Source organism: Mobula birostris, chromosome 5, assembly GCF_030028105.1.
Source record: "Mobula birostris isolate sMobBir1 chromosome 5, sMobBir1.hap1, whole genome shotgun sequence".
NCBI classification, from domain to species: domain Eukaryota; kingdom Metazoa; phylum Chordata; class Chondrichthyes; order Myliobatiformes; family Myliobatidae; genus Mobula; species Mobula birostris.
In genome coordinates, this window is record NC_092374.1 from 175938311 (window position 1) to 176515026 (window position 576716).

Here is a 576716-nt window from a genome sequence, read left to right on the forward strand (position 1 = left end):
AGTAGTCTAACAGCGAGTTACTCCTGGGAGTGGATGCTGGACACTTGGGGAAAGGCGCTTGTTCTTAGAACACCTATCACTGGGTTCAAACGCAGCTTTTGTCCCGCTGTTGGCAGACTCTTGACTGGAGCTCTCAGATGCTAATTGATGAACTCCTGACCTCCCAAATCTGCCACATCATGACCCTCGCAGTTTATTTGTCTGCCTGCACTGCACTTTCTACCCGGTTTCTTATTGGCGCAAACACGGTGAACCTGAGCATGGAGCCAATGCAGCACTCCTTCAGAAACACACTGGAGAGAAGCACATCTGCAATGAGGCTCAGTTGATGAACGAGACTTCCCCCATGCCTACTCATGACCCCTCACCTCTGCCTCCTATCCCCACCTGCCCACCACACCATCATTGAGCCAACACTGACAGGTATCTCCCCTGCACACGGAAGTGAAGGAACAGAGGGACCTTGGAGATGGTCAAGGACTGGAGGAAGAGGAGGTACAACAAAGGAATTGGTCCTTTGGCCTCTGATGTCTGTGCCAAAGATGCAACTGAACTAAAGTAAATCTCTACTGACTGCACGTGGTCCACAGCCCAGCATTTCCTGCATATCCATGTCTATCTAACAGCCTCCTAAACACCTCCATATCCTCCTCCACCTCTTCCCTGGCAGCCCACTCCACCACTCTTGGTGTAAATGAACTTTCCCCACAAGTACCTTCTAAACTTTCTCCCTCTCAATTTAAATGTACGGAATGTCCTCTGGTACTTGATATTCCCAAGCTGAGAAAAAGATTCTGACGTGTCTACCCTGTCTACGTCTCTCATAATGTTATACAGTGGACTTCTGGGGGTCCAAAATGGAGCGGGTGAGACGAACCATCATGCACAAGTCCCTGGACAATGGGGGCAAGAACCTCCCCAATGTCGCCCTCACCCTGATGGCCAGCTTCGTATGTGGCTGCATCAGGTTGTGTGTAGAGCCCAGGTATGTGGGTACCAAGTACCACTATGAGCCCAGGTTCTACCTGTCGCCCTGGCTACGAAGGATGGGTCTGGCCCCACTCCCGCGCAACGCCCCAGTCAGGTGGTCATTGCCGCCATACCTGTCCTTCGTAGAAAAGTTCTTCCAGGAGAATGCCTTTGACCACAGGGCCATCAGGCAGTGGTCGGCACGTATTGTCCTGCAGGCACTGCAGGAGAAGGACGTGATGGACACAGTTGGGTGGTTCCTTGAGCAGACCGTCCAGTTCATTTGGCAAAATGCCTCATCGCCAGATCTCACCAACAGGCACCAGGACCTTGTCTGGCCGGCAGTGAGAGTGGCCCTCCCAGTCAGAGCCCTTCTGTACGCCCGGAACGTCGTCTCCACACCCCGCTGCCCACGGGAGGACTGCAGTGAGGAGGAGTCTGTGACCCACCTCTTTGCACACTGTCAGTTCGCAAAGAGGGTGTGGAGGAGGATGGATGGGCTAGTGTCACGTTTCATCCCCAGCAGCTGCGTAACAGAGGACTCTCTGATCTACGGGCTGTTCCCGGGGACGCACACGGAGACCAACATCCGGTGCTGCTGGCAGATCATCAACTTGGTGAAAGACGCTCCTTGGTCGGCCCGAAACTTGATGATCTACCAGCACATGGAGATGTCCGTGGGAGAATGCTGCCGACTGACACACTCTCGGCTGCAGGAGTACGTGCTGAGGGACGCACTGAAACTTGGTGCAGCCACTGCAAGGGCCCGGTGGGGAAGGACCACAGTATAGGTTTCTCCACCCGTGGGAGTGGGAGGGGTCGGTGGGCGAGGAGTATACCCCTCAACAATGGTGTGGGAAGGGGAACCAACTGGAGTGCCACGTGGGTGGCCATAAGTATGGATATGTACAGACTATGATGGAAACGTAAGTAAAGGATGGAAAGTTATTGAATGGTTTATTGTATATAATTTTATTTTTGAATAAAGTATATTTTGAAATAAAAAAAATACAGTGGACTTCCCTCAGTCCTCTCCACTCCAGGGAAAACAACCCATTTCCCCAAACTCTCTTTTTTGCTGGTACACTCTAAATCAGCTAACATCTTGGTGAACTTCTGCACTCTCTCGAAAACTTCCACATCCTTCCTGTAATGGACTGACCAGAACTGCACACAATACTCCAAGTGCATTCTAACCAAAGTTTTATACCGATGCCGCATGACTTCCTGACTCCTGTTCTCACTGCCCTATCTGATGGAGGCAAGCACGCCATGTGTCTTCTTTACCACCCATTCTATTTGTGTGGCCATTTTCAGAGAAGCATGGACTTGGACCCCAAGAATCCACTGTCCATCAACGCTGTTAATGGCTCTGCCATTAACTGTACACTGTGTCTATACATGGGATAAGGAAGCACTGTCCAATCCTGACAGAGGGAAGTCTCAGCACTGAAAACCACACCTGGCTTCCAGGCCTCCAGCTGACCACAGGGGCTGAGGTCTGAGAAGGACATTCTAGCCACCAGTCCAGGTTCCCATTATTGGTTCACTTCCTGTACAACTGCTCTGTCCATATCTCTTTCCTATACATCACCCTGACATAAACCCTCACATCGGTGTTTCAGCTGGCACCTAGGCTGCAAAGGGTTAAAACCATGAAGATTAGCAGAAGGCAGTAGGGATATGGTCCAACATGGGCAAATGGGACAAGCTTAGATGGGCTTCTTGGTTGGCACAGACCATGGGCTGAGGGACCTGTTTCCATGCTGGTGGCTGGAAGGCTCTTCGAGCTGTGGAGCATGGACCTGGTGCAGCATCCAAGTCCCAACAGGAAGTGGTCAGGAGTTTCAGAATTTAAGAATTCTTGCTCCATGAGTTAACTGGATTGTCAAGGAACCCCACTGGCTGTCTGATGCCCCTTAGAGGAGTGTCCAGACCCATTAATAGAGATGGGCCCCTCACTTCTTACCTAGTTCAGGGGCAGCTGGAAATGGCCAGTAAATGCTGGTGTAATCAGCGAAGTCCTATCTAGAGATCACTGAGGTACCCTCACTGGGAGCAGAGAGTCAGATTCGGGGATCACTGAGATACTTTCACTGGGAGCAGAGAGTCAGATCCAGAGATCACTGAGATACTTTCACTGGGAGCAGAGAGTCAGATCCAGGGATCACTGAGCTAATTCCACTGGGAGCAGAGAGTCAGATCCAGGGATCACTGAGGTACTTCCACTTGCAGCAAACTGGAGAAATGGGAAACTCTGTCATTGTGGCTGAAGTGTTGAATTAAGCTACAGAGAGAGGTGTGTGTGTACGAGCAAGTGTGTGTGGGGGGGCGTGGGAGAATATCAATGCGGATGATGGGGTATAGGGGGATCAGAAGGTATCAGTGAGGAAATGGTGCGGGTGGGAGGTTTTCTGTGAGCGGGATGGGGTGGGGGTGTATCAGAGAGCAGGATGGGATATGGAAGGTGGGGCAGTATCATTGAGGAGGATGGGGGTGGGGTATAGGGGTTGGGAGGGTATGAGTGAGGACAAGGTGGAATAGAGGGATGGGGAGGGTATCAGTGAGGAGGATGGGGTATCAGGAGGTGGTGGGAGGGTATCGGTGAGGAGAATGGGGTATAGGGAGGTGGTGGGAGGGCATCAGTGAGGAGGATTGGGGTGGGAGGGTATCACTGAGGGGGGTAGGTGGGTTGAAGGGTATCAGTGAGGAGGATGGGGTATAGGGAGGTAGTGGGAGGGTATCGGTGAGGAGAATGGGGTATCGGGAGGTGGTGGGAGGGTATCACTGAGGGGGGTAGGTGGGTTGAAGGGTATCAGTGAGGAGGATGGGGTATAGGGAGGTAGTGGGAGGGTATCGGTGAGGAGAATGGGGTATCGGGAGGTGGTGGGAGGGTATCAGTGAGGGGGTATGTAGGTTGGAGGGTATCAGTGAGGAGGATGGGGTAAAGGGAGGTAGTGGGAGGGTATCGGTGAGGAGAATGGGGTATCGGGAGGTGGTGGGAGGGTATCAGTGAGGGGGATTGGGGTGGGAGGGTATCACTGAGGGGGTATGTAGATTGGAGGGTATCAGTGAGGAGGATGGGGTATGTGCGGGAGTATCTATGAGAGGGATGGGGAATGAGGGTGTTTGGAGTTAATCAGTGACTTGTTGGTTGGTCTGGTTTGCCTGACATCTTCACACCGATCACAGCAGAAGGTGATCAGTTGCCACCTCCACAGGGGTTGAGACCAATACCTCCACCCATTCATGATGAAAGTCTTCTCCGGAGTCTGGGGAGGATGGGGATGGGATTCCTCCCTCCGAAGATCTTGTTTCAGTTTCCACATTCAGTTCCTTGTTATTTGAGCAGAGGGGAGGGGATGTTAAAGATATAGAGGGTGTGCTGTGTGTGGAGAGGAGGGGCTGACAGGGAGAGGAGATGAAGATGGAGCGGATGAGCTGAGGAGCGGGAGGGGGAGTTGAGGATGGGTGAAGGGGCTGAGAGCTGGGAGGTGCAGTGGTGCCTGAGATAGGGACAGTGAGATGAGGCTGGGGAGTGGGGTTGAGGGCAGACAGAATGGACTGGAATTGGTCAGATGTGAGAAAGAGGTGAGAGGACGGCAAGTCAACGTGGGTGGACGGCAACCCCTTCCCCAGAAGGTATTAGACCCTCAGGTAACCTGCAGGAGGAATAAAACGGGATGAGTAGCATCTGTTGGGGGAAGAGGAGCTGGCAAAACTGAGGCAGGATCTTGATCCGAATTATCGATGATTTCTCTTTCCCCAACAATGTTACCCAAACTACTGAGTTACTCCATCATTAGCAGCCTCTTGCAACCCCTGACAGGAGTGGGTGGGCTTCACTGACTGGTGAGTGAAAGGGGGAGTGCCCACTCCCAGACCCTGTCAGTCTCCAATGTCCTGGGGTCAAGCCCGGCTGGGCCTTGTTGAATGATTGTGTCTTCGACAGGGTGCAGATCCCCGGGGCTGTGAGCGAGCTGTCTCTCTCTGCCAAATCCATTCTCCCTCTCCACATTCCTGAGTGCAGAGACACACTTTTCCATCTGCTGCATCCTGCATTGGTTACTTTTCTGCAGTCCCACGCCATCTCCCAGCAGCTTGCCAAAGGGAGCCCCCACGCACCACCCCCTACAACACAGAGGGCCTCACCTTGGGAAGCCTGACTGTACAGTGAGCGAATCTGCAGGATCTGTCTGCCGGGCCCGGCCAGACCTAATTTATAGCGAGGTCTGTTCCTTCTCTCCACACCTCCTCAACCCCTCCTCTCACCGCCTCCCCCTTGCACTCCGAGGACCATCTGAAGAGCTGTCAGTGCTCTGCTGAAACCTGCAGCCAGAATCAGGTCTAATGCTGCGTGCAGTGTGAAACTACAGAGCATTTACTGCCCTTCCCAATGGCTGTGGTGCTGGGGTGATGTGGTGGTGCATTGCAGTGTTTTTCAGCACTGAATCAAGCCCTTTGGCCCACTGAGCCCCTGCCAACAATTAAACAGCCATTGACACTCCTCCCAGTTTATTCTCTAGCCTCCCCATCAACTTTCATCAGATTCTACACACACACACACACACACACACAGAGTCATCACCCATGCACACACATGCACTCAAGGGCTGATTGTCCCACCAACCTGCACATTTTAGGTTGTACGTGCAAGGAGAACGTGCAAACTCCACAGACTGGGCTGGATGCTGGGACCAAACCAGGGGTCTCCGGCGATGGGAGAATGTGGCTCTACCATTTGAGCTACCCTGCTGCCTAGTCTCCTGAATGAAGAAGGAATCGGTGGCACATCTGGGAACATCTGCACAGCTGTGCCAGCCCAAGCTTTGGTCAGGTCTGGTGGGGAAGGGGAGGACGGCGAAGTCTGTCCTTGGCTTACTCCAAATGTCGACCGTCCACTTCAAAGTTCAAAGTACATACAGTATATGTCAGCATATACAACCCTGAAATTCACTTTTTTGTGGGCATACACAGTAAATCCAAGAAACATAATAGAATCAATGGAAGACTAGACCCAACAGGACTGACGATCAGCCAAAGTGCAAAAGACAACAGGTTGTGCAGGGTGACTCCAGTCAGAGTTGTGGGCTCACAACTTGAATGACAGTTGTCCTCCTAACCTCCAGATGCAGAAGCCATAATTTCTGTAGTCTGTGCCAAGTCCAGAATCATCAAAATGTGCAGTGTATTGGGCCTTAACTGTGACCCTGAGGATCCCACATTCTTGCCAGTGTCTCGGTCCATCTCCCCTTCTCCCACCTCACGGTGGCCCACCTGGTTCCCAAGCCCGACCATTAATCCCCTCAATTTCAACAGCTCAGTTCATATGAGACTTTGATACAGTACGTCCCAGCGGAAGCCCATTTGAATCCCACTCACGGACATTCCCCCCACCAGTAATTTTTCAAAAATGAAGACCATGTTGTCAGTCAAATCTGCTGATTACAAATCCTGGGTTGGCTCTGTCTAATCATCTGAGAACTGCTAAAATTCCCTTAACCTTCTTAATCTTAACAGGACTGAAGTACTTCTGGGGTCAAAAATCAATAGCTTCCTGAAAGTGACAAAGCAAATAGATAGTTCAAAGTTCAAAGTAAATTTTATGACCAAAGTACACATATGTCACCATATACAACTTTGAGATTAATTTTCTTGTGGTCATGCTCAGCAAATCTAGAAAATAGAAACTATAACAGGATCAATGGAAAATCATGTTGAGTGCAGAAGACAACAAACTGTGCAAATGTAAATATAAGTAAATTTCAATAAACAGAGCATGAGATGAGATAGGGTCATTGAAAATGAGATCATTGTTTGTGGGAATGTTTCAATGATGGGACAAGGAAGTTGAGTGTAGTTATCCTCTTTTGTAAAAGAGCCTGGTGATTGATGGGTAGTAACTGTTCTTGACCTCGTGGTGTGAGTCCTGAGGTTCTTGTACCTTCTACCTGCTGGCAGCAGCAAGAACAGAGCATTGCCTGGGTAGTGAGGGTCCTTGATAATGGATGTTGTTTCCCTAAGACAGTTATTCATGTAGATGTGCTCAATGGTTGGGAGGGCTTTACCTGTGAGGTACTGGGCTGAATCCACTACCTTTTGTAGGATTTTCCATTCAGAGACATTGGGTGCTTCCATACCAGGCTGTGATGTAACCAGTCAATCTACTCTCCACTACGCAGCTATAGGAGTTTGTCACAGAACTGTGAAAATGAAGGGAATATAAGATACCTGCCTTCCTCAGTTTGGGCATTGAGTTCATGAGTCAGGAAGAGGTGGGTGGTATGGTAATGTAGGGGTTAGTGTAACACTACCACATTGCCAGTGACCTGGGTTCAATTACCCCTGCTGCCTGTGAGGAGTTTCTATGTTCTCTCCATGACACATGGGTTTCCTCCAAGTGCTTTGGTTTCCTCCCACATTTCAAAGACCTATGGGTGGGTAGGTTAGTTGGTCATGGGTGTAATTGGGTGTTAGTTGGTCATGGGTGTAATTGGGCAGTGCAGGCTCGTTGGGCCGGAGGGCCTGTTCCTGCACTGTAACTCTAACAAACAGACGCGTTGCACCTGTATAAAACTTTGGTTAGACTGTCTTTGAAGTATTGCTTACAGTTTTCATTGCCTCATTACAGAAAGCTTTGGAGACGGTACAGAAGAGGTTTACCATGCCTGGATTAGCGGGTACTCGCAAAAAGGAAAGTTTGAACAGATTTGGGGATTTGAGTGGGTTTCCCTGCAGCACTGGAGACTGACAGGAGACCTGATCGAGGTTTAAAAAAAATCATGAGAGGCATCGATACATTAGATAATCAGTCTTTTTTCCCAGGGTAGAAATGTCAAACACTAGAGGTGAAAGGGGGAATAATTGTTGGAAGTGTGCGGTACAAGTTTTTTACACAGAGAATGGGTGCCTGAAATGTGCTGCTGGGGTGGTGGTGAAAGAAAATACAAGTAGCTACAATAGCTGCTGAGAGGTGTTTACAGGGAATGGAGGATATCGACCATGTACAGGCAGAAGGGATTAAGTTGGCATCATGGTCAGCACAGACATATGGGCCAAAGTGCCTGTTCCTGTACTGTACTGTTAAAAGTTCTGTGTTGGTACATTCAATGGCCAGTTACCAGCTGTAAACCTCTGTAACACCTCAGTCCTGTGCTTCCTGGTCCATGGATCGAATTTCAATCTTACTCCTTCTAAAAATAGCAATTGCCCAATCTAAGGAACAGTTAGCAAGTCAAGAGAGCTTTAGAATGTTGTCATTAGAATGTTTGCAATGCCCTGACCCATTTCCTGTCCAACCACCAAATACCAACAGCAAAGTCAGGAGAAGGAACAACACACTGGGGATCTGATGCTCCTTGTTGCTGGTTTGCCTACGTTAATTTTGGCCCGTCCTTGCCCCTTGAATCAATATTAGTTTCCCGGGTGTGTTCAGGATACGACCCTCTTCCTCTGACATCAACCCTGATCCAAAGTAATCATCAACGTGTCCACCATTTCCTGAGCTCCATTCTGTCTCCCTGTAGGAGCTCTGTATTCCTTCAGACCACCCTCCCCTTCCAAGCATAATTGTAAAAAGAAAAAATAATCGATAACCCTTGCATGGTTATTTTCTTGCTTGTTCTGTTTATTTGCTTTTCTTTTTGTTGTATTTAAGTGCCAGGATTTGCCTCAGTTATGCCTCCGTGTGTATTTCTCTTGCAGTTTCATGTTGTCTCCCTTCCTCCTCAGATGTCCATGGCTGTGCTGTCGGTTAAGATCCTAAAGGGATTGGACAGGCTAGATGCAGGAAGATTGTTCCCGATGTTGGGGAAGTTCAGAACGAGGGGCCACAGTTTGAGGATAGAGGGGAAGCCTTTTAGGACCGAGATTAGGAAAAACTTCTTCACACAGAGAGTGGTGAATCTGTGGAATTCTCTGCCACAGGATACAGTTGAGGACAGTTCATTGGCTATATTTAAGAGGGAGTTAGATATGGCCCTTGTGGCTACGGGGGTCAGGGGGTATGGAGGGAAGGCTGGGGCGGGGTTCTGATCATCCAGCCATGATCATAATAAATGGCGGTGCAGGCTCGAAGGGCTGAATGGCGTACTCCTGCACGTATTTTCTATGTTTCTACATGGAACCATTTCCCTGGGCTTTACAAAGCCACTCAATATGTGTTGGAACACCTTGCTCTACTGTGCCCTACCCATGAGCAGATCGGCCAGGATAGTGTGGACAATCCCTCTTGCCACCCATCAGCTCGTCCTGGGTCAATGCTCCCACTGAATGATGCTTATTGCAATGGCTACAGGTTGTTAGTTAAGTCTAACCTACTGATGGTGTCATAGACAGTGAAAAAGGTCATCAGGATTCACAAAGGGACCTTGATCAGCTGGGCATGAGAGCCGTGGAATGGCAACTAGAGTTTTTGGTACTGTAAGTTGAAACTGGAATTGTCACATGACTGAGATACAGTGAAAAGCTACCTCGCTTACTCTTTATATAGATCAAATCATTACGTAGCTCATTGTGGTAGGACAAGGTAAAACAACAAAATATAAGATCTACAGGGATAGTACAGTGTAGATAGACAGTATGGTGCAAGATCATAACGAGTTAGATTGTGAGTTCAAGAGTCGATCTTACCTTACTGGGGAACCATTTAATGGCCCTATAATAGCCAGATAGAAACTAACCTTGAACCTGGTGGTACACGATTTCAGGCTTTTGTATCTTTTGCACAATCAAAAGGGGGGGAGAAGAGCGAATGGCCAGAATGGGAGGAGCTTTTGATTATGTTGGCTGCTTTACTGAGGCAGTGAGAAGTGTGGACAGAGTCCATAGAGGGTAAGCTGATTCCTGTGAGGTGTTGAGCTGTGGCCATAACTTGGTTGATAGGTGTGCCATGATGCACTTAGGGAGGATAAATCAGGGTTGGAGTTTCACAAGGAATGGAGGGGACTGGGGTGTATCATAGAACAGAGGGACCTAGGGGTACAGGTACATGGTTCCCTGAAAGTATCCTTATACAGGAATATAAAATCATGAGGAGCATACATAGAGTGAATGCACACAGTCTTTTCCCCATGTTTGGGGAAGCAAGAATCAGGGCATACATTTAGGGTGTGAGGACAGAAATTTACTGAGTTCCTGAGGGGCAACTTTTTCATCCAGAGGATGCTCAGTATATGGAAAGAACTGCCAGAGGAAGTGGTTGAGGCAGATACATTAACAGAATTTTAACTGTCCTTGGACAGGTACATGGATAAGGAAGGATAGAGGGATATGGGTCAAACTCTGGCAAATTTGACTGGCTTGGATGGGTATCTTGGCCAGCACAGTCCCATTGGGCTGAAGGGCCTGTTTCAATTCTGTATGAATCGATGACTTGATACTATAATGACTAAACACCCTGAAACATAGAAGACAGGGCAGGGGGAGGCAGTTCGTCCCTTCATATTTTCTTGCCACTTAATACTATCATCCAAATTCAGTGCCTGACTTCAGCACTCTCCCTATATCTTTCAGTCCATCTGGCCCCAAGAGCAATATCCAATTCTGACTTGAATATAAGTAATAAGTCATCTTCAATTACTTTCCATGGTAGAGTTCCCCACAGTGGGAGAACTTTCCTTTCATCTCATTCCTACCTGCCTTATCCTCAGATTGGGACCTCTGGTCCTAGTGCACTGGTCTCAACTTCCTCCATCTCTCTTTTGTGCGTTCTCTCTCTCTCTCTCTCCATGACCTTCTATCCCAACCTCTCTCTCTTCCCCTCTCTTCCCTACTTTTCTCTGCTCTCTCTCATTACACCTGTCTCTTTCCCATATTTCTCTCACCCAATCTCTCTCTCACTCAGTCTCCCTGTCTCCTCCATCTCCTTGTCATCTCTCTCCCATCCCTTCACTCTTCCCCATGTCTCTTGCCTAGCTCTCTTTCTCTCTCCCATCTCTCTTCCTCTATTTCTCATTCTCTCTTTCTTTCTCTCCCTCTCTCCCACTCTCTTTCCTCACCTCCCACTCCCCACCTGTTTTTCACTGTCTCTCTCATGTCTCTTCCTCTTTCTGTGCCTACTCTTTCCAATTCCTGTTGGAATTTGGTTTCCATGATGTTACCTAGTGAATATCAGCCTGGCTGATCCACATCTCCTCATAAGTTATCCTGCCAATACAGTGGCCAGTGTAGTGAGGAATGGGTTGTCTCGCCATTTGCTCTGGAATATCAGGGTTGGAAGAGAGATATCTGAAGCTGGTGGAAACCCTTGCCTGAGGAAACATTTCCGCAAGAGAGTGGTGATGTTTCTTTGTTGGAGGGGTGAGGTAAGGGAGGGGTGAGGTAAGGGAGGGGGTGAGGTAAGGGTGGGGTCAGCTCAGCACACTGGCGTACCCATTGGGCTAGAATGGACCAATGGATGGTCGTGTTGTGGGGTGAAATTGGGAGAGTGTCAGATGTTGAGTGACGTGGTCAATAATTCCTTCTGACACAAACGCAAAATAATCTGCAGATGCTGGGCTCAAAGCAACACTTACAGTACGCTGGAGGAACTCAGCAGGTCGGGCAGCATGAGTGGAAACAATGAGACGACGTTTCAGGCCGGAACCCTTCATCAATTCCTTCTGACATGTATCTGAAGTTCAGTCAGTCTGATGCCTCAGGGTCATAGAGTACCAGAACCAGGCCTTTTGGCCCACTACGTCCATCAAGTGGTAGTCTGTGATTGCACTGAGATTTGCTCTCCAAATGACTCCAAACAGAAGTACACCAAGGTAGTACAAAAGAAAAAACAATAATAGAATGCAGAGTTACAGTTACAGTGAAAGTAGAATTCCGGATACATAAGACCATAAGACATAGAGTCATGGAGTCATAGAGAGGTACGGCACAGAAACAGGCCCTTTGGCCTATCTAGTCCATGCCGAAAACCATTTAACCTGCCTACTCCCAATGACCTCACCTCCATATCCCTACTATCCATGTACCTATCCAAACGTTGCTTAAATGTTGAAATCGATCTTGCATGGACCACTTGTGCTGGCAGCTCATTCCACACTCTCATGAGCCTCTGAGCTAAGAAGTTTCATCCCATGTTCCCCCTAAACTTCTCAACTTTCAACCTTAAGCCATGATATCTGGTTGTAGTCCCACCCAACCTCAGTGGAAAAAGCCTGTTCGCATTTACCCTATCTATACTGCTCAAAATTTTATATACCTCCATCAAATCTCCTCTAAATCTTCTATGTTCTAAAGAATACAGTCCTAATCTATTCAATCTTTCCTTATAACTCAGTTCCTCCAGACCCGGCAACATCCTTGTAAATTTTGTCTGCACTCATTCAAACTTGTTTTTATCTTTCCTGTAGATAGGCAACCAAAACTACACACAGTACTCCAAATGAGGCCTCACCAATGTCATATACAACTTCAACCTTACAATCCCATCTCCTGTACTCAATACCTTGATTTATGAAGGCCGATGTGCCAAAAGCCTTCTTTATGAATCCATCTACCTGTGACACCACTTACAATGAATTATGCACCTGTAGCCCCCCATCTCTTTGTTCTACCATACTCCTTAGTTCACACAGGAGCAGAATAAGGCTATTCAACCCACCACGTCTTCTCTGCTATTCCATCATGGCTGATTATTATCCCTCTCAACTCCATTCTCTTGCCTTCTCCACATAACCTTTGGTGCCCTGACTCTGTTTTAAATGAATTGGCCTCCAGAACAACAAATTCCACAGATTTACAAAGTAAATTCCTTCTAATTTCTTTTCTGGATTTACATTCCTTTATTCGAGGCTGTACCCTCTAGTCCTAGCCTCCCTCACTTATAGGAGACATTCTCTCCACATCCACTATATCTAGGTCTTAAAATATTGGATAGGTTTCAATAAGATACAACCCCTCCCCCATTCTTCTAAAATTCAGTGAGCACAGGCACAGAGCCATCAAATATTCCTCATGCATTAACCATTTCATTTCCTGAATCATTCTCGTGAACCTCCTCTGGACCCTCTGCAATGCCAGCATATTTTATCTTAGATAATGGGCCCAAAACTACTCACAATACACCATTTTACAATGCCTTATAAAACCTGAGCATTGCATCCTTGCTTTTATATTCTAGTCTTAATGGAATTATTGCTAAAATTGCATTTGTCTTCTTTACCACTGTCTGAAACTGCAAATTAACCTTCAGGGAATCCTGCATGAGGACTCCCAAGTCCATTTGCACCTCTGAGTTTTGAATTTTATCCCCATTAAGGAAATGTGCAATGACATTATTCCTTCCGCCAAAGTGCATGAACGTAAACTTCCTGACACTGTATTCCATCTGTCATTTCTTCGTCCATTCTCTTTATCTGTCTCAGTCCTTCTGCAGGCATCCTGCTTCCTCAACACTACCTGTCCCTCCACCTATCTTCATATCGTCTGCAGACTTGGCCACAAAGCCATCAATTCCATCATCCAAGTCACTGACATATAATGTGAAAAGAAACGGTCTCAACACCGACCCCCCACAGAATATCACTAGTCATTGGCAGTCAACCAGAAGTGGCTCCCTTTGTTTCCACTCTTTGCCTCCTGCCAGTCAGTCAATACTCTGTCCATTCTAGTATCTTTCCTGTAATACCGTGGGCTCATATCTTGTTAATCATCCTCATGTGCAGCACCTTGCCAAAGGCCTTCTGAAAACCAAGTATACAACATCCACCGACTTTCCTTTGTATATCTTGCTTGTGATTTCCTCAAAGAATTTTAACAGATTTGTCAGGCAAAATTTCCCCAGAAGGAAACCATGCTGACTGTGGCCTATTTAATCATGTACTTCCAAATACCTGGAAACCTCACTCTTAAGGACTCCAAATTCCTACCAACCACTGAAATCAGGCTAACTGGCCTATAATTTCCCTTCTTATGCCTCCCTCCCTTCTTAAAGAGAGGAGTGACATTTGCAGTTTTTCCAGTGCTCTGGTACACGAGCCCTAGGTCTCACACCACCAGGTTGTTATTTTTGTATTTGCACAGTTTACTTTCTTTGGCACATTGGTTGGCTGTCCATCTTTGTGTGTAGTTTTTTTTTTGTTGATTCTATTGTGTTTCATTGTATCTACTGTGAACACCCGCAAGAAAATGAATCTTGGCATAGTTAGTATATGGTGACATATATGTACTGTACATATTTGTATGATAAACTTATTTTGAACTTGCAGTGCAGGCAGACAATATGGTGCAAAGGCCATAACAAAGTAGATTATGAATCTATCTTACAACAATGGGGTAGTCTTTGAGCTTGGTGGTAGATGCCTCCAAGTTTTATGCCTCTGCATTCTATCCACTCTCATAAGTGAACTGTTCCATCCCAGGCACCATCCTGCTGAATCTCCTTTGCACCCTCTCCAATGTACTCACTCCCTTCCTGCAATGTGGCGACCAAAAATGCACAGAGCACTCCAGCTGCAACCTAACCAAAATATTACAAAGTTGTACCTTAACTTCTCTGATCTTCACAGAATCATTTAAAATGATTAAAAGCATAGATAATGTGGGTGGTGACAGTCATTTCCACAGGATAAAGAGACCAAAATTAGGTGCCATACCAAGGTCAGGCTGCCGCCTTCCTTCTAACTGATTTGGGTTGTGGAGAGCATGAGGTGTGATGCCTCTTATTAGAATGGTGTGAGCCCATGGTGGGACACATCTATTTCTGGGCTGATGGGTCACATGTCCATAACCCCTCCCCTCTACATCCCTATTGACAGCAGCCGTGAAAAGTTGGGGGTGGGAGAGGTTATAAGAGGATGGCTCTTTACCAGAGATGACACCTCACCACTGGACTGCTGTAACCAGGGTCCAAGCAGCACAGGGTAATTAATAGTGTGTAGAGTCGCTTCCTCACAGTGATGCAGATCTGGGTTCAATCTTGACCTCGAGTCTCTTGTCCAGGCTTCCCTCTCCTGTCTCCGTGCTTTCCTCATGCCATTTCTGTCTCCCTGCTCCTGCTTCTCTTCTCCCTTATTCTTATCTGTCTCTCTCCCCTCTCCCTCTCCTCACTTCCTTTCCCTTCCCCTCTTCCCTCCTGTCTCCCCTTTCTGTCTGCCTGCTCGCCCCTTCTCCTCACTTCCTTGCTGTCTCGCTGCTCCTGTCTCCTTTGTCTCCCTGACTCTCCCGTCTCTGAGCTCCCTCCCCCATCTCCCCACTGCCTCCTCCTTTTCCTGCACCCATTTCTCTGCTCCGGTCTCCCTTTATCTCCCACCTCCCCACTTTCTCTCCTTTCCCCCCATCCCCTCCCCCCACAACTTCTCTACAATAGAGGAATTTGGATATTTGTTCCTCTGTTTGATCAGCTGCCGTCTCTCTAAGAGACCAACACATCCCTCGAACACCTTCGGAGTCAAAGGTTCAAGGGGCCTCTTGCCTTCAGGAATTCTGAGCTCGTCGGTCATAAATTCCTGGGAGGAGGAGACTCAGACAGCACAGACAACACTCCAGTGGAATTGCAGAGGAAGCCCCCCTTCTTCCAGCCTTCCTGCCTTCTGTTCAAATTCCCAGCTTGTGTAATGGAAAATCTTAAATCTGGAAAACATTCCCTTGAATTACACTGTAGGATAAAGCTATCCATGTTCAAAGTAGTGGTGGCTGTAAGGAATTGTCATCACTTGGAGAGCTGAGTTGTTGAGTTTTGCATTACTGTGGTGACGGGGACTTCACTGTCACTATCAGCTTGATCAGTCCCATGTTGAAAGGGGCTTAATATTGGGTGCCCACAGTATTAAATGTTCCAAGTGTTAAGTCCCTGCTTTTGACAGAAAAATCAGCACACTCATTCTGGCTGCTGGGAGAACCCTGATTCCATGGAAGAAAATCCCGAGGGAAGAGTGCATGGGTGATGGGCAGATGGGGTGGGTGGAGGAGAGGAAAGAAGCAGGGTGATGGATCTGGGGTGGGTGTAGAAGGAACCGGGTAGATCAGGAGGAGAAAGAAAATGGACGGAGTGGGAGCAGATTAGCAAAGTTTGGGGAATTCAATGTTCGTGCTTCCAGGTTGTAGACTCCTCAGGAGCAATATAAGATGCTGTTCTTCCAGTCTGTATTTAGCTTCTTGTTGGTAGTGGAGGAGGTCGAGCACAAACAGTTTGGTGTGTGAATGGGGAGGGTAATTAACATGGCTGGAAATTGGGAGCTCTAGACAGGTAGGGAGGACTGAATGATTGTGCCTGTTGAAGTGATTGCTATGGCAGACAGACTGATGGTGCCTGGTGAAGCTGTTGCCATGGCGGATAGAGTGACGGTGCCTGGTGCAGTGGTTGCCGTGGTGGACAGAGTGAAGATGTCTGGTGAAATGGTCGCTGTGGCAGGCAGAGTTATGGTGCCTGCTGAAATGGTCGCTATGGCAGACAGAGTGATGGTGCCTGGTGAAGCCGTTGCTGTGGCAGACAGAGTGAAGGTGCCTGGTGGAGCCGTTGCTATGGCAGACAGAGTGAAGGTGCCTGGTGAAGCCATTGCTATGGCAGACAGAGTGAGGGTGCCTGGTGAAGTGGTTGCTATGGCAGACAGAGTGATAGTGTCTGGTGAAGCTGTTGCTATGGCAGACAGAGTGAAGGTGCCTGTTGAGTTTGTTGCTATGGTGGACAGAGTGATGGTGTCTGGTGAAATGGTTGCATCATCTGTGTCCGATCTTACTGATGTACAGGAGGCCACATCTGGAGTACCTGAGGGAACAAACAAGGCCAGAGGATCCGTACGTGAACTTCTGCCTCACTTGGAAGGATTGTTTGAGATGATAGTGGTGATCAGCACAACATAAACTGGTCCAGAACTAATAGTCTCAATATCACTTTATGGAAAGTGATCACTTGACCCATCATGACCTTACCAATTCCATCTGGTAGCATTCGAACTAATCTGAATCCCCAGTTGATATTCTCTCTGAGTAGTCTACAACCTGACACCATGAACATTGAATTCTTGAACTTATGGCAATCTGTCCCTTTTCCCTCTCATTCTGATCTACCCATTTCCTCCGACGCCTTGGCCAGCCCTCATTAACCACGCAGTCCTCTCACTAGGTCCCCTTCCTTCACTCTTCCCATCTCCTCTGCACCTCCTTTCCTTGATTCCATGCTCCATCTCCCCCTCCTATCAGATACCATAGACTGGTATTCGGAATTGAGGCAAGGTTGGACAGACTAGGCTTGCATCCATTAGAGCCAAACACAGGCAAAAGGGACGAGCTTAGATGGGTATTTTGGTTAGCATGGTGGGTTGCGTTAAAGAGGTTGTTTCTGTGTTGTATTGCTCTAAGACTCCATGCAGTTCAGAGTGAGATAGGTGATTCACATGCACAAAATCCTTAGGGGTCCTGGGAAACCTGATGTTAAAGTCAAAATTGAAGTTGATTTTGTTCTCATATACACAAGAACATGCATGCCAAGTGCAATGAAAATTTTAATTCCAGCTACATCATAGGAAGAGGGCATCATATGAACAGCATTCATGGGGAAGAAAACATAACTAACGTAAATTGTTCCGAGAAAACAAAAAGCACAGTCGATTGTTGTGCAAAGAGGCCCATTTTTGCAATAAGAGGTAGTGATTTGGGTTGTGGTTCAAGAACCGAAGGGTTGAAGGGAAGTAGCCATTCTTGAACCTGTGGTGGGGTGCTCTAGGGTTGTGTATCTCCTGCTTGATGATAAGTGTGTAAAGATGGTATGTGCCGGATGGTGGGGATCTTCAATGGTGGGTGTTGCCTTCTTAAGGCAGTGCCTCCTGTTTTTACTACCGATGGTAAGGAGTGATGTGCCCATAACCAGCCCCATTCCATCCGCCCCACATTCCCATCATAATTTTTTCCAAGGTACTATCTCTTACCCATGTGCTGGGGACAATTTACAGTGGCTGGTTAACCCACTGATCCACACACCTTTGGTATGAGAGAGGAAACTGGAGCACCTGGGGGAAATCCCATGCATTCTCAGTCAGAACGTACAAACTCCACACAAAGTTCTTGAGATCGGGATCGAACCTGGGTCTCTGGAAACAGAAGGTGGCAGCTCTACCTGCTGTGTCACTTTTTGTCAGATGAAGGCAAGCTCCAGAGGCCAGCCTTCTGTGTTCCTGACCTAGTGTGAGTGGGACAGGAGCCAGCCTCTGCTGGCTGCCTTGGTGAATTTGACAGCTCTACCCAATCTAAGCAACGTGTGGATCAACACAGGGCTGTGGGTCCAGAGGAATGCTTTCTTTCTGGGTTGATGAAAGGGTAGAATATTTGACATTCTTTAATCTGTTAATCTTATGTTTTGGTTCTATTTCTGACCCTGTCAATCTAGGCTAAGTAGTCATTAAGGCAGCAGGGTGAAAGCCCCACCTTCACTGTGACAGTACTTGAGAAATAGAATGTGTGCAGGAGACAGGGCAAGTATGAGCTGTAAGGTAACTGACTTGTAAAACTTTCCAGTTTAGTTGCTGGGGTCTTGAAGTTATAGCCAGTGGGACCCCCGACACTGATGATCAGAGTTCAGAGTCAGCAAGTTACTGTGAGTGTGGGAGGCAAAGGTGGTAAGTATAGGGAACTGTGGTTAATGGAGGATTATCAAAGGTTTGATCATGGAATCAGGGAATCAGGCCTGCCTTGTGACTGCCTGTGAGGAAATGAAACTTAAGGTTGCATCAAGTATACATACTTTGATAATAAAATATATTTAGAACTTTGAGAGGTATCTGTCAGATATTGAACAGAGAAGATAGCACAGAACAAGCCCTTCAGTCACAATATTGTTTTTATTTATTCATTTACAGAACCTGGGCATCGCCAGCTAAGCCAGAATTTATTGCCCATCCCTAGTTGCCTTTGAGAAGGTGGTGATGAGTTGTCTTCTTGAACCGCTGCAGTCCCTGAGGTGTAGCACACCCACAGTGCTGTTAGGGAGGGAATTCCATGATTTTGAACCAGCGACAATGAAGGAACGGCGATATGCTTCCAAGTCAGGATGGTGAGTGACTTGGAGGGGGATTTCCAGGTGGTGGTGTTCCCAGGTACCTGCTGTTCTCGTCTTTCGAGATGGTCATGGTCGTGAGTCTGGAAGGTGTGTTGTTGCAGTGCATCTTGTGGATAGTACACACTGCTGTAATTGTTCGTCGATGGTGGAGGGATTGTCTCAATCTTTTAACCCACTTCATGATCAACCCAGCCCTTCCTTCCTACATAGTCCTGAACTCTCCATTTTTTTCATCCATTTTTCTGCTGAGACTTTGATTGAGAGGCCTGTTTCTTTTCAGAAACAATGGGCCAACTAAGGCAGTCTCGTTAGTGAATCTTGTGTTGGAGACTGAAACAGGCAATGGGGAATTAGGGAACAGTCAGGTTGGATCTGTGGAAGGAAGATCTGCAGAAGTCTAGATGAAATGTTTCAACCTGGAACACTGACCGTCTATTTCTCTTCGTGGATTTAGTCCACAGTGAGGTAACAACAGTTTGTAGCTAAATGTCGGCAAAGCTAAAGAGCTGATTGTTGACTTCAGAAAGGGGAAGGAGGGTGAAAGTACACTGGTTTTCATTAGTGAAAGGGATATGGTGATGGTCAGCAGCTTTAAATTTCTCAGCATTAACTTATCGGATGACCAGTCTTGTGCTGTGAACACAGACGCAATCATAAAGATGGCATGCCATTGTCTTTACTTTCTTAGGAGGTTGAGGCAGTTCAGTTCATCACCAAATGTCTACAGATGTAATGTTGGCAGTACCCTGACTGGTTGCATCATAGTCTAGTACGGCAATTTGAATATGCAGGAGCATAAGAAGCTGAAGAGAATAGAGCACAATACCTCACAGGCACATTCCTCCTTATCACTGGTAGTACTGTATCTGCAGGGGGAGCTGCCTCAAAAAGGTAGCACCTGTTGTCAATCCTACAGCCGCTCTTTAGCAAGTTAAGCTAATAACCGGATCTCCCATGTATCCTCCCACCATTTGGACCATGTCCTCTTCTCGCAGCTACTATTGGGCAGGAGGTTCAGAAGCCTGAATTCCCACACCACCAGGTTCAAGAACGGCTTGAACCAGCTTGCACAACCCCAATCACAGGCGACTCTTTGACCAATTTGATCACTTTGCACTACAATGGCTTCTTTCTTCTAATTCTATAATCCTTCTTGTTTAATTTTGTACAATTTATATACAATGTATGTTTTTCGGGTGAATATTGTGTATCAGATTCTATGTGCCTGTGATGCTGTTGCAAGTAAGTTTCTTACTGCACCAGTACATACATGGGCTTGTGCATGTGACAATAAACTTCATTTTGACTCTAGAGCCTGCTTGACTCCAGAATCCTGTGTGTTGCTGCGACCCAGTTGTTTTCAAGTGCTTGGCTCTTTAAGGATGATGTCACATGAGTAACTGTGGAGTTTGCAGTGGGTGTAGAGATTTTAGTCCATACACGAACTGTTCCTCAACCTCCTCGTGTCTCACATGTGTGAAGGTTGGTTAGAGTTAGGAACCCACTTCAATAAAACTGTTTTGTCAGACTGAAGCGCAGTCTAGATCCACCTTGAATGTACTTGTGGATATATTTGGATGCTGGTTTGGCATGGGGCCATCTCTGTCTTGCAGCTTTACTCAGAAGACCTGTCAAATTACAGTTCTCGGTTGTAAATTATACCCAGTGCAGAATCGCTCCATTCCCACTCTGCCTCGTCCACACCCCTGACCAAGTCCAGGTCTGAACTGAACACAAATTTATAACTGGGGTGTGAGGCGGAGGGACCCTATGATTTGAGGTTGCAGACCTCATCCCGCTCCTGCCTCTCCGTGCTGTTTGTAGTGGCTATATAGTGGCAGATGTGGACTTCTGTAACAGAAACTTTCCATCAGGAAAACCGCTGGCAAATCCTCCTTCTTCCCGGGCCCTACAAATACTCAAGCGTGTTCTTCCTGCAAGCTGGAGGCTTGGCCTCACACTGTGCAGGGCAGTCCGAGTCGAGACGATGGAAAATAGTCATGGAAATGGCAGATTTTTATCAATATTATTATTAGCTTAATCTTGTGACATGTACCAAGAGACAGTGAAAGGCTTTTCTTGCATGCTGTTCAATTTATTACACAGTGCATTTCAGTAGGACAAGGTAAAACAATAACAATGAAGAATAAAATGTAACAGTTACAGAGAAAATGCAGCACAGGTGGACAACAAGGTGCAAGTTGTTAATGAGGTAGATTGTGAGGTCAAGAGTCCATCTTAGTCTCACTAATTTTTATAGGTGCACCGTAGAAAGCATTCTTCTAGGGTGCATCACAACCTGGTATGGAAGTTGTTCTGTCCAAGAGCAGAAGAAGCTGCAGAAGATCATGAACACGGTACAGCACATCACACAAACCAATCTTCCGTCCTTGGACTCACCTTACACTGCACACTGTCGGAGCAGTGCTGCCAGGATAATCAAGGACACGACCCACCCAGCCAACATACCTTTCGTCCCTCTTCCTTCCAGGAGAAGGCTCAGGAGCTTGAAGGCTCGTACGGCCAGATTTTGGAACAGCTTCTTTCCAACTGTGATAAGACTGCTGAACAGATCCTGACCTGGATCTGGGCCGTACCCTCCAAATATCCGGACCAGCCTCTTGGTTTTTTTGCACTACCTTACTTTCCATTTTTCTATTTTTTATTTATGATTTATAATTTAAATTTTTAATATTTACTATCGATTTGTAATCCAGGAAGCGGGAAGCGCAGAATCAAATATCACTGTGATGATTGTACGTTCTAGTATCAACTGTTTGGCGACAATAAAGTATAAAGTATAAAAGTATAATGTACAAAGTATCTTGTCAAACAAGTGGTCTGTCCAAGGGTCTGATAACATAGTCATAGTCATACTTTATTGATCCCAGGGAATATTGGTTTTCGTTACAGTTGCACCATAAATAATTAAATAGTAATATGTAAATTATACCAGGAAATAAGTCCAGGACCAGCCTATTGGCTCAGGGTGTCTGACCCTCCAAGGAAGGAGTTGTAAAGTTTGATGGCCACAGGCAGGAATTACTTCCAATGACGCTCTGTGTTGCATCTTGGTGGAATGAGTCTCTGGCTGAATGTACTCCTGTGCCCACCCAGTACATTATGTAGTGGATGGGAGACATTGTCCAAGGTGGCATGCAACTTGGACAGCAACCTCTTTTCAGACACCACCGTCAGAGTCCAGTTCCGTCCCCACAACATCACTGGCCATACGAATGAGTTTGTTGATTCTGTTGGTGTCTGCTACCCTCAGCCTGCTGCCCCAGCACACAACAGCAAACATGATCGCTCTGCCCACCACAGACTCGTAGAACATCCTCAGCATCGTCCGACAGATGTTAAAGGACCTCAGTCTCCTCAGGAAATAGAGACGGCTCTGACCCTTCTTGTAGACAGCCTCAATGTTCTTTGACCAGTCCAGTTTATTGTCAATTCATATCCCCAGGTATTTGTAATCCTCCACCATGTCCACACTGACCCCCTGGATGGAAACAGGGGTCACTGGTGCCTTAGCTCTCCTCAGGTCTATCACCAGCTCCTTAGCCTTTTTCACATTAAACAGTGGGACAGAAGTTGTCCTGGAGACTGGTGGTATGTGCTTTCAAGCTTTTATATCTTTTGCCCGGCAGGAGAAGGAAGAAGAGAAATACTTGTGGTGAGCAGGATCGTTGATTATGCTGGCTGCTTTACAAAGGCAGAAAGTGGGCTGAGTGTATAGAGAGGAGCCCAGTTTCCATGATCTACTATGTCACAACCCTCTGCATTTTCTTGTGATCATGTACGGAGCAGTAGCCCTACCAAACCATTATGCATCCAGATGGAATGTTTTCAATGGGGCATTGATAACAGTTAATAAGGACTGATGGGACATGCTAAATTTCTTTAGCGTCCTGAGGAAGTAGAGGCACGGTCTGCTTTCTTGGCCTTGACATCAAGGTGTTTGGTCCAGGGCAGGCTGTTGGTGATGTTTACTCCTTGGAATTGAAGCTCTCAACCCTTATCAATCTTAACACTGTTGACGTAGACAGGAGCATGTGCACTGACCCCTTCCTAAAGTCAGCATTAGGGAAAGGTTGCTGTGGAGATTACTCTGGCCAAGTGTGGGAATGAGTACAGGAGTTGGGACATGTTGCTGTTGCATAGGTCTTCGGAGCACGGGTTTACAGATCAGATTTTTTTTGCCTTAGACCATGAGACCATAAGAGATAGAAGCAGAATTAGGCCATTTTGCCTATTGAGTCTGCTCCACCATTTCATCATGGCTGATCCATTTTCCTTCTCAATTATATTTTCCTGCTTCTCCCCGTAAACTTTCATGCCATGACTAATCAAGAACCTAGCAACCTCAGCCTTAAATACACCCGATAACCTGGCCTCCACATTGGCATGTGGGCAATGAATTCCACAGATTCACCGCCCTCTGGCTAAGGAAATTCCACTATCGTCCCCCTTCCTTCGCTGTCCTGAAGAAAGGTCTCAGCCCGAAATGTCAAATGTTTATTCATTTCCACAGATGCTGCCTGACGTGCTGAGTACCTCCTGCGTTTCATGTGTGTATCCTCCTCATCTCATGCTAGATGGATGTTCCTCTATTCTGAGGTTGTGCCTTCTGTAGGAAACATCCTCTCCACAGGCACTCTATTTAGGTCTTTTAAAATTCAAATGGTTTCAGTGAGGTGCTTCCCCATTCTTCTAAATTCCAGTGAGTACAGGCCTGGAGACATGAAATGCTCCTTATACGATAACCCTCTCATTCCAGGAATCATTCTCGTAAACCTTCTCTGAACCTTCTCCAATTTCAGCACATCCTTCCTTAGATAAGGGGCTCAAAACTGTTCACAATAGTCCAAGTGAGGCCTCACCAGTGCTTTATAAATCCTGAGCATTACATCCTTGCTTTTATATTCTAGTACTCCCAAAATAAATGCTGACACTTCGTTTGCCTTCCTCACCACTGACTCAACCTGCAAATTAATCTTTAGGGAATCCTGCATGAGGGTTCGCAAGAACCTCTGTACCTCGGACTTTTGAATTTACTGCATCTGGTGCTCCCGATGTGGCCTTTTATATATTGGCGAGACCCGACGCAGACTGGGAGACCGCTTTGCTGAACATCTACGCTCTGTCCGCCAGAGAAAGCAGGATCTCCCAGTGGCCACACATTTTAATTCCACATCCCATTCCCATTCTGACATGTCTATCCACGGCCTCCTCTACTGTAAAAATGAAGCCACACTCAGGTTGGAGGAACAACACCTTATATTCTGTCTGGGTAGCCTCCAACATGATGGCATGAACATCGACTTCTCTAACTTCCGCTAAGGCCCCACCTCCCCCTCATACCCCATCTGTTACTTATTTTTATGCACACATTCTTTCTCTCACTCTCCTTTTTCTCCCTCTGTCCCTCTGAATATAACTCTTGCCCATCCTCTGGGTCCCCCCCCCCTGTCTTTCTTCCCGGACCTCCTGTTCCATGATCCTCTCGTATCCCCTTTTGCCTATCACCTGTCCAGCTCTTGGCTCTATCCCTCTCCCTCCTGTCTTCTCCTATCATTTTGGATCTCCCCCTCTCCCTCCAACTTTCAAATTCCTTACTCACTCTTCCTTCAGTTAGTCCTGACGAAGGGTCTCGGCCTGAAACGTCGACTGCACCTCTTCCTACAGATGCTGCCTGGCCTGCTGCGTTCACCAGCAACTCTGATGTGTGTTGCTTGAATTTTCTGCCTGTTTACAAAATAGTCTATGCTTTTGTTCCTTCTACCAAAGTGCATAATCGTACACTTCCCAAAATTTTAATCCATCTACCACTTCTTTGACCATTCTCTTAACCTATCTGCAGCCTCAACACTACCTGCCCCTCCACCTATCTTCGTGTCATCCAAAAACCTGGCCACAAAGCCTGAGTTATAGGGAGATGTTGGCCAGGCTAGGATTTCATTCATTGGAATGTGGTAGAGTGAGGGGTGACCTCGCAGAGAATTTTAAAATCATGAGGGGCACAGGGTGATGGTAGCAGTGTTTTCCTCAGGGTTGAGTAGTCCCATAGGGGTCATGCATTTAAGGTGAATATTTAAAAGGGTCTTGAGTGGCAACTTTTTCATGAAGAAGATAGTGAGTACAAGTAACAAGCTGCCAGAGGAATTGGTTGAGGCAAATACAATAGTATCATTTAGGAGGCATTTGCATAGGTAGGTGGAGGGGTGGTGTTTGGAGGGATATGGTCTGAACACAGGAAATTGGGACTACTGTGGCGAGTATGGACTGGTAGGGCTGAAGAGCTTGTATCAATGTTATGCCACTCTATGTCTCTGTGTCTCTAAGAGTGAGGTGTTACAGTTTGGGAGATAAACGTACAGCAATGGTACACAGTTAATGGCAGGACCTCTAAAAGTGTTGATGTACAGAGGGATCTTGAGTTTCAAGCCCACAGATCCCTAAAAGTTGCTGAATGATGGGGTGGTTGAGAAGGTTGGTAGACATACTGTATGTCAGCGATAATTAACATGATTCTGATTTAAGGTTGATTCTGGTAAAGGAGGCATATGGCATGCTTACTGTTATCAGTTGAAGCATTCAATTTAAGAGGTCAGGAATTATATTGCAACTTTATAATGCTCCGGTTAGGTTGCATCAAGAGTATTGCATTCATTTCTGTTTGCCCCATTATAGGAAGGATGTGGAGGATTTGGCGATGGTGCATAGTAGGTCTACCAGCATGCTGCTGGATTAGGGGGCATCTGCTGTAAAGAGATGTTGGACAATCTTGGGCTGTTTTCTCTGAAGTAGTGGAAGCTGAGGTGACACCTGGTAGAAGTTTGTAAGACTATGAGAGGCATAGATAGAGCAGGCAGCCGACATCTTTTTCAAGGCTTGATACGTCTAAAAGTAAAGGACATGAGTGTGAAGGGCTAAAGGATATGTGAGGCAATTTTGTTCAATACAGAGAGTGATGGGGCCTGGGCTGGTGGTGGAGGCAAATACAGCAGATGAATTCAAGAGACTCTTTGACAGACCCATGAATATGTGGAGAATGGAGTGATATGCACAATGTTTAGGCAGAAGGCATGAATTTAGTTAGGCATTTAATTAATAGTTTAATTGATTCTGTTGAATATTATTGGCTGAAGGGCCTATTTCTGCACGGTACTCTTCTCTGTGTTATGCTCTATGTTCTATGTTTTATGTTCACTTGGTCCCTCAAGCCTGCCCCACCATTTCAAACGATCATGGCTGTCTCAATCCCTCTTTTGTGCCAGCTCCCTGTAGCCCTCAGTTCCTTGCCCTTTCAAAATTTATTTCTGTCTGCTTTAGGTACTCCCAGTGATCAAGGCTCCACAGACCCCTGGGATAGACAACTCCAGCAGTCCACCACCAACTACGTGAAGGAATTCCTCTGCTCAGTAGGAAATAACCATGTACTAATCTTGTAACGTTGTCCCCTGATCTAAGGCTCTCCAACTGATGGAAACATTTCCACATCTACCCTATCACACCCCCTCAGGATCTGATACTTCACAAATTGCTCTTCACTTGTTCTAAACTCAACAGAATATAATCTAGCTTTAACTGCTCATGATAGGAATTGTGGTTCTACCAGTACTTGCTCCTGTTTCTGGGCTGTGTAACTGTGACTCACAGGTCTGGATGTATTCTGCCCCTATTCCCAGTATACATCTGTGCCAGAAGTCCCTGGAGAATGCAGTGACCACTGACTCCCTGGAGTCCATCTGGGCCCAATGGACACTGCATGAGTGGGAGTACATGCTTGACAAGGAGAATAATATTTTAATTTATTTATTTTTCAGCTGCATTTAATTACGCTACTTTGAAACAAAACAAGTCAAAGAAAACCCAGAGGAAATAGAGGGTTGGATGTAAACAAGAAGAAAAAAAATGGCTTAGATACTGAGGAAAATTTCCATGGGCTGGATCTTAGATGTGGAATAAAGATATCAATTGAGCAGTCATGCTGACCTGCGTGCTGGGTACTGTGGGGCGCCACGGTAGCGCAGCAGTTAGTGTGATGCTATCACAGCTTGGGGCATTAGAGTCTAGAGTTCAATCCCAGCATCCTCTGAAAGGAGTCTCATCCCCATGGAATGCATGGGTTTCCTCCAGTCCTCTGGGTTCCTCCCATGGTCCAACAATGGACCCGGTAGGTTAATTGATTATAGTAAATTGTCCCGAAATTAGGAAGGGTTATATTGGGGTTGTCGTGTGGCACGTGGCCAAGTGGTTAGGGTGTTTGACTAGTGACCTGAAGGTCCTGAGTTCGAGCCCAGCCGAGGCAGCGTGTGTCCTTGAGCAAGACACTTAACCACACAATGCTCTAGTCTACCCAGTTGAAAAATGGGGACCGGCAAAAAATGCTGGGGGTCAGCCTCGCGATAGACTGGCATCCTATCTGGGGGGGGGGGGGAGTCCCGTACTCTCAGTCGCTTCACGCCACGGAAACTGGCATAAGCACCGGCCTGATGAGCCACAAAGGCTCAGGACAGGACTTTGAAATCGGGGTTGTCAGTGGTTGCTGGGAGATGTGGCTTGAAGGACCCATTCCATGCTATATCTCTAAATAAAATAAATTACGCAGGTGAGATAAGTTTAGCTCCTTCCTGTGAACCTCAGAGTGTGTGCTGAAATAGTTGTGCTTCTCCTGTCCTGTTGATATGCTATCAGGCAGTTTTCCAATGTGTTTGTAAGCTCTCTGTGTACACAGAGAATAAAAAGACTGACCACAAAAGACAGACAGACACTAAGAGGCAGGAATAAAGGCAGTGAAAGATGGAGCAGATGAGTAACCGAAAGAATCCAAAGGTATCGGGGGGCAGCTTGTGGAGAGAGAATGTGAGGAATAGAGGAGGAGATAGAGAGAGAAAGAAGAAAGTGAGGGCAGGGAAATGGAAAAAAAAAGACAAGAGTTGGATAATTGGATAGAGAGACCCAGAGTGGGAGAAGGAGAGAGTTGTAAAAAGGAGAAGAAGTAAAAAGAGATGGAGAAGGGGAGAGGAGTGCAAGGAGAGTGAGAGAGATATAGAATGATTGCGAGAGTGAAAGAGAGAGAAGGAAGACAAAGAGATAAATAGGCTGGGGGGTATAGAGTGAAAGAGACTGACTGAGCATATGAGAGATAGCGAGTGAGAAAATTAGATAGAGAGGGACAGAGAGAGAGAAAACAGGGAGACAGATACTCTGAGAGATAGATACTTTGAGAGATAGAGGAACAAAAGCGAAGGGGAAGAGATGCAGAGAGAGAGAAGTATAGAAAGAGTTGGAGATATACAGTATAAGGCAGTATAAACAGGGAGAAGTATTGAGTAAAACAGATGTAGAGTGAGTGAGGATAGAAGCAGTAGTGTTTATGACAGAGGAGCAGCAGACACTCTCACACAGACGCAGAGGACAGTGACAAAGAGTTATGGTGAATATGAGCGTTAGAGATCAAGAGCCCTGCCATAACTCATGGTCCCAGTGGGATTGTCGTCCTCAATAGGTTTCCCAGATCCTCCTCTGAGCCCCCGGGGAGTCATTGGGAGAGGCTGACATCTGTGTACAGTAGCTGGAATGTGAATGCCGCATCCATATGACTTGAAACTGTTGCTAATAACATTCAGATGCCTTCCTGTTAGTGTTTCACAATGCATCACAGTCCCATCTCACTTACACACCACAGTAGATTTCCTCCTTCCTACCTTCCCTGCCCTATGACCCAGCAACCCTTCTCACCTCCCACTCACTGTCCCTGACTCCTAAATCTTCACCATCCTCCCTCTGTGGCAGCCCTGCATTGGGTCTACCAACCTTCTCATTGCCCCATTAAAGCCCAAGACACCCCCCCAACCACTGGCTAGCACTTGTCCCCAACTCCCTGTCAAGACTCTGACCCTAAGTATACACCTCCCCTTTTCCCTTCTGTCCTGATGCAGGGTTTCAAACTGAAACATTACCAATTCCTTCTCCCACCCCACCACAGATTTTGCGCAGTTGGCTGAGTTCCTCCAGCAGACTGATTGTTGCTCCAGATTCCAGCACTTGCATTCTCTTGTGTCTCCCCTTCTCACCTGTCTGGTACAGGACTGAATCCAAGTTATCAACCCTATCCCCCATCTCCAAGGGGACAAGGTTTGGGTTTTAATTTAGGCGCTGTATTTTGGAAAGTCGAACCACATTAGTGAATGGCAGGGCCTTGGTAAGTGTTGTAGATCACTGGTCCCTAAAAGTAGCATCACAAGTAGGTAGGGTGCTGCTGAGGGGCTTTGCCATGCTGGACAGGGCAATGAATTGGGACATTGTGTTTCAGTTGTACACAATTGTTTCCAATTGTTGTTTCAGTGCTCATTGGTGAGGCTGCACTTGAAGTACTGTGCTCAGTTTTCATCACCCCTTTATAGGGGTGCCTACCATTGCCCACCATTGAGAACATCTACCATAAACGCTGCCTGGGCAGGGCGAAAAGCATTATCAAGGATGCATCTCACCCTAACCATGGACTTTTCACTCTCCTCCCATCCGGTAGGCGCTACAGGAGCCTCTGCTCCTGCACCAGCAGGCACAGGAAGAGCTTCTTCCCTGAGGCTGTGACCCTGCTGAACCTCACATCACAGCGCTAAGCAGTATTGCACCCATATTGGACTGTCTCAGTACTTTTATATTTGTGTGCTATAGCACCTAATTTTTATTCACAGTTATTTTGTAAATAACACTATTCTTTGCATTTCTAGTCAGATGTTAACTGCATTTCATTGGCTTTGTATCTGTACTTGGCACAATGACAATAAAGTTAAATGTAATCTAATCTAATCTAATAGGCAATACATTGCCAAGCTGGAAAAACTGCAGACGAGATTTATGACAATGTTGCCAGGACTTGAGGGCCTGTATAGGGAGAGATTGGTGAGGCTAGAACTTTATTCCTTGGAATTTAGGCAACTGGGGAGTGTCTTTGAGTAATGGAGTCATAGAGCACGACAGCACAGAAACAGACTCTTCGGCCCATCAAGTCCACGCTGAACTACTATTCTGCCTTGTCCCATTGACTGTACCTGATCCATAGCCCTCCATACCAATCCCAACCCCGTACTTACCCAGATTTCTCTTCAATATTGAAATCAGGCCTTCACTCACAACTTATGCTGGCAGCTCCTTCCACTCTCACCACCTTCTGAGTGAAGAAGTTCTCTGTCAGGTTCCCCTTAAATATTTCACCTTTCACCGTTAACAGAGGACCTCTAGTTTGAGTTCTATGGCCTGCTGAGTTCCTCCCGCATTTTGTGTATGTTGCTTAGACTCCAGCATCTGCAGGTTTTCTTTTAGTTGTGATTTACCTCTAGCTCTAGACTCACTTAACCTCATGGAAAATGCTTGCAAGTGCCCCTCATACTCAGAGGTGTGTATAGAATAGAGGTGTACAAGATCATGAGAGGCATAGGCAGGGTGAATGTAAACAGTCTTTTTTTTCCCCTTGGAAATGAAATCCAAAACTAGAGGGCATAAGTTTAAGGTGAGAGAAGAAGAAGCTAAAAGGGGCCTGAGTGGCAACTTCTTCACTTAGAGAGTGGGACATATATGGAATAATAATTTGAGAAAATAGTTGAGGCAGGTATGATAACAACGTTTGAAAGACATTTAGGTAATGGGTAAGCAACACACATAAAAGTTGCTGGTGAACACAGCAGGCCAGGCAGCATCTCTAGGAAGAGGTGCAGTCGACGTTTCAGGCCGAGACCCTTCGTCCTGAAGGGTCTCGGCCTGAAACGTCGACTGCACCTCTTCCTAGAGATGCTGCCTGGCCTGCTGCATTCACCAGCAACTTTTATGTGTGTTGCTTGAATTTCCAGCATCTGCAGATTTCCTGTTGTTTAGGTAATGGGTAAGAAAGGTTTAAAGGGCAATGGGCAAAGTGGGACTAGCGTAGATGGGCACCTTGATCAGCATGGACCAGTTGGGCTGAGGGTCTCTTTTCTTGCTGTATAGCTCTATGACTCTATGACACCAAAAACCAACACCTCCCATTACAGTTCCAAAGCACTGAGACACACTACACATACTTACACTGTTTAGCAAGAACTTTATTAAGGCCCTTAACAAGGTCCCACATGACAGACTGCTCTGGAAGGTTAGGTGACATGACATTCAGGGTGAGCTCACCATTTCCACACAAAGTTGGTCTTGTGGTTGGAGTCAGGAGGATTGCGGGGGCGGGCGGGGGCTGTTTCAGATCGTAGGCCTGTTGGATGAGATGTACTGTAGGTATCAGTGCTCTGTCTGCTGTTGTTTGTATCTTCATTGTTGATTGGATGAGAGTTGTAGGTGGTGGTATGGTTAATATATTTGTGGATGACACCAAAATTGGTGACATAGTGGACAGTGAAGAAGGTCGCCTATGGTTACAGCAGGATCAATGATGAACTGGGAAAGTGGACGGAAATTTAACATGATCAAGTGGGAAGTGTTTTTTTAGGTGTATTAAAGTAAGGGCAGGACTTACCCATTATGGCAGAGCCCTGGGACATGTTGTAGAACAAAGAGCCTGAGGGTACAGGTACATAGTTCCCTGGAGACACAGGTAGACTGGGTGGTAAAGAAGGTCTTTGACATGTTTCCATCATCACTCAGGGTACTGAGTGTGGCCCAGCTGTTCACAGGAGCTGGAGGGGAGATGACTCCGAGACCCTGTTTGAGGGTGAAGGAGGATTAGTGAGTGCAAGGCTTTGGCGATACAAGAGACTACAGATGTTGGGACCCTGAGCAACACACAATCAGTGGGGGGGGGGAGCATTGTGGACCAGCAACTGTGGGGTGCGGGGAAGGGGAAGGAGTTGTTAGTAAAGACCTTCCATCAGGACTGAGAGTGGAAAGGGAAGAGAGCCGGTATAAAGAGGGGAGTGGGAGGGGTAAGATGGAGTCGAGGCCAGATAGACCGAGGAGGGGAGAAGGATGACTGGCAGAAGGAGCCAGGTAGGGGAGAGGGAGGGATAGAGTTGGGAGAGAGAGGCAGGTGGGTGATGTGGAGACAGATGGAGCAGGGCATAGGGAGGGGACATAGAAGTCGGAGATAGATGCTGGAGGGGTGACAACCATGGACACAAAGGCAACTAGTGCTGGAATCTGATAAGTTAAAGAACGTTAGAATGGCAATCAATAGGACAGAGGTGAAGGGCTGATGGAAACTGTGGGCGGATAAGGTGTAGCAGTGGAGCTGGGGTGTGGAACGTCCTGACTGGAAGTGGGATGAGGGAGGGGCAGATATAGGTGATTGCTGGCTGGATGGGGGAGTGTAGTGGGAAACGGGACCAAAGTAGGAGGTATCGGAAGAGAGGGATGAAGCAGGACATTGGAGGTAAGGGCTACCCGAAGTTGGAAATTCAGCTTTCATGCCTTCCTGTTGTTGACTTCCCAGGTAAAATATGAGATGCTGTTCCTTTAGTTTGGATTTGGCGTCATGCTTGCAATGGAAGAGGCCAAGGACAGACAGGTCAGTGTGGGAATGGGAAGAGGAACTGAAAAGGCACGCAACTGGGAGTTTGGTCTTGCTGATGCAGGGGAGACTACATCGGGAGCACCGTTGGCAGCAGATGAGTTTGGTGGAAATATTCTCGATGAAGAAATTGGTGAGATGTGTTGGATTAGGGCCTAAATTGTCACCTTGCTTGTAGTTTAACTTCCTTTATATTTCCTTATCCTGTATGTTTGCATAAGCATCTGTTTGTTAATGTTCAGAGGATCTTTAACAAATTGTCTTGGTATTGGTTTATTATTGTCAAATGTACCAAGATACAGTGAAAAGCTTGTCTTGCATACAGATCATTGAGCTAAAATAAGGTGAAACAGTAACAAAGCAAAAATAAGTTGAAAAAGCTATAGAAACTGCAGTGCAGTAAATGATAAAGTGCAACATTATGCAACACACACAATGCTGGAGGAACACCAGCAGGCCAGGCAGCATCTATAGAAAAGAGCAAACAGTTGATGTTTCAGGCCGAGACCCTTCATCAGGACTGGAAAAAAAATATCTAGCATCTCCAGATTTTCTCATCTTAGTGTAACATTATAATGAGATCGATTGTGTGAACAAGAGTCCATGTCTTCATACAAGAGGTCTATTTAAGAGTCTGATCAGAGTGAGATAGAAGCTGTCCTCCAGCCTGGTGGTACATTCTTGTAGGCTTTTGTATCCTCTTCCTGATGGGAGGGGGAGAAGAGAGAATTATAGGGTGGGTTCAGTTTTTGATTACATTGGCTGCTTTACTGAAGTAATCAGCACTCTAGACAGAGTCCATGAATGGGAGGCTGGATCCTGCGCTATGTCCTCAACTTTCTGCAGTTCCTTGTGGTCCTGTGCAGAGCAGCTGCCATTCCAAATCATTGTGCATCCAGAATGAAATAGTAAGAGTCGACTGGGGCTTGCCAAATATCTTTAACCGCCTGTGCAAGTGGAGTTGTTACCGAGCTTACTTGGCCAAGACTTCAGCACGGTTGGACCTGGACCGATGATTTTCACTCCTAGAATTTGAATTTCTCAACATTCAACATTGTTGATGTTGACAGGAGCATTTGGCCCACCACCCTTTCTGAAGTAATAACCATAAGTAATAACCATGCTGACATTGAGGGAAAGATTGTTGTCATGACACCATGTCACTAAGCTCTCTATTTCCTTCCTTTACTCTAGCTCATTGTTATTTGGGATAACGTACAGGTATCATCTGCAAACTTGTAGATGGAGTGAGAGTAGAATCTGGCCATGCAGTCATGGTAGTACAGGGAGTCGAGTAAGAGGCCGAGAATACAGCCTTAAGGAGCACCAGTGTTTATAATAATCATAGCAGAGGTTTTGCTGCCTATTCTTACTGATTGGTCAGGAAGTCAGGGATCTAGTTGGAGAGGGAGACATTAGTTGCTGTATTTTTTGAGGCTTCTTTGTAGCCGTAAATCATACTAACTCATAGGCTGTTCTGATCACAGAATTTTCTTAACTGTCTAGTTTGAGGTAGTTTTCAGTATAAAATTACCATCACTTCTTTGTTCTTTGGCAGCACAGTAGCATAACCGTTAGATCAATGCTTTACAACACCGGCTGATTGGGGTTCGATTCCTGACACGATCGATAAGGAGTTTGTACATTCTCTCAGTGACTGTGTGGGTTTCCTCGGCTGCTCCGGTTTCCTCCCACATTCCAAAGATGTAGGATTAGTGCCAGTGAGTTGTGGGAATGCTACGCTAGTGCCAGAGGCGTAGCTACACTTGTGGGCTGCACTCAGCACCATCCTGACTGATTTGATTTGACACAACTGACAAATTTCACTGTATGCTTCGATGTATATGTGACAAATAAAGATAATCTTTATCTTTAATCTTTCATTGGCTGTTTATTTGGTTCTTATAGTAATGTGAGTCGATTACTGTTATTTCTTTGTTATGACTGTAACCACAAGATTTATGCCTTGTGCTTGACTTTGGAACAGCCTTCTGGATAGTGTCATCTCCAGGATCAACAGACCACAAGTGGAGTAATGTTTGCCTTTCTGGTCACCCGTCTATAAGAAGGATGTCGCTAAGCTGGAAAGGATTCAGAAAAGATTCACAGGGTTGCTACTGGGACTGGAGGACCTGAGTTAGAGGAAGAGTGGATAGGCTGGGACTGTTTTCCCTGGAGCTAAGGGGACTGAGGGGTGACCTTATAGAAATTTATTAAATTATGAAGGACATAGACAGGTAGATGCCAAACCTTCTCTTTCCCAGGGAAAGGGAGTTCAAAACCAGAAGCCATAGTTTTAAGGTGAAAGGGGAAAGATTTAAAGGAGACATGAGGGACGTGTTTTCACTTAGAGGAAAAGAGACACATAGAATGAGCTCCTGTGGAAATGGTTGAGACACATACCATAATGTTTAAAGGACCTTTGGACAGGCACGTAGATTGGAAGCGTTAAATGCAGGCAAATGGAACTAGATTAAATGGGCACTAGATTAAATTGGCTGACATGGATGTGTAGGTCCAAAGAGCTGATTTCTGTTCTGTATGACTCTATGAACTATCATGGCCCAAAACCTCAAAACTACCTGCTACTGCTGTGACCACCAACACACCCTCATCATTTCAGCTACAAAACCCCAAACCCCTTACACCCTCTCCCCAACATGGTAAACTGCTCTAGAATCAACTTCTCCCCCATTGCAGTCCCAAACTTCAATGTAAACTTCCAGTGTAAACCAAAACCCCAATATATCTGTCCCATTACTTCCCAAAGTTCCACATTTCATCCCCCCCCCCACGCCTGTTCAGGTTGAGGGAGTGAGTTCCCAGACATTAACCTCAGACATCCCGAGGGAGGACTGACAATGAAAATCAAGGACCTTCAAAGGCAGATGGGGTGAGGGGTGGAAAGGCATAGATGAGATCTTGCAGGGCCGCAGGAGCTTCCAGAGGAGGGGAGAAGGTCGACACCAGCTTCATGTCCAGAGATCTGTCCCTTTGTCCTCTCCGGGTTTGTAAACACCAAACCAGAGAGAGAGTGTAGGTTGTACCTGAGATGGAATGGACTCTAGGATTCAAAGTCAAAGTGAAAGTTGACTGTCATCTGCACAAGTCCGTGTATGCACAGGTGCAATGAAAAACTTACTTGCAACAGCATCACAGGCACATTTTATCAAGTAAGCAGCATTCATAAGAGAAACATAACATGAACATAAATAATACAAGAATGAACACAATTCGGAAAAAAATGTTCATTGTAGTACAAAGTAGTCTTAGTGTTGCCAAACCGAGGTAGTGATTAAGGTTTTACTGGTTGGTTCAGAAACCTAACAGTTGACATAGCTAGTTTTGAACCTTGTGGTGTGGGACTTCAGGCTTCTGTATCTCCTACTTGTGGATAGCTGTGAGAAGATGGCATGGTTTAGATGGTGGGGATCTTTGGTGATGGGTGTTGGCTTCTTGGGGTAGCACCTCTAGCAGATACTACGCATGCTGGGTGGAATGTGTCCATGACTTATTGGTCTGAGTCCACTACTCTCCATGGCTGCTAATGTTCCTGCACATTTGAATTGCTGTACTGGACCATGATGCAACCAGTAAGGACACTTTCAACAATACATCTGTAGAGGTTTGTTAGAGGTTTCAGTGACAAAACAGGCTTACTTAACCTCCTAAGAAGTTAAAGGTACTGGTGTATGTTGCTTGTGATTGTATCTACAGTATGTGCTGGGCCTGGGTCAAGTCATCCTGATATGGTTAACACCCAGGAATTTTGCACTTACTGGGCTGGGCGGGTCAGTGTTCAATTCTAGGGATGGGCTAGAGGACCAAGTCTGAGAGTGGAAAGGTTGGGGTAAGCTCAGGGGTCACATCAGTGGACACGTCGTGGAGATAGGGCAGGTGAGAGGTCAAATCATGGAGCAGACCAGGAAAGTCAGGGGGTGTTCAGTGGGCATATCGGCAGGGGCGGGGAGGTTAGAGTGAAGGCCAGAAGGCAAGTAAGAGGACGGGTTGGGGGCCTGTCAGGGGTAGGTTAGGGGCCAGGTGAGGGGAAGGTCAAAAGTGGTTCGGGGGGTAGTTCAGGAGCAGGTTGTGAACTATCAAGCATTGATCACATAAAAAACCTAATGCTTGTAAAATGTGTGCAGAAAATGACTGCTTGCCTTCTCTCATAATAAGTACTGTAGTCTGTAAGGAAGTTTTCAGATAGACCCTGTACCATAACCACATATAATGAGTGTGTTCCAGTGACCATGTGTACAATTTACAAAAGACTCTCTCAAAACGTGGGTGTCACTGGCAGGAGCAGCCCTTGTTATTCTTCTGTTGTGACCTGTCTCCTTATAGCCCAGTGAGCAATGCATCTCATATTGTTGTACCGTAAGGAGTTGTAACACTGTGGTCTAGTGATAACAAAATATTTTTTAAAAAGGGCAATGTGTGGCTTGGGGAGAATCAGCAGGAGGCGGAGTTCCACTTACACCCACTGCCCTTTGTCTTTCTCTGTGGGGGAGGGAGGTGGCTTTGGGCGGAGCTGCCCAAAGGGCTTGGGTGAGTAATTGTAGTGCATTTTGTAGATGGTGCACGCTGCAGTCACTGGGCTCTGGTGGTGGAGGGAGTGAGTGTTTAATGGGGGTGTATGGGATGTCCATCAAGTGGGCTGCTTTGTTTTGATCGGTGCTGAGCTCCTAGGTGTTTGTTGCAGCCTCACTCATCCACACAAATGAAGAGTATGCCATCATACTCTTGAGTTCTGTGTTGAAGATGGCGGGAAGTCTGATATATCAAGTGGTGAATCCATCCCTCCAGAATATTGCATTGCTCTTGATGTACTGACATTTTGGAGGCAGTACAGGTTGAGTTTCTGGTCAATGGTAGCCCACACCACCCTGTTCACCCTGGATCTTGATCGTGGGAACTTCAGTAAAGTTGTTAGCACTTACAGACAGGGAAGCTCTGGTATTTGTACAATCTGAATGTTGCACTGTCTGTCCTGTTCCAACTACACTGATGCAATGGCCAAGAAAGCTCACCAGCATCTCCACTTTGATATGAGACTAAAGAAATTTGGCATGTTTCCATTAACTCATATAATTTTTTAATTGACACATGTTAACCAGATGTATCACAGCCTGGTTGGGCAACTGCTCTGCACATAACCACAAGAAACAGCAGAGAGTTGTGGACACAGCTCAGAACATCACAGAAACCAGCCTCTGCCTTACAGTTCTTGCTGCCTCGTTAAAGCTACCAGCATGATCAATGACCCTGCCCATCAGGCAGAAGATACAAAAGCCTGAAAGCACATTCCTTCAGGCTCAAGGACATTGTGCATCCCACTGTCACAAGACCATTGAGTGGTTCCCTGGGACGGTGTGATGGACTCTTGATCTCACAATTGCAGTATCGTTGTACACTATATTTTCTCTGTAGCTTGAAGACTTCATTATGAATTCTGTTACTGTGTACTGCCTCAAGGCACCATTGTAATGTGTTGATCCGTATGAACGGTATGCAAGACAAATTTTTCACTGTACCTTGGTACATGTGACAATATCAAACCAATTTACTAATTTACAATGTTGCCTGCCATTCATCATCCTATGCCTGAATGGTATCCAGCCATTGCTGCAAGCTGGTTTGGTTGCTTCACTTGCCAAAGAGTTGCAAGTGGAATGAACTCTATGACATCATAAGCAAATATCTTCAGCCATTCTCTAAAATGGAAGGAAGGTCACCGATAAAACAGATGAAGTTGGTTGGGCCTGACACCCTGACAGGGCATTTTGCATCTGGGGAAACTGACCAACAACAACCACAGACCATCTTTATTTTTGTGAGAACTGAGTCCAGCTACTGCAGAGTGGTCTATGCAATACCAGCACTTTAATAAGTTTCTACCTTCTCATTAAAAGGCCTTCATTCGGACCTCCACTTTAAAAGTTAGTCAACATCCTTCATGGAAGTTGTAAACTGCTTTATTATTGTCACATGTACTGAGGTACAATGAAAAACTTTGTTTTGCATACCATCCCTACAGATCATTTTAGTACACAGAGCATTGAGGCTGTACAAGAGAAACAAATAAAAGAATGCAGAATAAAGTCCCACAGCTCTGCCTCCAAATGCCCTGAAACCTCATCCTTAATAATGGACTCCAACATCTTACCAAACATTGAAGTCAGGCTTAACTGGCCTATAATTTCCTATATCTTGCCTTCCTCCATTTTTACAAAGTGCAGTGACATATGCAATTTTCTGATCCTCTGAAGCTATTCCAGAATCTGGTGACTCTTGAAAGATTACTACTAATGCCTCTACAATCTCTTCAGCTACTGATTTCAGAACGCTAAGGTTTAGTTCATCATTTCCTGGTGACCTGTCCACCTTCAAAATTTCTGCTTTCGATGTACCATATAATAGCAGCTGGGCAATCCATCCCCTTCTGCCCCACCAATCTCAAAAGCACATAATTATGTATGAAATGTCCATAAATCCGGCATTTGCAATCTGAGGCTGGGCTGTTTGTAACAGTTTGGGGAAGTATCAGAGCCGGCAAAGGGCAATGAATAAATTGATAAATTGAGAGAAGGAAAATGGAGACTTAAGACATTGGAAATCTTGAGCAACACACACAAAATGAAAATTGATGTGCAACTTAGAACTTGAGGTAAGAAAAGATTGTGAGAGTACCTACTAGTATGCAAAGAGCGAGTAAGTGGCAGGAAGAGAAGTGGGGACCAGCATAGGTCAGACATGGTCAGATCATGGGCTATGGGCTACAGTTGAAGTGCCGAGTGGCCTACACATGTTGTCAGGTTCTGACTGGCAGAATGTGGGCCAGTGGTGTAGTGACATCAATAACGGACTTTGAGATAAATGGTCCTGGGTTCGAATCTGGCCAGCCCCTTACATGCTTTCCATCCATGCTGGGTTGCGCGTGGAGCTAGCAAAAACAAATGTTAAGGAAATGGCAAAAAATGCTGCCCAATGCACCACAAGTAACAGTGGTGGTGAGGTCGGAGATGGTATTAAACAGGAAATTAGAAATGTGTGCAATAAAGGAACAGCAGTTATAATGGGTGACTTCAATCTACATGTAGATTGGGTGAACCAAATTGGTAAAGGTACTGAGGAAGAGGATTTCTTGGAATGTATGCGGGATGGTTTTTTGAACCAACATGTCGAGGAACCGACTAGAGAGCAGGCTATTCTGGACTGGGTTTTGAGCAATGACGAAGGGTTAATTAGCAATCTTGTCGTGAGAGGCCCCTTGGGTAAGAGTGACCATAATATGGTGGAATTCTTCATTAAGATGGAGAGTGACATAGTTAATTCAGAAACAAAGGTTCTGAACTTAAAGAGGGGTAACTTTGAAGGTATGAGACGTGAATTAGCTAAGATAGACTGGCAAATGACACTTAAAGGATTGACGGTGGATATGCAACGGGAAGCGTTTAAAGGTTGCATGGATGAACTACAACAATTGTTCATCCCAGTTTGGCAAAAGAATAAATCAAGGAAGGTAGTGCACCCGTGGCTGACAAGAGAAATTAGGGATAGTATCAATTCCAAAGAAGAAGCATACAAATTAGCCAGAGAAAGTGGCTCACCTGAGGACTGGGAGAAATTCAGAGTTCAGCAGAGGAGGACAAAGGGCTTAATTAGGAAGGGGAAAAAAGATTATGAGAGAAAACTGGCAGGGAACATAAAAACTGACTGTAAATGCTTTTATAGATATGTAAAAAGGAAAAGACTGGTAAAGACAAATGTAGGTCCCCTGCAGACAGAAACAGGTGAATTGATTATGGGGAGCAAGGACATGGCAGACCAATTGAATAATTACTTTGGTTCTGTCTTCACTAAGGAGGACATAAATAATCTTCCAGAAATAGTAGGGGACAGAGGGTCCAGTGAGATGGAGGAACTGAGCGAAATACTTGTTAGTAGGGAAGTGGTGTTAGGTAAATTGAAGGGATTGAAGGCAGATAAATCCCCAGGGCCAGATGGTCTGCATCCTAGAGTGCTTAAGGAAGTAGCCCAAGAAATAGTGGATGCATTAGTGATAATTTTTCAAAACTCGTTAGATTCTGGACTAGTTCCTGAGGATTGGAGGGTGGCTAATGTAACCCCACTTTGTAAAAAAGGAGGGAGAGAGAAACCGGGGAATTACAGACCAGTTAGCCTAACGTCGGTGGTGGGGAAACTGCTGGAGTCAGTTATCAAAGATGTGATAACAGCACATTTGGAAAGCGGTGAAATCATCGGACAAAGTCAGCATGGATTTGTGAAAGGAAAATCATGTCTGACGGATCTCAAAGAATTTTTTGAGGATGTAACCAGTAGAGTGGATAAGGGAGAACCAGTGGATGTGGTATATTCGGATTTTCAAAAGGCTTTTGACAAGGTCCCACACAGGAGATTAGTGTGCAAACTTAAAGCACACGGTATTGGGGGTAAGGTATTGGTGTGGATGGAGAATTGGTTAGCAGACAGGAAGCAAAGAGTGGGAATAAACGGGACCTTTTCAGAATGGCAGGCGGTGACTAGTGGGGTACCGCAAGGCTCAGTGCTGGGACCCCAGTTGTTTACAATATATATTAATGACTTGGATGAGGGAATTAAATGCAGCATCTCCAAGTTTGTGGATGACACGAAGCTGGGTGGCAGTGTTAGCTGTGAGGAGGATGCTAAGAGGCTGCAGAGTGACTTGGATAGGTTGGGTGAGTGGGCAAATTCATGGCAGATGCAATTTAATGTGGATAAATGTGAAGTTATCCACTTTGGTGGCAAAAATAGGAAAACAGATTATTATCTGAATGGTGGCTGATTAGGAAAAGGGGAGGTGCAACGAGACCTGGGTGTCATTATACACCAGTCATTGAAAGTGGGCATGCAGGTACAGCAGGTGGTGAAAAAGGCGAATGGTATACTGGCATTTATAGCGAGAGGATTTGAGTACAGGAGCAGGGAAGTACTACTGCAGTTGTACAAGGCCTTGGTGAGACCACACCTGGAGTATTGTGTGCAGTTTTGGTCCCCTAATCTGAGGAAAGACATCCTTGCCATAGAGGGAGTACAAAGAAGGTTCGCCAGATTGATTCCTGGGATGGCAGGACTTTCATATGAAGAAAGACTGGATGAACTGGGCTTGTACTCGTTGGAATTTAGAAGATTGAGGGGGGGATCTGATTGAAACGTATAAAATCCTAAAGGGATTGGACAGGCTAGATGCAGGAAGATTGTTCCCGATGTTGGGGAAGTCCAGAACAAGGGGTCACAGTTTGAGGATAAAGGGGAAGCCTTTTAGGACCGAGATTAGGAAAAACTTCTTCACACAGAGAGTGGTGAAACTGTGGAATTCTCTGCCACAGGAAACAGTTGAAGCCAGTTCATTGGCTATATTTAAGAGGGAGTTAGATATGGCCCTTGTGGCTACAGGGATCAGGGGGTATGGAGGGAAGGCTGGGGTGGGGTTCTGAGTTGGATGATCAGCCATGATCATAATAAATGGTGGTGCAGGCTCGAAGGGCCGAATGGCCTACTCCTGTACCTATTTTCTATGTTTCTATGTTTCTAAGGTTCACAAAGGAACAACAACAACAACTGATAGAAGGCAAAGAGTGGGAATAAAGGAGGCCTTTTCTGGCCAGCTGCCAGTGGCTAGCTGTGTTCCGCAGGGGTTGGTGTTGTGACCAATTTTCACATTATATATCAACAAATTAGGTGATAGAATTTAAGGTTTTGTGGCCAAGATTGTGGGGCAGGCAGTGTTGATGAAAGAAGGAATCTGCAGAAGGTGTTAGACAGATCAGGAGTATGGGTGATGAACTGGCTGATAGAATACAATGTAGGGAAGTACTTTATAAGGTCGTGCACTTTGGTAGAAGGAATATAGGTGTAAACTATTTTCTAAGCAGGGAGTACACTCAGAAATTGGGGTGCAAAGGGACTTGGCGGTTCTCATGCAGGATTCCATAAAGGTTAACTTGCAGTTTGAGTTGTTGGTAAGGAAGGCAAATGCAGTGTTAGCATTTATTTCAAGAGGACTAGAATGTAAAGACAAGGATGCAGTGCTGAAACTTTATAAGGCATTGGTCAAATTGCACTTGGAGTACTGTGAGCAGTATTGGGCCCCTTATCTTAAAAAAGTTATGCTGGCGTTCGGGAGATCCCAGAGGAGGTTCACAAGAATAATCCTGGGAATGAAATGTTTAAAGGATGAGCAGCTTTTTGGTGGGTCAGGACCTATACTGTACTAGAAGAACGAGGGAGGATCTCAATGAAACCTATGGAATATTGAAACTCCTGGATAGACTGGACATAGAGAAGATGTTTCCTGCAGTGGGGAAGACAGGAACACCTTCAGAATACAAGGACGTCCCTTGAGATATAGATGAGGAGGAATTTATTTAGCCAGAGGGTGGTGAATCTGTAGAAATCATTGCCACGGACAGCTGTGGAAGCCAGGTCATTTGGTATATTTAAAAGATGGATTGATGGGTTCTTGATTAGTAAACGTGTCAAAGGTTACGGGGAGAAAGCAGAAGAATGGGGTGGAGAGGGATAATAAATCAGCCATGATGGAACGGCGGAGCAAGTTGAATGGGCCAAATGGCCTAATTCTGCTCCTATGTCTTGCGGTCTTAATTCTGCGCAACAGCAGGTATGTTCTGCCGGGTGGGAACGGAATGGGGCATTTCCCCGTGCCTTCTCCTTACCCACGCAACACTCAGAACTAGATGGAGCAGAGCAGAACTAGGATTGCTAAGCACACTCAGTGAGACGGGCTGGCGGCCGCTCTTCCCACGATTGCTCGCTCTTACGTTACTGCTCTTCCTGCGGTCCTCTCCCATACGCCGTCGTTCATTTCCCACTTATTTGGCTTACGGAAAATTTTCAGGAGTGAATCCTTGGCGTAATCTGGGGACTGACTGTATTCAGCACATTTTTTAAAGTTTTAGTCAAATGCTACTTTTAACTTTACTAATTATCCAGCAATTTATCACCATCTTTTTGGATCCTTTGTTTCTCAATGCAATGCATCTATGTTGACGATAAAAAAATACTTGCTTTGGATGTCTGCCAATGCTTTTATACAGTCATACATTTTAATCAGATTTTCCAGTTGACTTTAGCCAAATCGCTTATATCAATGAAATTGCTTTTATTCGGATTTAAACCTCTGGTTGTAGGTCTCAGTTATTCACATGCAAACTCCATCTGAAATTTGACGAGTTTCAGTCATAACGCCAATATGTTAAAAATTTACCTTGTGGATTAGCCGCAAAGAGTGTAATTAGAAAGACCGAGGTGTTTAGTTCATGAAACCTAAGTGATATGACATAATAGTGATGGTTAAGATACTACACTGTACTCAGAGAGATATTGCAATGGACTTTGGTAGTGTTGATTTATTATTGCCATATGTGCCGAGATGTAGTGTAAAGTTTTTGTTCAGATGAAATTTGGAACATGCCCTTTTCTTATTAGTACCGACGGGGAAGAGGTACAAGGAGCCTAAAGACTCACACTCAATAATTCAGAAACATTATGCTACTGAACGCGCACGGGGCCATGGACATTGCCTCGCTGTTCCTCTTTGACATTATCTATCTGCCAATTACAGTACTTTTGGCTTGCATTGTGCTGTTGCCACACAATAAAAAAATCCCGACATATGTAAGTGGTAATAAACCTGATTCTGATCCAGACAGATTATTCCACATATAAATACGGTACTTCGAGGAAGCAACGCAGAAAATGGTACTACATTTACAGAGGACGCGCAGTGCTGGCAGACAAATAAAGGGTGAAGGATCTGAAGGAGAATGATTTGGTGTTGAAGAGTTTTCTCTAGCCCAAGAGAAGTACAAACAATAGACTAATAACAATTGTCCTTGAGTAGATGCTCTTAGACTTTTTTTAAATCTTGGCCCCTGTGGAAGTTGGGAGGGCACTTTTCCCCTCGAAGTGGGAAGTTTAGATGGAATACATAGGGGGTGGGAGGGGGTAGGCACGGTCAGTCGCCGGTGTGTGCCTGAATACAGGAAGCGATTCTCCACCTTCGGACCTGGCAGGGATGCCTGTACGCTGAGCACCCTCCCGGATGTGTGCTTTTTAAATGAATTTTCCCGCCCCGGGCACTCCTTTCAAGAGGACTCGTTGCTCCAGTAGCGAGCATCATTGGCGCTGCTTTGCGGAAAGTTGCTTGTAGTTTATCGGTGCCTTTTGAAGATCTGGGGCATGGCTATCTCCCAGTCAGAGCGTTCCCCCGTTGACAAGAGGGCAGTGCTCTGCCCATGAAGGTGGCAGACCAAGGAAATGGACAGAACGGTGGAGGAGAGAGAAGACCACACGACCCATCGCAATGGATGTTGAGGGGGCCAGTGAGCGATCCCAGCTGTGCTGAACCATACTCGCCTGAAATTGCTCGTGGGACCCAGGTCCCTTAACGCTCACAGGCGGTTTATAAAAGCAATGTATTTTCTCTTCTCCGGGGCACTGCGTTGAGGAAGACGTGCAACCGACTGGCGAAAACCAATGGGCTGATCGCTGGGAGTTTCCTGTCTTATACTAGGAGCTTTTCAGAGTCTGGTCCGCAGTTTCACTCGGCACAAGGGTGGCCTGGTTGGCCTGGACGCAGGAGGAATGAGCTGCACGCCATGTCGGTTCGCGGCGGAAGTCTCCAGCAGTTCCGTTACAGAGAGTATGGAAGGAGCTCTGGAGTGTTGGACGATCCCACCAGGCTGACCTCCTGCTGGCCCTCATTGAACCCATCTTCGGGCAAAGGGGAAAGTGATGAGCTCTCTCCAAAATATCCCCCCCCCCAATATCATTCCAACCCTACTGAAGCGACTCCAATACAGGCTGCTCCTGCAAACTCTTCAGAACTCTGTTCTTGCTGCTTTCCGGTGGCTATGGTGACCTGCTTTGATCTCTGGATTGAAAAGAGATCCCAGTGGAGAGTTAGAGAGTCTTTGGAGTGGTACAACAAAGAAACAGGCCCTTTGGTCCAAACGGCCTATGGCAACCAAGGTGTCAATTTGAACTATTCCTACTTGCCCATCACTCTTCATCTTTCCTACCAATGTACATAACCAAACGTCTTTTGAACATAATAACTGTGGCCTCTACTATTTCCTCTGATAACTCTTTCCTTATACCCAGTATCCTATGTGTGAAAGGAATTTCCCTCAGTTCCCCTTTAAACCTTTCCCATTTCATCTTAAGCATATTCCCTCTAGTTTTTGATTCCCCTACGCTGTGAAATAGACTATGACTATTCACCTTATCTACCCCTCTCGTAATTTTATTAAACTCTATGAGGTCACCCCTCAGCCCCCTATGCTCAGGGATTAAAGTCCCCGTCAAAGCAGTCCCTGCTTATAACTCGTGTCCTCTTGTCCCAGTGACATTGTCATGTAACTTGTCTGTATCTTTTTCAGTTTAATGACTTCCTTCCTATAGACAGAGGCCAGAACTGCACAAAATGTTCGACTTGTGGTCTCACCAATGTGTTGTACAAATTGTACAGTTTACTCTGTGGGCCAGGTGCAAATAATACTGCACACAGTGGACCTGTTCCCACACAGACACACGAGTTTCCTATCATAACTGTAGCCTTGCGAGTTGTGTTCCATGCAAGTGTGGAATATGTGAGACTACATCTCTCTGGGCACTTACAGAGGCTAATCCTCAGGTTCTGGTTGTACTTCAGCATCTCATTTCCAATAACTGTGCACTCAGTGTGCAGGAAGGGGTTAGGGATGATAGCATGAGGGACCTGCTCTTCTGTCCACTCTTGGAACTTGCCATAGTAAATCAAGTTCAGATTGAGTAATTGGATTTGTGCTGGCAGAAGATGTCACCATTATAGAGAGAAAGAAAGGGGAGGGGGCATTGAGAGAGGGAGATGGAAAGATGAGGAGAGAGAAAGGGGAGAAGGGAGGCAGAAGAAGAGATGGGCAGAGATAGGAATAGAGTGAGAGATGAAAGGATGGAAGAGGCAGAGAGAGAGGAAAAAGGAGGTAAGAGAGAGAGAGGGACACAGGGAGAGATGAAGAGAGGGACAGACGGGCAATAAAAGGGAGAGAAAGAAAAGTAGAAAGGGTGAGACAGAGAGAAGAAGGAAAGAAAGGCAGGCATTTAGAAAGAGCCCGAGGGATGAAAGAGAGAGAGAGAGAGACCATAGAGAGGGGTCGACCCCCAAAGAGAGGATATGGTTTGCACCGTCTAAGGCACTGCCACGTACAGTAAATTGAAAAGGTCATGTAAACACAGGAGCAAAGGCAGCAACAGGATTCCTTTGTTGAATTCTTTAGGTGAAACTCTCCGTCTGATTATGACACAGGAAAGCTGACGTAATGTGATCAGGTTTCAGTGAGGTTCTGAAACAGCTCTGTCTGTTCTGGAGATGAAAAGATTGCAAGAAAGTGCGGCAGGGGCACATTAGCAGAAGCTCAGCGCGCAGACATCCACATACTGGAAGTAACTTAAATAATGCAGTGTCTCACCTAAAGCGTTCAGTTATTCAAAGAACTCTTTCAGATGGATTCCTGAAGTCAGTTGATAACTCCGTCACTAACTCGATGCCATTGGCCGTTTGCTTGTCTGATCCCGAGTGCCTACCGCCAGTTCAACCTAATCCCAGTGCCGGCTCTCTGTGCTGGACACCAGTGACACCTTCAGGCCCAGCCTGTCAACATCAGAAATCACTGGAAGGGGGTGATGAGAGGGAGTTGTCAGCGTGAAGGAAGCTGTCCCCTCACACTGACCTCCCTCTCCCAGCCCTCAGTCCCTGCCTCTGCAGTGTGTTATCCAGTGCAGTGAGTTCCACTACTGAGTTGAACACTTTCGGGTATGGTGCTGAGAAGATGAGCCAATTCCTTTATTGCCAGCTAACTTACAGCTCAGAGCATCACACAAACATAGGTCACAACAAATACCGATTCAGCCGGTTTCCTCAGGCTTTGTCCTTGCTCTAAAGACACTGTGAACAGGCTCACCATAGCCACGTGTCTCCCTCTCTGGGCTAGCGTCCCTGTGTCCCCAGTGAGCAGGGTGGACGTCAGTGAGAGACGAAGGCACAGACAGAATTGGAGAGTGGTATATCAGTCAGACGGAGTAATATACCGCAAGGGAGAGAGGGATAGCGATGAGGAGAATGGATATCAAAGTGAGAGTTGGATAGCAGCAAGAGGGACAATTAGAGCGGGAGGATGAAATATTAGTCTGTGATATTAAGGAGAGATAGATTTCAATGGGAAAGCAGCTGTAACTGCGATGGGGGGATGTAATTCGGGACCGATAGTGGAGTGAGGGACAGGTACCATAGAAAGGGATGGATATCACAGCGAGTAACCTATACAAGTGAGAGGGCTGCCTATCTGCCTTTTGGCTGCAATGGAGGCATCTAGTTCTATCCCCACTTTGTACTTCGTATCTGTCAGTCAGTCTTAGTGCCATCATTAATATCGGCATTCACAGAGGTTCGATATTAAAAGTAATCAAATAGATATGTACAGAGCATTGAAGATGGGGAGGCCTTTCAGGGTTATGGAGATTGAGGGTAGGGTCCTGACAAAAGAAGTAAAGGGCCAAGTAATCACTGGCAGATAAGATAAAGAAAAATCCCTGGGCATTTTGTATGTTCACTCAGAGCAAGTGGGTAACCAGGGGAAGTATGGGACATGTTAGGGACCTAAAAGACATCTATAAGTGGAGGCAGAAGATGTAGGAGAGATATGAAATGAACACTTTCCATCTCTAGTCACTGAGGGAAAATACATTATAGTTAGAGATTTTGGTTGGGACAGTGAAATAAGACATAAATGTAGATAAAACCCCAAGGCAAAATGAGACATATTCCTGACATTAACAGGAGTGACAGAAGACAGTACTAGTGCCCTGATGGATTTATTGAAATCTAAGCAGGTGATGTGCTAGGTGACTGCAGGAGAGCAGCTGTGGTTCCTCTACTGAAGAAGGCAGCAGGGATATGTCAGGTAGTTCCAAGCCGTGAGCCTAATGATAGCAGTGGAGAAATTAATGGAAATAAAACAGGAGTGACAGGGAAAGATTGAGATTGGTCAGTATCTTCACCACAAATTTGTTGGTAAAGGATCCTCTTTGATGTAATTGAGTTTATTAAAGAGGTAACTAAATATATAGATGAAGGAGAAGTGGTTGATGTGGTTTATGTAGACTTAACATAGAACACAGAACATTACAGCACAGTATAGGCCCGTTAGCCCATAAATTTGTGCCGACCTTTCAACCTACTCCAAGGTCTATCTACATAGCCCTCCATTTTCCTATAATCCTTGAGTCTTAGAGTTTTTTAATGGCCAATGTAACTACCTCTACCACCACCCATGCCAGGGCATTCCACACATCCACTACTCTGTATAAAGAACTTACCTCTGACATCCCCCTATATATTCTTTCAATTACCTTAAAGTTACTCCCCCTTGTATTAGCCATGTCCACCCTGTGTCCTCAGTGAGCAGGGTGGATGTCAGTGAGAGATGGAGGCACAGACAGAATGGGAGAGTGGTACATCAGTCAGACAGAGTAATATACAGCAAGGGAGAGAGGGCTACCGATGAGGAGAATGGCTCCTTCTTTGGCTATCAGAAAGGACATTGGCATGGCCCTGCAAAGAAGGTTCATCGAACAGGTGGGAACCAAGGCAAGTTGGCAAATTGTATCTAATGGCAAGAGAAGCGGATGGTGGTGATGAAGTTATGTGAACAGTTGCTGCTTGTTGTATACAGTCATGACTTAGATACAAATGCAAGATGTATGATACACAGATGAATTAGTTTATTGATCATAAGAAGGGTAGTCTTAAACTAGAGAACTATTTTGATTATCTGTTGGGGAAATAACAGGTAAAATTAATACTGATAAGAGTGAGGTGATGCAGTTTGGAAGGACTAACATAATAAATAGGATTTACCGGATGACTGAGGAAGAAAGGAACTCAGTGTACAAGTCCAAGGGTCCCTGAAGGTGGCAGCACAGGTAGCGACGATAGTGAGGAGGCATATGGCGCATGTCGGATACTTGCCTTCATTAGGCAGGTTATTGCATATAAGAGCAAAGTGGTTGTGATGCAATGTTATATAACATTGGTTCAGCCACAACTGGAGAACAGTGTGTAGTTTGGTTATCAGTCAGCGGGACAAATATCAGGGCGATTACTAGTTAGTGGGATAGGTAGGACTGAGGGGACAGATATCAGTGAGGGGGACTTAAGTCTGTGAGGGAGGTGGGTATCACTCAGGTTGCTGGATATCAGTAAGGAGGACAAATATCAGTGGGAGGAACTGATATCAGGAAAGGGTTTGGATATTAGTCTGGGGACAGATATCTGGAGGGGATAGGATATCAGTGAGGGGTTGGGTCTTCAGTGAGATGGATGGATATCAGTGAGAGGGATAGATGTCAGTGAGGAGAATGGATATCAATGAGCAGGATGGATATCGCGAAGAGTTAGACAGAACAGACATATGGCGATGGATGTACTGTATCTTGGGGGGGGGAGACGGTGGATGGGAAAGTGAGAGAAATGAGAAAGAGGGGAAGATATAGAAGTTTAAAGTAAAATTTAAAGTAAATTTATCATCAAAGTACACGTGTGAATATCTACTACACCGAGATATATTTTCTTGCAGGCATTCACAGTAGATACATAGAAACAGAATAGAATCAGTGAAAAACTACAGACAAAGATATACAAACAACCAGTGTACAGAAGAAGACAAATGGTGCAAATACAAACAAAAGTAAATAATAATAATAAATAAATAATATTGAGAATAAGATTTGTCGAGTCCTTTAAAGTGAGTCTATAGGCTGTGGAATCAGCTCAGAGTTGAGGTGAGCAAAGTTATCCACACTGGTTCAGGAGCCTAATGGTCGAAGGGTAACAACTGTTCTCCAATCTGGTGGTGTGGGATCTACCAGATATCAGTGGGAAGGTCAGATATAAAGGAAGAGAGGGATATCAGTGAGGAGGCATACATAATTAGAGGATTGTATATCAGGGAGTGGTTAGATAACTGAGAGAACAGATACCAATAGTCAGTGAGGGTAATGCACTCAACATGTCTTAGCAGGCATAATAGCTCTGCTGAATCACATAGCATTAAAGGCACTTTGAGAGCATGGATACTAAGTTGGCTAATCAACAAGAGAGCAGAGGACTGCGGTGATTGGCTGTTTGTTGGGCTGGTGGAAGCTGAATAGTGGTGTTCAGTATTAGAGAATGTTTTTAAACAGTCTTAATGACCTTGATAGTGGGGTGCATATCGCCATGGCACATTATCTGTCCTTATTGTGGATTACAAAGAGGATTGCAGATTGCAGCTGCACGTAGACAAGGCTGGAGGAGAGAGCTGGTCTGTAGTAGGTCAGGTTTGAAACCAAGAAATGGGAGTGAAGGATGAGGAGAGACAAGAGTCCTGACGAAGGGTCTCGGCCCGAAACATCGACTGTACCTCTTCCTAGAGATGCTGCCTGGCCTGCTGCGTTCACCAGCAACTTTTATGTGTGTTGCATAGAATAAAGGCCACTACTGAAGGGATTGCAGGAATTCAACAAAGTTGTTTCCCTTGGGATCTTTGCTTTGGGAGACAATTCTCAAAAATGAAAGACAAAAAGTCAAAAGTGGAGTTTAGTGTTATATGCACAAGTATATGTATGCACTGGTGCAATGAAAAACTTACAGCAGCATTATAGACACATAGTACCAGATAAACAACATTCGTGAAAAAAAGCATCAACTAAACATAAATTATATAAAATTATACAACATAATTAGAATAAAATGTCAGTTGTAGTGCAAAGTAGTCATAGTGTTGCTATAATGAGGTAGTCATTAGGTTTTGCCTGTTGGTTTAAGAAATGAACGGTTGGAGGGAAGGAGCTGTTCATGAAACTGGTGGTGGGATGTCCGGCTTCTCTACCTCCTGCCCAGTGTTAGCTGTGAGAATGATGTGTGGCCTGGATGGTGGGGATCTCGAATGATAGATTTTCAAAATTTGTGGGTCTACTTCCTGGTACAGTTCTGGTGTCTCAGTTATATTGAATAGACATTTCATTGAGAGTGTAGGGGCCAAATAAAGCTACACATTTGTGAACAGGAGAAAATCTGCAGATGCAACACGCACAAAACGCTAGAGGAAGTCAGCAGGCCAGGCAAGGACTGCTGATGAAGGGTCTTGGCCTGAAACGATGACTATACCCTTTTCCATAGATGCTGCCTGACCTGCTGCGTTGCTCCAGCACTCTGTGTGTGTTACACAATTGTGAACTTTGTGGTTAGCGCATGGTGTATGGAAACAGTAAAACTGTGCTTTCAATGCCATCATTGAGAGTGTTGTGACCACCTCTATCACCCGTTTGGTTTCCTGCTGCTGCCTCCTCCTCCAAGTCCAGGTTGCAGTGAGTGGTCCACTCAATGAAGAAGATCATTGGCTGTCAGCTACCAGCATTAAATGAACTGTTTATTGCCAGAGCAAAGAAAAGATCTGAAAATAAATACTGCTGACTCCACCCACCGTAGCAGTCACCTATTCACCAAATTGCCATCAGGAAGATGCCACGAGTCCATCACCACCGGGACTACACGTCATCACCTGTCGCTATCCAGCTTCTCAACAACATTTAGTCAGTTGTAATACCCTAAATACCCCTGCACAACATCTATTAAATGGCCTTTCCTGCTCTTCCTGTTCTGTTGATAATTACCTAATCTTTCCGTATGTTCACACTTACTTAAACTTAATTTTGACTGTTTGCACATGTACTAGGGATGGGCGATAAATGCTGGTTTAGCTGGCAACCGCCCACATCCCATAAATGAATGAATGACCATTCTGCTAATGGTTCATGGCTGTTTGCACTACTGTCTAGTAAATTGTTGGTTGCTATTGTGTTGTCTGTTGTGATATTGTCCTGTGGTTTATGCTTGGCACCAAACCACAATCAATTATGGTACGTTTCACATACTGACAATAGTGTGCTTCCAATTCTGATTCTGACCTTTATAGAACATGGGTCCTCAGCTGGAGTATAGTTTTCCATTCAGGTCACTGCTCAGTAGGAAGGGCTGCATTTACAGGAGGTAACAGACTAGACATAGGGAGAAGGCTGGCCTGGCTGAGGAGTCTGGAACTGCAGCCTTGGAGGATGGAGACTCCTCGATATTTTAGTGTTGTAAATATACACAGCTCTGTCACATCTTTTGGCAGCTTATTTCATGTACACACCACCATACAGTAAACATAGATGACTCCAGCATCAAGATGGGGGAAGTTTCTTCCTTGAGCAGATGGTGAATTTCCAGAATCTTCTCTCCTGGGACACTAAGGAGGCTCAGTCATTGAGTTTGTCCAAATCAGAGACTAAAAGATTTGCTGTATAGGGAGGGAATCAAGGGCCACCAAGATAGTGCAACAAAATAGAGAAGGCCAGCCCTGGTCTCAATAAATAGTGGCATGGGAGTGATGGGCTGAATGGCTTCCTCCTGTTTATGTTCCTTATGTTCCTACGAAACAGGGATATCAGGTTTAGAATTGTCCCATAGGGTGTTCACACCTTCTTTAAAGAACAGTCAGATAGAAATGTACCCATTAGAACAAACCTTATGGGCTGTGAATTTTCTCTGCACTCTCTCTTGTTTTCATTCATTCAGAGCTATGGGTCAGCATTTAATAGTCCCTCCTTACTTGCCCTTGAGAGGTGATGGTGAGCTGCCTCTTTGAACTGCTGCATTCTGGATTTCAAAGGCTTTATCACAACTGAATAGCTTCTAGGCCATGTCAGAGCAGCTAGGAGTCAGCATTTGATGAGTTTCTGCAGGCCAGACCAGGTAAGGTTGGCAGACTTCCCTCTCCCTACCAACATTAGTGAACCAAATGGGTATTTCTCAATTTTGATTATGATCATCATTAGAAATTTAGACTGTAGACAGACAGAGATGTGTGCTTCCAATAAGACCTTAGGATATAGGGGCAGAATGAGACCATTTGGCCCATTGTATCTGATCTGCCATTCAATCGTGGCAGTTTTTATTCCCAACAGTATTTTCCCATGTTGGAACCGTTAACTCCCTCACCAATCCAGAACCCATCACATACACCCCATGACTCGGCCTTCAAGACACTCCATAGCAGATTCAGCACTCTGGTTGAAGAAATCCTCATCACCTCAGTTCCAAATTGATGTCCTTTTATTCTGTGGCTGTGTTGTTGTGTCCTAGACTCTCCTAATAATGGAAACATCCTCTTACCGTCCACCCTATCTAGGGCTTTCGGTATGCTGCTGGTTTTAATGAGATCTCTCCTCATCCTTCTAAATTGTCTGCATGCAAGGGTTGACACACGGACTGTAAGCAGTCAGGCAGAGGTACAGTGACTGTACTGTCTATGTACAGCTTCTGACACCCAGACTGTGGACAGTCAGGCAGGGCTGTGACTGTACTCGCTGTGCACAGAGACTGTCAGTATGACCCTCACCGACTGACCGGTTCACTCAGTCTCTGCTTCTCCTGATTTAAATTCTGAATGTTGACAGCTGAACAGAAAATCCAAATTCTTTCCACAGAAAGAGGGAATACCCGGATTCTGAGCAGAGGGACTCTTTATTCCCGCGCCCAGTTTGACCTGAGCAGTGACCTTCGGGGAGAGAGCCACGTCTTTATTACTGAACTGACCTTTGTGGGACGTTTACACAGCTGGGATCTGTGGCTGCTGGTAACCACTGGGGCTTAGGACTGTGAACTGCCTATTGCTGTCCCCCACATACCAAAGAGCAAAGTAGGCACGTCCCGTTACCGAACACACTTACAGACTTCTACAGATGTATGATTGAAAGTATCCTGGTTGGTTGCATCATAGTCTGGTGTGACAGTTCAAATCCACAGGAATGGAAAAAGCTGTAGAGAGTTGTGGACTCAGCCCAATACATCATGGTCACGTCCCTCCCCACCGTTAATAATATTTACGGGAGGCGCTGTATCAATAAGGCAATATTCATGATGATAGATCCCCACCATCCAGACCAGGCCACTTTCTCACAGCTACCACTGGGCAGGTGGTACAGAAGCCTGAAGTCCCACACCACCAGTTTTAAGAGCAGCTCCTTCCCTTCAGCAATTTGGTTATTCAAACAACCTGCACAATCCTAGTTACCACCTCAGTATTGCAAAACTTTGCACTACAATGGCCTTCGTTTTTAATTGCTCTATTTGTATTATCTCTTGTATAATTTTGTGTAATTAATGCTTTTCTTGTGAATGTTGTACTCCTGATGTTTCGTGCCTGGGATGCTGCTGCAAGTCAGTGATTGCACTTGTGCCTGCATGTGCATATATCATTGGACTTGACTTTGACCTTGAGATTAATCACATTCTAACTGGTGCAGGAATGTCCCAGGTGAGAGAGAGCATGGGGTAGTACAGGACTACAGGTAACATTTGGGACTTTGTGACTAACAGACACGCAGCAACATAGCAGATAAAGTGACATCCAACAGACTGTGAGGGGGAGCTTAACAGAAGTCTGGTTGGGTTGCATCGTTCAGTTCTGGTTGCCCCATTTTGAAGGATTTGGAGATTATGGAGAGTGTGATGAAGGGGTTTACTGGGACGTTGCCTGGATTAGAGGGCACGTACTATCAGAAGAGTTTGGAAAAACTTGGGTTGTTTTATCTGGAATGGTGGAGACAGAGGGAAGGCGTACTGAATTCTCAGAAGCGTAGGTAAAGTATTCACCTGGTATCTGTTTCTCAGGGTCAAAATACTTAACACTAGAGGACTTGTACTTAAAATGAGAAGGGATAAGTTCAAAGGAGATACGTAAGGCACATTGTTTTACATAGAGTGCTGCGTGTCTGGAATACACTGCTAGAAGTAGTGGTGGAAGCAAATGTGATAGATAAGCTGAAGAGATTCCTAGCTAGGCCCATGAATGTGCAGAGAAACGATATTGTTTGGGCAGAAGGGATTGTTTTAGTTCGGCATCATTAGATTAATTAGTTCTGCACAACATTGTGAGCCGAAGGGCCTGTTCCTGTGAAGTACTGTTCTATGTTCTATGAAATGCTACTTACTTGCAGTTTGGCCTTTCAGTGACGAGTGTGAAAATACCCAGCTCCCTTTGTACATCAATACTACTCAATCTCTCACCAAGCCAAACAAAAACCCTGTTTCTCTGCTATATTCACATATTCCCACAATATTCCATTTTTGTCACTCACTCAGTTTGACTACATCTCCCAAAGACTCTTTACATCTTCCCCCGACCCGCCTCACGCTGCAGGCTCATTTGTCTCAGCAGCAAACTGGGTGACGTGACATTTGATCCCCTATGCTGAATCATTGATATGGACTTTGTATGAACTGGGACCCACGCACCAATCCTTGTGGTACACAATAGTCACGGCCTGCCAGATGTTAATTCCCATCCGTGATTTCTCTCTGATAACCAATTCTTAATCCATGTCAGGCTGTTACCCATAGCTTCATTTCCTCTAACCCTACCAACCTACTGTCTGTGGGACATTACCGAAATTCCAAATCTACCACAACTGTTGTTTTCACTAATACGTTCCACTGGTTGCATTCTCAAAGAACTCAATGTTAAGTCATAAACACGAAATTCTGTAGATGCTGGAAATCTCGGGCAACACACAGAAAATGCTGGAGGAAATCAAAGGGTCAAGCAGCATATATGAAGGAGAATATACAGCCAACATATCACACTGAGCCCCTTCATCAGGACTGGAATCGAAGGGGGCAGGGGAAGGAATACAAGTTGGTAGGTGATCGCTGAAGCCAGGAGAGGGGGAAGGTGGGTGGGTAGGGGGGGGGGTGGATGAAGTAAGAAGTTGGGAGGGGATAGTTGGAAGAGGTGAAGGACTGAAGAAGAAGAAATCTGATAGGAGGGGATAGTGGACTATGGGAGAGAGGGAAGGAGGGCAGACACCAGAAGGATGAGATGAGCAGGTGAGAAGAGAAGAGGTAAGATGATAACCAGAATGGGTAATGGAAAAGGAGAGAAGGGATGATTTGGAGCATTTACTAGAAGGCAGAGAAGTTGATGTTCATGTCATCCTGGAGTCTACCCAGATGGATATGAGGTGTTGCTCCTCTAACCCTAGTTTGTCCTCAATGTGACAGTACAGGAGATCATGGACAGACATATCGGAATGGGAAGGGGAAGTGGAATTGAAATAGGGTTATTGGGAGATCCTGACATTTGTGGTGGATAGAGTGAAGCTGCTCAACACAGTGGTCCCCCAATTGAGTCAAACTTAATTTTCCTTTGACACTGACTCCGCCCAGTCATATTTTCCTTTTCAAGGTGGATCATTACTCTCAGACCACATACTGAACACAGACCAGTGCAGCACAGGAAAAGACCATTTGGCACACATTGTCTGTGCTAAACATGATATGAAATTGAACTAAATCTTTCTGCCTGCGCATGAGCTATATTCCTTCATTCCCTGCATTTCCTGTGCCTATCAGCCTCAAACACAACGATCATTTGTGCTTCTGCCATTACCTTGAGCAGCCAGTTCTTGACACACACCATTCTGTGTGTAAAAAAAATTGCACTTCATATCTCCATTAAATTTTCCACCCCCATCCCAACTTTAAATACAATTCTGACTGTCTACCTTAGCTATGCCTCTCATAATTCTATAAACCTCTATCAGGCCTCCTCTTAGTCTCCACTGCTCCAGCAGAAACTACACAAGTTTGTCCAGCCTCTCTTTGAATCCAGGGAGCATCCTGGTAGACATCTTTTGCACTCTTTCCAAAGCCTCCACATCCTTTCTGTAATGGAGCACCCTAAAATGCACACAACACTCCAAGTGCAGCCTAACCAAAGTTTTACATAGCTGCAATCCATCCTTCATTGAAGAATTCTGTATTTTCCTTTCCACTAAAGGATGGCAGCTTCCTGCTTTTATTCTCCTTGCGTTATTTAACAGTGGAGACACATTTTCTCTGCTTCAGTCCCCAGGAACCATTCTAGAATTTGCAGAACCCTGGAAGATGACAAGCAGAGCGCTTGCTGTCTCCAAAGCCATCTGTTTCAAATCTCAGATTCAGACAAATCAGGTGCTGGGGAAGAATCAACAACCTCCCCAGCATTATTTTTGACTGATAGTTATATCTTTCATTCTCTCTAGACCTGCTATTTTCTAATGGATCCTACAGGTTTGGCAAGTACTTTGTGAAGTCAGATGCAAAGTATTTGTTTAATTCCTCTGCCATTTACTTATACTCCATTATAGAGTCTCCCTTCTCTTTAAGGGGCCCACATTTGTCCTCAATCCTCTTTTCCTTTTTATATACTGTACCTATAAAAGCTCTTACTGTTATTATGTTTCTCACTGATCTCCCCTCATATATTATCCTGACTATCTTTATCATCTTCTTCATGTGCCTTGGCTGAGTTCTGGACTGCTCCCAATTCCCAGGCCTACTTCTATTTCTAGCAACGGTATAAGCCTGTCACGTTGATCTAACACTGTCTTTAATTTCTGCCGTGTGTGTGCTTCAGTGCCTGTGTGTGTGCACTAACCTAAAGAGATGGTTGTTGATTCAGAAGAGGGGTGGTGCACATAGACGGTGCTGAGGTCAAGAGGGTGGAAAGCTTCAAGTTCCTGGGAGTGATCGTCATCTACAAACTATCCTGGTCCAACCACGTTGATAATAAAGAAGTTCTGCATGCCCCGCTTGACCCTTACCATTTTTATTAAATGCACCATAGAAATCGTCCTATATGGATGCATCATTATTTGGTATGGTAATTGCTCTGCCCACGACTGCATGAAACTGTGGAGAAATGTGGACACAACACAGAACATGATAGAAACCATCCTCCCCTTCTGAACCCTGCCTACACTTCTCACTGCCTCAGTAGAGCAGCCAGCATCATTCAAAGACCCCACCTAACCCAGACGTTCTCTTTTCTCCCCTGTCCCAATGGGCAGAAATACAAAAACCTGAAATCATGTACCACCAGGCTCACAGACAGCTTCTACTTCACTGTTACAAAACTACTTTGTTCCCGCGTTCGAAAAGATGGACACTTGACCTCACAATCTACCTTGAACCTTATTTTTCACCTGCACTGCACTTTCTCTGAAACTGCAACACTTCATTTTGCACTCTGCTATTATTTTCCCTTGTACGGCCTCAACACACCGTGTAATGAAATGGATGCATGCAAAACAAAATTTTTCACTGTACCTTGATACATGTGACAATAATTAAACCAATTTACCAGTTTGACCTAGGACTGCCCTTAACTTTCCAAACTGGTATATTTCAGAAATATAATGGACTTTGATTAATTGGGCCATTGGTTAATCATGGCTGCTGCTTATTTTGCACAACTCTTAAGGAAGAAAAACTAATCAAGACCATACCCGGAATTCCCTTTCTTTATTTGGGACACTATGGCTCTTAATTGGGACAGGAGACCATTGCCAAATAGTTTCTAACTTGTGTCAGTCATGTACTCTTGTGTGGCTATTAGACACTACACTATGCTTAGATTGAATAGTCTTTAAATAGCTTTAGTTGCACATGTTTGCTTTTGAAAAACAATGACTTTTGTCACTGATATTTGCTCACTGCAGTTTCAAGCATTCAGACTTAGAGATGTCAGAAACTGCCAAGAGTGAACAATGAAATGATATGACTACTTCAACAAGTTAGGAAATATGAAGAATTTGAAAGTAAAGACAATCATCTTGAAATTACAATAAAAACAAAGATTTGGAGGATGAAATTGTCAAAAACATTGTATGAATGCAGTCCATTACCTATACTGTGCTAACTTTGTTCATTTACAGTCAATAAGAAGAACACAGCAGCATACACTGGATCAGTTCCTGTGCTGATCACTATTAGGAACTAATAGTTGCGTTGTGTTCTAATTTGTTCTGTATTTTATTTAAATACATATTATATGTAATGTCCTGGTTCACACCTTTATTATTATGCTGTAGTTATTTCATTTAGCAGCTCTGTAAGAGCTCTGTTCTGCCTTCAGCCTGTTTGAGTTACTATTGAAGAGAAGGGATGATGTGGAACATGCGCCATCCAATCAGCAGGAGGTTTTCTTGGTGAGGGACAATGAAGTTGGACTTTTGTTTGAGAGGAGATGAAGAGAAAAGGTGCTAGGGAAAACCAGTTGTAGCATACAATCCCGTTTGTTCGAGATGGATTACAAGCGACATTCAAGAAGGTTGTATGTGCTTTCACGTTGACCGAGGGCCCAGCTCGTGAGAGACAGAGAAGTTCAAGATGAGCTCCAATTTGTGCACTTTTGACTGTTTAATTAGAATGGGCCCTTTTCTTTTTGATATTCTTACCTAACCTTTCAGTTAAGATTCATAAATATAATTCCTTTATTCGTATTCAGTGTGCTGTCTGTTCGCTCATGGCATTAATTTGTAACAGGGTAGCAAATGACAGAGCATCCACACAAACTGAGGTTTGGGGTAGGATCAAGTGCACCTCAATCTCGAAAGTTTGGCGGGGCCAGATATTATCTTCCCTAGACATATGCAGCCAAGGAAACCTAAGTGGTTTCATATGTTACTCAACTTGTATTCTTTATATCTTCTTAACTATTTCCATGAAGCTTTGGCTAATTGAGGGAGATGCCTAATTGGACCAAAATGTACTTGTCCTCAATTAATGGGAATCCACTGTACATGTACAGCTCAAGAAAATGTTTTGCAAAATGGAAGTACTGTATTTAGGCCATTTAAAAAAATTAAATGGACTAAAAACAGAAAACGGGGAATGGTAAATTAATGTTTCTGTCAAAAACAAAACCAAATTAACATTTTAGGTTAAAGACTATCTCTTCTCAAAGTTACTATATGACCCATAGAGCATTTCAACCATATTCCATTTTTATTTTCGGTTCAAGTATCTAATTTTCAACAAGTTGCCATTGACAATTTCCATGGATGAACAGCATGGTATAACAACTGGAGAGGGAAGATTATAAGCATTGTTCAAACTTCCCAGGGCAGGGGTTAAACATAGAGGGAGGCTTCCTCTACACTGCCATATCACACATGCCCCGGATCTGGCACAGAGTGAAATTCCCTCTGCCTGGTCCCATCAAATACTCCCCAAGGCCTGGTCAGACGGAGAATGAAGATCTCTCTACCTGTCCTATCACTCTTAGTTTCAAACTCAAATTGAAGCTCCCTCTACCCTGTCCAATCACACACTCCCAGCATTAAACATAGAGTGCAGTTCCCTCAGCATTCTTCCATCACATAATTTGAGGGTCAGATGCAGAGTGAAGCTCCCTCTGCAGTGTCTAATCACTCACTCCTAGGGTCAAACACAAATTGAAGCTCTCCCTATCCTGTCCAATTACACAATTCCAGGGTCAGGCATGGAGTGAAGCTCCCTCTATGCTGTCCCATCACACAATCCTAGGATATGGGTTAGACATTGGGGTGGGGCTGAGGTTTAAAGCTATTCCGAGGGGTAAATTTTCCATACAATGTAGTTGACATCTGAATGACCTTCTGGAGAAGGTGGTGGATTCAGGAACAGTAATAATGTTCACGAAGTATCTGGACATGTACTTGAAAGGGAGCAAGGTATAGAGGCATAATTGGAATTAATTCAGGCAGCTGAAATTGGTATAGATAGGCATGATAGTCAGTATAGATATCGTGGGCCGAATGGCCTACTTCTATGTTGTACAGAACTGTGACTTCATCACTGCAGGCCTGGGACAGACACCGGACATTGCTCCAGGGATAAAGGGATAGAAGCTGGTTTGAAACCTGGAATGAACATCAGACCCAGAATCAGTTCCAGTTTATGTGCCTGGGATCTCATCACTGAACGTGGGCTTGAAGTCCATGCTCCCTGGTTCCAGGTCCAATTTCCAGTCTCTGGTTCTAGGTCCAATATCCAGTATCTAGCTCCATGTCTAGTGTCCTGTCCCTGCTTCCAAGTCCAATGTATGGTCGCTGGTTCCTGCTCCAGAATCCATCCTTGGTTGGAGGACCAGGAACCCTGTTCTCTGGTCCCTTGTTTCAGTCCCCACACTCTCCTTGGTTGCACAGGTTCTCTGTGGTCCCTGATTCTCAGCCCTACCGACTAGTGTCAGGTCCAGTCCTCCATCAGCTGTCTGCTATCCACCTATATCCAGTGAGAGTGTAGACCTCAGTGTCCCAGGTCTGACATTTATACCTTGCTATAGAAAGTGATTAGATCCTCGATTTTGCTGTGTCAGAAATGCCCCATGTCTGGCCAGCTCTAGTCTTTCTCCCTGGGGCTGTTGGTGATTCAGCGATGGAGAAGAATGACTGGAATGTGTGAGGCTCCTCAGGGTTTGGTTGCACTTCAGACCCTTCCTCCTGATCTATGGACACCTGGTGTGGAGGGGTATCTCCTCTGCCTGTCCAAGTGTCTAGGGACTGTAAGGAAATGCTTTAATTTAACTTGCGTTGTTGCTTCTAGTCAAAGTCAAAGTCGAAGTCGGGTTTATTGTCATCTGCACAAGTACATGTATGCAGAGGTGTAATTTTAAACTTACCCACAGCAGCATCACAGGCACATGGCATTGGATAAGCAGATTTCAAAGAAAACATAAATTATGCATAATTTTTACAAGAATACATTTTGATTTGAAAAAAACATCTATTTTAGTGCAAAGTGATCACGTGGTTGAAGAACATTTTCAAAGAGAAAGGGTTAAAAAATCTAGATAAAGTTTGCTCTGCACTGCTGCATCACACACCTATCAATCAAATCCTTCTCTCTCAATGCTTCTGAAGTTGGAGTTCATCTCAGTCAACATTCAATATGAGGAAGGGGTTAACAGCAAGTTGTCACTGGTATGGAGCTGTGATCAGGCTCTTGCCAACACATCCCATTCCAGTCCTTCGACTGTAGTCAAAACACAGAGCGGAGTTCTCCATCAGCGTGCCCCTATGGCGTGATGTAAGATCGCAATAACATTGTCCGGAATAACAGGAATGAGCAAAGTTGCAAAGATCACCTCGAGCGGGCCAGAGGCCCTAAGGGAGTGGGGATGGGTGAGGGATGTTCTGTGGTAACTGGTGGAGGTCTTCAGCTCACTGCCTCTGCTAGGGCGTCCTAACCTAGTTATTCTCTCTTCTTCACCCGAAGATACAGAATCTTGAAAGCAAGAACCACCAGGCTCAGGGACATTTGCTATGCACTGTTATTGAATGGCCTTCTAATATAATAAGTTGGACTCTTGACCTCATAATCTACCTAGTTGTGGAGTCTGCATCTTACTGTTTGCCTCTACTGTGCTTTCCCTGTTACTCTAGCTCCTTATTCTGCACTCCGTTATTGCTTTTCCCTTGTACCACCTTGTACTAGTGTGACGAAATGATCTGTATGGACGGCACACAAAACCTTTCACTGCTCCTCGGTAAATGTGACAATAATAAACCAGTTATTAATTACCATACAGGCCTGATCCAGACATGAGAGCCATTCAAAGGAGTGGGATGTGACACTCTGCCGTGGTAAGTCAATTGTTGGTCCAGGACAGAAAATGCTGGAGGAACTCAGAGGGTCAGGCAGCGTCTATGGAGGGCAATTGAAGTCTATGGTTTGAGCAGACACATTTCATTAGGACTCAAAACTAGAGAGGAGATAGTCAGTATAAAGGAGTGAGGAGGAGGGGGCACAAGAACTGGCAGATCGTAGTTGGATCCAGTTGAGGAGGCGTTAGAGGTAGGTGGAGGAGGGTAGAGTGGGAATATTGACAGGAGGCCGGAGGGTGAGAGTTGAACTGTCACCACAGCACTGCAGATGGTGGAATCTGATAGTGGAGGAAGGTGAAGTGGTGAATCAAGGGAGCGAAATGGAGAGGGCAGATGGGAGCAGAGCGGAGCCAGTGGGAGGAGCTTGTAGGCAGATGGAGAGGGTGAGGGAGAGGAAAGGAACAGTGTGATGTGGGCGTAGGAGGACTGAGGTAGGTCAGTAGGAGAGAGAAAATGGACTGGAGGGAGCAGGTTATCAGGTTCATATCATCAGGTTGTAGCCTGCCCTCAGGTAATATGAGGTGTTGTTCCAGTGGGCGGCTCACCCCACTTATTCAAGGGCAGCAGATATCTCAATTAATTTAGCTGTTTCCACCTATCACCCTCCAGTCTAACTCCATCCTACCCCTCCTCTACCTGGCTCCATCACCCACAGGGAATTGAGCATGAAGCTGTTCTTGAGTCTGGTCATCTGGGCTTTAAAGCTCCTGTATCTTCTCCCAGAGTATAGGAAGGATAAAAGGGAGAGTCTGTTGAGAGAGTGCAGGTGGGGACTGGGACATTCCCCTTTCTTTTTTTTTCTTCTCTCTCTCTCTCCTTCCCTTCAACATGATCGTCAAGCTCTTTCTCTCCTCTCTCCTTCCTCTCTCTCTAACCTCTTTACCTTCTCTATCTCCCACTCCATCTCTTACCACCATCTTCCCAACTATCTCTCCACTACTCCCTCCATTTCTCTCCTTCTTTCCTCTTCTACCTCTCTGCCTTTCCCTCAATTTCTCTCTCTGAATCTCTCTTTCTGACCTCCCTGCCTTCTCTCTCAACTCCCTCTCTCTCCTTCCCCATTATCAACACTTTCTCAGCTCTGTCTCTCCACCAATGTGTCTCAGCCTTCTCCCCTCTCTTCCTCCCTGTTCCTAACACTTGCTCTCCCTTCTTTCCCACTTCCCCAACACTTACGCCAGCTCCCTCTTTCTACCGCTTCCTATTAGTCCGTGAGCCAGGACCACAAATTTGGGCCACCGGTACCATATGGGGGGAATAATTCTTATAGTGATTTTTGGCAAGTTATACACCCCTAGTGCTAGAAAATATGTGATAGCATTGCAGCAGTGGTAGCTTTCTGTGCGTCGCAATGGAGAGCTATCCGCATTCTGGATATCATACATTGACATGGTAGAGAACGTGGTACTTGGGTTTCTGCGCGCCTCTCGTGAGGGGGACTGGAAGTTGCACCTCCATGCTATAAGAACCATGATCCCACGGTGCTTTGCCAATGATAAGATGAATTATGCCAGGTTACTTTGCTCAGATGATGAACCTCCCAGAGAAGAATCCTTCTGTGTATGAGGACTTCAAGACAGGCCTATTCTCAGTGCAGTTGTCAAGTAACAACCCCATTGGGCAGATCCCTGTGGGCCAAGCTACTGAAGCCACAGTGAACAAAGACACACAGACTCCTGGAGGCACATTACGGTTCAGCCTGAATGCTGGAGCTATCAAGCGTTACTACATAACAGCAGAGCACTGCAGTTCATTCCTGGGACAGTTGAGGGAGATGGTGCAAGGCAACAAATCAGAGCTTTGTCATACGGAGCTACAGCGGCCAAGAATCCAGAAAGATGAGGAAGCAGTTTCAGCAGTGGCTAGCCTCATACATGAATGGGTCAACCCATTTGCAGAGAAGCGGGACCTCATTAGCATCTCTACAGCAAAGGCAGCCCCCAAGGACATTGCCTCCGACCTGATGAAGGCATATGAGATTGGTGAGCAATGCTATGCAACCTTCAAGGATGAGACACTAGAGGAAGACCCACCAACAAAGAAATTCCATGACCCAATGAAAACCAACAAGCTGAAAACATTCAATGATATGTGTAATGAGAGAGAAGTGAAATCAAATGGAAGGGCAATCAGCTTGAAAGCAGACAGGTCTTTGTTTGGACACATCGTAGTGATGGCACAAGGGCACTGTCTACGTATGGAGGATATCCTTTCTCATTCCCTTGGACCATTGTCGTGGCCCTGTACACACCAGAAGGATTGCTGAGAAAGACAAATAAATCTACTTTAGCCACAACCTTACAGAAAAATGTAGCAGTAGAAGAGCAACTTCCAGGAAACTCTGCCACAGTGATTGATGGAATAAACTTTGTCCAAAGAGTGAAAGGTGATCAAGTTACATTCAGAGATGTTGCCACAACAGTTCTGGGTATGGCTTTGAGGGAAGGCAGTCAGAGTAGCAGAATAGATGTTGTGTTCGACACATACAAGAAGAACTCTATGAAGGACAGTGAAAGATCTACGGGGTGAAGAGACTGGTCATGAGTTGCAAGATATAACAGGAACACAGATGGTGAGGCAGTGGAGGAGCTTCTTAACCAAAGTCAGTAACAAAAATAGTCTCATTAGCTTCATAGTCCATGAATGGAGGAAGGCGGAGTACAGAGCAAAGCTACAGGAGAAGTTTCTGTATGCAACAGTGAATGATAAATGTTACAGAATCACATCTCAAGACAGTGAGGAGGTGTCAGTTCTTCAGTGTCAACAAGAAGAAGCAGATGGCCACCTAGTTCTCCATGCTACCCATGCCACAAGAGAGGGATACCAGTCTGTAGTGATCAGTTCAGAAGACACAGATGTCTTTATCATGTCTTTAGCATTTTGTGACAAGATTGAGGCCCCATTGTTCCAGAAGTGTGTCACTAGAACACGTACAATGCTTGTAGACATCAGGAAGGTTGCTACCACTGTTGGCATAAAGGTTTGTAGGGCTCTCATTGGGTTGCACACATATACAGGATGTGACACTGTAAGCGCTTTTGCAGGCAAGGGGAAGACAAGTGCCCTAAAGCTTCTGACCAGCAAGAGGGAAACTCAGGACACATTCTTAGAGTTGGTTCAGGAATGGCACCTCTCTCCAAAACTGATGGACAAACTGGAGGCATTTACGTGTCTCCTGTATGCCCCAAAAGCATCGACCACCAAGGTCAATGAACTCAGGTATCACCTTTTCTGTGCCAAAAAAGGTGAAATCGAAAGTCATCAACTCCCACCATGCAAGGGCTGCTTAACAAGACATGCACAGCGAGCCAACTACCAGGCTGGTAGATGGAGAAGATGTTTAGAGAAGGACCCACAAGTGCCAAGCCCTGTTGGCAGAGGATGGAAGATGGAGAGAGAAGAGGAAGCTGAACAGTTGGTGGTGCACTAGATGGAAGGCCAGCCAGCACCCGATGCTGTCCTGGATCTACTGGCCTGTAACTGTCCAAAAAATGTTCACTCCCAAGATGTATGTGTGTTGCAAATGGCCTCAGGTGTACTGACATGTGTAGACTGGCAGACTGTGAGAACCAGGCATCCACCTCAGAGAGTGTGGAAAGTTCAGATGAAGATGTGGAAGACGTGGAAGACTTGGAAAATTATTATGATTATTAATAGGTTATGAAAGGATGGAAAACGAAGTATGGAAAGCAGTCTTTGATTAAGTATATTTATTTTACATCCAAATGGAGCCTAGGTTATGGCCGTGTGGAATCCCACATTTAAATTATTGTACTGTAATTCTACATGCTATGACAAAAGCTTAAGATTGTTTTGATTTGATACAACAATATAGAAAATATCGTGACATTGAGAAAACTCCAGAAACTTTTCCAAATGAGGTTTTTTACCTTTTGGGGGGTGGGGTAACATTTTCTGCTGTAGTGATGTTAATATGGAATATATACAAAAGTGATTACTTATTTGAATTCCTGAATAAATTCTCCACAAATCCGTGTGATTATATGTGTTCTAGGGCTTTTATTGACTTTTCCAAAATAAACAACAGACAAATATTTTTCTAAAAATAAAATGATTCAGCCTACTGAAATTGGGCACTATACTGCAAGTGCCACCAATGATATAGTTTTCAATGTAGAATTTTATAACAACATTTGATGAAAAGTGCTTGAACTCAGCTATCATTGTGACAAATTTCAACGCTGAAGGATCACTGATGACAAAATACCACTAGGTTGAATATATATGTTGTACTTTATATTGGCCACTTTTCAGAAATGCTTATTGTAGGGTAGTGTTATAAAATGCATGAGAGCACAAATAAAGCTACCACTGGTGCAATGCTATCACATATTTTCTAACTCTAGAGCTGTATACCTTGCCAAAAATCACTATGAGCATTATTCCCCTCAGATCGTACCGACCAACCCTACTGACTCACGGACTATCTCCCTCTCACTTTCCAAGTTCACTGGGATGAGCTCAGTATACAAAAATAAAAGACAAACAATTACGAGAATCTTTAAGGAAGGGTGCACTGCTTTGAGTAAATCTGCATTTAAATCCAACATGGCTGCTACTTTAATTATTATCATTAACTAAATGACTCTTACCTTAATTGTTGGGCAGTTTCCTGCTGAGAGCTGTAAACCAGGCCATGGATGGGAAACTGTCCCTGTAAATGCAGACAGAACATTAAATTAACTGTCTCAACAAAGACAAGCACCTTTACTGTCCACTGTGCCAGATGGCTGAAATCCGGAGGAAAACACACAGAGAATGCAGAGGGGGATCACAAAGCTGAGGAAAGAGGACCGGGTCGAGACAACAGAGACTTTTGGAGAAGAGGAGTTTGGTGGGTAATACCGTTCCGCCTGACCAGAAGTGCACCGAGAGCAGTAAGCATGAAGGATTGGGGTGCTTACCGATCTGGCTAAGAACAGATGGTGCAATCGGGGGTATATTACGATCGAGGACGTGTTTGCAGACTGGATATTGAACTTTTTACTGTTGGACTTCGGCCACATTCCACCGTGATACAACACTTGGCGGCACGGGAGGTCATTCCTGCCTGTGGCCATCGAACGTGCAGCTCCTCCTGTGGAGGGTCAGACACCCTGAGCCAATAGACTGGTCCTGGACTTATTTCCATCTGGCATAGTTTTGCATTTTGTTGTCTGATTGTTGGGGTTTATTTGTATTGCTATACTTACGCTCTATTCTTGGTTGGTGCGGCTGTAACAAAACCAAATTTCCCTCGGGGATAATAAAGTTTATCTATCTATCTATCTATCTATGGGAGCTCCCAGTTTCCAGCTATTTCTAATCCCCTCTCCGTTCTCATACTGGTTTGTCTGTTTTTGGCCTCTTCCACTGCCATGGTGAGGCTAAACACAAACTTGAGGAGCAGCACTTCTTATTCTGCCTGGCTAATCACACCACACACAATTCCTTTTTGCCATTTTCTTTTCTCTCTCTTCCTGCTCCACCGAGCTCACATCACCCTGTTTCTTTTCCCAACCCTCCAATCCACCTGCCCATCACCTACACACTCCCCCTGCTGGGCATATTCACCCGCTGTTCTCATCTGCCCTCCCACCTGTCTCCCTTGATTCTATTCTCCAACCTTCCTCTCCTATCAGATTCCATCATCTTCAGCTCTATGTCTCCTCCACCAATCACCTCCCAGCTTCTGACATAATTCCCTCCCTTGTTCCTTCCTCATCTGCCTATCACTAACCAAGCCCCTCACCTGGATCCATCTCAATGGAAAGACACTTCTCCCCATTCCCAACTGGATTTGTTACCAACTCTCCAACACTTAAATCTGTTGGATCTGATCATCATTGAAGCATAGAGAGTTACAGAATGGAAATAGGCCCTTCGACCCATTAAGTCCCTGCCAGTCTTCAACGAATTACTTACACAAATCCTACATTAATCCCATTTTATTCTCTCCACATTCCCATACACCTCAGTTTCTACTCTTCTGCAATAACCTAGGGAATATTTAAAGTAGTAATCAGTTAACCCACTGTCTTTGAGATGTTGGAGGAACGTCGCATGCCCCAAGGTAATCCCAGTTGGTCGGAGGGAGAATGTGCAAACTATGCACACCGACAGCACCAAGTTCGGGATTGAACTCTCTGGAGCCATGAGGCATCAGTTCTACCCGCTGCACCACTGTGCTGCCTTCATTGTATTCATTGTATTCATTGATAGAGAGTTGAAAAGAGAGAGAGGTGGAGAGATGTAGAAAGGGAGGGGCATTAGGGACTCAATGGAGAGATAGGTGGGGAAAGGGTGGTTTGGGAGTTGTGGATTAAGTGAATGAGAAATGGAGGGGGCTAAAAAGGATATGGAGAAAGAGCTGTGGATAAATTTTGGAGAAAGAATGGTTGCAAGGGAAAGAGAGAGAGGCAACAAGGGGTGGAGAGGTAGTTGGGGAAGAAGAGAAGAGGGAAAAGTGGAAAACTGTGTGGTGGATTAAGAGGGGTCAGAAAATGAGAAGCAGAGATGGTGAGAATTAATGGGGAAGTGTGAAAGAGAATGAAAAATAGGTTAAGAGAGGACAAGAGAGGTAGAAGAGAGAAAGAGATGGAGAGTTTGCAAAGAAGATAAAACACCAGACAGGGCAGAGAACAAGAAAGATGGATGAAGGAGCCACAGAGAAAGGCACTGTCGAGAGGCTAAGAGAAGTTGTGAGATGTTAGAGGAGGTTTGATTAGAAAGGGGAAAGTTTCTCCAGTCAGGTGGTTAGGGGATTAGAAGCAAGGGGAAATGTGGAGAGGTGGAGGAGGACAAGACTGCAGGAAAGGTTAGAGGGAGAGAAAAGGTGAGCAAAAAGGAGAGAAAGTTTGGAGAGAGGCAGAGGGTAAGAGGACACAAGAAGAGCAGAGAGGGCAAAAAGAACATGAGAAGTGAGGAGAGTAGGAAGAGAGTTTAGAAAAAGACAAAGGGAAATGAAGAGGGGAGGGGGAGAGAGGAAAGTAGAGATGTTGGTGAAAGATAGTGTCAAATAACTAGGGAGAAAGAGAGTGAGGGAAGGATGAAAAGGGGGGAGGAAGTGAAGATTTTTGTGATAGAGTGTGAGAGCGTTCGCAGAGATCAGAGTATAATCGTGTTAAATGAACCGAAGAGAAGAGAGTTAAGAGAGGCAGTTAAAGAGAAAGTAGGGATTGGGTTTGGATAGAGAGAGGGGAAGAGTGTGTGTGTGTGTGTGTGTGTGTGTGTGTGTGTGTGTGTCTGTGTGTGAGTGAGACAGAGAGAGAGAGAGAGAGAGAGAGAGAAGGAGAGAGAGGTCAGGGAAATGGACGTAGAAGGTTAAGGAGCGAGATGTCGAGACTTTACATCTTTCAAAAATTTACATTTGCTGACATCCTTGTGGCTTTTTTGAATCTTGTGAAATCTTTATGGAGTAGCAAATCTTGCAGTTTATGTGAAGATTGTTAATTACATGAATTAGCTAGGGGGTTGGGAGGGGGTGCTGTTGTTTAGAGACCAGACACTGAATGCGTTAATTTTCCAACTGGTTTCTGAGTGTGTGTATGTGTCCCCTTAAGAGGAAAAGTAGATCTGGTGATTATCTGTAATCACAGCCACTGTCTAATTAGTCTTGGATCCACAAGCAAACAGTCAGCTCTCACTCTTAATGAAATGCCTGCAATTCGCCTGAGCAAACAAGGACAGGCCCAGCCAGACCAATGAGACTGTGGAGCAATCAGTGCTGAGCAAAGTGTGCCAAGACAGTGCCCGAGTTGCTGGGGCAGGGCCTGTGGGGTGAGTGGGAGAATAAGCCAGCACTCTCAGACATGCCTTATGGGGTTTCTGTACCATCCCTGAGGCACCCTGTCCTTCAGCCACACAGCAAGCCCATGCTGGTGGTACATTAGATAACAGATGGTCAAGCTCAACAGGGATGGGGTGTATCAGAGTGTTATAGTGGGGGGTGTAGGATGGTCAGCATGTTACTGTAAGAGGTGTGGGCTGTATCAGTACTACTGCTGGTGTGTCGCTATTGCAGTGACTTTGTGGAGTTTACCAGTGTGTAGGGTGTTACCATGAGGAAAGAGGAGTGAATTTGTGCGTTACATGAGCGTTTTGAGGTACGTCACTGTTACAGTGAGGGTTGTGGGAGTATCTGTTGTTAACTTTGTGACAGCGGTACAATGCAATACATGACAGTGGAAAGAAAAAGCTGTGAATTACAGTAAGCATAAAATGGTTAAATATGTAGTGTAAAAACCAGGAAATGACAAAAAATGTAGTGAGGTAGTATTCATGGGTTCAATGTCCATATGGCGGAGGGGAAGACGTTCTTCCTGAATGGTTGAGTGTGTGCCTTCAGGCTTGTGTACCTCCTTCCTGATGGTAGCAAAGGGAAGAGGGCATATCCTGGGTGACGGGGGTCCTTAGTAATGGACATCACTTTTATGAGTCACCGCTCCTTTGAAGATGTCCTGGATACTGTTGAGGCTAGTGCCCATGATGGAGCTGACTAATTTTACCACACTCTGCAGCTTCCTTCGATCCTATGCAGTAACCCCCCACCCTCATACCAGACAGTGGTGCAGCCAGTCAGAATGCTCTCCATAGTACACCTGTAGAAATTTGTGGGTGTTTTTGGTGACATACCAAATCTCCTCAAACTCCTAATGAAATGCAGCTGCTGTCATGGAGTCTCTTTGTCTCTATCTCTTTGTCTGTTTAACTGGCAGTAAAGTGGCTTCTTAAATTCTGGTATTCTTGTTCTCTTGTGACACAGATGGAGTTCATTCAGCCCACTGTGCATTTACTGGCTCTCAAAGTGTTCCCAGTCCCCCTCCCACTATCCCATTCCCACTCTCCCACAATCTCACTCCCTCACAATTCCTCGTAATCTGTCTCTCCAGCAGTGATAGAATATCAGTCCTGCGTGTTGGAATGTCAAGAACTCCGGAAGGTTTCCTGTTAATGGAAATCGTTCTTTTTCATGTCCCCACAGCAGATATATATTCAAACTTAAAAGTAAATTTATTATCGAAGTACTGTACATTTGTGTCACCATATACTGCCCTGAGATTCGTTTTCTTGTGGCATTCAGAGGAAATAGAAAGAAACACAATAGGATCAATGAAAAGCCAACACACAAACAACAGACACTACTACTATGTCGACTCAGGCCTAGGGGGCCAGCGTCGGACATGATGATGGACTCTCCACTTCTCCCTCTCCCTCATCAGTGTGTTCAGTTCATCGACATTAGCCGCGCTGCTGTCTTCTGGGAGCGTGTTGACCATAGTCTTGGGAGGGTGCCCAGGGTTCATCCTCCCGTGCTTTGGCTCCCATATGATGACTAGGCTGGCAGGTAGCTCAGGGTGGCGTAGACAGTGCTCCGCTAGTTGCAGTCTTCTCGCCTCGATTTTAGTGGTGAGCATCGGCAGGCCGTCATAGAGCTCGACTTTCGTCATGTGCTGTTGCCAAATCACGTCAAGAGCCACCCGGAGCATGCTCCTCAAACAACAGACAACCAATGTGTAAATGAAAAAAATAAAGGGAATAATAATAACTATTATTAAATGAGCAATAAATATCGAGAGCATGAGTTGTGGAGTCCTTAAAAGTGAGTCTTTAGGTTGTGGAATCAATTCAGTGTAGGAGTGAGTGAGGTTCAGGACCCTGATGGTTCAGGGATAATAACTGTTCCTGAACCCGGTGGTATGGAACTTAGGCTCCCGTACCTCCTTCATGATGGCAGCAGTGAGAGGAGAGAATGCCTGGATGACATGTGTCCTTGATTGTGGGTGCTGCTTTCCTGTGACAGCACTCCTTGTAGATGAGCTCAATGATGAGGAAGGTGTTTCCTGTGATGGACTGGGCTGTGTCCATTACTCTGCGTAGGCTTTTCTGATCAAGGGCATTGGTGTTTCCATACCAGGCTGGGATGCAACCAGTCAGCATACTGCCCACTGAGCATCTTTGAAAATTTGTTAAAGTTTTAAATGACATGCTGAACCTGTTCAAACTTATAAGAGAGTAGAGGCATTGCCATGCCTCCTTTGTAATGGCAGTATGGGAGTCTGTGGAACATTCACCATTTCATGTCAAGCGGAGTTTCTTGTCATGTACACCAGTACGGTGAGGTACAGGTACAATAAAAAAAACTTGCCACCCCTCTAACAGTCCATGAGTGTTCCAGAGATATTGTGAAGAGATGGCCCGAGCCTGCTCAGTAGATTCTCCCACTAGGTTGAAAGAACAACTCTTCTTTCCCACCTAATGCCTGGGGAAGCTCTTCAGCAGTGCTGCTCTCAAGGCTAGAGGCATCCTGCATGACACGGCTCTCTGCCTCCCCGGACCACAGCTCGCTGGCTGCTCAGGGGGTTGAATGTATTTTTAGTTGCTGGTGTTTATGAGCGGCTGGTTTGTCCTCACTGTGGCCTGAAGAGGGGGCAGGCAGCCTGGAGCTTTCCTGCTGCCTGCCCCCACACTGGTGAACCAGCCCAAGGCCAACAAACAAAGTCAGAACTGACGGCACAGCTTTGATGTTTATACAAGGCCAACCTCTCTGGCCACAGGGGACCGGGAGGCTGAAGCTTCATTTCACACAGACTTCCGATGTTTACAGTGCAGGGAAGGAGATTGCAGAGGAATCACTGCATCAACTGTGTCAAGGGGGCTCCAGCTGAAGTGAATACTGCGACCCTGTCCGAAGCAGGAATCATGGAGTTCTTAGTTCACTGGCTGGCTCTGAATGGGGCTGCATGGTAACTCCGGGAGGCCAATACTGGTAGGTCACGCCCAGTCACCAGTACCTACTCAAGGATTTGCAGCCTGGAGCCTACTGGACCTCTGACTTTATACCAATCAACAGCACATTTTCCATGGATCCACCAGTGTATGTGTTTTGCACATGAGTGTCTCTGTGTATCTGTCAGAATCAGAATCAGGTTCATTATCGCTGGCATGTAACGTGAAATTTGTTAACTTTGTGCACGCCTGTGTACATGCATGTATATGAGTATACCTGCGCTTCGGTGCCTGTATGTGCAGGCCTCTGTGCGTGTGTGTGTGTGCGTGTGTGTGTGTGTGTGTGTGTGTCTGTGTGTGTGTGTGCGTGTGTGTGTGTCTGTGTGTGCGTGCATGCATGGGGGTGTGTGTGTGTGTGTGTGTGCGTGTGTGTGTGTGTGTGTGTGTGTGTCTGTGTTCATGCCTGTGGCTCAGCAGAGAGGTCTGCAATGAAAGCAGAAAGTGTTGGAAATATCCAGCATATCCAGCAAGACCAAGCACCCTTTACAGAGAGAGAAGAGGATTATCATTGGTAATGGTTGATTATTGTCACGTGTATTAAGCTACGGTGCAAAGCTATTGATTCCGTGTCATTCCGTACACAGGTAGAATAAGTGCTACACATGACTTATCCGTGTAAGCGGAACAAGTGCCACACATGCCCTTACACTTCCTCCCTTACCACCATTCAGGGCCCCAGACAGTCCTTCCAGGTGAGGCGACACTTCACCTGTGAGTCGGCTGGGGTGATATACTGCGTCCGGTGCTCCCGATGTGGCCTTCTACATATTGGCGAGACCCGACGCAGACTGGGAGACCGCTTCGCTGAACACCTACGCTCTGTCCACCAGAGAAAGCAGGATCTCCCAGTGGCCACACATTTTAATTCCACATCCCAATCCCATTCTGATATGTCTATCCACGGCCTCCTCTACTGTAAAGATGAAGCCACACCCAGGTTGGAGGAACAACACCTTATATTCCGTCTGGGTAGCCTCCAACCTGATGGCATGAATATCGACTTCTCTAACTTCCGCTAATGCCCCATCTCCCCCTCATACCCCACCCGTTTATTTATTTATTTATTTATTTATTTTCTCTCTCTCTCTCTCTCTCTCTCTCTCTCTCTCTCTCTCTCTCTCTCTCTCTCTCTCTCTCTCTCTCTCTCCTCTCTCTCTCTCTCTCTCTCTCCCTCTCTTTGTCCCTCTCACTGTACTCCTTGCCCATCCTCTGGGCTTCCCCCCTCCCCTTTTCTCTCCCTGGGCCTCCTGTCCCATGATCCTTTCATATCCCTTTTGCCAATCACCTGTCCAGCTCTTGGCTCCATCCCTCCCCCTCCTGTCTTCTCCTATCATTTTGGATCTCCCCCTCCCCCTCCCACTTTCAAATCTCTTGCTATCTCTTCTTCCACTTAGACCTGACGAAGGGTCTCGGCCTGAAACATCGACTGTACCTCTTCCTAGAGATGCTGCCTGGCCTGCTGCGTTCACCAGCAATTTTTATTTGTGTTGCTTGAAATTCCAGCATCTGCAGATCTCCTCGTGTTTGCATAGGTAGGATTTAAAGTTTTGAACATCGAACATGGAATATGTAATGTAGAGCATAAACACAGAACAGAACCGGCCCTTAGTCCCATGATGTCATGCCAAATTAATTAAGTTAATGACACCAAATCCCCCCTGTCTGCACAATGGTCCATTCAGTGCACATCCATGTGCCCAGCTAAGGGCCTCTTAAACGCCTCTATCGCATCTGCCTATACCATCACCCCTGCCACCTCTGTGGTATCTGCTGTGGATGCAGGGGAAAGTGCCCTGAAAAGAGGAGTGGGTGGCATCAGGATTGGGACAATCCCCTCAGGTGCTGAGGGAGATGGGGAGAGGGGGTGCGTATGGGGTTGTGGTTTCAGAGACCTCAGAGGGAGATGCGCTGAGTGCAGTAGCTGCACAGGTGGACGTCCACCTTCCTATTCTCCTGCAGCCCTGAAGTGAGAGCACTGGTCAGATAAGTGTTACCAGGCACATGGGCAGGCATGAACTTTGTAATCTGGTGTGCTCCTTCTGCCATTTACACAGGCTCTCTCCATGCTTCTGACACGTGGATCTGCCGTTGTCCCATTCTAACCCTCTTTCTCCACATTAACCGGTGGGCCAAAGACTCCCAGGGGTCAGTGGAGATGTGTTACATCTTGATTAGGTGAATTTATATATATATACCAAAGAAATTCCCTGCTTGCATGAAGCTCACGGACTAATTAGTTTACGTGGTAAACAAATACAGCAATGAGCCAATACAGCAGAATGTTGCGAAGATTGTAGTGAAATCTTAAGTAGTGCAAAAAGAAATGACGAAGTGACAGTAATAGTATAACTGAGAGAGAACAGTGAGTGAGAAGAGTCTTTCTCTCAGCTGTTTGAATTGTGCCAAAACAACAATCTCACACTCAATGTCAGCAGATTATTCACTACAGGAGGAAGAAACTGCAGCTCCTTAATGGGGGATTGGAGGTGGAAGGTAGGTTACTTGGCAATATCACAAAAGAAGATCTGTCCCGGGACCACCACAAAAGTGCCTCTACTTTCTTTGAAGTTTGTGTAGATTTAGTTTGTCACCTGAAATTTGGACAAACTTCTGTTGGTGCACAATGGAGAGTATCCTGACTAGTTGCATCTTGACTTGTTACCAACCAAGCAGAGTTCACTGCCAAGAAGGCCCACCAGCGTTTTACTTCCTGAGGAAGCTGAGGAAATTTGGCCTGTCCCCTAAAACCCTCATAAATTTTTATAGCTGCACCGTAGAAAGCATTCTTCTGGGCTGCATCACAACCTGGTATGGAAGTTGTCCTGTCCAAGAGCGGAAGAAGCTACAGAAGATTGTGAACACAGCCCAGCACATCACACAAACCAATCTTCCATCCTTGGACTCACTTTACACCGCACGCTGTCGGAGCAGTGCTGCCAGGATAATCAAGGACACTACCCACCCAGCCAACGTGCTTTTCATCCCTCTTCCTTCCGGGCGAAGGCTCAGGAGCTTGAAGACTCCTATGGCCAGATTTGGGAACAGCTTTTTTCCAACTGTGATAAGACTGCTGAACGGATCCTGACCCGGATCTGGGCCGTACCCTCCAAATATCCAGACCTGCCTCTCGGTTTTTTTTTGCACTACCTTACTTTCCTTTTTCTATTTTCTATTTATGATTTATAATTTAAATTTTTAATATTTACTGTCGATTTGTACTCCAGGGAGCATGAAGAGCAGAATCAAATATCGCTGTGATGATTGTACGCTCTAGTATCAATTGTTTGGTGACAATGAAGTATAAAGTATAAGTCCACATTTGAGAGCATTTACAACACGGGTTCCCAACTTGGAGTCCACAGACCCCTCAGTTCATGGTAAGGCTCCACGGCATAAAAAAGATTGGGAACCCCTGAAATACAAGGAACACTGCCACAAGAAAACAGCATCCATCACCAAGGACCTGCACCTTCCAGGCCATGTCTCTTCTCACTACTGCTATTGGGAAGGAGATACAGGAGCTAATGTTCCGCACCACCACATTCAGGAACAGGTACCATCAGGTCCTGAACCAGCATGGGTAATTGCATTCACCTCAACCCTGAACTGATTCCACAACCTGTGAACACACTTTCAAGGACTGTAACTCATGCTCTCATTGTTATTTATTTACTTTTTTCTGTGTTTACAGTTCGCACATTGGTTGTTTGTCGGTCTTTGTTTGTGTGTAGTCTCATTGATTCTATTGTATTTCTTAATTCTACTGGCAATATCTGCAAAAAAAAAGAATCTCAAGGTAGTATATGGTGACATATAATTTATGTACATCGATAATAAATTTACTTTGAACTTTGAACATAAACATACTGATGTGCCATCTTTGTCATTGCATCAGTGTGGAGGGACCAGGTGAGGTTGCTGGTGATGTGGAACTTGAAACTGTAGACCCTCTACAGAAGATGCATTGATTTGGACAGGGTTGTGCTCAGCACTTGACTTCCTAAGCTTAACAACCAGCACTTTCATCTCGCTGACGTTAAGGATGAGGATGTTGTTCTGGATTCAGATTGGCTCTGAGTGTAACACAGATGCCTGAATCCACCTCTCTGTCCACCCACTAATCTCTTTCTCTAAGGTGTCTTCTGCAGGAGCCTGGGGCCAGATCTGGGATTGACGTGGCCGGTTGAGTACAGTGCATGTTGATCTGGGAGAGAAAACTGAGGCGGATTTGCTTTCCCTACCAGTGGGCTTGGAGGATTTTGTGGCGACGGTGTTGGTGATATTTTTAGAGCCTGTTTATTTTTCAGGATCTGACCATCAATAACATGGGCAATGTTGACTGCACATCCCACACCATGGAATCGCATTTGACAGGCAAGGGTGGCAAATCTCTTTAGCTAAGGGATTAGTGAACCAGATTTTGATGAATACCCGATTATCTTATCATCATTGTTAGCAATACCTAGCAGTTTGCTCTGTTAATTGCAGATTATGAATTTAACTTTACTTGAACTCAGGGACTCTAGACCCCAGTTGTCAGTCTGATTCTCCTTGCTCAACCTTTGCTTGACCCTTGTGCCAGTATTACAGAGAATACAGAACATAGAACAGTACAGCACAGTATGAGCCCTCTGGCCCATGATGCTGTGCCAGTGCTTCAACCCACTCCAAGTACAATCAAATCCTTCCCTTGCACATAGCTCTCCATTTTTCTTTCATCTAAGTGTCCCTTATATGTCTCAAATGCCTCTCGCATCATCCCTGGCAATGCGTACTGTGCACTTAATCATTCTCTATATAAAAAAAATGTCTCTGACATCCCCCTATACTTTGTATCACCTCAAAATTAAGATCACTTGCATTTGTCAGTTCTGCCCTGAGATAAAGACAGTAGCTGTCCACTCTATCTATGTCCCTTATCATCTTTTCTGTGTCTATCAAGTCTTATCCTCCTTTGCTCCAGAGCAGAAAGCCCTACTTTGTTCAAAAAGTTTCCTCAAAAGACATGCTCTATAATCCAGGCAGCATTCTGGTAAATCTCTTCTGCATGCTCTTGAAAGCTTCCATATTCACTGCCGTGCTTGATGTGAGGAGGTGTGCTTTGGGAGGTATGTTGGGGTCTGTCTGCATACAACAGGATCTGTAGGTTCTTGTATGCGTATCTGAGTCTTTGTACATGGGGGTTTCTGCCTGTCAGTGTGTGTGCGTATGTATTAATTTATTATGTGTGTGCATGCAAGACTGTGTATGCTGACATTTGTGTCTAAAGATACAGCTGGGTCAGTCCGTGCACGTGGATCTGTATGTTTAGATCTGAGTGCATTGGGGGACTGTGTCTGTAAGTTAGTGCAGGTATGTCTGGGCACGTTTGTAATGAGGATCTGTATATAAGCGGGTCTTTATGTCTGAGAGTGTCCGTGTGTGAGGGGGAGAAGGCTGTGTGGGTGTATGAGGCTGGGTGTTTTTATGTGTGCCTCTGTGACCTGCATACGTGCTGAGTGTTGTCCCATTCTGTCACGTGCTTTGTTGAATAAGGAAAGGATGTCTTTGAGTTCAGCCTCCAAGTACCAGTCTGGGTAATACAGCTCAAAGACTGAGGCTCAGGTGACCTTGAGGTGGAGGTTGAGGATGGACTTTTCACTCAACTACATCCCTCTGCCGATCATATTTGAGCAATCTCTAGGGAAGGTTGCGAAAAAAATGTGTTTATTTTTAAGATCTGAGGTGACAGATTTAAAAGGGACATCAGCGGCAGCTTCATAATGCAAAGGGTGGTGTACAGTTGGAATGAATTGAGGTGGGCACATTGGCAACTTTTAAAAGCCGTCTAGATTAAGTATGTGTATTGGAGAGTACCAGAGGGCTATGGGTCCACTGTGAACGTATGGGACTAACTTGTTGGGTAAAACAGTTGAGCTAAAATGTGTATTTCCATGCTCTGTGACTCTCTGACTTCATGCCCAACACCAGATTCCCTACTCAGCCACGGTTCCAAGCCCTATCCCAGGATGATATCACAAGGCAGGCTGAGGAAAAAAAAATCAAGGACATGTTCAAACCCTCCTTGAAGAAATGCAACTTCTCCACTGACTCCTGAGAACCTCTGGCCCCTGACCACTCTCAGTGGAGAAGGACAGTTCAGGATAGCATCAAGAACCCCACTGACACACAAAGGTTCTGTGCGGTCCTAGATGAAACACCCCATCTCATAATCTACTCAGCCTTCTCTCCCATCTGTTCAATCGACTGTGGGTCGCAAATTCAACTCGTTGATTGCTGCCCATTCCAAGGAGGTGAAATCATCCTTGATCCCAAAGAAGAATAAAGAACATGCCCAGGATGCTCTGCGTATCTGGGATAAATTTAAGGTGTGTGTGAGCAGATTTGTTTGTATGTGGGGTGTCTGTCTGTGCATGAAGCTCTACATGTGTACGCGCATGCATTTGAAGCTGTGTGTGTATCTAGAGAGGGAAATGAGTATTTATTGTGTGGGATTGTGTTTGGGACCATGTGGTTAATTTGTAGGTCTGTGTATGTGACTGCATGTTTAAGTTTCAGTCTCTATGTGGGACTGTGTCTGGGACTCTGTGCTTAGAGTGTGATTATTAGTAGGGGACTATGTGTTCATGTACAACTCTATCTAGTGGACTGTCTTTAATGTCTGTGTCAGTTTGTGGGACTGTATCTGGTGTGTGTGTCTGAGTTCAGTGTGTGGGAGTGTGCATGGGACTGTGTGCTTAACATCTTGGTCTGCGTGTGTTTAGTGTACAGTCTACGTGTGTCTGTGCATGAGATTGTTTTTAGTGTGCATGTTTGTTATAGTCATAGTCATACTTTATTGATCCCGGGGGGAATTGGTTTTTGTTACAGTTGCACCATAAGTAATTAAATAGTAATAAAACCATAAATAGTTAAATAGTAATATGTAAATTATGCCAGGAAATAAGTCCGGGACCAGCCTATTGGCTCAGGGTGTCTGACCCTCCAAGGGAGGAGTTGTAAAGTTTGATGGCCACAGGCAAGAATGACTTCCTATGACGCTCTGTGTTGCATCTTGGTGGGATGAGTCTCTGGCTGAATGTACTCCTGTGCCCAACCAGTACATTATGTAGTGGATGGGAGACATTGACCAAGATGGCATGCAACTTGGACAGCATCCTCTTTTCAGACACCACCGTGAGAGAGTCCAGTTCCATCCTCACAACATCACTGGCCTTACGAATGAGTTTGTTGATTCTGTTGGTGTCTGCTACCCTCAGCCTGCTGCCCCAGCACACAACAGCAAACATGATTGCACTGGCCACCACAGACTCGTAGAACATCCTCAGCATCGTCCAGCAGATGTTAAAGGACCTCAGTCTCCTCAGGAAATAGAGACGGCTCTGACCCTTCTTGTAGACAGCCTCAGTGTTCTTTGACCGGTCCAGTTTATTGTCAATTCATATCCCCAGGTATTTGTAACCCTCCACCATGTCCACACTGACCCCCTGGATGGAAACAGGGGTCACCGGTACCTTAGCTCTCCTGAGGTCTACCGCCAGCTCCTTAGTCTTTTTCACGTTAAGCTGCAGATAATTCTGCTCACACCATGTGATAAAGTTTCCTACCATAGCCCTGTACTCAGCCTCATCTCCCTTGCTGATGTATCCAACTGTGGCAGAGTCATCAGAAAACTTCTGAAGATGACAAGACTCTGTGCAGTGGTTGAAGTCTGAGGTGTAAATGGTGAAGAGAAAGGGAGACAAGACAGTCCCCTGTGGAGCCCCAGTGCTGCTGATCAGTCTGTGGGACACACAGTGTTGTAAGCACACGTACTGTGTTCTGCCAGTCAGGTAATCAAGAATCCATGACACCAGGAAAGCATCCACCTACATCGCTGTCAGCTTCTCCCCCAGCAGAGCAGGGCGGATGGTGGTGAATGCACTGGAGAAGTGAAAAAACATGACCCTCACAGTGCTCGTTGGCTCGTCCGGGTGGGCATAGACACGGTTCAGCAGGTAGACGATGGTATCCTCAACGTCAAGTCGGGCTGGTAGGCGAACTGGAGGGGATCTAAGTGTGGCCTGACCATAGGCCAGAGCAGCTCCAGAACAAGTGTCTCCAGGGTCTTCATGATGTAGGAGGTCAATGCCACAGGTCTGTAGTTATTGTGTATGGCACTGCGATCAGTGTGCATGCAGTTGTGGGACTATGTGTTTGCTGTGCGGATCATGTGTTTTGTATGTTTGTCTGTGTTGGACCATGTGTTTAATGTGTCTGGTGTGTAGAATTGAAATTGTACATAAGTCTGTGTGGTGGGATCATGTGTTTAGTGTGTGGGATCATGCTTGGTGTATGGGTCTGTGTGATTGGTATGTGGGATTGTGTTTTTAGTGCCATCCTGTGCTCCATGCCCAGTACGTCTCAGTTGAAGTTGCCGCCGCTCGTGCACCACTCCCCTTACGGGGACAGCTGATTGGCTCGAAGCTGCAGTGACGACACTGGGTGCTTCTCTTCGGCCGCTGCCCCGCCCTACTAGCTGGTCGTACCCGCCCCCTGCTCCATCTCGAGCCAATGGGCAGGTGCCGGACCGCGGCGCGGCAGGTAGCCGTGAGGGGGGAGGACGGCGGCGATTGGCGGAAAGTTTTTGCGGTGCGTTGCGATTGGCCAACTGCGGCACGGCGAAGCGGGGCGGCCGGGCTGCGGAGTTGCGCCGGTGTGTCATTCGGGCGGCGCGGCGGAGCCGGAGCAGAAACGGGGCATGGTTTCATCCAGCGCACATCAGAACCAGCAGAGCGAAGACCGGGCACCAGGCAGCGGCATCTAAGGATCCAGAGAGGCTCGCTCTCTCTCCTCACTGTACCCCCGTCCAAAAATACCTCAACACCGGTTCGCCGCCCAGCCAGCGCTCTGCATGGACCTCTAGGCTTGGCCGCAGGACGGGGCTCTCCTCACACTTTGATCCTCACTGCAAGGCTTCGCTCCCACCCCCTACCCTCACCTCACCCCCTCCCTCCCCGCCCCCTTGCCCACCACCAACACCCACCCCTCCTCCTCTCGACTTGCTGCTTCGAACAGTAAAAAGTGACCCGTTCTCGCTGGTCGTGAGAGCCGGGCAGCCATGGATTTTCGAAGCTCCCCTTCTCGGAGGAAAAGAAAAAGCTGGATGTGGGACACAAGTTTATCTGTTTTAACTTTGACATTAGTCCTGTGGCAATCGACGGGGATCGGGGCAGGTAAGAAGCCCTTTTGTAACTCATCTCAACCGTGGTTCGCGGTGAAGAATGCTCCGTGCCGCCCGCCCTTTGCAAGGTGTCAGGAGGGGAGAAAGAGAGGTGGCAAAGGAAGGCAGTTTGGGGATTAAATGACTTGCGGACTCTTGATACTCTCTTCCACCCGGTGGTGGGTACGGGACCATACCCTGTTGTTAATAGAAATCGTCAAACTTTTACAAAAGATTTTATTTTGGGACGATCTTGAGAGTTAACTCCAAGGATTGTGAAAGGGGAGACGAAGGGGCTCCAAACTGCGTTCTGGGAATCGGCTGGCAAGTGCTTCAGGCTGTGGAAGTGTCAATCAGACCGGGGCTGTTTATCAGTGCCTCTGGCTTGGGCTGGGAAGCTGGAAGTGCTGGGACAAGAGACTTCTGCCGCCGCTGCCTTTTGGGGATGCGGTTCCAGACGGGCTCTGCTCACAAATCTGGCTGAGGTGGTGGTGGTGGTGATTGGGGGCGGGGGGGGGGGGGGACTATTACGTGGTAGTGGGCTGCTCCAGCAGTGTCGGAGACGCCACCTGTTGGTTTCGGAATGCCACCGGTGTGACTGAACACGGCACCTTCGCAAAACACTCCTGGGCACCGTGGCCGTACCGGCTCGCTATGCGATTAGATCGAATTCACAGTTTAATCCCGCTATTCCGACCAATCAAAGATTTATCGTTAATCTGGGAAAAGAATAGCAGGGGCGAAATAAGAGAGTTATGCGCAATAATTGAGATTCGCTCCCCAACGAGAAGCTGATGTCCAGGCTAGTTAAAGCTAGCTAGTTTAGCCCAGCCGGATAGATATCGACAGCATCTTCCCTCCTCCTCTAGACCCGTGAGTGTCACTCGGGCCCAGTAAAGAGAAGAAGGATCGCTTTAGTCTCAACCCTTTAACATGCTTTGAAGGATTACACTAGTTAGGGATCTAAACGATTGCCCACCACCAATTTCTCATTTGGCTGTTTGTGATCTTTCTAACAATCCGCAGATGCACACTGCTACACAGAAAGACAAATGCACGTCTTTCTCACACGCCCCCTACTCTCAAACGCAGTCACAGCGAAACGTACCGTCACACCCGCACTCTCTTTCACTCCCCTGCGCACATTCAGATACACATTTACCACACGCACACTTATGCTTCAATTAATTGAGCGCAGTTGAATCAATCGATCCGACTGACAATTGTGCTGCCTAGGGATGGCGGTGCACAGCGCAAGCTTCACCTCCTTGCTGGACTCCGAATGTGGCTGGGACCCCGGCCTGACAGATGTCAATACTTGCATCCGTCTGCCTTACTGGGATTGGCTGCCGCATCTACACTGCCGGCCCCGACACAATCGGAGCCTTTGACAGGGACGGGACGGTTTAAGGTGCGAGTTGTCCCCGTTCCGTAACCGCGAAACGTAGCAGTATTCAAAAAGTGTCCTAACGCTAAGACCTGACTCTGCCACTTTCTTCTCTGTATTTTTATCTTGTGGTGAGGCAGTTACTATGAATATTCCCTGACAAGGCGTCCAGTCTGAAAACGTGGCAGCGATGCACAGCTCGGATCTCAGGAACAATGAGGCTCACGGGGCGGGCTCCTCCCCCTTCCCCCTCTCTCATTACCTCCTCCCCTCGCCATACGTCCACTTTTCAGTAGCAGCGCGAGTGTGGGACTGAAAAAGTGGAACGATCTCAACTCCCCCCTCCCCCATCAAAACCTCGGGTACCGGGATGGAATTAGGACGCATGTGTGCGGGAGCGAGAGCTGTCTGTGTCCTGCACCCTCCCCCTGTGCGCCAGAAATGACTCAGTCAAAACATTTACTCGGATAAAAGCCGCATTGTCTCTACACAGAGCCTGGAGACCTGCCACCGATGCTCTCGCACAGCACAGTGCACGCTTTTCCTTTAGATATGTATCCAAACCATGGGAGATAATCTTAAAAATACATCCCCAGCCCGCCACCACCCCGTAGCTAGTAGGAAGTCAGAAATCAAAGCAGAAAAGTATTCAGGAAAAATGCTGCTGGTCACCGGAGAGTCTGCGGGAAGCGGGTTCTGACCCCATCCGAGTGAAGGGTCTGCAAGCGGGCGGTTCTTCCTATACGCAGAACACACAAATTGCAGGAGGAAATCAGCGGGCCGGAGAGCACCCTTGTGCGAGGGATGGACCCCTCAGGTTTCTGGACTGAAATGTCTCAACCCGAAACTTCGTCTGCCGCTTCCCTCCGCCGATCCTATTCGTCCCGCCGAGTTCTTTCAGCATCATGTGTGTTGCTCCGGATTCCCGTATCTTGCGTCTGTCTGTGTGAGCGCGCGTGTGCTTGTCTCCGGAGACGCTGTCCGACCTGCTGAGTATTTCCAGCATTTTCTGCTTTACTCTGAAGGGATGATCGGAATCGAGTGGATATTTCCCCACTCCTTCCCCACCTTCGCGGACCCCTTTGCCCCGTAGAGCCAGCACTCGCGGGCCAGTCTTTGCGTGATCCCCGGCTGCCAGTGGGAGTGGGAGTGCTCCCTCCCCCCCCCCCAACTCCCCGAACTTGCCGGTGTCTAACGTGGGTAACTCGGACTGGGCATGAGCGCTGGCCGAGTTGCGGGGGAGGAGTGAGAAAAGGCTGGCACCGGTGCTTTGGGTCGAACAGTCTGGTGCTCCGTTCTATGTGAAGCCACCGAATTGGCATCTGGTGGTAACGGTGGGGAGGGGTACACTGTGCACAGCCGACTTCATCGTGCCGCGCAATACAACTCTTTGCCACTTTAAAAGCCCCCTCCCGCAGAAATTTGAGACTGGGAGTATTTGGGCTTGGGGTGGAATGGATTTGAGAAAGCAGGCGATGATGTGTAAGGCTGAAAATCTATGGGAACAGAGAGTGGATTTGGCAGAGCTGGGGAGGGGGAGAGGTGGTGCTGAGGTGTTAGGGTTGTGAGTGTCAGGGGTACTGTGGTGGTTGGGCTAGAATATTGAGGGTGGGCGTCGAGGGTGTTGTTTGAGTGGTGGGATTTTAAGTGTGCAGAGGCTTCTGGGTTGATGGGATGGAGAGGTGGGCTGGAATGTAGAGATGGTGGTGGGGTATTGAGGTGGTGAGGGTGTAGTCATAATTGAGAGGAGGTGGCAGAATCAGATTTATTATCATTAACTTATGATTCCAAATTTTGTTGTTTTGAGGAAGCAGTACAGAATAAACACATAAAATTACCATAGATTACGTAAATAAACAAATAGTGTCAAAATAAGGAACAATGAGATAGTGTTCATAGGTTCATGGACCATTAAGAAATCTAATGGCAGAGGGGAAGATGCTGTTCCTGAATCATTGATGCTGTTCCTGTGCATCTTTAGGCTCCTTTTCCCCTTGTCCAATGGCAGTGAAAAAAACTAAGATGTGTCCCAGGTGCTGTGGGTTCTTAGTGAAGGATGTCACTTTCCTGACACACTACCTTCAGAAAATGTTCTGGCTCGTGAGGGGGTGATGAGATACGGCTGCTCTGCCATTCTCCCAGTGGTCTCCAACACCACTGCACCCCTCAGGACTGGACTGAATTGTCCATTGCTGGAGAGGGACTTGAGACCTTCATCTACCCAACTGCTAACCTGGTCATCCCAACGTAAACCCAAGTCTCAATCCAGGAGAGATGCTGCCAACACTATAGCCCAGAGGAGAAGGTGGGAAGCTCAGGGAAAAAAAAAAAAACACTGGCCATCCTTCTGGCTTTGACAGGGTCCCTTGCCCTCTCAAAATTTGAGGCGGGGGCAAAAATGGATTTTCGTGAAATCCACAGTTCTTGTGGCAGGTGTTGGCCCAGTGTCATCCAGATATGTGCTGGCAGATGATGCCTGGCACACTTGACACATCTTCAGGGGTCTGAAGACCTGAGGCAGAGGTTTGAGAGAGTTGTTTGGAGGGGATGTAGAGAAAACTACTGCTCGATGTTGGAATCACTGCACCTTTTGCCACCATTCAACCTTGTTCCCCAGCAGCAGCTTGGTCAGAGATGAGGGTCTGGAGTCCTGAGGATGGAGGGAGTACTTTACCCTGAAGACTCATGGGTTCATCGTAAGTTAACCAGTACCTGGGATGTATCTGGAATCTAACAGTCCGTTGGCTGTGCTTGGCAGGGTCAATCCTGGAATGAGACAGGGGTTCTCATTGGGAATATGGCATTACAGGTTGGTAGCTTTTGGAGAGAGACTTGGAACCGGTAACATCAAAATGGACACCTTAGCACAGTTTCTGTCATTCCAAGTTACAACAGTGGCCACATGCATTGGCTGTGGTGTGGGTGCTTTAGAGTGGACATTTGGTGGATTGTAGATAACAACAGAATGGACCAGTGTCAGCTGATGTTTCTGGGCCCTGTGCCACATTATTGGTCCTTTGAGTGGATGGAGCCTAGCCTGGTTTCCTGGTTTGAGAGCAGTGGATCCGTAATGACATGTAGAAACCCCTTTCATGTCTGCCAGGCCTATCACCCTACCCTGGGTTGGTGTGAATGTGAAACGGGTGAGCTGAACCACTAGTCCCAGCACAGAGAGCCTTCCCATAGCAAAAGGAACCTCATCCCTCATTCTGTTCTACAGCCTTCATCGGGACAGGCACCAATGTGTTAGTCCTGTCACTGGGTCAGGGGTGCGTAGGTTGACTGAGTTTCAGCAGGGAGATAACATACCTCAGTGTTATCTTGTCATCCAACATGGCTTCCCGGATAAGAGACAGAAGGTTTCAAGAGGTCCTTCAATCTGGGTGGCCCCAGTGCCCATGGACGTAACTTCTTTTGTTGTGACAAAGGGAAGGAGTGCTTTCAAGATCCCCCCTCCCCTCCGAGCAGAAATCTCTCACCTTTCAACACTGAGATCTGGAGGTAGACAGGGGCTGTGTGATGTCGCACCCTCGATGAAAGGGCCTCTTGTCTGTGCGTACTGTGAGCCCCCATTCGGCTGGGAAGTGAAGGTGAATGGAAGCAGTCAGAGTACAGTCCTGTGGTTGGGGAAAGGGAGGGAGTGAGGCAAGCAAACACACAGGGGGATGTGTTGAAGGCCATGTGGTTGAAAAGGGCTTTCTTTTCATTCCAGGAAGGTAGCAGTGCTAACGTGGCACAGCACTAGCGGGAGCAGAAGGCTAGGCTCCTTGCTTGGTATTACTCAGTGCCCATGTTGCAGCTTCTTGCATCCCTTGACCAGTGCAGTCTGGCTGTCTGCATGAGGGATGGCGGCTGTGGGGGGGGGGGGTGGTGGTGTTATGGTGATTGTTCAGATGGGGCTCTCATTAAACTGCCACTTCTGTTCTGTTCCTTCAGAGGTATGTGCTCCTGGGGTCAGGGAGGGCAAAGATAAAGCTCCCTCTCCGGGAATGCCTGTGCAGGTGATTAGCTGTGGGGGTAGTGGGTTGTAGTGGGGAAGGGTAGCCTGCTCCTGTCCCGACCAGGAATGCTGGCCTGTGAACAACATCCGGGCAACCCCCTGATGCAACATTGAACCTGAGCAAGGCCAACGTACGGAGAATCCGGATGGCCCAGGCTCCACTGCACTCTGGATGTCCAGACAATCTCCCTTATCGACCACTTTAGAAGTCGCCTGCTTCCTGACTGACTGTGGACGTTGCTGCAAAATCTCTCCGAGACAGACATGGCTGCCTCTTTGACATGAGTGTGATTGATGATCAGTTCTCTGGGGGTGGGGAAGGTATCTGATGGAAATAGAAGAAGCAAAGCGGATGCTTTAAATAACATGCTGCTGAATCCCATGGAAAATGGAAGGCCAGTCAGTGGATGTGGATGTGAGGGATGGATTGTAGAGCAGGGTATGAATGGCTGGAGGGACGTGTAGCTTAATAAACAAAGCAATCTGAAGTACGAGAGGAAGGAACGCAAAGCTAAATAGTGGGCCCTTGATGCCACAGTGGATAGGTATGTGAAGGAATGAATGAACAGTGTGTGGAAAGAGTCTGGCCCGGCTCCCAGCTGACTGTTGCTGACGGTTCAGAGGGTGCCCTGGGTAAGTCAGGAGAGTGTAAAACTGACTGCAGCACAGACACTGCACACAGGCAGATCCCAGCTTCTCCCGCTCTGGGGTGGCTTGGCCATCCTGTGCGTTTGTCCCCACACAGTGCAGTCTTCGGGCGGGAAATCAGGTGCTGGGGGAATAGATTCACGGTGTCAGAGCAAGATAGAAACAGGCCATGTTCCAGAATAGCTGGGCACAAAGCACAGGTTAGCTGTGATGCTGGGCTGAGGCAAAGATTGCACTTTAAGCTGTTTGAGGGAATCATGTCCCCTTACCTGTGGGTGCAAAGCTGACTGACCCAAATTCAACAGGGAGGGCTCCCGTGAATTCTGATTAGTGATCTTTGTCCCTATTTGCTCTGGACGATAGACAAAGCGTCCCACAAGTCCCGTCATAAAGCCCTGTCAGGGATGGGTCTGTTAATCCAAACCAGCCTTCGAATCAAACGAGTAGGCTGATAATCCCAGGATGTCACCAACCAACCAACTCTTCAGAGCCCAAAGGTACGATTGTCTTCCCACTTGGCCTGGGTTAAAAAAACTAGTGGAATAATTTCTGATAGATTAAGGATTCATTTACATTGTACTGATTTGCGTTTTATGAGTTAAGAAGAACAGACAAACAGTTTCTCTGAAAGTTTTAACTATAAATGCCATAAAGGTAGAGTATAATTATTTGTAAGTGTGGTGGAATTTACCACCTCTTTACATATAAGTTTGCCTCTTCCTTTTTGTGATAAATACTCAAAGCACAATGCAAGGGTATCATTGTTTAGTCCCAGCCGTGGCTTACTGGTATCCTGGGGTCAGTCAGTGGAGGGTGGATTAGTGCAGAGTGTAGATGTGGGTTTGGGTAATTCCCCTGGTGGAAGTCAAATTGGTGGGAGGGGGGGTTGAGTCTATTGACACAGGGTGGGTTGGATCAGTGGGTACAGTCACAGTGTTAGCTGGAGCCATGGGTAAGTATGAGGACGCTGGCTTGGAGGTTGGGGGGCAATGTCCCTGGTGGGGTGGAGTTGGCCTGTTAGTCACGTCACTGAGGTGGAGTGAGGTCATTGGGTTGGAAATGATGTGTGAGATAGAGTGATGAAGATAGGTGTGTGCGTGTGTGTGTGTGCGTGTGTGTGTGTGTGTGTGTTGGAGGGGAATGTGTGGGACAGGGCGTGTAGGAGAGGGTGGGGCAGGACTATGAAGTGGCTAGTTAGGTGGGTGATGTGGGAAGGTAAGGGTGTGGCAAACTAGATGAGTCCAAATGTAGCTGATTTACAAAGGTATTTCACTTGATCGTCAATCCTCTTGCGGGCAAGATAACTGTCGAGAAGTAGACCTCCAGCACTGACCACAGCAAGCTGCAACTTCACCACATGGGAGATCCCATCATGGAGGGCAAGGTCAGCCTGATGTTAATTGAAATGACTCAGCCTGCTTACTCATCAGTGATATAATGCAACGCCCCCTTCAATGGCTCTCTGCTTCTTAACCCACCATAGCTCATAGTGCAGCTTCCCTCCAACAATGTCTTGAGCTGGTCCTCATCACTCATGCTCAGAGCTAGCAACCAAAACTCAGACGAATGGAAATAACTGTTCCTGGATTCAACAAGGTATCATTTTCTATATGTATAGGAATGATAAGAACTATCAGTGTGGTTTAGTGTAGATATTTGTCTCTACTGATATACTTACTGGTTTAGGATAGGAATTAACATTTAGTCGTCATAACTATAGGCATTCATTTGATATCTCCTTTGTTAGAAGATTGTATGAACTGGCCTTATCCAATTTTCCAGTGATTGTTGTCATCTCTCATACTGACATGTACCCTAGCAGATGATTCTTGTGTTTAACACAGAGAGCGGCTTTTGTGTTTGTAATCCATCAGGGCACATCTATGTAGAAGGAAGAATATAAGAATAAGATATCAATAAATATGTGGAAACATTTTAAAACTGGTTTCTAAAGGGTAAATGAAACCGTGATAATCTCAGTTAATCTGCATTGATAAACAACTAACATACGTGCTAAAGCAGGCAACCATTTCCAGTTCAATTGTTTAGGATGCAGACTTCAGAGGGAAAACTCAAATTGCTTTGCCATCCAGTGTTCAGTCTCCCCAGTTTTGTAACTAAATCTCTTGAAGTGGTGCTTGAAGTATTTAAGCAGAATGTCCTGGAAAAACATTTAAGTTCAGGAATTTCATTCAGCACCTCCCACACAACTTGAGACGTGTTACTTTGGTTCCAACAATTCTTTAAAATTGTCACATAAAGACATAACAATTTTCATCCTCAGTAAAAGCAAATTATCAAAGTGTTGAGGTATTCCTGCTGCTGCTGGTGCAAATGACGGAGTATTATGCATGAATGCATCCTTCACTTTATCTCTGTGCTCAGAAAAAGCTTCTGTGAGAGAGTACCCTCCCCCAGCTGTCCATCTGTGATCTGATAGGTGATGATATTCCATCTCAGGCACTCCCATTCTCTCTCCGTTGTAATGTTTCTTCTGTACCTCTGGGGTCTGCAGAGGGCATTCCTTGGCAGAGGATCCAGGAGCCTAATTCACTCCTATTCAAGGTTGTCTTCTTTAGCTTGCCTAGAAAATAGAATTGGCATTTGTTCACCACTCAGAGAAGGGCTAATTGGAATCCACTACATTGTTAGTTACTCTTGTCAACATATCAATCGCCAAATGCATAATCTAGTACCGAAGGAATTCCCCAAGAAGCTATTATCCTGCCTACCAGTCTCTTTTTAAAGATAAGCTTTATTTGTCCCACGTACAGTAGGTACAGTGTAATGCGTCGTTTGTGTCAAATCAAATCAGTAAGGATTGAACTGGGCAGCCAGCTTCTGGCCCCAACTCACTAGCCCTAATTGTGCACCTTTGGAATGCGGAAGGAAACCAGAGCACCTGGAGGAATTCATGTAGTCACAAGGAGGATGTACAAACTCCTTGTAAACAGCCATGGGAGTTGAACCTATCGGTAACCACTGGGGCTGTTATAGCATTACACTGGCTGCAGTGCTACCACGCCAGCCCTGCTGCTACGACTCCTATCCTGGACACAGGAAAGATGGCAGACGCTGGAACACGGACTGACAAACAAAATGCTGGTGGGTCGGGCAGCTCTGTGCGAGGAACCAGTTTGATGAAGAGACACTACCTGAAATCATAAATGTCTATTTCTCTCTACAGATGTTGCCCGTCCCTGTTGAATTCCTCCAGCATTTTGTTTTTCCATTTTCGTCATTCCTTGCATTCCGACTAATGAATATAAATGCATTACCATGAGTCAGTCCGATAAGTTAGTAAAATGGGTGGCTGGTCATCAATGCAGACTCAAAGGGCCAACGGGCCAGTTTCCCTACCTGTGACTTTATTGACACAGCTGACTGACAATGATCATAAATCCATAAGATAGAAGAGCAGATTCAGCCTATTTAGTCTACTCTGCCATTCAATCGTGGCTGATCTTTTTTCCAACCACATGCTCCCGCCTTCTCCGCATAACCTTTAACTCTTCTACCAATCAAGAACCTATCAATCTTTGTCTTAAATACACAGACTAGGCCTCCACAGCTGTTTGTGGCAATAGATTCCACAGAACTACTGATGAAATGACAACCATTCCTCTGGCCTCTTCATCTCAGTTCTAAAAGGACATCCTCATATTTTGAGGCTGTGCCATCAGATCCTAGACTCTCCTGCTTATGGAAATATCCTCTCTACATTCACTCTATCCAAACCCTTCAGTATCCAGAGGTTTCAATGAGATTTTCCCTCTGATGACTCTACTGGTGTCATTTAAGTCATCTTACACTCCATTACTGCCTTGTCTGCCTTGATCCATAAATTCTTTTGTTATTTTAATGCTCACACCCTTGACCCTATCATAGACCCTGCCCCCTCACTTTGTTTCCCTACCCCATTAGAAGCCCACTCACTCACCTCCCACTTTTTCTCTATGTAAGCCTTTGGCCAAAGCGGCTGCATTTGTCTCTCTATGGGTGCTAACAGTATTTTGCATTCTGGATTCCCAGTGAACAGTGCATTCTGCTTTTGGGGAGGAGGGGGTTATGTTTAGTTAAAGGCCTGATCTACCATCTGTGCATTTTGACAGACACAGGATCAAACAGCGAATTGGAGGAATGGAGACCATGTGGGATTCGTTTAAATGGGCATTGTGTTCGGCATAGACAGCATGGGCTGAAGGATCTGTGTTCCTTGTTCTTGGCCTGTTCATTTACTATCTGCGGGGCAGTGCGAGAAGGATAAAGAGTAACATAGAACATTGTTAGATGTGCCAACTTTCTCATAGTCCTTCAAGTGCTGACAGGCATGCAGACAATCCCATCTGGATTACTTTGTGCTTTTATTATCAAAGCACCTCCCAAAGAGTCAGGTTAGTTTTGCTCACTGTCCACTCATAAGCAGCATTAAAATAAGAAGCAGAAATTGCCAGCTATGCTCAGCAGGTCAGGCAGCATCTGGTGAGGGGTGGGGGTAGGTGGAGAAACAGGTTCATGACTATCTTCACAACTGGATGAGCTAACTTGTTGGAAGAGCTATCAGCTTTGTTGGAGGGTTTATGGTTTATAGACATTTTTTTGAGGACATGATCTGCACTGAGATGGAGAACACTGTTGGGAGTTTATTCAGCCTAAAACAATTATATTCATTAAAATACATAAATACATTATGCAAAAGGAAAATAAACTAAATAACTAGCACACATTTCTTCTTTTGGTCTATTTTAAACAGCTTGCAGAATCATTTGTTCAAGTCCAGATTTAATGCAGATGATTTCTTGTCTTGACAGTATAAAATTTTACAGAGTTCCCTTTGGAACAGGGTTAGGCTATTCATCACGTTCCAGTATAGTGAGAACATTTCTGTGAATTCACTCTGCAGCCGTGTCTCTGCCTCATGTGCCTTAAGGACTATGTTTTGAAGGTTTTGTGTGAGACTCCTCTTCATTCAGCAGCTGCTCAGCCCGATTCCTATTACACTCTCAATTTACCATTTGCAACTCTTTCTTTCCCTACCTTTCACTCACCCAGTGCTATGGTGCCTCTTTCTGCTACAGGTTACTCAGAATAGACTCTTTCATATCAAAGTCAAATTTATTGTCATATACTCAAGTACATATCTGCACAGTTGCAATGAAAAACTTGCTTGCAGAAGTTCACAGGCACATAGCATCAGAATAGGATCATTTACAAGAAAAATCATTAATTAAACAAATTATACACATATTTTACCAGAAATAACACAATAAAAGGTTTTTAAAAATGGCACAAGATATCCTGCAGATTCTGGAAATTCACAGTAACACACACAAAATGCTAGAGAAATTTAACAGCTCAGGCAGCATCCATGGAAAGGGATAAAAAGTCACATTTTCGGGCCGAGAACCTTCAACAGGACAAAAAGTTCATGTTAGTGCAAAGTGATCGAAGTGATCATCATATTGCTAAACTGCAGTGATTTGGGTTGTGCAGTTTGTTTCAAGGACTGAATGGCTGAATGAAGGAAGCTGTTCCTAACCCTGGTGGCATGGGACTTCAGTCTGCTCTACCTCTTGCCTATTGGTACCGTGAGAAGTTGGTATCACCATTATGGTGGGCATCTTTGTTGATGGACATTGCCTTCTTGAAACAGATTCTACCAGTGATGGAGACGGATCGGCCTATGATGTATCGGGCAGAGTCTGTTACTCTCTGCAGCTTCTTGTGTTCCTGTGCTTTTAAATTACCACAGCAGACCATGGTGCAATCAATCGATACTTTCAATGGTAAATCTGTAGAAGTTAGAGTATTTGGTGACAATCCAAATCTCCTAAGAAAGTAAAGAGGCTAGCATGCTTTCCTTGTGATTGTATCTGTGTGCTGGGCTCTGAGAAACTCATCCAATATACTAATACCTGGTAATCTGAAGCAGCTGATTCCTTCCACTGCTCATTCTCCTGACATAGACTGGCACATGTTCACCCTCCTTCCCCTTCCTGAAGTCAATAATAAGATCTTTAGTTTTACTGATGTTGTGTGAGAGGTTGTTATTGTGGCATCACTCAACCCTATCTCGCTCTAGTAAAATTAATCATTGGCACAGTTTCTTCCTCTGTGTGTGAGTGTGATCATCTCTGCCTATGTGTCTGTCCTTTTGTCTAAGTCTACCTGTCACTGTTATATGTGCCTTTGTGTGTCTGAGTGTGATTCTTCTCTACTTTCTGTTTCCCGACTATGTGTGTCTGTTTCAGTAATGGCGAGGCCATACAGTTTCGGTTACCCTCTAATAAGAAAGATGTTATTAATCTAGAAAGAGTGTAGAAATAATCCTCCAAGATGAGACGTGATCTTGGGGGCCTGAGTTACAAAGGAGAGGTTGCATTGACTAGGACCTTGTACTCCAGAACACGAGAGAATGAGGGGTGACCTGATGTTGGTATATAAGATCACGAGGAGCATAGGCAAGGTGAAAGCATGTAGTCTTTTTCCCAGTGAGGAAGTGCTAAAATCAAGATGGCACAGGTTGAGAGGCAAGATATTTAAAAGGGACATCTAGGGCAGCTTCTTCATACAAAGAGTGATGTGTACTTGCAAGAAGCTGCCAGATATAGTGGTTGAGGCAGACACATTAGCAAACATTAAAAGCCATTTACATAATTGCATGGACAGGAAGGGTTTGAAGATCTTTGAGCCAAAGGTAGGCAGTTGGAACCAGCTCGCAGGACAACTGAGTCATCATGGACGAGTTGGGCAAAGGGCCTGTTTCCATGCTGTATGACTTTCTCGTCTTCATGATCTCTGTGTGTTTGTAATTGCACACGAGTCCTTCACTCTGGGTGTCACTCTCTTTCTGAATCTATTTACCTGCACACATGCATTTTCATGTGACTGTGTCTCTTCCATGTTGCGTACAGGTGTGTCCTTGTTCGTACGTGTGTGTGCGTGTGTCCATTCCTTCTTGTGTCAGTGTGTGACTGCCTTCTGCATTGTATCTGTACTTGTACGTACACAGCTGTGAAAAGTAACAGACCATCTGACCTCTCCCCAACCCTGCTAGATCATTCAACAAGAATGTGACTGGCCCCCATTTCCCAGCCCTATTCTCCATATCCTTTGATTCCTTTACGGTTCAGAAAGCCATCGATCTCTGGTTTGAATGCTCCCAGTGATTGAGCCTCCAGCCCTGGACAGAGAATTCCAAAGGCTCTCCAGCTTTTCAGTCCTAAATGGCCCATTCCTTAATTTGAAACTCTTCCCTCTGGTCCTAGGCTCCTCTGCCGGGACAAACACCCTCTCTGGTCCAACCTGCCAAGTTCTGTAAGTAACACTGAGATCACTGCTCAATTCTTCACGCTCTTAATGACTTTTGATCCACTCCTAACACAGAACGTAGGACAAATGTAGAGCACCATAGCCCTGGAACAAACACTTTGGCCCATCCTGTCTTTAACAAGCATGATCCCCATCCTGAACTAATTCTGTCTGCCAGCACGTGGTCAATATCACCACAGTCACAGCAGTCCACTTGAGCAGGAGACACTTGTTCCTACTCTTTCCTTTCGATCTATCATCCACTCCCAATGCATGCTTGAGCAAAACTCCAATAATACAACTTCTCCAGGATTTTGATGGTGATGGATGAGTATATTTTCTGGGATATTGGATGTTGTTGAAACCTCAGCACTTTTATCTCACTTATTTTTTTTTACAGACAGTACATTAGCATAATAAATTTTCCAGTGAATCCTGTGAGTTTAAAGTCTGTGGGAGATAGGCAAGGCTCTGAACCTCGATTGTACACCCAGCCACATTTGTAATCCTAGTGTTCCCAATTCCAAATACACTCTGGACTCCAGACCATTGTGTGAGCCAAGTGCCAAATCCTAGAATGTGAGATTGATGTACGATACAAAGCCCTGGGATTAATGAGAATTTGGATTGTTAGAGTTGTAATTCTTTGTGCTTTCACCTTGCTCACCAACCTCCTAGGATCTTACCAAAAGTTGTCGATAATCTAGCATCACATCCACTGATTACCTCCAATCTACTGTAACCAGATCTAAGCTCAAAGGGCAATAGATTAGTTACACATAATTTAGTTTTCACAAATCCTTATTCATTCTGCTTGGTAGCACATCCTTAATATCATCTTTTAGTCTGTACTCTAGTATTTTTCCAACTACCAATGTCAACCTATCCACACTCTCACTTTCATCTTAAATATTGGGGTACATTTTCTCCCCACCAATTTGTAGAATCTATAATAACTTAAGGAGATAATCAAACATCATCTCTGTGCTATCTCCTTCAAAGCTTTGTGATGCAGTTTATTAAGTCCAGTATATCAGCTTTTGGGGCGCTCTAACCTCTTCAATAATACTCCTTTACTAACAGTGACTTGTTTTCCTTTTGTGTTTATTGTGAGGAAGGAATCCAAGTCACTATTAGTAAAGATGTATTACCGCAAGCAATTCTGGCCGCCATATCCAAAGAAAGATGTGCTGGGTCTGGAGAGGGTCCAGCGGAGGATCACAAGAAAGATCCCAGGAATGCAAGGGTTACCCTGTGGGTAGTGTTGGATGTCTCTGGCCTTGTACTCGATGGAGCACAGAAAGTACGAGGGGAGATATCACTGAAACCTACTGGACACTGAAAGCCCTGGTTAGAGAGGATGTTTCCATCAGCAGGAATGTCTGTGACCCAAGGGAGCAGCCTCACAATAAAAGGACATCCATTTAAGACTGTGATGAGGAGGAAATTCTTTACCAAAGAGTGGTGAATCTGTGGTAATCTTTGCCACTGAGAGCTGTGGAGGCTGAGTCACTGTGTGTATTCAATGCAGAAACTATAGTTTCTGGATTGGTGACGGGGTTAAAGGTTATGGGGAGAAAGTCAGACAACAGTATGATCTCTTTGCAATGACACAAATGCTTTTCTATTTGAATTGTGCTTTCATGAAAATTCTGCATATTTTTTGTTTTATTTATGTTTTTCTTGTGAATCTAATCCTCTGTGCCTATGATGATGCTGCAAGCAAGTTCTTCACTGCTTTTAGAAGTTTTTTGTATGACGCATGGCTCCGGGGTTGTACATCTAATGGGTTCTCTTTTTTTTTCTCACTTTTCTGCTCAGTAGGCTTTTTTTGTTATCACAAAATTTTGTTTTCAATCTTTAAGATGATGGTTTCTTTTTGAGGCATTGTAAGTGTTGTTACTTCGATGTACTCATGTTATTTTTCCTATATATACAATAAGAAGGTTTGAAAAAAAAGATTTTCACTGCTCACACGTACATGTACTTGATTATGACTTTGACTCAAATGGAGCTGAAAAATATTAGCTATGATTGCTGTGTCGATGGGGGAAAACGGTCTAAATCTGCTCCTGCTTTTTTTTTTGTCTTATAGTTTGCACTGGACCCTTGGTTGTACGGTATTTTCACTGACTTACAACTGGGCCCTGTTTGAACACACAAACTTTGTTTGATTCTCCTGCCGTTATTAGTTCCCACTGTAAGTTTCTCCATCTATCCGTAAGGGGCCCACAACTATCCTGACTGGTCTATCCTTGGTATACAGTGCGGTCATATCTCCTTCCAACAGTAGGTAGAGCTGCTGCCACCCAGCCCCAGGACCTGGGTTTGATCATTACCCTCAGCACTGTCTGTGTGGAGTTTGACCGTTTGCTCTGTGACAGGTTTCCTGTTGGTGCTGTGGTTTCCACCTACATTCCAAAGGCATACTGATTGTTTGATTGATCACTGTAAATTGTCCCCAGTGTGTAGGTGAGGGGCAGAATCTGAATGGAGGTGATGGGACCGTCGGTATAAAATGGGATTAATGCGGGATTAGTGTAAATAGTTGTTTGAAGGTTCACCCAGACTTGACGGGCCGAATAGCCTGTTTGCAGACTGTATCCTGCTGTCTCAGAGCCTACCCTCACTGGTAGCAATTTTCACCCACTCGCTGGTAGCAATTTACAGTGGCCAATTAACCCATCGACGCACAGTCCGGGGTTGTGGGAGAAAAGTGGAGCACCCGGGGAAACCCATGCAGTCATAGAGACAGAGAGAGAGAGAGAGAGAGAGACAGAGAGAGAGAGAGAGAGAGAGAGAGAGAGAGAGAGAGCACAGAGTCCATACTGACAACACTGGAGGGTGAGCTCGAGTCTGAAGTTACTAAACACCACTGATAACTGTTGCACTCTCTGCTTTTCGTATATACAGTACCTCTGTGCATTTGTTTCAGGGTGTGTGTGTGTGTGCGTGCGTGTGTATGTGTAATTGGTGAGAGTTTTCGTGTGAGAGTATGTATAGATGTATGTGGATTTGTGTTTGTTTCTTCTCCCCCCGCACTCTCTCTATTCTCTCGCCTACTCCCCCAATGCCTCTCTGGCTTCAGTCTTTCGGCCCCCCTCCTCCACCCCCGCCTGCCTGTTCCAAGACCGTTAGCGCGGAGCTCCCGCGGGAACGGGCTGCCTGACATTCTGTATAAAGGTGGTACTGTGTGGCCAGCGGCGACGAGGTGAAGCCGGGCCAGCTGTCTGCAGCTGGGGAGCCGCTCGGGCAGGCTTGATCCAACCCTCCCCGCAGTCAACAGGAAGCGGTGTGCTGTCTGTGCGCTTCCACAGAGAAAGGGGAGCTTTCAGCCGGCAGCGGGCCGTCTCCTCTGGAACAATGACAACCTCTCAGCCGGGGCGTGTGAGTTTAGTCTGCAGAGAGGCAACGACACTGGCGGGTCTCCTGCTGACTGGGGAAAGGCGGGGGGGTGGGGTGGTTGGGGAGTAACAGGTAGAAAGGCAACTTTAATTCAAACTTGCACCTCCCAGAAAAAAGATATACAAAACCTTCCTGCTCCTCACAACCCGGCCTATAGCGACGAAAGCGCCCGTTCTCGGGAGCCGGGACACCTTCACGGAACAGGGGGCTGAGTACAAGTCTCGAAGCTGCCAGTATTACCCAGCGCACTGAGCCCGTTGCTCGGACCTGGAGTACTTTTGGACACGGTCAAGTGGGTATCTCTCTGGGTATGTTTGGAGAAAGTAGCTACAACTTCCCTCTTCTACACCGTCCCAAAATTCACTCGGGACGTTAGACACAGAGCGAGGCTCCCTCCACACTGTCCCATCACATAGTCCTCTGGTCAGACGCAGTGTGAAGCTCCCTGTACACCGCTCCATCACACACTCTGCAGACGGGCAGCCAAGGATAGACAGTGCTCACTCTATTTATTTTCGATTGGTCTGCCCTCTCCTGGCTGACGGCGGTATTTTATACAGTATTCACTCGTTGCTGGTTCCCGGGGAGATGAATTGCTTTCACCAGATGAAAACCTGAATTGAGTTCATTGTTGTACAGTTTTCACTGACGTTATTTTATCTGCCGCCTTGCTTATCCAATCCGGCCCCCGCTGACCTAGCGTCGTTTAGAGCATTGCATCCTGAAAAGACACAGAAATGCCTTTGCACAATTTCCAAAAGTCGGTTATTGAGCCTGACCTGCAACTCTGCATAATTGCTCCTCATTGCTGGCAGCCGGACTGCTACGTTTTGGTGGGACTCCAGTCAGTGGTGAATATCTTGCTCGATGCTCTTCCAGAAGACAACTGTCAGTCAGGAACTGAAAATCCGTGATTTTCCAACTAGGTGTCTTAACGGTGGGGCAAACAGCTGTCCCTGACTGTGTAATGATGTGATCAGTATGAACACCATGCAAGAACCATTTTTCATTCAATCATGCCACAAATTACAATAATAAATCAATATCAATACTGAAACCATGCTGTGTCTGTGACTTTAGCCACCACAAGCCCAGCACAGATTGGCTCATCCCTGCTACCTCAGATGCTTCTTATTACAGTAAAAGTTGGGTGTAGTGCATTGTGCACTAATACATGTGTGCATAGGTGCATTTTAAAATTTACTTATAGCAGCATCACAACCACATAGCATCATATCACAGCTTTGCCAAGTAAATTAAAAAATAAATTATGCACACATTTTACAAGAAAGAACGCAATGAGAACAACAAAAACAAAACTGGTTTTAGTGAACTGTGGCCAAAGTGGTCACAGTGTTGCCAAACTGTAGAGATTAGTATTGTACCAGTTGGTTCAAGAATCAAATGGTCAAAGGGAAGTAGCCATTCCTGAAGCTGGTGGTCTGGACTTCAGGCTTCTGTACCTCCTTCCCAATAGGTTCTATGAGACATTTGCATGGTGGGAATCTTTGACGATAAGCGTCCCTTTTGAGGCAGTGCCGAGGGTGGGATTACAATGCAGAAGTAGTCTATTTGGTCCATCCACCCTATGCCAGCACCTAACCACTTCTTCCTGATTGTCCTGTGCCTTGGAGCTCTCTTGCATTTGCCTGTTCTTTTCTTGTACCATCTAGTGGCATTGGTTTGGCTTACAGCAGCCAGTTTACTGTCATCCTGTCCATGGAATCTGTGAGCAAACTGGAGCATCTGATGGAAACTTGGGCATTCATTGAGTTATGTAGTTGTGCAGCTCAGAGACAAGTTCTTCAGTCATGCTGACCATCGAACCTGGTTATAGTGCGAATACGGACCAGTCCTCCCCCTCCCCCCCCCACCACCACACCCCCAAGAGATTTTGGAACTCCACTTGTTGAGTTCCTCCAGCAGCTTGCTTTTTGTCTTTTACCACCTTTCCCTCTGTCCACAGTGGAATGAGGACTTGTCTGCAGTGTGAGGTTCCATAAAGTTCAAGTGGCCATCTATTGCACTTGTGTGGCACTTCTTCCTGTTGGGAAGTGCCATAAGGGGAGGCTGGATGGGCTGTGGCTGCTTTCCATGTACTTCAGGAGACTGAGAGGTGTCCTGGAGGATTATAAAATCATGAGGGGCAGAGATAGGGCAGGTGGTCATGATCTTTTCCCCAGAGTACGGGAGAACAGAACTAGAAAGCATAAGTTTAAGGTGAGAGGGGAAAGACTTAAAAAGGATAAGAGGGTCAACATTTCCATAGTGAGTACATAGATTGAGCTGCCAAAGTAACAATGTTTAAGAGGCATTTGGGTAGGTACATGGATAGGGAAGGTTTAGAGCAGGGCTGCCCAATCTGGGGTCCATGGACCCCTCGGTTAATGGGAGGGCTCCATGCCATAAAAGAAGTTGGGAACTGCAGGCTTAGAGGAGTATGAATCAAACAGCTGCACAGGCAAATAGCACAAACTCATTTTGGCAGCTTGGTCAGAATGGATGAGTTGGACTGAAGAGTTTGTTTCCATGCTGTAAAACTCTACAGCAGAGGGTCTCCATCCCACCCTGGCACTGTGACCAAAGGTTGGTAAATTGAATTAGCGTAGATGATTGGCATGGTGGGCCAAAGTGCCTGCTTCTCTACTGTGTGACTCAATGGCCATTTCTCTCTGAGACCAGGAACCACCCTACCACTTGCTCATATCATTTCAGTAGCCTTTACTGCAGCAAGAACACTCTCCTGGAGGAATCACACATGTTGTATGGGCTTCCTCAAGAGCAGGCTGGCAAGATCCCAGCTACTGGGCGACAGCCGGCAGCTGTGAGAACTTGTGTTAGATCAGTAGAACAGTGTCATGTGAAGGCTGGTGGACTGAGAAACCGATAGCCCTGCTTGTAGAGGAGAATTGCAGGATTACGGGACTTCCACAGACAGCAAGAAGGTGGCCCACAATATTGTTCCAAGGTTCCAAGGCCAGTGAGACATAGTAAAGTGACTTGTGCACCATAGCGCGAATCACAGCTTGGGAAGGGTTACTGAGGACAAGGTCAATGGAATGGCACCATTGACTTCATTGAACCCAGCCAGTGTCACGAGTTCTGTGTTATGGATCATGCAGAGGCTCTTCTGACAGCCTAAACACTGGGTGGCAATAGTGACACAGCTGTTTCAAGCTCACGTTTATAGTCATCTCACTTATTGGCTTCATTGTAACCATATGAGACAACTTTCTTCCGAACCATGGTGCACCCACAAAATATATATCACACAGAGCACATAAAACAAAATATTAGCACAAATAAGTTCATCAGATATAATTCAAAATGCATGCAGCACAGGTAAACAGTAAACAGCTTGCTGTACTAATGACAAGACCTCAGTGGTGGCAGGGTATTCACAGCCTGATGAAACAAGCTGTTACCCAGTTTGGCAGTACTAGTCCTGATGCTCTGATACTTTCTTCTTGATGGTCGTGGGTTAATGAGATTGCGGGATGGGTGGTAGGGATCCTCAACAATACTCCAGGCCCTTTGTATACAATGCTCATGGTAAATGTCACTATTAGGGGTGGGGAGGAAGAGGAAGAACCCAGTGATCCTCCCGGCAGTTTTTACTATCCTCTGAGGAGTCTTGTGGCTCAATGTCCTGCGGCTTCCGTATCACACCATGATGCAGCTGGACAGGACACTCTCGATGGTGCTCCTGTGGAGTGTTGTTAAAATGGGGGCAGAGAGCCTTGCATGCATTAGTCTGCTCAGAAAATATAGGTGATGCTGTGCCTTCTTGACTAATGAGGAGAAGTTGTGGGTCCAGGTTAGATCATCCACTATGTGCACACCAAATACCTTTGTTGTCCATACTCTCTCCAAGGCAGTTTCAGTGATGTGCAATGGAAGGTCAGTGACCTGAGCCTTCCTGCAGTCCACAATCATCTCTTTTGTCTTGTCCATGTTAAGACTCAGGTTGTTGTTCTCGCACCATCTGACAAGCCTCCCTACCTCCTCCTTGTATGCTGATTCATCACTGTTGCTGATTTGAGCTGAATCTGGCAGTGCAGCCGTGAGTCAGCAGTGTGAACAGCAGCAAACTGAGCACACAGCCCTGGGGGTGGGGGGGGGGTGCGGGGTGGCACCAGTGCTCAGTGGGATGGACTTTGAGAACTTGCTGCCAATTTGGATTGACTGGGGTCTTTCCATCAAGGAGTCCAAGATCCAGCTACAGAGAGGTGTGTTGAGTTCTAATGAAGACAGTTAACCTATCAGCCTCTGACGGATGATCTCGCTAAACTTTGAGCTGAAGTCTAAAAACAGCAACCTGGCATATGAGGTATTGTTTTCTAGGTGAGACAGGACGGAGAGGAGGGCCGAGGCAATGGCATCATCAGTGGAATGGTTTGACTGGCAGGTGAACTGGAACGGCTCCAATGTCACTGGAAAGTGGGATTTCATATGATCCATTACCAGCCACTCAAGGCACTTCGTGATTGTGATGTCTGTGCCACTGGGTGGTATTTGTTTAGACCTGTCATCATTACTCTCTTGGGCAGCGGAATGATGGTGGCTGCCTTGAAGCCTGCAGGGCCAATGACTGTTGCAAAGAGATATTAAAGATGTCTGTTAAGACCTGTGTTAGCTGGGCCACACAATCCCTTAGCACCCAACAAGAACCTGTCTAGAATCGTCTGCACCTCGGCTGTGGCCAGACAAGATGGCTGTTTGTCAGGGGGAGAGTGTGCTTTCCTCAACGTCACACCAAATTATGCATAGAAGGCATTCAGCCTATCAGGAAGGGAAGCATCAGTATTGATGCACAAGGTGACTTGTAACCTGTTGTGGTTTATACCTTGCCACATACACTGTGTGTCCCTGGTGTCACAAAGGTTTCTGTGAGTATTCCTACTTTGCCTTCCTGATGGTACTTGAGAGCATGACTCCTGCTGACCTTCGAGCCGGCACTGTCCAATCTGATGGCAGCATCCCAATCCCTAAGCAGTGCATGAACCTCTGCAGTTAACCATCGTAGAGCTGCTGCCCCACATCCCCAGTGACCCAGGTTTGATGCCAATCTCCGGCGCTATTTCTGCCTGTGTGACTTACCCCTGGATGCTTCCATTTCCTCCCACATAGAAAGACAAGGGTTAATCACGAAACACTACTTTTTCCCAAGTGTGTTGGTGAAGTAGAATCTCAGGGGGTTCATGAGAGAATGTGATGAGAATAAAATAGGTTTGGGTAGGATCACTGTAAGTGGGTGGTTGATGGCTGACATAGACAATTGGCCGAAGAGCTTGTTTCCATTTTGTACGGTATAACTGAGTGACTTGATACAACTCAATGAATCAGCTATGTGTATTACGGTAAGAGTCTGTCAAGATGCATTACAGTGAGTGTATTAATCCACTATGGAATATTGAAATATGTTATGGACATTCTGTTAACATCATACTCTGAAGGATTCCTTGCAGTGTCTTCCAGAGAAATCTGTTGTCAATTGCAGCAGTGAATTCTATAAAATTTTGCAGGGCAATGTTGCAAATGTTTGCAAAGAATGATAGTGTATTGATTACATTGTGTTAGGTGTTCATATTTGGTTATCTGGTGATCATCGGTTATGTCTGATGATGTCAGGAAATTTGTGCGGGAGAGTCTTTAAAGGGAAAATCCGTGGCACTGTTTCGATTTCGGAAGTCCAGGTCCATTGATATGAGCAAGCATGACAACTGTGGTGTTTCTTGGTTGCAGTCGATGATTATGATTTCTTCTTGGCCTTGTCATGCACTTCGCTCTCCACGGTGCATTAAAGAGCTGCTTTCCTGGCTGCTGTATCTCACTGTAGATCTCATTTTCTCAGGCCATCAGATCTGACTTCATCTGCAAGGACAGGCATGTCCCTATTTCTCTGGGGAATGAGGCCACCATCTACCCTCACCTGGTTTAGCTCACCTGTTTGGAGCCACAGGTGAGAACTGTGTATTAATTAAGGACCAAAGCTGCAAGCTGCCCTGGAATGGACACAACAAGACTCTTCTCCAGATGTGCTCACTCTCCCAGGTCATCGACAGCACACGTGAAGGATCTATAAAAGGGACTGTGCTGCAGTGCGGAATGGTCTTTTACACCAAGTGCTCCGAATTTGGTATGTTGGTGGCCCCCCCACCCACCGGTGCAGTAGGTAGTGCCTCTGCCTTACAGCTCCAGCAAACCAGGTTCAGTCCTGAACTCAGGAGCTGTTTATGCGGAGTTTGCACATTCTCTCTGTGAGTTTCCCCTGGGTTCCCTCAGTTTCCTCCCAAATCCCAAAGACATGCAGGTTAGTAGGTTAACTGGTGACTAAAGGTTGTTATAGCCAGGGGTTTTCATGGGTATAAGTTCCCACTATCTATTAAGTGTGTCTCAACTAGGCCCTGACAACCAAGTCCAGCTCCTGGCCTACAAATGTGGCTTAGCTACTAAGCCTGGCAGAACCATTTCTACTGACAGGAGAAGGGACAAAAGCGGATTACTGGCACCTTAAAACCGGTTGCTTCAGGCAGATGGGGCTTGTCAGCTGTGGTTGCCAACTCATCTAGAAGATGGAAAACTCTGATCTCAAACCTCTGCTGCCTTGTGGCTAAACCCAGTCATGGGAAAGGCTTCGGGAGTAGATCCAGAGGAAAAATCTGGAGCTAGAGTCCCTACGTTGACTTTAATGCTGACTGCTAACTCCCGTGATACCACTGGTGTCAAACTGTAACCGTCTCTGCTGTTCCCTTGGATTCAGCAGCTGCATGGAGAGGGGCAGTCTGCTAAATGGGCAACAGCGTGCTCTCCATGTCGTACTGCCCAGACTTTCGTAACATGGTGACAGCTGGGATGCAACATCTACGGTTGACCCTAAAAAAATGGAAGGCTTCAGAGGTGAATGCAGTTGACCCTGGTGTAGGTGAGTGTCAGGACAGTTGGAGAGGGGCATTGATGGGGATGCAAGATGGGAAAAAGGGAGCAGAGTAGATGGGTTCTTGATGATTGTCAGGGATGCCATGGGTGGATGGACCTGTTTCCCTGCTGTATGACTCTTTCACTGCCACAGATTTTGCAAAATGGGGAGAAATTTTATTGTATAAAATGAGATTTATTCAAGGAATCCAGTGCAGCATGCTTTCATACACTAAATTACAGGACGTGTTATTTTGTGGAATAGTGAACCCATTGTGGTGCTTAGCTGAAAATCTTCCTCAGTGTAATTTAAGGTATCTATTGTCCAATGGAATAGGGTACCTGTTTCATTGTCTGGAAAATAATTCATTTCAGCTCATACGGGAAGATGTGTAATGTGCATTATTTTAGTTTGGTACAAGGTAGTCTGTAACAATGATTGCACATAATTTTTAATTTCATGGAAACTATTATTTTCCTTCTATGGGATTTATTTAGTTGCACTGAAGGGAAAGTGAGACAGTGATTACAGCAACATTTATTACAGTGCTGTTCTGTGAATCTGCAACAGTGCATCACAGGAGTGTTATACAGTGCATTAAAGGAGGCTGGCAGAGGTGTATTGATCAGATTCCCTTACAATACAGAGCAGGAAATGTTTTTGTCATCCATTATGAAGGACGTGTTATGCTGGATTACTGTGAATTTGGTCCTTACATAAGCAAAACTACTTTGCCATATTGCATATGGAAATCTAATTTAATTCATCACATGCGTTGTAGATAATCTGCCACCTCATTAATGAGAATTTGTTATGGATTGGAGAGCTCTTAATATTTCATTTTATGGTTAATTTAAGATGTTGGAGAAGATTTGTAGTTCGGATTGAGGATGTTGTTGAGTAGCCCACTCAGCTGGCTTGTTAGTTTGCAGACATTTTGTTACCCAGCGAGGCAACATCATCAGTGCAAATTGGATGGAATCTGTTACCGTGGATTCCAAAGAATCTGGGTGTTAGGAGTGATCTGCTGCAGGAAACTACTACTGAAGCTTTTATGTTACACCATATTTTGAGAAACTCATCACCTTTTTGAAAACTTATTGCAATTTTTAAGAGTGCTTGTTATACTGTAATATGTGTGTTCGTCCATCGTTGACGTCGATGAGGACCTCGACACCATTATGATGGTGTTGAGACTAGCGCGTGATTTGGATTTAAGTGAGGGAGAGTTGCGCAGCGTCAGCCTCACCCTCTCTTCCCAATTCCCATCTGGATCCAGTGGCAAGACAGAGTCTAGACGGCTGGAGATGGGACTAGGTGCAGTGGATGACCAGGACGTCTTCTGTGTCTTGTCCTGCTCTACACGTTCCACGACGCTTGCAGAGACCGCCTTCTTGACCGTTGGACCTTCCACTGGTCTTGTCCGCTCAATCCGCCGGGGTCTGTCTTCACATGCTGGGATAGACAACTCCCTATCTCACCGAGGATTTGAGACCCATCGGCTACCCTCACCTGGTTTAGCCGGCTTGTCAAAGCCATTGCCCAGGGTGTGGCTGCTGTCGCATGCAAACAACTACGGGGAGCAACAGGTGAGAGCTGAGTGCCAGGTGGGGACCAAAGGTGGACTAACGACCTTGAAAAGATTGCGACGTGTTCCATATACACTGCAATATAGGGACATACTGTAGTTTCAGAGGTAGTGCATTAATTAGAGTGTGATTACAGTGCATTCTAAAGATTTATTACTGAATATAAAAAATGAGAAGTTAAGTATGATATAATTTGAGCCTCAATATTCCAGGAAGTACCTATTATACTATTACTGTGAATCTGTATAACATATTAGAATGCAGGATGTTACAGTGTAAAATGTTGCATTCTTGGGAATTGCTTGCAGGTACCTATTGCAATACTGTATCCTTCAAAGAATGTGTAACACTGATCAATCAGAAGCCACTGATATACAGGTAATCTCATTCATCTTCTTGTGATAATATGCCTTGCAGGTAGTCTGCTACCAATTGTTGCCAGTAAGGGAGGACTGTACATTGAAATATAGCCATTTCAGATCATAGCAATAAACAGTTCTGTGGTGTTTTTTGGAAATAATTAGTTAGTTTACTTTATAGAGCATCTGCTACAATGTGTGAAATGAAATCAGCTACATTTCATTACACGAAATTTACAGAGAAATTATAGCAATACTTCATGGGGATTATTGCATTTCATGATGAAAACTTTTTGGTAACTTGCACAGAAACTGTTACAAGTATATTAATTGCAATCTGAGATAGAAATTAGAATCCATTGCTATGTGTCTCAGGTTATTTGCACTGTTGCATTACTTGGAAAATGTTACACCACATATCTTGCAAGCATTCAAGGTACAGTGCACTGTAGTAATTCTGTTATAGTGCAGCCTGTTATGAGAGGTATATGACTGAAGTATTGCAAGGAGTCTGCTATAATGAGAGACCTGTTTCATTGTGTCACAGTGTTAATCTCCCTCTTTATGACTCTTACTAGGGAATATGTTACATTGCATTATTGCAAACATCTCACAAATTTTACAGATAAATTATACAGTCTGTAGCCATCTGCAGTTTGCTAAATAAACCACCATGGTGTGTTACAGATAGACTGCAATTATCCTCATGATAATTATAATCAGTTACACTGCATTTTGGTGAAATTGTTAGTGTTTTTAAGAAATCATCTGTGCTGTAGAGTTCACTGCGTTTTGTAACAGTAATTTTACAAGAACTCTATAATAGTGATCATATTAATTAAAGAGGAATCTGTTACAGCTAATTTTTTTCTTGTACTGTTTTGAAAAGACCTATTATAGTTCATTCTAAAGAATTTGTAACTGTACATTATAGGTAGTCTATTACGTTATTAGCACTAATGAAATTACTGTGCTTTGCAGAAGATTATATGCTGTGTTATTGGTAATCCGGAACAAAACATCACAGGGAATTTGTAACAGTGGTTTGAACTGTGGTTTTCTTGCACTGTGTTACAATCAATCTGTTATGCTAATTCTGTATTATGGAGAATTATTGGAAGAAAGATATTGGACCGTGTTAATAAGAATCTGCAACACTACACAGCAGGGTATCTCTTCCTGTATATGGCAGTGATCTATGATGAAGCAGGAAGGCATGACTGGAAATAATCTAGTGTTAAAGGCAGTCTGTAGAAGTGCATAATTGGACATCTACAAATCTATCAAAGAAAAGCCAGAACAGGTTTGCAGGTAAATGGTTTGTTAATATATCTACACCAAGTCTGTCACTGTGAATCACAGATTCTACAAATAAACTATTGATCCTCCACAATAAACAGTGTATTGTGGTGAATCTGTTGAATTGCACAAGCAGCAAACCGTTGCATGATTGATAGTCTCTTCCAGTGCATTGGAGCTTAGCTATCCCAATGCACTGACAGGATGCTGTTACAGGATTTAGCAGGAATCTATTACATTTTGTTACTGATATGCTAAAATGCTTTAATATAAATCGAGTATACAGTATCATGTATTCCAGTACGCCTACTGCAGTATATTCCAGGGAAAAGGTTCCATTGCCTTATGGTGAAATCCATTGCAGAATTTTAGACATCTGGTATGGTTCCTCATATATTACCTTACATTACGGGATTTTGCTATGATATGTAGTAAGATGCTGTATTGGTTACTGTGTTAAAAGGCACTTGAAATAAAATAATGTAAAAATCCTTTCCCACATGTTACTGGGACTGTTACAGCTTATGACAATGATTCCACAATAGAGCTGTACAGGAATTCTAATACAGTATTGATGGTGGTACATAGAATGTGGGGGAAGTGTAACTTAATTCACTACAAAATATCTCCCATACTGTAATCGTATGTGAGAGGCAATGGTACAGTGCATTTGCCACAGTGCAGAACAATTTGGAAAGGTGTTATCAATATTGGGAGACTATGTGTCGCTCACTATACAGTACAGGACATTCATTACAGATTATGATAGGAAATCTATTTCTGCTTGTGGTTGTAAAGTACTTGTCATTTCTTTACAGGGAATATGCTAGTATGTTATAGGAACTCTATAACAACATTTACAGCAAATCTTTCCACCAAATGTTTGTGTGTGTTTATTTACTGTATCAGTTAGTTACTCACAACTATGCCACTGCATTACAGGCAGTCTGCAAATATTAGCTGCAAAATATCTTTCAAATTATTTACACATTAATTTTAATGGCTGGAAGACCAAGATTTTCCCTGTAGAAGTGGGATACAGGGGATTCGTTGCTACATCTACGACCAGTCTATTGAAGAAGATGGGGCTGAGGGGTCACTCCCTCCAAAAAGCAATCAAGTCCTTGTCAAACGCAGCAGAAGAAAGCAGCAATTGGATTTGGATTAAAAGGAAGGACAACAACTGGGCTGCAAGATGAAGACCGGAGGGTATGGAACCGAGGGGGGTGTATCTGGGACGCCAGGTAGCACCATTGAGCCCTCTGGAGACGTCGTGGGCTTATCAACGAAACGTCAAAGAAGGAGGGTGCCCACCTGATGACCCTGATGATGTACCTACCCTCCCTCCTTGTCACCACTCCAAGCCCACTGCCACATTGAGAGTGCCAACTTACCATAGGGATTGAAACATCAAGTCCTAGTAGCTCTACTACTCTACTGTCATAGTGGATTTGCTAATGTGACCTTGCAGTGTGTTACAAAAAGTCTTTTAGGACATTTGTTGCTGTATTACAGGGGAATCTGTTACAGGGCATTTGTATTACAGGCATTCTTTGTGCAGGGAGCCAAAATACATCTTGAAGAGCTTCAACTGTTTGGAGAGAGTTGTAAAAATTAGTTATGTCTGAGCAAATGGATTGGATTTCCATGTCCTGCATATCTGTGCTCACCCCCTTGCCTCTCCTGAAGTAACAGAGATTGGTTTCCGCTTGTCCTCACCTACCATCCCTCAAGTCTCAGCACCCAGCATGGCGTTCTCCGCAACTTCTGCAAACTCTAATGGGAACCAAGGAACATCTTTCCCTACATCCCACCCTTCTGCTTTCAATTGTTCACTCATCCCTCCCCACTGAACTTCCTCCTGGTCCTATTCCTGCAGGCATGAGTAATGCAGCACTTGCCCCTACACCCCCTCCCTCACCCCAAACAGTCCCTCCAGGTGAGGCACCACTCCACCTGTGAATCTGTTGGGTCACTTATTGTGTCTGATGGCTTTGCGAAGCACCTTCACTCTGTCCATCACAAAAGGCAGGATCTCCCAGAGGATACCCATTTCAATTCAACTTCCCATTCCCATTCTGACATGTTGGCCATGGCCCCCTCTGCTGCTCCGATGAGGACAAACATAGGCTGGAGGAGTGACACTTCACTTTGAGTCTGCGTAGCCTCCAACCTGATGGCATAAAGTATCAATTTCTCTCACACCTGGTAACCGCTCGGCTCCCAGCTTTTGATTTTCTCCCCAATTTTTGTGGCCCTTTTCCTATCCCACCCTCATGACCTGTCCATCAACTCCCTTGGATCTCCACCTCCTGCCCTTTATTCTACTCTCCTCCCCTGTCAGATTTCTTCTTCTTCAGCCCTTTACTTCACCCACCTTGTGCCTTCAAAGGTTCAAAGGTACAATTTAATGTTCGAGAAATGTATACAACTTACATCCTGAATTGCTTTTTCTTTGCAAACATTCATGAAAACAGAGAAGTGCCCCAAAGGATGAACGACAGTTAAACATTAGAACTCCAAAGTCCCCCCCAGCTTCCCTCCCTCCTGTGCATAAGTGGCAGCAAGCAACAAATCCTCTCTGCCCACTGACAAAAAAAACATTAACACCTGCCACCAAGCACTCAAGCATGAACAAAGCAATAGCGAAGACACAGACCTGCAGTTACCCCAAAGACTTCGTGTTTTATCCGGTATACAACATACCACAGGTTCTCTCTCTCCCTAATAAGGGGGAAAGAGGTGTCTCAGTTTTCCCGGTGAGTGGGGAGACATAACAAACAACTCGCTGGTTTACGATGTTAGAAGTCCATTACATCACTTTTTCCGAGCTCTGAACCTGAAAATCTCAAAGATCTCGGGTCTCCGGGCATACAACCATAAATATTTCAACTTCCCCAATGACATTCGGGTCCCCTGCCGAGACACCTACCCTCGATCCGCCCGCCTCCAGAGCCCCAAGATCCTAGCCTTCCAAATCCGAGCTGGACTCTCAGGCCAAGCCCTTGGCATGCCGAACAATGGCCAATCCTGAAACCCCGAGAGCGAGTTCCATTCTCGCAAAGAACCAAAGTCAGCATAGAACTCCAGGTCAGGGTCTTCAAAAGAACCCTGAAGGGGAAAAATAAAGATATTAAAGATGGAAATAGAGCTGTTTCTGAAGATACAAGCAAGGGAGTTGCCATTAGGCGCCTTTATTACTCGGCTCCACCTTCTTACTTCATCTTCCTTTCCCCACCCATCCACCTTCCCCATCAACAGGTCTTACCTATCATCTGCCAGCTTGTACTTCTCCCACTCCCCACACCTCAGTCTGGCTTCTGATCCCTTCCTTTCCAGTGCTGATGAAGGGTCTCGACCTGAAACATTGACTGTTCATCTCCTTCCATGGATGCTGCCCGACTGACTCTTCCAGCATTTTGTTAGCATGTGTTTCTCTATGAATGATAATTATGTGGGATTGTAGAGAACAGTTGATAAAATATCTCTTGACATTTTCATCCAAAGTTGAAGCTGATGAAATTCAAGGCATGTGATTGACTAGTTAGAAAATGTGAAGGGACAATGGGCGGCGGTTCAAATTGGCAGGATGCAATGGATACAGCTGGATCCCACACAGATCCAAGTCAGAGCTGCAATCATTTATAAGTGATTAAGATGATGGGGTAATATGCCACACATCCAACTTTGCCAATGACAAAGGCAGCCATTGTGAGCACTGTGGTTGGAGGGTTTTATTACAAAGAAACATTAATAGTTAGTGAAAGGACACAACTGCAAAAATGGTTTTCAGTGTGGGCAAAACCAAGTCTGTCCAGTTTGTAACTGTAATGTTTGAACAGAGTACTTTATGAGTGGTGAATGGCTGGAAACTGTGAAGGATCAGGGGGAGTAATGTACGTAGTTCATTAGTGTAACACAGAATTTGGTACTGAGACTAATGGAGTGCTGACTTTTATATCCAAAGTTTTGAAGTTCATGGGGGTAGAGGTTATGCTTTAGTTATACAAAACAGGAATTGAGCCTGGCTGAAACACCAGGGGCAGAAACACATCTTAGGGATGACATGTTACCTCTGCAGGGAAGGCAGTTTAGACCCACTAGGAAGATAAGTACTTGCCACAACCTCAATGAATGCTTTGCCAAGAAACTGTGCTCCATCCACCATGGCTATGTGGTGATTCCACTTGTCCACCATGTTAATAATCCTCCTCATTCCCACATTTATGTTCTCAACATCCAGAGTGAGGCCAAACACCTCAGGAATATAAAGAATAGCAATTTATATTCTGTCTAGGGAGTCTATAATCTGACAGCATGAGCAATGCATTCTTTAACCAGGTAATTTGCCACCCCCTATACATTTTCTCTCTCATCCTGATCTACCCAGTTCCTCCTACACACACCACAGCCTCCATCACCCACACACTCCCACCCCTGGATTGCTTCCCACTGTTTCCATTTGCCCTTCCTTACCTGATTCCATCACCTGCAGCCCTTTGTCAGACTCACCTCTCACCTGCTATCCTCTGTCGCTTATCCCACTCTCCACTCCTTCATCTGCTTATCACCCCCTCTCACATGGATCCACCAATCACCTGTCGGATCTTTCCTCATCCCTTCCCCTCACCTCTTTATAACAGCTACCTCCCCTTTGTCTTTCAATCCGGATGAAGGGTGTTGATCAGAAATATCAATGGTACCCTCAACAGTTGCTCCCTGACCTGCTGAGTTCCTCCAGGATTTTCTTTCTCACTCACTAGGAGGAGGTCTGTACTGCAAATGGTCTGATTACTAGACCACAAAATGGAGCTGTATTCTCTGAGAATTCATAAGGTGAAAGGATGAGACGATTGAAGTTTTTGTTTCACAGATAGAAACTTTTGCTGGTGCTGAATCTAGAACTGAAGGGTCTGTTTCACTGAGTTCCTAGAAACATATGTGAGTCTGTTCAATTGCACTGGAGATTGTTTGTTTAGGTCTATTAATTGGAGACCGATACAGTGCATTACTTGTTATCAGCTACTACTGAAAGTTGAAATTGTTACAATGCATTGCAATGAACCTGTTAAAATGCTTTGCAAGGAGCCAGCAATAACATTTAATGGAAATTTTACTTAGTATGCCACAGTGTCTGCAAAGAATATTCCATCGAATATTTTACACTTGGATAAGGGATTGTGTTACAGTGCATTGCAGTCTATTAGAACGTTACAGGAATTCTGCTGAAGTGTGTTAAAGGCTATCTGTTACTTGGTGCTACAGGAATCAGTCATATTCCTGTGTAACTGCTACGTTAGTGATTGCACTGATTCTGTTATTACAAGGAATTCCAAGGAATATGTTACTCTGCTTTGCAGAATATCTGTAACAAAGCAAAAAGGATTCTATGTTAGTGTGTTAGTGCAATGTTAGGTTCACTACAAAAGATAAATTGTCATGTATGCTCTATGCTGTTTGCCCAAGTCCATCAGAATCAGGTTTATTATCACTCACATACATCAGGAAACTTGTTGTAGCAGATAAAAAATTAAAAATGACTCTCACAGCTGCCTGCACTATACCTCCTCCCATTGTTACTTGCAAAAATGCCATCCCTTCTCTCAATGCTTCCATCTGTGCTGCATCTGCTCTCAGGATGAGGCTTTTCCTTCCAGAAAGAAGGAAGATGTCCTCCTTCTTCAAAGAAGAGGCTTCCCTTCCTCCACCATCAACGCTGTCCTCAACCGCATCTCTTCCTCTTCACCCACGTCTGCTCTCAGCCCATCTTCCCACCAACCTACCAGGGATAGGCTTCCTCTTGGCCTCACCTACCACCCCCCCAGCCTCCACGTCCAGCACAGAATTCTATGCAACTTCTGCCATCTCGAAAGGGATCCCACCACCAAGCACATATTTCCCTCCTCCCCACTTTCTGCTTTCCGCAGGGTTTGCTCCCTACACGACTCCCTTGTCCATTTGCCTCTCCCCTCTGATCTCCCACCTGGCACTTATCCTTGCAAGCGGAATAAGTGCTACACCAGCCCCTACACCTCCTCCCTCACTACTGCTCTGAGCCCCAAACTGTCCTTCCAGGTGAGCCGGCACTTCACCTGTGAGTCTATTGGGGTCATCTACTGTATCTGGTGCTCCCGGTGCGGTCTCCTGTATATTGGTGAGACCTGACGTAGATTGGAAGACTGCTTCACTGTTCTGCCCTCACCATTCCCCATCTCCCTTTCCCTCTCTCACCTATCTCCTTGCCTGCCCATCGCCTCCCTCTGTTGCTTCTCCCTGCTTTTCTTTCTTCCATGGCAAGAACGTGTAAAGTGGTCATAGCGTTGAGGTAGTGATTGAGGTTGTGCCAATTAGTTCAGCAACTGAAAGGTTAATGGTGTGGGACTTCATGCATGGACATGGGGGAGGATTGTCTAATTTTTAAGTCTGCTACAGTACAGTGAAAGTAAACAGCAACTCTGCCATATGTGGAAACTATGGCAGTTTGTGAACTGGAGTCTGCTACAATTCGTTACGGGTCTGCAACAGTACAGTGAAGGTAAACAGCAACTCTGCCTTATGTTGAAACTGTGGCAATTTGTGAAATGGAGTCTGCTACAATTCATTACGGATATTCCATTACAGTAGTTTTTATGGCATCCAGTACAGATGAATACAGAATGATATTACAGTGATTTCCAGGGGCCCTCTTGCAGTTTGTAACATGATCTGCGACGGTACATTAAAAGGAATGCTTTTCAGGAAATCCATGACACCATGTAAGACAAAATACTTCAGAACGCATCTATTGGGTTTCTGATTCATTACATTTCATGGGATCTAGTATAGTGATTTTCTGTAAATCTATTACACTGTGTTACTGGGGACCTTTGAAAGTCTAATTCAAAGATATACTTACAGCAAATCTGCAATAAGACCGTAAGACCATAAGACAAAGGAGCAGAAGCCAGCCATTCGGCCCATCGAGTCTGCTCTGCCATTTTATCATGAGCTGATCCATTCTCCCATTTAGTCCCACTCCCCTGCCTTCTCACCGTAACCTTTGATGCTCTGGCTACTCAGATACCTATCTATCTCTGCCTTAAATACACCCAATGACTTGGCCTCCATTGCTGCCCGTGGCAACAAATTCCACAGATTCACCACCCTCTGGCTAAAAAAATTTCTTCACATCTCTGTTCTGAATGGGCACCCTTCAATCCTTAAGTCATGCCCTCTTGTACTAGACTCCCCCATCATGGGAAACAACTTCGCCACATCCACTCTGTCCATGCCTTTCAACATTCAAAATGTTTCTATGAGGTCCCCCCTCATTCTTCTAAACTCCAAGGAGTACAGTTGAAGAGTGGTCAAATGTTCCTCATATGTTAACCCTCTCATTCTTGGAATCATTCTAGTGAATCTTCTCTGAACTCTCTCCAATGTCAGCACATCCTTAAATAGGGAGCCAAAACTGCCCACAGTACTCCAAGTGAGGTCTCACCAGCGCCTTATAGAGCCTCAACATCACATCCTGGCTCCTATACTCTATTCCTCTAGAAATGAATGCCAACATTCGCCTTCTTCACCACTGGCTCAACCTGGAGGTTAACCTTAAGGGTATCCTGCATGAGGACTCCTAAGTCCCGTTGCATCTCAGAACTTTGAATTCTCTCTCCATTTAAATAATAGTCTGCCCAACTATTTCTTCTACCAAAGTGCATAACAATACACTTTCCAACATTGTATTTCATTTGCCATTTCTTTGCCCATTCTCCCAATCTATCCAAGTCTCTCTGCAGACTCTCTGTTTCCTCAGCATTACCGGCCCCTCCACCTATCTTTGTATCATCAGCAAACTTAGCCACAAAGCCATCTATTCCATAATCCAAATCATTGATGTACAACATAAAAAGAAGCGGCCCCAATACGGATCCCTATGGAACACCACTGGTAACCGGCAGCCAACCAGAATAGGATCCCTCTATTTCCACTCTCTGTTTTCTGCCAATCAGCCAACGTTCTATCCACATATGTAACTTTCCTGTAATTCCATGGGCTCTTATCTTGTTTGGCAGCCTCATGTGTGGCACCTTGTCAAAGGCCTTCTGAAAATCGAAATACACATCATCCACTGCATCTCCCTTGTCTAGCCCACTTGTAATTTCCTCAAAAAATTGCACTAGGTTTGTCAGGCAGGCTTTTCCTTCGAGGAAACCATGCTGAGTTCTGCCTATCTTGTCATATGCCTCCAGGTACTCCGTAACCTCATCCTTGACAATCGACTCCATCTACTTCCCAACCACCGATGTCAAGCCCCCTTCTTAAACAGCGGAGTGACATTTGCAATCTTCCGGTTGTCTGGAACCATGCCAGAATCTATTGACTTTTGAAAGATCATTGCTAATGCCTCCGCAATCTCCACAGCTATTTCCTTCAGAACACGCGGGTGCATTCCATCTGGTCCAGGAGATTTATCTACCCTTTGACTATTCAACTTCCTGAGTACTTTCTCTGTTGTAATTGTGACTGCGCACATTTCTCTTCCCTGACATCCTTGAGTGTCTAGTATACAGCTGATGTCTTCCTCAGTGAAGACTGATGCAAAATACTCGTTCAGTTCCACTGCCATTTCCTTATCTCCCATTACAATCTTTCCAACATCACTTTCTATCGGTCGTATATCTACTCACACCTGTCTTTTACTCTTTATATACTAGAAAAAGCTTTTAGTATCCTCTTTGATATTATTTGGTCGCTTCCTTTCATAGTTCATCTTTTCCCTCTTAATGACCTTATTAGTTTCCTTTTGTAAGCTTTTAAAAACATCCCAATCCTCTGTTTCCCATTAATTTTTGCTTCCTTTTATGCCCTCTCCTTTTCTTTAACTTTGGCTTTGACTCCTCTTGTCAGCCACGGTTGCATCCTTTTTCCATTCAAAAATTTCTTCATTTTTGTAATATATCTATCTTGCACCTTCCTCACTTCTCGCATAAACTCCAGCCACTGCTGCTCTGCCGTCCTTCCCGCTAGTGTCCCTTTCCAGTCAACTTTGGCCAGTTCCTCTCTCATGCCACTGTAATTTCCTTTACTCCACTGAAATACCGACACATCGGATTTCGGCTTCTCTTTCTCAAATTTCACAATGAACTCAATCATGTTATGATCACTGCCTCCTAAGGGTTCCTTCACCTCAATCTCACTAATCACCTCCGGTTCATTACACAATACCCAATCCAGTACAGCCGATCCCCTAGTGGGCTCAACAACAAGCTGTTCTAAAAAGCCATCTTGTAGACGCTCTACAAATTCTCTCTCTTGAGATCCAGTGTCAACCTGATTTTCCCAATCCACTCCATGTTAAAATCCCCCACAATTATCATAACATTTCCCTTCTGACAAGCCTTTAGTGTGTTGTATGGAAGATTTGAAAAAAAAAATACATGATAATTAATCTGGAATCTGTTCCAATTTTTGATTGTAAACCGAATAGTGAGAATCTGATGTAGTATTTCAGGGAAGTTGTAATGCTGTGACGCATAGATTATTTTGTAAAGTATCTTCTGGGGTAGATTATGGGATCAGGGCTCCCTAAATCAAAGCAACACAAATCTTTTCTGTAAGGGAATCTGTTACAATTTTATACAGAAACCAAGTTACTGAGAATTACTGTATTTTGAACCAGGCTTTACTGTTCAGTTTATGTTATAAACTACGTTACAGGTTTTATGTTACAATCCATTGCCGAATTTCCATGCCAGCAAATTTCTGGGAGTTTCTAGCTTTCACTGGAAAACTTTGCACCATCAAATAATATATCTATTAATTTGTGTTACAGGAGATTATAGTTGTTTTGCAAGTAATTATTATGATCTGTTGCAAGTCTCTTTTACTATGGGTTGCAAGGAAACCTTATGGAAAATGTCTCAGGATGGGAGATATACTGCAGTACAAGGCAACTAATCTGTTGCAGTATGTTATATTTGTTGGCACATGGCCAAGTGGTTAAGACGTTCGTCTAGTGATCTGAAGGTCACTAGTTCGAGCCTTGGCAGAGGCATTGTGTGTCCTTGAGCAAGGCACTTAACCACACATTGCTCTGCGACGACACCAGTGTCAAGCTGTATGGGTCCTAATGCCCTTCCCTTGGACAACAGCGGTGGCATGGAGAAGGGAGACTTGCAGCATGGGCAACTGCTGGTCTTTCATACAACCTTGCCCAGGCCTGCGCCCTGGAAACCTTCCAAGGCGCAAATCCATGGTCTCATGAGACTAACAGATGCCTAATGTTATATTTAATATTATACATTATGCAATCTAGAATCTATTAGAAATATCCCAGCAAAATCTGTACTCAGTTGGAGGAAATATATTGGTGTATGAAATGGAAATATTGTTGGTGTTAGTGCGAGCCTGTTATCAGGCTTCGCACAGCATCTATGTTACAAAGAATCTATTACAGTATATTGTGGAAATCAGTAAAATGTATTTTAGAATAACTGCTGCAGGATATTAGTGGTTATCTATAAAATTAAATTGTATCTATTGTAATATAGTTCTGTGTTGCATTGAATACATCTCTGAATGCAATGAAGTGCATAGCAGGAATCTGTGATAGCAAAATGGAAAAAATCTGTTAATTTACATTTCCACGTGTCTGTTAACATCGGTTATGTTGAACCAGCCAGCATACTGAGAGTTTATAGTTTTTACTGGGAAATTTTGCAGTATCATGTAATGCATCTATTAATTCATGTTACGGGAGATTGCAGTTGTTTTGCAGCGGATTGTTACAGTCTGTTGCAAGTCTCTTTACCATGGGTTTGAGGGGAATTTATGGAACATCTTAGGAGATCTGTTATCGAGCAGTAAAGGGGACCTACTGTAGAGTGTTACGGAGTCACTCCTGAAGTAGTTAGCTACAATCCTTTAGTATGCTGGGAACTGCATTAAGTATGTACGGTGATGATGCCAGGCAAATAACGTCTTCCTTAATGTCAACAAGACAAGGAGATAGTTATCAATTTCAGGAAAACCCGCGCCACTCACACCCGTCTTCAAATCAGCGGCAAGCAGTTCCATACTCCTGTGACTGCATATCTTGAACAACTGCTCATGGCCACAGAACTCATCTTCCACAGTCAAGAAAGCTCAATATCTCTACTTTCTGAGAAGGCTGAAGGAAAAGCTGGAATATGCACGTCAGTACTCATGACTTTCTACAGATGTGCAGTGGAGAGTATTCTAAAATGCTGCATCACTGTATGGTCTGGAAACTGCACACTGGAGGACTGGAGAGCTCTACAATGGGTGGTTAAAACTGCCCAATACTTTACCAGCACCAGGCTACCTGCCATCAAGGACATATAATCCAAAAGATGCTGGAGAAAGGCCAGCAATATCATAAAAGATCCCGCCTACCCTGCTTGTGAACTGTTTGTCCCACTCTTATCAGGGAAGAGGCTATGTAGCATCCATGTCAGGACCACCAGACTCAAAAACAGTTACTTCCTTCAAGCAGTAATGCTGATCAACACTTCCACCCACTAATCCAACCCACTACACACCCCCATCCCATCATCACTACTTTAACATTTCCTGCCAGAGTCACCTTATGCACAAACACTCCTGTGCCTAGCGTTGCCTTATGAACACAAAATCAATCTAGGTATATAAGCCATCTTATGTATTTATATTTATTGTGTATTTTTATTATTGTATTCTTTATCTTATCATATTTCTTTGTGTTGTGTGGGATCTAGAGAAACAGTCATTTTGTTCTTTACATTTATGTACTGACAAATGACTATAATAAATAATCTTAAACAAAAGAGGATTTGTGATATGGCATTATGTGATTTCGTTACAATGCTTTTCATGAATATGTTACAGATCATTACAGGATCAGCCAAAACATATTAACTGATTCCTAATTTGTTCATTATAAAGAATATGCTCCAGTGCTGTATGTGACATCTATTGCAACACAAAACAAGGAATCTATTGAACGAAACTACAATACAATGTTTATGCACAGCATTCTATAAAGAATCTGTTGTAATGCATTATGTCCAATCAATTACTCAGGGGCATATATTACAATGTGTCTTAGAGTGTTCAGATAGTGTGGGTTTCATTAAATATATTACTGTATAATACAGTAGCCTTCAATCTACTTTGGTGCGCCAAATTAAATCAATTATAGTTTGTTACAGCAAGTTAGTAGCAATTCTTTAAAACTTTTCATTGTGCATCTTGTGTAATATGCCACAAAGCATTACAGGGAATCTACTGCAGTGTGTTGGAAGATATCTGTTGCAATACATTGATGGGAGTCTGTTCGATTATTACAGAGAAATTTTAATCCTGTTCTATTTGTTAAAAGCTCCTATTGCAGTCCATGATGCAGAATAATTGAGTGTCAAAGGGAATCCATAACAGTTTATTACAGGAATCTGTAATAAAAGATTCTCTTAGCGTGAGTTGCTGCATTCTGTTAGTATGAAGTGTCATTGTACATGAAAGGAAGCCTGTTGTATTGAATTTTTTTGTGATCTGTAACAGTGCAGTTCAGAGAATATGCTCTGGCACTTTTTATGGAGTATGACTGTGACTTACACCAAATCTGCCAGAGCATATACATAGGATCATAGAGCACTATAGCACAGGAATAGGCCCTTTGGCCCATCTAGTCTGTGCTGAAATATTATTCTGCCTATTCCCATTTCCTTACACCTGGAACACAACCTTCCATACCCCTCCCAACCATGAACTTATCCAAACTTCTCTTAATTGTTGAAATTGAACCTGCATCTACCACTTCTGGCAGCTCACTCCGTGCCCTCACTAGCCTCTGAGTGAACCCCTCATGACCCCCTTGATCATTTCACCTTTCATCCTTAACCCATGATCTCTAGTTCTAGTTTCAACCAACCTCTATGGAAAAAGCATGCTTGGATTTACCCTCTCTATACCCTTCATATACACCTCTATCAAATCTCCCCTCATTCTCTTACACACCAGGGAACAAAGTTCCCATTTAACCTTTCCCTACAATTCAGGTGCTCAAGTCCAACAACATCCTTGTAAACGTTCTCTTTCAATTGTACTGATATCTTTCATTTGCTTCATGAAACCTATTAAACTGTGTAACAGCGCATCTGCAAAGATGTCAGATTGGGAGTCCTTTGGAGAGTTACAGGGAACCTTGCAAAGTGGCTGACATGGAGACTCTGGTGGAAGCGGTGGCTATTAGTTGGTGTTTACAGATAACCTATAAATAGCCTTACAATTACTGCACATTTGAGTGAATAGCTTATCATGAATATGTGTTACAACATATCGCAGGAATTCATTACTTTGCATTATCAGTGTGGATAGAAAACTTCTTAATTCATAACAAACTGAGTGACAACAACAGTTGCTTAGGTTTAATCTTTTATGTCCCTGCTGCCTTGCATTACAGGTGAGAGCTTGTAACATGTTCCCTGTAATGAATCTTGCTTCATTGTAGGATCAAGTATATTACAGAGGGGAGGGGAGGGAACGTCGACTCAGACCATGAGAGGCCTGCGTCGGGCATTTTCATGCCTTACAAGGCGCAGATTGGAAGTCTGTGTGGGGCGCCACTCCTCGCACAGACACTAGAGCAATGTGTGGTTAAGTGCCTTGCTCAAGGACACAAACATGCTGCTACAGCTGAGGCTCGAACTAGCGACCTTCAGATCACTAGACGAACGCCTTAACCACTTGGCCATGTGCCCAACACTGTGCTATATTACAGAGAATCTGAAGTACAAACTGGAAATCTGATACAGTGACGTTTATTGAATCTGATAACTGATTATATTGAATCTATTACTGACACCTGACTCTGTTACCGGCAATTTTTGTCACTGCATTTAAGGGAACGTGATTTAGTGCCCATTATATTTTATCGTCTGTTATAATGTGTTCCAGAGTTTCTGCTACATTCTGTCAGAGGCAGTGTTGCGGGTGCATGACAACAAATCTGTTGCACAGATTTTGAGGATGTTTGCTACTGTTTGCTTTAGGCTGTTTTGTGCTGTGTCACAGGAAATGTGATACAGTGCTTCAAAGTGAAATTTGAGACAGTGGTTTAAAGGGATTCTGTTACAATGCCATACACAGGATTGTGCTCCAGTGCATTGTGTATTAATGTCTTGCTTGAGTATGGTCACAGGGAAACTGAGGAAAGTAATCTGAGACTGTGCATTACAGAACCTGCTGCAGTATGTAACTGAGAATTAGTAACGGGGCCTCTCAAGGAATCTTTACATTATTGGCACATTGCAGGGAATCTGCAAAAACAATTAAATGGGATCAGTCTGTATTCCTGGGATTATGCTATATTGCATTGCAGAGAAACTGCTGTGATATCCATTTGGAATCTCATTCCAGTGTACCACAGGGAAATTAGTATTGGTGCAGGGAATGTTATGGAATATATTGTAGAGAATGTCCAATACTGAGTTTATTTCTTTGTGTTGCCAGGAATCTGTTATTCTATATTGTAGGTAATCTGACACATTCAGCTACAGGGCATGTGCTTTAGAATCATAAAGCCATAAAGCAGGGAAACAGGCCCTTTGGCCCATCTGGTCCATGCTGACCAAGCTAGTCCCGTTTGCCCATGTTTGGCCTTATTCTGCAGATGCTGAAATCCAGAGTAACACACACAAAGTGCTGGAGGAAGTCAGCAGGTCAGGCAGCATCTCTATAGAGGAAGAAACAGTCGTTTCGGGTTGAGATGCAGCATCTCAACTGGAAGCTTTTTATTTATTTATTTTTAAGATTGAGATACAGCATGGGTAGACCGTCCAGCCCTTCAAGCTGCACCACCCAGCAATCCGCCGATTTAATCTCAGCCTAATTGCAGGACAATTTACAATGACCAATTACTCTACCAACCGGTACATCTTTTGACCGTGGGTGGAAACTGGAGCATCCAGAGGAAACCAAAGTGGTCACACGGAGAACATAAAAACTCCTTACAGGCAGTAGCGGGAATTGAACCAGGGTTGCTGGTAACATAAAATGTTGTGCTAACCACTGCATTACCATGCTGCCTCTGTCAACTGTTTATGCCTTGCCATAGATGCTGCATAACCTACTGAATTTGTCCAGCTCTTTATATATACTGATCATCCTCCGAATGAAAATGGTGTCCCTTGGGTTCTTATTAGCTCTTTCCCCTCTCACCTTAGACCTATGCCCTTCTTGATTGCCCTACCCTGGGAAAAAGAGTGAGCACATTGATCCTATCTACACCCCTCATGACTTTATACACCTCTGTAAAACCTTCCCACATCCTCCTGCATGCCAGTGAATAAAGTTCCAATTTGCTCAACCTCTCGCCATAACTCAGTCTGTTGAGACCCAGCAACATCCTTATAAATCTCCTCTGCACTTTTCCCAGTTTAACAGCATTTTCTAATACAACAGGGTGGCCAAAAATGAGCACAATATTCCAAATGTAGCCTCAGCAATGTAAATGTGTAGTAGAACATTGAAGAGAGTCTGTGACAGATGGATCATCATGCTTTACAATAACTTTTGTTTGATAAGATACGTCCTACTGGTGGTCATAAAGAGTGATGCATTGATTCCTTACGTCGGTTCATTAAAGCTTTGTTACTGGCTTTCTTCTTACTTGTTGCTATGGTGATGATGGTAGAGGGGATTGTGGACATTGTTCTTTTTTTAGGGATGAGGAAAGGAGGAATTGAAATGGGCAGGTGTGGCAGGCAGTCTCAACACTGGGCTGGAACTGACACCTGGAACAAGATTCTAGGTTTTGGGTACCCATTGGGTAAGGTGGGCTTTGTAGTACTGGGCAATTGAATTCCCTCCTGAGACAAAGTTACAGAACAGAAGTAGACCCAATGACCCAGTGAGGTCTATTTAGGCACAGGAATGGGCAGAATACAGCTGGTGAACAACTAGACTAGAGTTCACACTGGGCTCCATCCCACCTACCCCACTCCTCCCTCCCAGGTGGGATTAATCAGCCTCTCCCTGTTCCCACACCTCAGCCGTAGCCCCTGTGTGCTGATAACCATGCTGTCACTGCTTCCTGGTGCGGCAACCTTGGGGTGTCCCAGGCAGCCCGTTGGGCATTGCCTCTATAGGGAGTAGCCTATGTCCATTGATGGAAATGTGCCAATTTGTGCACAGAGATCCCACAAAAATTATGAGGTAGGTGAGGCCCTGTACCACCATGCTTCTTGTTCTAAGGAGGGGAGAGGAGAGACGAGTCCTGGGTGTCGATTAAAGATGGTCACTTCTAACACTGCCATAGCAGTGTTGCTCTCCTCAACAGTGGTGATGCACCGTCCACCCACTCCGGACCCCACCAGTGCCCTCCCACTCCTTCTGGGGTGCTGCTCTCCAATCACATTCCTCTGCATGTGCCGGCATTAATGGATTACATCTGCAGGGTGTGACAGTGATTTGCCATTTGCCACAGGACGAGTGGTAGTGGATGAGCCGATGAGAGCACTTGGTACAACTTCATAAAGAAATGTGCTGGAGGAAAGCAGTAGGTTGAGTAGTATCTGTGGGAGCGAAGGAACTGTTGATGTTTCAGGTCTGGTCCTTGCATCAGGGCAGAATTTTGATCTGAAACATTGACAGTTCCTTTACCATTCACAGATGCTGTACAATCCACAGAGTTCTTGCAGTTGATTGCTCATTGTTCCAGGGTCCAGCATCTGCAGTCTCCGCTGTCTCAATTTTATAAAATGTTGTTATACCCATACTTAGAGTATTGTGTGCAGTTCTGATCACCACACTACAGGAATGACGTGACTGCACCAGAGAGGGTGCAGAGGAGATTCGCCATGATGTAGCTTGGGAATGGAGTGCCAAGGGGAGATTGAATGGACTGAGTTTTCTTTCCTTGACGCAGAAGACACTGGTGGGTCGGAGGGGTATCTTGGCAAAAGTGAACTATGAGAGGGTTTGATAGGGTAGATGGTAAGAAACCTTCCCCTGAGGTGTATGTAAAACCAGAGAAAATAGATAAAGAGGTTTAGAGGGGATCAAGGGAGTAAGTTTTTAATTCAGATTGGAGGTCTGGAATCTGGAAAGCACTGACAGAGGGGCTTGTGGAAGCAGAGACTCTTCCAACATTTAAGAGACATCTGGATGAGCACTTGAATTACTGGGGCTACGGACAAAGTGCCAACCATCACATACAATAAAAGTGTATGTGATAGTTGGCATTGATGCGATGGCCTAAGGGCCTGTTTCTGTATGGCACCTTACCTATATCTACCCTGTTGGTTTCACTGAGGACACCTTTTATTTTTCTGAACTCTGGTGAACACAGAGTAGACTGCTCCATCCTGGGTTAGACCAGGCTGGGATGGACAAGATGGGCTGAACAGCCTATTTCTATGCTGTAGTGCTCTATGACTCTACCTGATGGACTCGCCCATTCTGAGGAGTGTGCTTGCACTGGAGGAGGTTAATCCTTATTCAGCAAGGAGCACAAACTTGTGCACAGTGCTTGGGGTGAAGTCTCAGCAAGGCCCTCAATAATAGCAGTAAGTCTTCTCCATCATCATCATCATCATTATCATCATTATATGTTGTGTTGTATGACATGGCCGACCTTGGTCTATCCTCTCTGTAGACTAGGTCAAAGGTCAACATGCCACTTCCTCTCCTAACTGCCCGCTCCACCTGCATGTTAGGTACGGTCACTTGGCCATCAGGGTTTCCAGTCTCTCCTCTTTTAAAACACATCCAACATTTCTATATGGGCAATCAAATCAATCAACACAAAAGCAGGCCCTTCAGCCCATTTCATCCATGCTAGCCAGCCACCAAGTAGCAACACACACCAACCCTAGTTACCAACACTTGGTCTGCAGCCTTCCCGTAAATGATAATTCAATTACGTCCAGATGCTCACTCAATGTTGTGAAAGTCTCTGCCTCCTTAAGCAACGCACTCTAGGTTCCAACCTCCCCTGGGTTGAGGAATTCCCTTCTCAGATCCCCCTTACCTTAATCCCATGCCTTCCTGTCTCATAGTTTTTGACCTTCTACCATATCAGTGCCAGAGCATCTTTCAGGTTTTCCCCTCAGCCATCTCCACTCCAACGGAAACAAATCTGGCCTATCCCATCTTTCCTGATAATGGGAAGGTTCCACCCTAGCTGACATCCTGTGGATGACCTCACTGTGTAGTACACCGTCTGCCAGATTGCTTTCTCACCGACTCATCTTGTCCACTTTATGGCTCTTTACATCCTTGTGGATGGAGCCATGGAGAGACAACATGGAAGCAGATCTTTCAGCCCATTGAGTCTGTGCTGACCATCAACCAACCAGTTACACTAACCCTGCATAGCCCAATCCTTCCTACACTCGTATCACCTGCCCGTAGGTTTTATCCTTTACACACACACACTAAGGGGCAAATTTACAGTGGCCAGTTACCCTACTGAGTGGCACTCCATTGGGATGGTGGGAGGAAAGTGGAGCATCCAAAGGAAATGAGGAGGGTGCAGAATCTCCACAGACAGTGCCGGAGGTCGGGATCGAACCTGGGTCCCCAGCGCCATGACCTGCTGCATTGCTCTGCCACTGTTGCTGCTTGTGTTCCCAGTTTGCACCAGGTGATCAGCAATGTTGGGGTTACTGGCCCAGAATGGCAGGATACTGGTGAGGTGATCAGAACCAGAACCTGATTTATTGTCACTGACACACGTTGAGAACTTTGTCATTTTTGTGACGGCGTTACCATAGAAGACATAAGCATTGTTATAAGTTACAAGTAAAAAAAGTCCAAAGAGAAATAATGAGTTAATGCTAATGGGATCATAGACCTTTCAGAAATTTGATGGCGAAGGGGAAGAAGCTGTTCCGGAAATGTTGAGTGTGGGTCTTCAGGCTCCTGTACTTCCTCCCAATGATAGTAACAAGATGAGGGCATATCTCGGACAGTGAGGGTCTTTAATGATGCCTTCTTGAGGCACAGCCGTTTGAAGATGTCCTCGATGGTGGGGAGGGTTTTGCTGGTGTTGGATTGTATGAGAGGGTGACCTGACAACACATGTCACCTACCCCCAATCGATCTAAAATGCCCCATTTTAAGACTCCTTCCATCTCCTTATCATTATGAACAAAATCCTTAGTATTTTCCCTTAATGTGAAGCAGGTTCTCATCAGAATCTGCTCCTCCTTCTGTTTTCACATTCATCTGGCCGCATGCAGACCAGACATGAGCGGCTAAGCCAACTCAGGCTGATTGGCAGCTGGACTGAACTCAGCCTGGGGCTCAGGGAGAAGGTCAGTGCAGCCAGTCGGGATGGCAGCAGCCAGAAACAATGTCAAATATGTAAACAGGGAGATCGCCCAAGTCAAACAGCAGGCAGCTGTGGCTGGGGGCCAGTGCAGCGGCTCACCACCATCAGCTCTGCAGTGCAAGAGCGGCTGGGGTCTGGTGCGGTGGGGAGAGGGGTACTGGGGAAGCTGACTTTACAGTGAACCTTCTGTCATCTCGTAGAATAGTACAGTATGGAAACAGGCCCTTCAGCCCAACTTGTCCATGCTGACTAGGTTGGCTAACTGACCCTGGTCACATTTGCCTGCTTTTGGCCCGTATCACTTTTAACTTCCTCTATCCTTGAAAACCTAAACGCCCTTATAAACATTGTAATAGTTACTCTCTCGACCACTTCCTCTGGCAGCTCTTTCCACTTCCCCACTACCCCTTGTGTGAAAAAGTTGCCCCTCATGTTTCCTTTAAATTCTTCCCCTCTCAGTGAACCCATACCCTCTAGTTTTAGGCTCCCATGCCCTGGGAAAAAGCCATTCACCCTCTCTATGCCCCATGATTTTATAAACCTCCATGAGGTCACCCCTCAGCCTCGTGCACTCCAGGGAAAACGCCACAGGCTATCTCGTCTCTCGTATTAACAGAAGCCCTTCTACCCTGGGAACACCCTCACGTCTTTTTTGCACACGTTCTGATTGCAACCCTCTCACCAGGGCTCATGTGCAAACTTGGCTCAGTGGTTAAATGGTTAACTCTGCTAACAGCCACGTGAGTCAGCGGTGAGAAGGCCAGCTTCCATAAACAACACACGTCCAGGATCAGTATGGCTTGGGTTCTACCAAACAGGAAAGTTGGAATGTTCTGGGGGGGACACAGTGAAAGTTGTGTAAATATTGTCCCATGCAAAGTTAAATTGTTCGCCAGAAAGATCAGCATAAAATTACAAAGGAAATATATTTACCAATATTTCAACTTCAGCAAAGAGCTAACAGAAAAAGAAAAGAACAATAAAAGAGCCCACTATAGTTAAACCAGTCCATTGTGCAGATAAACGTTGGAGCTCTTTTCTGGTGTAGTTGGGTGTATCGCTTTACTCACGTGCTGAACCCGTGTTCTGCATGAAAGACACCAGCCACAGTTTGAACTTCCCTCAAAAACCATCTCAAATGAAATAGTTAACTCTTGAGTATTGGCATTTCCTCCTTGGAACCATTCATAATCACAAAGTACTTCTTGCAACGCGGTCTTTCTCTGTGGTGGTATTTTGCGGGCATCTTCCCTTGTGCTCCATCCAAAAGATCCCAAACCAGACTACTATCCTTCAGGAACCTGATCCTGCCCAGCTCTCTCAAATCTTCCATATTATCTCACTGAGCAGAAAGTTACAACATGTACCAAGGCAAACTCGAATGTCTCACACAGCATTCCTAAGTTGGCCTAAACTTCGTCTATGAAGCTTACTAACAGGACACACTGCATTTGCAGAAAACTGCTAAACTAAAACTACCTCACAGCATAGCAGTAGAAATCTTAATCAGGGTATTGCACTATTTACTGACATCCTCTGTCCAGGTTACTGACATCTTTGAACTTTTTGTTGTTGTACAGGCAATGGGCAGAGCTACTCCCTCCCAGATCTAGAGATCTGGGTTTGATCTCAACTTTAGTTCTTCCTGTGACTGTGTGAGTTTTTCCCGAATGCTCCAGTTCCCGCCCACATCCCAGAGATGTGCAGTTTGGTGGGTTAACTGGCTGTACCAGCAGTAAATTGCCCCCAGTGTGTGTGTGTGCGTGTGTGAGGGGTAGAATCTGGGGGGAGTTGATGGGAATCTGGGTGGAAATAAACATAGTGTTAAGGTAGGATTGGTGGAAATGATGGTCAGCATGGAGTTGATGTGTCAAAGGGCCTATGTCTCTCTGTGACTCCATTAACCATTCTGCACAGAGTAAGCAAATAGATAGATAGATAGATATACTTTATTGATCCCGAGGGAAATTGGGTTTCGTTACAGCTGCACCAACCAAGAATAGAGCATAAATATAGCAATACAAAAACCACAAACAATCAAACAACAATATGCAAACTATACCAGATGGAAATAAGTCCACGACCAGCCTATTGGCTCAGGGTGTCTGACCCTCCATGGGAGGAGCTGCAAAGTTCGATGGCCACAGGCCGGAACGACCTCCCGTGACGCCCTGTGTTGTATCTCGGTGGAATATGGCCAGAGTCCAACAGTAAAAAGTTCAATATCTGGTCTACAAACACGTTCCTCGATCGTAATATGACCAGTATTGCACCATCCGTTGTTAACCAGAACAGCAAGCACCCAACTCCTTTACGCTTACCGCTCTCAGTGCACTTCCGATCAGCCCGAACGGTCTGGAAGCCATCCATGGAAAAGTTTTGATCGGGTCTGTCCTCGTGCAGCCCAGTTTCAGTGAAACACATAACACTGCGCTCCTGAAATGTTCTCTGACTCCTGGCTAACGCCGTCAACTCAACCATTTTATTACCCACCGAACTCCTCTTCTCCATAAGTCTCTGTTGTCTCGACCCGGTCCTCTTTCCTCGCCTTTGTGATCCCCCTCTGCATCCTCTGTGTGTTTTCCTCCAGATTTCAGCAGGGATGTCCGCCACTCTGTTCACTAAACCGGCCGGCATAAGCGCAATCAGCTGGTCCCTGGAATAAACAATGCGACCATACTGCTGCCCCACTATTGAGACGTGTCTGAATGTAACTATTTTCAGCGCTAAAAACCCAAATAAAACTCTCTCCACCAGCATGTTAGAGAGGGTGCAGCTTCAACGTGTTACCGTAGAAAAAAAAATACAACAAATAACGTAAGTTAAAAAAGTAAGAAAACTAGTCGGAACGGCTGTAACAGGCTGCACGCACGACCGGCGCATGCGCTCTGTAAATGAGACCCTTTCTGGTTGTAAGAAGTGCTGGGTGTGAAGGGAGTGTCCACAGGGAACTTGTTGACATTGGTTGGGCTACTTGTGTGAGATACATTTACTAGTCTCCAGAGGACTGGGGCTCTGGAGTAAAAGACTCACTTCTGAGAGACGCTGCCAGGAAAGTCTCAGGCAACCTGGCTGAGAGGCAGGGTTGAAAGAACGAGGGATTTTCCCTTTCGAGCAAAGGGTGAGAGACAACTTGATAGAGGTGTGTAAGATTATTAGAGGCGTGTAAGATTATTAGAGGCATAAAATGAATGGACAGCCAACGTCTTTCTCCCAGGGCAGCAGTTGCCAATACCTGAGGTCATATTTTAACGTGTATGGAGGACATTTTAGGGGAGATGTCAGAGGTAGGTTCTTATCCACAGAGAGTGGTAAGCACCTGGAGTACACTGCCAATATGGTGGTAGATGCGGATGCATTAGGGACATTTAAGAGACTCTTAAGCACATGAATGAAAGTGAAATGGAGGTTTATGAGCTGTGTAATAGGAAAGGGTTAAATTGATCGTGGGCAAGACGCACAAAATACTGGAGGAACTCAGCCAGTCAGGCAGCATCTATGGAGAGGAATAAACAGTCAACTTTTTGGGTGGAGTAGATTAAAAGAATAGCATAACTTTGTAGGCCATAGACCATACTCTATGTTTTCTGTCACTATTAACTGTGTACTGTGTGTGAGAACCTTGCACGGGTTTGTCAGCTGTGAAACAATTACGAAAGGTGGTGGCAGGGGTGGGTGTGCTGGATGAAGATGATTGATTGGGAGTTGAGAACCATCCAATCCAGAGCCTGCTCTCTTGACAGGTGGTGACCCATGAGGATGGCCTGTTGAATGACCAGTAGCATTTGGAGTTTGGAGGTCATGGTGTTACCACCTCCAGCAATATATTGAGTGAGAGGTGACAGCTGTATTTGTCTGACCTCTTGTGGAACAAAGACAGTTCTTGGTGTTGTAGCTCCATCCTTCATTGGTTCCTGATCAACAATAAAGAGTCAGCGCGAGAACAGGTCCTTTGGCCCACTATGTCCATACCGACCATCCCACAGACCTTTCTACACCAACCCTACCATAATCTCTTTTATTTTTCCCTACATTACCATCAGCTCTCCCAGGTCTATACTTCACCCACCCATGAGGGGCAACTTAGAGGGGCAACTTAGAGCACCCACTTAACCCACCGACTCATACATTCCCATCCTTGCTTTCCTGAACCTTGCACCTCCATGTCCCTCTGACCTCCCTTAGCCCTATGACCTCCTTAACCTTCTGATTTCCCTGTCTCCCTCTTCACCATCCGTCTGAACTTCCCATCTTTCCAACCTCCCTCTGCTCTCTGACCATCCTTTCATCTTCACCATCCCTCTGATCTCCCTCAGCCCTCTGACCTCCCTGTACCTTCATCTTCTTCAATCCTCTGACCTCCCTGTCCCATCTTCACCATCCCCCTGACTTCCCCTTCCCTTCTTCATCTTTCCTTTGACCTCTTCTTCTACCATCTGTCTGATCTCTCTCAGCCTTCTGACCATCCCATCCCTTCATCTTCACCATCCCTTTGACCTCCCTCAGCCCTCTGACCTGCCGTCCCTTCACCTTCACCATCTCTCTGACCTTCCTGTCTCAGAAACCTCCCTCAGCCCTTAACTAATTCTGGCCATTTAACATTTGACATTTGACCTTGGTTACTGATAGCAGAGGAGTAACTGGTAATTGGTTTATTATAATCACCTTTCTGAGATACAAAGAAAAACTTTTGTTTCCATGCATCCAGACAGACCATTCCATACATAAATACATCAAGGATGTACAAAAGGAAAATTGGAATGCAGAATACAGTCTTACAGACACAGAGGAAGTGCAGTGTAGGGAGGCAAATTAAGTGCAAGGGTCACAATGAGGTAGATTTGGAGATCATCTTCATTGTACAAGAACTTGATAACAGTGATGTTTAAGCTGTCCTTGAGCCTGGAATTTCTCCCCTGGCGTTCCCATCTCTTACTCCTCCCTCCAATTTCCCTTCTTTTCCCAAGTGGTTTCTCTGTTGTCTAAGATCTGTTCTTGTGCCAGGCTTTAAGAGTGTCGCTGTCTGCTGCATGCAAAGGTCGCTACAGCAATGCCAGGCAGTGCTGGGTGCAGGGCCCTAACGGTGCTGATGGAGAGGTGTGCAGCAGCTAGGAGCGAGACTCAGTGGAAAATCCTGCAGCTGACTGGGGAAGCTCTGGAAAAGAGTTTAAAGTTTCTGTGGTGTCGGAGGAACGCTTGGAGATTGGGCAAAATTCCCATTTCAGAGACCTCACAGAAACCTGACTCTTGAATTCTTTGTCTATTGAAGGGACTCCAAGAGCTGCTGTTTAACCCATTGTATCATAGTCCCGTGCCCACGCACAGATGGTCAGCCATTCCTCTGCTTAACTCCATATGTAGTATGCCTGCCAATAATACGTTCAACTTCACGTGCACTATATCTGACAGCCATTTGTTTAACCCCACATGTACCGTGTCTGCTCGCAATCTGTTTAACCCTATGTGTCCTGTGTCTGTCAGTGAACTGTTTAAACATTATGTATCTATTATGTCTCTTAATGAACTGCGAAGATGATGTTAAGGCGTATAAGATGATGAGAGGCGTTGATTGTGGGGATAGCCAGAGGCTTTTTCTCAGGGCTGAAATGACTAATATAGTTTTAAGGTGCTTGGAAGTAGGTTTCGAAGGGATGTCAGAGGTAAGTTTTTCAGCCAGAGAATGGTGGGTGTGAGGAATGCGCTGTCAGTGGCAGTGGTGGAGACGGATACTCTAGGGTCTTTTAAGAGACTCTTGGATAGGTACATGGAGCTTAGAAAAATAGAGGGCTATGTGGTAGGGAAATTCTAGGCAGTTTATAGAGCAGGTTACATGGTCAGCACATCATTGTGGGCCGAAGGGCCTGTGATGTGCTGTAGATTTCTATGTTCTACATTTAACCTCCTGTGTACTGAGAGAGACTGACAGTGACCTATTTAATCCGTCATGGGCTGAGGGTGTCTCTCAGGGATCTCCTTCAACCCCTATGTTATTTAAGGCATCTGTTAGTCTTGCGAGACCATGGCTCTGCGCCTGGAAAGTCTTCACTCCCCAGGGCGCAGCCCTGGGCAAGGTTGTATGGAAGACCAACAGTTGCCCATGCTGCAAGTCTCCCCTCTCCATGACACCAATGTTGTCCAAGGGAAGGGCATTAGGACCCATACAGCTTGGCACTAGTATCGTCGCAGAGCAATGTGTGGTTAAGTGCCTTGCTCAAGGACACAACAGATGTTGCCTCTGCTGGGGCTCAAACTCACGACCTTCAGGTTGCTAGTCCAATGCCTTAACCACTTGGCCACGTGCCCACAACCCCTATGTATTGACTGTCTAACCAGTGACTACTGTGTGCTGATTGTCTCCCAGGGATCTGTTTAATCCTGAGTTTAGCTTCCCCTGTTACTGAAAGAATCTCCTAGGGATCAATTTTAACCATCTGTGCCTTTTGAAAGTGTTTCCCAGTGATCTGTTTAATGCTCCCCTTGCATGGTGTGTGTATCCCCTGGGGATCCATTTAACCTCTTGTGCCTGAATGTGTCTGATAGTAATCCCTTTCATATCCTCTATGCTGACAGCATCTCCAAGAGGTATATTTAACCTTTTGAACCATGTTGGGTGGTGGAGTGGAGAAACCTCTATCAAAGGAGGTGCAAGAGAGATTAGTCCACTAGTCTGCAGGGCACCCTTGAGCTAGGTGTAGCACCTGCTTAGCCTCTGGTCAGGTCGGGGAGAAGCCATGGGAGCAGGCGTGGATGGTCGTATGAGCAGCTGGTGCATATCACATCTTGATTATGTGACCACTGACGATATTTGAAGAGTATTGATCATGGCTAGGGTCAACCATCTTGTAAAGATACTGCCCAGAAGGCAGCAATGGCAAACCACCTGCGCAGAAAACTTTGCCAAGAACAATCATAATCATGAGACTGTGATCATCTCCATCATGTAGCACAGAATATAATGATGATGATGATCACTGTGTTTTGCCCATGTAACTCTCTCTGTACCATATGACCGAGTGATCTTTCCAATACTCTTGTTTATTCAATATCATTGTGACCACATGAAGGCCCAGCCCCCAGTGACCAATCAGAAAGCAAGTTAGCCTTGTCTTATGTAGTGTGTTTGTAGGGCTTCATCATCTCATTGGATGTGCCAGGTGAAAGATCAATGCAGGACACAATGGCTCAGAGGCTGCTTGTTGGGGCAGTGTCCGACAGAGCTGCTACAGTTGGTCTGTGGAAGGTTGCCAATTGTAGTCAAAGTTAAATATGTCATCATCTGCACAAGTACATTATGCACAGGAGCAATGAAAACTTACTTGCAGCACCATCACAGGTACACAAACAGCATTCAGGAGAAAAACATAGACATTAATTATGCACTTTGTTTACAAAAAAGAGCACCATTGTAGTGCTCCGTGTTCCTGGTGTTGCTACACTGAGGTAGAAATTAGGGTTGGGCATGTTGGTTCAGGAACCAAATGTTTGAAAGACAGTAGTTGTTCTTGAGCCTTTTGGTGTGGATCTTCAGGCTTCTGTGCCTCCTGCCCAATGGTAGCTGTGAGATGGCGAAGACAGGGGGTGGGGGGGGGGGTTGACCTTCACCTTCTGTCCAATTGCTAGGATCTGTGGGGAAGTCACTCCCCAGGTTTGTGAAGTAGGTGACAGAAGACCTGCCTGGAGGGGTGCTTTCGCATCTTGGTCACGGCACTGACTGCCTTCTCGTCACTTCTCTCTGCAGCCGACCCCATAGATGTTTTAAAAGTGTTGCAGTTTAACAAGCTACCTGAAGGAGTAAAGAAAACCACAGGCTTCTGTACCAAAAGACGATCTGCATCCAGTCCAGATGTGGCGTACCGAATATCCAAGAAGGCTCAGATCAGTGCACCCACAAAACAACTGCTCTCAGGTAAGGGGAGGGGGTGGGGGAAGTGTCCAGGCTCCTGGAGCAAGCTGAGGAAGGGTGGGGAGGAGATATTATATGGGGGTGGGGTGGGTGATAACTTGAATTTTGGAGCAAGTTGGTTGACCACTGGAGTGTGCCCCATTAATTAACGATCACATGAAGGAGATTGACAACAGGCACATGGCATGGTAGGGCAGTGATGCTAGGATAATGATCGACAGCTCAAGTATGGGGTCACTGAGTGTCCACAGGTCAGGGATGTTGACTGAAATGTGTTGTTTTATATGAGGGAGCAGGGTGCAGTGACTGATGTGATATCCTCAGCCAGTGATCCCAGGAAGTATGGCCTACAAAGTTGAGCCAAAATAATGCAGCTACTGACATCTAATACCTTCTGTCAGTACATCGTCGATGTCTTTCAAAACACACTGGCTACAGCATCCAGCCATGTGCCTGTTGCCAATCTCCTTCATGTGATCATTAATTAATGGGGCACACTCCAGATATGGCATCATCACCCAGCGCCCTTGGAAGGGTGGAGTCCTGTGCCAGGTCGTGCGAGAAGGCCAGAGGATTTGACGCTGGGACTTGTCGCTTCAGAAACTTTGCACAGGAGGAGGGTTTACATTTCGGTCCACTTTGCAAAGCAGCCACCTGTGTCTGGAGGGAGGGTGGGAGGTGCTGTGCGGCGTCGCCATGATTTGGGTTGTGTGGTTGATGCTCCCTTTGGATGCAAGCTTTTGGCTTTCTGTCCCTGAGCTCTGAACCCACTCCCAACAAGAAACTAATCCCTGCTGCTGCGATGCAAAACACTCCCCACTATGGAACTCTCCTAAGAACCCAGGGATACTGAACCTTCCACTCCCATCAGGACATTGACCCCCACCACCCCTCTCCAGGACCCCTGGGACACAGACCCCTCCCTTTAGACCAGGGGTTAACCCCTCCCTCTTTGCAGGGAACTGACACCTCTGCCCCCCCCAAGACACTAATCCCTCTAATCCACACACCCCACCTTCCCACCAGGGCTGATCGCTCCTACTACCTTCTGGGACCCTGACTCCTCCAGGACACTGATCTGATCTATCCCATTCCCGTGGGACTGAGCTCTCTCCCCAGGATCTGACTGCCCCTCCCTCCCCCAGTTTGGTCTGGGCCTCTCTGAACCTCCACTGCCTCCTGCTACCCTCCACAGGCTCTCGGTTCCCCGAGGACTTCTCCATCATGGCGCTGGTGAAAGCGAAGGCGGGCTCGCAGGCCTTCCTGCTGTCCATCTACAGCGAGCATGGCCTCCAGCAGGTGGGCGTGGAGCTCGGCCGCTCGCCTGTCTTCCTGTACGAGGACCACAGCGGCAAGCCGCCCCCCGAGGATTACCCCATCTTCGCAGGCATCAACCTGTCTGACGGCAAGTGAGTACCCAGCCTGGGGTCTGTCACTGTCCGGGTGGAACACGGGGGAGGTTCCACGAGGGGGAGGAGGTGAGGGACCTGTGAGGGAGGTGTGGTGAGAGACGGGTTGGGGTGGTGGGGTAGGGCTGAGGGAAGGGAGGAGGGGTATTGGTAAGGGAGGTGTGCAGAGGGACGGGTTGGGGTGTGGAGTAGGAATAAGGGAAGGGTGGAGGTGGGGGTAGGGTATGTGAGATGGGGATGGGAAGAGGTAGAGGACCGATGAGGGAGGAGGCGAAGGAGGGGAGAAGTTAGGCAAGAGCATCCAAAGAGTGTGAGGGGTGAGGGGAGGTTTGCGAGGGTGGAGAGATGCTGGTGTTTTATGTGAGATTTCCATTCCCTCTCAGAGTCAAAGTCAAGTTTATTGTCATATGCAGACGTACAGGTATGTACGGTTGTACTGAAAAACTTTGTTGCAACAGCATCGCAGGCACTTTGCATTCGAGGCACAGCAGTCACTTTAATGTCATCCAGTTTTTAAAGTATTTTACAAGTAACCACAAATTTTAATTTTGTACGGAATGATCAAAGGAGTCACGGCGTTGCTATACTGAGGCAGTGATTAAGGTTGCGCAGATCGATTCAAGAACCGAATGGTTGGAGGGAGGTAGCTGTTCTTGAACCTGCTGGTGTGGGACCTCAGGTTTCTGTGCCCCTGCCTGATGGTAGCTGCGAGAAGATGACGTGGTCTGGATAGTGGGGATCTTTGATCATGGATATTGCCTTCTTGAGGTAGTGCTGATGGTGGGGAGGGACATGTCCATGATGTATTGGGCTGAGTCCACAACTCTCTACAGCTTCTTCCATTCCTGTGGATTTGAATTGTCACACCAGACCATGATGCACTCGGCCAGGATACTTTCAATAGTACATCTGTACAAGTTTGTTAGCAAGCTGAGTCTCCTTTGCTCCTTGGTGTGTGGGGGACAGCAATGACATTTCACAATCCCGAGCCCCCATGGTTACCACTGGCCCCAGCTGTGTAAACGTCCCAAAGGTCAGTTCAGTAATAAAGATGTGGCTCTCTCATCAAAGGTCACTGCTCAGGTCAAACTGGCGCAGGAATAAAGAGTCTCTGGGCATTCCCTCTCTCTGTGGAAAGAATTTGGATTTTCTGTTCAGCTGTCAGCATTCGGCACTTAAATCAGGAGAAGCAGAGACTGAGTGAACCGGTCAGTCGGTGAGGGTCATACTGACAGTCCCTGTGCACAGCGAGTACAGTCACAGCCCTGCCTGACTGTCCACAGCCTGTGTGTTAACTCCTGTACATGACAGTGCAGTCACAGTCCAGCCTATTAGTCTATAATCTGTGTTTCAGCCCCTATACACAGGAAGTACAGTCACTACAGAGCTGTCTGTCCTTCTATGGTCTGTGTTTCAGCCCCTATACACAGGGAGTACAGTCACTAAAGAGCTGTCTGTCCTTCTGTGGTCTGTGTTTCAGCCTTTGTACACGTACAAATCAGAAGGATGAGGGGGAAAATTTCACTGAAACCTACTGAACACTGGAAACCCACCTGCCTGGCTGCTGGGGCCCTTTGATAACGAATGTTACCTGCTTGACACAGCACCTCCTGTAAATGTGCCCATGATGGAATTGGGCTGAGCCCAATTCTCTCTACAGCTTCTCATGTTGCTGTGCATTGGGATTATGGTACCAGACCATGATGCAAACAGTCAGGAAACTATCAACAGTACATCTATAGAAGTTTGTTAGAGTGTTTGGAGACAAATTAATCCTCCTTAAACCCCTTAGAAGGTAAAGACACTGGTGCACTTTCCCTGTGAGTGTAGCGATGTTCTAGGCCATAGAAACGTCATCTGATAGGGTCAAGCCCAGGAATTTAATACTGCTGACACTCTGCATCACCGTTCCTCCAATGTAAACCAGTGTATATTCGTCCTCCTTCCTCTTCCTATCACGTCTTTGATTTTACTATTGAGTAAGAGGTAGTTGTTGCTGCATCACTCAACCCAAGCACTTCCCAAGCCAATGTTACTGGATCCTGCTCCATCTGCCTCTGTCCCAGGCTGGGGCTCCTCCCTTAGCCCAGGCTGAGCTCCTGATGCCAAGGCCCCAAGAACTGCCAGGGGTTCTCTGCCACCCTGATCACCAACTCTGTTCCAACGTCTACCATGGTCATGTGTGGACCCGACAGTCTCCTGCCCCCCTTATAATGCTGCCTGTGTTCCAACCCACCTCAGTGTCAACTGTGCGTCTCCTCACTGACCCGGAGCAGATGGACCCAGAGCGATCTCTGAGTTTACTGATCTTAGACCCTGCTGACTCACTGACTCCAGGGACTCCTGAACTCACTGACCGCTGAATTCACTGACCTTTACTGCCCTCTAAACTCTCTAACCCATGAACTTACTGACCCCTGCCCCCAACTGAAACGTTACTGACCTCTAAAGCCCCACTGAACCATGAACTCGGCGGACCCTGCTGAGTCCTGTGTCTTGATTTTTAAATTGTCATCCTGGATTAATATTTCTAGATGCCCCTTCTCTCCGAACTTGACTCATCCTCCATTACCAACGCACTGCACCTCGTAACTGTGACTGACCCTCTCTGTCTCTGTGATCCCCCTCTCAGTCTCTGTGGAACACCCTTCCATCCCCATGAAGGTTTTTTGTCTGACATCAGCTGCTCCTCCAGCCCTGCCATCTCTCATTTCCAGTTTGAATCACTGCACAATGGGTGTCCTTCCTGCCTTCACTGGCCTTACACCCTGGGGCTCCCTTCGAACACTCTCTGCTGCGCCCCCCCCCCCCCCCACCTGTTGGGTAAGACTTCCATTCGCCATCTCCGGTGTCTTTTGTTAACTGTCTGTGTAGTTTTCCACATGCCTGTTTATCTTTCAACATTTTCCTTGTTTCTGAGTTGGTCGCTGAATGTATCTGTCCATTCCTGTCCCCCTGGAGTATTTTCTACGCCTGCATCTTTGATTTTGCATGTGACTCTACATGTACCCAGTTATTTGTGTCATGTGTCTTTCTTTCTGCGTGTTCATTTGGCTCTGTGTTCGTGCATGTGACCTCACGTGTCCAGCTGTTTCGTGATAGTGTATTTGTCTATGCGAGTGCCCCCCTGCCAGGGGTGCAGTGCTAATTTTTTAGGTGCCGGAGCTGACAAAATGCTTGCCATTTCCTATATCCTCTTTATATATATGTCACACCCAATTTGTGTACTTGCTCATTTCATGTACTGGGCAACTTCTTTGCCCCATTCATGTTATGAGCAGGTACACAAATTGGGTGTGACATATATATATATTTGAATGGGGCTTCTTATAATGTCAAGCACTAAGCCAAGATGAAAGAAATATATGAATTCCAGAGCTCCACAGAAATATAGTGATAGTTAAGACATTAACAAGATTATAGCCTATCATTACATTTCAGTGTAAACTGGTATAATAAAACATATTATAATTTAATAATATGACAAAGTATTGCACGGTTGCACTCACTAATTATCATAAAATATAATTATCAAGCAAGTAAAGAAAAAGACGGTAATCATGTATTTCACCAATTTAAAAATAATTACCTACTTACCAAATGCCACCAGTGAGAAGTTTCACAATAGTTTCCACAAAGGGTCAGGTGTAATATGTGTTCAGGGATCTGAAGCAACTCTTGTCCTGGTGTCATCTGCTGATCTGTGGTACTGCAACCATGATGTGATATACGGCTCAGGATTCCACTGAACTAGAGGAGGTCCGTGTAGTTTAACAAACATAAGTACTGATACATGATTTATGAGAATTCTTGAGCGTGTTGTTGTTATTATCAATTTCATGTGACTGAATCCTCTCTCACACTCAGTAGTACTAATAGGAATAACTTGCGAACAGCTCAGTAATGGGAGTAAATCTTGGGGGATGCGGCGTCCACGATCCTCCACATAATCTCTGAAGGCATTTATTACAGAGGAAGAGGAAAGCTTAAACCTCTTATAGAGATGATATTGCAGCTTCTCCATAATTAGGTGGTATTTCAGCAGGCCAGTTATCTTTATCAAGGACACATATTTCATTTAGCAGGGATTTATACATATTTTGAGGTTTAGAATTTTGAGAACCTTTCAAGGATGTTGCCGTGAACATACGGTGCAGCAAATTATTTATAAGACTAGTAAGAAACTGTAGATAATTAATGAAGACAATTTTGTTGTTGCTTGTTAAGGTAATTTCTCCAAACTTCCCCTTTGCAACTGCCTTTTTGAGCTTTTAGAGTTTTTGTACCAGGTTGCTCTTTCAGTCCATTCAGTGATCTTATGCTCCGTTGGATTAGTTTGTCTGGATAAACAATCATAGTAGTGCATTCCTGTAAACAATCTGACAGCAAACCAAGTTAAGGCAATGTGTCATACATTAGAGATAAGTCCAATAGAAACTGTTCTTAAGAGAGTCTTTTCAACAGACCTTCATAGGTTTTTCTGTCACTCCCAGATCTTGTTTCATCCTTCATTGCTTTTTCAAAATGAAAACACAGTGCTTCATAATTTTGCCACACTACTGAAACTGCTCAAAATGAGTTAGCTACCCACCTGGTGCCCAGAACACGGCCTATTTTACAAATTTTTTGTTCTAGTTGAGAGGCACGTGCAAGCAGACAGTTCCTTTTGATTTAGAGGTGATCCACTGTAAACAGAGTACAATTTGTCCATAAATGATTGAAAATGATTTATTCCATGAACTTCTCTCACCAAATCACCTACTGCAAGTTCTAATCTGTGATTAAGATAGTGCCAAATTATCACATCAGGGTAATGTTCCTTGAGAATTGTAGCAATACCAGATTTGACACCAAGCATTACGCTCGCCCCATCACTAGGAAATGCTACAAGGTTCAGTTTCAAGTAAGAGTCATCAAACCCTTGGTTATTGAGACAGTTCAATAGATGCTTAGCAATAGTTGCAGCTTTCTGATCAGGCAGTTCAACTAGATCTAAAAACATAAAATGGCTATCACCTTCCTTATCACTTTCACATTTCAAATAACCTATTAGGGCAGTCTTAATGCTCAGGTTTGTTGATTCATTAATGAGAACATAAAATTTGCCATTTATCTGCTTGATATGCTGGCAAACTTCCTTTTTCATATTAATGGCTATGTGATTAATGATCTCTGTAGCACTAGTGCAGAAATGCAGTCCAATTCCAATGGTAATACCATTTTTTTGAAGTTCCAATAAGCCAAAGTGATCAGAGTATGGTCTGTCATTCTGAGCTAAATAATATGCAGAATGAAAAATTGTACAAGTTGCCTTTAGATGCGAAGCATTCATGGTGTCACAATTTTCCAAGAGCATCTTCACTAGCTATATTTTCAACACTTAGAGCAGCAGTGTGAGCTTTCGATAGTTTGTGATCAACAGTTTTTTTTCTGAGAGACTTCAAGCGTGTACTTCGATCGGCTCCATCGTAGGATACTTGGTACATCTGCCATTCATTTGACAGCCTCAAACCCTTAGAAGTGAAAAGTGTCAGATTGCTTTTGTTTGCACGTACTTTACACCCAAGTTTATCATCCTTGAAGTCTAACCAGGGATAAGTTTCCCTCTTTTTCTTCCACATTTCTTCAGTCCAAACACCTGAACAGGGATACAAGCCTGACTTCGAAGGACCATTACTTTCAGAGCTGCATCTGGACCCGGTTAGAAAATTTGAACTAGAAGCAGGCGAAACACAGCTTTTGTCACTTTTACTGTTATCAATCTCTCGAACGTTATTCTTGTTACAGTCCTCAGCTTGTTTACGAAAGAAAGAAGTCAACGTTGTTTGCTTAGAAGCCATAGGGTTGTTAATGAGAAAAATTTACTTTTGTATTATTGAGTAATCCACGGACCACCACAGATGTAGCCTTACGAAGTGCAAATGCTTGATTCGTTCTTACTGACCTTACGGCCCACTTCAGCAAGAGACATACCACTCCTCAAAAGATCTCAGATTTTTATTTTCTCGGCGAACAATGCTCAAACGACGAGCGCTGGAGAGAGACTGCAGATCTGTGAAATGGCGGGAGGCTACAGCAGGGTATGCTGGGACAAAGGGTTGAGCGAGGAGGAATTTCACAAATACCTAAATAAAACACAGTGACAGCTCCAGGAATTCACCAAAAACAATCAAATATCCTAATGTTATTAATGGAATTTTCCCCACCAGCCCCTCTCCCCAACCCCCACTTCCGTAAAATTCCCTGTATTTAATATGGGGCCGCTGTTAAATTCCCCACTTGTTTATTTTGACTGTTTTTTTACTGAGGTGCTGGAGCAGTGCTCCGGTGAGCCCCGGCAGCACTGCACCCCTGCTCCCTGCTTGTGTGTCTCTGAGTCTGCACCCTTTCTGTGCACACATGTCTCTCTATTTATTTCTGTCTGTCCCTTTCCATGTGGACCTCTCTGCTTATGCTCCATTTGTGACCATTGTCTTGCCCGTTTCTCTGTCCACTCACCAGCCTGTTTCAGGGTAGGAGTGATGACTTTGTGTACGGGAGCTATTTTTTGAATCTTCAGATGATGCAGTACTTGGAGACAAAGTGAACCACGAAGAGGACAGTGAGAGGCCTCAAGGAGAATGAGACAGGCTGTGGGAAGGGTGGGAAGGGTAGGGAGGGTGGCAGCTGGGATTTCATATTGAGGAGTGCAGGAAGGTTCAGAAACCAGAGGGCACAGCTCTAAAAAGGGATCAATAGCACGGGGGTGTCTTAGGATACGTGTGCAGAGATCATCTGACTTGTCAGAGCAGATTGAGAAAAAAGTGAAATAAAACTCTAGATGGAGTTATGTGAAATACAAGCTCCATTCCTCTATCCCCAGATACTGCCTGACCTGTTGAGCACGTTTATTTAACCCATATCTGTCTGGTCACCTTACCCTTGGCTTTGTTTTTTCTGTTTCATTGCCAATAACTGATTTCCATGTCTGTGCCTGCTTGTCAGCTTCCATGCTTGTCTGAGTGTATTTCTCTTTCTAGGTTTGTGTTCTTAGCATTTCAGTGTCTCTGTGTGATCTGAATCTATGTCTGCCACCTGTTTCAACCCATATACATTTCTCCAGGTGAACAATCTGCTGGTGGAACTCAGTGAGCCGAGCAGCATCTATGGGTGGAGGAGGTCAATGTTTCGAGTCGGAGTTTCCTGATGCAGCGTTCTGACCCGAAACGTCGAGCTCCTTTCTCCGCGCACAGATACTGCTTGGCCCACTGCGTTCCTCCAGCAGGTTATGTGTTGTTCCAGATTCTAGCAGCCGCAATGTCTGGTATCTCCATTCCTCCAGGTGCCTCCCTGCTCCAGTCTCTGTGTATTTCTCCGTATGTGTAAGTACTTCACGGTAAATGGCCATCTGTTTCCTGTCTCTGCACTTCTGAGCTGGCGTCTGATTGTGTTGGTGGAATTCCTGACTGTCAGTCTGTTCCCAAAGTTCACGTCCATGTGTTTCCCCACATGCGTCTCTCCATTTCTATATTTCTGTCTGGATCCGTTTTTGTGGCAAGTGTTTCTTTGTCTTCTTCTCAGAATCTGCAATTCTTTCTGCATATCAGCCTGAGCTTGTACTTGTGTCTACCTGCTTCTTGTTAATTGCATTATGAATGTGCACACAGATGAGTGGGAAGGTGAGAATGGGTGTGTCCTATGCCATATCTGTGTGTCTCTGTTATATCTGTATGTTGTCCACTTATTTCTCTGTGAGCCTATTTACTTGTTATTTAATTTCTAAAGTATGTCTACTGCATGTTTCTGTCTGTATATTAGTGCTTGTTGTACTTTACACACAAGAGATTTCGCAAATGCCAGAAATCTTGAGCCACATACACAAAATGCTGGAGGAACTCAGCAGATCAGGCAGCATCTATTCAGGGAAGTGGACAGTCAGTCTTTCAGGCCAAGATGCTTCATTAGTTGTCTGTTGTAATTTACCTCAGTATGTGTCTTCTGTGCCTGCCTTTTACTGTGTTGTTCACTTTGTGTGTCAAGCTGTTTCTTTCTTTGTTTCCCTTTAGCTTGTCTGTATTTTCCGCCTTTGTGTACTTGCTGTGTGTTTGGATGGGTTTCTAAGTGATGTTCTTTCTATGCCTGTGTATTTCTTGTACCTCGCTTCTTGTTTGCCTGTTTACTATAGAGCTATCCTTTCCATGCCCGTGTCCTTGTTTTCTACCTGAGTCAAATATTCCGATATTTCTGTGTCAAATTCCATGCTAGTGCTTGTCAGGCCTCATGTCGGGTTTTTCCTTTATGTGATTTTCACGCGCGCGTGTGTGTGTGTGTTCAGGTGTGGCTGTGCAATGTCTTTGTATTCTGTGTCAGTTTCCATGTCAGAGTATTTCTATCCTATGCCTATATGTGTCCATATAACTCATTTTATGTCCCTGTTAGTGTAATGATGTCTGCCTATTTCAGTGAGTATTTTATTGTCTCTTTTTATACTGCTGATTCCCCTTGTGACTGTATGTTTCCCTTCTCCTTGCTTGCTGCTCTGCCAGAGTTAGTGTGTCTGTTTCCGTCTGTCTGCCTGTGTTTGTTACTGTATGTCTGCATGTCTGTCTCTGTCTACACGTCTGCTTGTGTTTGCATGTTTGTATGGGTCTGCTGTCCGTCTGTTTCCATGTGTTTCTTTGTGTCTCTGCATTTCAATGTCTTGTTTTGCACCCACTTATGTCTATTCCTGTGTACAGTTTGCTGTGTGTTAGTATGTTGGCATAATTGTGTATGTGTTATGTGTTGTTCCTTCCATGTCCGATTTTCATTTTGCATTAGATTGGTTTCCATGTTTCACTGTGTGTCCAAGTATTTAACTGTGAGATCCTGTGTTTCTATGTCTTTGCATTGTGTGTGTTGGTGTCCTGTTTACCGGTCTGTATATTTCTCATCCTGTGTCTGCAAATATTTCAATGTCCATGTTGGCTTGTATGTTGCACTATCCATTTGACCAATCCATCCTGAGCCAGCCTGTTCCTTTACACGAGTTTAACTGTTCGTGTGTGTGTGCCTGTGACTCTTTTTCCACAGTCATGTATCTTACAACCAACCTGTTCCTTAACACAAGCTTGACTAGCTGTGTGTGTGTAGGAGAGACTGTCTGTTTTCACACTTGTGTATCTTACTCCAGTCTCTTTCTGTGTTGTGTAGTTATACAGTGTAGAACAGGGGCCATGTCACCCAGCCACCTACTGATTTAACCCTAGCCTACAATGGCCAGTTAACCTACTAACCAGAGCATCTTTGGATTATGTAAAGTAACCGAAGCACTAGGAGAAAACTCATTGCACACGAGAAGGAACGTACAGAGGACGCTGGAATTGAACTCTGACCTCGAACGCAACAAACTGTAATAGCGTCGCAGATAGACACACTAGCGTGGAAATAGAAATAAACACAATTACAAACAAAGAAAAAGACAGAAAAAACAGAGAAACACCAGACTGAGTAACAGCATACTTCTCTATTTCCATTACTTCCTGTATCCGTTCATTAATAATGTTCACAGAAAATGCTGGAAGAACTCAGCCTGTCAAGCAGCATCTGTGCAAAGAGAAACCAGTTAACCTTTTGGGTCAGGGATGCTTTTACAGGACTTCTTACCAAATCTGTTTCTTCATATTCACTTGACTGTTTTTACCTGTGTTTATCTTTCTCCAAACTGGTTTTGTTTGGTATATTTTTCTGCCTCTTTCTGTATCTTTGTCTGTGTCTGCATATATATACAGTGACAAAGCAAATAATAATTATGAGCCAAAAAAGGTCAGTTATAAACTAAAGACAGGTGCCAGAGGAAGTAGTAGAGGGGCATATGATTTAGATGGTTAAAAGATACTGTGTGCAGGGTGGCACAATAGTGCAATAGTTAACATAGTGGTTAGTAGTTCGTTTCCTGCCACTGTCTATAAGGAATTTGTATATTCTCCCGATGACTACGTAGGTTTCCTCTCGGTGATCCAGTTTCCTTCCACATTCCAAAGATATACAGTTTAATGAATTGAGGACAAGCTACGTTGTTGCTGAAAGCATGCTGCTGCTTCCAAACTCCCCCATTACAATCTTCGGAGTGTGTTTGATGTTTCGGGCCGAGACCCTTCGTCAGGGTCTCGGCCCGAAACGTCAACTGTACCTCTTCCTAGAGATGCTGCCTGGCCTGCTGCGTTCACCAGCAACTTTTATGTGTGTTGCTTGAATTTCCAGCATCTGCAGAATTCCTCGTGTTCGGAGTATGTTTGTCGTTTACGTAAAATGACGCATTTCACTGTGCGTCAATGTTTCAACGTACACGTGACAAATAAAGCTAATTTTTAATCTCTAGATGTTTGGACAAGTTCATCGACGGTGAAGTTTCAGAGGGATATAGCCTAAATCTAGGCAAATTGGACCAGTGTAGAAAGGGACCTTGGTCAGCATGGACAAGTTGGGCTGAATGGCCTGGTTTTATGCCATTACCTCTATAACCCTGCAAAGTCTTTTTGTCTCAGTTTCTCTTTGTACCTGCCCATCACTAACTATATCTGTGCCACACTCCATGTCCACGTACATTGCATGTGTCTAATCATAAATGGGTACATGGATCATATGCATGCACGTCAGATCATGCATGCATATCAGATCATATATGTACACATCTGATCATATACGTGCATGCATCTGTTTCTTTTCATGTCTTCATGTTTCAAAGAGATGTTTTAGTTGAATCTCAGTGCTGGGAAACATCATCAGAAGCAACATCAGGAATGGAATTCACAAGTTCAAGGAAAAATACAGAAAACAATTTGGAATTTTTGACAACAGATCCTTTTCTAATTACTGCAATAATATTTATTGATGAGGTAAAAGATCAAAAAGGAAGTTTATCTGATGTGGCAGATATAGACTTCCAAAAAGTATTTGATAAGGTTCCACATAATAGGGTTGTGATCTTCACTGGAACAGATGGAGTAAGAAGCAATGTAGCAACATGCATTGAGAACTGGCCCAGTGACAGAAAGGCGAGAGTGGTGAAATGATGTTTATCAGATTGGAGTGGTGTACAGTGGAACCACTGTGGCTGCTGTGAGGAAGACTGTCTTCCTAATATACACAGATGGCTTAGAGTTGGGCATACAGGGCACAATTTCCAAATTTTCAAATGAAACAGCACTTGGAGGTGCAGGGAAAAATAACTGCACTTTGTGGCCACTTTATCAGGTACCTGATAACATGTCCACTGACTGTATGCTCATGGTCTTCTGCTGCTGTAGCCCATCCACTTCAAGGTTTGACGTGTTGTGCATTCAGAGATGCTCTTCTGCACACCACTGTTGTAAAATGTGGTTACTTGAGTTACTGTCACCTTCCTGTTAGCTTGAACCAGTCTGGCCATTCTCCTCTGACCTCTCTCATTAACCGGGCATTTTCACCGACAGAATTGCCATTCACTGGATACTTTTGTAATCTCGCACCATTACCTGTAAAATCTAGAGACTGTTGGGTATGAAATTCCCAGGAGATCAGTAGTTTCTGAGATACTCAAACCACCCTGTTTGGCACCAACATTCATTCCACAGTCAAAGTCACTTAGATCACATTTCTTTCCCATTCTGATGTTTGATATGAGCAACAACTGATCCTCTTGACCACGTCTGCATGCTTTTATGCATTGAGTTGTTGCCACATGATTGGCTGATTAGATATTTGCATTAATGAGCAGGTGTACAGCGTAGCTAATAAAGTGACCACTCAGTGTAGAAACTAAAGAAATGATAGTTATGAATCAAAGAGAGTGGTAGCCAGTCTGCTAAAGGGAGTGGATAGAGGAAGAGGAGAAAACTTTACATGAGAAGACAAGAAATAAGTGCAGGCATGCGCCACTCAGCCCCTCGAGCCTGTCCAACAATTGATGATCTGCACCAGGCCTTATTTCTTCCTCTGTACCATTTGCACAAACCTTGAACTTATTGATCTTTCTTAAGTATATCTCCCTCCTCTCAAAATCCCTCCTCTCCCGTCAGTGATCCGTTGTCCACAACCTCTGGAACAAGGAATTCCTAACACTCTTCACCCTCTGTGAGAAGCTGTGGCTGTTCACCTCAGCTTTAAATGGCTAACCTCATAAATACGTCCCCTTTTTCGAGACTCTACCGCTAGTGGAAGCATCTCTACTTCTGCCCTGTCACGCCCCCTTGGGCTTAATTCATAGAGCTGTACAACATGGAAGCAGGTCCCTTGGCTCAAGCTGTCTGTGCCGACCAGTTGAAGCTAATTGCGTTTGCCTGTGTTTGGCTGTTGCTGGGCCTTTGTAGGCTACTCATCCTATATCCTACCCCTCAAACACACACTGGAGAACAATTTACAGTGGCCATTTAACCCTGACCCAGACATTGTTGGAATGTGGGAGGAATCTGGAGCAGTCATGGAAAACCCACGGGGATAATGTGGAGACTCCACGCAGGCAACGTCTGAGGTTGGGATCGAATCCGGGGTGTTGGAGCTGAGATCTAGCTCTGGCAGCTGTGTGGTGGTATTGCCCCACAAAAGGAAGGATACATTTCTCAAGTAGGGAGTGCTCAGCAAAATAGAAAGTTTTGGGACTATGTGTCCATAGTTGATTGAAAATAGAAGGACAAGTCTATAAACTGGTTAAAATAGGAGTCGGATCTGGAGCTTTACAGAGAGGGGCAGTGACTACGAGATCAGGGAGGTCATAATGAAACACCATCAGAGCTAGTTATAGCTACAATCAGCATATTGTGTCCATTCTGAGTGCAGCCGTGGAAATATGGGAAAGCTGTAGGAGACACTTACTGAAACAGTTCCAGCAGTTTTAGTCTTGTTGGGTTTATGGAGAAGCTGGGTCTGCTCTTGGAAAAGGGGAGGGACCGAGGAGATCTAATGGGGGTATTTAAAGTCATGAGGGGTACTTGCTGTGTAGCTGGAGAGAAACTGTTGTCATTGGTAGAGGGGGTCAAGAACCACATTATACGGGAAAGAAGGTGACTGGCATTGGAGCTAAAAGTACTAAGAGTGTTCGGGATGTGGAGTGCAGAGCCAGGGTGGGAATGGAGGACACCTCTACTGTAGTTCTCAGAAGGGTCCTAGGTCGTTAACTGCTGGTAAAGGAAATGCAGGGCTGTGGGTAGAGTGTAGGGCATCGGGACCAGTTGGATTGATGTTATGTAGAGCTACCCAAGACTCAATGGGCTGAATGGCCTTATCCTTCCCTTCTGTAAAAAAAAACCTGTGACCTGAGTCCATCTGGTTTCGCATTATTCCATTCCATCTTGCGTCTGTCTGTACTGAGCCCATTTATTTGTCTACGTGACCATCATTTATCTGTGTTTCTCCCCGACCCCAGGTCTTTATTTACACATACCGTATGTGTCTGTCTCTTTCCATATATGTGCATTGTTCTTTTTGTCTATCCATTACAATCTGTGTGTTGTCTTTCTTTGTCTATCTGTCTGTGTCCTTTTTAAGAATCTGCTCCGTGCAGTCATTTGTTTCCGCATCACGAGATTTCTATATTTGTAATAGTTGTTTTTGTCATTTCTCAGCAACCCTTTTGTCTGTTTCTGCAGTGCAGGATTCCTGTGAGGAATTCTATACCTGTATGTTTCTCTGCCTTTTTAGTTCCCAATGTGTGTCTAATTGTTCTCAGCCACCAGGTGTGTCTCTGTGTGTTAATATATTCCCCTGTGGGTGGATATTATTTCCATGTCTGTGGATTTCTCTGTACTCCTGTCTGATCCCATGTTTGCACTGTTCTCCAGTCCCTTTCCAAACCTGTTCAGAACTTTTCATGTCTGTGCTCAGTGTGTGTGTGTGTGTGTGTGTGTGTGTGTGTTTCCATATCTATCAATCAACATGTCTACCAGTATCAATGACTGTCTTAGAGCTGATATATGTTTATATGTTTGTGTATTACTCTGAGTGTGTAATCTGCATTCACAGTGGAGTTCAAGTGGTGTTCATGGAAACTTGCTGATTACTTCTATACATTGCTATATTTGTCTACAAATCCAGAATATTTCTCACATACCTCTACCTGTCACTATTCATCCATCTTTCTCTGTATAGATGTGTATATTCCTGTTTCCGTGTATTTTTCTATTTGCGTCCATTCCATATGTGCTCGCCCATTTCCATGTCTGTGCATTCTGTACATGCCAATATATCCATCCATAGGTTGCTGTATCTAGAAACGAGGAAATCTGCAGATGCTGGAAATCCAAACAACACACACAAAATGCTGGAGGAACTCAGCATGCCAGGCAGCATCTATGAAAAAGAGTACAGTCAATGTTTCAGGCCGAGACCCTTCGGCCGGACTCCTGCTGAAGGATCTCAGCCTGAAATGTCGACTGCACTCTTTTCCATAGACGCTGCCTGGTTTCTGTATCTACTTCTCTGTGCACACGTCCTTTTTTGGGCTTCTATACATTTAACTGTCTGCTTCCATACTGTCTACTTCCATACCTGTAGTGTTTCCCTCTATTTTTATACTAGTGTATTTCCTTGCTTATGTCTGTATGTGACTACGCATCTGTCCATTGCTCGGATTTTGAATTTCTTTAGTTGTAGCTGTTTCCATTCCATGTGTTTCTGTGTGTGTGTGTTTGTGCGCGCGTGCCTGTGTACAATATGTGCATGCACTCACTCAACTGTCTCTACGTCAGTGCTTTCGTTCCTTGTCTTTGCACCTCTGTGCTTGTGTTGTTCTGTTATTGTCTGTGTTTCTGTGTGTGCGTGTGTGTGTGTGTGTGTGTGTGTGTATACGCGTGCGCACATCTGTCCATCTCCACATTGCTGTATGCGAACCATTCTGAGCCTATGGATTTGTCCAGGCCTCCATCTGCGTCTGTCTGTGTTCTGTATTATGTACACTCAATGGCCACTTTATTAGGTACATCCTGGACCTAAGTGTATATTCATGGTCTTCTGCTGTTGTTGCCTGTCCACTTCAAGGTTTGCTGTGTTGTGCATTCAGAGATGCTCTTCTGCACACTATTGTATGGTTATTTGAGAACTGTTGCCTTCCAGTAAATTTGGGGCTAGTCAGACATTCTCCTCTGACCTCTCTCATTAACAAGGCATTTTCATCTGCAGAGCTACCGCTACTGGATGTTTTCTTTTATTGTTTTTCGCACAATTCTCTGTAAACTTTAGAGACTGTTGTATGTGAAAATCTCAGGAAATCAGCAGTTTCTGAGATACTCAACCACCTGTCTGACACCAACAATCATTCAACGGTCAAAGTCACTTAGATCACATTTCTTCCCCATTCTGGTGTTTGGTCTGAACAACAATTGAACACCTGGATCATGTCTGCATGCATTTATTTCATTGGGTTGCTGCTGGTTGATTACAGATTTACATTACGAGCAGGTGTCAGGGTGTACCTAATAAAGTGGCCACTGATTGTACGTCTGTGCGTATACCTGTGTATTTCACTACATGTAAACATCATTAATTGCTACCTCTTCCAGAGTGGGTGTGTGTGTGTGTGTGTGTGTGTGTGTGTGTGTGTGTGTGTGCGTGTGTGTGTCTGTCTGTCTATCTACATTCTTCTCTACAAATGCCTCTCTGTGTCCATCTGCTTACTTCTTCTGTGCTTGTGTCAGTCTGAGCCTGTGCCTGTCTTGGACTGTCCCTCTTCCTCCGTGTTTGTGCCTTTGATGACAGATGACTGCCTGTTCCACTCTATGTGTATCTCCCTGTACGTGTCCACCTGCTCCCTGCTCTATGTACGAGCACCATCTTGTTTCTCTGTTCTTCTCTTATTTTGCTGACGTTGAAGGACAAGGTGTTGTCATGACACCATGTCACTAACCTTCCTATATCTTTCCCAGACTCATCATTATTTGAGATTTAGTCCACTATGGTGATGTCATCTGCAAATTTGCTGATAGAATTAGAGCGGAATCTGGCTGTTTGGGGAGTAGAGCAGGAGGCTGAGGATGCAATCTTGTGAGGCTGCAGTGTTGAGGATAATTACGATGGAGGTGTTGTTGCCTGTCCTTACTGATTACAATCTGTTGGTCAGGAAGTCTGTGTGCTGTTTTATGTGTGCTAGATGTTTCCATCAATGTGTATTTCCACGTGTCCATCTGCTTCTATACCTGTGAGATTTGTTACCGGTATCTGCCTATAACTGTATACTACTCAGTATATCTGACAAACATATGTACACCCGATTATGCTGTCCTTCTTTCTTTGTCTCAGGTTCTCTGAGTTTTGTTGTTTTTATCAAATTTAAGATGCGAAAATCAAGTAATTATTGTTGCATTTCTTTTAATCAGGTGAATGTGTACATGGTGAGGTCTGTCTACTGCATTTGGCCACATTTCTGAATGTGACCCTTCTGACTGTGTGCATCCCTCTGACTCTCTGTATGTTTCTCAGGCTAATTTTCTACATACGTGTGTGTGTGCATTTGTGTGTTTATGTTTCAGAATCTGTCTTTTTTACCATCTCTGTCTTGCTTTTATCCCTGATCATTTCAGAAGCTGTATTTTTCCTTACATCACTTTGTGTGTGTGAGTGTGCAGGTGTGTGTGCATGAGTGTGCGTATGAGTTTGTTTGTGTGCGTGCATGTATGTGTGTGCGTGTGTATGTGTGTGTGTGCGTATGTGTTTGTATATGCACGTGTGTGTGTGTGTGTGCGTGCGCACGCACACACCTATCTCAACCTGTTTGTCAAATAAAACCAGAGAGCAGTGGAAAGCCTCTGTAGCTGAGGTTACATTCAGGGAAGCTATAATGGAGATGATGTTTCAGATCTGAAACATTTCTCTGTAAGTAGCTTTCTTTTACTGCTAACTCTCAGTGCTAATGTTTCTATTGTTTTTTTTCTTTATTAGACCATAAGACATAGGTGCAGAATTAGGCCATTTGGCCCATCAAGTCTGCTCCACTATTCAATCATGACTGATCCTTTTTTCCACTCTTCAGCCCCACCAGCCAGCCTTCTCCTGGTAACCTTTCATGCTGTCTCCAATCAAGAATCTATAAATCTCTACCTAAATACAGCCAAAGATCAGCCTCCACAGCTGCCTGTGATAACAAGTCCTCAAATTCACCACCCTCTGGCTGAAGAAATTTCTTTGCATCTCTGTTCTAAATGGATGCCCCTCTATCTTGAGGCTGTGCCCTTTTGTCCTAGCCCACCCCACCACCATGGGAAACAGCCTTTCCACATCTACTCTGTCTAGGCTTTTAAACATTTGAAAGGTTTCAATGAGATCCCCCCCCATCCTTCTAAATTCCAGTTCAGTACAGACCCAGAACCATCAAAAGTTCCTTGTGCAATAACATTTTCATTTCCTGAATCATCCTTGTGAACCTCCTCTGAAGCCTCTCCAATGCCGCCACAGTTTTACTTAGATGAGGAGCCCCAAACTGTTCACAATCTTCAAGGTGAGGCCTCACCAGTGCCTCATAAAGCTCCAGCATCACATCCCAGCTCTTATATTCTAGATCTTTTGAAATAAATGCTCACATTGCATTTGCCTTCCTCACCACCGACTCAACCTGCAAGTGAACTTTTAGGGTGTTCTGTTCCAAGTCCCTATGCATCACAGATTTTTGCACTTTCACTCCATTTAGAAAATAGCGTGTACATTTATTTCTTGTACCAAAATGTATTTTCCAACATTGTACTTCATTTGCCTCTTTCTTGTCCATATTCCTAATCTGTCTAAGACCTTCTGCCCCCTTTCAGTTTCCCCAACACTACCTGCCCTCCACTAATCTTCATATCATCTGCAAATGGCAACAAAACCATCTATTCCATCATCTAAATCATTGACATACAGCATAAAAAAAAGTGGTCCCAACACTGACCCCTGTGGAACATTACTGCAACAACCAGAAAAAGATCCTTTTATTCCCACTCACTGCTTCCTACCAATCAGCCAATGCTAGTAACTTTCCTGTAATACCATGGGCTTTTAACTTGGTAAGCAGCCTCATATGTGGCAGTTGTCAAATGCCATCTAAAAATCCAATATACAACATCCAGTGCATCTCCTTTATCTATGCTACTTGTAATCTCCTCAAAGAATTCCAACAGGTTCATAGGCAAGATTTTCCCTTAAGGAAACCATGCAGAGTTTGTCCTATCTTGTCCTGTGTCACCAAGTACTCCATAACCTCATCCTTAACAATTGACTGTGATGTCTTTCCAACCACTGAGGTCAGGCTTACTGGTCTATAATTTTATTTCTGCTGCCTTCTCCCTTTCTTAATGAATGGAGTGATGTTTACAATTTTCTAGTTCTCTGACACTATGCCAGAGTCCAATGATTTTGAAAGATTATTACTAATGCCTCCATAATCTCTACTGTAATCTCATTCAGATTCCTCAAGTGCGGTTCATCTGGTCCGGGTGACTTATGTACCCTTAGACCTTTTAGCATTTTGAGTAACTTTTCCCTTGTAATAGTAACTGCATGCCATTCTGAATCCTCACTCCCTTCTCATCTTCCACAGTGAAGACTGATGCAAAATACTCAATTAGTTCATCTGTCATCTCCTTGTCCCCCATTGTTATTTCTCCAGTCTCATTTTCTAGCGGTCCTATATCCACTCTCATCTCCTTTTTTATTTTTTGCATACTTAAAAAAGCTTCTACTATCCACTTTGATATTGTTTGCTTGTTTGCTTTCATATTTCATCTTTTCCCTCTTAATGATTCTTCTAGTTGTTCTCTGTAGGTTTTTAAAAGCTTCCCAATCCTCTATCTTCCCGCTAATTTTTGCTTTGTTGTATGCCCTCTTTTTTGCTTTTACATTAGCTTTGACTTCCCTTGTCAGCCATGCTTGTACTATTTGCCATTTGAGTATTTCTTTGTTTTGGAACACATCTATCCTGCACGTTCCTTATTTTAAACTCACCCCATTGCTGCTCTGCTGTCACCCCTACCAGCACCTCCTTCCAATTTACTTCAGCCATCTCCACTCTCTGTAATTTCTTTTACTCCACTTGTTACGTTAGACTTTAGTTTTTCCCTAGGAAATTTCAAGTTGAACACAATCATATTGTGATCACTGCCTCCTAGTAGTTCTTTTACCTTTCAGCTCTCTAATTGCCTCCAGTTCATTACTTACTTAACACCCAATCCAGTGTAGCTGATCCCCTAGTAAACTGCTCTAAAATTACATCTCATGGGCATTCAACAAGCACACTTTCTTGAGATTTATTACAAACCTAATTTTCCCAATTGACCTGAATGTTGAAATCTCCCATGACGGTCATAACTTTGCCCTTCTGACTAGCCTTTTCTATTTCCTGTTGTAATCTGTCATCACATCCCAGCTATTGTTGGGAGGCCTGTATAAAACAGCCATCAGTGTCCTTTCACCCTTGCAGTTTCTTAACTCAACCCATAAGGATTTAACATCTTCTGATCCTATGTCACATCTTTCTACTGATTTGATGGCATTCTTTACCAGCAGAGCCATGCAGCCCCTTCTGCCTACCTTCCTATCCAACATGTAATCTTGGACATTCAGCTCCCAACTACAACCAGCCTTTAGCCACGACTCAGTGATGGTCACAACATCATACCTGACAACCTGTAATAGTGCAACAAGACCATCCACTTTATTTCTTCTACTCCGTTCATTGAGATATAACCATATAAAAATTACAGCACGGAAACAGGCCATCTTGGCCCTAGTCTGTGCCGAACTCTTACTCTCACCTAGTCGCACCGATCTGCACTCAGCCCATAACCCTCCATTCCTTTCCTGTCCATATAGCTGTCCAATTTAACTTTAAACGACAACATCGAACCTGCCTCAACTACTTCTGCTGGAAGCTCGTTCCACACAGCTACCACTCTCTGAGTAAAGAAGTTCCCCCTCATGTTACTCCTAAACTTTTGCCCTTTAACTTTCAACTCATGTCCTCATGTTTGAATCTCCCCTGTTCTCAATGGAAAAAGCCTATCCATGTCAACTCTATCTATCCCCCTCATAATTTTAAATACCTCTATCAAGTCTCCCCTCAACCTTCTATGTTCCAAAGAATAAAGACCCAACTTGTTCAACCTCTCCCTGTAACTTAGGTGATGAAACCCAGGTAACGTTCTAGTAAATGTTCTCTGTACTCTCTCTATTTTGTTGACATCTTTCCTATAATTCGGTGACCAAAACTGTACACAATACTCCAAATTTGGCCTCACCAATGCCTTGTACAATTTCAACATTACATCCCAACTCCTATACTCAATGCTCTGATTTATAAAGGCCAGCATACCAAAAGCTTTCTTCACCACCCTATCCACATGAGATTCCACCTTCAGGGAACTATGCACCATTATTCCTAGATCCCTCTGTTCTACTGCATTATTCAATGCTCTACCATTTACCATGTATGTCCTATTTTGATCACCCCTACCAAAATGTAGCACCTTACATTTATCAGCATTAAACTCCATCTGCCATCTTTCAGCTCACTGTTCTAACTGGCCTAAATCTCTCTGTAGGCTTTGAAAACCTACTTCATTATCCATAACTCCACCTATCTTAGTATCATCTGCATACTCACTCATCCAATTTACCACCCCATCATCCAGATCATTAATGTATATGACAAAAAACATTGGACCCAGTACAGATCCCTGAGGCACACCACTAGTCACCGGCCTCCAATCTGACACACAGTTATCCACAACTATTCTCAGGCGTCTCCCATCCAGCCACTGCTGAATCCATTTTACTACTTCGATATTAATACCTAAAGTTTGAACCTTCGTAACTAACCTTCTGTGTAGAACCTTGTCAAAGGCCTTACTGAAGTCCATATAGACAACATCCCCGCTTTACCCTCTTCAACTTTCTTAGTAACCTCATCAAAAAATTCAATAAGATTTATCAAGCATAACCTTCCACGCACAAATCCATGTTGACTGTTCCTAATCAGACCTTGTCTATCCAGATATTTATATATACCATCTCTAGGAATACTTTCCATCAATTTACCCACCACTGACGTCAAACTCACAGGCCAATAATTGCTAGGTTTACTCTTAGAACTCTTTTTAAACAATGGAACAACATGAGCAATATACCAATCCTCCGGCACCATCCCTGTTTCTAATGACATTTGAAATATTTCTGTCAGAGCCCCTACTATTTCAACACTAACTTCCCTCAAGGTCCTAGGGAATATTCTGTCAGGACCCAGAGACTTATCCACTTTTATATTCCTTAAAAGCTCCAGTACTTCCGCTTCTTTAATCATCATAGTTTCCATAACTTCTCTACCTGTTTCCCTTACCTTACACAATTCAATATCCTTCTCCTTAGCGAATACCGAAGAAAAGAAATTGTTCAGAATCTCCCCCATCTCTTTTGGCTGTCCACTCTGATTCTCTAAGAGACCAATTTTATCCCTCACTATCCTTTTGCTATTAATATAACTGTACAAACCCATGGGATTTATTTTCACCTTACTTGCCAAAGCAACCTCATATCTTCTTTTAACTTTTCTAATTTCTTTCTTAAGATTATTTTGTATTCCTCGAGCACCTCATTTACTCCATGCTGCCTATACTCATTGTAGATATTTCTCTTTTTCTGAACCAAGTTTCCAATATCCCTTGAAGACCATGGCTCTCTCAAACTTCTAACCTTTCCTTTCAACCTATCAGGAATATAAAGATTCTGTACCCTCAAAATTTCACCTTTAAATGACCTCCATTTCTCTGTTACATTCTTCCCATAAAACAACTTTTTCAAATCCACTCCTTCTAAATCCATTTGCGTCTCCTCAAAGTTAGCCTTTCTCCAATCAAAAATCTCAACCCTGGGTCCAGCCCTATCCTTCTCCATAATTATATTGAAACAATTAGCATTGTGGTCACTGGACCTGAAGTGCTCCCCGACACAAACCTCCGTCACCTGCCCTATCTCATTCCCTAACAGGAGATCCAACACTGCCCCTTCTGTAGTTGGTACCTCTATGTATTGCTGCAAAAAACTATCCTGCACACATTTTACAAACTCTAAACCATCCAGCCCTTTTACAGTATGAGCTTAGTATAACACTAAGCCCTGATGAAGAATCTCGGCCTGAAACGTGGACTGTTTACTCTTTTCCATAGTAGCTGCCTGGCCTGCTGAATTCAGCCAGCATTTCTTGTGTGTTACTGGTTTGATACTTTATTTGTTATTCTGTTGAAGTATCTGACCATTTCTGTTCTCTCCCCCTTGTCAGTCTGCCCCACTGTCCAGCATTACACTTATTGGCTTTGTGCTGTGTGTGCCCCGTTGTTTTCCTAACTGTGCCCTTTCATTTTGCTGTGCATTTTTGAGGTTTATCTCCATTTCAATGTTTGCATATGTCTATACACATGTGAGATCTAGTGATTGTGGTAAAGTTTGAAAATATTTAAAAAATCTCGTCTGAGAGCCAAATCCATCTCAAACCTTCCATTTCTGCCTTTAATGGATACAGTATGCATACTGCCTGCATTAGGTGGTAGACTTGTTAAAGATTATGATGGAGTTAGTCTATGGTATGCAGAGCACATGACTGCACTGGAGAGGGTGTAGAGGAGATTCGCGAGGCTGTTGCCTGGGATGAGTGCTTCCGTTATGAGGAGAGACTGGAGAGGCTGGATTTGTTTACCTTGGAGATGAGGGGAATTTAATAGAGAAGTACAACATTGTAAGGGACAGAGAAACTTTTTCCTATAGTAGCGGTATCTAAAACAAAATGGTGTATGTTCATATAACAGCTTCAGTTGGGATCTCATGAGGATTATTTTCCTCTCAGAGGGGACTTGGAATCTGAAATGCACTGCCTGACCTGGTATTGGAGACAATAATTCTCACAGCACTAAGAGGAATCCAGACAAGCATTTGATACCCTGATTCAATGCGATTGGTGTCAATTGATAATTGATGGTCAGCACGGTCATGGGAAGCCAAAGGGCCTGTTTCTGTGCTGTAGGGTCGAACACCCAATAGTCAGATGTGCCTTGAATTATTCCTGGTGGAGACAAGCAAGGAGGCCTCAATGCCTGAGGGCAATGACAGCATACCTACGGGTCAGAAGTTTCTTCCACCTAACCCAATGGGTTCATGAGTAAGTACTCCCCCCCTTCATTTTTGCATCCACTCCAATCTTAGGAAGAGCTTCTTCTTCTCTGCCATTGGATTTCTGAATGGTCCATGACCCTATAAACACTACTGTACCTCGCTATTCTTCTTTAACAATATCTATCTATTTACAATAGCTTATCATAATCTTATCATTGTGCTTGCGAATCTGTTGGGGTCGTCTATTGTAGCTGGTGTTCCTGATGCCGCAAAATGTCTACATTGGTTAGACCCATTACAAACTGGGGGACCAGTTTTTTGAGCACATCTGCTCCTTTCACCAAAAGGGGAATTTCCTGGTGGCCAACTATTTTAATTCCGATCCTCATTCTTGTTCTGACATGTCAATCAATGGTATCTTCTTGTGCCACAATGAGGCCAATCTCAGAGTAGAGGAACAACACCTTATATTCTGTCTGGGTTGCCTTCAGCCTGATGGCATAAACATTGATTTTTCCTTCTGATGTTTTTTTTCCTTTCCCCTTCCCTCTTCTCTTCTCCACTCTGACATATTACCTCTTCTCACCTGCGTATCACTTACCCCCAGTGCCCCTCCTTCTTCCCATTCTCCTATGGTTCATTCTGCTCTCCTATCAGATTCCTTCCTCTTCAGCCCTTTACCTTTCCCACCCACCTGGCTTCACCTACCACCTTCCAGCTATACTCCTTCCCTTCTCCCCTGCTTTTTATTCTAGTGCCTTTCCTCCTTTCCATTCCTGAAGAAGGGCCTCAGCCTGAAATATCGATTGTTTATTCATTTCCAAAATGCTGGAGAAATGTAGTAGGTCAGGCAGCATCCGTGAAAATGAACAGCAGACAGTTGACATTTAGGGCCGAGACCCTTCTTGAGAACTGAGAATGAAGGAAGAAGATGCCAGAATAAAAAGGAGGAGGGTGGGGGAAGGAGACAAGCTGGAAGGTGATAGGTGAAGCCAGATGGATAGGAAAGGTCAGGGGCTGGAGAAGAAACAAACTGATAGGAGAGGAGAGTGGACCATAGGAGAAAGGGAAGGAGGAGGGGACCCAGGGGGAAGTAATAGGCAGGTGGGAAGAGCTAAGAAGTTAGACTGGGGAATAGAGGAAAGGCTGCGGAACTGGATTACAGAAGGAGGAATTGATATTTGTGCTATCAGGTTGGAGGCTACCTACATGGAATATAAGGTGTTACTCCTCCAACCTGAGTGTGGCCTCATCTTGGCACAAAAGGAAGCCTTGCACTGACATGTCAGAATGGGAATGGGAATAGGAATAGGAATTGAAATGCTTGGCCACTGGGAAGTCCTGATTGTGATGGATGGAGTTTAGGCCACTAGCAGGGATAAGTGCTGGGAGGCGGGTTACTGGAGAAGGATGAATGGACAAGGGGATTGTAGAGGGAGCGATCTTTGTGAACAATGGAGGGGGATGTGGTAGAGATATGTTTAGTGGTAGAATCCCTTTGGAGATGGCGGAAGTTGCAGAGGATACTGTGTTGGATGCAGAGGCTGATGGGGAGGTAGGTAAGGACTGGAGGAACTCTATCAACTGTTAAGATGGTGGGAAGATCAGGGTCAGCGTGCATGTTCAGGAAATGAAGGAGGTGTGGGTGAAGGCAGCAAGAATAGTGGAGCAAGGGAAACCCTGTTCTTTAAAGAAGGAGGAAATCTCTGATGTCCTGGAATGAAAAGCTGTGTGCTGGGAACAGATACGGCTGGAGATTATCCAGCATTTTCTGTGCATTGCTGTGGATTTTCAGCATCTGCAAGAATTTCTCATGTTCATCATAAACTTTAATGTCTTGCATGGTCCTGCAACAAAAAAATGACAAACTTCAATTCCAGTGACAATGAACCTGATTCTGATTCTGACCAAAGCATTGGGTTCTTCATCGAATATTCCCTGAAATCTCCGAATGGCTAACTCTTCCAGCCATTGGGATGACCCAGCCAGCATCCCCTCAATGCCTCTGATCAGAGCCCACGAGAAGGGTTTGTCTTTCACAGTCATCAATGCTCTTGGGAACTGTCATCCACTTCACCATACCCCTGCTGTGCCTAGATTGGCCCTGATCATGACTGCTCACTAGTCATACTCCTCCCAGCCACTGACACATCGATCTCCACAATATCTCTCATTCTGAAAATCTGCTCTTCCTGTCTGGCTGTGTGGGACAAGTGGAGGAAGCCCAGCTTAAAGGAATCCTGGCTTTCTGAGTTTCTACAGCCCTTGTATCTGGGGAGGGAGGATGTTGACCCAGCAACCATGAAGGCCTGGTAAAATATTTCGAAGTCAGTATGTTGCGTGGCTGGGAGGAGAGCATTAAAGGCTGGTGTTCTCCTGTGTCCCCTGACTTCGTCCTTTTCACTGGTACTGGTCACAGTTGTAGGAAGTTCCACTGGGATAGTCTGGTCAAGCAATTGCAGCACATCTTACAGACAGTACACACTGTAGACAGTGTGTAATGGTGGTGGATGGATAGAATGTTTAAGGCAAGATTATCATGAGATAGATCGAGAGAATCAGAATCAGAATCAGGTTTTTTATCACTGGCATGTGTCGCAAAATTTTTTAACTTAGCAGCAGTATTTCAATGCAATAAATAATATAGAAGAAAAAAAACAATAAAATAATAATAATTAATAAATAAGAAAATCAATTACAGTATATTTATATTGAATAGATTAAAAATTGTGCAAAAACAGAAACACTATGTATTAAAATAAGTAAGGTAGTGTCAATTTAGGAATTGGATGGCAGAGGGGAAGAAACACAGAAACGTAGAAAACCTCCAGCACAATACAGGCCCTTCGGCCCACAAAGCTGTGCCAAACATGCCCTTACCTGAGAAATTACCTAAGGTTACCCATAGCCCTCTATTTTTCTGAACTCCATATACTGTACCTGTCCAGGAGTCTCTCAAAAGACCCTATATCCGCCTTCACCACCATCACCGGCAACCCATTCCACGCACTCACCACTCCCTGCATAAAAAACTTACCCCTAGTATCTCCTCTGTACCTAAGAAGCTGTTCCTGAATCGCTGTGTGTGTGCCTTCAGGCTTCTGTACCTCCTACCTGATGATAACAATGAGAAAAGGGCATGTCCTGGGTGTTGGAGGTATTTAGTAAAAGACGCTGCCTTTCTGAGACACAGGTCAAGAGTCCGTCATGTCGTACCAGAGAACCATTTGATAGTCTTAGAGCATTGTGGTAGAAGCTGTTCTTGACCCTTGATGTGTGTTGTTAGGTATTTGTATTTCCTGCCTGATGGAAGAGGGGAGAAGGGAGAAGGGAGAAGGGAGAATGTCTAGGGTGGGTGGGATCTTTGATTATGCTGACTGCTTTACTAAGACAGTGAGAATTGTAGACAGAGTCCATAGGGAGGAGTCTTGTTTCTGTGACTTGCGGAGCTGTGTCTACCACTATCTGCAGATTCTTGCAGTCACGTGCAGAACAGTTGCCACACCAAGCTGTTATACATCCAGGTGGAATACTTGCTATGTTGCTTCATTGAAAACCCGCAAGGGTCAATGGGGACATGGCAAATTTCCTTACCCTCTTGAGGAAGTAGAGGTTTCTAGGCTGTGACATCTATGTGGTTGGATCAGGACAGGTGATGCTCACTCCAAGGAACTTGAAGCTCTCCTAGTTGGTTCTATAACTGTGCTTGTGGAATGGAGGATTGCAATTTTGAGCTCCCTGTTTAGTAAAAAGGTAGGAGAGAGTAAAATGGGAATCACAGCCCAGTCTGGATCCAGTGGTAGGGAAAATATCAGAATCTATTATGAAGGATGCAGTAACAGAATAAGAAAAAAAGTATTGGGATGTAGCATACACTGCCTGGATTTATGAAACTATTTCATTTTTAACTAAGTTCTTTGAGAATGTGACCAGAATAGATAATGCAGTAACTTGCTTCAAGGACTTATCTGAATGGAAGCTCCAGTGACTTCCAACATTCCATCACTCATGTAAATGGGTCTTTCACTTTATCCATTGAGATTAGAGTATGTGGATGAAAGATAGGGAATAAGGAATGTGGTAATATCCTGAGATAAATTGGTGATTGGATCCAGCAAAGAGTATAAATAAACCTGTTGGGAATTTGACAGGCTGGAACTGGCGGGTACCACAGCCGTCAGTGCTTGGGCCACACTATATTGCAATCCATATTGATCATTGGGCAGAATGGATAGAATGCTTTATCTCCCATTTTGCTGATATTACAAATCGAGGTGCGATTATGTTGGGAGGACTGTGTAAAGAGGTTTTGGGTGGTGGGGGACAAGGACAGACTGAATAAGTGGGAGAGAATGGCTTCTTCTTCTTCGTAAACCCATCACTCCAACTAGGGTGTAGGCTGCTGACAGCAGCTCACCAGACTCCTCTGTCTTAGGCCCATTTTTCAAGCTGACCCCAGATGTAGCCCAGTCTTCCGAGGTCCCTCCTCTCCCAGGGATGAATTTCTGTAACCCTGGGTTTTTACAGGATAGGGTTGCTAGCCCAATTGCCAACCCGTCTCCTTTGGCAGCTGGGCTTGTGACGGTGCATGGCAGAGTTGAGGGAGAATGCGGCTGTTGGAATATGGAGTTATAGAATTGCACAGCATGGAAATAACTCTTTCAGCCCAACTCATCCATACCAACCAAGCTGTCAATCTGAGCAAGTCCCATTTGCCTGTGGTTCAGAAAAGAAAGTGGGAGAAGGTGAGATCACCACACTAGGTAAATATAACAGATGAACAAGGCATTTATTGAATGGTGACTCACTGAGTGGAGGTGAGGTTTGGAGGGAGCTGGGTATGCTTGTATATACGTCACTGGTAGCTAGCATGCCAGGAGATGACAAAGATCAATATGTGAGAATTTGACTATAGAATGTGTTACTGCAATTCTGGTGAGTCTGCCCCAGAGTATTGCACACAGTTTTGGTCTCCTGACCTGAAAAGATCAACTTGCCCTAGAGGAAGGGCAGAACATACTTACCATCCTTCTGCTTGTCATGCAGGAGCAGACTGAGAAGAGATCTCACTGAGACTTAGAAAATTCTTACAGGGCTTGATGGTTTGATGCTGGGAGGATTCCAGGTCCAGGGGTCACAGTCTCACTATGTCACTGCCTGATTATGTGGGGGAAAATATCCTCATGAATAGGGGGGATGATTCTTCAGAATCCTCTGACCACAGAGGGCCAGGAGGTTTAGTCCCTGGATTCCTTCAGAACAGACATTGATAGGTTTCTGGATATTGAAGCTATTGAGGGATATAGGGAATATATCACAATATATATAGGAATGTAGTACTCAGGGAAATCCACCACCATCTTGATAAATAATGGACCAGACTTGAGGTCCTAACTGGGCTCTTCTTTTTTTCTCTTCTGGTATTTTAACGTCATGGCAACTACCCTCCCTTGAGCAAGGTATGAATTTGGCCACAGAAGTGCTTTTCCCTAGATACCCATTGACTTAGTTGTACCCAGACACCTTGTTGCTGCACTCAGTCCAATGCTGCAAACTGTGCCAGTTCACCTCTGGACCTCCGCTCTTTGGACCAAGGCTGTGGTCAAGTCCACATGTGGATTCATTTTGGGAAGGAAGCTGCTGGAGGAAAGTTTACAGTAAAAGGCAGGACCCTTAGGAGCATTGGTGAACAGATGTATCTCAGGGTGCAAGTCCATTAGCTCCTTACAAGTGAGCACACAAGTACCTAGGATGGTAAAGAAGATGCCTTCACCATCAAGGGCATTGGGCATAAATACTGTGAAGCCATTTTGCAGCTGTATGATCCTTTGGTTAGGCCATATTTGGTGTATCTTGTGAAGTTCTGGTCACCTCGCTATAGAGAGGATGCAGAGGTTTTGAAAAAGGCATAGAGAAAGATCACCTGGATGTAGCTTGGATTACAGAGTATTAGTTTATAAGGAGAGGCTGGACAAATTTGGATTGTGTTCTCTGGAGCCTCCAGACCCGACAGAAGTAGATGCAAGAAGGCTTGGACAGGGTTTTCCCAAAGTGGAAATGTCAAATACTAGACTGCATCGGTCTACTGTGAGAGGGATGAAATGTTGAAGAGATTTGTGAGGCGAGTTTGTTTTTAACCTGAATCCTGTTGCCGGGGGTGGTTGTGGAAGCAGATAGGTTAAGAGGCATTTAGACAGATACATGAACAGGCAGGGACTGGAGTGGCATGGGCTGTGTATAGGCAGATGGGATTAGTTTAGATTCGTATCATGGCCGGTACACACATGGTGGGGCTAAACAGCCTGTTTCTAAAACACCGAAAAGGCTCTGGTGAGTAAGTGCTGCCTGACAGTTTTGTTGATGGTAGCTTCCAGCACATCACTGATAACTGAGCGCAAAGCGAATTGGCAGTAATGAGCCAGTTTTGTATTTTGTGAACAGCATATACCTGGGCAATCTTCCACATTGTCGGGTAGATGCCAGCTTTGTAAGTGGACTGGAACAGCTAGAGGCACAGATCGTTGGGAACACAAGCTGCAATGTCGTCAGATCCTGGAGCTTCTGTGTATCCATTGCTCTCAGTCCTTTCTTGACTGATTCAAATTGGCTGAAACCTAACGTGTCTCATGCGGAGATTCTGAGAAGGAGGAGAGATGGATCAACCACTCAGCACTGCTGGCAGAACATGTCAATAGTCGGCATGTTCCTTAGTTTTATCTCTTCATGTTCTGTGTCAGGGTATTGTGTGTGTGTGTGTGTGTGTGTGTGTGTGTGTGTGTGTGTGTGAACTTCTACATTTGTGGACATCTTTGTATTTATTGTTCATCTCTCTCCATTCCTGTGTCCACATCCTTCTGTTGATTTCTCAAAGTCTATTTCTCTATGCACTTGTGAGTGTTTCTAAGCCTGTTTCTCTGTCTCTGTTCCTCCACTCACCTCATTGATGGCAACCAGATTCCTGAACAGTCCATGAACCCATGAGAAGAATCAGAATGTTTAGCATCACTGGCATATATCATGAAATTTGCTGTCTTTGCGACAGCAGTACAATGCAATACATAATAATAGAAAGAAACTGTGAATTACAGTCAGTGTTAAGTAGTTAATATAGGTATGTTAAATCGTTAAATGAGTAACGCAAAAATGGAAATGAAAAAGTAGTGAGATAGCAACCAGGGGTTCAATGTCCATATGGCAGAGGGGAAGAAGCTGTTCCTGAATTGTTGATTGTGTGCCTTCAGGCTTCTGTACCTTTTTCCTGATGGTAGGATTGAATGCAATACATGACCTGGGTGAAGGATGCTGCCTTTTTGAGGCAGCAGTCCTTGAAGATGTTCTGGATGCCACAGAGGCTAGTGACCATGAAGGAGCAGACTGAGTTTACTAGTCTCTGCACTTTATTTCGATCCTGTGCATTCGCCCCACCTCCCATACCAGAGTATGATGCAGCCAGTTCAGAATGCTCTCCACGGTACATCTGTAGAAATTAGCGAATGTCTTTGGTGTCATACCAAATCTCCTTAAACTCGTAACGAAATATAACCGCTGTCATGCCCTTCTTTGTAGTCACATCAATATGTTGGGTCCAGGTTAGATCCCCAGAGATATTGATACCCAGTAACTTGAAATTGCTCACTTTCTCTACATCTGATCCCTCTGTAATAATTGGTGTGTTGTCCTTATCTTACCCTTTCTGAAGTTCTTAATCCTCTCTTTAGTCTCACTGATGTTGAGTACAAGGCTGTTGCTGTGACACCACTCAACTACCGAACATATCTCACTCCTGTACGGCTTCTTGACGCCATCTGAAATTGAAGTGACTTTACTACTTACATCCTTCAAATACCCGAGGAGTAAAAATCTTTATGTTATATCTCTGTTCAAATGTGCAATGTGCAATTATAATTATTTAAAATAAAAATTACATACAACAGGATAGTCAATATAACATAGAAATACAGTTGTGTCAGCATGAGTTAAGCAGTCTGATGGCCTGGTGGAAGAAGCTGTCCCAAAGCATATTGGTCCTGGCTTTTATGCTGCAGTACCATTTCCCGGATGGTAGCAGCTGGAATAGTTTGTGGTTGGGGTGACTTGGGTCTCCAATGATCCTTCAGGCCCTTTTTACACACCTGTCTCTGTAAATATCCTGAATAGTGGGAAGTTCACATCTACAGACGCGCGGGACTGTCCACACCACTCTCTGCAGAGTCCTGCGATTGAGGGAAGTACAGTTCCCATACCAGGCAGTGATACAACCAGTCAGGATGCTCTCAATCGTACCCCTTTAGAAAGTTCTTAGAATTTAGGGGGCCATACCAAACTTCTTCAACCATCTGAGATGAAAGAGGCGCTGTTGTGCCTTTTTCACCACACAGCTGGTGTGTACAGACCATGTGAGGTCCTCGGTGATGTTCATGCTGAGGAATTTAAAGCTGTTCACCCTCTCAACCCCAGATCCGTTTATGTCTATAGAGGTTAGACTGTCTCCATTCCTCCTGTAGTCCATAACCAGCTCCTTTGTTTTGTGACATTGAGGGAGAGGTTGTTTTCTTGACACCACTGTGTCAGGGTAATGACTTCCTCCATGTAGAATGCCTCATTATTATTTGAGATTAAGCCAAACAGTGTAGTGATGTCAGCAAATTGAATTAGCAGATTGGAGCCGAGGGTGGCGACACAGTCATGGGTATACAGTGAGTAAAGGAGGGGGCTTAGTACACAGCCCTAAGGGGCACCTGTGTTGAGGGTCAGAGGGACAGCGGTGAGGGAGCCCACTCTTACCATCTGCCGAAATTCTGCCAATAGTTACATCATCAGCAAATTTCTAGCTGGTAGTGATAATAAACCTGATTCTGATACATAGGCCATCCACAGTTAACAGGTCTATTGCTGTGGGTGTCTATACATTGTTTCTGTCTGTAAATTTGAGAATACTCGAAAATCACACTCTATGATAGCCACACCTCCACACTACTGTAATAAATAATATCAAAAGTACATGACTGAAACGAAAGGGCAATTACTAAAAGTGGAGAGAGAAAGGGGAACTAGTTCTACTTGTCATGACAATGAATGTTTTAATGTGCGCCACACTTCTGTATTTAATTATCTTTTGGGAACTTGGTCATAAGCAGCGGTATTGGTAAGTTCATGTAACCTGGGAATTTATCTCCACACCTCTGCAAGTATGTCTGTGGCTGCATCAGTCTGTATGTGCCTCTGACAGTCTGTCTCTGCCTGTATTAGCTTGTGCCCATGTCAGTCTGCACCTGTGTCAGTTTGTGCCTGTGTCAGTATGTGCCTGTATCAGTGCATCAGTCCCTATGCTTTAGTTTGTCTCTTCTCTCATGTCTTTGCACTTTCATAACCTGCATCCACACTGCTTCTGCGCCCGTGCCTGAATCTTTCCCACTGGGGACCCTCTCCATTCCCTTTTGTTTGTGTTTCCTCCTGTGCTTTCACCTTGGTTGGGTCAGCTCAAATGACAGGAGATCTGCTTTGATCCAGTTGTTGTTGCTGCTTAACTGGGAAATGGCAGCTAGTGTGGGCAAGGCCTCTGCTGGTAAACCAGCAATGCTCCTGTTGCAAGGTGATGCATTTGGGAAGACAACCAGGGTTATGACATGTACAGGAAAAGGTAAGGTGCTGAGGAATGTCAATGAACAGAGGGATGAGTCTGTAATTCAATGAAGGTTTTAACATAGGTGAATAGGGTGGTGAAGAAGTGATGAGGTATTTTTGCCTTCATAGGACATAGAATATAAAAGAGAGGTTCTGTTGCACCTTTACAACGACACAGCTAGATTCACTGTAGAGTGTCACTGGTAGATGGTGCTATCCCGTTCTGTGTTCTCCTGCAGCTCCCCGCTGCTGTCCAATGGCCACTGAAGCTCTTCCGGTTCTGACGCTAACCTGAAATGATGATCACAACTTCTATTGTCTGCTTTCTGCTCAGTTTGTTTGAAATATACAACAGCACCAGTTCCAAGTGCGTTGTGACCCAACTTTGTAATAGTATTCCAGTAGCTTTTCTGTGGTTGAAGGAGATAAAAATAGTATCCAAGTTTAATCTTGGCTTCACCTCATTGTCTCTTTCAGTCCATGACACACAGTTGGAACTGCTTGTTGGCTGAACCACTTGAGGCTGGTTGCTATGGAGCCCTGCCTGTGTTTATGACTGTTAACCCAAATGTGAATAGGACCATTCTGCCCCTCAAGCCTGTCCCATCACTTACAGGCTGTCCTTGGGTTATCAAGGAGACATCTTAGGTTACAGATACTGGAAATCGGTGCAGCACACAGTCTGCTGAAGGAACTCGATGGGTCGGGCAGTATGTGTGAAGTGAAAGTTATTATCAATGTTTGGGATCGAAACCCTGCATCTGGATACTTCAGGATTTTGAACTGAAACATCAGTGATTCCTTTCTGACCATAGGTGCGCTTGAGCTGTTGGATTCCTCTAGTGGATTGTTCCCTCAGATTGAGAATACTCAATTTATGGACAACCACACTTGTGAACAAATTCCCATGGTATTTTGAACAAATTCAAAAGTCCAATGATTCAAAACTCAAAAAGTTCAAGTCAAAAATTGCAAGGTCCTACAGATGGTAAAACTAATCCCCGCCCCCCCCTCCCCGCCTCTCTTTTGCTTTGCCACCTCACTTTTAGTAATTTTTCTTTCTTATCTGTATGGTACACTTTTGATTTTTGATGTGATTTATTGCAACACTGTGGAGATATAGTTGGCATATGGAGTGATTTTGGTGTAATTTCTAACTTAAGGACAAAATTGACTTAAGAATGCCTGTAAAATCCAAACCTATTCATTACCTGATCACGATCTGTAATAAGATTATAGTTGATCTAAATATGAAAGAAAACTATATTTGTTCCTGGGATGGGCACAGTTGCTGGAAGGGTCAGTAGGATTAGCTTTATTGGTCACATTGCTTTGAAATGAATCATACAATGAAATGCATCATTTTCATTAAATCAGCAAAACGTTTGTTTAGGGTTAGCGAGTTTAGGGCCGCCCACAGTCCCAGTGCCAACTTACCATGCCCACACTTGCTAACCCTAACTGTCTGTTCTTGGAATGTGGGAGAAAACTAGAGCACCCTGAAGACACCCATGTCGCATGGGGAGAACATATGAACTCCTTACAGTAGAGGGGTTTACTGTAGAGGTCCAATGTCACAAATGAACTCAAGGGGTAGTGATATTCCTAAGTGCCAGGAGTTGTGTCTGGGACAGGCGGGGTAACACAGTGGACTTACTCATTGAAGGACACTTTGAGGTGCTTTTCCCAGTTACTATAATTGACAAAAGTTTATTATTTGGTAACTGTTTAATTAACCAAATTTATATTCTCCAACTGCTGAAGAATTATTTGAACTCTTGTCTCTGGATCACTAGTCCAGATACTAATTAGAGACGATTATTTTGGCTGTAACATAACTGCGGTGTGTGTTATGATCCTGGCAGATAAAATAGCAGCTCTCTTGCTGGTTCCTGCTTGTACAGAACATTTGAGTTGTGTGTGTGTGTGTGTGTGTGTGTGTGTGTGTCTCTCTCTCTGAGTGTACACTTTTATCTCTGTGTGCATTTTATCTATGTAAATACTTTCGTCTAAGTTTGTGCATTTTTTGTGTGAGTATACAAATGCACATGCTTTTGAATCTTTGTGTGTGCGTGTATTTTTCTGTGCCTGTGCACTTTGTGTATATGTATGCTTTTCACAGTGTGCACTTCATGTGTGCACCTGTGTGTGCATGTGTGTGTGTGTATATGCACACATGCAATGTTGTCTGTGTACATTTTCCCTGTGTGTATGTGCGGTTTGGACCATGTGTGAGTGCAAGCTGCATGGCAGTCCTGCTGGCACCCCGTGCTTCCTCTCTCTCTCTTCCTCACCTTGCTGTTCAGCTTCACTGACGAAGCTGCTCTCATTCTCAAACATTTGAAAGTCACTGGGCATTAAAAAGCACCCAGGACGCCCAGCTTTGCGAAGACTGTAACTTGGCTGAACTTGTTTAATCGCCACTGGATTGCAGTGGTCAGCTCAGGGTGTCACACTTGAAGCAGGATGTAGGTTTCAGAGTGGGTGCCGGAGAGATTTTGGTAGAATATTCCGGACATGAGGGATGCAAATGGACAACAGTAGAGAAGTTGGTATTCTCTTGAAACAGAGGAGGGTGGGAGGAAATCTGACTGGGGGATTTCACAGGTAGGGTGGATGGAGATCAACTGTTCATTGAGGACTAAGGACTAAGAGAGATGAGAATGAAGTTGATTTGTGTAAGAACCAAAATTAACATGATTAAAAACATGTGGGTGGCTACAACTGGGAAATCAATGAAGGCACTTGAGCTGTTCATAGGGCCATGGGAGAGGGTTTGGCAGAGAGGATGACGTAGTTCTTGCAGGGAGTGTGCACGCGCCAATGGACCAAAGTCAAAGTTGAGTATATTGTTATATACACAGATACAATGAATTAACCTGCAGCTGCATCACAGGCACATAATGCCATAAAACCATAAGATATGGGAGCAGAATTAGGCCATTTGGCCCATCAAGTCTGTTCCACCATTTCATCGTGGCTGATCCAATTTTACTCTCAACCACAATCTCCTGCCTTCTCCCCGTATCCCTTCATGCTCTGACCAATTGAGAACCTATCGAATTCTGCTTTAAGTATATATAAAGACTTGGCCTCCACAGCTGCCTGTGGCAAAGAATTCCACAGATTCAACACTCTCTGGCTAAAGAAATTCCTCCTCATATCCATTCTAAAAGGAAGCCCCTCTATTCTGAGGCTGTGTACCTTGTTCTTAGACTCTCCCACTATAGAAAACATCTTCTCCACATCCACTCTATCAAGGCCTTTTGCCATTTGATAGGTTTCAATGAAGTCATCCCTTATTCTTCTGAATTCTAGTGAACACAGCTCAGAGCCACCAAACACTCTTCATATGACAATCCTTTGAATCCTGGAATCATTTTTGTGAACCTCCTTTGAACTCTTTCCAGTTTTGGCACATCATTTCAAAGATAACGGGCTCAAAACTGCTCACAATATTCTAAGTGAAGCTTCATTAGTGCTTTGTAAAGTCTCAACATTACATCCTTGCTTTTATATTCTAGTTCTCTTGAAATGAATACTAACATCATATTTGCCTTCCTTTCCACAGACTCAACCTGCTACTTAACCTTAAAGAAATCCTGCACAAGGATTTCCAAGTCCCTTTGTGCCTCAGTTTTTTTGTATTTTCTCTCCATTTTGAAATTCGTCAACCCTTTCATTTCTTGTACCAAAGTACATGACCATACACTTCCTGACACAGTATTCCATCTGCCATTTCTTTCCCCATTCTCCTAATCTTTCTAACTCCTTCTGTAGTCCCTCTACTTCCTCAAAACTACCTGTCCCTCCACCTATCTTCATATCATCTACAAACTTTGCAACAAAGTTATCAATTCCACCAAATGTAAAATAATCATTCCCACTAGTCACCAGTAGCCAACGAGAAAAGGCTCCCTTTATTCCCATTCTTTGTCTCCTGCTAATCGGCCATTGATCTATCCACGCTAGAAACTTTCCATGGGCATGTAGCTTGTTAAGCAACCTCATGTGTGGCACCTTCTCAAAAGTATTCTTAAAATTAAGTACACAACATCAACTGATTCTCCTTTGTCTATCCTGCTCATTATTTCTTCAAGAATTCCAAGAGATCTGTCAGGCGAGATTTTCCCTTGAGTAAATGATGCTGACTATGGCCTACTTTACTATGTGTCTCCAAGTACCTTGAGATTTATCCTTAATAATTGACTCCAACAGCTACTCACCCTCTGAGGTCAGACCAACTAACTGTCCTATAGTTTCCTTTCTTCTGCCTTTCACCCTTCTTGAAGAGTGGAATTACATTTCCAATTTCTAGTTTTCTGGAAACATTCCAAAACCTAGTGATTCTTCAAAGATCATTACTAATGCCTTCACAATTTCTTCAGTCACTTCTTTCAGAAGCCTGGGGTGTACACCATGAGGTCCAGGTGACTTGTCTATCTTCAGACCTTCCAATATCTCAATAACTTTCTTTCTAGTACTGGTAACTTCACACACTTCATGACCCCGGACACCTGGAACTTCCACCATACTGCTTGTGTCTTCCACAGTGAAGACTGATGCAAAATACTGATTCAGTTCATCTGCCATTTCCTTGTTCCTCCATTATTACCTCTCCTTCATTGTTTTCCAGTGGTCCAATATCTACTCTCACCTCTCTTTGACACTTTACATATCTGAAGACATTTTGGTATCTTCTTTAATTTTATTGGCTAGCTTACTTTTCTATTCCATCTTCACATTCTTAATGAATATTTAGTTACCTTCCTTTTGGTTTTTAACAGCTTCCCAATAGTTTGACCTCCCACTAACTTTTGCTCTATTATACTCTCTTTGGCTTTTATGGTGGCTTTGATTTCTGTTGTTATCCAGAGTATTGTCATCTTTCCTTTAGAATACTTCTTCCTCTTCTTCTTCTGAATTGCTTCCAGAAATTCCAGCCATTGCTGCTCTGCCTTCATTCCTGTCAGTCTTCTTTTCCAATCAGTTCTGGCCAACTCCTCTCTCATGCCTCTGTCATTTCCTTGACTTCACTGTAGTACTGATATCTGACTTTAGCTTCTCCTCAAATTTCAAGGTGAATTAAGTCATATTATGATCACTTTCTCCTTAGAGTTCTTTTTCCTTAAGCTCTCTAATCAACTCTGGTTCATTGAACAACACCCAATCCAGAATAGCTGATCTCAACTGGGCTCAGCCATGAACTGCTCTGAAAGACATCTCATAGACACACTATAAACTTCCCCTCCTGGAATCTAGCACCAATCTGATTTTCCTAATCTACCTGCATATTGAAATCCCCCCATGATTATTGTAACTAAGCCCTTCTGGCATGCATTTTCTATCTCCCATTGTAATTTGTAGATCACATCCATACTACTGTTTGGGGTTTGTATACAATTCCCATCAGGGTCTTTTTACCTCTTCAGCTTCTTAGCTCTATCCACAATGATTCAACAACTTTCGACCCTATGTCACCTCTTCCTAATGATTTGATTTCATTTTTTACCAACAGAGTAACATCGTCCCTCTCTGCCTGCCCTTTTGATACAACATGTATATTTGAACTTTAAGCTCCCAGTTATAATCTCCTTTCTGCCATGATTCAGTGAAGCCAACAACATCATACCTGCCAATCTGCAACTGTACTACAGATTCATCTACCTTGTTCTATATACTTTGCATATTCAAATACAAAACCCTTTGCCCTTTTCACTTTTTTCTGCCTTTATCCTGTTAACTGTGTTTTGCCCGATCAACAGCCTCTCCTTACTACACATTGCCTCTTTGTAAACCAGATACCTCATCTTGTGTGCTATCATCTGCCTTTCCTACGATACTTCTTGCATTGAAATATACGCAGCTCAAGACACTAGTGTCACAGCACACTCAACCTTTTCATTCCTGACTTTGTCTGAGGTCTTACCAACATCTGCCTCCACAACCTCTCCACTAACTGTTCTGGCACTCTGGTTCCCATATCCCATAATTCTAGTTTAAACTCCTCCATGCAGCATTAACAAACCTTCCCGCTAGGATATTAGTCCCCCTCCAGTTCAGTTGCAAACTGCCCCTTCGGTACAGGTGCCAGCTTTTGTGAAAGAGAGCCTAATGATCCGAAACTCTTATGCCATCCCTCCTACACCAACTCCTTAGCCACGTATTAAATCTTCCTTGTTCTGGCCTCACTAGCATATGACATGGGTAGCAATCCTGAGATCACAATCCTGGAGTCTTGCTCTTTATCTTAGCACCTAACTCCCTGAACTCCCTATGCAGAACCTCATCACTTGTTCTACCCGTGTCATTGGTACCTACATGGACATTACCTGATCACCCTCCCACTTGAGAATGCTGAGGAGTTGATCCGAGATATCCCGGACCCTGGCACCTTGGAGGCAACATACCATCCAGGAATCTCATTCTTGCCCATAGAACCTCCTGTCCATTCCCCTAACCAACAAAACCCCTATCACCGCAGTGTGCCTGTTCTCCTCTCTTTCCCTTCTGAATCACAGTGGCCAACTCAGTGCCAGAGACCCAACCACTGTGACTTTCCTCTGTTAGGTCCAAAGTGTTGTTGAGGTTGATGGCCAACAGGGGTACTCTGCACTGGCTCCTTAACCCCTTTCCCCTTCCCAACTGTCACCTAGTTTTCTGTGTCCTGAACCTTGGGTGTAACTACCTCTCTATATGTCCTAGTCCTAACCTGTCCCCACTCAGCCTCCCGAATGATCCGGAGCTCATTCAGTTCCAGCTCCAGCTCCTTATTGCAGATTGTTACAATCTGTAGCTGGATGCACTTCTCACATTTGTAGTCATCAGGGACACAGGAGGTTTCCCTGCCTTCCCACATTCTGCAAGAGGATCTTTCAACCACCCTGCCTGGCATCTCTACTGTCCTAGCTGAGCAGGTATGAAGAAGGGATGGAAAAAAAAAACTTAGCTTTGAGCTTTCCTTTCCTTTGCTTTCTCCAGCTGATGCCTCTCTTCACAGAAACCTTGAAGAGCTGAAGCCTCAAGATCACCACTCCGACTCTGTCCACTCAGATGACAGACGCTGCACTTTCCCCTGCCTTCCTTTAATATGTTCTTGCTGATCAATCCCCAAAGCCGATTGATCACTGGTCAAAGGTTTCTTTCGTTGTAGCAATCCGTTGCTTCTGTTTCTACTCGAGCAGTGGACCTGATTGAATCCCAACACCACCACCCCACCCCCCGCCTAACCTTCCGATGTCCAGGTTGCATTATGTAAGTAGCATTCACAAAGAAAACAATTAATCTTCAATTATGTATAAACTTTACATGAAATAACTCAATTAGAACAAAAAGAACAAAGTCCATTTAACTACAAAGCAATAAAATTAATCATAGTGCTGTTATACTGTAGTGATTAGGGTGTGCTAACTGAGCCAAGAACCAAATGGTTGCAGGTGCTGTGCTGCAGGCTTCTGTATCTCTGAGGATGGTATGGGCCAGGTGTTGAGAAACTTTGATGATGGGTGTTGCCTTCTTGAGGCAGTGCGTCCTGTAGAAACTACCAGTGGTGGAGAAGGATGTGACTGTGGTGTTTTGGGCTGAGCGCACTAATCTCTGCACTTCTTTTGTTCTTGCACGTTCGAATTGCTGTACTACACTATGATGCAACCAGTCAGGATACCTCTACCAATAAGTTACTGAAGAGCATTAGAGTGTTTGGGGACAAGCCAAACTTCTTTAACCTCTGAAGTAAAGAAACTGTGTGCTTTTCATGTGAATGCATCTATGTGTTGAGTTCCGGACAAGCCATCCAGTATGTTAATGCCCAGGAATTTAAAGCTGTTGACCCTGTTCACCACCTCTCCTGCAATGTAGACTGTAACACATACACCCTGCTTCTCCTTCCTGAAGCCAATAATCAATTCTTTAGTTTTACTGACATTGAGTGAGAAGTTCTGTTGCAAAGCCACTCAACTAAGTGTCCTACCTTGCTCCAGTAAGCTGTCTTATCACCATGTGATTTATTCAACAACAGTGTCACTGGTGAATTTGAAGATGGTTTTGGAACTCTGTCATGGGTGTGTAGAAAGCAAAGCAGGAAGTTAAACCTGAGGCTGGTGATCAGCTAGGAGGAGATATTGTTACCAATCCTCATTGATTGAAGTCAGCTGATGAGAAAATTGAGGATCAATTAGAGGGAGATATGGACTTGACTTGTCCAAGTCTTGACTAAGATTTGATTAGGAAGCATAAAGTAAAGGGAATCTAAGAAGACAATGATTATATTATGATAGGATTCACCCTGCAGTTTGAGAGGCAGAAGATATTGGTATTACAGTTGAGCAAAGGTAACTACAGAGTCATGAAAGATGAGCTGGCCAAAGTTGATTAGAAACAACCCTAGGAGGGATGATAATATAGCAGAAGTATCAGATGTTTAAGGGTGTAATTCAGAAAATATAGGATCATTTCATCCCATTGAAGAAGAAACATTCTAAAAGGAGGATGAAGCAATGCTGACTAACAAGGAAAGTCAGACAGAATAAAAGCAAAGGGGGAAGTCATAAAATATTGTGAAAATTAGTGGGAAGCTAGGGGATCGTGATGCTTTTAAAAACCAACAGAAGACTGAGAAAAAAAGTAATAAGGGGAGAAAATATGAATGTTAAGCTAACTAATAATATAAAAGAGGAAACCAAAATGTTTACAGATATATAAAATGTAGAAGAGGGACTTGAGTGGACATTGAAGTGTTGGAAATCGACAATGGAGAAGTAGCCAAAGTCAGCATGGTTTCCTTAAGGGGAGATCTTGCCTGACAAATATGTTAGAATTTTTTGAGGAACTAACAAACAGGATACACAAAAGGTGTCAGTGGATGTTTTTTATTTGAATTTTCAGAAGTCATTTGACAAGGTGCCACACATGATGCTGCTAAACAAGATAGGAACCCATAGTACTATAGGAATGGCACTAGTTTGGCTGACTGACATAATGTATAAATTAGGAATAAAAGGAATAAAGGGGGCCTTTATCTTTTTGGCTTCCAGTGAACAGTGGTGTTCTTTGAGGGGTCAATGTCGGGTCTACAACTTTTTGCATTATATGTTAATGATATGGGTGATGAAATTGTTGGCTTTGTGGCCAAGCTTGTTGATGATACAACAATTAGTGGAGTAGCAGGTTGTGTTCAAGAAGCAGGGAGTATTGAGAAAGACTTGGGCATTTGGGAGAACAGGCAAAGAAGAGGCTGATGAAATACAGTATTGTTAAATGTGTGGTCATGCACTTTGGTAGAAGGAATAAAAGTGTAGACTATTTCCTAAATGGGGAGAGAATTTAGAAATCAGATTTGCAAAGGGACGGGAATCCTAGTGCAGGATTCCCTGAAGATTAACTTACAGATTGAGTTGTAATAAAGAAGACAAGTGCAATGTTACCATTAATTTTAAATGGACTGGAATAAAAAGGCCAGAGCATACACCTCAGGCTTTATAAGGTCAGATCACATTTGGAGCATATGAGCTGTTTTGGGCCACATATCTAAGGTAAGGGTACTAGTGTTGGAGAGAATCCAGAAGAGGTTAACGAGAATGATCCCAGGGTTGAAAGGGTTAATTTATGAGGCTCGTCTGATGACCCTGGGCCTGCTTTATTGCAGTTTCAAAGGATGAGTGGGAAGTCTAATCAGAGCCTTTTAATATTGAAGGCCTTGGATAGAATGGATGTGGAGAGGATGTTTCCAGTAGTGGGTGAGTCTAAGGCCAGAGGACAACCTCGGAATAAAAGAACATCCCTTCAGAACCGAGGTGATGGGATATTTTTTCAGACTGAGGATGGTGAATCTGTGGATTTCATTGCAACAGCCAGCTATGGGGGCTAATAAATATTAAGGGCATTAAAGATTACGTGGAGAAGGCAGGAGATGGGGTTTGGAGGGTAAGTAAATCAGCCTTGGTTGCATATTGAAGCAAAATTGATGCGCCAAATGGCCTGATTCTGCTCCTGTGAATCAAGGTCCAAAGCGGCCTCTCTTGAGCATCATTCTGTAACCCGGTGACCACCTACAGCCTCTCACCTTGTCTCTGAACACTTCGTCCGGTTCTCTCACCGACAGGTGGCACCGGCTGGCCATCAGCGTACAGAAGAAGAAGGTCACCATGATCGTTGACTGCAAGAAGACGGTGACCAAGCAACTACCCCGCAGCCACAAGCCCATCGTCGATACCAAGGGCATTGTGGTGTTTGGAACCAGGATCCTAGATGAGGAGGTGTTCGAGGTAAGAGACCATATGTTATAGGGGGCAGAATTAGGCCATTTGGCCCATCGAATCTGGTCCTCCATTCAGTCCTAGCTGATCTTTTCCAACCCCATGCTCACTCCTTCTCCCCATAAACTTTAAACCTCTCACCAAACAAGAACCTGTCAATCTCTACCTTAAATACTTTATATGCATGAGATGACTTGGCCTCCACAGCCCTCTTTTAACAAATTCCACAGATTCAGCATCCTCTGGCTGAGGGAATTCCCCCTTTTTCAGTTTTAAAGGGCCATCCCTTTATTCTGAAGCTATCACCTTGCATCCTAGACTTTCCTTTTATTGGAAGTGCACCCTTGATGCCAACTCTATCCAGATCTTTCAGTGTTTGGTAGGTTTCAGTGAGATGCTCCCTTCATCCTTCTCAACTCCTTAGAGGAGAGATTCAGACTTCAAACATTCCTGGAGGGGCCTCTCTCGAACCTCTGATCTTCAGGGATTGGGCTAAACTGTGAAAACATTCACAGTCAATGCTACCGCAGTAAGTATGGACTCAACTGAAAGGCTGGAGATTCAACTGAATATTTGTTTGTTGCAAGCAATGGGGCAATGCACAGTTCTCCTGCTATTGTGAAGCATACTTTGGGACATTTGGTGCTGTACTGGAATATGAGGACTAGATTTTGTATGCCAGGAATGGGGATTTAAATTCGCAGTATCCTGAGTGTGCTGCACTTACTTGGGGTAAGGTTCAAGGCTGTTTAATGTCACTTCCTGTACACAAGTGTAAGTAGAATAAAATAATTGTCAGTCTGGATCTGGTGCAGCACAATCCCGACCCCCACAAAAGATAAAGAACACAGTAATACCAAATAAAATAAAACAAATATAAATACATAAGATAATATGTATATGTGTATATATATATATATATTTGTTTTTTTTATTGTATTAGCCTGCAGGATAACGTCCATAGTTCTGGGATTTGTTAACTTGCAGTAGATTTAACCTTATTGTGCTCCTGCAGTTGGGGACCACATCTGATCGAATTCAGGTTGGCTGGGCTATGGGGGAAACATCTTCAGGGCACAGATAACAGTGAAACTGTCACCACACAAAATAACACAAATGGATTAAATTTATCAGTAGGTGGCCCAGATTATTCTGTTGTTCATCAGGGTATGAGCTTTCTCATCTTTGCCACTCCCAACAGCTCTCCTCCAGGCAAACAGCCCTCTGAGATTATAGAACCATGGAACATTACAGCACAGAAACAGGCCTTTTGGCCCTTCCTGGCTGTGCCGAACCATTTTTCTGCCTAGTCCCACTGACCTGTACCTGGGCCATATCCCTCCATACACCTCTCATCCATGTACCTCTCCAAGTTTTTTTTAAATGTTAAAAGTGAGCCCGCATTTACCACTTCACCTGGCAACACACTCCCACCACTCTGTGTGAAGAAGCCCCCCCCCCAAATGTTCCCTTTAAACTTTTCCCCCTTCACCCTTAACCCATGTCCTCTGGTTTTTTTCTCCCCTAGCTTCAGTGGAAAAAGCCTGCTTGCATTCACTCTATACCCACCATAATTTTATATATCTCTATCAAATCTCCCCTCATTCTTCTGTGCTCCAGGGAATAAAGTCCTAACCTATTCAACCTTTCTCTGTAAGTCAGTTTCTCAAGTCCCAGCAACATCCTTGTAAACCTTCTCTGCACTCTTTCAACCTTATTGATATCCTTCCTGTAATTTAGTGACTAAAATTCACACAATACTCCAAATTTGGCCTCACCAATGCCTTATACAACCTCACCATAACATTCCAACTCTTATACTCAATACTTTGATTTATAAAGGCCAATGTACCAAAAGCTGTCTTTACGACCCTATCTACCTGTGATGCCACTTTTAGGGAATTTTGTATCTGTAATCCCAGATTCCTCAGTGCCCTACCATTTACCTTGTATGTTCTACCTTGGTTTGTCCTTCCAAAGTACAATACCTCACACGTGTCTGTATTAAACTCCATCTGCCATTTTTCAGCCCATTTTTCCAGCTGGTCCAAATCCCTCTGCAAGCTTTGAAAACCTTCCTCACTGTCCACTACACCTCCAGTCTTTGTATCATCAGCAAATTTGCTGATCCAATTTACCACATTATCATCCAGATCATTGATATAGATGACAAATAACAATGGACCCAGCAGTGATCCCTGTGGTACACCACTAGTCACAGGCCTCCACTCAGAGAAGCAATACTCTATTACCACTCTCTGGCTTCTTCCATTAAGCCAATGTCTAATCCAATTTACAACCTCTCCATGTATACCTAGTGACTGAATCTTCCTAATCAACCTCCCATGCAGGACCTTATCAAAGGACTTACTGAAGTCCATGTAGACAACATCCACTGCATTTTCTTCATCCACTTTCCTGGTAACCTCCTCGAAAAACTCCAATAAATTGGTTAAACATGACCTACCACGCATAAAGCCATGTTGACTCTCCCTAATAAGTCCCTTTCTATCCAAATACTTGTAGATCCTATCTCTTAGTACCCCTTCCAGTAACTTATCTACTACTGACGTCAAAATTACCAGCCTATAATTTCCCAGATTACTTTTAGAGCCTTTTTTAAACAACATGAGCTATCCTCCAATCCTCTGGCACCTCACCCGTAGATACCGACATTTTAAATATATCAGCCAGGGCCCCTGCAATTTCAACACTAGTCTCCTTCAAGGTCCAAGGGAATACCCTGTCAGGTCCTGGAGATTTATCTACTCTGATTTGCCTCAAGATAGCAAGCACCTCCTCCTCTTCAACCTGTATAGGTTCCATGACCTCACTACTTGTTTGCCTTATTTCCATTAGACTCCATGCCAGTTTCTTTAGTAAATACAGACGCAAAAAAAAAATTTAAGATCTCCCCCATTTCTTTTGGTTCCATACATAGCCGACCACTCTGATCTTCAAGAAGACCAATTTTATCCCTTACTATCCTTTTGCTCTTAATATACCTCTAGAAGTTCTTTGTTCTATTGATTATGTTCTATTGATTCTTTAAACTATTCATAAGTTTTAAGGCAGGAACATTACAGGTCAGAAACAGAGTGACGATCCCTCTGCACTGTCCTATCACACACTCCGAGCATCAGACACAGAGTGAGGCTCCCTCTACACTGCCCCATCACTCTCATCCAGGGTCAGGCAGCGAATGAAGTTCCCTTTACTCTGTCCCATCACACACTCTCTGGGTCAGATACAGACTGAAGCTACCTCTACCTGTGCTCAAGATGAATGATCTTCTGGCTAGTACTGTTGAGGACACACTGCGTTGTTGCAGTTCAAACACTGGAACAGTGACCACTCAGCAAATGGGGGTGAAGGGTTGAGCATCTGCCTGTGGTTTGGAGAGGGCGTGTGTAACATTACACTCCCTCTGGAGCTGGGGTGTTAGGAATGATTGCAGAGCGATGATGTGGGTAGTCAGGGTGGAGTCTGCCTGGCTGGGACAGAATAGGAAGACGTGGTGGGCAGGATCAGTGAGGTAGGGCAGGGAGAGGTCATTGTATGATTAGGGTTCATCAGAAATAGCAGGCTTGACCGGGTGGGACAATGGTGAAGTGGGTAGAGCTGCTGCCTCACAGGTCGAGAGAACAGGGTTCGATCCCAATGCTGTCTGTGTGTGGAGTCTGCATGTCCCCTGTGTGACCAGGTGAGTTTGCCAGGGGTGCTCCGGTTGTGGTCGGGTGGTTTAATTGGCAGCTGTGAATTGCCCCCAGTGTGAAGGCAAGGGGTAGAATCAGGGGAGGGGAGGGAGTTGTGGGGAGAATTGAGTGAGTGAAATTGGGTAGTTGATGGTCAGTGCAGACACAATGGGCCGAGGGGTCTGTTGCATTGCTGTGTGACTCTGAAACTAGAAGCCAATGCAGTCTCAGTGTGCATCTGTGATACAAATGCAAAAAAGACTTGTGTATCCACCTTGGCCAATGTGTGTCTTACTGCATCTGTGCTACACCAGGGACTCTCCTCTTCCTGATGGTCCTAAACCTAGCACATCGCAGCAAACAGCCTCCCCTCTGTCTATACTTCTTGCTGCCTCAGGAAAGCCATCAGCATAATCAAGTACCCCACCCACCCTGGTTATGGCCTCTTTGCCGCACCACGCCCCCAACCAATGGGCAGAGGATACGAAAGCCTCACAAGGCTTAAGGACAAGTTCAATCCCACTCTTAACAGACTCATTAATGTACTTCCTGTACTATAGATCGACTTTTGGCCAAACACTCTACGTTGGTATGATTTTGCACTTTATTGTTTATCTGCACTGCACTTTTTAAATAGCTCTTACACTTTATTCTGCATTATGTTCACTCAACACACTGTGTCATGTCTTGATCTGTATGAACAGCATGCAGGACGTGTTTCACTGTATCTTGGCATTGTACCTATCTTCACTCAACCCTAGAACATTTGGACAGTGAAGATGCATACAATAGAATACTCTTTATCAGCTACAGCTCGGCATTCAATAAACTTAATCCCCTCAAAACGAATCAATAAGCTTTAAGACTTTGGCCTCAATATCCCTTGTGCAATTGGATCCCCAATTTCCTCACTTGCAGACTGCTGTCAGTTTGGATTGGCAACAATATCTCCTCCACGATCTCCATCAGCACAGAAACACCACAAGGCTGGTTCTTCGCCCACTGCTCCACTTGCTTTACACTTATGCCTGTGTGGCTAAGCACAGATCTAATGCCATATTTAAGTTTGCTGATGACACCTGCCATAGCTGAGGCAGCATAAAGGAGGGAGAATAAAGTGGTGCCACAACAACACCACTCTTACTCAATGTCAGCAAGACCAAGGAGATGATTATTGACTTCAGGTGGAGGAAACCAGAGGTCCACGAGCTAGTCTGCACTGGTGGATCAGAGCTGGAGAGGTTCAGCAACTTTAACTTTCTTGGTGCTATTATTTCAGAGAACCTGTCCTGGGCCCTGTATGTAAGTGCAATTATGAAGAAGTCACGGAATCACCTTTGTTTCCTTAGGGGTTGGTGAAGATTCGTCATGTATCTAAAACTTTGACAAACTTTTATGCGTGTGTGGTGGAGAGTATATTGACTGGTTACATCACAACCTGGTATGGAAATACCAATGCCCTTGAATGAAAAATTCTACATAAAGTAGTGGATATGGCCCAGTCCAAGCAGGGTAAAACCCTCCCCATCATTTAGCTCATCTACACTGAGTGTTGTCACAGGAAGACAGCATCCATCATCAGGGACTCTCAACACCCCATGCTCTGTTCTCACTACTGTCATCAGGAAGAAAGTGAAGGAGCCTCAGGAGTCACACAAGCAGGTTCAAGAACAGTTATTACCTCTCAACCATCAGGCTCTTGAACTAAAGGGGATAACTTCACTCAACTTCACTTTGTCCCATCACAAGCTATGGATTCACTTTAACAAATCTTCATCTCATATTCTTGATATTTATTGCTTATATATTATTATTATTATTATTTCTTTTTTCTTTCTTTTTGTACTTGCACAGATTGTTGTCTTTTGCACCCTAGTTGGCGGCCCTGTTGGTGCAGTCTTTCATTGATTCTATTCTGGTTATTGGATTTACTGTGTATGCCTGCAAAAAAATGTATCTCAGGATTGTATATAGTGACATATATGTATTTGATAATAAATTTACTTTGAACTTTGATGTGACAATAATAAACCAACATCGCCATCAGTATTATATCTCCCTTGTTTCTCTCTCTCCGCCCCTCAGGGTGACATCCAGCAGCTGTTGATCTCCTCAGATCCCCAGGCTGCCTTCGACTATTGCCAGCACTACAGCCCGGACTGTGACACTCCCATCCCTGACTACCCCCAGAGTCAGGACCCCGGCGTGAAGGAGTATGTAAGTACTTGAGGACTCCACCACCTCCCCCACTGCCATTTGTTTCACTCCTCGTTATAGGGGATCCCAGCCCAGTGACTAACCTAAGTGATCAGAGCTCAGAAGTCAAACCTAGCTGTTGCCATTTCATCAAAGATTTCTGAAATGAAAATGGGTAAAATGCCTCCATTAAAGATAAAAGAGCACGTCTTGGTAATGGGCAGTGGTAACCTACTCATGATAATATATCAAAACAGCTGGCCACCATGGCGCAGTGGGTGGAGCTGCTGCCTCACAGTCCCAAAGACCTGGTATGACCCTGACCTCCTGAGCTCAACCATGCATGGAGTCTGTGCATGCCCCCGAGACATGTTTCCAGTGGTTTTACTGGCCATTGTGAATGGCCCATCTGTGTATAGCCAAGGGGTGAAATCGGGAGGGGGTGTGAGAATGAAATGGCATTAGTGTAAACAGGTGGAACGAGCAGGGTTGGTGGGGCGAGGGGCCTGTTTCCGTGCTGTTCCATGCTACAGATTTAGACGGCGGGGACCAAGCATACCGCAAGGATGCGAGATGGAGTCCCTGGCTGCCTTCTATCCTTCGGGAGATGAAGGCAGTAGTTAACTTCAGTCAGCCTCGGCCATGGACATGGCCCCAAGGATACCCCACTGCCCCCAGGTCTCCATGGGCTGCTGGAATAGGGACCCTCCCTCTCCCTGCTCACTCCCCCGTTGCTCCTTCCGCTCTCTGTTTCTGCTCCCACCGTGCATCACTAACACCGGCCAAGTCATGAACCATCTGCGCACCATCAGATGGTGGACTGAGTCGATCAGTTGTGGACTCGCCAAGATGCTACAATGGTGACACGTTGTGGGCTGGTTGCCTGGGAAACCACTCGAGCTCCTAGCCTGCATCTGGCTGAGCCAATGGCGCTGAGCGGTCATTTGCTCCCAGAAGGGACTGTTGACTTGTTGTCAATGGTTGATTGTTGATGGTCTTCCTGCCCTCTGGCCTGCTAATGATCTTCTCTGGAAGATCAGCATGCATCAGCATGGCTCCTGCACCAGACCTGGACTATCCTCAGAACTTGGAGGGAGGTTGTGGATGAGGATGTCAAGGTGATGCTCCTTGTGTGACTGCCAGTGAACCAAACTCAGCCCTCATCCCCAGCAATCCTGCCAACTTAGCCCACACCCAGATCCCGGATCCTGCTACTGCTGCACCCAGTTCCAGACCTTGGTTCTTTCTCCCTCTCATGGACCCACCTCCTACCAGTGGGCCACACCTCGAGCTCCATGCCCCTTCCCTTTGACCTCAGGCCCTGTTCCCTAACCCACAAGGCTCCACCGACTTCCCAGGCCCTTCGTTCTTTACTCTGACCCCTCCCGGTTTTCCACTCCACTATGCCCCCCTCAGTCTCTGCCTCTTTCCCTTCTCTATACTCGTGCCCTGTTTGACACTTCCAAGCACTTTATTCTCCAGGCTGACCTCCTGCTAGCCCGGCCTTTATTTTGTCTCTGAGCCCCAACTCCAGCCCTGCCTTCTTCACTGACCCTTGGGATACACCTTCATTGATCTGATCACCACCCCTATCCCCCACTGTCAAGCTCCACCCACCTCTCCGACCCCTCTAACATCATCCTGCTCTCTATCTGACACCCAAAACCCCAACATGTCCCACCTACCACTTGCCAGGCACTCTCTTCTGCCAGCCCTGTGTGGTGCATGTCCTTTGCACTTGCATTTCTGACACTGGACAACTTCCATTGCCCCCCCCCACCATTTCCCTGCCCCCCCCCCCCCCCCCAGGGTCACACTCAGGGCATGAGTGCTTGAATCCAAGCCTTTCCTCAGCTCCTTCGGCTGGCTCGGCTGGAGTGATTGCTCCTGCTCCCTGATGTGGCCAGCACTGGAAAAACAGGAGTTGCTTCTACCCAAGAGTGACTGCATGGCTGAGGAAGGGGCCTCAGGAAAGACCTCCTATCCCAAACCACACCCCTCCACAAGTTTCTCTATAAATGCGCTAATCTGCCAGAGGTGAATGCAGTCCCAAATAAAAATGGAGTGTGGCAGGCACTCTCAGTAGATCAGGCACCATCTATGGGGAGAGGGACAGAATTACTGTGGAGATTCTGGACCACTTGTCAGAAGTGGAGAAGGTCATTGTAAGTTGAAGGCGAGTTGGGATGAGAATGGGGTAATGTCTCTGTTTAAGCTTCTCACTTGATCACAGACATCCCATTCTCCTCTCCATGTCATCGACTTTTGGAGCTGAAAACAGACTCATTTTCTCATGTCTCCTGATTCAAAGGAGAATTTGAAATGTCAATGGTGTTCCTAACCCCCCAGACACTGCCTGACCTGCTGAGTGCTCGCCATGTTGTTCCATTTTTATTTTGGACTTTCAGCATCTGCCCATTCTTGCTCTTTGGACCAATCACTGGTCTGCTTCCTGAGTGACAGATGTTAACTCTTATGGCAATATTGACTGCTCTTGCTGAGAATATTGAATAACATGACTCGGTCTGTGATTACACAGGTTGACTTAAGAGATTCCATCAGCAGTTTTTGTTCATGTCCCCCCAACCCTCTGAGGGATTCTGATCAAGGGGCTGTTGCCCTTTTTGTCGTGGGTAGCAGATATGAACCTGTCCCTGCTTCAAATCAGTGGAAAGGAGCCCCTCAGCAATTGGTGTTGGAATCTATCAAGAGAGCAACCCAAGCTAGTAGAGGTATTAGGGACCAGTTTGCAGAGAACTGTGAGCAGCCTATCCAGCAGAACCATTGGTGGGAAGAACTGCCCAAGTTACAATCCCAACAGGGCATAAATCCATCACCTTAGGAAGATCAAATCCCAGATGGACTATCATTCCAATGTGGAGATTGAATCCCAGTAGAACATCATTCCATCATAATGGGAAGATCCAATCCCAGATGGATCATCATTTTATTTTCTTTGGAATGCCTAATCTCAGCAAAGCCTTCACTCCATGTCATTGAGGAGGTCCAGTTCCAATAGTATATCTTACCCCATCACTGGAAGGTCCATCCTAGGAGGATATCATTCCATCTCATTGGAAAGTTCCAATCCCACAGAACATCATTCCATCACTTTGGGAAGATCCAATCCCAGTAGGATCTTCACTCCATCTCTTGGGGAAGTCCAATCCCAGCAGGATGTTATTCCACATCATTGGGAATGTTTCATCCAGCTCCCTCTTTCCTAGCAGGACCTCCATGATCCAGCCCCAGCAGAATGACAATGAAGAGCAGTCATGAGTAAGTTCATACATGTGCTCTGTTGTAATCACTGCAGGGCTCTTTTGGAGGGGTGAATGGGCAGTTCCATGTAATAAGATCTTCCCTCATCACTGAGTCTTCAGACCCACCCAAAGATTCACCACCTCAGCTCCTTGTCTTTTACATCCTAGAGAGACTTAAAAACTAAACCCTAGTCCCGCAACATGAACAAAAACTTGTGAGAACTCTCTTATTTTGTGCTCTAACCCTTTCGGCCCTGACCTGTCCTGTCTGTCTCTCCCACTGGTAGTACTATGATGAAGATTACGAGTACTATGAATATTACGAGGAGTTTCAGACCCAGGCTCCACAGGCTGTGGGGCTGAGCGAGACGGCCGTTCCGGGGCAGGTAAAAGGAGGCTGCTGGGGAGGGTATGATCCTGTCTGTGTCCAAGGTGTTGTCTGTTTTGTCACCTGTTGCTGCCATGTGTGTTCACCCATCGTCATCTGCTTCCATTGTTGCAGAGCTTGCTCAGAGCACCAGGCCTGACCGAGAGAAGAGGTAACGGGAAAGGGGGAGAGGTGCTAGGAGATGGGAAGAATGGAGGGAATGGTAAGGGGAGGGATCAATAATGACACAGATGTGATGAGTGTACCAGGGAAATGGGGCCTGGCATGTCCATGTGCGCCAAGTAGGGGCAGGGTGCAGACCTGTGAGGGAGATGGATAGTGGCTGGGTGGGGTGGTCAGATGGAGGAGGTATGAGACAGATGGTCAGCTGGGGGGGAGGTGCCAGACAGACAGCCAGACAGTGGGGGTTGAGTCAGAATGTGAGGCAGGTGAGTGAGTGAGACAGACAGAGGATGTATGAGATAGGCAGATTGACATACAGAGGCTAAGGCAGACAGATGGGTCCTGAGGCACATGCTCAGATATTGAGCAGGTGAGACAGGTGCCAGGTGGAGGACAGGGTGAGGCAGATGGTCAGGCATAGTGTAGGTGAGACACAGTCAGTCTCAGTGTGAGACAGGCAGACAGGGAGGGGGTCAAAAGAGTCAGACAGAGAATGAGACAGATAGCCGGATGGAGGGTGAGACACAGTCAGGAAGATTGTGAGACAGACAGTGTGGATGGAGACAGATACTGAGACACAGTCAGACAGAGGATAAGACATATGGCTGTATGGAGGGTGGGTGAAACAGATGGTCAGATTTGTGTGGGTGGGACACATTCAGACAGAATGTGAGACAGAAGGTGGTGTGACAGGTAGGGGTTATCTACATCAGGACCTTTTTATCAATGTCATGGCCTGGTGCTCACATCCTGGATTGGAGGATTTGCAATTCCATGCATCGCGTCATTCCTCCTCATTGTCTTGCCCATTCTTTCTCTTCTCTTCCATGGTTTCATCCATCATTCCATCTTTCATCACCACCATCACCAGAAAGTGAAAGGCCACGGATGGAAGCAGGCGGGGGCTGGCAGTGCTAAATCGAGCGTCAAGGTGTTCACGGCTGGCGTGGCCTCCACTAAAGCGGCAACGTGGTCAAAGTCCGCCTCCGCCAAGCTGCGCACTGGCCGGACTCCCACTGTGAAAGCAGCTCACGCCAGGCCTGCCGCCACCAAAATCACACAGCAGAGGACTCAAGTGAGCAGCTTCCAAAAGGTAGAGGCATAGTCTCCCATGGGCCCTTATCCAGATCTTTCATCCAGGATTCCATAGAAAGATACTGGATAGATCCCGTTCATCTCTCTTCTCTCTCATTCTCTTGTTCACTTGCTCCATTGTCTTGCTCTTGCTGCCCATTATCTCTGCGATAAGGGCCTCCATCCTCATGGCACTTTGTCATTGTTGTCCTTGAACCTTCTCCTGCCTCTCCCTCCCCAAGATCCCCAGCCCACTAACGCAATCTTCTCCCATTGCAAACCGGTGCAGGACCTGACTGACCCAGCTCTCTACGAAGAGGAGGTTGTGTATGAGACTTACACGGAGGGGCAGGAGGCTACTGAGTCTACTGTGGCCACCGTCACAAGTGAGGTTCCTCAGGTCATCGAGACTGAGGTGACAAAGGTAATGCTGTCTGTGCTGTAGGAGTCCTGCCTTCCGTGGAAGGGAAGTGATTGGGGGTGGTGGGGGTTTTGGGGGTAGGTGGGGTGGGAAACACAATGTCACACCTTTTCCATCTCTTTGAAGGGAGGAAAGTCAAGTCCAGTTTTTTTTTCTTTCGAGTTTATAGTCATATGCGCAAGTATATGCATTCATGGCTGTACGGAAAAGCTTGATTGTAGCAGATTCTCAGTCGTATAACATTAGAAACCGAACATTCAGAAGGAAATATAAACATACATTATACTAAATTATACAAGAAAGAGCAAAATTAAAACAAAATTAGAGCATTGTAGCGCAAGGTGGTCATAGTTTTGCTATATTGAAGTAGTGATTAGGATTTTCCCAGTTGGTTCAAGAACCACATGGTTGAAGGGAAGTAACAGTTCCTGAACATGGTGCTGTGGGACTTTAGCGTGAAAAGCATAAATTAAACATAAATTATATACACATTTTTACATGAAAACACAATTAGAATAAAAAAAATGTCTATTTTAGTTCCAAGTGGTCAGTGTTGCTAAACTGTAGTAATTAGGGTTGCATTGGTTGAAGGGAAGTAGCTGTTCTTGAAGCTAATGGCATGGAACTTCAGTCTCCTGTGCCTCCTGCCTCCTGGTAGCTTAGAATACGGCATGGCCAAGATAGTGGGGATCTCTGATGGTCGATGTTGCCTTCCGGAGGCATACTTTGATGGTGAGGAAGGATGTGTCCATAAAGTATTTATTGGCTGAGTCCACTACTCTCATATGCACAAGTACATTGAGGTCCAGGTACAATGATAGATTTTCTTACAGCAGCATTACAGGCATGTAGATTCAGACAATACTCAAGAGTAAAAATTATACAGAATCCACACAGGTCAGAGGAGAAAGAAAGACTGTGCACAACAGCACCTTCGTATAAATAAAACACAATTAGAAACACATCCATGGTAAGTGCAAGAGGTTATCAATAGTGTTCCATTACTGAGGTAGGGCTAGGGTCATACAGGTCAGTTCAAGAATCTTATAGTTGAAGAGAAGTAGCTGTTCCTTAACCAAGTAGTATGAGATTTCCTCTAAACTGAAAGACATTAAATCAATCAAAGCCTTAATGAAAGCTATCCTTGAATACAGAATAACTTGTACACTACAGCAACAAAACTTTGAAACTACAATCTTAAGCTGCCTCAAACATCTGTCTGCTATAGTCTACTGGAGACCAGTCCATTACAGGGTTGATACCGGGGACAAAAAGCAAAACTCTTTCTTAGGGCTGTACAACCTTGAATTTTAATAATTGTTAGGTAATAAAAAAAAACTGAAAACAAAACTGAAGATGCAGGTAGTCTGAAATATAAATGGGAAATATTGGGAACACAGCAGGTCGGGCAGCATCTGTGGGAAGAAAAGTAGTTTAAGTTTAACTGTTGAGTCTCTTCATCAGAACCTAATTAATTAAACTAGCTAAGATGATTAAAAGATTTATTCAGAGAGTTAGTATTTCCTGTGGAGAGAGTGTGCTTCATTAGGGTAGGCAACATTAAATCAGAGCCAGGCTGCCTCTGGGTACCTTGGCGAATCAGGAACTCATTCTTTCCAGACTGTTGATCCCGGGCTGGGGATAGGAAGAGTTAATCACTCACAGCAAAGTTAGGTTTTTGTTATAAATATATCAGACTTCAAACATAAGATGAAGTTAATGTAAAACCATGCATTATCTTAATTCAAGGGTAAAATTAACCAATGAGGTCGAACAACTGACAATATCTTTGTGTCCAGCAGAATTCACATGGTAAATTATTTTATTATTGTCAACGGATGGAAGGTATAGTGAAAACTTTGTTTTGCATGCCACTCATACAGACCATTTTATCAATGGATAGATGTGATGAAGGAAAAACAATAACTGAGTTACACAGAGAGAGCAGTGCAGGCAGACAATAAGGTACAAGGTAGACAGTGATTCCATCTTATCATACAAGACGATATGCAATAGTCTTGAACTTTCAGGCTTTTGTATCTTCTGCCTGATATGAGGGGGGAGAAAAGAGAATGTCAGTGGCAAGAAAAGTCTTAGATACTTTGGCTGCTTTATTGAGACAATCAGTAGTATAGACAGAGTCCATTGACTACCCACTTTAAGATTCTCTTGCTGCAAGAGGGAGTTTGTTTTACTGAGTATGACAATAAGAAGTTAAGGAGGGAGGCCATTGATTTGACAACCTGATTTCGAGTTCCATTGTAGCAAATTGGCAATTTAAATCCATATTAGTAAATAAGCTCAGAATTAATAATATTGTTAAGGCAGTAACATTGAACTATGAGTTTCATAAAAATCCCTCCTTGTTCATCAATTATCTCGAAGCAGAGCAAATCTGCTAGTGCATCAATACGTTCTAACATAGTTGATTCTTAACTGCTTACTTAGGCAGGAGAAGGGAGGTAAAATTGTTTTCTTCTAACTCGGACTATCCTTTTTCCAAATTAAACACCAACCAAAACAGCTGCCTTGGTGAATTACAGCTGTCAACAGGGAACTCCTGGTCTACACAGTAATTACTTTGAAAATTTTTATGAAGGAAAATTTCTCTCCAACTCTGTCCCTTAACCCAAACTGAACATGGTTTATGATAGACGTTCTTCATGGGTGGGACCAGGGAGGTAATTAAATCCTCCAAACCACCCCCCCACACTCTGGTGATTCAGTCTCCACAGTCCAAGGAGCAGAATCTGAGAGAATTTCAGGATTCCTAGTTCTGTGTTCCCTCCAGAATTTCCCACCAATGCACTCCATGTAACCACCATGCATACAGAAAAAAAAAATTCACTTGGCGATGTTGGAAGTCTGAAAGAAAGCCAGAAAATGTTGGAAACACTCAGCAATTAAAGTGGCATCTATGAGGAGAGGAGATGTAACATTCCAGGTCATGAATGGGAAAGAGTGAAATAATCTTCAAACACTGAGAAATTGGGAGAAGAGTGGATGTAACAATGGGAATATCTCTGATAGGGTGAGACCAATAGGTTAATGCAGCAGAATGATTAGCAGTCAGGATTAGGTTATGTGTTGATTTTTAATATATTGCTAACAGTGATGCTGTAGCATATCCCCAGAGTGCTAGATGATGCAAACAGACAAGGAGAAGGAACTGTACCAAACATATTTCAGGCAGAAATGGCTAAGGCAAACTTCATCTGATCTGAACTCTACTCTAATTGCTGCATTATCTCATTCGGTCTCACCCTTTTGATGATAATCACTTTCTTTCTACCCGTTTTTCCCTCCACCTTATATTGAAGAGTACTGTCTTTTCTCCTTTTCCTTGTTCTGATGAAGGCGTTTTTTTTAACATGAAATGTTAAATCTGCTCATATCACCACACAGATTGCCTGACCTGCTCAGTCTTTCCAGCAGTTTTATTTCAGAATTCCAGCACTTGAATTTGTTTTGTTTTGTATTCATTATGTGTAAGTATGTGGCTCTACGTGCTTTGTACAGGCACTGCGGCACTAAAGTGTGAGCACTGCAGTGGCTGAAAACTCAAGAGTTTGCAACTAGGAGACCTGGAATTCTCTACTCCATTGGATTGTGGATATTGAACTTAAAGAGGAATAGATTTTTTTTCAGAGATCAGGAAACTGAGGGCTGCAGGGACTGGTACAGAGGAAGAGATGAGGCCTGGGAAACACCAACCATGATCAGATTGAGTAGTAGGTCAGGCCTGAGGGGCTGACTGACCTATTGCTCCTCTTATTTACTTCATCGTTTCACCATCATGTCCTAAACACAATATTGCTTGGGAAACACATGATTTTGAACGGATTATTTTAATTGGGGATTACTTGCAGACTGGATGGAAGTATCAGCAGAAAAGGGAAGATCAGTGTAGTCCCTCAAACACATTCAGTCCGTGCTGTACAGATTCCCACCCTAGATCCATTCCCTCTCTCGGTGTGAGGATGGACACTCTCGTACGTCCGGACAATGGGAAGGAGAGGTCACCCTTCAGTGACAGGGCCCCTGAAATGGGCTAAGGTGTATTTCTGGTGCAGGTAACGTCTGGGAATATCTGACCCCAGTCTCATGCACACTATGTTTTCCCATCTTGTCACGAGTGGGAGGTCACCGCAGACGGGAGGAATGATTCTGCTGCAGACACCAGAGACAGCAGATGCTGGAATGTGCAGCAAGAAACCATCTGCTGGAGGAACCTGGTGGGCCGAGAAGCATCCGTGGGAAGGGATAAGCACTGTCCCTTTGGGTCGAGACCCTTCATGCGGACTGATGGTAAAGAGGGGAGATGGCCTGCATAAAGATGAGAAGGTAGGGGGAGAGATGTGCAGAGGCCCGTCTGTTATCACTGTCCTTACCGATCAGATTTCAGCACTAGTCATTATTGTGTTTCCCCCTTATTGCCTTCCAGTCCTGTCTCCCCACTTGTCACTCTCCCCTCTCCCCAGTTGTTGCCATTGCCCTTTTTCTACCGTCTCCCTTCACCGATCACCCACCTCCTTTTGCCTCCCCACCTCTTCCTTTTCCCTCCCTCACCCAGCTGCTTCTAACTACCATCCTTCACCCTTCCTCAGTCCACCCATTGCCTACTGGCCCCTGTCGCAGCCTCTCCCTCTTCTCTTCATACCAGCCCTCTCCCCTCAGCCCTGATGCAGGGTTTCAACTTGAAATGTCGACAGCTCTTTCCCCACTCCCGCAGGTGTTGCTTCACTCTCCAGTTTCCTCCAACAGACTGCTTATTGGTTCTAGTGCACATTCGCATCTTCCTCCACTTAATTGAAATCTGACAATCCTGACCCTGGAGATGTCAACATGACCCCTAACCTCAGGTTCTCCTGTCTTTCGGGACAGGTGGTGGAGAAGAACTACAGGTATCCAAAGCCATGGATCAGCTCTTGGAATTTTCCAGATCATGAAATGGAGGGAATAGTGGGACAGGGATCATTTGCAGGCAGAAGAGCTATGCATCATGTTCAGTGCAGAAGGGATGGGCTGAAGGGCCAGTTCCTGTACAGTTGTACAGCACAGTTCTGTGTTCTGAATTCCACTGGGGGATGCTGTCCCCTGGTCTAAATACAATAGTCGAATGTCACTGGCTATTGTGGCAAGGAACCGATTGCCACTGGCAGTGTTGGAGATTTCAGAATCAGAATCAGGTTTAATATCTCTGGAATATGATGTGAAATTTGTTTGTTGTTTTCCGGCAGCAGTACATTACACTTGGGTTGAGACCCTTCATCAGGGTGATAGTAAAGCGAGGAGTTGGCCTACATAAAGCTGAGATGGTGGAGAGATGTGACAGAGGCCCTGATGTACTGTATCCAGTGTCCTGTTTTTCCATTGCTTTCCCCAACACCATCATCACTCCAACTTGGCCCACTTCATGGAGTCTTTGGATCATACAGCATGGAAACTGGCCCTTCTGCCCAACCCGTCCATGCTGGCAATGATGCATATCTACGCTTGTCCCATTTGCCCATGTTCGGCCCACATCTCTCTACCGGTGGATGATGCAGAACACAATGAGCAGATTAGTGACTCAGTTTTAAATGCTCCTTGGGTAAAGGATGAAATGAGGGTCACTCTCCATTGGAACCTTGCTCCCAGAATAAGAAGGACATCACTGTGCTGCTAAGGGGCAGATGTTCACCAGGACCAGCCATGCACCTCAGACCATTCTGGCAACCCTTCTGCTGCGTGAAATCCTGCTCCTACGTTGTCCTGGTGTAAGATTGATCTCCATTTGACTCCTCCTTTACACGATGGGCATGCGTCCACTGAGGTTTTGGGAGATCTCTCTAGATCCATCTTCAGATGAGCAGCAGCTAGCTGACTCCCAATACCAGGGCTCTCTCCAGAGCTTGGGTCCCACTAATCAGCTCCTGCCATAGATTCGTCCTGGGCACAGTGCGTGTTACTGTACTTACCTGCAGTTGGGAGGTTGTTGGTGGAGACAAGTAAAATGTAATCTGATGAATACGTATGCTTTATGTTTTCCCGCTGAATGTCTAGGTGTAGAAGCTGACTGACCAGCTTGCTGCTTCTTCTGAATGACCTGCTGCTTCACTCACAGACATTACCAGAGTTTTCAAAACCTCCTCCCCACCGCTTTTTTCCCATGACAACAATCACTCACGGTCTGAGGTGGCGGATGATTTGCTAAAGGCCGCCGCCCCTTTGAAGTGCCATGAGTCTCTAACTGTCAGCTTTGAGGTTGCTGGCGGTTAGTGGGCTCTGGGTGGGCATGGGGATGGAGGTGGACTGTGGAGGGGAGGTGTGAGGGACAGAGTCAACCAGCTAATGAGAACTGAAAGGCTTGGCTGGAGCTGAGATTAGACCATCAAAACCCAGTTGTTGATGGTGTTTCATCTTTGGGACAGCCCTTTCACTTGGGTGTCTCTTTAAAGGGGACAGATCTGACCTGTCTGACCTGGTATGACTTCAGGAAGATGGTCCGGTCCGAGTGTTGTCACTGCTCCAAGCTGTGCAGGGGAACTCTGGGGTTGGGAGGCTGTCCATGGATGTGGGATGCAGACTGTACTGAAGATGGTTGATTCTGGAGGTGCAGACTGTTACTAACCAGGCTCAGTCTGCTGGTTGCAGGTTTGGGAGCAGTGGGTCCTGTACACCAGTTTCTGTCCAAAGGCAGCATGCCTGAAAGGTTCCTGCTTTGTGATTGCACATCATGTGACCTTTCATACAACCAGCAGTTCCCATCAGTGTCCGTCAGTCATTTAACTCTATCGTAGGTGGCTGCTGGTGTAATTAAGATCACTCACATTCTTTTTACACCAGTGATTTCTTGTCAGTTACAGACAGGAAGATCCAACACAATACCCTCCACGGCATGCCTGTCTGCAAGAGTAGGTATAAGGAAATGTTCCTTTTACACAGTCCCATTGCACACTCCAGAGTCAGATACAGAGTAAAACTCCCTCTTCACTATCTCATCACACACTACCGGGTCAGATACAGAATGAAGCTCTCTTATGCTGTCCCATCACACACTCCCAGGGTCTGACACAGAATGAAGCTCCCTCTGCACTGTCCCATCACACATTCCCAGGGTCTGACACGGAATGAAGCTCCTTTATGCTGTCCCATCACACATTCTCAGGGGCTGACACAGAGTGAAGAACCCTTTGCACTGTTGCACCACACACTCCCTGGCTCAGACACAGAATTAGGCTCCATCTGCACTGTTCCATCACATACTCCAGGTTAAGATGTCCAGTGAAGACTCCTTTACATGTCCCATCATCAGTTCCCAAAGTTTTACACAGAACCAAGTTGTCCTTCCTTTCCACACTTTGTACTCTATGACATAGTAGCAGTCAAAGGTGGTTGACAGTACTGACTACAGTGTGTTGGATTAATGGGAAAGGATCACAACTTTGAAAAACTCCCATTGGAATATTTTCAGAAAACCTGCACACTCTTCCTGAGATAAACATCTGCTCTCCCCATTTTAATGGGCCCTCCCTCCAAGAGAATTGCAATGCACTTGGAAGTGTCTATCCAGTGATAATGGTGCATGAGTGTGTGACTGCTCCTCCATCCCATGCATCTGTGCCTCTGCTAAACTGTGCAGAAAATTTCCATTTATGATCCATGTCCTGTACTGAACTCAACCAGGGCGCTGATGGGGCAGGGAGCAACAATTGGTCCCAGTCTTGTGGTTGAGGTTGGAAGGGAGAAGGTTAGCACCCATGAGGAAGTTATACCATGCTGAGAGGCCGGTTGATAGTTCCTATCAAGAAGGTTCATCTGATAGACCAGATTAATGTCTTGTGACTTAAGAAGGGGAAGAAAATTGGGAAGAAGATACAGGATTGTACCTCATATGCCCTCAATGCCCATAAACATAATGAAACATATTTTGTGAATGGTTGTGGGCACTGAGTGGGAGTACAACTCATTCTTAGCTATGGAGGGTTTGACAGGGGATGGCTACACTTGTTTGCATGTTCTTAACTGTTGCTTACTTCATGTGAACTGAGATTATCTGCAGGAATGACCTTACTGGAACCACACTCAGTGACGCCAACCAGTACCCAAACTACGTGCCAGCCATACAACCCAGTCACCATCAGGGAATGCTTGTATCCTCAGCAGGGTGGGCAGTATGTGTGAGGGGGAGAGTGGAAGAATCCCCGTTGTCCCTTGTTGTTCATTTGGCTGCACCCATTGGGACTTGTGGAGAAGCTGGTTTGGCCCACACCAGTTCTGATCTCCATCTTCTCAAGAAAATGCAGAACCCTCTGTAGAAGTTGGTCACAAGGAACAACAAAGAAACTGCTGGAAGAACTCTGGGTCGAGTAGCACTGGTGGGGGCAGGAGTGAGTGGGGGGGGAAGGAGTTGCTGATGTTTTGGGTTGAAACCCAGCTTCAAGACCGGAAATGCCGTCAGTTTCTTTCCCCCCATAGATACCAGCAGATTATATGTTGCTCCAGTTTCCAATGTCTGTAGTCTCTTGTGTCTCCACTGATTTACAAAGATGACTGGCAATTTTTTGCTGGGAAATTAAAGTTGAAGGGAGGTGGAGGGTATGGGGAGTCAACCTGTTGGAGGGGTGAGGGTAGATTTAGAGTTGTTCCACCTGTAGTGGAAACTAGAGCCAGCGGTTGGTTAATGTAAGCCAACTACTAATGTCTCATTAGGAAATGGAAGAGAAGGCTCTTTGCATAGAGAGCTCCCTAAGTCCTATGCATGGAAGGGGAAACTCAATGAAAACACAATGGTGGAAAGGTAATGATAGGGTTGGCTAAGAAAGGACTGAGAGAGTTTGGTTTGGAGCTGATAATGGACCTTTTGAACTGTGTAAATTGCAAATACTTAGGTGTAAAACTTCCTCCTTGATTACTAGCATTGAATGTTTAACGTGGAAACATCTCTGCAGCTCATTCTTTGCTTTTGGAATTTACCTCCATTGCAGATTGGAAGTAAATTGCAAAAAGGAACGGCCATTGGCATCCAGTGCAAGAGACTGCAAGGGCTTCTGCTCTCTGCAATACTGAATAATTGCTCCTCAATTACTCAACCAAGTCCCTCACCAAATTTCATCGATTCCATCCCAGACTAACTAAAAAGTGCTTCGCTGACTAGGCAAGACAGTCTTGAACACCAATCAGTCAGGCATGCCTTTTGCAACCAGACTTGCACACAAAGACACATGCACATCAACCAGTCATGCATGCCCACCGGACATGCGGTACTTCAGCAACAACAACATGCATTCATATTTGTCTTCCACGACAGGGAACATTCCAGGGCAACTGCAGGGTGTGGCTTGTGATCCAGAATACTGGGAGGTCTGGTCTGGGTGGAGGGATCATTGAAGAACCCATCGGATGCTGGTGCTGAAGTGGCTTGGTGTAACAGGGAGCAGTGTGTGGGTACTGGGTTGGGTGTGTGCCCAGCTGGGAATGTTTTGGTGCTGCTCATTGGCTTGTCGGGGAGTGATGTCTATGGGTGAGGTGGGACAGTGTAGAGGGAGAATTACCTATCTAACATATTCTGGGGCATTTCTGTTTGTAATTGGCATTGCACCAGCTTTTGTAACTTTAATACAGCAGAATTTTCAAACACTCACACAAACATGCACATTCACATGTGCACATAGACAGTCTTGGTCAAAAACAAACACTTGCTCAGACACACACACATACTCTCAGTCACACAAATGTACTCAGATATATACACACACACGGACTCACTTTGCCTTCTTCACTCATTCACTCACACATACATTTGCTCACACACTGAAACATACGCATTTGCTCAAACACATCCATGTGCACATGCTCATTCATACACAAACAGCCACGCGCACACATTCACACACACACACTCATATGTACACTCACATACACACAACTTCACTCCCTTACAGACGCTCACCCACACAACCCTTCCCTGCCCAGGGTACAACCTTCTTGCCCTTGTTGCATCCTCTCAGAAACAACATTCCCCACCTCTCTCATATTAGCCCTGGGATGAGCAGACTGAATGTGGGGAAAATACAGAAAACAGTGCAAACATTCAACAAGCCAGGCGCCATATGTGGAGAGAGGCCGAAGCCCTTGTGTCTCTAGTGTGAAAGGACTTTGAGGTCCAGCCGCTTTGACTCACCCAGTGTGGCTGTATGATCATGGCAAAGTATTCCTCTGGCTGGCTCTACCCCCACCACCACCTCCTAGTTTGCTGATCACTTGACAGTGCCCAGACCTGCCCCTCAACCCCAGGTGCCTGGGTATTGGCATCACTCTTGAGCTTACAGAGGTCCAGCCCTGGGTGTGGCCAGGTATACAGAGCCATGATCATCTGCCTCGGGAATGCATTGCTTCGCTAACCTAACAGCTGCTCTCGCTTCTCTTTCACCTGCTCCTCACCAGCAAGAGGAGGAAGAGGTCTCCGTTCACCCAACCGAAGGAGATCTGGAGATGTCCAAGGAGTATTTTACAGGAGAAGATGTAAGCCCAGGTGACCCTGGTTATGACTATGACTACATTTACCAGGATTATTATGAGGATCCCACACCGGAGATTGGCCCGGGACTTCCCGTGGAGACAGAGGTCCACATGGAAGGAGTAAGTGCTGAGGCCTGCCTGACCCCTCCTGTTGCACTGGTTTCTCCTTCCCCTGCTTTCGTTGTGTCACCTTGTCTCTGTATGTGACTCCACAGTCTGCCCTTCTCCGTGTGTGTACTGTCTCTGCTCCTCAAGTACAATGTGATGTCTTCCATGTGTTCCTCAGTTTCTGCTGTGGTCCTCCTCCAACACTGCACCACTGACACTTTCCTTACACTCAGGCGACTTCATTGAGCATTGCAGTGATGTCTTCAACAAGCGGGACACCATTCTCTGCTGCACTGATGTTGTTGTCCAATGCAGTGACATCATCTGCAACTTCAACGTCATCGCCCACTCCAGTGATGACTCACCTGCTACAACGCAGTCACTACCTGCCAAAGTGATGTCATCATGGCACAATTATTTCATCACCTGCTGCGATGATGCGGCCACTGTTTGAAATAATGTCACAGCAATGATATCATCACTTGCTGCAATTATGTAATCGCAGGCTGCAATGCAGTTATCACCTGTTGAAGTGATGTCATCTCTTGGTGTAATGATCCCATTGCCTGCTATGGTGATGTAATCACTGGTTGAAGCTATGACACCGCTTGTTGTAGTGGTATCATTGCCCACTGAAATGATGTCATCAGTGCAATGACCTCATCACCTGCTGTGGTGATACAATCAGTACTTGAGGTTATGTCATCACTTGTTGCAATAATGCCATAACTCACTGTAGTGATGGAATTCACAGGTCAGTCATGACCTTACACATTTGTCTCTGAACTGTAATGTCATTTTCAAGTAAGTGATCCCTGCTGTAATGCCCACCTGTCTGGGGCTATATGCCAGTTTCAAGGTTATTTGCTGCCTGGTGTTGGCAGCCTTCACCTTCTCTGATCTATGGTCAACCACCTGACGTCAACCCTAGAGACACTGTCTCGCTCTGGGTGAGGTAATGTATCCCTGTGGTTGGTGCTGCCCACTATGTGCAGGGGGACCCCACCCCACATTACATCAGTGCAGCTCACCAATGGGTAAATGGTATCATCAGACGTGGAGAGACTCTGTTCCATTCCTTCAGGCTTCTGTCCCTCGAACAACGATGTAAAAGGCTTATACTCTGGTTTCCATGCTATCTACATCAGGAATCCTTCCACAGCCCGGCCAATCACGAGCTGACGGTCTCAAGAGGACTGGTATTGTGTGGGGTGGTGGGGAGGGGGGGATGTCAGACGACAACGGGTCAGTAGTAGGAGCAAGGGCAGGAGATTTCCATGGACTAGCGACCTTACTGAAGACCAAGGGAAGTGTCAATGCTGGTCTGATTCAGTAGTGCCAGCAGCAGCTGTGCACAGCGTCAGTCCCGGCAAGTGACAACCTTGCTTATCACTATCCGGCCCACAGCAAGTCCCGATCAATGCAATCCACTTCACCACCATCTTGTTAAACTATAAGACATAGGAACAGAATTAGGCCATTCTTCCCATCAAGCCTGCTCTGTCATTCCATCATGGCTGATTTATTATCCATCTCAACCTTATTTTCCTGCCTTCTGCCCACAACGTCTGATGACAGTTGTGACTTTTTGTTCAATCTTACTCTAGATCGCCATGATCCTTAATTCTTGCCTTTCTGGGTAGAGACCAACTCTGCACCATCATGATCTGCACCAGTCAAAGCCAACACAGCTGCTTCCAGTGCCACTTCTAATTGGCACAGCCCTGATCGGTACCAGTGCCATTCCAATCTGTTCAGTCCTATCTTGCGCACTCCGCATGGGTTCCAAACTAGCACAGTCCCAATTAAAGCATCACAGAGCAGCACAGTCTTTGCGCACTGGACCCAATTTACACAGCCCTCTTAAGTAACAGCATAGCCAAGTCTGGGACCCTTGGAAGCCAGTGGACTCCCCTACCAGTTGCAGTCAGCTTCAGCCTGCTCAGTGTACCTTGGTCCAGTTTAGTTCCAGACATTACCAATACCTGGTCCCAAGCAACCCTGATTAGTACCAATACATACAATGCTGGAGGAATGCAATGGTTCAGCCAGCATCCATGAAGGAAGTGGACTGCTGACGCTCTGGTTCAATAAGATTTGTCGGAATTGCCTCTACCCCCCACAGATATTACTCAACCTGCTGAGTTTCCCCAACAGATTGCCTACTGCACCAGATTCCAGCATCTGCAATCTCTAATGTCTCCTGATCAGCAAATCTGTTGGGGAAACTCAGCAACAGATTGTGCTGGTCTGGATCGGCACTGCACGATCAACATGACCTTTCCCGGAGAATGCATCCCTGTGCAGTGCCGATCCAGACCAGCACAAGCTTGCTTTTAGAATAACTCCCATCCGCACAATCCTATGTAGTACCAGACTAGTGGCAGTCCCAATCAGCGTTGCCTCAGTCACCGCCAGCTCCCATCACCAACAGAGCTGATGAACATGCTTCCAACAAACACCAGATCTAATGAACTCAAATGTCAATTCCAGTTAGTTCCGTTCAGTGTTATACTGCCCAGCACCAAGAGCAATCCAACTGAATAGAGAAAGGCCTTACAGCCTACAGTGTTCATGCCCATTTACACTAATACAATTTGATATTCTTCTATGTCTTGCTGTATTTAAGTGTCTGTCTAAATGTCTCTTAAACATAATGTTGATTTTGACTCCACTAGCTCCTCTGCTAGTTGCTTCCAGATAAGCAACATCCTTTGTATTAAAATCTTCCCCTCTTAGATCCCCTTTAAAACTCTCTCCCACCTTAAACCTTCAACATCTGCACATAGATCACACAGTACCTGTCCTGTCTAATGTAGTTCCCACACAGTATCTGCCTTATTGAACAATGATCCCACATCATATCGGCCCTGTCCAATACTTTTCCGTATAGTGCCTGTCCTGTCTAACAGTGTCCACACACAGTGCCTGTCCTGTTGAGCACCGTTCACACACAGTGCCTGTCCTGTTGAGCACCCAGCTTGCCCTACACCTCATTTCTCTGCATCGCTCTCCGTAATGCACAGGTCCCTGTTCAACGCCAGTTCCTCTTCAACAGCAGTGTGACCAATGTCAGTTCCAGTCGGTGTGATCCCATCCACCAACGGCCCGGGTTGATGATGGTCTGGACTGATCCAGACCAGTCGTGACCAGTGCTGAGCAGCTCTGATCAGCATTTCCAGATCCTGTTTGTGTCCATGGTGTGACTTACCCTCCGTTGCACCCACCTCCAGTGCTTGGATGTGCCTGCGTCACAGGTTTCAGCTGGTATGGTGCCTCCAGCCCTCTGCCAGTGGTTGGGCAGTGGTAAGTTGGTGAATCCCTCCCCTGGGCTGGCGCAGGGAGCCCTGGTGTCTTACCCATTCTGCTGTGCTTGCTTGCAGGTGGCCCTGGCTGGTCTGAAGGGAGAGAAGGGGGAGCCGGCAGTGGTCGAGCCTGTGAGTGTCTCAACGGTCCTCATCCCTCACCCTTCAACATTATCTCCAACCTCACTTCTCACTCTTCACAGCTAACTCCACCCTCATTCCTCACCGCTATCTTCATCTTCATCCCTGAACCCTCAAATTGTCGTCACCAACTCAGCCCTACCCCCATCCTTGCCCCTCACTCCTTACTGCTTACTCCTCATCCCTCACCTTTATCACCAACTTCACCCTTCACTCCATGCCCCTCACCCCTCATCCCTCATCCCTACCCATATCAATACTCCTCACTAAACTAATACCACCTCCCTCACCCGTCACTCCTATACATGTCTATACCCCTCGACTCAGCCCACCCCTCCATCTCTCTCAACCTAAACTCCTCACCCCTACTCTCACCTCATATCTCCCTCTCTACTCACTCCTACCCACATCCTCATCCCACTTCTTCAATCTTCCTCACCCCCCCCACTGGGATGCCGTGCCACAACTGCATCTCTCGACTCACCCGCTCCCACTCTCAACCCCTCTCCTGAGCCCCACCCCTCTCCCTTCTCTTCATTCTCCTCTCTCCCGCAGATTTCCACTTCCCCATCATCTCACTCAACTTTCTACATCCTTCCAAACCCACCCCTCAGCTCCAATCTTTTCACCTTCCCCCCAGCTCCCAAACTCCCATCCTCAAAAGGTTTCCCATCTTCCCACCCATCCCTTTACAACTGCCCTACTCATGGCCTGTTCATCCTTTCCCCTCCCTCAATTACAGCTCTCCTCTCCCTCCATCCCTCGGCAGCTACCTCCAGAAACTCCTCTTCCCCATCTAACCTATGCCTCTGTGCCCACAGGGGATGCTGGTCGAAGGTCCCCCTGGTCCAGAAGGCCCAGCGGTGAGTAGAGGAACCAATCATTGCCGTGTGTGTGTGTGTCTGTCTGTGTGTGCGTGCGTGTGTGTGTGTGTGTGTGTGTGTGTGTGTGTGTGTGTGTGTGTGTGAGTGAGAGAGAGAAGGGGGGAGGGGACTTGCCTATTCAGTCCTCAACCTGTTGGATTCCAAGACTTACAACGTGTTTCCCTCCGGTAAAGGAACCACCCTGTCCCAGAGGGTGTCTGTCCAATGGGAACTGAAGTTTGGAGGCTGAGCTAGCTTCCCTCAGCGCTACTTCAGAATGGGAGGGGGATGATGAGGGTGGTGGAAGGAGCTCCTTTTGTCTGTTATGTTCGAATAAGGGCAGGAATGGTGGAAGGTGACCAGCCCTCATGTGATACCATGTGAGGGGGTATTTTGGGAAAGTGTAGAGTCCATAGATGGGAAGGGTCAGAGGTTATGTGGAGGGTTAAGGAAAGGGCTGAGAGGGGGAGAATGGGGAGAGAGATAGAAGGGGAAAGGAAAGGAAAGTGAGAGCAGGAGAGGAGGGGGAAGGGAGTTGTAGAGAGGAGGGGAAAGTAGAGGGAGAGAGGCAAATGGTGGTAGGAAGAAGGGTGAAGCAGAGGAGAGGAAGAGACAAGGAAGAAGAGAGAAGAGAAAGAGGAAGGGAATATAGAGGGAGAGAGGTGGGGAAAGGGAGGAGGGAGGGAGAGAGAAGGTACAAGGAAAGAAGGGGGTGAAGAGAGAGGGAGAGAGGAGAGGGAAGGGAAAGGGAAGAAAGGAAAAAGCAGGGAGGAAGGAGTTGGAGAGAGAGAGGAAGCAGAAGAGGAAGGGAGGAGGGGAAGTAAGAAACAGGATAGAAAAATTGATGCATGTTGACTCTGACACAGAGAAGCTGCTCTGTTGGTTACTTCCCTGCCACCTCCCCATGAGCTGACTGCCTGGGGAAAGGATGAAAGGTGGATTTCTGGTTTGTACAGGAGTGTTGTAAAGTAATCTCACCAAGAGCCCGTGGGTATCCACAGCAACTCCCTCACTTGTCTGTAAGTGCCTCAGTGGAGAGACCACTTAATTGCATAACAATTGGCTTTTCCCCCTGTGGTTCTTCTCTCTCATTGATCTCAATTGTCTGTCTGTTTGCACCCTCCATGACTCTCTTGCACTGTTCCCCTATTCCTTCCTATCTTCAATACCTTTCCTCCTTTCACTATTTTTGTCTTGCATCTTCTCTGTTCTGCCTCCATCCACCTCTCTTTCTTTCCCTTTCATACTTTCCTCTCTTGAAAGGCAGATGATGACAAAGATTTCCTCTCTCTGACACTCTTATCCCTCATGTCTCTCCTTTCTCTTGCTTTTTTGGTGTTCCTTATCTCCCATTCTCCTTCCCTCTCCTTCCCCTCTCTATCCCACCCTTCACTTTCTCCAGCTTTCCTCCCCTCTCTTCCTTCCCTTTTTGTCACTTCTCTCATTTTCCTCTCTCTGTTCCTTTCCAGAGACTTTTTGCTCGCTCTTCTTCCCTCTCCCTTCCCACTTTCTCTCCATTCTCTCCCTTTCTCTTCTTCTCCTGCACAATCTCTCTCTCTCTTTCCATTGCTCTCCCTCCATCATTTTCTCTCTCCCTCTCCTACTCTCTTCCTCTCTCTTCCTCTTACTCTCTTCTCCTTACTCTCTTCTCCTCTTCTTTTTCAATCTCTTTCTTACACTTTTTCTTTCTGAATTTTCCTCTGATCATCAAAATCTCCCGACTTTATAGCACATATGGTGCATGTATATTTTCAATTTTGTCCCCTGCTTTCATTCTCCTGCCCGACCCCCCACACCAACTGGTTGAAGATCTCAGCTGAAGCAACTTGGTTGGACAGAGGACAAATTTGGTACTGCTTGTGGCCCCTCCCTCTCTCTCTCTCTCTCTTTCTGCCTTTCCTACCAAAGTGGATAACTTCACATTGATCTATGTTAGATGCATTTGGTCATTCACTTTACGTCTGTTCCCACTAACAGGAGATCTGGTCTATGGGTGGACGTGAGATATCAGCTTCTGAACCAGCCATGAATGGGAACGTTATATCCTGAGTCTTGCCCACTGCCAAGCTCTGGGTATATGTACAGGTCATGGGGTGACCATTGCACTACAGTTGTGGGATCATGTCATTCTCATCTTGCAGGTGTGTGAGTTACCCGTGCACAATATTTCACTACCTGTGAGCAGGTGGAGGTGATAGAAGGATTCAGGCACCCGACTCCACTCTTTCCAAAACACGGGCAGTAGCAGTGTAGATCAACGAAATTGTGACAGCTGCTCTAACTTTGCCTTTGATGTGTCTGCAGGGTCTGCCTGGTCCTCAAGGCCCACAGGGACCCCCTGGACCTGCTGGAGATCCTGGAGAGAGGGTGAGTCAGTTCGTTTTGCGCACGAAGTGTAGTGACTGATGGGGAGGGGGTGTGTGGGAGGGTGTTGGGGACTGATGGGAAAGCGGTGTCAGGAGTGACGGGGAGTGATGTTTCTGGTGGGGTGGTGGCAAGTAATGAGGAAGGAATGTTTGGAATTATGGGGAGTGATGGGGAGGGTGTGGAGTGATGCGGAGGGTGGGGTGCAATGGGGCAGGTTTGTGGGGAGTGATGACGAGGGTGTGGGGAGTGATGGGGAGGAAGTTTGAGAGTGGGATGGGGTGTGGAGAGTGATGGGGAGGGTTTAGGGAGTGATGAGGGGGCTTGTGGGGAGTGAAGGGGAGAGGTGGGAAGTGATGGGGAGAGTGGGAGTGAGGGGCAGGTTGGGGAGTGATTGGGAGTGGGGGTAGGGAGTGAACTAGTGATATTTGTTTATTATGGTCAGATATACTAAGATACATTGAAAAGCTTGTCTTGTATACTGTTTACACTGACTGAGTTATCACACAGTGCATTGATGCAGAACAGAACAAGTTAAAAAAACATCAATGCAGAATAAAGTGCAAGAGCTACAGGGAAAGTGACGTGCAGGTAAATAATAAAGTGCAGAATCATAAAGAGGTAGATTGTGAGGTCAAGATTACATCTTATTGTTCAAGAAGTCTGTGCAAGAGTGTAAGAACAGCAGGATGGAAGGTGTTCTTGAGCCTGGTGGTATGTGCCTTAGTATTCTCTGCCTAATGGGAGATGGGAAATGAGAGACTTTTGGTGTGGATTGGGTCTTTGATTATGTTGACTGCCTTGCCATGGCAGTGAGAAGTATAGACAGATTACATGGAGTCTGAGGCTGGTTTCTGTGATATGCAGTTTCTTGTGCTCACCTGCAGAGCAAGTACCATCCCAAATCATGATGCATCCAGATGGAATGCTTTCTATGGTGCATTGATAAAAATTGGTAACTGTTGACAGAGATATGTAGAGGCATTGCTGAGCTTTCTTAGTCTTGACATCAACATGATTGGACCAGGACAGTCTATTGGCAATGTTGCCTCTGATCTGTAATTACCAGTGTGCACAAAAATCATGCGTCGGGCAATTATTTGCCCACTGACACCAGCATGTGCACATTGAATAATTTCTTCAATGAAAACAGTAGTCACAAACAAGAGACAATATGCAGATGCTGGAAATCTAAGCAACGCACACACAATGCTGAACGAGCCCAGCAGGCCAGGTAGCATCTATGGAAAAGAGTTCAGTCAACATTTCGAGCCGAGACCCTTCATCAGGACAGCAGTCTCAGCCTGAAACATCAACTGTATTCATTTCCATAGATGCTGCCTGGCCTGCTGAGTTCATCCAGCATTGTGTGTGTGTTGCTATTAATAAGCCAGTTCTAAAATCTGCAGACAAGTCATCACAAACTCCACGTTTTCAACGCTGTGCACATCAGAAATGGGAAAAGGAAATGTGATTGTGTATGATTGTGATATATGCCTAACATGCCAATGAGATAGATGATGACAACCATGTGAAGTTTAAATTCCTTTGTGTACTAGTAGTAGAAGATGCGTGTGTGCACACACATTCACAGATTAGAGAGAACATTAGTTGTTGGTGTGTTGACTCCTAGGAACTTGAAACTCTTGGGCTTCTCAACCTCAGCACCATTGATGTAGACAGGAGCATGTGCACAACCTACACTGGTGAAGTCAATGACCAAGTCATTTTTTGACGTTGACGGAAAGTTAGTTGTCATGTCACTGTGTCAGTCGCTCTCTTACTTACTGCCCATTACACCACTAGCATTTAGGGCAGCAGTGAAGGCCTTCCCTCCATCGCTGTCAATCCATACACAGATATAGAAGGATTCTTCATTGCTGTTTCCGTAACATTTCTCTTTTTTTGACCGGTCAGGGTTGCTAGTCCTGAACGGAATCACTGAACCTGGAGGACTGGTGGACCACCTTTAGATTGGCCTTTCCCCTTTGACCTGTATGGCATGGGTGACGCTACCAAGGGTCAAACCCAAGGCCCTGACTCCAGCCAACGTATCTCGCCAGGTCGTTGAGGCATGCAAGCTTCCAAACTCTATGATGAGGCTGAGATCCTCTTGCAGGAATAAGCTCTCAATTTCCTTCTTATACTCCGCCGTCATTATTTGAGATACGGCATGCTATGGTGGTATTTAGAGAAACATAGAGTTAGAGCAGATGATACAAAGGTTAGTGGTGCTCTGCATAGAGTAGAAAGCTGCCAAAGGGTACACTGAGATATAGAGTAGATCATTTGCACGTCAGGGTGAAGAAATGACAGATGGAATTTAACCTGGCCAAATGTGAAGTATTACAGTTTAGGAGATCTAAGGTAAAATGTTGACGTGTGGAGGGATCTTGTGGTTCAAGTCCATAGGTCGCTGAAAGTGAATAGAAAGATTGATAGGATGTTATACTTGCCTTTATTAGTTGAAGAACTGAATTCAAGAGTGGGGAAGTTATGTTCATACAGTACAGTATACGAGATAAGCTTTTGTTTGCTACAATTCATTACACACTGCATTGAGGCAATACAAGGTAAAATAATCACAGAATGCAGAATAAAGCATAACAGCTACAGAGAAAGTACGGCGCAGGAACACAATAAGTTGTAAGTTCATAACAAGGTAGATTGTGCGGTCAAAGATCCACCTTATTGTACGAGGGAACCATTCAATACTCTTATAACAGCAGGGTCCCTGAGCCCAATGGGAGATGGAAGAATGGGGAATGTCTGGAGTGGGTAAGCAGAGATTGACAGGATTTTGATTGAAAGGGAGTTGGGGGGAAAAGATGGGAGAAATAGGGTTGAGAAAAAATCATCATCCATGATTGAATAGTGTAGCAGACTCGATGGGCTGAGTGTCTTAATTTGGCTTCTATGTCTTGTGATCTTACGTTATGTAACATCCTGCGCTATTGAATGAGGTGTAAGGAGAAGTGGTATTGGGGTGTGGAGGCAGCTCGGGTCCTTGAGTGTAACCTGGGTGTATGTTGTCTGTTCAGGCTGGTTTACTGAGTACATGTGGGGCACTCCCTCACAACCTGTGGCCCTGCCATGTCACACGTGTAATCACATGTTCAGTTCTGCTTATCATGGATTTAAGTGTGTGGTGGCATTGCCTGTCAAGTATTTAAACCCACGTCCAGCGCTGACTAGTGTTTGCTTAAGCCCACGTACAGCGCTACCCATTACATGTTTAATCGGTGTGTGGCGCAGCCTCTCATGCGATCAGTCCATGCGCAGAGCTTGCCTTGCTGTGCTGTGAGCCTTGCTGACCCACTGACTCTGCTCCTTCCCTCTGTTCCCAGGGCAGGAAAGGACGTCCTGGTCTTCCCGGGGCTGACGGGCTGCCCGGACCCCCCGGGACAGCACTCATGCTGCCGGTAGGTGGAGAGGTGGGATGTGTGGGGTGGCGGTGGGGGCAGGTGTGGTTGTGCTGTTTGTGGTCCCAGGTGGAGGATGGTGGGGATGGGATGATTGGGGATGATGGTGGGGCAGTTGTGGATTGGGAGTGGGGATGGGTGTGGTGGACGTGGTGGTCCTTCCCCCACTCTGCCCCTGACTGAGCTCCAGCCCTGTGCTTTCTTTTCCTCCAGTTCAGGTTCGGTGCCAGTGGGGGTTCCAAGGGTCCGGTGGTCTCTGCTCAAGAGGCTCAGGCACAAGCCATCCTACAGCAAGCCCGGGTAAGTGAGCAACTACAGACAATTTCCACCCACCCAACCTAGCCTCCATGTCTCATCTTTTATCCTCCTAGCCCCCTTCTCTGGATCTTGCCCTCACTCCAATCTGCTCATTCCTCCTGGGTGAACATAAATTTGCTCACCTCTCTCCTACCTCTCCCACTCCTACATGGGCACTGGGTGTGAGCTGGGTGGTTACACATTAGTGGCTCTCCCTGGGAGGGTGCTGTTTGGGCACTGCAACAAGATCAGGTTGCCGAGAGTCTATGTTTCCTGACTTCATTGAATTGAATTGGATTAAATTGACTTTATTACTTACATCCTTCACGTATATGAGGAGTAAAAATCTTTACGTTATGTCTCTGTCTAAATCTGCAATGGGCAATTTATAGCAATTTGTATAAATAGTATGTACAACAGGACAGTCAATATACATAACAACTGTATCAGCATGAATTAAACAGTCTGATGGCCTGGTGGAAGAAGCTGTCCCGGAGCCTATTGGTCCTGGCTTTTATGCTGCGGTAACATTTCCTGCATGGTAGCAGCTGGAACAGTTTGTGGTTGGGGTGACTCGGGTCTCCAATGATCCTTCAGGCCCTTTTTACACACCTGTCTCAGTAAAAGTCCTGAACAGTGGGAAGTTCCCATCAACAGATGCACTGGGCTTCCCACACCACTCTCTGCAGAGTCCTGCGATTGAGGGAAGTACAGTTCCCATACCAGGCAGTGATGCAGCCAGTCAGGATGCTCTCAATTGTGCCCACCGTAGAAAGTTATTAGGATCTGGGGATTCAAACCAAACTTCCTCAACCATCTGAGGTGAGAGGCACTGTTGTGCCTTTTTCACTGCGCAGCCTATGTGACTATGTGAGACTATGTGAGATCCATGTATATATGATACACGATATATATGCCGAGGAACTTAAAGCTGTTCACCCTCTCAGCCCCAGATCCATTGATGTCAATAGGGGTTAGCCCGTCTCCATTCCTCCTGTAATCCACAACCAGCTCCTTTGATTTTGTGACATTGAGGGAGAGGTTGTTTTTTTTTGACACCACTATAAGGATGATGGCTTCTTCTCTGTAGGCTGCCTCGTTATTATTAGGCCGATCAGTGTAGTATCCCAAGAGCCTTGTCCTCCTGACGTTATGCGACTGCTGCCGGAGGGTGAGCAGGATGAGGCAAGGGGCGTGCCGTTCCACTGCAAACTCTGGCACGTGCTGCCCGTCAATCAGACCTCTCCTTCCAGGATCCGCTGCCGCTCACTGGGTGACTCGTCCTCCGTTTTCTCTTTCAGTTGGCTTTACGCGGGCCATCAGGACCTATGGGCTTCACGGGAAGACCCGGACCCATGGTAGGTAATTTTTTTCTGCTGTGATGTTGTTTCCTCAGCTGGCTACTGAGTGATTCAAAGTCAAATTTGAGTTTGTTGTCACTTGCACAAGTACAATGAAAAACTTAACTGCAGACCACTAACAAAACACTCACAAGAAAAACACTGATTTTATTTCATTGGCGTTTAATTTAGCAAGTAAACACACAGTTCATTGTAGTACAAAGTGATCAAAGAGGCCCTAGTGCTGCTATACAGAGGCGGTGATTAGGGCCGGTTGTCCAGGTGACTTCAATGTCCAAATAGCTGAAGGAAAGTAGCTGCTTTGAGCCTGGTGGTGTGGGACTTCAGGCTTCTCTACCTCCAACCCATATATCGGGCTGAGTTCACAATGTTCAACAGTTTCCTTAGTGCAGTGTGTTGCTATACTGAGGTAGCAGTCGGGGTAGTGCGGGTTGGATCAGGAACCAAATGGTTGAAGGGAGGTAGCTGTTCCTGAACCTGGTGGTGTGGGACTTCAGGCTACTGTACTTCCTGCCTGATGGTAACTGAGGGAAGTTACCCTGGCTCAGATGGTGGGGATCTTATACAAGAGAGAATATATTTAGGACAAAAAAAAGTCAATTGTGGAGATTGGGTGTATGTGTTAGAGGGATTGTTCATCAAACTGGACTGTAAAATGCCCCCTAACAAATAAAACAGAAGAAGCTCTAATTAATGAATAGTATTTTTTAACTAATATGGAATATTTTGAACCAATTTGGCTGGTGTATCTGGCATCATTCTGTCAAGGCTATGGTCTTTTTCTGTCACTCACTGTCTCTCCCTCTGCCTCTCTCTCACTCTTTTTCTGAGGGATGTTGGGTAGGCTGGGACTTCATCCCTCAGAGAGTTGGAGACTGAAGAGTGACCTTATAGAATAATATACTATCATGAGGGGCATAACTAGAATGAACGCATGCAGTCTTTAGGGGAAGTGAAAACTCGAGGGCACGGGGTTAAAGGGAGATGGGAAAGATAGAATAGCAACCTGAGGAACAATTGTTTGTGTGGAGATGGTGTGTATTTGGAGCGAGCTGACAGAGAAAGTAGGTGATGTAGGTACAATACATGGATAGCATTGTTTAGAGGAATACAGTATAAACACAAATGTATCTATTTGTTGGGCATTATGATCGGAATGGAAAAGTTTTCTCATACATCACAGAAATGACCCTATAACCCAAAGTGTTCATGCCATCCATCAAGTACCTGTCCATACAAACCCCATGTCCCACTTGTGGTTCACAGCTTTAGCAGCTCTTTGTTTCAAGGTCTCAAATGCTATGAGAGTATCTGCCTCCAGTGCTCCTTCACACAATATATCCTTGATCCCACCCGCTCTCAAGAGGAATAACTCAGAACCTTCTTACCCCTTATTTTAAACCTATACCCTGCAGCTTCAGGTGCCTCTGTAATGGTGAAAAGTTCCCTCCTATCAGCCCTCAAGAAATTTGTCTGCCTCTGTCATGTTCCCCCCAGCCTCCTCTGCTCCAAGGGAATCAAACATAGCACATCCAGTTTTAATTAATTAAAGCCATTCAGGAAGTATAATGAAATAGCATTTTAATGTATTTTACATTATATTATATACAACAACACTTTATAGTTTATAAGTGTGAAAACTGTTTAAGGCGTTGCAGGTTTAAAGCTCTGCCCATGGTGTGAAGGTGGTAAGGGCTGTGGATGAGTGAGGGGAAGGTCCAGGATGGTTGGATGGAAGTGGAGGGAGGGGAACACAGGTGCAAGGAGAGCTGTGTGTGTGCAGGGAGAAGAGAGTGCAATTGTTATTTGCTGATGCTGACCAAGACACCATACCCGGCCACTCCGAGAGGCTTACACAGACGGGATCACTTGTGTTCATGTTGGTTTCCTGCTTGTCTTTTAGGGGAGTCCTGGAGATATGGGAATGAAGGGAGAGCAAGGGGATTTTGGTCCTCAGGTAGGTGACGGTGGGAAAAGGGTGGAAGGGAGGGGTAGAATGTGACTGTGTGGGGTCATGGTGAATGTGTTGAGGTACAATGAGAGGCTTGGGTACAATGAGTGTTAGGGGCAACATTGAATGTGACAGTGTCACAGTGAGTGTGATAGGGAATGTTGAGAGTGATGGGAAATGTTGAGTGTGACAGTGACAGTTAATGTGATGGGGAATGATGAGTGTGACAGTGTCACGGTAAGTGTGAAGGGAAATATTGAGTGCAACAGTGACAGTGTGATGGAGGATATTGAGTATGACAGTGTCACAATGAATGTGATAGGGAACAGTGGGTGTGACAGTGTCATGGTGAGTGTGATGGGGAAATTTTGAGTGCAACAGTGCCGCTGTGATTGTGATAGGGATCACTGAATGTGACAGTGTCACAGTGAGTGTGTTGGGGAACTTTGAGTGTGACAGTGTCACAGTGAGGGTGAGGGTGAATATTAAGTGTGACAGCATCTCAGTGATTGTGATAGGAAAGGTTGAGTGTGTCCATGTCATGGTGTGTGTGTGATGGGACACATTAACTGTGAAAGTATCATCATGAGTGTGATGAGAAATATTGGGTGTCATGATGAGTGTGATAGTGTAATGCTAAGTGTGATTGGAAACACTGAGTGTGACTGTGAGTGTGATGGGGAACACTGAGTGTGATAGTGTCACGGCAAGTGTGAAGGGCAACATTCAGTGTCACGACGAGTGTGATGTGGAACATTGTGTGTGACAGTGTCACGGTAACTGTGAGGGGAATCATTGAGTGTGACGGTGTCCCAGTGTGTTTGATGGTGTCACAATGAGTGTGTTGGGAAACATTGAGTGTGACAACGTCACGGTAAATGTGATGTGGAACGTTGTGTGTGACAGTGTCATAGTGAGCGTGATGGAGAACATTGTGTGTGTGATGGGGAATAAGTGTGACGATGTCACGGTGAGTGTGATGGGGAACATTGAGGGTGACAGTGTCACGGTGCGTGTGATGGGGATCATTGTGTGTGATGGTGTCATGGTGAGTGTGATAGGGAATGATGCGTGAGACAGTGTCATAGTGAGTGTGTTGGGGAACATTGAGTGTGATGCTGTCACGGTGATGGTGAACATTGTGTGTGATGGTGTCATGGTGAGTGTGTTGGGGAATGTTGAGTGTGATGGTGATATAGTGAGTGTGATAGAGAATGTTGAGTGTCACAGTGAGGGTGACAATATCACAATAAGTGTGATGGGAAACATTAAGTGTGATGGTTTCACAATGAGTTTGATGGGCAATGTTGAGTGTGATGGTGTCACAGTGAGTGTGATGGGAAACATTGAGTGTGACAGTGTCACAGTGTGTGATGGTGTCATAGTGAGTGTGATGGGGAACATTAAGTGTGAAAGTGTCACACTGTGTGTGATACGATACATTGAGTGTGATGGTGTCATGGTGAGTGTGATGGGGAATACTGTGTGTGACAGTGTATAGTAAATGTTACAGGGGAATAGTAAGTATGTCAGGGAATTGATGGGATCACACTTCATGTGTCAGGAAATAGTAAATTTAGTGGGGCAAGAGTGAATGTCACAGAGTCATGGTGACTCTATCATGGAGTGTTGAGTGTGTCAGGGAGTGGTGAGTGTGACAGGCTAATGGTGAGTGCAATAGGATCGGTAGATGTGATGGAGTCATAGTGAATGTGACAGGCCACAGAGAGTATGACAGAGTCATGATGAGTGTGACAGGTTGATGGTGAGTGGGACAGATTAACAGTGAGTGTGAAGGTTAATGGTGGGTGTGATGGAGAATAGTGTGACAGAATCATGATGAGTGTGACAGAGTCATGGTGAGCACAGCCGCTTAATGGTGAGTGTAATGGAGTGTGACAGAGTCACGGTGAGTGTGACAGGTTAATAGTGAGCGTGATGGAGAATAGAGTGTGATAGAGTCACAGAGTATTGGGAAATGGTGAGTGTAACAGGGAAGAGTGTGTGTCAGAGTCACTCTGAGTATTGGTGAACAGTGAGGTTAATGGTGAGTGTGATTGAGTCACAGTGAATGTGGCAGGAGTGTGTTCGAGCAGTGAGTGTAATGCCCAACGAATTGCTGTTGCATGTTGTGTGTTGTGTGTATGTGTTTCATTTCTGCGTTGCTGATAGTGCTGCTGGTAATTTTGCAGGGTCCTCGAGGTGCCCAAGGACCACCGGGTCCCTCAGGGAAGCCAGGCCGGAGGGTGAGTGAGCCGCTTCCTACACCTACTCTCCCCTCAGCCCTTCTGCTTCTGACAGTAACTGGGACACCTTGTGTTGCAGGGTCGAGCTGGAGCTGATGGAGCGAGGGGGATGCCCGGTGAAAATGGGATCAAGGTATGAGGGCTTACACTGTCTCAGTGCCCCAGCCACAGCTTTCCCTGTGTCTGCACAGTACTGGGACTGTCTATGCACATGTGTCCGTCTACCTGTCAGTCTGTGTGTGCACACAAGCAGACCTGTGTGCGCACCGCTGAGCAAGTACATGCCTACTGTGTTGGGGTACTGTATGGTACATTGGATCATACTGCTCTGTGTATATACTCTGCTGTATGTGTATGTGTGTACATAGCTCTGTGTATGTGCACATTGTATATACCTGCTTTGTGTGTGTGTGTACACATTCCTATATGAGTGTATATTGTTCTGAGTCTGTGTACACTGTTCTCTGTGTCAGTGCATGCGATAGTGTGTGTGCATATTGTACATGTATTGCTATGGGTGTGTACACTCTTCTATGTGTGTACAATTCTCTGTGTGAGTACACTGCTCTGCGCACACGTACACTATGACGTGATTGTTGCTTTAAGTCTGAACGATGGTGCAGCTGTTGCCATGTCAGACGCTGACTGACAGCAGGCAGCGTTACCTGAGTATCTGCTCACTCTGCTTTGCTCTTCACAGGGTGACCGAGGCTTCGACGGGCTCCCGGGTCTGCCAGGAGAGAAGGGGAACCGGGTGAGTATTCGGTTCACCGCCCACTCCTGCCAAACTGCTGGATGGTTCCTTGTCGTGGTGTGGGTGGGTTTAGACTGGCATTCTCTGTTCACATACCACTCAATGCCACCTCCTTACTCTTTGGCAGCAGGTGGCTGTGGGGGGAGTTGCAGCATCCTTGAACGGTGTCTAGTCTGCAAACCATGACCCTCCCTTAATATTGTGACGAGCCCCAACTCTGCTCATTTGGTCACCCAGTACAAAAGGAGGAGGGTGACCTGGTAAACTTGGCTCTGGGGCTGACACAATGAGCAACCTTGGACCCTGGAGGCAGGCAGTGGAGGGCTCTGCTTGGGCAGACGGCCTGGCAATTTTCCAGCAGCATACTTGTGCCCTGGAGTAAGAGCAGGTGTTGTACATGGTTACAAGGCTGATGTTCCTGGACTATTAGGAGCCACAGGGGAGAAATAGCATCCTAGCTGAGGATGGAAAAGCAGTGGATTCTGGTTAATTGGGCATTTTGGTGCAAGTAAGCAGCTGCCCAAATTTGCCAAAGATTCATGGAAATAGTTAAATGGTATAAGAAAGAGAAACTATTGTTTAACTGAGTAACGATTAATATAGTACTTAAATGAAATACAGAACAAATTAGAACACTATCAATACCTCTGCAGTACTACAAAACTGAATAGCAATTCCTAATAGTTACCAATGGAGGAATTCATCTGCTGTGTTCATTTGATCGACCGAAATGAATTGACTTTATTTCTTACATCTTTCACATACAAGGAGTAAAAATCTTTACGTTACATCTCTGTCTAAATGTGCAATATGCAATCATAATAATATATAATAAATAGAACAGTCAACGTAACATAGAAATACACTCAAATAAGCGTGTTAATCAGTCTAATAGCCTGGTGGACGAAGATGTCCCCGAGCCTGTTGGTCCTGGCTTTTATGCAGCGGTACCATTTCCTGGATGGTAGCAGCTGGAATAGATTCTGGTTGGGGTGACTTGGGTCCCCAATGATCCTTCGGGACCTGTCTTTGTTAATGTCCTGAATCATGGGAAGTTCACAACTACAGATGCGCTGGGCTGTCTGCACCACTCTTTGCAGAGTCCTGCGGTTAAGAGAGGTACAGTTCCCGTACCAGGTAATGATGCAGCCAGTCAGGATGCTCTCAGTAGTGCCCCTATAGAAAGTTCTTAGGATTTGGCAGCCCATACCAAATTTCCTCAACTGTCTGAGATGAAACAGATGCTGTTGTGCATTTTTCACCAGACAGCTGGTGTGTACAGTCTATGTGAGGTCCTTGGTGATGTGGATGCCAAGGAACTTAAAGCTGTTTACCCTCTCAACCCCAGATCCATCGATGTCAGCAGGGGTTAACCATTTCTGTTCCTCCTGTAATCCGCAACCAACTCCTTTGTTTTTGCGATTGAGAGTGAGGTTGTTTTCTTGACACCGCTGTGTCAGAGAGATGACTCCTTCCCTGTTGGCCACCTCGTTATTGTTTGAGATTAGGCCAATCAATGTAGTATCTTCGGCAAATTTAATTAGAAGGTTAAAGCTGTGGGTGGCGATACAGTCATGGGTATACTGAGAGTAAAGGAGTGGACTTAGTAGACAGCCCAGAGGGGCTCTTGTGTTGAGAAAAGGACCAAAATCAGTGCAGACACCTAACGGACTGCCTTCATACAATGCTTTGGATGATTACATCCGCCAGATCTTCCTTTTCTTTGTAACATTCAAGATGATTATCGATACCTTTGTAATCCCTAATTTGTTAAAGTATTGAAATCATTTCATTTTCCCTTGTGGCTGTTCTTAGCATCTACAAGCCTGAAGGCTTGAAACCATGGTGAGCAAATCAGTGCTGAATTTTCTTAATACTTATTTCTCACCAACTATCAGTGACAAAAAAATCATTGCTTTTTGAATACAAACGCGCACAACTGACACTATTTAAAAACTGATCACTCTAAGCACAGTGTAGTGTCTAATGGCATCGCAAGTACACTTGACTGATGCCAGTTAGAAACTGTTTGGCAAGTCTCCTGTCCCAATTAAATGGAATAGTGTCCCAAATAAACGCAGGGAATCCTGGCTATTTCCTTGATTTAGGTTTACACATTGTCTCAACTAAACAGCTGCCCCAATTAACCAATGGGCCAATTAAGTTTCCATCAGACAATGACGCACATGGCGGCCGGTGTAACACACTGTGTAACACGGTGTAACACAGTCTGACACATGGCGCAGAGACAGCTGCCCCAATCTCTCCCTCCCGCATTCTCACAGAACGTGTGAAACCAGTTTCCATTTCCCGGACTGAACCTAATCTCCTTGTATGGCCAAATTGCAGTTCCTGTGAATTAATGGAACACACCGTCTGAAGGCAACAATCCCATCCAATCCTGGTTTGCTGAGTACTCAGTTCATCATAGGGATCTGGTGGGCTGCGGGAGCATTGAAAGAGAGATCCTGTTCCAGGTTATCCAGGCTCCTCCTGTAGGGTTGCGGTGGGGTGTGTGGGGGGAGGTGGGCCCTATCCATCGAGACACAAGTCTCACTGACAGAATCATAGATACATACAGCATGGAAAAGGCCCTTCTGCCCAACTAGTCCATTCTCCATCCAAGCCAGTCCCATTTACTTGTGTTTGGCCATTATTCCTTTTAAATCTTTCCTATCCATATACCAGTCTAACTGTTTTATTAAATGTTGTTATCGTACCAGACTCAATCAGTTCTTCTGGCAGCTGGTTCTACAGATGGAATACCCTCTGTATGAAAAATGTGCTCCTCAGATTCCTAGTAAATCTCTCTTAGTAATTCCTAGTAAAACCCATGCCATTTAGCCCTTGATTCCCCAACTCTAGGAAAAAGATAGTATGCATTCTCCCTGTCTTTAAGCCCCTCATGATCTTCTACACTCTATAAAGTAACCTCTCATTCTCCCACGCTCCAGTGAATATAATCATTGGCTGTCCAACATCTTCCCGTAACTCAATCCCTCATGTCCCAGCAAGAGCTCTGTAAATCCCTTTGCACTCGTTCTAGCTGAATGGCATTTTTCCTATAGCAGGGTGACTAAAACTGAGCACAATATTCCAAATGTGGCCTCAGCAATGTTCTACACAACCGGAACGTGATATCTCAAATCCAATATGTGGTGCTGTAACAGATGAAGGCCATCTTTCTTCACCACCCTGTATACCTGTGGTACCCCATACTCCAACTAGAATAAGGGTTCCCCAATGATGACAGTAAGCTCCCAGGTCGGTTGTCCACAGTGTGGGTGGGCTGAGGATGTGAAGCCTTTCCTGAAACTGGCTCTTCAGTCCACTCTATCTGTACTCATCATCAAGTACCCATCGACGCTGATACCATTTGCCAGCACTTTGCTCGAGGTATTTTCTGCCTTGGTGAGAGCAACAGAGGGTGGGATTAGACCAGCATGTGAGAGCACAGTACAGAAAAAAGCCCCTTGGCCTGCTATGTCTGTGCTAACCATGATGTCAAACTAACTAATCCTATTGGTCCTTTAAGACCATAACATATAGGAGCAGAAGTAGACCATTCAGCCCATCGAGCCTGCTCTGCCATTCAATCATGGGCTGATCCAATTCTTCCAGTCATCCCCACTCCCATGCCTTCACCCCATACCCTTTGATGCCCTGGCTAATCAAGAACCTATCTGTCTCTGCCTTAAATACACCCAATGACTTGGCCTCCACAGCTGCTCATGGCAACAAACTCCACAGATTTACCACCCTCTGACTAAAGTAATTTCTCTGCATCTCTCTTTTAAATGGACGTTCTTCAATCCTGAAGTTGTGCCCTCTTGTCTTAGACTCCCCTGTCATGGGACATAGCTTTGTCATATTTAATCTGTTCAGGCCTTTTAACATTCAGAATGTTTCTCTGAGACCTCTCCTCATTCTCCTGAACTCCAGGGAATACAGCCCAAGAGCTGCCAGATGTTCCTAACATGGTAACCTTTTCATTCCTGGAATCATTCTTGTGAATCTTCTCTGAACCCTCTCCAATGTCAGTATATCTTTTCCAAAATAATGAGCCCCAAACTGCACACAATACTCCAAGTGTGGTCTCACGAGTGCCTTATAGAGCCCCAGCATCACATCCTTGCTCTTATATTCTGTACCTTCAGAAATGAATGCCAATATTGCATTTGCCTTCTTCACCACCAACTCAACCTGGAGGCTAACCTTTAGGGTATCCTGCACAAGGCCTCCCAAGTCCCTTTGTATCTCTATATTTTGAATTCTCTCCCCATCTAAATAGCAGTCTGTCCATTTATTTCTTCCACCAAAGTGCACAACTATATACTTTCCAACATTGTATTTCATTTGCCACTTCTTGCCCATTCCCCTAAACTATCTATATCTCTCTGTAGGCTCTCTGCTTTTGCAACACTTCATGCTCCTCCACCTATCTTTGTATCGTCGGCAAATTTAGCCACAAATCCATTAATCCCATAGTCTAAATCATTGACCTATGTTGTAAAAAGCAGTGGTCCCAACACCGACCCCTGTGGAACTCTACTGGTAACTGGCAGCCAGCCAGCCAGCCAGAACAGGATCCCTTTATTCCCAGTCTCTGTTTTCTGCCAATCAGCCAATGCTCCACCCATGCTAGTAACACCCCTGTAATTCCATGGGCTCCTATCTTGCTAAGCAGCCTCATGTGCAGCACCTTGTCAAAGGCCTTTTGAAAATCCAAGTACACCACATCTGCTGCATCTGCTTTGCCTACCCTGCTTGCAATTTCCTCACTAAATTGTAGTAGGTTAGTCAGGCAGGATTTTCCTTTCAGGAAACCATGCTGGCTTTGGCCTATCTTGTCATGTGCCTCCAGGTTGTCTGTAATCTCATCCCTAACAATCGATTCCAACAACTTCCCAAGCACTGATGTCAGGCTAACAGTTCTATAGTTTCCTTTCTGCTGCTTCCCACCCTTCTTAAATAGTGAAGTATTTCTCCTCTTGGACCCTGGAGATCTGGGCTAGTACCAGTTTTTCAGGAAACAGTTGAACTGATCATTATTTACACTCTTGACATAGAAGGAAGGTATTCAGCCTTGAATCTGTGCTAGCTCGCAGAGCGACCCTGTAAATGACATTCCTTCTTTCAGATCCTTTCTCCCACATTCCCATCAAATCCCCCCAGATTCTACTCCTCACCCACATACTGGGGGCAATTTACAGTGGCTGATTAACGCACGTTTGGAATGTGGGAGGAACCCTGAGCACCTAGGGAATGAACGTGTAAACTCTACACAGACCGTGTTGGAGATCGTGCTGAGAGACAGCAACTCCACGCACTGCGCCATTATGTCTCCGCTTTCTCCGCTCAGTACTACATGTAATCTCATTGGATTTTCTTCTGTTTCAGGGAGAGCCGGGTTCACAAGGACCAATTGGGCTTCCTGGGGAGGATGGAGACAGGGTGAGTCATCTCATCTCAGCGGGCTCCAGTCTCAGCCTCCTGTGTCAATGAGCAGAGAGCACAGCCTGGATCTACAGAGGCTCTTGGCCAGTTCAGGATACCTGCCTGTCTGTGGCCAGGGTCAGAATTGCTGAAGGGACCTCCATTATACCCAGCTTTAATCCGGAGTAAGAGCAGAGGGGGGAGTGCTTTGTCAGGAGTTGAGGGTGGGCAGGTCCTCCAATCCCGAGGGAAGCTGGTATGGAGGAAGGGGAGCAGATAATCAATTAAGTGGGGGGAGAGCAGACAGGAGGGGTGGCTGGAGTGGGACAGGAAGGGGCTGGAGCTGCAGAGAGAAAACAAGTGCGAGAGAGAACGAGACCGGGAGGGGGTAAGGAAGTTAGAGGGGAGAGAAAGAAAGGGATGGGAGGGGAAAGAGTGGGTGTGAGAGGACAGCGGAGGGGAGGGGAGGGATTGCAGGAATAGAGAATGAATGGGTTAAGGGGAGAGACAGGAATGGATGAGAGGGGAGAGAGGTGATACTGAGGCAGGTCACACTGTGGAAGTGACAGTAATGAAGGAGTTCACACTGTGAGAGGGCAGTATTGAGGGACTTTGCATTGTAGGTACTGAAGGAATGTCACTGTGGGAAGGGAGGTACTAAGGGAATATTACACTGTGGGAGGGACAATACTGAGGGAGAACCACATCGTGACAGGGGCAGTACTGAGAGATTGTCACACTTTTGGAGAGGTGATGCTGCGGAGGTGTCACACTGTGGAAGGGGCACTACTGAGGGCTCTTAAATGTCAGATTGTGGTTGTGGCCAATGAATCTTTGCTCTGATTTATTCCAGGGTGACGATGGAGAAGTTGGACCCAGAGGGTTGCCAGGGGAACCGGTAGGCACATCATTACTAAATAATAAATTATAATGTAAAATAAGGTGAGCCCTGAGGAGGAGAGACCATCCTGTGTCCCAGTGCTCTCATACATTTGGGCAAAGTTGCTGTGTTTCCATGACTCACCCAGTGTTATTCCTTCCACCCACTGTCCCATCTCCCCAACTCATATGAAAGTCCCTCCCTACACCCAAATACAAACTCTAACCACAGGGTTCCTCCCACCCCTGTCCCATCTCCCCAACTCCTGACACCCAAACACAAACTCCCACCATAGTGTTACTCCCAGCCAGTGCATTGACTCTCAATAAATGCACTCATTTTCCGTAAGCATCATCACTCCCTCACTCTGTCCCTTCACTCTCACTCCCTTTGCTCACTGTCCCCTCTCTCTGTCTCTCTCTGCTCCCTCTCTCTCTGTCCCTGCTGTTCCCTCACTCTCCCCTCTGACCCCTCACTCACCCCTCTGTCCCCTCACTCTCTCCCCTCTATCCCCTCACTCTCTCCCCTCTGTCCCCTCACTCTCCCCTCTTTCCCCTCACTCTCTCCTCTATCCCCTCACACTCTCCCTCTATCCCCTCTCTCCCTCTATCCCCTCTCTCCCTCTGTCCCCTCACTCTCCCCTCTGTCCCCTCACTCTCTCCCCTGTGTCCCATCACTCTCTCCCTCTGTCCCCTCACTCTCTCCTCTGTCCCCTCAAGATCCCCTCTGTTCCCCCACTCTCCCCTCTATCCCCTCACTCTCTCCCCTCTGTTCCCTCACTCTCCCCTCTGACCCCCCACTCTCCCCTCTATCCCCTCACTCTCTCCCCTCTGTTCCCTCACTCTCCCCTCTGACCCCTCACTCACCCCTCTGTCCCCTCAATCTCTCCCTCTGTCCCCTCACTCTCTCCCCTCTGTCCCCTCACTCTCTCCCTCTGTCCCCTCACTCTCCCCCTCTGTCCCCTCAAAATCCCCTCTGTCCCCTCACTCTCTCCCTCTGTCCCATCACTTTTCCCTCTGTCCCCTCACTCCGTCCCAAAAGTATAATCTCCTGGTAGTCAACCTCTCCTGATTTCCATTCCGACATGGCCTCCTTTTCTACCACAATGAGCCACTCTCAGGATGGAAGAGGAACACCTGATATTCTGTCCATGTAGCCTCTAACCTGGTGGCATAAATCGATTTCTCCATCCAATAATTTCTTTCTTTCTTTCACTTTTTTGTCCCTTTCCCCTTCCCCTTTCTTCTATTTCCCACTTTGACCTCTTATATCTTCTCCTCACCTAACTATCATCTCCCCCGGTGCCCTTTGTTCCCTTTCTCCCATGATCCGCTCTCCTCTCCAATCAGATTCCTTCTTCTCCAGCCTTTTACCTTTCCGGCTAGCTTCACCTATCACCTTCTAACTTGTTCTTTTTCCCCTCCTCGACCTTTTTCTTCTGGCGTTCTCCCCCCGCCTTTCCAGTCCTGATGAAGGGTCTTGGCCTGAAACATTGAAACATCTAGTTTTAAAGATGCTACTGACTTGCTGAGTGCCTCCAGTATTTTGTGTGTGTTCATTCCTTCCCTCTGTTCCCTCATTTTCTCCGCTGTATCTTAACTCCCTCCCTATCTCTCGCTATTTATTCAGGCCTCTGTATCCAGGCCAGCTGAAGTAGAGACATTCTGCCCCAGTTCCTCTTTCAGCACCATAGCCCAGCAGGACATGTGATGACAGTTTACCCACCTACTGCATGTGACTGGGGCAGCAGATCTCTCGACCCCTTTACACTGCTCCATCATTCAATAACATTAAAGTCAAAATTAGGTCTATTGTTACGTGCACAAGTGCAATGAAAATCTTACTTGCAGCTGCATCACAGGTACATAGCATCATATTAGTATTTGCATTAAAAACAGAAATTAATCATATATTATTCACAATTTTTAAAAGAAAACACAATTAGAACGAAATGTGCTATGTCTATTTTAGTCCCAATCAGTCAAAAGTGTTAATAAATTAGGTAAATTAGGGTTGTGCTGGTTTGTCCAAGAACTGAATGGTTGAAGAGAAGTAGGTCTTCTTGAACCTGCTGAGGGTTCCGTACTTCCTGCCTGATGGTAGCTGTGAGAAGCTGGCATAGCCCAACTGGTGGAGATCTTTGGTTATGGAATTTGCTTTCTTGAGGCAAAACCTCCTGTAGATACTAGTGATGGTGGGAGGGATGTACCCAGGTTATATCGGGTGAAGTCCACTATCCTCTGCAACTTCTTGTTTACCTGCACATATGGATTACTTAACCAGACTATGATGCAATCTGTCAAGATAATTTCAACAGTACATCTATACAAGTTTGCTGGATGTTTGGTGCCTTGCTGAACTGCCTTAAGCTCCTCAGAAAGTAAAGATGCTGGCTTACCTCTCTTATGATTGTATTAATATACTGGGCCCAGGATAGATCCTCCGATATCAGGAGAGATGTAAATAAGATTGAAAGAGTACAGAGAAAATTTACCAAAATGTTTGCTGGGTCTAGAGGACCTGAGTTATAAGGAAATAGTGACTAAGTTCAGACTTTATTCCTAAGAATATAACAGATTGAGAGGAGATTTGATAGGAGTATAGAATATTATGAAAGGTATAAATGAGATAAATGCAAGCAGACCTTTTCCACTAAAGTTGAGTGAGACTATAACCAGAGATCATGGGTTAAGGGTGAAAGGTTTGAAGTTTAAGGGGAAACTTCTTCACTCAGAAGGTCATGAGAACGTGGAATGAGCTGCCAGCGTAAGTGGTGCACGTGAGCTCAATTTCAATATTTAAGCCAAGTTTGGATACGTACATGGATAGTAGGGATATAGAGGGCGATGGTTCTGGTGAAGGTCAATGAGAGTACGCGGTTTAAATGGTTCCGCATGGATGATGGGACAAAGCGCCTGTTCCTGTGCTGACATATTCACCCTCCTTCACCTTCTGACAAAAACAATCAGCTTTTTAGTTTTGCTGATCTTGAGCAAGAGGTTGTTGTTGCACCTCCACTCAATTCTGATCTGACTGTAAATCATCTCCACGTTCTTATCTACCCGTGTGGATAATCTGTCAATGAAGACACCTACACTTGTAAAAATATTCAAAGAGTGCTTAATTCATTCTTTAGTGGAAGAGAGTTCCAAAGGCTCACAGGGAGGAAACTAAAACTTGGGTGATCCTTGATTTAAATGGACATTTATTTTTAAACTGTAAACAGCCCCCCCCCCCATTCTAGATTTTCCCACAATAGAAATCATCTTCTCCACATCCACCCTGTCAAATCCCCTCAGGATCCTTGAGTCCCTGTCAATTGTCTAAAGTGCAAGCTCTCCTCATTTGCCTATTACGAGCTGGCTTGTGAATATCTCTACTGTTTCCATAGTTGCAGATCCCTTCCTTAAACCCGGTAACCACAACTGAAAACAGTATTCAAGGTGCTATCTCACACTGTCAGTACCCCTGTTCATCATGCAGGTTTTACTCTCTAGTGTACACCCAGGTCCTCTCCAATGAAGATGGCATGCTGTTAGCTTTCTCATTGAATTCCTATACTTGTCTATGGACCATGTACCTCCAGGTTCATCTGTATCAAAAAGCAATCACCATCTAATCATAGCCAAAGACCCCACACTCCCCAGATGTTCTGTTTTAGCCCCCACCATCAAATAGAAGATGCAAAAGCCTGAAATCAGATACCATCAAGCTCAAGAACAACTTCTACCCCACTGCTATTAAACGATTGAATAGTTCCTTAGTACAATAAAATCCAACTCTTGAGCATCACAATCTACCTCGTTATGACCTTACACCTCATTGTCTGCCTGCAGCTGTTTCATTGTATTCTGCACTCAGTTATTGTTTTCCTTTGTTTTGCCTCAATGCAAGGTGCACTGATTTGATCTTTATGAACGAGATGCAAGACCTGTTTTTCACTGTTCCTCAGTACATCTGACGACAATAAATTAATTCTAATTCCAATTTAGAAAATATGTTTTATAATTTACCCTGAAAAAATATTCCTGCATTTATTCTCTAATTGCTAGATCTTTGACTCAACCTATTTTTATGTCTCTGTCACATTTACAGTTTAAACTCCTCAATACCTTTGCATCATTGGTGAAATTTGGCAGTGTTTTCATCCAAGTAATTTACATAAACTGTAACCAGAACCATTTCCTGTGCCACAACTCTCATTTAATCTTGTTATTTGGAAAAAAAAATCAGAATCAGAGTAAGATTTATTTCTCTGATTTAGATGACATGAAATTTGTTGGTTGATGGCAGCATTACAGTGCAAAGACATTAGTTTACAATGAATTACAAAACTAAATTAATTATTCAAAAATGAAAGGAATAACAAGGTAGTGTTCATGGATTCATGGACCATTCACAAATCTGATGGTGGAGAGGAAGAAGCTGTTCCTGAAGCATTGAATTGATTGAATTGAATTAAATTGATTTTATTTCTTACATCCTTCACATACATGAGGAGTAAAAATCTTTACGCTATGTCTCCATCTAAATGTGCAATCATAGTAATTTATAATAATTTGTCATAAATATAACAGGCAATGTAATATAAGGTATATTCAAGTCAACGTGAGTTCATCAGTCTGATGGCCTGGTGGAAGAAGCTGTCCTGGAGCCTGTTGTTCCTGGCTTTTATGCTGCGGTACCGTTTCCCGGATGGTAGCAGCTGGAATAGACTGTGGTTGAGGTGACTCGGGTCCCCAATGATCCAACGGGCCCTTTTTACGCACCTGTACTTATAAATGTCCTGAATCATGGGAAGTTCACAACTACAGATGCGCTGGACTGTCCGCATCACTTTCTGCAGAGTCCTGCGATTAAGGGAGGTACAGTTACCATACTAGGCAGTGATGCAGCCAGTCAGGATGCTGTCAATTGTGCCCCTGTAGAAAGTTCTTAGGATTTGGGGACCCATACCAAACTTCCTCAACTGTCTGAGGTGAAAGAGGCGCTGTTGAAAAAGTGTGAATCTTCAGGTTCTTGATGGTAGTAATGAGAAGGGTGAATGTTCCGGATGGTGAGGGCCACTCTTGGCCCATTTATATAGAAATAGAAAACCTACAGCACAATACAGGCCCTTCAGCCCACAATGCTGTGCCAAACATGTACTTACTTTAGAAATTACCTAGGGTTACCCATAGCCTTCTATTTTTCTAAGCACCATATACCTCTTAAAAGACCCTATTGTATCTGCCTCCACCACAGTCGCCGCAGTACATTCCATGCACTCACCAGTCTCTGCATAAAAAACTTACCACTGACTTCCCTCTGTACCTGCTTCCAAGCACTGTAAAACTGTGCCTTCATGTGTTAGTCATTTCAGCCCCAGGGAAAAGCCTCTGACTATCCATATGATCAATGCCTCTCATCATCTTGTACACCTCTATCAGGTCACCTCTCATCCTCCGTCACTCCAAGGAGAAAAGGCCAAGCTCACTCGACTTATTCTCATAAGGCATGCTCCCCTATCCAGGCAACATCCTTGTAAATCTCCTCTGCATGCTTTCTATAGTTTCTACATCCTTCCTGTAGCGAGGCAGCCAGAACTGAACACAGTACTCCAAGTGGCGTCTGACCAGGGACCTACATAGCTGTAACATTACCTCTTGGCTCTTGAACACAATCCCATGGTTGATGAAGGCCAATACACTGTATGCCTTCTTAACCACACAGTCGACCTATTCAGCAACTTAGAGTGTCCCGTGGACCGGACCCAAGATCCCTCTGATCCTCCACACTGCCAAGAGTCTTACCATTCTTGCCAAAGAGGGAGTACAAAGAAGGTTCACTAGCTTGATTACTGGGATGGCAGGACTTTCATAAGATGAAAGACTGGATTGACTAGGCTAATGCTCTCTGGAATTTAGAAGATTGAGGGGGGGTCTGATTGAAACGTATAAAATTCTAAAGGGATTGGACAGGCTAGATGCAGGAAGATTGTTCTCGATGTTGGGGAAGTCCAGAACAAGGGGTCACAGTTTGAGGATGAAGGGGAAGCCTTTTAGGACCGAGATGAGGAAAAACTTCTTCACACAGAGAGTGGTGAATCTGTGGAATTCTCTGCCACAGGAAACAGTTGAGGCCAGTTCATTGGCTATATTTAAGAGGGAGTTCGATATGGCTCTTGTGGCTAGAGGGATCGGGGGTATGGAGAGAAAGCAGGTACAGGGTTCTGAGTTGGATGGTCAGCCATGATCGTACTGAATGCTGGTGCAGGCTCGAAGGGCCGAATGGCCTACTCCTGCACCTATTTTCTAGTTTCTATGTTTCTATTAATACTATATTCTGCCATCATATTTTATCTACCAAAATGAACCACGTCATACTTATTTGGGTTGGGCTCCATCTGCAACTTCTCAGTCCAGGTTTGCATCCTATCAATGTCCTGCTGTAACCTCTGACAGCCCTCCACACTGTCCACAACACCCCCAACCTTTGTGTCATCAGCAAATTTACTAACCCATCCCTCCACTTCCTCATCGAGGTCATTTATAAAAATCACAAAGTGTAAGGGTCCCAGAACAGATCCATAAGGCACACCACTGGTCACCGACCTCCACGCAGATTATGACCCATCTACAACCACTCTTTGCCTTCTGTGGGTAAGCCAATTCTGGACTGACAAAGCAAGGTCCCCTTGGATCCCATGCCTCCTAACTTTCTCAATAAGCCTTGCATGGGGTACCTTATTAAATGCCTTTCTGAAATCCATATACAGTACATCTACTGCTCTACCTTCATCGATGAGTTTAGTCAAATCCTCAGAAAATTCAATCAGGCTCGTGAGGCATGACTTGCCTTTGACAAATCCATACCAACTATTCCTAATCATATTATGCCTCTCCAAGTGTTCATAAATCCTGCCTCTCAGGATGTCTTCCATCAACTTACCAACCACTGAAGTAAGACTCACTGGTCTATAATTTCCTGGGCTATCTCTACTTCCTTTCTTGAACCTTTCCGGAACCTTTCCTGTCCCCATTGATGATGCAAAGATCATTGCCAGAGACTCAGCAATTGCCTCCCTCAGTAGCCTGGGGTATATCCCGTCCAGTCATGGTGACTTATCCAACTTGATGCTTTCCAAAAGCTCCAGCACATCCTCCTTCTTAATGTCGAAATGCTCAAGCATTTCAATCTGCTGTACGTCATCCCTACAATCGCCAAGGTCATTTTCTGTAGTGAATACTGAAGCGAAGTGTTCATTAAGTACTTCTGCTATCTCCTCTGGTTCCATACACACTTTTCCACTGTCACACTTGATTGGTCCTATTCGCTCACGCCTTATCCTCTTGCTCTTCACATACTTGTAGAATACCTTGGGGTTTTCCTTAATCTTGCTCACCAAGGCCTTCTCATGGCTCCTTCTGGATCTCCTAATTTCATTCTTAAGCTCCTTCCTGCTAGCCTTATAATCTTCTAGATTTCTATCATTACCTAGTTTTTTGAAACTTTTGTAAGCTTTTCTTTTCTTCTTGACTAGATTTTCAACAGCCTTTGTACATCATGGTTCCTGTACCCTACCATCCTTTCCCTGTCTCATTGGAACGTACCTATGGAGAACACCATGCAAATATCCCCTGTTTATTTGCCACATTTCTGCTGTACATTTCCCTGAAAACATCTGTTCCCAATTTATGCTTCCAAGTTCCTGCCTGATAGCTTCATATTTCTCCTTACTCCAATTAAATGCTCTCCTAACTTACCTGTTCCTATCCCTCTCCAATGCTATGGAAAAAGAGATAGAAGTGTGATCACTATCTCCAAAATGCTCTCCCACCGAGAAACCTGACACGTGACCAGGTTCATTTCCCAATACCAGATCTAGAACAGCCTCTCCTCTTGTAGGCTTATCTATATATTGTGTCAGGAAACCTTCCTGAACAAACCTAACAAACTCCACCCCATCTAAACCTCTTGCTCTGGGGAGATGCCAATCAATATTGTGGAAATTAAAATCTGTCACCACGACAACCCTGTTATTATTGCATCTTTCCAGAATCTGTCTCCCTATCTGCTCCTCGATGTCCATGTTACTATTGGGTGGTCTATAAAAAACACCCAGTAGAGCTATTGACCCATTCCTGTTCCTAACTTCCACCCAAAGAGACTCAGTAGACAATCCCTCCATGACTTTCTCCTCTTCTGCAGCCGTGACACTATCTCTGATCAACAGTGCCGCGCCCCACCTCTTTTGCCCCCTCCCTGTCCTTTCTGAAACATCTAAAACTTGGCACTATAAGTAACCATTCCTGCCCCTGACTCATCCAATTCTCTGTAATGGCCACAACATCATAGCTCCAAGTACTGATCCACTCTTGCATTAAGATAGACACATCTCAAACCAACGGTCTGAGCGCATCCCTTCTCTATCACCTGCCAATCCTCCCTCTCACACCATCTCCAAGTTTTCTCTATTTGTGAGCCAACATACCCTTCCTCTGTCTCTTTAGTTCGGTTCTCACCCCCCATCAATTCTAGTATAAACTCTCCCCAATAGCATTAGCAAACCTCCCTGCCAGGATATTGGTTCCCCTCAGATTCAAGTGCAACCCATCCTTTTTGTACAGGTCATGCTGCCCCAAAAGAGGTCTCAATGATCCAGAAATCTGAATCCCTGTCCCCTGCTCCAATCCCTCAGCCACGCATTCATCCTCCACCTCACTCTATTCCTATATTCACTGTCGCATGGCACAGGCAGTAATCCTGTGATTACTAACCTTGTGGTCCTGCTTATCAGCTTCCTTCCTAACTCCCTATAGTCTGTTTTCAGGACCTCCTCCCTCTTCTTACCTATACTATTGGTACCAATATGTACCACGACCTCTGGCTGTTCACCTTCCCGCTTCAGGATATCATGGACGTGATCAGGAACATCCCAGACCCTGGCACCTGGGAGGTAAACTATCATCCGAGTTTCTTTCCTGCGTCCACAGAATCGCCTGTCTGTCCCCCTAACTATAGTCCCCTATCACTGCTGCTGTCCTCTTCATTTCCCTACCCTTCTGAGTCACAGGGCCAGACTCTGTGCCAGGGGCACGGCCACTGTTGCTTCCCCGAGATAGGCTGCACTCCCCCTGCAACAGTACTCAAGCTTATTGTTAAGGGGGACAGCCACAGGGGTACCCTCTAGTATCTGACTCCTGCCCTTCCCTCTTCTGACTGTTACCCACTTACCCTTCTCCCGAGTCACTATAAATCAATGTCATGCCAGTAACTGTATTTCACAAGGAATTTGAGATTTGGTATGTCACTAAAGACTTGAACAAACCTCTGCAGATGTACTGTGGAGAGCATTTTACGTAATTGTTTGCATCACCATCTGGTGTGGATGGGCCAGCGCACAGGAATAAAAAAAACACAGGTTGTAGAGTCCGCTAGCTCCATCTTGGGCATTACCCTCCCCAGCACTCAGGACACCTCAAGAAGGCAGCATCCATCATTAAGGACACCCACCACACTGGGCATTCCTTTTTCTCATTACTACCATCAGAGAGGAGGTGCAAGAACTTGAAGGCATACACTCAAGATTTAAGGAACAGCTACTTCTCCTCCACCATCAAATTTCTGAATGGTCCGTGAATCCATGAATACTACCTTGTTATTCCTTTTATTTTTGCTCCAACCTCTACCCTCCACTCACCCCACCTTCTCTCCTTCTCCTTCTCCTCCTTATGCTCACACATTTCTTAAACACTCACCTCCACATTTTCCCTATCCCCCTTACTCCATTCTGCCTACCCCTTCTCCCATCCCTCTCACCTTCTCCTCCCCCTCAGAAAGTGTGTGTGATAACTTCCTGCGTCCCTCTTGTTCAACACTTGTGAAACATCATAGTCAAACTTTACGAAACAGCACCTTGCAAAGGACTTCATCCCAAGACTGGCCATGGTTTATAAATGTCCTCTAATGGGCTAAAGAATTCTGGCTCTGCCAGTGATTTCATCTTCCAAGTATGAATTAGTAAAGCTCCAAAGAAACCAGGTTGGATGTAAAGTGATGGGTATTTTGAGCTACTGGCATTGCCAATTTTCTAAGACAATTTGACAAAACATTGTGTTATGTTTCTACACTGATGCTTGTCGTATGAAAGGTAACGAGTTTGTGGGATGGCTGGGTGAAATTCTTAAGGTCTTTGCTGAAACCTAGCTTGCTCCCCTTCCAAGAGTTATTGTCTTCACTGATGTAAATTCCTCTAACAACCTCAACCTAGTCTGTCTCTTTGTATCCTGAGATTTGGGATCTATGAGATCTTGCCTCTGAGTTTCTTGATCTCTGAGGAACAATGCAAACTCAAATCCAAAAAATTCTAAAGGGGTCTCCTTTACAGCCATTGCAATTTATACAATCCCCTATATATGAAATTTCCCATTTATAGTTAACACTACCTGCTTCAGAACTGTCAATGATTGATAATCAACAGCCAATAAAGTGTTGGCCATTTAATGATTCTAGTAATCTCAATGCAATATGCTCTATCATTTGCACCTTCTGGCACAATAACTTATTCTAATCTTTACCTATTTGCTGTCTCTTTTTTAAATCACAGGGAGCAAGAGGACTCCTCGGACCCAAAGGACCTCCTGGGCTACAGGGACCTCCTGTGAGTAGCTGTAGAAACAAATTTTATACAAACAATATATAGGTGTGGTACTTGGAAGGTTTAGCCACACCACTGCAGATCCACTTATGAGGTTTTGTGAAAACATACACTCAGTAGCCACTTAATTTGGAATAAGTGGTACCTAACAAGTCATTTTTGTCCACTGAACTGCTACTCACCCAGTTTTTTTTGTTTTTGCATCATTCTCCGCAAACTCAAGAGAATGTTGTGCATGGAGATCTCAGGAGATCAGAATTTTCTGAGATTGTCAAGTGTTCCCGTTAAGTTCCACCAGGTCATTGACACACATTTCTTCCCCATGCTAATGATTAGTCTGAACAGTAACTGAACATCTTGACCATGTGTATGTTTTTATGCATTGAGTTGCTGCCACAGGATCGGTTGATTAGATATTTGCATTAGCGAGCGGATGTTACACATAATAGTGTAACCACTGTTTATAAGTCCAGTCAATATGTAGGCATTCCAATTAATTCATAAATTAACATGGAACGTCATTCCCTCCTATACCCAGTTCCATTCACATCAAATGTTGTTTCCAGTTGCTGCACTATTTTACCTTCCACCGTGTGCTCTTGTTGACAGATCAGCACTCCTTTCTTATTTGAATCCATGCAAATCTCTTATCTGTAAGAACAAAAGAGTTATGATAAGCCCCAATGTGTGATCGCTTTGTAATTGGTTCATTAAGTAGTCTTGAAATTTGAAAAAAAGTTGTAATAATGGTGACTACAAAACCATTGTCCTGTTTTTAAGACTCATTCACTTTACTGCTGTTGTCCAGAGAGAGAGATATTGTCTCCGGCTTGTGTACAGACCAATGATAGCTTAACATTGAGACCCAGGTCACATCAGTGCCACTAACCTTTATTTGATGAGTTACCATGAGTCTCACATTTCACCTACTGGTCCCAGAAATAGCTTCAGTGGCAGAAAATATGCATCACAATAAAACTGGCTTCCACAAGGGTTTAGGTGCCCCACCTGCAACTATTTGTTCTCTCTCGGACTGATGCACAGGAGCAGCGGTTTGTACCAGCTACAAAATGCACTGTAGCAACTCACCATGACTCTCATATGGCACCCGCTAAACTATGGACCCTACAATTAACTCCTATTCTAAACCAATGCTCTGGACGGAAAGGGCAGCAAGGCATGGAGAATACCACAACATGGAAGCTGCCCTCTGAGTCAACACCATGTAAGATCGTAGGATTTAGAAGAAGAAATTAGAATTTAGAACTTAGGATTTAGAAGCCATGCATGTAATCATTTCTGCTCCAAAATTCAATCACACATGTGCTTCTCTTCGACCCCATTCTTCTATTTTCTTCCTATAATCCTTCACCCCTTTACCAATCAAAAAACCTATCAATCTCTGCCTTAAATAATACCAAATTACTTGGCCTCTACAGTCCTCTTTGGCAATGAATTCCACTGACCCACCATCCTCTAGCTGAAGAAATTCCACCTCATCTCAGTTTTAAAGAGCTATTCCTTTATTGTCAGTCTGTGCCTTTGGATTATAGTCTGTCCCACTAATGGAAAGCTCCTATCTATATTTGCTCTATCCAGGCCGAACGGTGTCTGGTAGTTCTCAATGAGATCCACCCTCACCCTCACGCTCTAAAGTCCATTGTGTACAGGCCCAGAAACATCAAATGATATTCATAGGTTAAGCTTTTTATTCCCGAGATCACTCTTTTGAATGACTTGGCAATATATCTCTGTTCCTTCACTCTCCCAGTAAAAATCCTGGAACTTCCTTCCTAAAAGCATTGTGATGTACCCAATCACAAGGACTGCACTGGTTCGAGAAGGCAATGCACTATCATTTTCTCATGGGATAGACAATTAAATGCTGTCTCAGTCTGCAAAGCCCACGCTCTTGAATACAATAACTTGCTCTAACGATTGGTTCCATTATTCAGCCTGACCATAGACATCAATGTCTCTCCTGTGTTTCAGGGTGTTCGTGGAATGGATGGCCCACATGGTCCCAAAGGAAACATAGTACGTGACTTCTACTCTTAATCCTGTTCAGCAGTTTGTCCACTTGTTGGTGCTCTGGAGCTTAACGTGCTAACTGATTTACCTCCACAGGGGCCACAGGGAGAACCAGGACCACCTGGTCAACAGGGTGTTCATGGAGGACAGGTAATCTGCCAGCCACTGCATGTTGATTCACATTAAGCATGTGACCTCAAGTTATGCTCCAGGTCTGTAAATCCATGCCTACCTTTAAAGACCAAGTCAGCTGGCTAGCCAGCTCCTGTGGTAAGGGAATCCATTAATGTTTCAGGTCTGACAACCTTTGTCAAAACTGGAAATGTGGAGGAGGAAGGGTTCAGGATAAATGCATTACCTCTGATAGGGTGAGACCAAATGTTAATGTGACTTGTAGCCAGCAAGAGGGCTTTGGGACATGCCAACATGTCAATCTATTACTGATAGAATTTAGTGCAGGACAGTACGGACCCTTCTACCCACGGCGTTGTGCTGACCTTTAAACTTCTCCTAGTTCAATCTAACCATTCCCTCCCACATAGCCCTCCATCTTTTTGTGATCCACCTGCCTATCCAGGAGTTGCTTAAATGTCCATAATAAATCAGCTTCTAGCAATACCATAGGAATGTATTCCAGGCACTTTCCACTCTCTGTGTAAAAGGACCTACCTCTGACATCTCGCCTGATCTTTCCTCCACTCACCTTAAAAGGATGTCCTCTGGTATTGTCGACTGGGGAAAAAAAGTGTTGGTTCTCCGCTCAAACTATGCCTCTTATCATCTTATACACCTCCATCAGGTTGCCTCTCACCCTCCTTCACTCCAAAGGGAAATGAATTACCTCATTCCTCCTAACCATGTTCTCTAATCCTGGTAAATCTCCTATGCACCTTCTCTAAAGTTTCCAAATCTGTCCTGTAATGAGGTGACCAGAACTGAACACAGTACTCCAAGTGTTGTCTAACCAGAGTTTTACAGAACTGCAACGTTATCTTGCAAATCTTGAACTCAGTCTTCTGACTATTGAGGGTGAACACGCCCTATGCTTTCTTAACCATTCTATCAACTTGCAGCTTTGACTCAGACTCCAAAGTCACTCCACAGTGTTGAGAATCCTGCCGTTAACCTTGTACTCTTTGAGGTCGACCTTCCAAAGTGTACATGTTACATTTTTCTGAATTGAACTCCATCTTCCACTTCTGAGCCCAGCTCTGCATCCTGTCTGTATTCGCTATATCCTACAACAACTGTCTGCACTATCCACAACAAACCTTCTGTCATCTGTAAACTCCCTGATGGAGGGAGAGTATTTGTGCGAAGGTCACAGGTGGATTACTGGCAGAAATAACCAGTTCCAGTAGAGACAGAATAAAAAAATGAGTCACCTAAATTTGGAAAATTCAGTATCAAGTCCAGATTACGATGTGGCCAGTAGGAAGGTGATTTTCTTCTTAGGTGTTCATATCCATTCTAAATCTGGGTCCTGCTCAGTTAAAACGATTCTTCCCAACATGGATAGACCTGCACAATAAAAATTGCCCTGTCCTAAGTCTACGATTCTTTTCGCATCCTAGGTGATGCAGACCAGATTTCTTTACACTTCCTCCTAGCTGAGACAATCTGAGCTTTTGACAGGATTGGGCAGATTTGGCTCTGGTTGATATTTTTTGGACTTGCCTGAAGTTGTACTGGATTTTGTTGAATTTCAGTGAAGCCAAGAAAAAACAAATGTCATCAAAATAAGTTCCAGATGAGCTTGAGATGACCGCACTGATTGGCTGCAGTTTTTCATTCAACCATTTTTCTTCTCTCTCCTCTCCTGCAGGGTATACCTGGTCCTCAGGGAGCCATGGGACCTCCAGGTCAGAAGGTAAGTCACATAAGTATTAGGCCCTCCATCATTTGGGTTAATTTACCTCAAGTACCTTTAACTCACTCCCAAAACTGGTCTCCTCCTCGTGAACAAATATCATTTTCACTATGTGTGATCCCAGTGGCCTGTTGTTCTTGATTCTATGCCAGTATTCTTGAGAGAACCTTTCAGGATTGAATGTTCCCAACAAGGAATGGTGTACTTCAGAATGTCAAGAGAATTGGACGGAGGTTTGGCAGATGATTCTCAAAACTTCTATCAACTGCAAAGCCTGGTGGGAGGTGGGGGAAGGGACGGGTCAGTTGAGTATTGAGGTTGCTGACCAGGGTGGAGGTGATCTGTACTGTTAGATCTGCAGTGGCAGAGAGTGCCCTGTTTCCCATTCAGTCATTGGGGTTTCTGCAGTCTGACCTTGTATCAGGGAATTTCAAAGATTCAAAGTGTATTCAATGAATGAATAAATTATACAACATTGTTTGCTTAACAGGCCGCCACAAAGCAAGGAACCCCAAAGCACACAACAAAAAAAATAAGATCAACCCCCAGTGCTCACAGAGGAAGAGGAAAAAAAGACAAAATAAATGATGCAAACAATAGAAGCAACAATAACAGCATTCCGAAACCAATTGATCCAAATCCCCGGAGCAGCTCGAAGTAGGCCCAAAGCCTCAACATTCAGTCCATCATATTAGCCCAGCAAGTCGCTCCAAAGTTCTCAGACATGAAACACAGCAGGCAGGGACAGTCTCAAAGCCTTAGCATCACAGAGAGAGGAGCCCCCAGACTGTCTGGGCTGGCATTTAAATTGTCTGAACCTTGCACTAGGAACCAGGTCCCACCGCAGAGAATTGCTCTGGGCCTAGATTTTGCTGCTGGAGTAGCCGTTCTCAATCTCTCCATCTCAGCTTGGAACTTAGAATGATCCACCATCGCCTGACTCTCAATACACTGTAGCTATCCTGATCAGGAATCAATGAGCTTGATTCTTCTTCATATAGTTACCTTTACACCGACAGTTACCGGACGTCATTAAGTGGAGGAGACTGAGGAGAGAACATGGCAGAGATGTATAGATTTACGTGGAGAATAGATGGGGTAGATAGAAAGAAACATTTTCCCATAGCAGAGATATCTATAAGCGATCTGTAAGAAAATCTACGTGAATGTGGACTCAAGATGTTGAGGTATACAGAGAGGGTGGGCAGGTTAGGACTATACTCAATCAAGTATTGAAGATTGATGTTATAGTGGTGTATAAAGTCATGGGGATCTAGATAAAGAGAATGCACACAGTCTTTTTTGCAAGTTTTGGGAATCAAGACTAGAGAGCAAGAGGGTAAAAATTTAAAAGTGATCTACACCAAAGGTGGTAGGTAAGTGAAATATACTTCCAGAGTATGTAGTTGAGACAGGTACAGTAAGAACATTGAAAAGATGTTCAAGCAGGTACATGGATAGGAAAGGTTTAGAGTGATATGGGCCAAATGTGGGCAAATGGGAATCTTGTTCAGCATGGATGGGTTGGGTTGAAGGGCGTGTTTCTGTGCTGCATGACTCTTTGAGCACCTTTTAAAGCTAGCAGCAATAAGGACTCTGAGGAGTAATTTCTTCACCCAGAGAGAGGCTGTGATCATGAACACACTGCATGAGGGGCTAGTGTATGCAGAGACTCTCACAAGACTTAAGAACTATCTAGAAGAATCATCAAGGCAGAGAAGTCTATGAACAAAGGGCTGGTGAATGGGCAGCTGGAGAAGGCTACCTGATGGTCAGCATGAAGCCGTTGGGCCAAGGAGCCTCATTCCTTGCTGTATCACTTTATAATCAATTGAGATACCTATGATTGTCAGGTTGGATTATGAGATTCTTCCTTTAGGCAGGAGAGTTTTGAACATATGGTCCTGTACTTGGATGGGTTCTCCTTCTTCCAGAATTGATAAGAGAGCTTAAGGTCAAACAATCCTTACGGCACAAGTGATCATAATATGATCAAATTCAACCTGAGATTTGAGATGGAGAAGCTAAAGACAGATGTATAAGTATTAGACTGGAGTAAAAGGAATTATATAGGCATGAGAGAGGATTTGGCCTGAAGTGATTAAAAAAAGAACACAGGCAGGGATGATGTCAGAGCAGCAATGGTTGGAATTTCTGGAAAAAATTCGGAAGGCAGTGGTTATATACATCCCGAAGGGGCAAGTTGACACATCTGTGGCTACCAAGAGAAAGTAAAGCCAGCATAAAAGCCAAAGAGAGGGCATATGATAAAGCAAAAATTAGTGGGAAGTTAAAGGATTGGGAAGCTTTTAAAAACCACCAGAAGACAACTAAGATGTCATTAAGAAGGTAAAGATGGAATACAAAAGTAAGCTAGTCAATAATATTAATGAGGATACCAAAAGTTTCTTCAGTTACATAAAGTATAAAAGAGACGAGAGTGGATATCAGACCAGTGGGAAATGATGCTGGAGAGGTAGTAATGGGGGCAAGGAAATGGCAGATGAAATGAATAATTATTTTGCATCGGTCTTCACTGGCAGAATGGTGGAATTTCCAGATGTCAGGGGTCATGAAGTATGTAAAGTTGCCAGAACTAGAGAGAGGTTTCTTGGGAAACTGAAAGGTCTGAAGGTAAATAAATGACCTGGGCCAAATGGTGTACACCCAAGGATTCTGAAAAAGGTGGCTGCAGAAATTGTAGAGGCATTAGTAATGTTCTTTCAAGCATCACCAGATTCTGGAATGGTTCTGGAAGACTGGAAAATTGCAAATTTTACTCCACTCTTTAAAAATGGAGAGAGGCAGAAGAAAGGAAATTATAGCCTGTTAGTCTGATGTCAGTGGTTGGGAAATTGTTGGAGTCGATTTTTAAGGATGTGGTCTCAGTGTACTTGGAGGCGCATGATAAAATAGGCCATAGTCAGTGTGGTTTTCTCAAGCAAAGATCTTGCCAGACAAATCTCTTGGAATTCTTTGAGGAAATAACAAGCAGGATAGACAAAGAAGAATCAGATGATATTGTATACTTGGATTTTCGGAAGGCCTTTGACAATGCGACACGCATGAGGCTACTTCACAAGCTACTAGCACAAGGTCATTCAGGGAAATATCTAGCATGGATAAAGCAGTGGCTGATTAGTAGGAGGCAAAAAGTGGATAAAGGGAGCCTTTTCTGGTTGGCTGCCAGTGACTAGTGGTGTTCCAGAGGGGTCTGTGTTGGGCCAATTCTTTTTATTTTATATGTCAATGATTTGGATGATGGAATTGATGGTTTTGTTGCAAAGTCTGCAGTGCAGATGATATGAAGGTAGGTGGATGGGGCAGGTAGTTTTGAAGAAATAGAGAGACTACAGAAGGACAGACAGATTAGGAGAATAGGCAAAGGAGTGACAGATAGAATACAGTGTTGGGAAGTGTATGGTCATGCACTTTGGTAGAAGAAATGAAAGGGTTGACTAATTTCTAAATGGAGGGAAAATACAAAAATATGAGGTGCAAAGGGATATGGGGTCCTTGTGCAGGATTCCTTAAAAGTTAACGTGCAAGTTGAGTCCGTGGTGATGAAGCCAAATGCGATGTTAGCACTCATTTCAAGAGGACTAGAATATAATAACAAGGATGTAACATTGAGAGTTTATAAAGCACGGGTGAGGCCTCACTTGGAATATTTTCAGCAGTTTTACTGCCCTTATAGAAGCAATAGAAACCATAGAAACACTACAGCACAGAAACAGGCCTTTTGGCCCTTCTTGGCTGTGCCGAACCATTATCTGCCTAGTCCCACTGACCTGCACACGGACCATATCCCTCCATACACCTCCCATCCATGTATCTGTCCAATTTATTCTTAAATGTTAAAAAAGAACCCGCATTTACCACCTCGTCTGGCAGCTCATTCCACACTCCCACCACTCTCTGTGTGAAGAAGAAGCCCCCCCCCCCCAATGTTCCCTTTAAACTTTCCCCCCCTCACCCTTAACCCATGTCCTCTGGTTTTTTTCTCCCCTTGCCTCAGTGGAAAAAGCCTGCTTGCATTCACTCTATCTATACCCATCATAATTTTATATACCTCTATCAAATCTCCCCTCATTCTTCTACGCTCCAGGGAATAAAGTCCTAACCTATTCAACCTTTCTTTGTAACTGAGTTTCTCAAGTCCAGGCAACATCCTTGTAAACCTTCTCTGCACTCTTTCAACCTTATTAATATCCTTCCTGTAATTTGGTGACTAAAATTCACACAATACTTGAGATTCGGCCTCACCAATGCCTTATAAAACCTCAACATAACATTCCAGCTCTTATACTCAATACTTTGATTAATAAAGGCCAATGTACCAAAAGCTCTCTTTACGACCCTATCTACCTGTGACGCCACTTTTAGGGAATTTTGTATCTGTATTCCCAGATCCCTCTGTTCTACTGCACTCCTCAGTGCCTTACCATTTACCCTGTATGTTCTACCTTGCTTTGTCCTTCCAAAGTGCAATACCTCACACTTGTCTGTATTAATCTCCATCTGCCATTTTTCAGCCCATTTTTCCAGCTGGTCCAAATCCCTCTGCAAGCTTTGAAAACCTTGCTTACTGTCCACTACACCTCCAATCTTTGTATCATCAGCAAATTTGCTGATCCAATTTACCACATTATCATCTAGATCGTTGATATAGATGACAAATAACAATGGACCCAGCACTGATCCCTGTGGCACACCACTAGTCACAGGCCTCCACTCTGAGAACCAATCCTCTACTACCACTCTTTGGCTTCTTCCATTGAGCCAACGTCTAATCCAATTTACCACCTCTCCATGTATACCTAGTGACTGAATTTTCCTAACTAACCTCCCATGCGGGACCTTGTCAAAGGCCTTACTGAAGTCCATGTAGACAACATCCACTGCCTTCCCTTCATCTACTTTCCTGGTAACCTCCTCGAAAAACTCCAATAGATTGGTCAAACATGACCTACCATGCACAAAGCCATGTTGACTCTCCTTAATAAGTCCCTGTCTATCCAAATGCTTGTAGATTCTGTCTCTTAGAACTCCCTCCAATAACTTACCCACTACCGACGTCAAACTTACCAGCCTATGATTTCCCAGATTACTTTTCAAACCTTTTTTAAAGAACGGAACAACATGAGCCACTCTCCAATCCTCCGGCACCTCACCGGTAGACAGCGACATTTTAAATATTTCTGCCAGGGCCCCTGCAATTTCAACACTAGTCTCCTTTAAGGTCCAAGGGAATACAATGTCAGGTCCTGGGGATTTATCCACTTTAATTTGCCTCAAGATAGCAAGCACCTCATCCTTTTCAATCTGTACAGTTTCCATGATCTCACTATTTGTTTCCCTTAATTCCATAGACTTCATGCCAGTTTCCTTAGTAAATACAGACGCAAAAAACCCATTTAAGATCTCCCCCATTTCTTTTGGTTCTGCACATAGCCGACCACTCTGATCTTCAAGAGGACCAATTTTATCCCTTACAATCCTTTTACTCTTAATATACCTGTAAAAGCTCTTTGGATTATCCTTTACTTTGACTGCCAAGGCAACCTCATGTCTTCTTTTAGCCCTCCTGATTTCCTTCTTAAGTATTTTCTTGCACTTTTTATACTCCTCAAGCACCTTATTTACTCCCTGTTTCCTATGCATGTCATACAACTCTCTCTTCTTCTTTATCAGAGTTGCAATATCCCTTGAGAACCAAGGTTCCTTATTCCTATTTACTTTGCCTTTAATCCTGACAGGAACATACAAGCTCTGCACTCTCAAAATTTCTCCTTTGAAGGCTTCGCACTTACCAATCACATCCTTGCCAGAGAACAACCTGTCCCAATCCACGCTTTTTAGATCCTTTCTCATTTATTCAAATTTGGCCTTCTTCCAGTTCAGAACCTCAACCCTAGGACCAGATCTATCCTTGTCTATGATCAAGTTGAAACTAATGGTATTATGATCACTGGAACCAAAGTGCTCCCCTATGCACACTTCCGTCACTTGCCCTAACTCGTTTCCTAACAGGAGATCCAATATTGCATCCCCTCTAGTTGGTACCTCTATATATTGATTTAGAAAACTTTCCTGAACACATTTTACAAACTCTAACCCATCTAGACCCCTAACAGTTTGGGACTCCCAATCAATATGTGGAAAATTAAAATCCCCTACTATCACAACTTTATGTTTCCTGCAGTTGCCTGCTATCTCTCTGCAGATTTGCTCCTCCAATTCTCGCTGACTATTGGGTGGTCTATAATACAACCCCACTAATGTGGCCATACCTTTCCTGTTTCTCAGCTCCACCCATAAGGAATCAGTAGACAAGCCCTCTAATCTGTCCTGCCTGAGCACTGCTGTAACATTTTCCCTGACAAGCAATGCTACCCCCCTACCTTTCCTTCCTCTGCCTCGATCACATCTGAAACATCGGAACCCTGGAATCTTAAGCTGCCAGTCCTGCCCCTCCTGTAGCCAAGTTTCACTAATTGCTATAACGTCACAATTCCACGTCAATTCACGCCCTCAACTCGTCTACCTTCCCCGCAATACTCCTAGCATTGAAATATATACACCTCAGAAGATTTTTACCACCATTCACAACCTTTCTATTTGCAGCTTTGCTTGAACTTTTAACATCATTTATTTTCACCCCAGCATCACTGTCAGCTCTGGCACTGTGGTTCCCATCCCCCTGCAAATCTAGTTTAAAGCTTCCCCAATAGCACTAACAAACCTCCCTGAAAGGATATTGGTCCCCTTGTAGTTCAAGTGTAACCCATCTCTCTTGTACAGCTCCCACCTGGCCAGAAGAAGTCCCAATAATCCTGAAATCTGAACCCCTGCCCCTTACACCAGTTCCTCAGCCACTTGTTCATCCTCCGGAGCATCCTATTCCTACCCTGACTGGCACATAGCACAGGTAGCAAACCTGAGATTACCACTCTCAAGGTCCTGCTTTTCAACTTCCTACCAAGCTCTCTATACTCACTCTCCAGGACCTCCTCACTCTTCCTTGCTATGTCATTGGTACCGATGTGCACCACCACATCTGGCTGATCACCCTCCCACTTCAGAATGTCATGCAAGTGATCAGAGACATCCCTGACCCTGGCACCCGGAGGCAACAAACCATCCTGGATTCTCTGTCATGACCACAGAATCTCCTATCTGCACCTCTAACTATCGAGTCCCCTATCACTACCGCTCTCCTCTTTTTCCCCCCTCCCTCTGCACTGCAGAACTAGACTCAGTGCCAGAGATCTGGCTACTGCAGCTTGTCCCAGGTAAGTCATCCCCCCCAACAGTATCCAATGCGGTATACTTGTTGAGGGAATGGCCACAGGGGAACCCTGCTCTGCCTGCCCTTTCCTCTTCCCTCGCCTGAAAGTGACCCAATTTCCTGTGCTCTGCTCCTTTGGCGCAACTACCTCCCTGTAGCTACTATCTATAATCTCCTCATTCTCCCCAATGATCCGCAGGTCATCCAGCTCCTGCTCCAGTTCCCTAACACGGTTTGTTAGGAGCTGCAGCTTTTCTTAGAAAGTATATTCTGAAACTGGAGAGGGTTCAAAGGAGTTCCATGAAAATAATTACAGGATTGAATGGCTTGTCATATGAAGAGCATTTTATGGCTCTGGACCTCTATTCACTAGAATTCAGAAGAATGAAGTGTGACTTCATGGAAACCTATCAAATTGGTGAAAGGGCTTGAAAGAGTGGATGTGGAGAGGATGTTTCCTATGGTGGGAGAGTCTAAGACCAGAGGACACAGCCTCAGAATAGAGGTGCATCCTTTTAGAATGGAGATGAGGAGGGATCTCCTTAGCCAGAAAGTGGTGAATCTATGGAATTCTTTGCCACAGGCAGTTGCTGTAAGTAGCACTCTGTCTCCTGCTAACTGAGACAATCCAGGAGCATCTCCACACTTCACTGAGCTTCAGGATCGGTGCTTGAGGAACCATTCTGAAAGACAATGTCAAGTTTATTACTTTATACAGAACTACATGAATGCACAGCTGCAATGAAAAACTTACTTGCAGCTGCATCACTGGCACATACAGTAGCTTCATATAAGTAACTTTCACAAGGAAATCATAAATTAAGCATAAATTGTATCCTGGTTTTACAAAGATCACAATTAGGATAATGAAAATGTAAAGCCTATTTTAGTGCAAAGTGAATGTTGCTATACTAAGGTAATGGTTAGAGTTGTGCTAGTTAGTTCAAAAACTTAATGACTGAAGGGAAGCAGCTGTTTTTAAACCTGGTGGTATGGAAACTACAGGCTACTGTATATTCTGCAGTAGCTAAGAGTTGGGAGAATTAAACCAGGGCCTCAGGTTCAACTAGAAGAACCAGTGCAGATCTGTACCTGATCTGCAGCGGTTAGAGAAAAAGGCAAAACCCTCACTCCTCAACACTCCAACTGTTATTCATGACGAGTGCCTCTTTCAGTTTGATATCAGCTCCATGAAACAGTCACAGGCCAGTTTCCTGGAGTAAGTCACTGTTAGTGAAAGGTGCTCATCCCACTTGTTTATTGGCAGGCAACTTTAATTTAGGGGTGGTTCAGACCTCTGTAACTTCCTCAGCACTCAAAGTTCAAAGTAAATTTATTATGGAAGCACATATATGTCACAATAATACTACCTTGAGATTCATTTTTCCTGTAGGTATTCACAATAAATACAAAGAAACACAATAGAGTCAATGAAAAAACTGCATGCAAACAAAGGTGGACAATCAATGTGCAAAAGACAACAAATTTTGCAAATACGGAAAAGAAAAACAAAATAATAACAATAATAATAATAATAGATGAATTGTGTTGAGAACAGAAGTAGTAGAACCCTTGAAAGTGAATCCATAGCTTGTGAAACCAGTTTGGACCTCAGTGTTAGTGTGAGTGAAGTTATCCACTCTGGTTCAGACACCTGATGGTTGAGGGGTAATAACTGTTCCTGAACCTGGTGGTGTAGGGCCTAAGGCTCCGTACCTCCTTCCTGATGGCAGCGAGGAGAAGACAGCATAACCCAGATGGTGTGTGTCCTCAATGATGGATGCTGCTTTCCTGTGATAGTGCCCCTCATTGACGTACTCAATGTAGGAAGGGCTTTATTTGTGAAGGAATGCGAGGACGACTATCTTTCGTATGTAGTTAATTTCAGGGGTGTAGGTGTTTCCATACCAGGCTGTGATGCAACTTGTCAGTATACTCTCCACAGTCCATCTATAGAAATACGTCAAAGTCTCAGATGGCATACTGACTCTTTGCAAAATTCTAAGGAATAAGAGGCACTACCATGCCTTCTTTGTAACAGCACTTGCGTGATGGACCCAGGACAGATCCTTTGAAATGATAACGCTGAGGAATTTAAAGCTACCGACTCTTTGCCACTCTGATCCTCTGATGAAGACTGGCTCATGGACTTCCAGCTTCCACAGACTGCCAATGCCTTAACATTTCTGACATCTTTAATTCGTTGATTTGTGGAAAAGTAGATGGTTCAAACTGTTATGACTTTGGCATTCACCAATCTTGTAACTTTGCTAAAAGATAGAAGGGCCCTCATCTGACGTTTTTTCATGGTTCTTACTTTCTGCAGGGTCCAACTGGGAAGCCTGGTCTGCCCGGAATCCCTGGCGCTGATGGTCCTCCAGTAAGTAGACGCATCCAGTGGTTATGTAATGAGCTGTGCTATTGAGTCTTTCTTTCTATGTCCGGAGAGTGTGGTGAAGGGCAGGGTAAGATTTTTGAACAAGATGATTTAACCCTCCGTGTGTGAGTGCTCCTGGGAGAGACGTGTTTTAATAAGCTGATGGTGGAAGGTGGACCTGTGTCCTATGACCAACTGGGCCCACAGCGCTGTCTGACCAAATAATCCTGCTGTCTGCATATTTCATGTGTTGCCAACAACCTAGAGTTGGTGGGTGACAGTCTGGCTGGATGATGGGAGATTTGAAAATAAAGTTTCACAGAATCTTTAACCAGTTCTGGTCCTGGTGTGGTGGCCCAGTGGTTAGAGATGCTGCCTCACATTCTGTGTAGAGTTTGCATGCTCTGCCTGTGACTGTGTGTTTCCCGTGTTGCTTTCACATCCCAAAGTGGATGGGGCTATTTTGCCATTGTAAATTATCCCTAGTGTGTGGGTGAAGGATAGAATCTGGTGGAAGGGTGGAGTTGATGGGAATGTAGAGGGACTAAAATAGGATTGGTATAAATGGATAGTTAATGGTCGGCATGGGCTAGGTAGGCTGAACAGCCTATTTCTGTGCTGTATGAGTCTGTGAGTCTACAATTTTAGCTCCATTTTGACTGAGGGAATTACTTACAGGTATTTTGTCTCTCTTACCTTTTTTCAGCCCCCTTCGATTCAATTCAAGTTTACTTGTCATTCATCCATACATGAATACTCATGAGTACAGCCAAGCAAGGCAACATTACTATGGGGTCTAGGTGTTAAAACATAATACCAACAGTCAAACACATGAACATATTCACAGAGTTAAAGAATCCCAACGCCACACCCCCCCATCCCAGTCCTCACACACACTAATCAACAAAACCATATAAAATATCAGTAAAAAAACGACGCAGAATATGCATGTATGTAGATGAAGTTCTCTCCGTCCAGCCCACTGATATATGTCGACCCGCCCGATAACTGCTAGGCGACACTGTGGCTTTGAGGGCCAGTCCTCTCATATACAAGCACATGTAGAATATTAGTAAAAATACAATGATTACTTTGGATTTTTGGTTTTTGACATTTTTTGACCTATGTTTAAATTTAATTGTCATTTAACCATACCTAAATGTCTGCAAATACAGCTAAAGGAAACTGTGCTACTCCAGAGCTAAGTTACAAAACATAGTACCAACAGTCATACACAGCAAAACATACATAGCAGAAAATAAATAACAGTAAAATATAGTCACACGAAAAAAAATTATATTCCAAGTCCCTGAGTTCATGAATGTTGCAGTAGTCTGCAGTCAAAACTATGTAATCAAGGATTTTAATGTACTAATGAGGTATGATCTTTATCAGGATGCCTTTTTTTGGGCTTTGCACCTTGACCTGTTGCTTTCATTCTTACAGGGCCATCCAGGAAAAGAAGGTCCATCTGGTTCCAAAGGCAACCAGGTAAGTCTGAAGCATGGGATAGAGTAAGGGTTACTTATTCTCAATTTGCTTGTGGGGATAATTTAAAAAAGCAGTCAAAATTTGAGTTTTTTATGACATTCATAAATACATGTATGCGTAGGTGCAATGATGTACTTAGATGAGTACCTGATGCAATATGGGCTGAGTCTGAGGATTTGGGTAAAATGTAGATCAGTACTGGATCTAAGGACCTATTAGTGTGCTGAATAACTTGATAAAAAAAGAGATATTTTCAATGGTGCACTGATAGTTAGCGCTCAATCAGAATCAAAATTAGATTTAATATCACTAGAATATGTTATGAAATGTGATGTTTTGAGGAACAGTATATTGCAATACATAATTTAAAAAAAAAACAACTATAAATTACTATAGGAAGTGGTTTAGCGTAGGACTGGTGCAAAGTGTGCTTGATGGTCAGCATTGATTCTGTAGGTGGGAGGACCCATATCCATCCTCTCTTTCTCTGCAACTCATTTAGAGGCAAATTTAGAGGTAAGGTTGGTTTGTCATTAGAAGAGCTTGATGTCTGCCTGGTTTGCGACATTACAGTGACAGAACTTTAAAGGTGGAATTAATTGGCTGGAAATTGCAGGGCGAGTTTTCTCTTAATGTTAGCTGTAGGTTGGGTTGGCGGTGAAACTTATTAAATGACATGATGGTATTTTCCATTTTCCTCCTCCCATTGGAGTACCTTCCACAGAGAAGGAGGTCAAGATCTAAAACCATTCAGATGCAGAGTCCTTTGTAGATATGATGTCTAGCTCACCATGTGTAATCCTAAACTGTACCCAGTTACATTATTTATTGTATTTCCCAATGAAATAGGACTGTTCAACCCACTGAGGGTGTACTGTCTCTCAGAGCAATCCCAATCTCCCACTTCCCCTAAAGTAGGAAATTGTGCAGAGACCTGGAAGTCCTGGTAGATGAAGATTACTTTGAACATAGAACAGTACAGCACAATACAGGCCCTTCGACCCACGACGTTGTGCCGACCCTTAAACACTGCCTCCCATATAACCCCTGAACTTAAATTCCTCCATATACCCGTCTAGTAGTCTCTTAAATTTCACTAGTGTATCTGCCTCCACCACTGACTCAGGCAGTGCATTCCATGCACCAACCACTCTCTGAGTAAAGAACCTTCCTCTAATATCCCCCTTGAACTTCCCACCCCTTAACTTGAAGCCATGTCCTCTTGTATTGAGCAGTGGTGCTCTGGGGAAGAGGTGCTGGCTGTTCCTCTTAATATCTTGTACACCTCTATCATGTCTCCTCTCTTCCTCCTTCTCTCCAAAGAGTAAATCCCTAGCTCCCTTAATCTCTAATCATAATGCATACTCTCTAAACCAGGCAGCATCCTGGTAAATCTCCTCTGTACCCTTTCCAATGCTTCCACATCCTTCCTACAGTGAGACGACCAGAACTGGACACAGTACTCCAAATGTGGCCTAACCAGAGTTTTATAGAGCTGCATCATTACCTCACGACTCTTAAACTCTATCCCTCGACTTATGAAAGCTAACACTCCATAAGCTTTACACATCAAAGTTGCTGGTGAACGCAGCAGGCCAGGCAGCATCTCCAGGAAGAGGTACAGTCGACGTTTCAGGCTGAGACCCTTCGTCAGGACAGGGTCTTGGCCTGAAACGTCGACTGTACCTCTTCCTGGAGATGCTGCCTGGCCTGCTGCGTTCACCAGCAACTTTGATGTGTATTGCTTGAATTTCCAGCATCTGCAGAATTCCTGTTGTTACTCCATAAGCTTTTTTAACTACACTATCTACTTGTGAAGCAACTTTCAGGGATCTGTGGACATGTACCCCCAGATCCCTCTGCTCCTTCACACTTCCAAGTATCCTTCCATTTACTTTGTACTCTGCCTTGGAGTTTGTCCTTCCAAAGTGTACCACCTCACACTTCTCCGGGTTGAACTCAATCTGCCACTTCTCAGCTGCATCCTATCAATGTCTCTCTGAAATCTTCGACAATCCTCTACACTATCTACAACACCACCAACCTTAGTGTCATCTGCAAACTTGCCAACCCACCCTTCTACCCCCACATCCAGGTCGTTAATAAAAATCATGAAAAGTAGTGGTCCCAGAACCGATCCTTGTGGGACACCACTAGTCACAATCCTCCAATCTGAATGTACTCCCTCCGCCACAACCCTCTGCCTTCTGCAGGCAAGCCAGTTCTGAATCCACCTGGCCAAATTTCCCTGGATCCCATGCCCTCTGTCTTTCTGAATAGCCTACCGTGTGGAAACTTGTCAAATGCCTTACTAAAATCCATGTTGATCACATCCACTGCAATCCAATGATACAAAATGAATATTGTATCATTTCTTAATGCATGCATTACTAAGTGACAAGAAGAGAGGACCGCGTGTCCTCATAATCTAATCTAATCTACCCTCATTTATATGCCTGGTCACCTCTTCAATGAACTCTATCAGGCCTGTTAGACACGATCTGCCTTTCACAAAACCATGCTGACTGTCCCTGATCAGACCATGATTCTCTAAATGCCCATAGATCCTATCTCTCAGAATCTTTTCCGACAGCTTTCCCACCACAGTCGCAAGGCTCACTGGTCTATAATTATCAGGAAGCAAATGCACTAAAGGAGATCTGAAGCACTGGAACAACGCCTACACTCCAAGCAAGCCACCAGAGGTCCAGACCTGAGGCATTTTTCCTCAGGATACAGATGAAGGCTATTCAGCCAACTGAGTCTATGCTGTCTCTTGGGGCATTCCCTAAGGTTACAAAAGAACAAAGTGGACCAATTTCTAAATGGACATTGTACCCATAAACACTATCTCATTTTTTAATTGTTTATGTTTTTGCACTATTGTTAACTATTTAATATACATGTACTGCAATTTATTTATTTATTTTTTTCTATATTTATCAGGTGTATCATTGTACTGCTCCTGCTAAGTTAACAAATTTCACAACATATGCTGGTGATATTAAACCTGATTCTGATTCTGACATTGATAGGATGCAGTGTTGGGCCAAGAAGTTTCAGAGAGAGTTCAACCTGGAAAATTGAGAACTGATACAATTTGGAAGGTCAAAATTGAAAGCAGAATACAAGGTTAATGGCAGGTTTCTTAGAAGTGTGGAGGAACAGAGGGAACTTGGGGTCTTAGCACATAGCGCCCTCAAAGATAGTGTGCAAGTTGGTGGGGTAGTTAAGAAAGCATATGTTGTATTGGCCTTCATTACTCAGGGGATTGAGTTCAAGTGACGTGTGGTAATATTGTAGCTCTATAAAACTCTGGTTAGACTACACTTGGTATTCATTTCTCCTCATTTCATTATAGGAAGGATGCAGAAGCTTTAGAGAGGATGCAGAGGAGGTTTACCTGGATGCCACCTAGATAAGATAATGTTTTATGACGAAAGGCTCATTTAAGAGATTAAAGAAAATTTCAGGTCTATGTGGGAGAGAAGTGTTAGGTTGATCTTGGAATAGGTTAAAAGGTCATTACAGCATCATGGACTGATGGGGCTGTTCGTTGCTGTACTCTTCTATGTTCTCTGCCTGATGATGTATATAATCAACTCTCTCTTGTTTATATCACAGGGTCAGCCAGGTCCTCAGGGTCCAATTGGTTATCCTGGCCCCCGTGGTGTGAAGGTGAGACCTGGTACTGGGGATGATCAGTTGTATGTGCCTGTAACTGCGTCTTTGATTATGGTCACTCCAGTTTGCTCTTAGTCCCTTGGCTCACTGCTCTTCTCTGCATTTCAGGGATCAGAAGGAATCCGAGGGCTGATGGGACACAAAGGAGAAAAGGTGAGAAAATTTCATGGAAATCTAGTCTTTCTTAGTTTGGTTCCAATGATGAATCAATTGATTGATCATCCAGTGACTGGTGAGCCGAGTGATTGACAGTGTTAATGATTGATGAGCTCACCGATCGATGCACTCACTGATCGATGAGCTCACTGGTTGATCAATGAGCTCGATGATTGATGAGCTCACCGATTGACAGGAGTAATGATTGACAAGTTCCGTGATTGATGAGCTCACTTTTTGATGGGTCATTGATTAATATGCTCTGTGATCAATGAGTGCACTATTGGATGAGTTTACTGATCAAAGAGTTCACTGATTAATGTGCCAATTATCAATCAGCTCACTGTTTGATGATCTCACCAACTAATAATTGAAGAGTTCATTGATTGATGATCTCTCTATCTGGATCAATGACCCTTATCCTCTAATCTTTTGCAATCCCTCTTTATCACCCTTTCCATTCAGTAATGTAACAATGATTATCTGATGCCTTGAATTTAACTCCTGTATAATCCTCCTGAAGAGCTAACTATCCATTAGCTTGAGCAACTTGCTTGTCATGTACCAGTTGGCCTGAAGAACCTGTTCCAGTGCTGTATTGCTGTGTAAGTCTCCACCTCCTCACTTTCCTTTTGGGTGAGATTCCTATTCTCATCCCTGTGGATTGCATTTTATTTACTGTGGGACTCAGGACACATTCAATCTCAATCCATTGGCTTATACACTTAAGGGTTGGTATCCACCAACCAATAACTCCATCCCCTTTCCTACCACTTTCTGCCAGGGTGGTGCCTGGTTGGGGTCTTAGCACCTCAGACACCAGAGTCTGGGAGTTAGCCCAACCCGCTGCCCCCTGAGGGTGGTCATTGGGGATGTACGCTCATCGTGACCAATGGGCAACAGAATGGCTCCTTTGGTATGTTGCATGTTTCAATGTGAACATTGTTTATCCATGATCTTGTTGCATAGGCCCTTCTCCCCCATATCTCATTCACTAACTATGCAATGAGACACATCACTGACACTGGACGCTGGAGACAGTAGGTCATCGATGTGAAACAGACCCCAGGAAATGCTGCTATATTCTCAATAGGAAAGCCTCTTTTGGGCAGTCTTGCACTCCATTAAGTATACCAGTGAGGAAACTTGTGCCTGATGACTATATTAGCTACTTCCTGTAGCACCAAGGAGCCCATGAGTGGTAAACTATGTGAGCTGACTGCAAAGTTAGAGTGCAGATCAGAGAAGGTGAGTGAGGTTGTGAGTTTGCGATGAGGGATGAGGTTTCCATTTTTTCCTCTGGGAACTGAGCAGACCAAACTGCTGAGAAATTCTCCCTGTTCCTTATAGAAGAACTCTGTCCTTCTGATTCAGTGTTGGCATTGTAGGTAACACCCTCACCTCTCAGCTGATTGTTACTTCAGAAGCCACTCCGGACACGACAGGGGTGTAAGTCATACTGATGCTCCTGTATAGTACTGGAGCAATGCTGCACAGTTCAAAGTGATGTCCTTCAGATATATTGGCCACTCATGCACTCAGCTGGTTGTACATTTATGTCCCACTCAATAGAGCACAGAGGAGATCTTCACAGAAGCCCAGGAAATGTATAATGTCCAATGACCAATGATACAAAGGAGCAAGTACACCTAATTATTAATCCTTTTTGCAGTATGTGGGATCTTGCAATAAGTAATTGGCTATACAAGATTGCAATAATGAATGCAGTTCATGAAAGCACAGTTAGTAAGCTCCCAAGTTTGCTAAAAGAGCAACATATTTGCAATTCCTTTTACTCGGGCAATTATTTGTATCATTCTGTTTTGTTACAGCTCACTGATTGCTTTTTCTCTGTTTCCCAGGGTGAAGATGGCTTCCCAGGCTTCAAGGGAGACATGGGCCTCAAGGGTGAACGAGTAAGAACACCTCTTTATGAATAACTTGCATTCCCAAGTGCAAAGATAACTGTCAAAATTGGAAGATTGTTATGGGGATATCTCTGAGCTTTGGCAGTGGTTTGTAGCTGTCAACACACAATGCTGTCTTTTGGTTTGGAAGCAATGGGTTAGTTGCAAGGGTAAACCCTCCCCTACACCGTCTCATCACACAGAACCTAACACACCTTATCCTCACACCATTTATGAAAGGCACAGGTACAGCCAGAATTTCAACAGCGAGTCTCCCAGCACAGTGTTGTTAGGTCTCATTAACAGTGCATCGCACCTTCTCTCACTTGTCAGTGTGAATCCCAGTGGATGTGATCTTTTCACTCTCTTAAATGCAAGCTACAATGCTGAATGAATGTATATAATGGTAATTGGTTTATTATTCTCACATGTATGGAGATAGAGTGAAAAGTTTTTGTTTGCATGCCATCAGAGCAGATCATTCTTGTACAAATAATCTTGTAGAAATAATACCATTAAGTACATTGAGGTGGTACAAAGGAAAACAAAATGCAAAATGTAGTTCAAAGGTCAAAGCAAATTTATTATCAAAATACATACTACATACTGTATGTTGTCATGTATAACCTGAGATTCATTTTCTTGTGGGGAATCTTGTGTTGTCTTGTGTTTCTGTGATATCATTCTGGAGGAACATTGTGTTATTTCTTAATGCACGCATTACTAAGTGACAATAAAAGAGGACTGCGTGTCCTCATAATCTATTCTAATCTAATCTAAATACAAGAAACACAACAGAATCAATGAAAGACAACCAACCAATGTGCAAAAAAACCTAACAAACTGTACAAATGCAAAAAGAGGAAAAAGAAAAACTTATAACAAAAATAATAAAATAAAATAATAAGCAATAAATATTGGAAGCATGAAAGTGAGTCCATAGGTTGTGGGAACGGTTTAGTAATGGAGCGAGTGAAGTTGAGTGAAGTTATCCCCTCTGGTTCAAGATCCTGATGGTTGAGGTTATGTTTGTACACAACTACTTACATTAAATAAAAGCACACACATGAGAGATGTCTTTAACTGGTGTATTCACATTACAGAGGGAGAGGGAGAACAATGCACTTGTGTAGACGACAGCACATGAGTAGACAACAGATCAATACGAAATACGTAGTTCTGGGGGGCGGCTGTCATGGCTCTAAAAGAGATAGATCCATACATTACGCTTCCTTCCCCTTTAGATTAATACAATATAAGACTATGTGTACAAAACATTCATTTTTCCTTTCATAAACTCATATTCCAAATAAAGAAGCTTTCACAATAACAGTCCGTAACTAGATTCACAGTTCTAAAAGTTCAGTCTTCTGGGTGGCACTCTGTTTCTTTCAGGATAGTGCTTCTGGATCTGTGGAGTGGCATCATGTCTTGACTAAGATAACTTTCTCAGTTTCCGGTGTCATGTTACTGTCAGTAACATCATCACTGCGGTGTAAGTCTGGTGTGTCCATCTTGTAGGATGCAGTTGACTCAGATGTGTTCGTCAGTTGAACATCCAGTATCTGGTCCACATGACATCTCCATGTCTGATCCCCAACATCCACTGTGTCCATCAGTGGTCCAGCTCTAGTAGCTATCCCATCGGTTGTCTACTTGTCCTCTCAGTAATTACGTGCTAGGGCTTCCTGTCCAATTTTGAAGCTCCTTCTGGTTCATTTAGCAACTGGCTGAACTGTTTATTCTGCACTTCCCTTCATAGATCTGGTTTCAGAAGGTCTATGCACTGTCTCAGATTCCTGCTCACGAACACCTTTGCAGGTGTTTGATTTGTTGTTGCATGAACTGAGTTCCAATACACAAAAAGGAAGTTGTCTACCTTGTGCTGCAGAGAAATGTCCTCCTTGTCCATCACTTTACTGGACTTCTTGAAGGTTTGAATAAACCTTTCAGCTAACCGTTCTTTGCTGGGTGGTGAGGAGATGTCTTGAAATGTCTGATCCCACTTTTCTTCATGAACAGTCAGAATTCTTCTGACATGTATTGTGGTCTGTTTTCACTGACAATTTGTTCTGGTAAGCCAATTCTGGCGAAGATAGTCCTCAGAGCAGGGACAGCCTTTGCTGAGGTGGTTGATTTCATTTGGTATAACCTCTGGCCACTTAGGATGAGCAGCCACCGCAATCAGAAGTATGGAGTCCGTGAATGGCTCAGCAAAGTCAATATGTAATCTTTTCCATGGTGATGACGGTCATTCCCATGGTGCTTGTGGAGGTGCATTTTGAACTTTTTTGGTATCCTGAACAGCTTTCGGCCGAGTTTTCAATCTGTTTATCTATTCCCAGCCATCACATGTAGCTCCAGGTGAGACTCTTCATCTTGACTGTACCCAGGTGCCCTTCATGCAGATGTTCTAACACTCTGGCATGCAGATTAGAAGGAACCACAACACAAGATCCACACATCAGTGTTCGTTGACATGCCCAAGGTTGTCTTGTCTTGCTGAGAACTCTGGAAACATAGGGTTACCATGACCTGGCCATCCTTGCATGTGATTTCATATACTTTTTATAATGTTGAGTCATTCCTTGTTTCCTTTGGTGTTTCGGAATAAGTTACCAACAACTGGTCCAACAATGCGGTGTAGAACACTTTTGGTGGGTCACAGTTTGAAGATTTTTCTTCTTCAGTTCATAGTGGAAGACGTGACAAGCCATCAGCATTGCTGTGTTGTTTCGTACCCTTGAACTCTATGTCATAAAAGCGGGCTCCTAGGATAGTGCCCAACATTGTAACTGGGTAGCAGTCATCACTGGAATTCTATTCCTGGAATTGAAAATAGACACAAGGGGCTGGTGATCTGCCACTAGCATAAAGTTTTGTCTGTAGGAGTAGTGTGGCCATTGTGTGTTGTGGTCGACCATGGGTACTGCGCCTCTGGTCGTCACTGGGAATGGCCTCTCCAGGGTGCAAGCCAGGGCAGAGTTGATATGGAGATCCGTCTGTTGCCTATGCAGTGGGACCCTCCTCTTCATGCTGATGACAGGTCCAAAGGAACGACGAAAGTCGATACAGTTTGGTGCCAACAGCATCACAGGAGTTGCTGTGTCGGTGCTGAGTACAGCAGTCAGCTGCCTTCGGGACTCTGACTCTGGGTTTATCCTTGGAGTTTACTCCCAAAGCCTTTTCTGTGAGCGATTATAGTCACAAGGCAGTGGAGGTTTGAAATCGGAGTTTTCTCTCTCCTAGATGAGCTACCATCTGTGGTTAACGAGCCCCATCTGCCCGGAGCAACTGGTTTTAAGGTGTCAATGGCCCGCCTTTGCCCCTTCTCCTGTCAGCTCCGCTGGGTATAAGAACTATTCCACATGTGAAGGCCAGGAGTTGACTTGGTTGTCAGAGGCTGTTTGAGATGCACGCCATGAAGAGCATTTGTTTAGCAGTGGGAGCTTGTCCCCACTTCCACCCTTCAGCTATGACTATCTTTGGAATAGTGGAAATTCTTTATTCCCCATACTAGACTAAGGGCCTCACGGTCAATCTGTGCATAGTTATGTTCTGCATTCATCAGTGATCTTGAAGCAAATGCAATCAGGCACTCATATCCATCTTTCATAATCTGTGACAAAATGGATCGAATGCCATAAGGGATCAATGCATCACATGCCAGCCTGATGGGCAGGGATGGGTCATAATGGGTGAGCAGTTATCAGATGTTATTAGTCTCTTTGTTTTCTTTAATGCTTTTTCACATCTTTCTGACCATTCCCACTTTCCTCCTCTCTGTAACAGTTCATTCAAGGTCGTTTACAAGGCCGATATATGACCTGAGTTGTGACACATTTTTAAGTTTAGGTGCCACTGCTTCAATCTTCTCTTGTGACTTATGTAAGCTATGCTTGTCAATAACCTGTCCATAATATGAGATTTTACTTTTGAAAAACTCACACTTCTCTCTCTTTGCGCACAGACCATACTCACTCAGCCTTGTAAGCACTTTACAAGGTTTTGGAGGTGCTCTTCATTATTTTTGCCAGTCACGATGATGTCATCAAGGTAACATTGTGTTCCTGGGGTATCTTGGAGCACTTAGAATTGCTCTTTGCCAGATTGCTGGAGCTGATTTGACGCCAAAGACGAGATGATTATACTGGAACAGTCCCTTGTGAAAGTTGATTGTGAGGAACTTCCTGCTTGACTTCTCAATCTCCATATGCAGATAGGCTTGTGACAAGTCAATCTTTGAAAACCTCTCTCCACCTGCCAAAGATGCAAATATGTCTTGTATTCATGTCAGGGGATACTGCACAATATGCAGCACTGGATTACTGCTTACCTTGAAATCCCCACATATGTGAATGGCTCCTGCCTTTCCTTTCTTGATCACCAGGACAATGAGTGTGGCCCAATCATTCCACTCAACCTTGGAGAGAATTGCCTCCAAGCTCTGCAGTTCAGCATCCACTTCAATGTAGTGCATAAGGCACTAGACATGCTTTATGGAATTGTGGTGTTGCTGTACCATCTACTGTAGTTCAATTCTGGTCTTCATGCTTTTGAGTTACCAGTCCTCTTCTTAAACACCTTCTCATTAGCATTAAGCAGCTGTGCCAGTCTCTGGTTAGTGCTAACATTTGGACTGCCATTGCCTGTTGATGACACACTGAGAACATTGACTGAGTGCCAGTCTAGTTGGATTTTCACAACCATTCACATCCTAAAAGTGCTGGTCCTCCATTTTTCAATATATAAAGCTCTAACTGCTGTGTTCAGCCTCCATACATCACACTTACTTTCAGTTTGCCTTTGTGGGATACTTTTTCACCTGTGTAAGTCTTTAGCATCATGGAGGTCTTTCCTAATGGTATCTCAGGAAACTGTCTGTTGTAATCAGCCTCTGGAATTATGGACAAAGATGACCATGTGTCCAGCTCCACTTTCAGCTTTACACCAGACACATCTATTGTGACCAAGATAATCTTGTGATCTGCTTCGATTATACTCTGCAGTTCGAGGCACGACAGTTCATCTTTGTCAGACTCTATGTTGTCCGATTCTGTTTTAAATTCAGTAACTTAATGAATTTGCTTAGTTTTATGCTTGAGACTTTTCACTTGGTTGTGCTTTTTGTCTGCCTTGTATACTCTCTCTATGTGACCTGACTGTGACATTTTCTACACATGTTTTCTTTGAACCAACAGTCATTTGCAGCATGGGAGGATTTTCCACATCAATATCAATTTTGGCTTTTTGCACTATTCAGAGACATTTTGTGCATCTCACATTCTAATCTCCTTTTCTGTAGTTCTGCTGCATCCTTTGCTGCAGTCTCTCACAATACTGCAGTTGTCAATGCCCATTCTAAGGTTAGGTCTGTTTCGGATTATAGCCTCTTCTGACTGCTTTGATTAAGCCATCCCTTAATGTACTGTAAAGTCCACCTTGAATGTCACAGTACTGGGAAAGTTTTCACAGTTCTGCAATGTATTCAGAAAGGCCTTCATCTTTTGACTGGTTCCTTTTGTAAAATCTAAACTTCTAAGCTATTACCAACAGATTACGGTTCAAGTAATTTTGTAAAATTGTAACAATTTCATCAAACTTATTGCTTTCTGGCTTTGAAGGGGTTAATAAGTTGCGTAAGAGACTGTATGTTCTTGAGCTCATTAAGCTAAGAAATGTAGGGGCTTTCTTTTGCTCCTCCACGTAGTTCACGTTATAATGCAGTTCAACCCTCTTGATATACAACTCCCAGCATTCATTATCACCATTAACTTCATCAACTTTCCCGACTGAAGCCATCATCATGTTACTTTTACTTTAAATTTGCTCCTTTTCACTATTACTCATGGCTCCTTCGGCTTCTTCATGCTGTTTAACTCTCTCTGTTTTGTCCTGTAACTCTGGGTGCAGTTCATGATATTTTCTGACATTCAGTTGTGCCTATGCACAACTACATATATACATGGGAGATGGCTTTAACTGGTGTATTCACATTCAATATGAGAGAGAGAGAGTGAGATATGTATATAATAACTGTGCCTGCACTACCTCCCTAATAGCAGCAGTGAGAAGAGAACATGATCATCCTTGATGATGGATGTTGCTTTCTTGTGACAATGGTCTGAGTAGAAGTGTTCAATAGTGGGTAGGGCCTTGCCTGTGATAGACTGGTCCATATCCACCACTTTCTGTAGGTTTGTCCATACAAAGGAATTGCTCTTTCCATACCAGGCCATGATAGAACCAGTCAATATACTCTCTACCACAAATCTATAGAGGTCTATCACAAACTTCTTAGAAAGTGGAGGTTCTGCCATGCTTTCTTTGTAATGGCACTTACGTGCTGGATCCAGGAGAGATCCTCTGTAATGATTACACCAACAAATTTAAAGTTGCTGAACCTCTCTACATCTGATCTCCCATTGAGGACTGGCTCATGGACATCTGGTTTCCTCTTCCTGAAGCCAATAGTCATCTCTGTGTTTATGCTGACATTGAGTGAGAGTTATTATGGCACCACTCAGCTAGATGTTCAACCTCCCTCCTTATGTTGATTTGTTGCCACCTTTGATTCAACCAATACAGTGGTGTCATCAGCAAACTTAAATGTGGCACTGAAGCTGTACCTAGCCTCACAATCATAAGTACAAAGTGAGTAGAGCGGGGGTGGGGTGGGGTGGAGGGGGTGGCTAAGCATACAGCCTTAGGGTGCATGTGTGCTGATGGTGATTGAGGAGGAGATATTATTGTCAATTCAAACTGACTGGGGTCTGCAAGTGAGCAATTTGAGGAAATATTCATGTAAGGAGGTATTGAGGCCAAGGACATGCTCTCTTCTCATTGCTACCATCAAGGAGGTGCTACAGGAGCCTGAAGACACACTCAATGTTTCAGGAACAGCTTCTTACCCTCTGTCATCAGATTTCTCAAAGGACAATATTCCCATGAACACTCTCTCAGTATTTTTTAATTTCTGCTATACGTTTAATTTAATTTTCTTTCTTTATATATACTTTTAATTATAATTTATAGTTCTTATTGCAATGCACTCCTGCCACAAAACAATAAATTTCACAACATATGTCAGTGATATTAAATCTGATTCTGATCCTTATTCTGACTTGTAGCTTATTGATTAGCTTTGAGGGGATGATAGTATTGGATGCTGAGGTGTTGTCAATGAAGAGCATCCTGCTGTATACATTTCCACAGTCCAGATGTTTCAGGATTGAGTGAAGAGCCAATGAAATGGTATCTGCAGTTATTGAGAAAACACCTTGTCAGTAGACAAGTAAAGCATAAGAGTCACAACGAGGTAGAGTAAAAGACCAATAGTTAATTTTTTTTCCTTGATTATGCTGGCTGATTTCCAGAGACAGCAGGAAGATTGGACAGAGACAGTGGAAGGGAGACTGGTTTACGTGATAGGCTGGGCTCGGTATACAACATTCTACAATTTCTTCTGGCCTTGGTCAGAGGAGTGTCCATACCAACCCTTGATGCATCCAGACAGGATGCTTCCTATGGTGCATTGATAAAAGATGTGCACTGATGGAGTGGAGGTGTTCCTTGTCAAGCAGATGAGCAATCATTTCAGGAGGCTTGTTGTGGATGGGGACAACACAAAATTACAGATATTGGAATCTGGAGTAAGAAACAAGCTGCTGGAGGAACTTGGGTTGGGCAGAATCTGTGAAGGGAAATGGACAGTCAGTGTTTTGAGTGGAGAACCTTCATTCTGGACTGGAAGAGTAGAAGGGAGATGGTTTAGCATGAAAAGCTGGAGGAAAGAGCTGGTGGCGGATAGGTGGACCAGATGAGAACGGGGAGATAGGTAGATGGAGAAAGGGAACATGAAATAGCAACAGAGGCTGAGGGGTCTTAGGTGGAGGTGTCATGAGGCTTCAGATGACAGAATCTGATACGAGAGGGAGGTGGAGCAGGGTGTAAAGAGAGGGAGGTAGTGCGGGCAGATGGGAACAGTAAGAGAGGGGGCCTAGTGAAAGTGGAGTTTGAGTAAACCCAGTGGGTGGAGGAGGGGAAAGAGAGTTTTGATTGCGGGTGAGGTCTGTTGCATTTAGAGAGAAGGGTGTGTGAGAGGAGTTGGGCAGATCGGACGGAAAGAGAAAGGGACAGAAGGGGATACATTTATCTGAAGTTAGGGAGCTTAATGTTCATACTGGCAGTTTGATGTCCATACAGGGGGAGTATGATGTGTGGTTCATCTAGTTTGTGTTTGGACTCACCCTGGAAATGGATGAGGCTGAGGGAAGCCATCAAAGTCAAAGCTGATTTTATTGTCACATGCGTGTACTGTATGCACAGATGCAATGAAACCCTTACTTACAGCAGCATCACAGGCACACGTTGCTGTGGGAACAGGTAGAATAAAAATCACTACAATCTGGCCATGGGATATGGAGTGTGAGCACACAACAAATCGGTCACACAAGTTACACTGGAGGCATCCTTCAGGACGAACGTGGCCGATGGCTGTCGACACTTTAACGAAACCTGCGATGCAAGGAAGTAATTGTGCCTGCCCCCTCTTGTCTGCTCGTGTGAGACAGCTCCACCTTCTCTCTCCTTCAGTGTGGATTGTGAGTGATTTCGCTAATGCCACAGTGATCAGCGTCCCCTGTAACGTGGAAGAGCTGAGCAGCGGCCACCTAGAGTAATCCCTGGGCGAGGAGAAAATGACCCTGGCCATGAGTTCACAGTAAAGCAATCAAGGAACTCAAGACTGCATGAAGATCAGAATTGGGTTTATCATCACTGACACAGGCCATGACATTTGCTGCTTCATGGTAGCAGCACAGTGCAAGACATAAAAATTACCATAATTACATAAAGAATAAAGATATAGTGGAGAAAAGAATAATGAGTTAGTATTCTTGAACAGAACCAGCAGCTTGGGTCCAATTCTTTAAAGATTTGGGGGAAAGAGAGTTTGAGACAGCTCACATCTATGGGCTCTTTTTACTTCTCCGAGGAGGAGGATAAAACAGGTAACATAATCAAAGGCGTTCTCTCAGCTCCCATGTCCTATCAAACAAAAAAATGCAAAAGCATGAAAGCACATTCCACTAGACTCAGGGACTGCTTCTATCCCACTGTTATAAGACTATTGAATAGCTCCCTAGTATGATAAGATGGGTTATCAGCACACAATCTACTTCATCATGCTCCATGGACCTTATTGCCTGCCTGCATTGCACTTTTCCCAACACTTTAGCTGCTGTTGCTATTCCCCTGTACTAACTCAGAGCACTGATATAATGAAATGATCTAATGCTGGCATGCAAAACTAAATTTATCACTGTACCTCGATGCATGTGACAATAATAAATTAATTTACCAAGTTAATATTTGATAATTTAATACACCTGACCAGTGAGGCTAAATGTTTCACTGCAGGTGAATTTTGCATCCTGCACTTTTTATCATTTGGGGATGTTTCCTAGAAGAAACTAATATTTGGGCAATGGGAAGCCTGTCAAAAGAGTCCCAGATATACACAAAGCTACACAGAAATGATTTGTTCAAAGCTCTGTAAACCTATTTCTGACCATTTAGCTGAGTTGTAAATTGATCAAGATGACACCTGAAGTCAAGCTATGAAGAACTGTATACTGAGCCGTGTTACGGAATATGTGGGAAGTTTCTGCAGCCCTAGGATTTAGGCTTACAGTTGTTCTTGGCAAAACAGCGTTGTCCTGAGTTGGCTGTAACTTTAGGGAATTTATTGTAAGATGGGCTTAGTACAGAGGCTTGTCCCTGTATATAAGGAGCAGTAATGTTAAATCTTCATGGTGACTGGCAAGAATTATTTAATCCTTCAGTCCTGTTCTACCTGCCAATTAAATCATAGCTGATTTGTATCATTTGCTTTAATATCCTTGCCCTGCCTGTCATCCAACTTCATTTCAAGACCATTAGTTAATGGCACCTATCATCTCTAACAGCTCCCTCTGTTCCTCTGTATCAGACTTTTGGGGGAGAAAATTCCACTTTTACCCAGCGCTCTGTGCAGGAGAATTTAGTGAAGTCATCACTGACCTTCTGGCTTTCATTTTTAAGTTTCGACTCTAGTTCAAAGGTTCTCCATGAAAAAGAAGGTGTTTCTCTCTATCCCTCGAGCAATGCGAATGCAGATCAGTCTTTGGTGGTGTCTATTTGTGAATCTTGCCCTGTTCAGCACGGTTCGTAGAGCTGCTGCCTCAGCACCCCTGAGCCCTGGGTTTGATCCTGAACCCAGGTGCTGTCTGGTGTGTAATTTGCACATTCTCACTGTGACCTTCGGTGTTCCTCCTGTGCTCCAGCAATGTACATGTTGGTGGGTTAAGTGTCCGCTGTACATTGTCTGTCGTGTTGAGATGGGGTGGGACAACCTGGGGAAGAAGTGATGAGAATGTGGTGACTCAAAGAATGGGGTTAATATTAATGCAAATTTGATAGTTGGCACAGACAGCGGGCTGCATGGCCTGTTTCCCAGCTGCCTCCCCCTGTGAGTGAGGGTCGGGTTCTGGCATGCTTGCCATAGGAATGGAACATACTTGTCCAATACTTGGTTTGAATGTCTGGTGTCTTGGCACAGCACACAAAGAGCAATCGTGGTGATCAGAAACATCTTTCTTGAAAAAATATCCCTCTCATTTGGATTCGAGCCAGTGCTGACTTTGGCGAGATCCAGTTTGATGAACCATCACTCACTTGTTACAATAATCCTGTGTGATCATCGCATCCATTTCAGTGGAAAAGGTTTGAGCTCACTAAGCCCACTCACTCAGTCAAAGCCCTGACACTTTTAAATCAAAAGCATGTTGAATCTTTCCAAGAAAGATGGTTCAATTTTCCCTGCATTCTGCTCCAATGCCAGTTCTGCCAGCTGAGAAAGTTTGGACGTGGTCCAAGGGACATTGCAGAATTGATGGGGATATGAATGGGATCCTGTTTTTGGCTTGGGCGTTAACCATATCGAGGTTGTTGTTCTAATGAGGGGCCCTCAACCACTCTGCTGTACTTGCCTCTGCCTACTCAACTCCTGGAGAGAGCACGAAACAGAATGGATATAAAACTGCTTTTCCATTGTCTTTGCAGGGCGAGATTGGGCCAAGCGGTCCCCGAGGGGAGGATGGACCTGAAGGGCCCAAAGGTCGAGTGGGACCTGCAGGTGACCCCGGTCCATTAGGTCCGACAGGTGAGAAGGTGAGAGACTCCGTGGTATGGTGCATCTTAGATGGCAAAATGTTCTTGTTAGTGCTAACAACCGTGAGAAATTTCCTTTCCCCACCAGCCACTCTGCAGTCCTCCTCAACCTCCATATTTCCTCATGTCCCTCTGTATTTCCTCACATCCCTCTATGACCTCCCAATCCTACCTGTCCATTCTGCTCTCCAACTTGTCCTTCCTAATTCCTTTGTTACTTCACCCTTCCAGTCCCTATTCCATCCCCTTTCACTACAACTTTTCCTTGCACTGTCCCCTTCCTCTATTCCTCTCTGCACACTTCATGCTTTTTCCTCCTCCCATTCCTCCCCACCGTTCCTCCTTCTTTTCTATACCCCTCCTTCCTTTCCTCCTCCACACTCACACTCCACACTCTTCTTACCTTCTTTCTTGTCCTCATCTCTTTATCATTTCTTCATTTTCTCCTTCCACTTTCCCAGCATTCCACTTCCACTCATTCCCCACTCCTTCATTTTCTCTGCTCATTCTGGTCTTCCCCTCCTTCTCCCCAGTTTTCCCTTCCTTCTCTTCACTTCTCTTTGCCTTCTTAACCTTTTCCTTCCACTTCTACTTCTGTTTCTCCCATACAGTCCACGGACCCCTTCTTTCTCCTACCTTCCTTCCTTCCTGAAACATCTTTTCCCCTCTTTTCTTTCGTTTAATTTCCTGGTCACTCCTTGCCTTGCTTTGAGAATGAAGATGATTTGATGAATTGGATCCTAATAATCATCTCTTTCTGTGCTTATAATGTCATGTTCTTTCCATCCCTGCCACCAGCCAACTCCATATTTATTATTACCTCACCTACCTATCAGCCTTCTGTTATTCAAACTCAAATTTATGTCTTGTTACCTCATGGTAACTACTCTTAAGCTCTGTAGACTGATTCCATGACCTCATTCCTCTTGCTGCTGTTATCCTAGCCTTACACAAAATCTTGCTTACATTCTTATCCTCTCCTCCAATGCAAAATAACATTTCCATCTTGTCCCCACGTTCATCTGTTATTGCAGTTCACCTTACTTGACTCCCTCCAGCTCATTCACCTTTCTCTACTCATAACTCCTTCTCCTTTTAGCCATTGCCTGCAACAAACCTTAGTTACTTTCCCTTGAAAGGCATGAGCAGGTAACAGGACAGATGTCTCCCATGCTCCTGAAAACAGGTGACTAATCCTGAAATCTCTGCATGCAGTTCAAAATTAACATCTGTTTGATAGACCTGTGTATTAACTTGGGATATGTTATTGCATTGAAAGTTTCATTTAAGGATGTTACTCTTATCTGTCAAATATATAGCATTATACTTGTGGATAAGTCCATCTAATATCAAGTATTTTGTTGCAGGGTAAGCTTGGAGTACCTGGTCTTCCCGGATACCCAGGGCGTCAGGGTCCCAAGGTAAGGATATCAGGAAGCGCCATAATCAGTATACTGTATATTTAGTTCAAGTTCATAGATCATTGCAGGTCCATCTTTTAACATTATTGCCATTCCTTCATTGTATACATTTCTACATCTCTGGATTTCATCTCTAGCACCATGATGGGAGATGCGATAGACAAGAAAACAGGTCCTTCACCCATCAGCCCTGTGCTGACTACGAATGGTTCACTAATGGAACACTGATCCTACTCTTTTCTTCCTAATTCCCATCAGCTCCACATTCTACCCCTCATCTACATGGTAAATTTACTGCAGCCAATTAAGTGCCAATCTGTTCTGTGCTGGGAAGAAATGCATGTGGTCATAGTGAAATCGTGAAGACTCCACACAGACAGAGCTATGGGTCGGGATTGAACTTGGACCTCTGGAGTGGAGAGACAGTAACGCTATTGGCTGCACCAATCAGTAAGCATAAGAAATGCTCCAATAGTTTTCCAGAAGGGCACCACTTCAAGAAGATAGCTAACCACCAGCTTATCAAGGACAAAAAGTGATGGGCAATAAGTGTTGTCAGTGATGCCCAGATCTTAAATGAATGCGGTCATAAACTCATAGAAAAGCAGAGCACAGAAACAGGCCCTTTGACCCATCAAGTCCATGCTGAACCATTTAAACTGCCAATGACCTGCACCCAGACCAAAGACCTCCATATTCCTACCATCCATGTACCTGTCCAAACGTCACATGTATATTGAAAACGAGCTCGCATGCACCACTTGTGCTGGCAGCTCGTTCCACACTTTCACAACCTTGTGAGTAACTTTCCCCTCTGATCCCTTTTAATCCTTTCCCCTCTCTTCTTAAACCTATGTCCCTAGGCTCCCCCAAAAAATCTGTGAACATCTAACCTTCCATGTGTTTTGGGACCATTATCCAGATCAACCCAATCCATTTGGTGTTACTTTGGTAGGTTAAGACAATTAAGAATCTTACAGCAGTGCTGATTGGGAGTTTATTGAGGCTTCAGTGACCTATCGCTGTTTAATCTGTCTAACGCATGCCTTCTTTTCACAGGGCTCCCTTGGTTTCCCCGGATTCCCAGGTACCAACGGCGAGAAAGGTGCTCGGGTAAGTTCTGAAAAACAAAAAAAAATAAAGGTATTAACCAAGAAGTACAAGCTCACTAACTAGAACCAAGTACTTTTCTCATTTGTGTTGAATTTGTCTCCCAACATCTATATCCCTTTCTCCATACTCACTCTGTTTGGCAAACTTCTTTTTCTCTTTCAGTATTTCTTTGAGTTTCCTCCTTTTTTTTATGGATTCACCTATTTTGCTGTTCCCTCTCTCACTCATTTTTCACTTTCTTCTCTAGTTTTCTCTTCAAAGTTTCTCATCCTCTTTCTCCTGCATGTCCTCTCCCCTCTTTCCATACAACTTCTATGTAACTCTTCATCTCTGCCTCCTCAACTTACATCTTTGCATTCTCCTTTGTGTCTTCCTTCTCCATCACCCTTTATACCTGATTTTCTCACCCCTCTATACCCATTCCTCCTTTGCTTTCTCATTCAATACAGTGTCACTCTTCATTTTATTTGGTGCCTATCTCCATTTTCCTTCTGTCCTTACAGGGTTTGCCTGGCAAGATGGGCCAAAGAGGACAACGTGGACCCACGGTATGTCTGTTTTTAAAGGATTTCAGTAGACTTCTCTTCTGATATAGTTGGTTGAGATTGGTGAAGCTGTAGATAGTGGGGAAGGTTGTCAAAGGATACAGCAGGGTTTAGACCAATTGGGGATGTGGGCAAAGAATTGACCGAATGGAGGAATGGAGGCTAATCCAGACAAGTGTGAGCTACTGTACTCAGGAAGATCAAATGTAAGTGGAAAGTATACAGTAAGTAGCACACTTGGGAGCATTGATATGCAGAGGAAACGTGGAGTGCAAAGGCATGTTTCCCTGAAAGTAGCAACTCAAGCAGGTGTGGTAGCAGAGGAGACTCATCATTCTTGCCCTCATCGAGTATAAAATTTGGTAAGTCTTGTTGCTACTGCATAAAACTTTATACAGGTCATATTTGGAGTATGCGGTTCCAGTTGCCCTATTACAGAAAAGAAGTAGAGGATTTTGGAAAGAGTACAGAAGAGAATCACCAAGATGTTGCTGGGTTAAGAAAGTATTAGCATTAAGATGAAGTTGGGCAAATTTGGATTATTTTCTCAAGAGCACTGGAAGCTGAGGAGCAAACTGATGGAAGTGTATAAAATTATGAGGGGCATAGATAAGTAGATAGTCAGAGCCTTTTCCCTAAGGTGGAAGTTTAATACATATTCACCCCAGGAAAGTTTAAAGGAGATTTATGAGGTAAGATTTTAACACAGAGAGTGGTGGGCATCTGGAGCATCCTGCCAGTAATAGTGGTAGAATTAAGTATGGTAGCAAAGTTTAAGAGGTCACATGAGCAGGCAGGAAATGGAGAGTTATTGATTAGTACAGGCAGATGGGATGAGATTAATTTAGCCACAATTGGCATGGATGCTTTGGTCTAAAAGGATTTCTCCTATGCTGTACTTTTCTTTGATCCATGTAAAGTAATTATCAACCAAAGATTAACATTGTTAGTGAGACAGAGAGGTGTATCAATAGTGCCATATGATTCCGCTACCTGTTTATAAGACCATAAGTCCATATCTGCCAGGAACTGGGCTTGACTGATAATACCATTGCCTTTCTTTCTCAGGGACCACGTGGTCAACGGGGACCAAGAGGAGCAACTGGCAAGCCAGGTGCTAAGGTGAGGATAATGGGTGTGTTAAGTGTCTGGAGATTCTGTTAAATAGTGTCTGATCTTGGAGTGACGAGGCTTACTGAGGGATACTTGGGGCAGGACAGAGAGTGACCTAATAGTGAAATAATGAAGCCTATTGTCACTCCATAGCTGTGGAGCTCGTACTGGATGGGAAGTTAGAACACTAATTTTAAGAGAATGCTTTAAGATCTGGATGGGTTGTTATTATTAGGAAGTTTAGCTGGGTGTTGGAAAGGACCAGAGTGATGTTACTGAAGGTGGAGCAGTGTGTAATTTCAGTGAAGACTGGTACTTGGTTGTATCACTGCAGGAAGGTGACTCCCTCCACTGGACAGCGCATTGCAACTCATTATGCTCTTTTTGCTTTCTCAACAGGGAACCTCAGGGACTGATGGACCTCCAGGTCCTTCAGGAGAAAGGGTGAGTCTGCATGCCTCCAGAAAGCCCTGCCTTCGGAACAGGATGGGGCCAGGTGAAGTAGGCCTGGCCTTCCTTCCATCATTCAGCACCATCCACCTGCTGGCAAACTTCGTCCACAGCCAGTGCAGTTGCCTCTGCCATTATCGCTTCTCTTGTTCAATTACCCTAAACCATTCCTAATGCTAAAAAGATCGAGGAATAAGGGAGAAATCATAGGAAGAGGCTACAGGGAATGATCGGCCATGATCATATTCAGTGTTGGAGCAGAAACAATGGCTCACTCCTGTTCCTATTGTTGACACTTGATGTACCGAGGGATCTTGGGATACAAGTCTATCGCTCCCTGAACGTGAACACACAAGTAGAGAGGGCGACGAAGAAGACATACACATGCTTGTCTTCATTGTTTAAGTCTAAGAGAAAGGAAACCATGTTGCAATTTTATAAACATTTGGTTAGACTGCACTTGGAGTATTATGTGCATTTCTGGTTGCCCCAGTACAGAAAGGATGTGGAACCTTTCTTAAGGGCACGGCAGAGGTTAACCAGGATACTGCCTGGATTGTAGGTTATGAGCTAGAAGGAGAAGTTCAACAAACTTGGGTTGTTAACAAGTTCAAGTTTATTGTCTTTTGAATCTACATATATACAGCCAAATGAAACAACATTCCTCCAGACCGTGGTGCACCCACAAAGCATTATCACACACAGCCCATAAAACAAAATATTACCACAAATACACTAAGTTACTAAAACATAATTCAGAATGCACAGCACAGGTAAACAGTAAACAGCTTGCATGATGGTAGAGTATTCATTAGTTTCACACCCTGGAGGAAGAAGGTGTTTTCCAGTCTGGTAGTCCTAGTCCTGATACTTCCATATCTCATTCCTGTTGGTACTGGGTCACAGAGTTTGGGGAATAGGTGTTGGAGATACTCAAGAATGCTTCATGACCTTCATATACAACACTCCCAGTAATGTCACAAATGGCGGGAGGGAAGCCCTGGTGATCCTCTTGATGGTCTTTACTATCCTCTATAGGGCCCTACAATCCAATGCCTTGCAGTTTCTGTACCACACAATGACGCAGACAGATAGTGAACTCTCCATGGTGCTCCTGTATTTGATATTAGAACGGGGGTAAAGAGCCTTGTATGCCTCAAACTCCTCAGAAGGTGCAGATGGTGCTATGCTTTCTTGACTAATGAGGAGTTGTCGTGGATCCAGGTTAGATCATCCACTATGTGCACACCAAGGAACTTTATGCTCTTCACTCTCTCCATGGAAGTTTCATTGATGTGTAATTGAGAATGGTCAACCTGTGCCTTCCTGAAGTCCACAACTCTCTGGAGTGTTGGACACTGAGGGGTGATCTGTGTATAAAAATATGCAAGGCATAGATAGGGTAGACATTCTGAATACTTTTTCCCCATGGTAGAAGTGTCAAATACTGGAGAACATCATTTAAAGTGAGAGGGGGAATATTTAGGGGAGGTATGTGCTTTTGCACAGAGAGTGTTGGGTGCCTGAAGCAGGTTGCTGTGGATGGTGGTGAACTGAGATACAACAGTGGTGTTTAACAGGCTGTTGGGTAGACACATGAATGTGCAGCGAGTGGAAGGTTATTGATCAAGATCAGTCAGTAGAGATTTGGTTTAAATTGGCATTGTGTTTGGCACAGACAGGATAGCCCAAATGGCCTGTTCCTGTGCTATCTGGTCCTATATTCTAAGTTCTTCTTCTATGTCTGGCAGTGGACAGGGAGGGGGAATGGGAGCCACATTCAGCGATAGGCTGAGTGGTCTCCTTCTTTGTCATTATAATGTAGGATATATCAGCTCTTTGCTGGTGCAAGCTTTCTTCTTGTCTTTACAACATTTCTTCAGTGTTTAGTGTCACTGATGTAATTAGAAAACCTCCCAGACTCCATTCGCTTCCCCTGGTGGAACCAGCCTCACCAAACACAGTGAGGTGGTAATGGTAAATTCTTCACCAGATCCCCAGCCCATTCAAGCTTTGAAGGCTGGAAATACCCAATAGTTCAGGCAGCATCCATGGAGAGAGAAACAATTTATGAGCCGTCAGCTTAGTGGCTTTTGATTAAAGAGGTAGGTTTAAAATAACAGATTAGGGAAAGGAAGAGAACTGGAGAGACACACTGAAAATGTAAAACCATGGAATGAGGCCTTTCACCCCTCCTTGTCTGTCCTATGTACAGCTGAATAAATATAAAATGCTGCAGATGGTAGAAACCTGAGGTAAAAATAGAAAATGCTTGAAACACTCAGCAGATCAAGGAGCAGCTTCAGGGATAAAGACTTTTTAACCCGAAACATAAACTCTGCTAGTTTTCCACAGACATTGCAAGATCTGTTGAGTGTTTCCAACATATTCTGCTTTCATCCAAACCTCCCCCCTCCACCATCCCGCACTGAATGTCTAACACTACAAGCCGCAGCTTTTTAAGGATGAACTCAAGCACGATTTAAGTGTGATGAGAGTTCCAGACCCTCAACACCCTTTGGGTGAAAATATTTTTTCTCCACCCGCCTCTGATCCTTCCATCAGTCACTTTACATCTGCGCTCTTCAATTATCCAGACCTCCTGATAATTTTATACACCTCACTTAAGTCTCCCAAAGCCAAGAAAAACAATCCAGCGTATCCAATTTTTCCTCATAGCTGCAGTTTTCCAGAGCTGGCAAAGAATTCATAACTCTCGTCTTTTCCCTCTCTAAGTAGTTACACCTACTTCGTAATGTGTTGAGCAGAACTGTACAGAGACACGAGCTGTGGATTAATGAGTCTTGCATACAATTCCAGTCCTCTGGTCCTCCCTGAGCTATGAACGCCTAACATATGGACACCCCATACACGTGAACAGTGGAGTAGATGAGGGTGGATTTGTCAGCTGTAGCCAGACTACGGGCATACTCTGTTAGCTGGGGACAGAGTACATCCCTGCGACTTCTCTCTTCCAACCTGAGCCATAAAAACTGTGGGCTGGGTGGAGCTGAGCAGACCTACCCATTCACCCCATGAGTCAGAGGGGCCAGCTGGTGACTGCTGTTCCCACACATACCCCCTCTCCCTTCGCTGCCGTTTCTAAGACACTCTCCCGTGCACAGGGTTTCTGCTCATTCCTGATTTACGGGCACTTTGCGTTACAAGCACCACACACAAAAATGCTGGAGGCATTCAGCCAGCCAGGCAGCAGGCAGCATCTGCGGAGGAGAATAATCATCTGCAGAATCTCTGGCATTACAAACAGTTCATCAGAAATGAACCCGGTCATAACCCAGGGACTGTCTCACCTTGGAGTTCCCAGTGCCTTGGGAAGTTGAGGGCAGCCTCCTGTATGTCTGTTTCCTGTGAGCACATATCTTCATGCCAGTCAACATCCTCCCACTTTGGTGCCTCCCCTTGTCCTGGTGCACTCTCACTGGTGTGTGACCTCACACTTCCACAGTCTCAGAATTTCCCATTCATTGTTATAAGGGTGCCGGTGAGGCCACACTTGGAGAAGTGTGCTTAGTTTTAGTCATCCCACTACAGTAAACTGGAAGGAGTGCAGAAAAGATTTACAAGGAGGTGGCCAGGACATGGGGGATTGAGTTACATGGTAGACTGGGACTTTTCTCCTAGGAGTGTACGATACTGCAGAGTAACCTTATAGAGGGAGATCAAGCCACAGGTGGCACATACAGAGTGAATGCACTCAGTCTGACCCAGAGTTGGGGAATCAAGAACTAGAGAACATAGGTTTAAGTTGAGAGGGAGAGATTTTACAGGAATTTAAGCATGACATTTTTTAAATAGAGGGAGCTGTGGACTGAGCTGCCAGAAGAAGTGGTTGAGACAACTGGACAGCGTTCAGAGATAGGAGAGCTGCCACTGAAATGGCACAACTGGAACTCTGTGTGTGTGACTGCCCGCGCATTGTGTCAGAAAGACTGTCAATGTCCAGAGTGGGAACTGTGAAGGTGGGCACATGGGGATGGGCACTGTGAGTGTGGCACAGACTTGCCCTTGGTTTCCTTCTTTCTGATGTGTTTGACTAATGTGAAGATGGAGATATCCGTATGGCTGATAACACACACACACACACACACACACACACACACACACACACACACACACAGTCTCATTTTAAAGAGGTAACCTTCCTCTCTGTTCTCTTCAATTCAGGGACTTCCTGGACCTCAAGGACCCACTGGATTCCCAGGACCAAAAGGACCTCCTGTAAGTGATCTAGCTTCATTTTCCAGTTCCCAACCTGTGCTGTTGTCTCACACACTCACAGACTCATTCATACTCACATACACCCACATATACACCCACACAGACACACAGTGCCACATACACACTCACTGTCTCTCACATAGACACACAGGTAAGTGTACGCAATGGTATGTAAACAGATATACAGGCATGCATGCACTTTGTTAAACATACACAACCTCAGTCTCTGACATTCTCAAACAAAATCACACCCACACCCACATAATTCGATGCATACTGCCTCAAACACAGCTACACACACAGGTACGCACACATTCCCCCCATTCGTAAAGAGACACAACTGCTAAAACATAGCAACATACAGTATGCACACTCTCACACAAATGCACTCTATCACACACTTTCTGTCAAAGAGAGACCTGCTCTCTCTCACACATGCACTTGCACTGTTACACACTCTCTCACACGTACTCACATGAAGGCAAACACACACACTTTGTGTGTGCAAATACACTGGGGTGGAGTGTTCTGTAAACTGATGAGTCAGTGTGTCTGGAGACAGACTGAGATGATCAGGGGGAGTTCACCCTGGAGAAGTGGTGCCTCTCCAGCAGTGGGCTACAGTTGCAGAGCGCACGTCCATTCAGAGACACCCACCCTGTGCCCTTCTGGACACTCACATCTGTGGCCCAAGGTTGCTGGTAAAGATGCTCGCTGGGTGTCCTGTGATTGCTCCGCTATTGCTGAGTGATTTTACTGTGGCAGCAGAGGTGGGGGTGGATGATAATCTGATATACCAACTCGACTTTCTTTCTTTGACAGGGACCTCCAGGAAAGGACGGAGTCCCTGGGCACCCTGGGCAGAGAGGAGAAGTGGTGAGTGTATCCTGAATGCTGTATCCCATTGCACTGGGAGATTATTATACAGGAAGGGTGGATTTCTCATTTTATTTTGGGAACATTAGTTTGTTACAGGGAAGTATTTCATTGAGGTTGGTTAATGTGCTGGGAGGATGCGGTTTATTGGGAGAGTTCATTGATTGGAGAGAAAGATTATATTTGTTGATTGGTTGGTGTACTAGTGGTAAGAGGATTATTGGAAATGTTCACTGATTAGAGAACAGGATTAAGTTGAGTTGGGTCATGCACTATTGGTACAAGGTTTACCGGCAGAATGCATTTACTACAGAGAAGCAATTCAGTGGGATGGTTGATATAGCCCAGGGAAGGTTTTATTGTGAGAGTTAAGTTACTACAGTGAAGAATCTCACTGGGTCAGTTAATGTACCAGGGGTTTGCCAAGCAGCATTTAATTGAGTTAAATCATCAGGTTGGAAGCCATCTCTCAGTAGGCCAGGCGTTGAAGGGTTTATTGTGCAGTGAGAGGGCTAGGTTCAAATGTGTTTCTGGCTTTTCCTCATGGCTGACTTCTCTCATTCTTGCATGTGCATGAACAATGCCTGGTGATGTGTCGACTCCGGTTTCCAGGGTTTCCAAGGCAAGACTGGCCCACCTGGGCCTCCTGGTGTGGTTGGACCTCAGGCAAGTCCCATTTTTCATGTCCACTCCTCGCTAACCTCCCTCCCATCCCCCTTGATCCTGCCTTAACTTCTGACATTAATGTGACTTGCTGCCTTTCTCCCATAGGGCTCCAGTGGTGAATCAGGACAAATGGGCGAGAGGGGACATCCAGGTCCTCCTGGGCCCCCTGGGGAACAAGGACTATCTGGACCATCTGGGAAAGAAGGCACGAAGGTGAGACGACTACAAGCCTGAGTGGTTGGGACGGTTGAGATGGCTCATGTTTGCAGTGGTGTGCCTGTCCAACTGTTGATCAGTGGTACTGGGGCTGCCTCTCGGCCTTGCAAGCTGTTGGTCTCAGTAACTGTGAACCATCACTGCTATACTGGAATATGGTTGCAAAGATCGAGCGAGGGGAATATTCCCAGCCCGTCTGCAACTCTGAGTCAGTGACATGATTAGATGCTGAGTGGGGGGGGGGATAGGTGGTAGGGGCTGAGAGTGGTTTTGGTGTGTGGCCTCACTAGCAGGTGGGGGCAAGTTCCTCCATTGAATCAGTCCTCTATCACTGCCCAGCCCTGAGCACAAGGCCTGCAGGGAGTTTCTGCTACTGAGCCTTAGACTTAAGAATTCTGATGGTTCATCTGTCTTGGAGTACTACAGTATCCGCAAATCTCTGATTTTTGTCTCTTTCTCTTTCTCTCTGTATTCCAGACTTTATTTTTTTTTTTAATTTCACAACGTGATTTTTTCCATTCTTGTTGTCTCCATCTGGCCATCGGTTAGGCACTCCTTACCTGTCTCTCACTCAGTCGACAGCTGAGACTCCTCCTCTGTCTCTCCTTCTGTTTCCATTTATTATCTCTCTCTCTCTCTCTCTCTCTCTCTCTTTCTCTTCTCTCTCTTGCCCTCTCCCTCTGCCCTACTTTCCTTCTCTCTTGCTCTCTCAATCTCCCTCTTCCTTTCTCCCTCCCTCTCTCTTCCCCACTCTTCCCTGCCTCTCTCTCCACCTTTCTCAACTCCTTCTCTCCCTCTCTCCCACACACTTTCCTTTTCCTTCTCTTCACCTTTCTCTCTTTCTCTCACTCATTCTCTCTTTCTCCTACCCTGATTCCTCCTTCACATTCTCTATCTTTCTGCAGCTATCAGTGTCTCTGTGTAGTGTCTATCTCCAATAGTCTCTCTTTCTTTCGTGTTGCTCCCTCCCCTCGTTAGGCTTTGTTAACCTATTACTAGTTCCCTAGACTGCTGTCTACTGTAATGGATCTACAGGTACAGGTACTGTTGACAAACTCTTGCCACCTCTTGTCTACCACAGGGTGACCCTGGCCCTCCTGGTGGCCCAGGCAAAATCGGACCTCCTGGACTGAGGGGCTTCCCTGGTGAGATTGGTTTACCTGGAACTCCGGTGAGTAAATGGATGGGAAGTAGTAGGACTGTCAGGAATTGGAGGTAAAAGTGATTGAATAAAGACTCAACTCCTCAGCCCACCTCCCACCTCTCTTCCCTCAATCATTATGTATCGCCCATCCCCAGAACTCAATCACCTAACTGCCTTCCCTCAATTCCATCTGCAACTTGTTCCCTCTAACTCTCACCGCTATTCTCCTGCAGTTCCCTCCTTAGCTTGTTCCACTCAAACTCTCTCCTCCAACCCTCACTTCTCCCAAAACTCTTTCCCCCTCCATATCTTAAATCCTGACCCATTACTCTCCCCAACTGATTTCCCCAACCTTATTTCGCAATTCACTCTCAACGCTACCCTGCTTTCCCCACCTCACTTGCCAACCGTCTTCCCATCTTTTTCAACTCTTTTCCCCCAAATCCCTTCCTTCAATTCCCTCTCCCAACTCCATGCCCAAACACTTTTACTGCAGACACCTTTCCACAACACTAACCATGATGTTCTCGCCAACCCCTCTCACCACCACTCTCCCCCAATCCTTCCCCTCAACCTCTCTCCCTCGACCTCTCTCCCCTGACCCTCATCCCAACCATGTTCCTGAACCTTCTCCCCCACCCACTCTCCCTCAACCCACTCTTCCCCAAACCCCTCTCTCCCACCCACTCTTCCACAATTCTCTCTCCCCAATTATTTCCCATAACCTTATCTCTCTGTCAATCCATTCTCCCCGAATATTCTTTCCCCAGCCTTCACTCACCCACAAAGTTCTCCCCACCCAATTTTCTCTTCCCAACTCTGTCTCCTCCACAGCTTTCTTCTCAACTCTCCCCTCACTTCTTTCCTACCAAAATCTCTCCCCTCAGTTCTTTCCTCCCCAAAATCTCTCCCCTTACTCCTCTCAACACCTACCTCTCAACACCTACCTCTCTACCATCCTCCACTCCAATGTTCTCTTTCTCTCGAATCATTTTCCTTTGTTGGGCAGCATTGCTCAGATTTGGATCAGACTGGAGTCCAGCTCAGAGACCAGCTCAGGGCACAACTCATGGAGATCCCATTCGTCGTTACTCTCCACTGCCTCAGGGCCACTGGCACAGAACATGCTGCTATGATAAATTGTGAAAGTCAGTCCCGGAGAGCATCTGTAGAAATGATATGAGGAAGAGAAAACTCCCTTCAACCTGCCGCTTCATGGAACCAGCTGGCTCCCCCACTATGAGCAGCAGCCAACTGCTCCTATTCCCACTGATTGGTCTTAGACTCCTTAACCATTTCTAACACTGTCTGAGACACAGCGGTCTTTGAATTGTAAAGCGATATGACTTAACACATTGAACATGAGGATTGTATTTCATATTCACATTGGTTAAATTCAAATTATGAACACTTCTATCAATGCTCCTTCAAATTTGACTAACATAAAAGAGTGTGTTGTAGGAGCTTATTCAGTAATGCCTCCACTTCTGTACACATGAGTTTACGTAGTATCCTGTTGTATAAGACTAGTGCTTATTATATTCAAGTTTAGTTTATGGTCATGCAGAAGTATAGTGATGTACAAGTACAATGAATATAAATTATACATAAATCATGTTTGATGTTGAAGAGAAAAGATATATCTTCACCATCTTGTATAATTTATTCATAATTTATGTTCTGTGCGTTGAATTTGCCTCCATGTTTGTGATACTGCTAGAAAAAGTTTCTTCATTGTACTTGTACATCAAGTACAAGTATTCACTCATGCAGACAAGACATTAGTGGAGAAAGCACAATCAGAGACAAGCCCATGCAAGTGCAAGAGGTTGTTGGTAGTGTTCGATAGCTGAGGTAGGGTTAGTGTTGTTCAGAATAATTAAGAACTCTCTGATCACAGGTTTGACCTGTTGATGGTTTGTTCAGCAGAACAGACCTTCAGTGACCTGCTTCTAGTAGTTGCTAACTGGTTTATAATTCTTACATGTGCTGTGGTACAGTGACAAACATATAATGGTCCAAGCAGGTCATTTCAGAACATCAGTAAACCAAGGTTGTACAGAGGGAAAGGCAACAAAATGCAACATTTTGGTTGCAGTTATAGGGCAAGTGCAGTGCTGGCAGACAATAAGGCACGCAGGTCATGATGAAGTAGATTGTGAGGTCAAGAGTTCTTCTTTACCATACAAAAGTCTATTCTTTGAACAGTGAGATAGAAGCTGTCCTGGTGCCTGGAGCATGTTTTCAGGATTTTGTATTTTCCGCTCAGTGGGAAAGAGTAGCAGAGGGAATGTACAGGATGGGTGGGGACTTTCGTTACTTTGGCTGCTTTTCTGAGGCTGTGAGGTACAGTCAAAATCCATGGAAGGGACACTGGTTTCCATGAGGTGCAGCTCTCTGCAGTTTCTTCCCTCCTTGGGCAAAGCAGTTGCCATATCAATTGATCCACATGATACATCATGCAATAGACTTCACTCCATCCTTTCTCCATTCTTTGCAGGGCGGAGCTGGACTGAAGGGCAGTCAGGGGCCACCAGGACCACCCGGTCCAGCTGTAAGTACCAGCCTTGAGATCGTTGCTCCTCTAACTAACCTGGGATATAGCAATGGCATCATAGTTAAGTTACCAGACTGGCAATCCAGAGACCCGTGTTCAAACCCTACCACAGCAGTCTGAAATCCCACACCTCCCCTGAATTTGCAACCAGTATTACGTAATAAATCTTGTCAAATGGTGCTGATGTCTTAAAAAATGAATGGGAGAGAAACTAAAGAAAAAATGGCAACTAACAGGACTCTGTACCCGTTAAATATGCCATTTAACCAATTCAACCCCCAGGCAGAATGGTGCAGCCTAATCCCGTTTCCCTGCTCCATGTTCCGGGCATCAAAAGCACCTCTGCTGCCCATGCAAAAGCTCTTTTCATTGTGATTAGGATGCCTGGCTCCACCACCATTTTGGGCATTAAGTTCCAGCTTCCATCATTCTTTGGTGGAAACATTTTCCCCTTAACTTCCCTCACCTATCTCTCCCTCACTTAAATCCAAATCACGCGCTAGTCTCGACACCATCATTATGGTGTCGAGGTCCTCATCGACGTCAACGATGGACGAACAACAACATTCTGTTAATTAAATATATCCTCCTGGCTATTGACTGTGCTGCAAATTATTTGCTCTCCTCCTTATCTTAGGCCCTCATCATTCTATGTGCCATGAATCTCCTTGAAACTTTCTGGATCAGACTTTCTTAAGCACTAAAATTCTTCACTCCTGGCACCTACCCCCTACATCTCCCTGGTAAATCAGAGTGTTATCCTGAATCATTCATAGTCCTGTTTCCATCTGAAAGGGTAGTGATTGATGGGTTTCATTGTGTTACGTTATCTTCTGCTGCCTGTCTCCTCACCAGCCGCTCATATTTTGGTCTCCAGGGCTCACCAGGTGTTCGAGGGAAGCCAGGACCAGGTGGTCCCATTGGACTGCCAGGACGTCCAGGACCTCAGGGACCACCCGGGCCGGCTGGAGAGAAAGGAGTGCCTGTGAGTACTTGTGTTGTGTTTTCAGGCTACATGTGACCATTGGTTTGGAAGGGAGGGCATGGATAATAGTTTATGGGAGTGTGGCAATTGTTTGGTGGGGTTGGTCATTGGAATGGTGGAGTTAACCGTTGGTTTAGTGGGTTGACCAAAGGTTTAGTGAGATAGACCATTGGTTTAGTGGGATTGACCATTGGTTTGGTGGGATTGATGATCAGTTTAGTCCGGTTGAGAATCGCTTTGGTGGGATTGATTATTGGCTTGGTGGGGCAGACCATCGGTTTTCAGGGGCAGACCGTCCGTTTTCAGCAGCTGACCATCGGTTTTGAGGGACTGACCATCAGTTTAGAATCTAAACTGATGGTCAGCCCCTCAAAACCGATGGTCAGCTGCTGAAAACTTTAGATCAACTGGCAGTGGTTGCTTGCTGGTCTTGTAAGGGTGGAACAGTGGTTTGGAAGGTTTACCATTTGTTTTGTGAGAGTATTATGCCTATTTTGAGTGTGGTTCTTGGCTGGGGGACCACTACAACTCTGTCATGGGTAAGAGGCTGGGTGATGCACATCTTGTTCATAGTGATGTACTGAGAAACCATGCTGGGAGATGTGAAACGACAGTGGTTGTCCCATCACTATCAGTATGTGCCTATATACCGTTTCCAACATTTGCAAATTATTTCTTCTGTTTGGACATAGGGTGAGAAAGGACCAATTGGACCAGCTGGTCGAGATGGCATCCAGGGCCCTGTAGGTCTCCCAGGACCTGCAGGGACTCCAGGAGGTCCCGGTGAAGATGGTGACAAGGTAAGGCCCACAACCGGAGTTACCACGGACTCTCTGGGAACACATCAATCAGAGCCACTCCACATATCCAAAGTAATGGTGTGGGGGAGTTCAGGTTCATGGTTATTGTTGTCCAAGGCACACATAGCCAGGGTATAAATGTGATGAACGTTCAGCTTCTAGCAGCAACACTTCAAGACAAGGACAGATATGAGGTAACGTAAACTTAAATGAACATAAATGATACATAAATTCTTCAAGTGCAAAACGAACAAAATAAATATAGCATCATGAGTGCAAGATTGAGAGAGCAAAAAAGTAGTGTTAAGGATCTTATGTAGGGTCAAGAAGCTAATGGCAGTTGCTGAATGTTGAAGTAGTCTTCAGGCTGCATGATGGCAGCATTGAGAAATGGTATAGTCTGGATGGTGAATGATTGCTGCCTACCTGAGACATTGTTTCTTGCAGATGTCCTCAAAGGCAGGGAGAGCTGTAACCGTGATGGCTGAGTTCACCACACTATGCAGCTTCCTGCAATCCTGCAAATTGGAGTTCCCATACCAGGCCTTGATTGAACCAATCAGAATGATTTTGTGTGTATATTTGTAAAGGCTTGTCAGGATCTTTGATGACTTGCTGAATCTTCTTAAAGATTCCAAAGAAGTGCACCTTCTTCATGGTTTTGTCTTTGTGCTTGGCCCAGAATATTGGCCCTGCAGCATGTTGACACCTAGGAACTTGAAGAAGGAACGTTTGGTAGTATATCAGGAAAACCCTTGGCAATAGACTTAAATATTGGGCACTGAAAGGGGACGATTGGTTATTGGCTGTGATGTGGGCTCTGTCCAACATGTTAGCATTGCAACAAGCTAGGAATAGGCTGAGAAGTCCTTGGGATTTCAGAGTTTGTCTGTCAGTGAGAGTGGCTGGGACTGTTGCCTTGTAATTCCAGGGCACCCTGAAGTGGGCTGTCTGCTGTGGCCTTGTCAAGAGCCCATTGGCAAGCCTGGGGATCCTGAGGGGTGGCTGAGAGGAGGAGAAGTTGGAAGACCAGATTGATCAAGGCCCGGTGATAGGTTGGGGAGTTAGCTCTGGACTTGATCAGTAATCGATAAGGATCAGTGATATCGATGGTCTGTACTGGAGCTCCAGCAGATAAGATGGCACGGTGTTTGGGACAGTGGGATATTATGGAGGGATATAGTGTTAAATCCCATTCATTAAGTTACTGAGGTTTATGAGTAGTGGGTTTTGATCTTACCTGTTGGATATGCTAATCTGACACTATTGGAAGATCAGCTTATCCTTGTGTCTCCAGAGCTGGGTGACCTCACTCACTTGTAGTATTCCAGGAGGAGCATGCTGCAGTGAAGAGGGTCATCCTGGGGTGCCCTGATAGGATTCTAAGGGACTGGATATATAAGTATTTGGATAGACAGGGACTTATTAGGGATAGTCAATATGGCTTTGTGTGCGATAGGTCATGTCTAACCAATCTTAGAGTTTTTCAAGGAAGTTCCCTGAAAAGTTGAAGAAGGCAAGGCAGTGGATGGACTTTAGCAAGGTCTTTGACAAAGACTCACACTGGAGGTTGGTCAAGGAAGTTTAGTTGCTTGGCATTCAAGGTGGGGTGGTAAACTGGAATAGACATTGGCTTCATGGGAGAAGCCAGAGAGTGGTAGTAGATGGCTGCCTCTCTGACTGGAGGCTTGTGACTAGTGGAGTGCTGCAGGGATCAGCTCTGGGTCTATTATTGTTTGCCGTCCATGTCAATGATCTGGATGATAATATAGTAAACAGACCAGGGTAGGACTTACACGATGAGCAGTAGGACACTGAGGAGTGCACTAGAACAGAACGATCTGAGAATACAGATCCATAATTCCTTAAAAGTGGAGTCACAGCAGATAGGGTTGTAAAGAGAGCTTTAGGGACATTGGCCTTCATAAATCAAAGTATTGAGTATAAAGGTTGTGTTGTTATGTTGAGGTTATATTAGATGCTTGTAAGAGTGTGAAATGAGTTGCCTGCAAAAGTGGTGGATGCAGGTTTCATTTCAGCATTGAAGAGAAGTTTGGATAGGTACGCGGATGGGAGGGTTATGGAGGGCTGTTGGTCAGGTGCAAGTCAATGGGACTAGGCAGATTGATACTGTGATGTGAATAAGGTGAGCCGAACGGCCTGTTTCTGTGCTGTAGTATTCTCTGATTGTATGACTCTACTACTCTAAGTAAATACCTATCAACCTCCGCTTTAAATATTCCCAGTGGCCTGGCCTCCATAGTCACCTTTAGCAATGAGTTCCACAGATTCACCATGCTGTGGTTAAAGAAATTCCTCCTAATCTCTCTTCTAAAGGCATGTCTTTCTATTCTGAGTCTGTGCTCTAGGCTCCTTGACTCTCCCACAATTGAAAGCATCTTCAGCACGTTCATTCTTTCTAGGCTTTTCAACATTTGGTAGGTTTCAATCAGATTTGGCTCATTCTTCTAAACTCCAACAAGTCCAGAGCCATCAAACACTCAGGCACATTCATTAATTCTTTCATTCCCAGGATCATTATTGTAAAACATTCTGGACACTTTCCAATGCCAGAACATACTGCAAATGAGGACTGACCAACGCATTATAAGCCTCAGCATTCCAAACTTGCTTTTATTTTCTAGTCCACTTGAAATGAATGCTACCACATTGCGTTTGCCTTCCTTGTTACTGATTCAGACTGCAAGTTAAATTTTAGTGAATCCTGCATGAGGACTCCCAATTTCTAACTTCTGAATTCACCCACTATTTAGAATAGCCAACATCTTTATTCCTTCTAGCAATGAACATGATCATGTACTTTCCCACGTTATATTCTATCTGTTACTTCTTTGCCCATTCTCTGATCTGTTCAATTCCTTTTGTAATCATACTACCTGCCCCTACAGCTTTGTACCACCCACAAGCTTGGTCACAAAGTCATCAATTCTATCGTCCAGATAACGTGAAAAGTAGCGGACAACCAGCATCAACCATTGGTCACCTTTCCAACCAGAAAAATCCCTCTTTGTTCCCATTCTTTGCCTTCTACCCATCAGCCAACATTCTGTCCATGATAGTATCTTTCCTGTAATACCATAGGCTCTTATCTTGTTCAACAGCCTCACGTGTCAAAGGCCTTCTGAAAATCAGGGTATGCAACATCCACTGACTGTCCTTTGTCTATCATACCTCTTATTTGCTCAAAAAATTTCATCCAATTTGTCTGGCAGGATTTCTCCTTAAGGAAACCATACTGACTTTGGCCTATCATATGCCTCTAAGTACCCCAAAACCACATTATTAATCACGGACTCTTAATCACTTGTCAACCAACGAAGTCAGGCTATCCGGCCTGTAATTTCCTGTATGTTTTTGCCTTCCTCCCTTCTGAAAGAATGGGGTCACATTTGCGATTTTCCAGTCCACTGCAACCATTTATGACATGAGTGTTGTCGATTTTCCAGTCCACTGCAACCATTTATGACATGAGTGTTGGAAGATCTCTACTAATGCCTCCACAACCTCTTCAGCTACTTATTTCAGAACCCTGGGGTGTCACCTATCTGGTCCAGGTGACTTACCGATCTTCAGATCTTTCCATTTCCCAAGCATCTTTTCCGTGTTAATAGCAACTACAATCACTTCTGCCTCCAGATGCTCTTGGATTTCTGGCATGTTGCTGTTGTATGCCACAATGAAAATTGATGCAAAATATGTGTTCGATTCATCTGCTAGTAATATCTCTCAGATTAGTAGTTTTAATCTCACCTTGTGCGTACATGTGCCCTGTCTGTATGTGATTGTTCAAGCCCTATATATCTAACCTTGAGTACTTGTCCGTATCTGTGGATTGAGTCTGTGTGTCTTTTGGGTGGTTTGTTTTTATCCTGTGTATGTACCCTGTACATTTATGATAACGTGCATGGGTTTCAACTGTACACATACAGAGGTTTGAACCTCTGGGTAAAAGGACAGTGCAGATACAGCCCCACCTGTATGTGGGACTGTATGCTTACACTGTATGCACAAGGCACTGTATATTTACGTTATCTGCAGTTATGGATGCATGCATTTTTATGAGACTGTGTGTGTGTTTACACCAGGACAATATGTTGACGCTGGATCTATGTACGTGCACAGAACTGAGTGTTTTTTTAGGGCCATGAGTAATTTGAACTATTGGTACCCCTGCACACTGAGTGGTGCTTTCTGCATCATAATGACTGGTCATCAGTTCTGAACATCAGTGATCTCAGCTCAAGATTCAGTGGCCAAGGCCTAACATGGATTAGGCACTGGAGTATTCACGGGTGGGAAATGGGGAAAATCTTCACTGGGCAACATTCCAACGGATCCTGCTGAGGTCAGACCTGATGTAAGGAGGCGATCAGGGAGTACAGCAGTGAGGAGGGAAGGGGGAGTCATTTTACATGACTATACCGTTGGAGAGGCACATGTGAAAGGTAGTGCAGAGGGGCTGCTCATTGTCACAGAAAATCCAGTAGGGGACTGGATTGACGCATGAAAGGTAAACCGATTGAGGGATATGAAAGGTGATATGTTCACTCCGAGACCTTGTCACTGAGTGTAAAGTTTGGGAGGAGACTTGTCGAGCATCAAAACCTACTTGGTCCAGTTGGCTTCTCTGCTGTTGTCTGGATCTCTCTGTATTCCAGTCCTACAACAGCATTTGACTGAGGGATTGTAAGGTGGAGTTCTGTTTGATCTTGACGATGCGTGATGATGCTGACCATGTTTTGGTTTCTCATTCAGTTACTGACTTGGTAACCCAGAGGCAAGAAATGCAGGATCAATTCCTTTCACAGCAGGTTTATTTCTCAAAAAAAAACTTGATTGTTAAAGAAAGAAGTAGTATCAGTAATGGTGATCATAAGGCAAGTAACAGTCAAGAGAAGAGATCAGCCCTCCATGTTCAGCCCCATCCGCAACCATTCACTTACTCCACCACCAGAAGCAGGAATGTGCACCACCTACTGGATGCACTGCAACTACTCCTCGAGACTCCTCAACAGCATCCTCAACACCAGCCACCCATTCTACCAGCACAAGTGACAAAGGCAACAAAAACATGAAAGTCGGCCTCAAGGACCCACCCAATCTTGATTTGGAAATATATTCCTGTGTCTTCACTAATACTGGGTCAGTGTCCTGGAACTGCCTCCCTAGCAGCACTGTGGCTGTACCCACACTTTAGGCACTGCAGCAGTCCCAGAAGGCAGCTCAGCACCACCTCCTCAAAGGCAATCACAAACAAGAGAAAATCTGCAGATGCTGGAAATCCGAGCAACACACCCAAAATGCTGGAGGAACTCAGCAGGCCAGGCAGCATCTGTGGAAAAGAATACAGTTGACGTTTCGCGGCCGAGACCCTTCATCAGGACAAAGGGTCTCAACCGGAAGCATTGACTATACTTTTTCCCATAGATGCTACCTGGCCTGCTGAGTTCCTCCAGCATTAATATCTATAGCAAAGAGCAATTACATGTTGGATCAGCTCGTAAAGCCCAAATCTCTTCAACGAACTAAAAAAAAGCAAAGATTTTGCGTTCGCTATATAAAACTACATGTGATTCCAGACCTGCTGATGTGGTTCGCTCTGAAATAGATCAGCTCAGTTGTTTTAGTGCAGATGGCAGCAGTTCAATGAGGTAGCTCACCACTTCTTTCTTGGGAGCAATAAAGAAGGGGCAATAAACACGTCTCCATATTGAAATTAGATTATGATTTTCCATGCTACATTTCCAGTACTTACTCTACATATTTCATTTTAATAACACCCTTGTTTCCAGCATATACGTACACTGACCTTATATGGAAGCAAATAAAATAACACCAGGAGGAGGAGGCCTTTAGGTCCATCAAGCCAACAATGCAGTTAAATACAATACCCGCTCTTGCTAGTAGCTAGCTGTTTGCTTTGTAGCCATTGGCAAGCACTGGTTGCCCTCGTAACCAGGAAGAATTACAGTCAATGGTAGGATGTGTTTGCAACACATTTCCAACAACCAGAACTGCAAGAGGTGGATTGTGTTGTAAATGATAAGGTCTATGAAACGGAACTACCTGTAAGTCTGTTGCATGTATGGGCAACACTTATTTCATATTATGTTTCATATCTTAAAACATTTTGCCCATCAATCCAGTACCAGCTCTCAGAGCATTTAGCAGCACTTACATTGCCGTGTAAAGAATCTATTCACACAGCCATTGTGGTGGCATCCGTTAGTCTCGCGAGACCATGGATCTGCGTCTGGAAAGTCTTTCACTCTCCAGGGCGCAGGCCCGGGCAAGCCGCCATTGTGCCACCCAACTTTCTATGCTGGAGCTAATTTACAGCAGCAAATTATGTACCAGCCTGCATACCTTTGGGAAGTGTGAGGAAACCAGAGCATGCAGGGCAAACCCACATGGTAAGAGGGAGAACGTGCAAACTCCACACTCAGATGGTGCCAGAGATCTGGGTTGCTGCAGATGTGAGGCACAGTATAAGACAGTTTTTCATTATCACTGACATACGTCATGAAATTCATTGTTTTGTTGTAACAGCATAAACAGTTACTCTAAGTTACAACAATAAACAGAAAAAAATAAATAAGCAGTGGAAAAGAGGTATAGAAAGGTAGTGTTCATGGATCATTCAGAAATCTTGTGGTAGAGGGGAAGAAGCTGTTCCTAAAACATTGTCTGTTGGTCGTCAGGATTTTGTACCTCCTCCTGATGTGTGTCTATATATTGGAGTTACTCATTGAAAGACTTCGGACAGGAGTACTGGGATTGCAGGTGTGCAACAAAGGATTTGCTTGCACTTGATGTTTGAACAAAACTCCCCATGCCCACAGGCAACTAAGGTTTTTGCTTCTGTCTCCTTATTTTTTAGGGTGAAGTTGGTGAACATGGGCATAAGGGAAGGAAGGGTGACAAAGGTGAACATGTGAGTATATCTATCTCAAGTCAAGTTCGTTGTCATTTAACTATGTGCATGCATATAATGTATATATAGAACGGAGATAAAAGTTTCTTCAAGCCTGGATGTAAAGCACAGTAGTACAAATAACACACAATAATTTATGAAGCTAAGGATAAAATCTACAGATGAGTCACACATAAATAAACTAAAGTGCATTAGTATTAAATATTGTAAGGTATGAAACAAATTAACCAGTGACACTTTGAGTACAATGTGGCAGGGAATTCAGAAGCCTAATAGCCTGAGGGAAGAAACTGTTTCTCATTCTAACCATTCTTGTTTTTATGCATCATAGTCTCCAACCTGATGGTAGAAAGTCAGAAGATGCTGGATGGATGGGTGGGATCCTTAATAATTCTAAGGCCCTGTATATGCAGAGCTCCTGATAAATGTCCCTGGTGGATGGTAGGGAGACCCCTATGATTCTCTTAGCTGTTCTCACAGTCCTTTGTAGGCACTCTGGCCCAATGCTCGACTGCTCCTATACCAGATGGAGATGCAACTTGTCAGGGTGCTCGCAATGGTGCTCTTGTAAAACACAGTTAAGAATGGCGGGGGAGGGGGGGTGGGGAGCCTTGCTTGCCTCAGTCTTTTTAGGAAGTAGAGGTGCTGCTATACCTTCTTGTTCAGGGAGGTGTTATTAAGGGACTAGGTGAGACAGGAGCAAGTGATGTAAACTCCTAGTAGCATGATGCACTTAACTCTCTCAATGGAGGGGCCTTGTATTGTAGAGCATAGAATAGTACAGCACAGTACAGGCCCTTCGGCCCACAATGTTGTGCCGACCCTCAAACCCTGCCTCCCATATAAGTCTCCAACTTAAATTCCTCCATATACCTGTCCAGTAGTCTCTTAAACTTCACTAGTGTATCTGCCTCCACCACTGACTCAGGCAGAGCATTCCACGCACCAACCACTCTCTGAGTAAAAAAATCTTCCTCTAATATCCCCCTTGAACTTGCCACCCCTTACCTTAAAGCCAAGTCCTCTTGTATTGAGCAACGGTGCCCTGGGGAAGAGGCGCTGGCTATCCACTCTATCTATTCCTCTTATTATCTTGTATACCTCTATCATGTCTCCTCTCATCCTCCTTCTCTCCAAGGAGGTATTTGCAGAGGTGGATGGATCGTCTGCACCCTCCTAAAGTCCACAATGAGTTCTTTGGTCTCCTTGGTCTCACTGCTTTTCATTACCCTAGCAGTAACACCACGTAACTACCCATGGGAGTGGAGGCAAAGGGAAAGGACGATGAAGCACAGGAGCAGAGCCTTCAGCCATCCAAGTCAATGCCAGCCCTCTAGCACCCACTTATACCAGTCTTACTTTTCTCACATTGCCATAAACCGCCCCAGATTCTACCGCTCACCTACACCTGGGGATTAATTCACAGAAGTCAATTCACTTACCTACCAGGATGGCTTTGCGGTTTGGGAGGAAATTGGAGCACCCAGGGTGTGGGGCGGGGAGTTCACGGCAGGTCACAGGGAGGATATGCAGACTCCGCACATAGACAGTGCTGGAGGCTGGGACTGAGCTCTGGATGCTGGAGCAGTGAGGAGCTGCTCTACTTGCTGTGCTGCTGCGCTTTCCATAATCAAACCTTAGGAAGGTATTGAGTGCTGAGGAACACCGCAATCTCAAAGTCTTGTGGGTGGAGCTCGCATGTGAATAGGTGAGATGTGGGGAAATCTGGTGGGTAGTTTCCTCAATGAGGCATGGTTCAGTGACTGCCTTCAGAAGGGCAGCGTAATCTAATCAGCATGCTAATATTGAACTTGTAAGGAATAATTATTTTTCGTCTATTAAAACATTTGTTGAAGATTCCATTGTGCTAGCTGATATAAACGCTCAGGTATTGAAGCAGTTGGTGCCCCAGGCAATGACCCACTCCACCTTAATCTCTAAACCCCCTAACCTTCACCACATGGCATTCAATGCATTGCTGCCTTGGAATGTGCTGTAAAGCAGGTCACTGGTGACCAGTATTGCAGATATATTGGCACCACAGTAATAGTGAGAGCTCTTTGGTTGCTGGGATATTCACTACAACACTCCTGAGAGTGGCATGTGACATCATGGGATTCTCTGCACTTGCATGGATGGAGAACACATTGATTGGGACCCCACCCCCACACACACACATCACTGTGGCAATTTGTGCCATCATTAATATCCAACAGGACAACTCACCAACTACACCTCCCCAACCTGTGACCTCTACTACCTGAAGGTCAAAGTGAGCGCCTGCAAAGAAGAATTACCACAAACAAAATCTATTGCTCTGCAGCCATCCTCTCTGGGTCAAAAACCTCCACATTTCCTGTCTAATACAAGGTTCAGGTGCTGCCTCACTGCTGTTCTACCTGAGGGCAGTTAGCGATAAGCACTGAATGGTGAATGTTCAGAGTAATTCCTCTATTTCCGCTTTCTTCCCTCTCTCCATTTGCCTCTACTGGCTCTCCATTCAGATCCGGTTTATCGCCACTGACACATGACAAGAAACTTGTTTTTTTGTGGCAGCAGTACAGTACAAAAACATAAAAAAAAGTGTAAGTTACAGTAAATGAATGAAAAAAACCCAAACTAAACAAACAAATAAATAAATAGAGCAAGAGAGGAACAGTGACGAAGTATTCATGGGTTCATGGACCATTGTTTTAAATAAAATTATGGGTCTAGGAAAAAGAAAGACAAAAAAATTACTAGGTTACAATAAGAAGTTGTGCAAAAGAGGGACAGCGAGGTAGTGTTCCTGGCTGCAATGATTTAGCACGGCTGGAAAATAATCTCTCTGCATGAGCAATCTTTTCTGATGGTTGGTTTTGTGATTACTCTGTGTGTTTTTCTCTTGTGCAGGGTCCACCAGGTCCTCCTGGTCCAATTGGTCCCGTTGGGCAGCCAGGTCCTGCTGTAAGTACCGTTTCCATGGAGGTGGAATGCTACTCGAGACCCTCTGTAACTGCATGCTCATGGCTGCAATGTGCGCCTTCACTCAGTAGCTGCATCTGAATCAGGGCATTGCACCAGAGAGTTGGGCACATAATGCACATGTTGTCTTCAGCAAGGCACCGAGGGGCTGCTGCACTGTCAGAGCATGGCTATGGAGTTGAACTGTTAGATAATCCCTTCAGTGCCCTCTCAACTGAATGTAAAATAAACATCAGACATCTCTTCCTGAAGGAAAGAGGTCCTCAGGTTCCTTGGCAATGCTTGTCCCTCAGCAAATACTGAAAGTTAAGTGATTAATTTCTCATTGTAGGTCTTGCTTTGCAGTTCCAACGATGTACAGTATATTCAACATCCTTTGGTTGTAAAGTTCTGTGCCAGGCTGCAAGGTTCTGAGGACCCATTCAGAAGGCAGTTCTCAATGACATCTGGTAGATCACAGCTCACCCTCAAACTCTCTACCTCGCTCTGATGGTAGTCACAGCAAATATGAGGATTATTGTAATGTCCCTCACCTGTCCATGTGTGAGAGTTAATGATTGCTCCTGTAGCAGGAATAAGGGAGAAAATCATGAGTGTTACCCTCTGTACTGGAGAGTGTTGGATAATACTATCCCCGCTACTGGTAAGTGTCAGTTAAAGTTACTCCCAATACCAGTGTGTGTGGGTTAATGCCACACCTTGTAACCATTGCCTATGGATTAACACCACCCCCACACCCCAATGTTCAGGTTAACATCCTCTTCCCTTGTACCAGTGTGAAGGATTAGCAGTGCTCCTGTACCCATGAGCCTGCGGTTTAACACAGCCGCAAAACCTGCGGGAGGGTGAGAGTGCGGGTGGGCAGGGTTGAATGTTACCCCCCTCTAACCACAGCGTCTGTTGATGATACTCCCTAATGCAGAGTTCGACATCTACTCATGACCTATGTCTATGCTCATTTTACACAGTCACTGATTGAGAGTCAGCTCCTGCTTTGACCCCAAGTGAGTTTCACTATTACCCTCCCCTCCTCCACAATGTGACATTTTGTAATGGAAGTCACAGTTAAATACTGAATAAAGTTCCTGTCATGCACAGTGATAATTGTTGATGGTTTGTGCATTCCAATATTCAGAATGCCCTTTGAATCCCTGGATAGGTTCAATACTTCTGGCACTGTTGTCTATGCTCTTCCATGCCATCCATGCTGTGGATCATGCTCAATCATATTCTCCAATGTTTCATGGTGTTCTCCACTTTAGGTCAAGCTCTCAGTATCTTGTCCAATCAGAATATCTCTGTGTGCAGTTTGCATGGGTAATCAGTGTGAGGACCAAGGGTCCCTAGAGAATCTCCAATAGGAGCAGGAGTGGTCACTGCCTACAGATGTACCTGAGGCTTCCTGCAAAGCCGTTGGGAGAATGCTACATCAGTGTACATTGGGGAGGGGAGGGCTGAGGAGGGTCTTGGATGTTGCTGGGGTCCAGTCTTTCATAAGGCTTGGCACTCCCTCACCACGGATTGGATCTTCCTTCAGGGCGCAGATGGCGAGCCTGGACCACGAGGTCAGCAAGGTCACTTTGGACAGAAGGGCGATGAAGGTCCACGAGGTTTCCCGGGTTCACCTGGTCCAATTGGTCTGCAGGTGAGTATTTGATGTGGAAGGATATGGCTGGGAATATTAAATGATAACATACCTGGGGCTGGGGTGATAGAATGGGATTGTTCTGGAGTTACAGTGTGATGAAAATTGAAGGGGAAGGGGAATAGGTGGAGGTTCAATGGGAGAGCTGCACTGGAGCATACTCTGTGCAGGAGATACGGAGGGTGAGATTGCAAACTGGGGTGGGGGGCAGGAGAGGGGAGAGGGGATGCACTTCAAGGAGGAATAAGGAAAGATTTGGTGGAGAAGTGGGAGAAATGGGATCAGTAATCCACAGGAAAGGTTGTATATGATCCAACGGAGGGAGTAAATGAGACTTTCTGTAGACAGGTGGGTGGAGTGGGGGGGGGGTGTGTGCAGATATCCATTGGGAGGGAGTTAGGATTGGATTTGTCCTCCGTCCAATAGTCAGTTCCTTTATTTCATTAGGCCTGCTAGATGAATCTTGAAACAGAAGTTCAAATTCCACCTGGGGAATTTAATTTCAGTTAATCCAGAATAAAACATGGAATAAAAATGGTTATTTCTGAACACAAGAATGCAAGAAAATTGGAGCAGGTGTAGGCCACTTGGCCCCTCAAGCTTGCACTACCATTCAATTTGATCATGGCTGATCTACCCCAGGTCTTATCTCCTCTTCTGTACAATTCTCTGGTCTTTAAAATATTTATCTATCCACAACCGAAAGAGAAGACTGAACCTGTCCAAAACTGTACTGGAAACATTTGTGTTCTCCTAAAATCCATTTATTGGGATTAGGCTCCAACTACCATTGCTTTCCCCATCTTAGCAACTCATCAACATCATGCAGTAGTAGATTCTGCGTAAGGTGAGAGGGAGGAGGTTAAAGCGGATTTGAAGAGTACATTTATCACCCTATAGTTAGTATCTGCAATGAGCTGTTAGAGTAGGTGCTGGAGGCAGGAACAGGAACAACAATTGAGAGGCACCTTGTCAGGTACTTAAATGGGTAGGATATAGAGGGATATGAGATTAATGCAGACAGATAGGATGAATATAAATAGACATGATGGTTAGCATAAATTTGATGGGCCAATGGGCCTGCTTCTACACTGTACAAATCTGTGAATCTGTGATCTAAGTATAGCTAATAATCTCCAACACCCTCTGGGGAGTGAATTCCAGACATATACTCTCCTCTAGGAGACAAAATTTCCAGACACAAGGCTTGCAGGTAGTAGCCAAAGCTGAGATGGTTGAAAGGCAATCAGCTGTCTTCTCCCCAGTCAGGACAGTAAGTCTACAAGCCATCATGGTGGTTCCCATCACAGGCTCTATCTGTATAAAGTTTAAATTAAAAACTAGCTTTATTTGTCACACATACATTGAAACATTCAAGCACATAGAGGAATATGTCATTTTTATCAATGACTAACACAGAGCGAAGATGAATTAGGAGCATCCTGCAAATGCTACCCGGCTTCCAGGACCAACATAGAATGCCCACAACTTACAGACCCTAACCCATGTGTCTTTGGAATGTGTGAGGAAACCGGAGCACCTGCAGGAAACTCACATGGTCATGGGGAGAGTCTACAAATTCTGTACTGGCAGTGTTGGGAATTGATCCGCGATTTTACAGCTGGTGCTGTAAAGCATCATGCGGACTGCTACACTAACGTACCACCCAGTGAAAGCTGCTGGACCACCAGTATCACTGGGCTGGACTACTACTCCACCTCTCTTACTCTAACAGATCACTCACAATCTTCATACCTTCCTCGATTCTGAGATGAACTTCAAAATAAAACCAGATACTCAGCAGTCAGCCCACAACTGTGAGAAGCAAAACAGAGTTCCTGTTCTAATGCTGATGATCCTTTATTCCCAGAGATGCTGCCTGACCTTCTATCCAATACGCTAAAACTATGTTCTCAGTTTGATCCACCTCTGTGTTGTGGAAATGACTTTTTCCTACTTTTCCTATCTATCTATGGCCCTTATAATATCCTACACATTAATCAATTCCCCACTCATCCTCTTCCACTCTAAGAAAAACAAATCCAAACTCTGTCTTACTCATCATCGTGGGTACAATTCATCCCTGTTAACATCCAGCTGAGTGTTCTTTGCACCCTCTGCAGTGCCGTCACATTCTTCCTGCAGTCGTGGTGATCAAAACTACAAACTGTACTCCAGCTGTGGTCTAACCAATGCTATATAAAGTTGTTCCAAGACCCCACTGCTCTTATAATCTATGCCCGGGCTAGGTGTGCAAGATGGCCTTTTAACAATATGTGCTGTCACCTTCAGGGATCCTTGTCTACTGAAATCCCTCTGTTCTTCAATATACCTCTGTCAGAATCAGAAAGAGAATCGGGTTAATTATCACTGACATATGTCATGAAATTGGTTGCAGGACAGTACAAGATTGAAAAATATCCTATAAGTTAGAATGAATGAGTGAATAAATAAACAAACAAACAGATAGCTAGATAGGTAAATAAATAAGTGAGTAAATAAATAAATATTCACTCAGAAGATGACTAGTGAAATGGTTTTCCTTGGTTTATGGAACATTCAGAAATCTGATGACTGATGGAAAAAGGCTGTTCCTAAGATGCTGCGTGGGAGTATTCATGATCCTGTACCTCATTCCAGAAGGTTGTAATGAGAAGAGGATATGTCTCCTCCACTCATTGTGTATGTTCCAACCTTATTATCACAAAAAGCTTCACCTTACATTTATTGGGATTAGGTTCCATCGAGCATTCCTTTCCACTCATAATCAATGACATGCAAGTAGCCTGAGTCTATCTTCCTCAGTATCTATAAGGTGACATGTTACCCTTTGATTGTCCTGTCTTCAGTTTGGTGCCATTCTGTGCTACATTGTGTGTACTGTACTGTATCTTTTGTACTGCACAATTTTGTGGTAAGTAGTTTGTGAGGTTTAAGGGTGCTGATTTCAGGGATTCACTGACTTATTGATTTGTATTCCAGGGAATGCCTGGTCCTTCAGGAGAGAAGGGTGAAACTGGTGATGTTGGTCCCATGGTGAGTACCCCACTGATTTCTTGAATTGTTTGTATGACCATATCAGTGAATCAAATGTTACCGTGTTGAAGCAATGATCAGGAGAAATCATGCACTTTGCTTTGCACTGTCACACTTTGTTGGCAGTGTCTCAAGTGACAGTCACCTGACCTCTCATTTTTTCCACTTCACAGGGTCCGCCAGGCCCCCCAGGTCCAAGAGGTCCAGCTGGTCCATCCGGAGCAGATGTGAGCTCAGTTTCTCTTCACTCATTTGAATTCACTTTACAAATCCCTAAGCCAACTCCCCCCGCCTCATTCTTGCCATTGTTTTCCTTCACAGGGTCCCCAAGGTCCTCCTGGTGGTATCGGTAACCCAGGGGCTCTCGGTGAGAAGGTGAGCTGTCAACAAACTAGTCTCTGCAGGACCGGGCTGGTGTTTGTACTTCTGTTCTTCACAAGCTACAGGAAGGTGTCACAGAAGGGGAGAAACATATAAGATTCAAACATGAGAAAATATCATAAAAAATAACATATAAGATTTTTTTTAAAGAAAGAAGGGCGGTGAGTGTATGGAATGAGTTGCCAGAGGAAATGGTAAAGGCAGGTACAATTTCAACGTTTAGAAATCATTTGGACAGGCAGACAGATAGGAAGAGTTCAAAGGGATATGGGTTAAACACAGGCAAATGGTACAAGCACAGGCAGGTATCTTGGTCTGTATGGATGAGATGGGCTGAAGAGCCTGTTGCTATACTGACCCTGTATCAAGGGAAAGTTAGGGGGTAAATGGTTAGAGCCTTCAAGTATACAGAAAGGCTGATTAAAGACGATAATGAGATGAAGGACCTATTAGGGAATCAAGAACTTAGAGGGTCTAAAGGAGAGTAAAATGTACCTAAAGGGCAACTTCTTCACGCAGAGTGTGGTTGGTATAGAAACATAGAAAACCTACAGCACGATACAGGCCCTTCGGCCCACAAAGTTGTCCCTACCTTAGAAATTACTAGGCTTACCCATAGCTCTCTATTTTTCTAAACTCCATGTATTTCCCCATAAGTCTCTTAAAAGACCCTATCGTATACCCCTCCACCACTGTTACCGGCAGCCCATTCCACGCACTCACCACTCTCTGAGTAAAAAACTTCCCCTTGATATCTCCTCTGTACCTACATCCCAGCACCTTAAACCTGTGCCCTCTTGTGGCAACCATTTCAGCCCTGGGAAAAAGCCTCTGACTATCCCCGATCAATGCCTCTCATCATCTTATACACCTCGTATCAGGTCACCTCTCATCCTCCATCGCTCCAAGGAGAAAAGGCCGAGTTCACTCAACCTGCTTTCATAAGACATGCTCCCCAATCCTGGTAACATCCTTGTAAATCTCCTCTGCACGCTTTCTATGGCTTCCACATCCTTCCTGTAGTGAGGCGACCAGAATTGAGCTCAGTACTCCAAGTGGAGTCCGACCAGGGTCCTATATAGCTGCAACATTACCTCTTGGCTCCTAAATTCAATTCCACGATTAATGAAGGCCAATGCACCGTATGCCTTCTTAACCACAGAGTCAACCTGCGCAGCTGCTTTGAGCGTCCCATGGACTCGGACCCCAAGATCCCTCTGGCTGCAAAATGCCGCCAGAAGGAGTGGTTAAGGCAGGTACAATAACAACATTTAAAATATACTTGGGCAGACACATGGATAGGGAATATTTTGAGGAATATGGGATGAGCTTAGATTGTCATCTTGGTCAGCATGGATGAAAAGGGCTGAATGGCCTGTTTCTATACTGTATGGCTTATGACTTTGAGTGGATATTTGAAGCTGGGTCACCGATAGCATTCAGAATTTGTCTAGACGGACACTTGAATTGCTTTGGACTATGGACCAAGTGCTGGGCAATGGGGTTAATAAAGCAGGGTACACCTGGTTGATGTGGACAAAATTATTTCAACTGCTTATTTCCATGCTCTACAGTTCTATGATTACATCTTAAATGGGTACCCACTTATCGTAGGACCATATCATCTAGTTTCAGTCCCTCGCTTGAGAAAAAAGCATCTGTGTGGTAATGTTACAACTCCATAAATCTGTGGTTAGGCCACTCTTCAAAGTTCAAAGTGTAATTTTATTATCAGAGTACGTACATGTCACCACATACAATTCTGAGATTCTTTTTCCTGTGGGCATACTCAGCAAATCAAGGACAGTAGATGTTAACAGGTTCAAGCAATGAACAATAAACTCTGCAAATGCAAATATAAATAAATAGCAATAAATAACAAGAGCATGAGAGAACAAGATAAAGAATCCTTAAAGTGAGATCACTGGTTGTGGGAACAGCAGAAATTGAATGAGTGTGGTTACCCTCTTTTGTTCAAGAGCCTCATTGGTGAGGGGTAGTAACTGTTCTTGAACCTGGTGGTGAAAATCCTGAGGCATTTGCACCTTCTCTCTGATGGCAGCAGTGAGAAAAGAGCATGGCCTGGGTGGTGAGAATCTTTGATGATGGATGCTGCTTTTCTACAGCAACATTTTATGTAGATGTACTCAATGGTTAGGAGGGTTTTACCCAGGATGTGTTTAGAGTATTGTGTTCAGTTTTGATTATCTCATTATAGGAAAGATGTGGAAACTTTAGAGAAGATGCTGAGGAGATTTACCAGGATGCTGCCCAGATTAGAGAACATGTCTTATGAGGAATAGTTAAGTGAGCTAAGGCTTTTCTCTTTGGAGCAAAGGAGGATGAGAGGCAACTTTATAGAGGTGTATAAGATTATGAATCGTTAGACAGTGCCTTTTTTGAAGAGCAATGATGGCTAATTACAGAGGACAGCCTTCTAACCTGAGTGGAGGGAAGTTTAGGGGAGATGTCATAGAGGTTTTTTACGCAGAGAGTTTCCCGAATGCATTGACGGGGTAATGATAGAGGCTCATTTGAGAGGTGTATAGATGCCACTTTAGGTACACGGAGGAATGAAGGAGAGAGGGGTCAGTTTGATGATGAAGTTCAACATCGTGAGCTGAAGAACTGTTCTATGATCTATTCTCCTTGAATATAGACTGTTTTGGCCTCCTCAGAACTGCCTGTGTTTCAGTAAGGTCATTTTTAGTTTTGGACAACCCATCAAGTAGATACTCAACCAATACTTCTCATACTTAGGATCACCCTCGTTGATCTTCTCAGAGCAGTCTCCAATTAAAAACTTATCCTTAATTATGGGGAATAAAACGTGGATGTAGTGGATGACTGAAAGATGCTGAACAGCTGTGGCAGGTCTTGAATACTGTTACCGCTTACAAATGAAATCAAGCAACCTAGGTGACAACAAGGTTTCCTAACTGGAAACCTTGGATGAATTATGAGGTCAAGTCCCTTTTGAAGGCTAGAGCTGCGGCTTTTAGGTCCGGGGATACCAGCCGCTACACGGAATCCAGGCGTGAACTTTGGAAAGCCATTAAGGGCATCAAGAGGCAATATCGAGTCAAGTTGGAAGCCCAGGCTAACCAGAGGGATGCCGGTAGACTATGGCAGGGTCTAAATAAGATCACTGGGTGCAAAGAAAAGGCTGGGAATATCAATAACTGTGGCGCTTCTCTTCCTGGCGGACTTAACGTATTCTACGCAAGATTCGAACAGAAGAGGAGTGTCCTGCTCCCTCCGGACGAACTAGACCTGGTGGCATTGAGATTCATCGTCACCCAGGAGGATGTTAGAAGGGCCTTCCTGAAGATAAATCCAAGGAAGACGTCAGGCCCAGATGGAGTCCCAGGATGGGTTCTCTGGGCCTGTGCAAGCAAGCTAGCTGGAATATTTGCTGATATATTCAACTGCTCCTTGCTTCAGTCTAAGATCCCCTCATGTTTTAAGAAGGCAACGATAATCCTGGTGCCGAAGAAGAGCAAGGTGGCATGCCTGAATGATTATCGACCTGTGGCTGTGACATCAATTGCTAAGAAGTACTTCGAACGATTGGTTATGGCACACATCAACCATAGCTTACTGGTCAACCTCGACACTTTGCAATTCGCCTACCGGAGCAATAGGTCAATGGCAGATGCCATCTCTCTGGCTCTACATTCCTCCTTAGAACACCTGGAGAATAAATACGCATATGTAAGGTCTTTTTCATTGACTACAGCTCTGCCTTTAATACCATCATTCCAAATAAACTGATTCCTAAGCTCCGGAACATGGGCCTTAGCACTCAGATCTGCAGCTGGATCTTCAACTTCCTTACAGACAGGACCCAGGCTGTTAAAATAGGGGACCAACTCTCCTCTACAATCACTCTGAGCACCGGTGCCCCACAAGGCTGTGTACTCAGCCCCCTGCTGTACTCACTGTACACCCATGATTGTGTAGCCAAGTTTCCATCAAACTCAATATATAAGTTTGCTGATGACACCACAATTGTAGGCTGTATCTCGGGTAATGATGAGTTTGAGTACTGAGAAGAAATTAAGAACCTGGTGGCATGGTGTGAAGACAATAACCTATCCCTCAACGTCAGCAAGACAAAGGAATTTGTTGTTGACTTCAGAAGGAGTAGCGGATCGCACAACCCCATTTACATCGGTGGTGCACAAGTGGAACAAGTCAAAAGCTTTAAGTTCCTCAGAGTCAATATCACAAATGACCTGACTTGGTCCAACCAAGCAGAGCCCACTGCCAAGAAGGCCCTTTACTTCCTGAGAAAGCTAAAGAAATTTAGCCTATCCCCTAAAACCCTCACTAATTTTTATAGATACACCATAGAAAGCATTCTTCTAGGGTGCATCACAACCTGGTATGGAAGTTGTCCTGTCCAAGACCGGAAGAAGCTGCCGAGGATCATGATCACAGCCCAGCACATCACACAAACCAATCTTCCATCCTTGGACTCACTTTACACCGTACGCTGTCAGAGCAGTGCTTCCAGGATAATCAAGGACATGACCCACCCGACCAACACACTTTTCGTCCCTCTTCCCTCCGGGAGAAGGCTCAGGAGCTTGAAGACCCGTACGGCCAGATTTGGGAACAGCTTCTTTCCAACTGTGATAAGACTGCTGAACAGATCCGGACCCAGATCTGGGCCGTACCTTCCAAATATCCGGACCTGCCTCTCGGTTTTTTTGCACTACCTTACCTTCTCTTTTCTATTTTCTACTTATGACTTATAATTTAAATTTTTAGTATTTACTATTGATTTGTACTCCAGGGAGCATGAAGCGCAGAATCAAATATTGCTGTGATGATTGTACACTTTAGTATAAATTGTTTGGCGACAACAAAGTAAAGTAAAGTAAATCAAGCAAGCTAGGTGACAACATGGCTTTGCTTCCAGATGATCTCACTGCCTCCATGCTTGCTTTGACTGTGAAAATGTGGAGGTACCTTCACAAACTCACACAGCCCCAAATGACCCTGTGATTCAGTCCCTGAGGCCAACATGAGAGCATCCTTCACGTTCATGAAAAACATCCAGCCCAGATGGGATACCTCGCTGAGTACCATGCTGATCAACTGGCTGGAGTGTTTACTGACACCTTTAGCCTCTTGCTTCGGCAGTTTGAGGTACCCAGCTGCCTGAAAAGAAAGTGGTAACCTTTGTCAATGACTATTGTCCAGCAGCACTTACATACATCTAATGTGATGACATGTTTTGAAAAGGGTGGTGATAGAACATATAAACTCCTGCCTGAAAAGTGACTTGGGTCCAGTTCAATTTGCCTAACAGCACAACAGATCCACAGCAGATGTCATTTTATTGGTCCTTCACTCAACGCTAGAACATCTGGATTGCAAAGATGTATACATCTTTATTGACTGCAGGCTGACATCCAATGCCATCATTCCCTCAGAACTAATCAATAATCTTCAAGGCCTTGACCTCAATACATTATGGTGCAATTGGATTCTCAAGTTCCTCAATTGTAGAACCAGGTCAGCTCAGATTGGCAACAACAACATCTCCCCACCTCCATCAGAACAGGTGCATCACAAGGCTCTGTGCTTAGCCCTCTGCTGTTCTTGCTTCATGCTTATGACTGAGGCTCAGTACAGCTCCAATGCCGTATTTAAGTTTGCTGCCAGCACCATTGTCATTGGCTGAATCAAAGGTGGTGATAAATCAACATATAGGAGGGAGATTGAAAAGCATTCTGAGTGGAACACAACAACCTCTCACAATGTCAACAAGATCAGGGAGCTGAAGGAGGAAACTGAAGGTCCATGAGCCAGTGTGCATCCAGGGATCAGAGGTGAATAACTCTAGGGTTGTTGAGAGGGTCAACAACTTTGACTTCCTTGGTGTTATCATTTCTGTGGAGCAGTTAAGGCCCCAGCATGTAAGAATGTAGGGGAGCACCTCTACTTAGACTGATTAAGAGAATGGGTAAAGAAATGGCAGATGGAATACAGCATATGGAAGTGTATGATCATGCACTTTGGTAGAAGAAATGAAATGGTTGACTATTTTCTAAATAGAGAGAAAATACAGAAAACTGAGGTACAAAATGACTTGGGGGTCCTTGTGCAAGATTCCCTAAAGTTTAATTTGCTGGTTGAGTCTCTGGTGAGGAAGGCAAATGCAATGTTAGCATTCATTTCAAGAGGATTAGAATATAAGTGCGAGGATATAATATTGATACTTTATAAAGCACTGGTGAGGCCTCACAGAGTATTGTGAACAGTTTTAGGCCCCTTATCTTACAAAAGATGTGCCTAAACTGGGGAGGGTTCAAAGGAGGTATAGCCAAATGATTACAAGATTGAATGGCTTGTCATATGAAGAGTGTTGGATGGCTCTGGGCCTGTATTCACTGGAATTCAGAAAAATGAGGGGTGACCTCATTGAAATCTTTCGAATGGTGATGAGCATTGATAGAGTGGATATGGAGAGGATGTTTCTTATGGTGGGAGAGTCTAAGACCAGAGGACATGGCCTCAGATTGGAGGGACGCCCTTTTAGAACAGAGATAAGGAGGAATTTCTTTAGCTGAGCGTGGTGAATCTGTGTAATTCTTTGCCACAAGCAGCTGTAGAGGCCAGGTCTTTATGTATATTTAAGGCAGAGGTTGAAAGGTTCTTGACTGGTCAAGGCATGAAGGGATATGGGGAGAAGGTAGGAAATTGGAGCTGAGAGGAATATTGGATCAGCCATGATGAAATGGTGGAGCAGACTCAATGGGTCAAATGGCCTAATTCTGCTCTGATATCTTATGGTCTTAAAAGTTCTATAGATGAGTAGTGGAAAGTACTGTATATTGAGTGGTTGCATCACGGCCTGGTATAGAAAAACCAATGCCATTAAATGGAATGTCCTACAAAATGTAGTGGATATGGCCCAGTCCATTATGTGTAAAGTCCTCCCCACCACTGAGCAAATCTACATGGACCACTGTCACAGAAAAACAACATCTATCATCAGGGACCCACACCACTCAGGCCATGCTCTTTTTCTTTGTTGCTGCCCTGAAGATATGGGAGACTCAGGACTCACACCATCAGGTTTAGGCACGGTTATTACCCCTCAGTTATCAAGCTCTTGAATCAGTGGGACAACTTCACTCATCTTCACATGCCCCATCACTTTCAAGGACTCTTCATCTCATGTTCTCGCTATTTATTGGTTATATATTTATCATCATTATTTCAATTATTTCATTTGTATTTGAACAGATTGTTGTCCTTTGCATATTGCTTGTAGGTCCTGCTGGGCATAGCCTTTCATTGATTATTATGGTTCTTGGGTTTACTGAGTATGCCACCAAGAAAAAGAGTCTCACAGTTGCATGTACCTCGATAATAAATTTAACTTGAGCTTTGAACTTTATAAATAGGAAGGATTAAAGGGGACTGGAGAAATATTATTTTCCTCTTCGCGAGTGGCATGGTTTTGGGAGCCATTGTCAGACAGAGTAGTGCAAATATAATTTCGAGAGTATGAATAAAGTACCTGGATGTCTTTTTGATCTCTAAAAGACCTGGGATCTAGAATTTGTCCATACGTCCAGGGTTGACACCTCCTGCGATTTTCTTTATGCATTTAAAGCACTAAGTATTAAAGTCTTGGGTCAGTCAAGATGGGCTGTAAACGTCTTCAGCCAGTTAGGCCAAATGGGCTGTTGGCAAGGTTTAAGAAACAGAGAAAGGAATAAGAGATAATGGTTAGATGACGTTGGGCTGGGTTCTCCCATCCTATACATTAAAGCAAACGTAGCAGAGATCAGAGTGATCATGTTAGATGTTCTCAGTGACTGAGTGTTATTATGTCTGACAATCAACAGGGAGTAGTATGATCAGAAAGCCAGAGGGACTGCAGTGTGAGATATCTGGTCATCAACCAACTGGACAGAAAGACAATAGAGAGGGATTACTTTTTAACTAGAATGTATAATACATTATTTTAACATTTACTCCTGTATTTTATATTTCTGATGGAGGATTAATTTTGGTGAAGCTTTGAGCTTGGGGCTGGGGCTGGGAACTCAGAACTTTGAGGGTGAAGTCTCGATTAAGGGCATCAGGGATTGTGGATGGGGTTAAGGGGAAGAGCTCCTTTGACTTTGCGGTAAGTTGAGGTGTATCTTTTGGAGCCTAGATTGGACCAGTGTAATGATCTTCTTCCTCATCCCAACATTAAATGTTGCTTTTCTTCCAGGGTGAATCTGGAGAATCTGGTGCTCCAGGAATCCAGGGTGTTCCCGGTCGCAGGGTGAGTATATGTGCCTGCACGTCCAAGATGATATCCACCATTGACACATAGATAGAACCAAGAAATTAAGCATAGATGTCAGCTGATGGACAATTCGGTGTGGGAATGTATGTCTACATGGACAGTTTGAGGAAATGAGAACAAGGATCCGCATCAGAAGTAGATTTATTATCACTATCACACGGTGCCTGTTTTGCTCGCCATAGTGGCAGTAATACAAATTACAAGGGAGGTGTATCAGTGTTTTGGCCTTTCTTTGTTTCATACTCAAAATTGATAAAGCAAATCACATTGTTGCAAAAGGAATTCATTGGCTGGGAAGAATTTTGGAATATTCCATGGTCATTTTGCCCATCTCTCTGATGTTCAGCATCCTTCAGCCCAATCAGAATATCAGGCAGGTTTGTTGTGCTGTGGCATCTCTGATCAGCTTGTTAATCAAATATATGATGAACTGAGAGGAGGTGAGGGTGCTCAGATCGCCTTTGACTATATATGAGGCACTGAATATTGTGACTTGTTTTAGCTGAGAATGAGTCCTCCACTCTTAGACCTGAGTAATACACAATACACACAAAATGCTAGAGGAACTCAGCTGGTAAAGCAGTATATATATGGAGGAAAAGAAACCGTTGATGCTTCAGACCAAAACCCTTGATTTCCCTCCACAGATGCATCTTGTGTGTCTTACTCAAGATTTCCAGCATCTGCAGAATCTCTTTTGTCTCCAAACCAAGGCAACAGCTTTAACCCTGCCTTGGCATTCCTTTCTGCCTCCCTTTTACTATCGGCAACTACCTTAAGCCATAAGCTTTTGAGTTTCTCCCCAAACTTTCTACAAAACCTATGGTTCTCCCTAACACAGGCACTTTGACCAAGACACTCCAACTTTAGTCAGGCACTAAACGCTCCCCAGTAATGTTATGTGGTGCAGTATTTTAAAGTGCCTTTTCATGATGAAATCCTGCTCTTCAGCAACTGTAATGAGTGCTCATTCCGCTGGGAATTTTGCTCCCTATCTCTGGAATGTGCAGGTGGCTGGCTAAGTGCCCAGTTTGCTTGCAGCCCAGCAATTAGTGATGAGGAAAACATGATCATGAAGCGAGGATATCAATCTGTTGCACATGCCCACTCTTATATGTTTTCTGTTTATAAAAACAATAAACAGGGTCCTAAAGGTGAAAGAGGAGAACAAGGAGAGACTGGACAGCCAGGCGCTGCTGGGCCACCTGGTACCAGAGGACCCACTGGTGATGATGGACCCAAAGGCAATCCTGTAAGTAGATCTCAAATCTGCCTGACTTCATTTCATTGTAACTGGGCTGGTGAAAGCAATAAACAAATATTCTTTATTGGCCCTCATCAACACCATTCATTACAGTACTGTGGAGGCCTGGTTACTGCATCCAGTATTTTCTGACTTAAAGGAAATATTGACATCTGGGTGTCTGTAAGAAAAAAGGAATCTGTTCATAACCTGGGTGTGGCTGTATGCCGCAGTTCGTTCAAGGCTAACTTAAGCAATACCTGTAGCTGGAATATGTGCATTGTCTTTTTCATGTGGCGGGTGGTGGGTATATGGTATGTGCTGCCACAGAAGGTGGTAGAGGTAGATAAATCTCAGTGCTAAAAATGCATTTGGGCAGGTACATGGATAGGCAAGGGTTAAAGGGAAACGGGCCAAATGCAGGCAAATGGATTAGCTCGGATGGGCACCTTAATAGCGTGGACAAATCTGACTGAAGGGACTTTTTCTGAGCTGTGCAATTCTATGATTGTGTCACTGATGTGCTGGGGCAGTACGTTAGAACTGTTACTATAAATAGTGGAAACTGAAGGACGTCCTTTAAAAAGAGAACCCTGCCCACCCCAAGCATTATGTAGTGATTCAAAGGCATGTCTAAGTTGGTTGTCTGCCCAGACCGGTTTTCAGATGGGATGGTGCAAGTCATGTTGCATCTCAGTCCTAGCGATGGGCAAGAGGCCAATCTGACCAATGCAGAGATCACTACTGTATCTACCCACTGAGCCCACTGACATAACTAACCACTGAGACCACTGAAGTAACTGACCACTGAGACCATTGATATAACTGACCACTGAGCCCACTGACATAACTAACCACTGAGACCACTGACGTAACTGACCACTGAGACCATTGATATAACTGACCACTGAGCCCACTGACATAACTAACCACTGAGACCACTGACGTAACTGACCACTGAGACCATTGATATAACTGACCACTGAGCCCACTGACATAACTGACCACTGAGACCACTGACATAACTGACCACTGAGTCCACTGACATAAGTGACCACTGAGCCCACTGATATAACTGACCACTGAGCCCACTGACATAACTGACCGCTGAGACCACTGACATAACTGACCACTGAGCCCAGTGATTTAACTGACCACTGAGACCACTGATATAACTGACCACTGAGCCCAGTGATATAACTGACCACTGAGCCCAGTGATATAACTGACCATTGAGCCCAGTGATATAACTGACCACTGAGACCACTGATATAACTGACCACTGAGACCACTGATATAACTGACCATGGAGACTACTGATATAACTGACCACTGAGCCCAGTGATATAATTGACCACTGAGACCACTGACATAGCTGACCACTGAGACCACTGATATAAATGACTACTGATGTAACTGACCACTAAGACCTTCAATATAACTGACTGATATATCTTCAAAAGGCAATGCTGCAGGGAGGTGGCATTTATCATTAGGGACTCACATCACCCAAGGAAAGCCCTCTTCTCATTGCTACCATCAAGGAGGAGGTACACGAACCTGAAGACACACACTCAATGTTTTAGAAACAGCTTCCTCCCCTCCACCATCAGATTTCTGAATGGATGGCGAACCCATGTACACTACCTCCATATGTATCTGTTCTTTTTTTTGCACTACTTACTTAATTTAATTTTTAAAGTATATTACTTTTTCTAATTTATAGTTTTTTATTATAATGTACTACTGATTCAGCTTCTGATTCTGACCCCTGGCTGAGACCACTTCTACAACTGACCATTGAGATCTTTTCTGCATCTGTCCATTGAAACCCATGATGTAAATTATCAGAGACCCTTGATGGAACTTGCCACTTAAGATATCTGCTGTAACTTACCACTGACCAACACCACCACAGAAATCATTGCAACTAACTGTTATATCAGGGCCGAGACCCCTGATATAACTGACTACTGAGAGCACTGCTGGAAACGATCACTAGCCGAAACCACTGTTGTAACTGATCACAGAAACCACCATTGTAACTGATCACTGACTGAGCTCACATTTTCTCAATGAACAAGATAGTTACTCCACTGGGAATTCGGAGCATTGTCACAAATCGGCTAGTCCCACTTGGTCAGATCTGATTACTGTCCAACATACATACAAGTTCTCTCTCACTACATCAAGTTACAGGCTGCTCTATTTATTGAATGGTTCACTAGTACAACAAAATAGACTCCTGTCTACACAGTCTACCTCGTTTGACCTTGTGCTCTTTTGTCTACCTGCACTGCACTTTTTCTGCAACTGTAATATTTCATTATGCATTCTGTTGCTGGTTTGCCTTGTACTACCTTAATGCGCTACTGTAATGGACGATGCATATGAACAGTATGCAACTCAGGCTTTTCACTGTACCTTGGTACATGTGACAAAATATGCCATTTACGTCAGTCTAATTTGATGCATTTGCTGCACTTGGTGAACTATCTGAAGTACTAGTGACTCACATTCAGGTTGGAATGGTTTGGACAGATTTGGCGTAAGCCCTGCCAGCATGTCCTGGGGTACATCTACAATGTGGTTAGACCTAAAATTTGGTAATAGTGCCCAAGATCCACCCCAGTCTCTGCGGTGCCCACAAGTCCTGTAAAGCCTTTAATGAGATGGTGGGCACTGAGTGCCCCCTCTCCTTGGAAACCTGGGCATGGCCATATCCACAAGACAGGGACGGGCTCTCAGTATGAATGGACCATTTTGTATCGTAAGGCGACCCAGAGCTGTCATTGAACATGTATGTCTGCACTCACTGCTATAACTATGTGGAGCTATTGTCATGTTCTGTTGGTCATTATGATGCAACTTGAATGATCTACTTACTACTCTTCCCTCCCTCCACAGGGCCCCGTTGGTTTCCCTGGAGATCCTGGTCCTCCTGGTGAAGTTGGCCCACGCGTAAGTACCAGTGAACTTAAAAAGCCTTCCTCTTACTATTCTTATTGGTCTGCATGTTGCTTGCCTCCTTTTCTGTTCTTTCTGAACGTCACAAGGAAGGTCAGTATTGATCACTCACCCCTCAGCCCTCTGTGTGGAGGTTACATTGCCTGACTGAATACCACAGGAAATGCGGCAGAGTGTTGTGATGGATGTTCCAGGTTTTTGAACCCGGCACAATAAAGAAATGGGTAAACAATTAGTTGGTGATCTTGGGAGAGGGGTGCAGAATCTTGCAAATTCTTTGCCAAGCTGAATTGAAATGCATTGTACTGTCATCTGTCAAGTTTTCCTTTGCTGTAATCATCCGTTTTGTGTTCTTTAAGGGAGGAGTATGATATTTGCTGAACAGTTACATAGTCTCCACTGCTGTCTTTTAGATGCACATCTATTTCCTCACAGAAACCTCTCTATCCTGTGTGCTCTCCTCGTTACAAGACCATTGACAGGACCTCCTGATAAAGATGAACTATGTGCCTCTCAAAGAACCTCAGCATGACCCTCGTATCTTATTGTCTACCTGCACTGCACTTTCCCTGAAACTGTAACACCATATTCTGTGTTCTGTTTGTTTTTTTTTCCTTTTATTTCACCTCAACGTATTTACATATTGGTAGATCTGTCAGAATGCCATGGAAACAAGCTTTACACTACCCCTCCATACAAGTGACAATAATAAACTTCTATTACCTATATCAGTTTCTGATTAACCACTGAACTATGCCAGTGTGATAAAAGTTTTTGATCCCTTTGCTCCTGGCATAGAGTCAGATGGTTTTGGATGCAAGTGTTCCCATTTGTGGGCTAGATGGGATAATTCATCTTTATACGGACAGTGTTCTGATGTACTCCTCTTGTGGATGGGCAGCCCATTCGCACGCTGTGTCCCGAGTTATCATATACTCACCTCAGCTCAGTACTCCTGTACCATGGTGCCAGCTTGTCAACGCTATTGGACATGGAGGCCTGTTCTCTGAGACTTTATTCTTTTCCTCACATTGCTGCCTCTGTCCATTTCTTACTGCACTCTGTTCTAACTCTCTCTGCCACAAAACTCTGAGAGCCAACAGGCCAACTCCTCTCTTATCTGTGCCTTTACTTCACGCTGTTCAGAGCTTGCTGCTTTCTTCCTGCCAATAAAACAGCCTACTTACCTTAACATGGCAAGAAAGGAAGCTATTGAGCCTCTTGCGTCCCTACTAGTTCATGGCAAAAAATCCACATTAGTTGCATTCCTCCCTACTCACCGCCCTGTTGCCCAGTAATTCTCTTTCACATGCCTACTGACTCCTTTCTCAGTCTCTTTTCCACTTACATACACTGAATGTTATATTACAGTGAGCAGCATACAAGATGATGGGGGTTATGGAAGGAAATGGACCATCAACGTTTTGGGCTGAGATCCTTCACAGAAGAAGTGGCTCAAGTTGAAATGTCAACTGTCCATTTCTCTCGTGGGGCGCTGCCTGACCCACTGAATTTTTCCAGCAGATTGTATAGTGCTCCTGATGCCAGCACCTGAAGTCTGTCATGCATCCAGCATGTTACAGTTTTCTGTTTCATGCTTGGGATGTGAGAGGAAATTGGATCGCACATATGATCATAGGGAGACTGCAAACAGAACACAGACCCCATCTGAGGTCAGGATCAAACCCGTGTCTCTGGAGCTGGGAGGCAGCCACACCAACTTCTCAATAGTCTACACACTAGACCATGCCATCACCTTGAAACTGCTGTGAGGCAACAGTTTAAGTGAAAGTATATTTCATTCAGCTGTATACATGTATACTGCCAAACAGAACTACATTCCTCTAGACCAAAGTGCATGACACAGTAAGTGTAACTCTCACACAATACATAAAGTAGTATTGCCACAAATAAATTAATTAGTAATAAAATATATTCAAAAATATTTAGTATAAGGTGCATTTACAACACAAATCAAAAAATAAACTGTATAACACCACTGGCACTTTCGTAAGTGACGAGACCTGGGAGGTGGCCGGGAATTCAGTGGTATCCGATTGGTTATGTCACACGGTGTACCTTCCAAGATCAGTGGGACTGACCAAGTTTATACATTTTTAAACCTGTGCTTTTTATTCCCCTTTTCTTAGGGTCACGATGGTGCTAAAGGTGAAAGGGGAGAAACTGGCGAGCAAGGGGAACCGGTAAGTAATGACAGGAAGATTTCTGTGTTCCTTCTCAGGCAATGGCTGCTTTGCTTAATGACTGACCTACCTCTCTCTCATCTCTCACCACACAGGGGTCTCCAGGTCCAACTGGAGAAGTGGGTCCACCAGGTCCTCCTGGGAAGAGGGTAAGCTAGAACTTGTATCATCTTCACTCATAGACGGAGACTGGGGATGTGTAAGGTCTATAACTAGGATCAGGGAGCTATATGAGATCAGTAACTGGGAGTTGGGTCTACACCAGCCTCAATCTGATGTGCGAAGTATCTTTAGGGTACTAGGAATGAGGTAACATTGACATCTGTGGTCCAGACGCTGTTGAAATGGTGAGAGAACTGAGTGAGTTCTTTATCCCGGCACTAAGGGGTGGGTGACTTGTATAATTGGGATAAAATTCTTGAAGCACTTGTAGGTCAGCCAGCATCTATTATTTTGTTCTTCTTTTCACTTGTGTTGGAAATAACATTAAACAATCTTGAACCTTGAATTTGTAAGGAAAAAAAGATCCTTCTGATTAAGGGTCTTTGACTGAAAAGCAACTTTTCGTTCTCACAGTTTCTGCCTGACCAACTGAATGTTTCTAAGAAGCTTTTTCAGATCTCTAGTATTCACAAACTGTACAATCAGGTATCAGTAAAAGTGATGGGTTGTACAAGGTACACACATCAAAGTTGCTGGTGAACGCAGCAGGCCAGGCAGCATCTCTAGGAAGAGGTACAGTCGACGTTTCGGGCCGAGACCCTTCATCAGGACTAACTGAAAGAAGAGCTAGTAAGAGATTTGAAAGTGGGAAGGGGAGGGGAGATCCAAAATGATAGGAGAAGACAGGAGGGGGAGGGATGAAGCCAAGAGCTGGACAGTTGATTGGCAAAAGGGATATGAGAGGATCATGGAACAAGAGGCCCAGGGAGAAAGAAAAGGGGGAGGGGGGAAACCCAGAGCAAGGGTATAGTGAGAGGGACAGAGGGAGAAAAAGGAGAGAGAGAAAAAGAATGTGTGTATATAAATAAATAACGGGTGGGGTACGAGGGGGAGGTGGGGCATTAGCAGAAGTTTGAGAAGTCAATGTTCATGCCATCAAGTTGGAGGCTACCCAGATGGAATATAAGGGGTTGTTCCTCCAACCAGAGTGTGGCTTCATCTTTACAGTAGAGGAGGCCGTGGATAGACATATCAGAATGGGAATGGGATGTGGAATTAAAATGTGTGGCCACTGGGAGATCCTGCTTTCTCTGGCGACAGAGCATAGGCGTTCAGCAAAGCAGTCTCCCAGTCTGCGTCGGGTCTCGCCAATATATAGAAGGCCACATCGGGAGCACCTGACGCAGTATATCACCCCTGCCGACTCACAGGTGAAGTGTCGCCTCACCTGGAAGGACTGTCTGGGGACAAGGTCTCCAGCTCTGACTTCCATGGTGGCCAACTCCACCGTGATCAGGAGCTGTTCCTGAATTGAACTTGGAACAATTTTAAACGCCTTGCAACTCCTGGACCACACTGTAAGATAAAGAAGTGAGAGGGTGGAAGGGTGCAGTCAAGTTCTGGAATTGGAAGATGGTATTATTTGGGTTTTATTTATTTTTATTTATTTATTTAGCAATACAGCACAGAGCAGGACCTTCCAGGCTTTCGAACCATGCCACCTTAGGAATGCCCCAACAAATCAGATTAACCCTAACCTAATCACAGGACAATTTATAATGACCAATTAACTTATTAACCGGTACGTCTTTGCTCTGTGGGAGGAAACTGAAGAACCTGGAGAACACCCACACATTCCACAGGGAGAACGTACAAACTCCTTACAGAACAGTGCCCGAACTGCACTCTGAATTCCTGATCTGTAATAGCATCACACTAACCACTACGCCACCTTGGGTTAAAGTTAGTCACGAAAACAGGCCCTTCATGTTACTAAATCCATGGTGATCATTGAGTACCTAATCTTAGATTAAGCCCATTTTTTATTCTCCCCATGTTCCCATCAACTCCCCTTGAATTCTACCTCAAATCTAGACATGAGGGATAATTTTCATCAGCCAATTAATCTAACAACCTGCTTGACTTAGGTATGTGGGAGGAAAGCAGAGCTGCTGGGGGAAACCCACTCAGTCATGAGCTGAAGGTATAAGCTCCACGCAAGCTGTGGCGGAGGTCAGGATCAAACCCAAGCCTATAGTGCTGTGAGGGAGCAGCTCAGCCCTTTGCACTACTAGTGGCGAAAAGAGAGAAGGTGTCTGCACAAAAAACACCGAGACTGTCATTTACTTTTCTTTCGATAGATTTACTTATTGAGGTACAGTGCAGAAGGCCCTTCGAATCATGCTGCCTAGCAATCCCCCGATTTAATCCTAGCCTAATCACGGAATGATTTACAATGACCAATAAAGGCATCCATTAGTCTTGCGAGACCATGGATCTGCATCTGGAAAGTCTTCACTCTCCAGGGCGCAGGCCTGGGCAAGATTGTATGGAAGACCAGCAGTTGCCCGTGCTGCAAGTCTCCCCTCTCCACAACACTGATGTTGTCCAAGGGAAGGGCAAGGGCCAATACATCTTGGCACCAGTGTCATCGTAGAGCACTGTGTGGTTAAGTGCCTTGCTCAAGGACACAACACGTTCCCTCGGCTGGGGCTCGAACTCATGACCATCAGATCACTAGTCGAATGCCTTAACCACTTCGCCACGTGCCCACACACAATGACCAATTGACCCACCAACTGGTACGTCTTTGAACTGTAGGAGGAAAATGGAGAACCTGAAGGAAACCCGTGTGGTCATGGGGAGAACGTACAAACTCCTTAGAGGTAGTGGCGGGAATTGAAGCCAGGTTGCCTATACTGTATAGCATTGTACTAACCACTACGCTATCTTAATCCAATGGGTTATCAGGAGCAGCCTGCGTTATTGGAATCTGCGTAGCTGCCATTACTGAGAATGTGGGGAGCTGCTTTGATCATCCATTGGCACAGTTACAGGTTCTCCCCAGGCTATGGACATACATCAGCAGAGACATCGGACATACAATCAACTGGAAGGATGAGATGGTTCTGCCAGCCTCTGCAGGAGCTGCACGCATTTCCTGTGCGTTTCCCTGTGCCTTCTCACCCCATCCGGAGCCTCAAGAATTGTGGGGCAGGGTAGAGCCAAATAGAGCTGGAGGCACTAAGCAGACTCATGAACTCACTCACTGTTTCAGTGAGGCCAGCTGGTGGCCTCCCCTTCTTGCGCCTGCTCACTCTCCCATCACAGCTGTTCCTGTGGTCCTCTCCTGCACACTTTATGTTCATTCCCAACTACGGATAGTTCTCAGGAATTTAAACTGTCATAAAAAGGGGACTGCATGTATGGGTGAATTCCTTCTCTGTCTTCACCAGAACAGGATAGGGAGCTGTCCTGCCTCCCCCTGTTGCTTCAGGGTTAATATCTGGTTCTCTCTGTCCTCACAGGGTCCAGCCGGAGCTCGTGGTCCCGAGGGTCGAGAGGGAGAGAAAGGCAAAAAGGTAAGCGGTGGTAAGCGGTGGTGAAAATCCAGCTGTTGTTATCATTGCTGGGAGAATTGAGGGTGAGTTAATATAGAGATAAGTGCACAGTTGCTTTGCTGGGTCACTCCATGGAGGCAGCCTCAGCCCTCTATTATCCGGAGGTGCCCAGGGGTTTCTAAGATGTAAGAGACAAAAGTCAGTCCCTGAACTACTGCACCAGCAGAGGGTCAATCATCAGTGACTAGTTTCCCCTACTGCAGTCTGACATCTTCTCAATCCCTGAATTTCCTGGTGAAAAGTGTTATTCCCTGATATTTACATTTCCCAACCTTCCTGAGGAAAGACCCATTTGAAAGTGGGTCTACTTTGCGTCAGGTTATCAGGTGGTGCTGTTACCCAAAACATCGATCCACTAGGAGAAATCCCATGGTAAATGTGGAGACCATCAGATGGATACTGCTCAACCAGTTGCTGGTGACTGTCAGCATTCCGTCCAGTTCCCCCTCTGCTGAGCTGGGTAATAGGAGATCCCGCAAGTACAATAGTTGTGTTGTAAAGGCAGAATTTATTGCCATATGCACAAATACATGTTTGCACAGGTGCAATGAAAAATGGGTTTGCAGTAGGATCACAGGCATAGAGCATTAGAGTCACTACATTCACAAGTAAAAACTTAAGTTAACATCGTAAATTATTCAAGAAAGAACACAACAGAACACCAAAAACAAAGTTCGTTTTAATGCAAAGATTTCAGAAACAAATGGTTGAAGAGATGTGAACATGGTGGTGTGGGACTTTAGGCTTCTGTACCTCCTGCACAATGGTAGTTGCAAGAAACTGGCATGGGTGGATGATGTGGGATCTTTGATGATAGATGTTGCTGTCTTGAGGCAGCGCCTTGATGGCCAACATTCCTGACACCTGGTTTGGGCATGAGCAGAGAAGTGATACAGGTCCCAGTCCTGAAACAATAATTCCTCCACTCCTGCCCTTTCTGGAAGCGGGCAAGAACGAAGCAGCATGCCCTGCGATTTACTTATAGCTGACCCTCACATGTGGCGGCACGGAGTTGGTGGCAGTGCTGTGGGATGAAGGCAGGAAATTCCCACTGCACCGAGTAATGGAGTTACGCTGTACGAGGGATGAATTGAGCTGGAGGGAGTCAGCAAAGGAGGCTTTGCAGTTTGTGCATCAGGATTGGCTACAGATCCCTGTGCCTGCCTGTGTTGACATAATCTTTCTTCCTATCTCAGGGTGAACCCGGTGCGGTAGGACCTCATGGGAAGACCGGACCTGTTGGCCCGCAGGGTGCAGCAGGAAAGCAAGGCCCCGAGGGTCTCCGTGGTATTCCTGGTGCTCAGGTATGTCCTACAGGAGGAGGTGGGAACATGTCTCACAAGGGGCAACAACACAAGGCTTTGCATGGTAATTGAAAGACTCTGACCAGGCAGGTCAATGACGAGACCGCACTTGGAGCACTGTGTGCAGTTCTGGTCACCCAGCTATGGAAGGGAAGTTCTGAAGTTGAAAATGGTGCTGAAGAGGACTTACAAGGATATTACTAGGACTGGAGAGCATGAATTATAAGGAGAGACTGGATAGGCAGGGACTTTTTGCCCCGAAGCACAGGATGCTGAGCGGTGACCATATGTGTTTATTAAATCATAGATAAGGTGAATGATTACAGTCATTGAGGGGCAACAAGGGTGGTGAGTATATGATGTGAGCTGCCAGATGAAGTGGCAGAGATGGGTATAACTAAAATGCTTAAAAGGCACTTGGACAGGTACAGGGATTAAAAGGGTATAGAAGGGTATTGGTTAAACTCAGAAAAGTGGGGCTAGCTCAGGTAGACAACTTGTTTGGCATGGACAAGTCAGGCTGAAGGGCTTGATCCTGTGATGCATCACTCTATAACTCCACTGCTGTTGTGTGGGATAGATTGGTGAACCTAGATGAGAGGGGTACCTTGAATTCCATCTCCCACTCTGAACCTGACTGCATTCTGAAACATCCTTGTGGGGCATATGTTGGAAAGTAGTCAATGGATCCTATTTAAATATGTAATTCACACCATTTAGCCCATCATTCTTGGAAGTTGATTAAATCTTCCAACCAGGCGGTCTGAAGTAGAAAGCAACCTTCCTCTTTAAGGAGAGGTGTTGATTTTAAATAATCCAAAGGATTCAGAAAAGGAGATGTGCAATTACCTTAACATGAGGAAATCTGCAGATGCTGGAATTTCAAGCAACACACATAAAAGTTGTTGGTGAACGCAGCAGGCCAGACAGCATCTCTAGGAAGAGGTACAGTCGGCGTTTCGGGCAGAGACCCTTCATCAGGACTAAGAGACAGCTCTTCTTTCAGTTAGTCCTGACGAAGGGTCTCTACCCGAAATGCCGACTGTACCTCTTCCTAGAGATGCTGTCTGGCCTGCTGCGTTCACCAGCAACTTTTATGTGTGTTGTGTGCAATTACTTTAATGGATGTGGTATATTTGGATTTTCAGAAGGCCTTTGACAAGATGCCACATAGGAGGCTGCATAGCAAGATAAGAGCCCGTGGAATTACAGGGAAGTTACTAGCATGGGTGGAGCATTAGTTGATCGCAGAAAGCAGAGAGTGGGAATAAAAAAACTCCTATTCTGGCTGGCTGCTGGGTACCAATGGAGTTGCACAGGGGTCAGTTTTGGGACTGCTGCTTTTTACGATATATGTTAATGATCTGGTCTATGGGGTTAATGGATTTGTGGCTAAATTTGCCGATGATACAAAGGTAGGTGCAGGAGCGGGTAGTGTTGAGGAAACAGAGAGCCTGCAGAAAGACTTAGATTGTTTAGGAGAATGGGCAAAGAAGTGGCAAATAAAATACAATGTTGGAAAGTGTATAGTCATGCACCTTGGTGGAAGAAATAAATGGGTAGAATATTACTTAGATGGAGAGAGAATTCAAAATGCAGAGATGCACAGGGACTTGGGAGTCCTTGTGCAGGATACCCTAAAGGTTAACCTCCAGGTTGAATCGGTGGTGAAAAAGGTAATTGCAATGTTGGCATTCATTTCTAGAAGTATAGAATATAAGAGCAGGAATGTGATGTTGTGGCTCTACAAGGCACTCGTGAGACAACACTTGGGGTATTGTGTGCAGTTTTGGGCTCCTTATTGTAGAAAGGATATACTAACATTGGAGAGAGTTCAGAGGAGATTCATGAGAATGATTCCAGGAATGAAAGGGTTATGGTATGAGGAACGTCTGGCGGCTCTTGGGCTGTATTCACTGGAGTTCAGGAGAATGAGGGGGGATCTCATAGAAACATTGCAAATGTTAAAATGCCTGAACAGATTAGATATGGCAAAGTTATTTCCCATTGCAGGGAAGTCTAGGACAAGAGGGCACGACCTCAGGATTGAAGGACGTTCATTTAGAACAGAGGTGTGGAGAAATTACTTTAGTCAGAAGGTGGAAAATCTGTGAAATTTGTTGCCACAAGTGGCTGTGGAGGCCAAGTCATTGGGTGCACTGAAGATAGACAGGTTCTTGATTAGCTGGGGCATCAAGGGGTATGGGGAGAAGACAGGGGAATGAGGATGACTGGAAGAATTGGATCAGCCACGACTGAATGGCCGAGCAGACTCAATTGGCCAAGTGACCTACTTCTGCTCCTATAACTTATGGTCTTATGGTCTTAACCCAGAGGGGGAAGGGTTGAAACTCACTACCCAAAGGCTGGGGAAGGCAGAGTCCTTATGATATTTAGAAAGCATTTGGATATGCCTGGCACTGTTGTACTTAATTAAGCTGGGGAACAGAAATTGCTGAATAGGTGAGATGACTTTTCTTTGCTCAGTGTGTCAAGAGTCCTTGCTTCTGCTGTAAATTTCCGCAATTTCAGAAGTCTACCTTTTTCCTTTTCACAGCCTTTCAAACGTTATCACCTTACAATTAATCTCGTAAACTGATGGTGCAACATGCAAATTGCCGGAGGAACTCAATGGATCAGGCAGCATTTATAGAAGGGAATGGACAGTCAAGGTTTCAGGTCAAGACCCATGTTCAGGAAACTGGGTTAAGATGTTGCAGAAAAATGTTTGCTGATTCTCACTGCTAAGGATCACAGCTTTAGTATTTCTGCCAGAATTGAGAATTCCCAAAGCTTCAATCAACTGGTCGCTAGCATTTGTACAAATATGTTCTGTTTGTTGACATTGCACAGATCATGCAGTGAATAATAGCTAGTCTGGGTTGTGTCTGCATTGGTCTCAGGGTGCATTGTGTTAAGTTTTAATCATTTGCATTTAAAAATAATTTTTTTCCTTCAGTTCTTTAAAAATTTAAAATGGTGAATTCTAGGTTTTGAATAGTTTTTAAAGCTTCAATTAGTTTCTGAGGTTTTCAGTATTTAAACCCTATTAATAATCAGCTGAATGTGATGTCAAAGGTCCTTGTAGTTACTTTGTAAGTAGAGTTTCTTCCCACCATTGTCCACTAGCTCTCTGTGATCCATGTCCATCACAGATGGGTTTATATGGCTGTTCCACTAACTGTGGGACATGCTCTTGTAGAAGTACCTCATTAAGTTTCATGAGAATTGAGGGAAGACATTTGGTCCATTGTCTCCATTATGGCCAACTACGTACTCCAGATTAATCTGGTTCCCATCACTTGGCCCTTTGATTTTAAGATCTCCAAACTCTCATGTTTTTTTTTATATGGTCTTGGTTTCCATTAGTCTTTCAGGCAGTAAGTTCCTTTATCATTATTGATGTGGACTTTAGTGCCCAAAGGCCTCCAGGGATAGGCAGCATCAAACTGTCAACATCTATCTTTTGCACTCTCCCCGCCTTTGAATCATATCAATGAGCATCTAGAATTAGATTTCACCTTTTCAATGGCTCATATGTATGTCCTCATTGAATGGTTTCCCTCTGTCTGCTGCGATAATGGTGTACCTATACAGTATGTAGCTAAATCATCTCGGTGCCTCATAAAATGAGCCTTGCCCTTACTTGCAACATCTGCTTCCAGATTAAGTCCCGGTGTTCTTCAGGGGCCAGTGATGAGTATGGCCAGCTAACGTGTTTGGCAAGTTTACCTTCGTTGGTCAGGGCACTGAGTACAGGAGATGGGCTGTGGAGGAAATTGATAAGGCCACATCTGTGCAGTTCTGATCACTCTGCAGAGTGTTCAAAATGGATTTATGAAGATGTTGCTGGGATTGGAGGGCTTGCATTATAAGGAGAAAGTGTATAAGATTGGACATTTTTGCTGGAGTATGGAAGGGTCTGAAAGATGTTATTATATATAAAATCATGAGGAGAATACAAAAGGTGCATGATCACAGTCTTTTTCCCAGGGTAGGGGAGTCCAAAATTAGACAACATAAGTTTAAGGTAACAGAGGATAACTTACAAGGGACCTGGGAGCAAACTTTTCTCACAGAGGGCGGTGGGTTTTAGAACATAGAATAGTACAGCACAGTACAGGCCCTTTGGCCCATGATGTTGTGCCGACCCTCAGGCCCTGCCTCCCATATAACCCCCCACCTTAAATTCCTCCATATACCTGTCTAGTAATCTCTTAAACTTCACTAGTGTATCTGCCTCCACCACTGACTCAGGCAGAGCATTCCACGCACCAACCACTCTCTGAGTAGAAAACCTTCCTCTAATATCCCCCTTGAACTTCCCACCCCTTACCTTAAAGCCATGTCCTCTTGTATTGGGCAGTGGTGCCCTGGGGAAGAGACGTTGGCTATCCACTCTATCTATTCCTCTTATTATCTTGTACACCTCTATCATGTCTCCTCTCATCCCCCTTCTCTCCAAAGAGTAAAGCCCTAGCTCCCTTAATCTCTGATTATAATGCATACTCTCTAAACCAGGCAGCATCCAGGTAAATCTCCTCTGTACCCTTTCCAATGCTTCCGCATCCTTCCTATAGTGAGGCAACCAGAACTGGACACAGTACTCCAAGTGTGGCCTAACCAGAGTTTTACAGAGCTGCATCATTACATCTGCCAGAAGTAGTAGAACAGTCAGGTATAATTACAATATCTATAGGATATTTGGCCAGTTACTTGGAGAGAAGGATACTGGGCAAGTACAAGCAAATTGACTAGCTCAGTTGGGCATCTTAGTCAGCAAGGATGAGTTGTGCCAAATGGCCCATTTACACCGTACATAACTAAATATAGTTACTACATAACTATGGCCTGTCCCACTAATTTAGAATGCTCAGAGCAGACCTTATCCAAATGTTATCTCCTCCCCATCTCTTATTCACCTCCATCCCACATTCTTACCCTCTCTCTATCTCTTTCTCTCATACATTCTCCACCTTTCTCCCTCACAGCTTCTTCTCTCTCACACTTACCCTCTCTCTACCCTCCTCTCTCACCCTCTTGCTTGTTCCCTGTCTTATCCTATTTTTTCATCTCTCTCTCTATCTCTCTTTATCTCTATTCCTCTTTCCTTCATTCTGACACTCTTCCCCTCACTCACCACCTCAGTCACTTTCTCTCCGCAATCTCCCCTTCTTTTAACCTTTCTCTCTTTCCCTTTACCACCTCTCTCTCACACACACATTTTACCACCTTTTTCTCTGTTGCTTTTTACCACCTTTCTTTTTCTCTTTCCTTCTCTCCCTCTTTCCAAAATATTTCCCCCTCCCTTCCTTTTTATTTCTCTTTCTCTCTCCCTTTCTCCCTCTCCCTTCTTACCTAGTTCTGTGTTGTGAGTTCTGAGCCCATCGATACTAATGCCTCTACCTCTCTTTCTCACAGGGTGAACAAGGAACCCCTGGAGTCCCAGGACAAGTCGGCCCTCCTGGCCCAATGGTAGGTGAACCTTGGAGACTTCTCAGTTTTGGCTGCCATTGGTTGGAATGTAATTTAGGCAAGTCAAGCCAAGTCAAATTTGTTGTGATGTGCACAAAATGGAGAGGTACAAGTACAATGATAAAATTTACTTGCAGCAGCACCATCAAGGGCAGGAAGGCATAGACCTCGGACAATTGCAGCAGTACGTAAGATATACATGTTACAGGACAGTACAGGAAAAAGAAGACTGTGCAAAACAAGGCCTTAGTGCCAAAAATAAGACACAGTCAGAGACAAGTCCGTGGTGGTGCAAGAGATGGTCTGTAATGTTCCATTGCTGAGGTAGAATTGGTTCAAGAACTTAATAGTTATAGGAAAATGGCCATTCCTGAACCTGGTGGTGCATGTTCAGGCGTCTGTACCTCCTGCCCAATGGGAGCGGTGAGAAAAGGGCATATCCTGCATGGTAGGGATCCTTGATGATAGATGCTGCCTTCCTGTCAATTATATAATGGTGGGAAAAATTGTGCCCACGATGGATAAGACTCTACAGACTCCTGTGATTCTGTGCATTGGAATTGCTGTACCAGGTGGTGCAACCATTCAGGATATTTTGAACAGTGCATCTGTAAAAGTTTAACCTCAGGGTACTTGGTGATATTGCCCAGCAGAGACAATGGAAAGTGTCTGAGCACAGTCCGTGCTACTAAGTGAAATGAAGCATGGAGACCACTAACCATTGATATTTTTTGCACATTGGAGCACCTTAGTACTTGGACAGCCCCGAGCCCCCTGCACTCCAATAGCACTAACCACCCTGCCATCTCTCTGACACCTCCGCAGCACAAAACCTCCTATTACCCTGATAGCATCACCTACCCACCCACCCCACTGATATCTCCACTGGACCCCCTTGTCCAATCACATGTCAACTCCCCATTCCCTACAGAGACCTTCAATACTCTGGACAGCTCTAAGCCTTCCAATATTTCAACATCACTGAGCTACTGGGCACCTCCAACCTCACTGTAGCCCAAGTGGTCACTCAGGGATCACCAAACATCAACAATAGTAAGCCCCTTGATAGTTCAGGCATTTGTATTGTCTCCTTTTGCCTTGATCACACTGAGGCCCTAATATCCAGATCACTCTAAGTCTAACCATGTTGCCTTGAATAGATTCAGTCTCTAATGATCTTTCAGCACCAAAACCAAAACTGATCCATATCTCTCTCTTAGTGCAAAATGTCCATCACTGCATGGTATTTTGCTACTGAGAGAAAGGATGGGATGTAGGTTAATTAATTACTGTTGGAGAGCACCTTGCTTTTCTTTCATTGTTGGGTATCTGGATATCACTGGCACGGTCCATCCCTGAATGCCCTCAGCAGGAGGTGGATAGCTCTCCCCTTGAACAGCCGCAGTCGCACTCTTTGTGGTGGGACATACAGGCTCTTGACAGTGTGACGCTAAATGAGCAGCAATCTATTTCCATGTTGGGACGTTGTGTGACTTGGTGGTGGTGTCACCCTGCATCTGCTGCCCTCATACTTCTTGGTAGTAGAGGTGTCGGGTTTGGGAGGTGCTGTCGGAGGAGCTTGGGTGTGTTACTGAAGTGCATTTGTAGATGGTGCACATTGCACTCAGCAGAAGAGGGAGCAAACATTTAGGCAGATGAGTGGGTTCAAGTATCTTGAGTGTTCTTGTCTCATTGCAGCAGGGGGACAATATTCTGTAACACTCATAGCTTGTGAAGGTTTTGAGGTACCTGGAGATAAATCACATCCTGTAGCATGCCAGCTTCACGCAAAGTGTTGGAGGAACTCAGCAGGTCAGGCAACATTTATGGAGGGAAATGGACAGTCGATGTTGTAAGTTGAGGACCAGTGAAGGGTCGGGCCCTGAAGTGTCACTTGTCCACTTCCCTCCACAGATACTGTTTGACCAGTTCTTTCGTGTGTTGCTCCAGGTTCCAACATATGCAATCTCTGGTGTTGTTGGTTTCTGGTCAAGGATTGTTCTTGGTGCACAGGGTCAGGTGTCTGGGCAGAAAACAGAAATGGTCTTGTCAGGGATCCTGTTCCTATTGACAGCTACATTGTAACTGAAGTTTTGTGCTTCAGTGGCAGATCTGGAATAGAGTTCATGGTTGGGTTGTACATGACACACCTTTGTACTCCAGTGTTATTATTGTGCAATATACTGTGCTCTTCTATTTTTAATCCCATACTCTCTCCTCCACTGACTGTAGGGTCCTCCTGGTTTGCCGGGCTTGAAGGGAGATGGTGGTGTCAAGGGAGAGAAGGTACGACTTCCCATTGGACAGACTGTTCTTTTCTGGTTTCTACTTACGCTGCACCTAAACCTCAGACAATCATGCACTCACCAACTACAATGCCCCAGCCTCTTTCTTCATATCCACTGCAAAGGGGTATCAATATCAGTGAAATGGCAGAGGAAACCTTGCCCTCACTGCAAGGCAAGCTCCTCCACCTGCTCCCAGAGGGGAAGCAGGCCATCTTTGGTGGGCAGGAGTAGTAATCCTGAGAGAAATGGAGGTAATGAGGGGAGAGCAGAGCTGGGTGGTTCTGGCTTGTCAGCCAGATCCAACCTCAACCTCAATCTTGAATGGTAAGTGGTTTGGGCAGGTGACACTCAATCACTTCAAATGTCTTCTTCCACTGATCTCTTTCTGTGATCCTCAGAGATCTCTTGGAAGTTCCAACTATTCTTGAACTCAGGCTTTATATCACCGTGATTCCATGTGTGGTCATTTGCAACCTTGCTATCTGTGTGTGGGCCCAACACTTGGATCTCTGTCCAAGCCTCCAAGCCACTGATACATTGGCCAATCAACATTTGACTCAGAGGCTCCAATCAGCATACACTATGTGAATGATTGGTATTTATCTGCAGTTGTTTCTTTCTTTTCATTGAATTCAGCGATTGAATTCTGACTGAATTGCATAACTGGGATCTCCCACACTCAAATGAGTCACAGAGTCAAAAAGCACAGAAGCAGGCCCAGAATGTTCGTCAAGTATTCTTGCATCTGCAACTCACTACCAGAGGAGGTGATGCAATCAGATAGTCACTACCCTTAACAGACATTTAGACAGCTGCTGAAATAAGAAAGGTTTCTAATGGGGGCAAGTGGGAACAGTGTACATATCATGAGCCAATGAGCCTCTTTCTGTGTTGTTCAGCTCCATGATTCCATCTATTTATATTAATTCCATTTATTTACAATTTGTCCTTGCTTTTCTATGCGTTGATAATTGATGTGTTTGTCAAGATACTTTAAATGTAAGAGTCTTTGCTGCCACCATCCTTCGGCAGTTTATTTCAGTTTCCAACAACCCTCTCAGCAAGGGAATTCCTCTTCAGATCCCAAAGATCCCATCTCAGCCTCTTCCTCTTTACCATAAACCTGTGGAAAAGTCTTCTCTTAGGCACTATATACATGCTCCTCATAATTTTGATACCTCTATCACATCAACCATCAGTGTCCTCCACTGTAAGGAAAACAAACACTGCCTAACTAGTCTCTCCTCATAATGGAAACACTCCATCCCAGACAACATGCTGGTCCGTCTTCAGGACTCTGCACACACTCCAGTGCAATCTTATCCTCCTCTTGCCTTTACGTATTTCTGCATTTGTGATTCATCACAATTCCTCAGTGATGGACCTGACTCGTCCACCATTCATTCTCTCTATCTCTCTGTCTCTCTCTTTCTCTACCTCTGTTTGTCTGTCTATCTATTTGTCTCTGTATATCTTTCACTCTATCCTTTCCTTTCCTGTCACTGTCTCTCCATCTTTCTCTCTCTTATATATTTGATATGTTTGTGATTTGTACCATAGCTTTCTGTGACACTTTTCACAAACTCCCTGTGACCCTCTTCATTGGTTCTCTGTGGCTTTCGCTGGGACCCTTTAATTGAATGTGTGTGTTTCTCTTCCAGGGTCACCCTGGTCTCATTGGATTGATTGGACCTCCAGGCGAACAAGGGGAGAAGGGAGATCGAGGATCCCCTGGTCCACAGGGATCAGTTGGTCCGAAAGGAGACAACGTAATTACCTGCAGCCTTGATTATTTCCAGTATTTCAGTGGTAGCATATACCATTCATGATGTGAACTTGTAAAGTCATTCCCACTACCTACAGTACATCCTAGCCTATGCTGAGACAGTCTGTGTCTCTCCTAGTTTGTCCTATTGTCACTAAGGAAAGGAGAATGAATTTGCTTGATGATTGTGTACAGGTATGTCTGTTTGCTAGAGTCAACAACTCTGATGGTCAACTGTAACATCCAAGCAGAAAGCGTGTTGATTTCGTTGAGGTCAGTGAATGTCCCTTCAGTCAAAAATTAGGGTGCCAGACCTATATGACCATGATATCTCAGTAATCCATAATAAACACTATATTTGGTTCAGGATGTGCCATTCATAAATTAGGTATCTGAGGCATGAATAGTGGTATTGTAGCAGCAACAGTGACAGCAGTGAGGTGCTATTGTAGGGCTAATACAGTATCAACATTTGAAAGTTCCCATGCTTGACTCTTGTGGATATAAAGTTTACTTCGTGTGTGTCCAAATGTCCCATGAGAGGATTCCACCTGATTTCAGAAGCACCCCCTTCGCTCCCTGAAACATTGCCACATTGCTGAATGTGAAATGTGAAACAAAGCAGTCACATTTTGAAAAGTATTTTTTATATCCTGTAATTTACTCTTAGCCTGTTGCAGTGTTAATTGTACTGATGAGTACAAGTTTACAGACAAGCAAATAATCATTTTTATATTGTGATGTCAGTTCCCAGCCTAATTTTAGCATCAGTGAAAAGAAACTGAATTTAACAATTCAAGACATCTATCTTTTTGAATCCAAGGCCTCAATCTATGGGTTTCATCATATTGCTCCAGGCCCCTCCCACATCCCAATGACATGTGGATTGATAGGTTAATTGGTTACTTTAAATTGCCCCTCGAGTATAGCTGGGTGGGAAGTGAATCTGGATGGCATTAATGGACACATGTGAGGGAGCAAGCCACAGGAAATTAGACAAGGGATTGGGACTGAAAATAATGCTCAGGGAACAGGCGTAGACTCAATGAACTCCATCTGTGATATAAGGCAATGTGAGTATATGTTAGTCATAAAAAACACGAGAAAGTAGATATGTAACATATTGAGGATACCTCTGTTAATGTGTTTAAATCTTGAAGAGTTTTTAAACTCTATTGAAAATTAACAAAGTCACTAAGGTTTTTCATTTGATTTTGTTCTGCCTGCAGAGTGATAGACTTCCATTGACAGGCTTACAAACCCACACAGAACCTTGTACATTCAGCTTCATTTGTGCTTGAGGTTACATACTGCCCCAGGTTAGACCATTTATAGCTGGAAAAGAGTTCCTACCCAAATGGGTCTCTGTTCCTTAGAGTATAGATTGGACCAGTTCCTTGTGGTACAGATGTAGTTGTTTGTAACTTCAACACCACTAGGGTACAATACTGTGCCATTTCTGTATTGTGATGCAGTGTTTGAACTACTAATAATAAGAAGATGAGGTAATTACATCACCTGACTGTTACTAAAGTTTTGTGTACACCAGCTTTACAAGATATTTCAAGAGAAGCTGTATGAAAGGCAGGGATTGGATCTACAGTGAGGACCAAAAGAGAGAGGGAGAAGTTTAGAGTAGATTCTGAGAAGCCAGTGAGGTAATATCTCTAGCAGGGAGCATACAGGTTTGGAAGAGGGTAGAACTACGCACACGCTACACCACATTACCAAAGGTAAATTGAGAGGGGTGGAAAGAATTCAAGTTAATAGATGTATGGAAATATGTTTCCATGGAAATACCCTCTGTTACCTGGCAGTGGTGTCTCATTCAAAGAATCTCTCAGTTTTCTCATCATCTTCTCTTTGATCCTAGGGTATTGCTGGTGCCACTGGTCCCATAGGTCCTGCAGGCCCCCCTGGTTTACCGGTAAGCTTCACTGCTTGTGGTACTAGTCAGTTAATGTGTCAAGTGTCTGGGTGGTAGGAGCTCCCACACGGCAGGCTCCAGTGCCTAGTTTGTCAAAAATCCCGACTGCCAGAGTGGTGGGTTGAAGGTGGAGGGGTGTTGTGCGGGAGGTCAGAGTGTGTTCAGGGGTGGGGCATGTATTATTGGGTGATTGCCAGGATTAGGTACATGCCGTGAGTTTGGGGCACATTATTGTTTGGGGGTGTGTTTCTGGTTTGGGGTGCATTATTGGTTGGGAGTATGTTTCTGTTTGGGGCTACATTATTGGTTGGGCCGATGCCACAGGCTGAGTGTGTGCTGCCACTGAAGGCTTTGTGAGTCTCAGGCCCAATCCATCCAGTCAGTATTTTCTCATTTTACTAGTTACCTTCATGTCACCCAGACATTGCTGTACGGTTCTCAATCTTCACTTTGTCCACCACAGCTGACTCCCCCTCATTCGCTTTGTTTCAGATTGGCCAACTCCTACTCGTCATTGTAATTCTCCATCCCAGGTGACATCCTGGTGATTCTCCTCCACATAGCACGCTGTTACATACTTTCTCAAGTGTGCTGACCAGTTAGATGCAGTCTAACTAGTGTGTAACACAGCTCTTGCATAGCCTTTTGCCCACTGATTCACTAATGGACGTGGATCTCATATGCATTCTTAACCATCATGTCTACATGCCCTGTTACCTGCTGGGCATATCAGTATGCTCAGTAATATCCCTCTGTAACCCTTCTTTAACCTCTGCTCCCTGGAGTATGGGTTGGGTAGTTTCTTGAAAAACTGGTGCATTTGCCTGTAGTAATTCCCAGTATTGTGCTTTGGGGGTTATGAGGAGACGGAAAAAGACTAGCTGCTCCATTGGACTGTGATCGTAGTGCAAGGGATTCACAGAATGGTTGCAGCACTGCATGATGCTATTCAGCCCCTCAGCCCTATGCAAACACAGCCCACCTAGTCTCACTCACCTGCCCTTTCCCCAGAACTCAACAAAGTCCTTCCTTTCACATCTGTTTCCAGCATCTCTGAAAATTACAATTAAATCCATCTCCACTGCACTCTTGAGTGTGTACTCCTGATCCTAGCTGTGCCACTATGTAGCAAAGTTGTACTTGCTTTAACTCTTTTGATAATCACCATCATTCGCTGTCTCCAGTTCCTGACCCTCCCCCAGAGAGAACAGTCTCTCACTGTCCACTTTTCTATACTTGGAATATTATATCTGATCTCCCCAGACCCTAACCAATTCCAAGGAGAACAGCCCTGGCTTCTCCGGTCACTGAGGAAATATAAGTCCTTCATCCCTGGAATCATGTTGGTAGATCTCTTCTCTTGGCTGCCTGAAACCTTCATATCTTTCCCAAGGTGTTACACCCAGAACTCAACTCGATAATCTAGAAACAATCGAAAATCACGACTCAGGCTTTGTAGATCTCTAACCACATTCACTATGTTCAAAGGTTCACGATGATCTCTTTTTGTCTGTACTACATACCATTAGACTTCAGGCCTAGATCCCTAATGATTTTTTAACCATTTTCTCAACCTGTCCCACCACCTTCAGTGAAGTATCTGCTTCTATCCCTAGATCTCTCTGTTCATGCACCCTAGTTAGCTCTGTGGTCTCTGGTTCAGAGTGTTTTTCCTAATTCTTCTGACCAAAGCATATCACTTCATATTTCCCACAATGAGTTCCAGCTGCAACCTATCTGTTCATTATACTAACCTGTCTCTCTCACTTTGGTTCGTAACTATAAATCTCACAGTGTGCTATATCCTCAATATTTATATCATCTTCAGATTTGAAACTGTGCCTGGTACACACATCTATAAATCTTATTTATATATTATGAATACAAATCCCTGCTGGCTATCCAATCCACATTCATCCAAATTACTCTCTCGGTTCCTGGTTTGTGAGCAAGCATTCACCCTGACTAACCCTACAGCCATGTAATAGAAACCTAATAAAGGCCAAAAAATACACAAGAAACCAGGTGTTGAATAAGGCCATTCAATATTATTGTGGCTAATCTGCCCAGGGCTTCATCTGCTGTTCTGTACCAAATCCCCATAGCCTTCAATTCCTGACTTTTTAAATAAAAGGTCTACCTGTTTTTTAAGTACCTTCGAAGATCTAAATTCGACAGCACCCTTGAGTGGAGAATTCCAGAGATTCACCTTTGTTAGAAGCTCCTCCACAGTGTAGTATTAACTGTTTGTTCTCCTATCTCATATTCCTAAGGACCTCAGTACTAAATGACCATTTCCTAATTTTGTATCTGTGATCCTCTGGGGAAGAAGGGAAAGTTTACAAGGAAAGTTCCTCTGCAATCATATCGGGCAAGCAGTGGAATACAGGAGTTCACTAATGAAGGGTAGCGTGCCAAAAGCCTTCTTCACCACCCTGACTACTGTAACGGTACTTTCAAGGAAGCGTGTACATGTACTCCTAGGTCCCTCCTATCCTACAACACTACCTACCATTCACTGTGAAAGTCCTATGCTCATTTTTCTCTCCTAAATACAACATCTCAAACTGTTATAAATTAAACTGCATTTGCCATTCCTTCGCCCTTACACAGATAATTAAGATCCCTCTATAAATTCTGATAACCAATGAAGGCATGTATATCATGCTCACAAGAAAATCTGCTGATGCTGGAAATCCGAAACATGATAAACAAAATGCTGGAGGAACTCAGCAGGCCAGGCAACGTCTATGGAAAAGAGTAAAAAGTTAATGTTTCGGGGCGGGAAACTTCTTGAAGACTGTGGAAATCACACTTCTTGCATTAGAAATGACAGTTTTTTTTCTAAATATTGGTCCCACCAACTTAAATCATAGCTCCCTTCTGTTCTGGATGCTATATTGCTGCATTGCTTGGGGTGTTTCTTATATTATGCAGATAACCTGGATTACATGGTATCTCATTGTGTTTATGTTCTTATGCTTTTTAAGACCTGTGTGTTTACTTGAGGTTAGTGCACAAAGTCTTTACTGCAGTAATCCTAATACTGTTTCCTTCTCTTCTAGGGTCCTCCTGGTCCTAAGGGTTCAAAAGGTTCTATGGTGAGTTAAGTCACTTCATGGTTAATTCTCTGAGCCAGTTATGGAAAGTAAAAGGACGTTGTAAGCTTTTAGAGGAAAAAAAGAATGTCTTGTTCTGGTATAAATGTTGTAAAGTTATGTCCTTCTATGGGATATGAGACAAGGAGAGAATATAATGAGCTGATGTTTAACCAATGATGCTCATTGGAGAATTAGATTGAAGACTAAGAGTTCAAGGAGAAGAAGGTGGTAGCAGCTCATTAGTATAGGAGGAGAGCACAGACAGGTGTCATCATCCAGTTACGTCAATGTCAAAGTCAAGGTTATTGTTTCATGCACAAATACATGTATACACAAGAGCAATGAGAAACTTACTTGCAGTCACAGCATCACAAAGCACGATTCACAAGATAAACATGCATTGACATGTTATACAATGTTCACAAGAAAAAATATATTAAGAACAAGGGAAAAAAATAATTTCATTGCAATTAACATCAAAGTGGTCATAGTTTTGCTAAACTGTAGTGATTAGGGTTGTGCGGGTTGGTTCAGGAACCAAGAAGTTGAAGGGATGATTCTGTTCTTGAGCTTGGTGGTATGGAACTTCAGGCTTTGGTGCCTCCTGCTCGATGGTAGTTGGGAGAAGAAGGCATGGCCCAGATGGTTGGAATCTTTGATCATGGATGCTGCCTTCTTGAGTCAGCACTTCCTGTAGATATTACCTATGGAGGAGAGGGATCTTCCCATGATAAGATCGCTACTCTCTTCAGCTTTTTACGTTCCTGTACATTTGAATGTGCACTCTTACTTTGAGATGATGAGTATCATCAGGTGGAAATAAGACATCCCATTCTACTATCTGGAGAATGTTCCCTCATGTCCTTGGCAGTTACTTATTCACAAATCTGTTCATTGTCATACTATCTGCCATGCACAAAAAACACATCAGTGAATACACGTTAAAAGGAAGTTAACTGGTTGGAGACCATTCTGGTTCTCTGAGAGAAAATATTTAAGCATTAGACTGACTCTCCAGCCAGCACAGTGAGCAGAACTGATGAGTGTACATGGAATGCAAGGAAATCACAGAAAGTGCAAATGTTGTTTATCACAATAGTTGATGCTCATTTAAGGACAAAGAAAAGGGAAATGCTGGGTAGTGATGTTTAGAGATTGTTTAGTGCAGATCCTAACATTAATGCTATCCTGGAATATAAAAGATGAGATGTCATGTTACAGCTGTACAGAATCTTGTGATACTGCACTTGCAGTATTTTGTAGCCTTCTGGTCACCCTACAGTAGGAAAGATGTCATTAAGCTGAAAGCAGAGTGGCAGAGGTTCACAAGGATGTTACCTGGACTGTAGGACTTGAGTTGTAAGGAGAGACTGGATAGGCCGGGCTGTTTTCCTTGGCACATAGCAGCTGAAGGGATGACCTTATAGAGGTTATAAAATCATGAAGAGAGCAGATAAAGCGAATGGTTGCAAAGTAGGAGAAACTAGAGCATGAATTTAAGTGAGAGGAAAAGGGTAAATGAGGACTCGAGGGGTAAATTTTTCACACTGAGGATGGTGGGTATTTAGAACATGTTGCCAGAAGAAGTGGTAGAGGCACAAACAACTACAATGTTAAAAATAAATTTGGGCATGTACATGAATGGGAAAGGTTTCGAGAGATGTGTGTCAAATGCAGGTAAATGGGACTAACTCATGTAAGCAAAATTGGTAGGCCTGGATGTTGGGCTGAAGAGCAATTTCCAAGTTGTAAGGAAGAACCTCTGCCTTCTGCTGCTATCACTAGATTTGCATTGAATATTAAACAATCCCATCTTATATATGGAGTTGTGTGTTTTTAGCTCATTCATTAGTTTTTCTCATGTCTCATTGATACTCATTGGCTCCACTCAACAACTCCCCTAATGACTGCAAGATCAGAAGATTGCTCCAAAGCTAAACCTTTCCTTGGAAGGCAAAATGTGACTCTTCCCTGCGACTGGAGTGATGCAGGCACAAGATTGCCTTAGGATGGTGTGGAGAGGGAGGACCTGGGAATCTCATTGGCTGGTATTCTTATCTAAGTCAATCAAAATCTACCCTACTGAGAAGTTTGACCCTGACACTCCATTGTCCACCGGTTTGGCTGAAAGTATTTCTGAGGAGCACTGACATTATATAGTCACCACTGCTTTTGTTTGTTGAGTTTTATTTGGTATGTAGAAACCACCTGGCAGTTTCCCATAATAGAGCCCTAGAGTTATAGTGTAATACAATATAGAAGCTGACCCTTGGCTCATATCATTCATGTTGACTAAGTTGCCCATAGAAGCCTGTATCACTTGCTTGCATTTGGCTCATATCCCTCCAAACTTTTTTTATCCATGTACTTAATGTACATTGCAATGTTGTAAAGTCTTGAGATTCAGGCCTCACAGTAGTTTCTCCTGATTCCTCTGCACACCACTGGTGCCATTCTGGGGAATTGAGCAGCTCATGTTGTTTCTGTGGCTCTGGTGCTTGGTGTTCACCTGAGTATCTGAAATTCATTTTCCTGGGTTGTGCCCATATTAAAATGGGTCACTGAGACAGGTGTAGATGTTCATCAGCTTGGCTTGCATACTGGCCCCACTGTGGAAGGCCATGGCTGCATGGCCAAGAGACAATTATTGAAGAGCTTGGACTAGCCATGTCCTCCGTCCTACTGTGCAGATCATAGGCAAACTCTTCCTCCTGAAGACATATCCTATTAGAGGCTTTGGTGAAGGTATAGAAGAGATTTACCAGGATGAAGAGATTGACTGGATTTATTAGATGAGTCTGCTCTGCTTGGATCAGAGAGCATGTGCTATCGTGAGCGGTTGGACAAACCTGGCTTGTTTTCTCTGGAGTGGGAGAGGCTGAGTGGAAATCTGATGGAAGTTTGTTAACAAATTGAAGTACAAATGGAATAGACAGCCAGTATCTTTTTCTCAGATTTGAAATGCCTAATACTAGAAGGACTGCATTTAAGGTGGGAAGTAGTAAGTTCAAAGGAGATGTGTGTGGGACAAATGTTTTATGTAGAATGTGGTGCCTGGAATGCACTGCTGGGGTTAATGGTGAAGGCAGATATAATAGACTCTGTTCAGTAGCTGAACACATGAATGTGTAGAGAATCGAGAGATATGGACCATGTGCAGGCAGGAGGGAGTTAGGTTAATCAGGTGTCATTAGTGTAACTAGTTTGGCATAACATAATGGGCTAAAGGGCCTCTTCATGTACTGTGTTATTCAATGTTATATTGGTAGCTGCCCGGGCACCGATCTTTAGGAATACCTTCCCTAAACCTGTCACTCTGTCACTCTCCTCAACTTAAAACCTTCTTTCCTTGACAAAACTTTTAATTATGTGACTTAATATCATCATATGTTTGATAATATCTCGTAAAGTTTTCTGTGGGCTTTTAGACCATAAGAACATAAGACATAGGAGCAGTATTAGATGGGTCTGCTCTCCCAATCCACCAATGCTGATTTATTATCCCTCTCAACCCCATTCTCCTGCCTTCTCCCCATAACCTTTGGTGCCCTTACTAATCAAGAACATATCAACCTCTATTTTAAATATACCCAATGATGGGGCCTCCACAGCCATCTGTGGCACTGAATTCCAAAGATTCGCCACCATCTGCCTAAAGAAATTCCTGCTTATCTCTTTACTGTAGGGACGTCCCTCCATTCTGAGGTTGTGTCCTCTGGTCCCTGACTCCCCGACTATAAGAACCAACTTCTCCACATTTGCTCTATCGCAGCCTTTCAATATTCGATAAGTTTCAATGAGATCTACCTTCGTTCTTTTACACCAATAAAAAAATGGTAAATTGGTTTATTATTTTCACATGCACTGAGGAACAGAGCAAAACTTTGTCAGATCATTAAATCATGCAGATCATTTCAGCACACTGGTATATAGAGGCAGTAGAAGAGAAAAAGCTATGACAGAATGCAGAATATAATGTTAAAGGTGCTACTTAAATATAAGTTGTGTTTAATACCATCTCTCCCTCTGCTCCTTGCAGGGCGTGGCTGGACCGAAAGGTCAGCGAGGTGTTCCTGGTCCTCCTGGTGTTCCTGTGAGTAGTACCTCATTGCAGTCTCCGACCTCCCCTTCCTATTGTCTGTAAAGTGGTGCGCTCCATCACTCTGTCCTGGTGGAAAGTGGATATTGTGTTGGACTTCTGTCGCTTACATGATTAATGAGTAACCTGCCTCCACGCAATACAGAAAGTGTGTGATAGGCAGTGTAGAGGCTGCTTTTCTGTGATTAACCAATGTCCTTGGAAACTGTGGTGGAACAATGTAGAAACAAATTTACTCTATATCTAACCTATGCTGCCTCTGTCTGTTGGGTTCACTACTGAAAACAACAGGGCTAAAGCTAAATATTTACTGAGTTGGAAGTGACATCAGGATTGACTGGTACATTGGCTGACCCAATGCTTCTGATTGATCCAGTGGAAAGATTTGGCTCGAGATACTGTCTGAAATTTTACTCAAGTTGGTCACTTGGTTCAGTGATAGCTGATTCCAAGAATGTAAATGACAGCTGTTATTATAATTGCAGCTCAAGTTCTACCAAGTCAGGGTAGAAACTTCATCATGTATTGAGATCTGCTGCCCCTGTCCTGACAGTATGTGACATGACAGTACAGAGGAGTACCACTCTTGTATCTGACCCTGGGAGCACATGAGTGAGAGCTTTAATCTGTGTCTGACTCCAGGAGAGTATGAGGGGGCAGTGTAGAGGGAGCTTTGCTCTGTCTCTAATCATGGTGTATAATGGAACAGTACAGAGGGAGATTCTCTGTGTCTAACCTGGGAGAGCGTGATGGAGTAGTGCAGAGGGAGCTTCACTCTCCGTCTAACCCTTTGCCTAGGAGAGTGTAATAGTAAGTATAGAGGCTGCTTTCTCTGTGTCTAACCAAAGTCCTTGGAAAGCATGATAGGACAATGTAGGCAAATTTACTTTACATTGAAACCATGCTTCCTCTGGTCATGTGGGTCTAATGGAACAGTACAGAGGGAGCTTTATTTTGCATCCCTCCCATGCTCTCACTACTCTAGGAGTTTGTTAGGGTAGGTGTGCATCTGGTTTCATTCCTATATAACAGTGAGATGTAGAATTACGAAGAAGATGCAGAGAACGTATGATTGTCCAGGATCATTAAGTGCAGAACATAATTTGATCCTCATGTAGAGTACTTGTATTCCATAACATTCACTGGCCACATAGGAATTGATGCCTAGCTTGCGTTATACTGGCTAATGAAACCAATCACAGAAAGCGTATCTGGTGTCAAGGGAAGGTCTCTGCTGGTCACAACTGTGGCTGTCTGCTACCCTCTTGACGTCTTCCCTCTCTGCCCTTGCTAGGGTCCTCCAGGTGAAGTCATCCAGCCACTCCCTATCCAGAGGCGCAAGAAGAGCAAGCGATCGGTGTCTATAGATGGAAGCCAGCTTCTGCCAGATGAGCTGATGATGGATGATGAGATCCTTGATTACGCTGACGGAATGGAGGAAATCTTTGGGTCACTGAACTCACTAAAGGTGGAGATTGAGCAGATGAGGCACCCGATCGGCACTAAGGAGCACCCAGCCCGCACCTGTAGGGACCTGCAAATCTGTCACGAGGACTACAAGGATGGTGAGTGACCCGGTCCCCTTCCTCTTCCTCCTAGGCAGTGGTACACCTGAAGCACATGCACCCCTTGGGCCTGTACAATATCCCAACCTTCAGATTACAGTTAGGGTAGCAGCTCAGTGACAGAAATAGAATGGTGATATGTTTGTAAGTTAGCATGGTTTAATGTTGGAAGCTCAACAGTTGGTGCTTCTGTATCCTCTTCCTTATGATTGTGTTTGTGGGAGGTTGGAATTGGAGTTGGAGCTGGTTGTTATTGTCACATGTACCAAGGTACAGTGAGTGGCTTGTCTTTTATACTGTCCATACAGATCAAATCATTACACAGTACATTGAGTTAGTACAAGACAAGACAATAATAGAATGCAAAATAATGTATAACAGCTACACAAAAAGTGCATTGTGAGTAGATATTAAGTTTCAAGATCATAATGGGGTATATTGTGAGGGGAACTTATTGTACTTGGGGACCATTCTAGGGCCTTATAACTGCAGGATAGAAGCTGACCTTGCTCTGGGTAGTATGTGCTTTAAGACTTTTGTATCTTCTTCCGGATGGGAGAGAGAGTGGCTGAATGTGTGGGGTGGGTAGGGTCTTTGATGATGTTGGTTGCTATCCTGAGGAAGCAAGAAGTGTAGAAAAGTGCTGTCAAGCGAAGATTGATGTTTTTGCACAGTGTATATTTAAGATACTGGACAGGGTAAACGTTTAGGATGCCAATCAAGCAGGCAGTTTGTCCTGGATGGTATGAGGCTTCTTGGGAGTTGTTGGAGCTGCAGTCACCCAGGCAAATGGCAAGTGTTCCATCACAACCCGGACTTGTGCCTCGTAGATGTTGGGGAGGATTTGGACCACCAGGAGGTGAGTCACTCACCACAGGACTCTCAGCTCTTGACCTGATGTTGTCAGCTGTTGGAAAAGTTTCCAATGCTTTTTTTATCTGAGTATGAGTGATGTAGATAAGTAAATCCAGGCTGGTGTTGTAGATAACCAGCACTTCACCGAATGCAGACAAGTGCCTTAGATGCGTGGTGTTGGGTAAAAGAAATCTCAGGACAATAACTAAGATTGATAGGTATTAGTCAATTTAATCAAGCTCACACCATTTTACTCCTTCCTCTCCATCCCTCAGGTGAATATTGGATTGACCCCAACCAGGGTTGTGCGGCTGACTCCTTCAAGGTTTACTGTAACTTCACTGCGGGAGGAGAGACCTGCATCTTCCCGGATAAGAAATCCTCAGGGGTGAGTAGGGAGATCACACCATCTGAGAGACCCTTGGCCCATCCCACACATGGAGCCAGTCTCTCCTTTCTCACCACGTATGTCCCTCTGTTGGGCCATACCCAGCAATGTCCTATGTGCTGTGGCTTCAGGGAATTCTCTTTCATGTGTCTTTGATTCTGAGCATACTGGGGACACGGTGAAGGTATGGGCAATGCTGGATAAGGTCAGGGATGAATGCCAGACTGATGGGAAAGGAGAACTGTGGTGAAGGTATACAGTGGTGAACGGGGAATCAAAGATACCAGTGTGATTGGAATTGGTTGGCAGTGGAAGGGATGGAATGCACAGTGATATAGCTGGTGGAGTCACTGCATCACAGTGACAGAGACGCAGTTCAATTTTGACCTCTGGTGCTGTCTGTGTGGAGTTTGCATGACCTCCCTAAGACTACATTGCTTTCCCCTTGGCGCTGCAGTTTCCCCGCGTGTCAAATTTCAAGTTAAGCATCATGGGCACATGTACTCAGGGTAATGAAATTTATATTTTTGCCACAGCAGTGTATTACAGATACAACAAATGTACTGTAAGATAGACTTAAATTAATATAAAATATACATAAACACAGAAGATTCTGAGAATACTGGAATTCTTGAGTAATACCCACAAAATGCTGGAGGAATTCTGAAAGTCAGACAGCATCTGTAGAGGGAATAAAGAATCAACATTTCAGGCCAACACCCTCCATCGGGACTGGAAAGGGAGAGGACCGAAGACAGAATAAGGAAGTGGGGGGAGAGGGAGGAGCACAGCTGGCAGGTGATAGGTGGGACCGGGTGAGGGAGAAGGTGGGTGAAGGAGTGTGGATAAAGATAGAGGCTGGAGGGTGATATGTGGATGAAGAAGAAAGAATCTAATATAAGAGGACAATGGAGCATAGAAGCAAGGGAAGGAGGAGGGGAAACAGAGAGGTGATGAGCAGGTGAAGATGAGAAAAGAAGGGTAGAGAGGGTAAGCAGAATTGAGAATGGAGGAAGAGATAGGGAGGAGGAGGAGTAAATTAGGGAAATCAATGTTCATGTCATCACCCACGGAACATAAGGTGTTACTCCTCCAACCTATGTTTGGCCTCAGCACTGCATGGGCAGACATGTCAGAATGGGAAATGAGAAGCTGATTTGAAATGGGTACAAACCAGGAGATCCTACTTTTGTGGTGGATAGAGCGAAAGTGCTCATAGAAATGATTTTCCAATCTGGTTTCTGTTTTACTGATGTAGAGGAGGCTGTAGCTTGGGATACGACAGATGCCCTCAAAAGACTTGCAGCTGAAGTGTTGTCTCACCTGGAAGGACTGTTCGGTGCCTTGAATTGTGGTGAGGGGAGTGGAGCAATTGTAGCAAATGTCCTGCTTGCAGGGGCAAGTACCAGGAGGGAGATCAGTGAGAAGGGTTGACTGGACAACAGAGTCAAACAGAGAGTGATTTAACTGGAAAGTGGAGTGAGTGGGTGGGGAGGAAGGGAGATAAAAGTGTGCCTAGCGGCAGGATCCCATTGGAGATGGTGAAAGTTATGACAAATGACGTGCTGAATTTGGAGGGGCAGATGATGGTGGGTAAGGAGAAGGTGAACCCTATCCTTGTTACGATGGCAAGAGGATATGTTGAGAGAAGATCTATCGAAAAGGTTATAAATAATTTGCATGAAAAAAGAAACTAAAGTAAATTACATCATACATGTTGGTGGGTTAACTGTAAGCCGACCCCAGTGTGTAGGGGTCTGGGTTAGAGCCTGGGTGGTAGATGGGAGTGGGATCAATGTAGACTGTGTATAAGTGGGTCTTTGATTATTAGTACCATCTTATTGGGCCAAAGGGCCTTCTTCTCTGCTGTATCTCTCTATGACACTATGAGGAGGGGAGCTGTGGGAGACAATACCTGTAGGACGATCAGTCAGTGTGAGGGTAGTTACCAGCTGTGGTGTGGGGTGTGAGGGTGCTGTGACCTATTTGCGCATTCTGGTCAGAGGGTAATGTGGGCATTGAAATCACATCTGATCATCTAACTTGCAGGTGAAGATGTCCTCATGGAATAATGAATACCCCGGGGCCTGGTTCAGTGAGTTTAAACAAGGAGCACAGGTAAGAGCCGACACAAAGTGACTCATTGTAATCAATTCTTTGGGTTAGTGAGGCTGGGGAGTTAATCCCCCGGTGTACATGCCTCTGTGTATATGTGTGTGTTTGTCTGTCTGTGCATGTTTCTGTGTGCCTATCTTTGTGTGTGCATCTGTCTGAGCTTGTGTGTGGTTGTCTTTGTTTACCTGTGTGTGTGCATCTGTCTATCTATCTCTGTGTGTGTGTATGTGTGTGTGTGTGTGTGTATATATATACGTGCGCGCGTGGGGGGGGGCTTGCTTTGTTGTTGTTGTGTTTTGTTTTGTTGCTGATGTTGTTGTGCTGAACATTGTGGGAGTGCTATGTTGGCAAGTGGATGTGTGCTGATCGCTGTGGGTTTCCCAAGCACATCCCTGGGTGGTGTTGATTGTTGCCACAAATGATACATTTCACTGTATTTACATGTACAAGTGATAAGTGAATCTCAATCAGAATCAGTCTGTGTGTGCTTGGGTGCTCTTGTATGCATGTGTCTGCATGTCACTGTGTTCCTCTGTGTGTGTTTGTTTTTCCACTGCCAGGCCATAGTCGATGTGGTATAAAACACAAGCTAACATCTACTTCCAAGCCCATAATGCACAAACAATGACCCTACAACCTGCTACAATCTGCCAAGGCCACTTCACTGAATCAGAGTGAAACTGGCACTAGACCACACATAAAATTCTTAGAACTGGTGATCTGTGTCATTGAGTTCAGCTGTGAGGAATGCATTAAGGGTGAGGAGATCATTTACTGTGGAATTGTGATCTCACTGAAGCAGGTTTATACATGAGTAGTCGTGTGTGTCTCTGTATTTGTGACTACGTACCAAGCAGCTGAGATTTTTAGATTAGATTAGATTAGATAGATAGATATACTTTATTAATCCTGAGGGAAATTGGGTTTCGTTACAGCCGCACCAACCAAGAATAGAGTGTAAATATAGCAACACAAAAACCACAAACAATCAAACAACAAAATGCAAACTATGCCAGATAGAAAATAAGTCCAGGACCAGTCTATTGGCTCAGAGAGTCTGACCCTCCATGGGAGGAGCTGCAAGTTCGATGGCCACAGGCAGGAACAACCTCCCATAACGCCCAGTGTTGTATCTCAGTGGAATGTGTCCGAAGTCCAACAGTAAAAAGTTCAATATCCAGTCTGCAAACACGTTCCTCGATCGTAATATGACCCAGATTGCACCATCTGTTGTTAACCAGAACAGCAAGCACCCAACTCCTTTACGCTTACTGCTCTCAGTGCACTTCCAGTCAGCCGGAACGGTCTGGAAGCCGTCCATGGAGAAGTCTTGATCGGGTATGTCCTCGTGCAGCCCCATTTCGGTGAAACACATAACACTGCACTCCCGAAATGTTCTCTGACGCCTGGCTAGCACCGTGAACTCGTCCATTTTATGACCCACCGAACTCCTCTTCTCCATAAGTCTCTGTTGTCTCGACCCGGTCCTCTTTCCTCGCCTTTGTGATCCCCTCTGCATCCTCTGTGTGTTTTCCTCCAGATTTCAGCAGGGGTGTCCGCCGCTCTGCTCACTAAACCGGCCAGCCTTAGCGCAAGCAGCTGGTCCCTGGAATAAACAATGCGACCTTGCTTCTGTCCCGCGCATCGAGATGTAATTATTTCCAGCGCTAAAAACCCAAATAAAACTCTCTCTACCAGCATGTTAGAGAGGGTGCAGCTTCGACGTGTTACCGTGAAAAAAAAATACAAAAAATAACGTAAGTTAAAAAGTAAGAAGAAGAAAGTGAAGAATACTGATCGAAACGGCTGTACCAGACTGCGTGCACGACCGGCATGCAGGACACACACACAGTCCTCTTTTATTGTCATTTAGTAATGCATGCATTAAGAAATGATACAATATTCCTCCAGTGTGATATCACAGAAACACAGGACAGACCAAGATTGAAAAACTGACAAAAACCACATAATTATAACATATAGTTACAACAGTGCAAGCAATACCGTAACTTGATGAAGAACAGGCCGTGTGCATGGTAAAAATGTTCAAAGTATCTCGAAAGTCCCACATCTCATGCAAACAGGAGAAGGAAGAAAACTCTCCCTGCCATACCCAACTGCAGTCCGACTCTGAGTTGTCCGAAAATTTCGAGCTCCAACCTGCCCTCCGACACCGAGCACCATCTCTGCCGAATGCTTCGACCCCAGCCCCGGTCGCCAGCAGCAGGCAAAGCCGGGGATTTTGGGGCCTTCCTCCGGAGATTCCCAATCGCACAGTAGCAGCAGCAGCAAACCGGGCATTTCAGAAGTTACTGCAGATGTTCCTCTGTGCTTCTCACGTCTGTCTCCATCAAATCAGAATTGTGCACGGCATCCTACTTGCAAATACGATATCATTTCATCAGAGAGCTGTGCGCGCTGCGTCGCGCCGCCATCTTCTCCTCCCTCCTAGATTTTGATGTTCAATTTGATTAGCACCACATCGCAAACAAAACTTTAGTCTGAGTTCCCATCTGTCCATTCTGATGCTGTGGCGCTGTTTTCAATGAGGAGCAAAGATGTTCTCCCTTAACTGATGGGTCAATATTTGTAAATGTAACTTTATGGATGACATGAAAATTTGTGGTGGCTTTGATAATGAGGTGTGAGGTTACAATAGTTATTAGTTGGTGAATTGGAAGAGCAATGGAAGATGAAATGTATTCCTGATAAGCGTGAGCTGGTGCACTTTGGCAGGACTAAGCAGGATAGGATAGACACAATGAATGTTAGGGCATTAGGGAGTATTGAGGAACAGAGGGACCTTGGCTAGAATGAGACCAATGATTTCTGAAGATGGAAGCATAGTTAGATAGGGTGGTGAAGAAAAGACAGAGACTAAGAGCAGGGAGATTACATTACAACTTTAAAAACGTGGTTGACCTACAGCTGGACTACTGGACTGTTGTGTTCATAAGGGATTCAATTCCCATGTAAGAAATTTGTATTTTCTCTCCGTGACTCCTTGGGTTTCATCCAGGTGCTACGGTTTTGTCTCACTTTCCAAAGACATATAGGTTAGGGTTAGTAAGCTGAGGGTATATTACGTTGTTACTGGAAGCATGGTGACATTGCAGGCTGCATCCAGCACATCTTGGATGGTGTTGGTCATTGACACAGACAACACATTTTTTCAATATACAATACATGTGACAAATAAAGCTAATCTTTATCTTGATTGCACTGGAGAGAGTACAAAAGTGGTTGTTGCTTGGGATGGAGTGTTTCAGCGATTAGGAAGGGGTGGATAGGCTGTGATAATTGGATGTACAAAGTACACCAAGGTCCTTCAGTTCCTCAATACTCCCGGGTTGTCCTACCATTCATCCATTCTTGGAGAAGAGGAGGCAGGGGCTGAAGAGCCTGTTTCTATGCTATATGACTCTGTGTCCTGATAGTGATGTACACTGATTTTCCCACACTGCGATGCACAACATTGAGCCGTAGGGTAAGACATTTATCGGGAATCTGAGGAAGGGATTTTTTCATCCTGTTTGCAGTTAGAATCTGGAATGCACTGATTGATGAAGTGGTGGAATTGTGTACCCTGAACAAATGAGATATATGCAACACTTCAATGGCCAATGCTGTGGCTACGTGTTTATAAATGTAATTAGTAAATTCAATTGACTTTATTACTTACATCCTTCATATACATGAGGAGTAAAAATCTTTACGTTACGTCTTTGTTCAAATGTGCAATGTGCAATTATAGTAGTTTATAATAAATACATCAGAATAGTCAACATAACATAGAAATACAGTTGCGTCATCATGAAGTCGGTAGATCATGAATTAAGTCTGATGGCCTGGTGGAAGAAGATGTTCTGGAGCCTGTTGGTCCTGGCTTTTATGCTGCAGTACCATTTCCCGGATGGTAGCAGCTGGAACAGCTTGTGGTTGGGGTGACTCGGGTCTCCAATGATCCTTCAGACCCTTTTTACACACCTGTCTTGTAAATATCCTGAATAGTGGGAAGTTCACATCAACGGATGTGCTGAGCTGTCCGCAGCACTGTCTGCAGAGTCCTGTGATTGAGAGAAGTACAGTTCCCATACCTGGCAGTGATGCAGCCAGTCACGATGCTCTCAATTGTGCCCCCGTAGAAAGCTGGAAATAATAATTGGTTTATTATTTTTTCATGTACTGAGGTACAATGGAAAATATTTGCATGCTATCCATACATATAATATCAAAACATATTTACATGAAGATAGTACAAAGAGAAAAGCAATAACAGAATGCAGAATATAGCATTACATTTATAGGGAAAGTATAGTTAAGGCAGACAATAAGATACAAAGCCATGACATGGTACGTTTTGAGGTCAATTTCAATTTTAATACAAGAGATACATTTAGGAATTTTAAACAATGGAATAGAGGCTGTCCTTGATCCTGGTGATGAGTACTTTCAAGGTGTGTATCTTCTGCTCAATATGGATGTAGGGGAGAAGAATAGATATTTGTGGTGTAAGGGATCTTTGATTATGATGGCTGCTTTCGTGACGCAGCAGGTAGTGTAGACAGTGGAAGTGGGTATCTGATGGTCAACATGAACTCAGTGGGCCAAATGGCCTGTTTCTATGACTACAGATCATCTTTAAAATGGCTACCTGATCATTATTGCAGTTGGTGGCTATGGGAGGCTTTATAACCATTTGTCTGCTGTAAATCCCTTGGTTTCATCATTACTTGGACAAAAGAAAGACTTTGGAGGATCTTGTACTGTTACTAATGCAATGCCTCACTTCCTTTGCAGTTATCCTATGTAGACTCAGACAACAACCCAATTGGCGTGGTGCAGATGACCTTCCTGCGATTACTGAGTGTGGCAGCCCGCCAGAACTTCACCTACCACTGTCACCGCTCCGTCGCCTGGTACCACACAGCAACCGACAGCTATGACAAGGCAATGAGGTTCCTGGGGGCCAATGACGAGGAGATGTCCTTTGACAACAACCCATACATCAAGGCCATCATGGATGGCTGTGCGGTCAGTCTGAGCTCTCACTGTTACACACTTGTTTATGGAAATGTCAAAGTTAAATGGAAATTGGCCCAATTACACAATGAATGAGTGGCATAGTTCTCCATCCAGCTCTTAGTGGCAGTGATGGATGGAACAGTGGAAAGGGAATATAATTCTGTACTTTATAAATGATCTGGAGTCCTTAATGGGCCAACACAGAAAGAAATTTACCCTTTATCTAATCATCAGACCCTTTTTATAGCTGCCCCAATTAATGTGTGGAACACAGTGTTGAGTGTGCATCTACCCTTCACTGTTACTATGCCGGGAGAGTGTGGTGAGATAGTGTAGGAAATTGACTCTATGTCTGACCCTAAGTCTTTGTGATGGGATAGTGTAGAGAGAGCTTCACTCTGTCTCTCTCCCTGGAGTGTGTGACGAAGTGGTGTAGGGAGCATTTTGCTTCGTGTTTGACCTTGGGATTGTGTGTTCAGATAGTGAGGGAGCTGCACTCTGTGTCTAACCCTGGAACTGTGATGGGACAGCATAGAGTGAGCTCCACTCTGCGTCTGGCCCTGGGAATGAGTGATGGGGCAGTAGAGGGAACTTCACAGTGTCTCATCCTGGGAATGTGTTGTGGGACAGTAGAGGGATCTTCACTCCCTGTATAATTGTCCTAGTGTACGATGGGAGTTTTCGGAGGGACTTTCATTCTGTCAGATCTCTGGAGGTGTTTGATGGAACAGTCTATAGGGAGCTTCACCCTGTGTCTGACCATGGGAATGGGGGATGAGGCAATATAGGGGGAAGCTTCACTCTGGCCTATGCCATCCTCACACTCTGTGCTGAATATTTCTGACACAGTGGAGCTGTTACCTCCTCTGCTTAGGACTGCTGGACCTGCTACACAGGGTCACGACTGAGAAAGGAAGAGCAAAGCTGGAGGTTTCATCTGGTGTGTATGTGTGTGTGTGTGTGTGTGTGTGTGTGTTTTAAACCATTTGGCAAGGGATAAATAAAGGTGCCACAGTGGTACAGCAGTTAGCACTACTGCCTCCCAGCTTTCAGAGAGCCAGGTTCAATCTTGAACTGGCGTGCTACTTGAGTGGAGTCACTGCATGTGTTTCCCCTGGGTGCCCTGGATTCCTCGAACACATGTTCACTCGGTTAATTGGCTGCTATACATTACCCCTTGTGTAGGAGCTTGGCAAGGGAATTGAGAGTGGTTGGTGGTGGGGCGGGGGGGGGGGGGCAAGTTTCCAGGATTGCAAAGGGAAAATGGGATTGGTATAGGCAGGTACTTAATGGCCAGTGTGGACACAGTCGGCTGAAGGACCTGTTTGCCTGTTGTCTGACCAGCAACCTCAAAGGTCAATTAGGACGCCCAGTGAAGTTGCTGCATGGTGTGGGATGATCCCGATGTCTAGATCCAAATTAACATGCATTTTCTTCTTGCCTTGACCCAGCTGAGGAAGGGTAGTGACAAAACAGTCCTGGAGATCAATACTCCGCAGGTGGAACAGATGCCCTTCGTGGACGTGCTCTTCACCGATTTCACTGAACCTCACCAGAAGTTCGGATTCGAAGTGGGACCTGTTTGTTTCCAGGGCTAAAACTCGCCCAGCTCCCACCATGACTAGTGTCACTACCACCTTGCTGACCCCTTCACCCCTGAGAAGGAAATCCTCGGCATGCAGCTTACATGCTCACCTGACAGAAGATGTGAAGCACAGTTACTTACATGAAGGAAAACAAAATATGGGGAAAAAAGATCTGTTGTATCACCTACTGTGTTCTCCCCCCCTCCTCCTCCAGCTCCATTAAGATCAATTCCCCTCTGGAGGTAGTGGCCTGGTTTGATGTGGGTGTTATTATTTTATTAAGGAAAGTGGCCAGAAGATAAAATTTTCTGTTTTTTTTTAATTAAAAAAATGTTCTCCATAGATTGTAATATAAAACCACAACAAAAAGAGAGAGAGACGATTTTATTTAATTCATACACCTGCCGTAAATTTGAACCAAATAGCAAATAAAAGATGAATTAAGTCTGTGAAGCTTTACTAGTAAATATGGTGCTCCAAAATTGTATTTACTCTCCTTTTTTAAAAAAAGAAAAGGTGCTCAGAGTGTTATATGTTTGTAAGTATTTTTTATTTCTAATGTAAAATATATCTATAAATTGCTGCTTGTTGTGTTAATTTTTCTGTATAGGAAGGTGGCTGATATGTTCTCATCTCTTGCTTCTCTCTTTACTCAGTTTTACCCCTTCCATTTATGCACACACTCACTGCTGCATGCTCTCCCTCCATTCTGAGGTCACCTTCTCCCTCCCCTCTCTCTCTCTCTCTCTCTCACACACACACACACACACTCCCTCTCTCTCTCTCTCTCTCTCCTCTTCAACCCCCAACTCACCCATCTCTCCTTCCCACCATAGCATTTTACGCTCCTTGACACAATATCCAGTTACAGATTCCAGACGCCAGCTTTGCACTGCCACTTTGTGCGGTTTCACTTTATCCTCACATGTAATTTTTGTTCTCCCCGAGGTTAACTGTAGTCATTGTGTGGTAGGGCACTCGTTGTTCTGTACTGTTCCTGTCTGCGTGGACTGAATCTTTTAATAGATTGAAAAAAAAATCACCAATATTGTACTGCCTGTCACTTTCTTTGTTGGTTTTGAAAAGAAAAAATATTAACTTTCAATAAAAAGAACAACTGCAAATGATGGAAATTAAATTAAAAACTGAAAAAACTGGAAACACGTCAGGCAGCATCTGTGGAGACTGAGACAGACAATGTCAAATACTGTTATGACACAGGTTACAATTCTGAAATATTAACCTTGTTTCTCTTTCCATAGATGGTGCCTGACTCAATATTTTTTCCCAACATTTTCTGATTTCATCAGCTCAGAATGCTGATTTTGATCCCTGTACATTTTGGGATTTTAGTGATCTTTCCAAATCTGGCCAGTAGACATATTAAACAGAGAATGCTGAACGTACTCGCCCTATCAGGCAGCTCTGTGAAGAGTGAAACGGATTCAGTGTTTCATCAGGAAAGCCAGAAACGCTGAATCTGCTTGTCTCTCCACTGATGCTGCCCAACCTGTAGAGGTCAAACATCTTTTTATTTCAGATTTCCATCATCTGCAGTGTTTTCCATTCCCACTAAAGTTATCAGTTGTGAGCTCTGCATCAGAAGTTCTTGGGTTCAAGTCCCACTCCAGGCACTTGAATGCCTGATAACTTATGGCACTGAGGAAGTGCTGTGCTCTCAGAGAAGCTTCTCTCAGATAAGCCAAACCCATACAGGCAATGTTACAGATCCCCTTAATAAATGCCAATAAAAATCAGATCATGACATTGCCATTCATTGGACCATGTGCAAATGAACTGTATTGCCTCTTTTAACTGGACAACAGTGGCAACACTACAGTCATTAACTTGCATTGGATGGTCTATGGTTATGATAGGTGCAATATAAGTATGTTCCTTCTTTGACCAGTTCACAACACATTCTTTAGGTTGTATTGGCATTTATGTTTCCTTCATATTTAGAGATAAGACTAATTTATTGAATGTTTCTTTAAAATGTTATGCATTAAAATATATAATAGTAACAAATAAACACATGCTTCTTCCCTGCAGAGTTAAAATAATAGAATTCTTACTAAATGTGTTGACCAGTGTAGATCACCTTTGCCAGCACCCCACATTCCTCTACATTAAAGTTCCATTATACTCTGCCATTACTCAACGTGATTGGAACTTTGGAGACTCAATATTTTCCTCACATTCAATGTCCAGTTTTATTGTTCGAAGCCTTATATGAATCAAGACTGTTTCAAGACTATGGCTGCACATTGGGAGAGCAAATGTAAAGGGAAATTACCGTTAATGGCAGGACTCTGATCAGGCATTGCTGTATAGGAACACATAGCTTTTTGTGGGACAAGTTATAACTTACAACATCGTTTTTCAAGAAAGTGATACATGTGAATGACAAAGGTAGAGATGTTGATCTTGCCTATGTGGATTAACAAGGCAGTAACAAGGTCCCTCCTGTTGGGATCATCTAGAAGATTATAATACAAGGGATCCACAGTGACTTAGCTGTTTGGCTTCAGAATTTGCTTGCCCATAGAAGATTAGGTTAGATTATAAAGACACGCAGTCCTCTTTTATTGTCATTTAGTAATGCATGCATTAAGAAATTATACAATATTTCCTCCGGTGTGATATCACAAAGCACAGGGCAGACCAAGACTGAAAAAACTAACAAAACCACATAATTATAACATATAGTTACAACAGTGCAACAATACCATAATCTGATGAAGAAGTCCATTAGCACAGTTAGAAGTTCAAAGTCTCTCAAATGTCCCACATCTCACGCAGACGGGAGAAGGAAGGAAAACTCTCCCTGCCATGCCTGACCATGGTCTGAATCGGAGTCATCCGAAAACTTCGAGCCTCTGATCAGCTCTCCGACACCGAGTACTGAGCACCATCTCTGCCCCAACAATTCGACCTCAATCTCGGTCGTCAACAGCAGGCAAAGCCGGGGATTTTGAGGCCTTCCCTCCGGAAGATTCCCAACCGCGCAGTAACAACAGCAGCGAACTGACGTTTCAGAAATTCCTCCAGATGTTCCTCTGTGCTTTCACCTCCATCTCCATCAAGGTTATAGTCACTGAGACTTATTCTGGCTGGAGGTGTGCACGTCGTGGGATACTGCAGGGATCTGTAAGGGATTTCTGCTGCTTGCGTTACACATAAATGACCTGGGTGAAAATATAGATGGGTGGGTTAGTGATTTCTCAGATGATACTAAGAATGGCAATCTTCCACACCAAGCACTAAAGGAAACTAGAAATGTAGGTCTGGTGAGACATAGTCAAAAAATATCAGATATAGTTTAATGCAGCCAAATCTGTGGTGCTGCACTTTGGGAGATCAAATGTAAAGGCACAGTACACTGTTAATAGTAAGACCTTGAACAGTGTATATGCATGGCAGGATCTTGCGGTCCAAAGCCACAGCTACTAGTTCATAGAGTGGTGAAGAAGGTGTATAAAAAAGGCACACCAGCATCCTGAGGAGCTATGTGACTACAAACCACTACAGTCAAGGAGCAACAGAGTGAAACAAGTGCCAAAAATGTCAACATCCTACGAATAAGGAGAGTGATAATGAAAACAATGGCTATTGTTGAATGACATGATAAAACCAATAGAGGTTGAACAGAACTGGACCAAGAATTCAGAAAATCATGTTCTAAGCTTTCATAGCAATGATAGCATTTAAACTGGAATAAACACACCGGACTGGCAAAGAACTCCATCTCTGTCTTCAGGCTAAAGAATCCTACTCCTGGAACGAAACTAGAACAACCAAATGCTTCTTAACTGCAACAAAACAGACCCTATATATTGAATTCCTGCTGCACTGACATCCTGCCATAGAACTTAGGGCTAGATTTGGCCCCAAAGTCACTCACGGCCAAGTTGACCAGGGAGCCCTCCATGAAGTGTGAAAAGGCTGCCTCACAAACTGGCCAAGCAATGGCCTGGAATGATAAGATCTGATTCTGCAAGATGACTATATGCCAGATTTCTTGCACACTGTCTAGTTTATATTCTACCTCAGCTATAAGTACAGACTTACGACAGGTGGTGATGTACTGAGAGGCAGCTAGGTGGAAGAATCTTTGGTGTTCTTCATGTTGACCCCAGCCCCCTTTAGGGTCTTAGACCAAAAATGGGCAAGGAAAGATAATTCCCATACCCTGTTCTCCCTCGGCTGATGAATCAATCTTCCACAATGCTGACAAAATGTATTCTGTGCTGAAAATGGCACAGAATATGGTCTGGGAGGGGACTTCATGTCTAACATCAAGACAACCTTGATAACACGCATCATGCAACAGGAGTCCAAAATTTCTTGAGATGCAATTTTCATCATTGTTCAGCTTCAGTTAAGGAGAAGTTGTACTTCAGAATGGCAGGCGGTGACTAGTGGGGTACCGCAAGGCTCAGTGCTAGGACCCCAGTTGTTTACAATATATATTAATGACTTGGATGAGGGAATTAAATGCAGCATCTCCAAGTTTGCGGATGACACGAAACTGGGTGGCAGTGTTAGCTGTGAGGAGGATGCTAAGAGGATGCAGGGTGACTTGGATAGGTTGGGTGAGTGGGCAAATTCATGGCAGATGCAATTTTATGTGGGTAAATGTGAAGTTATCCACTTTGGTGGCAAAAATAGGAAAACAGATTATTATCTGAATGGTGGCCGATTAGGAAAAGGGGAGGTGCAACGTGACCTGGGTGTCATTATACACCAGTCATTGAAAGTGGGCATGCAGGTATAGCAGGTGGTGAAAAAGGCAAATGGTATGCTGGCATTTATAGCGAGAGGATTTGAGTACAGGAGCAGGGAGGTACTACTGCAGTTGTACAAGGCCTTGGTGAGACCACACCTGGAGTATTGTGTGCAGTTTTGGTCCCCTAATCTGAGGAAAGACATCCTTGCCATAGAGGGAGTACAAAGAAGGTTCACCAGATTGATTCCTGGGATGGCAGGGCTTTCATATGAAGAAAGACTGGATGAACTGGGCTTGTACTTGTTGGAATTTAGAAGATTGAGGGGGGATCTGATTGAAACGTATAAGATCCTAAACGGATTGGACAGGCTAGATGCAGGAAGATTGTTCCCGATGTTGGGGAAGTCCAGAACGAGGGGGTCACAGTCTGAGGATAAAGGGGAAGCCTTTTAGGACCGAGATTAGGAAAAACTTCTTCACACAGAGAGTGGTGAGTCTGTGGAATTCTCTGCCACAGGAAACAGTTGAGGCCAGTTCATTGGCTATATTTAAGAGGGAGTTAGATATGGCCCTTGTGGCTATGGGGGTCAGGGGGTATGGAGGGAAGGCTGGGGCGGGGTTCTGAGTTGGATGATCAGCCATGATCATAATAAATGGCGGTGCAGGCTCGAAGGACCGAATGGCCTAATCCTGCACCTATTTTCTATTTTTCTATGTACCTCACCATTGTTAAGCCACATTTGGAATATGCAGTCGCTGCATGGGTCCCATACACAAACAAAAACACTACTTCCATCGAGCAAGTCCAAAGACACGTAGCCCAATTTGTCACAAATACCTATGAGAGAGAAGTGTCTGTTACTCAGCTTTTAAGTTCATTAAAGTGGAACTCACTCCAAGATAGATGTGAAGCACACCGCCTGACCTGTTTTCACAAAATGTTAAATGGACAGCTCGACATAGACTACCAATCCCACATCAAACCCAAACCTATTAGGACCAGACAAGGGCACTCAACTCAATTTGAAATACTGACTACCAAGTCAGATGTGTACAGCAATTCATTTTTCCCCCGCACAATTAAAGCATGGAATCATCTTCATCCTTCTGCAGTCACACAACCAAACCCAATTAAATTTAAGGCAGTTTTTCTTCTTCAAAAATCTCCTTCTTAAGCCCACCTTCTGCCACCTCTAGTTTAATTCCTATGTGGAATATTTTGGAGGATCAAGAACCCAGAACTAAGAACCAGGAACCAAGAACACCACTGATGCCTACCTCAATAATTATGTAGCAGGTGGTAAGTGAAACAACTCAAATGATATAATGGTTGTCTCATTCTCACCAACTTCTGTGTGGCAAATCCAGCTGCCCTTGCTGGCACTGATCAGAACAGTTTTTGTGGATAAAAAGTCCCACCTTTATACAAAGTACACCCACACTACAATTGTGCTAATTATAATGAACTCAATGGACCAGGCTCAGCAATGCCAGCACCAGTGATGGCATGAGAATTATCAGGAAAATACGCTGCCACAAAACAAACAATCAGAAACAGCAGCAGGCCATTCAGTCCTTCAAACTGTCCTGCCATTCAATCAGATTACTTGTAATCAAATTCTGGTAGCAAAGCATCTTCCCACATTTGCATCTCCTTTATAATTCAAAATACCATCCCATCTCCATCTTACATTGTGGATTTTGCAAGTACGTTTAAGATCCCTGAGGTGGACTCGTCCACTTCTACAATTTGTAAGACAGAATTCTGAAGAGTCAGGATCTTCAATGGAAATTCTTCCTTATCTCAGTCTTAAATGGCTGGGCATTATTCAGATGCTGCCTGGATAATGGATAATAGAGTCTTTAGATTCTGGATATCTAGGTAACTCTGAGAACCCACCAGGGGAACATGCTCTCCAGTCAATTTCCTTGAAGACATGCTCATTCTTCTGAACTCCAGTCAGTACAAACTTAATCTATTCAACCATCATCAACCCACATCATCACAGGAATAAACCCATTGAACCTCTATGATTCAATGGAAGTAAATTCTTAAATGTAAAGATGCAAACTATCTGCAATAGTCGGAGTCTGACAAGGTTGAATCAAAGCTTCCCTATTTTATTCTGCGTGCTCAATAAAAAATACTCATTGCAATAATGGCCTTCTATACCTCCATATCAACATTATTTCATGTGCTCAGATCAACAAATCCCTTGATACTACAACATATTGGAGTCATCTTCATAAGAAATCACCCCTACAGGGTCATAGAACCCCGTTAGCACTTTGCTATCCTGGGCTGATAGAGGTGATTGGCCTTGTGGGTTCCATTCTCACAACATGATTTCATATGTCTTCTAAGCAAAGGACCCAGGGATGAAGTCTGTTGGCATATCTGTAGCTCAGGGTTTTTACAGGGTGGAGTTGCTAGCCCTTTGCCCAAACCTCCCCCTTTTGCATCTGGGCTTGGGACCATCCATGGCACTATTTAAGTACTAATTTGTTTTCTGATTTTTCCTTCAACACAGCTAACTGCCCATTTTTCATTGTTTCTTCTCGTACACTCAACCTCAACATTTTCCTCACTGCCCCATTACAACCAGAACATAGGACCAACTGTTGTTTAATGAGGAGAGAAAAGAGGTATGAGGGGTTTAGCATTGAGCACATGGAAGTAATGAGGTGTTGGTCAAACATAACTGCAGCAGGTGTGTGCTGAACAAAAGTGGAAAAGGAGAAGTCAACAGGGTAACTAAATTAAAGCTCTGCACTCTTCACAGTCATTGTAACCAAATGTATGGGCACCATGAAAGAAATGTTCTTAATACTCCTATCCTTAGCATAAGTGTTGGGGAGCCACGTGGAGTCAGAAGTGTGAAGCAGATGATACACTAGGCCTTTCTGAGAACCTGCTCTGGGACTTATCAAGAAATTGCAGAGTTTTAATCATCCTGTTATATGAACCACATTATTAAACTGGAAAGAATGCAAAGATGATTTATGAAAGTGTTTCCAGGACTCATGCCTGAGTCATAGGGAAAGGTTGAAACTTTATTCCTTGGAATGTAAGGGAACTTGGAACAAGGGACTGATCGTATAATGTAAAATCACAAAGGTCATTAAACCTTAATCACAATTAGGCTATTTGGCCCATCTGCTGGTAATAGATGAACAGCTCAGATATGCCAGGCATAGCCCATGTTTTTCCATAAGACATAGGAGTAGAATTAGACTATCTGTCCCATCCAGTCTGCTCCACCATTCCATCATGGCTGATTTATTATCCCTCTCAACCCTAAGCCTATGCCAAGTGCTGAGCCACAAGGTTCGGTGCAGAGTCTATCATTGTTTGTTATTTATATCAACAATCTGGATGATGCTCTGATAAACTGGATCAGCGAAGTTGCTGATGACACCAAGTATGGGGTGCAGTGGACAGCAAGGAAGACTAAAGCTTGCAGCGGGATCTATTCTAGCTGGAAGAACGGGTTGAAAAATGGCAGATGGAATCCAATGCAGGCAAGTGTGAGGTGTTCACTATGGGTAGACCCACCAGGGTAGGTCTTAGATGGTGAGTGGTAAGAGAATAATGAGTGTGATAGGACAGAGGAATCTGAGAATACAGAACCACATTTCCTTGAAAGTGGTATTACAGGTAGATAGGGACATAAAGACAGCATCTGGCACGTTGGCCTTCATAAGTCAATGTATTGAGTACAGGAGTTGGGGAGCTATGATAAAATTGTTTGAGATGCTTCTAAAGCCTAGTTTGAAATATTGTGTCCAGTTTTGTTCATCAAACTGCAGAAAAGATGGATGTAAATAAGGAGGAGGACAGCAAAAATTTACAAGGATATTGCCAGGACATCAGGAAGTAATTTATAGGGAAAGCTTGAATAGATTAGGACTTTTTTTCCTTAGAATGTAGAAGATTGGGGAGAAATTTGACAGGGGTATACAACATTATGAACATATTGATAGGGTACGTGCAAGCAGGCTTTTTCCACTGAGGTCAGACCAGACTACAACTAGAGTTCATTTACAAAGGATGAACGATGAAATATTTAAGGGTGACAGGAAGGGGATTTTTTTCACTCAGAGGGTGGTGAGTGCATGGAAAGGAGCTGACAGTGCCAGTGGTGGATGCAGGCTCAATTTCAACACTTGAGAAATTTGAATAGGTACATGGATGGGAGGGATATGGAGTGGTACCTAGTGCAGGGCAATGGGACTGGGCAGATTAATGCTTCAGCACAAACTATATGGGATGAAGAGCCTGTTTCTGTGTTGTAGTGCTCTATGACTTAATAGGAATTCTTTTAAAGTTCAAAAATAACTAAAGTGATCAGAGTGCTGCATTAACAAGGTAGTGATTAGAATTATGACAGTTGTTTCGAGGACTGAATGGTTGAAGTGAAATAGCTGTTCTTGAACCTGGTGGTGTGGACCTCAGCTTTCTGTATATCATAAGACCATAATTGGTCCACTTGGCCTATTGAGTCTGCTCCACCATTTCACCATGGCTGATCCTTTACCCCCTCCCCCTCATATCCCTTCCAGCACTGATCATCAAGAATCTATCAACATCTGCTTTAAAAAAAACAAAGATTTGGCCTCCACAACTACCTGTAGCCAAGAATTACACAGATTCACTACTGTCTAGCTAAACAAATTCCTCCTTATCTCCGTTCTAAAAGGATGCCCTTCTATTCTGAGACTGTGTCCTCTGGTCTTAGACTCTCCCACCATGGGAAACATCCTCTCCACATCCACCATTCAATCGGTTTCAATGAGGTCACCCCCTCATTCTTCTGAATTCCAGTGAATACAGGCCCAGAACCATCAAGCACTTCGTATGACAAGTGTTTAATGCTGGAATCATTTTCATAAACCTTCTTTGAACCCTCTCCATTTTCAGCACATATCCTGTCTAATAGTCACCCCATTTGAGAGAGGGGTAGAAACCTGGACCAGAATAGGTTAACAGACCAAAAGACAAACCCAATGACTTGTACAGGACAAGAACTGCTTGAAGCTGTATTGATTGAGGTAATTGTGGATGGACAATTACATGGGTATAATACTTATGAATCTTGGAGAGTCCATGCACTAAGTTTAAATGTCACTGAGTTAAAGGTCAGCAAATTCCCTCTTGTGAGCCCTTGCAATAATCCACTAAAAAGCAAAAATCATTTACTGATTGAGAGAACAGAGGAAACCTTTTCTTGCTTGGAGTAGTGAAATGGTGTCCACAAGTTTTGAGATACTATCAAGTCTACTCCTCTGGGCTCCAGCTAACCTAACCAAAAAATTGGGTGGATTTCACCAGTCTTGGAAGGAATTATTTCTCTGCCTGTCCACAGTCACATATTTGAACACTGACAGCCTCCCAGATAGTGATCTAGATCCATTATCTTCTTCATTACACCACAAATGATGATTGGTCCTCGACACAGTACAGGTAAAAACACTCCAGTGGCTTTACTTAGGAGGTTAAGGAGGCATAAGCTTGTCACCTAACACTAGCAATCTTCTACAGATGAACTCGAGTGCCCTGACTGGTTGCATCAAGGTCAGATACAGCCCAGGAACACAAGCTGCAGACAGCAATGGACTCAGTTCAATATCTACAGGAGGAACTGCTTCAATAAGAAATTTCCAAAATAGAAGAAATTTTCAAGTGGCAGAAGGATTCAACCATGGTTGACAAGAGAAGTCAAAGCCAAAGCAAAGGAGAGGGCATACAAGGAAGCAAAAATTAGTGGGAAGATAGAGGATTGGGAAGTTTTTAAAACCTTACAAAAGGAAACCAAGAAGGTCATTGAGAGAAAAGATTAACTATGAAAGGAAACTAGCAAATAATATCAAAGAGGATACTAAAAGCTTTTTCAAGTATATAAAGAGTAAAAGACAGGTGAGAGTAGATATAGGACTGACAGAAAATGATACTGGAGAAATTGTAATGGGAGATGAGATGGCAGAGGAACTGAACAAGTATTTTGCATCAGTCCTCACTGGGGAAGACAGCAGGATACCAGACACTCAAGGGTGGCAGGGAAGAGAAGTGTGCGCAGTCACAATTACGACAGAGAAAGTACTCAGGAAGCTGAATAGGCTAAAGGTCGATAAATCTCCTGGACCAGATGGAATGCACCCTCTTTTTCTGAAGGAAGTAGCTGTGAAGATTGCGGAGGCATTAGCGATGATCTTTCAAAAGTCGATAGATTCTGGCATGGGTCTGGAAGACTGGAAGATTGCAAATGTCACTCCGCTATTTAAGAAGGGGGCAAGGAAGCAGAAAGGAAATTATAGACCTGGTAGCTTGACATCAGTGGTTGGGAAGTTGTTGGAGTCGATTGTCAAGGATGAGGTTACAGAGTACCTGGAGGCATATGACAAGATAGAGTCGATTGTCAAGGATGAGGTTACAGAGTACCTGGAGGCATATGACAAGATAGGCAGAACTCAGCATGGATTCCTTAAAGGAAAATCCTGCCTGACAAACCTATTACAATTTTTTAAGGAAATTATCAGTAGGCTAGACAAGGGAGATGCAGTGGATGTTGTATATTTGGATTTTCAGAAGGCCTTTGACAAGGTGCCACACATGAAGCTACTTAAGAACCAATGGAATTACAGGAAAGTTACATACGTGGATAGAGCGTTGGCTGATTGGCAGGAAACAGAGTGGGAATAAAGGGATCCTATCCTGGTTGGCTGCCAGTTACCAGTGGTGTTCCACAGGGATCAATGTTGGGGCCGCTTCTTTTTACATTGTACATCAACGATTTGAATTATGGAATAGATGGCTTTGTGGCTAAGTTTGCTGACGATACAAAGATAGGTGGAGGGGCTGGTGGTTCTGAGGAAACAGTCTGCAGAGAGACTTGGATAGATTGGAAGAATGGGCAGAGAAGTGGCAAATGAAGTACAATGTTGGAAAGTGTATGGTTATGCACTTTGGCAGAAAAAATAAACGGGCAGACTATTATTTAAATGGGGAAAGAATTCAAAGTTCTGAGATGCAATGGGACTTGGGAGTCCTCGTACAGGATTCCCTTAAAGTTAACCTCCAGGTTGAGTCTGTAGTGAAGGCGGCGAATGCAATGTTGGCATTCATTTCTAGAGGAATAGAGTATAGGAGCAGGGATGTGATGTTGAGGCTCTATAAGGCACTGGTGAGACCTCACTTGGAGTACTGTGGGCAGTTTTGGTCTCCTTATTTAAGAAAGGATGTGCTGACGTTGGAGAGGGTACAGAGAAGATTCACTAGAATGATTCCAGGAATGAGAGGGTTAACATATGAGGAACATTTGTCAGCTGTTGGACTGTATTCCTTGGAGTTTAGAAGAATGAGGGGACACCTCATAGAAACATTTCTTATGTTAAAAGGCATGGACAGAGTGGATGTGGCAAAGTTGTTTCCCATGATGGGGGAGTCTAGTACGAGAGGGCATGACTTCAGGATTGAAGAGCACCCTTTCAGAACAGAAATGCGAAGAAATTTTTTTAGTCAGAGGGTGGTGAATCTATGGAATTTGTTGCCATGGGCAGCAGTGGAGGCCAAGTCATTGGGTGTATTTAAGGCAGAGATTGATAGGTATCTGAGTAGCCAGGGCATCAAAGGTTATGGTGAGAAGGCAGGGGAGTGGAACTAAATAGGATAAAATGGATCAGCTCATGATAAAATGGCAGAACAGACTCGATAGGCCGAATAGCCCACTTCTGCTCCTTTGTCTTATGGTCTAAGGCGGCAGCATCCAAAGACCCCCACCATCTGGGCCGTACCATTTCCTCAGGTACTATCAGGCAGGAGGCACAAATGGCTGAAGTTCCACAGCGATGGGTTCAAGAACAGCGACTTCAGCCCTTCAGTTCTTGATACAACCTGCAAAACCCCAATTACAGTTTAACAATGACAACTGATCACATTGCACTAAAATAAATTTTGGTTCTAATTAATTTTTCCTATTAAAATTGTGTATAATTTGTTGTTTTTTTGTGAGTGCTGACAATCTGATGCCATGTGTTTGTAAAGCCACTGCAACTTTATGATCGCACCTGTGACTTCACATATTTGTGCATATGGCCATAAACTAGACTTCGACAAAGTCAGTCACAACGCAGTATTAGAGTCCACATAAAGCTCCAGAAAGACTTGGATTATCAAAAGCCACCTCCTGCATGATCCACCCACCTCCCATAACATTCATCAGCATTATTGTCAATTAATCTCTCATTAGAAACATTTGAAAGCTACCACAGAACTCAGGATCTCTGCCAATGTTGCTTCATCAACAAGAAATGGCCACATGGCAAGAAGTTAGGCGGATTGAAGCCAGCTTGCTGTAGATCAAGCTAATCTCCAAATTGAATCACTTTCTGGGAATGTGCTGAATGACTTTTTTTTGATTTTTGGGGAAACCTGGAAATAATTTTTCAAGACAAATGCTCACCCATTCCAACAAGAATAAAGCTTGGCTTGCTCACTCAGTTCCCCCTTACTCAAGTGGAATATTAAACCACCTCCAATTTGGCTGGTGCATGAATGTCTACTTATCATGCAGAATGAGAATCAGAGTTACTATCACAGGAAAACTGCAAGCATCACTCCACTCTTCAGGAAGGGAGAAAGGCAGAAGAAATTACAGGCTAGTTAGTCTGACCTCTGGTTGGGAAGATGTTGGAGTTGATCGCTAAGGATCTGGTTTCGAGATAGTTGGAGGCATATGATAAAATAGGCCACAGTCAGTATGGTTTTCTCCAGTGTAAAGCTTTCCTGACAAATCTGTTGGACTTCATTGAAGAAACTGAGGATAGACAAAAGAGAATACTTTGATGTGTATTTGGATTTTCAAAAAGGCCTTTGATAAGATGCCACACGAGGCTCGATAAGCTACGAGACCATGGTATTATATGGAAGAATCTAGCATGGATAAAGCAGTGGCTAACTGGTGGGAGGCAAAGAATGGGAATAAAGGGAGTCTTTTCTAGTTGGTTGCCTGTGACTAGAGGTTTTTCACGGGGGTCTGTGTTGGGACACATTCTTTTTAGGTTATATGCTAATAATTCAGATGATGGAATTGATGGCTTTGTTGCAAAGTTTACAGACTATACAACGATGGGTGGAGGGACAGGTAATTATGAGGAAGTAGAGAGGCTACTAGAGAACTTAACTTAGGAGAATGGGCAAAGTAGTGGCAGTTGGAATAGTGTCAGGAAGTGTATGGTCATGCACTGTGGTAGCAGAAATAAAAGGACTGACCATTTTCTAATTGGAGACAAAATACTAAAATCTGAGGTGTAAAGCGAACCCCTCCTGACAAAGGGTCTCAGCCTGAAACATCAACTGCACCTCTTCCTAGAGATGGTGCCTGGCCTGCTGCGTTCACCAGCAACTTTGATGTGTGTTGAGAGTCCTTGTGCAGGATTCCGTGAAGGTTAGTTTTCGGTTAAGTCTTTGGTGAGGAAAGCAAATGAGATGTTAGGATTTGTTTCAAGAGGACCAGAATACAAATGCCAGCATGCAAAGTTGCGACATTATAAAACCCTGGTAAAGCCTCAGTTGGAGTATCGGGAGCAGTTTTGCGCTGGTTATCTTTGAAAGGATGTGCAGAAACTTGAAGGTTCAAAGGTGGTTCACAAAAATGATTACAGGTTTGAATGATTCATCATATGAAGAGCTTTTGATGGCTCTGGGCAGCAGAGGACATTTCCTATGGTTGGAGAGTTTAAGACAAGGCAACACAGTCTCAGAGTGGAGGAGCATCCTTTTAGAATGGCGATGAGGAGTAGATTCTTTAGCTAGAGAGTGGTGAAGCTGTGGAATTTATTGCCACAGGCAGCTGTGAGGTCAAGTCTTTTTTTATTTATATATTTTAAGGTAGATTCTTGATTGGTCAGGGTATGAAGGGATATGGGAGAAGGCAAGAGTTTGGAGCTGAGGGGGAAAATTAGATTATCCATGATGAAATAGCAGAGCAGACTCCATATGTTCCAGGGTCACAAGACCTGAATGCCACAAATCTGAGCCCTCAGCAGAATATGAACCTCATTCATGGCTTTTGATTTGTACAATGTTTTCATAGGCACACACTTACCCACACAGGTTTTAATGAGGTCAGTGCCAGCTGTGGCGTTAGATGATTCCCTGAATACAGGCTAGTCCATCAATTCAGTTTGGTATGCGCTCCTGTCAATACCTTCTTGGTCCCTCACTGCTAGTGCTGCTGGCTTCAGTGTCTGCATATACTTAGGGAGTAGAAGAAAGATTTTCACAAATTTTAGGTACACTCCCTTTACAGCAACTCAATCCAATTTCAGCAGGAAGACTAAAATAAACACTGCCTCAGCTGAAGTCTCAAGGCCACTTGTCACTGCGATAAGTCTCATTTCCACATACTAATTCTGTCATAACAAAGGCCAACAGAATTTGACTTAATTGCCTCCTATACCTGCATGTTGACTTTTTGGTACATTAGGCAAAAATGTTCAGTGGTTACAGAGAAACAGATTATAGGTCCTATAAGTACAAACTGCTACACTTTTCTTGTAAAGTCACCATTACAACAGGATCTCTATTACTGGGGGACCAGGCCAAGGAATAGCAGATGACGTGTGTAAAATGATGCATTTTGCCAAGCAAAACCAGAGCAGGAATTACAGTAATGTAGCTGGGGCCTGAAGTGTTGTAGAACAGAGACAGCTAGGGGTACAAGTACATATCAGAATCAGTACCAGAAGCTGTTTATGCTCACTAGCATATGTCATGAAATTTGTTAACTTAGCATCAGCAGCAGTTCAATAAAAATAATAGTAAGTAAATCAATTACAGTATGTTATTGAATAGATTTAAAATCATGTAAAAACAGAACTATATATTTAAAAAGTGAGGTAGTGTTCACGGGTTCAATGCCCATTTAGGAATCGGATGGCAGAGGGGAAGAAGCTGTTCCTGAATCACTGAGTGTGCGCCTTCAGGCTTCTGTACCTCCCACCTGATGGTAACAGTGAGAAAAGGGCATGACCTGGGTGCTGGAGGTCCTTAATAATGGATGCTGCCTTTCTGAGACACCGCTCCTTAAAGACATCCTGGGAACTTTGTAGGCTAGTACACAAGGAACCAACTAAATGTACAACCTTCTGCCACTTCTTTCGGTCCTGTGCAGTAGCCCCTCCATACCAGACTGTGATGCAGTTTGTCAGAATGCTCTCCACAGTATATCTATAGAAGTTTTTGTGTAATTGTTGACATACCAATTCTCTTCAAACTCCCAATGAAATATAGTCACTGTCTTGCCTTCTGTATAACTCCATCAATATGTTGGGACCAGGTTAGATCCTTAGAGATCTTAACACCCAGGAACTTGAAACCGCACACTTTCTCCACTTCTGATCCCTCTATGAAGATTGATGTGTTCCTTCGTTTTACCCTTCCAGAAGTCTGCAATCAGCACTTTTGTCTTACTGACGATGAGTGCAAGGTGATTGCTGCAACACCTCTCCACTAGTTGGAATATCTCACTCCTGTACGCCCTCTCGTCTTCATCTGAGATTTCACCAACAATGGTTGTATCATATTTCCTGGTAAGTGGAGGCACCGGTAGAAAGGGTTGTGAAGACAGCATTAGGCATGCTTGGATCCATCTGGTGGCATTGAGTAAAAGAGATGAGAGCATGTTACACTTGTGCAAAATGTTGGTGGGCCACCTTAGGAATATTGCATACAGGCTGGTCGCTAAACTATAGAAGGATGTCAGCAAGTTGGAAAGGGGAAGAATCTTTCCAATAGGCTGAATGCCTTGTATGCATGGAATGATGTGCTGGTGAGGAAGGTGGCACTGTCTGCAGCAGACTGGCTGCAGCTGATGTGAGGAAGACCCTGGACAGAGTCAACTCATGTAAATTATTAGGTCCTGATAACATACTTGAGGGACTGTGCAGCCCCATTAACAGACATTCCCAAGCCATCTTCACACCTCCACTGTTCAAGGCAGCCACCATCCTGGTGTACAAGTGTGAGACAAAAAAAAACTGCCTTAATGAGTACCATCTTATGGCATTGACATCAACAATAATGACATGCTTTGTGCAGCTGGTTGTGCATTGCACTACATCCCATCTTCTTGCCACTTTGGATACTTTTCAGTTCACATCACTCAAATCAGTGCATTGATTATGCTGTAGCCTCTCCACCCCACTCAGATAACTTACCTGGGTAAAGGTGCCTCATACACCAGGATGCTGGTCATCCATTTCATTTCAGCAGTGAATACAATCATTCCCCAAAGACTGTGGGAAAACCATCCTCACTGGGTCTCAACAACTAAGTGCATCTGGGACTCCTTGCCAGAAAGACCACAGTCAGTCTGTGTTGGCAGCAGCATCTCAACTCCATTACACCTTCCCCCAGTCCTGCAGGCTCAGTCTGCTGCTGATACATGTCTGGGCTATTAAACCCATTGAAAATGGAATTATCAACTTTGCCTATGACACAATAGTGCTTAGCCTCATCACCGATGATGACAAGATGGCATAGAGTGGCTGAAAGATACAAGCAAAACTTGAGCCTCAGTGCCGACAAGATGAGAGGCTATTGTGGACAACACACACAAAATGCTGGAGGAATGCAGCAGGCCAGGCAGTATCTACAGAGAAGAGTATAGTCAACATTTTGGGCCAAGACCCTTCATCAAGACTGGAGGAAAAAAAAAAAAAAAAAAAAAAAGTCAGAAGGTACAGGGAGAGGAGGGAGCAACACAAGCTGATAGGTGAAACTGGAAGTTGGGGGGGAGGGGTGAAGTAAAGAGCTGAGAAGTTGATTGGCAGGAGATACAGTGCTGGAGATGGAGTCTAATAGGCGAGGACAGAAAGCCATGCAAGAAAGAAAAGTGGAGGAGCACCAGAGGGAGGTGATGGCCAGCAAAGGAGATAAGATGAGAAAGGGAAAAACAGAAGGGAATAGAGGAGAGCAGTGGTGTGGGCATCACCAGCTGTTCAAAAAACTGACGTTTCATGGCATCAGGTTGGAAACTACCCTGATGGAATACAAAATCTTGCTCTTCCAGCCTGAGTATGGCTTCATTGCAACAGTAGATCTCCTAGTGGCCACCAATTTAAATTCCACTTCCCATTCCTACATGTCAACCCATGGCCTCCTCTACTGTTGGGGTGAGACCACATTCAGGTTGGAGGAGCAACATTTCATTAACTGGATATCCTCCCACCTGATCCAACTCATCTGACTGCCAATCGACTCCCTCTGGTGCTCCTCACCCTTTTCTTTCTTGTATAGCCTTCTGTCCTCTCCTACTAGATTCCCCCTCTCCAGGCTTCTCTCTCTCACCAACTTCCCAGCTCTTTATTCACCCCTCACTGTTTCGTCTAACACCTTGCACTTCTACCTCCCTACCCCACCCCCAACTTCTCATTTTTTCCTCCAGTCCTGCCAAAGCATCTCTGCCTGAAACACTGAGTGTACAATTTCCCATAGATGTTGCCTGGCCTGCTGAGTTCCTCCAGCATTTTGTGTGCATTGCTTGAATTTCTAGCATCTGTAGATCACCTTTTGTTTGTGAAGAGACTATTGTGAACTGTAGCAATGTATAGGTTGACAACTCTTCAATGCATGTGAACAGCTCCTCCTTGGAGAGAGTTAGGAGTACCAAGTGGTCCATGAGCTCCACCTCTTTAGTCAAAGCACAGCAACATCTCTACTTCCTGAGGAAATTGATACCACCATTCTAACCATTTAAAAAAAAAAAAAAATAATAATTGAGTATCCAGACCAGCTGCAGCCCCATCTAGTATGGGAAGTGACCACAAGACCCTACAACAGATTATGAAGATTGCTGAAGGACAGCAGAGTCCACTCTCCACCCATGAGATATTTACCAGTAATGCTGTATATGCAAGGCCTTTGGCATTGTTGGATGGATGGGAGGGATATCTGACAATCTTTGACCCCAATACCATCAGGCAGGTTGTACCATAGCATTAGAACAAAGATGCTAGGACAGGAAACAGTTTTCTCCTCCAGGCCATGAGATTACTGCATTCCCTGCTGCCAGGCACCTTTCACCATATATAAGTGCTGGTAGTGTTCTACTGCTTACTTTTTAAAACTTGTGTCATAAAAGCATCTCATTAATTACTTTGTGGTAATATTACATTATGTGTTGTGTGCAAGTGAAATGTACTGTGCTGGGCACCTTGATCTGGAGGAATGTTTTTTTATTTGATGGTATACATGTAAATAGTTGAAATGATAAACTTGAACTTGAAAATCAAAGATGCTATCAGAAGAGATGAGAGACAGGGGCTGCTTTCTCCTGGAGCTTGAGTAATGATATTTTATAGGTATATAGAATCAAGAGAAGCATAGGCAATGGCCAGTGTCTTTCTCCAGTGAGGAGACTAAAACCGGAAGTGCAGAAGTTTTAGTTGAGGGGGAAAAGAAATCAAAGGAGAACCTGAGAATGAAAAAGTAGGTTAAAATTGTTTCCACTAAATTTCCTGTTAGCCTCCATTCTTGCTAGGCAACCTACAGCACAAGAGCAATGAACCAGGCCATTTGGGGTGCAAAACGATCACTCCAAAGCCCATTCAAAAGATCATCCTTCTGTAGTATCTGCTTAGCATCTCCCCCTCCACCCCCCACCATCAGGATCAGGTGAAGCCATGGGATCAAGTGGTGGATGGTTATATGAGGAGCTCGTTCTTATCTGGTGTTTAACAAGTCCTGGTTATGGAACCACTGATACTGGGTAGGCAATCTTTGAAGAGTATGGATAATGGCTAGGGTCATCTATCTTGTAAAAAGACTGCCTAGGTGGCAGCGGCAAACCACTTCTGTAGAAAAAAAATTGCTAACAATCAGTCATGAAAACATATGACATGGTACATAGATTATTGTACATTGACAGGAAAACAGAGGGAGAGGATCCAAATACAGGGAAATGGGGCTAGTGTAGATAGGCATCTTGGCCATGGACATTTGGAAAAGGGCTTGCTTCTGTGATGTATAACTCAACTATACAGCCAATTCTCAGCAATTTTATAGGATTGGATGGAATTACTGTGTAATGATAACTGACAATCAAAATCACAACATGAAAGCAGGAGGTACATAGAAGTAATTTCATACCATTTGTCAAGGATACCTTTATTAACACTTCCCACACCATGCATAACAGTTTAGAATACAAAGGTTTCCTTCATGAAACAGACAAGTTACCATAGGTTAGAACACAAACATCATTCTTCCCCTTTTCACCCAATTTTACCTATGCATACAGAATAATCTAAGTAGACCAGATCTTTAAGAGTCAGTTAATGCAATGCATGGATTGAAAGGGGAGCACCATTGTCCCCAGTGTCATTCAAACAGGGACAAAAGAAAGGAAACATCCTCTCAGTAAAATTCACACTAAAGGTGTAGAGGTGGGACAGGTTACCAGCATTGTAAAACGACACTTGACCTCCGTTGTAATCCAGGTAAATACCAATTCGGTTTGGCTGTACTGTCAGTGGCAGCGGGATGGGCTTTGGGGAGGTTAGAGCACAATACTCATTCCCATTGCTCAAGGACACCACAAAGTATCCATTCTCTGGCTTCAGGGCAATTTCACCCTTCCTGTTGATGGACTCCTTGGCTATTCCCACATCCCATTTGGATTTTCCTCTCACCTCGACCTCCCAGTAGTGTGTCCCATCAACAAAACCTTCTGTGGCCAAGACAGAGATGCATACGTCAAACCTTACCAGGTCATCAGGAACCTGCAATCTGTGGTCCACAACTGTCATACTGGTTAGGTCCTGGGACAGCAAGAGCCAAGGGTTTGCAGTTCTGGGGTCCAGGGTCAGGGCAGCTGGAGCTGCAGTAGAGAAGTTTATGGATTATTGGAAAACTTGAATAGATGGTGACATGTTCAGATTAGTTTGGGCCACTTATTTAATCTTGCAGTGGCACAGAATGCATCTACCCTGAGAGTCTGCATGGTGTAGTTCAGCATCTTATTTGGACAATTCACAAAGGGTAGCAGAATAGATATGAGGCTGTAGATAGTTCACTAAAACTAGCAGGCAGGTGGAGAAAATTGGAAAAACACATGGGACTTTTGTGAAATTTGGGGTGAGGTTGGGTCTCAGCCTGAAGTCATCATGATCAATGTTAAACAAAAGTGGTCCAGCTGCAGCTGTTCTATGTCCATTGCCAAGTATGAAAGCTTTGGAGGTATGCAGTAGAAATTTAACTACACAATTCTAGGGCTGATAGACTTGATTAGACCAGTATTTAAAATCTTGAAGGCTATAGAGAACTAGCAAGGAATGTAATTGGCTTTAAAAACAAATAAACATGTTTCTTTCTCAATACAGAGTAGTTCTATTCTAGAATGCACTGCCTGGGATAAAAGGACAGTTATAGGGCTGAAAGACTGTTAGATGAGGATCAAAGTATTTGCTGGACAATCAACAGTTTAGAATGAAACTACCCAAGTTGGTCTTGTGTCAGGCAAATTCCACAGATGCTAGAATGTGGAGCAGCCTAGAAAGTTATAGGAAATCAGCTGATGGATCTTGACAAAACAAATCCCATTCCTCAAAAGTCAAAGGAAGTAGAGCTTGTCATGTGCACAAATACAAGTATGGACAAATGAAAAAATACTTTCAGCAGTCCCACTAACACATACAACGGGGAGTTAGATATGGCCCTTATGGCTAAAGGGATCAGGGGGTATGGGGGGTGTGGGGAGAAGGCTGGTACAGGGTTCTGAGTTGGATGATCAGCCATGATCATACTGAATGGCAGTGCACACTCGAAGGGCCGAATGGCCTACTCCTGCACCTATTTTCTATGTTCCTATGTAACAGCAGTATTCAGAAATAAAAGCAGATTCAACATTTAAAAAAGGAAAAAATATCCATTGGTAAATTTAGTGCGAAGTGATCAAAATGGTCATGCTGTTGCTAAACTTTAGAGATTAGGGTTGATTCAATAAATGAACAGTTGAAGGGATATAGCTGTTCTTACCCAGTCTAAAGATACCGCCCATCCCATCCAGCAGCTTTGCGTTGCTCTCATTGTAAAACCAGGTCAGATAAAATGAGCCAAATGACCTGCTGTGTTATAAACATGCTGTGATGAGATTTGAAAATAAAACCAGCTGGAAACACTTGGCATGTCCTATAGTTTGATCCAAGGCTTCCCAAAATTCTACAATCTGCAGATGTTCATTATTGTGATTATATTTGAGTGAGTGCTTATGTGATATGGCTGGGTATGTGGAAGGGCCTTGTTCAGGCAATGTGAGTGACACCATGCAACTACAATATTTGCAAATGTTCCCAAAAGCTTCTCAACATTTCATGAGAAATAAATTCAATTTTCCAATGCTTGAAAGACTAGAAAAGCCCACAAATGCTAGGATTAGTGTAATGCTTAGCATTGTGCACCATCTGGCAGCAGATAGGTGATTCGAGGGACAAATTCAAATTCCAAAGCTACTGGAAAACTTCAATTCCAGTCATGTCACTGAATTTAAAAAAAATATCCAGAATATTGACCACTAAACAACTGATGCATCAAATTTCACCCACTTCACTCATACCATTGGAGTTGACCCACTGTCCTCTAGACCTTCCAATGTGGTGAATTTAACTAACCATAGTTCTGTGGCAATTAAAGTTGGTTTTACAGCACTATTCCCTATTCAACTGCTCTGACATGCAACCTGAAACAATGGTCCCTGATATATCAATGATGCCACAACACTTGAATTAAGAACTTTGATCAACTATCATGCTGTTTTGTGTACAAATTATTCCAATATCTCAGGAAAAAATTCAACCTGTTAGTTTATGGTGGGGTAGAGAAGTTTTGAAAGGGATCTGAGGGGCAAGCTTGACAAAATATGGTGGCAGTATGTACATAGCTCTCAGTTGAATTGGTGGAGTGGTTATAATTATTTTAAGAGACAATAAGGCACACGGAAAAGTTTAGAGGGGTATGGGCCAAATTCAGGTAAATGGAACTAGCTGAAAGGCCATTTAGTCAGCTTTGTAACTGATGACGTAACCAGACAATTCAAATTAATCTTTTTAACTGATTTTTCTTAGTGCCAAACTGGTCTCCACTAAAATGGAACTCAGTAAAACTTAAACACTTTACATTCAGATTCACACCAATATTCTCTGACCCATGTTCCCCACATTGCTTTAGGAGCCCTTCAGAAGGTATTTTAAATCAACTTTTTCAATCCAACTTCAAAAATGGCTTGAAACTCAAAACAGTAGCAAATCTTATGGTTCTCAAAGTAGCCATTGTAACTGAATTCTCTATGAGGTACATTATCATGGGAAGAGCAAGACATTACAGTACCTGGATGGATGAAATCTTTCATTTCCCTCCATAGTTTATATTGCAAAGGTCCCTTGAATGTCCCCAGGCATACATTCTGAGATATAGCAGTGGGAGTCTCTCCAGTAAACCTGGCAAGTGTACATGTTATCATTTGAAAACCCGTGCAGTCAGGAAACAAAAATCAGCAAGTGTCTAACATTAACAGTGCCTACCTGTCCCTCCAACAACTAATATCCTGAAAGAGAAAACAACAATATAAGTTTTTGCAGCAGGAGGACAGATACGTTGAACACTAACCTGGGATATTGTATTTACTAGTTTATTGTGCTGTATATATTGGGCAAACGTGCTCACATAATCATCAGTTCACATTAAGTGCTTTTGGCAGTTAACATGAGTTTAGCTTTTAGCTGAAAGTTACAATTTTGAGAATTTCAGTGGTACAACAGAATAAAATCTGTCAGCAGTCAATGGATCTGAGACCAAGAGTTCAAGTCCTATTCCAGATCTTGTAGAAAAATATGCAATGCAGATGCTTGCCTTTGAAAATCCAAAAGCACTAATAGAAAGGGAATTTCTCCATTGTGTCCTGCACACACCTATCCATCAAACTCCAAAATGGAGTATCTACATTATGGATAGGTGCCAGAAACTGCACAAATTTCTGATGTTGTAAAGTACACAAGATACTTCAATGGTGGAAAGTACTTCTGTCAAGGATTTAGCAATACTAAACTTCAACATTGATCTTTAGCATCCATCTTTCCATTGTTAAACTCAGGAAGTTAAATGTACTTTCTTGAACCATTATCAAATCAGTCCTCATTCCTTGTAGCCCTTCATAGCTAAACCTAGCAGATGGGAGTTGGGGGAAAAAGCAAATAGATTCACGTGAAAAGTTATTTTAGTTCATCATTCTTAATTACATGCAATTTTAAAACTTAACAGTTTTACCACAATTTAACATTTTATTAGTTTGGCAATAATGATATTGGCAATACTAATTGTACTAATTGGGCCTGTTTCTGTGCTGTTCCATGACTATTTGTAAGTGTAGGACACAACTGAGTTTAATTTAGATAAGCGCAAGGTTTGCATTTTGGGAAGACAAACCAGGGAGGGATATTCAGTTAATTGCAGGGACCTGGGAAGTTTGCACAACAGAGGGATCTAGGAGTGAACATGCTTGGCTCCCTGAAAGTGAAAAGGCAGGTAGACAGTGAAAGTGACATCACACAAAGTTGCTGGTGAACGCAGCAGGCCAGGCAGCATCTCTAGGAAGAGGTACAGTTGACGTTTCGGGCCGAGACCCTTTGTCAGGACTAACAAGAGCTAGTAAGAGATTTGAAAGTGGGGGGGGGGGGGGGGAGATATCCAAAATGATAGAAGACAGGAGGGATGGAGCCAAGAGCTGGACAGGTGATTGGCAAAAGGGATATGAGAGGACCATGGGACAGGAGGCCCAGAGAGAAGGAAAAGGGGGAGGGGGGGGAACCCAGAAGATGGACAAGGGGTATAGTCAGAGGGACAGAGGGAGAAAAAGGAGAGAGAGAGAGAGAGAATGTGTGTGAATACAAATAAATAACGGGTGGGGTACGAGGGGGAGGTGGGGCATTAGCAGAAGTTAGAGAAGTCGATGTTCATGCCATCAGGTTGGAGGCCACCCAGACAGAATATAAGATGTTGTTCCTCCAACCTGAGTGTGGCTTCATCTTTACAGTAGAGGAGGCAGTGGATAGACATGTCAGAATGGGAATGGGATGTGGAATTAAAATGTGTGGCCACTGGGAGATCCTGCTTTCTCTGGTGGACAGAGCGTAGGTGTTCAGCAAAACAATCTCCCAGTCTGCATTGGGCCTCGCCAATATATAGAAGGCCATATCGGTAAAGTGGCACACTAGCTTTCACCAGTCAGTATAGAATTTGGGATAATTGTTCTAGTTGTACAAGTTGCTGGTGAGGTCACATAGGAGTTGTATTCATTTTGGTCACACTTTTATAAGAAAGTCATCATCAATGTGGAAGGAGTGCAGAGGAGATTTGAGGATGTAGCTAAGACTCAAGGGACTGAGCTATGGAGAGAGGTTGTGCAAGCTGTGACTGTTTACAGTACAGTAGGTGAAAGAGGGTTGATCTCGTAGCAACATGAGCATAGATTATGCATTCACTCAGTGTTTTGCCCATGTTCCCTCGGACCTTGAAGGAAACTAGCATTGAAATTGCAGGGGCCCTGGCAAAAATATTTAAAATATCGCTGTCTACAGGTGAGGTGCCAGAGGATTGGAGAGTGGCTCATGTTGTTCAGTTGTTTAAAAAAGGATCGAAAAGTAATCTGGGAAATTATAGGCCGGTAAATTTAACATCGGTAGTAGGCAAGTTATTGGAGGGAGTACTAAGAGACAGAATCTACAAGCATTTGGACAGACAGGGACTTATTAGGGAGAGTCAACATGGCTTTGTGCATGGTAGGTCATGTTTGACCAATCTGTTGGAGTTTTTCGAGGAGGTTACCAGGAAAGTGGATGAAGGGAAGGCAGTGGATATTCTCTACATGGACTTCAGTAAGGCCTTTGACAAGGTCCCACATGAGAGGTTAGTTAGGAAAATTCAGTAGCTAGGTATACATGGAGAGGTGGTAAATTGGATTAGACATTGGCTCGATGGAAGAAGCCAAAGAGTGGTAGTAGAGAATTGCTTCTCCGAGTGGAGGCCTGTGACTAGTAGTGTGCCACAGGGATCAGTGCTGGGTCCATTGTTATTTGTCATCTATATCAATGATCTGGATGATAATGTGGTAAATTGGATCTGCAAATTTGCTGATGATACAAAGATTGGAGGTGTAGTAGACAGTGAGGAAGGTTTTCAGATCCTGCAGAGGGACTTGGACCAGCTGGAAAAATGGCAGAGTACAGAGAAGTGTGAGGTATTGCATGTTGGAAGGACAAACCAAGGTAGAACATATAGGGTTAATGGTAAGGCACTGAGGAGTGCAGTGGAACAGAGGGATCTGAGAATACAGATACAAAATTCCCTAAAAATGGAGTCACAGGTAGATAAGGTCATAAAGAGCACTTTTGGTACATTGGCTTTTATTAATCAAAGTAGAGTATAAGAGCTGGAATGTTATGATGAGGTTGTATAAGGCATTGGTGAGGCCGAATCTGGAGTATTGTGTTCAGTTTTGGTCACCAAATTACAGGAAGGATATAAATAAGGTTGAAAGAGTGCAGAGAGGGTTTACAAGGATGTTGCCGGGACTTGAGAAACACAGTTGCAGAGAAAGGTTGAATAGGTTAGGACTTTATTCCCTGGAGCACAGAAGAATGAGGAGAGATTTGATAGAGGTATATAAAATTATGATGGGTATAGAGTGAATGAAAGCAGGCTTTTTCCACTGAAGCAAGAGGAGGAAAAAAACCCCCAGAGGACATGGGTTAAGGGTGAGGGGGGAAAAGTTTAAAGGGAACATTGGGGGGGGCTTCTTCAGAGTGATAGGAGTGTGGAATGAGCTGCCAGACAAGGTGGTAAATGCGGTTTTTTTTTTTTTTTAAAAAAACATTTTAAGAATAAATTGGACAGATACATGGATGGGAGGTGTACAGAGGGATATGGTCCCTGGGCAGGTCAGTGGGACTAGGCAGAAAATGGTTTGGCACAGCCAAGAAGGGCCAAAAAGGCCTGTTTCTGTGCTGTAGTTTCTATGGTTCGATGGTTGACAAGGGAATCAAGATTAAGGCAGCAAAGGTTTAAAGTGAGAGAAGGGATTTAGTAGAAATCAAGGGGGGGCAACTTTTTTTAGCCAGGTGCTTTGTAGACATGAACTGCTAGAAGTAGTGGTTGAGACAGGCAGAATTGCATTTGAAAAGGCACTTTAGACATACGAGAATAGGAAAGTTTTAGAGGGATGTGTTAAATGTGGGGAAGTGGGACTAGCTCAGATGTGAATAATGGTGGACATGGATAAGTAGTATCTGTAGGGCTGTTTCCATGCTATGATTATGATTCAAAAAGAAAGCTACACCTTTGAGTTTACCTTCTGTCAGATCTAATTGACACCCTGAAAGTAGTGTCACCCAAGGTTCATTTAATTGTCAATGTATAATACAACTGATACATGTCTACTCAAGATACCTATTAAATGTAGCAAAACCATGGATATTAAAGAAAAACCATCAACTCTGCCCCCCCCAACCAATACAAAATTAAATTCAGATCCCAAAATCCATCACCTCGCCTACTGCAAAAAATATCCAGCCACAACAATTAACAACCCCCTACACATAATAATCGGCAACCCCCCACTCGCAGAAGTGACAACAGCAGTAGCAAGACTGATGCAAATATCAGCATATGACAGATGGTTAGATCTTCCTTCCACATTTAACTTTGACAACTCCAGGCCTGTTTGAACCACAGTTGGATGGATTCTACTCATCGAGTGCAGGTGCGTATGTTTCATCATATTTACAGAGTGTTTGCAGCAAGATCAGTGTTTGATGCTCTCATCTGATCCAGAGCCAATCTACTCTGGGGTGGATTTTGGGGTCTGAGTTTTGTTTCATTTTTTGTTTGCATTGGTGTGGGGGTGGGGGAGGGGGAAACAAAGGACTGTCTAATGCCCAAAGTTAATCAGGATCTAGATAAAGGGTTCCAATCTGGTTCATGGCATGAAAACGTTGGGAACCCTTGATCTGGATCAACTAGAAAAGTCAAAGGAACGGCAGATGGAGTTTAACACCAAATGCAAATTTATGCATTATAGGAAATTAAACAAGGCAGGATTAACAGAATGACAGGGCCCTGGGGAATATTTAGAATAGAGACATTGGGGAATAAGCACAGTTCCATGCAAACTTATAGGTAGAGTGGCCTAGCAAGCATACAGTGTGCTTGTCTTTGTTGACTGAGGCATTGAGTAACCTGGGTGAAACTTGGACCGTATGATATGTTGCATTGGCTGTAATTGGAGTATTGTATGCAATTCTGGTCACTACCCTATAGGACATGACAAAGCTAGAAATGATTCACAAGGATATTGCTTGCAAAGGAGGTTTTAAATTACAAAGGTGGGGTGTGAATAAACTGGGTCTTTTTGCTCCAAAGCATGAAAGACTGAGCTAACAAGACAGTGGTAGACAATACAAGAGGTTTGATAGCCAGAATCTGTTTCCCATGGAAAGCAGAGTTTCAACACAACAGGGAGGCTTAGAGGATCCAAGATGTAAACGTTTTACACAAAGTATCTGGTCTCTTGAATGAGCTGACAGAGGTGGAGGAGGAAGCTGGACAGTAACATATTTTGACAAGTACTTGAAAGAGCAAGGAGTAGGGGTCTATAGAATTAAAGCAGGCAAGTGGGATTAGCACAGTTAGGAATGATGGTTGGCATAGATACAGCAAGCAGAACTCTACTGCACACTAAAATGATAAGGGCTTTAACAGGGATAAAAGTCACACAAAGATTGTGCACTACATATTGATTCCTACTGTAGTCATCCTTTCTCTGGCAGCACGTGAAAGAATAACCTATGAAGCAGCTGATTCACTGAGGCCAGTGTCTCCAGTATTGGGCAGGTTGTGGTTGAGGGGGACCCTAGCACTTGTAGACTCATTTCCAGATTCTGCAGGAAGCCGTTTTTAGAGTTGAAGGTTGCAACTTCCTTGGGGACCAGGTCACCTGGACAAGAGGCAGTGAGGAGACATGGCCAATGATCAAGCTTTCAGTCTGCCTGATGAATGCCAATTTCTGGTACTGTTCAGCAATTTCAAAGGACAGTTATAGGTATTGCATGTTTGTTCCAATGTAAGAGTGCAGAGGAGATTCAGCAGGCTGTTGCCTGGTCTAAATGACTTGAGTTATGGGAAGAGATTGTGCAGTCTGGGCTTATTTTTCCCCTGGGGTGAAGGAGGCATATAGCAGGCCGAGACAGGGTAGGTAACCAGAATCTTTTTCCTGTGGTAGGGGAATCAAAATAGAGGGCAGGGGTTTAACTGGCTCTATGTCTACATTTTAATCCAGAACCTGCTGTCAGAGAAGGCAAAATCAGACAGAATCATTATGTTTAAGAGGCATTTATGTACAAACAGGCAAGACACAGAAGAAAATGGATGTAATATAGGCAAATGGGATAGCTAAAGATGGCCACGGATATGGTGGACTGAACAGCCTATTGTTCTCTTCAACTCCAATTATGTAAATGATTGTGCTATGGGAACCAACATTAGATGAGAAGTTAATACAGGATTCCCAGAAGAAGCATTTGATGAACTGAAGGTGCAAAAGTCAGCCCGGGTTCTGCAGAGACTGATCAGTACACTGCTTTGTGAAACAATACAAGAATCAACTGCAAATTTAAGCTGTTATACTGAAAACACTCCCATCAACTCATTAAATTTCCTAAAATGCCAGGATTTTGCAAAATGAGTTTTATACCTTCTTAAAGATTAAAAGAGTAAACCAGATTTGGATACATATAGTTATTCAGTTTGCAGAAGGAAGCTTTTTCAAACTGGATGCCAAGTCCTGTGATAATCCCCAAAGGATTAGTATTATGGTCTTTGATGTACTGTACATGAGTCAGAATCATACAGCATGAGCCACCCTATGGCCTACAAAACCACCTTGTTCTTAAAAAAAAAAAACACTCATTCATTATTTTCACATTCCCACACAGAATTTGCAGTGGCCAGTCAATATTTGGGATGTGTGAAGAACCCTCAGCAGCAAATGTATGCAGTCTCAGAAAAATGTTCCTCCTCTACATGACAACAGAGGAAGCAGAACCACTTTGCTACTAAGGTAACTTATAAAATCTGTATTCAAGTTTCCCTTGGTGTGTACAAGTAGCTTTGTACATATTAAGGAAATGAAGGGTCATGGCAGATGGAATTTAACAGGAAATTGGGGAGGCAGATCAAAAAGTACAAGTGAGTTTAATAATGGCCAGTAATAAACACTAAAGTTTCCCTTACTTGTCCGTAGTTGGAAGCCGAGTACAGCCAAAGCCAGGGTGAGCTTATCTTCCATGAAAAGTTGTAATATGGAGAAGAAACCATGGTGTACCTGAAGAGAAGTCAGATCGCTTCGTTCCAGCTTGGCCTTGATATTGGTTATGTCCAGCTCTATGGAGAAGAGAGTCGCTCTCATTTTGGTCAGGATTCTTTCCATTGCTGCCAGGTTGCTTTCCACCTGATCTTCCAGTTTTACCGTCAGCTGATGTTCACGCTTATTGAGAAATTGGTGCAGCTCAGCGAACTGCTGTGCAATGTGGCAGATCAGATTACAGCCCAATTCCTCCATTGGAACAAAGTGTACAACATTAGAATGCAAGAAAGTCTGCTTCCATTAAAAAACCACACCCTTAGTTTGGCAGATACTCAGTGTACATTTTCAAACCAGTAGCTCATTACTTGAGCACAGGAGATAGAGTCAAATCCTGCTTTTGAGATTCTAGCACATCTGACAATCACTCCTAAAGCTATACCAGGGAAAACATCTCATTCCAAGGACTAAACAGAGTCAACATCTGCTCACAAGAGGACAATGTTAAAATGATCCCAAGAGGATCTCTAGCACTCAGACAAAATAATGAAGTTAACTACAAATGTGTCCTGGATACAGTGCTGTGCATCTCAGGATCCAGGAAGTGGAGTGGATGCAGATGTTTAATCTTCAAGCATCCTTACCTTTTGAAAAAGAATCTCATGTGGATAGAGTGGCGAAGAAAGCTTTTGGTTTGCTGGCCTTTATTAATCAGAGTATTGAGTATAGGAGTTAGGATGTAATGTTGTATTTGTATAAGGCATTGGTAAGGCCAAATCTGGAGTATTGTGTGCAGTTCTGGTCATTGAATTATAGGAAAGATGTCAATAAAATTGAGAGAGTACAGAGGAGGTTTACTAAAATGTTGCCTGGGTTTCATCTCCTAAGTTACAGAGAAAGGTTGAACAAGTTAGGCATTTATTCTTTGGAGCATAGAAGGTTGAGGGGGGACTTGATAGATGTATTTAAAATTATGAGGGGGATTGATAGAGTTGAAGTGGTTAGACTTTTTCCATTCAGAGTGGGGAAGATTCAAACAAGAGGACATGGGTTGAGAATTAGAGGACAAAAGTTTAGGGGTAACATGAGGGGAAACTTCTGTACTCAGAGTGGTAGCTGTGTGGAATGAGCTTCCAGCAGAAGTGGTTGAGGCAGCTTCTAGGTTGTCGTTTAAAGTTAAATTGGATAGAAAAATGGACAGGAAAGGAATGGAGGGTTATGGGCTGAGTGCAGGCTGGTGGGACTAGGTGAGAGTAAGAGTTCAGCACAGACTAGAAGGGCCGAGATGGCCTGTTTCCATGCTGCAATTGTTATATGGTTATATATTACATGGTTAAAGAATGGGGAACTCAGCGATTCATTATTCATAGGTGGTGGGGAAGGAAATGTAAGTGGTAGCAGTGTTGGTTGTGGAAGAAAGAGGGTGGTGAGAGCGAAAAGCAGGTGCATTTTAGTGAGTTAGCCTAATATTTATTATTGGGAATATATTAGCAGTAAATATTGCAGTCATAGAACATTTGGAAGTTACTTATTTAAATCACTGACTCATGCCCTGAAATTCCTTGCAGTCGAGTTGTCAAGGCTTCATAAATAGGTAATCATGCCTGGCAAAGTTACTAGAAATCATTGAAGAAATAGTCTGATAGAGGAGAACATTTGTATTATATGTTTGAATTTAAGTTTTTGAAAAGTGCTACAAATGTTGCTACTTAGCAAGATCTCAGTATTGGCAGTAGTGTATTAACATGGAATGAGGATTGATTAACTAGTGGGAAGCATGGGGTTGGATCAAGGGAGTGCAATGGAACAGAGCGTCTTGGATTCACAACTGCATCACAGTTGAACGTAGTATCGTAGGTAGACAGGGTGGTGAAGACAGGCCTTTGGCACACTGGTCTTCATTCACAGAATTGATTATAGGAGCTGGGGCATTATAGAAACAGAAAAACCTACAGCACAATGCAGGCCTTTCAGCCCACAATACTGTGCCGAACATGTCCCTACCTTAGATATATGTGGGTAACCCTAGGTAATTTCTATCTCTCTGCCTCTCCTCCTCCCCCCCCCCCCCCCCCATTTCAGTCCTGGGAAAAAGCCTCTGACTATCCACACAATCAATGCCTCTCATCATCTTGTACACCTGCCAGCTTTTTCCTCCTTGGAGTGATGAATGATAAGTCCACTCAACCTATTCTCATAAGGCATGCTCCCCAATACAGACAACATCCTTGTACATCTCCTCTGCACCCTTTCTATGGTTTCCACATCCTTCTTGTAGTGAGGTAACCAGAACGTAGCACAGTACTCAAAGTGGGGTCTGACCAGGGTCCTATATATCTGCAACATTACCTCTCAGCTCCTAAACTCAATCCCACGATTGATGAAGGCCAATGCACCGTATGCCTTCTTAACCACAGAGTCAACCTGTGCAGCAGCTTTGAGTGTCCTATGGACTCGGACCCCAAGATCCCTCTGACCCTCCACACTGCCAAGAGACTTACCATTAATACTATATTTTGCCATCATATTTGACCTACCAAAATGAACAACTTCACACTTATCTGGGTTGAACCCCATCTGCCACTTCTCAGACTAGTTTTGCATCCTATCAATGTCCTGCTGTAACCTCAGACAGCTGGCCACACTATCCACAACACCTCCAACCTTTGTCATCAACAAATTTATTAACCCATCCCTCCACTTCCTCATCCAAGTCATTTATAAAAATCACAGAGTTCCAGAACAGATCCCTGAGACACACCACTGATCATCGGCCTCCATGCAGAATATGACCCATCTACAACCACTCTTTGCCTTCTGTGGGCAAGTCAGTTCTGGATCCACAAAGTAATGTCCCCTTGGATCCCATGCCTCCTAACTTTCTCAATAAGCCTTGCAGGGGTACCTTATCAAATGTCTTCATGAAATCCACATACACTACATCTACTGCTCTACCTTCAATGTTTAGTCACATTCTCAAAGAAATTCAATCAGGCTCATAAGGCATGACTTGCCTTTGACAAAGCTATGCTGACTATCCTTAATCATAATGTCTCTCCAAATGTTCATAAATCCTGCCTCTCAGGATCTTCTCCATCAATTTACCAACCACCGAAGACTCACTGGTCTATAATTTCCTGGCCTATCTCTATTCCCTTTCTTAAGGAAACATCTGCAACCCTCCAATCCTCCAGAACCACTGCCATCCCTATTGATGCTGCAAAGATCATCACCAGAGGCTCAGCAATCTCCTCCCTCACCTCCCACAATAGCCTGGGGTACATCTCGTTCGGTCCTGGTGACTTATCCAACTTGATGCTTTCCAAAATCTCCAGCACATCCTCTTTCTTAATACCTACATGCTCAAGCTTTCCAGTCCACTAAGTCATCCCTACAATCACCAAGATCCTTTTCTGTAGTGAATATATAGCTGTATTTGACCCTGGTCAGACCCCACTTGGAGTCCTGACAAAGGGTCTCGGCCTGAAACGTCAACTGTACCTCTTCCTAGTGATGCTGTCTGGCCTGCTGCATTCACCAGCAACTTTGATGTGTGTTGCTTGAATTTCCAGCATCTGCAGAATTCCTGTTGTTTGGAGTACTGTGCTCAGTTCTGGTCACCTCACTACAGGAAGGATGTGGAAGCCATAGAAAGGGTGCAGCAGAGATGTACAAGGATGCTGCCTTGATTGGGGAGCATGCCTTATGAAAACAGGTTGAGTGAACTCAGCCTTTTCTCCTTGGAGTGATGGAGGATGAGAGGTGACCTGATAGAGGTGTATTAGATAAGAGGCATTGATCGTGTGGATAGTCAGAGGCTTTTTCCCCAGGGCTGAAATGATTGCCACAAGAGGACACAGGTTTAAGGTGCTGGGGAGTAGGTACAGAGGTGATTTCAGGGGCAAGTTCTGTTTTTTTAAAAATATATACTCAGTAGTGAATGCGTGGTATTAGCTGCCGGCAACGGTGGTGGAGGCAGATACAATAGGGTCTTTTAAGAGACTTTTGGATAGGTACATGGAGCTTAGAAAAAATAGAGGGCTATGGGGAAGTTCTGTAATTTCAAAGGTAGGGACAACTTTGTGGACTAAAGGGCCTGTATTGTGCTGTAGGTTTTCTATGTTTCTATGGATACTGAAGCAAAGTATTCATTAAGTACCTCTGCTATCTTCTCCAGTTCCATACACACTTTCCACTGTCACACTTGATTGGTCCTGCCTCTCACACTTTATCCTCTTGCTCTTCACATACTTGTGGAATGCCTTGGGGTTTTCCTAAATCCTGTCCACCAAGGCCCTCTCATGGCCCTGTCTGGCTCTCCTAATTTCATTCTTAAACTCCTTCCGGCTAGCCTTATAATCTTCTAGATCTCTATCATTACCTAGTTTTTTTGAATCTTGCATAAGCTTTTCTTTTCTCCTTGACTGGATTTACAACAGCATTTGTACACTATGGTTCTTGTACCCCACCCTTTCCCTGTCTCATTGGAACCTATGCAGAACTCCATACAAATATCTGATATTTGCCACATTCCTACCACATTATGTTGCATTTGTGCAAGTCACTGGAGTACATATATAGTTATGGTTACTGTTACAGAGTGCCATGGTTAAAATGGAATGGGGTGCTAGAAAATATTGAGGATATTGTTAGGGTTGGAGGGCTTAAGATAGAGGTGGTCATCCAAGCTAAATCATTATTCCTTGGAATTATAGGAGAGTGTGGGGTAACCAGGTGGTTAAAGTTATGGAAGACAATGATACACAGGTGCATAACATGCTTTTCCCCCCAGCAAGGGGAGTCCAAATCTAGAGGGCATAGATTTAGGGAGAGAAGAGATTTAAAAAGGACCTGAGTGACAACTTTTTCATGCAGAGTGTGGTGAGTATGTGGAATGAACCAGAGGAAGTGTTTGAGTCTGGTATAGACACAATTTTAAAAAATGGACAAATACATTGAGGGAGTGGTGCTTGGAGGGCTTCGGCCAAACATAGGAATTTGGGACTGGCTGGGTTGGTACTGTGGTTAGCATGAACTGTCTGGGCCAAAGGGCATGTATCCATGCTATGTTGCTGAACAACTCTTAAGGGGACATTCCCAGATAGAAGCCTAAATCAGGTGGTGCAGTTCAGGGATTCCTGTTGTTTATATTAATAGAAGGAAATGTAACCAAATTCATGGATGATACACAAGTGAGAATGACAAGTTTAGAGTTATTAATAAGATAAATGGATAAAATGTTTGGCAACTGTGTTATAATAAGTTCGAGAAACAAGAATTAACAGATGCTGAATCCAAGAGCAATAAACCATCTGCGGGAGCTCAGCCACTTGAGATTCCTCAGTGGGGTGTAAAGGAGTTGTCACTTCAGACAATAGCTCTGTATTAGGACAGTATAAAAGTTGTTTATTTTGCAAGAAAACACAAACAGAAACAAGGTTAGGTAATGCTGCAGAAAGTTGCAGCACAAAGATAGAGGTTTCCATGAATGAAACAAACAGATACTATACAATTACAGAGGAGAATCAGGAAGGTTAATGGAAGATTGAGTTTGATTTCAATGAGATTGGAGTGCAGAAATAGAAAACACACAGTAGAACTGTATAAAGCACTGCATTGTGTATGGCAAGCAGTTTTAGTCCCCATGTCCCAAAACCAAAGCTTTGATTTTATATTGTACATTTCAGGAACTTGAGATTAAAGTTACTGTTGCAATATTCCTGGTACACTCACAACTGCATGACCAAATTTTGCTCTAACTCTGTCTGGAAGTTTGCAGATGCTATTATAAACAGACATTTTGCAAATAGTGATGGGATAGTTTACAGCCTAGAGACACCTTGTAGTGTCATGATGAACTTTCCATCAATGTCAACAAAACAAACTGGTCATGGACTTCGAAGGGGATGGTACACATACTCCTGCGGTCAAGAGTGTTGACAGCTGCAAGTTCCTATGAGTGAACATCACCAATAGCATGTCCTGGTCTCAAGGACAGATGACAAAGCCAAGGAAGCATACAATGCCTCTATTTCCACAGAGGGAAAATGAAACTTGACCTGCCACAGACAACCCTTACCAATTTAAAAAAAAAATCAAAGTACCCCAGAATGCATCCTAATTGGATACATCATAGCTTATTATGGGAACTGCTCTGCTTAAAGCTAAACTCTTGAGTTGCAGACATATCTTAGCATGTCAAAGAAAGTTTCACCTCAATGGATACATTTCCCAATACTTCAGTAAAGTAGTGAACATGATGAAATCCCACACACCAAGAACTTTTTTCCCCCCCCCACCCATTGGGCAGAAGATACAAATACATGACAGCACTGACCACCAGTTTCACAAATAGCTTCTACTGTTGTTAGAAGACTACTGAATGGTTCTGTGGTGATACAAGATGGACTTTCGATCTTACACCTTGTTGTTTAGCTGTGCTGCCCTTCATCTACATCTGTTACATTTTCAAGATTCAAGATTGTATAATGTCCTTTCTGTATAAAATGAAAGATCAAAATAATTGTTACTCTGGATCTAATGAAGTACAAGAATAATAAGGAACACAGTAAGTGCCCATACAATACACTAGGCTGTACACAAGTTGACTGATGGGAAATAAAGTAGCAGAGTTAGTGGGTGGAGATCGTGATCAGTCTTACTGTTTGAGGAAAGTAACTGTTTTTGCATCTGGTGCAGGTGTGGATGCTATGTCACCTCCTCCCTGGTGGGAGTTCGGGGGGGGGGGGGGAGAGAAAGGAGAGAGGAGGGAGAAAAAAAACAAATGAGCAGGGTGTGTGGGATCTTTCATGATTTACTCGTCCTTTTCTCTACGCACGTCCTAGATGTCATGTAGACTGGTGATTACTGACCACCCATTTTAGAGTCTTGTCTACCACAGTGCAGTTGCCATGCTGTCTACCATGCATCTGTAGAATGATGCAAGTACGGACATGCAATGTCTAGCTCTCTTCTGCCTCCTCAGGAGCAGGGACTTCAAGAGCTAACTGCTGTGCATGGCATGTTCTGACCATGAGAGGTTGTGTGTGATGTGCACTCAAGAATTTGAAACTGCTGAATTTTCCACTGCTGCATTTGCAGTTTTTTTAAAACTTCCACTACTTAAATATACTGTAAAAAGATATGCATGAACATTATACAATACAAGCTTATCACCATCTCAATATATGTGACAATAATAAACAATGAAATTTGGAAGTGAATAAAGTGGAACCTGCTGGAAATCTAAAATAACAAAAATTTTTGGAAGGACTGACATCTAGAGGCTCATGTAGAGAGAATCTGAGTTAGAACTTTATGGGTCAAATGCTCTGTACTGGAAGTGAAGCATTAACTCCACTTGTTATTTCCCCCCCACCCCCACACACAGACACTATCTTTATTAGTTTACTGAACAACTGCAGCATTTTTGTGTACTACTAGCCTTGCTTTGTGAAGGGAAGATTGGACCAATTTACCTTTGTGTCCTCAACCTCATGTTCTTGCTTCTGTATGGCTGTTTTCAATGCCACCACCTTCTGATTCAGAGAGTTCAGAAGAGAAGCTCCTTTGGTCTGCAGAAAAAGGAGAAGGGGTGAGAAAAGTTTCGTGGAAGTGACATACAAGAAATTTGTACCACTCCCTCAGGGACCACCTGGGAAATGTAGTTGTGAAGATGTCAGAGGTGAATGGGTGTCAAATGAATGCTTCTCATCAGTATTCAGCAGGGAGGAGGATGGAGAATTGGTAAGAGTGTCAGCCTTATGGAACCATTTATTAGAAAAAAAAATCAAAAGGAGTTTAAAACAAAGGTGAACATTTTCCACATTATGGTGGGTAAATCCCCAGGGACTGACATGATCTATTTCAGAATACCAAGGGAAGCAAGGGAAAAGATTACTAGGAAGCTAATAGATTCTTCCAACATCTTGTTAGTCTTAGGTGCCATCACAGAAGACAACTGGTTATCAAACTTCTGTTCAAATTGTACAGTAGCAATCACTGGAAATTATAGACCAATAAGGGAATTAGTAGAAAAATTATAAAAAAACAATTTATGTTCACTTGGAGATTCCATGGATAAGTAGAGAGATAACAGGACTAATGCAGTCAAATAAATAAACATCAGATATGCAATCATAAATGAGAAAAAAATCTGCAGATATTGGAAATCCAAGCAACATACACAAAATACTGGAGGAACTCAGCAGGCCAGGCAGCATCTATGGAAAAGAATACAAATGATGTTTCGGACAGAGACCCTTCAGCAGGATTGAGTCTTAGGCTGAAACATCCACTGTACTCACTTCCGTAGATGCTGCATGGCCTGCTGAGGTCCTCTACCATTTTGTGTGCCTTGACAGGCAGATATGATCAGTTTGGAGGAGGATGGTCAAAAGTCCCCATTTCTGTTCTGAATGATTGAATAACTAGGGGAGATAAGAGCCCAAAGTATATAACATAGTACATAGATAAAGTAGACAGGCAAAACTTTATTTCTTAAAGTGGAAATGTTAATTACTAGAGGATGCACGTTTAGGGTGGTGGGAGTTTAAAGGAGATTTACAAGCCAAGACCTTTTTGTTTTTATAAATAGAGTGGTGGGTACGTGGAGCACGCTGCTAGAGAAGCTGGAGGTAACAGAACCTTAATCATGATTAAGAGCCATTTGATAGGTAAAAGAATGGGCAGAAGACGGAGCGATGCAGAAGTACAGGCAGTTGGGATTAACTAAACTGACATTACGGTCGACACAGCGGACTGAACGGACTGTTCCTGTTTTGTTCTATATGGAGCAGAAAAACGAAGTCCAGCAAGTTAGCCAAATTCGTTAACCCAGCCAGACATACACCGAAGCAGCGTCGGACTCCTTACTTTGCACGTTATGATGAACTCTGTTCGCTGCCTGAACTTGTGTTCCTTGTGAAACATGGAGTCCCTGCACACCAGACAGATCAGCATTCCGTCAGTTTCACAAACCAGGCTCAGCTTCTCGCGGTGCTCACTGCACAGTTGTCGGCTCCCCTCCGCATGTTCCTCTAGGCCAACCTCTCTCCGGATCTTTTCTACCACATTCCTCAGAACACGGTTAGGTTGCAGGTTCAGCTCCGGCGTATCTTCGCCGCACTGTGGGCAACATGTCGGGCTCTGCTGAGACTGGCGGTAGGACACAATGCAAGACCGGCAGAAGTTGCGGTCACAGTGGACGAGGACGGGGTCTGTCAAAAGCCCAAGGCAAATAGGGCAAACAAGAACTTCCCGAAAGGCCCCATTCTCCTTACAGTAAGCCATTACATCGATCCGAGAGTTCATCCTCCAACGCTTTAATAACCCTGCCTTCTCCCGTCGTTGGAACCAATCGGGATGTTTTCCACCTGTTTCCTGTTAACTGAGTTTAATCCTTCATTTGTTCTCGAGTGTGGGACAGGTTTTGTCAATTCTTCTCCTAATGCCTATTTAACCTTATTTACAAACTGCGGATACCAATTGATCGGAAGGCTCCAGTCACTACCTGAATGGTTGGTATCTATCTTTAGAAACGTTTTGGTAAATTTGCCAGTTCAGTTCTGACGGAGTTCTATATACACTGGAGAAGTTGAGTCAGCCACATTCAAATGGTTAGGGAGTCAAGGGCATAGATTTATACAGTAGTAAAACATGATTATGCTGGCCATCCTATACCAATCATCAATCAATTTACCCTTACTCGGTCTGTAGCCTAACCTACCTGGGGGTTCATGTGCTAGTCCAGATGTTTCTTAAATGCTGTGAGACATTCTGCTTCCACTGGCTACTGAGACAGTGCGTTCGCGATTCCATACACTTTCTCAGTAAAAACATTCTTTCTCAGATCCCCTTTAGACCTTTAAGCCTATACTCTAAATCTTCTCATTCTTGCAAAGATTAATAGCGATTAGCAGACCCACATAAGGCACATTTCCGCCAGCTAATGAGTTGGAGTGTGGAGCAAAGAGACAGGGAGTATACTCACTAAATTAACATCACCCCCCCCCCCAAAAAAACTCAAATAATATCACAAAGTCTAATGCTTTTCAGAAAGTCAAATATGTACTAATATACAATAAGATGGTAGTGATATCCTAACAAACTTTATTAAACTGACTGTCATAAAGATCTCAATTTAGCAACTAGATGTTTCTTTCGCAACTCAAAGGAATTGCATTCGAACAATACATGCTGCACCATTTCTTGACAAGTTCACTCCCTACAAATACACTTATCATGCATATTAATTCTGAACAAAAAATATCCAACTTAGTATGTCCAATACATAAAAGTGTGAGTATAACTTCTTCACAATGAAATCTGCAGATGCTGGAAATTCTGGTGAATGCAACAGTCCAGGCAGCATCTCTAGGAAGAGGTACAGTCGATGTTTCGGGCCGAGACCCTTCGTCAGGACTAACTGAAAGAAGAGACAGTAAGAGATTTGAAAGTGGAAGGGGGAGGGGGAGATCCAAAAAGATAGGAGAAAACAAGAGCGGGAGGGATGAAGCCAAGTGCTGGAAAGTTCATTGGCAAAAGGGATACAAAGCTGGAGAAAGGAGAGGATCATGGGACGGGAGGCCTAGGGAAAAGGAAAGGGGGAGGGGAGCACCAGAGGAAGATGAAGAGGAGGCAAGGAGTTATTGTGAGAGGGAGAGAGAGAGAAAAAAAGTAGGGAAATAATAAACAAACAAACAAATAAATAAGGGATGGGGTAAGAAGGGGAGGAGGGGCATTAACGGAAGTTAGAGAAGTCAATATTCATGCCATCAGGTTGGAGGCTACCCAGACGGAATATAAAGTGTTGTTCCTTCAATCTGAGTGTGGCTTCATTTTGTAAGTAGAGGAGGCCATGGATTGACATATCAGAATGAGAATGGGATGTGGAATTAAGGTGTATGGCCACTGGGAGGTCCTGCTTTCTCTGGTGGGCAGAGCGTAGGTGTGCAGTGAAATAGTCTCCCGGTCTGTGTCAGGTCTCAACAATATATAGAAGGCCACACTGGGAGCACCGGACGCAGTACATCACACCAGCCAACTTACAGGTGAAGTGTCGCCTCACCTGAAAGGCCTGTCCAGGGCCCTGAATGGTGGTGAGGGAGGAAGTGTAAGGGCATGTGTAGCACTTGTTCCGCTTACAACGATAAGTGCTGGGAGGGAGATCGGTGGGAAGGGATGGGGGGAGACGAATGGACAAGGGATTCACGTAGGGAGCCATCACTGTGGAAAGCAGAAAGAGAAAGGGAGAGAAAGATGTGCTTAGTGGTGGGATCCCGTTGGAGGTGGTGGAAGTTATGGAGAATTATATTTTGGACCCCGAGGCTGGTGGGGTGGTAGGTGAGGACAAGTGGAACCCTATTCCTAGTGGCGTGGTGGGAGGATGGGTTAAGAGCAGATGTGCGTGAAATTGGGGAGACGCATTTGAGAGCAGAATTGATGGTGGAGGAAAGGAAGCCCCTTTCTTTAAAAAACGAGGACATCTCCTTTGTCCTGGAATGAAAAGCCTCTTCTTGAGAGCATATGCGGCAGAGATGGAGGAATTGTGAGAAGGGGATGGCAGTTTTGCAAGAGACAGGTTGGGAAGAGGAATAGTCCATGTAGCTGTGAGAGTCCGTAGGCTTATAGTAGACATCAGTGGATAAGCTGTCTCCAGAAAAAGAGACAGAAAGATCATGAAAGGGGAGGGAGGTGTCGGAAATAGACCAGGTAAATTTCAGGGCAGGGTGAAAGTTGGAGGCAAAGTTAGTGAAGTCAATGAGCTCAGCCTGCATGCAGGAAGCAGTGCCAATGCGGTCGTCGATGTAGCGAAGGAAAAGAGGGGGACAGATATCAGTATAGGCTTGAAACATGGATTGTTCCACAAAGCCAACAAAAAGGCAGGCATAGCTGGGACCCATATGGGTGACCATGGCTACACCTTTAGTTTGGAGGAAGTGGGAGGAGCCAAAGGAGAAATTATTAAGGGTAAGGACTAATTCCGCCAGTTGGAGGAGAGTGGTGGTAGGGGGTTGCTGGTTAGGTCTAGAATTCAAAAAGAAGCGGAAAGCTTTGAGACCTTCCTGGTGGGGGATGGAGGTATATAAGGACTGGACATCCATGGTGGAAATAAGGTGTTGGGGGCCAGGGAACTTAAAATCATTGAAAAAATTCAGAGCGTGAGACGTGTCACGAACGTAGGTAGGAAGGGATTGAACAAGGGGGATAAAACAGTGTCGAGGTATGCAGAAATAAGTTCGGTGGGGCAGGAGCAAGCTGAGACAATGGGTCTACCTGGACAGGCAGGTTTGTGGATCTTGGGTAGGAGGTAGAAATGGGAAGTGTGGTGTGTGGGAACTATGAGGTTGGTGGCAGAGGATGGGAGATTCCCAGAGCTGATAAGGTTGGTGATGGTGTGCTCCTTAGTGGGGTCATGATCGAGGGGTAAGTAAGAGGAGGCATCAGTGAGTTATCGCTGTGCCTCGGCAAGGTAGAGGTCAGTATGCCAGACTACAACAGCGCCCCCCCCATCAGTGTTTTTTTTTAAATTAATTTTATTTCATTTATTACAAACAAAAAACACACAAAAAAAGAATACAGCACATCCACAAAAACTACAACCATAACAAAATCAATTTAAATATTGAGCAGCAAAAGGGAGAAAAATATAAAGGCAAAAGTAAACGTACACAGCAGAGGTGCACTGCACCAAAAATCCTCAGTCCTCACCCTGTAAGGAAGTCCAATACAGGGCCCCGTATCCTTTCAAAGATGTCCCCTCTGTCCTCATTACATAGCCTCAGTCTCTCCAAATGTAAAGTATCAGCGGGTTTTATAGTATGGTTAGGATTGGTGCGGAGTGAGTGGAGAGCAGAGCGTTCAGAAGGAGTGAGGTTGGAATTGGAACAAGGTGTGATGAAGTCGAGATGGTTGCTGTCCCGTCAGCAGTTAGCAATGAAGAGATCCAGAGCAGACAGAAGACCAGGGTGGGGTGTCCATGAAGAGGAGGAGGGTTGAAGACGGGAGAAGGGGTCATCAGTGGGGGTAGCAGAGCCCTTGCCAAAGTTCTTGTATCCTTTTTGCTAATCAACTTTCCAGCTCGTAGCTTCAACCCTCCCCCTCCTGTCTTCTCCTATCATTTTGGATCTACCCCTCCCTCTCCCACTTTCAAACCTCTTATTATCTCTTCTTTCAGTTAGTCCTGACGAAGGGTCTCGGCCCGAAATATCGACTGTACTCCTTCCTATAGATGCTGCCTGGCCTGCTGCATTCCACCAGCATTTTGTGTGTGTTGTTAGTATAACTTCTTCCCTCATTTCTACCCATCTTCCAGTTCTTCCTACCATCTCTGAATTTTATATACATGCATCCTTACTTTTCCTTATCCCAAGTGTGTTTCCACAGTGATAAAATACTTCTAATTTTTATTTTCACCTCTCCTTTATGTAATCAGTCAGTCAGTCAGTGGGTGCCGTCCTGAATCCAGGGTTGGCGGCTATGCACCTCCATCTTCTTCGATCTTGCGCTCTTTTTCTGGCCTCAGCATAACTCAACCCAGTCCATTGCCTCACATTATCGTACCAAGTGGTTCGCTGCCTTCCTCTTTCCCTCTTTCCTTCTGTCATCCCTTCCAATAACAATTTCTGCAGTCCACCACCTCTTAACAAGTGCCCGGCATATTCCAGCTTCCTTTTCTGCACATTCTTCAGCTAATCCTTTTCTCTCCTCACTCTCTTCAACACTTCCAGATCACTGACCTTCATCACCCATCTAATTTTCTGCATTCTCCTTAAACACAACATTTCAAATGCCTCCAGTCATCGTTGCGCTTCCTTGCATAAGGTCCACGATTCAACTCCATACAACAGACTGCTCCAGATGTAGCATTTCCAAATTCTACAACACAGCCCAAAGTCCAACCTCTTGCCACACAGCACGTCACTCAGGCTCCAGAACGTTGATCTTGCAATCTCAATTCATCGTCTAATTTCTGTATCACATCTCCCATCCTCTGTGACCATCTGTCTCAAGTACACAAACTTCTTGACTTGCTCTATGCCTACGCCGTTAATTTTGATACTGATTTTAGGGACTTCTTTCTTCCATGATACGATCATCATCTTTGTCTTTGCAGCACTTATTTTCATTCCAAATCGTTCTCCTTCAGCGTTTATCTTATCTACTATTCAGAGTAACTCGTTCTCAGTCTCGGCTAACAACATTGAATCATCTGCATACCTCAAGTAGTTCACCGTCACTCCGCCAATTTGGACACCAGCTTCCTCGTAAAGCTTGTGGCATAGATGGTATTACAGCCTTTATATAAAAGCACCCCTAAATTTATATCCTTAATTTTAAGTGATTGTTCAGCTTGCATGTCTGCCTCCTTGTTTCCTTCAACCCCAACATGGACTGCAATCCATAATAAACGTACTCACAGGCCTTGAACCTGCATCCTCAACAGATGTTATCCAATCTCAAGAAGAATGTCTGGTTAACAATTTGAAATACCTGCTTTAATATGTCAAAACCGAGAATAAATCATAGCAAGAGGTATATAATCAGAGTGTACTTCTTCACCCATTCCAGGCATGAGTACTGACACTGTCTCTGATAATCTTTTCTTAACTGGAAACTTTGAAATACAAACAGAAAGAACTGACTGACTTATCCCTGGAGTTTTTGAACAATCTGCGTGGATATGAAAGAAGCCACAATAGATTGCTGAAGTTCCTGTGCCACTAATATTCAGTCATTCTTCATCTTGATCTTTTCCTGAAGGCCCAGGCAAACCACAGACAAAAGGAGAAACCATGGAGGAGTGAACGAAAGGGGAACACTAGGACCATATACCACATTAAACAGCCAAATATTTTGTGCTTTTCCATTTCCCAACCACACAAAACTGAAGTCCATATGAATACAGTGCTCCCAACACAGCTAATGTTGCCAATTTTGGATGACCAACTTTATGCCTTCCTATATTAACCAAATAAACAATTGTTAACTGAAATCTGCATAGACGTAAAGGCATTTCACCCATTTCTACTGGTAATGCCAAAATTAGGGTGATTTAAAAGCACCACAACATAATTTCATACCCTAAATCTATGTCCTCTAGTGATAGATATATCTGTTGTGGGAAATATTATAAGTATTTACCCTCACCATCTCCCTGATAATGGGTATATCATGATCTTCTTCCACTCCAAGAAAAACAACCTCACCATATTCGGTCACTCCTCAAAGATAACATACTCTATCCCAGGCAACATCTCGATAAGACCATAAGACCATAAGTTATAGGAGCAGAAGTAGACCACTAGGCCCATTGAGTCTGCTCGGTCATTCAATCATGGGCTGATCCAATTCTTCCAGTCATCCCCACTCCCCTGCCTTCTCCCCATACCCCTTGATGCCCTGGCTAATCAACAACCTATCTATCTCTGCCTTAAATACGCCCAATGACTTGGCCTCCACAGCCATTTGTGGCAACACATTCCACAGATTTACCACCCTCTGACCCTCTGATTTTTCTGCATCTCTGTTCTAAATAGACGTCCCTCAATCCTGAAGTCATGCTCTCTTGTCCTAGACTTCCCTACCATGAGAAATAACTATGCCATATCTAATCTGTTCAGACCTCTTAACATTTGGAATATTTCTATGAGATACCCCCTCATTCTTCTGAACTCCAGGGAATACAGTCCAAGAGCTGCCAGATGTTCCTCATATGGTAACTCTTTCATTCCTAGAATCATTCTCGTCAATCTTCTCTGAACCCTCTCCAATGGCAATATATCCCTTATAAAATAAGGAGCCCAAAACTGCACACAATACTCCAAGTGTGGTCTCACAAGTGTCTTATAGAGCCTCAATATCACATCCCTGCTCTTATATTCTATACCTCTAGAAATGAATGTTTGCATCTCTGCATTTTGAATTCTCTCCCCATCTAAACAATAGTCTGCCCATTTATTTCTTTGACCAATGTTCATGACCATACTGTTTCCAACATTGTATTTCATTTGCTACTTCTTTGCCCATTCCCCTAAACTATCAAAGTCTCTCTGCAGGCTCTCTGTTTCCTCAACACTACCTGTTCCTCGACCGATCTTTGTATCATCGGCAAATTTAGCCACAAATCCATTAATCCCATAGTCCAAATCATTGACATACATCATAAAATGCAGAGGTCCCAACACGGACCCCTGTGGAACTCCACTGGTAACTGGCAGCCAGCCAGAATATGATCCCTTTATTCCCACTCTCTGTTTTCTGCTGATCCACCCATGTTACTAACTCCCCTGTAATTCCATTGGCTGTTATCTTGCTAAGCAGTCTCATGTTCAGCACCTTGTTAAAGGCCTTCTGAAAATGCAAGTACATCATGTCTACCGCATCTCCTTTGTCTACCCTGCTTGTAACTTCCTCAAACAATTGCACAAGGTTTGTCAGGAAGGAATTTTCTTTCAGGAAAGCTTGCTGGCTTTGACCTATCTTTTCATGTGCCTCCAGGTACCCCATAATCTCATCCCTAACAATCGATTCCAACAACTTCCCAATCACTGATGTCAGGCTAACTGGTCTATAGTTTCCTTTCTGTTCCCTCCCACCCTTCTTAAATAGCAGAGTAACATTTGCAATTTTCCAGTAATTTGGTAGAATGCCAGAATCTATCAATTCTTGAAAGATCAATGTTAATGTCTCCGGAGCTACTTTCTTCAGAACACAAGGAGGCTTTCCTTCAGGTCCACAAGGTTTATCCACCCTCAAACCATTAAGCTTCCTGAGCACCTTCCCAGTCATAATTTTCACTGCACAAACTTAACTTCCCTGACACTCTTGAATGTCTGGTATACTGCAGGTGTCTTCCACTGTGAACACTGATGCAAAATACACATTCAGTTCCTCTACCATCTCTGCATCTCTCATCACAATATCTTCAGCATCATTTTCTATTGGTCCTATATCTACCATCAACTTTCTTTTACCCTTTATATACTTAAAAAAGCTTTTAGTATATTCTTTGATATTAATCGCCAGCCTCCTTTCATAATTTACCTTTTCTTTCGTAATGACCTTCTTAGTTTCCTGCTGCAAGTTTTTAAAGGCTTCCCAATCCTCTATCTTCCCACTAGCTTTGGCTTCCTTGTATGCCCTCTATTTTGCCTTTACTTTGGCTCTGACTTCACTTGTCAGCCACGGTGGTGCACTTCTTTCATTCAAAAATTTCTTCTCATTTGGAATATATCTGTCTTGCCCTTCCCTCATTTTTCGCAGAAACACCAGCAATTGCTGCTCTGCTCTCCTTCCTACTAGTGTCCCTTTCCAGTCAACCTTGGCCGGTTCTCCTCTCATGCCATTGTAATTTCCTTTATTCCACTGAAATACCAACACAATGGAATTTAGTCTCTCCTTCTCAAATTTCAAAGTGAACTCGATCTTATTGTGATCACTGTTCCCTAAGGGTTCCTTAACATTAAGCTCTGTTATCACCTCTGGATCATTGCACAACACCCAATCCAGCACAGCTGGTCCCCTCGTGGGCTCAACAACAAGCTGTTTTAAAAGGCCGTCCCTTAGACATTCTACCAATTCTCTCTCTGGAGGTCCAGTACTGGCCTGGTTTGCCTAATCCACTTTCATGTTAAAATCCCCAATGATTATTATGATATTGCACTTCTGACCTGCTTTTTCTATCTTGTGCTGTAATTTGTAATCCATATCCCGGCTGCTGTTTGGAGGCCTGTATACAACTGCCATTAGGGTCATTTTCCTCCTGCCATTTCTAAACTCAACCCATAGAGACCATACTCATTCTGATCCTAAGCCAACAGTTTCCAATGATGTAATATTATTTCTTATACACAGGGTAACACCACCCCCTCTGCCTACTAACATATCTTTCCAATACACCATATATCCTTTGACATTGAACTCCCTTGACAGACATCCTTTAGTCAAGTTTCAAGAGATGGCCACAACATCATACTTGCCAATCTGTAGATGATGAATATCCCCTGCATATTCTCCAGTTCTTAAACACCTTTAGTTGTTTAGTCAATTATGATGTTCAGTTTTGTACTCAATCTGTACTGGAAAACAAAATCAGTAAAAGATATTTAGAATTCTCACCCTCACGTTTCACTTTTTTGAACAATTCAGTGACAGATCTATTGGGTCTTGAGACCAGAATGCATTACCTGACCCATGGCAATGAAAGATTACACAACTGCCAGTGCTGTCTTCTTTAGAGTGAATCAATGTCAGGATTGGCTTTTATCTGTGGCATGTTAATGGCTATTGTGAACTGACAGTGATATCCATAGTTGGAATTATTCTTTAAACATTAGATGTGTTCTCTTCAAGAATGAAGATTGTGGAAAACATGGAGTTTTCCTTGATTTATTAGCTGACAGCTTTAATGTTCTGGAGCTCCTTATTTAGAGGAATGTGGGTTGATATAGAAAAAAGACTTAAAAACCTCAAATCCATGTGTGAATTCTCCCAGTAAACAGGTCAGTTTACTTGCTCTAACAGTGAGTGACTATTGGAACATCCTCATTAACCAGTTCTCCTCTATCAATATTCTTCATAGTTTGTTTACATTTCTCATGCCTCCTCTACAGTCGTGTTCTTTTTACAGCTTGATGACCAGAACTGTACACAGTAAGCTTGACATAGTGTAATCAAAAACAACAGGAATTCTGCAGATGCTGGAAATTTGAGCAACACACATCAAAGTTGCTGGTGAACGCAGCAGGCCAGGCAGCATCTGTAGGAAGAGGTGCAGTCGACGTTTCAGGCCGAGGCCCTTCGTCAGGACTAACTGTCAGGACTAACTTCGTTCTGACGAAGGGTCTCGGCCTGAGACGTCGACTGCACCTCTTCCTACAGATGCTGCCTGGCCTGCTGCATTCACCAGCAACTTTGATGTGTGTTGCATAATGTAATCAATGTTTGTTGACATTCAAATGGTTCAAATGGTTCAATTTAACATTAGAGAATGTGTATATTATACAACCTGAAACACTTACTCTTCACAGACAACCACAAAACAAGAAACCACAGAGAATGTATGATAGAAACATCTAATAACCCCCCTTCCCCCTCCCAATCAACAGCAGCAGCAGAAGCATTGACTCTCCCCCCTTGCCTCCTCACTCGCAGCAGAAGAAACACAACCCCCAGCCCAACCACCATACAAGCAATAGCAAAAGCCCCCTCAGAAGAGGAGGCCTTGATCTAAAGCTGATCAAATGATACAGTTCATAATCCAGCAGTTTGGTATCTCAGACAGGCTCTGTCTCATCAGCAAGGCAGAGAGAGATCGCTCCTGCAACAAAGAGGCAGGAGACCAGCGACTCACTTTTCCAGTGTTACTGTCTTGTGTGTTGCTACTTCAAGCTCCCAGACTCAAGGACCAACAAGGTGTCACTCACCATCAAAAGTGAGTGAGAGAGAGAGAGAGAGAGAGAGAGAGAGAGAGATGGATTGCTTGAGCACAGGGACCCTTGATGCCAGTGGTCACATCACCATGAATTTCATCAGGGGTATGCTAACTTCTGATAGGCTCATGGTGATCATGGTGGACCGGTGCTCCAAGGCGGCCCATTTCATTGCCCTTGCCAAGCTTCCATCAGCCACTGAGATGGTAGAACTTGTTCCCCAATATATAGTTTGCCTCCTCAACGTCCCTCAGAACATTGTGTCAAACTGAGGTAGACTATTTCTCTCCCACTTCTGGTGAGCCTTCTGCTCCCTCCTCTTAACTGCAGTGAGTTTGTCCACTGACTATCATCCTATCATCCACAGACCATGGTCAGGCCGGATGAGCTTATCAACTAGTGGAGAAGTTTCTGTGATGCTTTGCCAGATCTAACCTTTCCACATAAAAGAAGTATTCTGTTCTAGGTTAAGCTGTTCCACAATCTACACACCTCCTCAGACATCTCTGGTCTCTAGATTTTCTGTGATGTCAGTTCTGGTGGTGCACCATGATCTCAAATGTACATCTGTTCATTGCTGACTGCAAGCCAGTGTTTCCAGTTCAACTCGTTGAACCAGATGGCCTCAACCAGTTCCTGCTAGCTTCCTGACTCCCTGCGTAAAGTTTACCTACTTGCCTGTTGTGGTTAGTTTCTGTTCTCTCTTGCTTTGTGGCCCTTCATGGCTTATTATTTTGTGATCTATTATTAACGTTATTATCCACTACTAAATCACTTCCACTGCTTTGCTTTTGGGACAGGACTCCTCTGCATTCCCTGACACTTGTAGCCTACAGCTATCTTTCTCACTTTACATCACACAGGTTTTGTTGGAATCTACAGAGCTACAAATTATATCCCATCCCCTACATTTCTGTTCAAATCATAATTGACAGTAAAGTTGCCAGGACTGATGTTTAAGGTACCTATTGGTCACATGCTGCCAGTCAGAAGTACTCTCTACTGTTATCCTCTGCCTGTTTTTGCTAAATCAATTAAAAGACGAATTTTCCAAATCTGTATCACAATACCTATAAACTTTTGGGCAATGCAACATATGGAACCGTGTCAAAGTCTTTACTGTAGTCTACATCATTAATACTGTAAAAATTAATAGTTTGAACATTTTTGAAAAAATATATTATTCAATTAGGTCAAACAAAATCTTTTCATAAAGAAAATGTTCTGCGTATCATTTTGGAAGCCATGAAAAAGATTTATATAGGACATTGAAGCTAAATTTAACACACCAAAATGTCACCAATCCCAGCACAGAATTACCAACATACGCAGACATAATGAATTTTTGTTCTATTTCTCATCAAACATAATGACGTACAATCAAGAAACAAGCTGGATTAGGGAGGAAAAAGAACGTACATATGCGATTCAAGATATGCAAATATATTAAGTTAAAATGGATATGCTGAAAGAGGTTATAACAATAACCACATGGAAACGTACTGGATGTGATAATATTCGTAATTATTGGTATAAGAAATTTACTTGCCTTCATCCGTATCTATTAATGCATGTATATTACTTAATGAATTTCTTAACAATCCTTAAGAAATGCCTGAAGGGGATATCAATATCTAATTCTATCACTTGTTTACAAACTATATATAAAATTGCAACATCAATATCTTACAATTAATCACCACTCATTTAGATAACCACAATATACTTAGAGAAGAGCAGAAAGGATGCTGTAATGGTATGAAATGATGTAAATAACAGCTGATAATAGATTCTGTACTTGTAAATCAAACCAGTGGGAGCGCAGAAATATTTCATGTTGCTATATTGACTATCAAAAAGCACTTGACTCTATCTCACACTCAGGATTAATAGAACTTCTTAATTGGACATAAACTGTACCCTACACTTGTGAACTTCCTTGAACCTCTGAGGATGTATTGGCATACTATTATCACCCCACTATTAATAACCAAAAAAGAACAACAACCATTATCAAAATAAACCAAAGCATTTTCCAAGGCAACTGACTAAGTCCACTGTCCAACGTTAAGCCTATAATTTGTTGAATCGGATGAAAATTGGATATCAAATCAGAAACAAGGAAATAAGCTATATCTGAAGACACCTTCTACACATGGATGATTTGAAATTATATGATCCTTCATCAGTTAAGCTGAAATAATTCATTCAAATAGTTGAACTATTTTCAAAAGTTATAAAAGTGAACTTTGGACTGGATAATTGAGAAGTACTAAACATAAAGAAAGGTGCAATAGAGCTAACAGAATACAAAACAGAGTCGCAGGATATAATAAAATGATGGATGAGTATGAAACATATAACTATCTGAGATATCAACGACATAAAATAGATCATAGTATGATAAAGGAAAATCTTTTGACAGAATTTACTTCAAGGCTTAAGAAAGTCTGCCAAACAGAGCTCAACAGTAGAAATATAACAAAGGCAATAAAGACTCGGTATATGAATATTAATGTATCTTATGGTATACTATCTTCATCCAAAACAGATCTGGAAAATTTACAAAGATAAGTAAGAATGGATATGACAAATTTCTGAAAAAATTAAGTACACTCGAATCTGCTGAGATTAATGCTACCTAGGACAGAAGGTAGAAGAGCAATAACAGATATTAAAAATCTACACAACCATCAGATAAAACTTCTGGGGACATATTTTCATCAATGAAAACAGGATTCACACTCCATGTGAGCATACACTATTAATGAAAAACATAGAACATAGAACGTAGAGATCTACGGCACATTACAGGCCCTTCAGCCCACAGTGTTGTGTTGACCATGCGACATACTCTAGAACCTGCCTAGAATTGCCCTAGCATATAGCCCTCTATTTTTCTAAGCTCTATGTACCCATCTAAGATAATCTTAAAAGACCCTATTATATTCTAGTTGTCCTGGCATGTAAAAGTTAACCAATGGAAGACATCACTATGATCTGAGAAGTCACGATGTCGACAAGGAAGCATCAAGCACCTGGCACAGAGCTGATGACATGTTCCTAGAACCAGAAGGGTTCCTTGCGGCAATGCCGGACCAGATAGATCAAAAATAGATAATAAAATACTAACAAATTCAAAATGTAAAATGTAGAAAACATGAAGAGGAACCAGAATGAATCCAATACATTACAGGTTCGTGCAGCAGTTTCACACAATCTGATTTCTTACTTGGGCACAATCAAGTGGCAAACATTATTCACCAAAAACTTTGCTTTCAAAGAAAAGATATTATACCTTACTATAAATATCAGCCTGATTGAGCTTTCTAGTCAGTATCCTACAAATTATATTATGACCAATCCATTATTGTAGATAGCACAATCTATAATAACTGCCCCGATATAATAAGATAGAATAAGCATACTTAGTAAATATAGCCATTCCAAAAGCACATAACATACAGAAATCAATAAGTGAAAAACACTAGGAATAAGCTCAATTAAAAGTATTCATTGTTGTATCATCAGAAAGGCACTACACACTAGCATTAAACAATTAGGACTATACAGCAATAATGATGTAAATCTTCAGAAAATCAGAATAATCATCATCACTAGAATAGTCTGAATGTTCGTTGTAATTGAGAATAAATGTGATTGGCTCGTTTTAGCAGCTTGATCTGCGTAAAATAATAATAAGATAATAAATACATAAGATAATTTATATACATAGATTTATTGTATGTCCATAACGTGAGGTTACGCTGTACATAAGCTGACTGACAGGAGATAATAAAGTTGTGCTGGTGTTCGTGAGCGGAGGTGTTGATCAGTCTCACTGCGTGGGGAAAGTAACCGCTTATCCGTCTGGTTGTCCTGGCATGTATGCTACGTAGCCTCCTCCCTGATGGGAGTGGGACAAACAGTCCTTGAACAGGGTGGTCACCATGACACCTTGACCCTATAACTATTTGGGCCCCATATCTGAGAAAGGATATATTGTCATTGGAGAGAGTCCAGAGGTGGTTCACAAGGGTGATCCCAGGAATGAAGGGGTTAATATATGAGGGACACTTGGTAGCTTTAGGTCTGTGCTTACTGGAATTTAGAAGAGTGTGGGTATCTCATTGAAACCTACCGAATGTTGAAAGGGCTAGAGAGGGTGGATGTGGAGAGGATGTTTCCCTTGGTTGGGCTATGCAGAACTTGAGGGCAGAGCCTCAGAATTGAGGGGTGATCTTTCAGAACGGGGGGCAAGTAGGATTTATTTTAGTTAGAGAGTGGTGGAGGCCACGTCCCTGGGTATATTTAAGGTGGAAGGTGATAATTTCCTGATCGGTCCATGCATCAATGATATGGTGAGAGGGCAGTTGTATGGGGCTGAGTGGGATCTGGGTCAGCCATAATGGAATGGTGGAGTAGGCTTGATGGGTTGAATGGCCTAATTATATCTTACGGTCTTATGGTCTTACTCCACGACAGACCCTGACTTGGCCCGTTCTCATTCTCGACATCCCATTTGGACCATTCAGTTCTTGATGCACTTGTCTCCATCACAAGGGCATGTTCTGTACCTAAGCAGCATGAGCTGGGTATTCATTTCAGAAGATGTTGTGCACAGTGATTAGCAATGCACCGGCTTTACCAATGTATGTAGTGAAACCGGATACAATATCGAGGAAGTTGCTAATCACAGAATAATAGAGGAACACATCAAAACAGTCCCTTCAGCTCATGGAGTCCATGCTGACTAATTTACACAAGTCTTTAATTCATCCCATGTTACTTCTTCCTCATTACCGCCAACACCTCTCAAATTTTACCACTGACCCTCACACAGGTGGGCAAATTACAGTGACTAATTAACCTACCAACCAGCATGGCCTCTGTGAGAGCACCCTATGTCAGGATTCAACCTGTATTCCTGAAACTGTGAGGTAGCATTCTACTAGCTGTGCTACTGCGTTGCCTTAAATACTCAACAACTGATAGAGACTAACTTGCCAAATACAAAACGATCTCACCTAAGTCCTTAATATATTGGATCAGAGTAGTCCCCTGAGGGGATATACTGCTCAGATAATTTAAAAGTTATGAAGTTCTTAAGAAGGCAATCTTAGATCAGTGATTTCACAGAACCTCCATGGAATCACTTTGACAGAAAACACTCTTGACCTTCAAGTGTTCGGAACGTGTCTGCTGTAGCTTCTCTAAACCCTGGGTTTAACAAAAGCTATCATCAAAATGTTTACAGATTGGAGCCAAACTTTCATGTCTTTAGGCTTCGTGTACCCCGCATTTCGCTACTGTACTGACTCCAAAGCCGTACCTTCTTGCTGCGGCCAATTTCTCTTGACGGGCTACAACGGCAGCCCATGAAGCGGATGGGCCCATAGGCAGCGACTATACGATTATAGGCAGAAGTGGAACCTTCCTTTCCCTGGTTAAAAAAATGCTGCTTTGACTGTTTTTGTTATTTGAAGATGCTGTATATAAAAAACGTGAATTATAATGATTGAAAAGGGTAAAATCACGTTGTTAATTTTCATCTAAAATATACAGAGAACTAAAGAAACGGCCATCATAGTCCGTGAGCCAGGACCCCAAATTTGGGCCACCGGTATCATCTGGGGGGAAGGACATTACCTCCGACCTGATGAAGGCATATGAGACTGTTGAGCAATGCTATGCAACCTTCAAGGATGAGAGACTAGACGAAGACCCACCAGCAAAGAAATTCCATGACCCAATGAAAACCAACAAGCTGAAAACTTTCAATGATATGTGTAAGAAGAGAGAAGTGAAATCAAATGGGAGGGTGATCATTTTGAAAGCAGACAGGTCTTTGCTTGGACGCATCATAGTGATAGCACAAGGGCGCAGTCTACGTATGGAGGATATCCTTTCTCATCCGGTTGGACCATTGCACAGGGCCTTGTACACACCAGAAGGATTGCTGAGAAAGACAAATAAAGCTACTTCAGCCAAAACCTTGCAGAAAATTGTAGCAGTAGAAGAGCAACTCCCAGGAAACACTGCTGCAGTGGTTGATGGAATGAACTTGGTCCAAAGAGTGAAAGGTGATCAAGTGATTTTCAGCGATGTTGCCACAACAATTCTGGGTATGGCTCTGTGGGAAGGCAGCCAGAGTAGCAGAACAGGTATTGTGTTTGACACATAGAAGGAGAACTCTATGAAAAATAGTGAAAGATATCTACGGGGTGACGAGACTGTTCATGATTTGCAAGGCATCACAGGCACGCAGATGTTTAGACAGAGGAGGAGCTTCCTGACCAAAGTCAGTAACAAATATAGTCTCATTAGCTTTACCGTCCATGAATGGAGGAAGGCGAAGTACAGAGCAAAGCTATAGGAGAAGATTCTGTAAGCAACTGTGAATGACAAATGTTACAGAATCACATCTGAAGGCAGTGAGGAGGTGTCATCTCTTCAGTGTCAACAGGAAGAAGCAGATGGCCGCCTACTTCTCTCTGCTGCCCATATGAAAAGAGTGGGATACCTAATCTGTAGTGATCTGCTCAGAAGACGCAGATGTCTTTATCCTTTCATTAGCATTTTGTGACGTGATCGAGGCCCCATTGTTCCAGAAGTGTGGCACTAGAAGCAGTAGAAGGCTTTTAGACATCAGGAAGGTTGTTGCCACTGTTGGCATAGAAGTTTGTAGGGATCTCGTCGGGTTGCATGCATATACAGGAAGTGACACTGTAAGCACTTTTTCAGGCAAAGGGAAGACAAGTGTCCTAAAATTTCTGACCAGCAACAGGGAAACTCAGGACACATTCTTAGAGTTGGGTCAGGAACGGGACCTCTCCCCAGAACTGATGGACAAACTGGATGCATTTACCTGTCTCCTGTATGCCCCCAAAGCATCGACCACCAAGGTCAATGAGCTCAGATATCAAATTTTCTGTGCCAAAAAAGGTGAAATTGAAAGTCATCAACTCCCACCATGCAAGGACTGCTTAACAAAACATGCACAGCGAGCCAACTACTAGGCTGGTATATGGAGAAGATGTTTGGAGAAGGACCCACAAGTGCCAACCTCTGTTGGCAGAGGATGGAAGATGGAGAGAGTAGAGGAAGCTGAACAGTTGGTGGTGCACTGGATGGAAGGCCAGCCAGCAGCCGATGCCATCCTGGATCTACTGGCCTGGAACTGTCTAAAAAAAATGTTCACTCCCAAGATGTATATGTGTTGCAAATGGCCTCAGGGGTACTGACATATGTAGACTGGCAGACTGTGAGAACCAGGCATCCACCTCAGAGAGTGTGGAAAGTTCAGCTGAAGATGTGGAAGATGTGGAAGACTTGGAAAATTATTACGATTATTAATAGGTTATGAAAGCATGAAAAACAAAGTGTGGAAAGCAGTCTTTGATTAAGTATATTCATTGTACAGCCAATAGGTTACGGCCATGTGGAACCCCACATTTGAATTATACTGTAATTCTATATGCTATGACAAAAGCTTATAGAATGAGGTTTTTTACCTTTTGGGGTGTGGGGTATCATTTTCTACTGTACTGATGTTAATACGGAATATATACAAAAAACGATTACTTATTTGAAGTAATAAAGCTACCACTGGTGCAATGTTGTCACATATTTTCTAGAGATATGAACTCTAGAGATGTATACCTTGCCAAAAATCACTATGAGCATTATTCCCCTCAGATGTTACCGACCAATCCTACTGGCTCACGGACGATCAGGAAAGCGCAAATACATTTTTAATGTTAGTAAAATACTGTAGTACCATTGATTACATTCACCATGACACCAATTGTCCCAGTAGAGCTGAGTCTTTACCAGTTACGAATTCGTAAGTGAGTATACTGTACCAGGGTTTCCTAACCCTTTTTTTTAATGCCATTTCCCCCTTTGGCATTCCAGTGAAGCCTATGGATCCCATCTCAGAGTAATGTATGTAAAATATAGAATATATATAAAATATAATACATAGGGTTACAAAAGAAAGCGATTATATTTAAATACAGTCATCAAAATATAGAAAATAACAAATTTGTGATATCGTAATATATGTGCTCCTTTATTAGCACATTAAGCAAAATGACTATACGTTTAAATATACACCAGTTAAAATTAAATTTTATTTTGTTGTTGTTTAGCATTATACTCTTCGGTGGTCTTTGACCAGCAACAAGTATATCATGTTGGACATCCAATCGAGTTTGGTTGTTTGTTTTAATGGTTACAAGTGTTGAAAATCCTGATTCGGAAAGATATGTTGTTGCAATTGGAATTAATGATTCCATAGCTCGTTACACAAGGCGGGGATAGACTTCTCTCAAAGAACAACAGAATTCTCCAAGGCCTTTTGAGCTAAACTCCAATTGTAGTAAGGTTCTCTTTTGTCCTAGGATTAACGAGTTCATCTTTGGCTAGATAAATATTGTCTTAACAGTTTATATCAGAAAAAAAAACACGTTTGCGGATCAATGGTTCACTTTTAATGGTATCAAGATCGAAATAACTATTGAAAGAATTCTAAGGTATTTCCAGGTGTTCGCAGATGTTTTTCTTCACAAAATGGACAGAGGATTTAGTTCTTCAACTGCAGTAGAATACATAATGGTGATTTAAGAACCTTGACTTTAAAGATTTATTTCATTCATATGGTTAAAAATATCTGCCAGTTAATCCAACCCATGGACCCAATCTTTTTTTAAAACTGTTCCAAGAGTGTGTTTTCTTTTCCTTTCAGAAAAGAAGGTGAGCTTTTGTCCTTGGTTCCAATAATCGCCCAAGACTTGCCCTCTTGAAAGCCAGCGATCTTCTTTGCAGTAGAGAAGCACTTTATATTCTGTACCTATATCTCGACAAATTCTTTTAAGCATGCAATTATTCAGAGACATGCTTCCAATAAAATTGATAACGTTCTTGGCTGTTGACAAAGGTCTTTTCAAGGTTGTCGGAAGAGTTTTTGTTGCCAGTGCAAAAGAGTCTTTGTTGGTTGTGTAAAAAAAATGAATGACGACGCGAGGAGCTTCCTTTTTCATTAAAGTAGCAAAATCGAGATGTATTACCAAGCATCGTAGGAACTCAATCTGTGCAGAGTTTGAAGTTTTTCTTTCCAAATGTTTTGTTTGGCAAAAAAAAAACATTTTACCTTTTCCAGAACGTCTTTGTAGTTCCAAACGAGACTCGTAAAACAAAAAATGCTCTTTGATGGCGGCAGCATGCGCATAATGAACAAAAGCAATAAGCTGACTACTTTGAGGGATGCCTGTAGTTTCATTCAGCTGCATACTGAATTGAAATTGAGAAGCTGCCAATTCTTCAAAGACCTGCTTCAAAGTATTTAAAGAAATATCAACTAATACAGAACGTATCACATTGTTCGATAAGTGATCCACTTACATTTTTTCCCCTCTTTTCCAGTCCGCAAATCAGCTTGACCCTTTCTAGTGCACCTGGCTTTACTAAAGTCTGTCCAATAGCGTCGGGCTTCTTTTGTTCGGCAATGCGGTAAGCGACTTTATAGGCTGCTTCAGGAAACGGATTTTGTGAAATGGCAAATTCAAGGTTTGGAAGTATTCCAACTTTATCGAATTGAGATGTCTTTGCACGAATGAAACGCACCTTTAGGTGCATCTTATGACCAATGTAACATGTCTGAATGACTGGCGTTCTGTCGCACTCTCCTCAATAATAAGCAAATGCTTTGAGGGGCCGGTCAAGGACTACATCTGCAGCTACCACCTACACTGGACCCACTACAATTCGTCTACCGACACAACAGATCGAGAAATGACACAATAGCTACAGCTCTACACACCGTTCTTACACATCTGGAGAGGAAGGATGCTTATGTGAGAAAACTTGTTCTTGGACTACAGTTCAACATTCAAAACCATAATTCCCTCCAGGCTCGACAAGAAGTTCTGAGACCTCGGCCTTCACCCTGCCTTCTGTAGTTGGATTCTGGACATCCAGTCGGATCGTCGGTAGGTGATAAGAGTGGGCTCCCTCACCTCTGCCCCTCTGACTCTCAACGCAGGTGCCCCTCACGGCTGTGTCCTAAGCCGCCTTCTTTACTTTCTGTATACCCATGACTGCGTCGCCACCCACAGGTCCAATCTGCTAACTAAATTTGCCTACGATACTACATTGATTGGCCTAATCTCAAATAATCACGAGCTAGCCTACATGGAGAAGCCAACGGTCTGACGCAGCGGTGTCAAGAAAACACCCCCATCCTCAAAGTCGCAAAAACAAGGGAGCTGGTTGTGGACTACAGAAGGAATGGAGACAGGCTAACCCCTATTGACATCAACGGATTTGGTGTTCAGAGGGTGAACAGCTTTAAGTTCCTCGGCATGAAGATCACCGAGGATCTCACGCGGCTGTGTTCTGAAAAAGGCTCAACAGCGCCTGTTTCACCTCAGACGGTTGAAGAAGTTTGGCATGAGTCCCCATATCCTAAGGACTTTCTACAGGGGCACGACTGAGAGCACCCAGACAGGCTGCATTACTGCCTGGTATGGGAACCGTACCTTCCTCAATAGCAGGGCTCTGCAGAGAGTGATGCGGGCTGCCCAGCGCATATGTAGATGTGACCTTCCCATTCAGGACACTTACAACGAGACGTGTGTATAAAGGATCCGAAGGATCATTGCAGACCCGAGTCACCCCAACCACAAACGTTCCATTTACTACCATTCGAGAAATGGTACCGCAGCATGAAAGCCAGGATCACCAAGCTCCAGGACAGCTTCTTCCAGCAGACAATCAGACTGATTAACTCACACTGATTTGGCTGTATTTCTATGTTACATCGACTGTTCTATTTATTATAAATTACTATGATTGCACTTTGCTCACTTAGACGGAGATATAGCATAATGATTTTTACTCCTCATGCATGTGAACAGGTAAGAAACAAAGTCAAGTCAATTCAATTCAGTTTTGCAAAACTTTAACAAATAATAAAATGATTCACCCCCTTCTACGCATTGATGAAAACGAAATTGTACATAGGGAGCAATGTAGTTGTCTAGCTCTCAAATGTCAGAAGAGGTGACTTCACCGTATGGTGGCTGAACGACTAGAAGGCACAGGGCTGCCCGATAATTTCCAGCTACATCGCACGATCGTCTTCGGACAGGAGGACTTGCGATTACGTTCGATCCTAGTGGTAGATCTAATAACCACCGTAATCTCGAAGTGGTGGTGAGCGTGCAGTAAATGATATTTTGAGATATTTGTAACAACTGTAATGTGAAATGAAACTACTTCTGATTTTATTGGTGTCAAGTCTCAGAGACTGCTAATAGCACTGTGGTTTGTTGCCCACTCTCATAACCGAAGGGGATGCTAAATTTCAATTGGATGATAGTGAAAATACAGATGCAAGTTTATCCTATCCAAGTACACGGACCCCCTGGAATCTATCCACAGACCACCGTTGACCCCAGGTCAAGTACCCCTGCTGTATACCATGCTCCACATGTAATTCCACAATTCGGTTCTAGCACTTATCCAAACACGAGGAAATCTGCAGATGCTGGAATTTCAAGCAACACACATAAAGATTGCTGATGAGCGCAGCAGGCCAGGCAGCACCTGTAGGAAGAGGTACGGCCGATATTTTGGGCCGAGACCCTTCGTCAGGACTAACTGAAAGAAGAGCTAGTAAGAGATTTGAAAGTGGGAGGGGGAGGGGGTGATCCGAAATGATAGAAGAAGACAGGAGGGGGAGGGGTGGAGCCAAGAGCTGGACAGTTGACTTCTGCTAATGCCCCAACTCCCCCGGTACCCCGTCCGTTATTTATTTATTTATATACACACATTCTTTTTCTCTCTCTACTTTTTCTCCCTCTGTTCCTCTCACTATACCCCTTGCCCATCCTCTGGGCTTCCCCCTCCCCCTTTTCTTTCTCCCTAGGCCTCCTGTCCCATGATCCTCTCATATCCCTTTTGCCAATCAACTGTCCAGCTCTTGGCTCCATCCCTCCCCCTCCTGTCTTCTCTTATCATTTCGGATCACCCCCTCCCCCTCCCGCTTTCAAACCTCTTACTAGCTCTTCTTCCAGTTAGTCCTGACGAAGGGTCTCGGCCCGAAACGTCGACTGTACCTCCTCCTAGAGATGCTGCCTGGCCTGCTGCATTCACCAGCAACTTTTATGTGTGTTGCTTGTAGTACCTATCCAGTCCGCACAAAGGCGCCAATTATGCTGTAGTCTGACAATCCCAGCGACCCAGATTCGATCGGGTCACTGTGTATTTCGAAATTTCTCCATGTGACGTGGTGGATTTCGCCCAGGTGCTCTGGCTTTCGGGTTGATAGGCCAACTGTAGATAGATAGGTAAACGGACGATAAAGGAACACAACAAGACACAGATAAATACATTGAGAGGAAATACATAACTATACAAATAAGTAGATAAATAAACAAATAAATAAATATAAATCCAATTTGAAATAAATAATGAATAATATGCATATCCAGATGTTTCTCTCCTGGTTAGACACAGGAGGAGTCCGGCCAGGAGTCACAACACAGTGCCCAGATCCTCGACGCGCCAGAAACTCCCACTCCAGGCAGAGTAGCAGCACCTCGGCCGATTAAGTGGGATCTAGCGAGATATCGGAAGGAGTGACTGCAGTTTGAGGAGTGCATAGCCCATACCATGTGAACTATCATCGTCAGCTTTGTTATTGAGAGCTTCGACCTAGTGGAAAAGAACGCCAGCAAAGCTCTCTACACGATGAGCCACAACGTGCCCAAAATACACCCTCTGTGCCAAGAGCTCCGAGTCTTGACTTAACAGTGGAAGGGGGCGAGTGAAGAAGGGAAACCGATACTTGCTGAGTTCCACAATATCCTCAGAAATAAGTTCATAACACAGCGCAGGACAGAAGGGTATAGAAAACGGGGAAGAAAGAGAGCTAAGAAACGAGATATGTTTATAGCGAACCCTTACGAACTCATCAAGCAATTGCTATGACAAAAGCGTAGCGCCCACCTCACATGCTCCATACAAGAGTTGAATATACAGCTTTAGAACTCCCTCAGCGTCTCAGAGAGGGAACGGAATCTAAGAGACCATGGCTCCCGTTCCTCCTGAGTTCAATGGCAAGGAGCCTAGATGGATGGAGATGCAGTAAGTAGTCAGAGCTAGTTCTGGTCCTGGTCCCAGCAGAGTACCCTACAAGGTGCACAGTGTCTGCCCAAGGCACTCTAGCTGTTTTAGAATTTTTTTACGGTTGTTTTGCGTAAGTGAAAGGTTGCAGACCAGTCAAGGTGCGCACAGGGAATCGGAACCCCAAAGAAGAGAACTGCAAGATCCTCCAGGGCCTAGAAAGGTTAATCGCATCGGCTAGGGGGAGCTTTAAGCCACAGAAAATATCTCGAAAGTATCTCGTGTTAAAGAAAAGCAGAAACACGGACAAATTCCGTTTCAGCTCGGATGGTATTAATATCCTATCCATCTCCGAGGAAATAGTCAAGAGCTTGGGGAAGGTCTTTGACTGCAACCTAAGAGATGCGGCTGCCATTCAGAGGACAACCTAGAAGTGCACTAGTATAGACAGGTACGCCAACCTGGCAAGTTCAAGGCCTGGTGTTATCAGCATGGCATATCTCCTGTGAATCCCCTGGCTCATGTTGGAATATGAGGTACCAATGTGAACAGTTGATGCTCTTGAAAGAATAATCAATGGCTACCTTCCAAGATGGAAGAGCCCACCACGTAGCCTGAGCAGCATTGCTCTGTACGGGAAGAAAAATAGATTGCAGTTTCACTTCAGTAGCCTGAACGAGGAGTTTATGCTTTCCCGTACAATAGAATTGCTGCTGCACAGAAATTCCAGTGACCCTAAAGTCTCGTCAGCAGGCATAGTGGTCCGGACGGGCAGGAAGTGGAAGTCCCAGGGCATAGAGGAAATGGCAGAATCGTGTTTGAGCACAGAGATCTGGTAGGGACTGTGGCGTCTGGTCAGCCGGGGCTGGGTAGCTTTCATTAGACACACTTCGCAGGGCCAAGGGCAGTAACAGACGCAAACTAATCCAGGAAGAGGTAGGGGCAGCTGTTGAGGAAGTGCGAACAACCGGGACGGTAGGAATGGTTCAGCAGGGAGCTTGGACAATGTCTGGTGGTGTGTTGAAGTAGAAGATCTCTTGATCCGACATCTGGCAGGTAGAACCCCAGTGCATCAAGTTCATGATACAGGCTGTTTACGACTCCCTGCCTAGTCTACCGAATCTTTTTGCTTGGAGCAAAAGCATGGCACCACCATGTGTTCTCTGCTCTGGCAGAGAGAGACTTTGGAACACAGCTGTCTACAAGCCCTGGGAGAAGTCCGCTACACCCAGTGCCATGACCAGGTGCGAAAGGCAGAAAATATCTCCTCCTTCAGCAACAGCATTAAACAATTTCTCCAACCCAGAAGCCTATAGCCTTTGTGAAACCTAGAGACCAACCACAGCTTCAGTTCTGATCACCAGCAGCCTTGCGCCAGACTGGCAACTGGAACTGATCTTGGCAAGAAATTAAATTTCTCTGACTTCATCTTCATTGAGGCCTAACGGGGTCATTCTCTCAGAAACCTCGAAGGAGGTGATTATGGTTGAACTGACAGTGCCTTGGGAAGATCGGATCGAGGAGGCGTTCGAGCATCAGAAGACGAAATACCGGGAGCTGGTAGAGCAGTGTCAGAGACAGGGATGGAATGCACGATGCTAGTCTATAGATGTGGGGTGTAGAGGTCTTGCTGGCTGTTCGTTCTGCATAACTTACTCTCTCCTTGGCATTTTCGAACTGCAAAGAAAAGAACGATCAAGGCCGTCACAGAGGCTGTTTAACGTCCTTCCAGATGTCTCCGGACCAATGCCGGTTGGTCACAAGCCGGGCCTGATCATCCCTGGCTGGGTCGCCTGGGAGAGTGTCCCTGATGTTGAAATATCTGAAACACCCGATGAATCCATGTTATATCAATGATGATGTGTCTCACGGCATCCTATTGTCTCAGCATTAGATAGATAAACAGACAGACGGATAGCTAGATGCTAGATACCTAGGTGGATAGATAGATAGATAGACAGACAGGTAGATGGGCGGGAATTAAGTAAATAAATACGCCATAAATAAATAAATGAAGAAAATAATAAATAAATAAGGAAATGACGAAGGAATTAAGCAAATAAATAATTGGGAAGAGTAAATTAGGGAACAAAAATGAATAAACATACAAATAAATTTAAAAAAACTAAAGAAATAAATGGATACATGGAGAGATGGGTAGGTATATACATAGAAGAGTAACAATAAATGGACAGATAGATCGACGCATAGAGTATAGATGGAGGGAATAATAAAAAAGATACGTATTGATACCTAGTTTGTTGGATAGATAGACAGACAAGAATCACACAAATAGACAATACGCATGTGAACAATCAAACAAATAATCATCTGAATAAATAAACACAACAAATATGCAAAGAATTGGAATTGAAACTATATGAATACATAAATATGTGGCTAGATAGAGGGACATTCAAAGAGATAGCTAGATGGATAATTGGACCAAGGATGCTTGCAAAGCGCACTGCACTACTCTCTTATATGCATGGCTATGTGATTAGGTAGAGTGTAAATGCTATCCTTAAATTCGCTTGTAACACCGCTGTATTTGGCGGAAGCTCAGAAGACGATGAGGTGAGATAGATTGGCTGGTTGATTGGTGTCGCAGCAATAATCTTTCATGCAGAATCAACACAATCATGGAATAGATTGTGGACTTCAGTAAGTGGAAGTCAGGGGAACAGATTCCAGTCCTCTTTGAGCGATTAGTGGTGGCAAGGGTGAATAGCTCCAAACTCTGAACGTCAAAATCTCTGAGGATCCGTCTATGGTCCAATACTTTAATGTAATAACTAAGAAGACAGGTCAGCGACATCGTTCAGCAGAAATGTGAGAAATTTTGTTTGTCACCATAACTGTAGCAAATTTATGCAGATATATGCTGGCGAGGGTCATGCCTATTTGCAGAACTGCCTGGTCTGTTATGCAGTATAGCTGCATTCCAGAGAAATGTATTTCTACTCCAGTATTACCTACACACCATGGCGTATGGTTTTCTTACGAATCTACCAAATAGCCTATTTTAACATGCTATACAATATCAATTGTGTTAAATCTAGTGCCAGTGAGGGTAAAGTATTGAGCTCAGTGCAAAACAGGCACTGATCACGATTCAGCCGGAACAGATTTTCCACAATATGACACGGAATGATTAATACGTAACGTAACATGATGTATTGAGTCACCTCACAAACAGCGAACGTTAAATGTAATCCAATCTGTTTAAACAAAAACTGAATTACTACTTCTCTTTATTTTGCACTTAATTTCATGACGTATTGTGTATATCCGAATACTAGGCTATATTTCCCACGCAAATGCCGAATTCGACTGGAATCTTTCCCACAAACAGTATGCTCTTAATAGGGTTGAAGTAACAGCTACTTTCATGAAAATTGGACAAGTCTCAGATCTTTCAGTGCGCAGAAGGTCGATTCCGCATAAAGGAATCTTGAGTTGCAAATGTTGGGTACATTTCCACCGAGCTTCCATAAACTTGGGACTCGGAACTTGGAAAATGTTTAGACATTACAGAAGGGATTTGATGCTACCGTAAAGGATCCTGCTCCTCGTTTTTGGTCTTCGAACCTGCTATGGAAACGTGCGGTGGCCTGAGCTCAACGGCACCCTATGAATGTAGTTGTCTCCAGAAGGCTGAACGTTCTGCGGACCGCACTTGTGCCATTTTCCAATGTTTAAAATAAATTAAAATGATTGTGGAAAATTCTGTTTATTCTTAACATGCACACGAATATATATATATATAAATAAATCGGCGACGCACAGGTAATGCTGTAGCAATACGACAGCGATGTCGCGGGTACGACACTGCATTCCGGCGCTGTCTGCGTGTTGTGCCTTCCCCGGGAACGGATTGGTTTCCTCCAGTGTTCAGGTTTCATCGTACTTCCCACAGTTCACAGCTGGTAGATAATTGACCGCTGTGATCTGCTCACGTGCGGGTGGGCACCGTGTGTATAAGTGGTCAATATATCGGTATTTGAGAGAATGAATTGTAAGGAAATAGAGTGCCTATAAAACAACTTCACTCGCTTGGAAGCTTTCATCTTTCATTGTTTAACAACATTGACTCACAGTGGATTCAATTTGGTCTTCTTGATACTGATCAACAGAAAAAGACTCTTTCGTGTAAAGTGAAAACAAATTTCTACGAAGTGATCTAAGTGATTATAAACATAAAACACAAAATAATTGATCACATAAGTATTCACCCCATTCAAGTCAGTACTTAATAGATGCAGCTTTGGCAGCAATTCACAGCCTTGAGTCTCTGTGGATAGGACTCAGACTTCCACATCTGGATACTGTAATTTTCCCTCATTCTTCTTAATAAAACTGCTCTCGTTTTGTCAGATTGCATGGTGATCGTAAGTGAACAGCCATTTTCAAGTCTAGTCGCAAGTTCTCAATTGGATTGTACCTTGTTGCTTTTAAGCCATTCCTGTGTAGCACTGGCTTTATGCTTGGCGTCATGGTCTTGCTGGAAAGCAAATCTTCTCCCAAGTCACAGTTCTGTTGCAGATGGCATCAGGTTTTCCTCCAGGATTTCCCTGTACTTTGCTGCATTCATTTTACCCTACGCCTTCACAAGCCTTTCAGGGGTTTCTGCAGTGGATTATCCCCACAGCACGATGCAGCCAGCACCGTGCTTCACAGTGGAGAGGATGTGTTTATGATGATACGCGGGGTTTGGCTTAAGCCAAACATAGCGTGTAGTCTGATCGGCCATACGTCTCAATTTTGACTTCATCGGATCATAGAACCTCCTTCCAACTGGACTGAGAGTCTCCCACATGCCTTTAGAAAACTCTAGCCGAGATTTCATCTGAGTTTTCTTCAGCAGTGGCTTTCGCTTTGTCACGCTCCCATAAGCCTGCGGCAGGCGAATCACCCGCCAGTTGTTGTATGCGCAATCTCACCCATCTCAGCCACTGAAACTTGTTACTCCTCCAGAACTGTGAAAGGTCTCTTGGTGGCCTCCCTCACTAGTCCGCTTCTTGCACGGTCACTCAATTTTTGAGAACGGTGTGACCTAGGGAGATTTGCAGCTGTGCCATATTCTTTCCATTTCTTGATGACTGACTTAATTGTATCCATCTCCTGACTTGTGCTTTTCAAAAACCTTTTGGCGGAGTTGCTTGGAGTGTTCTTTTGTCTTCATGGTGTAGTCCTTATCAAGATACTGACCCACCAGCATTTAGACCTTCCAGATGCATGTTTATTTTTACCAGAGTCAATTAAAACACCTTGACTGCACACAGCGATCTCCATTTAATTAATGATGTGACTTCTAAAACCAACTGGCTGCACGCGTGTTGATTTGGTGTGTTATATTAAAGGGGATGAATACTTATGTAATCACTTATTTTGTGTTTTATATTTGTAATTAATTTAGATCGCTTTGTAGAGATCTGTTCTCACTTTGACACGAAAGACTCTTTTTCTGTTGATCAGTGTCAAAAAAAGCCAAATTAAATCCACTTTGATCAACATTGCAAGACAATAAAACATGAAAATTTCCGGGGGGGGGGTGTGGTTGGTGTGGGTGAATTCCTTTTATAAACACTGTAGGTAGGGAATTGGAATGAAGGGGTTATTCTGACAAGCGGTTGGTTCGAATGGACTTTTCTAACTTGGAGAAAAAAGTAAAATAAAATGAAGCTCAAGAACGTAACATCGAGAAAGTCTGTTCCTCTGATACGTTAAAAGTACTTTACTGAATTAGCCAAGGAAGTGAATGGGATTCTAATCACATGTTTTAATTCCTCTCTAAATTTTGTTTTGAACACGGCATAAATAAATGTGTTTGTACAAGCACTCAAACACGTCAGCATATATCCGGTTTGTTCTGCAATGGTAAATGGCTCATGATAATCCGTTTCTAAAAATTGACGAAGTGTACACTAACAAAACAAGCAAATTTTACTGTACAGAGCAGAATGAAGCTTCCAGCGACAGCGAGTAAAATAACTTCCTTCTGTTCTTTACCTCTTTATCTGTGGAACTCTGATCATTCCTACTCCTTCTGATCCCGCCTCTCACTCTATTTGCTTGTATAATATGATTGATTATCAGGACGTTGAGTAGCATGATCAACAGAAATGGTACAAATGGGGTTAAAATGGTTTCAAACCACCAAAATGCTATCCATACTTGTAAGGTGTAAAAATCTGGTTTGACAATACAGTTGCAATCGAAACTGTCAATTTCTTGTGCAGGGGCTATGGCAAAATATGTTGGAACATTTTCTAACTTACATAAGATAAACACCACTGCTATCCCTCGAGCCGCTGTGTTCTCCGTGCAGTATTTTACTCGTAACTTCTGGCAACAAATCGTAACAAATCGATCGAAGTGAAGGCCACTGTTAGCCAGACAGAGCAATTAATGGAAAAGAAATTGAGAGCCAAATTGAGGGAACAAATGGGAGTGAAATTCAAGAATGATTTTGAGAAATAACCACCTTAAATGTCATACACAATTACATCAATCAGCAGAACTAGTAGATCATCTGTGGCCATTGATATCATATAACGGACGATGCATTTGGAGAGGCCACAATGTCCTCGGAAAAGAATGATGATTGCCAATATATTTACTGCGGGGGTTGGTGGTGGGGGGGGGGGGGGGGGAGAAATTATAGTTACCGGCATTCAGCAGTTTAGAAAGAAGAAATTCCGAGGGTTCCTCCAAGCCAATGAATGGACTATTTGGATTTCAACCACATTCCCTTCCGTAGTATAGCCAGTGTATGCAATTAGATCTAAAGCAGGTTGTCTGCGTTCATCATGGCACTAATGATGAAGCAAATCCCGCAGTGTATGGTTTGAGGGGATTTCCACTGCACAAAGTATAGGATGTATTGACGACTCTCAGTTCAATTGAACTGTCTGTTTGCTTCGAAACAAAAATATGAAGAAGTGTGCGCAGTTGAAATATCTTGATTATGAATGGAACTCCGAACATCAGGTTGCTGCCGTAACAGGCGTGGCTATTCATGATTTTCTCAGCGCTAGCCACAGTTGTTTCTTTATGTCAATTTGCACCAATAGGTCTAATTACACTGTTAAGGCAGAATATCTGAGAAGGTCTCTCAATTCTCTGGGCGAACTACGATCTATTGAGCTTTCCGTCCGTTAGCAGATAGTCAGATTTTTTTTTGTGTGTAGAACAACAGACTCTTTGTTTTTCCGTGATAGACATAATTATTGTAAAATTTTTCCTTGTCCTTCTTTCCTATCCTGCACAACCCAATGAAAACACAATACAGACCATTTATCTAGACCAATACTTCAAATAGAACCATAACCTCCCTTTCCAATTGGGACTTGCACTCTATATTACGGCGAAACGTCAAATTAATTGGTCTTTCTCATCAAGACTACGGAAGTAGGTTCCTTTCGTTGAATGCTGCTTGAATTTTCGATGACAGTTATTGGCATGTCTATCAAACAGATTAGTAACTAGTCACATACATTTAAACGGAGAGGGAAACCAGCCAAAGACTGATAGATAATAGTAAACCGTTTACCTGCAACGCCAACTAGGGCAAGGATAGGGTAGTAGATATTTTCTATCTGAATGAGCACCGGTTGTTGCATGGTCGGAGAAGCGACGTCTCAGGGCAGCGTATGAAGCGGTCGCGCACTTTTGAAGTTTGCACAGTGTACCCAAGAGAATGCTTGTGATGCATAAGCAGTGCAACATTCTTCGGAATAGTGAGTCATTTAAACAAGAAATGAAAACCAGATCACAATCGTTGCTCCTTATTATGATCACTGCTTAATACTGGTATCTAACAATCAAAGAAAATATACTTCAGAACATGCTGTATATTTATACGATTATTGATTTTCCGTAGCAGTAATAAAATTGTAGAAATCAGAAAATATATTTTGATAGACTCGTATAAGTATCTACAAAGAAATCTATGGGCATATACGTAAATCTTCACTGCTCTTTAGGATCAGAAATTTCTTCCTTCTTCTTGAGATAATGGTTTAAATATTTAAAATGCTGCGCTAGGTATAAGATCAGAATCAGATTCCGATCCGTAGAAAGAGTGGGTGGTGGGTGGAAAGTGAGAATTCGTGGATGTCTATACATTATTTGTCCATGTGGAGAGGTACTTAGTGAAGTGGTACAGATAAAGCCGAGACAAACTGCAGAGTGCAGTCCACTATGAGAAAAGTGAAACCTTAGTTAAGAAAGAAAACATACAGAAAACCAACTGCACCATACAGGCCCTTCGGCCCACAAAACTGTGTCTAACATGTCCTTACCTTAAAGATTACCTAGGGTTACCCAAAGCCTTCTATTTTTCTAAGCTCCCTGTACGTATTCAAGAGCCTCTTAAAAGACCCTATTGTATCTGCCTCCATCACCGTTGCCGGCAGCCCATCTCAGACCCTCCTCGTTCCGATCCTATGTCAACACTTTCTAATGATTTAATATTATTTCCTATACACAGGGCCACACCACCCCTTCTGCCTGCTAACCTATTTTTCCAATACACCGTATATCCTTTGACATTGAACTCCCCACGGCAGCCATCCTTTAAGCAGGTTTCAGAGATGGCATCAACATCATACTTGCCAATCTGTGGATGATGAATATCCCCTGCATAATCTCCAGTTCTTAAACACCTTTAGTTGTTTTGTCAATTATGATGTTCAGTTTTGCACTCAATCTGTACTGGAAAACAAAATCCGTATAACATATTTAGAGTTCTCACCCTCACGTTTCACTTTTTTTTTTAACAATTCAATTACAGATCTACTGGGTCTTGAGACAAGAATGCACCTCCTGACCCATGGCAATGATAGATTACACAGCTGCCAGTGCCGTCTTCTTTGGAGTGAATCAGTGTCAAGATTGGGTTTTATATGTAGCATGTTAATGGCTATTGTGAATTGATAGTGCTAACCATACTCGGAATTATTCTTTGAGTATTGGATGTGTTCTCTTCACGAATGAAGATTGTTGAGAACATGGAGTTTTCCCTGATTTATTAGCTGGCAGCTTCAATGTTCTGGAGCCCCTTATTTAGAGGAATGTGGGTTGATGTAGAAAAAAGACTTAAAAATCTCAAGTCCATGTGTGAATTCTCCCAGTAAACAGGTCAGGTTACTTGTTCTAATGGTCAGTGACTATTGGAACACCCTCATTAACCAGTTCTGTTCTCATGCACGGCCTCAGCATCTTCATGAATTGCAGCCTAACCAATCTCCCCTCACTCGTGAAGTGTTCCATCCCAGATAACATCCTGCTGAATCCCCTCTACAGTCATGTTCCTTTAAGACCTTGATGACCAGAACTGTACACAATAAGTGAGACAAAGTGTAATGAATGTTTGGTGACAGTCAAATGGTTCAATGTAACATTAGAGAATGTGTATATTATACAACCTGAAATTTTTACTCTTCACAGACGTCGACAAAACGAGAAACCGCAGAGAATGTATGATAGAAACATCGGAATCCCCCTCCCAATCACCAACAGCAGCAGAAGCATTGATCCTCCCCTCCTTGTCTCCTCACTCGCAGCAAAAGAGCACAACACCCACCCCACCAACCAGACAAGTAATAGTAAAAGCCCCTCAGAAGAGACCTTGATCTAAAGCCCTTTAAAAGATAGAGTTTATAACCCAGCAGTTTGGTATCTCAGACAGGCTCTGTCTCATCAACAAGGGAGTGCGAGATCGCTCCTGCAACCAAGAGGCAGGAGACCAGTGACCCACTGTTCCAGTGTTACTGTCTTCTGTGTTGCTACTTCAAGCTCCCAGACTGAAGGACCAACAGGCTCTCACTCACCATCAAAAGTGAGAGAGAGAGAGAGATGGATTGCTTGAGTACAGGGACCCTTGATGCCAGTGGTCACATATCACCATGAATTTCATCACGGGTATGCTACCTTCCGATAGGTTCATGGTGCTCATAGTGGACCTATGCTCCAAGGCGGCACACTTCATTGCTCTTGCCAAGCTTCCATCAGCCACTAAGATGGTAGACCTGGTTCCCCAATACATAGTTTGCCTCCCCGTCATCTCTCAGAACATTGTGTCAAACTGAAGTACACAATTTCTCTCTCACTTCTGGTGAGCCTTCTGCTCCCTCCTCTTCACTTCAGTGAGCTTTTCCACTGTCTATCATCTTATCACCCATAGATCATTGTCAGGCCGAATGAGTCAATCATCTAGTGGAGAGGTTTCTGTGATGCTTTGCCGACTCTAACCTTTCCACATAAAATAAGTACCTGTTCTAGGTTAAGCTGTTCCACAACCTACACACCTCCTCTGACATCTTTGGACTGTGGACTCTGGATTTTCTGCGATGTCAGTTCTGGTGGCGCAGCATGATCTCAAATGTACATCTGTTCGTTGCTGCCTGCAGTCAGTGTTTCAGGTTCAACTCTTTGAACCAGATGGCCTCAAGCAGTTCCGACTCGCTTTCTGACTCCCTGCGTAAAGTTTACCCATTTGGCTGTGGTGGTTAGTTTCTGTTCTGTCTTGCTCTGTGGCCCTTCATGGCTTATTATTTTGTGATCTATTATTAAAGTTATTATCCACTACTAAATCACTTCCACTGCTCTGCGCTTGGGACAAGACTCCTCTGCGTTCCCTTATACCTGTAGCCTACAGCTATCTTTCTCACTTTACATAACACAGGTTTTGTTGCTATCTACAGAGTTACAAATCATATCCCATCCACTACATTTCTATTCAAATCATAATGAACAGTTGGATTGCTAGGACTGATGTTTAACGTATTTATTGTTCACATGCTTCCAGTCAGAAGTACTCTCCACTGTTGTCCTCTGCCTGTTTTTGCTAAATCAATTTAAAGACGAATTTTCCAAATCTGTATCGCAATGCCTGTAAACTTTTGGACAACACAACATATCAAACCATATCAAATGCTTTACCGTAGTCTACATCATCAATACTGTAGCCATTAATGGTTTGTTACATTTTTGAAAATAAATATTAGTCAAATAAGTCAAAAATTCTTTTCTTATCGAAAATGCTGTGCGTATCATTTCAGAAGCAATGAAAATGATTTATAGAGGACATTGAAGCTAAATTCGACACACCAAAATGTCACCAACCGCAGCACAGAATTACCAACACAGACATAATATAACCATATAACTATATAACAATTACAGCACGGAAGCAGGTCATCTCGGCCCTTCTAGTCCGTGCCGAACTCTTACCCTCATCTAGTCCCACCGACCTGCACTCAGCCCATAACCCTCCATTCCTTTCCTGTCCATATAGCTGTCCAATTTAACTTTAAACGTCAACATCGAACCTGCCTCAACCACTTCTTCTGGAAGCTCGGTCCACACAGCTACCACTCTCTGAATGAAAATGAACTTCTGGTCTATATCTCATCAAACAGAATGACGTACAATCAAGAAGTAAGCTGGATCAGGGAGGAAAAAGAACGCACAAATGCAATTCAAGATATGTAAATACCTGAATTTAAAATGAATATGCTGAAAGAGGTTATAACAATACCTACAACTGGAAACATACTGGAAGTGATAATATTCATAATTACTGATATAAGAAGTTTACTTGCCTTCATCCGTATCTACTAATGCATGTGTATTTCTTAATGTATTTCTTAACAATCCTTAAGAAATGCCTGAAGAGGAAATCAAAATGTAAATCTATCACTTATTTACAAACTATATATAAAACTGCAATATCAATATCTTATAATTAATCTCCAGTCACTTGATAACCAAAATATACTTCCAGCAGAGCAGAAAAGATGCTGAAAGGGTATGAAAGGATGTAAATAACAGTTGATAATAGATTCCGTACTTGTAAATCAAACTAGTGGGAGTGCGGAAATCTTTCATGTTGCTATATTGACTAGCAAAAAGCATTTGACTCTATCCCACACTCATGATTAATAGAAGTTTTTAATTAGACATAAACGGTGCCCTACACTTGTGAAATTCCTTGAACGTCTGATGATGTATTGGCATACCATTATCACAATACTATTAATAACCAAAAAAGAACAACGACCATTATCAAAATAAACCAAAGCATTTTTCAAGACAACTGACTAAGTCCACTGTCTAACGTTAAGCCTATAATTTGTTGAATCGGATGAAAATTGGATATCAAATCAGAAACAAGGAAATAAGCTATATCTGAACACACCTTCCACACATGGATGATTTGGAATTATATGATCCTTCATCAGTTAAAATGAAATGATTCATTCAAATAGTTTCATTCAAACTATTTTCGAAAGTTATAAACATGAACTTTGGACTGGATAAATGCAAAATATTAAACATAAAGAAAGGTGCAATAGAGCTAATAGAATACAAATCACAGTCGCAGGATAAAGTAAAATGATTGGTGAATATGATGCATATAAGTATCTGGGATATCAAAAAGGACATAAAAATAGATCACAGCATGATAAAGGAAAAACTTTTGACAGAATTTACTTCAAGGTTTAAGATAATCTGCAAAACAGAGCTCAACAGCAGAAATACAGCAAAGGCAATAAAGACTCATTATACGAATATTAATGTATCTTATGGTATATTCTCTTCATCCAAAACAGATCTGGAAAATTTACAAAGTGAAATAAGAATGGATATGACAAATTTCTGAAAAAAATTAAGTACACTTGAATGTGCTTAGATTAACGCTACCTAGGACAGAAGGTAGAAGAGGAATTACAGGCATTAAAAATCTACACAACCATCAGATAAAACTTCTGACGATATATTTTCGACAATGAAAACAGGATTCCAGTCCATGCGAGCGTACACTATTAAAGAAAAAAAACATAAAACATAGAACTTAGAGATCCACAGCACATTACAGGCCCTTCGGCTCACAATGTTTTGCCGACCATGTAACCTACTCTAGAAACTGCCTCGAATTTCCCTAATATATAGCCCTCTACTTTTCTAAGCTGTATATACCTATGTAAGATAGTCTTAAAAGACCCTATTGTATTCTAGTTGTCCTGGCATGTAAAAATTAATCAATGGAAGACATCACCACGATCTGAGAAGACACGATATCGATATGGAAGCATTAAACACCTGGCATAGAGCTGATGACACGTTCCCAGAACCAGAAGGGTTCCTTGTGGCAATGCCGGGCCAGAATGATCAAAAATACATAATAAAATACTAACAAATTCAAGATGGAAAATGTAGAAAATGTGAAGAGATACCAGAACGAATCCAATACATTACAGGATCGTGCAGCAGTTTAACACAATCTGATTACTTACATAGGCACAATCAAGTGGCAAACAACATTCACCAAAAACCTTGCTTTGAAAGAGAAAAATCATACCTTACTATAAATACCAGCCCGATCGAGCTTTGAAGTCAATATCTCACAAATTATGTTATGACCTATCCATAATTTTGGATAGCAGAATCTATAATAACTGTCCCGATATAATAATACAGAATAAGAATAATTAATAGATATAGCCATTCCAAACGCACATAACATACAGAAATCAATAAGTGAAAAAACACTAGAAACAACCTCCATTAAAAGAATTCATTGTCGTATCATCCAAAAGGCACTACACAATAGCATTAAACAATTAGGACTATACAGCAATATTGATGTAAATCTCCAGAAAATCACAATAATGATCATCACTAGGATAGACTGAATGTTCCTTGTAATTTAGAATGAGTGTGATTGTCTCGCTTTAGCAGCTTGATCTGAGTAGAAAAATAATAAGATAATAAATACACAAGATAATTTATATACATAGATTTATTGTATGTCCATAACGTGAGGCTATGCTGTACATAAGCTGACTGACGGGATATAATAAAGTTGTGCTGGTGTTCATCAGTCTCACTGCGTGAGGAAAGTACATTAAGAGGACTTTACAGAATTAGCCAAGGAAGTGAATGGGATTTTAATCACATGTTTTAATTCCTCTCTGAATTTTGTCTGGAACACCGCATAAATAAATGTGTTTGTAGAAGCACTCAAACACCTCAGCACATATCCGGTTTGTTCTGCAATGGTCATAGTCATAGTCATACTTCATTAATCCCGGGGGAAATTGGTTTTAGTTACAATTGCTCCATAAATAATAAATGGTAATAGAACCATAAATAGTTAAATAGTAGTATGTAAATTATGCCAGTAAATTATGGAATAAGTCCAGGACCATCCTATTTGCTCAGGGTGTCTGACCCTCCAAGGGAGGAGTTGTAAAGTTTGATAGCCACAGGCAGGAACGGCTTCCTATGACGCTCTGTGTTGCATCTCGGTGGAATGAGTCTCTGGCTGAAAGTACTCCTGTGCCCACCCAGTACATTATGTAGTGGATGGGAGACATTGACCAAGATGGCATGCAACATTTTTTAAAGTACAGGAAGTGAACACCACTGCTATCACTCGCGCCGCTGTTTTCTCCGTGAAGTATTTTACTCGTAACTTCTGACAACAAATCGTAACAAATCGATTGAAAGTGAAGGCCATTCGTATGGTAAATGGCTCATAATAATCTGTTTCTAAACATAGACTATCTACGAAGTTTACACCAATAAAGCAGGAAGCTTTCAGAAACAGCGAGTAAAAGAAAGATTGACTTCATTCTGTTCTTTACCTCTTGATCTGTGGAGCTCTCATCATTCCTACTTCTCCTGAGTCTGCTTCTCACTCTATTTGCTTGTATAATATGCTTGATTGTCAGAGCGTTGAGCAGTATGATCAACAGAAATGATACAAATGGGGTTAAAATGGTTTCAAACCACCAAAATGCTATCCATATTTGTAAGGTGTAAAATTCTGGTTTCACAATACTGTTCCAAGCGACATTGTCAATTTTTTGTGCAGGGGCTATGGCAAGATATGTTGGAACATTTTCTAAAGTACAAAAGGTAAACACCACTGCTATCACTCGAACCGCTGTTTTCTCCGAGCAGTATTCTACTGGTAACTTCTGACAACAAGTCGTAACAAATCGATCGAAATGAAGGCCACAGTTAGCCAGACGTAACAATCAATAGAAAAGAAGCTGAGAGCCAAACTGAGGGTACAAATGGGAGTTAAATTCAGGAATGAATTTCGGAAATAACAATTTATAATGGCATACATAATTACCTCAATCAGCAGAACTAGTAAATCAGCTATGGCCATTGATATCATATAACTAACGATGCATTTGGAGAGACCACACTGTCATCAAAAAAAATCACGTTTGCCAATATATTAGCTGCAGGGTGTGGGGGGGAGGGGGGGGGGGAAGAAATTATAGTTACCGGCATTCAGTAGTTTAGAAAGAACATATTCTGAAAGCTCCTCCAAGCCAATGAATGGACTATTTGGATTTCAACCGCATTTCCTTCCCTAGTATAGCCCGTGCATGCAATTGGAAGCCGAAAAAAAGTTGTCTTCATTCACCATTGCACTAACGATGAACCAAATTCCGCAGGGTATGGTTTGATGGGATTTCCACTGCACAAAGTATCGGGTATATTGACGATTCTCTGTTCAATTGAACAGTCTGTTTGCTTCGAGACAGAAATCTGAAGAAGTGTGCGCAGTTGAAATATCTTGACTATGAATGGAACTCCGAACATCAGGTTGCTGCCGTAACAGGCGTGGCTATTCATGATTTTCCCAGCGCTAGCCACAGTTGTTTTCTTTAGGTCAATTTGCACCAATAGGTCTAATAACACTGTTAAGGCAGAATTTCTAAGGAGGTCTCTCAATTCTCCGGGGGAAGTACGATCTGTTGAGCCTTCTCGTAAACACAAAATACTCTGCAGATGTTGGGGTCAAAGCAACACTCACATCACGCTGGAGGAACTCAGCAGGTCGGGCAGCATCCGTGGAAACGATCGGTCAACGTTTCAGGCCGGAACCTTTCGTTAGGACTGAAGAGGAAAGGGGCAGAGGCCCTATAAAGAAGGTGCGGGGAGGGTGGGAAGGAGAAGGGTGGTAAGTTCCAGGTGAAAAACCAGTAAGGGGAAAGATAAAGTGGTTGGGGAGCCTTCTGTCCGTTAGCAGATAGTCGGATTTTTTGTGTGTGTGTATAACATCAGGAGGTTTATTTTTCCGTGATAGACATAATTATTATAAAATTTATCCTCGTTCTTCTTTCCTATCATGCACAACCCAATGAAAACACAATTCTGACCACTTATCTCGACCAATACTTCAAATAGAACCATGTCCTCCCTTTCCAATTCGGTTTTGCACCCTATATTACGGCGAAACGTCGAATTAATTGGTCTATCTTATAACGACTACGGAAGTAGGTTTCGTTCGTTGAATGCTGCGTGAATTTTTGATGTCTATCAAACAGATCGGTAACTAGTCACATACATTTAACAGGAGAGGGAAACCAGCGACAGACTGATAGATAATAGTAAACCGTTTACCTGCAACGCCAACTATGGCAAGGATAGCGTAGTAGATATTTTCTATCTGAATGAGTACCGGCTGTTGCATGGTCGGAGAAGCGACGTCTCAGGGCAGCGTATGAAGCGGTCGCTCGCTTTTGTAGTTTCCAAAGTGTACCGAAGAGAATGCTTGTGAGGCATAAGCAGTGCAAAATCTTTCGGAATAGTGAGTCATATGAACAAGCAAAGAAAACCAGATCACAATCGTTGCCCCTTAATTATAATCACTGCTTAATAAGTGGCACCGATCAATCAAAGAAAGAAAATATACTTCAGAACATGTTAGTCCTGACGAAGGGTCTCGGCCTGAAACGTCGACTGCACCTCTTCCTACAGATGCTGCCTGGCCTGCTGCGTTCACCAGCAACTTTGATGTGTGTTGCTTCAGAACATCCTGTATATTTATATGATTTTGGATTTTCTGTAGCAGTAATAAAATTTGGAAATCTGGAAATATATTTTTATAGACGCATATAAGTATTTAGAAACATAGAAACATAGAAAATAGGTGCAGGAGTAGGCCATTCGGCCCTTCGAGCCTGCATCGCCATTTATTATGATCATGGCTGATCATCCAACTCAGAACCCCGCCCCAGCCTTCCCTCCATACCCCCTGACCTCCGTAGCCACAAGAGCCATATCTAACTCCCTCTTAAATATAGTCAATGAACTGGCCTCAACTGTTTCCTGTGGCAGAGAATTCCACAGATTCACCACTCTCTGTGTGAAAAAGTTTTTCCTAATCTCGGTCCTAAAAGGCTTCCCCTCTATCCTCAAACTGTGGCCCCTCGTTCTGGACTTCCCCAACATCGGGAACAATCTTCCTGCATCTAGCCTGTCCAATCCCTTTAGGATCTTATACGTTTCAATCAGATCCTCCCTCAATCTTCTAAATTCCAACGAGTACAAGCCCAGTTCATCCAGTCTTTCTTCATATGAAAGTCCTGCCATCCCAGGAATCAATCTAGTGAACCTTCTTTGTACTCCCTCTATGGCAAGGATGTCTTTCCTCAGATTAGGGGACCAAAACTGCACACAATACTCCAGGTATGGTCTCACCAAGGCCTTGTACAACTGCAGTAGTACCTCCCTGCTCCTGTACTCGAATCCTCTCGCTATAAATGCCAGCATACCATTCGCCTTTTTCACCGCCTGCTGTACCTGCATGCCCACTTTCAATGACTGGTGTATAATGACACCCAGGTCTCGTTGCACCTCCCCTTTTCCTAATCGGCCACCATTCAGATAATAATCTGTTTTCCTATTTTTGCCAGCAAAGTGGATAACTTCACATTTATCCACATTAAATTGCATCTGCCATGAATTTGCCCACTCACCCAACCTATCCAAGTCACCCTGCATCCTCTTAGCATCCTCCTCACAGCTAACACTGCCACCCAGCTTCGTGTCATCCGCAAACTTGGAGATGCTGCATTTAATTCCCTCATCCAAGTTATTAATATATATTGTAAACAACTGGGGTCCCAGCACTGAGCCTTGCGGTACCCCACTAGTCACCGCCTGCCATTCTGAAAAGGTCCCGTTTATTCCCACTCTTTGCTTCCTGTCTGATAACCAACTCTCCAACCACACCAATACCTTACCCCCAATACCGTGTGCTTTAAGTTTGCACACTAATCTCCTGTGTGGGACCTTGTCAAAAGCCTTCTGAAAATCCAAATATACCACATCCACTGGTTCTCCCCTATCCACTCTACTAGTTACATCCTCAAAAAATTCTATGAGATTCGTCAGACATGATTTTCCTTTCACAAATCCATGCTGACTTTGTCCGATCATTTCACCGCTTTCCAAATGTGCTCTTATCACATCCTTGATAACTGACTCCAGCAGTTTCCCCACCACCGATGTTAGGCTAACTGGTCTATAATTCCCTGGTTTCTCTCTCCCTCCTTTTTTAAAAAGTGGAGTTACATTAGCCACCCTCCAATCCTCAGGAACTAGTCCAGAATCTAATGAGTTTTGAAAAATTATCACTAATGCATCCACTATTTCTTGGGCTACTTCCTTAAGCACCCTGGGATGCAGACCATCTGGCCCTGGGGATTTATCTGCCTTCAATCCCTTCAATTTACCTAACACCACTTCCCAACTAACATGTATTTCGCTCAGTTCCTCCATCTCACTGGACCCTCTGTCCCCTACTATTTCTGGAAGATTATTTATGTCCTCCTTAGTGAAGACAGAACCAAAGTAATTATTCAATTGGTCTGCCATGTCCTTGCTCCCCATAATCAATTCACCTGTTTCTGTCTGTAGGGGACCTACATTTGTCTTTACCAGTCTTTTCCTTTTTACATATCTATAAAAGCTTTTACAGTCCGTTTTTATGTTTCCTGCCAGTTTTCTCTCATAATCTTTTTTCCCCTTCCTAATTAAGCCCTTTGTCCTCCTCTGCTGAACTCTGAATTTCTCCCAGTCCTCAGGAGATCCACTTTCTCTGGCTAATTTGTATGCTTCTTCTTTGGAATTGATACTATCCCTAATTTCTCTTGTCAGCCACGGGTGCACTACCTTCCTTGATTTATTCTTTTGCCAAATTGGGATGAACAATTGTTGTAGTTCATCCATGCAACCTTTAAATGCTTGCCATTGCATATCCACCGTCAATCCTTTAAGTGTCATTTGCCAGTCTATCTTAGCTAATTCACGTCTCATACCTTCAAAGTTACCCCTCTTTAAGTTCAGAACCTTTGTTTCTGAATTAACTAAGTCACTCTCCATCTTAATGAAGAATTCCACCATATTATGGTCACTCTTACCCAAGGGGCCTCTCATGACAAGATTGCTAATTAACCCTTCCTCATTGCTCAAAACCCAGTCCAGAATTTATGGGTATATACGTAAACATATAGCGACCTTTAGGATCAGAAATCTCCCCTTTCTTCTTGAGATAATGGTTAAAATAATTAAAATATTGTGCTAGGTATGAGATCAGAATCAGATTCCAATCCGTAGAAAGAGTGGGTGGTGGGTGGAAAGTGAGAATTAGTGGATGCCTGTCCATTATCTGTCCATATGGAGAGGTACTTAGTGCAGTGGTACAGATAAAGACGAATCGAACTGCAGGGTGTAATCCACTATCAGAAAAGTGAGACCTCAGTTAAGAAAGAAAACATAGAAACATTGAAAACCAACTGCCCCATACAGGCCCTTTGGCCCACAAAGCTGTGTCGAACATGTCCTTACCTTAAAAATTACCTAGGGTTACCCATTGCCCTTTATTTTTCTAAGCTCCATGTACGTATCCAAGAGCCTCTTAAAAGACCACCATCGCCCGCAGCCCATCTCAGAGGCGCCGGGCAAATGTATTGGAGTCCTTACAGGCGGCAGTGTGGGCCGAAACGGTGTTTTCATGTCTAATGTGTCTATGAACCAGATTGTTTGGGACACAGTTCAGAGTTTGCCGAGCTGATACAGTTGTGTAATATGAGGTATATTTCTGTATACTATGTCTTCTTCTTTTTTTGACAATTACGTCTTTGTCTTTTAGGGCAGTAATAAAGGTCTTCCATCTCTGGCAGCGTCCTCGGCTTTCTTCATTGTGTCAGAAGTTTCCTCTGCGTTTATTGTCAGTCATGCAAGTCTTGGGGCTAGACTCAGGAATACGGTCGCACACAGACGTGGAAGGATTCTTCATTGCTGTTTATATATCAGTTTTGATTGACCAGTTAGGGCTATTACACTGAGTTGACCTTCACCCGCGCCCCCCCCCCAACCTGCAGAATCAGTCTGACCTCTGCCCATTGGCCAGTTTAGCATGGGTGATCGTACCAAAGCCAAAGCATAAAACCCTGACTCCACACAACTTGACTCTCTGGATCATTGAGACACGCAAGTCTTTAAACTTCGACAAGGTTTTTGATCCATTTGGAAGAATTCTTACTGTGCATCTCACCAAACATCTTTCGAACTAAAACAAATCTTTGGTAACAGTACTTCTCCAAGAACAACAGGATTATGCGAGACCTTCCACATACTTAGAGCGTATCTCCAAGCACCAGGCATTTGGACAGTAAAGCTGCACCGCTGTCTTTCAGTGTGGAATAACATTCTACATCTAATTTTATAAATAAGTTTGCAACAATTGCGTTTCTGCAGTCTTCAGGCAAAACAATCTGTAGATGTATGTAAGATTATGGCATAAGCATAAATCCTTATTTCAGCATTGCACGAACAATTTTCACTTTCTAGTGATTCGAATCTGGAATGAGAATTCAATATAAAGGTAGAGGCATCCATCGCAACATTTCATTAAAGGGCAATGGCGTCGGAAGAAAAGTGAGTTCCATGGACGGTGAATTTCGAGGCAGGTGTTGAAGAGCCCAGACATTCAGGCTTCTTTCAATATGAAATTACGATTTTATCTGAGTTTATCCTCCATGTCAGTCAATGCCCATTAATATTGTAACTGTATGTTTGCTTTTAAAACTCAGGGAATATTTTGAGATAATATTTTCAGAAATGGCAAGAAAGAAAACAAATCAATTTTAATAAAATGAGTCGTGTTACTTTGTAAGATTCTACAGCTATAACAATTTTCTGCCAACAGGAGCACATCTATTTACATCTTTCCTGTAGGTAGTTAACCAAAACTGGGCACAGTACCACAAAATAGACGTCACCAACGTCTTGCATAATTTCAACATAAAATCCAAACTCTTGTACTCAATGCATTGATATATGATGGTCAACGTTCAAAAAGCTTTCTTTAGTCTTTAACTCTTTAACTGTGACGTAACATTCATGGAATTATGGATCTGCAATTTCAAATTCCTCCGCTCTACCCCACTCCCTCAGTTGGAGTTTTCCATATAAGAAATACCTTGGGCCCAGATCGCGCTGAAAGCTTTAATAATCTTACTCACTGGCCACTACTCCTCCAGTCTTGGTGTCGTCAGCAAATTTCCTGATCCATTTTACCACATTATTATAAAGATCATTGATACAGAAGCTCTTAGGATTCTCTTTCAATTTGCCTGCTCTGTCAACCTCAAGTCTCTTAGTTCTCCTGATTTTCTTCTTAAGTGTTTTCTTGCCTTTCTTATACACCTCAAGTCCTTCACTTATTCCTGCCTGCCTATACCTGATTCTCGTATCTTCCTTTTTCTTAACCAGGGCCTCAATATCTCTGGAAAACTAAGGTCACCTAACCTGTTATCCTTGCCTTTTATTCTGATCGTAACATACAAACTCTGTATTCTCAAGCTCTCAACTTTCACCTTTGAAAGCTTTCCATTAACAAAGTACACCTTTTCCAGAAAAAAAAACCCAACCTGTCCATATCCACACGCACAGTCCATGTTCCAATCCTTCATTGGTAATGCACCCCAGCTCGTTCTTCACTATTTTGACGACTGCATTGGTGCTGCTTCATGCATCCATGCCGATCTCGTCAATTTCAACTTCCACCCTGCCCTTACATTCACTTGGTTTATTTCGGACACAACCTCCCGTTCTCGATTTCTCTTTCTCCGTTTCTGGAGGCACGCTTCCTACGGCCATTTTGAAATTAAACCTGCCTATTCTCACGGTTATCTTGGTTAAACCTCTTCTAAACCTGTCGTCTGTAAAAATACTATACCCCTTTCTCAGTTCCTTCATCTCCGCCACACTTATGCCCAGCAGGCTTTCCTCCCTCCTTCAAAGACCGCCTTGCCCTGCGTACACCACTGTGATTCCCTCATGGGCATCTCCTCCATTTCACAGGTATCTGCACTCATCCCATTTTCTCGTCACCTGAACAGCTATACAGTTACTTTTATCTTTACTTACCGACCCATGAATCTCCATATTCAACACATCATTCTCAGTAACCCCCATCTTCTCCAAAGTGACCCTACCACCAAGCACATCTTTACCTCCACCACTCCCCCCCCCCGAACTCTTTGCTTTCCGCAGGAATCGCTCCCTCCGTCCACTCATCTGACTCCACTATTCTCCCTTCTGCCACTTATCCCTGCAACCGGAGGAAGTGCTACAGCTGTCCATCACCCCCTTCCATCAGCTCCATTCAGAGCCCCAAACAGTCCTTCCAGGTGAGGCAGCACTTCATTTGCAAATCTGCTGGGGTCGTCTATTGTATCCAATGTTACTAATGTGGCCTCCTTTGCATTGGTGAGACCCGTCAAGAACAGAGAATTCGTTCGCGTGCACCTCTGGTCCATCCGCCAAGACTAGAATTTCCTGGTGACCAACCATTTTAATTTTGATTCCCAGTTCTGTTTGGAGATGTCAATCCATGGCCTCCTCATGTCCCACGACGAGGCCACTCTGAGGGTGGAGGAGTACCATCTCATATTTCATCTGGGCTGGTTCCAACCTAATGGCATGAGTATCAATTTTTTCTTGTGGTTAAAAAAAGCACCCTCTCTCTTCCCTCTTCTTCTATTCCCTACTTTGGCCTCTTACATCTTCTCACCTGCCTTTCACCTCCACCTAGGTACCCTCCTTCCCCATTTTCCATTGACCATTCTCCTCTCTGATCAGATTCTGTCCTCTCCAACCCTTTACCTTTTCTTTCTTATGTCTCAATCCATACTTTCCAGATCCTTTCTGATACAATTATAATTTGCCTTTCTCCAATTTAGGCTCTGAACCCCAGGACCATAGCGATCCTTTCCCATAATTACATTGAAGCTAATGGCATTATGATCACTAGCTTTGAAGTGTCCATTGGATAAATTTTGTTGTCTGTCGTATCTCATTACCTAATAGAAGACTTAGTATTACACTCTCTGTAGTTGGGAGTTCTATGTACTGATAAAAGAAGCTTTCCTAAACACTTTGACAACCTCTTTCTCATGCAGCCCTTTTACTGTATGAGAGTCTTAGTCAATAACTGGAAAGTGAAAATCATCTACTATCACAACCTTATATTTCTTGCAACTCTGCGATCTCTCTCCAAATTTGCTCCGCTAAATCCCGCGGACTGTTGGTGGTGTATAATATAATCCCATTAACGTGGTCATATTATTCGTATTCCTCAGTTTACCCATAAGCCTCACTAGACGAGCTCTACAGCCAGTTGGCAGAGCACTGCCACGACATTTGTCCATGTAACGCTTCCCCCTTTAATCCCTTGCGTTCTGTCAAGTCTAAAACAACTAAACGCCAGAACATTGAGCTCCTAGTCTTGCACTCCTGCAAACAAGTCTCACTAATGGCCACAGTGTTGTAATTCCACGTACTGAAACACGCTCTAAGTTCAATAATCCCAGTATTGATATAAACACAACTCAGAGTATTAGTCCTACCATTCTGGACCTTTCGATTCCTGTCTTTGTATGTAGACTTAATAACATAATTCTCCATAATCACTCCACTGTCTGGTCTGGTGCTCTGTTTGCCCTCGTATACCTCTGGGCAGCATTAGCACACGTTCCTGCCAGGTGTAATCTTTCCCTTCTTTTTAGTTTCCACCTTCCCTGGAAGAGTGCCGAAATATCAAAAAAAGTTTGAAGCCCTCTCTCAGTCACTTGTTAAACTGTATGATTTTCTTACTTCCTGCCTCACTAGCACGTGACACGGGTAGCAATCCCAGATCACAATTCTGGAGGTGCTGTTCTTTAAATTAGCACCTAAATTCATGAACTCACTTTGCAGGCCCCCGTCACCCATCTACCCATGTCATTGGATGGGATGCTCATCCTCCCACTTAAGAATGCTTTAGACTGGATCCAGTATGTCCCTGACTCTGGCACCCCAGAGTCAACAAATCATCCGGGAATCTTGTTCTCGTGCACAAAACCTCATTTATGTTCCATTAACCAACGAATGCTCTATCAGTTTAGCCCGCCTTTTCTCCCCTCCCTCCCTTCCGAGCCGCAGAACTATACATATTGCTAGAGACCTGACCGCTGAGGCTTTCCTCTGCTAGGATAGCCTCCACTCCAACAGTATCCAAATCAATATACCTGTTGTTAATTGGGGCTTCGTGTTTCTGAAATCACCATTATTTATTCTTTGGGGTTTGCTGTTTCGCAGATGTCTCTGTGAAGAGTAAGTATTTCAGTTTGTATACTGTATACATTCTCTGATATTAAGTTGAACCACTTAAAGCATTTGAATAGAGACAGGGGTATGTTGCACTGTCTATCCTCTTCCCTCCTTTCGATGCTCACCCAGTTAAACATGTCCTGCATCTCCTGTGCAACTGCCACCTGTCTATCAACCCTACAGCCTCTCAAATAGTCTGGAGATCATCCATTTCCAGCTCTTAACATGGTCTCCTAGAAGCTACATCTGAACGCAATTCTTGCAGGTGTAGTCGTCAGGGACACTGGAGGTCTCCCTGCCTTCCCACATCCCGCAAGAGGAGGATTCCAATGTTCTGTTTGGCATACCCACTGTTCTAAATGTCCAATAAGAAAGCAAAAAAAGTCTACTTATGGCCTATGCCTCTCCTCGGAGAAGCCTCTATTAGCCAAATCCTCATCTGCCCAATCCAGCACTGGCCCATTCATACTCAGTTCCGCTTAAACCTAATTTCTTTTTTTATTGGCCCTTGCCGAGTGCTTGTTTATGAAAGATCCAATGTTTCCTTAGGAAGTGTGGTGTACAAAATGTGACGATAAACCTGCTCACTTCTTCTAAGTGAAGAAGTTATCGTCATCTTCCTTTTAGCTTCAACTAGCCTGTCCATTTTCCTCTGACCTCTATTATTACCAAAGCTTTTTGGTTGATTGAACCATCGCTGACAGGATGTTTCCTTTCAGCTTTATGCACCATTGTTTGTAAAGTCTAGAGACTGTCGTGTTTGTAAACCTCAAGATTTCAGCAGTTTCTGAAATACTCAAATTACCCTGTCTGTTACTGACAATCATTCCACGGCCAAAATCACTTAGATCACATTTTTTTGTCATTCTGATGTTGGGTCTGAACAACATCTGAACCATTTGACCACGTCTGAAGGTTTTTATGCATTGAGTTGCTGCAATGTGATTTCAGAATCCTGGCTGGACATTGCTTTCTCCGAGACTGTAATATGCCCCATATTACATTGAAAGAATTATATATATTCGGCTATATAGCGATGCAAAGTTAAGGTGCAGCCTTAGAGTTCAAACAGTCGGCGTTCAATTCTGCACTTCGCTGCCGTCTGCGAGGAGCTTGCACCTTCTCCCCGTGATCTCGTGTTATTCTTCCAGGTGTCCGCTTGCCTACCACCACCCAAAGATTCATGATTGGTAAATGAAGTGATCGCTGTGCTTTTGTCCCTTGTGTGCATGGGTAGGGAGTTAATTAGTAGGCAATTGAGAGGCATGCGGTAGAATAAGCTACAGTGACAAAAGGAGGGGAATGAGATTTAAGAGATTATTTTGGCAGGAGGTCTGGACTCGAAGGTTCAAGAGTTTTCCTTCTAATTTGAAGAAGAAAAATAAAAATATATGCATTTAAGGAATGTAACTTGGAAACGATTATTTTTTTTCACTGGGATATTAAAAGGGACATCACTGAATTAATGAAGAATGCAAAAGTGCTCCTAATCACAAGTTTTAGTTTCCTCCTGAATATTGTTTGGAATATCGCATAAATAAATGATTTTGTGCAGGAACTTAAAATGCTCAGCATGTATGTGGACAAATTTGTAACTGTAAAGAGAAACATAGAAACATAGAAAGCCTACGGCCCATAATGCTGTGTTAAACAAGTACTTAGTTTTGAAATTACCTAGGGTTACCCATGTCACTCTATTTTTCTGAGGTCCATGTACCTATCCAGGAGTCTCTTGAAAGACCCTATCATATTCGCCTCCACCACCGTCGCCGGCAACCCATTCCAAGCACTCTACCACTCTCTGCATTAAAAAAAAACTTACCCCGATATCTCCTCTGTACCTAATTCAAAGCAGCTAAAACTGTGCCCTCTCGTGCTAGCCATTTCAGCCCTGGAAAAAAGCCTCTGACTATCCACACGATCAATGCCTCTCATCATCTTACACACCTCTATCAGGTCACCTCTCATCCTCCGTCGCTCCAAGGAGAAAAGGCCAAGTTCACTCAACCTGTTTTCATAAGGCATGCTCCCCAATCCAGGCAACAGCCTTGCATGGGTCAATATAATTTGTTGCTACAAGCTGGCCTTTTCCGAAGTGTACAGAAATGAAGCACATGAATATAACAATCTAGAGCACAATGAAACTGACAGAGGCAGTGAGTAATAGAACAGTTCACTTCCTTTGGTTCTCTACCTCTTGATCTGTGGATCTCGCATCAATTTTGCCCTCTCGGATTCCGCTTTTCACTCTTTTGCCATGCACAATATGCCTAATTGTCAGGGTATTGAGCAACGTGATCAAGAGATATGATTCAAATGGAGTCAAATGGCCTCACGCACTGAAAAGCTATTATTAGCGGTAAGGAGTTGTTTGCACTATACAGTACCAAGCTGCGTTGTCAGAGATTTCTCGAGGGGCTCTGGCAAACTATGTTGGCATACTTTCTAAAGCTCATACACAATGCTGCTCTCAACCAAGTCTCAGATTTTTTGGGTGTAGTTTTACACTCATTCCTTCTGATAACAGATACGACAAATCAATCTAAGGTGAAAGTAAGCCACCGTTAGCCACTTTCTCAATGTGTACCTCAGTCTTACACACCAATGGTTCTCCACCTCAGTGAAATATCCAATAAAATTGCAGCAGAAGTAATTCATATCTTTTCACTCCTGAAGAGGAAGCCAATACCTCTACAGGTTCAGCTCGACTGGATATACTCCTTTAGCACAATGAAGAGCTCCAGACTTTGGAATACGTAAATAGCTGCGGCTGTTCTGGAGATCTGGAAATTGTTACTGTATTTGCCTTATTCAGAAACAACCAAAATCAAACCTTAGATTGGTAGGCTGACGTTGGAATTGCTGTTCTCATCTAAGGCTCAGCAATATCCTGCCTTATCTCCCTCTTCATCCTTGGAATGATTCTATCATGCCTTGAAGACCTATCCATATTCGTGAAAGATGCAGCACCTACTCTTTCCTACTGTCAACGTGGCATTGAAAACACACCTCCCTGATCTTACGGTAGTTCATGTTTTTTTTTCCTGGGTGTGTACTGATTTCCTATTCTGCCACCCGTGAAGTTATGAATTACTTTTTTTTTGCCTATGTTGAACTCCCCTACCATCCGCTACCTTTTTGCTTACCACAAATATATAAATGGAAAAAGACATCTCATGGTTGTTGTAGCCATCCTGATTCCTAGTTTCAGTCCATGTCTTCTTCTTTCATATAGTATTATCCACGGCATTATCATTTTCCATTTTACAGTTATTCTCTCTTTGCTTTTGGTTAAACTTTAGTTATCGCCTGCCATCTGCCGTTCATGAAGTTGGCTGATATTATGTTTTATCTTCATATATAAATTCTCGTTATGAATTCTAATCAATTTTAAAGCTAATTCTAACTAATTGTCCTTTGGTCCTGACTCCAGCACTATTATCCAGTAAGTTTCCTGCTTATCTGCCGTTGAATACGAAGAGACCACCACATTAGTGAGATAACCACACAACCCGCAAAGTTTTTATCCCGTTTTATTACTTTTAGGACAAACATATCTTACCATAATTATCGCTAATTTGCCCGCCACTGTTTCTAACCATGATTCATATGTTGCACTCCCACAATTCAATTGTTACGAAGTATGGGGCAAGGTTTAAGGTTAGAGGAAGTACTTCTAATGGTTACTTGTTTTTAGAGAGAGATTGGGTGATATCAGGAACCTGTTTCCAGGATAACTGGCAATGACGGATAATTAATATGTTTATAAGGTATTCAAACAGGCACTTGACCATGCTAAGCCAATTAAACATTAGAATTAGACTATCAGGCCCACCGAATCTGCTCCGTCGTGCCATCACAGCTGATTTATAATCCCTCTCAGGCGCATTCTCCTGCCTTCCCCCGTAACTTTTATCACCGTTAATAATCAAGAACCTATCAAACACAGCCTTGAATGTAACAAGTTAGTGAATATTTGCTATATTGGCAAGACTACTAGGCGGATACTATCATTATGTGGACACGATTCGACAGGTGAGGGTTTGGCTGAAGAACTCGACATTTCTGCCAACTCTGCCAAGATTTTACATCCTGCGTACAGAGAAACAATAACTGTCTGTGTCAAATTAACTTGCCAGCTTGCTCTTCATTAGTATATGACAGAAAAAAACTGAATACTCGGAGGATACAGGGAGGACGGGATGCTCTGTGAGAACCCTACTCCAGATCCAGCTTGAAACCATGTCTCTGGTGCTGTGAAGAAGGGGCTCTTCCCTTACCTTCAAACTACATTGTAGTACCAATTGCACTTAAAAATAGCCACAGTTTAGAGCAAAATGGGAGCTGCATCAAACAGATGCATTGGTCCAGTAGCAGTAGAAGTCACTGTAAGAAAGCAAGAGCTATGGAAAGACTAAGAGCATACAATGACTTCCCAATAAATATACCTATTATATTAAAATAACTACCATCGGCAATATGCTGTTTATAAAATTTAATCAAGCTGTTATCAGTAGAATTTGTGAAAATCATTAGCAAGCGTTGTTAGCGGACTGGCTGCAGGTGGTGAAAGGCATACAGGATGAGTAACATTTGATGGATAACACCGATAACAACTTCATATGTTTTAAACATTCCTGATATTTATATATATGCTGAAAACAGATTAAAATTATGGTAAATTGTTAAACGCAGATATGAAGTAAAATATATAAAAAACACCAAGAAAAATATAAGATAAATTTTCCTTTTTAGTGAAGGTGTTTGGATTCATTCAAAACCACACCAAATACTCCAGCAAAGTATAGATCTGGCTGGTCACCACTTCACAATAGGCTACAATAGGTATAGTTCCATAAATCTATATTATTTGGCTGCAAAGCGAGGTATAGTTAATGCTACAGCCTTAAAGTTCCAGTGATCCGGGTTCAATTCTACACCGTGGAGCTGAGATTGAAGTTTACATTTATCCCTGTAATTGCATATGTTTCATCGAACTGCCCCGGTTTCTGTCCACAAGCCAACGCTTTGTGGTTGGTAGATTAGTTCATCGCTGTGAATTGCTACTTGCGTGGATGGGCAGCACAGAATTACTAGGCAATTGGATGGCATGTGGAAGAACAGCTAGATGGACTGTCATGGTCCTGATTGCTAAACCCCTATTTTGTCCCTAATCTCCTTTGATTATGCCTTGAATTCCAATCGTTAATTTCCCATTTACTACTAATTCACTTGATGACAGCACACCTGGTCTCCATCAAGAACTGCAGTATAAAAACCCTGGCGTCACAACCACTGGTCGCCAGTTCGTTAGTCTATTCGCATTGATAACTTTGTTTCCCGGCCACTTAGAGCCGTTAATTCTAAATTCAGCTCCAGTTTCAAAATATTCCATGAAAGTTCTGTTTCCTTGTCAAGACTCCATATCAGAGCTCTGTGCCAAGATTCCTCCTGTTTGTTGTTCAACATTCACGTCTGCGCAAGCGTCCCAACTCAATCTTCGTGCCAGTCTCCAGCACTTGCGTTCTCCTCAGTTGCTCCATGCAACAGGAACATAAAAGGGAAATGATATTGAGGCGATTATTCTAAAATGCGGTCTAGACTTGTGGGCTAGTATAGCTTCCTCCAAACATGGAGAAAAAGATAAAATATCATGCAAATACACATCATCATTTTAAACCTACTTTAATTACACCGAGGTAATAAAGGACTTTATTGAATTACCCACTATAACGAAAGGGATTTAATCACATGATTTAATTTCTCCTTGAATTTTGACTGGAACACCGCATAAATAAATGTGTTCATTGAAGAACTCAGACACTTTAGCATATATCCGGATTACTCTGTAATTGTAAACAACATTATTACAATTTGTTTCTAAGAATTGACTATCTAAAACGTGCACACTAATGAAACTCCCGAAATTTATCATCCAGAGCGGGATGAAGCTGCCTGAGACAGCAAGCAATAGAACGATAGCCTTCATTCTATTCTTGACCTCATGGTCTGGAGGACTCTTATTATCCTTGCTCGCTTGGAGCCCGCTGTTTGCACTATTAACTTCTATAATGTGCTTGATTGCCAGAACGTTGAGTAGCAAGATCAACAGAAATAGTACAAATGGGGATAAAACGGTTTCAACCTAGCAAAATTCTGTCTACATTGGTAAGGTTTGAAACTTTGGTTTGACAGTACGGTTTCAACCTAATGATTTTTCGAGGATCTATGGCAAGATATGTGGGGCTATTCTGTAAAGTTCTTAAGGTAAATACCACTGCTATCACCGAAACCGCATTTTTTACGGTGCAGTACTTTGCTCATAACTTCTGGCAGGTGAAGGTGAAGACAACCGTTAGCCAGCTGGAGCAATAAATCGAAAAGAAATTGAAAACTAAGTTAAGACTACATATAGGAATTAAGATCAGAACTGAATTTGGGAAGTAGGAAACTGTGCAAATATGAAAATAATTAATAATAATAATAATAATAATAATGCAACAAGTTACGAGAATATGCGATGTACAGTCCTTGAAAGTTATGCGAAAATTTAGAGGATGGGTCAAATGAAGTTGAGTGAAGTTATTCTCATTCCAGTAAACAGTTCTTTAACATAACGGTGCGAGTCTTAATGCCCATGTACCTGCTTCCTGATGGCAACCGCGAGAAGCGAGCATGGCCTGGGTGGTGGGGCTCCAGGATGATGGATGTTACATTCCTGCGACAATACATCATGTAGATATGCTCAGTGGTGGCGATAGTGGTTGCGGGTGGTGCGGGGCGCTGTTTGGAGTGGAAGGGGTTTTACCCGTGATGGCCAGAGCCTTATCTATTATGTTTTGTAGGATATTCCAAGCAAGGGCATTGATGTTTCCATACCAGGCTGTGATGCAGCCTGCCAATATACTCTCCACTACACATCTTTGGAAGTTTGTCAAAGCTTCAGATGTGATGCCGAATCTTCGCAATTTAAAGTTGTTGACCTTCTCCACCCCAGGTGCCCCGATGATGACCGGCTGACTCCTCTTGAAGTCAATAATCAGATCTTTTGAGTTGCTGAGATTGAGTAAGAGGTTGTTGTTGTGCCACCACTTAGCCAGATATTCAGTCTCCCTCCTCTATTCTGTTCTTCACCACGTTTGACTGGGCCTGTGACAGTGGTGTCGTCAGCAAACATGAATCATGCTTTGGAGCACTGCTTAGAAACACAGTCTTACGTGTCAAGCGAGCAGAGAAGGGGTCTAAGCACATGGCCTTGTGTTGCAATTGTGCTGATGGAGATCATGGAGGAAATGTTGTTACCAATCCAGACTGACTGAATTGATTGAGTAGTTCGAAGGATCTGTTGAAGGAGATGCAACGCACCAATAGGGCACAGAGATATATGTCATATTACACAATTCTGTCAGCACCCCAAAAACTCTGAACCATGTCAACGATTCAAACAATACAGAAAGAGCCATTCTGATTACCCTGTTTCCTGTAAGGATTCCTGGGTGTTCTCCTGGTTCTCTGAAATGTTTTCCTCCAAGGCATCTGTTTTCCAACTACTGATTCTGCCGTTGATACCTCACCATTTATCCACACCATTGTCCTCATCATTTTTCCTCAATGACAGAATAAGGGTGCATTTCCACTGATCTTGTTGCTGGCATCTGCAAAGAAGAAGAGAAAAAAACAGAACAGCACATTGCTGCGGCTGTGCATAGTCATAGTCATAGTCATACTTTATTGATTCCTGGAGAAATTGGTTTTCATTACAGTTGCACCATAAATAATTAAATAGTAATAAAACCACAAATAGTTAAATAGTAGTATGTAAGTTATGCCAGTAAATTATGAAATAAGTCCAGGACCAGCCTGTTGGCTCAGGGTGTCTGACCCTCCAAGGGAGGAGTTGTAAAGTTTGATGGCCACAGGCAGGAATGACTTCCTATGATGCTCTGTGCTGCATCTCGGTGGAATGAGTCTCTGGCTGAACGTACTCCTGTGCCCAACCAGAACATTATGTAGTGGACGGGACACATTGAACAAGATGGCATGCAACTTGGAAAGCATCCTCTTTTCAGACACCACCATCAGAGAGTCCAGTTCCATCCCCACGGCATCACTGGCCTTACGAATGAATTTGTTGATTCTGTTGATGTCTGCTACCCTCAGCCTGCTGCCCCAGCACAGTACAGCAAACATGATCACACTGGCCACCACAGACTCGTAGAACATCCTCAGCATTGTCCGGCAGATGTTAAAGGACCTCAGTCTCCTCAGGAAATAGAGACGGCTCTGACCCTTCTTGTAGACAGCCTCAGTGTTCTTTGACCAGTCCAGTTTATTGTCAATTCGTAACCCCAGGTATTTGTAATCCTCCACCATATCCACACTGACCCCCTGGATGGAAACAGGGGTCAACGGTGCTTTAGCCCTCCTCAGGTCTACCACCAGCTCCTTAGTCTTTTTCACATTAAGCTGCAGATAATTCTGCTCACACTATGTGACAAAGTTTCCTACCGTAGCCCTGTACTCAGCCTCATCTCCCTTGCTGATGCATCCAACTATGGCAGAGCCATCAGTAAACTTCTGAAGATGACAAGACTCTGTGCAGTAGTTGAAGTCTGAGGTGTAAATCATGAAGAGAAAGGGAGACAAGACAGTCCCCTGTGGAGCCCCAGTGCTGCTGATCACTCTGTCGGACACACAGTGTTGCAAGCACACGTACTGTGGTCTGCCAGTCAGGTAATCAAGAATCCATTACACCAGGAAAGCATCCACCTGCATCGCTGTCAGTTTCTCCCCCAGCAGAACAGGGCAGATGGTGTTGAACGCACTGGAGAATTCAAAAAACATGACCCTCACAGTGCTCACTGGCTTGTCCAGGTGGGCGTAGACATGATTCAGCAGGTAGACGATGGCATCCTCAATTCCTAGTCGGGGCTGGTAGGCGAACTGGAGGGGATCTAAGTGTGGCCTGACCATAGGCTGGAGCAGCTCCAGAGCAAGTCTCTCCAGGGTCTTCATGATGTGGGAGGTCAATGCCACTGGTCTGTAGTCTTTGAGGCCACTGGGGCGCGGCATCTTCAGCACAGGAACGAGGCAGGACATCTTCCACAGCACAGGAACCCTCCGGAGCCTCAGGCTCAGGTTGAAGATATGGTGAAGTACTCCACATAGCTGAGGGGCACAGGCTTTGAGCACCCTGGTGCTGACACCATCTGGTCCTGCAGCCTTGCTTGGGTTGAGACATTTCAGCTGTCCTCTCACCTGTTCAACTGTGGTGGTTTCGTGTGGGGAAGGGATATAGTCATGAGAGCAGGGTGGGGAACTGTGAGGAGGGGTAGGAGTGGAGAGTAGAATATGTATTGTTTGGGGATCGACAACAGATGACTCATGTGGGGGATTGGCAGGGGCCACAATGTCAAATCTGTCAAAGAACAGGTAAGTTCGTTGACCCTGTCCACACTGCCTTCAGCTCCTCTATTCTAGTTTGCCGGAACTCAGTGATGGTCCTCATCCCACTCCAGACCTCTCTCATGTTGTTCTGCTGAAGTTTCCACTCAAGCTTCCTCCTGTACCTGTCCTTAGCCTCCCTGATCCTGGCTTTCAGGTCCTTCTGTATTGTCCTCAGCTCCTCCCTATTTCCATCTCTAAACGTCCTCTTTTTAGCGTTCAGGATGTCCTTAATGTCCTTTGTTACCCATGGCTTGTTATTTGAATAACAAAGGACAGTTCTTGTCGGAACTTTGCAGTCCATACAGAAGTTGATGTAATCAGTGATGCAGTCTGTGAGCCCATCAATATCCTCTCCATGTGGCTCACAGAGTGCCTGCCAGTCTGTCACCTCAAAACAACCCTGGAGCGCCTCATAAACCTCCTCCGACCATTTCCTCACTGTCCTCGAGGTTGCAGGTTTACTCTTCACCAGAGGCACGTAGCAGGGTTTTACATGCACCAGGTTGTCATTTGACCTTCCCAATGGGGGGGGGGGGGGGGGAGGGGAGAGGAGCTATATGCATCCTTAACGTTAGCGTACATCAAATCCAGAGTCCTATCCCCTCTGGTTGTACAGCTCACATACTGCGTGAAGTTGGGCAGTCACCCGAGGTGGTAATGAGGGCACTCGGGTGCTGGGTTTGTAATCTGGCTATGACGGTGTAAATGATGTTACACGCCAACGTTGGGTTGGCAGAGGGAAGGATGTACAAAACAACCACAATTGCATGCGAGATTTCCCTTGGCAAATAATATGGCCGGAGTCCAACAGCAAAAAATTCAATATCCGGGCTACAAACACGTTCCGTGATCGTAATATGACCAGGAGTGCACCATCTGTTATTTACCAGAACCGCCAGCCCCCTCCTTTGCGCTTACCGCTCTCAGTGCAATTCCGGTCAGTTCGCACGGTCTGGAAGCCCTCTGTGGAAACGCTCTGATCGGGTATGCCCTCGTGCAGCCACATTTCAGTAAAACACATGACATTGCTCTCCCGAAATGTCCTCTGACTCCTGACAAGCTCTGTCAATTCATCCATTTTATTACCCAGCGATCTCACATTGCCCATGATCAGAAAGGGGAGACACGGCTTATAACTTCTCTTCTCCATAAGCTTCTGTTGTCTCTACCCGGTCCTCTTCACTCGCCTTTTTGATCCCCCTCTGCATCCTTTGTGTGTTTTCCTCCAGATTTCAGCAGGGGTGTCCGCCGCTCTGTTCGCTAAACCGGCCGGCATAAGCGCAGTCAGCTGGTCGCTGGAATAAACAATGCGGCCATCCTGCTGCCACGCTAACGAGACGTGTCTGAATGTAACTATTTCCAGCACTAAAAAGCCAAATAAAACTCTCTCCACCAGCATGTTAGAGAGGGTGCAGCTTCAACGTGTTACCGTGAGAGAAAAAAAAACAACAACAAATAACCTAAGTTAAAAAGTTTAAAAAGTAAGAATCTTGACAGAGCAATTGTAACAGGCCGCATGCAGGACCGGCGCATGCGCACATCACCATGCGATTTCTACACCTTTGTTAAACTCGGCTGATTTACCAGAAAGAAGGGGAAACAGGTGTCTTAATGAAAAATAACACAAGAGAAAAGCGAGATCGACAGACTCATGAACCTTACGTTTGTATCTTGACACTGGAAACTATTCCAAAGAGCAGTGTTCGGCCAAGGCCCAGTATTGTCCTGACTTTCCTCCGTCGCTATCCTTGGATTGATCCCATAATGTCCCGAGGACCTATGCACATTATGGTTCCTGAGAGACGCAGTACTTTCTCCTTCCTGCTATCAACAATGCAGAGAACACAACCTTCTCTGGTCTTACTATCATTTAAGATGTTCTTCTTGGTGAGCATCGACAGTCTTCGGCCACTTGTCCAGTTATAACGCACTTTCTTTAGTCTTGATTGAAATTCCCTACCACTAGTATTTTATTGCTTATAATAAATATATTAATGCTTTGATAGCTTCCTTAAATTTCCAAAGGAAATTTCCTGGCTCTTAATCGCCATGATTCCCTGTTTCAGTTCTTTCCTGGTTCCTTTATATTCCCAAAAGATGTTGCCTGCTTTTCAGCTTCTTTCATCTTACAAATAACCTCTTATTTCTTTAATTAAACTTATAATTTCTGCTGCCAATCAAAAGTTCCCGAAGGATGTTATCTTTCAACTTCAGATCAAAATATGTTGATACTGACTTCCAACTAGTTCTGCTTTGAGAGATTGTTATCAGATGTGGACGTTTAAAGTTGAAATTTGTAAGTTCCAAGTATATTTATTATCAAAGTATGTATAGATTATGCCACGTTGAGATTCGTATTCTTACAGGCAGCCATAAAGCAAGCAACCCGAAAGAACCCAATTTAATATAAAACAACCAACTCTCAAATGGGCAGGAAGAGGGAGGAGAAGATGGCGGCGCGACAGAGCACGCGCGGCCGTTCCGAATGATATCATATATGTGTTAACTAGGGGCCGTGCACAATCCTGATTTGATGGAGACAGCCGTGAGAAGCACGGAGGAACACCTGGAGAAACTTCTGAAATGCCCGCTTCGCTGCCACTGCTACTGTGCGATCGAGAATCTCCGGAGGGGAAGGCCCCACATCCTCGGCTTTGCCAATTGCCCATTGCCTATCGCCGGGGCCGGGGTTGAAGCGCTCGGCAGAGATGGTGATCGGTGCTCGGTGACGGAGATCTGGTCGGAGGCTCGGAGTTTTCGGACGGACTCGGAGTCGGACTGTGGTCGGATGCTTCCAGGATGCTACATCGGCAAGTTTGCGGCGCTGGAGGTTCACCGTCTGCGTGAGATGATGGGACTTTCGAGAGACTTTGAGACTTTTTACCGTGCCATGGTCCGTTCTTTATCAAATTACGGTGTTGTTTTGCACTGTTATAACTATGTGTTATAATTATGTGGTTTTTGTTAGGTTTTCAGTCGGTTTGTCATGTGTTTCTGTGATATCATTCTGGAGAAACATTGTATCATTTCTTAATTCATGCATTACGAAATGACAATAAAAGAGGACTGTGTGTCCTCATAATCTAATCTAATCTAAGAGAAAGAGACAGAAAGAGAAAGAGAGATGGAGAGAGAGAGTGAGTGAGAGAGAGAGAGAGAGAGAGAGAGAGAGAGAGAGAGACAGACAGACAGACAGAATCTTTTCCGATTTGCTCGCTCCAATTCCATCTCCGACTCGGTGTCAAACATGTCCCGAACTCGCTACGACTACTTCTGCAAAAGGCCTCGATCTCGCGCCGACTTTGAATCACACCGGCCCGCCTCGACCCTCGATTCAGCCTCAATTTCGCTCGCCCCTTCATTGTTTCCAGGGATAGTTTACCACAAAAAAAGTATTACGAGTAAAGAATTTAGTCATAATATTTGCTTTATGAACTACCAGAAATCTGTCCCCAACTTCAGTGAAGCCATTTTAAACTGCTGTGTATTTACGCAATGACTCAGAGTGATATGCTCTACTTCTACGAAACTCTCCCCAGCTGGCACTCCATATTCCTTGATATTAGTTTCAGGCATGCAATTTCTCTTTACTGACTACCTACTGGCACAAACCCTCCTCGGTACAGATTTATTATTCTTCCCTTCTCTGTGCATTTCAAACTAATACAGTCCCAATTTATACCGGAGATGAGGAAAGGTGCCACTATGATCCAGCGATTTGTCTGACTAAGAAGAGATTTCCCAGTCATGTGATCGCCATATAACTCACCACGCATTATACTGATTTATGACTCTTAGGACAAAAATAAAGTCTTCCGAAGATAATTGGGAATTTGCATTCCACAATCTTCAATAATATCGTACGTTTCCTTCGCTAGATTGTTAGACAATAAAGGACATGGAGGAGGGACTTCTAAGAGGGTCACATCGTGGGAAGTTGGGCTTACTACACAGAGAGTGGATGATGTCTGGAACCTACCTCCAAAAGAGGTAGCGGAACCAACTGCATTTAATATGTTAAAGAGATTTTTTGATTAAACACTTAAATAGTCAATGCATGGAAGGATGTTGCTCTGATGTGAACAAATGAGATGTGCAAGCGGGCAGAAGTGCTGCCATGGAGGTGTTGGGCTGAAAGGCACCTTCTGTGTTTTACAACGCTATGACTCAGAGACTCGCTAACCATCGTCCTCGTCAAACATAGTCGGAGCTGTACTTTTTGTAGGCACCCTGTTGGAATCTACAGTGCTATTTTCTACATGTCGCTATCACCATGCCAATATATCTAAATAGCTAACAGGAAAGATTTGCACAGCGCACTTGCTGCACTAAGCAAAACAGAAAAGCAGGATTGCAAATCTAGGGATTTGGAGACTAACTGATTCGGCGAAAGGAACAGTAAGAAAACAAGCCCTTTGGCCCACTGTCCGCACTGATACAGGATACCCATTTCCATTAATCTTATATCTATCGATAATTGCCTCACCTCCGTGCTCCTCCACATTCCTATCAACTCCTCCCACATTCTGCGATTTACCTACACAGAATGGATAATTTATTGTGGCCAATTAATGAACCTGCTCGTCGTTAGGATAAGGCATGAACGCGAAATACTCTGAAGAATCAATGGACTTACTGGCGTCTCTCCCTTCTCTCTTTTCAAATTAATTACAACAGCAATTGTATTAAAATAGTCGAAGTTCAGAGCGAACTGATCTGCGGCAAACATATGCATCAACTAATCATCAGCAAAAGTAGATTAAAAACATCAAGATCCATGGTGTGACTAATAACATTCTGTAAGGTACAGAGTCATGGAAGACAGATGTAACCATCATTTATTTAAAAAAAAAACACGGACTAAATTACCACTGTATTTTACTTTGCAGTTTTTTGGTGTACGTATTGTTTATGTCAGTCTAAACATAAGGCTGAAATTCCCAATTAATATACATAATTAACTGGGATTTTTAACACAACCTATGGACCCACTTTCAAGAACTCTACATTTCATATTCTCAGTATCATTTATTTACTCATTTATTATTAGCATTATTATTAATATTATCTGTTTTTCTGCATTTGCAAAGCTTTTCTTTCTTTGTGTACTGGTTGCTTGTTATAATTTATGTGTTTTTTTCATTGATTCTATTGCATTTCTTTATTCTGCTGTGAATGTCTGCACGAAAACTAATCTATGGTGACATATGCTACACATGCCCTTACACTTCCTCCCTCACCACCATTCAGGGCCCCAGACAGTCCTTCCAGGTGAGGCGACACTTCACCTGTGAGTCGGCTGGGGTGATATACTGCGTCCGGTGCTCCCAATGTGGCCTTCTATATATTGGCGAGACCCGACGCAAACTGGGAGATCGTTTTGCTGAACACCTACGCTCTGTCCGCCAGAGAAAGCAGGATCTCCCAGTGGCCACACATTTTAATTCCACATCCCATTCCCATTCTGATATGTCCATCCACGGCCTCCTCTACTGTAAAGATGAAGCCACACTCAGGTTGGAGGAACAACACTTTATATTCCGTCTGGGTGAACATTGACTTCTCAAACTTCCGCTAATGCCCCACCTCCCCCTCGTACCCCATCAGTTATTTATATTCACACATTCTTTCTCTCTCTCTCCTTTTTCTCCCTCTGTCCCTCTGACTATACCCCTTGCCCATCCTCTGTTTTTCCCCCCTCCTCCCTTTCCTTCTCTCTGGGCCTCCATCCCTCCCCCTCCTGTCTTCTCCTATCATTTTGGATCTCCCCCTCCCCCTCCCACTTTCAAATCTCTTACTAGCTCTTCCTTCAGTTAGTCCTGACGAAGGGTCTCGGCCTGAAACGTCGACTAGAGATGCTGCCTGGCCTGCTGCGTTCGCCAGCAACTTTGATGTGTGTTACTATGGTGACATATAATACTTTGCTCATAAATTTGCTTTGGATTTTCACATTTAATTGTATTAAGATATCTTGCAATGATACTATGTTGTTTCTAAAATTTAATCAACAGTTTGGTATATTAAAATTTATGAAAATCATTATTAAACCAATCTCAGGTCTTTCAATTTGCAAAACTTCCCCTCCTCGCTTGGATAGAAAACGTTCTTGAGTTACAGTTAGTGAGAATATCTCTGCTGGTCTGCCGTGAACATATGCCATGAATCTTCATTGGCAAGTACTACTTCTCAAAATGTTTATACTTTGAAGAAATGTTTTGATGTTATGGGATCGGCGCTTCGGTCCTATGCTGACCCGCACTGCACACATACCTGCTTTGACAACGGACAGTGGCTTCAGTTCAACTGCAGCTTGCGAAGCAGGGCGGCTGCAGGCGTAACCTGCAAAGGATGTGCAACAGTTGCTGGACAAACCAGGTAGCAATTTACCTTGTTTTAAATCTTTCTAATGTTTAGATATTGTCCGAAATGAGTTAAATTATTGAAAAATGTACATATAAAATAATATATGTATATAAAAGTTAGAGTAAGATAATTACATTCTTGTTGAATATATTTGGTTTCTTTCACGGCTGTATCAAATACAGTAATCCAACTGAGCATAGCATGGGCAATCACCACTTTACCTTAGATTACAAAATGCTCTATATGTTATTACACGAATTAAAACACTTAGCTATACAACAAGTAATGCTCCGGCCTCAGATTCCCAGCGACCCAGGTTCTAATCTGTAGTGCAGAGCTAATTACTCCTGTGATGGCGTGTGTTTCCTCCAGATGCTACGCGTTTTAAGAGTTGTTGAAGCCCCTTGTATGGATGGGAAGGGAGGGTGTAAATTTGTGGGCAATTGATAATAATGCAGAAGAATAAGATATTCGGACAGGAAGAGAGGAATGTGATTGAAGACATTACTCCGACGGACGGGCGAGACCCGATAGTTCCAGAGGTCTCCTTCTACAATGCATATAAAGATACAATACTATACAAATAATGAACATCACTTCGAAACGACATTAAAAAGAATTTATTCAATTAGTCACGAAAGTGCAGGGACTCTTAATCACACATTTTAGTTCTTCCCTAAATTTTGTCTGGAACACGGCGTAAATAAAAGTGTTCGTGCAAGCACTCAAACATCGCAGCATATATCCGGATTGCTCTGCAATGGTAAAAGGGTCATCATATGTTGTTTCTAAAAATTGACTGTCTATGAAGTGCACACTGATAAAACTCACGAAGTTTACCATCCACAGCAGGATGAAACTGCCAGATACAGAAAGTAGTAGAACGATTGACTTCCTTCGGTTCTCTACCTCTTGATCTGTGGAACTCTCATCATTCCTACTTCCCCGGAGTCCGCTCCTCACCCTCACTCTGTTTGCTTGTATAATATGTTTGATTGTCAAGCCGTTGAGTAGCACAATCAACAGATATGGTACAAATGGGGTTAAAATAGTTTCAAACCACCAAAACGCTACCCATATTGGTAAGGTGTAGAACTCGGATTTCACAATACAGTACCAAGCTACGTTGTCAATTATTTCTCGACGGTCTATGGCAAAATATGGTGGGATATTTTCTAATGTACTCAAAGTAAACACCACTGCTACTACTCGAGCCGCAGTCTTTTCGGTGCAGTATCTTGCTCGTAATTTCTGACAACAAATGGTAACAAATCGGTCGAAGGTGAAGGCCACCGTTAGCCAGATGGAGCAATCAATCGAAAAGAAATTGAGGGCCAAGTTAAGACTACAAATAGGCGTTAAATTCAGAAATGAATTTGGGAAATAACCATCTTTAATCTCATAGAGGATTACCTCAATCAGCAGTACTAATAAATCAGCTATAGCCATGGATATCATATAACGGGTGATGCATTTGGAGAGGCCACACTTTCCCCGGGAGAGAATGACGATGGCCAACATATTAGCTGCAGAAAAGAAAGGACGTTATGTTTGCTAACATTCATCTATGTAGGAGCAAATTATTCTGACTGCTCTTGCAAGACATTGAGTGGATTATGTGACTTCCAACCCTATTTCATTCCGTAGTTTAGACGATGCGCGCGGGGTTCAGGAAAAACAAAAACTGTACTGATCCACGGACAACTAGATAACAAATCTTGCAGTACATGACCTGACTGTATAGACAGATTCCCACTAGACCACGTATCGGGTGCATTAATGTCCGAAGCTTCAAACTGATCACAGCACATTGACTTGAGCAGAGCGGATTCAGAGCGTAAAATATCGCGGTTGTTCCGCTATTAGCAATATCTTATTGGGTAACCTTCTTTCGCTTCAGAAGCAGATCTGAGCATTGTCTTAGAGACAATAGTTGCAAGAAATGTGCCCAGTTGCAATGTCGTCATTGTCCAACACAATTTAGTGAGCAAACAGACGTGGCCATCCTTTAATTCCTTTTATACTGTTCACAGATTTGTTTCAACAATGATATAAATACGCGGAAGTAAAATCATATAGTGTTGAAGCAGAACATCTACGGGCAGTCTGTTCATTCTGCGGGAGATCAGTGATCTAAGTCAACATACGGCAGCATCTAAAACATTTTAAACGAACGGAAGGCGCCCTTTAATTTCTCTCAAGCAGAAACAATTATTGTCATTTCGCAGCCTCTACAAACATATGAAAGTCTAATTAAGACAATCTATCCCGACTAAAGTGTCCCAGAGGACACTCACCTCCTTTTCAAACTACGCCCCAAGTTACTGACGAATGTTAGATTATTTGCCATTCATTCTCAGGACGATGATAGTAATTTCCTCTTGTTACATGCTGTGCGGAATTTCAATGGCAATAATTGGTGTGCGTCCTTCAAACATATTATTACTGTAATGGGACACAGTTAATTACAGCAAAGGGAAAACAGATAGATGATAATAAGCGGCTTACCTGGAACGCCAACTATAGCAAGGAAAGGATAGTAAACGTTTTCAATCTGAATGAGCACTGGCTGTTCCATGGTCCGAAAGAAGCGACGTCTCCTATCAGTGTACGGGGCGGTCGCTCGCTTTTTAAGTTTGCACAGTATACCCGAGAGAATCCCTGTGATGCCTAAACAGGGCAATATGATTGGGAAAAGTAAGTAATTTAAAGAAACAAAGAAAGCTAGATTACGATTGCTGCTTCTAATTATCGTTAATGCATCATAACTGTCACTGAAAAAAGAAACACAGTGAATTATAATGCAGTATGTCCTTCTATCTGTTTTTTTTTAATATCCCGCAGCAACGATACATTTTTACAGAATCTGAGGATGTATTCTCATAGACGCATACGAGTGAGGCTCAAAAGTATTTAGGTATATAACGGACAAAATAGCCCCCTTTAGGTCTCCTGCATGAGGCGATCCTTCTACTTAAATAATTAAAATGCGGTGGTAGGTATAAGATCAAAATCAGATGAGTACAGAGAGGAAATTAAGAACCTGGTAGAATGGTGCGAAGACAATAACCTATCCCTCAACGTCAGCAAGAAGAAGGAATTGGTTGTTGACTTCAGAAGGAGTAGCGGACCGCACGACCCAATTTACATCGGTGGTGCGCAAGTGGAACAGGTCAGAAGCTTTAAGTTCCTCAGGGTCAATATCACAAATGTCCTGACTTGGTCCAACCAAGCGGAGTCCTTTGCCAAGAAGACCCACCAGCGCCTTTACTTCTTGAGAAGCCTAAGGAAATTTGGCCTGTCCCCTAAAACACTCACTATTTTTTATAGATGCACCGTAGAAAGCATTCTTCTAGGGTGCAGCATAACCTGGTATGGACGTCGTCCTGTCCAGGACCGGAAGAAGCTGCAGAAGATCGTGAACACAGCCCAGCACATCACACAAACCAATCTTCCGTCCTTGGACTCACTTTATAGCGTACGCTGTCGGAGCAGTGCTGCCAGAATAATCACGGACACGACCCACCCACCCAACACACTTTTCGTCCCTCTTCCCTCCGGGAGAAGGCTCAGTAGCTTGAAGACTCGTACGGACAGATTTGGGAACAGCTTTTTTCCAACTGTGATAAGACTGCTGAACGGATCCTGACCTGGATCTGGGCCATACCCTCCAAATATCTGGACTTGCCTCTCGTTTTTTTGCACTACCTTATTTTCCCTTTTCTATTTTCTATTCATGATTTATAATTTAATTTTTTATTATATTTACTATCGATTGGTACTCCAAGGAGCGCGAAGCGCAGAATAAACTATCGCTGTGATGATTGTATGCTTTAGTATCAATTGTTGGGCGACAATAAAGTAAAGATGCAAACGCTGATTTATCACAACTGCTGAAATTACATGAAATCTCTAATTGTGCAGCAGTAGTACAATTTCAATAAAGTATTCAATAAATAAATAGTGCAGATAAAAAGAAAGAATAAATTACGAAGATAATGAAGCATTTAGCAATCTTGAATATGCAACAACAATTAAATAAATATTGAAATATCTGTAGACAATTGCATGAAACTGCAGTGTTTGGCTAGCCTGTAGAAAAAGGAACTTCTTGGAAGACAATATATGACGTTGAAAATAGAACTAGCGATGAAAGGTCTCACCATACGTGAGCAAGCATTGTTTCACATGATAACTGCTTTCATTTAGGGAGCTCAGATGGTCAAAGCTAAAACAACTTGTTTGTCTTTCAAGGATTGATTTATTTTATTTCTTGATGGTATCTGAGATATTTCAATGACACACTATTCCTTGTGTTTTAAATCTGGAGTGTATCGACATTGACTAACGGGGGTTTAAAGTTGGGTAAATTCGTTCCTTCATCTATATAAAAAAACATTGTATATGAACAGTTAAATTCCTGCCTCTAAATTTAGCGTCTATTGAACTTGATGGAGTGAACTCGACCCTTTTTCGTTGGAGCAGGATGAGAGGTGACCTAACAGAGGAGTATACGATGATGAGAGGCATTGATTGTGTGGATAGTCAGAGGCTTTTTGCCAGGGCTGAAATGGTCAGCACGAGAGAGCATAGTTTAAGGGTGCTTGGAAGTAGGTACAGGGGAGATATCAGGGGTAAGTTTTTTACGCAGAGAGTGGAGAGTGCGAAGAATGGGCTGCCGGCGGCGGTGGCGGAGGCGGAAACCATTTGGTCTTTTAAGAGACTCCTAGATGGCTACATGGAGCTTAGAAACATAGAGGGCTACTGGTAAAGCCTAGGTAATTCTAAGGTTGGGACGTTCGGCACAGCTTGTGGGCCGAAGGGCCAGGATTGTGCTGTAGATTTTCTATGTTCTATGTTTAAGTTTCGCCGAATGTACTGCCCCTTAATGATCTACTCAAAACGGGGAAGATCTCGAGCCATCCTGTTATTACCTGAGGAATTGCTGACCAAAAATAAGTAGTTCGAATGATGTTTTGTGATATGCATAACGGAAATTAGCAGCATAGTGAACGTAGATATATTTCATATTATACAATTCAGTTAGGACGGCGAAGACGGAACTATGTCCCCTATATCCGTGTCATGGAGTTATCTCTGCCTTCTGTAAGGTCACCCGTACTTTTTCACGACGCCCCTAGAATGTTCCCAATCTTGCATATGCCACGGATCAATACCATTAAGCAAGGGATCCGTAAACCTCAGGCTGGGTACACGTGATCTAGACCGAGGGTTCTCTTTACCCCCAGTGGATTCTGCCCTGACTTCACCTCATCTTTTATCTGCACCTTTGCCATCACCACCCTTCCCCTTTGACGGATGAAGGAAAAACTCCATCTATGCTCACATTCCACACACCAGCCTGTCTTTGCGTGCGTCATCTTTCCCAAGACCAACAATAGGAACAACATTCCGCTAGCAGAAGGATATCCAACTCCTCACCTCGCACCCACTCAGTGTGTTATACAGATTGCTCCGGTCATCAGTGCTTGGTTAGCTCATTTCGACTCACCAACCGTACCCCATCTCCTGACAGAACATTATGAAGCGGTAGGTGACGAATTCGAATATTTTCGTTTCTTGAATGAAACTCTTAAATATACTGTTAGAGCAAATAAACTCCATTAGCATATACAAATGATTCAGAGTCTGAAATGGGTGGAAAGAGGAAAATAAACATTTTTTTTTTTTGCTGCGGCTTTGCACCTTTGCCTTCGTTAACCTCGTGTGATCAAAGTCCAAATTTTAAATTAAATTTATTATCAAAGTACATATATGCCACCATATACAGCCATGAAATTCATTTTCTTGCGGGCAAACTCAATGAATCCAGTAACCAAAATCGAATCAATGAATAATTACAGCAACACAGCGCGTAAAAGACAACACACTGTGCCTATACAATAATAATAATAATAATAACAACAACAACAAATCCAGACACATCTCTACCCAGACGGGGTGGTGCTCTGGTCAGCATCTGTTCTCCATGGTAGCGGCAGTTGAAACTAAAGCCTGGCTCTAGGTAAAAAAAAAAAATCGCAGTACCCTTACGCTTTAGAAATGGAGAGAAGTCTACGGAACAGAGTGATACGGCCGCTGCCTGGTGCTAGCGGTGGACATGACAGAAAGCCAACAGCGTGTGGTGCACTGCTGAAGAGACGTGGAGGCACCGGGAAACCCGAAAAAGATACTGCCAACATTCAAAGTAGCCGTGAACATCACAGGCTTCGACTGCTGCAAGTGTTTCTCAACGTATCAGTCCACTTACAACTGAGACCACTCAAGCAGACAAGGATAGAGAGACACACATGAAATGGTCATTAGAAGTAAACACATTTACAGTGCGTGTATATACCGAGTAATGGAAATTGAAACTAATATGACAGATACAGGAAAAACATCATCAACAGTTACACAGCAAGATCTCTGTAAATCTTCAGAAACCCACAATAATAAACACCAGTAACAGAGTCCGAAACTTCTTCACAATTGAGAAATGAGTGTGCGTGGCTATGCCTGCACCTCATGATTTACCAGCTTGAGCTGAGAAAAATAAACAACAATAATAATAAATACCCTGTACAAGAAAGTTAAGAGAAAAGTAAGAAAATACTAAGGATATATAAAGTACAGACAAGATGCGATCAAAATTTTAAAAAAGCATTGCAGAGTTTACAGATACATTAAAACAAAAGCTTGGTGCATACAAAGCCAGCCTAAATGCATACATGAATGCAGCAGACGAAGAAAACAAAATTCAGAAAGTATGAAAAACGTTTACATAAGATATTGGAATTAAAATCGACGCATCAAAATGTCACTAATAGCGGCACAGAATTACCTACAAACATAGAGGTAATGACACTCTGGTCTAATATCTGGTCAAACAGGGTGACGCACAATCAAGAAGCAAACGGTATTAGGGAGGGAAAAGACGCACAGACACGATTAAATTAATGCAAATTCCCGAAGTTACAATGGATATGATGAAAGACGTTATAAAGATAACCACAACTGGAAAAGTATTGGTAGTGAAAATATTCTAAATTAATAGTATAAAATTTATTTGCCTTCATCGTTACCTATTAAGGCGTATCAACAGTTTTCTTTAAAAGTCCTGAAAAAGTGCCTGAGAGAAGGCAAAACACTTCTTTTACGGAATGGAGAAATCGCAAAAGATCCATTAATATATCATCCTATTGCTTGTTGCAAACTACATATAAAATTGTACATCATACTTCTCACATCTGATCACTACGCACTTAGATAACCACGATATACTTATAGAAGAGCAGAAAGGATACCGTGAGAGTATGAAAGGATGTAAAGAGCAACTGATGATAGATTCTGTAATTCTGAATCAAGCCAGCGGAAAAGAGAAATCTTTCATGTTGATACATTGATCATCAAAAGGCATTTGACTCTGTCCCACATTCAGAATAAACCGAGGCATATTCCAAGGAAACTCTCTGAATCCTACGGTTCTATCCAGCTTTAAACCCACTCTGTAACTTACTGAATCGAACGAAAATTGGGTATCAGATCAGAAACAACGAAATGAGCTATACTTTAACATGGCTTCTATACATGGTTGACTCTTGTTCATAAATATATCTAAAGAAATTTATTCAAATAGTAGAACTATTTTTGAAAGACATAATTTTGAACTTTGAATTGGGTAAATGTAGAACATCAAACGTTGAGAAAGGTGCAATAGAGCTAATAGAATACAAAGCAGAGCAGCAGGATACAATACATGATATGGATGAATATGAACCATATAGGTATCTGGGATATCATCAAGCAAAAAAAAAAGATCTCAATGCGATAAAGGAAAAACTTTTGACAGAATTTACTCCAAGGTTGAACAGAAAAAGTATAACAAAGGTAATAAACACTTTCCGAGAATTTGTAGCATTTGAGAAAAGAGCGTGCTTGGCTGCGTCCGTACCTCAGGTTTTACCAGCTTGCGCTGAGAAAAAGAACGAGAATCAGATTTATTATCACCCGCATGCGTTGTGACATTTGTTAACTTAGCAGCAGCAGTACAATGCATTATATGATAATATAGAAAGAAAAAATAAAAAAAATAATGTGAATAAATTTCAGTAAGTATATATATACACATACACTGTAAATTGATTAAAATAGTACAAAGCAGAAATAATATATATTAAAAAGTGAGGAAGTGCTCATGGACTCACTGTCCAGTTAAGATTCGTTGGCAGACTGGAATAAGCTGTTCCTGAATCGCTGAGTAGCTTCAGGACTCGTTCCTGAAGGTAATAATGGGAAGAGGGCATGCATTGTGTGACGGGGGGTCCTTAATGACCGACGTCGCTCCTTGAAGATGTCTTGGATACTACGGTGGCTAGTACCCGAGATGGAGCTGACTAATTTTACAACTGTCTGTAGCTTATTTCGGTTCCATACCATAGCCCTCCACTCCCGATACCAGACGGTGATGCAACTTGTCAAACTGCTCTCCATGGTACATCTATAGATGTTTTCGAGTGTTTTAGGTGACAAACCAAATCTCTTCAAACTCCCAATGAAATATAGCCAACGTCTTGTCTTTTTATAGCTGCATCAATACATTGGGAGCTGGTTAGTCCTTCAAAGACCGACACCCAAAAACTTGAAATTGCTCATGTTCTCCATTTCTGATTCCTCTGTGAGGATTAGTTCGTGTTCCCTTGTCTTGTCCTTCCTTGCTCTTTTATCTTACTGACGTTAAGGGCCAGCTTGTTGCAGCAACACCACTCAGCTAGCTGGTATAAGACCATAAGGATATAAACATACGTGTTTTAGGCCACTTAGTCCATCAAGTCTGCGCCGCCATTCAATCATGCCTGATCCTTTTTTCATCTCCTCTGCCCCACTTCCCTGTTTTCTCCTTGTAATCTTTGATGTCGTGTCCAATCAAGACCAATCAATGTCTGCCTTAAATACACTCAACGACCTGGCCTCTACAGGTGTCTGTGGTAGCAAATTCCACAAATTCACCACACTCCAGCTAAATAAATTTTTCTGAATCCCCGTTTTAGATGGACGTGCCTCCATCTTAAGGCTGCGCTTTCTTGTCCAAGAATCCCGCACGATGTGAAACATCCTTTCCATATCTACTCTTTCTAGGCCTTTCAACTTTAGAAAGTTTTTTAATGTAACTTCCCATCATCCTTCTAAATTCCAGAGAGTACAGATTTATCAAAAGTTTCTCGTATAATATCCCTTTCATTCCCGGATTCATCCTTGTGAACCTTCCCTGAACCCTGTCCAACGTCAGCACGTCTTCTCTTAGAAGAGCAGCCCAAAACTGTTCACAATACTCACAGTAAGGCTTCACCAGTGCCTTATAAAACATCAGCATCATATCCTTGCTCTTGCATTCTAGACCATTTGAAAGGAATGCTAATACTGCATTTGCCTTCCTCACCACCGACTCTACCTGCAAGTTAAGCTTTAGGATATTCTGCACAATGACTCTGAAATCCCTTCACATCTCAGATTTTTGGGTTTTCTCCCCGTTCAGAAAATAGTCTGCGCGTTTATTTCTACTACCAAAGCGCATGACCATGCATTTTCCAAATTTGTATTCCATTTTCCACTTTCTAGCTCGTCCTCCCAATCTGTCTAAGTTCTTTTGCATTTACCTGTTTCCTCAACACTACCACGAGGAAACCTGCAGATGCTGGAATTTCAAGCAACACACATAAAAGTTACCGGTGAATGCAGCAGGCCAGGCAGCATCTATAGGATGCCTGGCCTGTTGCGTTCACCAGAAACTTTCATGTGTTTTCCTCAACACTACCAGCCGCTTCACCAATCTCCGTATCATAACTATAAGACTATAAGATATAGGAGCAGAATTATGCCATTCAGCCCATCAAGTCTGTTCCGCCATTACATCATGGCTGATCCCGGATCCCACTCAACAGCATCCACCTGCCTTCTTGCCATATCCTTTGATGCCTTGTCCGATTCGGAAACGGTCAGGTTCTGCCTTAATTATATTCACGGACACGGCCTACACCGCAGTCTTTGGCAGAGCATTCCACAGAGCAATCTTCGTTATCTCTGGTCTAAAAGGTCGCCCCTCATTTTTCAAGCTGTGCATTCTAGTTCTGGATACCCTCCACTATATGAAACATCCTCTCCGCATCCTCTTTTCCTCGTCCTTTCAACATTTGACAGACGACATCACGACGCATTCTTCTGAATTCCCACGAATACAGACGCAATGGTGCTAAACGTTCCTCATATAATCCCCCGTTCATTACCACGGAATCGTCCTCGTGAACCTCCTCTAGGCTCTCTCCAATGACAGCTCATCCTTTCTGAGATATAGGGCCCAGAACTGTTGACAATACTCCAAGTGCGGCCTGATTAGTGCCTTGTAAAGGCTCAGCATTATCTCCTTGTTTTTATATTCTATTCCCCTTCAAATAAATGCCAACATTGCATTTGCCTTCTTTACCATAGACTCCACCTGTAAATTATCCCACTGGGAGTCTTGTAGAAAGACTCCTAAGGCCCTCCGAACCTCTGATGTTTGAACCTTTTTCCCATTAAGGTAATAGGCTGCATTCTTGTTTATTTTATCAAAATACATTATCATACATTTCCCAACACTATATTCTATCTGCCACTTCTTTGCCCATTCTTCCCATTTGTCTAAGTCCTGCTGCAATCGCGTTGCTTCCTCAGCACTACTTACCCCTCCACCTTTTCGTATCATCCGCAAACCTTGCCACAAAGCCATCTTTTCGACTTTCTAAACTATGGACAGACATTGTGAAAAACAGTTGTCCCAATACAGACCCCCGATGAACACCACTAGTCACCGGCCGCGAACCAGAAAAGGCCTCCTTTATTCCCATACGCAGTTCTTTGCCAGTCAACCATTTCGCTATCCATGCCAGTACATTTCCTGGAACGCCATAGGATTTTATCCTCTTAAGCAGCCTCACGTGTGGCCCCTTATCAACAGGCTTCTGAAATCCAAGTAAATGACACTCACTACCTCCTCTTTGTCCACTCTGCTGGTTACTTCCTCGAAGAACTCTAACAGGCTTGTCAGGCAAGATTTTCGTTTACAGAAAACATGCTGACTTTTACTTATTTTATCATTAGGTTCCAAGTACCTCGAAACCTCGTCCTTAAGAATAGACTCCAACACTTTCCCAATCACTGAGGTAAGGCTAACTGGCCTATAATTTCCTTTCTTTTGCCTTCCTTCCTTCTTAAAGAGCGGCGTGACATTTGAAATCTTCCAGTCCTACGGGACCATGCCAGAATCAAGTAATTCTTGAAAAATCATGAGCAATGCATCTTTTATCTCCCTAGCAACCTTCCCCAGGACTCTGGGATGCAGTCCATCTGGCCAGGTGACTTATGCACCTTAAGACCTTTGGGTATGCATAGCACTTTTTCCTTTGTAATAGTAACGTGACTCACTCCTGCTTCCTGATACTTTCCGACCTCTGGCACAATGCTAGTGTCTTCCAGTGAAGACAGATGCAAAGCACCCATTATGCTCATCTGCTATTTCTTTGTCCCCCATTACTATAACACGACTATCATTTTCCAGTAGTCCAATATCAATTTCCACTTCCCATTTATTCTGTATAACTGTAAAAAAAAACTTCTGGTATCCTGCTTTATCTTGTAGCTTTTTTTTTACTATCCTTTTGATGGATTTTAAAAAAAAACTTCTGAATCGTCCAACTTCCCACTCACCTTTGCTCCCTTATATGCCCTTCCCTTGGCTTTTATGCAGTCCTTAACTTCTTTTGTCAGTCATGGTTGCCTACTCCTGCCATTTGAGAACTTCGTCCTCTGTTGAACATACCTATCCTGCGCTTTGGGTACTCTTTCTAGAAACTTCAGCCATCTCTGCTCTGCCGTCATCTCCGCCAGTATCCTCCTCCAATCCATCTGGTAAGTTCCCTTCTCATGCCTCTGTAATTCCCTTTATTCCATTGCAAATCTGATACATTTGACTTCTGCTTCTCCCCCTGCAAACCTGGCAACAGAGCCGTCGATTCCATCATCTAAATCATTGATATATAGCATAAAAAGAAGCGGTCCCAACATCGACCCCTGCAGAACACCAATAGTCACCGGCAGCCAACAAGAAAAGAACCCTTTTCTTCCCACGCATTCCCTCCTACCGGTCCGCCAATGCTCTAACCATGTCAGTAACTTGCCTGTAAAACCACGGGCTCTTAATTTGGTAAGGAACCTCATGTGGAGTACCTTGTCAATGGTCTTCTGGGCGTCCAACTGTACACTATCCACTGCATCCCCTTTATCTATCCTACTTGTAATCTTCTTAAAGAATTCCAACAGATTCGTCAGGCAAGATCTTCCCTTAAGAAACCATACTGACTTTGTACTATCTTATCTGGTGTGACCAAGTACTCCATAACCTCATCCTTAAAAATTGACTCCAACATCTTGCCAACCACTGAGGTCAGACTAAGTGGTCTATAATTTAATTTCTGCTGCCCTCCTCCTTTCTTTATGATTTCCCAGTCCTCTAGCACCATGCCAGAGTCCAATGATTTTTGAAAGTTTATTACTAATGCCTCCACAATCTCTACTGCTTCATATTGTAATCACTGTCTCCTGAATGTTCATTTACCTTAAACTCCCTAATCGCCTCTAGTTCATTACATAACAATTGATGATCCTCTAGTGAGTTCTAAAAGCCATCTTGTTGGCTTTCTGCAAACTAAGTCTTAGGTTCCATTACCAACCTGATTTTTCCAATCGACCTGTATATTAATATCTCCCATAACTATCATAACATTGCCCTATTGACACGCCTTTCCTATTTCCCGCTGTAATCTGTGGACTAGGTCCCAATTACTGTTGGGAGGCCTGCATATAACTGCCATTAGTGTCCTTTCACCTATACAGTTTCTTAACTGAGCTCACAAGGCACCGACATCTGCTGATCCTATGTCATACCTTTCTACTGATTTGATGCCATCCTTTACCAACATGTCTCCTTCCTGTACGCTTCCTCATCTTTATTTGATTTTCTACTAATAATGGTGGCAGCATCAGCAAATTTATCGATGGTATTTGAGCTATACGTAGCAACACAGTTAAGGATATAGAGAGAGTACTGCAGTAGGCTAAGCCCACACCCCTGATGTGAGCCAATCTTGAGTGTCAGCGACGAGAAGAATTTATCACTAATTCGCACCGATTGTGGTCTACCGGTTAGGAAGTCGATGATCCGACTGAAGAGGCCCAGGTTCTGCAGGAGAAATAGAAACAATAATAAATAGATGATAGCGTGATTAAGGAAAAGCTTTTGACAGAATTTACTTCAAGGCTTATTAAAATCTGGCAACCAGAGCTCAACAGTAAAAATATAATAGAAGGTAATGGACACTTTCGCTGTACCTATATTAATGTATTATCTTGGCATAACATCTTGGTCTGAAACCGATCTGGAAAATTTACAAAAAAACGTAAAATTTCAGAAAACGTTATGTACATTCGAATTCACTTAGATTAACACTACCTAGGGAACGGACATTAAATATTTATACAACAGTCAACTACAATTTGAAAGGAATTTGATCAGCGAAAACGGGAATCAGTAATTCATGCTAACATATGAAAGTCTGTTCAGAATTATAATCCACTAAACTTAAAAGAGGATACAACACAGTATAATGAACACATTATTACTATTGAAGAAATGGTTAACTAATGGAAGAGCATGATCCTTCACAGAAAAGATCACACGATCTGAGCAGAATAGAGGTCGACAAGGAAGCGTTGAAAGTCTGGCTCAGATTTGGAGACCTCTTCCCAGAAACAGAAGAGTTCCTTGTGGCAATACAGTACCAGGCTCTTTAACACTAAAACTATCAACAATACTTAATAAAATACCAACAAAATCAAGATGATAAATGTAGGAAACGCCGAGAAAAAACGGAAACAATCTAACACATTACAGGATTTTGCAGCAGTTTTTATCAACCTGATTATTTAGTTTGCCACAATCAAATGGCAAACATTATTAATCATAATCGTGTTTTAAAATACAAAGTCATAGATGAAATTACACCTAACTAAAAATACAAGTCTGATCCAGTTTTTGAGTCAAATACCACAAATCATATTTTGACCGATCAATTATTAGAGATATTCAAGTGCCAAGCGCACTTTGATGGTTGGAGATGTGTTCAAAATATTGTAAGATCTCGAGGCATTCTCTGGTTCATTCGAAAAATAGTAATAACGTCATAAAAACGTAGTTCAAATGATCATTTGAGATTCATAACCGGAAGTACAGTACATAACATAAATGACCAATTTTGTCAGCGCGTCAAGGGCTCTGAACTGTGTCCCAAATAACTGGTAACACGGAGTTAATCAACACACAAATAGCCATCAGCTCACCATACCTTCTGAAGGACTCTAGTACATTATTTTAGCGCCTCTCAATTATTTTCCTTCTTCGGCAAGGCTTCTCTTTTCCCTTAGTGGATAATTGTATGATGTTAAATTACCTCACTATGTAGGACTCTCGTGTTTTGAATTTCTGTCTCTTTAACATCATCTATTCAAGTTAAGCAAAATGCTGGCCTAGTCCTTTGTACTAATTTGCAAGAACAACACAAAATAATTTGGCTAACCAATGACCCTCACGCTTGCCTGTAATATTGAAGCTTCACGACAATTGCAAGGCAGGTACGATCTTCTGGTGCCGCATGTGTGGACTTAGCATATTTTCCTTGAAATTATCTATTTTATCCGGATGCTTTGGTTTTAGTGCACATCCCAAAGACATGAGTGTTAGTGGGTTAATTAGCCCCAATGGCTGCACATAGTGGGCGTTCAGAGAATTATTTAGCAGGTGATCAGCATGCAAGACATAGCTGGTGGGATATACGAAGATGAATGGGATCGAAGGGATTACTTTGAGAAGCGGGCTAGACTCGATAATTCAGCTTGATTTATTTTAACTAGGTAAATTGATACAATAAAGTAATAAGATATCGAATAACAGCACTTCCAGTTTCACCAAGATATTAACAAGATTTCTTTGAATTAAATAAAAGCGAAGGGGCTGTTAGTTATATTTTTGAATTCTTCCCTTAATTTTCTCTGGAACACCACATAAATAAATGTGTTTGTGGAAGCACTTAAACATATCAGCATATATCCTGATTGTTCGGCAATGGTAAAAGGGTTGTTGTTTCTAAAAGCATAGTATCTACGAAGTTCATCATCATCATAGTTTGGCTTCGCGAACGAAGATTTAGGAAGGGAGCGGCCCACGTCTACTGCAGGCTCGCTGGTGGCTGACGAGGCCAATACGGGACAGGCAGGTCCGGCCACAGCGGCAGCGGTCGAGGAGGTAGGTCGTAGACGTGGGCGTGTCCTTCTGCCTGCACAATGGTATTTTAGGTGGAGTGCAGTGTGCGCAGTACTGGCCCCATCCTTTACACCCGGGGTTCACCTGCCATAGCCTAGCAAGCTGGGACGGTGACGGTCCACGGGTCGTAGGATTTACTTCGGAATGTCCGTCTCCTAGGTGGATGGCCTGACAAAGCTAACGACACCTGTCCGGGTTTCGATTCAAAGTTGTTCTTCTCTTAGGCTGGCTGCCAACCAAGGCTAAGGAGCCCAGCCTACCCAGCCAATTACACCGCCGGACACTCGGTCGCGCCATGACGTAGCAAGCTCGGTGGGAAGGGGGGAACCAACGAGAAAGTGTTACTACGGACGCAGAAATGCTGAAGAGGTCATTTGCAGTGGCCTCCTGCCTAGCACACCAGACAGTAACTACGCGGCGATCACTCACCAGGAAAGGAGAGGCGATGTATTGCGCGTTCACTTTCCCTGGGTGAGCGGGACGTCAGGCCCAGACCTCACCTGCCACCCCCGCCCAAGTTGACATAATGAAATACATGAAATGTGCCATCCACGGTAATATGGGGATGCCCGATACCGCAAACAATAGAATTATCGACTTCCTCCGATTCTCCGCCTCTTGATCTGCAGTGTTTTCATCGTTCCTGCTCCCACTAAGTCAGCTCCTCACTCTGTTGCATCATATAATATTCCTGATTGCCATGGTGTTGAGTAGCATGATCAAGATACATGGTACAAATGGAGTTAAAATGGTTTCAAACGTCCAAAATGCTGCCCATGTTGGTAACGTGTAGACAGCAGATGCTACGCCACGCGACCAAGGTACAATGTCCATTATTTCTCGAGGTTCATAGGAGAAATACAGAGGGCTAATTTGTATAACACTAACGAAACATGCCATTGCTATCACCCGGGACGCACTTCTCTATGTTCAATATTTTACTTACAACTTCTGGCAACAAATAATGACAAATCGATCGAAGGTGAAGGCCAAATAGAGCAATCAACAGAAATATAAACAAGAGTCAAGTCGACACGACAAATGGCAGGTAAGTTCAGAAATGAACGTGGAATATATCCGTCTTTAACCTCGTAAAGAATTACCTCAATTTCAGAACTATTAAATCAGCTGTGTCCATGGATACCAGATAACGGGTGATGCATTTGGAGAGAACACACTTTCCCAGTGAGAGAATAACATAGAACATAGAACAGTACAGCACAGTACAGGCCCTTCGGCCCACAATGTTGTGCCGACCCTCAAACCCTGCCTCCCATATAAGGCCTCACCTTAAATTCCTCCATATACCTGTCTAGTAGTCTCTTAAACTTCACTTGTGTATCTGCCTTCACCACTTACTCAGGCAGTGCATTCCACGCACCAACCACTCTCTGAGTAAAAAGCCTTCCTCTAATATCCCCCTTGTACTTCCCACCCCTTACCTTAAAGCCATGTCCTCTTGTATTGAGCAGTGGTGCCCTGGGGAAGGCACGCTGCCTATCCACTCTATCTATTCCTCTTATTATCTTGTACATCTCTATCACATCTGCTCTCATCCTCCTTCTCTCCAAAGAGTAAAGTCCTAGCTCCCTTAATCGCTGATCATAATACATACTCTCTAAACCAGGCAGCATCCTGGTAAATCTCCTCTGTACTCTTTCCAATGCTTCCACATCCTTCCTATAGTAAGGCGACCAGAACTGGACACAGTAATCCAAGTGTGGCCTAACCAGAGTTTTATAGAGCTGCATCATTACATCACGACTCTTAAACTCTATCCCTCGACTTATGAAAGCTAACACCCCATAAGCTTTCTTAACTACCTTATCCACCTGTGAGGCAACTTTCAGGGATCTGTGGACATGTACCCCCAGATCCCTCTGCTCCTCCACACTACCAAGTATCCTGCCATTTACTATGTACTCTGCCTTGGAGTTTGTCCTTCCAAAGTGTACCACCTCACACTTCTCCGGGTTGAACTCCATCTACCACTTCTCAGCCCACTTCTGCATCCTATCAATGTCTCTCTGCAATCTTTGACAATCCTCTACACTATCTACAACACCACTAACCTTTGTGCCATCTGCAAACTTGCCAACCCACCCTCCTACCCCCACATCCAGGTCGTTAATAAAAATCACGAAAAGTGGAGGTCCCAGAACAGATCCTTGTGGGACACCACTAGTCACAATCCTCCAATCTGAATGTACTCCCTCCACTATGACCCTCTGCCTTCTGCAGGCAAGCCAATTCTGAATCCACTTGGCCAAACTTCCCTGGTTCCCATGCCTTCTGACTATCTGAATAAGACTACCCTGTGGAACCTTGTCAAATGCCTTACTAAAATCCATATAGATCATATCCACTGCACTAACCTCATCTATATGCCTGATCACCTCCTCAAGGAACTTTATCAGGCTTGTTAGACACGATCTGCCCTTCACAAAGCCATGTTTACTGTCTCTGATCAGATCATAATTCTCTAAATGCCCATAAATCCTATCTCTAAGAACCTTTTCCACCAGCTTTCCCACCACAGACGTAAGGCTCACTGGCCTATAATTACCCAGACTATCCCTATTAACTTTTTTGAACAAGGGGACAGCATTCGCCTCCCTTCAATCCTCCGGTACCATTCCCGTAGACAACGAGGACATAAAGATCCCAGCCAGAGGCTCAGTAATCTCTTCCCTCGCCTCGTGGAGCAGCCTGGGGAATATTCCGTCAGGCCTCGGGGACTTATCCGTCCTAATGTATTTTAACAACTCCAACACCTCTTCTCCCTTAATATCACCATGCTCCAGAACATCAGCCTCACGCATAATGTTCTCACCATCATCAAGTTCCCTCTCATTGGTGAATACCGAAGTGAAGTATTCATTGAGGACCTCGCTCACTTCCACAGCCTCCAGGCACATCTTCCCACCTTTATCTCTAATCGGTCCTACCTTCACTCCTGTCATCCTTTTTTTCTTCACATAATTGAAGAATGTCATTGAAGAATAACGATTGCCATAAAATGTTCTGTAAAAAATAAAGAAGCATAACAAGCTTCTAATAGCAAAAGCTATGCAGCAAAGTAATGTCAGAAAATGCTTAGCAGCTTGCCAGAAGCGCCAATTATGGCAAGGATCGAGTAGTAAATATTTTCTATCTGAATGATTGCTAGCTTTCCCATGCTTGAAGAGATGCGATGCTTCTTGCAAATGGCACGAACTGGTCGTTTCCTTTTAAAGGTTATAATTTATACCCAGAAGAATCCATGTTATGTATAAGCAATACAGAATATTTTGGATTAATGACTGTCAAGATTGCAAACATTGCAATTCTGATCAAAATTTCTATTGCTTCTAAATTTACTGTCTAATAATTACCTCCAAAATGGAAAAAGGTATAGTTAGAAGCATACATTTCTTAATCTATTCGTGTGTTTTGTTTTTCGTTGTTTCTGTCGAAAAGAAATAGAGTCTGAGATTACATTTTTCAGGCAGCTGAAAGAAACAGTGAGGAACTTAAAGAGCACATGTGTAATGATTTAGTACTTGCCAAATCTCAAAAATGAAAGCTTCCTTCTTTACACAATGCTGTAAATAAATTGAAAGGGGGTGATGGCGGTAAGATTAAAAAAGACATTCGAACACCAAAATATCTGCATGCAGTTGAATTTAACAGGTCACTTTAGAAACTTCGTAAAATCTAGAAGTTTTGGAAGCTATTAGATGGATGTCAACGAGGGTTTAAACAAGATATTCGAAGATTCTTCTTCTATGCCTCTGCCTACAAACACGAGCAATACCTCTCATCATTTCATATGCCTCTATCAGGCCACCTCTCATCCTCTGTGGCTCCAAGGAGAAAAGGTCAAGTTCATTTCTTTGCCCACTTTTACCCATTATCCAATTTGTCTACTTACTGCTGCAATCGCGCTGTTCCCTCACGCTACCTACCCCTCCATACCATCCATAATCTTTGCCAGAAAGCCATCAATTTCATTATTTAAATCACTGACAATCATTGTGAAAAGTAGCGGTTACAATACTGACCGCTGAGGAAAAACACTAGTCACCGGCAGCCAACCAAAAAAAACCTGCTTTATCCCCACTCGCTGTCGACTGACTGTCAGCCATTCCGCTATCCATGCCAGCATCTTTTCTGTAACGCCATAGGATTTTATCTTGTTAAGCAGCTTCATATGTGGCAGCTTATCAAACGCCTTTTGAAAATTCTGGTAAGCAACAGCTACCACCTCCCTTTTGTCCACTCTGCTTGTTATTTCCTCGAAGAACTCTAACAGACTTATCAGGGAAGATTTCCCTTTACAGAAACCATGCTGACTTTGACTTATTCTATCATTAGTTTCCAAGTACCTCGAAACCTCTTCCTTAAGAATAGTCTCCAACAGTTTCCCAATCACTGAGGTAAGGCTAACTGACCTATAATTTCCTTTCTTTTGCCTTCCTCCCTTCTTAAAGAGCGCAGTGACATTTGCAATCTTACAATCCTAAGGGACCATGCCAGAATCAAGTGATTCTTGGAAGGTCATGACCGATGCATCTGCTATCTCTTCAGCAACGCCTCTCAAAACTCTGGGATGTGGTTCATCTTGTCCAGGTGACTTATTCACCTTAAGACCTTTAAGTCTACTTAGCACCTTTTCCTTTGTAGCAGCAATGGCTTTTATCCCGTCAAATCAGCGAGGTTGTGATGTCTCGCCTAACCAAATTCCGGTTTGTGTGATCGTTCTGTGATTTACTGGCCCACTATCGGCAACAAATAACAGATCGTACACGACATAAAAGTAATACGAAGTATATTTAAGAATGTTAATTTAAGCTCACAGTTACTTAAGGAAAGAAAGATAAAAACAAAAAAAGGCCCGTTATACTTAAACAGTCACATGTGCATGGTGGAGCTCTAATCTTAAACTTGTCTGGAACTGATGCACTGGACCCTCGGTCTACGTGATAGCACCACTACCTTTAGTAAGTCGCTCGAAATTCACCTGGAACAAACGGGCTCTTCCACGAGAGTATTGGTTCTTCGTCCTCGAAGCCATTCATCTATACAAAGCACCCTGTGAATCAGGGATACATCCTGCACCATCTTCTCTCTTGTGTTCTACCAGCTCCCGCCTACAAATACCTCTTCGTCCAGCGTTCTCTAGAACCTTCTCTCAATTCTATCATCCTGATCGTCTGACACCACTTTCCTAAGTAAAACAAGAAAGCTTCTTATCCACATCAAACCCCAAAAAGCTGAAAGTTGATTGCTCTTACAGAACTGGTAAAATGAAATACCTGCAACATAGCAGTAAAAAAATTAACTAAGGCATTACACCAATAAAAGGGGTAGTGTTATCTTTAATAGCACCTACTATACTACAAGTCATACTATAAGTACAACTATTCAATTATTACAGGCTTAGAGTATGTAGAAGAGGGTGCACACAGCCAAAATAAGGAAGCTCGAAAAGCAGACGGTGAGTGGGGGATCCCGGATATCCCGTAAATAAATGTTTTTAGGGTCGCTCAAAGCTGAGTTCTCGTAGGAGCAGGTAAATGTGTTTCCATTCCGCCCCTCTCCCCACCCCGCCCATGCAATGTGGAGTATGTACTGTCCAGGGAAGCAAGGGACGGAATCTGTTCAGGAGGGTGGTTCAATCTACAAGTCATTTAGGAATGACTCCTTTCATACTGGTCCGGTGAAATTTTTAGTTGATACGGTATTAATTTGGGCAACTTTATTACTGATGTGAGATACTGACATTTCAGAAGGAGCTGGGCCACTTGGAAGCAATTCTAGTAGTTCCGTTGTTTTCGTGTTTTCTAAATATCCAGTGACTAATCAGGAACGAATCCATTTGTATCTCCCAGCATTACGGAATGACAAAGTGGCGGATGCTGACTTGTGGTGAGAGATCCTGTGATACATTCCTGGGGATGGCGTTTGAGTTTTCACACTGGACTAACGGTGAAATTGCTGAATTTGCGTGAGGTCTCGGTACAACATCACGGAAGGGGTGCAAATGATATCTACATCTTTGATGATAAAGAACTCTTGGGAAAAGTATCTGGCTTCTACGGTTTTGGTAATCTGTTTCAGGGAAGCTGGGAGGGAGTAGTCTATTCCAGCCCAGCCTTCTCGCAGAGCATGGCAAGAGCCTTAAGACACAGCAATCTTCATAGTCCTTGTGGAGTAAGTGCTTCAAGGGCTGGTATTTCTTTACGCACCGTTTGTATAGCTGGAGAATCCTGACTATTAAAGTGATTTTCCACCTGACAGAGTGTTGGTATAGGTGGTATGTTGAGTACAGGTACAAAGTGCAAGATGGATGGCAAGTACGAGCAGGAACCTTCTCCTGGTACGGCTGTGTCTATGCTATATGGTGTTGTAAAGGCGAAAATTTGGTGGGCGCTGGATATATAACATATCCTTACTGAATATGCAGTTCCTAAGCCTACCCGTAGCTCCCACCGGGAGGTGCAGTTGATATGTGGTAGGGAAGATAGATATTATAAAGAAAGGAAGGCTTTGAACGATAGCCTTTCTCAGCAAGATGGTCCAAAGAACTGATTTCTATTACCTTAGATTACCTGCTCACAAAGGAAGGTGGCACTTGCATTGTTATTAGTCAAGAATGCTGCACCTACATTTCTGATGGGTCGCGTAACGTCACTCAACTGATTGAACATATCTCAGAGTCAGTGTATAAGATTAAATGGGGAGCCAGCTCATTGGCTATTACACTTGGGTGGGGCTGATGCCTTCTGGGGCTCAGAGTGGCCGGTGGACTACTGTGGTATACTGGGGTCGAGTATTGAGTTTACAGTACTGGGTATCGAACTTTTGTGTTTTATATCTAGCTTAGTTGAGAGATCGCGAGAGTCTTACCAGTCTGATGGTTCGATCATCACGTTCACAACTTTTGACAGTGGAGCGTTGTGTGTGTGTGTGTGTGTGTGTGTGTGTGTGTGTGTGGCGGGGGGTGTGGTGCTGGTGTTGGTAGATTACGTGATTTATTCTGATTGTTCAAAGTCATTTACGTCGTGATTGGTTAGTTTAGAAACTGCAGTCGCATTTCCGATTGGATAGCTCCCTCATGTCCAGTTTCAAACATCCTACCCTGGGTATATAGAGAGCATGTGTGAATGGTTCTCTATCTCTCTCCCTTTGTTCAGGGCAAGCTGTACACAGATACATTGGGGAAGTATGCTCTGCGCGCGCTTTTATCTATGTTTGTTGAATATTCACCTTTGTAACTTGGAGAACGTGACTGCTGGATTTTTTTTTGTGTGCCATACTCTGCCAGAGCCTCGGCGACCACTCTTCAAGTGGCTGTCTTGGATTCTGTGAGTGGTCCCCCACGTCCTTGTCACAGCGCAGTTATTTTGTTTTACGAGGCCGAGTTGCGAGCTCGACACTCAACCCGGCACGGATGGAAAGCTCTAATTTTCACTGTTCGTAAATAAATAATTAATTAACTTATACAAAGTCAGTTCTTTCTGTCTCACTTGCTAGTGCCGCGAACCTGATTCAACATTACAGTCCTATAGGGAAAATTGATTTCTATCCTTACCATTGGGTTGACCATTTCATGAATTTACCACATATGGATGAAAATACAATGGTCTACTAAATTATATTCAATAAAGGCAGTGGTGTCTGAAAAGAGGATGCTGTCTAATTTGCATGCCATCTTGGTCAATGTCTCCCATCCACTACATAATGTACTGGGTGGGCACAGGAGTACATTCAGCCAGAGACTCATTCCTCCCAGATGCAGCACAGAGCGTCATAGGAAGTCATTCCTGCCTGTGGCCATCAAACTTTACAACTCCTCCCTTGGAGGGTCAGACACCCTGTGCCAATAGGCTGGTCCTGGATTTATTTCATAATTTACTGGCATAATTTACATATTACTATTTAACTATTTATGGTTCTATTACTATTTATTATTTATGGTGCAACTGTGACGAAAACCAATTTCCCCCTGGGATCAATAAAGTATGACTATGACTATGATGACTATGAAAAACAACGTAAAGGATAACAGGGCAGACGGAATCTGCAGAAAGAGAAAGACTCTTCAACATATCCTTTTGTCCTTATAGGGTTTGATCTTCGGAAAGTTCCCAGTATATTCTGATGCTATTTCAGGCTTTCAGAGTCTGCAACTGATTTTATTTTCATTTAAGTGAAAGCTTATTATCCAGTTATTGACTTTCCTCTTGCAGTAATGAGCTATTTCCGGTCACCCTCTCCCTGGACTGCATTTTTTATATACATTGTTAAATTTTCCCTTTAATTCAAATAACAAAAGTAAAGCGAATTGTTAAGTACTTTATCCTCATGATAAGAAGCCGACCTCCCCCACCCGACCAAAAACAGAATAAAGGCATATTTGGTAACTCCCTCTGTGTCGTCATTGGTGTTGACAAATATTTCCTGCTCCATGGCGACAGGAACTGTATGCAATGAATCACCCGTCCTCCACCTGTGTTACGTAAGGAACGCTCTCCTTAGGATCCATTAATCTCTGAGGTACCTAGAGATGGCTTGTAGAATACAGCATTATCTTCTTTATTCGAAAATTTGCTTGCACTTCCAAGACAAGTAATATTGGGCTTATCTCCATTGAGTGAATTTCATTTGATACTTAAATGCTTTGCTAAGCAAATCATTAACAATTTAGTAAAAATGACGAAATCAATACCAGTAACATTGTGATCTTCATCATCATTGCCACTACATTTGTTCAAGTCATTGTTAACATCCTGGCAAAGCTGTGGACAAGAGCCGAGGGAGGCTATATCCCACGATGCATATTCCAGTTGCTGTAATGCATGGATGTGCTCGTTACCACTGAATATGTCTCATGACAACTTTTCATGTTGTTCTTAAATCTCATGGAATATGGTTCTCCGACGTACCTGCATATGCCTATTTCCAAACACATCTTCACATCTATGCAAACAACATCAGAACTTATACGAGTCGTGGCAGACGAGAGTAAATGGAAGCGGAATAAAGCAGTTGCACTGATCGTGTCACAAATCATATTACGTGAGATATTGTTATCTCTTAAGGTGTGGAAAGAAAGTATGCTCAATTACAGATTCGATTACAATAATTCCGACTTTATTTTCGAGCTCATCGACAATGTCAGCCTAAGCATTAAGCTCTACTTCTAAACCAATAGACACAATTATATAGGAATAGTGGTTAGTGGCAGGACTACTGGAGTATAAAATCAGCAGATAGGATCATAAAAACTATGAAGTTCTTAACAAGACAGTCACGGATCAGCAGTCTGCAAGACTTCACTTGAATCGCATGGACATAATACAGTCATGAGCTGCAGAAATTCAGAACATCTCTGCTGAGCTTTTGTAAACAAGCAGGTAGCGTCTTGATTGGCAAGATCTATTTTCCAAAGTATTTATACACTGGAAAAAGGGTTTTGATGGTGCCGGATTCCGTTTGTTCCGCTCTTCGATTCTGCATTGACTCCGAGGGTAGGCCTACCTGCTGCAGCAAAGTGTGATGACCTCAGCTCGAGAACAACCCGTGAAGTGGTGGGACCTCTGGTTGTGATTTGCCTGTACCGCTCCGTTGGCAGTTTTCATTATTTCAAACTGCTGTGGCATTTAACGGTACTAAAATATGGATAGATTAAAATGATCGCAATAACAAAAACACAACGCTGTCCAAATCTAAACATCAACAAAGAAAGAAAACCAATAGCACATAACAGGCAGAATACGTTGTGGATCAAATATCTTTGATTTTATTCACTTTATCACCATATGTTTAAGTTGAACAAAATTCTGGCCTATTCCTCCTTTGGCTAGTCTACGGTGCAATAACATAATAAAATTCTTTCGCTAGCCAATAACGTTCACGTGCTGTTGTAATACTGTAGCTTCTCAACTGCAGCAATATGTGATCGATCTTCAGGGGTATGGATTTTGCACATTTTGCCTGTTTCCCCCAGGTAGCACGAGGACTCGTAGGTTAATTGGCAGCAATGAACTTTCCATGGTGGACGATCGGACAATTAGTGAACAATTGATGAACAAGTGATATACTTAGTTTCAGCGATATCAGGAGGGGAATGGGTTCGAAGGGAATAATCTGAGTGCCGGGCTAGATTCGACAACTCAAATGTATTCCTTCTATATAGGGAAGAGGGATGCAAATATATATTAATGAATTGAATAAAGCTGCTTCCGAACTAATTTTAATTCCACCGAGATATCAAAAAGATTTTATTAAATTAAATAACAATGCGAAGGGAAGCTTAATCACATTTTTAAATTCCTCCCTAAATTTTCTCTGGAATACCGCATAAATAAACGTGTTTGTACAAGAACTTAAACACCTCAGCATATATCCGGATTGCTCGGCAATCGTAAATGGATTCGTGTAATTTGTTTCTAAAAGCTTAGTATCTGAAAAGTTGACACCAATAAAGCACATGAAATTTACCATCCACAATAGTATGAAGCTGCCCGACACTGCAAACAATAGAATGATCGACTTCCTGCGGTTCTCCACCTCTTGATCTGTAGAGATTACATTGTTCTTGCTCCTACGGAGTCTGCTTCTAACGTTGTTGGCTTGCATAATATGCCTGACTGTTAGGACGTTAAGTAACAGGATTAACAGAAATGACACAAATGGGGTTAAAATGGGTTCAAATATCCAAAATACTGCCCATACCGGTAACGTGTATGATAATACGCTGATGATACGTTGCACGACCAGGACATGTTGCCAATTATTTCTGGAGGTTTATAGGTGAAAGATACAGGGTTGTTTTGGACAACACGAAACTTACCACTGCGATTACCCGAACTGCAGTTTTCTCGGTGCAGTATTTTAATCGCAACTTTTGACAACAAATAGTGACAAATCGATCAAAGGTGAAGGCCACCGTTAGCCATATAGAACAATCAACAGACATATAAACGAGAGTCAATTCGGCGGTACAAACGGGAGTTAAGTTCAGAAAAGAATATGCAAAATATGCATCTTTAATCTGGTGGAGAATTACCTCAAAAATCAGAACCATTAAATCAGCTATAGCCATTGATACGAGATAACGGCTGATGCACTTGGAGAGACCACAGTTTCCCCGGGAGAGAATGCCGATGGCCATCAAATTCGCTGTAAAAAATGGCGAAATATTTATAAAAGTGCTTCTAACATTAAAACCTACTTAGCGAAATATTAGTAGAAAATGTTTAGTGGCTTACCAGGTGCACCAATTATGGCAAGGACAGGATAGTAAATATTCTCAATCTGAACGATTACCGGCTGTTCCATGTTTGGAGAAAAGAGACTGGTCCTGGAAGTGACATGAATAGATTGGTTGCTTTTAAGCCTTATACTTTAACCCTGGAGAAACCTTGTAATGCAACGGCAATATCGATTAATTGGGATTCGTGCCGTCAGGAAAACAAGCCATGCAAAGCCGATCACTATTGCTATTGTTAATTAACAACTGTACAATAGATGGCATCTATGAGAATAAATGGAGAAAGTTATTATTAGGAACATAATTTCTTACCCTTCTGTTCTTTTTTTTCTTTTAATGCAGCAATGTTAATCAGCCTGAAGGATTTTTTTTCCAGACACCTGAAAGAAACAATGAAGAAATTACAGGGCAATAACAGTGCGTAATACATTAGTGCTCCTGGTTTCATGCGCCAAGAACGAAACATTTCTTTTTCATTCATTGCTATAAATAACCAAAACGAGCAATTAGATGTAAGATAAACGAACAATCACACGAACACGAAAATATCGGAAAAGAAACGTTCATGTCATAGAAGAATTTAGCAGATTTTTAAAATCTAGAAACTATGAGGAAATGCAAAGGAGGTTTGACCCAAAAACAGAGCAGCCAAGGGGGCTTTGAATAATAACTTCAGTAATATGCCGCAAAATAATAAGCCACAAAAGGCCATTAAATAAGAGATAACAGAAACTTAAAACAAAAGGCAACAAGGTAACCTCTAGGCATGGAGGATGAAGACTGGGAACAACCTGTTGAGGCCAGCTGGTTTGAAGAGTGTACCAGGACGCTGGCTGAGAACTGGGTTTAAATACGTTCTAGATGATGAGTCAGCAAGTGAGCGGCATGTGAAGCCTATCAGCTGCGTGGAGAGCGGCAGGTGTCCGCATGTGCAGACTGGGAGTTGTCAACAGGAGCAGGTCTGACAGGACCAACCCCTTCCCTTTCGGCCAGGACCCGATGACTCAGGATTATCTGGATTGGTCCCTTGGAACTCATCCATGAGCGATGGATCCATGACGGCATTCGGGAACTCTTCTTTGGGCTGTATCCTCCCCAGTCGACCAGCTACTGCACACACCACCTACCTCAACGTGAATCCATCAGCTGGTGAACCGTGTCACTGGACCACATTCCTGCAACATATAATCCGCAGATGGAGGCTTAGGTAAACAACGGGCTTGAGGCAGGGCTGGTGGAAATTGGGTTTGATCCTGAGAGACGGTAGCAGGTGGAGGAGGTAATGACTGGATTGCTAGGAGGGGTGATCTTGGAAGAACCAATGAACCAGGGCGAGAGCTTGAGGGATTTATTGCGCAAAACCCGATCATAAGTGACCAGCCAGACACGTTCCTAGGCCGAAGTGGTCTGCAGCGGCGAACTAGGGCCCTGGCGGACGGGACCAAACCTGTGGGCTTCTCTGCTGGGAACCAAGGGAATTGGTAGAGATTAAGCATTTTAAACAATAACATACCAGTGGTAGAGGAAGAGTGTACATTTTGGGACAGCTGGGCCCAGTGCAGATAATCCTTCCATGCAGAAAGGTCTTCACTTGTTGATTAACTCTTCCTGGCTGACTGCTGGTATGCGCAAGAGGATAGTGAGAGAACAATCACCCGTTCCTTGGAATATAGAGGTCGCTGGAAGTTGAAATATAAAACGCATTGGGACCGGGAGTTGCGGCATCTATTTGGAGATCCAACAAAACGTTCAGACATGGGAATCCAGTGCTCAGTGTGAGAAGGTGGACTGGTGTGGAGTTGTTCCACCGAGACGAAGAATTGGAAGAGATGGCGGGCTAATGGCCATTGATTTCCTACTGCTTCTGGATCGTGCACTAGTGCCGGCGAACGACTGCGTTTGGGTGAGCACAGTCCGCTAGATCAATTGAGGGTTCACTCATTCTGTCAGGAAATGACTTGACCCAAAATGCAGATCAGCAGACACAATTCAGTGATGGGCGATAACTTTAACAATTGACCGCAAAATAACAAGCAATGAAGGCAACAAGGCATGAGAGAACAGATACTAAATACAAGAGACAACAAGGTAAAGTAGAGTGAAAGACAGGATTAACTGGTTGAGTCCAGCTGGTTCCATGAGGGAATAAGGACTATAGATAAGAACTGGGATTTAGGAAGCTACACGTGATGAGGACTGAGCGAACTGCAGGTGAATGCTTTTAGCCGGGTGAAGACTGGGGTGACTATATTTGTAAGCTGCGAGGTATCAGCGGGAACAGGCCTGACAGAAGCTTTGGAATTTCTTAGATGAAAATGAAAGAGGGTTTGATGAGATATTGGACGCTTTTTTTTCTTCAACGGTTACGGCATTTGGCCCAAACACTTTTCAGAATATAATTTTCACAGCTGGGTTGCATAACTGCTTAAATAGTTATGTTGTTAAAAGTAGACTTCTTTGAGAATTATTTGCTTTATGTCGTATCTATTTCTGGACATTTTAGAGTGGAAGATATTTTTGATTTGAATCTAACAACACAGTTGTAACAGTAATAGTTATGGAGTGAAGCGAAGGTTTAACGCAGGGCCATATCGTTTATTAAAGTCTGACTATACAGGCATATGTAACCATACCTTTCCATTGAAATCTTTGAGATTCACATTTCCTTCATGTCAGTCCTTATTAATATTATGCTGCGATGCATGCCTGTTCTTCTGTTGAATTCCCTCTCCGTATTAGACTGTTAGATCGAGGTAAAGAAGTTAGTTGTGGAACTCTAAAATAAGGAATTATGGCGGCATCATATCCTTCTATACATTCACAGATTCAAAACCTGCGATTCAGGGCTGGAGAAATGCAAATATTATGATAGTGTTCGCTTATGTGTATTGACATAAACGCAGTAACTAAAGATCATGAATGTTGCCTCACAGGTGGATAGGGTAGTTAAAAAAGATTATGGGGTGTTAGCTTTCATAAGTCGAGGGATAGAGTTTAAGAGTGGCGATGTAATGATGCAGCTCCATAAAACTCTGGTTAGGCCACATTTGGAGTACCGTGTCCAGTTCTGGTCGCCTCACTATAGGAAGGATGTGGAAGCATTGGAAAGAGTACAGAGGAGATTTACCAGGATGCTGCCTGGTTTAGAGAGAATGCATTATGATCAGAGATTAAGGGAGTTAGGACTTTACTCTTTGCAGAGAAGGAGTATGAGAGGAGACATCATAGAGGTGTACAAAATAATAAGAGGAATCGATAGAGTGGATAGCCAGCGCCTCTTCCCCAGGGCACCACTGCTCAATACAAGAGGACATGGCTTTAAGATAAGGGGTGGGAAGTTCAAGGGGGATATTAGAGGAAGGTTTTTTACTCAGAGAGTGGTTAGTGCGTGGAATGCACTGCCTGAGTCAGTGGTGGAGGCAGATACACTAGTGAAGTTTAAGAGACTACTAGACAGGTATATGGAGGAATTTAAGGTGGAGGTTTATATGGGAGACAGGGTTTGATGGCCGGCACAACATTGTGGGCCGAAGGGTCTGTACTGTGCTGTACTATTCTATGTTCTGTGTTCTATGTTCTAAGTAGCTGGAGAGATTGCAGAGGTATTAACAATAATCTTTCAAGAATCGATAGATTCTTGCATTGCATTGTACCGGATGACTGGAAAATTGCAAATACTCCTCGTTGAAGAGGGTCCAGCGGAGATTCACAATGATGATTTCAGGAATGAAAGGTTTATCATACGATGAACGTTTGATGGCTCTCGGTCTATACCCGTTGGAATTCAGAAGGATGAGGAGGGCTCTTACTGAAGACTTTCGAATGTTGAAAGGCCTAGACAGAGTACATGTGGAAAGGATGTTTCCCAAGGTGGGAGTGTCTGGAACAAGAGGGCACAGCGTCAGGATAGAGGGACGTCCTTTCAAAACTAAGATGCAGAGAAATTTCTTAAGCCAAAGGGTGATAAATTTGTGGAATTTGTTGCCACATGCAAATGTGGAAGTCAGGTCGTTGGGTATGTTTAAGGCAGAGATTGATAGGTTTTTGATTGGACAGGGTATCTAAGGTTACCGGGAGAAGGCTGGGAACTGGGGTTGAGGACACTCTTAAAAGAATCAGCCATGACTGTATGGCGGAGCAGACTCGATGGGCCAAAAAGCCCAAGTCTGCTCCTATGTCTTATGGTCTTATGAATGGTCTACTGATTTTGAAAAGAGACCTCAAGAGGCTCGTCGTTAAATCTAATTCCGTGAAATTCATGAGAAAGTGGAAAGTTGGATATGAAAAGTGTTCAGTAGTAATGAGCAAACTCATGCATTATAACAACTGGAAATGAAATTGTCTGTTACAAAGTTCTAAAGCAACTAATGCCATAACGTGAATTACAACTCTCTCTTAAACAGCAAACGGCAAGCACACTCAATTCTGCTTCATATAGATTAAATTTCTTCTAATGCTAAATGGATCGTTGTAATTTGTTTCTGAAAGGTTAGTTTCTGAGAAGCTTACACCAATAAAGCGCATGAAATTTACCATATGGCATATTATGGAGCTGCCCGATCTGGCAAACAAAGAATGATGGATTTCCTGCGGTTCTCCACCTCTTAATTTGTAGAGTATTCAACGTTTTTTTTCTTCCACGGAGTCTCTTCATCGCTCTATTGCATCGGATAATATGTCTGATTTTCAGAGCGTTGAGTAGCATGATTAACCGAAATGGTACAAAATGGGATTAACATGGGTTCAAATATTCAAAATGTTGCCCATATTGGTATCGTATAGACAGCTGATGATGCGCCGCACGGCCAAAGTACGTTATCAATTATTTCTCGAACCAAATAGATCAATGACCAGATGTATAAACGAGAGTAAAGTCGATCGTACAGACGGGATTTAAGTTCAAAAATGAATATGCAAAATATCCATATTTAATCTCGTAGAGAAATCAAGTACATTAAATCAGCTATTGCATACGTGGTGGATTTGGAGAGACCACTCTTCACGGACAGAAAATGATGATAGTTATCAAATTAGCTGTAAAATGGAGAAATATTAACAAATAAAACGCTTCTCTCAGTAAATCATACACAGTGAGGTATAGACAGAGATGTTTAACGGCATAGCAGGAGCTCTAAGGATGTAAATACATCCTATCTGAATGTTCACTGGTTGTTAAATACGGTTCCTGAAAGTGAATGCATGATCAGGTCGGTTGGTTTTGAATCTTATAATTTAAAACCTGAAGAATCCACGTGAAGAGTAAGCATTGTAGATTGAATAGGGTTATTGACCGTCAATAATACAACAATGAAATACTAATTGCATATGCTATTGCTCATTAAATTAACTACGAGAAGAAATAGATTGTTATAATTAGCAACATGTATTAATCTTGTGAGTTTTTTTTGTTCATTGTATCAGTAACAAAGTTTATTTAACTTCAAAGAAACAATGAAGAAATTACTGTGCATATGCAGTATGTAACATATTGGTACAATAAGTCCCATATACCAAGAATGAAATATTTCTTTTTAACATAATGCTACAAATAATTAAGACAAGACAATAGGTGTGAGGTAAAGGAACAATCATGCGAATATCAAAATATCTGAATAAATTTTCAGGTAATTGGAGCATCAGGCATGTTTTTAAACACTTGAAGCTTTGGAAACTATTTGGTGAAAGGGAATGAGGATTTAAGTGAGGTATTCAACTTTTTTAAATTCTGGGATTCACTGTATTTAAATATAAGTTTTTCATGACATCATAGTTTCTACACGTAGGTTGGATAACTTCCCAAGTAGTCACGGTGATAAATAAACAAAGGTTTTTATATTTGTTTGCTTTATGTCGTATTCATTTTTGTACATCTTACAAATAGAAATTAATAACTTCTGGTTTGAAACGAACAGCACATTGGGAACATTGATATTATATGGATGGAAGGGAAAATACCGCTGATATATAAAGACCCCTAACTATACGGAAATTTACATACAAGCCTCCACATTCAGATCTTCCCCATTCACATTTTCTTGATTTTGCTCTTTATTAACGTTAATCCATGACGTACCTCTCTGTCTTTGGATTGAACTCCCACTCCAGATTTGAACTGCTATCTTAATGCAAAGAGGAATTTATTTGGGGTATAATTAGAATAAGGAATAATGGTCTTGTAATTTTCTTCATATCAATAGATGCATTGCTTGCGACTGAGGGCTGCAGAAAAGCAGAAATTTTGATTGTGTTACTTTCTGTGTACAATATAAAGTCAATATCTAAAGACCATTGCCACGTAGCCACGTGGCCAAGTGGTTAAGGCATTGGACTAGCTACCTGAAGGTCGTGAGTTCGAGACCCAGACGAGGGAAGGGGTTGTGTCCTTGAGCAAGGCAATTAATCACACAAGCTGTATGGGTCCTAATGCCCTTCCCTTGGACAACATTGGTGTCGTGGAGAGGGGAGACTTGCAGCATGGCAACTGCTCGTCTTCCATACAACCTTGCCCAGGCCTGTGCCCTGGAGAGTGAAGACTTTCCAGACTCAGATCAATGGTCTTGCAAGACTAACGGGTGTCTTTATACCTAAAGACCGATCATTCTAAACATGGCGCTACAGGAAGTGTGAAAACTACCGACATAAAGCGGAATTTGCAATCCCTTGAGTAACTGCTCTATTCATGTAGAAGTTACGTAGAAATGTGTCTTGATGCTTTCGGATGTCTTTGAAACCAAGTCATGGCAAACTGACTTGTTGAGATGGTTATATGTGTGACGGTGCAGAGCAATGCAGAGAAAATGCGGTTGATGTGGTACATACATACTTCTGAAACACATTTAAGAATATGTTACATAAAATGCTTTCAGGGCTATGGAACGGAGGGATAGGACTATGAGACCATAAGAATTAGGAGAAGAACTAGACCATTTGGTGCATCGAGTCTGCTCCGCCATTCAATCATGGCTGCTTCTTATTTTCCCTCCTCAGCCCCACTCCCCAGCCTTCTCTCTGTAACCTTTGATGCAGTGTTCGATCAAAAACCTATCAATCTCTGCCTTAAGTATTCTCAACGACCTGGCCTCCACAGCTGCCTGTGGTAATATATTCCACGAATTCACACCTTCAGCTAATTTCTCTGCATCTCTGTTTTAAATGGATGCCATTTGCCTTTATACCTCAACTTTTTAATAAATATATTTTTTTCTGTTTTTGAAAGGAGTTTTAATCTGTTCAATACACCTATACTGTTATTTATTATTATAATAATAATTATAATTATTATTATATTTCTTTTCGTCTTTTTCTATATTATGTACTGCACTAAGTCAACAAATTTCACGACATACCGGTGATAATCAACCTGATTCTGATTCTGATTCTTGTCCTAGACTCCACCAGCGTGGAAAACATCCTTTCCACATCTCCTCTGTCTAGGCCTTCCAACATTCAAAAAGTTTCAATGAAATCCTCACGCCCATCCCGCCCCCCCCCACCATCCCCGACAATCCTTCTAAATTCCAGCGAGTACAGACCTAGAGCCATCAAGCATTCCTAGCATGACACCCCTTTCACTCCCGGAATCATCCTTGTGAACCTCCTCTGGACCCTCTCCAATGCAGGCACATCTTCTCTTAGATGAGGACCCCAAAACTGTCCCACAATACTCAAGGTGAGGCCTCACCAGTGCTTCATAAAGCCTTAGACTCACAATTTTGCTTTTGTATGCTAGATCTCTTGAAATGAATGCTAACATTGCATTCGCCTTCCTCACCACCGACTCAGCCGGCAAGTTAACCTGTGGCGTGTTCACACAAGGACTCCCAAGTCTCTTTGCATTGAAGATTTTTGGATTTTTCTCTCCGTTAGGGAAATAGTCTGGACGTTTATTTCCAATACCAAAGTGCATGCCCATGCATTTTCCAACATTCTATTTCATTTGCCACTTCCTTCCTCGTTCTCCTAATCTATCTGAATCCTTCTGCAACCTACCTGTTTCCTTAATACTACATGCCCCTCCACCAATCCTGGTATCATCTGCAAGCTTGGCAACAAAGCCATCTATTCCATCATCTAAATCATTGATATACAGCAGAAAAAGAAGTGATCTTAAAAGCAACCCCTGCGGAAAACCACTAGTCGCTGGCAAACTGGTTTGATAACAGGAAGCAGAGAGTATCCGTAAAAAGATTTGTTTTCCTCGGACTGGAGAAAAAAATGCACTCCAATGCTACAGGCTAAGTATGAACTGCAGGCAAGAAATCGCCAGGTTGAACCGTGTCTTCTGGTCTTGTGATCAAATTTGTATCTGAATGCAGGGCGAGAGACGGTGGTGGAGGACATCGTCCAATGTTTGGTGATATCAGAACATCATGCTATCTGGCCTTATAAATTGAATGACAACAGCGAGGCTTCAGTGAAAAGGTCCCTAATGCACACCGAGTAGGTGGATGAAGATCCACTCGATATATGAAGGAAGATCTCGGGTCTTTTGTTTGTGCTTTGGAGGAACGCCGGTGACCCAAACAATGTGTAGTTAAAACGTTTGTTCATAAGTTATATTACACGAAATATAACAGCAGATCTCTATAGTACAGGGATCTGCTTCCTATTACATAACCAATTACTCTGAACTATGAACCAAACAATAAGTCACAGAGTTATCTAATATGGAACAAATGCATTCGATTCAACCATTCCCCTGAAGGCCTCTATGATTTTTTTCGAAGTGACTCTTAAATGCCTTCATTTTGGACCGTGTTTGTCCGCTTATTATGGTGGAAAAGACCATTGAACACGTTTCATTCAATACCACACTTCTTCCCTCAATCTTTCTGTAAGTTAGCAAAGCAAGATGTTCACCTTATCTTTATAGTTTACCCTATCTGTCCCCTGTTCAACCGACCACTGGTCGCGTGTTCTGAAAAGCCACAAGAGAAGTCTACGACCGGAAAGATTTCCGCTTCCCCCGTGCAGCAGATTACAGGGATTATACCCTTCAGGACTCGTTGGTCTATTACTCGACTACACCACCACTCCCGTCTCTTCGCGTTTTTCTATGCAATTGTGACCTTTCTTTGCTTCACCTCTGCCATAAGTTGGCACAACCGTTAATTCTAAAGCGTACCGGTTAGATTTATTGGTCATATGTACATCTGACGTCGAAACATGTATTGCAGTGCGTCATTAGCCTGAAGTCAAATCAGAGAGGATGGTGCTGGGGGCAGCCTCAAGTGTTGCCATGCTCCCCGCGCCAAAAGAGCATTCATTCCCACAACTTACTAACTCTATCCTATCCGCCTTTGGAGTATGAGAGGAAATCGGAACACCCGGAAGTAAACCTACACAGTCAGGGGTGAACATAAACTCCTTACAGATAGCGGCGGGAATCAACCCCCGATCGTTGACCGCTGGCTTTGTTATGTGATCGCTCTAAACGCTACGCAACGGCGCAGTTTTTCCATGTCCATACGAAGTAAAGATTCACTTGCGGTTTGTTGCCACTCTTATAGAGAACATTCACTAAAGTGTTCTCAATGTGGTGCCTTGTACACTACGTTCCTCCTTGTCTACATTCGGCACACTGCGGTAACACTGAGCTTCTGTTAACTTGCCTTTTTAATTCCCCATCAGTCCTACACTGTCTGTGGTTTCGTTCGCTGATATAAAGAAGCCTATTGCAAGCACGAAATAACCCTTCATTCTGATCACATTGCAGCATGCTAATGTTAACAATCAAGATCTTGAATTTGAGGCATCTCGCTCTTTTTTGTTTCTCTCTGCATTAGAACTGCCATTTCTACCTGATATCATGCTGAATCAGTTTCTTGTTCTGTACAGTCTAACCAGCTGGGCATTTCCCACGGTTTCGTCGTTCACAAAATATTCAGGCACAGCGAACAAGCTTTAATGTTTCTTCAACTGCCTCAATTATGATTTTTGGTCTAATCTTGCCAGAACTATTCACTTTGATTCACATGTCTTCTCATTCTCCGCGATTGAATACTAACTTCATTTTCTCTCTTTTTCAAATCTCAGGAAAGCTCTGTAGCCGAAACTTTAACAGTTTCTCTTTCCGTTCATACAGCCATGATTTTCGCTTATTGCGTAACGCTATTGCCTTTTACGGGTAACCAATTTGGAATAAATGTTCCTACCGTTCTACTGGCATGGAAATTTACTCGCGTCAAGTAGACTGACATTTTCAGTGTCTGGAATCTATTCTTTATGTTCTACAAGTTCTGAATATTGCGATAAGGAAAGAGGTTCTTTTAACGTTCATCACCGAGTCATTCGTAAATAATCTGAGCCCTGAATATATCTTTATCACATTAGAATTTTGATATGTAAACAGTGCTAAATGCTTTATAATTGTGTATGTTTATTAGTTTCGAAATAAATTAACACTGCATAGAATTTCTGAATAGTTATTGGCTCGTTTTGTCTATATTCGAACTTAAATGGAGTGTATGAATTTCAAGAACGGCTTTCAGAGTGGCAATAACCTAGGCATAAAAATTCGCGGAAATTGTAACAAAGTCCATGTACGTCACTTTTCCGATATAATTGCTATTTGAAATTTACCCCTTAAAAATTGAGACTAAACATTGAGCTAGTGTTATCGCACATTCAATAAATCGAAGATGAAATGACAAGCTAATCCATGAGTAGGGAACATCAGAGTAGTCACCAACGAATAAAAGAAATATAACACATTAAGAAAAGTAGCTATAAATCTATATTTATAATGCGTAATCAAATTCTGGTAAGATGTTACTGAAAGATCGGCCTTTGTACAACAATCCTCTTTCTGCTCTTGGGCTACTTGTGATTACAAATGAAATTTCAGCAATTTAACCAAAGTTGTTCTTCGACAAAAACATTAAAACAATATGGAAGGTTAGTTAAAAGTATATCATGTTAAACCCGGAAAATGATTATAAATTTGATACACTTGGTTCGATTGTGCATAATACACAAGATTGCATGGAAAAGAGGGTATTGTAGTTCAATCACACTCTTCCATCGATTGCGCCAACTTCTCAATATACTCCAACCCTCAATAAAATCACAGTTGATCATTTATCTCAACACCATCTTCCGTCACTACAGATTTCTATCTCTAAAATATTTCAGATAATGGTCAAGGATTTGACATTTAATTATGGGAGGATAACAGGAGACTAATCAATCTGAAAACTAGTTTTGATGATCTGTCTATTGGCGGCTGTGATCCGTGTGCTCTGTATATTGCTGACATTAACCGTAGGACGCTTTCTTGATGGATATTGACAAATTTCAACTTTAATAACTCTTCAGATGTATGACTCGAAAGCAGCGCAATGGTGAAGAAGTTAGTGCGGTTTCGCTCAGTTGCAGCTTCTGAACTGTGAATTTTATGTTGGATATTGCATGTATGATGCTTGCATATGCTTCTTATCACACAGATGTTACTCTTTCTCCCACATCGCAAAGCATCCTGTCTGAAGTTGGAGAGTGCTAAAATGCATTAAAATGTCGAAAGCAGGGTTAGAGATGAGGAGATATCGGCTATATTTTAGTTCTCCCTTCATAGAAAGTATGCAAAGGCTTTTATCAGGACCAGAATTAGACAGGAAGAGTTTTAAGAAGAGGATAGAGTACGACAAACTCGGGATGTTTATTTTGCAGCAGTGGCAGTTGTGGGGAAATCCGATGAAAGTTTAGATGATTCCGAAAAACATAGATAGAGTAGACAAGCGGGAATGTTTTCTACTAGAAGGCATGCATGCAAGGTGAAAGAACGTAAGTTCAAAGGAGATGTGTGGGGCCGCGATTTTACTCATAGAATGGTGGTTGCCGTGAAAGCGTTATCGAAGAAAGTAAGAGGCAAAAACGATAGCGGCATTTAAACATAGTCATATCAGTATGCAGAGGATAGAGGCTTAGCGATATTTTGCAGGCGAGGGAACAGTTAATTAAGGTTTTTGATCACTAGTTTTCTCTAAGAGAGACCTGTGTGCCTCAATTACCCGGGGAGCCACGTCGGCTGAGTCAAAGCTTTCTGCTTTGGATTTTGCAGGGTCACTCATGTGAAATAGGACAGAGGGCAGACGAAGACTAGTACACGCTCCTCCAGTTCGGCGGTTCAACTCAGAACTAACAGTCCGGACTGGTAAAACAAAATTGTTAATGAAAGAACAATGAAGAAACCTTCTACATCTGAGTTTGACGGTATTCCCGATGCTCCGCCAGGGACTTGCATGACAGACAGTAATGAAAATGGGAGAGGAAGCTACTGACAGGATGAAGATTGTCTTGAACACCGCCAGAGATGGCGGACCTTCATTGCTGCCCTAAACGCTAGCGGCATAACAGACATTTGAATAATTACTCGCTAGTTTAACATATGGGTCCTGTTCCTGTGCTGCACTGTTCTATGGTTTATGGATTCTCCATGTCGTAAGATAAATAAGAAAAAGACACAGATGTCACTGCTGGCATAAGAACTTAACTATAGTCGGAAGCAATGTACCCATGGCATCGGATTAGAATTGAGTTAGAAAACTGAGTTAGTGTAAACTGTCGTGAATCTAGTCAACCTAAACATTATAGAATCATTACAAATGATCGAAGGGACAACTGCGTCCACAAAACAAGAGTTCATCACCTGTCTATGGGACTGAGTTGCAATATTCTGTAATTTTCAGTTAAACCGATTATTTGCCATTCTGAGTTTTAAACTTTAATTAATTTGATAATTACCCGGAAAGGATACTTCATTACATGTTTAAGTTCAGTTCTGTATTTCGTCTGAGCAACTGCATAAATAAACGTGTTTGTGCAGGGATTAAGAAGCTGCAACATATGTCCAATTTTCTCTATCACTGCGAGAGGGTGATTGTAGTCGTTGTAGAAATACTGAGCATTCATAACTTTTACACATATGAAATACACCGTGGCTACAAACCATAATAATATAAAACTACCAGATATGGCAAGCAACAAAATTATAGATTTTTTTCGGTTCTCCGCCTCTTTGTCATTTTGATCCCCGCAAATGATTTTACGTCGCAAATTCTTCCGGATGTTACTAGCTACTAAAATGTGTCTAATTGTCAGAGTATTCAATGACAAAATCAGGATAAATGGTGCAAAGGGCGTTAAAATACCATCCATCCAGGAATATGCTAGCCAACCTTCAGCGGTATAGAAAACCGGTTTTAGGGAACAATGCCATGATATTCCAACATCTACTTTCCTGGATTCGAAAACCATATATATAGGCGTATTTTCGAAAAGACAAAGTACACAAGCTGTTGCTATGACGGTCGCTGCAGTTCTTGCAGTGCAATATCTGTTTCTCAGCTTCTGACAACTGATGGCCAAAAACCGATCAAATGTGAAGCAGACTGTCAACCAAACGGAGCAGTCAACTGCAACGAAGCCCATGGTGTATTTTAAACCGCAGATAGGAGTGTGATTCAGCAATGAGTTGGGGAAATACATGTCACTTATCTCCAGCAGCAAAACGGTAAATATCAAGACAAGAAGATCTGCTACTGCCATGGATAACAGGTACCAGGTGATACATTTGGAGAGATTGCACTTTCCACGAAAAAGAATCAGTATCGTCAATATATTGGCTGAAAGAAAAGGAGAAAAAATTCAGAGTAGTTAGAATCAAAACAAAATACTCAACAATTATTTAGACCGGATTAATTATTATTCATCCCACAAGGGGATCGGCTGTGCTGGATTGGGTGTTGTGTAATGATCCGGAGGTGATAATAGAACATAAGGTTAAGGAACCCTTAGGGAACTGTGATCACAATATGATCAAGTTCACTTTGAAATTTGAGGAGGAACTAAGTCCCAATGTATCGGTATTTCAGTGGAATAAAGGAAATTATAATAGCATAAGAGGGGAACTGTCCAAAGTTGACTGGAAAAGGACACTAGCAAGATGGACAGTAGAGCAGCAGTGGCTGGTGTTTCTGAGAAAAATGAGGAAATTTATATTCCAATAAGAGGAAATTTTCGAATGGAAGAGAGCACTACCTAGATGACAGGTGAAGTTAGAGCCAAAGTAAAAGCAAATAGAGGGCGTAAAAGGACGCCAAAGCTTGTGGGAACAAAGAAGATTTGGAAGGTTTTAAAAACTTCCAGAGGAAACTAAGAGGGTCATTAAGAAGGAAAGAAATGCGTTATGAGAGGAAGCTAGTGGCTAATATCAAAGAAGATACTAAAAAGCTTTTTTAAGTATATAAAGAGTAAAAGAGAGTTGAGATAGGTATAGGAGTAATAGAAAATGACGCTGGAGATATTGTAATGAGAAATGCAGACATGGTAGAGGAACTGTTTGCGTAGTTTGTGTCACACTTCACAGTGGAAAACATCTGCAGTATACAGGACATTCAAGAGTGTCAGGGAATTGGAGTATGTGCAGTGAAAGTATCGACTGAGAGGGTGCTCAAGAAGGTTAATGGTCTGAGGGTGCATAAGTCTCCTGGACCTGATGGAATGCACTCTCGGGCTCTGAAGGAAGTAGCTGGAGAGACTGCGGAGGAAGTAGCAATGATCTTTCAAGGATCGATAGATTCTGCCATTGTACTGTATGACTGCAAAATTGTGAATGTTACTCCGCTGTTTAAGAAAGGTGGTAGGCAACAGAAAGGAAACTATAGGCCTCTTAGCCTGACATCAGTCGTTGGGAAGTTGTTGGAATCGATTGCCAGGAATGGCATTACGAAGTACCTGGAGGCATCTGACAAAATAGGCCAAAACCAACATAGTTTCTTGAAAGGAAAATCCTCCTTGACACGCCTACTGCATTTTTTTTGAGGAAATTACAAGCAGGGTAGACAAAGAAGATGTAGTAGATGTGATGTACTTAGATTTTCCAAAGGCCTTTGACAAGGTGCTGCACATGAGGCTGCTTAGCAAGATAAGAGCCCTGAAATTAAAGAGGAGTTACTAACATGGGAGGAGCATTGGCTGATCGACAGACAACAGGGAGGGGGAATAAAGGGGTCCTATTCTGGCTGACTGCCGGTTACCACTGGAGTTCCAAAGGAGGCGGTGTTGCGACCGCTGTTTTTTGCGATGTATATCAATGATTTGGTCTACGGGACTACCAGCCTCAAGCCTCATGTCTCAAGACCGCAGCCTCAAGCCTCAAGCCCCCAGCCTCAAGCCTCGAGACCCAAGACCCCAGCCTCAAACCCCGAGACCCAAGACCCCAGCCGTCAGCCCCAAGCCTCTAGATCTATGTCCCAGCCACGTCCTGTCCGGTAGTCATATCATGTCCTTGCCTGGATCTGGGGCCCGAACTCGAGGCAAGACCTAGTTTCTGGTTCCTTGTCCAGTCTCCGGCTCGGAGCCCAAGCCCAGGCACATAATTCATTTTTCCTGGTCTGGGTTCCCTGTTTCTTGTCCATGTCCTAGCCCAAGTATGCGTTCTTGAGCCTGTTCCTTGTCTGTATCCTGTCACGTCCCTACTCTAGTCAAGTCCTGTTCCTTTTACTTCAGTGTCTGTGTCTTGCATTTGGGTCCGTTCACCGCCCCGCCCCCCCCCCCCTTATGACAGCCACGATTACTCTAATTACAGATGCTCCATAAAATGGCATATGTTGCCAGATTACGGTCTAACTTCATCTAATTTATTGCAGATGAATCCACTGTAGCTGGCACTATCACAAATAACGCTAGGTCGCAGTATCGGAAGGAGATAGAGAACTTAATGACACAGAACATGCTAACTACCTTAGCCTCAAACACAACAGAATAGCATAATTGGCCATTCACTCCAAGAACGAGCGGTACACATGCCATCAATCGTGTGGAATTTGAAATTGTTGAACGGTTACAGTTTCTCGTAGTGAGCATTACCAGTCCTTGTCCTGGTCCTACCTCATTGAAATCATGGCCAGTAAAGTTCACCAAAACCTCTGCTTCCTCTGGAGACTAAATAAGTTTGGTGTGCCACGTCGAACCTCACAATTGTTATCGGTGCAACATAGAAAACATCCTATCTGTGTCATTATGGTTTAGTATGACCACTGATTGCTGTTGACCGCACGAAACTATAAAGAGTTGTGGACCTAGCCCAGCATATTACGGAAAGCAGCTGGGCCTCGCTGGAGTCTATCTCTACTTCTCACTGCCTCAGTAACTCAGCTAGCCACACCCAACCCCGAAACGTGGTTTCCTTTCTTCTCCCATAGGGTACAAGGTATATAATCTTGGAAGGACTAAATTTAAGGAGAACTTCTATCGCGCTGTAATACGACTAATAAATGGATATCTTGTGATAGGGTGGAATCTTGATCTTACAATCTACTCTGTAAGTATCTTGCACTTTATTGTTTAATTTTACGGCATTATAGCGCTTATACTTTAATCAGTATTGTTATTGTTTACTCTGTACTGCCTCAATGCACTGCGTAATGATTTGAAGACAATCTTTTCTTTGTAACTCTGCACATGTAATAATAACAAATACCAACATCAATACTAATACATGGTGGTAAGTAAAATGGCAGGTTATGGGATGTTTAGCACACCTTGATTAGATTGATGAAGTAATTTACGTAAGTCTGCACAACATCGTGGACTAAAGATCTAAAAATTCTTTTAGCTCTAAAATTCACATAGATGCTGCTGAGTTATAAAGAAAGATTGAATAGGATCGGACGGTATTTTTTGAACGTAGAAGACTGAGAGGAGATTTGAAAGAACTACAAAAAACTATGATGGGTATAGATAGGCTAAATGAAAGGAGGCGTTTCCACTGAGGTTGGGTAGGACTAACCAAAGGTCATGGGTCAAGGGAGAAAACTGAGAAGTTGAAGGGGAACATGATGGGAAGCTTGCTCACTCAGAGGGTCGTGAGAGTGTGGAAGGAGATACTAGCACAAGTGGTGTGTGAGAACTAGATATCAACGTTTAAGAGAAATTTGGATAGGTAAATGACTAGTAGGAATATGGAAGGCTATGATCCCCGTGCAGGTGGATGGGAATAGGCAGTTTATTGGTTTAGGAATGGACTAGAAGGATTGAAGGATCTGTTTCTGTGCTGTACTTCTCTTTGACTCTCTGACTCTAAAGGGTCCGCAGTGTGCAGTATTTTTCTATGTTCCAGGTTTCTGATGAATATTCTGATCGGGTAGGTGGTAGGTGACGTGAATATATGGAGATTGGCAATAATGCTAAGGTAGTATCTGTGCAAACGCTGAAATTGATTGCTGATGCGCAAATGATGAGCTGAAAAGGCTGTATTTGCGCTGTATTTCTCGATGGTACATTAACAATGCATTCACTGCTTCACACTAATTGATATAGTGGCATAAAGTCACACAGCAGGGAAGGAGCACATAGCGCCCGACATGTTCATGCCAATCAGAATGTCTAGCTAAGCTATTCTCATTTGCACGTTGTTCCATATATCTCTGAACATTGTACAACTTCAATATAAGATCCTATCTCCTGCACTCAGTAGTTTGAATTATGAAGGCCAATGTGCCAGAGCTTTTTTATGGCCCTTATTACCTGTGCCGCCACTTTCAATGAGTTATAGACATGTATTTCCAGACCCCTTTGTTTTACGATAGTCCTCAGTGCCCTACCGTACACAGTGTAAGAAGTACACTGGTTGCTCCGACCGAAGGCGAACACGTTGCAAGTGTTTGCATTAGATTCCACCTGCTATTTTTCAGCCCATTTATTTCCAATTTGCCCAGATTCTGTTAAGGGCTCTGATAATCTTCCTTGCCATGAACTATATCCTCAGACTTGAGGTCTTTTTCGCAAATTGGCTGATTCAGTTGACCATTTTTTCATCTGGGTCATTGCCATACATGACAAACGAGAACGGACCAAGCACCGATCCTTGCGGCACTCCATTGGTCGCAGGTATCCAGTCAGAGAGGCAACTATTTACTACCACTCATTGGCTTCTCCTCCAAAGCCACTGTCTAATTCAATTTACTACCGCATCTTGAATGCCGAGCAACTGAACTTTCTTGACCAACCTCCCATACGACACCTCGTCAGATGCCGCTAAAGACCATGCAGACAGCTTCCACTCCCTTGCCTTCATCAACTTTGCTGGTAACTTTCTCGAAAAACTCCATAGGATTGGTTAGACAGGACGTACCATGCACAAAGCCATGCTGACTGACTCTAAATAGTGCATGTCTATCGAAATACTCATATATCCTGTCCCTTAGAATAGCTTCCAAAAATTTCCCCTCTACTGATGTTAGACTCACCGGCCTATAACTTCTTTTAACTTTTGGAGCCTTTCTTAAGCAGTGAAATAACAATAAATAACATTATTCTCGAATCCTCTGGTACCTCATCTCTGGCTGAGGATGATTTAACTTTCTCTGTCAGGCCTCTTGCAATTTCTGCATTTGCCACCCACAGCTTCTGAAGGAACACCCTGTCACAAGCGCTGGGGATTTAACCATTCTAATCTACTTCAAGTCAGCAAATCTCTCCCCCTCTTTAATCTATATCGGGTTCATGACCTTGCTGCTGCTTCGCCTAACATCTACAGACTTTGGTCCGTCTCCCGAGTAAATACAGATGCAAAACATCCATTCAATCTCTTTTGGCTCCAAGAATGGAGAACCATTCTAGTCTTCCAGAGGACGAATTTCGTCTGTTAGAGTCCTTTCGCTCTTAACATATCTACAGAATCTCTTAGGATTCTCCTTCACCTTCAATGATAGTGCAACCTCTTGCCTTTTTAGCTCACCTGATTACGTCCTTAAGCGTTCTTGCATTTCTTATAGTCAATACGTACCTCGTTTGTTCCTCATTGCTGATACCTGCTATATACTTGCTTTTCTTCACCATAACCAGTGCTTTAATATCTCTTGAAAAGCAAAGTTCCCTAAATCTGGTATCTACTTTAGTATGACATACATATACAAGTTTTGTGTCTCAAAATTACACGTTCAAAAGGATATCACTTACTAAAATCTCATTGCTAGAAAACAGGCTGCCCCAATCCACACTTGCCAGATCATTTCTGATACCATGACCATTGGCCCTTCTCCAGTTTACAATCTCAACTCGTGAACCTGAACTATCTTTTTCCATATTTACTTTATGTCACCAGGTTCGGATATGGCCCAATTGCAGAGTGAGAGACATTGAAGCGGTCGATAGTTCACAGACTTTAATGCAAACAGTGTTGAGGCAAAATAATGCAATAAACGCTAGGCCAAACAGGACCGTTAACTAAAATGCTCAAATGGAAAATGAAGCCTATGCTGTGGCTGAAAAGAACAACTAAATATTAAATGAACACTGCTAGTCTTCAGAGTCAGCTGACTGGAAAGACCAATTTCTTCAGGCAAGACCAAATACAAACAGGCAGCGAAGCGTTACTGTGCTGTGTCCAAGTCTCGCCAAGCACTACGACAACAAGTATGTAGTTAAATACTATCACAATGAAATAACAATTAGCTGACACGTGCATATTCACAAGCGCAATTGCTGTATCTACTGCACTGCCAGATCCGTGATTGTGACACTTTAATGCTAATGACTTTATGGTCACTAGATGCAAAGTGTACTCCAACAGAAACTTCTGTCACCTGCTCTGTCTCATTCCCTAATAGGATATCAAATATTGCACACTCTTTCTTTGGGACTTCGATGTGCTAATTAAGGGAATTTTCCTGAACACGGTCTGATTTTTTACAATATGGGAAAGGCAGACAATATGTGAAAAGTTAGAATTACAAGTTAAATTCTGCGTAAAGTTAGGTGGTCTATAATATAGACCCATTAACATAGTTATGCCTTTCTTATTCCTGAGTCACACAGATAAAGCCCTACTAAACCAGCGGTCCCCAACCACCGGGCCGCAAAGCATGAGCTACCGGCCGCGAGGAAACGATATGATTAGGCGATGAGCCAGCTGCACCTTTCCTCATTTCCTGTCACGCCTACTGTTGAGCCATTACGCATGCGAGGTCATTACCCGCGCGTCATCCATGTCAGCGCGGGAAAAAGATCAACTCCTCGAGCTCGCAAATGACGGTGGGCTGAAAAGTATGTTTGACATAACATCTCTGCCGGTATTCTGGATCAAAGTCAAGGTTAAATGTCCCGAGGTAGCCACGAAAGCACTGAAAACGTTGATTCCATTTCCAACATCTTTCTGCGAAGCTGAGTTTTCCGCAATGAATGCAACGAAAACTAAATTGCGGAATAGACTGGACATATGGAACCCCCTTCGAGTATCGCTGTCTCCCATCACCCCTCGATGGCACCGTCTTGTTGCAGGAAAACAAGCCCAGGGCTCCCACTGATTCAGCGATATTGGTGTGTTGCAATGATTTCCTATGTTCCTACGGGGAAAATATGTGCTGTGTCTTCAATATCTAAACGTTACTTAAAATGTTATGATGCTATTGACTTACTTATATAACCATATAACAATTACAGCACGGAAACAGGCCATCTCGGCCCTTCTAGTCCATGCCGAACGCTACTCTCACCTAGTCCCATCGACCTGCACTCAGCCCACAACCCACCATTCTTTTCCTGTCCATATACCTATCCAATTTTCCTTTAAATGATAATGTCAAACCTGATTCTGCCACTTCTACTAGATGTTCGTTCAATACTTACTTCAAGCTCCCCTGTCCTCCCCTGATAATTGACTTATCACTATGTTCATGCGAGGAAAATATGCGCTTGTGTTTAATATTAAATTCGTTAGATAAAGCCTTTTAGAAACGAAATTGAGAGTATTAGCCACTTATCACCTGTATTCCGGTCGAGATTAACATCACACCCCCCCCCCCCCCCCAGAACAGAATGGCCAAAATCGATTAGCAAGGAGAAAAACCGGCAGGTACACGCATGCGCACCGGTGCCCGCGCAAGGCCTCATGGTCATTGTAGATTAAACAACTTATTTGACTGCTACTCTTGTCCGTTGGAAACCCTACCCCACACCAATCCCCCCACCCCAGGTCGGCCGGTCCGCAAGAATATTGTCAATATTAAACTGGTCCGCAGTGCAAAAAAGTTGGGGACCCCTGTACTAGACGATTTCCCCAGTCTGTTCTGACTGATAACTGCCGTGACATTTTCTCTGACTAGTAACACCACCTCTCTAAATACAAAATTCTCTGCAGATGCTGGGGTCAAAGCAACATTCGCAACACGCTGGAGGAACTCAGCAGGTCGGGCAGCATCCGTGGAAACGATCAGTCAACGTTGAGTCCTAACGAAGGGTTCCGGCCCGAAACGTTGACTGATCGTTTCCACGAATGCTGCCCGACCTGCTGAATTCCTCCAGCGTGTTGTAACTGTTGCTAACACCACCTCTCTGCTTTTTATCCCTCCCACTCTGCTGCATCTAAAACAATGGAACCCCGGATAATTGAGATGCCAGTCCTGCCCCTCCTATAACCAAGTCTCACTGATGAGTACAATATTAGTCTTCTATGTGTTAATCCATGCCCTGAGCTAAACTGCCTTTCCTACAATACCTCTTTCATTGAGGTATACGCAGTTTAAGAGATTATTCGCAGCATACTCAACCTTTTGACTCCTGAATTTGTTTCAGGTCTTAAGAACATCTGCCCCCACATCATCTTCCTCAATCTGTTATGGCACTGTCGTACGCATCCACCTGCATCTCCAGTTGAATCCCCCCTCGCCCCGTGCAAGACTAGCAAACCTTCCCGCTAGGATATTAGTTCTCCTCCAGTTCAGATGAACCCGTCTGTTTTGTGCAGGTCACACCTTCTTTGGAAGAGAGCGTAATGTTCTAAACATCGGACGCCCACTCTCCTAAACTAACTGCTTAGCGATTTGTTAAACTACATTTTCTTCCTATTTCCGACGTCGCTAGCATGTGGCACGGGTAGCAATACTGAGATCACAACCCTAGAGGACCTGCCCTTTATGTCAGCACTTAACACCTTGAACACACTTTGCAGAACCTCGTGCCTCTTCCCATCCTTGTCATTGGTACCAATATGGTCTAGTACTTGCAGCTGCTCGCCCTCCCACTAAAGAATGCTGAGGGTAGGGTGCGCGATATCATAGACAATTGCAACAACCCAACCGGAAGTGTTATTATCATCCCAGAACCTTTCCCTCAGACTAACGCATTCTCTATCACAAATCTCGCTGCTTTGCCCCTTCTCTTTTGAGTCACAGTGAAAGACTTAGCGTCAGAGATCTGGCCACAGTAACTTTCCTCTGTTAGGTCATCCACCCAACAGCGTACAAACTGGTATGCTTGATTATGAGGTGGAATGCATTAACAGGTGTTAGAAGCTGCGGCTGGATGCACGACTCGCAGTTTAAGTCGTCAGGAATATTGGAGGCATACAACTACCTGACATTCCGTCTGCTCCATCTGTGCAAATATAAAGAAGGAAATCAAATAATCTGAGAAAAATCTATCTAAAAACAATGCACACAAAATGCTGGAGGATATTTTGGGGAATATTAGACGAAGGTTCTTTTTTTACTCAGAGCGTGGTTGGTGCGTGGAATGCACTGCTTGAGTTGGTGGTAGAGGCAGATACACTAGTGAAGTTTAAGAGATTACTAGACAGGTATATGGAGGAATTAAAGGTGGAGGGTTATATGGGAGGCAGGGTTTCAGGGTTGGCACAACATAGTGTGCCGAAGGGCCTGTAATGTGCTGTACTATTCTATGTTCTATGTTCTAACTCAGCTGGCCAGGAAGCATCTATGAAAAAGAGTAAATGGTCAATATCAGGCCAAGTCCGTTGAAGGGTCTCGGCCCTATACGTTGACTATTTACACCTTTCTATAGATGCTGCCTGGCCTGCTGAGTTCATTCAGCTCCTTGTGTGTGTTGCTTGGATTTCCAGCATCTCCAGATTTTCTGCTCTTTGTGAAAATCTACCTGCCGTTTTTTTTCCTTTTTTTCTCTCAAGCTTCAGCCTTGAAGAACTAAAGCCGCAGAGTACTCCCTCTAATACTGCCCAATCGATCAAAGGCAGATCGAACAATTGCAGCTCCACTTGCCCCTGCCTCTGTTAATTTGTTCTTGCCTATGAATCCCGATCGCTGATGGCCGCTGTTACTAACACGAAATTGCCGCGAATCAAAGTCTTATGTGCTCAGTCGTCGGATCCGTGTCAGCTACATCTTCTCACGTGATCGCTGATTGCCGCTGCTCAAAAAAAAAGAAGAAAAACTCATTCTCGTACCCTCACAAGAAAAATCTACCAGTCTGGTCAACCTCTTACCATAACCCAGTCTGTCTCCTTCTGGCAGCATTCTTTAACTCTCCTTTGAAATCCTTCCAGTTTAATTGGATCTTTTCTATAGCAGTGTGAGAGAAAACTGAAAACATGATTCCAAATGCAGTCTCACCAAAGTCTTGTACTTCAATTATTATCACTTATAATATCTTATGACTGTGTGACAAAGAATATACATCTGTATCGCAACAAACCAAGGGAAAGGAGAAGGGAAAGGAAGCGTGGGAAGGGGAAGAGAAAGTCAAAAACAACAACAACAACAGATTCAATGTAATTGCACAAGATGCAGAGAGGCCCTCTCTGAACTGTTCACGTGGATTTAACACGGAACCAGTAACAGTATCAACAGTACTCAACAACCAAAATATACCACACCCAGGTAAGATTAATAAATCAGATGCTATACGACGATAATATTCCTTTAAAATTAATGCCACTTAAATGTACATTCTAATGAACTTTCAAGATACTAATAGACAATAGACAGTAGACAATAGGTGCAGGGCCATTCAGCCCTTTGAGACAGCACCGCCATTCACTGTGATCATGGCTGATCATCCACAATCAGTACCCTTTTCCTGCTTTCTCTCCATATCCCTTCACTCCGTGATCTTTAAGAGCTGTATCTAACTCTTTTTTTGAAAGAATCCAGAGAATTGACCTCTACTGCCTTCTGAGGCAGAGCATTCCACAGAACCACAACCCTCTGTGTGAAAACGTTTTTCCTCAACTCCGTTCTAAATTGTCTACCCCTTACTCTTAAACTGTGGCCGCTGGTTCTGGACTCCCCCAACATTGGGAACATGTTTCCTGCCTCTAGCGTGTCCAATCCCTTAATAATCTTATATGTTTCGATCAGATCCCCTCTCATCATTCTAAATTCCAGTATATACAACCCCAGTCGCTCCAATCTTTCAACATATGACAGTTCCACCATCCCGGGAATTAACCTCGTGAACCTATGCTGCACTCCCTCAATAGATAGAATGTCCTTCCTCAAATTTGGAGACCAAAACTGTACACAATATTCCAGGTGCCGTCTCACCAGGGCCCTGTACAACTGCAGAAGGACCTCTTTGCTCCTATACTCAATTCCCCTTGTTATGAAGGCCAGCATGCCATTAGCTTTCTTCGCTGCCTGTTGTACCTGCATGCTTACTTTCAGTCACTGATGAACAAGGACACCTAGATCTCGTTGTACTTCCCCTTTTCCTAACTTGACACCATACAGATAGTAATCTGCCTTCCTGTTCTTGCCACCAAAGTGGATAACCTCACATTTATCCACATTAAACTGCATCTACCATGCATCTGCCCACTCACCCAACCTGTCCAAGTCACCCTGCATTCTCATAACATCCTCCTCACATTTCACACTGCCACCCAGCTTAGTGTCATCTGCAAATTTGCTAATGTTACTTATAATCCCTTCATCTAAATCATTAATGAATATTGTAAATAGCTGCGGTCCCAGCAGCGAGCCTTGTGGTACCCCACTAGTCACCGCCTGCCATTCTGAAAAGGACCCGTTAATCCCTACTCTTTGTTTCCTGTCTGCCAACCAATTTTATATCCATGTCAGTACCCTACCCCCAATACCATTTGCTCTAATTTTGCATGCTAACCTCCTATGTGGGACCTTATCAAAGGCTTTCTGGAAGTCCAGGTACACTACATCCACTGGCTTTCCCATGTCCGTTTTCATAGTCACATTCTCAAAAAAATCTAGGAGATCAGTCAAGCATGATTTCTCCTTCGTAAATCCATGCTGACTCGGACCTATCCTGCCACTGATATCCAAATACGCTGCCATGACATCTTATATAATTGATTCCAGCATCTTCCCCTCCACTGATGTCAGACTAACCGGTTTACAATTGCTTGTTCTCTCTCTCCCTCCTTTCTTAAAAAGTGGGATAACATTAGCTACCCTCCAATCCGCAGGAACTGATCCTGAATCTACAGAACATTGGAAAATGATTACCAATGCGTCCACAATTTCTACAGCCACCTCCTTAAGTACCCTGGGATGCAGACCATCAGGTCCTGGAGATTTATCAGCCTTCAGTCCTATCAGTTTACCCAATACCATTTTGTGCCTGATGCGAATTTCCTTCAGTTCCTCTGTTACCCTAGGTCCTCTGGCCACTATTACATCTGGGAGATTGTTTGGGTCTTCTCTAGTGAAAACAGATCCAAAGCACCTGTTCAGCTCGTCTGCCATTTCCTTGTTCCCCGTAATAATTTCACCCGTTTCTGTCTTCAAGGGCCCAACTTTGGTCTTAACTAATTGTTTCCTCTTCACATACCTATAGAAGCTTTTAGTATCCTTTATATTTTTGGCTAGCTTACCTTCGTGCCTCATCTTACCCCGCCCCCCCCCCCCCCCGTATTGCCTTTTTAGTTATCTTCTGTTGCTCCTTAAAATTCTCCCAACCCTCTGGCTTCCCACTCATCCTTATTACGTTATACTTCCTCTCTTATTTTTATACTGTCCTTTACTTCCCTTGTCATCCACGGTCGGTTCTTACTCCCCTTAGAACCTTTCTTCCTCTTTGGAATGACCTGATCCCGCACCTTCTGTATTATTCCCCGAAATACCTGCCATTGTTGTTCCACTGTCATCCCAACTAGCGCATCTTTCCAGTCATCTTTTGCCAGCTCCTCCCTCATGTGTCCATAGTCCCCTTTGTTCAACTGTAATACTGACACTTTCGATCTTCCCTTCTCCCTCTCAAATTGCACATTAAAACTTATCATATTATGGTCACTACCTCCTAATGGCTCCTTTACCTTGAGTTCCCTTATCAAATATGCCTCACTACACAACACTAAATCCAGAATCGCCTTCTCCCTGGTAGGCTCTAATACAAGCTGCTCTAAGAATCCATCTTTGAGGCATTCCACAAGCTCCCTTTCTTGGGGCCCAGTACCAACCTGATTTTCCCACTCTACCTGCATGTTAAAATCCCCCTTAAGAACCGTAGAATTACCTTTGCGACATGTCAATTTTTACTCTTGATTTAACTTGCACCCTATATCCAGGCTACTGTTTGGGAACCTGTAGATAATTCCCATTAGGGTCTTTTTGCCCTTACAGTTTCTCAGTTCTATCCATACTGACTCTACATCTTCTGATTCTATGCCCCCCCCCGCCCGCAAGTGACTGAATTACATTCCTCACCAACAGAGCCACCCCACGGCCTCTGCCCATCAGTCTGTCCTTTCGATAAGATAAGATTCCTGAATATTCATTTCCCAGCCCTAGTCCTCTTGCAGCCATGTCTCTTTTATTCCTACAACACCACACTTGCCAATTTCCAACTGAGCCTCAAGGTCATCCACTTTATTTCTTATATTCCATGCATTCGTATATGATACTTTTAATCCTTTTAAAGTAATACTTTTACTCCCCTCACCTTTCAGATCGATTCCTATTGCACTTGCCATACTCTCCGACCCCTTCTTGATCTTTCTGCCACTTTAATTTTTTTGTCTTTCTTAACTTTTTTCATTCTCCTATTCCCTATAACTCCATTCTTATATTTCCAGTTCATCCTCCCCCCACCCCCACTACTTAGTTTAAACACACCCGTGTAGCAGTGGCAAACCTGCCTGCCAGATGTCACGCTACAACATAAAGTAGATAGCACTTGCTCCAAAAAGGAATAACGGTAAACTTTTTGGCAGCGTTGTACGAGACGGGCCCTGTCTAGATATGAAGATAGTGGTGTCCTGCTGGGCTTCCAAATCCTTTCCACCATCTGCAAGACATAAAAATCCTCCACTTGTTTGTTTAAGTACACATCTATTAGCACTGGTATTTCGCTCGCTACTAATCTGAACATTGTCTGGCGCTGAGGCAAAAAGCTCTTAAGTTACTGCATGTAATAAACCGCTAGAATGACCGCTAAGATAACAGTCCAACGTAACTCATATCTGTGTGGTTGTAAACTTGGGTGAGGATGGAGCTAATGGAATAAAAAGTAGACACGAGAAGAGAAGAAGTGTAATGCAGAAAGATGCAAGACCATAAGATGGTAAGGCATGAGAACAAAATTATGATATTCGTCTCTTCGAATCTATTCTAAAATTGAGTGATGATTTACTTAAACATTTAAAGATATCCAGCACAAACATATCTTACTAAAAACTTACAAATCCCAACTGGATCTTCTTTGGAATGTGAGCCGAAACAGGAACTCCGGGAGCAAAGCCATGTGGTCACTGGCAAACTTACAAGCTCCTTACAGACAGAGGCGAAAATTGAACTACGCTCTTATTGCTAGCGGTGTAAAGCATTACGTTAAAGGCTATGCGACCAGTTTATTTTTCCCTCAACATCATTCTGCTTTCAGTCCATCACCTTTGAATGCCTTACTAAGTACCTTCGAACATCCGCCTTAAATATTTACAGTGACTTAGCCTCCATTCTCTGACAATGTCCTCTCTTTTCTGTTCTAAATGGACGTCTTTATTTTCTAATGCTGTGCTCCCTGGTGTAAGACTACTAAGCACATTTCAAACATCCTCTCAAAGTCCACTTTATCTAGGCCTTTCAATATTCGGTAAGTTTCAATGAGACCCACCTCACCACTTCATTCTTCTAAACTCCAGAGAGCGCAGTCCTGCTTATATCAATCAAACACTCTTCCTGCGTTAATGTTGCCATTTCCCGAATTATTCTGTAAACCGTCCGTGGACTGTCTCAAATGACAGGATATATTTTCATTGACATGAAGCAGAAAACTGCGCACAATACTCCGTGTAGTTGAACTTATAAAGACAAAGTATTACACATTTGCTTTTATATTCTAGTCCTCGTGAAATAAATGTAAACATTGTATTTGCCATCCACACTGCCGATAAAACCTGCAAGTGAAACTTTTGGGAATCTTACAGTAGGACTCCCAAGTCTTTGCACTTCCAGTTTCTCAATTCGTTCACCGTGTAGAAAACCACCGACACCGTTATCCCTTCTACCAATAACCCTGCACTCTATTCCATCTTGCACTTCTTTGCCCAATCTCCAAATCTCTCCAAGTAGTCCCGTACGTTTTCTGCTTCCTTAACGTTACCTCCTCCTCCACCTATTTTCTATCATCCTCAAACTTGGTCACAAAGTCATCAATTTTGTCTCTAGACCACTTACATGTAACGTGAAAAGTAGCAGCTGGTAGATTAAATCTTTTGCTCTAGAAGGAGGGGCAAGACACTTTAAAATACTATTAAACGTGTTTAATCTGAACAATATAAACCTGAAGCAAAGAAATACACTAACATGTGAATGGAAGGCGAAAATGATGAATTAGAAGACGGTCTGTATTACTAAGTTTACAAGAATATTGCCACCAGAATTCGATATTGACTACAAATCACCATGTTTTTACCTAAATCCTTTAACTAACTGTCATTTTGATTGAACCCGAATTCCGGGGTCACAACTCCAGTTTTAATATAGTAAGATTAATTGACCCAAGAGAGCGTGGTTTAAATGATTTTAGGGTGGAACTGAATTTAATAAACGAAGACACTCCTTGCAGTAATATCACATTGACCTGCGTAAAAGTTCTAACCTAGAAAGACTGCCGAATTCGTGACGATGACACTACGTTGTTACTTCAATATTTAGTTTTGTATTTGCCTTGTTTAGGGGACTTTCAAATGACACCGTTCTTTATGGAATGTGATATATATATATATATGTTTCTCTTTAACGCAAATTACTCTGTACTGAACTATCTTTAATTGTTATATACGTTTCTAAACCACAAGAAATGATTAAACATGAGAGTACTGCAACCTTTAACAATATTGCTCGTTCTGCAGGAAGAGCCCAAATACGTTTCATTGCCATACTTTGCTCCCGCGGTGTAATTCTGACCTAACAACGGGTTACTTATAATGCGTAAAATCTTGTTTTTTTTTCCCACCACCAAAGATAAAGTTAGTAAACGATACATCTTCGCATTGCTTGCTGCCAGACGAGACCATTGAGCGATGCTGAGATAAAATTACTTAGTTATACGAGGTAATACTGTCAGAAATAATTTAAACAGTTCAAATCTTAAAATATAATTTAGCATCTTAAACTGAATAAACAAGTTTGTTTCAGTGAAATGTTGATTCACAAATCAGACAATATTACCCCCGCCATCACTGTCCATTTGAAAACGAAATACTTCCTCGTTCATTGGGTTCAACGTTCAGTGCTTAAAGACCAGTCAGACCGTATCCAAATTTAGGTCATCAATAGGTTTTGAAAATATTGAGTGTGGTAGATAACAGTTCATTGTGACTTACCAGGTACCCCAATCAAAGCAAGAATAAAATAGTAAATTTCTTCTATCAGAGCAAGTATTTGACTTTCCATTTTATGACGTAGCCTAGCAAAATCGTGTTAATCTGTAAGCAGGTGCGCTGGCAGCAAATAACTGCTTACTTATACTTGGAAAAGATCCCAAGTGTGATAATTAGCATAGAGATAGTATTTCTTATTAAATGAACAGACGAGGATGTTCCTTATATTTTCTTCAGGAAAAAGTAATGAATCAACTTCACCCATGTTTGCTTTGCAGAAAAAGAAGTAATGTAACGTGTTTGCTGATTTCGAAGACAGTGTGTCGATTTCAGTAATATTGAAAACGACTTCTTCAAATAACGAGCTGCAGAATTTATGAGAAATTCTAACCATCAAATTTAAGTACTTGCCGAAATAGGAAGTTGAACAGCGAAATACATTAAGCAATTTAAAAAATTTACCACGCACAATGTGTACAATACTAGCGTGTGAAATTGGATAGCGCTTTCTAAACATACGAATATATCTTGTCGGTGTTCAGCTATATATCGCTTACCGACGAGACGCTACACCCTAGATGACACAAACTGTTCTGTAAATAGAAGCGACACTGCCATATAGACAGAATTATGTACTAATGTGAATTGGTAATTGAAAAACCTCTTTTTTTGTAATTTCAGATGAACTGTGTTTCAACATAAACAATTCTTCACACGTATTTTAAAGAGGTTAAATGCGTTGACAGTAGCTTCTTTGGAAACTCGGTTTTCTGTGTTTGTAAAAAAATTGAGAGGGGTGTGTGGACAGTTATGAAATAGTAGCGGGTGTGTGGAGGAGAGTTAGATTCAAAACAGTCACAAAGTTGGCAGAGTAGCATCCCTACCACGACCCTCTATTCCCGCAAATAAATGCCCTCTAATTCAGGCGGCGTTCACGCCTCACACGTTTGGTTGCGGCAGTCTCTACCTCCCTCATTACCACGATATTACAAGAAATTTATTTTTTTCTTTAGTTTACCCCCAATTCAACGGCATTGCATTTACGAAAGCTTACCATTTGCATTATTATAGAATCGTATCTCACTTAAATGGAACAGGTCGGTCACACTGACCGTGATGCTCATCTATGCTAATATCCTTTGCTTACACGAAGTGTGCGTACTTTTGCTCATTTCCTATCCTTGTACTTGTCCAAGTGCCTTCAACTGTTGCAATTGCATCTACCTCTTAACTGCGTCTTTCGATGCATGAACTTCCCCTCAAGAATTTCCCGCCAGTTTACTCTTTACTCTCCCCACCGCATCATTCATCCTGTAACTGGAACGATGCAGAACACTTCAAATGCAGTCTCACCAACGGTTTGTACAGCTGTAACGTGACGATACAACTCTTCTAGCCAGGGCGTTGGCATATAAGTGCAACCGCACCACATCTTTTTTTAAACTATTCTGTCGATTGCTTTTGTTGTTCTCAGAAAGCTATAGACTCGCACCCCAATTTTCCCACAGATATTGTCGTTTACTCTGTACGTGCAACCAGAATTTAACTTATCACAGGAGGCTGTGGAAGGAGTCATTGGGTATCTTGAAGTCAGAATTTGATAGAGTTGTGATTACTCAGGATAAGAAAGGATATTTGGAGAAACCGGAAGATTGGGGCTGAGACGTTAAAGGGATAAGCCATGATGAAATGGCGGAACAAACTCGATATACCGATCTGTCACATGATCTAATTCTGCCCCTATATCTTATGCTCTTATGGGCGAAGTGAATCACGTACCTCCGCATTTCATGGAGTAATACAGTATGAAAACAAGACATTCAGCTAAACTCGACCGTGCAAACTTTCATCATATTTACCCTTATTTGGCCCATTTACTCTAAACCCTCCTATCTATATCCTTATCCAAAGTATTTTCAAAATGTTATCACTGTAGTTTCCTGAACCACTTTTTATCTGGAAGCTCATTCCACATATAACTCACTATTCAGTAGGAATTTGCTCCAAATCTTTTAAATATTTCATCCCAATGTCTTGGTATTGAATTCAATCTCCGCACACAATTACAATTAATCTATATTCCTCTCATGCCGTTTGTCCTTCTGTATACATAGACAATGTTTTTCCACTCTCTGGCACATCACTGATATTGGTGTCTTCTGAAAATTTATTGTTGACACCCTCCAGCCTTACATCAAATTCTTGTAAATTACCAAATCCCCTTTAGACCGTAAAACCATAAGAAATAGGGAAACAGTTAAGCCATTTGGCCCATCGAGTTTGCCCAGCCATTTCATCATGGCCGGTCCAGATTTCCTCTCAGTCCCAATTTCCTGACTACTCGCTGTATCCCTCCATGCCCTGACTAATCAAGAATCTATGAACCTCTGCCTTAAGCACACATAAAGAGCTGGCCTCCATAGCTGCCTGTGCAAAGACTTCCACTGATTCACCACTCTCCGACTAAAGAAGTTCCTCCTCATCTCTGTTCTAAACGAACACCCTTGTATTCAGAGGCTCTGTCCTCTGGCCTCAGACTCTCCCACCACAGGAAACATCCTGTCCACATTCACTCTATCAAAGCCTTTCACCATTCGATAAGTTTCAATGAGATCACCCCTCATTCTTCTGAATGTTAGTAAATACAAGGCCAGAGGCATCACATGCTCGTCATATGACGAGCCAATCAATCCTAGAATAAGTTTCAGCACAACCTTTCTAAAATAAGGTCCTAAACTGCTCTCAACACTCCAAGTGAGGTTTTACCAGTGCTTTATAAAGTTCCAATATTACATCCTTGCTTTTATATTCTAGTCGTCTGGAAATGAATGCTGACATTGCATTTGCCTTCCTCACTACAGACTCAACCTTCAAATTAACAGATAGGGAATCCTGCACAAGGACTCCCAAGTCCCTTCATACCTCCTTTCTTTTGTATTTTCTCTCCATTTAGAAAATAGTCAACCCTTTCATTTCTTCTACCAAAATGCATGACCAGACACATCTCAACACATCCATGTCCCATTTCTTTGCCCATTCCCCTCATCTGTCTAGGTCCTCCTGTAGCGTTTCTACTTCCTCAAAGCTACCTATCCCTCCAATATCTTCATATCGCCTGCAAACTTTGCAACAAAGCCATCAACTCCATCACCCAAATTATTGACACCTAACGTAAAAAGAATTGGTGCCAACACAAAACCCATTGGAACAGCACTCGTCACCCGCAGCCTTATATTACAACTCTTTGCCTCCTGCCAATCACCTACAGCGTTATCCGTGCTAGAATCTTTTTTGTAATACCAATGGATTGTGACTCGTTAAGCAGCATCATGTGTGGTTCCTTGTCAAAGACTTTCTGAAAATACAAGGGCACATTAACTGATTCTTCGTTGTCTATCCTACCTATTATTTCTTCGAAGAATTCCAAAAGATTTATCAGACAAAGCTTTTCCTCGAGGGAGCGATGCTGACTACCACCTGTTCAATCATGTGTTCCATGTAGACTGAGACCTCATCCTTAAAAATCGACTCCGACATCTTCCCAATGTCTGAGGTCGAACTAACTGGCTTATGCTTACTTTTCTTCTGCCTGTCTCCCTGAAATTTTCCCGTCTTCTGGAACAATTCCAGAATCTAGTTATTCTTGAAAGATCATTACTAGTTCCTCCAAGGTCTCTTCAGCCACATATTTCAAAACCTTGGGTTGTACACCATCTGGTCTAGGTGACCTATCTGACCTCAGACCTTACTGCTTCCCACAAACCTTCTCTCTATATATGGTAACTTCACACACTTCATGAACCCTAACACCTGGGACTTCCACAATACTACTAGTGCGTTCCACACTGAACACTAATGCAAAATACTTATTCAGTTCGTGCGCCATTTCGTTGTCCCCATTATTACCTCTCCAGCATAATTTACCAATATTATGTGGATATCGAGTGGTCCGATGTCCACTCGCGCCTCTCTGTTACACTTTGTGGATCTGATAAAACTTCTGGTATCCTTTTATAATATCATTTCCTAGCTTACTTTCGTATTCCACGTTTACCTTCTTAATTATTTTTTTAAGCTTCCTTCAATAATATTATGATCACTTGCCCCTAAGCGTCCTTTTACCTGAAGATGTCTAATCAATTCGGCGGGAGGAGAAGATGGCAGCGCACCCTGCGTGCGCTGCTCTCCGGTTAAAAATCATGTCGTATCTGTTAAATAGGGGCCGTGGACAATTCTGATTTGATGGAGAATGGACATGAAAACACTGAGGACCATCTGGAGAAATTTCTGAAACGCCCGTCCGCTGCTTTACTGTGTGGGTGGGAATCTTTCGGAGGGTAGGCATCAAAATCCCCGGCCTCGCCTGCTTTCGGCGACCGAGAAAGAGGTCGAATCCCTCGGACAGAGATGGCGCTCAGTACTCGGTGTCGGAGAGCTGATCAGAGCTCGAAGTTTTCGGATGACTCCGAGTTGGATTGTGGTCGGCATGGCAGGGAGAGTTTTTCTTCCCTCTCCCGTCCGCGTGACTTGTGGGACATTTGAGAAAGTTTGAACTTTACTGTGCTCACGGACTTCCTTCATCAAGTTATGGTATTGTGGACTGTTGTAACTATATGTATATTTATGTGGCTTTGACAGTTTTTTCAGTCTTGGTTTGTCCTGTGTATTCGTGATATCAGATCAGAGGAAATAATGTATCATTTCTTAATGCATGCATAACTATATGACAATAAAAGGGGACTACATGTCTTCATAATCTAAAAAAATTCTGGTTTATTGCACAACACCCTATCGAGAATAGATAATCTAATGGACTCAACCATGCCAGGCTCTAAAAAGCCATCGCATAGGCACTCCAGAAATTGCCCCTCCTAGAAACCAGCATCAATCTGATTTTCCTAATATACTTGCATATGGAAGTCCACCATGACTATTGTAACATTGCCCTTTTGAAAAGGATTTTATCTCCCATTGTAACTTATTACTTTTGGGGGTCTGTATACAACTCCCATCAGGGTGTTTTTGCCCTTGCAGTTCCTTACCTCTTTCCACAATGATTCAGCACTTTTCAAACCTATATCACCCCTTTCTAATGATTTTTTTTTAAATATAACCCATAGAGTTTAGCCACACTGTCTGTCTGTCCTTTCAATACATTAAGCTTCCAGCTATAATTTTCTTTCAACCATGATTCAGTGACGCCTAAAATTTCATACTTGCCAATCTGTTACTTTGCTGCCTGTTCACCTGCCTTATTCCGTACACTGGATGCATTCAAAAATAACAACTTCAGTCCTGTGTTTATCCTTTTTGATTTTCTCCGCTTTTACTTTGCAGCATTCTGCTGACTGCAATCTTGCCTTTCAACAGCCTCTTCTCAAGCCACATTGCCCATGTTTGTAAACTAGCCACCTGATCTTCAGCAGTATTATCCAACTTTCCTGCGACACTCTTTGCCTTGAAATATAGGTAGTTCAGGACACTAGTCGTACCATACTCAACATTTTGATTCCTAACTTTGTCCAGGGTCTTTCCAACATCTCGATGAGTACCACCAGTTGTAAAGACGCTAATCAGAAAAGCAGGTGGTGGGATGGAGATACATCTCCAACAACGGAGGTGTAAGACGCTCTTTACCTCTGTCAGCTGCCAGGTACCCTTGGCCAGGATCAGGATCAGCATCTGCGAATCACACCCCCCCCCCCCCCCCCAGTCATGTCATGTGAATCCATGGGAGCAAATGACAGAAGGTCTTGTGAGTATCCAGTGCATATCAGAAGTCCTGTTTGCGAGACCACTGACGCCAAACACAATCTTTGAAGAGTGTTAATAATGGTTGGTGTCACCTCATAAATTAACTGTCCAGAAGGCGGCAAAGCTCTTCGGCAGAAAAAGTGGCAAGAACAATGATCAAGAACGCGTGATGTAGAGTGCCAAAGTTTAAAAAAAAAAAAAAGACCATGATATACAGCGGGCAGCAGAGTGAGAGGGAGCAGAGTAGCATGGCTTTGGCTCAACAGGCTTCGGCGTGAACAGGCAGAGACGAGGGTAAGTTCCGGTAAGTTTTATTTTGTTTGCTAAGAGTAGAGAGAATGCCAGGCAGGATGTTGGAATGCTCCTCTTGCAGGCTGTGGGAAGTCAGGGAGACCTCCGGTGTCCCTGACAACAAAACCTGCAAAAAGTGCCTCCAGCTGCAGCTCCTAACAAACTGTTTTAGGGAACTGGAGCAGGAGCTGGATGACCTCCGGATCATTTGGGAGAATGAGTTTATAGGTAGTAGCTTTAGGGAGGCAGTTATGCCAAAGGAGCAGTGCACAGGTAATTGTGTTACTATCAGGCGAGGCAAGAGGAAAGGGCGGGCAGAGCAGTGTTCCCCTGTGGCCATTCCCCTCAATAACAATTATACTGATTTGTATAACGTTAGGGGTGGATGACTTACCTGGGACAAGCTGTGGCAGCGGGATCTCTGGCACTGATTCTGGTTCTGCAGTGCAGAACAGAGCGTGGAAGAAGAGGAGAGTGGTAGTGATCGGGGACTCGCTAGAGGTACAGAAAGGTGTCACAATGGGGTGCTGGAAACAGACCCAAATGTAAGAGACACAGACACTGAAGTACAAGGAACAGGACCTGACTAGAGTAGGGACGTGACAGGATACAGACCAGGAGCAGGGACAAGAATGCAGACTTGGACTAGGGAAAGCAGAACCAGGACTAAGAGCCATGGATTAGGAGACAAGGCTTTGACTTCGATTCCGAGACTGGACAAGGACCCAGGACCTGGGTCTTGCCTCAGGCTCAGACCCCAGAACCAGACAAGGACATGATATGGCTTCAGGACCAGACGTGGCTGGGGTCTAGAGGCCTGAGCTTGGAGACAGGCTGGTGTCTTTGCTCTTGAGGCTTGAGGCTGGGGTCTGGGGTCTTGAGCTTGGCTGTGGGAATGTCAAGGCTTGGGTTCTTGGAGCCTGGCTGCAGGATCATCGAGGCTTGGGTTCTTGGAGCTCAGATACAGACTGGGAACCAATCATCAACATAGAGCTGGGACTTATCCTTCAACAAGCTAGGACTCATCTTTAACACAACACTAACACGAGACAGGACAGAACATGGACATAGAGCCAGGACTTATCCTAAGACAAGCCAGGACTCAGCTTCATTTCCACACCAAGGTGGGACAGGGCCCTCTGTCAGGTAATGGCAGAGCAGTTGGACTTCCCCAAAAGAGGCAAGGACAAAACAAGCCAGACCCCCCCACAGGGCAATGGCAAAACAGCCTGACTTACCCCACAGAGGCAAGGACAAGACAAGACAGATCACCCTGCAGGGCAACAGCAAAACAGCCTGACTTACCCCATGGAGGCAAGGACAAGAAGAGACAAACACCAAAGAACAACAGACAGTTCCATCTCTGCTCCAGGGAAGCTCATGGTCTCAGTTCAGCCAGCAACCACAGCTGGCTGCAGAAACAGCCAGATGCCTACCTAGCTCAGAGTGGCTGGCAGCCACTCAGCTAGCCCAGGAAACAGCCAAATCCATACCACAAAGACAGCTCCAACTACCAACAGCAAGACTCCATGAAGCAATGGTTTTCCAACACAGCCTAAAGATGACAAGTGGCTGCTCTAGCCTTCCACCAGCAGGTTGCTCCCAGGGGAACTGACAAGACAAACCAGCAGCTCACACTCAACTCCAAGGCTACTTATATTCCAAGCCACAAGATGGGAATCAGGTGCCTATGCTTAATCAAACGAGGGACAGCTGGAAAACCCGGAATCCTGAGTCCATGGACCGGAGCATGAACCAGAATGCGGACTTTACGGACCGGACCATGGCAAAAGGAGGTTCCCTGGTCGTGACAGAGACTCCCGGATGGTTTGTTGCCTCCTGGGTGCCAGGGTTAGGAAAGTCCCTGATTGCCTGCTCAGCATTCTGAAGTGAGAGGGTGAGCAGCCAGATGTCATGGGACACATCGGTAGGAAGAAATGATGTAGGAAGAAAGAGTGAGGAGGTCCTGAAGAGTGAGTATAGAGAGCTTGGTAGGAAGTTTAAAAGCAGGACCTCGAGGGTGGTAATCTTGGATTGCTGCCTGTGCCACGTGCCAGTGAGGGTAAGAATAGGATGCTCTGGTGGATGAACACATGGCTGAGGAACTGGTGTAGTGGGCAGGGTTTCAGATTTCAGGATCGTTGAGACCTCTTTTGGGGCAGGTGGGACCTGTAAAGAGGGAGGTTTGCAGGGAGGATTGTTAGTGCTATTGAGGAAAGTTTAAACTAGATTTGTAGGGGGCTGGGAACCAGAGTGCCAGAACAGATAGTGGAGTGGGGGTGAAAATAAATGATGTTAAAAGTTCATGTAAAGTCACAAATAGAAGGGTTGTGTGTGGTGGTAATAATCTTCTGAGGTGCGTCTATTTCAATGTGAGGAGTGTTGTGGGAAAGGCTGATGAGCTGAGGGCGTGGATTGACAAATGGAATTACAACATTATAGCCATTAGTGAAACTTGGCTGCAGGAGGGGCAAGCTGTCCAGGATTCCGATGTTTTAGACGTGATAGAGGCAAAGGAATGAAGGGTGTGTGTGTGTGTGTGGGGGGGGGGTAGCATTGCTAGTCAGGGAAAATGTTAACAGCACTGCTCAGGCAGGGCAGATTAGAGGGCTTGTCTACCGAGGCCATATGGGTAGAGCTGAGAAACAGGAAGGTACGACCACATTAATGGGGTTGTATTATAGATCACCCAATAGTCAGTGAGAATTGGAGGGGCAAGTCTGCAGAGAGATAGCAGACAACTGCAGGAAACATAAAGTTGTGATAGTAAGGGATTTTAATTCCACACATTGATTGGGACACCCGTATTGTTATAGGTCTAGATGGGTTAGAGTTTGTAAAATGTGTTCAGGAAAGTTTTCTAAATGAATATATAGAGGCACCAACTAGAGAGGATGCAATATTAGATCTCCTATTAGGAAACGAGTTCAGACAAGTGACGAAAGTGTGTGTAGGGGACCACTTCGGTTCCAGTGATCATAACGCCATTAGTTTCAACTTGATCATGGATAAAGATAGATCTGGTTCTCGGGTTGATGTTCTAAACTGGAAAAAAACCAAATTTTAAGTAATGCGAAAGGATCTAAACAGCGTGGATTGGGACAGTTTGGTCTCTGGCAAGGATGTGATTGGTAAGTGGGAGGCCTTCAAAGGAGAAATTTTGAGAGTGCAGAGTCTGTATGTTCCTGTCCGGATTAAAGGCAAAGTGAATAAGAATCAGGAACCTTGGTTCTCAACAGCTATTGGAACTCTGATAAAGAAGAGAAAGATGTATGACATGTATAGGAAACAGGGAGCAAATACGGTGCTTGAGGAGTATAAAAAGTGCAAAAAATACTTAAGAAAGAATTCAGGAGGGCTAAAAGAAGACATGAGGTTGCTTTGGCAGTTAAGGTGAAGGATAATCCAAAGAGCTTCTACAGGTATATTAAGAGCGAAAGGATAGTAAGGGATAAAATTGGTCCTCTTGAAGATCAGAGTGGTCGGCTATGTATGGAACCAAAAGAAATGGGGAGATATTAAAGTAACACACATCAAAGTTGCTGGGTGAACGCAACAGGCCAGGCAGCATCTCTAGGAAGAGGTACAGTCGACGTTTCGGGCCGAGACCAGCAACTTTGATGTGTGTTGCTTGAATTTCCAACATCTGCAGAATTCCTCGTGTTTAGGAAGATATTAATTTTTTTGTGTGTGTCTGTATTTACTAAGGAAGCTAGCATGGAGTTAATGGAAATAAGGCAAACTTGGTGAGGTCATGGAACCTATACAGATTGAAGAGGAGGAGGTGCCTGCTATCTTGAGGCAAATCAGAGGAAATCAATCCCCAGGACCTGATTGGGTATTCCCTCGGACCTTGAAGGAGACTAGTGTTGAAATTGCAGGGGCCCTGGCAGAAATATTTAAAATGTCGGTATCTACGGGTGAGGTGCTGGAGGATTGGAGGATAGCTCATGTTGTTCCGTTTTTTAAAAAAGGCTCTAAAAGTAATCCGGGAAATTAAAGGCCAGTAAGTCTGATGTTGGTAGGAGTAAATTATTGGAAGGAGCTCTAAGAAATAGTATCTACAAGTATTTGGATAGACAGGGACTTATTAGGGAGAGTGAACATGGCTTTGTGCATGGTAGGTCATGTTTAATAAATCTATTAGAGTTTTTCGAGGAGATTACCAGGTTAATGGATGAAGGGAAGGCAATGGATGTTGTCTATATGGACTTCAGTAAGGCCTTTGACAAGGGTCGCATGGGAGTTTAGTTAGAAAGATTCAGTCGCTAGGTATACATGGAGAGGTAGAAAATTGGATTCAGCATTGGTTCAATGGGAGAAGTCAGAGAGTGGTGGTGGAGGATCGCTTCTCTGAGGGGGGGCCTGTGACTAGTGGTGTGCCACAGGTATCAGTGCTGGGTCCGCTGTTATTTGTCATCTATATCAATGATCTGGATGATAATGTGGTAAATTGGAGCAGCAAATTTGCTGACGATACAGAGATTGGAGGTGTAGTGGACAGTGAGGAAGGTTTTCAAAGCTTGCAGAGGGATTTGGATCAGTTGGAAAAATGGGCTGAAAAATGGCAGATTGAGTTTAATACAGAGTTTAATAAGTGTGAGGTATTGCACTTTGGAAAGACAAACAAAGGTAAAACATACAAGGTAAATGGTAAGGCACTGAGAAATGCAGTAGAACAGAGAAATCTGGGAATACAGATACATAATTCCCTAAAAGTTGCGTCACAGGTAGATAGGGTTATAAAGAGAGATTTTGGTACATTGGCCTTTAGAAATCGAATTATTGAGTATAAGAGTTGGAATGTTATGTTAAGGTTTTATAAGGCATTGGTAAGGCCGAATTTGGAGTATTGTGTGCAGTTTTGGTCAGCAAATTACAGGAAGGATATTAAGAAGGTATAAGAGTGCAGAGAAGGTTTACAAGGATGTTTGCTGGGACTTGAGAAACTCAGTTACAGAGAAAGGTTGAATCGGTTAGGACTTTATTCCCTGGAGTGTAGAAGAATGAGGGGAGATTCAATGGAGGTATATAAAATTATGATGGGTATAGATCGAGTGAATGAAAGCAGGCTTTTTCCACTGAGGCTAGGGGAGAAAAAAGAAAGAGGACATGGGTTAAGGGTGAAGGGGGAAAAGTTTAAAGAGAACATGGGGGGGGCGCTTCTTCACACAGAGAGTGGTGGGAGTGTGGAATGAGCTGCCAGATGAAGTGGTAAATGCGGGCTCACTTTTAACATTTAAGAAAAACTTGGCAGGCGCATGGATGAGAGGCGTATGGAGGGATATGGTCCAGGTGCAGGTCAGTGGGAGTAGGCAGAAAAATGGTTCGGCACAGCCAAGAATGGCCAAAAGTCCTGTTTCTGTGCTGTAATCTTCTATGGTTCTATGGTTCTACTTACCGTATTTATGTTTTGAACAGTTGCATATACCTCATATTAATTACAAAGCACCTGGCACCATTTACGAAAAGTTATCTATGGCGGCTCCTTCATGATGAGCTCTGGATCTCTTAAAATTCCTCCTGTCCTACCTTTCCATGCAGGATCCACTGATCACGTTTGTGAAAGTTAATCAAAGTTGTTTAAATGCCTCCTGAAGCACAGTGTCCACATTTTTTCCTCTCCCTGTTGCAGCGCAATCTCTGAAGCTTGGTCTTCAGATCCTCAACTGTGAGCAAATATTTCTGAAGCAGATTTGAAACACCAGCTGCAGACATCACTACAATAAACCACATCAAGGACCAACAGTTGTACTACCTTGTAAAGACGACTCAGCAGCTACTGAATTGCCTCTGTTCTACTTAATGAATCATATCAAACAGTGGGGATTTAATTATTTAAACTTGCAACTCTCCTCCCCACAATATTATATCTATCTTAAATATTTTCGGCCTATGAGAGGAGACGTTGAGGAAACACTCTCCAAGCATTGTTCTGCCGTGCTGTGAAGTCTAGAAGCAGCAGTGACCAGCTGTCTGAACTTTTAACTTTTAAACTCAGATTTCTCCAAAGGTCGAAGCTCTCGTGCATCCCACCCACCACGCAACTCCTACGCCAACACATGTCCGACCTCCCAAATACTTTCGGCTTCCTTCTCTCCTACCTCATGCCAGATCTGGGACTTTCTGCTACCTCACCCTCTCCCTCGGAGAAATATCTGCCCTCCTGGGGAACATGTGCGATCTCATCACCTCCATGATCTCATCACCCACTTCTCCTTCGTTCGCTTCGATTCTGGTCCGAGAGGCCAATCTTACTCACGGATACTTATAATGGCAGTGATGACTCTTCCAAAAGAATTCATTAAAATCATGGGTAAAAGAGATTATCAGACCTAGAGGACATAGGCTCGTGGAACCGGGCACTTTCACACCTTCTAAGGCATGTTACACATGTTCAGAGATCTTCATTCCATCTCTGTTTACAAACAGCATACTTTTCAAACTTCAGATAGGAACGCTCTCCCCAAATGGGCAACGCGCGTGTTGTTCCTGTCATCTTTCCTCCAACTTCCAGCCACCCCTCCTCACAACCATGAAATCCCGGTCAATCCCAGCGTTAAACTCTCCTCCAGCATAATCATGCAATGAGCCAAGCTACCCTTTCCTATTAAGTCAGGCTCAGCTCATCTATGCATTTCGTAGTGTGTATGTGAGCAGTCGTGCTCATACTTGTGTTTCGTGAATGGGCACCACCTGAAAACTGATATATAGTTGTTCTTGTTTCCCATTTTTTTTTGAAAAATAAAGAACCATTTTTGTTCACCTTGGATCATATCATCATTGTTATTATCTGCCCATTTCATAGTTCTGGATATCTGCTGAAGATTGCTATGGCTGTCATCTTAGTGTAAAAGATTTTGTGACATCTATTCATCATTTCAGGTAGAAGTTTTATCAGATTAATAATCGCATTAGAAGTTCTAACTATGTGAAAGCAATAACCTCAGAGACCAGTAATAGCGTTATTAAACATTTTAATTAATTGTTGCAAAACTACAAGCTAAAACTCTAACTGTAAGGGAAGAGATTATAAATGCAAGAGATTCTGCAGATACTTGATATCCAGAGCACGCGCACACACACACACACACACTCACTCTCTCTCTCTCTCTCTCTCTCTCTCTCTCACACACACACACACACACTCTCTCTCTCTCACACACACACACACACACACACACACACACACACAATGTTGCAAGTACTCAGCAGGTTAGGCTGCATTAATGGAAATGAATAAAATGTCGACACTTCGGGTAGAGATTGCTTTATCAAGGATGAGCTCAACGTGTTCTGGTAGAAGAAAAGATCTTCAAAACAGTTGCTTCAAATCTTCATGTTCTCATTCCCTTTATTGTCTCCTTCTATTACCAATGTCAGTCCTCCTCCATTTGTCTGTGACCACTTTCCCCATATTCCTGTCCTGTCTAATCCTTTATAACTTTCAAACTCAATGTTCCATTCTTCTTCTCGTATCCTCTCTCCAACTCTTCTTATTCACTCAGTTGCACAAATCTCTCTACACCTTCTATCTATCACTTTCCCCTTCATCAGCTGAGGGTCCCTCCATCGGTATACCCTCCCCAATTAGATTTTCCCTGATGATAGTCTGTTCGGTAACTAGCCTACCCAGATTTGAGATGATCTGTCAAGTCATTGATGTAGTTATTCATTCTCATCGGTGTTTAGCCTCTGATGGTCATACTTCTCTCCCCCACTCTCTCCCAGGATACGAAGCTTACTTCCAAACAAAAAGTGATGCAAAATAAAATTCATATCAATGCTATATCGATTGGGTTTGCATGCTTCAATACGCAGCAGCAACAACAGTAACAAACATAATCAGACCAATTGTTGTTTGGAAGATAAGGATGTTCTTCAGGATTCCTAACGCCTGATTTATGTATTATCTCACTGGCATCCTGCTGTTGTCATTATATTTTATAATGTTGGGATGGGCTGAATTCATAAATATTCAGTATATATCCAGCCAGTGACAATGATGTGAATCTGAAATAGTTGGAATACAAGGTTGGCGTGTTCCCACGCTGGTGAAACCTAAGGAATGGAAATCTAAGGCGCATCGCGGGTTGATAAAAAGAGGGTATGTTGGAGGATCAGAACAAAATATACATCAGGACATCCTTCAGAGATATCAGTAGTGTAGATAATTATTTAATAAAATAATCAAAGGCAAGGAAGAGGCACAGCATATAAGATTATTGGATAAGCTTAGAGAAAATTGCACAACAATTTATTGGTATAGTAAGAATAATGACAATGGTTCCCATTAGGATCAAACACTGTGTGGGACATGTTGACATTAAAATAGGTATTAGATATTGTGGCAGGCCTGACGGTTTATATATTACCAGTGCCTAATGAGTTGTAAGTCAAGTTGGAATAGTAGGCGAGGCTGATCATTGCTGTGGCCCGACAAAGAATTATGCTGTCAACTATCCACGCATGACGTGCTAGGTAACAGAAGAACAGCCAGTGCAATAGCATTATTCAAAAAGGGTAGCAGGAATAACAAAACTCATACTTACAGGACCTTGAGTAAAATGTCAATAGCAAGGAAATGATAAGGGGAAATTCCGAAGGAGAAATTTAACGTGCACTTGCGTTGGCAGCGACTGGTAACAATCAAACTGAAAATCATTGTTAGAAAAGTCTCTGCTCTGATCAACTTCATTGCACTTTTGGGAGATAGCAAAATTTACTTTAATGGCAATATCGTTTTTGTGGTGTTTTTATGATGACACACATGGGAAACTGGTAGTAAAGGTTAGTGTCCGTGGGTTACAGAGCAAATTATATCCCAAACTGTATTGGCAATAGGTGACATGGTGTGATAGATACTGTATATTTGTTTTCTATGGTGATTGAACGACAGTGGATATTTGATATTAACTTGGCTAAACTGATGACTTCATGATATTGCGCAGTTGGTGAGATGGAGAGAGCAATGACACGTAGAATGTACTCTGATAAAAGGGAGTTGATGAATCATGAGAAGGCGGATTGGTTTAGGATGTACAAAATGGACATAACACCCTATATATTACTGAGGAGCAGAAAAACCAGTGCATAAGTCCAAAGATCACTGATAGCAGTAGTGCAGGTAGTAGAAAAGTCAAATAAAATATTTACCTTCGCCCACAGGGTCATAGAATATGAGAGCAGAGAGATTATGCTACGCTTTATAAAACACTGGCCAGGCACCAACTGGAGTGCTCCGATAAGTTCTGTCATTTATACCGCAGCACAAGGTGATGGTACTAGACAGGGTACAGAACAGAGTCACTAGGGCTTTGGCTGAAATTGGGTGTTTCAGTTATGAGGAAAGACTGAAAAGTATAGATTTGCTTTCCCTGGAGTAGACAAGGATTAGTGAAGCCCACATACTATTTCCATAAGAAAACAAGACAAAAAGAGCAAAGTAAGCCCATTTCCCACCCACCTGCCTCCTACCCAATCACAAGCAAACAGTCAGAAATCCAAACCTAGGACAGTCCACTTCCAGGTCTCCAGTCACTGCCCTTGACTGTTAATTTTGCGGATATTGGGTTTCATTTATTCTACTTTTTTATTTATGGCTACCTTCTCCTCTTAACTCTGCCTGTTTTTTAACGACTCGCAGTGCCTGAATTCGCTCCTCGAACCCTGGCAGTGCCTCTACTTCCTCAGAATGAATCAGACGGTCAATGTAAACTAGTGCGGATAACCGGTTTGGATTTCCAATGTTCTGTATGAATTGTTCTATCAGCCCCAGCACTGTCCCTCGAACCTTAACAAACTTCTGCTCAAGTACTTCCATGATATTCTCCTGTGTGATGTTCTCACCATGAGCCTTCTCATATTTTTCTTTCAGTTCGCCGTATGTCCTCTTCTCTGTTCTCGACTCATAGGCATACCTGTACGTTTCAATAGAATGGTCTTTGAAGCTGCATTTTTGAGGACAGACTTTGCAGTTCCCCCACCAGTCCATTGTTCTGCAGAAGTAGGTCAAAATATTAAATGGGACAAAGCAAGGATAGTGGCAGGTGAATTGACATTTCTGACAGTTGTTCGCCAACAAACCAAACGGTCTGACATCCTTCTTCAGAGCAACTGTAAAGTTAATCGTATATTCAAAATCTCTGTTTGCATTCAACTCAGTCTGATGTAAGTTCAGCATCTGTTGAGTTTTCCGGAGTTCCTCCAATTTGCTTAGCCCTTCTCGGATTTGAATAGGTAATCCTTCCACTGGAGCCTCCAGTTGTTTACTTTCCATCCGGTATTTTCCAGCCGGTCGTAAACTTTTAGATTTCATAGCTCTCAGGGCCGTAAAGAAATCTTTCATGTTGTTTGTTCCCATCTTCCAGAAAACTTCATCGAAGCTAACATCATCTTCATCATCGCTAATTGCATCAGCGCTTTTCTTGTTTGCAGAATTTCCAGAGACTGGATGCTGGGCGAATATAGCAGAATTGTTGAACTTGAAGTATAATGGCATACCATTTTTATCTGTGGGGCATGGCACGTCAGCTAATTTCAAAGCCTCCAATATTGGAGGAAACTGACTATCTGCAAATGTCACCAGTATCTGAATGTTATCAGTAATATCTTTGCCAAAAATAGAGAGAATCGAATCAAAAATATATTTCTGTGTGTCAGTCAGGCGAGCCAAAGAGGCTTGAACAACAAAACACACGGCATCGATTTGATGAACACCCTCTGGGGAATTGAAAAACTCTCGGATATTCTCAGTGATCAATTGATCTCGGCTTATTCCCCTGGTGTCTCCGAACCCTGGTGTATCAATTACAGTCAAAGAATAATCGATTTTAAATTCTGCATGATGGTGGAGTTGATAGGCGGTGATGGAGGATGTCTGACTTTCAGCCTGTGATTTTCCTGTCTCTTCATGTATTAACATGTACCTGAAGTTGTCCTCCCATTCCACGCCCATGATGTAATTGACCATCCCATTGAGGAGGGTTGTCTTCCCTGCCCCTGTTGCCCCCAGAACCACAATTGTCTTCATTCTATGTTTGCTACTGGGATTTCCAAAGGAGCATTTAACAAACTGTCTGGACTGATCGAGTACTATTTTATGCAGGTTGAGTTTGTAAATGGAAGGGTTTCCTCTGACCACTAATAAAGCTCCTTTGCACAGTTTGTGGACTTTTCTGTTTGGTTCATTTTCAATTTCTATTAAAACGTTGTCACACTCTGTTCCTCCAGAGCCAGCAGACATTTTCTTTCGTTTCTTCCCCTGTAAATTATCATGACTTTGACTATCTACTGGCTTTATTACTTTCCATAATCTACCGTCCTCATTATATGTAATGTTCGTCTCTACATTATGTTTGATGCTGCGCTGAGTTATTTTAACTTCAGATGGAGTCTGCCTTGAGTAGTCAAAGGACAGTGCTGAGATGGGTGAGCAATCCTGGAAGACTGTATTACCAGGTGGACTTGTGGGATGTGTGCTCGTCCTGTAGATATCACTGACTTTGCTGAGCCCAACCTTGGTCACTGACCTGTATCGGAAATTATATTCCTGGTGTGGCTGCAACCCAGATATTGTAATGGAGTGAGACTTGTCTGTTGTTTCTAGAGCTGTCCATCCCTCCTGCTGAAGAGCTTGGTACTCTACCTTGTAATTCACAATCTCTTCGGCACCATTTTTGGGTGGGTGTAACTGCAGTGTTACACTGTCATGTGTTATTCCACTAGCCACAGGTCTCTCAGGCTGTGATGGGGGTTGAAAATATCGACCCTTCATGTTACTTCCCTCATAGAGATAAATACTTGCCCCTAAGGTGCTCTCATCCTGTACAGACGCAACAAAGAATTTAGTTTTCCTATCTGCTCTGTTGGCTGTTGCAAAATCATGGAATAATTTAGCTTGTTCCTTCAGCCTTCGGCAAACAGCCTGTGAATTAAACCACTGCTCATTCGGGCATGTTGTAAAAGCTCCATCAAAAGTGGTTGTTCTCTTTATCTTCTGATCTGTGTGAGTTTTGAGGTAGTTCGTTGCCTCTTTCAGATAGATATCGTCCTGTTTCAGTGTCGTAAAAGCAAAGCAGACCACATAGTCTGTTGCTGGATTCATCAACTCTTCATGTAACTCACTCAGTGATTTCACAACAGGAATATCTTTCAATATTCTGAGGTGAAGTTTCACTATCATCATCTCCCGATCCATGCTATCCAGCCACGCGATCAGTGACTGGTGTCTAAAAGGTGAAGGTTCCCTATCCTTTAATATATCTGTCAGTAAACCTTCTTGGTCGCTACCTCCTCTGATGGACGGCAAAACTCTTGCTAATTTTCCCTGGAAAATTTGTTTGTATTCAAGACACATATTTTGATATTGCAGGATCCTGTCCCTGATCTCAGGAAACTGAATGGTGACACTTTGATTCAGCATATCATTGCATCTTATCACTGCCTCATTGAGCTGTTCCAAGACACGCTGACAATGACTGACTAATCCAACGCTTATCGTTCTCACTAACTGAGCAGCTTTGGGGTCGAGTTTATTGAGAGGATAGAGCCATACTGTCATGGAAGCTGACTGCTCCGCAGCTTTTCTGAGTAAGATTGGGAGCGTTGTGTAGATATTGATGAAATCTTGGAATGTAGTGGGATTGTTCTGCAGTGGGAAGTCTCCGTGAAATGTGCAGCTAAATTTATTGGCATTAAATTTTTGTTCTTCTGTCATTCTGAGAGAGGACTCACCATAAGTTCTTTGGAAATGTTTAATCGTTTCTTCCATGCTACGCTGAATATCTTGCAAATTCTCTGCTGAAGAAACCATTCGATCAAATACAAAGAAGGCCTGGGCCCCATACAACACTGACATAATGACATGGGTTGCTGTTCCCTCTTCAAACACACTCGGGTATATAATATCCTGCCTCTCTAAATGAGTCATCATTAGTTGTTCAAGCCTGTTCGTTGTTTTGTACTGTAGTGTAACTCGTGCCTGTCGCTTTGATTTTTTTGTGTCATTGAGGTATTTTGAAGATCCTTTCAACTCCACCAATCCACCCAGGAGACTTGCTTTCAATGATTCTGACACATTAAGTGCATTAGCTTTCTTCTCCATGGTGTCCAATGTGATGATTTCCGTCTCGGTGCTGGGCTGATTCTGAGAGACAGTGTTCTTTAGGATTGTCTGTGAGTTCCACAAGGTGACGCCTAATGGACCAAACAATAATAAGCATTGAAATACTGAGGAAAATGTAAATTAACCGAAGTGAATGATTTTCATTCAGTAAACACACGAGATCTTGCAGATGCTGGAAATCGCGAGTAACTCACACAATGCTAGAAGAACTCAAAAGATCAGGGAGCATTTATGGGGATGAATAAAGTGTTGACGGATCCTGAGGAAGGTTCTCGGCCCACAACGTCGACCGTTTATTCCACTCCACAAATGCTGCCTGTTCTGTTGAGATTTTCCAGCCTTTTATTTGAGTTGTTAATTCAGTAGTCTAAATTTAGGCAAAACTAAATTTGCGCCGAAATTACAATGCTCCAATCAAACTGAACTCATCATGTGAAAACATAAGAGACCGGTGGTGGAGGTATCTGGAGCAACATAAGAAGCAGAAGGACCTTAGTGGGTTAGACAGCATTTGAGGAGGGAAAGTAACAATCAACGTTTCAGATTCAGACTTTTCTGGGCCCTCCTTACTCTTTGCCACGTTTTTCTAAGTGCTGTTTTGTAATATTGATAGCTGCCCAATTGTCACTCATTAGCTTAATTACCTTACCATCACATCCCCATCCCTCTACATAACTACTTATAACCATTTTGAACCTTACCGAGTTATGATCTATTTCTCAATAATAGTAATTGTAAACTACAGTGCTGCATTTACCACAACTGATCCATGTGATGCTATTCCAATACCTGGAATTAGAGTGTCTGTCCGGCCGTCGTACAGCATTCCGATCTGGATAGGACGGCCCAGTGTAGCTAATTGCAAGAACTCGTCCATCTCTGCAGAAGGAGCTAGTCCCTCAGGGAACGCCAGTAACCTGCAAGAAAAAGATATAATAAACATACAAAAGAGAACTTAGTCAGTGCCGTTTAGTTATGAAATACATGAGAGTAAGCTCAGGATAAAACTCTAATAATCTAGAAATAGTTTGCTTATCAGTTTACCACGCCCTTGCTCTCTGCAGAACTGTCTGGACCTGAGAGTATGTTACTGAAAGTACACAAATGCTACATAGGCAGACCAGGTCTTTGGATTATGGAATAGAAAGTGAAGGAAGTAGATAAAATAGCAAAGTCTGAGACTTTCAGACAGTGATATGGCCAGAGATGAAAAGGCGGGACACAGATCATGTGCAGACAGATAGGGTTGGTTTTACTGGGCATTATGGTTGACACAGACACTGGGCCAAATATCTTTCTCCCGTGTTATACTGTTTCCCTGTGTGTTTTTTGCTTTTCCCACTCCAATCCACTCAGGTTTTCTTACCTCTTTTTTTCCAACACGACCCTAGATTGTCAAATGTCCCTCACACTGATGCTAATCACTCACACTTATCATGCAGTCTTCAATCCCCACTCCGAAATCCTTCACATTTCTGTTTCTATTTTCTCAGCTTCCATATATACCAGAATCAAGAATCCATTGCCCTTCATTCACCACTACTATCGTCGAGCCACTGAATCTAGCACACCCTTCCTCTTCCAGGCTCCTGGCTCCACCTAGCCCCATCACCCCTTCTTCACCGGCTTCTGCTTTATTTCTTTATACTGTTTGCCTTCTTTTTAACAATACGATGCAGGGTCAGATCTAGAAACATTATCTATCCCTCTGCTCCCCTCATGCCGTATGACTCTCCGAGTTCCTGTAACTTTTTCTTCTTTTTCTCCGGATTCCAACATCTGCATTCACGTTTGTACCCTTTCTCCAGTCTCGCGTTGCTCTGGTCACTACGAATATCTTGCCGTATAACTCTGCATGTTTCCACCATAAAGCCTGTATGAACTTTCCCGGCCAGTTTTCCATTTCTCCCAACGAACTGAAGATCCTCAGAAACCGGTTGGTTTGTTGTCCTACCGGTGATATTCAGTTCAATTCATGCAGAGACAGGGAGGACCAGTCGGGCGGCGGAAGAATTCATGTCTCACACAGAGTTCACAAATTCTCATTGTTACGATTCCTACCACTCTCTTTACAAATCTTGTAGGCCTATTGAAGGTGCTAAAATAATAACAGAAATTACAGGGAACGCTCAGTTTTTCAGGAAACTTGTTAACAGTTCAGTTCGAAATCTTTGATTTCTCGTCACAAATATTTCTAGCATTTTCTTTCTCAATGAAACTTCAAGCAGGTAAAGCAAAATCAGTGAAAGGAGAGCAGTCAACATTTCAGGTCAAAGATCCAAATTATTTTCAGTTAATGGGATTTAAAGTCGGTTGAATGGAAATTGACAAACTTTAGATTTATAGCCGAAGCTGAAGAGAAGGCGTGGTCATTATCCGTGTGATGGATACAAGTTAAAGTAAGAACTGGAGGACTATTGTTAAAATACTGCTCTCCAACTCGTGGAATAGCGATACATGTAAGCTTTCGAAAATGTATTTGGTTTCGTTTTGTGTGAGATTGGTTGAGGTTAAACACTGATGTTATTACATTTTTAATATTACAGCATGTTCTCAACCGCGGTATCAGTGAACAGCTATAGTCAGCTATAGTGAAAAGTTCCTGAACAGCTGGAATTTATGTTCAGTTGGAAGTTCTCAACAGATAAAAGTGTCTTTCTTCGTCCAGTTCTCTGCGTTTGATTCTGAGATATACGAACGCTGTGACCGCCGGCGGAAGAGACTGTGATCATAGGGGATCTTCCTCGCCGTGTTTCCTCGTATAGAAAACAAGCAGTCAGTCCAATCTTGCCTTGCCATTTTCCAGGGCTCCATAAGATTCTGCCATTTTTACTTCTTCAAGAGGATACTAAAGCGAGCGTCTCAGTTTCAGAGAAACGAAACCAACGCAAAAATCACCCTCACAGTAACAGGTGACAAACGCAGTGAGCTTCCTCCTCAGCGGCTGTTGAAGAATGCTACTCACATTTCTTCTTGTTTCACTTGATACCTCCAAACCTCAAGAGTATTCACAATCTCCTAAGTATATTTACAAACTCTGAAGAATTCAACATGTTTAAACATGATTGAAAAAAAACTACAACGAGAGGATATAAATTTGAGGATAAAGATTTGGAGGGAAAATAAGGAAGTTTATTATTCAACCTGCTAAATTTAAATCAAATATTCTTAAGGGGGGGGGTTGATGGGGAGTAGAAGCAGAGCCTTTCACAATAATTAGATTATCACTTGAATAGCTACCATGTGCATATTAAATACGAGAATACCATTCAACCACCAGTAGGCTGCAGACTGAGACCTCTGATGGCTCCTTTGGACTAGAAAGATCTGGATGCATACATAAATTCATGACAAACCGGCACCTCTACTTGTTGATTTCACGGCGGAAAATAAAATAATACAATTACCCCGATGACCCAGAAATCTGTTCTAAAAATGAAATTCCGATTCTGCATAAACGAAACCAAGAAGACGGGGCTGTAACCGGTACTTGTTTTGGATGGCAAGGTCAACCTGACATAATTGGGACTAACTAGTCAATGAAATACATGATCTCGGAGTTCAGAGTGTGTCACAAGTATACAAAGTTATTGATTTTAATTGAAGAACACGTCTTTATTTTCCTGCCTTATCTTTTTTATGTCCGGAATCAGCTATTTCTTGTGCAACTTTCTAATAGTTTTGCCAATCCACGGAAGCAACTATTTATTGTGCAGTGAAGGGACGGTCTACTGCACCTGTAATTTTCGGGATCAATCGTTCCATTTCGCACTGAATCAAACTGAACTTACTGTTTGTCCTTAAGAGTTTGAGCAAAGCATTGATTGCTTTCGACGGAAAGTTTTGTTTCAGCCTGTGATTTCTTATCAGTGCCCCATGAAACTGTGCGAGTTTCAAACATAAGCTTGAGTGGCAGTGGAGGACGGTCAAATCACACTGCAAACTCTGGGGTTGGTGTGGCGATAAGAATGGGAGTGGGAAAGTTATCGATTACATTATGCCTTTTCTGATACCCTTACAGCTCTTTCACTGACGGTTATGATGGTGCCTTATTGTCCACTGTGTGCGTGATGATTGTGCTCAGTTGGACAAGACTTGTAACCAACGTAGAACTGATAGAAGACAAATTATGCCTAATTATATGCAGATGAGGCATAAGTGCAACAGAAAGTCTGATTCAAAATAGAATAGCTATTACATTGAACGTTGTGGATAAGCTATTGTAACAGGGCACTCTTGTGGCAGTACTGCAGTTCAAAACGTTTAATATTAATATTCAGGTAAGTTACTATTTAGAACAATATCGCAGCATTAAGTAGCGCAAGAACATGAACTATGCTGACTACAATAAAACAAAACAGATTATTATGGAAGGCTTCACGCCGGTGGCGGCTTATCAAGAGGAAACTTCAATTTAAACCGATGACCCTGTTGATGTCTCAAAAAACACCAACTGCCACGCTGAGCACCCAACACTAACGCACAATATATCTCAATATTCCCTCGCTCTCACACAACAATTGGATCCAATCTCGCACTTAACCGATAGCCTTGAACGTATTTTACTCACTGATAGGTGAAGTGTCTCTTTGCAGCTGCAGGGTGATTGCAGGCTAATCGATGATACGCGTGGTATGTCTGCTAGCGTCTGCCGCACTGTCAACAAGTAGCTCTGAACCTCACGGAGCTGACTTAAACCCTGTGCAGGGAGCTTTGATGTGCCGGGGCACTCTGAACAAATTCTGGAGTTGAAACTAATGCAAATAGCGATACAGTATCTACAGTCGAGGGATGGACAAAACCTATGCGAGGTCGGTTCCGGGTTCACTCTTCGTAGACTGGGTCGTAGTTACACAGTTTATGTTTCGGTTTTGCACTTCTTACCCGGAAGCCCTGAATGAGTTTTAACATTGCATTCACGAACAGAGCGATGTACATCAGAAGCTGCAGAGTGTTGGGAGAGTAAGCGCTTCCCCCACTCACAGCAATAAAGTGAAATTCCAGTTTATTTTTGTTCTTTAGATTCTCCTTTTTTTTTGCAAAATTTTGTACAGTTTTTAATTTTTCAAATGTGAACTAAATGTGCGCTGGGGGTATTAACATAGAAACATAGAAAATAAGTGCAGGAGTAGGCCATTCGGCCCTTCGAGCCTGCGCAGCCATTTATTATGATCATGGCTGATCATCCAACTCAGAACACCGCCCCAGCCTTCCCTCCATACCCCCTGATCCCCGTAGCCACAAGGGCCATATCTAACTCCCTCTTAAATATAGCCAATGAACTGGCCTCAACTGTTTCCTGTGGCAGAGAATTCCACAGATTCACCACTCTCTGTGTGAAGAAGTTTTTCCTAATCTCGGTCCTAAAAGCTTCCCCTTTATCCTCAAACTGTGACCCCTTGTTCTGGACTTCCCCAACATCGGGAACAATCTTCCTGCATCTAGCCTGTCCAATCCCTTTAGGATTTTATACGTTTCAATCAGATCCCCCCTCAATCTTCTAAATTCCAACGAGTACAAGCCCAGTTCATCCAGTCTTTCTTCATATGAAAGTCCTGCCATCCCAGGAATCAATCTGGTGAACCTTCTTTGTACTCCCTCTATGGCAAGGATGTCTTTCCTCAGATTAGGGAACCAAAACTGCACACAATACTCCAGGTGTGGTCTCACCAAGGCCTTGTACAACTGCAGTAGTACCTCCCTGCTCCTGTACTCGAATCCTCTCGCTATAAATGCCAGCATACCATTTGCCCTTTTCACCGCCTGCTGTACCTGCATGCCCACTTTCAATGACTGGTGTATAATGACACCCAGGTTTCGTTGCACCTCCCCTTTTCCTAATCGGCCACCATTCAGATAATAATCTGTTTTCCTATTTTTGCCACCAAAGTGGATAACTTCACATTTATCCACATTAAATTGCATCTGCCATGAATTTGCCCACTCACCCAACCTATCCAAGTCATCCTCCTCACAGCTAACACTGCCACCCAGCTTCGTGTCATCCGCAAACTTGGAGATGCTGCACTTAATTCCCTCATCCAAGTCATTAATATATATTGTAAACAACTGGGGTCCCAGCACTGAGCCTTGCAGTACCCCACTAGTCACCGCCTGCCATTCTGAAAAGGTCCCGTTTATTCCCACTCTTTGCTTCCTGTCTGCTAACCAATTCTCCATCCACATCAATACCTTATCCCCAATACCGTGTGCTTTAAGTTTGCACACTAATCTCCTGTGTGGGACCTTGTCAAAAGCCTTTTGAAAATCCAAATATATCACATCCACTGGTTCTCCACATATACCACATCCACTGGTTTAGCTGACTGAGGTCATACCCCCTGGAAGCCAGTTGCAAATGGGAGCCTTAAGATCAAGTTCTATGAGTTTAACGATGAACTTACTAGGCATTTTGATGTTTAACGACAAACTTGAATACATAATCATTTAAACCTACTTGTCAGTGTGATTTGTGTCACTGTCTTGATCACTTCAATAGTCCTCTCGTCCTGAAGCCAAGGCCCAATGCCACCCATCTCTGTTTGAACTATCTGATGGACACACTTCAAATGTTCCACTGGATGTTATTTAAATTATCTTAATTTGACATTCATAGGCAATCCCAGTTAATATTCAGGGTGTTTTTTTTTCACTAGAACTGTTAATTTATAATTATGTCCTAATTTCTAAAGATTGCTGACAGATCTCTTACATTAATCCTAGAAGGTCTGTATTCCACCATCAACACAAGTGCTCTGTTTTGTTACTGTGCTCCCTTCGAATGGACTCACTTGAAGAATCCTACAGTTTACGTTATTTCCTTACATTACAGTTCCTTACAGTTTACATTAATAGATCCTTCGCAAATATAAAAATGCCACCTCAATAACTTGTATTATATTTTGGATATGTTATTTGTATTTGTGTGATGACGGGGTTCTATACTACATCGGCCTTAATATGGAAAGTATATGGAACAGTAGAATGAGACAAACATTGACCCTATGATAATAAATTGCTCTTTGTTAGTGTCAAGTTGCACGACTTACATGTACTGGCAGTCATATATCTTCTCCCACCTTACAAAGGTCAGTAATGGTAGATTTGTGAGTAAGTCAGATTTGTTAGGTGTCCTGTCAGTTTGGTGTTTATCCAGAAGGCTCTGAATGTTCTCTTGGCCTATAAAGGATTGATTCTTTTTGAGGTTAGTTCTTCAAAGTGTGGAATTGCAGTTAAAGATCTTGGTCTATTCATTATGCCTATATGCCCACGTTGTGGGCTGGTATCCCACTCTGAGACATGTTATCCTGATGTAGTCGCCTGTATCATTGAGCATCTCGTCCCTGCTGAGTGTTTTGTGTTTTGGGACATTGTAGCTGAGATTCCAGGTTTGTGGTGGATTATCAATGTTTCAGTTTCATGGTAGGGTTACAGATGTTGTGCGTCCTTCAAGAGCAGGTGCATGATTTGTCTGCCATCAGGTCTTTGGAACATGTGGCAATACCATTGCCACCAAGCAGATGCACCAGATTTCTTCAACACTGTGGATTCCATCCGGTATTGGGTTTTAGGTGATATCAATGTCACACATTGTGTTAGTTTACTGATTGGAATTAAGAGGCATTAATATAGCTTGAACGAAGCCTTGATCTGCTAGTGCCATCTGTTTTCCAATTCAGGAGGCTGATACTAAGTCTTTAGTTCTGACTACACACCCCAGTTAGAACCATAGAACCATAGAAACTACAGCACAGAAACAGGCCCTTTGGCCCTTCTTGGCTGTGCCGAACCATTTTCTGCCTAGTCCCACTGACCTGCACACGGACCATATCCCTCCATACACCTCCCATCCATGTATCTGTCCAATTTATTCTTAAATGTTAAAAAAGAACATGCATTTACCACCTCATCTGGCAGCTCATTCCATACTCCCAGCACTCTCTGTGTGAAGAAGCCCCCCCCCCCAATGTTCCCTTTAAACTTTTCCCCCCTCACCCTTAACCCATGTCCTCTGGTTTTTTTTCTCCCCTTGCCTTAGTGGAAAAAGCCTGCTTGCATTCACTCTATCTATACCCATCATAATTTTATATACCTCTATCAAATCTCCCCTCATTCTTCTACGCTCCAGGGAATAAAGTCCTAACCTAATCAACATTCCTCTGTAACTGAGTTTCTCAAGTCCTGGCAACATCCTTGTAAAGCTTCTCTGCACTCTTTCAACCTTATTTATATCCTTCCTGTAATCTGGTGACCAAAACTGAACACAATACTCCAGATTCGGCCTCAGCAATACCTTATACAACCTCATCATAACATTCCAGCTCTTATACTCAATACTTCGATTAATAAAGGCCAATGTACCATCTGCGACTTCTTTAGCCGTTCTCATAATCTGTCGAAGTCCTTCCGTATTCTCTTTACTATCTCAAACCTATCTGCCCTGTCACCTATCTTTGTATAATCTGCAAACTTTGCAACAAAGCAGTCAATTCCATCATCTAAGTTATTGACATATAATGTGAAAACATCTGGATATTGCTGCAATAAGACTTTATGACTATCAAACTCATTGCCTTTAATTAAATGAACAGAACAAGCTGGAGAAGTATAAGAGGATGTATTCATTTACTATGAGCTATATTGTCTTCCCCATAGCTAATCCATCAAATATTTGGACCATGATCAATACAGTCAGAATGTAGTGCACTTCCAGTTGATGATGAAGAAAGACAGTGAAAGGCTTTTTGGCATACCATACTCCATAATAAATCTAACATTTCTTACTGATATCGTTCCCACTACCTCGGTACCAACTCCAACTGAGTGTGCGCCCTAAACCCTATACATGCTTGCATTTTCAATGAAATTTCAATGTGATATCCGAGGACTACATAATACCATGTTGGGAAATGTGCCCAGATGCCAGTGTTTAATTTCAGAAATCTGAATTTGAGAACATATGGTAAAAATCTATTTGGTCCTTGACACAATAACTTACTACATACAAACCAGATCTCTGCTGTTGTGCACATTTATCATAGTAGGCCACTGCAAAGTAGTAGCAGTAGCAGCTGTAGTATTAGCAGCAGCAGTGGCTTTAATAATAAATAATAACCTGTCGTAAATGGACTACTTGAAGTTATACGCTCCTTCATCAGTAAACCTAAAGCAATTAATTCAAATAATACAACTATTTTCTTCAGATATATACATGAACATTGGACTAGATAGCTGCAGAAAATTAATCATAAAGAAAGCTGCAATAGAGCTAATAGAATACAAGACAGATTACCAGGATACAACACAACTGATGTATGAAAATGAAACATATAGGTATCAGGGATATCAACTAGCAAAGAAAATAGATGATAGTGTGATAAAAGGGGCACCGTTAAAAAAATCTGCCAAACAGAGCTCAATAGTAAAAATGTAACAAAGGTAATAATTTTCACCATATTCATATTAACATACTTTTTGACATAATATCTTGGTCCAAAACTGATCAGGAAAATTTACAAAGAAAAATTGGAACTGAAGTGACAAAATTTAGAAAAATAGTCACACAGAGCAACTGACAACTTTTAATTATGACCTAATTTCTCATGATTTCACAACAGATCTCTTACGTTAATTCTAGAAGTCTGCATTCCACCATCAATGCAAGTGCTCTCTTTTTGTTTCTATGCTCTCTGAATACACTTACTTGAAGAACCCAACAGTTTATGCTTTTTTCCTTACTATGTCAATAGATCCATCACAAATATAGAAATGCCACCTCAATTAATTTGATCATAATTTGTTTTATTTTGCAAATGTAATTTGCATTTATGCGATAACAGGGTTCTATAATAACACTGTCCCTAATGTCGAAAGCTTATGGAACAGCAGAGCAACACAAACATTGGCCCTATGTTAATAAGTTGCTCTTTTGTTAGTGTAAAGTTTCAAAACATATGTGTACTGGCAGTCATGTTACTTCTCCCACCTTACATCAGACAGTAATGATAGATTTGCGAGTAAGTTGGATTTTCCATGTGTCATCAGTTTGGTATTTATCCAAAGAGCTCTGAATGCTTTCTTGGCCTAGATTGATTCTTCTTAAGGTTATTTCTTCAAAGAATGGAATTGCGGTTAAAGATCTCGGTCTATTCTTCATGTCTACACGCCCATGTTGTGGGCCAGTATCCCTTCCTGAGGCATGTTATCCTGATGGAGTCAGCCTGAATTGTTGAGCATCTCACCCATCTGAGAGCTTTGTGTTTTGAGATGTTGTAGCTGTTTTTGTTATCAACCTGGATTCCTTCTGATATTGGGTTTTAGCTTATAGCTATGTTAAGCATTGTGTTGATTTAATGTTTGGGAATAAGGGGCAATAATACTGGTTGGACAAAACATCAATCTGCTTGTTCCATCTGTTCTCCAATTCAGGAGACTGGTACTAAGCCTTCAGTTCTGACTACACATGCCAGTTCTGTATTACTTCATTTACAATGATGCCGCCTTTGGGATTTCTGTCAAGCACTGTTTCCACCTTAGCACAGAGCTGGTATGGAGGTTGTGGGGAATAAAAAGAGCAATAATTGCTGTATTTGCTGGTGAATATAGTTTTCCGAAAAGGTTTGTAATCTACAGTAGTTCTGAAATGATAATCCGGAATTTCATTTAGCTCCAGCTAGAGGTGTACTACACGTCATCTGAATGTATTGGACAGTTAATGATCCAATCATTTGAAGGGGAATTGATCACAAGAAAGCCACACTGTCTGTCTGAATTATAAAAAAATGCCCTTGTGTTCTTCTTAATCCTGCTCTACTAACTTAACCAGAGTTAATCAGTTGGCGTGTTGTGAATAAAAGTCACATAGTCATTTTGCAGTTGCATAAAAATTTCTACAGATCATTGGAGTAACGACTTTAAAGATAGAAGATTCACTTTAATTATCAGATGTATATGGAATTGTACCGTGAAATATGTTGCTTAGTCAAAGGGAAAATCAATCCAAGGATTTGGTAGAGGCAGCCAACAAGTGTCACTGTGCATCCTGCATCTCTATAACACCTCCAAAATTTAGTAAGCTAGATCGGATGTCTTTGGAATGTGGGAGAAATCTGGAACAACTGGAGGACCACATGGTCAAACTATCTACAGATAGCAGCAGAAACTAAATCCCGGTTGCTGACACTGTACAGCTACACTAAATTTACCTTGAACCTCATACTTTAATATAACCACAATGTGTTGCTGCCTCATTGTCTGTAGATATGTCTGTCACATTACAGTAATGATGTGAAGGCTTTGAGATGTGTTGATGGTGCTCTTCTGTATGTTGCTTGGATTTAAAGCTATCAGATATAAGAATTTTGACAAGATTGGGTTATTTTGCATGGAGAATCAGAGGTTTCAATGTGCCAAAGGCAAGGGTTTACCCTGAATGTGCCATTGAGAATGGACCGTCACGTCATTTCGAGTAATTCCGTGCAGTAATAAAATTATCAGAATGTTGCTCAATAATTATGTTCATCTGATCATAAACAGATAGCATTGGAATTAAAGGAGTGTTCTCTATGAAAACAAGGATTGTGTGCACATGTCAGCACACACTGAACTTAGTTAGACTATAATATTTTCATTGGTCTTTGTTTGTCTTTCTATAGGTGGGACTATTTTGTTTCAAAACTGGTTTATGGGTGGAGTAACACAGCCAAAATGCTTGAGGTACCAGCAGACCAGGCAGCATCTGTGAAAAAAAGAACCGTCAACGTTTTGGTCCAAAAGCCTTTGGCAGGACTCTGGGTGGGGTACTGTATTTTTGTTGTCTGCTGACACAAGTACTTGACCGGCCAATGATCCATGCATGCAGCCAGAGCCCTTGGGTGGAATGGAGTCAACACATGTCTGAGGTTGTAGCTACTTGGCAGATCAGTATCGTTGTGGATGATGATGCTCCAGTCTTTGTAGTTGTAAGCATGTCTCTAAGAATTTGAACTCGAGAATGCATGGCTGTGGACAAGAATCTGAGAGAAGGAGATGCACTGTCAATTGCAGTAACCAATTTCAGTGATAACAACACCGTAATGCTGCTGATGTCACAGCAAAGCTGAGCACAGAACAGTCTTTTCTACCCATCATGTGTTGGTGTCCATTAAGGACCTGTCATCACTTAGACCATTCCCCAGAACTCTTCCTGCATGTGGTTGTGATTCAAATGCTCAGTGAAATGTTTGCCTTTACCATCTCTCTGGCACTGTTTTCAGATCCGAACCATCTATGGGTAATTGAAACCTTCCTCATTTAAGAAACCTTATACTACTTACCTTGAGTCTATGTCCTCTAGTTATATTCACCACTGGCATGGGAAGAAGTTTCTCAGTAGCCTTTCCTGAACTATGTTTCTCATGTCATTTCCTCCTGCAAGAAAAGCAGATCCAGTCTGTCTATGCTCTTCTTTGAAAAATCCTCATGCCTGTCAACATTCTGCTGAGTCTCTTTTACATCTTTTTCAACAGTCATATTATTTTTGTGTGCTGGTCAGAACTGCAGAGGTACAGATGACAATATTGCAATAAGATTATTGTATCTCTATCACAGTGTGTGGTTGAGATAGAGCATGAATCTCTCCCTATGGTCAAAACAATGTTTCAGCCATAATTTTAATGAATATAGACTGAATCTATTTATCATCTCTTGATCATATATATCTCTCATACCTGAATCTCCTTTACACTACCTCCAGTGCAGCTTTAAACTTATGCTCAGAACCATAACTGTGCTCAGTACTCCACAGTTGTGATGCTTGCTTTACGCAGATAACATCCTGCATTATTATAACATGACAAGCTAGTTTTGTAAACCCCATCCACTTCATAATACACTTAGCTCAAAATGCTCATTTGCTCTCACACTGTACCTGTCCCGTAATTTATTTTACTATATCACGATCCCTGTGTACTTCACTAAAATTTGCATCAATTCTGCATACATTCAAATGAAAATTTGCCTTTCACTTCAGGTTACTGAAGTTTATGACCTAATTATTTCACACAATGAACTTCAATAGCCAAGCTGTCATCCACTCTCTTATCAATACGTTGTTACAGAACTAGAACATCCTTATCACATCAGGATCTTGTATACTGCTCTGAATTGGAAGGAAATGACACCCAGCGAGGGTGAAGAGGGTCTTCACCAGAATGATCCTTAGGATGGAGTACTTTAATTATGAAGAGAGAATGGCATTTAATAATTGGTTAATTATAGTCGCATGTAGAGGGACAAAATGAACAGTATGTCATCCAGACATATATGAATGCATTTTGGTAGTTGCAAGGAAAACAACATGCAGAATTCAGTTCTGCTGTTATATAGAAAGTGCTGTGCAGGTAGATGAAGGAATTAGGACGAGCAATGCATGGTAAATGGTAAGATGAACTGTTCATCTCTACCTTATAAAACTCAAAATAAATTTACTATCAAAGTATATATGGTGGCATCCGTTTGTCTCGCGAGACCCTGGATCTGTGCCTGGAAGGTTTCCATGGCGCAGGCCTGGGCAAGGTTTTATGGAAGACCGGCAGTTGCCCATGCAGCAAGTCTCCCCTCTCCATGCCACCGATGTTGTCCAAGGGAAGGGCAAGGGCCGAATCAACTTGGCACAGGTGACATCGCAGGAGTTGCCAGAACGAGGTTGAAGGCAATATTGGACGGCCTTAGGGACTCCAGCTCCCGATTTGTTCTCAGAGATTACCCTGAAGCCTGTCCCATGAGTGGGTATGGCCGCAAGGCAGTAGAAATCAGAGTTTTACCTCCCTTAGGTGGTCTGCATTCCCAGGCTAATGAGCTCCATCTACCCAAAGCACTGGTTTTAAGGCGCCAGGACCCGACTTCGCCTTTTCTCCTGTCAGTAGAAACAGTTCCGCCGGGCTTAGAGGCTAAGCCACATGAGAAGGCCCGGAGTTGGACTTGGTTGTCAGAGGCTATTTGGGTTGCATGCCATGAGGAGCACTTTTAGGTAGTGGGAGTTTGTCCCCACTACCACTCCTTGGCTTGACAACCTTAGGAACCAAAAAGTATATATATGCCACAGTATACACCCCCAGCATTCTGCATTCGAACAATTTGGAAAGAACAATATAAAAAAAGAACAAAAAGAAATACAAATTCAAAAAGAAAGAAATACTACTACTACTACTACTACTACTACTAACAATAATAATAAAATAAATAAATGCATACATAATAAATATTGAACATAAAATAAAGAATATATAAAACAAAGTTGATAGGTTTTGGGGATTTTCAATGATGGTGTGAGTCAAGCTGAGCGAAGTTATCCCCTTTGTGTCAAGAACCTGAGATGGTTGAGGGTTAATAACTGCTCGTGAACCCAGTGGTGAGTCCTAAGGATCCTGTATCTTTTTCCTGATGGTGCCTGTCAGAAGTGTGCATATACTGAGTGTTAGGGGAGGTGGAGTGGAAGGGTCCCTGATGATGGATGCTACTTTCCCGTGCTCATTAATGTGTATTGTACTGGGCCTATCAGTGGCATCAACATAACTCCACAAACTAAATAACTGTACAGAATGGATAAGTGGAGCAGCCATTGCCAGGAGTAGGCCAGTGGTGAGAGTAGAAGAGACAGGCTTTTATTCAAAAGAGGCTTCAGCTCAGCAGAGGTGTCAGCTCTGTGTAAAGTGTCTGTTAAGGTTTTCATTTTATCTTTTTTTCCTCCCTTTCTGAACCGGTTAAATAGCTGTGGTGTGTATTTCATGCCAGATGTTGGAGAACTGGGAGCCCCAGGGTCTCCTAGGGAATTACACCTGCGTGAAGTGCATCTGGCTGCAGCTCCTTGAAAACCGTGTTAGGGATCTGGAGCAGCAGCTGGATGATCTTTGGCTTGTACAGGAGAGTAAGGAGATAACTGATCAAAGTTACAGGGAAGTAGTCACCCCGAAGTTATAGGAGGCGAGTAGCTGGGTGATTGTCAGGAGAAATGGAAATAGACAGTTAGATCAGAGCATGTCTATGGTCATTCTGCTTGAAAACAAGTATACTGCTTTGGATAATTTTGTGGGGGTGACCTCCCGGAAGAATGCCCTGGTGACCAGGTTACAGGAACTGCTCATGGTTCCGTGGTACAGAAGGGAAAGAGAGAGAAGACTAGAGCGGTAGTGATAAGGGACTCAGTTGTGAGGGGAACAGACAGAAGATTTTGTGGACGTGAATGGGACACCCAGTTGGTATGTTGCCTCCAAGGTACCAAGGTCAAGGATGTCTCACATCGTATCCACAACATTTTGGGAAGGGGAGCAACCAGATGTCTTGGTTCATATTGATACCAATGACAGAGGAAGGAAAAGCAATGAGGTCCTGTAAAGAAAATTTAGAGAGCTAGGTAGAAAGCTAAGTAGCAGGACCTCCCAGGCAGTAATTTCTGGATTACTGCCTGTGCCAAACCCCAGTGAGGGTAATATAGAAACATAAAAGCATAGAAAACAAATGGCACAACACAGGCCCTTCTGCCCACTAAGCTGTGCCAAACATGTCCCTATCTTAGAACTACTTAGGCTTCACCCATAGCCCTCTATTTTTCTAAGCTCCATGTAGCCGTTCAGGAGTCTCTTGAAAGACCCTGTCGTTGTCCCCTTGGATCCCATGCCTCCTTAATTCCACAATAAGCCTTGCATGGGGTACTTTATCAAATGCCAAGGTAGAAACAAGATGATTTGGCAGATAAATGCATGGCTGAGAAGCTGGTGCAGGAGGCAGGGTTTCAGTTTCTGGGATCATTGGCATCTCTTCTGGAGGAGATATAACCTGTTCAAAAGTGATGAGTTGCACCTGAACCTGAGGAGAACTAATATTCTCGCAGGCAGGTTTGCTTGAGCTGTTGAGGAGGGTTTAAACTAATTTGGTAGAGGGATGGAACTGGAGTGAAGAGACTCAGGATAGGACAAATAGTAAAAAAGTAAAGATTGCGCGCAGTCAGACTGTCAGGAAGGGCAGGCAGGCAATGAGAGTTGCAGCCAACAGGCTGAGTATCAAATCATTAGGGATGCAGAGTCAGAAACGATAGCAAATACGGTACTCAAGGAGTTGTATCTACGTGCACGTAGTATAAGAAATAAGATGGATGATCTTGCTGCACTTTTGCGAATTGCCAGGTGTGATGTTATGGCCAAGACTGAATCGCAGCTGAGGGACAGTTATAATTGGGAGCTGAATGCCCAAGGTTACATGTTATATTGGAGGGATAGGAAGGTAGGCAGAGGGGGAGGTGTGGCTCTACTGGTAAAGAATAGCATCAAATCAGTAGAAAGATGTGACGTAGGATCAGAAGATGTTGAATCCCATGGGTTGAGTTAAAAAACTGCAAGGGTAAAAGTACATTGAAGGCAGTTATATACAGGCCTCCCGGCAATGGCTGGGAGGTGGACCACAGATTACAGCAGGAAATAGAAAAGGCCAGTCAAATCTCCTAATTCTGCTCCTATGTCTTATGGTCTTATGACCTTATGGGTTTACTCATGATTAACTATGCTGTACTGACTACAGTTTGTAGGATTTTCCATGCAAGGGCATTATTGTTTCCATACCAGGCTCTGAAGTAGCCAATCAATACACTCTCCACTACATATCTTCAATCATTACCCAAGGCTTAGATGTCATACTGTATCTTTCCAAGCACCTACGGAAGTAAAGGCTCTGCTGTGCTTTCTTCATAATTGCACTTACATCCTTGGCCCAATGATTATTAATTTGAAAAAATAACATAGAGGAGTTGAAAGTTGCTGAGCCTCTCCACCCTGATCCTCTGATAAGGAATGGCTCATAACGCTCTGGTATCCTCCTCCTGAAGTCAATAATCAGCTGATGGTCTCGCAGAGACTGTGTAAATGGTTATTATTGTGGCATCACAGAGCCAGATTTTCAATCTCCCTCCTAAAAGTTGATTCATGATCACCCTTGTTTCAGCATTTGTTCTTGTTGTGATCATTAAACAGAAATATGGCTTGGAGCAGTGTTTAGCCACTTACTAATAATTGTAAAGCAACTATACCAAGGGGTAAGTACACAACTTTGTGGTGCAGTTATGCTGATGGCAATCATGGAGAAGATGTTATCAGTCAAAATTGACAAGGGACTGCAAGCAAGAAAAATTGAGAATCCAATTACAAAGAGGTATTGAGGTCAAGGTCTTGAAGCTTATTGATCAGTTTTCAGGTGATGATGTTATTGAATGATGAGCTGTATTTGATGGATGGCACCCTGATGTATGCTCCTTTGCTATCTACATGTTCCAGGGTCGAGTGAGATGGCATCTGTTCTGGGCCATTTGCTGCAGCAAGCAAATCAGTGTGGATCCAATTTGCTTCCCAGGCATAAGTTCATATGTTTTATAACCAGCCTCTCAAAACACTTCATCACTGTGGACGTACTGTAAGTGTTACAGGATGACCATCTTTGCGATGGTTCCCAAATTCTTCTTCGGTACCAGTGTAACTGAAGCCTGCATGGAGCAGGTGGTACCTCAGAATGTCGAAGCAAGGAGGTTAAAGACCTTGGAACACCCCCAGCCAGTTGATCAGCACAAGTCTTTAGTAATTGTGCAGGTAGTATTTCTGGGCCAAATGCTTTTGTGTGTTCACCCTCCTGAAGGCAACTTGTACAGCAGCAGAGACTGAAATCACAGGATCGTTAGGAGCTGTGGATTTGTGATGGTTCCTCCATGTTTGACTGGTCAAATCGAGCATAGAAGGCAATGAGCTTTTCTGGAAGTGAAGCCCTGCTTTCGCCTATATCGCTTGATTTAATAGTGATATTATTCAAGGCCTGACACAATTGTCATCGATTTTTCATTCATGCAAATTTAGTCTGCAATTTTTTTAGATTATGGGAACAGTCAGTCCTCTTTTATTGTCATTTAGAAATGTGTACATTCATTAAGAAATGATACAATGTTTCTCCGGAGTGGTATCACAGAAAACAGGAAAAACCAAAGACTAACACTGACAGAACCACATAATTATAACGTATAGTTACAGCAGTGCAAAGCAATACCATAATTTGACGAAGAACAAACTATGGGCGCGGTAAAACAAAAAGTCTCAAAGTCTCCGAGTCAATCGACTCCCAAGTCTCTGATAGCAGTGGGCAAAAGGGAGAAACTCCCTGGCATAAACCTCCAGGCATCATCAACTTGCCGGTACCTTGGAATCAGCCAGCCACAGCCGACACTGAGTCCATCCATCCGAAAACTTCGAGCCTCCAACCAGCCCCTCCGATACAGCGTCCCAAGCGCCATCCTCTGCCGAGTGCCTTCGACCTAGCCCCGGCCGGTGAACAAGCAAAGCCGAGAATTCGGGGCCTTCTGCTCCGTTGATTCCAGTTACCACACAGTAGCAGCGGCAGCAAAGCAGGCATTTCAGAAGTTTTCCAGATGTTCCTCCATACTCTCATGTCTGTCTCCATCAAATCAGAATTGTGCATGGTCCCCTACTTGACAGATTACAGATACCATTCACTGGAGAGTCTGCGCATGCTGCAGTCGCGCCACCATCATCTCCTCCACCGTCAATTGCCACTTTGCCTGTGAGATCGCTTTCTGGAGATCGTACTTGGACCTCTTGGTACTTTCGTGTTCACCAGACTTCAATGCGTCTGACCTGGCCGTCAGCAGATTGCAGATCGCACGCTGCATCCAGAGTTCCTGGCTGGGAAGGAGTCTAAACGATTTTGTGGATATACACTCATCCATAACTATTTTAATAATGTCCATGGGAATGGTAGTGTACACATTCAGATCCATGGATGATGCTTGAATATGGCACAGTCTACTGACATGAGGCAATCCAGTAGCCATTCCTCTGCCTCCCGCGAGCATCTCTTTGTTATCCTAATCTCTGGAGCTTTGAACTTTATCCTCTGCCTGTGTGTGGGTGGTGGAAGGATAGCCAAATAATTAGATTTGCCCAAATGTGTTACTGGCCTTGGAAGAGTTGGCATTCATTTCCATACTATGACAGCAGTCTAGAGTGTTGGGACCTCAGGTGCTACAGATTATATGCTGATGGTAATTGGGCAGGGTTTTCTTCAAAGAAGTCTGGTTGAAGTCCCTGACAAAGAGTATCAACCATGTTTTCTAGATAATTTTTACAGTGGGGCAAAAGCTAACCTTAAGCCCTATGGAACATTATCTCAAGCTATTGCCTCTTTACCCAAAGCATGGAGGGTGGGTGGTGGTGGGAAGTTGTTGGTGTGAGGAGAGAAACACGAAAAAATTTTAAAGGGAAATTAGATTTTTTTTTAACCACTCAGTTAGGTTGAAATCTGGAACACACTACATGGGTTTTGACTGTTACAACATTTTTCTGCACATTGAAATTGTCAACACCCAGAGGTCAAGTGCAGATCAATGGGCAAAATATTGATGGATAATTAATAACCCCCTCTTTCCCATCCCTGTTCAATGACACCCCCGCACCGAATAGATTTGGTGTGCTGCAAGGCCTAGCACTTTAAAACCTATGATGTACCAGATGAATCAACCTATTTTTACCAAATTTGTATAGCTAATAATCTCCAGCCCAAGTGTAATGCAGTTGAGCGCTTTCAGTAGCTGCTATAAAGCCTTCATGTCCTTCCTGTGATGAAGCTACCAAAACTATACACAAAATTCCAAAATGGCCTAACTAATCTTTGATACATGAGACCTTAATATATAGGAGCTGAACACAGCCATTTGGTCTATCAAGTCTGCTAAACTATTTCATCAAGGCAGACCCATTTTAGCTCTCAGCCCCAATCTCCTGCCTTCTCTCCATATCACTTCATACCCTGACCAGTTAAGACTATCAACCTCTGCCTTAAATATGCATAAAGAAATGACTTCCACAGCCAGCTGTGGCAACAAATTCAACAGTTTTGCCACTTTCGGACTCCTCCTTATCTCTGTTCTAAAAAGACGTCTCTCTATTCTAAGGGTGTGTCATCTGTTTCAAGACTATTCCACAACAGAAAATGTTTTCTCCACATCCACTCTATCTAGGCCTTTCAACATTTGGTAGGTTCAAAGAAATCACCCCTCATTCTTCTGAATTCCAATTAATGCAATACCAGAGCCATCAAACCTTCTTCATATGACAAGCCATTCAATCCTGGAATCATTTTCATGAACATCCCTTGAACCCGCTCCAGTGTCAGTACATTTTTTTTTAATGGGAAGAACCCCAAAACTGCTCCTCTGCCAGCAAGTCACTGTACTTGGAACATGTGGCAATGGTACTGCTGCCAAACAGATGCACCGGATTTCTTCAACAACCTGGATTCTTTCTGGTATTGGGTTGTAGGTGACAGCTACGTTCCACATTTTATTGATTTACTGATTAGGATTTTAAGGCAATTATATTGGTTAAACAAAAACTCGATCTGCTCATGCTATCTGTTTTCCAATTCAGGAGACTGGTACTATGTCTTTAGTTCTGACTACACACGTCAGTTCTGTATTGCTTCATTTGCAACGGTGAGCTTTTGGGTTTTCTGTCAAACATGGTTTCTGCCTTATTGTAGAGCTGGTAAGAAGGTTGTGGGGAATAAAAACAATAGTAATTGCTGTATTTGCTGGTGAGTATGGTTTTCCAAAAAGGTTGATAATCTGCAGTGGTTCTGAAATGATAATCCTGAATTTCTTTTAACATCAGCAGGAGGTACACTACACATCATCTGAATATATTGGACAGTTAATGATCTAATGATTTGAAAGGGGAATTGATTGCAAGAAAACCACTCTGGCTGTCTGTACAGGTAAAAAACTGTCCTTGTATTCTTATACCTGCTCTACTAACTTAACCAGAGATAATCAGTTGATGTGTTGTATATGAAAGTCGCACAGTCATGTTGCAGTTGCATAAAAATTTCTACAGGTTTTTGGAGTCATGACTTTAAAGATCACCTTAATTCACTTTATAATTAAAATTCACTTTAATTATCAGATGTGCATGGAATTGTACTATGAAAAGAGTTGCTTAGTCAAAGGCAAAAAAATTCTGAGGATTTACCAGAGGCAGTAGGTGTTGCTATGCATCCTATGCCAATATAAAATCCCCAGATCGAATGTCTTTGAAAAGTGGGAGAAATCTGGAACAACTGGAGGACTACATGGTCAAACTACCTACAGATAGCAGCAGGAACTGAATTCCTGTTGCTGGCACTGTACAGCTATGCTAAATTTACCTGGAACCTTATACTTTAAAATAACCACAATGCGTTGCTGCCTCATTGTCTGCAGACATGTTTGCCATATTACAGGAATGATGTCAATGATTTGAGATGTGTTGATGGTGCTCTTCTGTATGCTGCTTGGATTGAAAGCTATCAGATATAAGAACTTTGACAAGATTGGGCTATTTTGCATGGAGAATCAGAGATTTCAATGTACCAAAGACAAGGGTTTATCCTGAATGTGCCATTGACAACAGAACATCACGCCATTTCCAGTAATTCCATGCAGTAACAAAATTATCAGAATGTTGCTCAATAATTATGTTCATCTGATCATAAACAGATAGCATTGGAATTAAAGGAGTGTTCTCTATGAAAACAAGGATTGCATGCACCTGTCAGCACACTGAATTTTAATGTCATATATTTTCCGACATAGCAATTTCTGTTAATATCACGTTGTTTTACCATTTAAATAACCACCAGTTACACAATAATGTTTCCATTGGTCTTTGTTTGTTCTATGGGTGGGACTATTTTGTTGCAAAACTAGTTTCTGGGTGGGGTAACACATACAACATGCTTGAGATACCAGCAGACAAGGCAGCATCTGTGGATACAAGAACAGTCAACGTTTCCGTCAAAAAGCCTTCGGCAGGACTTTGGGTGGGGTACCGTATTTTTGTTATCTGCAGTCACATCCACTTGTCCGTCCAATGATCCATGCATGCACCCAGAGCCCATGGATGGAAACCCGGTCAGTACATGCAGGTACTTGGTGGATGAGTATCACACTGGATGATGATGCTCCACAGTTGTGTTCCTACCCACCATGTGTTTGGTGTACATTAAGGACCTGTCATCACTTAGACCGTTCCTCAGCACTTAACCTAAATGTGGTGGTGATTCAAGTGCTGAGTGAAATGTTTGCCTTTACCACCTTTCTGGCATTGCTTCAGTTTCCAAACATTCTTGGGTAATTGAAACCGTCCTCATTTAAGAAACCTCACACTACTTACCTTGAGTCTATGTTCTCTAGTTATATTCAGCACTGGCACGGGAAGAAGTTTCTCAATACGTATCCTATCTACAGCCCTTTCTGAACCATTTTTCTCATGTCACTTCTCAGCCTTGTCTCCTGCAAGAAAAGCCGATCCAGTTAATCTATGCTCTTCTTTGAAAAATCCTCATGCCAGTCAACATCCAGCTGAGTCTCTTTAGCATCTTTTTCAACAGTCATATCCTTCTGGTGTGCTGGTCAGAACTGCAGTGGTACAGATGACAACATTGCAATGAGATTCTTGTACCTCTATCATGGTGTGTGGTTGAAATAGAACATGTATTTCTTCCTGTAGTCTAAGCAATGTTGCAGCCATAATTTTTAGGATTATAGGCTTAATCTATTTAGCATCTCTTGATCATATCCATCTCTCATTCCTGATTCTCCTTTACCCTACCTCCAGTGCTTCTTTAAACTTATGCTCAAAACTATAACTGTGCTCATTACTCCACAGTTGTGATGCTTGCTTTACGTAGACAATATCCTTCATTGCTATAACATGGCTAGATAGTCTTCTAAACTCCATCCACTTTGTAATAAAGGTATATCAACAGAAAAAAAATATTTTCAGTAAAATATGCAATCCAAGTTCAGAGTAAAAAGTAAATGCAAGAAATTTTTTTTTAGATAGAACACATCTTTAATTCCTCCATTATGTGTTTGTGATCAAATGCATCAATTTATTGTATATCATTGTGATCATGTTGATATATCATGGAATAACTGTACCATGAAGGCAACACACATCAAAGTTGCTGGTGAACGCAGCAGGCCAGGCGGGATCGCTAGGAAGAGGTACAGTCGACATTTCAGGCTGAGACCCTTCGTCAGGAAGGCATTGTGGACAGTCGGATTATAGCACTTTAAAACCTATGATGTACCAGCTGAATCAACCTATTTTTACCAAATTTGTATAGCTAATAATCTCCAGCCCAAGTGTAATGCAGTTGAGCGCTTTCAGTAGCTGCTATAAAGCCTTCATGTCCTTCCTGTGATGAAGCTACCAAAACTATACACAAAATTCCAAAATGGCCTAACTAATCTTTGATACATGAGACCTTAATATATAGGAGCTGAACACAGCCATTTGGTCTATCAAGTCTGCTAAGCCATTTCATCAAGGCAGACCCATTTTAGCTCTCAGCCCCAATCTCCTGCCTTCTCCCCATATCACTTCATACCCTGACCAGTTAAGACTATCAACCTCTGCCTTAAATATGCATAAAGAAATGACTTCCACAGCCAGCTGTGGCAACAAATTCAACAGTTTTGCCACTTTCGGACTCCTCCTTATCTCTGTTCTAAAAAGACGTCTCTCTATTCTAAGGGTGTGTCATCTGTTTCAAGACTATTCCACAACAGAAAATGTTTTCTCCACATCCACTCTATCTAGGCCTTTCAACATTTGGTAGGTTCAAAGAAATCACCCCTCATTCTTCTGAATTCCAATTAATGCAATACCAGAGCCATCAAACCTTCTTCGTATGACAAGCCATTCAATCCTGGAATCATTTTCGTGAACCTCCCTTGAACCCTCTCCAGTGTCAGTACATTTTTTTTTAATGGGAAGAACCCCAAAACTGCTCCTCTGCCAGCAAGTCACTGTACTTGGAACATGTGGCAATGGTACTGCTGCCAAACAGATGCACCGGATTTCTTCAACAACCTGGATTCTTTCTGGTATTGGGTTGTAGGTGATAGCTACGTTCCACATTTTATTGATTTACTGATTAGGATTTTAAGGCAATTATATTGGTTAAACAAAAACTCGATCTGCTCATGCTATCTGTTTTCCAATTCAGGAGACTGGTACTATGTCTTTAGTTCTGACTACACACGTCAGTTCTGTATTGCTTCATTTGCAACGGTGAGCTTTTGGGTTTTCTGTCAAACATGGTTTCTGCCTTATTGTAGAGCTGGTAAGAAGGTTGTGGGGAATAAAAACAATAGTAATTGCTGTATTTGCTGGTGAGTATGGTTTTCCAAAAAGGTTGATAATCCACAGTGGTTCTGAAATGATAATCCTGAATTTCTTTTAACATCAGCTGGAGGTACACTACACATCATCTGAATATATTGGACAGTTAATGATCTAATGATTTGAAAGGGGAATTGATTGCAAGAAAACCACTCTGGCTGTCTGTACAGGTAAAAAACTGTCCTTGTATTCTTATACCTGCTCTACTAACTTAACCAGAGATAATCAGTTGATGTGTTGTATATGAAAGTCGCACAGTCATGTTGCAGTTGCATAAAAATTTCTACAGGTTTTTGGAGTCATGACTTTAAAGATCACCTTAATTCACTTTATAATTAAAATTCACTTTAATTATCAGATGTGCATGGAATTGTACTATGAAAAGTGTTGCTTAGTCAAAGGCAAAAAAATTCTGAGGATTTACCAGAGGCAGTAGGTGTTGCTATGCATCCTATGCCAATATAAAATCCCCAGATCGAATGTCTTTGAAAAGTGGGAGAAATCTGGAACAACTGGAGGACTACATGGTCAAACTACCTACAGATAGCAGCAGGAACTGAATTCCTGTTGCTGGCACTGTACAGCTATGCTAAATTTACCTGGAACCTTATACTTTAAAATAACCACAATGCGTTGCTGCCTCATTGTCTGCAGACATGTTTGCCATATTACAGGAATGATGTCAATGCTTTGAGATGTGTTGATGGTGCTCTTCTGTATGCTGCTTGGATTGAAAGCTATCAGATATAAGAACCTTGACAAGATTGGGCTATTTGCATGGAGAATCAGAGATTTCAATGTACCAAAGACAAGGGTTTATCCTGAATGTGCCATTGACAACAGAACATCACGCCATTTCCAGTAATTCCATGCAGTAACAAAATTATCAGAATGTTGCTCAATAATTATGTTCATCTGATCATAAACAGATAGCATTGGAATTAAAGGAGTGTTCTCTATGAAAACAAGGATTGCATGCACCTGTCAGCACACTGAATTTTAATGTCATATATTTTCCGACATAGCAATTTCTGTTAATATCACGTTGTTTTACCATTTAAATAACCACCAGTTACACAATAATGTTTCCATTGGTCTTTGTTTGTTCTATGGGTGGGACTATTTTGTTGCAAAACTAGTTTCTGGGTGGGGTAACACATACAACATGCTTGAGATACCAGCAGACAAGGCAGCATCTGTGGATACAAGAACAGTCAACGTTTCCGTCAAAAAGCATTCGGCAGGACTTTGGGTAGGGTACCGTATTTTTGTTATCTGCAGTCACATCCACTTGTCCGTCCAACGATCCATGCATGCACCCAGAGCCCATGGATGGAAACCCGGTCAGTACATGCAGGTACTTGGTGGATGAGTATCACACTGGATGATGATGCTCCACAGTTGTGTTCCTACCCACCATGTGTTTGGTGTACATTAAGGACCTGTCATCACTTAGACCGTTCCTCAGCACTTAACCTAAATGTGGTGGTGATTCAAGTGCTGAGTGAAATGTTTGCCTTTACCACCTTTCTGGCATTGCTTCAGTTTCCAAACATTCTTGGGTAATTGAAACCGTCCTCATTTAAGAAACCTCACACTACTTACCTTGAGCCTATGTTCTCTAGTTATATTCAGCACTGGCACGGGAAGAAGTTTCTCAATATGTATCCTATCTACAGCCCTTTCTGAACCATTTTTCTCATGTCACTTCTCAGCCTTGTCTCCTGCAAGAAAAGCCGATCCAGTTAATCTATGCTCTTCTTTGAAAAATCCTCATGCCAGTCAACATTCAGCTGAGTCTCTTTAGCATCTTTTTCAACAGTCATATCCTTCTGGTGTGCTGGTCAGAACTGCAGTGGTACAGATGACAACATTGCAATGAGATTCTTGTACCTCTATCATGGTGTGTGGTTGAAATAGAACATGTATTTCTTCCTGTAGTCTAAGCAATGTTGCAGCCATAATTTTTAGGAATATAGGCTTAATCTATTTAGCATCTCTTGATCATATCCATCTCTCATTCCTGAATCTCCTTTACTCTACCTCCAGTGCTTCTTTAAACTTATGCTCAAAACTATAACTGTGCTCATTACTCCACAGTTGTGATGCTTGCTTTACGTAGACAATATCCTTCATTGCTATAACATGGCTAGATAGTCTTCTAAACTCCATCCACTTTGTAATAAAGGTATATCAACAGAAAAAAAATATTTTCAGTAAAATATGCAATCCAAGTTCAGAGTAAAAAGTAAATGCAAGAAATTTTTTTTTAGATAGAACACATCTTTAATTCCTCCATTATGTGTTTGTGATCAAATGCATCAATTTATTGTATATCATTGTGATCATGTTGATATATCATGGAATAACTGTACCATGAAGGCAACACACATCAAAGTTGCTGGTGAACGCAGCAGGCCAGGCAGGATCGCTAGGAAGAGGTACAGTCGACATTTCAGGCTGAGACCCTTCGTCAGGAAGGCATTGTGGACTGCAAGGCCTAGCACTTTAAAACCTATGATGTACCAGATGAATCAACCTATTTTTACCAAATTTGTATAGCTAATAATCTCCAGCCCAAGTGTAATGCAGTTGAGCGCTTTCAGTAGCTGCTGGAAAGCCTTCATGTCCTTCCTGGGATGAAGCTACCAAAACTATACACAAAATTCCAAAATGGCCTAACTAATCTTTGATACATGAGACCTTAATATATAGGAGCTGAACACAGCCATTTGGTCTATCAAGTCTGCTAAGCTATTTCATCAAGGCAGACCCATTTTAGCTCTCAGCCCCAATCTCCTGCCTTCTCCCCATATCACTTCATACCCTGACCAGTTAAGACTATCAACCTCTGCCTTAAATCTGCATAAAGAAATGACTTCCACAGCCATCTGTGGCAACAAATTCAACAGTTTTGCCACTTTCTGACTCCTCCTTATCTCTGTTCTAAAAAGACGTCTCTCTATTCTAAGGGTGTGTCATCTGTTTCAAGACTATTCCACAACAGAAAATGTTTTCTCCACATCCACTCTATCTAGGCCTTTCAACATTTGGTAGGTTCAAAGAAATCACCCCTCATTCTTCTGAATTCCAATTAATGCAATACCAGAGCCATCAAACCTTCTTCATATGACAAGCCATTCAATCCTGGAATCATTTTCGTGAACGTCCCTTGAACCCGCTCCAGTGTCAGTACATTTTTTTTTAATGGGAAGAACCCCAAAACTGCTCCTCTGCCAGCAAGTCACTGTACTTGGAACATGTGGCAATGGTACTGCTGCCAAACAGATGCACCGGATTTCTTCAACAACCTGGATTCTTTCTGGTATTGGGTTGTAGGTGACAGCTACGTTCCACATTTTATTGATTTACTGATTAGGATTTTAAGGCAATTATATTGGTTAAACAAAAACTCGATCTGCTCATGCTATCTGTTTTCCAATTCAGGAGACTGGTACTATGTCTTTAGTTCTGACTACACACGTCAGTTCTGTATTGCTTCATTTGCAACGGTGAGCTTTTGGGTTTTCTGTCAAACATGGTTTCTGCCTTATTGTAGAGCTGGTAAGAAGGTTGTGGGAATAAAAAACAATAGTAATTGCTGTATTTGCTGGTGAGTATGGTTTTCCAAAAGGTTGATAATCTGCAGTGGTTCTGAAATGATAATCCTGAATTTCTTTTAAACATCAGCTGGAGGTACACTACACATCATCTGATATATTGGACAGTTAATGATCTAATGATTTGAAAGGGGAATTGATTGCAAGAAAACCACTCTGGCTGTCTGTACAGGTAAAAAACTGTCCTTGTATTCTTATACCCTACTCTACTAACTTAACCAGAGATAATCAGTTGATGTGTTGTATATGAAAGTCGCACAGTCATGTTGCAGTTGCATAAAAATTTCTACAGGTTTTTGGAGTCATGACTTTAAAGATCACCTTAATTTCACTTTATAATTAAAATTCACTTTAATTATCAGATGTGCATGGAATTGTACTATGAAAAGTGTTGCTTAGTCAAAGGCAAAAAAATTCTGAGGATTTACCAGAGGCAGTAGGTGTTGCTATGCATCCTATGCCAATATAAAATCCCCAGATCGAATGTCTTTGAAAAGTGGGAGAAATCTGAACAACTGAAGGACTACATGGTCAAACTACCTACAGATAGCAGCAGGAACTGAATTCCTGGTGCTGGCACTGTACAGCTATGCTAAATTTACCTGGAACCTTATACTTTAAAATAACCACAATGCGTTGCTGCCTCATTGTCTGCAGACATGTTTGCCATATTACAGGAATGATGTCAATGCTTTGAGATGTGTTGATGGGTGCTCTTCTGTATGCTGCTTGGATTGAAAGCTATCAGATATAAGAACTTCGACAAAATTGGGCTATTTTGCATGGAGAATCAGAGATTTCAATGTACCAAAGACAAGGGTTATCCTGAATGTGCCATTGACAACAGAACAATCACGCCATTTCCAGTAATTCCATGCAGTAACAAAATTATCAGAATGTTGCTCAATAATTATGTTCATCTGATCATAAACAGATAGCATTGGAATTAAAGGAGTGTTCTCTATGAAAACAAGGATTGCATGCACCTGTCAGCACACTGAATTTTAATGTCATTATTTTCCGACCTAGCAATTTCTGTTAATATCACGTTGTTTTACCATTTAAATAACCACCAGTTACACACTAATGTTTCCATTGGTCTTTGTTTGTTCTATGGGTGGGACTATTTTGTTGCAAAACTAGTTTCTGGGTGGGGTAACACATACAACATGCTTGAGATACCAGCAGACAAGGCAGCATCTGTGGATACAAGAACAGTCAACGTTTCCGTCAAAAAGCCTTTGGCAGGACTTTGGGTAGGGTACCGTATTTTTGTTATCTGCAGTCACATCCACTTGTCCGTCCAATGATCCATGCATGCACCCAGAGCCCATGGATGGAAACCCGGTCAGTACATGCAGTACTTGGTAGATGAGTATCACACTGGATGATGATGCTCCACAGTTGTGTTCCTACCCACCATGTGTTTGGTGTACATTAGGACCTGTCATCACTTAGACTGTTCCTCAGCACTTAACCTAAATGTGGTGGTGATCAAGTGCTGAGTGAAATGTTTGCCTTTACCACCTTTCTGGCATTGCTTCAGTTTCCAAACATTCTTGGGTAATTGAAACCTTCCTCATTTAAGAAACCTCACACTACTTACCTTGAGTCTATGTTCTCTAGTTATATTCAGCACTGGCACGGGAAGAAGTTTCTCAATATGTATCCTATCTACAGCCCTTTCTGAACCATTTTTCTCATGTCACTTCTCAGCCTTGTCTCCTGCAAGAAAGCCGATCCAGTTAATCTATGCTCTTCTTTGAAAAATCCTCATGCCAGTCAACATTCAGCTGAGTCTCTTTAGCATCTTTTTCAACAGTCATATCCTTCTGGTGTGCTGGTCAGAACTGCAGTGGTACAGATGACAACATTGCAATGAGATTCTTGTACCTCTATCATGGTGTGTGGTTGAAATAGAACATGTATTTCTTCCTGTAGTCTAAGCAATGTTGCAGCCATAATTTTTAGGAATATAGGCTTAATCTATTAGCATCTCTTGATCATATCCATCTCTCATTCCTGAAATCTCCTTTACTCTACCTCCAGTGCTTCTTTAAACTTATGCTCAAAACTATAACTGTGCTCATTACTCACAGTTGTGATGGCTTGCTTTATGTCGACAATATCCTTCATTGCTATAACATGGCTATATAGTCTTCTAAACTCCACCCACTTTGTAATAAAGTTTGCTCAAAATGCTCATTTGCTGTCACACTGTACCTGTCCTATAGTTTATTTTCATAGGTCCCAATCCCTCTGTACTTCACTAATTTGCATTATTTTGTATTCAAATGGAAGTCTGCCATTCAGTTCATCTTACTGAAGTTTCTGACCTCATTGTTTCACACAATGAACTTAAATGTCTAGCTGTCATCCACTCTCTTAATTTTATCAATACCTTGTTACAGAAGTACAACATCCTTATCACAACAGGATCTTGTATTCAGCTGTGTGTAGCTCTGTATGTCATAATTGTAAGGATATGACAACCAGAGTGGGTGAAGAGGGACGTTGGCAGAGTGATCCTTGGGATGGAGTACTTTCAAATACTAAGAGAGAATGGCATTTAATAATTGGTTTATTATAGACGCATGCAGAGGGGACAGAATGAAAAGCATATCATCCAGACATATATGAATGCATTTTGGTAGTAGCAAGGAAAACAACATGCAGACTGTAGGTCTACAATTATCGAGAAGGGCTGTGCAGGTAGAAGAATGAATTAGGATGAACAATGCTGGTACACAAGCATGGCGGTCAGCGAACCCAAGTGCAGAACACGGGTGCGGAGGCAGAGTCAGGAGGTGTTATTGACGTAGCGAGTGTGGAATCGGTATCCAGGAGAGTCTTTACCTCGAGTCCTGGGTTTGGAGAGAAACCAGGAGCGATGCTAGACTTAGAACTGACAGTCCTAAGAACTATGAAACAAGATTACACGTACCAGAGTTGACCAATGAACCAGCAGCTCCTTGCTGTGATCACGGGGTCTTTATCCTGCATTGTCTGATAGAAAGCAGGTGTGTGTAGTTTGTGGAACCTGGGAATGATTGAAAATTAAACAAGGGGATTGAGGCCCAATTCCTGAGGTAACTAGCAAGGTGGGGTATTGCTAAAAGGGACCATGACAAATGCATGGTAAATGATAAGGTGAACTGTTCCATCTCTACTTTATAAAGCTCAAAAATAAATTAATTATAAAGTATATATGTCACAATTTGCAACAACAAAATTCCTTTTCTTGTGGACATTCAATACATCCATAATAGAATAATAACCATAATGTAGTCAATGAAACACCACACCAACATTCAGCATTCAAACAACCGTGGAAAAGAACTATATAAAAACAGAAGAAAGAAATCCTAGTGCCACTACAAATAAATTAAAATACATACATAAAAATATTGAGCATAAAATGAAGAATCTGATGGGTGAGTCAAGTTCAGTGAAATTTGTTTCAAGAAACTGATGGTTGAGGGGTGAGGCTCCTGACCCAGTGGTGAGTTCTAAGGCTCTGGTGCCTTTCTGCTGATGGGTGGCCAGTCGAGATGTGTTGCGGCCAGGGTGGTGTTTGGAGGATCCCTGATGATGGATGCTGCTTTCCTGTGACAATGCATTTCCTAGATGTGCTCAGTAATGTCCATTGTATGGCGCATATCAGCAGCGTCAACAGAGCTCTATAAAGAAGAGATGGTTCTCGCAGGTCGGCAGTGGTTATTTAAAAAGAGAACTTCACAGGCATTAGTCCATTGTACATGACCTATCAGCAGCATCGATATAGCTCCATAAACTAAAACAAAAGTACAGAAGGGATAAGCAGAGCAGCCATTGCCGGGAGTAGGCCAGTGGCGAGTGTAAAAGCGACAGGCTTTTGTTCAAAAGAAGCTCAGCTCAGAAGAGGTGTTGGCTGTGTAAAAGCATCTGTTAGGTTTCCTTTTTTATTTTTTTTTCCTCGTACTGTACCAGTTAAATGGCTGTGGTGTGTTCTTCGTGCTGGATGTTGGAGAGCTGGGAGACCCACAGTCTCCTGGGAAATACATCTGCGTGGTGCATCTGGCTACAGGTCCTTGAAGACCGTGTTAGGGATCTGGAGCAGCAACCAGATGACCTTCGGCTTGTACGGGAGAGTAAGGAGAAAATTGATCAAAGTTGCTGGGAAGTAGTCACCCTGAAAGCTACAGGAGGCAAGTAGCTGGGTGACCTTCAGGAGAAATGGAAATAGGCAGTTGAGAGCAGAGCACACCTGTGGCTATTCCCCTCAAAAACAAGTATACCACTTTGGATAATTTTCTGGGGGTGACATCCCGGGAGAATGCCATGATGACCATGTACAGGCACTGATCCGGGTCCGTGGTGCAGAAGGGAAAGAGAGAGAAGGAGGGAGCGGTAGTGATAGGGGACTCAATAGTGAGGAAAACAGACAGGAGATTCTGTGGACGTGAATGGGACACCCGGTTGGTACCGTTTGCCTCCCAGGTGCCAGGGTCAGTGATGTCCCACCTTGTGTCCACAACATTTTGGAGAGGATGGAAGAGCAGCCATATGTCTTGGTATGTAAGACTCATTGCATCTTGTGACATGGCACCCCCTCCCCAACCAAACTTTAGCACTCTTGTTTGGGTGGATGCTGCGTGTTGTGTCCCCTGTGTAACATCAGTACCCAGAATTAACATTCCATCCACAATGTGCTGTTAAATGATTAAGATTTTATTATAAGTATGGGGTTAGTAGCAAAACAAAAGGAAAACAAATAAAAGGCACCAATAATCTCATAAACATGTCCAGTGCACAAACGTTGGAGCTCACGGATTCCCTTTCACTTATCCTCCTTCGCTAGTTGGCCCCTAGGCTCCCACCCTGAGCCTGGCCCAGATGTCCGGCAACCATCTCCTCAAGCCACGTCTTCTCTCTTCACCCTCCTCGCGCCTTCTTCCCCATAGACAGAAAGAATATTATCCTAATTGGTTTGCAAATGAATACAAGTCCTGTTATCACTAATTATAACCCAAACACGCTGCTACAGAGAACATTACCTCATCAGTTAACGTTACAGAGAAGTCATTTCATTGTACACTACAGAGAAGCCATTTCATTATTAGCCATAGCAAGTAACATGAAAGAAGAAACCCTTGCAGTACATATTAGTACCAATGACAGAGGAAGGAAAAGCAATGAGGTCCTGAAAAGAGAATTTAGAGAGCTAGGTAGAAAGCTAAGAAGCAGGACCTCTCAGGTAGTACCTTCTGGATTACTGCCTGTGCCACTTACCAGTGAGGGTAGAAACAAGATGATTTGGCAGATAAATGCGTGGTTGAGAAGCGGGTGCAGGAGGCAGGGTTTCATTGGATCATTGGGATCTCTTCTGCAGGAGTTATGACCTGTTCAAAAGTTCAGGCTGCACCTGAAACCGAGGGGGACGAATATTCTTGCAGACAAGTTTCTTAGAGCTGCTGGGGAGGGTTTAAACTAATTTGACAGAGGGGTTGGAAACAGTGTGAAGGGACTCAGGATAGGACAGTTGGTAAAAAAGTAAAGATAGTGTGCAGTCAGACTATCAGGAAGGGCAGGCAAGTGATGAGATGTAGCTGCAGCCAACAGACTGAATATAACATTAGGCGTGCAAAATCAGAAAGGACAGCAAATATGGTACTCAAGGTGTTGTAGCCAAATGCATGTAGTATAAGAAATAATGTGGTTGACCTTGTTGCACTATTGCAGATTGCCAGGTACGATGTGGCCATCACTGAATTGTTACTGAAGGATGGTTGTAGTTGCGAGCTGAATGTCCAAGGTTACACGTTATATCAGAGGGATAGGAAGGTAGGCAAATGGGGTGATGTGGCTCGATTGCGGAAGAATAACATCAAATCAGTAGAAGGATGTGATATTGGATCAGATGATGTTGAACCCTTGTAGACTGAGTTAAGAAACGGCTCTAACAAACCGGCCCATGAAAACATTTGCGGACTTTAATGTGAACTTCACAGAATTTTTAAGGGAAAGTGCAATGATAACTGGGAGGCTAACTGGGCCGATAACTAATACTCTCAAACTAAAAGTAAAATGCCAACGTCACTGTTGGAAAAATATCTAATTACTAAACGAATACTGCTCGTCCCAGCATCAGATAAAATCATATTCCTGTTTCTCAGACAGGGATGAAAGTAAGCAGGGAGTGTATCATTGCTCTGTTCATGTGGTCAAAGCTACAACAAAAAGAATGGAGTTGCTTTCCTTGTTTGGTGATGAGGCTGGCAGCGAGGCAGCAGTGTCACCTCTGTTATAGCTAGGAGTAGGCATCAGTGCTCGGGCTTGCATTGCAGCATGCTGTCCGGGCTTGGTTGGGGGTGGCTGCTCCCATTGGTGATGCCTTCCAGTGGTGGATCAGTGGAATTACAGGCTGTACTGCTGGGAGCCATCAACATGGGGGACTTGTTCCTCAGGGACACTGACTAAAAACTTGTTTTCTTACGTGAGTGTGTTTTTCTCTCCGCATTATTTTGAATGTGCATGTATGCTTTTGCACCTTGGAATGCTGTCTCAATCGGCTGTGTCCATGTATGGTTTCAATGACAGTTCAAACAAATTGATTTGATTAGATTTTGTTTTAAATGCTGCCATTTATGAAACAGTAATTAGCAGGATGTGCATAATCATGAGCACAATCCATGCCTGATGACAGCCAGCCTGTGGAATACATAGACTCTGCTGCAGAATCCATGGTTATTACTATAAAAACTCCTTTCAGCTTTAAAATACGAGGTCATAATTGACACCTCATCTTAATACAAATAGGAGTCTGATCCAGTTTTACAGTTAGAATCCTGCAAATTATATTACGACTGATCTATTATTATGTACAGGCCAATTGAGAAGTGCTGTCCGGATTTAATAACAGGATAAACATGCATGAACAGCTTACTTAATAGATGTAGCGATTCTGTAACATATTTAAATCAATAAGAAAAAAAAACATGAGAAATATGATGAGTTAAAAGAGGAAATTGAAAAACTCTGGAGCATAAAAGGGTATACTGTACATTTTCCCAATAGTAATATCTACAACTGGGACCACCCCAAAGTCAGAATACACTAGCATTAAACAATTTGTCCTATACAGAAATATGTATGTAAATCTGCAGAAAGTCATAGGACTAAACACCACTAGAACAGTTTGAAGTTCCCTAGCCATTATGAAATGAGTGTGCTTGGCAATGCCCATACCTTAGGTTTGAGCAGCTTGAGCAGAGATAACAATTAAAAATAATAATATTAACTGATCTTGAACAAGAACTGAAATGAGAAATTGGAGGCTAACTTGAAAAAACACTATGTACACTCAAACACACTTAGATTAACTGTACCTAGGACAGAAGGAGGAAGAGGAATAAAAGACATTAAAAAAATTTCCTATCATATAACCTTTCTGAGGATATATTTTCATCAATGAAAATGGGATTCAGGGAGCACAGGCAATTCTGATATCAAGTACACATCACTAAATTAAATGAAAACACAACCCAGAAAATGAGGAAATTTTATTACAGATGAGAAAGTTAACAAATGGAAGAGCATGACACTCAATGGAAGACATTGCCATGATCTGAGCAGACTAAATGTTGACAAAAAAAGTGTCAAACGCCTAGCTCAGAGTTGGAAACTTCCTTCCAGCAACTGAGGGGTTCCTTGTGGCAATATAGGACCAGGTGTTTAACACACAAAAACAATCAAAAATATATAATAGACCAACACGTTTAAGATGATAAACGCAGGAAGTGACAAAAGAAACCAAAAACAATCCAACACATTACAGGACCCTGCAGCCCTTTAACTCAATCTGATCGCTTACACAGGAGCAGTCAAGTTGAAAACATCATTCACCAAAATCTTGCTTTAAAATGCAAACTTACTGAGGACATCATGCTTTACTACAAATACAAGTCTGATCCAGTTTTAGAGTTAGAGTCCTACAGTATTACGATTTATCCATTATTATCAACAGGACAATCCATAATAACTGTCCAGATATAATGTTACAGGATAAGCAAACAAGCAAGAACAATTTACTTCATAGATGCAATCATTTCAACACACATAGCATACAGAAATGGATATGTGAAAACACCAGAAATCTGCTGAATTTGAAAAACAATGTAACATGATCAGGGTGTGCATTTTCATAAGCATAATATGTATAAGTTGTATCATCACAAAGTAACTTCACATTGCATTAAGCAATGAGGACTACACAGCAATATTCATGGACACCATTCATAAAGCCAGAATACTAAACATACAAGGGTAGTCTGAATGTTCCTAGCAATTGAGAAATGAGTATGTTTATCTTGTGTGCACCTCAGGTTTCACCAGCTTGAGTTAAAAACTAATTAACAAATAATAATCTACAACGTTAAGCTCATTATCTCACCAGATATGCTGCTCAACCCTTGGTGATCTCTAAAGTATTATTGTTGCTATAAGGAAGAATAGGTAGAAAGAAAATGTTTCCATTAGTAGAGTAGTTACAGAACATGGGATTTCATATAGCATCTCTCTCTCACACACACAAACTTTCAGTAATGCTCCCCTCTCCTTCACCACTCCACATCCCCTTTTCCCTCTGTCACATTATCTCCTTCCCTGCCCTTCACCTCATTCTGGTTCTCCTCCCCCTTCTCTTTCCTCCATGGCCTTCTGTCTTTTCCTATTAGACTCCCTCTTCTCCATCCTGTATCAGTTTCACCAATCAACTTTCCAATTCTTTACTTCATTCCATCCCCTCTCCGTTTCACCGATCTCCTTGTGTCTCTCTCTCCCCTCCCCGACTTTTAAAACCTACTCCTCTTTTTTTTTCTCTAGTCCTGCTAAAGAGTCTCGGCCTGAAATGTTGACTGTACTCTTTTCCATTGATGCTACCTGTCCTGCTGAGTTCCTCCAACATTTTGTGTAGGTAGTGTTCATGGGTTGGTTCACTGGCTATTCACAAATCAGATTTGTGAATGGAAGAGTGTATGTCCTCATAACTGAAATCCTTAATAAAGAAACCACTTTTTTCTCAGGTATCAACTTTTGAAGCTGTCCTAAGTGCTGCGGAAGCTATTTCCCATGTTGCTGCTGGCTGTGTTTGCGTTCCTTTGCAGATTTCTATGATCTTGTGTGGTGTCTCCATATCAACCAGTGATTCAACCAGTTAGAAGGCTCTCCCTGGTACATCTGCAGAAATTTGCTCTAGTCTATCTTTACACATGAAATCTCCTTAAACTCATCATGAAATATGGCCACTAAGGTGCATTTGTGATTGCATCATTATGCTGGGTTCTCAATAGGTTTTGAGAGAAGCTGACACCTAGAAACTTGAAACTGCTCACAAGAACTGTCCACTCCCCTTCCTGAAGTATACAATCAATTCCTTGGTCTTATTGACATTAAGTGCAAAGTTGTTGTTGGGGCAGCACTAAAAGAACAGGTGTATCTCACTCTTGTATGCCTTTAATCAGGAGTACAATTTATGAATTATTATTAATCATAGAAAATTGGTAGCTGCAGGGAATCCAAAGCAGCACATAAAATGCTGGAGGAACTCTGCAGGCCCAGGCAGTAAATATGGGACAGAGTAAGCATTTGAGAGTTTGGGCTAAGGCCCTTCATCAGGACTGGAAAGAAACAGGAGAAATCAGAATAAGGTGGTGTTGGGGAGTGAAGGCAGAAGCACAAGGTGGTAGGTGACAGGTGAAATTGGGAAAGGGGAAGAGGAAGGCTAGTGGAGTGGTAGGTGAGGACAAGAGGATTCTGTGTGGTGGCAGGCAGGGATGCATGAAATATAAGAGATGCTGGTTAGGGCAGTGTGGATGATGGAGGAAATAGAGCTCCTTTCTTTGCAGAAGGAGGACATCTTAGTAGAACATAGAACATAAAAATTAACAGCATCTTACAGGCACTTCGACCATCAATGTTGTGCCAACCATTGTAACCTACTCGAGAGACTGCCTAGCATTTTTCTGGTGTATAGCCCTCTATTTTTCTAAGCTCTATGTACCTATCTAAAAGACTCTTAAAATATGCTATTGTATCCGCTTCTACCACTGCCGCTAGCAGAGCATTCTGCGCATACACCAGTCTCTGTGTGAAAATCCCCTGAAATCCCCTCGGTACCCATTTCCAAGCACCTTAAAACTAAGCCCCCTTGTGTAGTGATTTCAGCCTTGTGAAAAAACCCCCATAATTCTACACAATCAGTGCCCCTCATCATCTTATACACCTCTGCCTGGTCATCTCCATTCTTCTGTCGCTCCAAGGAGAAAGGTCAAGTATACTCAACCTACGCTCATAAGAATCCAGGCAACATCCTTGTAAATCTCCTCTGCACTCACTCTATAGTATCCACAACATTCCTGTAGTGAGGTGACCAGACCTGAACATAGTACTCCAAGTGGAGTCTGACCAATGTCTTATATAGCTGTAACATTACCATGCGGCTCTTGAACTCAATCCCACAATTGATGAAGGCCATCACACCATGCGTCTTCTTAATGTCACTGTCAACCTGCGCAGCAACTTTGATTGTCCTATGGACACGGACCCCAAGATCTCTCAGATCCTCCACACTGCCAAAAGTCTTACATTTAACATTGTATTCTGACTTCAAATTGGATCTACCATAATGAACCACTTCAAATTTACCTGGGTTGAAGTCGATGTGCCACTTCTTAGCCCAGTTCTGCATACTATCGATGTCCTGATGTAAACTCTGACAACCCTCCAGACTATACAAACACCCCCAACCATTGTGTCATCAGCAAACTTACAAACCCACCAACCCACCTTTCTACTTCTTCATTCAGGTCATTTATAAAAATTTACAAAGAGGATGGGTCCCAGAACAGATCCCTGCAGCACACCACTGGTCACTAACTTCCATGCAGAATACAAACCATCTACAACTACCCTTTGCCTTCTGTAAGCATCAATTCTAGATCCATAGAGCAAGGTCTCCTTGGTTCTCATGCCTCCTTACTTTCTAGAGGAGCCTTGCATGGGTAGCCTTACCAAATACCTTACTGAAATCCATATACATCCACTTACCTACCTTCATCAATGTGTTTTGTTACATCCTAACGTTTACTGGACAAGTCTTTTATTCCTGGAATCATTTTTGTTAACCTCTTGAACCCTCTTCAGTTTCTGCACATCCTTTCTATGATAAGGAGTCCAAAACTGTACACAATAGTGGGGCCTCACTAGCACTTTATAGTGTGTCAATATTACATCCTTGTTTTCTTTTCTAGTCCTCTTAAAATGAATGCTGACATTGCATTCGCCTTCCTCATCACAAACTCAACATGCAAATTATCCGTTAAGGATCCTGCACTCCCAGGTCACATTGCACCTCAGAATTTTGTATTTTCTCTTTCAAAGTGGGTGATCATACACCTTCCCAACATTCTATTCTATTTGCCACTTCTTTCCCATTCTTCTAATCTGTCTAATTCCTTCTGTAGCCTCCCTATTACCTGAAAACAACTTACCCCTCCACCGTACTTGCATATCATCTGTAAATTTTGCAACAAAGCCATCAATTCCATCATCCAAATCATTGACCTATAGCACAAAAAGAGTTGTTCTTAACTCAGAACCCTGTGGAACACCACTAGTAACTGGCAGCCAGCCAGAAAAGGCTCCCTTTATTCCCACTTTGCCTCCTAGCAATCAGCCACTGCTTTATCCGTGTTGAAATCTTTCCTGTAATACCAAGGGTTTGTAGTTTCTTAAGCAGCCTCATGTGGGGCACCTTATCAAAGCCTTATAGAAAATTCAAGTACACAACATTAACTGACTCTTGTCTTGTCCACCTTTTAAAAATATTTGGATAGAGTTCAATATTAATTCTTTGATTATTTTAATAAGTCCCTTCTCAGTAAACACATTAGCCATTCCACGATATTCAATCTTAAATGGTGCAATTGGAGAAATATTCTACAGCTTAATGTCACCATGCATTGGTACAAACTGTTCACACTGAGCTGTTCACATGTCAGGGAAAATTGCAGCTGTCTATTCACCTAAGAACTGGCACAAATTTGGGGATTAGGTAGAAAGTGTGATGTCTAAGTTCCAGCAAGTTAATCATACAGCACTGTAAAAAAGGTTATGAAGTTCTGATCCTTGAGATCTGCAATGGCCAATAGACTCCATTGTGGGAAAAACTTTCTGCTACAACCCGCAACTACGAACGCATAAGACATTTAGTTTGCTCATACTGGATCCCATCTGATTCTTCCTTAGGACTAGTCTATCATGCAAGATCCTGTCAAAGAACAGTATAGAAGTCCAGGAAGGCAATATCCATCCAAAATTCCTCATCAGTCTGATTGGGTACTTCTAAATGCTCAAGATATGTGAGGCAAAATTTACCATGTTAAAGCCATGCTGAGTGAATTTCCCTCATCAGTCCTTGTCTATAAATATGGAAATAGATCTTGTCTTTCAGTGTGCTCCAGTTGTGTTCACACAGCAGATATTGGGATCACATGCTTGAAGTTCAGTGGCTTAGTCTTGCGATTGGACTCAATTAAAGGGACAGTATTACATCACTTCAACCTACCGATAACTTACCCCTGCAAATGTGAGTTTACTAATCTCTGCAATGTTACATTAATTGTATTGGGGTGTATTCGTTCCATAGGTATCTTACTATTTCTTTTAATATAGAACTTTCTGCATTCTATTTATCCTTATGTGCCAAGCAGATCTATCCTGCACCAAACACATTGATGCAATTATGAAAATGACACACCAGCAGCAATATTTCATTAACAATTTGAGGAGATTTAGTATGTCATCAACGACTCCTGTAAATTTCTATAGGAGAGAATTCTGACTGGTTGCATCATCACCAGGCATGGAGGCAACAATGCACAGGATGTGAAGAAGCTGGAGAACATTATAAATTCATCTAGGTCCAACACGGACAGTAGCCTCCCCAGCAACAAAGAAATCCTCAAAAGACAGTGCCTCAACAAGGCAACATGCATCATGAAGGATCATTAGAGGTGGTACCGGATCATGAAGACATAGTCAATTTTTAGTAGGAGCTTCTTCCCCTTTGCCATCACATCTCTGAAGTCCATTAACCTAAAGTAAATTTATTATAAAAACTAATATGTCACCATTTATTCCCGAGATTCATTTTCACTTTGAACTTTGAATTCAGAACTCTGAAACATGAACAATGCCTCGTTGTTTATAGGCAAGGCATAGGTCATTCAAGCTCTTGTGAACATTTCATAGTAATTTAGAGGGAAAAGTGATACCCACTGTGGCTCTGCTTAGGAGATAGGAAGTTCAGTAATTTAGAATCGTGCAGCATGTTAGGATAAGTAGCTAGCACAATGCTTTACAGTACAGACCAAAGATGTTCTGGTTAGTAAGTTAATCGGTCACTGTAAGAATTGTCCCAAGATTTAGGCTAGAACTAATTCAGGGTAATTCTGGGAAGTGTAGTTCAAACGGAGGGGAGGGCATATTCTGTGTTCTATCTCAATAAATAAATCAAATTTATCTTAATTAACTGAACGTAAAGTGATCTGAATTTTAAAAAAAATTAAAAGCCACTTCAGATTCATCTGATGAAGTAGCATTTCAAACAATGAGTCAGTGTGTAATTACTATAAAGGAGATACTGGCAGGCAAGGGATGAGTACAGAGGTGGGAGGGGACAGATAAGTATAGTTGGAAACTAAAGTCAGTGCAGTAGGCTGAGCAGTTATAGAAATATAAACAATTAGCATTGGAAGGTTCCTTAGTTATTCAGCACTGCCCAACCCCTGAACGATGATCATGCCTAACCTGTTCCTGGCCACAACTCCTCCATATAGCCAGAATTCATACAGCCCAACCTTAAGCAAAGTTGTCTGTACTTCTGCACATACCCTCAATTATCTGACCACTGTGGTGTAGAGAATTTCAGATATTCTTAACCATAGTGAGAAGAGATCGGTGACATAAACATTCCAATTGACATGGGAGAAAGGCAATACTTGATTGCAACACACACAAAATGCTGGAGGAAATCAGCATGAACAATGCCTCATTACTTTGCTCCCTTTTTGCACTACTTATTTATTTTTATTTTCCCTGGTGTAAATTATAATACTTTGAATGCATTCCACTATAATGCTACTGCAAACTAACAAATATTGCAATAAATGCCAGTGATATTAAATTGGATACCCTGCAATCAGTCCCAAATCTGTTATGCAGAGTCATTGAGCACAGGAAGATGCTCATCTGTCCAAGGAGAATCTCAAAGTCACATACTCCATACATACTTTAATAATAAATAAATCTATGATCCTTTTGAACCTTTGAACTGTGCAATATGCCTATGCTATACTATACTATACTTCAAGTGATTCTTTGACCTCAAACACAAGAAAATCTACAGATGTTGAATCCAAAGCAACACACTCAGATATGCTGGAGGAACTCAGCAGGCCAGGCAGCATCTAATGAAAAGAATAAACAGACTATGTTTCAAGGCTAGACCCTTCATCTGGATGTTTGACCTGTAACCTTACCTATCTTGGCAATTGAAAATCTTAATAAGCTACTTCTCAAATATGATAGCTCACTCAGGAGGAGTGCTCTGGACTCTGAACACATCTGGGTGATAGAAGTCTCCATTCACTGCCTATGACCTTCCTGTTCCTCGTGCTAATCCCATGCCCTCTGATTGAGTGCATTTCTGCTGTGGAGAATGTTTTATGCTCTCTACCCAATCCAATTACTTCATTGTATGAATTGGTATATTGTAGATAAAGTTAAAATTGTTGAAGGTACTAGAAACTAGTGAACATCTCAAGAAAATGCAGTTTGGAAAAATTGAGTACATTGTAACACTTCTAAGGAGCCCAGAATGTTAAAATTATTTGGAAAAGTGCCTAGTTATATTCAAACAATTATAAAGGAAGTGCTGCAGGTAGAACTCAAATCCATCTTGTACAACTGCATTTTAACTAGAGAACTAGGTTTGGTATTCAAGTTGGCAAGGGATGGGCAGAGTACCTTTATAGTAATAAATGTGGACAGTTAAATATAGATGGAAAAATAAGTAAGTCCAATCCTCAAAACAGCCACTGGAATATAAACGAATATATGTAGAAAGGGCTCACTTGGTAAACAACACCACAAGACCCTATATCTATGATTATGACTAATCTGCATGAGGCCACATCTCACGTGGACTTTAGAAAAATCACCTATATTTTTCTAAAAGGCCTTGATAATCCAATTGCTGCCAGATAGAGAATTGTAGAGCTTTCTTCCCTCAGAGGGAATCAAAATATTGACATAGACGTGATAGGGCATGAGGAAGGAATGCAAGGCTTTTAATGGATCTGTTTTTAAACAAGAGGACTTTGACACACACAGAATTGAAAAGAGGGTGTTAATTATTTGATATGAATAGGGTATTATGCTATCTCATATGTGTTTGGGACTGGCAGTTCAACATACCAGAGTGTAAAATCTAGAGTTACGCTAGAAAGGATGTGAAGGAGGAAGTAACATTGCAATATTAGTGAAAAGTTTATTACTGCGATAAACATTTTAATGCCAATATCGGCGTTTGCTCAATCTGCCTGACCAGTGACCACTTCTTAACTGGCAGAAAAGAAATATGTAGAAATGTCCTTCTTTGTAATCGACTTCATCTCACCAACAGCCACCATCTGACTCAAATCACTGACAGAAAAAAAACGACCTAGATGTGGATAATCAGAAAATCTCTTGACAAAAATGGGCTCAGTTGCTGTTACGTAAACAAACGGATTCAAATGTACTGTTCTTCAGCTGAGGCCATTTAGTGAGAACATTGAAACAATGAGGAGAGCTCTCATTGTTGTGAGTTTAACATTGTCGGTGCTGTCAGAGTTAGCAGTACAGATTTGGAGAGAAATCAATAAAAAAAATAGTAACAAGGCAGAGTAATCATATCAGTGGAATTCCTATTAGTGAAGATTGTGCATACCTCCTGTGACAGTACCAGTTCCCTCCACCAAAACCCCCATGACTTGTGGTCAAATATCCTTCCACATTTTATAGAAGTGTCGATCAATAGTCAATTGACTAATTTAAGCTACCCCAGTCTTTGGCAAAGTGGTAGAATCTGTGCCAAATTGATAGGAATTTCACAGCAATAAAAGAAGATATTTACAAATAGGCAGCTGCTGATCAGAATAGGATCACTGGACCATAAGGTACGTTTCTTTGGCTTCATGGTGCTATGACTGGAAACAAATCAGAGGATACTGCTGCCCAAATGCTTTGTCATTCAATGGCTGTAAGGAAGCAGAAAGCAGAACGCGATGCCTAGCGCAAATTTTATTTTCTCTCTCCCTCTCTCCCATCCACTTTAACTCCACTCCCATTCCCTTTCCGGGCTGTCGGTCCATGACCTCCTCTATTGCCATGATGAGGCTTCTCTCAGGCTGGATGACTAATTCGTTCAACCTGACAGCATGAACATTGATTTATCTAACTTCCCATGATTCCCCCAACTCTCTCAGATTTCAATTCTGTATTCTAGCTCCCCCTATTACAACTTCCTTTCTCCTCACCTGCCTATCACCTCCCATTGGTTCCCCTCCTCCTCCTCTTTTACACAGTATACTCTACTCTCCTGGCTTCAACTATCACCTGCCAGCTTGTATTCTTTCCCCTCTATCCACTTTCCTAATACGGCATCTTCCTACTTTGCTCCATTCATGATGAAGGGTCTCAGCTTGAAAAGCTGACTATTTATGCCCCTCCATGCATGATGTCTGACCTGCTGTGTTCCTTCAGCATTTTGTTTATGCATCTCTGATGTCCTTCCAGCCTGCTCTGGTACAAATTCTCTGAGAAAAGTTTACCTTATAATCTCATTCTGCACCATGTATGGTCACCTAAGCAATCAAGTGCATTGAATGATCTGCTTTTCATTTTTTAGCATTCACCTGCTCAACTGTGTCTGTATTGCATCCATTACAACAACCTCCTGCCACAGAAGCATGACTCCACTCGGAGTTAAGGGCTTTCTTCTTCTTCTTCTCCTCCTCAGCCATTAACTACCAATTCCAGAAGTATTCCCAGTACTGTTCCTTTAAAAGGTGGATTTTAGGTTTCATTCTAATATGTCTAATTACTTTTCAAGTAGTTTGAGCAATTCCTTGTTTGCGAGTCTTACAGGAATTTGCTTCCGCTTAGTGACCACAAGACAATAAGATATCGGAGCAGAAGCAGGCCATTCGGCCCACTGGGTCTGCTGCACCATTCAATCATGGGCTGCTCCAATTTGTCCAGTCATCCCCACTCCACTGCCTTCTCCCCATACTCTTTGGTGCCCTGGCCAATCAAGAACACAACTATCTATGCCTTAAATGCACCCAGTTAATTGGCCTCCACAGCCATTCATGGCAACAAATTCCACAGGTTTACCAACCTCTGAGTAAAGTAATTTTCCACATCTCTGTTCCAAATGGAAATCCTTCACTCCTGAAGTTGTACCCTCTTCTCCTGGACTTCCCTATCATGGGAAATAACTTTGCTATATCTAATCTCTTCAGGTCTTTTAACGTTCAGAATATTTATATAAGATACCTACTCATTCTCCTGAACTTCAGGGAATACAGCCCAACAGCTGCCAAACATTCCTCATATGGAAAACCTTCATTACTCAAATCATTCTCATGAATCATCTCTGAAACCATTTTAATGTCAGTATACCCTATCCAAAATAAGGAGCCCAAAACTGCACACAATACTCCAAGTGTGGTCTCACAAGTGCCTTATAGAGCCACAACATCACATCCCTGCTCTTATATTCTATACCTCTAGAAATGAATACCAACATTACATTCGCCTTCTTCATAATCTGAATCAACCTGGAGGTTAACCTTTAGGGTATCCTGCACAAGGACTCCCAAGATCCTTTGTATCTCTGCATTTTCAATTCTCTCCCCGTCTAAATAATAGTCTGCCTGTTTATTTCTTCCACCAAAGTGCTTGACCATACATTTTCCAACATTGTATTTCATTTGCAACTTCTTTGCCCATTCCCCTAAACTAAGTCTTTCTGCAGAGCCGCAATTTACGACTGAGAAGGTGCTCAGGAAGCGTAGTGGTCCAGAATCTCTCCAGCTTCTTCCTTCAGAACCCGAGGTTGCATTCCATTAGCTCCAGGAGATCTATCTACCTTAGGCCATTAAGCTTCCTGAGCACCTTCTCAGTCGTAATTTTCACTGCACCGACTTCACTTCCCCGACACTCTTGAATGTCCGGTATACTGCAGATGCCTTGCACTGCAAAGACTGATGCAAAATACACATTCAGTTCCTCTGCCATCTCTGTGTCTCTCATTACAATACCTACAATGTAATTTTCTATTGGTCCTATATCTATCCTGAACTCTTTTACCCTTTCTATACTTAAAAATGCTTTTAGTATCTTCCTTGATATTAGTCACCAACTTCCTTTCATAATTCATCTTTTCCTTCCTAATGACCTTCTTAGATCCCTTCTGGAAGTTTTTTTTTTAAATCTTCTAAATCCTTTTACTTCCCACTGTCTTTGCTTCCTTGTATACACTCTTACTTTTATTTTGGCTCTGACTTCACTGGTTAGTCATGGTACTGCCTTTCTTCCATTCAAAAATGTCTTCTTATTTGGAATATATCTGTTTTGCACTTCCCTCACTTATCTCAGAAACAGCTATTGCTGCTCTGCTGTCCTTCCTGCTGGTGTCACTTTCCAGTGAACTTTGGCGATTTCCTCTCATGCCATTGCAATTTCCTTCATTCCACTGAAATACTAACACATTGGAATTTAGCATCTCCTTCTCAAATTTCAAAGTGAACTCAATCATATTGTGATCACTGTTCCCCAAGGGTTCCTTACCTTAAGCTCTCTTATCACTCTGGATCAGTGCACAACACCCAATCCAGCACAGTCAAACTCCTAGTGGGCTCAACACAAGCTGTTATAAGTAGTATCCCTCAGACAATCTACAGATTCTGTCTCTTGAGGCCCAGCACTGGCCTGATTTTCCCAATCCACTTTCATATTAAAATCCCCGATGATTATCGTGACATTGCCCTTCTGACATTCCTTTTCTATCTCATGCTGTAATTTATAATCCATATCCCGGCTGCTGTTTGGAGGCCTATGTACAATATCATTAATTATCATTAAACCAAATAATACAATACAGGTTATAAACTATTATATATATATTTATTATTTATATGTCCGTAAATGTGTGTGTGAATACAAAAATAATAGTCCAGGAGTCTTACGTTGTCTGGTAAGTTTAAGCAGTTCAGTTCACTGTGTTGCATTGAGTTGAATTGATAGAGAGAGAGAGAGAGAGAGAGAGAGAGAGAGAGAGAGAGAGAGGGGGAGGGTTAATTGAGTTGATGTTCAATTTGGCAGCTTTAGTTGTTCTTGCTTCCAAAGTCTTCAGAGTCACTTGGTCTGACTCCCATACAGACACAGATGGACAGAGCCCCTTCTATAGAACTGTCTACTAACTCATGGCACGGGTTCACCACCAGCAGACCCCCACAAGCAAGCTCTTACCCGCACTGGTAATCACAGGTCAAAATTAATCGGTCTGCGGCCTTCACTCTCGTGGTGGTCTTAATCTCCACCAGTGGTTTCTGGGGTAGCTTCCCCAGTTCTCTCGCGTCGTGTCTCCTGTGCCATTATTCGACCGAAGGATCAACTTTTTATAATCCATCCAAAATTCCAGCGTCCGTTAGCTTAACCACTCTGAGCTGTTACCATGGTGACTTCCCAGCTCGTGTCTCAGCTCGTGCCATATTCTCTCTTTTAATTGCCTCCTTGTTCATTAGACTGCTGAACTTTCTAGCAGTTTCTCGCCTGCGTGACACTTGCCATTTCTTAACTCAGCCCGTAGAGACTCTACACCGTCTGATTCTATGTCATCCCTTCCCAATGATTTAGTATGATTTCCTATGAACAGGGCCACACCATCCCTTCTGCCAACTAACCTATCTTTCTGATACACCATATATCCTTGGACATTCAGCTCCCAATTACAGCCATCCTTTAGCCAAGTTTCAGAGATGGGCACAACGTCATATGCCAATCTGCAGCTGAATTTCGAGATCATCCATTGTATTTCTTATGCTGTGTGCATTCAAATTTAACACTTTCCGTCCAGTATTTGTTGCGTTCTATTGTAAATCATCCCAGTGGTTGTGATTATGCCTCATCTCCTGCCTGTCCTTCCTATCATCTCTGCTGCACACTATCCTTGATTTAATTCTGTTTTCCCCTTCCTCAGCCCTATCACTCCATTTCCCATCCCACTGCCAAATTAGTTTAAACCATCCCGAACAGCTCTTGTAAATCTGTCTGCTAGGATATTGGACCCCTTTGGGTTCATCTTTTTTGTACAGGTTGTACATCCCCAGAAGAGGCCCCAATGATCCAGGAACCAGAGGCTCTGAACCCTACACCAATCCTTCAGCAACACATTAATATGCCTGATCATGTTATT

The 576716-nt window shown here is 43.6% G+C and overlaps 2 protein-coding genes across 2 annotated transcripts; one reads left to right on the forward strand and one right to left on the reverse strand.

Annotated features, from left to right (window-relative positions):
* The first annotated feature begins 82570 nt into the window (after nt 1-82570).
* Nucleotides 82571-351928, forward strand: LOC140198073 (collagen alpha-1(V) chain-like). The gene is made up of 67 exons (XM_072258945.1): nt 82571-83050; nt 137008-137175; nt 138368-138581; nt 181360-181522; nt 187294-187425; nt 190955-191053; nt 192581-192715; nt 203141-203335; nt 206707-206760; nt 207591-207632; nt 209937-209999; nt 213344-213418; nt 213632-213718; nt 215017-215073; nt 216980-217033; nt 219220-219273; nt 219353-219406; nt 219974-220027; nt 225428-225481; nt 226317-226361; nt 236932-236985; nt 238975-239019; nt 239110-239163; nt 240839-240883; nt 250501-250554; nt 251998-252042; nt 255667-255720; nt 255835-255879; nt 257745-257798; nt 268893-269000; nt 270368-270421; nt 271481-271534; nt 272038-272082; nt 273148-273201; nt 273592-273636; nt 277828-277881; nt 278704-278757; nt 279370-279423; nt 279529-279636; nt 280721-280810; nt 283284-283337; nt 284218-284325; nt 285018-285125; nt 292027-292080; nt 294973-295026; nt 296582-296689; nt 299672-299725; nt 299899-299952; nt 300047-300100; nt 308352-308405; nt 309574-309681; nt 312580-312633; nt 314790-314843; nt 314939-314992; nt 318314-318367; nt 319603-319710; nt 325132-325185; nt 327418-327471; nt 329135-329242; nt 331112-331165; nt 334231-334266; nt 338306-338359; nt 339660-339930; nt 341061-341173; nt 343223-343291; nt 348089-348322; nt 349765-351928. Exons 1-67 carry the CDS (start codon nt 82936-82938, stop codon nt 349909-349911), a joined length of 5412 nt encoding a protein of 1803 aa, XP_072115046.1. The 5' UTR covers nt 82571-82935; the 3' UTR covers nt 349912-351928.
* Nucleotides 351929-353029: 1101 nt separating this feature from the next.
* LOC140198417 (nuclear factor 7, brain-like) lies at nt 353030-389346 on the reverse strand. The gene is made up of 7 exons (XM_072259506.1): nt 388909-389346; nt 387513-387608; nt 380056-380250; nt 373205-373227; nt 373011-373120; nt 370394-370506; nt 353030-353087 (listed from the first exon to the last, which is right to left on the reverse strand). Exons 1-7 carry the CDS (start codon nt 389344-389346, stop codon nt 353073-353075), a joined length of 990 nt encoding a protein of 329 aa, XP_072115607.1. The 3' UTR covers nt 353030-353072.
* Nucleotides 389347-576716: the final 187370 nt, after the last annotated feature.

Excerpts from the sequence above, each read along its gene's own strand:
- LOC140198073 (XM_072258945.1), top strand. The coding sequence starts at position 82,936 with ATGGATTTTCGAAGCTCCCCTTCTCGGAGGAAAAGAAAAAGCTGGATG. Across the intron at positions 271,535-272,037 it reads ACGGCGAGAAAGGTGCTCGG|GGTTTGCCTGGCAAGATGGG; the intron begins GTAAGTTCTGAA and ends CTGTCCTTACAG. Across the intron at positions 331,166-334,230 it reads CAGGCCCCCCTGGTTTACCG|GGTCCTCCTGGTCCTAAGGG; the intron begins GTAAGCTTCACT and ends CTTCTCTTCTAG.
- LOC140198417 (XM_072259506.1), bottom strand. The coding sequence starts at position 389,346 with ATGAACTCTCGGATCGATGTAATGGCTTACTGTAAGGAGAATGGGGCC. Across the intron at positions 387,609-388,908 it reads AGTTCATCATAACGTGCAAA|ACCAAAGGAGCTTCTCTTCT; the intron begins GTAAGGAGTCCG and ends CTTTTTCTGCAG. Across the intron at positions 370,507-373,010 it reads GAAAGATTTCATCCATCCAG|CTCCAGCTGCCCTGACCCTG; the intron begins GTACTGTAATGT and ends TCTCTACTGCAG.